At 43.5% G+C, this 576716-nt stretch overlaps 1 protein-coding gene across 1 annotated transcript; it reads left to right on the top strand.

Annotated features, from left to right (window-relative positions):
• The first annotated feature begins 93745 nt into the window (after nt 1-93745).
• Nucleotides 93746-394837, top strand: EXT1 (exostosin glycosyltransferase 1). Its single transcript, XM_069731809.1, has 11 exons — nt 93746-95326; nt 342034-342127; nt 345472-345579; nt 361278-361397; nt 367788-367920; nt 373503-373621; nt 374743-374838; nt 378995-379084; nt 388688-388848; nt 391662-391833; nt 394342-394837. The coding sequence occupies exons 1-11, from the start codon at nt 94380-94382 to the stop codon at nt 394525-394527; spliced, it is 2226 nt and encodes a 741-aa protein (XP_069587910.1). The 5' UTR covers nt 93746-94379; the 3' UTR covers nt 394528-394837.
• The last annotated feature ends 181879 nt before the right edge of the window (nt 394838-576716 follow it).

Raw genomic sequence — 576716 nt, 5'->3', positions numbered from 1 at the left:
CTTCGGGATAGGCAAAGGTGACAACAATCCACTGGCTCGAGAACAGCAAGGCTTAGCCCGAGCACAAACCTCACAAGACTGCACAAAAGAACGCACATCCCTCGACAAAGAAGGCCACCAAAAAGACCTGGCCACCAAGTCTCTAGTACCAAATATTCCAGGATGACCTGCCAACGCAGAAGAATGGACCTCGGAGATGACTCTACTGGTCCAACTATCCGGAACAAACAGTCTCTCAGGCGGACAACGATCAGGTTTACCCACCTGAAACTCCTGCAAAGCACGTCGCAAGTCTGGGAAGACGGCCGACAAAATCACCCCATCCCTAAGGATACCAGTGGGCTCAGAATTTCCAGGGGAGTCAGGCACAAAACTCCTAGAAAGAGCATCCGCCTTCACATTCTTTGAACCTGGCAGGTATGAAACCACAAAATTGAAACGAGAGAAAAACAGTGACCAACGAGCCTGTCTAGGATTCAGACGCCTGGCAGACTCAAGGTAAATCAGATTTTTGTGATCAGTCAAGACCACCACACGATGTCTAGCACCCTCCAGCCAATGACGCCACTCCTCAAATGCCCACTTCATGGCCAAAAGTTCCCGATTACCCACATCATAATTCCGCTCAGCGGGCGAAAATTTTCTAGAAAAGAACGCACATGGCTTCATCACCGAGCAATCGGAGCTTCTCTGTGACAAAACCGCCCCCGCTCCAATCTCGGAAGCATCAACCTCAACCTGGAAAGGAAGCGAAACATCAGGCTGACGCAACACAGGAGCAGAAGAAAACCGGCGTTTAAGTTCCTGAAAGGCCTCCACAGCCGCAGGAGACCAATCAGCAACATCAGCACCCTTCTTAGTCAAATCCGTCAAAGGCTTAACAACACTAGAAAAATTGGTTATAAAACGACGATAGAAATTAGCAAAGCCCAAGAACTTCTGCAGACTCTTAAGAGATGCAGGCTGCGTCCAGTCACAAATAGCCCGAACCTTGACGGGATCCATCTCAATAGTAGAAGGGGAAAAAATATACCCCAAGAAAGAAATCTTCTGGACTCCAAAGAGACACTTTTGAGCCCTTTACAAACAAGGAATTAGCCCGCAGGACCTGAAACACCTTCCTGACCTGCTGAACATGAGACTCCCAGTCATCAGAAAAAAACAAAATATCATCCAAATACACAATCATAAATTTATCCAGATATTCACGGAAAATATTGTGCATAAAGGACTGGAAGACTGAAGGAGCATTAGAAAGTCCGAAAGGCATTACCAAATACTCAAAATGGCCCTCAGGCGTATTAAATGCGGTTTTCCACTCATCACCTTGCTTTATTCGTATAAGATTATACGCACCCCGAAGATCAATCTTAGTGAACCATTTAGCCCCCTTAATGCGAGCAAACAAATCAGTCAACAAAGGCAAAGGATACTGATATTTTACGGTAATCTTATTCAAAAGACGATAATCTATACAAGGCCTCAAGGACCCATCTTTTTTGGCCACAAAAAAAAAACCTGCTCCCAAAGGGGACGAAGATGGACGGATATGTCCCTTTTCCAAGGACTCCTTAACATAATCCCGCATAGCAGTATGCTCTGGCACTGACAGATTGAACAAACGACCTTTAGGAAATTTACTACCAGGAATTAAATCTATAGCACAATCGCAATCCCTGTGAGGAGGAAGCGAACTGAGCTTAGGCTCCTCAAAAACATCCCAATAATCAGACAAAAATACAGGAACCTCAGAAGGAGTAGATGAAGCGATAGAAATCGGAGGTGCATCATCATGAACCCCCTGACATCCCCAGCTTAACACAGACATTGTTTTCCAGTCAAGGACTGGATTATGAGTTTGTAACCATGGCAGACCAAGTACTAGAACATCATGTAAATTATACAATACCAGGAAGCGAATCACCTCCTGATGAACGGGAGTCATACGCATGGTCACTTGTGTCCAGTACTGAGGTTTATTCATAGCTAAAGGTGTAGAGTCAATTCCCTTCAAAGGAATAGGGACTTCCAGAGGCTCAAGACTAAACCCACATCGCTTGGCAAATGACCAATCCATAAGACTCAGGGCAGCGCCTGAATCTACATAGGCATCGACGGAAATGGATGATAATGAGCAAATCAGAGTCACAGACAGAATGAACTTAGACTGTAACGTACTAATGGCAACAGACTTATCAACCTTTTTTGTGCGTTTAGAGCATGCTGATATAACATGAGCTGAATCACCACAATAAAAGCACAACCCATTTTTCCGCCTATAGTTTTGCCGTTCACTTCTAGACTGAACTCTATCACATTGCATTGTCTCAAGTGCCTGTTCAGAAGACACCGCCAAATGGTGCACAGGTTTGCGCTCCCGTAAACGCCGATCAATCTGAATAGCCATAGTCATAGACTCATTCAGACCCGTAGGCGCAGGGAACCCCACCATAACATCTTTAATGGCCTCAGAAAGGCCATCTCTGAACTTTGCAGCCAGGGCGCACTCATTCCACTGAGTAAGCACTGACCATTTCCGAAATTTTTTACAATATATTTCTGCTTCATCTTGCCCCTGAGAGAGAGCTAATAAAGCTTTTTCAGCCTGAATCTCCTGGTTAGGTTCCTCATAGAGCAAACCCAATGCCAGAAAAAACGCATCCACATTAAGCAATGCAGGATCCCCTGGTGCCAATGCAAATGCCCAATTTTGAGGGTCACCCCGCAGGAAAGATATAATAATCTTAACCTGCTGAGCAGGGTCTCCAGAAGAGCGAGATTTCAAAGAAAGGAACAGCTTGCAATTGTTCCTAAAATTCAGAAAACTAGATCTATCTCCAGAAAAGAACTCTGGAATAGGAATTCTAGGTTCAGATATAGGAGCATGTACAACAAAATCTTGTATATTTTGAACCTTAGCAGCAAGATTATTCAAGCTGGAAGCTAAACTCTGGACGTCCATGATAAACAGCTAAGGTCAGAGCCATTCAAGGATTAAGAGGAGGAAAAAAAAATCAGCCAGGCTGCAATTAAGGCTAGGCAGCAACCTCAGAGGAGGGAAAAAAAAAAAAAAAAAAAAAACTTCCTCAGACTACTTTTCCTCCTACTTGGGCAGCACGGTGGCGCAGTGGTTAGCACAGCAGCCTTGCAGCGCTGGAGTCCTGGGTTCGAATACCACCCAGGACAACATCTGCAAAGAGTTTGTATGTTCTCTCCGTGTTTGCGTGGGTTTCCTCCAGGTTCTCCGGTTTCCTCCCACATTCCAAAGACATACTGATAGGGATTCTAGATTGTGAGCCCCATCGGGGACAGCGATGATAATGTGTGCAAACTGTAAAGCGCTGCGGAATATGTTAGCGCTATATAAAAATAAAGATTAATTTAATTAATACTTCAGCCCAAACATTTTTGGGCCGGCTATACTGTCATGATTCCAATGGCAGGGAATCACAAAAGGACAAGCACCAACGAGCTCTAGGGTGATGGAACCTGAGCTGACCGCGACCCTAAACCTGAACACACAAATAACAATAGCCGGGGAACGTGCCTACGTTGATCCTAGACGTCTCGCACCAGCCGAAGATCTAACTTCCCCTATTAGAAGAAACACAGACCTCTCTTGCCTCCAGAGAAATACCCCACAGAAATAGCAGCCCCCCACATATAATGACGGTGAAATGAGAGGAAGGCACATACACAGTATGAAAACAGATTCAGCAAAATGAGGCCCGCTAAAACTAGATAGCAGAGGATACAAAAGTAAACTGCGCGGTCAGCAAAAAACCCTTCAAAAAACCATCCTGCAATTACTTGAACTCATGTTCCAACTCATGGAACATGAGGAGCAATTACAGCCCACTAGAGCAACCAGCAGCAAGAAACAATTATAAGCAAGCTGGACAAGACAAAAATAAAGCAAAACGTGGAACAAGAAAATAAAAAACTTAGCTTGTCCTGAAGATTACTGAAGCCAGAAGCTGAGGTAACAAAACACTCTGATAACCTTGATAGCCGGCGGGGAAATGACAAGAAAGCCCGGTTAAATAGGAAACTCCCAAATCCTAATAGAACAGGTGGACACCAGAGACAGCAGAACACAAATCACCCAGTACCATCAGTAACCACCAGAGGGAGCCCAAAAACAGAACTCACAACAGTGGGCCATTCTAGCAGCTTTATTTTATTTCTCTGAAACCAAATGAGGGTTTCCTTGACTGTGTGTTTGTGATCATTGTCTTGCTTCATCATTCTAGTAGATGGCAGCAGATTTGTATCAAGAGGGTCTCGGTACATTTGTCCATACATCTTTAACTCAATTATATGAAATTTTCCAGTGCTGTAAGTTGAAAAACAGACCCACACCATGATGTTCTCACCTCCAAACGTCACTGTTGGTAGGCTGGTTTTGGGTTGATATGCAGTGCCTTTTGGCCTCCAAACATGTTGTGTATTATGGCATTCAAAGAGTTCAAATTTGGCATCATCTGACCAGACTATATTCTTTCAGTATTTCACAGGCTTGTCTAAATGTTAATGAGCAAACTTTAAATGCGCCTGAACATGCTTTTTGTTCAGTAATGGAATTTTGTGTGATAAATGTGCGTACAGGCCATGGTGGTTGTGTGCATTACGTATTGTTTTCTTTGAAATAATTGTACCTGCTGATTCCAGGTCTTCCTGTAGTGATCAACAGGTGGTCCTTGGCTTTTAGACAACTCTTCTGTTAATTCTTTTTACTCCTCTGTCTGAAATCTGGCAGGGTGCACCTGGTCATGGACGATTTATGATGAAATGATGTTCTTTCCACTTCCGGATTATGGCCCCAACAGTACTTACTGGAACCTACAGTAATTTAGAAATTCTCCTGTAACCAATGGTATCAGTATGTTTTGCAACAATAAGGTTATGAAGGTCTTGAGACAGCTCACTGGCTTTACGAATCATGAGCCATTACTTGTGCGGCTCCTTGGTAATAGGCCACAAGTTGAACAAGCTGATATTATTTTTCAATAAGTGGCAGGATTGCCTTCTAATTATTAATACATTTCATCTGGTGTTGTGACTTTCCATGGCTTTTTGTACCTCTCTTTCTTTGTGTGTTTAATACTTTTTCCCTGTGTGACTTCTCATTATTACACATAACTTAATTTATGGGTATCCATAGTTTGATTTATTTGGTTGGGATGGGTTGTTACCCACATCTGGTGAGAATTTTTCACTAGCCCTAGTGAGTATCTATTACTCACTCTCCACCACAACAATACAGCATTCATCTGATAAAGGTCCATGCAGATTGAAACGTTATATCTACCAGCTGTCATCTACGGACTGATTCATTGTAAATAAATTCACTGAATCTGGCAATATATTCTTCTTTGCTGAGTTTTTCTTGCGCTATAAAATCGCAAAAAATGTTAAAGACAATAATAAAAACAAGTTTTGATGTTGTACAAAAATTCATAAATTGCGTGCATCATTTTTAAAAAATTGACTAAAAAAATGGCTTGACTTTAAACAAAGCACATTTGTGGCCTTAGTTTTGATGTTTACCATATTAGATAAATGTTATGATATTTTATTAGCTCAGACATGTACTCTACGTTTGTGCAAATATGTTATTTTTATAGATTTTGCTTACATTATGAGAAAAATGGGTAAAAAAAAATATTTTTTACTATATTTCTACATTTTTTATTAGTTCTCCTAGGGGCCTGAAATATGAGATCTGCAATACTGTAATATTATAGTGTAATGCAAACTGACCGATCTACACCCGGCTTCCTGGAGGCGCAAACATGGCAGACATGAGAACCTAGCATTGCAGCCAATCACCGAGCAGCTTTCATATTGTATTCTGCTGTTGAAATCTGGAAGCTGTTCTGTGATTGGTTGCTATGAACAACAAAGGCAGATGTTCTTTCAGAACATTTCCATAAATCTGCCCCATGTGTTTTACTGTATATCTGCTTTACAACTTAGATGCCACAGTAAATCCTGGCAGCGGCATTTAAGAGGTTGTAAATGCGGAAAGGTGTCCCTACAGACGAACAACGGGATACCGATGGCATGGTCACGGCAGACATTCGGCCTAGTGATGGTTCCAGTATCTGCCATGTACACCAATGAAGCCCAACATGTAGCTGGGGTCCATAGGAGATACATTGCTCAGCATAAATGAGTACACCCCCTTTGATAAGTAAGATTTTAATCAATATCTCACTGAATACAAGAACAATTTCCAACATTTTGACAAGACTGAGTTTCATAGAAGATTTTGTAACCCATATCATGACAGTAAGGTTAAAAATAAGTACACGCCAGATCAAAAACTGCCACATCTAGTATTTCTATGACTTCCATGATATCTTTTTCCATTCTTCAAGAACGATGTCTTTTAGAGCCTGGATGCTGCATGGAGAGTGATAACTAATTGTCTCTTTAGAAAGCCACATAGGTGTTCAGTTGGAATCAGATCAGGAGACACTTGGCCACTGAATCACTTTTACCCTAGTCAACTTCTCCCCTTTGTATCTGGTTTCAGTTGTGTTATTTTCATATTGCCCACACCTATTACTTGCCACAGGGGAGTTTGAACAAGTATCACATGTTTGAAAAAAGTTGTTTACCCACAGTTTTGTGGGTGCCAATTTCCCCTTTTTTTCTTTGTCTTTTTGTGTTGTTCTAGTACACGCAAATGAAATAAACATATGTATAACAAAATATGTGTAAGTGAAACAATTTTCTGGCAGAAATATTAAATTTTCTGGAACATTTTCGTCTATGACTGTATATATATATGTATATATATATATATATATATATATATATATATATATACTGTATATACAGTACAGACACCTTCTCATTTAAAGATTTTTCTGTATTTTCATGGCTATGAAAATTGTACATTCATACTGAAGGCATCAAAACTATGAATTAACACATGTGGAATTATATACTTAACAAATAAGTGTGAAACAACTGAAATTATGTCTTATATTCTAGTTTCTTCAAAGTAGCCACAATTTTCATAATTATGAAAATACAGAAAAATCTTTAAATGAGAAGGTGTGTCCAAACTTTTGGTCTGTACTGTATATATATACTGTATGTACAGCTCTGGCAAAAATGAAGAGACCACCATATCAAAACCCTGTCATGGGCAGCCCAATCTCCAGGCCTGGTCACCATAGAAAACCTCTGGAAAGTAATGAAGAGGATGATGGATAGTCACAAGCCATCAAAGAACTGCTTAAATTTTTGCGCCAGAAGCAGTGTGAAAGACTGGTGGAAAGCATGCCAAGACGCATGAAGGCTGTGATTAAAAATCATGGTTATTCCACAAAATATTGATTTCTGAACTCTTCCTGAGTTAAAACATTAGTATTGTTGTTCCTAAATAATTATGAACTTGTTTACTTTGCATTATTTGAGGTCTGAAAGCACTGTTTGTTTTTTTATTTTAACCATTTCTCCTTTTCTGAAAAAAAAAAAATACAAACTTTTGTTTGGAAATTCGGCAACATATTGTCAGAAGTTTATAGATTAAAAGAACAATATACATTTTACTAAAAAATATATCTACAAAGAGAAAAATAAGACAAACTGAACATTTTGCAGTGGTCTCTTAATTTTTTCCAGAGCAGTATATTTGCTTTGTTCCAAGCATGTAATGCTTGTTCAAACTCACTTGTGGAAAATAATGAAACTAAATAAAAAGAGAAGTTGACTCAGTCTTTCCATTGTGTGAACAGAAAGCAGAAAGAGGAGAAGAAAACTCTATGAAGATTTGAGAACCCAAATTGTTAAACAATATCAACAATTTCAAAGTTACAAGTCCATCTCGAGAGATCTTGCTGTTTCTTTGTCCACACTGTGCAACATAATCAAGAAGTTTACAACTCATAGCACTGTGGCTAATCTCCTTGGATGTGGACGACTGTTGTGAATTCTGCTCTTGGGCTCCCTCCGGTGGTTATGAGTGGTAGTGCTGCGGTAGTTGGATCGCAGCATTTATCAGGTGTATCTATTTTTTGCAATTTGGGCTGGGCTATATAGCCTTGCTTGATCCTTTAGTCAGTGCCAGTTGTCCATTGTTTTTGGAGGATTCACATCTCTTCTGGTCTCTCCTGTTTGCTGTGCTTTTCTTCAAAGATAAGTCCTGGCTTTGTTTTTGCTGTCCACCTGCTGTGGACCTTATAGTTCTGTGCATTTTCATGTTTTTGTCTTGTCCAGCTTAGTCTGTGAAGGATTTTTTGCAGCCTAGCTATTTCTCTGGAGATGCAGATATACCCTCCATGTCTTTAGTCAGATGTGGTGTTCTGCATTTTCTGTGGTGGATATTTTCTAGTGTTTTAATACTGACCGCATAGTACTCTGTTCTATTCTTTCTTTTTAGCTAGTATGGCCTCCTATTCTAAATCCTGATTTCATTTCTGCGTATGTTATTTCCCTCTCCTCTCACAGTCAATATTTGTGGGGGGCTGTCTTTCCTTTGGGGATTTTCTCTGAAGCAAGATAGGTTTCCTGTTTCTGTCTTTAGGGGTAGTTAATTCTTAGGCTGTGTTGAGGGGTCTAGGCAGTGTTAGGTACCCCCCACGGCTACTTCTAGTTGCGCTGTTAAGTTCAGGGTTTGCGGTCAGTACAGGTTCCACCTTCTCCAGAGTACGTCTCATGCTGCTCCAAGGCCACCAGATCATAACAGACGACAGAGGAAAATTGATGAAAGGTTGCAAAACAGGAGAGTCCGGATGATGGATAATCAGCCCCAATCAAGTTCCAAAGAAATTCAAGCTATCCTGCTTGAATCATGGGTAGATTCTAGCAGGACAACGACCCTAAACATACTTTAAGAAGCCCCCTGAAAATGGAAGGAAACAAAGTACTGGAGAGTTCTGAAGTAGCCCGTGGCTCTGAGCGAGTTCCAAGAAATGTGCGATAGGGCTCAAGGAAGCCCAGTACTTAGGATATGTGATAGGTCGTGGGGTTGTCAAACTCTAAATAAATAAAATTGAGGCCATACAGAACTGGCCCCAACCTGTTACCACCAAACAGTTGAGAGCATTTCTAAGCATCGTGGGGTATTAATATAGGTTTATACCTAATGTCTCTGGGAGAACAACACCCCTGACCGATATCCTAAAGGAAAGAAGTTGGTTATGGTCCAGTGGAACCCTCAGGCGGAGGAAGCATAGTAGTGTATGAAGTTAGCGTTGTGCGGACAGCCCATCTTCATTAGCCCCAACTTCAAGAAAGTCTTCGTCGCGCAGACGCCTCTAATATCGGCCTAGGAGCGGTCCTGTCGCAGGAGGTGAATGAAGAGGAACATCAGGTCACCTACCTAAGTAAGAAACTCACCCCAGCCGAGAAGAATTATAACGTAGTGGAAAAGGAGTGCCTGGCTACTAAGTGGGCCTTGGAGTCTCTATGCTATTATTTGCTCGGTCAACTGTTTCGATATGTGACAGATCATTCACCCTTTGTCTGGATGAGAAATGCCAGGGAGAGGAATGGTCCGGTCACCCGATGGTTCCTGTCTCTGCAAAATTTGAATTTCACCGTGTAACATCGTGCAGGGAAGTCCATGTGCATGTTCCGAGGTGTTACCATGGACAATGAATGGCACCGCCGTGTCTTTTGGGTGCGTCAGCCACCTTGAGTTCCCTGGCTCTGTGTTAGCTCCACACAGGCCTGGGTTGCACAGAGCCACCTGCTCTGCGGCTTGCAGACTCCAAACTGACACACCCAAGGCAAAACTGACAGATTTTAAATGGAATTGTGGCCATAGAGCCACTTCCAAAACCCGGAGTGGAGACAGGGATTGGCGCCACTACCAAACCTGCAAATACCTCTAAAAATAAAAGCCCTTACCAGGTTTCCTGAACATTTGACCGAGTCACTACTTGCACTCAATCCTTTCTTTCTTTTATTTTTCAAGTTCATATCACCCTCTTTTTTAAAAAAAATAAAATCAACGTAAAAAAAATTAACACATTTGGTATTGCAGTGTTCATAACTTTCCAAAGTAATAAAATGTCTGGAAATGTATCCCATACGGTAAATGCTGAAGTGAAAAAATAAATCAAAACAGCAAAATAGCTATTTTATGGTCACTTTGTCTCCCAAAAGAATAGGACTAAAAAGAGATCAGAAGTCATATGGATAAAAACAAATATAATAATAAAAACTACATCTGGTGCAGCAAAAAATAATCCCTGGCACAGTTCTATCGACTGAAAAATAAAAAAGTTATAACTCCTGGGAGGTGAGGAAGAAAAATAGAAAGGGGCTCTCTTGGGGTCCAATGACCCGCGTTAACCTAGAGGCAATCAGATATGATAAATTTACTGTAGTCATTTGTGGCGACTATACTTCAGTATACAGATAGTAGTCAAAATTGAAAAATTCCGCTCTGCTCCATCTGTATTCAGAACGTTTCTTGTCTTTGGAGCAGAAACAAAAGACCACATAATAATGTATATTCTAAAAGAAATTTATGGAGTACAATTGCTTCTGAAACAAGGCATCAATCCCATCTAGTTGAACCTCTAAGCATCATACGGCACTGGTGAGCCCCTTCTCCTCACTATGGGGGGCTTTTTAGTGTCTTCCACCTATGAATGTCATTGTTCACATTGCCGCAATTGGAGGCAATCTAATATTGATTACTTCCTCCTGCCGAGCGCTGGTAGCCCATACACAGCATAGTCCAATATGTTATTAGCCTGGGGGCTCTAAACACCACAATAAATGTGTTTACTGACTTTATTATATCTGAGGACGGAAATCTCTGTACATGAATGTCAGGGGGCTTTTATATGTTGGGACAATAATACTATAAATGGTGTATGTAACTTATTGTATAACGTCTTCTATATAGTACATTTCACTGAAGAGTTATATATTTAGCCTTTTGTTTCATGTACCTATCTACGGTATATCACAAAAGTGAGTACACCCCTCACATTTTTGTAAATATTTTATTATATTTTTTTCATGGGACAACGCTGAAGATCTGACACTTTGATATGATGTGAAGTAGTCAGTGTACAGCTTGCACAACCGTGTAAATGTGGTGTGCGCTCTAAATAACGCCACACATAGCCATTAATGTCTAAACCGCTGGATACAAAATTGAGTACACCTCTAAGTGAAAATGGCAAAATTGTGACCAAAGTGTTAAAGTGCTTTAAGCCTCTTGGGCATGGAATTCACTGGAGCGTCACAGGTGGCAACAGGAATCTTCTTCCACACCTTCCATTTGAGGATGTCCCACAGATGTTCAATAGGGTTCAGGTCTGGTGACATACTTGGGCAGTCCAGCACTTTTAACCTCAGTTTCTTTAGCTGTTGTCCTCTTGGAGGTGTGTTTGGGATCGTTATCATATTGGAATAGTGCTCTACGGATCAGTTTCTGAAGGGACGGCTCCATGCTCTGCTCCAGAATATCACAGTACATGTTGGCATTCATGGTTACCTCATTAAACTGTAGCTCCCCACAGCCGGCAGCACTCATGTGATGCAGCCCCAAACCATGACACTCCCACCACCATGCTTGACTGTAGGCAGGACACTTGTCTTTGTACTACACACCTGGTTGCCACCACACACGCTTGACACCATCTAAACCAAAAAAGTTAATCTTGGTCTCATCACACCACAGGACATGGTTCCAGTAATCCATGTCCTTAGTCTGCTTGTCTTCAGCAAACTGTGTGCTAACCAAATGACTTCAGCGTGCTTGAAAAATATGTTTGATTCCCCACAGCTGCATGTCTCACGGCTGCTCGACAGCCATAACACATGCAGGGATTGCCTGTTTATTATAACAGCCGCGAGACATGCAGCCACGGGGACTCGGACATATTTTTTAAGCACACCAAAGACACTCGGATAGCACCTGAGCATGCCCGGATAACGCCTTATCTGAGCACGTTTGCTCATAACTAGTCCTTTTGCTACCAGATTGGAATCTATGAAAAGAAGTCTTGTAGCCCAGGAACTGACGCAAAAACATAAAATTTGGCTATAGAGATTTGTTTGTTTGTTTTCCGCTGCCCTACCCAGTGCATTCTAGGTTATATATATTTGTTTTTTTGTAAAAGCTTTTCTATTCCCAGCCGGCTCTGAAGGTTTAATATTTTACCTGCAAAAAAAAAAAATGTTCTGCTTCGTTTATGTCATCCAAGCACCACATTAAAGCAAACTCTGTAGAAGGGTGTTAAATGATAGCAGCCTGGAGACCGTTGTATCACAGAATGGCGCTCCCATAGATATCTAGCTGATTGTATTTGCTAAAAGCACACAGATTCTTCCAAATTACCGCTTTGCAGATCTGATCTGTCTTGGCCTTTCGGTGCCCGCTATGTGGAAACCGCGCGGCTGGAGCAAGGTTTTCCAATGCCAGAAACTCTTAATCCAAATCTGATAAACTTCACAGAAAGTCTGACACATCAAACATCTCTGTGAAGCCTGGAACCTCCCGAAACACCAGTGTATCATCTTATATTAAGCCTTCATTCTGCTCACTATGTATTATTACGTCTATACTCGACCAAAAAGAAAAGAATCCTCTATATTACTGTATATGCACTGTATATATGGAGCGCCCCCAAGGGCCGTGGGGTACTCGGATCCGGGCCCTACTTTTGTACTCAGTGGGGATGTCACGGTGGCTGACCTGGTCCGTGGCCCTCGGAGGTCCGTTGATGAAATGGGGTAAAGGTCTTTAGAGGGATAGTGTTCTTGACGCCACCTGTGGTATTCGGTCAGGGTGACCGACGCTGCTAAGGGGTCCGCTGGGGTGATGTTATGGCAGCTAGATGGTATACCTTCCCACAGGTGAAGTATGTCCCCAAGGCTTCTCAGAGTGTAGTTGGTAGATGGTGAATGTTGTGAGGCGCAGGGAATAACGAGGACACAAGGTTGCAGTCTCATTACCTTTACTGAAGGCTTCAACATCCACAGTCCAGGGCACCAGACCACAGGGTAGGCAGAGTCCGGCCGGTCTGAAGGCACATCCAGAGTCCCCTTATCCAGGTGGAATTCAGTAGCCTTCCTACTAGCGCCTGGGTGTTGTAGTACCTCCCTGCTGAGCAACTCGGTAAGATCCTCACAACTGTTGTAGATGTTCTAGATGTTATTTCTTCCTCTCTGTCCCCCAGATGGTGTGGATAGGACAAACCCGTATGACTGATGGCCTGAGGCTTGTTTATAGGGACCCTAGAGACGCCCCGACCCCCACAATTTGCCACCGTGTCTTCTTAGGTATTAAGGTCGGGCAGCCAACTTGGAATTGACTGTCCTGCCGGTCTCTGAAGTAAAGCATAGAGTCTATTACTCCCTCGGTGTTCCGGCCACCGGCTATGCGCCTCAGAAGGAGGCAGCCTCTCTCAGGGCAGAACTCCTTCTGGTTTTCTTCTCCTTGTGCTATGACTTTGTTTCTCACTCTCTACAATACAATTCTCTTTGTATCCTTTCTTAGGATGCTGCCACACATGGGGCAGGTGCAGCTCCGTGTCTTTCTGTCTAGGCCTCTGACAGGATCCCACCCCTGTCTGGGGCCCTCTGTCTGCAGCTTTGTGGTGTTCCTCCTCTCCCGCTGTCTGCCTGACAGGAACTGACTGGGTCAAGCCCAGGCAGCGTCTGACTAACTTTCTATCCAACCCACCAGTTTTACCCTAATGTGAGGAGTGCCCTAGTAGATAGGAGCAAGGCTCCCCCTGGTGGACTGGAGTGTGAAGTGTAGTGTGTGGTTTGTGATACCTGGCAAAGTGAACTCCTTTTGTGCCATCAGACGTAATATCACTCCCCCTGATGGAAGAATAACATTACTGCAATGACCAGGACTCTGGGGCACTGCATATACATCCGCACGCGTAGATCTCTTTAAAGGGAAGGAGCCTTGTGCTCCGAAACGCGCGTCGGGGTGGACTCCTGGCTTCCCACTGTGACATATACCAGGTATTTATAATATATACTTAGGCGATTTGGCCATGATTGGTGCGGTGTTATTGTGTTATAATACATGGGGATATTGATCCTGTTATTCATATGGCCATGGGTCTTTCATATATTGTACTAAGGATATTGTTGCAGTGATGGGGCCTTGGGCAACTTGTACCGCCACATAGTGCTTTACCTCTCCCCTTTGTTGTCCATTTATCTGTTCTTTGTTTGATTACTGTTTTATTGAATATTTAATAAATTTGTACATTTTATGGGACTATTTGACTGCATTTTTGTGATGTTTTTTAGTATGTAAAATAGGGAGCAGATCACCACATAAAGCCCCGCCCACAGCCCCACCCACAATCCACCCACAGGCCACCCAGGAGCGTGTGAATCTCATTAGCTGAAAACTGCAAATAAATATTAAACAACAACCACAAGACGGATTTCATCAACCAAGGTATCATTTAAATCAGTATAATGGTGCCGACCTGACACTGTGTGTAGGTTACTGTGCACAATCCTGCTGACAGGTTCACTTTAAGGACATTTTAAATAGTTATTTGGATCTTCATAGATGATTTTGGTGGATAGCATTTGTAAAAACATACACTTTTGCAATTTACTGGTTGTCAAAATTTGCAGCAATTCTTGAGGAATTTACACTTTTCTTTTCCTTAGTTTACAGCTTGATGCCTGGGAAACCGACCATCGCTGCTGTAATAATTGTAAGCACTGTGCTGAAGCTGGCTGGGATTAGGAGGTAACGGCGTGCTCCAGCGATCCTAGACAACTACAAAATAGTGCTTACATGATCAATAGAAATGAGTTTGTAAGCAATGCACATGTTGTCCTGTCTAGCAGCGGTGGTCGGTTTCCAGGGCATTCATCTGTGAACAAAAGAAAAGTGTTAATATCTCAAGAACGGCTGAAAATTTTAGCGAACAGTATATTGCAAAATTGCTTACATTTACAAGTATTATCCAATAAAATCCATTTGTGAAGACTGGAATAACCCTTTAAGGGCAATCTTTACCCCATTCATCAATTTCTCCTTTTATTCCAGATGCCTTTGGTTGATAATGTATGTGTTTTGAATGGAGAAAGCCATCATATTACAACTCTTATGACTTTTCTTTCCAGGGAACAAATGGATTGGGCATGTTAAAATAATAATAATAATTATAATAATAATTTTTATTTATATAGCTCCAACATATTCCGCAGTGCTTTACAAATTATAGAGGGGACTTGTACAGACAATAGACATTACAGCATAACAGAAATACAGTTCAAAACAGATGCCAGGAGGAATGAGGGCCCTGCTCGCAAGCTTACAAACTATGAGGAAAAGGGGAGACACGAGAGGTGGATGGTAACAATTGCTTTAGTTATTCGGACCGGCCATAGTGTGAGGCTCGGGTGTTCATGTAAAGCTGCATGAACCAGTTAACTGCCTAAGTATGTAGCAGTACAGACACAGAGGGCTATTAACTGCATAAAGTGAATGAGAACATGATGCGAGGAAACTGATTGTTTTTTTTGTTGTTGTTTTTTGTTTTTTTTTTAAATAGGCCACACAGGGATCGTTAGGTTAATGCATTGAGGCGGTAGGCCAGTCTGAACAAATGAGTTTTTAGGGTACGCTTAAAACTGTGGGGATTGGGGATTAATCGTATTAACCTAGGTAGTGCATTCCAAAGAATCGGCGCAGCACGTGTAAAGTCTTGGAGACGGGAGTGGGAGGTTCTGATTATTGAGGATGCTAGCCTGAGGTCATTAGCGGAGCGGAGGGCACAGGTAGGGTGGTAGACTGAGACCAGAGAGGAGATGTAGGGTGGTGCTGAGCCATGGAGTGCTTTGTGGATGAGGGTAGTAGTTTTGTACTGGATTCTGGAGTGGATGGGTAGCCAGTGTAATGACTGGCACAAGGTAGAGGCATCGGTGTAACGGTTGGTGAGGAATACGATCCTGGCAGCAGCATTCAGGACAGATTGGAGCGGGGAAAGTTTGGTAAGAGGGAGGCCGATTAGTAGAGAGTTACAATAGTCCAGACGAGAATGAATGAGTGAAACAGTAAGAGTTTTTGCAGAGTCGAAAGTAAGAAAAGGGCGAATTCTAGAAATGTTTTTGAGATGCAGGTAAGAAGAGCGAGCCAGTGATCGGATGTGGGGGGTGAATGAAAGGTCAGAATCAAGGATGACCCCAAGGCAGCGGGCATGTTGCTTTGGAGTAATGGTGGAACCGCACACGGAGATAGCAATGTCAGGCAAAGGTAGGTTAGTAGAGGGAGAGAACATGAGGAGTTCAGTTTTTGACAGGTTTAGTTTCAGATAGAGGGAGGACATGATGTTAGAGACAGCGGTAAGACAATCACTGGTGTTTTCTAAAAATGTCGGCGTGACAACAGGAGAAGAGGTGTATAATTGGGTGTCATCAGCATAGAGATGGTACTGGAAACCAAATCTACTGATTGTTTGTCCAATAGGGGCAGTATACAAAGAGAAGAGGAGGAGGCCTAGAACTGATCCTTGAGGAACCCCAACAGTAAGGGGAAGGTGAGAGGAGGAGGAACCAGCAAAACGTACAGCACTATTTGAAGGCACCCATTTATGAAGATGGAAACAATCCTTTATGGTTAAAGTGAAGCCATTCAGCAACTTCTCCTATTATTCCAGATACCTTTTCGTAAGAGATGTCAGCTGGACTTTATTACAGGGATCTCTTGATGATCAATTTCCCTGCAGCACTCCCACAGGAGGAACAAGGCATTACACAGTACCCAGTGTGGTCAATGAACTGCCCTAGGTCCTCCAGAACTGGAAACACTCTTTGTAGCCATTGTTTGCTCATGTTTGGGTGGGTCATGAGGTTCCTTCTCTTTATTTCTATGTCATAATAGGGCATAGGAAGAGGGTTGTCTCTACAGGGTCCGCAGAAAATAGAATTGTAAGACTAGATTTCACCTGGACAGTTGACTTAGGCTATCCATACACATTGAATGGCTGTCGGCCAAACTGTCATTTGACTTACAGCTCGCTCCCACGATCTCCCCATAAATGTGCATGCTCACTTTGGCTAAGCATACATGTGTTTTGAATGGAGAAAACCATCAACAGACAGTTCCGATAGCTTCTTTCCAGTGAACCAATGTATTGGGCATGTTAAAATCTAACAGCCCGATCCTCCTTTTCAGCAACATTTGCCATCAGGAGAGAGCTGGGAAGCCTCCAGCTGTAGTTTAATGCATTTTTTTCATAATCGTAGATAGCTGGTATTTAGAGTTCCTCCAACCCTGAGTGGCTGCTGACTTTCCTATCCTACAATCAGAACTTTATCGTAAATGTCCTACATCCTGATAAGCTTTTCACGCTCTGATTTATATCTGTAAATGTTATTTATAGTTTATCTCAAGAAGCTAACCAACGATGCAAAGCTTCCTAAACTTCCGAAAAAAGACAGCGGTTTTGTTTGTATGTTCACAATAGCTGCTGGATCACAAGTTTGAGTTTTCTGATTTGCAAGAGGCCAAGAGAAGACATTCCGATTCTGAGCCCATCACTTTCTATTAGGGTAATTAGCCCTCAGAAGCAATTATTAGTTATTCTCAAGACAGGGGATAAATGTATCATTGGTGGGAGCCTGACTGCTAAGAATTCAAGCGATCATAAGAAGTATGGGTTCCATGTGCATAGAGCGATAGCGCTCATATATGACCACTACTACATTCACTTCTGTGGTCTATGGGAACAATCGTGAGCATATGGTGACCACTGCTTCAACTGTTCAAGCAATTACTTGCTCCATTCACAAAGGGGATACGGTACCCATCTTCCCATAATCAGTGGTTGTGTATGGATCACCATTGATTACACTTGATTTAAGTTTTCCCATCTAAGTAGAGCATTAAATAGGGATAGAGACCCTAATTACAAGCTTGTTATACACTTGTCCTGGGTATCCTGGTCCATGTTTCATTCCCATGGGTCCTCTGCCCTCTGCTGTGCTCCACGCTGTTTTGCAAGTTGCCCGAAGTTGATCAATGACATCATCTCCATAGACCGATGTAAGACCCACTGACCCACACCCCTGTGTCTTAGGAATAAGACTACTAGTTCCTTGTCAGGTGTGCTCCACCATCTGGGTTGTTTGTGCTTGCATTCATCTCCGCTGGGTTCCACTTCATGCCTTCTGCTGATCCTGAGATTCATGCTGAGGCTTTACAGCCCTCACTGGCCACGCACCTTCCTGCTTGCTGTATTGTTGCCGATGGTCCCGGCAGCAGATACGCTGTCTGGGTGTTATGTTTGACTTCGATCTCTCCTTCACCTCCCATATACAATCTCTTGCCCGCTCGTGCCGCTTACACCTAAAGAACATCTCTAGAATCCGCCCTTTTCTCACCATGGAAACAACAAAAACCCTCAGTGTCCCCCTGATCCACTCTCGCCTGGACTACTGCAATTCTCTATTAACCCCTTCATGACCATGGGATTTTTCATTTTTCCGTGTTCGTTTTTCACTCCCCTCCTTCCCAGAGCCATAACTTTTTTATTTTTCCGTCAATTTGGCCATGTGAGGGCTTATTTTTTGCGGGACGAGTTGTACTTTTGAACGACATCATTGGTTTTAGCATGTCGTGTACTAGAAAACGGGAAAAAAAATTCCAAGTGCGGTGAAATTGCAAAAAAAGTGCAGTCCCACACTTGTTTTTTGTTTGGCTTTTTTGCTAGGTTCACTAAATGCTAAAACTGACCTGACATTATGATTCTCCAGGTCAGTACGAGTTCGTAGACACCTAACATGACTAGGTTATTTTTTATCTAAGTGGTGAAAAAAAATTCCAAACTTTGCTAAAAAAAAAAAAATTGCGCCATTTTCCGATACTCGTAGCGTCTCCATTTTTCGTGATCTGGGGTCGGTTGAGAGCTTATTTTTTGTGTGCCGAGATGACGTTTTTAATGATAGCATTTCGGTGCAGATACATTCTTTTGATCGCCCGTTATTGCATTTTAATGCAATGTCGCAGCGACCAAAAAAACGTAATTCTGGTGTTTCGAATTTTTTCCCGCTACGCTGTTTAGCGATCAGGTTAATGCTTTTTTTTTAATTGATAGATCGGGCGATTCTGAGCACGGCGATACAAAATATGTGTAGATTTGATATTTTTTTTATTGATTTATTTTGATTGGAGCGAAAGGGGGGTGATTTAAACTTTTATATTTTTTTTTATATTTTTTTTAACATTTTTTTCAACTTTTTTTTTTTACTTTTGCCATGCTTCAATAGCCTCCATGGGAGGCTAGAAGCAGGCACAACGCGATCGCCTCTGCTACATAGCAGCGATCTGCTGATCGCTGCTATGTAGCAGAAATGGAGGTGTGCTGTGAGCGCCGACCACAGGGTGGTTACAATGAAGACGCATCGCCGCCCCCCGATCATGTGACGGGGGTCGGCGATGACGTCATTTCTGGCCGTCCGGCCGGAAGCGGTAGTTAAGTGCCGCTGTCTGCGTTTGACAGCGGCATTTAACTAGTTAATAGGTGCGGGCAGATCGCGATTCTGCCTGCGCCTATTACGGGCACATGTCAGCTGTTCAAAACAGCTGACATGTCCCGGCTTTGGTGCGGGCTCACCGCGGAGCCCTGCATCAAAGCAGGGGATCTGACCTTGGACGTACTATCCCGTCCAAGGTCAGATAGGGGTTAATTGGCCTCCCCCTCACTAAACTTTCTCCTCTCCAGTCCATCCTTAATGCAGCAGCCAGGGTCGTCCATCCACCTAATGGTTACTCGGACACATCCGCTCTTCGCCACTTGTTAGACTGGCTGCCCATTCATTATAGAATCCAATTCAAAGTACTTGTTCTCACCCACAAAGCTCTTCACAGTGCAGCACCCTCTTACATCTCCTCCCTCATTTCTGTCTATCGGCCTAACCTACCACTGCGCTCTGCAAATGATTTTCGACTAACCTCTTCACTAATCCGTACCTCCCACTCCCGACTCCAAGACTTCTCCCGTGCTGCGCCAATCCTCTGGAATGCTCTACCCCAAGATATTAGGACCATCCACAATTTGCATAGTTTTAGGCGCTCCCTCAAAACACATTTGTTCCGAGTGGCCTATCACATTCACTAATCAAAGTCATTTTATGTTTATGTGTGTGTGTAGCCCATTCACTACTTCCATCTATCCCCCACCCCCTGAAGATGACTGGACCATCATTGTAACTACATCATTGTAAATACACGCCTGTACTTTGTATCTCCCCCACCTCATAGATTGTAAGCTCTCACGAGCTGGGGCGTCTTATTTTGCTTTAATCATTATATTATTGTTAACTTTGTTACTTATGACTGTTGTGTTTGAAACTGTTAAACTTTAAAGCGCTGCGGAATATGTTGGCGCTATATAAATAAAGATTATTATTATTATTATTATTATTATGGTCCGTGTGCCCACCCGGACTTACAGCTTAGTGAGTCCAAGTCACCTTGTGAGCCTTAGACTTTTTCTGCAGTTTTGATAAAAGATTGTTTTGTCTGTTGCAGCTCTGCTAGTCTTCTCAGTGATGAGCTTCTGCAATATAGTCCTCCATATTCATTTGCTCTAGGTTTCCTTGCCCCCCACTATTGATTGGCTGCTTTCTGTGTAGGCAAAAAGCTGACAGTCAATCTTGCAGGCAGTATACCAACCACAGTGTTTCCAAGAATATGCACATTGCACATGAGCATAATTATCTTCATCCGTGCACCACTATATTATTCTAGCAGGTACAGTATCTCATAATGATTCTGGCACTGCTCTTTGCCTCTAAAAAATGATACATCCTGATATCAGAACTTCCCAATTACACAGCTACAATGATGTAAAGGAAAAAGTGCACTTATGAGTCAAACTATCTGATGAACTATTTGATGAATCTTCAAATCACTTTATTTCAAAATTACTTAAAAAATGTATCCAAATGGCATCTATTTAGTTTCTGTTGTCAAGTGTGATCCACACCTAAAAGCAGAGACACAGCTCAATTACAGGAAGTGGGGTAGGGACTTTGTCTCTACAGGAAGTGGGGTTGGGACTTTGTCTCTACAGGAAGTGGGGTTGGGACTTTGTCTCTACAGGAAGTGGGGTTGGGACTTTGTCTCTACAGGAAGTGGGGTTGGGACTTTGTCTCTACAGGAAGAGGGGTTGGGGCTTTGTCTCTACAGGAAGAGGGGTTGGGACTTTGTCTCTACAGGAAGTGGGGTTGGGACTTTGTCTCTCTACAGGAAGTGGGGTTGGGACTTTGTCTCTCTACAGGAAGAGGGGTTGGGACTTTGTCTCTCTACAGGAAGTGGGGTTGGGACTTTGTCTCTCTACAGGAACTGGAGTTGGGACTTTGTCGCTACAGGAAGTGGGGTTGGGACCTTGTCTCTCTACAGGAACTGGAGTTGGAACTTTGTCGCTACAGGAAGTGGGGTTGGGACTTTGTCTCTCTACAGGAACTGGAGTTAGGACTTTGTCTCTCTACAGGAAGTGGGGTTGGGACTTTGTCTCTCTACAGGAACTGGAGTTGGGACTTTGTCGCTACAGGAAGTGGGGCTTGGACTTTGTCTCTCTACAGGAAGTGGGGTTGGGACTTTGTCTCTCTACAGGAAGTGGGGTTGGGACTTTGTCTCTACAGGAAGTGGGGTTGGGACCTTGTCTCTACAGAAAGTGGGGTTGGGTCTTTGTCTCTTTACAGGAAGTGGGGTTTAGACTGTCTCTCTACATGAAGTGGAGTTTGTACTTTGTCTCTCCACAGGAAATGGGGTTGGGACTTTGTCTCTCTACAAGAAGTGGGGATGGGGCTTTGTCTCTCTACAGGAAATTGGGATGGGTCCTTGTCTCTCTACAGGAAGTGGGGTTGGGACTTTGTCTCTACAGGAAGTGGGGTTGGGACTTTGTCTCTGCAGGAAATGGGGTTGGGACTTTGTCTCTCTACAGAAAGTGGGAATGGGTCTTTGTCAATCTACAGGAAGTGGCAATGGGGCTTTGTCTCTCTACAGGAAATGGGGATGGGTCTTTGTCACTCTACAGGTAGTAGGGATTAATCTTTTTTGCTCTACAGGAAGTGGGGATGGGGCTTTGTCTCTCTACAGGAAATGTGGATGGGTCCTTGTCTCTCTACAGGAAGTGAGGATGGGGCTTTGTCACTCTACAGGAAGTGGGGATGGGGCATTGTCTTTATACAGGAAGTGGGGATGGGGCTTTGTCACTCTACAGGAAGTGGGCATGGGGCTTTGTCTCTATACAGGAAGTGGGGATGGGGCTTTTTCTCGCTACAGGAAGTGGGGATGGGGCTTTGTCTGTACAGTAAATGGGGATGAGTTTTGTCGCTCTACAGAAAGTGGGGATGGGGATTTGTCTCTCTACAAGAAGTGGGTATGGGTTTTTGTCTCTCTACAGGTAGTAGGGATTAATCTTTTTTGCTCTACAGGAAGTGGGGATGGGGCTTTGTCTCTCTACAGGAAATGTGGATGGGTCCTTGTCTCTCTACAGGAAGTGAGGATGGGGCTTTGTCACTCTACAGGAAGTGGGGATGGGGCATTGTCTTTATACAGGAAGTGGGGATGGGGCTTTGTCACTCTACAGGAAGTGGGGATGGGGCTTTGTCACTCTACAGGAAGTGGGGATGGGGCTTTGTCACTCTACAGGAAGTGGGCATGGGGCTTTGTCTCTCTACAGGAAGTGGGGATGGGGCTTTTTCTCGCTACAGGAAGTGGGGATGGGGCTTTGTCTGTACAGTAAATGGGGATGAGTTTTGTCGCGCTACAGATAGTGGGTATGGGTTTTTGTCTCTCTACAGATAGTGGGGATAAGGCTTTGAAGACCATGTTTTTCTACAGGTTTTGTTTGATAGGGCAGGAAATCTTAAAATACTTTAAAAAAAGGTTCCATCTAACAAGGCCTAGTAATAAATCTAACTCTGTATTTAACCTATCAAAAAATCTAACTAAAAATGAGAATGTAAAAGGAGAAAACTCAGCCAAAGTTGCAGGACGACATTGAAAAGTTGAATACATTTCCTCTATCTCGGGGCAGGGAACACATTTTAAACTGCGCTCTATTAAAGTGCATGCCATTCACAGAGGCCATCTACTTATCCTGACAGACAGTTTTGTCTAACCCGCTATCAAAAGTTATTATGTACTTAGGTTATCCTCCTATTATTTGCCAGTGCTTTGTTCTCAAACAGAAACACGCTGGCAAGATTTGCAACAAAATAAGACGGGGAGAATATTGGAACAACAAAGCTATTAGAATATAATTTAAGGCAGAAAGAGGACGGTGGACTGGAATTTGTAAGAAGGTGCTGCTCAGATTTCAATTATTATTATTTTTTTGTAGTTTTTTTTAGAGGGGAGAAAGAAAATTAAAATGAAAAGAACGAGTTTAGTGGTCTGGAAAAGAAATGTCATTGTGACGTCTGTGTGTTTGGAGTAATGACTTGTGCACAAATTCGATTTCGCTCACAAAAAATCTTCTTGGGATCTACAGTTTAAGGAATATGAAGTCAATTTAATTATTGCTGAAGTGACAGATTTCATTTTTAAGCTTTAGACTCCTAGTATCCTCTGCATGCACAGGAACGAGAGGTGTTTCTCAAAGCATTGACTTATTTATTATTCATCTAGCACTAATATATACTCACAATCTAAATCCCCTATCAGTATGTCTTTGGAGTGTAGGAGGAAACTGGAGGAAGCCCATGTAGACACGGGGAGAACATACAAACTCTTTGCAGATGTTGTCCTTATAGAGATTTGATCCCAGGACCCCAGAATAATATATATGTGGTGTATGCACCATAGAGGCAGTCAATACAGCTGCTATGGGACCCCTGAACAAACAGCCCCATTGTAGATGGGATATATACTAACCAGAGGCGTAGCCAAAGTTTTGGTTGGGGGGGGGAACTTCTAAACTTCTGAGTGGGCCCCTAATCAGTGGGCCCCTGATTACAACAATGGTCGTGCACCCTAATAATGGATGTTGGAGAATCTCAGCAGATCACCACGCTGTTACTGAAAATAATCTCTATACAAAGATCAACACTAATATTACCGCCATATAGTGACCATATACAGTGGGTACAGAAAGTATTCAGACCCCTTTACATTTTTCACTCTTTATTTCATTGTAGCTATTTTGTAAACTCAAAAGAGTTCATTTTTTCCCATCAATTTACACTCTGCACCCCATCTTGACTGAAAAATAGAAGAAATGTAGACATTTTGCAAATGTAATAAAAAAGAAAAACTGAAATATCACATGGTCATAAGTATTCAGACCCTTTGCTCAGACACTCATATTTAAGTCACATGCTGTCCATTTCCTTGTGATCCTCCTTGAGATTCTTCTACTCCTTCATTGGAGTCCAGCTGTGTTTAATTAAACTGATAGGACTTGATTTTGAAAGGCGCACACCTGTTTATATAAGACCTCACAGCTCACAGTGCATGTCAGACCAAATGAGAATCATGAGGTCAAAGGAACTGGCCAAGAAGCTCAGAGACAGAATTGTGGTGTGAGAAATAAGATTATCTGGTCTGATGAGATGAGGATAGACATTTTTGATGATAATTCTAAGCGGTAAGTGTGGAGAAAACCAGGCACTGCTCATCACATGCCCAATACAATCCCAACAGTGAAACATGGTGGTGGCAGCATCATGCTATGGGGTGTTTTTCAGCTGCAGGGACAGGACGACTCGTTGCAATTGAAGGAAACATGAATGCGGCCAAGTATAGAGATATCCTGGATGAAAACCTCTTCCAGAGTGCTCTGGACCTCAGACTTGGCCGAAGGTTCACCTTCCAACAAGAAAATGACCCTAAGCACACAGCTAAAATAACAAAGGAGTGGCTTCAGAACAACTCTGTGACCAATCTTGACTGGCCCAGCCAGAGCCCTGACCTAAACCCAATTGAGCATCTCTGGAGAGACCTGAAAATGGCTGTCCACCAACATTCACCATCCAACCTGACGGAACTGGAGAGGGTCTGCAAGGAAGAATGGCAGAGGATCCCCAAATCCAGGTGTGAAAAACTTGTTGTATATTCCAAAGAAGACGCATGGCTCTACTAGCTCAAAAGGTGCTTCTACTCGATTTTGAGCAAAGGGTCTGAATACTTATGACCATGTGATATTTGAGTTTTTCTTTTTTAACAAATTTGCAAAAATTACATTTCTGTTTTTTTTTTCAGTCAATATACTGTGCAGAGTGTACATTAATGAGAACAAAAATAACTTTTTTGAATTTACCAAATGGCTGCCATGAAACAAAGAGTGAAAAATTTAAAGAGGTATGAATACAGAATGCAGAACAGAAAATGTAAGAGATTATAGTACAGATACAGATAGTGACTTACAGCTGACATTTCTGATGGAGTCGTTCACATTTCTTGTCTTTTCCATCTGGCCCAGACCCACATGACAACTTTTCCAGCCAGGATTCATAGGCAGAGATTATAACAAAAACACATTTCGCTTCTCACATTTCCAGCACTGTCCCCACTTATCCCAACCTATCCCAACCTGAACAAAGTCCTTATCCTGCTAATACCCCAATACTGAGCTGCTGTCTTATGTGTCCCTAATACTGTATCTACTGTGTGGTTTTATGTGCCCTCTAGATGGTAAAGCAAACCTCTAGAATATAATAATGCTGGGTGCAAGTGCCCTAGAAAACAGTGCCCACATTTTGCCCCGTAGAAAGTAATAATGCCCTTTGTGCCCCTTTGATAGTCACAGTAACCTGAGTTCACCTATAAAGATGAGTGCCCACTTAACATTTAATAATGTTCATAGTCTCCCCCTGTACAGCTCCCCTATACACAGTATGATGCTCTCTTATACACAGTATAAGGCCCCCACACTATATAGTACCCCCACACAGTATACTGACCCCTTAGAAGCCCCAAACTGTTTGATGGCCCCAATACTATATGATGGCCCTTTCACTGTAATTTCCACACTGTATAATGGCCCAATAAATAGCATCCATATAGTATAATGCACTCCATAGTCCTGCATACAGTATAACGCACTCCCTATGGGTCTCCATACAGTATAATGCGCTCCCCATGGGCCTCCATACAGTATAATGCACTCCCCATAGGGCTTCATATAGTATAACGCACTCCACATAGGCTTCCATACAGTATAACGCACTCCCCATAGGCCTCCATACAGTATAACCCACTCCCCATAGACCTCTGTATAGTATATCACACTCCCCATAGTATAATTCACTCTCCATAGGTCTCCATACAGTATAATGCATTCCCCATAGGCCTCTATATAGTATAATGCACTTCCCATAGGCCTCCATACAGTATAGCACCTTCCATAGACCTCCATACAGTATAACCCACTCCCCTTAGGCCTCTATACAGCATAATGCACTCCCCATAGGCCTCCATACGGTATAACACCCCCCATAGGCCTCCATACAATATAACCCACTCCTTATAGGCCTCTATATAGTATAATGCACTCCCCATAGTATAATTCACTCTCCATAGGCCTCCATACAGTATAACGCACTCCCTATAGGCCTCCATATAGTATAACGTACTCCCCATAGGCCTACATACAGTATAACGCACTCCCCTTAGGCCTCCATATAGTATAATGCACTCTGCATAGGATAATTCATTCTCCATAGGTCTCCATACTGTGTAATGCACTCCCCATAGGGCTCCATACAGTATAATTTACTCCCCATAGGCCTCCATACCGTATAATGCACTACCCATAGACTTTCATATAGTATAATGCACTTCCCTTAGGTCTTCATATAGTATAATGCACTCCTCATAGTCCCCCATATAGTGTAATGCACTCGTCATAGACATCCATATAGTATAATGCATCTCACAGTCCTCCATATAGTATAATGTGTTGCGCATAGGCTTCCATATATATAGCGGGTTCAGGAGTTGAGTTTGTTTCATAACATGCGGCTCTAAGCTGTTATACAGCTGGCACCCGCATCTAGCTGTGATTAAAGCTAGCTCGCTTGCATAAAACTGGATCCAGTCCTGATGACAGTGAACTATATATAGATCACACAGGATTCATTCACAATTGGTTATGGTCACAGCTCACCTTCTCCCACTCTCTCAAGAATTACCTCTGCACATCTCATCAAGCATGTCTGCTACACTCTCCCATAGAAGTCAATTAACTTTTCCAACCTATAGGCTCCTATAGCCTATGTAACGGCATATATCCGGCAACTCAGATAAGACAGCCGCCCAATAATAATGTACTAAAAAAAAATAATAAAAAAGACTAAAATTAGAAAAGAAAACTAATCTGTATTAATATCTGGTTTAATGAGTAACAAAATATGTGATATATTTCCAATTAGTACAGAAATTAAGATCTAAAGACAGTAGATTGATAAAAGGTGGAGATTTCCTTTAAGGATGATATCACTCCAATAATACTCATGTCTACAGCCGGTTGTACATATCATGCTGGTTTTTTTAGCTCTCTGTGCAAATGAAGAGTATATCAGGAGTGCAAGAGATCACGGAGATAATAATATGCAAATAGCTTGGAACAAAAATCAATAAATATTTTTTCAACCATTTGAGCTTTCAATTTTGGTGGCAATAACATGAAATTAGTGACAGCTGAGACCTCGGCGAGAAAGTGGCTCCAGTAATGTTAATGAAATGCAGACAATAAACTGGAAGGAAATGGCACGGTAATAGCAATTATGATATGGTAATAATCACAACAAACTGTATAGAAAAGGGGGGAAAAAAACTAATTACCTTTCTATAAAAATCTACTTGAATCAGTGATTCCTGTCTCTGAGACCTGTCACTGCAGGGAGATAAAGAAGACTTGTCAAGCAGGGATTTTACAGGGTCTGAGACCCCTTTATTTAGCAGTTTAATGAACTGCGATCTATATTCTTTGTGGTTGTCTGGAGCATACAGTGGGGGAAAAAAATATTTAGTCAGCCACCAATTGTGCAAGTTCTCCCACTTAAAAAGATGAGAGAGGCCTGTAATTGACATTATAGGTAGATCACAACTATGAGAGTCACAATAAGAAAACAAATCCAGTAAATCACCTTGTCTGATTTGGCAAAATTTATTTAGCTAATTATGGTGGAAAATAAGTATTTGGTCACCTAAAAACATGCAAGATTTCTGTCTCTCACAGATCTCTAACTTCTTCTTTAAGAGGCTCCTCTGTCCTCCACTCATTACCTGTAGTACTGGCACCTGTTTGAACTTGTTATCAGTATAAAAAGACACCTGTGCACACCCTCAAATAGTCTGACTCCAAACTCCACTATGGTGAAGACCAAAGAGCTGTCAAAGGACACAAGAAGCAAAATTATAGCCCTGCATCAGGCTGGGAAGACTGAGTCTGCAATAGGCAAGCAGCTTGGTGTGAGCAACTGTGGGAGCAAAAATAAGAAAATGGAAGACATACAAGACCACTGATGATCACCCTCGATCTGGGGCTCCACACAAGATCTCACCCCGTGGGGTCAAAATGATCACAAGAACAGTCAGCAAAAATCCCATAACCACACGGGGGGACCTAGTGAATGACCTGCATAGAGCTGGGACCACCGTAACAAAGGCTACTATCAGTAACACACTATGCTGCCAGGGACTCAGATCCTGCAGTGCCAGACATGTCCCCCTGCTTAGCTTGTACATGTCTGGGCTCGTCTGAAGTTTGCTAGAAAGAATTTGGATTATCCAGAAGAGTATTGGGAGAATGACATATGGTCTGATGAAACCAAAGTAAAACTGTAGAAACAAAACACGTCGTGTTTGGAGGATACAGAATGTTGAGTTGCATCCAAAGAACACCATACCTACTGTGAAGCATGGGGGTGGCAATATCATGCTTTGGGGCTGTTTCTCTGCAAAGGGACAAAGACAACTGATCCGTGTACATGATAGAATGAATGGCGCCATCTATCGTGAGATTTTGAGTGCAAACCTCCTTCCATCAGCAAGGGCATTGAAGATGAAACATGGATGGGTCTTTCAGCATGATAATGATCCCAAGCACACCGCCAGGGCTACAAAGAGTGGCTTCGTAAGAAGCATATGAAGGTCCTGGAGTGGCCTAGCCAGTTTCCACATCTCAAATCCATAGAAAACCTTTGGAGGGAGTTGAAAGTCTGTGTTGACCAGCGACAGGCCCAAAACATCACTGCACTAGAAGAGATCTGCATGGCGGAATGGGCCAACATACCAACAACAGTGTGTGGCAACCTTGTGAAGACTTACAGAGAACGTTTGACCTCTGTCATTGCCAACAAAGGATATATAACAAAATGTTGAGATGAATTTTGTTAATGACCAAATACTTATTTTCCATGATAATTTGCAAAATAAATCTTGCCAAATCAGACAAGGTGATTTTCAGGATTTGTTTCCTCATTGTGACTCTCATAGTTGTGGTCTACCTATGATGTCAATTACAGGCCTCTCTCATCTTTTTAAGGGGTAGAACTTGCACAATTGGTGGCTGACCAAATACTTGTTTTCCCCACTGTAGATAAAGTAATGTTATGCACCCGGGACTAGAGAAAAATGTCATTGTTACATAGTGAATAAGAGTGATCTGAGAAAGGATAGTTAAGGAAACTGTTATGGTGCTGCTGCTGTGACGGGAAGAGTTGGTGCAAATCGATTTGTGAAATCCGGTCCATTGCCCACCTTTGCAATCTCTGGCCGCTGGACAGGAGCCATGAGAATTGACTCTCACCTGCTGGCATTTCTTATCATTCCACAGGCTTCGGTGTAGAGTGTGGACTGATATACTGTACACATGACGTCATTGCAGGCTGGCTAATCAGATGAAGAGCCACAGATCCTGACAAATAAGAGATGGTTCTCATGGATCCTGTCCAGCAGCCACACTGAACTGACCTCAATCATGGACAGATCGATTTGCACCAAATCTAGTGCTGGGTAGGGTTGAGCGAAACGGGTCGAAATTTTTCAAAAGTCGCTGACTTTTGGCAAGGTCGGGTTTCATGAAACCCGACCCGACCCCAGTGTGGGGTCGGCCATGAAGTCGGCGATCTTTTGAATCTAGAATCGGAATTCCGATACCGATTCCCGATATGTTTAAGATATCGGGAATTGGTATCTGAATTCAGATTTAAGTGTAAAATAAAGAATTAAAATAAAAAAATATCGCAATACTTACCCTCTGACGCGCCCTGGTACTAACCGGGAACCTTCCTTCCTTAGAATCAGCCTTCCAGGACCCTGCGGTGACGTCGCGGTGACGTCGCGGCTTGTGATTGGCCGTGCGGCCGCCCATGTGACCGCTCGCGCGGCCAATCACAAGCCGCGACGTCACCGCGACGTCACCGAAGGTCCTGGAAGGGCTGATTCTTAGGAAGGAAGGCTGCTGGAAAGAAGCAGGGCGCGTCCGAGGGTGAGTAACATAGTAACATAGTTAGTAAGGCCGAAAAAAGACATTTGTCCATCCAGTTCAGCCTATATTCCATCAAAATAAATCCCCAGATCTACGTCCTTCTACAGAACCTTGTATGATACAATATTGTATAATTGTATGATACAATATTGTTCTGCTCCAGGAAGACATCCAAGCCTCTCTTGAACCCCTCGACTGAGTACGCCATCACCACCTCCTCAGGCAAGCAATTCCAGATTCTCACTGCTCTAACAGTAAAGAATCCTCTTCTATGTTGGTGGAAAAACCTTCTCTCCTCCAGACGCAAAGAATGCCCCCTTGTGCCCGTCACCTTCCTTGGTATAAACAGATCCTCAGCGAGATATTTGTATTGTCCCCTTATATACTTATACATGGTTATTAGATTGCCCCTCAGTCGTCTTTTTTCTAGACTAAATAATCCTAATTTCGCTAATCTATCTGGGTATTGTAGTTCTCCCATCCCCTTTATTAATTTTGTTGCCCTCCTTTGTACTCTCTCTAGTTCCATTATATCCTTCCTGAGCACCGGTGCCCAAAACTGGACACAGTACTCCATGTGCGGTCTAACTAGGGATTTGTACAGAGGCAGTATAATGCTCTCATCATGTGTATCCAGACCTCTTTTAATGCACCCCATGATCCTGTTTGCCTTGGCAGCTGCTGCCTGGCACTGGCTGCTCCAGGTAAGTTTATCATTAAAACACAAAGATGGCACCTGTAGCGCTCACACTTAAACAAAACCTGCAGCAGATAGTATCGCGGAACCACCCACCCGCAAAAAATAGATAAATCTAAAAAAAGAAAAAGAATATCTGCGCTGGGAAAAACACACACATTAGAGGACCATAAAAACTATTAAGAAAATACGTAAATCTCACAAAAAAACTGAAACCGTGTTGAAGGTAGGAATAAAATAAAACCGGCACCGCAAGCAATTGGGAAAACCACTCAGTACCGCCAAATTTATAAAAAACAAATAATAAACACTGTTGTGTCACTACCTGACAAAGTTGTCCGAGGAGGGTAAGGATAGATGCGATATGGTTAGTTGGAATATCCCAGTATAGAATAAAACAAAAGTCACTGCCTGATGGCAAATATGTAGGAAGCGGTGGAGCGGCTTGTTCCGATGTCCTTAGATACTTGCGGTGCCCGGAGAGAATCAGGTGAGACGAGTATCGCAGATGGTCCGATATGAATCACGATGGCAGGCACTGCCCCGGCCGGTGGCAGCGCTCGCCTACGTACAGAGTGGCGCGTCCGCGCTGCTAGATAGAGCCGTTTATCATTAACTAGGATCCCCAAGTCCTTCTCCCTGTCAGATTTACCCAGTGGTTTCCCGTTCAGTGTGTAATGGTGATATTGATTCCTTCTTCCCATGTGTATAACCTTACATTTATCATTGTTAAACCTCATCTGCCACCTTTCAGCCCAAGTTTCCAACTTATCCAGATCCATCTGTAGCAGAATACTATCTTCTCTTGTATTAACTGCTTTACATAGTTTTGTATCATCTGCAAATATCGATATTTTACTGTGTAAACCTTCTACCAGATCATTAATGAATATGTTGAAGATTATATACCTAATTGAAGAGTATATACCTAATAGGAATATACTCACCCTCGGACGCGCCCTGCTTCTTTCCGGCAGCCTTCCTTCCTAAGAATCAGCCCTTCTAGGACCTTCGGTGACGTCGCGGTGACGTCGCGGCTTGTGATTGGCCGCGCGAGCGGTCACATGGGCGGCCGCGCGGCCAATCACAAGCCGCGACGTCACCGCGACGTCACCGCAAGGTCCTGGAAGGCTGATTCTAAGGAAGGAAGGTTCCCGGTTAGTACCAGGGCGCGTCAGAGGGTAAGTATTGCGATATTTTTTATTTTAATTCTTTATTTTACACTAAAATATGGATCGCAGGGCCTGAAGGAGAGTTTCCGCTCCTTCAGACCCTGGGAACCATGGAAACTCAATGCACTGCATTGGGTTTCGAGTTTCGGCCGACCCCGACCCCGACTTTTTTATAGGATCGGCCGATTTCACTCGACCCGACTTTTGAAAAAGTCGGGTTTCGTGAAACCCGACCCGATCCTATAAAAGTAAAGGTCGCTCAACCCTAGTGCTGGGTGTTGCCAGTGGCCAACTAACTCCTATGGTGTCATCAACTCGAGTCATTTAAATCTGGCATGATGCCACTTGAGTATTCAGGTTGTTGGCGTCCAGCCAATACATCTCTCCATCATCCCATTTTCCAGCTCTGCTTTATCAGTCTTCAAGGTTCCTGCTCTGCTACACCAGTCATCATTGTTCCAGTACTGTTACCTCATCCACCACTACGAACAGAACTCCAGAACTGCTACATCAGGGAGTCGACCACTGCAAATACATTTCTGCTATTTTGCTCATCAGGGTTCCAGCACTGCTACATTAGCCACTGCTGCATCAATGCTGCTGTATCAATGTCCACTGTATCAGCTCTGCAGCTCACGGCAGTCATCACTATTCCATCTCTCCTACATCAGTCATTGCTGTCCCAGCTTTGCTACATCTGTCATCAGTGTTCCAGCTCTGCTACAACATTTTGGCATCTCCTCTTCAGTCGGTTTCTTTATCGATGCCACTTCTTTCATACAAACTCAATTATCCTGCTGTAGCGGCACCAGCTGTTTGTTTGGGTTAAGAACTGCTCAACCGGAACTGGAGCTTTGAGAATCCACCTCACCGTGTGACACTTAAAGAGGTCTTCCCATGAACAAAGTTCATTATAAATTAATAGATCTTGCACTAAAAATAAAAGTTCCACAATTGGATGTTTAAAAAAAAAAAGTTCCTGTGCCGAGATAATCTCTTACTGTGTAATGGCCGTGTGTGACCGTACAGGAACGTGCTCTGTACATACCGCAGCGCCTGGGCAGAGGAGGACGCAAAGAGTATACAGACATTACAGCACGGGATCACAGCTGATTCTTTTTGTGAGTCATAACATTTCCTCGCCTGTTTTTAAACAATGTTTTATCTCAGCGTTACGTATACAAATTATATAGAAAGAATTACATTACGGTTTCACGGATACATTACGTTTTCATGTGGCTGACACAAAACTCTGTATAAACGTGGGAACCATATTCACGCTTCTCATTTTAATAGCTCCCTGGCAGTGCCCAGGTTATATACTGTACATATAAAATGTTTAAAATAATGTCCTCCTGAATGACAGGTTCCCCGCAATCATATAGGTAACTTGTCTATTATTTTTTTCATTTTTTTTCTTCCGCATCTTGTCTGTTATGTCAATCAATGAGACTGAAGCCTAATAATTGTATAATTAAAAGTTCTGCAACTTTCTAAGGCCGGCGTCACACACAGCGTAAAACAATACGGTCCGTATATTACGGCCGTAATACGCTGAAAAGTCCCCAAAATAGTGGTCCGTAGCTCCTCTGTAGGCAGGGTGTGTCAGCGTTTTTTGCGCATGGCATCCTCCGTATGTAATCCGTATGGCATCCGTACTGCGTGTTTTTCTCGCAGGCTTGCAAAACCAACATACCGCTATAGAAGGGATCCATGTGTCACCAAAAAAATATATATATATACTGTCTCTCTCTCTCTCTCTATATATATATGTCAGTAGACACATATATATATATATATATATTAATATTTCTTCCAGCGCGAGATAGCTTTAAAGCCGATAATTCAATTACCGGCTTTTGCTTTCTCCTTCCTAAACCCGACATGATATGAGACCTGGTTTACATACAGTAAACCATCTCATATCCCCCTTTTTTTTGCATATTCCACACTACTAATGTTAGTAGTGTGTATATGCAAAATTTGGCCGTTCTATCTACTAAATTAAAGGGTTAAATGGCGGAAAAAATTGGCGTGGGCTCCCGCGCAATTTTCTCCGCCAGAGTAGTAAAGCCAGTAACTGAGGGCAGATATTATTAGCCTGGAGAGGGTCCACGGTTATTGCCCCCCCCTGGCTAAAAACATCTGCCCCCAGCCACCCCAGAAAAGGCACATCTGGAAGATGCGCCTATTCTGGCACTTGGCCACTCTCTTCCCATTCCCGTGTAGCGGTGGGATATGGGGTAATGAAGGGTTAATGCCACCTTGCTATTGTAAGGTGACATTAAGCCAAATTAATAATGGAGAGGCGTCAATTATGACACCTATCCATTATTAATCCAATACTAGTAAAGGGTTAAAAAATACACAAACACATTATTAAAAATAATTTTAATGAAATAAAAACAAAGGTTGTTGTAATATTTTATTCAACGCCCAATCCAATCACTGAAGACCCTCGTTCTGTAACAAAAAAACATAATAAACCAACAATATCCTTACCTTCCACAGATCTGTAAGGTCCCACGATGTAAATCCATCTGAAGGGGTTAAAATATTTTGCAGCGAGGAGCTTTGCTAATGCAACGTTGTTCGTGGCTGCAAAACCCCGGGGAATGAAGGTAAAGTAGGTCAATGACCTATATTTACCTTAATTTGCGGTGAGGCGCCCTCTGCTGGTTCTTCCTAGATCGTGGGAACTTTCCTAGAAAGCTCCCAGGCTCGAGTTCATATGAGGACAACCAGCAGAGGGCGCCTCACCGCAAATGAAGGTAAATATAGGTCATTGACCTACTTTACCTTCATTCCCCGGGGTTTTGCAGCAAGGAGCAGCGCTGCATTAGCAGAGCTCCTTGCTGCAAAATATTTTAACCCCTTCAGATGGATTTACATCGTTGGACTTTACAGATCTGTGGAAGGTAAGGATATTGTTGGTTTATTATGTTTTTTTTGTTACAGAACGAGGGTCTTCAGTGATTGGATTGGGCGTTGAATAAAATATTACAACAACCTTTGTTTTTATTTCATTAAAATAATTTTTAATAATGTGTTTGTGTATTTTTTAACCCTTTACTAGTATTGGATTAATAATGGATAGGTGTCATAATTAACGCCTCTCCATTATTAATTTGGCTTAATGTCACCTTACAATAGCAAGGTGGCATTAACCCTTCATTTCCCCATATCCCACCGCTACACGGGAATGGTAAGAGAGTGGCCAAGTGCCAGAATAGGCGCATCTTCCAGATGTGCCTTTTCTGGGGTGGCTGGGGGCAGATGTTTTTAGCCAGGGGGGGGGCAATAACCGTGGACCCTCTCCAGGCTATTAATATCTGCCCTCAGTCACTGGCTTTACTACTCTGGCGGAGAAAATTGCGCGGGAGCCCACGCCAATTTTTTCCGCCATTTAACCCTTTAATTTAGTAGATAGAACGGCCAAATTTTGCATATACACACTACTAACATTAGTAGTGTGGAATATGCAAAAAAAAAGGTGATATGAGATGGTTTACTGTATGTAAACCATGTCCCATATCATGTCGGGTTTAGGAAGGAGATAGCAAAAGCCGGTAATTGAACTACCGGCTTTAAAGCTATCTCGCGCTGGAAGAAATATTAATATATATACAGTTAGGTCCATATATATTTGGACAGAGACAACATTTTTCTGATTTTGGTTATAGACATTGCCACAATGAATTAAAAAAACAACAATTCAGATGCAGTTGAAGGTCAGACTTTCAGCTTTCATTTGAGGGTATCCACATTAAAATTGGATGAAGGGTTTAGGAGTTTCAGCTTTTTAACATGTGCCACCCTGTTTTTAAAAGGACCAAAAGTAATAGGACAGATTAAATAATTGTAAATAAAATGTTCATTTTTAGTACTTCGTTGAAAACCCTTTGTTGGCAATGACTGCCTGAAGTCTTGAACTCATGGACATCACCAGACGCTGTGTTTCCTCCTTTTTGATGCTCTGCCGAGCCTTCACTGCGGTGGTTTTCAGTTGCTGTTTGTTTGTGGCCTTTCTGTCTGAAGTTTAGTCTTTAACAAGTGAAATGCATGCTCAATTGGGTTGAGATCAGGTGACTGACTTGGCCATTCAAGAATATTCCACTTCTTTGCTTTAATAAACTCCTGGGTTGCTTTGGCTTTATGTTTTGGGTCATTGTCCATCTGTTGTATGAAACGACGACCAATCAGTTTGGCTGCATTTGGCTGGATCTGAGCACACAGTATGTCTCTGAATACCTCAGAATTCATTCGGCTGCTCCTGTCCTGTGTCACATCATCAATAAACACTAGTGACCCAGTGCCACTGGCAGCCATGCATGCCCAAGCCATCACACTGCCTCCACCGTGTTTTACAGATGATGTGGTATGCTTTGGATCATGAGCTGTACCATGCCTTCGCCATACTTTTTTCTTTCCATCATTCTGTTAGACGTTGATCTTGGTTTCATCTGTCCAAAGAATGTTCTTCCAGAACTGTGCTGGCTTTTTTAGATGTTTTTTAGCAAAGTCCAGTCTAGCCTTTTTATTCTTGATGCTTATGAGTGGCTTGCACCGTGCAGTGAACCCTCTGTATTTACTTTCATGCAGTCTTCTCTTTATGGTAGATTTGGATATTGATACGCCGACCTCCTGGAGAGTGTTGTTCACTTGGTTGGCTGTTGTGAAGGTGTTTCTCTTCACCGTGGAGATTATTCTGCGATCATCCACCACTGTTGTCTTCTGTGGGCGCCCAGGTCTTTTTGCATTGATGAGTTCACCAGTGCTTTCTTTCTTTCTCAGGATGTACCAAACTGTAGATTTTGCCACTCCTAATATTGTAGCAATTTCTCAGATGGGTTTTTTCTGTTTTCGCAGCTTTAGGATGGCTTGTTTCACCTGCATGGAGAGCTCCTTTGACTGCATGTTTACTTCACAGCAAAACCTTCCAAATGCAAGCACCACACCTCAAATCAACTCCAGGCCTTTTATCTGCTTAATTGAGAATGACATAACGAAGGGATTGCTCACACCTGTCCATGAAATAGCCTTGGAATCAATTGTCCAATTACTTTTGGTCCCTTTAAAAACAGGGTGGCATGTGTTAAGGAGCTGAAACTCCTAAACCCTTCATCCAAGTTTAATGTGGATACCCTCAAATGAAAGCTGAAAGTCTGAACTTCAACTGCATCTGAATTGTTTTGTTTAACATTCATTGTGGTAATGTCTATAACCAAAATTAGAAAAATGTTGTCTCTGTCCAAATATATATGGACCTAACTGTACATATACAGTTAGGGCCAGAAATATTTGGACAGTGACACAAGTTTTGTTATTTTAGCTGTTTACAAAAACATGTTCAGAAATACAATTATATATATAATATGGGCTGAAAGTGCACACTCCCAGCTGCAATATGATAGTTTCCACATCCAAATCGGAGAAAGGGTTTAGGAATCATAGCTCTGTAATGCATAGCGTCCTCTTTTTCAAGGGACCAAAAGTAATTGGACAATGGACTCTAAGGGCTGCAATTAACTCTGAAGGCGTCTCCCTCGTTAACCTGTAATCAATGAAGTAGTTAAAAGGTCAGGGGTGGATTCCAGGTGTGTGGTTTTGCATTTGGAAGCTGTTGCTGTGAGCAGACCACATGCGGTCAAAGGAACTCTCAATTGAGGTGAAGCAGAACATCCTGAGGCTGAAAAAAAGAAAAAATCCATCAGAGAGATAGCAGACATGCTTGGAGTAGCAAAATCAACAGTTGGGTACATTCTGAGAAAAAAGGAATTGACTGGTGAGCTTGGGAACTCAAAAAGGCCTGGGCGTCCACGGATGACAACAGTGGTGGATGATCGCCGCATACTTAATTTGGTGAAGAAGAACCCGTTCACAACATCAACTGAAGTCCAGAACACTCTCAGTGAAGTAGGTGTATCTGTCTCTAAGTCAACAGTAAAGAGAAGACTCCATGACAGTAAATACAAAGGGTTCACATCTAGATGCAAACCATTCATCAATACCAAAAATAGACAGGCCAGAGTTAAATTTGCAGAAAAACACCTCAAGAAGCCAGCTCAGTTCTGGAAAAGTATTCTATGGACAGATGAGACAAAGATCAACCTGTACCAGAATGATGGGAAGAAAAAAGTTTGGAGAAGAAAGGGAACGGCACATGATCCAAGGCACACCACATCCTCTGTAAAACATGGTGGAGGCAACGTGATGGCATGGGCATGCATGGCTTTCAATGGCACTGGGTCACTTGTGTGTATTGATGACATAAGAGCAGACAAGAGTAGCCGGATGAATTCTGAAGTGTACCGGGATATACTTTCAGCCCAGATTCAGCCAAATGCTGCAAAGTTGATTGGACGGCGCTTCATAGTACAGATGGACAATGACCCCAAGCATACAGCCAAAGCTACCCAGGAGTTCATGAGTGCCAAAAAGTGGCACATTCTGCAATGGCCAAGTCAATCTCCAGATCTAAACCCAATTGAGCATGCATTTCACTTGCTCAAATCCAGACTTAAGACGGAAAGACCCACAAACAAGCAAGACCCGAAGGCTGCGGCTGTAAAGGCCTGGCAAAGCATTAAGAAGGAGGAAACCCAGCGTTTGGTGATGTCCATGGGTTCCAGACTTAAGGCAGTGATTGCCTCCAAAGGATTTGCAACAAAATATTGAAAATAAAAATATTTTGTTTGGGTTATGTTTATTTGTCCAATTACTTTTGACCTCCTAAAATGTGGAGTGTTTGTAAAGAAATGTGTACAATTCCTACATTTTCTATCAGATATTTTTGTTCAACCCTTCAAATTAAACGTTACAATCTGCACTTGAATTCTGTTGTAGAGGTTTCATTTCAAATATATATATATATATATATATATATATATATATATATACCTATTCTATGTGTACACATTTATTCTATCTATTCTATTGTAAGCTGTCAGTGTGATTTTACTGTACACCGCACTGAATTGCCGGCTTTTCTCTCTAACACCGCTGCGTATTTCTGGCAAGTCACACTGCTGGTCCGTGTGTAATCCGTATTTTTCAGGCTTCCATAGACTTTCATTGGCGTATTTCTTGCGCAGTACGGTGACAAACGCAGCATGCTGCGATTTTCTACGGCCGTAGAAAGCCGTATAATACGGATCAGTAAAATACGGCAGATAGGAGCAGGGGCATAGAGAATAATTGTGCCGTTTGTTTTGCGAGTTTTACGGACGTATTTTCTGCGCTCATACGTCCGTAAAACTCACAAGTGTGACGGCGGCCTCATATGCTTTGTTTTTCAATATCTCAACATTATCAAGAACTCTGCTTGCCGTCACTCAAGGAGAATCATTCTGTTTTCTCACGGGCAGCGATTCCCAAACATTTTTGCCATTACTGTGACCAAAAAAAGTAGCCCTATACCCTATCCATACTGTAAAAGTGACATCTGGTTGTTGCTGCCTTTTCGGGAAGCCATAACTAGGAACACATGGGTTTATACTGAACCCTGCTTGAGAAACACTGGTCTAGAGAATCCACTACGAGCGAAATCACTCTCTGCCCTGATTGTGTGCAAACTGTAAAGCGCTGCGGAATATGTTACCGCTATATAAAAATAAAGATTATTATTATATGTATCAGTCTGGTGTTCAGTCTGGATCTTCTAGACGAGACACAATTTTTTCCACTTGTCTGCTAGGAATAATATTAGATCTGGGTTTTTCATAGTATTTTTTTAGCCTTCGGAGATAAACATTTTTTGTATACACAGGCAACAAGTAGAGAGATCTTGAAAATGGAAAAATATTGAAACACAAGGTGTATATGAATATTGCAAATTATCAAAGTCATTAACTTTTATTTGCAATTAAACCACTTTAAAGATAGATCCAATTCTGAGTTCCTTCAACCATTAGGAACTGGCATACAGTGTACAATGTATACATACATACAGTGGGGCAAAAAAGTATTTAGTCAGTCAGCAATAGTGCAAGTTCCACCACTTAAAAAGATGAGAGGCGTCTGTAATTTACATCATAGGTAGACCTCAACTATGGGAGACAAACTGAGACAAAAAAAATCCAGAAAATCACATTGTCTGTTTTTTTAACATTTTTTTTTGCATATTATGGTGGAAAATAAGTATTTGGTCAGAAACAAACAATCAAGATTTCTGGCTCTCATAGACCTGTAACTTCTTCTTTAAGAGTCTCCTCTTTCCTCCACTCATTACCTGTAGTAATGGCACCTGTTTAAACTTCTTATCATCTGTGCACACCCTCAAACAGTCTGACTCCAAACTCCACTATGGTGAAGACCAAAGAGCTGTCAAAGGACACCAGAAACAAAATTGTAGCCCTGCACCAGGCTGGGAAGACTGAATCTGCAATAGCCAACCAGCTTGGAGTGAATAAATCAACAGTGGGAGCAATAATTAGAAAATGGAAGACATACAAGACCACTGATAATCTCCCTCGATCTGGGGCTCCACGCAAAATCCCACCCCGTGGGGTCAGAATGATCACAAGAACGGTGAGCAAAAATCCCAGAACCACGCGGGGGGACCTAGTGAATGAACTGCAGAGAGCTGGGACCAATGTAACAAGGCCTACCATAAGTAACACACTACGCCACCATGGACTCAGATCCTGCAGTGCCAGACGTGTCCCACTGCTTAAGCCAGTACATGTCCGGGCCCGTCTGAAGTTTGCTAGAGAGCATTTGGATGATCCAGAGGAGTTTTGGGAGAATGTCCTTTGGTCTGATGAAACCAAACTGGAACTGTTTGGTAGAAACACAACTTGTCGTGTTTGGAGGAAAAAGAATACTGAGTTGCATCCATCAAACACCATACCTACTGTAAAGCATGGTGGTGGAAACATCATGCTTTGGGGCTGTTTCTCTGCAAAGGGGCCAGGACGACTGATCCGGGTACATGAAAGAATGAATGGGGCCATGTATCGTGAGATTTTGAGTGCAAACCTCCTTCCATCAGCAAGGGCATTTAAGATGAACCGTGGCTGGGTCTTTCAACATGACAATGATCCAAAGCACACCGCCAGGGCAACGAAGGAGTGGCTTCGTAAGAAGCCTTTCAAGGTCCTGGAGTGGCCTAGCCAGTCTCCAGATCTCAACCCTATAGAAAACCTTTGGAGGGAGTTGAAAGTCCGTGTTGCCAAGCGAAAAGCCAAAAACATCACTGCTCTACAGGAGATCTGCATGGAGGAATGGGCCAACATACCAACAACAGTGTGTGGCAACCTTGTGAAGACTTACAGAAAACGTTTGACCTCTGTCATTGCCAACAAAGGATATATTACAAAGTATTGATATGAAATTTTGTTTCTGACCAAATACTTATTTTCCACCATAATATGCAAATAAAATGTTAAAAAAACAGACAATGTGATTTTCTGGATTTTTTTTTCTCAGTTTGTCTCCCATAGTTGAGGTCTACCTATGATGTAAATTACAGACACCTCTCATCTTTTTAAGTGGTGGAACTTGCACTATTGCTGACTGACTAAATACTTTTTTGCCCCACTGTACATACATACATATATATACAGTATATAGTGTGTGTATGTTTGTGTGTGTGCATAACTCTTTATTTTACAGCTTACGTTTAACATCACAGATACATATATCTGATATTTCGTTATATCTACAATGATAATTCCATGATTTATTAAACAATTTGATTGAATCGGTTCAGATTATGCCAGATTCGTTTGCATCGAAACATACTAATCAACTGTGATCCCGTGCTGTAACTTCTGTATAGTCTTTTGCGTCCTTCCCTGCCCAGGAGCGGTAATATGTGCAGACCATGAACTGGAGCAGCTCTGTATGGTCAGACACAGACATTACACAGTACACAGCAGGGGCACAAGGATAAGATTATCTCAGCACAGGAACATTTTTTGAAACACATTCAATTGTGGAAATTATTATTATTCCAAGATTTATTGATTAAAATATTGATTATAATTAACTTTGTTCATGGGAATTCCTCTGCCAGACCCATACCATGCCTGTGGCACACCCTCGTAATGTGCAGTGCATGTCAGGTCTCCTGATGCCTAATGAATGGGCATCCCAGTGTGTCATGATATGTACTTTTGCCCTGTCCTGTATTTGAATAATATGCCATTTGATGTATATAACTGTTCTCTGGTTTCTATTAGCTGTAATTTATGTATTTTCTTGGCTGGGAGTTCACCTGTAACAATGTCTCCTTCCCCCAATACTTGCAGCCCTAAAGGTACCGTCACACTAAGCGACGCTGCAGCGATACCGACAACGATCCGGATCGCTGCAGCGTCGCTGTTTGGTCGCTGGAGAGCTGTCACACAGACAGCTCTCCAGCGACCAACGATGCCGGTAACCAGGGTAAACATCGGGTAACTAAGCGCAGGGACGCGCTTAGTAACCCGATGTTTACCCTGGTTACCATCCTAAAAGTAAAAAAAAACAACCACTACATACTTACCTACCGCTGTCTGTCCTCCAGCGCTGTGCTCTGCTCTCCTCCTGTACTGGCTGTGTGAGCACAGCGGCCGGAAAGCAGAGCGGTGACGTCACCGCTCTGCTTTCCGGCTGCCCGACGCTCACAGCCAGTACAGGAGGAGAGCAGAGCACAGCGCTGGAGAACAGACGGCTGTAGGTACTTTACTTTTAGGATGGTAACCAGGGTAAACATCGGGTTACTAAGCGCGGCCCTGCGCTTAGTTACCCGATGTTTACCCTGGTTACCAGTGAAGACATCGCTGAATCGGTGCGGGGAGTCCAGCGACCAAATAAAGTTCTGGACTTTCTTCCCCGACCAGCGATATCACAGCAGGGGCCTGATCGCTGCTGCCTGTCACACTGGACGATATCGCTAGCGAGGACGCTGCAACGTCACGGATCGCTAGCGATATCGTCTAGTGTGACGGTACCTTAAGCTCTAATGTAATTAAGCTTTGTCAACATCACTAGTGGAGGAATAGCCATTCTTCCTCACAGCAGGTGGCTAGTCAAATGTACATATTACATAGACTGCCTGGAGCCCACCAGTCTAGAATCTTCTGGTGGACCCAACCATTGAATAGAAGGTGTAACCCCTACCCCTTCATGGGCGGATCCCAGGAGCTCAGACAATCCATTCTTATTTTGAGATCAGATGTGAGTTGATCCTTGAAGGAGAAGGAGTGGGGATTATTAGCTGAGGCAAGACCCCATGTCCATCTGTGACTGCGGAAGCGAACGGGGCGAGACTTGAGCTGAGGACATATCTCGTCGTTCGTGAGATTGTTTTGGGATCCCTTGGACTAATTGTGGACTATTGCTTTGATACCTGGCACAAGGATTATCGGGAGGTGCCCCGAACCTGTTCCACTGGACTAATTGTGGACTCTGTAGATCTACAGTGGGGCAAAAAAGTATTTAGTCAGTCAGCAATAGTGCAAGTTCCACCACTTAAAAAGATGAGAGGCGTCTGTAATTTACATCATAGGTAGACCTCAACTATAAGAGACAAACTGAGAAAAAAAAATCCAGAAAATCACATTGTCTGTTTTTTCAACATTTTATTTGCATATTATGGTGGAAAATAAGTATTTGGTCAGAAACAAAATTTCATCTCAATACTTTGTAATATATCCTTTGTTGGCAATGACAGAGGTCAAACGTTTTCTGTAAGTCTTCACAAGGTTGCCACACACTGTTGTTGGTATGTTGGCCCATTCCTCCATGCAGATCTCCTCTAGAGCAGTGATGTTTTTGGCTTTTTGCTTGGCAACACGGACTTTCAACTCCCTCCAAAGGTTTTCTATAGGGTTGAGATCTGGAGACTGGCTAGGCCACTCCAGGACCTTGAAATGCTTCTTGCGAAGCCACTCCTTCGTTGCCCTGGCGGTGTGCTTTGGATCATTGTCATGTTGAAAGACCCAGCCACGTTTCATCTTCAATGCCCTTGCTGATGGAAGGAGGTTTGCACTCAAAATCTCACGATACATGGCCCCATTCATTCTTTCATGTACCCGGATCAGTCGTCCTGGCCCCTTTGCAGAGAAACAGCCCCAAAGCATGATGTTTCCACCACCATGCTTTACAGTAGGTATGGTGTTTGATGGATGCAACTGAGTATTCTTTTTCCTCCAAACACGACAAGTTGTGTTTCTACCAAACAGTTCCAGTTTGGTTTCATCAGACCATAGGACATTCTCCCAAAACTCCTCTGGATCATCCAAATGTTCTCTAGCAAACTTCAGACTGGCCCGGACATGTACTGGCTTAAGCAGTGGGACACATCTGGCACTGCAGGATCTGAGTCCATGGTGGCGTAGTGTGTTACTTATGGTAGGCCTTCTTACATTGGTACCAGCTCTCTGCATTTCATTCACTAGTTCCCCCCGCGTGGTTCTGGGATTTTTGCGCACCGTTCTTGTGATCATTCTGACCCCACGGGGTGGGATTTTGCGTGGAGCCCCAGATCGAGGGAGATTATCAGTGGTCTTGTATGTCTTCCATTTTCTAATTATTGCTCCCACTGTTGATTTCTTCACTCCAAGCTGGTTGGCTATTGCAGATTCAGTCTTCCCAGCCTGGTGCAGGGCTACAATTTTGTTTCTGGTGTCCTTTGACAGCTCTTTGGTCTTCACCATAGTGGAGTTTGGAGTCAGACTGTTTGAGGGTGTGCACAGGTGTCTTTTTATACTGATAACAAGTTTAAACAGGTGCCATTACTACAGGTAATGAGTGGAGGAAAGAGGAGACTCTTAAAGAAGAAGTTACAGGTCTGTGAGAGCCATAAATCTTGATTGTTTGTTTCTGACCAAATACTTATTTTCCACCATAATATGCAAATAAAATGATAAAAAAACAGACAATGTGATTTTCTGGATTTTTTTTTCTCAGTTTGTCTCCCATAGTTGAGGTCTACCTATGATGTAAATTACAGACGCCTCTCATCTTTTTAAGTGGTGGAACTTGCACTATTGCTGACTGACTAAATACTTTTTTGCCCCACTGTACCTGCATGTGTTGTTCCAGCGTTCTTGATAATAAATCTGTGGAATCATCCCTTGGCCTGTTGTCCCTTCTTGCTCTGCCGTACACCCCGTCACACAGTGTCACACACAAAAAATACTTTTCAGAAGAGCCGGTTTCCAAATTGTGCTTGGCAGATTTGCCAGCTTTTTTAGGGGTTCGCAAGATCTCCCCCTGTTCAGGAAGGATCCCAGAAGTTTGAAGAGAGTTGGCAAGCTTGCTGTTAGGAATGTAAAAATGACTTGTAAATCTCTTGTCCATCAAAACAGCACTCCAGTGCATTCTTAGGGTGTCATAAGAAAATAATGTGAAGGCTTTTGTGTATGCTGTGTGTATACTTCTTTTAAATGTGTGATTTCTGGGTTTCCTGCCTTGTTCATATCATTTTCTTCTTTGAAATTATGTTTATATTGCAGACTATATGTTTTATGATGCCTCTGGCTTCGCAAAATGTTCTATTTTGAGTCCTTTCTAATGACAGCCATGATTAGAAATATAGAACTGCTGCCCCCTGACTCACACAGCAATGTCTCAGTTTATTTTATGTGATGCAGCTTCAGCTTGTCTCATCTGCCTCCTGCTTGTAATATGTTTATACCTGTCTGCTCTTACAAGCAGGAGGCGGGAGACAGGCTTAAGGTACAACTCATAGGATACACTAATGATTCTCTACACAGATAGAACACACAAATAGTTTATGTCAGGGTGTTTCTTAACTGTAGTTAATCACTGTATTGACTAACATACTATATCACTCCTTATATAAGGCAAAATTTATATATTTAGCAGAATGGGGTTCATACAGAAAAACAAAGTGTGTGGAACTTTGTGGTGAGGGCAAATGGCTAAGGCATGCCATGAGGGATTTGATAGATGATGCTGTAATGCTGTGATTTACAGTCATATACTGGTTGTCAGACTGGAGATCACATATCACAGCTGCCCGTGATGAAAAAAATACAAAAAGTATGGATGCAGCTGTGCTGTTGAGAAACCAATTACACAGCTAGAATATTGCTGCAAAGTCAGGATTATATGTCCCAATTTTTTAAGTACTGCCTTGTGGATAAATCCATCGAAAAAATGCATATCTGTAGACAGAGCCTCACTCTCCAGACATGAACCTCATTGAAAACCTCTGGAATGTAATCAAGAGGAAGATGGATAGTCACAAGCCATCAAACAAAGAAGAACTGATTAAATGTTTGTGCCAGAAGCAGCGTGAAAGACTGGTGGAAAGCATGCCAAGACGCATGAAAGCTGTGATTAAAAATCATGGTTATTCCACAAAATATTGATTTCTGAACTCTTCCTGAGTTAAAATATTAGTATTGTTGTTTCTAAATGATCAAGAATTTGTTTTCTTTGCATTAATTGAGGTCTGAGGTCACTGTTTTTTTTTTAACTTTTGACCATTTCTCCGTTTTAGAAAAAAAATACAAAATTTATTGTTTGGAAATTTGGAGACATGTCAGAAGTTTATAGACTAAAAGAACAATTTACATTTTACTCAAAAACATACCTATGAAAAAAAAATTGGACAAACTGAGCATTTTGCAGTGGTCTCTTAATTTTTGCCAGAGCTGTATATATATATATATATATATATATATATATTGGATACGGTAAGTATTCATACCCTTTTAATTAATTTACACTCTGCACCCCATATTGACTGAAAAAAACAGAAATGTAGACATTTGTTATATATTTTTTATAAATTTAAGATATCTTATAAAAAAAGAAAAACTGAAATATCACATGGTCATAAGTATTTAGACCCTTTGCTCAGTATTGAGTAGAAGCACCTTTTGAGCTAGTACCGCCATGAGTCTTCTTGGGAATGACGCAACAAGTTGTTCACACCTGGATTTGGGGATCCTCTTCCATTCTTCCTTGCAGACCCTCTCCAGTTCCGTCAGGTTGGATGGTGAACGTTGGTGGACAGCCATTTTCAGGTCTCTCCAGAGATGCTCAATTGGGTTTAGGTCAGGGCTCTGGCTGGGCCAGTCAAGATTGTTCATAGAGTTGTTCTGAAACCACTCCTTTATTATTTTAGCTGTGTGCTTAGGGTCATTGTCTTGTTTGAAGGTGAACCTTCGGCCAAGTCTGAGGTCCATATCTCTCTACTTGGCTGCATTCATGTTTTCTCAAATTGCAACCAGTCGTCCTGTCCCTGCAGCTGAAAAACACCCCCCATTGCATGATGCTGCCACCACCATGTTTCACTGTTGGGATTGTATTGGGCATGTGATGAGCAGTACCTGATTTTCTCCACACATACCGCTTAGAATTATCATCAAAAATGTCTATCCTCATCTCATCAGACCAGATAATCTTATTTCTCACACCACAATTCTGTCTCTGAGCTCCTTGGCGAGTTCCTTTGAGCTCATGATTCTCATTTGGTCTGACATGCACTGTGAGCTGTGAGGTCTTATATAGACAGGTTTGCGCCTTTCAAAATCAAGTCCTATCAGTTAATTAAACACAGCTGGACTCCAATGAAGGAGTAGAAGCATCTTAGAATTAGCACCAAAAAGTTCTATCTTCATCTCATCAGACCAGAGAATCTTATTTCTCATAGTCTGGGAGCCTTCATGTGTTTTTTTAGCAAACTTTATGCGGGTTTCCATATGTCTTGCACTGAGGAGAGGCTTCCGTCAGGTCACTCTGCCATAAAGCCTGAAGACACAAAAGAGAATAGTAAAACCAAAAACACTCAGTTTGAAAAAATGTTGCAGTAATCCGCAAGTGCTAGTAAAAGATGTAAAAAACAGGGTATTTGGTTGATACGTTTTTTGCAAAAAATGTATACTAAGCTGCTCTACCAATCTTCACGGTATACCCTTATCAGAGCAGTCCTAACTAATGTATGCAATCCCTATCTGATGTATTTAAAAACCTGATCATCTGTATATAACCTGTGTGAACAGGGTTCAGAGAGGAAAAATCCATGTGTGCATACAGGGTAGAACAGCTTTTGTGCAGATAGCCCAAGAGGAGTGGTGGAACTCCCCAGTCTTGTAGACACAAGAGAACAATTATGGAAACAGGAACACATGGGCTACTTGCACAGTGAACAAGTCTGTATGATCATGTTCACACACCACCAAGAAACCTGAAGACACAAAAGAGAATAGTAAAACCAAAAACACTCAGTTTGAAAAAATGTTGCAGTAATCCGCAAGTGCTAGTAAAAGATGTAAAAAACAGGGTATTTGGTTGATACGTTTTTTGCAAAAAATGTATACTAAGCTGCTCTACCAATCTTCACGGTATACCCTTATCAGAGCAGTCCTAACTAATGTATGCAATCCCTATCTGATGTATTTAAAAACCTGATCATCTGTATATAACCTGTGTGAACAGGGTTCAGAGAGGAAAAATCCATGTGTGCATACAGGGTAGAACAGCTTTTGTGCAGATAGCCCAAGAGGAGTGGTGGAACTCCCCAGTCTTGTAGACACAAGAGAACAATTATGGAAACAGGAACACATGGGCTACTTGAACAGTGAACAAGTCTGTATGATCATGTTCACACACCACCAAGAAACCTGAAGACACAAAAGAGAATAGTAAAACCAAAAACACTCAGTTTGAAAAAATGTTGCAGTAATCCGCAAGTGCTAGTAAAAGATGTAAAAAACAGGGTATTTGGTTGATACGTTTTTTGCAAAAAATGTATACTAAGCTGCTCTACCAATCTTCACGGTATACCCTTATCAGAGCAGTCCTAACTAATGTATGCAATCCCTATCTGATGTATTTAAAAACCTGATCATCTGTATTTAACCTGTGTGAACAGGGTTCAGAGAGGAAAAATCCATGTGTGCATACAGGGTAGAACAGCTTTTGTGCAGATAGCCCAAGAGGAGTGGTGGAACTCCCCAGTCTTGTAGACACAAGAGAACAATTATGGAAACAGGAACACATGGGCTACTTGCACAGTGAACAAGTCTGTATGATCATGTTCACACACCACCAAGAAACCTGAAGACACAAAAGAGAATAGTAAAACCAAAAACACTCAGTTTGAAAAAATGTTGCAGTAATCCGCAAGTGCTAGTAAAAGATGTAAAAAACAGGGTATTTGGTTGATACGTTTTTTGCAAAAAATGTATACTAAGCTGCTCTACCAATCTTCACGGTATACCCTTATCAGAGCAGTCCTAACTAATGTATGCAATCCCTATCTGATCCTGTTTCCACTCTGCCATAAAGACCTGACTGGTGGAGGGCTGCAGTGATAGTTGACTTTGTGGAACTTTCTCCCTTCTCCCTACTGCATCTCTGGAGCTCAGCCACAGTGATCTTGGGGTTCTTCATTACCTCTCTCACCAAGGCTCTTCTCCCATGATTGCTCAGATTGGCTGGATGGCCAGGTCTAGGAAAACTTCTGTTGGTCCCAAACTTCTTCCACTTAAGTGTTATGGAGGCCACTGTGCTCTTAGGAACCTTGAGTACTGCAGAAATTCTGTTGTTACCTTGGCCAGATCTGTGCCTTGCCACAAGTCTGTCTTTGAGCTTCTTGGCCAGTTCCTTTGACCTCATGATTCTCATTTGGTCTGACATGCACTGTGAGCTGTGAGGTCTTATATAAACAGGTGTGTGTCTTTCCAAATCAAGTCCTATCAGTTTAATTAAACACAGCGGGACTCCAATGAAGGAGTAGAACCATCTCAAAGAGGATCACAAGGAAATTGACAGCATGTGACTTAAGTATAAGTGTCTCACCAAAGGGTTTAAATACTTATGACTATATGATATTTCAGTTTTTCTTTTTTATTAAATTTGGAAGAAATTCCACATTTCTGTTTTTTTTCAGTCAAGATGGGGTGCAGAGTGTACATTAGTGTGAAAAAAATTAACTTTTTTGAATTTACTAAATGGCTGCAATGAAACAAAAAGTGAAAAATTTAAAGGGGTCTGAATACTTTCCGTACCCACTGTATTTACACTGCTCAAAAAAATAAAGGGAACACTAAAATCCCACATCATAGATATCACTGAATGAACTATTCCAGTTGTAAATCTTTATTCATTACATAGTGGAATGTGTTGTGAACAATAAAACCTAAAAATGATAAATGTAAATCACAACTAATATCCCATGGAGGTCTGGAGTTGGAATAATGCTCAAAATCAAAGTTGAAAATGAAGTTACAGGCTGATCCAACTTCAGTGAAAATGCCTCAAGACAAGGAAATGATGCTCAGTACTGTGTGAGGCCTCCACGTGCCTGTATGATCTCGCTACAATGCCTGGGCATGCTCCTGATGAGGCGGCGGATGGTCTCCTGAGAGATCTCCTCCCAGACCTGGACTAAAGCATTCACCAACTCCTGTACAGTCTGTGGTGCAACGTGACATTGGTGGATGGTGAGAGACATGATGTCCCAGATGTGTTCAATCAGATTCAGGTCTGGGGAACGGGCGGGCCAGTCCATAGCTTCAATGCCTTCATCTTGCAGGAACTGCTGACACACTCCAGCCACATGAGGTCTGGTATTGTCCTGCATTAGGAGGAACCCAGGGCCAACCGCACCAGCATAAGGTCTCACAAAATCTCATCTCAGTACCCAATGGCAGTCAGGCTACCTCTGGCGAGCACATGGAGGGCTGTGTGGCCCTCCAAAGAAATGCCACCCCACACCATTACTGACCCACTGCCAAACCGTTCATGCTGAAGGATGTTGCAGGCAGCAGATCGCTCTCTACGGCATCTCCAGACTCTGTCACATCTGTCACATGTGCTCAGTGTGAACCTGCTTTCATCTGTGAAGAGCACAGGGCACCAGTGGTGAATTTGCGAATCCTGGTGTTCTGTAGCGAATGCCAAGCATCCTGTACGGTGCTGGGCTGTGAGCACAACCCCCATCTGTGGACATTGGGCACTTAGACCATCCTCATGGAGTCGGTTTCTAACCATTTGTGCAGACACATGCACCTTTGTGGCCTGCTGGAGGTCAGTTTGCATGGCTCTGGCAGAGCTCCTCCTGTTCCTCCTTGCACAAAGGCTGAGGTAGCGGTCCTACTGCTGGGTTGTTGCCCTCCTACGACCCCCTCCATGTCTCCTGGTGTACTGGCCTGTCTCCTGGTAGCACCTCCAGCCTTTAAACACTACACTGACAGACACAGCAATCCTTTTTGCCACAGCTCACATTGATGTGCCATCCTGGATGAGCTGCACTACCTGAGCCACTTGTGTGGGTTGTAGAATCCGTCCCATGCTACCACAAGTGTGAAAGCACAACCAACATTCAAAAGTGACCAAAACATCAGCCAGAAAGCATTGGTACTGAGATGTGGTCTGTCGTCCCCACCTGCAAAACCACTCCTTTATTGAGTGTGTCTTGATAATCGCCAATAATTTGCATCTGTTGTCTATTCCATCTGCACAACAGCATGTGAAATTGATTGTCAAACAGTGTTGCTTCCTAAGTGGACAGTTTGATTTTGCAGAAGTTTGATTTACTTGGAGTTATGTTCTGTTGGTTAAGTGTTCCCTTTATTTTTTTGAACAGTGTATATATATATATAGTTCAGACCAAAAGTTTGGACACACCTTCTCATTTAAAGATTTCTCTGTATTTTCATGACTATGAAAATAGTACATTCACACTGAAGGCATCAAAACTATGAATTAACACATGTAGAATTATAAACTTAACAAAAAAGTGCGAAACGACTGAAGTTATGTCTTATATTATAGGTTCTTCAAAGTAGCCACCTTTTGCTTTGATGACTGCTTTGCACACTCTTGGCATTCTCTTGATGAGCTCCAAGAGGTAGTCACCGGGAATGGTCTTCCAACAATCTTGAAGAAGTTCCCAGAGATGCTTAGCACTTGTTGGCCCTTTTGCCTTCACTCTGTGGTCCAGCTCACCCCAAACCATCTCGATTGGGTTCAGGTCTGGTGACTGTGGAGGCCAGGTCATCTGGCGTAGCACCCCATCACTCTCCTTCTTTGTCAAATAGCCCTTACACAGCCTGGAGGTGTGTTTGGGGTCATTGTCCTGTTGAAAAATAAATGATGGTCCAACTAAACGCAAACCGGATGGAATAGCATGCCGCTGCAAGATGCTGTGGTAGCCATGCTGGTTCAGAATGCCTTCAATTTTGAATAAATCTCCAAAAGTGTCACCAGCAAAGCACCCCCACACCATCACACCTCCTCCTCCATGCTTCACGGTGGGAACCAGGCATGTAGAGAGTATCCGTTCACCTTTTCTGCATCGCACAAAGACACAGTGGTTGGAACCAAAGTTCTCAAATTTGGACTCATCAGACCAAAGCACAGATTTCCACTGGTCCAATGTCCATTCCTTGTGTTCTTTAGCCCAAACAAGTCTCTTCTGCTTGTTGCCTGTCCTTAGCAGTGGTTTCCTAGCAGCTATTTTACCATGAAGGCCTGCTCCTCTTAACAGTTGTTGTAGAGATGTGTCTGCTGCTAGAACTCTGTGTGGCATTGAACTGGTCTCTAATCTGAGCTGCTGTTAACCTGCAATTTCTGAGGCTGGTGACTAGTTTAAACTTATCCTCAGAAGCAGAGGTGAATGTTGTTCTTCCTTTCCTGGGGCGGTCCTCATGTGAGCCAGTTTCTTTGTAGCGCTTGATGGTTTTTGCCACTGCACTTGGGGACACTTTCAAAGTTTTCCCAATTTTTCGGACTGATTTACCTTCATTTCTTAAAGTAATGATGGCCACTCGTTTTTCTTTACTTAGCTGCTTTTTTCTTGCCATAATACAAATTCTAACAGTATATTCAGTAGGGCTATCAGCTGTGTATCCACCAGACTTCTACACTACACAACTGATAGTCCCAACCCCATTTACAAGGCAAGAAATCCCACTTATTAAACCTGACAGGGCACACCTGTGAAGTGAAAACCATTCCCGGTGACTACCTCTAGAAGCTCATCAAGAGAATGCCAAGAGTGTGCAAAGCAGTCATCAAAGCAAAAGGTGGCTACTTTGAAGAACCTAGAATATAAGACATAATTTCAGTTGTTTCACACTTTTTTGTTAAGTATATAATTCCACATGTGTTAATTCACAGTTTTGATGCCTTCAGTGTGAATGTACAATTTTCATAGCCATGAAAATACAGAAAAATCTTTAAATGAGGTGTGTCCAAACTTTTGGTCTGTACTGTATATATATATGTACTGCAGATTTATGAAAGGTCTGTACACAGATCTGCCTTTTTTTACTACAGTCTAAGCAATCAAAGGATGCTGACTAGGGTTGAGCGACTTTTAGTTTTTTAGGGTCGAGTCGGGTTTCACGAAACCCGACTTTCTCAAAAGTCGGGTCGAGTGAAATCGGCCGATCCTATTGAAAAGTCGGGGATCGGCCGAAACTCGAAACCCAATGAAAGTCTATGGGTTTTTTTTTTTTTTTATATTTCCCTCAGGGCGATATAGCAGAAAAGCCGGAAATTCAATCACCGGCTTTTCATTTCTCCTGCCAAAACCCGACATGATATGAGACATGGTTTACATACAGTAAACCATGTCATATCTCCATTTTTTTTGCATATTCCACACTACTAATGTTAGTAGTGTGTATATGCAAAATTTCGGCGCTCTAGCTCTTAAATTTAAGGGTTAAATCGCGGAAAAATTGGCGTGGGCTCCCGCATAATTTTCTCCGTCAGAGTAGTAAAGCCAGTGACTGAGGGCAGATATTAATAGCCTGGAGAGAGTCCATGGTTATTCGCCCCCCCTGGCTAAAAACATCTGCCCCCAGCCACCCCAGAAAAGGCACATCTGGAAGATGCGCCTATTCTGGCACTTGGCCACTCTCTTCCCATTCCCGTGTAGCGGTGGGATATGGGGTAATGAAGGGTTAATGTCACCTTGCTATTGTAAGGTGACATTAAGCCAGATTAATAATGGAGAGGCGTCAATTATGACACCTATCCATTATTAATCCAATAGTATGAAAGAGTTAAAAAAAACACAAACACATTATTAAAAATTATTTTAATGAAATAAACACACCGTTTGTTTTAATATTTTATTGTACGCTCAATCCACTGGCTGAAGACCTGCGTTCTGTAACAAATAAAAAATAATAAACCAACAATATACATACCTTCCGTAGATCTGTAACGTCCCACGTTGTAAATCCATCTGAAGGGGTTAAAATATTTTACAGCCAGGAGCTCTGCTAATGCAGCGCTGCTCGTGGCTGTAAACCCCAGCGAATGAAGGTAATGTAGGTCAATGACCTGTAGTTACTTTCATTTGCGGTGATGCGCCCCCTGCTGGATGTCCCTGGAGCGTGGGAAAAGTTCCCAGGCTCGAGGTCATATGAGGACATCCAGCAGGGGGCGCATCACCGCGAATGAAGGTAACTATAGGTCATTGACCTACATTACCTTCATTCGCTGGGGTTTACAGCCACGAGCGCAGCTGCATTAGCAGAGCTCCTGGCTGTTCTATTCTAGACAACTACTGTGAGAAATGTAATGAGACCCTGCTCTGATCTCTTTGCAGAGCAATTATACGTTGAGCACAGAAGATATAAGTATGATTACTAACACATCTCCTTAGAGCCAGTCAGGGGGAGGAACAGTTCATGAGAGCTGCCAGTGTTATGAGAGGAGGCGAGCCGATTGAAGGGTTTGCAATGTGACACAGCTAAACTCAGCTGCACTTTCTAATTATGCAGGAGGTTAGACCAAGAGATCAAGGCTGTATCATTATATATTCCACACTGAGAAGCTCAAGCTATGCTGAGGGTGTGTTCTTCCTTCCTTCAAGTGTTGCTGCCTGTTTATGATTGGTCAGCATCATACAGGGAGAAGAACTACACGCTGTCAGTGAAAACTATTTAACAATTCCTACTTAACCTTTAAAAAAAAAAAAAAGTTGATTCATTAGGTGCCAAATACTTGCTAATATCTCTGCAATGGAGAGACAAAATAAAAAAATTGTATAAATAAATGGCTCCATACGAAGCCGCCTACTATGGATTGTCAACTCCTTGTCCGGAATACTGATCTCCAAACTACATGTGCACTCATAGCATTCAGCATGACTCCTGAATCTGGAAGGGATCCCCCTTGGACATGATAAGGCTAAGTTCACACAAATGTATATATAAAATCGCCCATTTTTCATTCAGGCAACCCCTGCATGTGTTGCAGCTGTTGCACAGTTGCTCATCACTACCCACTATGATTTTTTTTCCACGCAGTTTTGGTCCCCATGAAACGTCTGTCATCTGATCTTCCCTACTGTGTAACATTGGTCCGAGCGCTGTCAGTTTTTTTCACAGCACTCAGAACGAAAATACAGGTGTGAACCTAGCCTTAGAGAAACATACCCTAGGACAGAGGTCAGCAACCTTCAGCAATCCAGCTGTTGTGAAACTACAGCTCTTAGCATTCTCTTACAACTATCAACATTGTCTGGGCATGTTGGGAGTTGTAGTTTCACAACACTTGGAGTTCTGTAGGTTGCTAATCACTGCCCTAGTATGACATTCCTTATAAGTAAGGATCTGTCCACAATTTGTTTTTGTAAACTCCTGGTGCACCATGGCCATGAGGTCAATTGGGAGGCAATAAGAGAAGGTACAGCCAACGATGTACAAGCAGGTCCATGCTATAATTTCCTAATAGTTTTTACGGCTCATTCAGACGTCCGATTTTCATGTACGAGTGCTATCAGAGTTTTTCATGGATGGCGCTCGTACTTGTGATAGTCTAACGGCCCATTCAAATATCTATTTTTTTTTCGCGGGCAGAGAGGTCTCCAGAAACTCGCGGAGACATGTCCGATTTGGATCCGAGGATAGGATCAAAATCGGAAATGCAAGTCAATGAGTGTGAAAAAAATCGGACTGGACCGAATAAAGTCCGAGCGCGGTGTGATTTTCACGGACTGTCAGAATAGAGAAGGTGGAAATTTTTTTTATTTTTTATTTCTCCACACACGAGAAAAACAGATGACACTCAGATCACGCTCTGATCAGAATAATCGGTCCGTTTTTCTTGTGTGTGGAGAAATTGGAGGCGTGAATGAGCTCTTACGATATTATCGGCCCATTATTATTATTTTCTTGGCAATGGTTTTCCTAAACAAGCCCCTCCGTGGTAATGTTTAGCCCAAAAGCATCGGTACTGTTATCTGGCTCACATCTATATCTTTCGGATTTCAGAAAGATGAGGGTTAAAATTCAGTCTATTTTATGTCCACATGAAATGGCGGCTGAATGACACCACTAAATGACTTTCCGTTCAGAGGGGGCTGATGCCTTAAGGTGAATCTTATGTTGCAGCCATAAAGGTTTGGAGCAGTCAGGCCTGAAGGGTGTCCGCTAAATCACCAAGAAGGTCCTGTTGAGTCTGAGTAGCCAAGAGGTTTATCACTCCTTTCAGATGGTGACGATAAATCCTTTACTTTGTGTTTACTGAGCTACCAAGTCATCAGCTTCCCGCTGTCATTGTATAACTTGTGTTTTATTATTACTGTCTCGCACACCATTTACCTGCAGCACCGGGAAAACGGGGGATATTGTATTTTGGGGATATCAACTTAAAACTCTACACTATATTTTCTTCCAGTACATGTGTAGGAAAGTCATTGTGATATATGGTAACTCTGCCCCCATGCTACCTGGTGATTCCCACCATATAATGTTCATTCATTGGTTGTGCCACTTGAGACGACTTGATTCCCCCTTCTTCCATTGCACTTCACAGTTCCTTTTTACATAGGTTACCCAAAAAATATGATCACATAGTACACTAATATTCAGAACCATAGCAATCTAGCAATCAGCAATAAGTGTGAAATTTCCCTACAGCACTCCCGCAGGAAAAATTGAGTATTACACGGAGACCATTAAAATGAGAAGCCTGCCTGTGTAATGCATGGGTGTGCCAGGCTCTCCAGACTGAGAGACCTTTTTCTTAGATGCTTTCTAGTTTCTACACTGTCTCTTTTCTCAGAACAGATTAAATGCATCTCCCAATGCTCTAATGAACTAGCACAACCGTATTTACCAGAGGTGAGTGAATCGATTAGCCGGACCCCGATTTAGCGACCACGTCAATATTTCTTGGCCACCAGACAGAAGTCCTCTTAACCGCTTCATACCAACTTCTGATTTGTAAGCCCAGTGAGATGTCAATGTGGAGGTGTGATGGATGCATAACATTGCATCAGGCCTACTAATCAGAAGATGAGCCAAAGATTTCCGGCAGGTAAGTGGCAGATAGCAGCGCTCCCATTTGGTAGCCATGGAGTACTGACGTCGCTACTATACTGTGTGCAGAATTATTAGGCAAGTTGTATTTTAGAGGATTATTTTTATTATTGATCAACAACTATGTTCTCAATCAACCCAAAAGACTCATAAATATCAAAGTTTAATATTTTTGGAAGTTGGAGTGTTTTTTTTTAGATTTGGCTATCTTAGGAGGATATCTGTTTGTGCAGGTAACTATTACTGTGCAGAATTATTAGGCAACTTAATAAAAACCAAATATATTCCCATCTCACTTGATTATTGTCACCAGGTAAACCAATGTAACTGCACAAAATTTAGAAATAAACATTTCTGACATCTAAAACAAACCCCCCCAAAATTAGTGACCAATATAGCCACCTTTCTTTATGATGACACTCAGCAGCCTTCCATCCATAGATTCTGTCAGTTGCTTGATCTGTTTACGATGAACATTGCGTGCAGCAGCCACCACAGCCTCCCAGACACTGTTCCGAGAGGTGGACTGTTTTCCCCCCCTGTAGATCTCACATTTTATGAGGGACCACAGGTTCTCTATGGGGTTCAGATCAGGTGAACAAGGGGGCCATGTCATTATTTTTTCTCCTTTGAGACCTTTACTGGCCAGCCACGCTGTGGAGTAGTTGGAGTAGTTGGAGGTATGTGATGGAGCATTGTCCTGCATGAAAATCATGTTTTTCTTGAATGATACCGACTTCTTCCTGTACCACTGCTTGAAGAAGTTGTCTTCCAGAAACTGGCAGTAGGTCTGGGAGTTGAGCTTCACTCCATCCTCAACCCACAAGTTTATCTTCGATGAAACCAGCCCACACCAGTACCCCACCTCCACCTTGCCGGCGTCTGAGTCGGAGTGGAGCTCTCTGCCCTTTACTGATCCAGCCTCTGGCCCATCCATCTGGCCCATCAAGAGTCACTCTCATTTCATCAGTCCATAAAACCTTTGAAAAGTCAGTCTTAAGATATTTCCTGGCCCAGTCTTGACATTCCATCTTATGTTTCTTGTTCAAAGGTGGTCGTTTTTCAGCCTTCCTTACCTTGGCCATGTCCCTAAGTATCGCACACCTTGTGCTTTTTGTTACTCCAGTAAAGTTGCAGCTCTGAAATATGGCAAAACTGGTGGCAAATGGTATCTTGACAGCTTCACGCTTGATTTTCATGGGCAGTTATTTTGCGCCTTTTTTGCCCAACACGCTTCTTGCGACAATGTTGGCTATTTGCCATGAAACACTTGATTGTTCGGTGATCACGCTTCAAAAGTTTGTCAATTTCTAGACTGCTGCATCCCTCTGCAAGACATCTCACAATTTTGGACTTTTCAGAGCCCATCACATCTCTCTTCTGACCCAATTTGCCAAAGGAAGGAAGTTGCCTAATAATTACGCACACCTTATATAGGGTGTTGATGTCATTAGACAACACCCCTCCTCATTACAGAGATGCACATCACCTCATTTACTTAATTGGTAGTTGGCTCTCAAGCCTGAACAGCTTGGAGTAGGACAACATGTATAAAAAGTATCATGTGATGAAAATACAACTTGCCTATTAACTCTGCACACATTATAGAGTAGGGTCCTTTAAATTGATTCGTTCATCTCTTCTATTTACCACTATGACCATGGATAAATACTGTAGTTGAACTTCGAAAAAGTTTAATAGCTTGCTGCATAAAAGGGTTTATTAATAATAATAATTTAATTTCTATAGCGCCAACATATTCTGCAACATTACATTTTAGAGGGGACTTGTTCAGACAATAGACATTACAGCATAACAATAAACAAATACCGTAGATCAACAGATACCAAAAGGAATGATGGCACTGCTCACAAGCTACAATCTATGAGGAAATAGGGGAGACACTAAAGGTGGATGAAAACAATTGCTTAATGTAGGAAATCGGGTGTTCATGTAAAGCTGCATGAACCAGTTATCAGCCAGAATATGTAGCATTACAGACACAGAGGGCTATTAACTGCATAAAGAGTGTGAGAACATGATACAAGGAACCTGGTTATGGTAAAAATTTTGAATGGGCAACACAAGGATAGTTAGATTAATGTGTTGAGGCGGTAGGCCAGTCTGAAGAAATGCGTTTTAGGGCACACTTAAAACTGTGGGGATTGGGGAGTAATCGAATTAACCTGGGTAGTGCATTCCAAAAAATTGGCGCAGCATGTGAGAAGCCTTGGAGACAGGAGTGGGAGGTTCTGATTATTGAGGATGTTAATCTTAGGTCATTAGCAGAACAGAGGGCGTGGGTAGGATGATAGATTGAGACGAGGGAGGAGATGTAGAGTGGTGCTGAGCCGTGGAGAGCTTTGTGGGTGAGGGTAAAAAGTTTATACTGAATTCTGGAGTGGATGGGTAACCAGTAGTGATGAGCGAATATACTCGTTACTCGAGATTTCCCGAGCACGCTCGGGGGTCCTCTGAGTATTTTTTAGTGTTCAGACATTTAGTTTTCATCACCGCAGCTGAATGATTTACATCTCTTAGCCAGCTTGATTATAAATGGGGATTCCCTAGCAACCAAGCAACCCCCACATGTACTTATGCTGGCTAACAGATGTAAATCATTCAGCTGCGGCGATGAAAACTAAATCTCCGAGCACTAAAAAATACTCGGAGGACACCCGAGCGTGCTAGGGAAATCTTGAGTAACGAGTATACTCGCTCATCACTAGTAACCAGTGTAATGACTGGCACAAGGTAGAGGCATCAGTGTAATGGTTGGTGAGGAATATGATCCTGGCTGCAGCATTCAGGACAGATTGGAGAGGGGAGAGTTTGGTAAGAGGGAGGCTGCTTAGTAGAGAGTTACAATAGTCCAGGCGAGAATGGATAAGAGAAACAGTAAGAGTTTTTGCAGAGTCTAATGTAAGAAAGGGTCAAATTTTAGAAATGTTTTTGAGGTGCAGATGGCAAGAGCGAGCCAGTGATCGGATGTGGGGGGTGAATGAAAGTTCTGCATTAGGTGTCCATCATACAAAGCTTATTGATGATGATCTGGCGGGGCAGACGCGACGCAGCGCTTTAAAAGAGAACAAAATGGTTCTGGTGGATACCATCATGAAAGAGATTAAACCCACCTCGAATAAAATAAATGGATGATATCTGCAGCGCCCCAGAGATCTGGTCATTGCAGTATGACACTCTGCCACTAAGGGGAGTGATGGTACGTCTGATGGCACTGAAGGAATTCTACTGACCAGGTATCACCAGCACACATTACACTTCACACTCCGGCCACTAGGGGGAGCCAAAGGCTTTATTTATTGGGCCACTCCTCACACTGGTAAGACTAGGGGTTGGATAGGAAGTTAGTCAGAAGCTGATTGGGTTGGATTCAGGCAACATCCCGTGGCAGGGGGTGTTGCAGGGAGAAGACAAAGGGGGGTCCCTGTCAGGCATGAGAACCTGGCAGGCACCTAGCGACCAGAATAGAACGTTACGGAACCGCGCCTGCATACCCCGTGGCGGTATCCTAAGAAAGAGACACAAAGCGAAGGATATTGTGGAACAGTGAGAAACGAGATCAAGCACAAAGGAGAGCCAGTAGGAGTCGTGCCGCGAGACCGATGCAACATCCTACTGAGGCGCGTAGCCGGTGGCCGGAACACCGAGGGAGTAACTGACTCTACGCTTTACTTCAAACTTCGCAGGACAGTTAATTATAGGTTGGCTGTCTCACCTAAACACCTACGAATACATAGGGGGCAACAGTGGAGAGGGGCGTCTCTAGGGTCCCGAAAGAACTCCAGGCCTTCCCGTCATACGGGTGCGTCCTAGCCATAACATACCTGGGGGACGTTGAACTAGAAACATCTGGAACACATTAGAAAGAACGAACGAATGAGAACAGAAGTTGTGAGGACTATTCCTAATGCTCAGCAGGGTAGCACTACAACACACAGGCGCTATTGGTAGGCAACGATTTCCACCTGCAAAGGGAATTCTGGAAGTGCCCATCGGACCGGCCGGTCTCAGATAGCCCTGTTAAACGTGCTCTGGATTGCGGATCCTGAAGTCTTCAGTAAAGAGGTAAAGAGACTGCAACCCTGTGTCCTTGTTATTGACTGCACCTCACACCATCACCATCCACCTTACTGGGAAGCCCTGGGGACACACTTCACCTGTGGGAAGGTATACCATCCAGCTGCCATTCCATCACCCCAGCGGACCCCATGGCAGCGTTGGTCACCCTGGCTGAACACCACAGGTGGCGTCACGAATCCCTAATAGACTCTATTCCCTTGATTGGACGCCCCTTAGCAGGGTCGCGGACCGGGTCTAGCCACCGTGACAGCCTCAGAACCGAACCAGAGAGGCCCGGTACAGAGAACGCGTGGCCCTGTGTCTGGGGGCGCTCCATATCCAAAGCTTGAAAAAATTGCTGTAGAAAAAGACATGGACCACACATACAAAAATCATACATTGACCTAAACCGCTAAGCAAAAATGTACAAAACTGAACATGACGTTCTTAGTTTAAAGGCGACTTCAGGGTTTTTTTTATTTTTATTTAGCTCTGGAGTGGTGCAACTAATCTAAGTTCCCTGACTCTAGTATTATACGTACTAGATGCAGTTGTCAGCTCTTCCCTTAGCCACTTTAGTCCCGCGCCGCCATCTTGCGGCCACATCTTCTGACATTAACGGCCACAAGCTCTCAATGCAAGTCTATGAGAGCCTCGTTCTGGCTCTCATACTCACATTGAGCGATCCGGCAGGTCACAAACTGCTGGAGATTGACAAAAGTGACCCCAGAACAGCTGAAGATGGTGGCTGGTAAGTACGGACAGCGGTAAAAACCCCCCCAAAAATAACGTTGGAGTGGTAATTTAACAATCTGATTAGACTGTATGACACCCACTACCATGTCATGGTTGTAAAGGGAATGGTGGAACCACTGTGCTGTGGTCCGAGGAGAGCCGGAAGGGGTATGACTAGCTGAGCACCTGACTCTTCACTACAGTCCATGATGTTGAGGTTAGACTTGGCTCCAGATGAACACCAGATGCTACTCCGGGACGGAACACGGATGCATGGCAGCTAATTACCAAAGGACTGGTAGCAGGAACGGATACAAACGATTCTGGATGGTATACAGATACACTGGCAGGTCTGGACAGGACTGGCTAATATACAGATGAGCATGGGAAGGTGCAATCTGGACCAGCTGATATACAGATGAGGACTGGCAGGTGCGGACTGGACAGGCTGAAACTGAGACAAGCAAGTACGGACAGACAGGTGCAGAACAGATAGACTGGTGGTTCCTTAAGACCTGACAACTAGAAAGCATGTTAAGGGTTAACTAACCACTTTTGCTCAGGAACCTCCAAGCTGGAGAAGGTGCCTTAAATACTAGGTGTCCCCCAGCTATTGGCTGGGGACCCCTTGTGATGGCACTCGCAGCCCCTTTAAGAAAAAGGAAATGCGCGCTCTAAGCACAGTGCTCGGGGATCGGGATCTGCGCACCATGTGCACACCCCGGGTGACAGCCGATATGGAGGAAGGAGCAAGTGCATGAAGAGGGCCATAGTGGTGAATAAGTCATCATCCCTGCTGGGGAAGAGGGGCAGCATGCAGGAACACCAGCGCTACAATGGTGAACCTCTCAGTGGGTCTGTAGTCTATAAGTTGTGGTGTTATGTGCCGACCACCATCAAAGTGACAGCACCCCAGTGCCCCACATCACCAATGCTGTCATGACTCTTGATCACATCACCTGAGTCAGTGTCCCACAGCGGCTATGCTAGACAGCAAATATGTGTCACAATACCTGACAAAGTGACCCACAGCACCCATGCTGCAAGGCAAAGCTGTCATGGCTCCGGGTCACACCATCGCAGAGACACGGTGGGGCAGCAGGCCCCTCACCTTGGACCTACGCTGTCACCTCGTAGGTCAACCTTTTAGGCTAGGGACCTACTGAGAAGTTCAACATCATTTGGCAGTGGGCTTTATGCTGTCTGATCAGATTAAGAATCTCATGTTCAGTTTTTTACATTTTTGCCTAGTGGAATTAAATGTATGATTTTTGGATGTGCGGGCCATGACTTTTTCCTACAGCTATGGTACAAACCTTTAAACGGTCTTTCTCTTTTATATACGTCATCTCAGTTTGGCCAAAGAACAGTTGGTTTTGGCCTCCATAATTACACTCTTTAACACCTACAGAAAATGATACCTAGTACATTTCTAGAGCACACTCCCTCTGATAGGAAACATTGTATGGGACACCGTGTGGTATTCTGGACTGTGTTGAAGACGTTAAAAAAATGGGTGTTTGAAAAATGTGCTGTAGTTTACATATGTGTAAGTTAGGAGCAGATAGTTTCTTTGGATTGAATTATTGTAAGCCATACTTCTCCCGTGCTGCACCTAAACTCTGGAATGAGTTCCTTCAGATCACCAGACTTCAAAATGAATTTGTAAGTGTGCCCAGAACACTTATCTTTTCAGTGATGTGTAAGTCACATTGCTTGATATGACCACAAGCTATTATATATTTACAAAACTTTTACTCATAAGTTGCCTTGTAATAAATAACAATTTTAAGGTTATTGTTAATTAGCTCAATCCCTCCGACCGACTTCTCTCGTAGATGAGAGATTGACCAATTACGGCAATTGTACAGCTAGAAAGTAAGAATCAGAGCAGTAGAAGAAACGTCATCCCACCAGCACGGGACACATGAGGTGGACTTTCCAAGAGGGACTCAAAAGAACAGCAGGGGCGACATGACAATTGGGGGACATCTCCTTTAACATGGCTGTGTTTTTTTTATTTTTATCACATTTTATGTCTCATTATGTATGGATACCTTACTGGAACTGGTGTAAAACAAGCTTTCTCACCACTCATTATACCGGGAGCCACTTATTTTGCAAGGGTTGAAGATACTTAGTAGACTGCTTATGATAAATAAGGTCCCACCAGGGGGTTGCCTTTATGACATCCGCATCCTTTTATAGATCATACTAATAAAAGTGATAACACTCTCAGCAGCTAACCTGCTTGTTGATGGCTTTCTTTAAACAGATTTATAAAATTGAAAGAAAAAATACTGTTGTGCTCAAAAGTTTACATAGCCCAGCAGAATTTTAGTTTTCTTGGCCTTTTTTCAGAGAATATGAATTATAACACAAAACCTTTTTCTCCACTCAAGGTTAGTGGTTGGGTGAAGCCATTTATTGTCAAACTACTGTGTTTTCTCTTTTTAAATAATGGCAACCCAAAATATCCAATGACCCTAATCAAAAGTTCACATACCCTGGCGATTTTGGCCTGATAACATACACAGAAGTTGACACAAATGGCTTTGAATGTCTACTAAAGGTAACATTCTCACCTGTGACCTGTTCTTTTGTAATCAATGTGTGTGTGTATAAAAGCTGAGTGAGTTTCTGGGATTCAGACAGATTCTTGCATCTTTCATCCAGCCACTGACGTTTCAGGATTGTGAGTCATGAGGAAACCAAAAGAATTGCCAATGGATCTATGGGAAAAAGTAGTTGAACTGTATAAAACAGGAAAGGGATACAAAAAGATATCCAAGAAAATGATAATGCCAGTCAGCAGCACTCAAACTGTGATTAACAAATGGAAAATCAGGGGCTCTGTAAAAACAAAACCACGGTCAGGTAGACCAACAAAAATGTCATCCACAACTACCAGGAAAATTGTTTGTGATGCAAAGAAAAACCCACAAATAACATCAGCTGAAATACTGTACTCTCTGAAAACTAGCGGTGTGGCTGTTTCAAGATGCACAATAAGGAGGCACTTGAAGAAAAATGGGCTGCATGGTCGAGTCGCCAGAAGAAAGCCATTACTGTGCAAATGCCACAAAGTATCTCACCTACAATAAGCAAAACAGCACAGAGACAAGTCTCAAAACTTCTGGAACAAGGTAAATGGAATGATGAGACCAAAATTTAACTTTTTGGTCACAACAATAAACGTTACATTTGGAGAGAGGCCAACAAGGCCTTTGATGAAAGGAACACCATTCCTACTATAAAGCACGGAGGTGGATTGCTGATGTTTTGGGGATGTGTGAGCTACAAAGACACAGGAAACTTGGTCAATATTGAAGGAAAGCTGAATGCAGCACGTTCTCAGCAAATACTGGAGGCAAATTTGCAATCATCAACCTGGAAGCTGCACATGGGATGTACTTGGACGTTCCATCATGACAATGATCCAAAACACAAGGTCAATTCAACCTGTCATTGTCAACGGCAGAACAAAGTGAAGGTTCTGGAGTGGCCATCTCAGTCTCCTGACCTCAATATCATTGAGCCACTCTGAGGAGATCTCAAGCGCGCAGTTCATTCTAGACAGCCCAGGAATTTACAGGAACTGGAGGCTTTTTGCCTATAAGAGTGGGCAGCTTTACCATCTGAGAAAATAAAGAACATCATCCACAACTACCACAAAAGACTTCAAGCTGTCATTGATGATAGAGGGGGCAATACATGGTATTAAGAAATGGGGTATGTGATCAGGGTCATTTGGATGGTTTGGGTTGTCATTATGATTTAAAAAGAGAAAACACAGTAGTTTGACAATAAATGGCTTCACCCAACCACTAACCATGAGTGGAGAAAAAGTTTTGGTGTCATTCATATTCTCTGAAAAAAGGCCAAGAAAGCAAAAATTCTGCCGGGGTATGTAAACTTTTGAGCACAACTGTAGGTTGGCACCCTATTGCAAAATAACGAGAATGGCATCCCCCTCTAGTAAACCCTATTCTGTCCCCTACCCTAGACATATTATGAATGACAGCTAGTACATCCATACTGATGATCCCTAACGGTTAAGGGGAAGGGGACAGATTAGGGTTTACTAGATGTTAACTGTTGGTGAGAGGGGGACACCATTCTCGCTATTTTGCAATTGGGTGCCAACTTCCATGACTAGAAAGGGCATTTTTAGGGATTTAATAGATTTCTTTTTCCCCTTTCCTACGTTCGATTACATTCTTATTTCTTATACCACATATTTTCTTTTTTTAATATATTCTCGTGATGGATTTGGTTCCAATATTTTTTCTGATTTTAATTCATATTTAATAACATTTATTTTTTCTTTTATGGTTTTTGAAAAAAAATGTGAAAAAGACAATAAAGTTAAAGAATATTTTCCTCAAAAGTCTGGATTCATCATTATACAGTTAATGGAAGGTGAAGCTTCACTACATGTTCTCATCATCCTTTTCTAAACTCATATTTTCCCAGGCTAGACATGATTTACTGCCATGATAAATCCTAATGGGTGCTCACACCTCCAGGAACTGCGGGTACCTTACTCTGAATGCTGGCGGGTTTGCCAGGACTTGCCCAGTAATTACTAACATTTGCAACATGGTGGTAATTACTAGTGTATACCAGTAATCCGTCATTACATTCATAGCTGGCACAGAGTCATATCATGTAAGGTTTGGTCTGTGAACATTCATTGCTCTTCTGCTATTAAAGGGGTTGTCCGGGACTTTTAATATTGATGGCTTAGCCTTAGGATAGGTCATTAATGTCTGATCAATTGGGTGTGACACCCGGCACCCCTACTAATCAGACATACCTGTGGAAGTGCACTGCACAGCCTGTCGACGGAATAGTGGGGCGAATACTGCTCATCCTCCATCTATTCAAGTCAATAAAAGGGCAAATGTGCAGTACCCGGCCGCGGTAAACTATTCTGTCGACGGAGCTGTGCATCTCCGCTGCTGCGCAGTTCCGGCCACAGCTGACACCGTAAACAATAAATTTGCGGGTGTGCCACATCTTGCACCTCCTGTCGATCAGACATTGATGACATATGTTAAGAATAGGCCATCAATGTTAAAGTCCCAGAGAACCCCCTTTAGAAATGGGATGAGACCTACAAAGAAAAGAATACACAGTACCTACAGTCAAATATGGTGGAGGTTCAAAGATGTTTTGGGGTTGGTTTGCTACCTCTGGCATTGGGTGCCTTGACTGTGCAAGAGTCATGAAATCTGAAGATTACCAAAGGATTTTGAGCCACTGTTTAATGCTCAGTGTCATAAAGTTGAGTTTGCCTCCTAGGTCATGGGACTTCCAACAGGGCAATGACCCCAAATATATTTCAAGAAGCCCCTAGAAATTTAAGGTAAAGTGCTGGAGAGTTCTGAATTGGCCAGCAATGGGTCAGGATCTAAATTCCATTGAACACCTGTGGAGAGATCTTAAAATTTCTGTCGGGAGAAGGCACCTTCACATGAGAGACCTGGAGCAGTTTGCAGAAGACGAGGGGTCCAAGATTCCAGTTGAGAAATGTAAGAAGCTTTTTGACGGTTATAGGAAGCGATTGATTGCAGTTCTTTATTCCAAAGGTGTGCAACCAAATATTAAGTTGAGGGTGCCAACAATTTGGTTTGGCCCATTTTGAGGATTTTGTGTGAAATGACATAAAATTTGCTTTTTTTCCTGTTTTTTTTGTGCTGTTTCCAATACACACAAAGGAAATAAATGTGTGTATAATAAAACATGGGGAATTGTAATAATTGTCTGGGCCAAATACTTGATTTTCTGGAACAATTTCAAGGGTGCCAACACTTTTGTCTAAGACTGTATGTCGTGAATGTGTGAAAGGTGCGGGTTTCATGTCTCGGGCTCCCACTTATGGGACTTCTCGGGCTCCCACTTTTCCGCACACCAGAGAGCAGGAGCGCATAAGGGAACGTGGTTCTCTGCATTGTAGTTTGAGAGTAATGGAAGCAGTGAAGACAATGCTCTGTGAGCTAAATAGCCCGGACTTCACATTGATACATTGTAGCAAACTTGAAACTGATGTCTTTAGCTCACAGAGCATTGTCTACATTGGATATAATTGTATCTGTGTTTGTGCCTATAGGAGGAAGATATATGGATTTCATTTTCCAATGCAAGGACAGCCCAATGATGTGCCAAATTTATTAACCCCTTAAGGCTCCATGACGTACTATTACATGATGGAGCGTGCCAGGGGCCTTGGAGGGGGCTCCGAAGCTGCGCAGGCTCCAAACAGTGGAGACGGCTTTAACAGCAGTGATTGCTGACAGCAGCATTCACGAGTTGTGATCCGGCTCAGGAATCTATCGTGGTGCCCATCAGCCCCTCCGTGACGCAATTCCTGGGCTGTCATAACATCGAGCGGCTGGCTGAAATCCCTCCGTGGCTGTCAGTAATTTTTCAACAGCACTGTAGCATTGCTGTATATAGTAGAAAAGATCAAATGATCGCAGGTTCAATACCCCTAAGGGCACAGGAAAAATAGGTAGAAAATAAGTGAAAAGTAAAAAAAAAAAAAAAAAAAAAGTTCTGAAAAATATATATAAAAAAACAGAATTGTAATCAATTTTCCCCAGTTAAAAATGAAGAAACATAAAAAAAGAAATAAAAAAATACATCTGATATCACCGCGCCAAGAAAAGTCCGATCTATCAAATCAAAATATGACATTAAGTAAACCGATCAGTAAACACTATAAAAAAAGGAAAAAAAAACAAAACAAGAAACAACAAAAAAAACAGAAATTTGTTTATTCTGGGCACTGCAACATCACAAAAAAATGCAATAGGAAGCAATCGAAAATGTCCTACCTACCGAAAATGGTATTGATAAGAACTCCGGCTCATCAAACAAAAAAGTGCGACTGAAGTGAAGGTACAGTACAAAAAGTTAAGGCTTTTGGAACTTTTTACTGTAATCACAGTGATCTGGAGAATCACATCTGGTCATTACTACTGCACAAAAAGCAGAGCTAAAAATGAAAATGCACAAAACTAAAACTGTCCGCATGTAAAGGGAATTTATCACTATATTTTTGCTACCCCATCTGAGAGCAGCATGATGTAGGGGCTGGTACCCTGATTCTAGCGATGTATCACTTACTGGGCTGCTTCCTGTAGTTTTGATAAAAGCACAGTTTTCTCTGCTGCAGATAAAACAGTTCTCTGAATGCTGAGCTCTGTATAACCCCGCCCACACCACTGATTGGCAGCTTTCTGTGTACACTGTGCATAAGCAGAAAGCAGCCAATCCGTGGTGTGGGCGGAGTTATATAGAGCTCAGCTTTCAGAGAACTAGAAGATAAGCAGCAGATAAAACAGTGGTAAAACGATAATGGTGAAAACTGACCAAATAAAGATGAAGAACGTTTTTTTTACGTTTCAGAAAAATCACTGAGGTCTGAATGAGACCTAATAATCAACTCTCGCAGAAATCTCGACAAACATAACAAAAAAGGACAAAAAAAAAAGTAACTGTTTCTGACACAGCCTGAATATATTCCTGAGCACATAGTGTGGACGCTGCTTTACATTCCTCACGTCCTTCCATTATGCACATTCAACAGTATTTGTCACTAATTTATTTCATTGTCTCTAAATATATTCTCTTAGAAGTAATTATGTAAATGGCGTCGATGTCACTTTTTCTCCTACTGTTCAGCCGTTTATCAGGAAATTTGAATTGGGACCAAACAAGACTAAGGGCTCGTTCAGAAGAGGGTAAGATGGGTCCGGATGTGAGGTGAGTAGCAGCCGGACAGCACACCGACCAATGCAAGTCAATGCCGCACTTCACACGAACATCTTTACACACAGACGAATGGGCCGCAAGTAAAAATCGCAGCTTGTACGAGACTGATCTGTTTTTTTTCTTCACGCATTATCCTAAATGGGTGCATTAAAAAGACCTAATTCCATACGGACACCATGTATGTCACGATTTTGTTGTTGGGTGTCCCAGTACCAGGGGCTTTTTCCCTGTCTCTAGCGCTAGGAGGGCCATAGCTCGCCCTGTTCCCTGGATTACTTCTGATGGTGAAGATGCCGGGGCCACGTACCTTGCCTCAGCTCCTGATTCCACCCTCAGTCGGTACCCTTCCCCCACCCTGGGAAAAGGGGAGTAGTAGTGTACCACAATACAACACCCAGACTAACAAGGTAATACGAACAAAGGTAACGAAAAATATCAATGAATGCACTGGGTAGTGGAGGATGAGGTTAAACCAAAGTAGAAGAAAGGGAATAATTACACACTTAAAAACAAGCAACAGTCTCAGGTAAAACCACCAAATGCTTTCGCCAATAACAACCTCCAACAACCTCCAGCCATGCCTCATAAGCTAGCTATGACAATGAGTGCTAGCCAGGGCCTAGATTTTATAGGAGATGGGAGTGGCTACCAGTACACAGCTGAGAGCCTTAGCGCTCCAGGAGCTCTCAACTGAGCAGATTAACCCCTGCACTGCAGAAATAAATTTACACCGTTTACTAAGAAGGTGAAGAACTTTTAACCAATGCAGGAGTAGGAGAAATCAGATGCTGCTGTCTTCTGTCTCCTCTCTGTAGCGGTAACCCCCTGACAATGTGTTTCGCATCCGATTTTTATGCATCCACTGCAATATTAAACATAGAAAACAGCAGTGCAGCTTCCAGAGGACACGTGGAATCGTGGGGACTAGGGCTAACTGGACACTCAGGAGCAGAAGGACAGATGGAGTGGGACCCAGCAAGGATGGATGAGAATTGAAACAAAGTAGCACAGATAATGGAGCATACTAAGTCTCAATCCCAAGACACGGGTTAGTATGTCAATGAGCCGTAAATAGGTCTAGGAGATAATGTCATAGAACCATGCCGGATAACCTGCAAAACTCAACGTGGAGGACAACAGAGGACAGCGTACCCAGGGGAAAGAAGCAGAGGCCAGGATACCTGGCCTGGCACAGGTGTGTAACACAGATGCCGCTGTCAATCACTAATAGGGGCATTTTGCTTTCCAGTGCACATGTAAGAAAAAAAAATGAAATCTCAGAATTGGAGTTAAGCAATCACTGAATCTCGGCAAAAAATTCAGTCAAAAATTGTATCAATAAAACGACAAATCGGCACGCAAAAAAAAAAACCAACAGACAATGGCAACACAAACACAATTTTTTAAAATGCATTTCTGCATTTTTTCTTTCCAATCTGTAGTGCTCAAACCTCCCATAGCAGTGAATGGAGAGGACTGTCCCTGAGGTCGGGCACCAGTAGGGAATAGGGGGGACAGAGGACCCTGCTCTGCAGATAAATGCAGGTCCACATCGGTTTCACATTTATAGCAGGTCCAGTCTCATAAATGTCCATTATGAGACCATCTCTTTGGTGGTCTTAGCACTGAACAAACGTATTCACTTAGGGCTTTGACCAATCGCGTTCGTCGTTATTTAGATCACTTTGGGGCCATAATCCTTTTCCGTTGATAAAAGATTCTGCTATTTCCGCAGCGAGAATCGTCTTTCCTGCAGTCGATTGTGTGTGTGAAGAACACAAGCAATGCACATGTGAACACGGGCTTAGGTACATGTGTCGGTCACAATGCCAGACTCATCGTACCACGGGTACCACCGACACATGACAGACCCCGCCGGACCCTCCGATGCACAAGTATGGCTTCTATCGTTATCATTTATTTTATTCTACAACCGAAAGATGAGAATTCTGCAACTGAAAAATACAATTATGATCTCACTGGCCAAGAACTAGGCGAGGCCACATATGAAGGCTGATACTGGATATCTGCGGTTGACCGCCCTTCCGACCAGTAACTGTAGGATTCTTATCACAAGTGCAGTACACCTACTGGTCACCAGGAGGCAGAACAGCCAAGATGTCAGTTCCCGGGAGGACTCAGTGACTGTAGCATGTGCAGGTCCTGGAGGTTGTGTGCAGTAATCACATCTGACCTGGTACCCTGCAAATATCAGAGGGTAGGGACACACATCTCTACAGAGCATCCACTACAAGTCCTAGCATACACCAAGATCCTGATGTTCTAGTCCTGGCATAAATCAAGATCTAATATATACCAATGACACTACATGTCCCAGCAGACAATACAAGTAGTCACACATAGTACTGACTAACATCTAATATACATCAATGACACTACAAGTCCCAGCGTAGCAAGCACTGCAATTCCCAGAACACAAGTCCATGTATATACCAAGATCTTAAAATACACTGATGACACTACAAGTCCCAGAATGCACTATAAGTCCTCGTACAGACCAGGACCCCTATATATAGTGACACTGCAAGTCCCAGCAAAGTTTAAAAAAATTCAACATCTCCTTCCATATCACAAGACCCAGCATTTCCTGTAATGGGGCAGCAGAGCACTACAAGTTTCAGCATTCTGTGAAGCTGAACTACCAGCTCCATTACGCAACAATATACTCCACTAGTACTACAAGGCTCAGCTTCCCCTGTACTGGAACTACCACTCCCAACATCAGCTACATTGTCCACGGCACCACGTCCCAGGTTGTGCGGTCACAGACGGCTGCAGATTGGGGGCTGCTACATGGCAGTAAATAGGGGGCCGCATTCAGAACCACAAAGTGCTGCGAGCGCGGTAGGAAAGTCACAAAAAATCCGCCCGGTTCCATCTTTTTGAGACTTGTGTCTCCATGTGACCCTCATCCCTTCCATTACGCGGCCATGTGGTGTGCAGCCTGCAGCGGTTTACGTGTCGCATTACTACATCGCATCCGATCATTTCCTATGATGTACCCTGCAGCGTGGGAGGCGCAAATGTTTCCAAACATGCTGGATTCTCCGATACTGGTCGCACACGACTCACCGTGCGCAGAAAGTCACGAGACTCGTCCGCAATTTGACATTTTTTTTTAAAGCAAAATCAAAGAAGGAAAAAAGTCGCTCAACAGTGTGCAGAAAGGATTGTGGTCGCAAGTTCCCATGCAGCGCCGGCCTCAGAATTAGGGGTGGCAAGAAGAGACGCAAGGATCAGAAAGGTGGATACTCCTGACCTTACTGGAAAGCTAAATGCTATTTTGTGCACGGGTGATAGGCGAGCCGCCGTGATCTGCACACGGAGCACTAGGACGGCCATGATCTGCGGCAGGTTTGGATTTTTTTTTTGTGGCTTGTCACTGTAACACTGCAGCTGCGACGATTCTGGTCACACGGTGGCAAAAAACATCAGTGCAGCCATCGGCGTCTTGTGACTATAATAGAAAACTAAGTGACAGGCTGGTGACACAATTCACACTCGACATTGAAGCCTATGGGGAAAAGCCGCATCCAACAAGGCGGAGGCTACACGACGATTGCTGCATAACGCAGCGTAGCACGAGAATACGGGGAGGGGCGTAATGGGAAACCTCTCCAATTACAGCAGATCCTTATTAGCGGTGGTCTTTTCATATGGGCTGAAGGGAGTTCTCGGGTCACTAGGCTCCAGGGCCCGAGTGCGATCACAACCCCTGCTACTATTGTAGCTACACCCCTGTATACGGGGTCATTTATGATGCGCAGGGCAACTCAGCTTCGTAGTTGCGACCCCATAGATGATTATTGGATACAACGTCACAAAGGAATCAAGTTTAAGACGCGGCATGACCCCATAATAATAATCTTTATATAGCGCCAACATATTCCGCAGCGCTTTACAATTCCGCAAGTTCATACACAACTGTCAAAAATAGCAACGTTAATGATAATACAATAAAGATAATGACGCCCCTGCCCGTAATAGCTTAGTCTACAATGAGGTGGGGGTGACACAAAGTACAGGGACTTATTTACAATGATGGTCCAGCCATCTTGAGGGAGTGGGAGGTAGATAAAGGCTGCGTGAGGTAGTCATCGGCCAGTATTTGTGGTGCTTTTGGGTGCAATAGAGTTTGATGGAGAATTCTGATCGGAGAAGTAGAGAATGGACTATATATAAAAGGACATTGTTTAGGGAATGTGATAGGCCGTCAGATGTGTTTTTAGGGAGCACCAAAAATTGCATAAGTTCTGATTAGTTCTAATTTCTTGGGGTAGAGCATTCCAGAGAATTGGTGCAGCTTGGGAGAAGTCTTGGAGCCTGGGTTTGGAGGTACGGATTAGTGTGGATGTTAGTTGAAAGTTGCTTGTGGAGCGTAACGAGCGGGTAGGCCGATAACAAGAAATGAGGGAAGAGATGTAGGAGGGTGCCGCATTGTGGAGAGCTCTGTGGGCAAGAACAAGTAGTGTAAATTGGATCCTATAATGAATGGGTAACCAGTGCAATGACTGGCAGAGCGGAGGAGTCCAAGTACCGATTAGCCAGATGGACAACCCTGGCTGCTGCATTAAAGATGGACTGGAGAGGGGAAAGTTGAGTGAGGGCAGGCCAATTAATAGAGCGATACAGTAGTACAGGCGGGAGTGGATCAGTAGTACAGCGGGGGTAAGGTCAGGGGATGACGTGTATAGTTGTGTATCATAAGCATAAAGATTATTATTTATTATTATAGCGCCATTTATTCCATGGCGCTTTACATGTGAGGAGGGGTATACATAATAAATACAGGAATAATACAAGTCACAACTGGTACAGGAGCAGAGAAGACCCTGCCCGCGAGGGCTCACAATCTACAAGGGATGGGTGAGGATACAATAGTTGAGGGTAGAGCTGGTCGTGGAGTGGTTTGGTCGATCAGTGATTACTGCAGGTTGTAGGCTTGCCAGAAGAGGTAGGTCTTCAGGTTCTTTTTGAAGGTTTCAATGGTAGGCGAGAGTCTGATATGTTGTGGTAGAGGGTTCCAGAGTAGGGATGATGCGCGAGAGAAATCTTGTATACGATTGTGGGAAGAGGAGATAAGAGGGGAGTAGAGAAGGAGATCTTGTGAGGATCTGAGGTTGCGTGCAGGAAAGTACCGGGAGACGAGGTCACAGATGTATGGAGGAGACAGGTTATGGATGGCTTTGTACGTCATGGTTAGGCTTTTGTACTGGAGACTCTGGATAAGGGGGAACCAGTGAAGGGATTGACAGAGAGGAGAGGCCGGGGAATAGCGGGGGGACAAGTGGATTAGTCGGGCAGCTGAGTTTAGAATAGATTGGAGGGGTGTGAGAGTGTTAGAGGGGAGGCCACAGAGCAGGAGGTTACAGTAGTCGAGGTGGGAGATGATGAGGGCATGGACTAGGGTTTTTGCAGATTCTTGGTTTAGGACTGTACGGTCCGTGAAATATTTTTGAGTTGAAGGCGGCAGGAAGTGGAAAGGGCTTGGATATGTGGTTTGAAGGAGAGATCAATGTCAAGGATTACCCCAAGACAGCGAGCTTGTGGGGGAGTCGCGTGAGATGGGAGAAAGACAATGAATTCTGTTTTGTCCATGTTAAGTTTTAGAAATCTAGCGGAGAAGAGGGATGAAATAGCGGATAGACATTGAGGGATTCTGGTTAGTAGGGAGGTGATATCTGGTCCAGAGATGTAGATCTGTGTGTCATCAGCATAGAGATGATACTGAGAACCGTGAGATTCTATGAGCTGTCCCAGGCCAAAAGTGTAAATGGAGAAGAGCAGCGGCCCTAGAACCGAACCTTGCGGGACTCCGACAGATAGGGGGCGAGGTGAGGAGGTGGTGTGTGAATGGGAGATGCTGAATGTTTCGTCAGTTAGGTATGACGAGATCCAGGATAGGGCCAAGTCTGTGATGCCAAGGGATGAGAGGATCTGTAGTAATGTTCCACTGTGTCAAAGGCAGAGGACAGGTCCAGGAGGAGGAGGATAGAGTAGTGTCGCTTGCTCTTGGCGGTTAATAGGTCATTGGTGACCTTAGTTAGGGCAGTTTCAGTGGAGTGGTGTGACCGGAAGCCTGATTGTAAGCGGTCGAAAAGGGAGCAGGAAGATAGATGGGAGGACAGTTCAAGATGGACGTGTTGTTCCAGTAGTTTTGAGGCATAGGGGAGAAGTGATATAGGGCGATAGCTAGATACAGAGGATGGGTCATGAGAGGGCTTTTTGAGGATAGGTGTGATTGAGGCATGTTTAAAGCTTGAGGGGAAAACACCAGTTGTTAGTGATAGGTTGAAGAGATGGGTTAGAGTTGGGATGAAGACTGTGGCGAGGTTTGGGATGAAGTGGGAAGGGATCAGGTCAAGTGCACAGGTGGTGAGATGCGATCTTGAGAGTAGAGTGGAGAATCGATCTTTTTTAATAGTGGAGAAGTTGGTTTTGGAGGTGGAGGGCTGTGTAGTTGGGAGGAAGGGCTCTGGGGTTGTCGACTAAAACTGTCCCTGATGTTCTCAATCTTCTGCTTGAAAAATGAGGCAAAGTCTTCAGCTGAGATGAGTGGGGAGGGAGGAGGTGTTGGGGGACAGAGGAGAGAGTTGAAGGTGTTGAATAAGTGTTTAGGGTTGTGAGACAGGGAGGATATGAGAGGTGAGAAGTAGGTTTGTTTAGCTGTAGCGAGTGTGGTCTTGAAAGTAGTGAGGAACTGTTTGAATGCGATAAAGTGCTCATTGGAGTGGGATCTTTTCCATCTCCGCTCAGCAGCCCTGGAAGCTCGCCTCAGTTCTTTGGTAAGGCTGGTGTGCCAGGGCTGTCTGTTGATTTTGCGAGCTTTGGTATGTGTGAGAGGGGTAGGAGATTCCAAAGTTGCAGCTATTGTGGTGTTATATAGAGCAGCATAGTCATCCTCATTGTGTAGGGAACTTTTGTCTGTGAGAGGGAGGAGGGATTCAGAGAGTGAATAAAGATCAAAGTGTTTATGATTTCAGCGAGGGTGTGAAAGTTTGTGGGGTGGGGATTGTAAACAAGGAGTGGAGAGGGAAGAAAATGTGATTAGATTGTGGTCAGAAAGAGGAAGAGGTGAGTTAGAGAGGTTAGATAGGGAGCAGAGGCGGGTGAAGATGAGGTCCAATGTGTGACCATCTTTGTGAGTGGCTGCAGAAGACCATTGAGTGAGGCTGAAAGAGGAAGTGAGAGATAGAAGTTTAGTGGCAGCTGAGAGGGAAGTGTCAATGGGGATGTTGAAGTCCCCATGATGATAGTGGGGATGTCCGCAGAAAGGAAATAAAGTAGTCAGGTGGTGAAGTGGTCAAAGAAGGTGGTGGCTGGCCCTGGGGGGCGGTAAATGACAGCCAGTTGGAGGTTGGTGGGGGCATAGATGCGCACAGAGGGCATCTCAAAGGAAGGGAGAGTAACAGAGGGTGGCAGTGGGATTGGGGTGAAGGAGCAGTTATCTGACTGGAGAAAACCAACTCCTCCGCCATGCTTGCTGCTGGGGCAGGGTGTGTGAGAAAGGTGGAAGCCACCATACGAAAGTGCAGCAGGAGAGGCTGTGTCAGAAGGGGTGAGCCAGGTTTTGGTGATGGCGAGGAAGGAAAGTTTGGTAGTAACAAAAAGATCGTGGATGTAGGAAAGCTTGATGCAGACAGAGCGGGCGTTCCAGAGGGCTCCTATTAGTGGGACTGGGGAAATGTGGGCTGGGCGAATGGGTAGAAGGTTAGAGAGGTTACGGAAATTTGTGATAGAGCGTGTATGGGGGGTAGAACTGACTGTCAGGATGTGGGAGCAGAAGAGGGCATGAGGGGGCTGTCTGTGCTTGGAGACAGAGGATTGTATGTTAAGGAACAGTTCTGAGGAGGAGGTGAGATGGATGGGGAGGATTGAAGAGGAGATGAACAGCTCTTTTCTAGGAGTAGGGATTAGGGGAGTTAGCAGAAAGTGAAGAATTATAGGGGTGAAAGTGGAAACAAAGAGAAACATTGTTTACAGTGACTGACTAGTTACCTTCAGTTCCCTTCTGGTTTAATTCTGGTTTTAATTCTAAATTCATCTTCACACTTCTAGGACACACTTATAGGAATCATACTGCAGACTGAAGTCATTGCAGACTTGTACTATGCAATATTTGTACAAGTAAGTGCATTCAGGTGTGAAGCAGAGAGGAGTGGTCTCTGCTCATCTTGGTCAGAGAATTAAGGGGGACCAGATGCATACAATCAAGCATTGAGAAACAAGGTCATAAATAACACTGGGGTAAGCTGGGGTTAGCTGAAAGGCATACCATGAGAATGCTAGGAGCAGAGGGAAGTCTGTGTGGAAAGTTGGGTGATGTACTATGTGCACTTCATAGACAGACAAGGCAGGAGAGCAGGCTGGAGAGCTGGGTGCATGAACATACCATGAGAATGCTAGGAGCAGAGGAAAGTCTGTGTGGAAAGTTGGGTGATGTACTATGTGCACTTCATAGACAGACAAGGCAGGAGAGCAGGCTGGAGAGCTGGTACTGAAAGCTAAATCTGCTGATGGTCTGACCAATTAGGGCCGTGTAGAGAGAGAAAGGGGTCAAGGACTGAGCCCTGAGGTACCCCGACAGTGAGAGGAAGAGTGCAACGAAGTGAAAACAGTGAACGATATACTGAATGAGCTGTCAGAAAGATAGGAAGAGAACCAGGAGAGAGCAGTGTCCTGTATGCCTATTTATTGGAGCATAAACAGTAGGAGATGGTGGTCAACAGTGTCGAAAGTTGCAGAGTGGTCAAGAAGAGTAAGCAGACAGTGGTCACCATTATGTTTTGCTGTAAAAAGGTCATTGGTCACTTTGATAAGTACGGTTTCTGTAGACTGTAGGGGGCCGAAGCCAAACTGTGATGAATCTAGGAGAGTGAGTGGAGAGGTAGCTGGCAAGGCGGGAGTAGACAAGGCGCTCCAAGAGTCCAGAGACGGCAGGGAGAACAGAGACCGGTCCGCAGACAGCCGTGCAGGATGGATCGAGAGAGGGCCCGCTTAACAAAGGAGCAATGACAGAGTTCCCAAAGGAGGAGGGGAAAACACCAGAGGAGCGAGAGGAACCGAAGAGCCAGGCAAGATGAGTAGTGACGACTGGAGAGAGAGACCAGAGGAGATGTGAGGGAACGCGGCCAGCAGTGCACGCAGTAGGATGAGAAGAGAGGAGCCTGGAGACTTCTGTGACGAGTCAAATGTGGAGAGTTAGCCAGGTGAGATGAGACATGATATAACCCCATAGACGATCATTAGAGGCGATGTCACCATGTGATCGATATTAAGATGCGACACAACCCCATAGACGATCATTAGATGTGATGTTGCCATGGGATCGATATTGGAATGCGACACGACCCCATAGACGATCATTAGATGCGATGTCGCCCTGTGATCGATATTAGGACACGACACGACCCCATAGATGATCATTAGATGTGATGTTGCCATGTGATCGATATTAAGATGCGACACAATCCCATAGACGATCATTAGATGTGATGTTGCCTTGTGATCGATATTAGGATGCGACACGACCCCATAGACGATCATTAGATGTGATGTTGCCTTGTGATCGATATTAGGATGCGACACGACCCCATAGACGATCATTAGATGCGATGTCGCCCTGTGATCGATATTAGGACACGACACGACCCCATAGACGATCATTAGATGTGATGTTGCCATGTGATCGATATTAGGATGCGACACGACCCCATAGACGATTATTAGATGAGATGTCGCCCTGTGATCGATATTAGGATGCGACACGACCCCATAGACGATTATTAGATGAGATGTCGCCCTGTGATCGATATTAGGATGCGACACGACCCCATAGACGATCATTAGATGCGATGTCGCCCTGTGATCGATATTAGGACGCGACACGACCCCATAGACAATCATTAGATGAGATGTCACCCTGTGATCGATATTAGGACATGACACGACCTCATAGACGATCATTAGATGCGATGTCGCCCTGTGAACGATATTAGGACACGACACGACCCCATAGACGATCATTAGATGTGATGTCGCCCTGTGATCGATATTAGGATGCGACACAACCCCATAGACGATCATTAGATGAGATGTCACCCTGTGATCGATATTAGGATGCGACACGACCTCATAGACAATCATTAGATGCGATGTCGCCCTGTGAACGATATTAGGACACGACACGACCCCATAGACGATCATTAGATGTGATGTCGCCCTGTGAACGATATTAGGACACGACACGACCCATAGACGATCATTAGATGTGATGTCGCCCTGTGATCGATATTAGGATGCGACACAACCCCATAGACGATCATTAGATGTGATGTTGCCATGTGATCGATATTAGGACGCGACACGACCCCATAGACGATCATTAGATGTGATGTCACCCTGTGATCGATATTAGGATGCGACACGACCCCATAGACGATCATTAGATGTGATGTCGCCCTGTGATCGATATTAGGATGCGACACAACCCCATAGACGATCATTAGATGTGATGTCGCCCTGTGATCGATATTAGGATGCGACACGACCCCATAGACGATCATTAGATGCGATGTCGCCCTGTGAACGATATTAGGACACGACACGACCCATAGACGATCATTATATGCGATATCGCAATGTGATCGATATTAGGACGCGACACGGACCCATAGACGATCATTAGATGCGATGTTGCCATGTGATCGATATTAGGACGCGACTCGACCCCATAGACGATCATTAGATGTGATGTCGCCCTGTGATCGATATTAGGATGCGACACGACCCCATAGACGATCATTAGATGCGATGTCGCCCTGTGAACGATATTAGGACACGACACGACCCATAGACGATCATTATATGCGATATCGCAATGTGATCGATATTAGGACGCGACTCGACCCCATAGACGATCATTAGATGCGATGTTGCCCTGTGATCGATATTAGGACACGACACGACCCCATAGACGATCATTAGATGTGATGTCACCCTGTGATCGATATTAGGATGCGACACGACCCCATAGACGATCATTAGATGCGATATCGCAATGTGATCGATATTAGGACGCGACACGGACCCATAGACGATCATTAGATGTGATGTTGCCATGTGATCGATATTAGGACGCGACTCGACCCCATAGACGATCATTAGATGTGATGTCGCCCTGTGATCGATATTAGGATGCGACACGACCCCATAGACAATCATTAGATGCGATGTCGCCCTGTGAACGATATTAGGACACGACACGACCCATAGACGATCATTATATGCGATATCGCAATGTGATCGATATTAGGACGCGACACGGACCCATAGACGATCATTAGATGTGATGTTGCCATGTGATCGATATTAGGACGCGACAGGGACCCATAGACGATTATTAGAAGCGATGTCACCATGTGATCGATATTAGGACACAACACGACCCCATAGACGATCATTAGATGTGATGTCACCATGTGATCGATATTAGGACATGACACGACCCCATAGACGATCATTAGATGTGATGTCACCATGTGATTGATATTAGGGCACGACACGACCCCATAGACGATTATTAGATGTGATGTCGCCATGTGATCGATATTAGGACACGACACGACCCCATAGACGATCATTAGATGCGATGTCGCCATGTGATCGATATTAGGACACGACACAACCCAATAGACGATCATTAGCTGCGATGTCACCATGTGATCGATATTAGGACGCGACACAACCCCAAAGACGATCATTAGATGTGATGTCACCATGTGATCGATATTAGGACACGACACGACCCCATAGACGATCATTAGATGTGATGTCACCATGTGATTGAAATTAGGACACAACCACATAGACGATCATTAGATGCGATGTCGCCCTGTGATCGATATTAGGACACGACACGACCCCATGGAGGATCATTAGATTTGATGTTGCCATGTGATCGATATTAGGACACGACCCAACAGACGATCATTAGATGCGATGTCGCCCTGTGATCGATATTAGGACGTGACACGGCCCCATAATCGATCATTAGATGTGATGTCGCCATGTGATCGATATTAGGACGCAACACGACCCCACAGACGATCATGAGATGTGATGTGACCATGTGATCGATATTATGACAAGACATGACCCCATAGACGATCATTAGATGCGATGTAGCCATGTGATCGATATTAGGACATGAAACGACCCCATAAACGATCATTAGATGTGATGTCACCATGTGATCGATATTAGGACACGACCCAACAGACGATCATTAGATGTGATGTCACCATGAGATCGATATGCTTGTACAGTAGAGTAGAGGGATCTGCAGTAAGAAAGACTCCCAGATATTTCAACTTATCGGTGAGCCATTTGAAGGGGGTAGACTTTTTACTAACTATGTTACTATCAATTATTAGGTTCTGTAGAAGGACGTAGATCTGGGGATTTATTATGATGGAATATAGGCTGAACTGGATGGACAAATGTCTTTTTTCGGCCTTACTAACTATGTTACTATGTTACTAACTATGATATTAGGATGCGACACAACCCCATAGACGATCATTAGATGTGATGTTGCCCTGTGATCGATATTTGGACGTGACACAACCCCATAGATAATCATTAGATGTGATGTCATCATGTCATCGATATTAGTATGCGACACGACCCCATAGACAATCATTAGATGCGATGTGTCCATGTAATCGATATTTGGACGCGACACAACCCAATAGACGATCATTAGCTGTGATGTCACCCTGTGATCGATATTAGGATGTGACACGAACCAATAGACGATCATTAGATGTGATGTTGCCCTCTGATCGATATTAGGACGTGACACGACCCCATAGACAATCACTAGATGAGATGTCGCCATGTGATCGATATTAGGATGCGACACGACCCCATAGACGATCATTAGATGTGATGTCGCCCTGTGATCGATATTAGGATGCGACACAACCCCATAGACGATCATTAGATGTGATGTAACCCCAAGCTGAAGCCTCACTACCACCCGAGTTGCCGCCTCACCACCACCAGAGCTGCCGCCTCACCACCATCCGAGCTGCTGCCTCACCACCACCAGAGCTGCCGCCTCACCACCACCAGAGCTGCCGCCTCACCACCATCCGAGCTGCCGCCTCACCACCACCAGAGCTGCCGCTTCACCACCACCTGAGCGCTGCCGCCTCACCACCGCCAGAGCTGCCGCCTCACCACCGCCCGAGCTGCCACCTCACCACCACCAGAGCTGCCGCCTCACCACCATCCGAGCTGCCGCTTCACCACCACCTGAGCGCTGCCGCCTCACCACCGCCAGAGCTGCCGCCTCACCACCGCCCGAGCTGCCGCATCCCCGACCTTCTGTCTCTTCCCCATTATCTCATAAAATGTAAGTCCACAAGGACAGGGTCCTCTCCCCTCTGTACCAGTCTGTCATTGTAAATTTGTTAACTGTAAACAATATCTATAACTCTGTACCAGTAGCGTAGCTACTGGGGGAGCAAAGAGTGCGGGCGCCCCGGGCCCGGTGCTCTGAGGGGGCCCACCCGGAGCTACGATACAGTTACATTCTGCAGCAGAGCAGGGAGAATCGATCTTCCTGCTCTGCCGCTATGGGGCCCCTGAGCAGGTGGGGGGGCGGCCGATGCCAGCAGTGGGCCCCCCGCCGTCATCGGAAGATCAGCTGTAACGGCATTAAGCCGATACAGCTGATCGCATTGATGGAAGGAGCGCTGCGTTCCTTCTCCCATCATCCCCCTGTCAGTGTCGGCGTCTGACATCGCAGACACGGACAACGGGCGCAATGACGTCACTGCAGGAGATCAGCGGGAGCAGCGCAGAAACCAGGAAGAAGAGAGGTGAGTATTTATTTTTTATGGGCGCTGCGGTCTTATTACAGGGTCTGCCCATGGGGATCTGCCGCCTTATTACAGGGTCTGCCTATGGGGATCTCCCGCCTTATTACAGGGTCTGCCTATGGGGTGCTGCCTTGTTACAGGGTCTGATGATGGGGGCTGCCTTATTACAGGGTCTGACTATGGGGGCTGCCTTATTACAGGGTCTGCCTATAGGGGTGCTGCCTTATTATAGGGTCTGACTATGGGGGTGCTGCCTTATTACAGGGTCTGACTATGGGGGGCTGCCTTATTACAGGGTCTGACTATGGGGGCTGCCTTATTACAGGGTCTGACTATAGGGGTGCTGCCTTATTACAGGGTCTGACTATGTGGGGGTGCTGCCTTATTTCAGTGTGTGCCTATGGGGGCTGCTGTGTTGTGAATTCTGTTATCGAACTCCCTCCTGTGGTCATGAATGGTACTTCGGCGAGTTCTGTCCATGGACTCCCTCTGGTGGCTGTGAGTGGAGCTGCTGGTTCTGAGGTTCCTTCCACAGGTGACCTAGGTTATTCTTAGGCTGGCTTCTCTATTTAACTCCACTCAGATCGTTACTCCATGCCAGCTGTCAATGTTCCTGTACTGTTTCAGTTCGCTCTTGGATCTTTCTGGCGACCTGTCTCTTCCTGCAAGAAGCTAAGTCCCCGATTGTTATTTTCTGTTCTTTGTTTCCTTGTCCAGCTTGCTTTCATGATTTTGTTTTGCTAGCTGGAAGCTCTGGGATGCAGAGTGGCACCTCCGCACCGTGAGTCGGTGTGGGGGTCTTTTTGCACACTCTGCGTGGTCTTTTGTAGTTTTTTGTGCTGACCGCAAAGATACCTTTCCTATCCTCTGTCTATTTAGTTAGTCTGGCCTCCCTTTGCTAAAGCCGGTTTCATTTCTGTGTTTGTGACTTTCATCTTAACTCACAGTTAATATTTGTGGGGGGCTGCCTTTTCCTTTGGGGAATATCTCTGAGGCAAGGTAGGCTTTATTTTCTATCTCTAGGGCTAGTTAGCTCTTAGGCTGTGAAGAGGCGTCTAGGGAGAGTTAGGTACGCTCCACGGCTATTTCTAGTGTGTGTGATAGGATTAGGGGTTGCGGTCAGCAGAGTTCCCACTTCCCAGAGCATGTCCTGTATCGGTTTAACCATCAGGTCATTTCGGGTGCTCCTAACCACCAGGTCATAACACTGCTGTATGCTATAGAGTCTGCCTATGGGGGCTTCCTTATGCTATAGAGTCTGCCTATGGGGGCTTCCTTATGCTATAGAGTCTGCCTATGGGGAGTGCATTATACTATATATATATATTGTGGACTATTTGGTGCATTATGCTACTGTATATGGAGGCTATCTAGGGGGCCATCATACAGTATAGAGATTACAGTGTGGGGGTCATTATACAGTGTTAGAGCCATCAAACAGTGTGGAGGTTACTAAGGGGTCAGTATACTGTACGGGTGGGGTGCATTATACTGCGTATAAGAGAGCATCATGCTGTGTATAGGGGAGCTGTACAGGGGGAGACTCGGGACTTTATTAAATGTAAAGTGGGCACTTTTTGTTTTAGGGGAACTCAGGTTACTGTGGCTATCAAAGGGGCACACAGGGCAATATGAATTTCTAAGGGGCAAAATATGTGCACTGTTTTCTAGGGCACTTGCACCTGGCATTACTATATTATAGAGGGGTGCTTTAGAATTTAGAGGGCATAGAGAACCACACAGCAGGTGCAGTAATAAAGACACATACGGCAGCAGCGGCTCAGTATTGGGGTATCAGGTGCAGTAATAGGGGCACATACGGCAGCAGCGGCTCAGTATTGGGGTATCAGGTGCAGTAATAGGGACACATACGGCAGCAGCGGCTCAGTATTGGGGTATCAGGTGCAGTAATAGGGACACATACGGCAGCAGCGGCTCAGTATTGGGATATCAGGTGCAGTAATAGGGACACATACGGCAGCAGCAGCTCAGTATTGGGGTATCAGGTGGAATAATAGGGACACATACAGCAGCAGCCGCTCAGTATTGGGGTATCATGGGCAGTAATAGGGTCACATACGACAGCAGCGGCTCAGTATTGGGGAATCATGGGCAGTAATAGGGACACATAAGGCAGCAGCGGCTCAGTATTGGGGTATCAGGTGGAGTAATAGGGACACATACAGCAGCAACCGCTCAGTATTGGGGTATCATGGGCAGTAATAGGGTCACATACGGCAGCAGCGTCTCAGTATTGGGGTATCAGGTGCAGTAATAGGGACACATACGGCAGCAGCGGCTCAGTATTGGGGTATCAGGTGGAGTAACAGGGACACATACGGCAGCAGCGGCTCAGTATTGGGGTTTCAGGGGCAGTAATAGGGACACATACAGCAGCAGCCGCTCAGTATTGGGGTATCATGGGCAGTAATAGGGTCACATACGGCAGCAGCGGCTCAGTATTGGGGTATCAGGGGCAGTAATAGGGACACATACGGCAGCAGTGGCTCAGTATTGGGGTATCAGGGGCAGTAATAGGGACACATACAGCAGCAGTGGTTCAGTATTGGGGTATCAGGGGCAGTAATAGGGACACGTTCGGCAGCAGCGGCTCAGTATTGGGGTATCAGGTGCAGTAATAGGGACACATACGGCAGCAGCGGCTCAGTATTGGGGTATCAGGTGCAGTAATAGAGACACATACGGCAGCAGCAGCTCAGTATTGAGGTATAAGGGGCAGTAATAGGGACACATACAGCAGCAGCGGCTCAGTATTGGGGTATCAGGTGCAGTAATAGGTTCACATACGGCAGCAGCGGCTCAGTATTGGGGTATCAGGTGCAGTAATAGGGACACATACGGCAGCAGCGGCTCAGTATTGGGGTATCAGGTGCAGTAATAGGGACACATACGGCAGCAGCGGCTCGGTATTGGGGTATCAGGTGCAGTAATAGGCACACATATGGCAGCAGCGGCTCAGTATTGGGGTATCAGGGGCAGTAATAGGGACACATACTGCAGCAGCGGCTCAGTATTGGGGTATCAGGTGCAGTAATAGGGACACATACGGCAGCAGCGGCTTAGTATTGGGGTACCAGGTGCAGTAATAGGGACACATATGGCAGCAGCGGCTCAGTATTGGGGTATCAGGTGCAGTAATAGGGACACATGCTGCAGCAGCGGCTCAGTATTGGGGTATCAGGTGCAGTAATAGGGATCATACGGCAGCAGAGGCTCAGTATTGGGGTATCAGGTGCATTAATATGGACACATACGGCAGCAGCGGCTCGGTATTGGGGTATCAGGTGCAGTAATAGGGACACATACAGCAGCAGCGGCTCGGTATTGGGGTATCAGGTGCAGTAATAGGGACACATATGGCAGCAGCCGCTCAGTATTGGGGTATCAGGTGCAGTAATAGGGACACATACGGCAGCAGCCGCTCAGTATTGGGGTATCAGGTGCAGTAATAGGGACACATACGGCAGCAGCCGCTCAGTATTGGGGTATCAGGTGCAGTAATAGGGACACATACGGCAGCAGCGGCTCAGTATTGGGGTACCAGGTGCAGTAATAGGGACACATACGGCAGCAGCGGCTCAGTATTGGGGTATCAGGTGCAGTAATAGGGACACATGCTGCAGCAGCGGCTCAGTATTGGGGTATCAGGTGCAGTAATAGGGATCATACGGCAGCAGAGGCTCAGTATTGGGGTATCAGGTGCAGTAATAGGGACACATACGGCAGCAGCGGCTCGGTATTGGGGTATCAGGTGCAGTAATAGGGACACATATGGCAGCAGCGGCTCAGTATTGGGGTATCAGGTGCAGTAATAGGGACACATATGGCAGCAGCCGCTCAGTATTGGGATATCAGGTGCAGTAATAGGGACACATACGGCAGCAGCGGCTCAGTATTGGGGTATCAGGTGCAGTAATAGGGACACATACGGCAGCAGCGACTCAGTATTGGGGTATCAGGTGCAGTAATAGGGACACAAACGGCAGCAGCGGCTCAGTATTGGGGTATCAGGTGCAGTAATAGGGACACATATGGCAGCAGCGGCTCAGTATTGGAGTATCAGGTACAGTAATAGGGACACATACGGCAGCAGCGGCTCAGTTTTGGGGTATCAGGGGCAGTAATAGGGACACATACGGCAGCAGTGGCTCAGTATTGGGGTATCAGGTGCAGTAATAGGGACACATACGGCAGCAGCGGCTTAGTATTGGGGTATCAGGGGCAGTAATAGGGACACATACGGCAGCAGTGGCTCAGTATTGGGGTATCAGGGGAAGTAATAGGGACACATACGGCAGAGGCTAAGTATTGGGGTATCAGGGGCAGTAATAGGGACACATGCTGCAGCAGCAGCTCAGTATTGGGATATCAGGTGCAGTAATAGGGTCACATACGGCAGCAGCGGCTCAGTATTGAGGTATCAGGGGCAGTAATAGGGACACATACGGCAGCAGCGGCTCAGTATTGAGGTATCAGGTGCAGTAATAGGGACACATACGGCAGCAGAGGCTCAGTATTGAGGTATCAGGGGCAGTAATAGGGACACATTCGGCAGCAGCGGCTCAGTATTGGGGTATCAGGGGCAGTAATAGGGACGCATACCGCAGCAGCGGCTCAGTATTGGGGTATCAGGTGCAGTAATAGGGACACATACGGCAGCTGTGGCTCAGTATTGGGGTATCGGGGAGTAATAGGGACACATACGGCAGCAGCAGCTCAGTATTGAGGTATCAGGGGCAGTAATAGGGACACATACGGCAGCAGTGGCTCAGTATTGGGGTATAAGGGGAAGTAATAGGGACACATACGGCAGAGGCTAAGTATTGGGGTATCAGTGGCAGTAATAGGGACACATGCTGCAGCAGCGGCTCAGTATTGGGATATCAGGTACAGTAATAGGGACACATACGGCAGCAGCGGCTCAGTATTGGGGTATCAGGTGCAGTAATAGGGACACATGGCAGCAGCGGCTCAGTATTGGGGTATCAGGGGCAGTAATAGGGACACATACGGCAGCAGCGGCTCAGTATTGGGGTATCAGGTGCAGTAATAGGGACACATACGGCAGCAGCGGCTCAGTATTGAGGTATCAGGGGCAGTAATAGGGACACATGGCAGCAGCGGCTCAGTATTGGGATATCAGGGGCAGTAATAGGGACACATACGGCAGCAGCGGCTCAGTATTGGGGTATCAGGTGCAGTAATAGGGACACATACGGCAGCAGCGGCTCAGTATTGGGGTATCAGGGGCAGTAATAGGGGCACATACGGCAGCAGCGGCTCAGTATTGGGGTATCAGGGGCAGTAATAGGGGCACACACGGCAGCAGCGGCTCAGTATTGGGGTATCAGGTGCAGTAATAGAGACACATACGGCAGCAGCGGCTCAGTATTGGGATATCAGGTGCAGTAATAGGGTCACATACGGCAGCAGCGGCTCGGTATTGAGGTATCAGGGGCAGTAATAGGGACACATACGGCAGCAGCGGCTCAGTATTGGGGTATCAGGTGCAGTAATAGGGTCACATACGGCAGCAGCGGCTCGGTATTGAGGTATCAGGGGCAGTAATAGGGACACATACGGCAGCAGCGGCTCAGTATTGGGGTATCATGGGCAGTAATAGGGACACATACGGCAGCAGCTGTTGCTCAGTATTGGGGTATCAGGTGCAGTAATAGTGACACATACGGCAGCAGTGGCTCAGTATTGGGGTATCGGGCAGTAATAGGGACACATACGGCAGCAGCGGCTCAGTATTGAGGTATCAGGGGCAGTAATAGGGACACATACGGCAGCAGTGGCTCAGTATTGGGGTATCAGGGGAAGTAATAGGGACACATACGGCAGAGCCTAAGTATTGGGGTATCAGTGGCAGTAATAGGGACACATGCTGCAGCAGCAGCTCAGTATTGGGATATCAGGTGCAGTAATAGGGTCACATACGGCAGCAGCGGCTCAGTATTGAGGTATCAGGGGCAGTAATAGGGACACATGGCAGCAGCGGCTCAGTATTGGGGTATCAGGGGCAGTAATAGGGACACATACGGCAGCAGCGGCTCAGTATTGAGGTATCAGGGGCAGTAATTTGGACACATACGGCAGCAGCGGCTCAGTATTGGGGTATCAGGTGCAGTAATAGGGACACATACGGCAGCAGCGGCTCAGTATTGAGGTATCAGGGGCAGTAATAGGGACACATGGCAGCAGCGGCTCAGTATTGGGATATCAGGGGCAGTAATAGGGACACATACGGCAGCAGCGGCTCAGCATTGGGGTATCAGGTGCAGTAATAGGGACACATACGGCAGCAGCGGCTCAGTATTGGGGTATCAGGGGCAGTAATAGGGGCACATACGGCAGCAGCGGCTCAGTATTGGGGTATCAGGGGCAGTAATAGGGGCACACACGGCAGCAGCGGCTCAGTATTGGGGTATCAGGTGCAGTAATAGAGACACATACGGCAGCAGAGGCTCAGTATTGGGGTATCATGGGCAGTAATAGGGTCACATACGGCAGCAGCGGCTCAGTATTGGGGTATCAGGTGCAGTAATAGGGTCACATACGGCAGCAGCGGCTCAGTATTGGGGTATCAGGTGGAGTAACAGGGACACATACGGCAGCAGCGGCTCAGTATTGGGGTTTCAGGGGCAGTAATAGGGACACATACAGCAGCAGCCGCTCAGTATTGGGGTATCATGGGCAGTAATAGGGTCACATACGGCAGCAGCGGCTCAGTATTGGGGTATCAGGGGCAGTAATAGGGACACATACGGCAGCAGTGGCTCAGTATTTGGGTATCAGGGGCAGTAATAGGGACACATACAGCAGCAGTGGCTCAGTATTGGGGTATCAGGGGCAGTAATAGGGACACGTTCGGCAGCAGCGGCTCAGTATTGGGGTATCAGGTGCAGTAATAGGGACACATACGGCAGCAGCAGCTCAGTATTGGGGTATCAGGTGCAGTAATAGGGACACATACGGCAGCAGTGGCTCAGTATTGGGGTATCAGGTGCAGTAATAGGGACACATACGGCAGCAGTGGCTCAGTATTGGGGTATCAGGTGCAGTAATAGGGACACATACGGCAGCAGCGGCTCAGTATTGGGGTATCAGGTGCAGTAATAGGGACACATATGGCAGCAGCGGCTCAGTATTGGGGTATAAGGGGCAGTAATAGGGACACATACAGCAGCAGCGGCTCAGTATTGGGGTATCAGGTGCAGTAATAGGTTCACATACGGCAGCAGCGGCTCAGTATTGGGGTATCAGGTGCAGTAATAGGGACACATACGGCAGCAGCGGCTCAGTATTGGGGTATCAGGTGCAGTAATAGGGACACATATGGCAGCAGCGGCTCAGTATTGGAGTATCAGGGGCAGTAATAGGGACACATACGGCAGCAGCGGCTCAGTATTGAGGTATAAGGTGCAATAATAGGGACACATACGGCAGCAGCGGCTCAGTATTGGGGTATCAGGGGCAGTAATAGGGTCACATACGGCAGCAGCGGCTCAGTATTGGGGTATCAGGTGCAGTAAGAGGGACACATACGGCAGTAGCGGCTCAGTATTGGGGTATCAGGTGCAGTAATAGGGACACATACGGCAGCAGCGGCTCAGTATTGGGGTATCAGGGGCAGTAATAGGGACACATACGGCAGCAGCGGCTCAGTATTGAGGTATGAGGTGAAATAATAGGGACACATACGGCAGCAGCGGCTCAGTATTGAGGTATCAGGTGAAATAATAGGGACACATATGGCAGCAGCGGCTCAGTATTGAGGTATCAGGTGAAATAATAGGGACACATACGGCAGCAGCGGCTCAGTATTGAGGTATCAGGTGAAATAATAGGGACACATATGGCAGCAGCGGCTCAGTATTGAGGTATCAGGTGAAATAATAGGGACACATACGGCAGCAGCGGCTCAGTATTGGGGTATCAGGTGCAGTAAGAGGGACACATACGGCAGTAGCGGCTCAGTATTGGGGTATCAGGTGCAGTAATAGGGACACATACGGCAGCAGCGGCTCAGTATTGGGGTATCAGGGGCAGTAATAGGGACACATACGGCAGCAGCGGCTCAGTATTGGGGTATCAGGTGCAGTAATAGGGACACATATGGCAGCAGCGGCTCAGTATTGGGGTATCAGGTGCAGTAATAGGGACACATACGGCAGCAGCGGCTCAGTATTGAGGTATCAGGTGAAATAATAGGGACACATACGGCAGCAGCGGCTCAGTATTGGGGTATCAGGGGCAGTAATAGGGACACATACGGCAGCAGCGGCTCAGTATTGGGGTATCAGGTGGAGTAATAGGGACACATACGGCAGCAGCCGCTCAGTATCGGGGTATCATGGGCAGTAATAGAGACACATATGGCAGCGGCTCAGTATTGTGGTATCAGGTGCAGTAATAGGGACAAATACGGCAGCAGTGGCTCAGTATTGGGGTATCAGGGGCAGTAATAGGGACACCATACGGCAGCAGCGGCTCAGTATTGGGGTATCAGGGGCAGTAATATGGACACATACGGCAGCAGCGGCTCGGTATTGGGGTATCAGGTGCAGTAATAGGGACACATACGGCAGCAGCGGCTCGGTATTGGGGTATCAGGTGCAGTAATAGGGACACATACGGCAGCAGCCGCTCAGTATTGGGGTATCAGGTGCAGTAATAGGGTCACATATGGCAGCAGCGGCTCAGTATTGGGGTATCAGGTGCAGTAATAGGGACACATACGGCAGCAGCCGCTCAGTATTGGGGTATCAGGTGCAGTAATAGGGACACATATGGCAGCAGCGGCTCAGTATTGGGGTATCAGGTGCAGTAATAGGGACACATGCTGCAGCAGCGGCTCAGTATTGGGATATCAGGTGCAGTAATAGGGACACATATGGCAGCAGCGGCTCAGTATTGGGGTATCAGGTGCAGTAATAGGGACACATGCTGCAGCAGCGGCTCAGTATTGGGATATCAGGTGCAGTAATAGGGATCATACGGCAGCAGAGACTCAGTATTGGGGTATCAGGTGCAGTAATAGGGACACATACGGCAGCAGCCGCTCAGTATTGGGGTATCGGGTGCAGTAATAGGGACACATACGGCAGCAGCGGCTCAGTATTGGGGTATCAGGTGCAGTAATAGGGACACATACGGCAGAGGCTAAGTATTGAGGTATCAGGTGCAGTAATAGGGTCATCTGCTGAGGTTCTCCTCCACTTTTAGGGGGCATCACCCAGTTGTAATTAGGGTTACCTGGTTAGGGGCCACTCAGAAGCTTCGCCCCCCTGGACCTAAGCCCTAGCTACTCCTCTGCTCTGTACCTAACCCCTTGTCATATACAGCACCATGGAATTAATGGTGCTATATAAATAATAATAATAATTAGGACGCGACCCCATAGACGCTCACTAGATGCACCACTGCAACCTTGCAGGATAATTGAACTACAGGTCACAGCAATGCCCGAATGCTGGAGCATCCCGGCAGCAGCAGCAGCAGCAGCAGCAGCAGCTCTCCCGGCTGGGACTTGTAGTCCCCCAGCTCTCCCCGTGCTGAGGGGCCGGCCCCTGGCTGGGTGCAGCGGAAGCCCCTCCCGGCGCGGATGTGACGCACGCCCAATGGGAGCGCAGGCTGCGTGGATAGATGAGGTCACGGCTGCCGTGCGGGGAATGGAATGTGTGAGACTAGTGGAGAGCGCTGAGCCCACAGCCCCGGCGTCTCCTGCCCGCCGCCGTCCAGCGCTCCTCCGCGGCGCCGCCGCCGTGCACCGAGCCCGCTAACAGCCGCCCTCCCCCGGAAGGCACGGCGGAGGATGCAGAGACATGCAGGGATTCGTCCGGTTACCGGGCTCCGGTGCACACCTGTGACACTCTGCTGAGGCGGGCGCGGGGCTTGTGCAGCCTTAACCCCTGGCGTGCTGGATGCGGAGCCCCGGTAAAGTTGGTGGAGTGCCCCCCGCAGCCATTGTCCATGAAGCATCCGGTGCGCCCCTGCAGCTGATCGGGACCCTGCGCTCGCCGCTGCCGGAGGAGGCTCCGAACAAAGCGTCCGCCCAGAGGGGAGAAGAAGCCACGATCTGATCGGCCGACCAGGATGACAGACCGGCGGGGAGAAAGTTAGACCAATCGCCCACATGCGCTGGATCAGCCCGCGGCTCGGGGAAAGGAATCCGCAGCAGGAGGGAGAAGAGACTTTGACATCTTTCCACGCAGGAAGATGGCGGAGTGGAGCTGAGAGGGTGGGCTGGGAAAGTTTGGGGGCTTTTGTGTTTATCTGCGACCACCAGCCTGAGCCAGATCGGACACATGCAGGCCAAGAAACGCTACTTCACCCTGGTCTCTGCCGGCACTGGTCTCGTCCTGCTCTTCTATCTTGGGGGGTTGCAGTTTAGGACATCCAGGACTAGGGAGGACCATGGGGACCAGGTGGTGGCCAGGGCTGCGGAGCATCCATGGCCGCGCTTCCCGGACCCCCTGCTCCCATTCATCCAGTGGGATCAGGCGGAGAGCGAGGACTTCAGTAGTCAGAGTTCCCCCAGACAGAAGCGGGACGCCAACTCCAGTGTGTACAAGGGCAAGAGGTGCCGCATGGAGTCCTGCTTCGACTTCTCCTTGTGCAAGAGGAACGGCTTCAAGGTCTACACTTACCCTCAGCAGAAAGGGGACAAGATCTCCGAAAGTTACCAAAATATCCTGTCGGCCATCGAGGGCTCCAGATACTACACGTCGGACCCCAGCCAGGCCTGCTTGTTCGTCCTGAGCCTGGACACCCTAGACCGGGACCAGCTGTCCCCCCAATATGTGCACAGCCTTAAATCGAAAGTCCAGAACTTACACCTGTGGAACAACGGTAGAAATCATTTAATTTTTAATTTATACTCCGGGACCTGGCCGGACTACACCGAGGACGTCGGCTTCGACATCGGCCAGGCCATGTTGGCCAAGGCCAGCATCAGCACGGACAACTTCAGGCCCAACTTTGACGTTTCCATCCCATTGTTTTCTAAGGATCATCCCAGGACAGGGGGGGAGAAGGGATTTCTGCGGTTTAACACTATCCCTCCTATTAGGAAGTACATGTTGGTGTTCAAAGGGAAAAGATACCTGACGGGGATCGGGTCCGACACCAGGAATGCCTTATATCATGTCCATAACGGGGAGGACGTGGTCCTCCTGACCACTTGTAAGCATGGAAAAGACTGGCAGAAGCACAAGGACTCCCGTTGTGATAAAGACAACGCAGAATATGAGAAGTAAGTGGTTTTGGTAGGAAACCATACGACCCATCCCCCTCTTACATCTTTTTTTTCCCAGTGGTCTGGTATGGTATCCAGCTTCTTCTGGCCTAACCAAAGCCCTACATCGATTTCCACGCCCGTATTGATTCTGTGATCTGACACCCCGGGGTGCTCGGCTTCTTTTTCTTGAAGTGTATATTGATATGGGCTCTCGAGGAGCTGCTCATCTCTTGGAGGAATGCCTGTTTCCAGGAGCTTGACCTTAGCGCCGTGCGGTATGGAGGGTCTTCCAGGCGATGATGGTTGGTGTGGGATCTCTACCATGATGCTGGTGGTTGGGTCTGGATGACGACCCCATGAGATCCTCTTGGTCTTGTATGCTGGTTCACCATGTCTTAGATGTCTTGGTTTCTTGCGTGACTCCTCAGCTCTTGCAAAGCTACAACTCCTATCATGCAGGGAGTTGTAGTTCTGCAACTACAGCAGAGCCACTCATCGGTTATCTGGTCTGCGATGAAGGACAGGGCTCGTTCCCACCTCAGTTTTGTTTGGATCGCACATGTACCCATCATAATCTATGGCACTGTTCACTTTCTCCTGTGTCTTTTTTTCCTGCTCACCTTTGTCCTCCATAAAACATCTGGTTTTTGATCCTAATCTCAAATCAAACGTTCAGGTCCATGAAAAAGTCGGACTTCACACCGATGGCATCCTTGTGCCGTCCGATTTTTCTCTGACTTGATGCCTCCATCTTTCTGCACATGAGAAATAAGTGCTGAAACCCTGATGGTAAAAAAAAACTGTTCCAAAACGATATTGAAAATGAATCCGTTTGATCTTGGGTCCAAGAACTGACGTCTGAATGAGGCCACAAGCAAGGGTTAACGGCGTGGGAATGGGAACCCTTTCCTTCATGATTGGTAGTATCTGTAGTAATTTCAGGTGTGAACCGTTTGCTCCTGCTTAATTTGATGTCAATTGCCTCTGTCACTTGCTAATTATCTCCTGGAGTTCAAGTAGACCTGTTTCTCCATTGATACAAGGTTGCATGTTTGTGTTACGTTGTTACATTTCTGAATAGTTTTGGTAAACGACCTATAATCCCGTCCCTTCCTCCCGGGACTTAATGTTGCTTATATCTGGGCTTTCCCATCATCGGGGAAAGGTGGTGGTGACGTGTGGATAGCGGCATTATTTATTGACATTTATCACGTTCCGTTACATTTTTGCCTTTTGTACAGTTTCTTTTATTGCTTTAGGAAACTCAAGTTCCATTCTCAGCTTTGCATGTTGATACCAATGATGTAAATGTGAATTTCCCAAAAACTCTCCGGGTTTTGCTTTTTTCTTTTTTTTTTTTTTTTTTGTTAGCGGATCTATATTCTAGTCTACGAGGATATCGACTTCATGGTTGGGCAATTTATGGCGCGTTGGGCCATCATCGTAAAAACCAGGCAAACCTCAAGGACCGTAATCTGCTTTAATTGATCAAACACATTAGTTGCTCTGATAATGTCGGCATTAAGGATAAATAAAATCTTCCCTCTGGAAGCCGCTGAGGATAATTGTAGCGTTTCCTGTAAGTCGGTGGGTGGGGGGGAAGATGGAGGCGACGTTTCCTAATTCTCCCAGCACACACCCACATATAGCATCGCTATGATCTTGATAAAAGTGGCTTCCACAGCAGGCAGCTCGGCCTTTGATGTCCCGTAGGTGGATAGCTCTGGTTACAAGGTAAATTGACCTTTGGATTTAGTATCTTATTGTTTGCTTTGCTGTGGAATCGCCTACGCAGCTTCTTGCCATGTTCCTAATGGCTGCCATTGGGGGGCTTATATGGAGCATCAATCAGCTGATTAGTCTATAGGTTCTCCCGCATTAGTCACTTCTGTTCTTTGGCACATTTTAATAATATTGTGCAGGCATCTGCTGACCTATTGTAATCGGCGATCCCACGTGGAAGCAAGTGAAACGTCTCCGTTTTTTAATTTTCCACCCATTTATTTTTGCTTTGCATGTGTGTCAGTCTTCACTGTCATTCTTGAATTCCATTCATAAACCAATGCAATGCTGGGAGAGTTGCAATTCATGGCGTCTTTCCGTTGACCAGGTTCGCCCCGCAGGATGGTTTTCTACTAGCGATGGTAAATGGTCTTTTTTTTTTTTTTTTCGATTCTGCGCGGTGCTGCCTGATGAGATTGGTGCCCCGTGGCTTACGACGTTATCACGGTAGCCCAGGTCGTAACTAAAACTACAGTTTCCATAGCATATTGTGCGGCGTCCCGAGGGTTCCCTCGCTCTGGATCTGACAGAGGATCAGGGAATTGGTGGTGTGATGCACAGATGTGGCATCAGCCAAGTGTACCCACTGGGGAGCGAGAGGGATGCTGAAAGATCAGTTCCTGTTACACGAAGCGGCTACCTTCTCGGAGGTGCACCGTCGCTTGCTTTGATGAGAGGTACAAGCCTGGGTGCATACACGGCACCACAAGCGCGGAGAGGCAGGGGTGGCCGCCGGGATCATCGCTCCTTAGTCTGAGGGTAGAGCAGATCTCCTCCGTCTCGGAATTTTCCTTTTTCGATAAACGCGTCCGATTAAATCATTGTATCTGTCCCCGTTCGCTTTAGTCCGTCTACGATTTTTGTACTGCGCCGTAGAATGTTGGCAGTAGATTAATAACAGGAATCATCAAAGGGTTAACATGAGTTTTTATGTGCGAGCAAATCCAGTTGCAGTATATTCACCTTATTGATCGATGCCACTGCGTTCCGCTGGTTCACAGCTGAATGAGATCATGTGGCGTCCATGTGATGGCATCAATCAATCAGCTCCGCGGCATGACGGCGAGGACGGCAACCTCTGCGGCGATCACGTGATGCCGACTTTACGTGGATCTCATGTCGCACAGTTGGTGACTGGCAGCGTCAGAGCGTCTCCGATATGAAAGTTGCAGTTGGCTTTGTTTGACCCTCCCTTTTTTTTGTCAGTATTCCGGCAAAAATTTTCAATGTCGTGTACGTTTTAGTCTGTTGTTGTTGTTATTTTAAGGCGGTGTGCACTACAGAGAGTTGTTGCCCAAACATGGCTATTTCTTTGGCCACCCCAATCCATGATCGCTGAGACAGACGTGAAAGGGGCGCTGTGGGTCGTAGGGGAGCGGGACGCTGTGGGTCGTAGGGGAGCGGGGCGCTGTGGGTCGTAGGGGAGCGGGGCGCTGTGGGTCGTAGGGGAGCGGGGCGCTGTGGGTCGTAGGGGAGCGGGGCGCTGTGGGTCGTAGGGGAGCGGGGCGCTGTGGGTCGTAGGGGAGCGGGGCGCTGTGGGTCGTAGGGGAGCGGGGCGCTGTGGGTCGTAGGGGAGCGGGGCGCTGTGGGTCGTAGGGGAGCGGGGCGCTGTGGGTCGTAGGGGAGCGGGGCGCTGTGGGTCGTAGGGGAGCGGGGCGCTGTGGGTCGTGGGGGAGCGGGACGCTGTCAGACAGCCAAGGTGGCAGAAGTAGTCATTGGGTATGTGGATATTCAAAATGCCCCACACTTATTTCTTTCAACATCATTGGTGCCCATAAACTTTAGGTGGTGGGTTGGCCTTGCCGTAATTTTTGGGTATAGCCAACATTTTTCTTTGTGGTCACCAAAAGTGCACCTGCTCCTCAGTGGCAGTTGGCCGAGTGCTGGATTATCCGATGGCTGTACCTTCTGGCCCATCATTCATACACATGAACACTTGACTTGGACATGTTGAAGTTTGGTACCCCTCATGTTATAGGCCGCATATACTCAATAGTAAGTAGCCAATTGGCTGGGCAATAATTCGGCCAACATCTATCTCTCGCAACTCCTCTATTCGAGCACTCGCTCTGCTGCTGCCAGTCCCCACTGTCAGGATTTATCTCTCAGAGCGCAAAAGGTTTGCCAGGTCGAGATCGGACATGCCAGATCCTTACCTTCCCCGACATCATGTGCTGGTGAAGCCGGGGCACCTCATGCACATGAGACTGTTAGCTAAGCCCACCGATATCAGTGGGGTCAGCCGACGTTGGTCTATTGTGTACGGAGCCATGGATTTCATATGAGCTCAACAGCCCCATCACTCTGCGCTCGGTGGGATCACGTGGCCCACATAGCCTCCATTACTGTGGGTGATGCTTCATTTGCACCAAAAAGCTGTTTTACATGGGTTGCACCATATTTATTTTCAGTAGACACTTTTTCTGACTTGCTGGAGGACTGAGATGCAACACTAGCAAAAAAAAAAAAAAAAAAAGGAACATTTCTGGTAGGATAACTTATAAGTGGTGTAAAGTTAGATGTGACTGTGTAAAATAAAAGAATGCATCAGATGTATCATTCAGCTGGAGCCACTGTAATAAATTAGAAGTTTTTAGACTGTATAATTTTTAGGCAATTTTAGCAAATCTGCATTTCAGTAATGGACACATGGGTCGTTGTGGTTCATATTCGAGTAGACTCGAAACGTTGTGCATGGAAATGCGTGGGGGCATCATGACCCGACGATTCTGATCACACTATATTGGATCATGGATGGCTCAATTTTAAGGAAAATCTGTAGTCCAGACGTATCGGATTTTCGGAAAACCATTGAAATCAGACCTATGTAAGAACTGGGGAAGATATTAGTACTACATCGGAGAAGGTGCATTCCAGCAGAAATTCTTGGGAGTTAATTGGATACCTGCCTCCTGGGGATTGTCCAGGCTTGATGTAAAACCTCACCTTTCACCGTTACCTGACGGGTGTTCGTGCCACGGAAAATATTTCCAAGAACTGTTCAGAAAAAAGCTACATTACCTTTTTCTATTTTAGTTTTTTTTTACAAGTTTTGGTAATTTTTTTTAAAAATGGTAAATATATTGTTTTTTTTTTTTCTCTCTATCTATCTATATTATATTATATTATATTATATTTTTTTTTTTTCGTTAAATCCTAGAAAAACATTACGCTCACTGACCCGCACAGCTGCAGCGTTACACAATACCTTTTATTACCATCTGCATTTTTCCCAAACTAGAAAGTGAGATGGTTTTTCATTTTTAGGATCGGTTTTGTAGTAGAATGCAGTTGTCGGGAACATGAACCCCAATGGCTAAAATGATCGCTGTATCCCCCAGCAGCTGAATGTGTCCAGACGTTTTTTTTTTTTTCTTTATTACCCTCCCTTTTCATAGGCCATGTGAATGGTGCAGAAAGGGGGACAGATTGTAGCTGTTTTTTTTTTTTTTTTTCTTAAGTTATGCTGATCTGCCTTTTATCAGTTTTATTTATTTTATAAGTTGATTATCATACTTCTATGTACTTTTTCTTCTCCGCGGTCACAACGACTTTTGAACTTTAAGAAAAAATGAATAAAAAAGTAAAATATAATAATTTAGAATAAAGTGTTTTTTTTTTGTTTTTATTATTTTTGTATTTACCGTATTTTTATTTTTAAGTTCAAAAGTCGTTGCAACCTCAGAAGAAAAATAAAAAAGTAAAAGGTATAATCAATTTATAAAATATATATAATATTATATTATTATTTTTTATTATTATTTTTTTTTTTAGTCCCATCCATAGGTCGCTGCGACCTCGGAGAAGTCACTTTGTTTCGTTCGTGCACCAAGCTCCTCAACAGATTGTAAGCTCGATTGGACGGGGGAAATCGTGCCTGAAATGTCTCCGTACTGCACTGCATAAAATTGCATGCGCGGTGTTAAAATAATAATGCAAAAAGTGTTGACGGGGCAGAAATCTATTAGAAATGTGATATGCTATTATATTGTGTCTGTGGCTGCTTCCAGCTCCGGCTCAGCAGGTGAACCCAACTGATTTACAATGGAGCAGTGACAAGATTGCAGTTTTGGATGAAACGTGCCGCAGAGATAGATGGGGCCTAATCTGCTTTCTGATATTCGGCTGTGGGTGGAAGCGCGCCGTTGTACAGAATCTTCCTTAACCTTCGAGGAGCCTCATCTCTTCGTAGTTACCACCAGTGGACATGCCTGTTATTGAATGACTTTCAATCAGCCTTTTAGAAAGTTTCTTATAACTTTTAAAGGGCAAAAAGTTTTCTTTTCCTGAACTTCAATCCTCGGGAGTTGGGAATCCAAGAAAAAAAATGACTGGTTTAGCTTAATTATCAGGATTGGCTCATTTTGTTAATGAGGAAAACAGGAGGAAAAAGCTGCTGCCAAACAGTTCTGGCAGCAACTTATGTTCCCTGAGAACAAAAGGATCAGGCATTTAAAGTCAACCTGCCCAATCGTTCTTTTCCCGTTTATCTGTCGGGATAATAGCCTTAGTCCCACATGTTTGGTGGATTTTTATCAAGTCTAAATTTAGGGGTCTGGCTTGGTTTCTCAAGCTTAGGCTGTCGATTACAGCATATTCGTCCAATACCCACTTCCATGACTACAGGACCGCTCGTTCGGCTGAGCGCTCCTGTGTTCTCCTTCAGAAAGACTCTGACTGTTACGTCAGTCCGCGGTTTATCTCAAGGAGAACATTGGGTCAACAGTACGAAATTGGCCAAGTCTTGTCAACATCTCCCGACCATACACTTTAGACTGGCGGCCGAAACCGTGAATATTGGTAGGTTCAGCCAACTTAAGTCTGTGTATGGCCAACTTTAATTTTAGAAGTTTTTTTTTTTTTTTGGAGGGGGTGAGTTCTTAAACATTCAAATTGGCGTGCACTGTTTTTGCCCAAGACACGGATGTATTATACAGTGGGTAATTGGACCATCACCTGTATTTGCTCATGTAGTTCTAGACTGTTATGATGTAAAATAACGGCAATTTGCAGTGAATTTGCTGTGTCACTGAGGGGTCAAAGTTCACTCTTGAGACCACCCACAGAGTCCAGGTTAAGACTGAGACCACATTTGAACAGGGATTAACTTAATTTTACTTTTTTTTTTTTTTCTTTTGCAAATCCTATTCTTTTCCAAATTCTACCAGCAAGTGTCTTAATTACGGTCAAATAACCTCCCCGCTCCCCGTTGTGCTCCTTAGTGTCTGAAACAAATGGGATCAGAAGTTAGAGAAGCCGCGCTGTAGCAATGGCCGGGAGCTTACGATGTGGCCTAATAAGTGATTGCGGAGGCTTATTGTAACTCATTAAAAGTGGAGTATGGAAAAATGTCTATCCTTTGACCGAATGGAAGGAATTTTACTAAAAACTTAGTGATACTTTTTTCTCCCCATATAATGTTTTATTTCTTTATTTTTGCAGCTGCTAAACCTAAAAAATATGAATCAACCGAATATGGTTGAACCTCTACTGAAAGTCAAGTCTTAATCTCCTGCAATTGAACTAATTACTCAACATTTCCAGATCAAACCCAAAATTCAGAGCAATGAGTTATTACAACTAACTTTTTGGCAACGATCACGTCTTCAGATATTCAATTCTGCACCTCCAAACTGTTTTTACTCCTGTTATGCTCTAAGGGTGACGCTAGTAGGGTGAAACGTTACTAAAACCATCAATCGCTGTATAAAGTCTCCTGGTTCTTCCCTGAGTCTGGGTTTTGCCTCACTTTCGGCTGCTTCTGGGGGCATACCCAGGGTTTCACCTTACTTTTTACTTCTTCCTAGGTTCGGGCAGGAAATGGCATTCTACAAGATTTTTTTATTGAATCTGTTAACCTTGTAAGGAGTATGGTTGTGCCAGTCTTATGGATACCTGGCATAGCTTTTAGAGAAAACTAGCTGACTTTACTGTAAAAATACAAGTAAAGCCATGGTTAATAAAATGTCTAAAGAAACACAACTTTTTTTTTTTAATAGAGGAAAATCTTCTGCTATGACCTCAGTCCCTTTGCGGATATGTTTGGTTCTAGTTCTATAAAGTTCCTAGACCGCTTGTGTGACTAGCTGGCTGCCCTGTAAAGTTGGCATTTGGCGGTGTAGCTCTGACTGGTAAATTACCTCATCCATACACCGTCTCTGTATATGGTTCATGGCGGGAATTTACAGAGCATTTCCTGTGCTATAAAGTAGGAATTATTTTCTGGTATAATTTATACTTGATAGGTTATTACGTTTTGGTCAGGAGACCCGCCACCAGAAACTGTGGCCGTACTCGGACCGTGAAAGTCAAATGTGAAACCAGCTGGGATAAAGCGATGGGGGAAGGGGAATCACTTCAGCCTCCGTTTATTTTTTTTTTCCCCCACAAAACCCATCAATGTGTACAACGGTTAGACCGTTAAATAGACTGGGAACATTGATGAAATGTCTGTTCTGCTCTGTGCACTTCTGAAAATATTTTAGGCTGATTACATGTCTGAATATGGATCAGGGAGAGGCAGACTCCAGCCATTGTCATGGCAACCCCCTGACTGAATATAGTGAAGTGCTGAGGAGAAGCCTCCGGCCTAAAATCCTATAAAGAGGTTGTGAGGTGAACGCCGTCCTCAAAAGGGTTTTACCAGGGGACCTCCGATACAGAGGGGCACTACAGAGCCCCCTGCTTAAGTTTGTAGGAGCTTTCCTTCTAGAGGACGTCGCGTTGTCTTCAGGAGGCGCCGTATGGTGGCACAACGAGGGTCCAGCAGGAGCAAAAATACAAAGTCCATTATTAATTAGTCACATCAACTACTTCTATATAGGAGTTCGAGAGTAATTGGTTTGCTCTAATATATATATTCTTATTTTTCTCATATTTGAGACCTATTCTTTTTTTTTTTTAATAATCTTTCATGGTTCTTTGATTAATCACTTCTAAAGCCGCGCTCCGGGCCCTGATATAAATCGTGTCTGGTTGGAGGCAATGGGGCTGAAGTTCTGTCTGCTAATGATGTGGCCCGAGGTGCCATGCAGTACATGACCTGTGCCCGCACGTGAAGCCCACACATTGGCATCTGTGCTGATTTGCTGCATTGCCGTGTGATACATATTGACTCGATGTCGTTTTTTTTTTTTTTTGTGAACAGCTCCTTTTTGTTGTGTCTGTGCCAAGATTTTGTGATAAAGATGTCTGAGCATTCCTATAGTCAGCACCCAGTATGGTGGGGAGGGGGTGCACACGTGGAAGGGACTGACAAATTCCTCTGGGCATTAGGATGTTTGCAGACGGCTATTGCTATACAGTGTCCTTGTGTCCATAGGGGCAGGCGGGGGATGGGGAGACCCATTGTGGACAAGACTACTGCGCTTTATTTCAGATTTTCCTTCTTTCTGTTGATTTTTAATATACATTTTCTGCACCAAAATCCACAAGTCATTTCTGATAATTGCATTTTTTTTAATGCAATTTCTTTAGTTCGTGTTTTTTTTTTTTTTTGTTGTTTTTTTTTTTTAGGCTTCCTTTAGAAGATTATTATGACTAGATGGTGGCCAGATTCTAACGCATCGGGTATTCTAGAATATGCATGTCCACGTAGTGTATTGCCCAGCCACGTAGTGTATTGCCACAGAGCCAAGTAGTGTATTGCCCAGCCCACGTAGTGTATTGCCACAGAGCCAAGTAGTGTATTGCCCAGCCCACGTAGTGTATTGCCCAGCCCACGTAGTGTATTGCCCAGCCCACGTAGTGTATTGCCACAGAGCCAAGTAATGTATTGCCCAGCCCACGTAGTGTATTGCCCAGCCCACGTAGTGTATTGCCCAGCCCACGTAGTGTATTGCCACAGAGCCAAGTAGTGTATTGCCCAGCCCACGTAGTGTATTGCCACAGAGCCAAGTAGTGTATTGCCATAGAGCCAAGTAGTGTATTGCCACAGTCCGATTAGTCCCTCACTGCAGTCAGCGCCTGCTCCATACTCCCCGCAGTCACCTCTCACGCAGGGTTAATGCCAGCGGTAACATTATTATTATTATAGCGCCATTTATTCCATAGAAACCCCCACACAAAAAGCACATAATTGAACAGTGTCATGTAGGTAGAAGTTTTCATGAAATCATATTGTTGTACTTGGACAGTTAAAACTCATTCAGACATCTGATATATATATATATATATATATATATATATATATATTTTTTTTTTTTGTGTTCGAGAAAATTGTACCGATTATTCAGATCAGACTCTGATCAGTGTGGTATATCATCCAAGTTTCTTATCCATGCAGACTTTTCTTTTTAAAGTCTCTCCCTCTTCTCCATCCTGAGTCCATCAAAATCGGGCTGCACTCTGATGTCATCCGAGTGCAGTCTAATTTTTTTTTTTTTTCGCAGATCCATAGACTTGAATTACCAAAATATGTCTCCGATATTTTCTGCAGACCACTCGGGCCGAGGAAAAAAAAATCTGTCATTTGAAAGTCTATCGGGTCAATCACAGGTGGCGGTGCAATCCGTGAAAATCACAGATGCACTCGTATGCAAAAATCGGGCATCTGAATTCTGTATTTTTTTTGCTCCCTGTATGGACCTCGTAGTGCCACCATGCCATAAAAAATGTGGAATAAAAACAAAAACCTCTTTTTAAATTCAGGAAACGAAAAACTCCTCCATAATCTAAGTTTGAACATCCCTAGATTGTGATTTGGGTAGTCCAGAGCTCGTTGTAGTAGCACTCCAGTGTATAATGGAGCAGCTGAAATAAGTTTTGACGCCCCAATGTTTTTGAAAAAATATCTAGATGACTCCAATTCCCAAACATCCAATATTTTGCTAATTAGGCTAATCTTAATGTATCGGTGCGTTCTGTTCTTACGAAGGCGACAAAACAAGAAAGCGGGATGTGAGGCTTTAATAAGGCTGAAGAAGTCATTATAATTTTATGTGCAAGGCTCCGTCACTCCAGATGGTGAACGCGGTTTTTCATCTTGTACTAATAAAATGCAACATTAATCAGCCTCCGCTGTATGAGCTGAGCCTCATCTTGTTGCCCCCGTGTAGCGAGAAAGCATTTGTGTATGGTCTCCCAAATGTGGAATAGAGGCGCTGGTCTCGGACGGCGGAGCGCTTCCTCGTGCTCCCAAGTGATGATTGTACGGCTCTTTATATGTGGCTCCTAATAAAACTTTCCAGCGTTTCGCTGCACGTTAACACTAAAATGTCTCAGAAGGCCCCCACTTACCTACAGATATCATTTTAATTTTCTGTCACCCTATTATTCAGGGGTTCCTATCACCACCTAGTAGTCCGCCACGGTGCAATATGCCTCTGGGTGAAGGTAGGCGGAGTTGTTGTGAATCGACTCGCACGACCTAGTCCATCGACTACACCTGTAATCTATGGCGGCTTAACGGGAGCCTTGACATCTGCCTCTGCTATTGATGAGCCAGCCTGGCTGACTCCGTGATGATGACATTGCACCAGGCCGGTTAATCAAAAGAGGAACCAGAGATTCCGGCAGGTAAAGCCGCCTAATCAAACCGACTTTTCTGATCAGCGTGTGGTCCAAGTGTTGTCTGATTTTCTCAAACGTCTCCATCATGTCAGTCCATAAAAATCCAACTTTAATCTGATTTTTTTCTTTTTCTTTCCCTGGATCCATGGAATTTGACCAAAATTGGACATATCAGAGTGGTTCGATAGTCCGAGTGGCCTACAGAAAATATCTGTGAAAATCACAGCTAGCACAAATATTGGAAGTCTGAATCAAGGCTGTGAAGTCGGTAAGCTAAATCTCCGACTCCACCAAAATGGGCTCTGTCTCCATGACTCCGACTCCACCAAATGGGCTCTGTCTCCATGACTCCGACTCCACCAAAATGGGCTCTGTCTCCATGACTCCGACTCCACCAAAATGGGCTCTGTCTCCATGACTCCGACTCCACCAAAATGGGCTCTGTCTCCATGACTCCGACTCCACCAAAATGGGCTCTGTCTCCATGACTCCGACTCCACCAAAATGGGCTCTGTCTCCATGACTCCGACTCCACCAAAATGGGCTCTGTCTCCATGACTCCGACTCCACCAAAATGGGCTCTGTCTCCATGACTCCGACTCCACCAAAATGGGCTCTGTCTCCATGACTCCGACTCCACCAAAATGGGCTCTGTCTCCATGACTCCGACTCCACCAAAATGGGCTCTGTCTCCATGACTCCGACTCCACAGCCCTGCTAGGGCTTTGGAGTTAGTTGGTAAGCCAAATCGCCGACTCCTTGATTTCCATGACACAGACTCCGGCTCCACCAAAATGGGCTCCGACTCCTCAGCCCTGGCTCTAAATGGGGCCTCAGAGGCGGTTCACAGGGCTCAGTACAGCGGCCATAGGCTACTGACCTGACAGATGGACCGGGTCCATCTGAATCTACTTGCACCAACGCTAGTCAGTGGACTACATCGGTCACCGTTGGGTCCTGTTCTGTTGTCGTAGGTTGTAAACAAATCGTAAGACATTTATGGTTTTATTTCTTTATTTCTTTTTTTCAGTTACATTGAGAGACCCTGGCCTTTTTTTTTTTTTTTTTTTTTTTTGTGTGTTAAAATCTCTGGCTATTTGCATGCAGTCATGTTCTCCACTACCTACGGTAACACCCACTGGGTGACCCCTCGTTGTATGGTAGTGGAGACACATAATTTAGTGTGCGTTTCCCTGTAGGTCATTGTTCATTTCATACTTTACTGTCCGGTCAGAACAAGGATCCAGTGTGTGTGTGATTTTGCGCTCCCCTGATGGCTGGCGTGTATCGGCTGCTCACAGAATACTGCGTGTGTTCTGAGCAAAATCAACAATGCAGGAATGTCAGTGCTGCCCGGCTACTATACAGCGAGCACGTCCCGGTGTTTAAGAAAAAAAAATGACAAAAATGGCTCCATTCCCCCCCCCCCCCCCCCCCAAGTCTAAAAGTTCATTGTTAACTTTTTTTTTCACCGTAGTGATAGAACATTCCGTCACTATCAACTCTTTCGACTCCTCTACGATTGCATTAAGAAAATTTAAGATGGCTGCTTAAAAAAAGGACGGCGCCACGGTTGCCCTTAGACCGTATGTGGTATTGCAGCCCAGCACCATTCACTTCAATGGAGCGGAGGCGAAACTCATGTTGGTAGCGGTAGTGATTAAACGCCTTTAAAATGTATGTGTGTTGACACTTCATAGCGTAGGTTAAAAAGTTGCATCTTTGGATTTCTAAGCTAAAATCCGAACCATTGCTGCATGTAAAATCCGAACTTATTTTCTGCACTTTTTTTTTTTTTTTTGTAGCGGAAATGCACCAAAAACTCAACAAAATAATGCCAGCCTTGACCATTAACCTGGATTTAGGGTCCACCTTAATGTGAAATAGGTAAAATTTGAACCAAAAGGTGATTTTTAACATCCTGTGGCCTTAAAGGGAACCTGTCGCGTCTGGATGGAGGGGTCATCTTTAATAGCACAAATGCTGCAGAGCAGACTTTTCTTCCCTCCCCAATGACTAGAATCGAGCGACTACAGGGAGGATACGGCTTTTTTTTTTCTTCCTGCAGCCGCTGCTCCAATTTTTTTTCAACATTTTTTTTTTCTTTGAAAATGTATGCATAAAAATACAATTGCGGTTTTAAATGCAGAATGAAAACTTTTTACAAAAAAAAAAAAAAAAAAAAAAACCTAGAAAAAAAATTCCTTTAAAAACTGCAACAACCCCAAACAAACTAATCAAAATAATCCCTGCAGAATTATTTGGATGTTTACAAAAAAAAAAAATTAAAAATCAGCTGCCGCACTGTGTGAACACGGCATAATTCAAATTTTTGCAAATTTTATAGGTTTTCAGTTCACACATTTCGCTCGTTATGAGCACGTTTTGCCCGTTTGCCCCCTTCTCCAGGTCTTTCGTGCTCACGTTGGATAAAATCAGTCGATATTTAATAGATCTTGACTTTGGACTCTGTAGGTAAATTAGGCCGTGGTTTTGTACGGTTAGGATGGCAGGCAGCCTGTGTCCGCTGATTGGCGTCTCTTGGAGAAAAGGTGGCGGTAGGATGCTGCTCTGCAGGAGTCCGCTCTGCTTCCCATGTCCTGCCTGCTTTCATCTATTCACGTCCTCTCCTCCCCCTTAGTAAGGAATGGGGGTACTTTGCTGTGATGCTTTTGTAGCCCGCAGATTCCTTTATGTATAAGGTGCTCGCATCACAAAGGCTAATTAACGGGGAACAGTACAGGATGCAGCTTTGATGGAATATTTACCAGGTCAGAGAGATGCAGAAAATCCCGCTGGAATTATTAAAAAGCTTTTTACGTTTCCTTCATCTGCTGCTTGTACCAGGCATAAAGCTCTCTGGCCTTCTCTTGATTTTACCCCTTGATGTTCGTATGTTCTCCTGCATCGAGGCCTCTCACCTGCGGAGCTTTGAGATAGAGAGAATATATATATATATATACTATTTTTTTTTATTTTTTTTGTGGTGAAAAATATTAAACTTTTTTTTTTCTCTTTCCTCTCACTATGGCGCTATGATTTCCTTAACTTTCTGCACTGTTGCTGGTGTAAATTTGCTTTAAAATCTTGTCTATGTCAACACAACGAAATCACAAATTACAAAGTTGATTTTATTGGATATCTAGGCCAAGTCGGAATTTTTAAGTGTTCGGCCACACCAAAGGTGCACTGAGCGCCTGCACTTGGGTTGTACCATCACTTTCTGCTGTCAGACTCCCTTTAAGTAAAGGCCGATTTCTTCCTATAAATGATCAGTTTACATGGGAGTCTTAGTATCAAGATGACTTTTCAAACCAAGCACTGGCACGCTGTGCTCTCTTGGTGTGACCAACAGGAGGAAGTAGATGGGTGAACAAAGCGCTTGTGCTTGGTTTGGACTGTCCTTTTGTGATGATGCATTCCCTGTAATGATGACATGGAGATCTGTTTCATATTGGAGTATCACAGTCACATGTAAATTAAAAAAAAAAAAAAAAAAAAAGCGCTGTTTTTCTGGAGGGTTTTGTTGGCCTTGACGGTGCCAACAGGCTGCGGTTTCTGCAATGATATTTTCAACTACCGTACATGTGGATTTGGTGTATTATGCCGACAATGCGTATCCACCACGTGTGATCATGACCTTAGGGGGGTGTCAGACCTTGGGTGGGTCGGCTGAGCGGAATCCTCAAGGATGTCTCTGTAATTTCTGCGATTTATGAGGTCAGATCTGATCGATCCCTTTTTGTCACCATTTAGTGGCGCTGCCCTAGTCCAGTGATGAGTGAGCGGGATGATTATTATTAGTGTCTTTTATCCTGTTTGTGATTGCATATTTATTTTCTTCATTCATTCATTCATTCATTCATTCAGTTAGTTTTGAAAAATTTCCGTTATCTGTGAAGTTCCGTCTTCCATTTGCAATCATGCTGCTCCCGCGGCACCAGGACCGGTTGTGATGGCTTCCAGGAAAACTATGATGAGAAATGGTTGGGTTGGATTGAAGGAGACGTTGCATTTATTATATTGCCAGTTTGCTGGAGCTCCTGCTTACATTAATCTCAGCGGAGATATGACGCTGTGCATACGATGGTTCTGACCGTGGTTAATTGTGAACTATCCTGGGAAGATTTTCTGTTATGTTGCTTTTTCTGATTACTTTACACTTTATATGATTATTTATGGGGTTGTCTGGTGCCAAGAGCTGGACCCGCAGTAATGGTATGATTGCTTCCGTGGCTATATTTTGAGTTACCATTTGAAGGAACAGAGACTCCCTCTTCCTTTTTTTTTTTTCTTTTCTTTTCTGGTGTTACTGCCGCTGTTCTCCTGAATCCGGCGTTGCCTTCCTCTTCTTCCTGCTCCTCTCTGTTCCTGAGATATGACCGCCTCTTCCCTGGAAGTAAATCCAGTGTCTTGAGCCAAGTGGGCGTGGTCTTCAGTTCTTCTGGGGCCGTCTCCTTGAGGACCTTGCCCATTTGGCTAACAAAACTCGATTTATATACAAGGAAGAGGAGGCCACAGCTACGGAACAGAGTCACAGGAATAAAAGGATAACCACGCCGAAATCGGGAGAACAGCAGCGCTTACCCCAGGCAACAAAATTTACATTTTTGTGGAAGGTCCTCATTAAGGGCCAACAGCAAAACCTTCTAGATCTGTAGTTTCACCACAAGGCTATTATACTGATTGTTAATGGGGTGGTATCTTTCCGTCTAACCTATGTTCACAAGTTTTTTTTGTCGTTAAAAAGACGCAGATTTTTCAAGAGAAAACCGCTTCAGGCAATGTGCACACCGTCTGGCCTGGACACTGGCGTAGCCACTTGGTTCTGCCAGGCGAAACCGCTGAGCGAAAACGCCTGTGGCCGCTTTCATGAGGCGCCTTCGATGGCGTCCTTGCGGATGCTTTTTATTTTTTTTCTTTACCATGAGATGAAGAATGGACATCAAACCCTCAAGTTGTTAAAAGAAGTGACATGAGACAGAACATGTGCACAGCAGGCGTTCCGACATTGATGTGTACTATACTTAATATTCCGGGTGCTTTTTCAGGTGGATTCCGTGCGGAATCCACCTGAAAGAGGAAGTGTGCACATACCCTCGGGAAGCTCCTTTTTTTTTTTTTTTTTCCCCTTTTTCCCTTATGAAGAACTTCTTGATTCGGCAGTGCCTAGTTTAGATTGGTTTCGTTCTGAGATACAAACTTTTTATTTTTCCCTTCAGTAAAATAAAAACCCTTAACTCCTCACATGAACACTACAATTAATTCACAGAAATTAATCTGAAGACTTTTCAGGTTTTTTCCTTGTGGTGTGTTTTTTTTTTTTTTAGGATGTTTTTGGAGACAATATACTCCAAATAATGCTCCTGTTGTGTTGCCTACAAAATTGTGTCGGTAATTAAGAAAACTGTGTGGCTGCTCGTTCTTCCCTTCCAACTCCCATATCCATCTTGACTTCTCTTGACTCATCATATCAACAAGCTATAAAGCGGAGGGGTTTGTGGTGCCTTACCCAAAATGTTTTTGCCCATCGCCATGCCTTCTTTATCAATGCCAATCATTTCTACATCCCCTTCATACCGCTTTCCCTGACTCCTAAATGTGTACTCGAGAAACCTAGAACTGCTCATTTCTGGGGTGTTTCGCCACTCATCAGGGAATGTAGTTGGTTTCGCTTTTTTTCCAGGATACCCCAGGAGTGCTGATATGTACGATGATATGGCCTTCATTGGAGATTGTATCTACATCTTTTTGTCTTTTGAATAAATGGAAAATAAAAAATTGTCATTTTTAAAATGGCTTTTTAAAAGCTTTAATCGTCCTGCTTTATTCTCCATTCATCATCGCTGATGGCGAGAACAAACGCCAGAAACCAAAACATGGAATTAAACTAAATTGCTTGAGATAAACACCCGAGAAGGGGGGGAAGGATGACGAACCGTTACCCACTGGGGATACACAGGTGCGGATGTACCCCCCCGCCTCCACCTTCCAGATTTCTCTTTGTAAAAAAAAAAAAAAAAAATTAGCAGTTTAATTTTAATTTTTCTTTTCTCGGCTCGTTCAACAAGCAGATCACAAAAGCTGCTAATTATTATTTTCAGACCCTACAATTATTCGCTCGATTCTGTGCTCGCCAACTACTTTCACAATCAGCGTGTTGGGTAACAGATCAGACGCGCGTCCAGGCTTCCATGTGGGATTAAGCTGACATCTACTTTTATAAAAAAAAAAAAAAATAAATAAAAAAATTTTGTTTTAAAAAAGTTATGGAATCCTACGTTAGCGTCTAAAACCGTACGTGATTATTGGAGTTTAGCGACTGCCGATGCTTTCTGCTCTTTATTTTGGTGACGCTCTTCTCCTTGTTAAACCGACCTCTTTCCGAGTCCACAAATTGTTTTTTTTTTTTTTTTTTTCCCTAATGTAGCAAGACAAACTGTTTATAATTAAAAGGTGATAAAAAAATAACCTAAAACATAACATGTAAAAAAAACAAAACAAAAAAAAAACAAAGTAAGACTAAAAGCCCTTTGTATAATTTTATTAAACGTTAATCAGATTTAACTATTCAATCCCTTACCGTTGCGATAGGTCTTTGCCGTCCTGAAGTGAAGATGTCGTATTCATCATGAATGTGACCACTGCAGACAATCAGTGGGCCGTCCTCACTAGATGACTGGTGATTACCATTGCAGTGGCGGCACTGCGTTAGTAGACCTGCTGCAATCTACACCTCCTGCTCTGTATAACCCCGCCCCCACCACTGATTGGCTGCTTTCTGCTTATGCAGAGTGTACACAGGAAGCAGCCAATCGGTGGTGGTGTGGGCGGGGTTATACAGAGCTCAGCATGCAGAGAATTGCTAAACTTGCAGCAGAGAAGACTGCCTAGTAAGTGACACATCGCTGGAATCGGGGTCTATGTCCCTACGTCATTCTGCTGACAGGGTAGCACACTTTGATTCCCTTTTAAGCCCACTGTTGGCTAAAATGAGCCGAATGCACAATATTTGCCCTGATATCTGTTACTTTCTATGTTTCCACCTTCATTCCGGTCACGTTTCTCTTTATTTTTTTTTTTATTTTTTATTCTGCACATTTAAATGCATATTAGTCATAAAGAAAGTCTTCAATACAGATTGTAATCGTCCCTTTAACCCCTTAATGACCGCCAATACGTCTTTTAACTGACCTGAGATATAAGAGAATAGCCTCCCCATACAGATGACAATCCAGCATCTGTTGGTTGTACACTATAGCTGACAACTTGCTGTACCAGCCACGGTCAGTATTTGCACCATCTAAATCTGTTTAACCCCTTAGATGCTGCTGTCAATAGTGACTACATCATTATAAATGGTTAACAGTGTGTGGGGGCTTCTTCTTTGTCACAATTGGTGCCCTCAGATCATGATTTTGTTGTCCTGATGTTTGCCATGGCAATTCATGACCAAATAGCGGCCTTAGAGTCTGACGGCTGTAGTAATCTGTTTAGAAGTTAGCAACATTTAGGTGGTAAAAATACACATTTTAATTTCTGTCATACCACTTTGCATTAATTCCTGTAAAGTACCTGAAGGGTTAATAAACTACCTGACAGCAGTTTTCAATATGTTTAGGGGTGCTGTTTTTAAAATGGTATCACGTTTGTGGGTTTCCCAATATATGGGACCCCTAAAGTCACTTCAAACATGGATAAGTCCCTAAAAAAATAAATTTTGTAAATTTCTTTGAAAAAATGAAAAATTGTTGCTACATTTTTAAACCTCCTAAAATGCTAACAAAATAAAATAACATTTTACAAATGGTGCTGATGTAAAGCTGACATGTGGGAAATGTTATTTATTAATGGTTTGCTGTTGTATGACTATCTGGATTAAAGGGATAATCATTCAAATTTAGAAAATTGCTAATTTTTTAAAATTTTTCTCAAATTTTTGATATTTTTTATAAATAAACACAAAAAATGTTGAACAAAATTTACCATTATCATAAAGTATAATGTGTCACGAAAAAACAATCTCAAAATCACTGGGATTTGTTGAAGCGTTGCAGAGTTATTACCACATAAAGTGACACTGGTCAGATTTCAAAAATTTGGCTCGGTCACTAAGGGGTTAAACCACATCAGACCTGCGTGGTTCCCCCCCACCTCTCCCTGTTGTCAGTTCTGGTCATGTCACTTGTGGTGTTACCGGTGACGGGGGCCGTTTGGTGACAGCAGGAGGGTGTGTTCCATTTCTATTCATTAACGGCATTACAAGCGGCTGATTTTAATATTTCGTCTCGCTGTTGTCTTCCGAGAGCTGTTTGTGTCAGGCTTAATTTTTGTTACCTGGACTTTCTTGTGCTATTAGTGTCATTGTGAAGTAGACGCGTGCTGTTCTGCGAGATTTCGGCTCTGTTTAGTCTTCCTTTATATCTTTTTTTTTTTTTTTTTTTTCTTTCTCTAGTTTTCATTCTTTTTAACCCCTTCCCGACCTGTGACACAGCGTATGCGTCATGAAAGTCGGTGCCAATCCGACCTGTGACGCATATGCTGTGTCACAGAAGGATTGCGTTCCTGCGGGCCGGGTGACCGGGGTTAATGAAAGTTCACCCGACCCGCAGGTGCAGGGGGACCTATACTTGACCCCAGGGGGGGTGGCTTTGCCCCCCCGGGTCTACGATCACCGCTGCTGACCTTTTTGTCACCCCCCTCTGATCTGATTGGAGCTAGCGTCCATGTGACGCTAGCCCTCCAATTAGATGTGGAGGGGCGGAGAAAAACAATGTCTGCCTCGCTCCTCAGCTTCATCCCATCCGTGGAAGCTGAGGAGCGAGGTGCCTGACTGCCCACCTGCCCCCCCAGACACCACGATCGCCGCCGCAGCCGCCGCACACCTCTTCAAAGTGTCGGCGCCGCTGCTGCCACCGCCTCCCCCACTGCCACTGCCAGTACCGCCGCTGCTGCAGAGGACAGGTACCTTCCCTCTCCTGTCCTCCACTCCCCCCAACCTCCGCTCACTCCCCCCTGCACCCCTGTTCACCCCCTGCTCCGGTGATCACCCCCCTGCCCCCCCTTTGTCACCTGCAGCTGCAGTGATTTTTTTCTGCTCTCCTACCGCCCCCTGCGCCTGTCTGCCCCTCCTCCCCTGGTGATCACTCTCTGCAGTGATCACCGCTAATCACCCCCTGCCCCCCCTGATCACCCCCCGCCCCACCTAATCACCCCCTGCCCCCCCTGTCCACCTGATCACCCTCCTGCCCCCCTTTATCACCTGCTGCTGCCTGCTCCGTTTTCTCCTCTCCTACCCCCCACGCCTGTCAGCCCCTCCTCCCCTAGTGATCACCCTCTTTAGTGATCACCCCCTGATCACCCCCAGCCCCCCCGCTCCCCCTAAGCCCCCCTGATCACCCCCTGCCCCCCACTGATCACCCCCTGCCCCCCCTTTGTCACCTGCAGCTGCTGTGCTTATTTCTGCTCTCCTACCGCCCTCTGCGCCTGTCTGCCCCTCCTCCCCTGGTGATCACTCTCTGCAGTGATCACCGCTAATCACCCCCCGCCCCCCCTGATCACCCCCCGCCCCACCTAATCACCCCCTGCCCCCCCCTGTCCACCTGATCACCCCCCTGCCCCCGTTTATCACCTGCTGCTGCCTGCTCCGTTTTCTCCTCTCCTACCCCCCACGCCTGTCAGCCCCTCCTCCCCTAGTGATCACCCTCTTTAGTGATCACCCCCTGATCACCCCCAGCCCCCCCGCTCCCCTTCCGCCCCCCTGATCACCCCCTGCCCCCCACTGATCACCCCCTGCCCCCCTTTTTCACCTGCAGCTGCTGTGCTTATTTCTGCTCTCTTACCGCCCCCTGCGCCTGTCAGCTCATCCTCCCCTTGTGATCACTCTCTTCAGTGATCACCGCTAATCACCCCCTGCCCCCCCTGATCACCTCCTGCGCCCCTGATCACCCCCTGCCCCCCACTGATCACCCCCTGCCCCCCTTTATCACCTGCAGCTGCTGTGCTTATTTCTGCTCTCCTACCGCCCCCTGCGCCTGTCAGCTCATCCTCCCCTTGTGATCACTCTCTTCAGTGATCACCGCTAATCACCCCCTGCCCCCCCCTGATCACCCCCTGCACCCCTGATCACCCCCTGCCCCCCACTGATCACCCCCTGCCCCCCTTTATCACCTGCAGCTGCTGCGCTAATTTCTCCTCTCTTACCGCCCCCTGCGCCTGTCAGCCCCTCCTCACCTAGTGATCACCCTCTTCAGTGATCACCACTAATCACCCCCTGCCCCGCTGATAACCCCCTGATCACCCCCTGCCCCCCCTGTCCACCTGATCACCCCCCTTTATCACTTGCTGCTGCCAGCTCCATCTCCATCTGACGCTGCATCTCCTCAGCCCCTTCCTGCCCCCCCGCGCTTGACAGCCCCCCCACGCCTGACAGCCGCCCGCGCTTGACAACCCCCCCGCGCCTGACAGCCCCCCGCACCTGACAGCCTCCTCCTGCAGAATAGTTTCACCAAACACTCGCACATACACACGCAACACTATAATAAAGTTTAAATTTTTTATTACACACACGCACACACACCCCACACACAATGTCCCGCTCATCCCAGTCACAAAGGCTGTACTCAGCTGAGGAGGCATATTCCTTTCTTGCCTCCGAAGCTGATAGTGAGGGAGAGGACCCCACTTTTCTGTATTTCTCCCACTCTTCCTCCTCTAGTGACACCGACTCGCCACCCCCAAGATGTCGCAGGTCGAGAAATCGTCCGGAGCCCAGGGGAGGAGAGTCGGAGCCAAGTGTAAGTAACCCCCAACCTAGTGCTAGTCACGCCCAACCTAGCACTAGTGCCCCCGTCTGGACCCCCGTCCCTGAAAATTTTGCTCAACGGATTCCTGATTTCATTCCCCAATCAGGAATCCAATTTGAGACTGCCAACCTCCGGGAAATAGACTTTTTCAAAGTCTTTTTCTCGGAGTCAATTGTCAGTCTCATGGTGGAGCAAACAAATTTGTACGCCCTGCAATTTTTTTCCCAAAACCCAGTTTCATCATTTTCTGCTTGGAGTCCCGTTGACTCTGCAGAAATGTTGAAATATTGGGGACTGGTCCTTCACATGGGGATTGTGAAGAAACCAGAAATTCGCCAATACTGGAGTACTGATATTTTCTATCAAACTCCATTATACGGCTTGGTTATGCATCGCAAACGTTTTGAGGCGATTCATAAATTTCTCCACTTTAGGGACAATACGGACATCCTTCCTCGCGATGACCCGAATTTTGATAGACTGTTCAAAATTCGGCCAGTTATCGAACACTTCAGCAACAAGTTTGCTGAAGTGTACATTCCCCAAAGGGAAATTTGTGTGGATGAATCCCTCATCCACTTCAAAGGGAGGCTTCAGTTCCGTCAGTACCTGCCCAGCAAAAGGGCGAGGTACGGGATAAAACTCTACAAGATCTGTGAGAGTACCTCAGGGTACACTCTCAGCTTTAGGGTTTATCAAGGAAAGGACCGCAGTATCCAGCCCCCAGAATGTCCACCTGCTCTGGGGGTGAGTGGGAAAATAGTGTGGGATTTGGTCCACCCACTGCTTGATAAAGGTTACCATCTGTACGTTGATAACTTTTATACAAGCATCCCACTCTTTCAATCCCTCTCTGCCAGAGCTACCGTCGCTTGCGGTACCGTGCGCAGAAACAAGAGGGGTCTCCCTTTGTCACTAATTGAGCAGGCTCTCCCAAAGGGTGAGAGCCGGGCCCAATGTAGTGGCAACATGCTTGTGGTCAAGTTCAAAGACAAAAGGGATGTCTTTTTCTTGACAACAATCCATGGTCCCGGCACCACGGCCACCACCGTTCGAGGTACCCCAGTACAGGTCCAAAAACCGGACTGTGCCCTGGGGTACAACAAACACATGGGGGGAGTTGATCTTTCTGATCAAGTCCTCCAGCCCTACAGTGCCATGCGGAAAACGAAGGTGTGGTATAAAAAACTGGCTGTGCACATCGTACAAATGACACTGTATAACGCATACGTGCTATCACGATGTGCAGGCCAGACCAACAACACCTTCCTTCAGTTCCAGGAGGCGGTGATAAAGGCCCTGATGTTTGGAGGCGAGGAAGGAGCGGGCCCCAGCACCTCTGGAACTCAAGTTTCCCGTATGGTACCAGGGCAACATTTTCCCAGAGAGGGGATAAGAAAAAGGTGCCGAGTGTGCTATAAAAGGGGGACAAGAAAAACAACTCGTTTCCAATGTGAAACGTGTCCTGACAAACCTGGACTGTGTTTGAATGAATGCTTCAAAATTCATCACACGTCCATTGACTAAACACATCCTGACATGAACTCACCCACACCAGGCTGACATACACAACACCACCCTGACGTACACTATACCACACCACACACCAACGTGACGTACACTACGCCACACACACCAACCTGACACATTACGGCAGGTTGGTGTGTGTGGTGTAGTGTATGTCAGGTTGATGTTTGGTGTAGTGTACGTCAGGTTGGAGTGTGTGGTGTATACACCACACACACACCAACCTGACGTACACTATACCACACCACACCAACGTGACGTACACTACGCCACACACACCAGCCTGACACACTACGTCAGGTTGGTGTGTGTGGTGTAGTGTACGTCAGGTTGGTGTGTTTGGTGTAGTATACACCACAAGCACCAACCTGACGTACACTATACCACACACCAACCTGACGTACACAGCGCCACACACACCAACCTGACACGCTACGTCAGGTTGGTGTGTGTGGTGTAGTGTATGTCAGGTTGATGTTTGGTGTAGTGTATGTCAGGTTGGAGTGTGTGGTGTATACACCACACACACACCAACCTGACGTACACTATACCACACCACACACCAACGTGACGTACACTACGCCACACACACCAGCCTGACACACTACGTCAGGTTGGTGTGTGTGGTGTAGTGTACGTCAGGTTGGTGTGTTTGGTGTAGTATACACCACAAGCACCAACCTGACGTACACTATACCACACACCAACCTGACGTACACAGCGCCACACACACCAACCTGACACGCTACGTCAGGTTGGTGTGTGTGGTGTAGTGTATGTCAGGTTGATGTTTGGTGTAGTGTATGTCAGGTTGGAGTGTGTGGTGTATACACCACACACACACCAACCTGACGTACACTATACCACACCACACACCAACGTGACGTACACTACGCCACACACACCAGCCTGACACACTACGTCAGGTTGGTGTGTGTGGTGTAGTGTACGTCAGGTTGGTGTGTTTGGTGTAGTATACACCACAAGCACCAACCTGACGTACACTATACCACACACCAACCTGACGTACACAGCGCCACACACACCAACCTGACACGCTACGTCAGGTTGGTGTGTGTGGTGTAGTGTATGTCAGGTTGATGTTTGGTGTAGTGTACGTCAGGTTGGAGTGTGTGGTGTATACACCACACACACACCAACCTGACGTACACTGCACCACACACACCAACCTGACGTAGTGTCAGGTTGGTGTGGTATAGTGTATGTCAGGTTGGTGTGTGTGTGTGTGGTGTATACTACACAACACACACCATCCTGATGTACACTAAACCACATACCAACCTGACATATACTACATACTTTCGTTACGCAACGTGTCCGCTAATGATTGGAGCTAATTTTCCATTCAAAAAGTCAAATGGCGCTCCTTCCCTTCCGAGCCTTGTCGTGCGCCCAAACAGTGGTTCACCCCCACATGTGAGGTATCGGTATACTCAGGAGAAATTGCCCAACAAATTTTAGGATCCATTTTATCTTGCTGCCCATGTAAAAATTAAAAAAATTGAAGCTAAAATAAATTTTTTGTGGAAAAAAAATACTTTTTCATAATTACGGATCAATTTGTGAAGCACCGGGGGGTTCAAAGTGCTTATTATGCATCTAGATAAGTTCCTTAGGGGGTCTAGTTTCCAAAATGGGGTCACTTGTGGGGGAGCTCCAATGTTTAGGCCCACAGGGGCTCTCTAAGCGTGGCATGGTGTCCGCTAACAATTGGAGCTAATTTTTCACTCAAAAAGTCAAATGGCGCTGCTTCCCTTCGGAGCCTTGCTGTGCGCCCAAACAGTGGTTCACCCCCACATGTGAGGTATCGGTATACTCAGGAGAAATTGCCCAACAAATTTTAGGATCCAGATTATCTTGCTGCCCATGTAAAAATTAAAAAAATTGAAGCTAAAATAATTTTTTTGTCGAAAAAAAAGTACTTTTTCATAATTACGGATCAATTTGTGAAGCACCGGGGGGTTCAAAGTCCTCACTATGCATCTAGATAAGTTCCTTAGGGGGTCTAGTTTCCAAAATGGGGTCACTTGTGGGGGAGCTCCAATGTTTAGGCCCACAGGGGCTCTCTAAGCGTGGCATGGTGTCCGCTAACAATTGGAGCTAATTTTTCACTCAAAAAGTCAAATGGCGCTGCTTCCCTTCGGAGCCTTGCTGTGCGCCCAAACAGTGGTTCACCCCCACATGTGAGGTATCGGTATACTCAGGAGAAATTGCCCAACAAATTTTAGGATCCAGATTATCTTGCTGCCCATGTAAAAATTAAAAAAATTGAAGCTAAAATAATTTTTTTGTCGAAAAAAAAGTACTTTTTCATAATTATGGATCAATTTGTGAAGCACCGGGGGGTTCAAAGTCCTCACTATGCATCTAGATAAGTTCCTTAGGGGGTCTAGTTTCCAAAATGGGGTCACTTGTGGGGGAGCTCCAATGTTTAGGCCCACAGGGGCTCTCTAAGCGTGGCATGGTGTCCGCTAACAATTGGAGCTAATTTTTCACTCAAAAAGTCAAATGGCGCTGCTTCCCTTCGGAGCCTTGCCGTGCGCCCAAACAGTGGTTCACCCCCACATGTGAGGTATCGGTATACTCAGGAGAAATTGCCCAACAAATTTTAGGATCCATTTTATCTTGCTGCCCATGTAAAAATTAAAAAAATTGAAGCTAAAATAAATTTTTTGTGGAAAAAAAAGTACTTTTTCATAATTACGGATCAATTTGTGAAGCACCGGGGGGTTCAAAGTCCGCACTATGCATCTAGATAAGTTCCTTAGGGGGTCTAGTTTCCAAAATGGGGTCACTTGTGGGGGAGCTCCAATGTTTAGGCCCACAGAGGCTCTCTAAGCGTGGCATGGTGTCCGCTGACAATTGGAACTAATTTTTCACTCAAAAAGTCAAATGGCGCTGCTTCCCTTCGGAGCCTTGCCGTGCGCCCAAACAGTGGTTCACCCCCACATGTGAGGTATCGGTATACTCAGGAGAAATTGCCCAACAAATTTTAGGATCCATTTTATCTTGCTGCCCATGCAAAAATTAAAAAAATTGAAGCTGAATTAAATTTATTGTGAAAAAAAAGTACTTTTTCATAATTACGGATCAATTTGTGAAGCACCAGGGGGTTCAAAGTGCTCTTTATGCATCTAGATAAGTTCCTTGGGGGGTCTAGTTTCCAAAATGGGGTCAATTATGGGGGAGCTCCAATGTTTAGGCCCACAGGGGCTCTCTAAGCGTGGCATGGTGTCCGCTGACAATTGGAACTAATTTTTCACTCAAAAGTCAAATGGCGCTGCTTCCCTTCGGAGCCTTGCCGTGCGCCCAAACAGTGGTTCACCCCCACATGTGAGGTATTGGTATACTCAGGAGAAATTGCCCAACAAATTTTAGGATCCATTTTATCTTGCTGCCCATGTAAAAATTAAAAAAATTGAAGCTGAAATAAATTTATTGTGAAAAAAAAGTACTTTTTCATAATTACGGATCAATTTGTGAAGCACCGGGGGGTTCAAAGTGCTCACTATGCATCTAGATAAGTTCCTTGGGGTGTCTAGTTTCCAAAATGGGGTCACTTGTGGGGGAGCTCCAATGTTTAGGCCCACAGGGGCTCTCTAAGCGTTGCATGGTGTCCGCTAACAATTGGAGCTAATTTTTCATTCAAAAGTCAAATGGCGCTCCTTCCCTTCTAAGCCTTGCCGTGTGCACAAACAGTGGTTTATCCCCACATGTGAGGTATCAGTGAACTCAGGAGAAATTGCCCAACAAATTTTAGGATCCATTTTATCCTGTTGCCCATGTAAAAATGAAAAAATTGAGGCTAAAAGAAATTTTTTGTGAAAAAAAAGTACTTTTTCATTTTTACGGATCAATTTGTGAAGCATCTGGGGGTTCAAAGTGCTCACTATGCATCTAGATAAGCTCCTTGGGGGGTCTAGTTTCCAAAATGGGGTCACTTGTGGGGGAGCTCTAATGTTTAGGCACACAGGGGCTCTCCAAACGTGACATGGTGTCCGCTAAAGATTGGAGCCAATTTTTCATTGAAAAAGTCAAATGGCGCTCCTTCCCTTCCGAGCCCTGTCGTGCACCCAGACAGTGGTTCCCCCCCACATATGAGGTATCGGCGTACTCAGGACAAATTGTACAATAATGTTTGGGGTCCAGTTTCTCTTTTTACCTTTGGGAAAATAAAAAAATTGTTGCTAAAACATAATTTTTGTGACTAAAAAGTTAAATGTTCATTTTTTCCTTCCATGTTGCTTCTGCTGCTGTGAAGTACCTGAAGGGTTAATAAACTTCTTGAATGTGGTTTTGAGCACCTTGAGGGGTGCAGTTTTTAGAATAGTGTCATTTTGGGGTATTTTCAGCCATACAGACCCCTCAAACTGACTTCAAATGTGAGGTGGTCCCTAAAAAAAATGGTTTTGTAAATTTCGTTGTAAAAATGAAAAATCGCTGGTCAAATTTTAACCCTTATAACTTCCTAGCAAAAAAAAATTTAGTTTCCAAAATTGTGCTGATGTAAAGTAAACATGTAGGAAATGTTATTTATTAACTATTTTGTGTCACATAACTCTCTGGTTTAACAGAATAAAAATTCAAAATTTGAAAATTGCGAAATTTTCAAAATTTTAGCCAAATTTCCATTTTTTTCACAAATAAACGTAAAAATTATTGACCTAAATTTACCACTAACATGAAGCCCAATATGTCACGAAAAAACAATCTCAGAACCGTTAGGATCCATTGAAGCGTTCCCGAGTTATTACCTCATAAAGGGACACTGGTCAGAATTGCAAAAAACGGCCAGGTCATTAAGGTCAAAATAGGCTGGGTCATGAAGGGGTTAATTAGGATTTATGTGCCATTATTTGAAGTCACTTCTTTTTATTTATAGGCTGAACTGTTTAGGGTAGGTTATTTTTTTTACAGCTACGATGTTAACAGAATCATTTGCAGCGTGACATAAACTGAGCCGTGTTAATGCAGCAAACTTTTATTTAGCTCCCTCTGCTGGTGAAAGTGTTTTTTTTTTTTTTTTAATATAATTAAATCTAAAGGGAATCTGTCACCAGGTTTTTGCTCCCTCACCTGAGAGCACCACTGATGGTCAGATTTTTATGTCCACTCTGCATAGTGGTGGGGAGATAAAATCGCTGTTTATCAGCAGGAGATCATCAATATCTACAGCAAGCAGTCCAGTAAGTGACACATTTCTGGAATTTGGGTCTTTGCCTCTACATTATACTGCTCTCCAATTAAGTGGCCAAAACTGCTGACTCTTTGTGTTTAGCTGTAATAGACGACCATTATTGGAATAGAACTTTGGAAATTATGGGAATACCGGAGGTCACCGCTAGAAATGACTAAGCTGTGACTTCATAAACATCTTCTTACCTACCTAAGCTCCCTCACAAAGTCTAGTTCCTCCTCTGCCCAACGGTCTTGCATATTCGAAAACATTCATGGCTCTGATGCCCCCTTCATTTTTGAAGAAAAGTCATCCAAACACATTAATTTTGGTGGTTCGGTAGACTGTACAATGTGCACGGAGGTCTCCTAATTTGGCATGGTAAATTTTACGCTCATTGCTTATGTTCTTCAAGGAGATAAGACCCCATTAGAGATGTGTATGGACACCTTAAGATCTATGCAGGCTTTGGGTGTACTTTTGGCTGAACATCTGAATCTGTTTATAGGATTTGGTGATGTATATACACTGATCATAACGTCCTGCTTTATATCGTGAAAGCCATTTCCCCCCCCCCTTGTGAAAATTGGGTTCTCCAGAAGAGAACTGGATATGCCCAAATTGTGTCATTCCTTAAAGTTGTCATCTGACCAGGAAAACCTTACCCAGGTTGTAACATTATCTCTTGATTATCACTTCAAGCGTTTACTCTCGGGAGGATCTCTCCACTTGAGCAAAGTGTAATACTTAATTTTCCTGTGGTTGGTGCTGTAGGAAATATTGAACACTTGTCAGGATGGATCAGATCGGGCTGTAGACTGGACCATTAATGGAAACCTGTCACCAGGAAGGTCCAGTTTAGCTTGGGCAATTCCATGGCTCTCATAACGGGTGGTGTGGGAAAGCGCCAGAGCCTTCTCACCGCCAGTGATACTCCGTCGACACAAGTACCATCACCACCGTCTCAACATTCTTGTCCTACTTCTCTTTCCATTGAGTACTTCACTGTAATCTCTCATGAACAGGTTTTTTTTTTTCTTTTTCCCTGTGAATTTGTTAGGACAGGTTTCAGATTCTGGTGAGATTCGTCTGGAATATTCATTTACGAGTCACGTGCTGCTTGTGGTTACGCCAGACCCATGCGTTCAAGACTCTGCAATGAATTCCTTAGCTAGATATTCATTAACTCTTTCATACAGGCAGACAAGAAAAACTTGACGTTATTCACAAAAAATCTCTAAAAAAGGGAAGCACAAAAAATGTATAGATGGTGCGTCATGGTTTCAATAGAAGTCCAGTCATGGTGAATTGCTAAACCTCAACTGTGGGTGCTTCTGCCATGACAGCCTTGGCTTCTCGGCTGCTCCTGCCATGACTGCCTTGGCTTCTTGGCTGCTCCGGCCATGACGGCCTTGGCTTCTTGGCTGCTCCTGCCATGATGGCCTTGGCTTCTTGGCTGCTCCTGCCATGACGGCTTTGGCTTCTTGGCTGCTCCTGCCTTGACGGCCTTGGCTTCTTGGCTGCTCCTGCCATGACGGCCTTGGCTTCTTGGCTGCTCCCGCCATGACGGCCTTGGCTTCTTGGCTGCTCCCGCCATGACGGCCTTGGCTTCTTGGCTGCTCCCGCCATGACGGCCTTGGCTTCTTGGCTGCTCCTGCCATGACGGCCTTGGCTTCTTGGCTGCTCCTGCCATGACGGCTTTGGCTTCTTGGCTGCTCCTGCCTTGACGGCCTTGGCTTCTTGGCTGCTCCTGCCATGACGGCCTTGGCTTCTTGGCTGCTCCTGCCATGACGGCCTTGGCTTCTTGGCTGCTCCCGCCATGACGACCTTGGCTTCTTGGCTGCTCCCGCCATGACGGCCTTGGCTTCTTGGCTGCTCTTGCCATGACGGCCTTGGCTTCTTGGCTGCTCTTGCCATGACGGCCTTGGCTTCTTGGCTGCTCTTGCCATGACGGCATTGGCTTCTTGGCTGCTCTTGCCATGACGGCCTTGGCTCCTAGACGTGTAATTACAGGTACCAAATCGAATCTAGATTGTGTCCGTGAATGATGCATTGACATCTCTTGGGTAAGCTCCATGTTCATGACTGCACATCTAAGCATCTGTGGACAGATGTGGGCTGATGAAGTATTCACACCCTTCCGTGGGATGAGGGATACGTGCTCCTTAAATCACACAAGATACAATCTTTTTTTTTCTTTCTTTTGGACATCTGTTCTTGTTCTCCGCCAGATGTTTGGTGCGAGTTGGATGTTAAATGAAATGTGTATCTCCCAGGAAAGAAATTATCAATTCTGTTTGCAGTGTGGTTTTTTTTTTTTTTTTTATCCTGATATCTTGGGGTTAAGAATTCCAATTTTATGATTTGTAAGATTCTGTTTTATAAATAGAATTAAAACGTAAAATAAAATTTGGGGTTTTAAAGGGAATCTGTCAATGGCATCATCCCTCCCAAGTCATCTGTATGGACATGTAGGTCGTTGGAAGCTGAATAAAATGTTAGCTTGATATCTGTGATCTGATATCTTCTTCCTGAGAGATCCATATATTTCTTAATATGTAAATGAGCTGTTAAGATCTATGGGCCTGACATAGATCTTCCCATTTGTTGTGGCCCCATCATTTCATGGATCGGTGTGGGTTCACATCATTCAGAGCTCCTTCGATCAGTAAGTGTTCGTGTATCCTAACTATATGAGGATCTGCTCATCTCAATTTTTAGGCAAAGCTACTGAACGAGATTTAAAAGGGGATGTCCACTAATATTAAAAGATTTTAGAATGGGCCCAGAGTTATTAAAAAATAAACTCTCTCCTACTGGCCAGACGTCGATCCTCCATCCCCAGCTATGCTCCTCGGCATGGGGCATCTGGAAATAACCATTTTTAAAAGGAAGTCAATCGGCACAAAGTGACTGTTCAAACCAAGCACAGGCGCTCTGTGCACTCTTGAAGTGTCAACAAAAAACTTTGGTGAACTTTTCCATCTATTTGTTTTTGATCTGTCTCTTTCCCCCTCTGCACTAATTTTCAGAAAAGAAGCGAGTGGGAAGGCGCACTGAACCGCCCGTCCACAGGTGCACCGAGCACCTGAGCTTGGTTTGAACAGTCATTTTGTGCTGATAGACTCCCTATTAATACTACTATTCCAGTGCATGGTAAATGTGTTGGATGACAAACTCACCTCTGCTGTATCTGTACAGAGACATGCACGCTCAGACATCTGCATTATGGGTCACATGTAGGTAATTTGTCGCCCAGGGAAGTGGGTTATCCTGAATATAATTAATTTTAAGTATTACTTTTAAATGTAATACGACAACATAATGAAGCGGAAATGTTCCCCTGCTATAAATTTTCGAGGAATTACCATGAAAAGTTATCCCGGTCTTGCAGATGAGCGAATTCTTGGTAGAACTGGTTGAAATATGAGAATCTGAAATAATTTATTGTAGGGGCTCTATTTTCCCTGAGTGGTTTGTCTGCTTTATCCAGGAATGTTTGGTCTAAAAATACTCTTTGTGTTTCTTTACAGTAATTAGAGAATAATTGGAGACTTATTCAGTTGTACATAAGGAGACATTTTTTTTTATAAATCTAAAAAAAAGTACTAAATGCATTACATTTCAAGCTTTAGATTATTTTTTATATACATGCCATGACCTGATGCCTTTTGAAAGGTTATGCTAATATCAATAATTTATCCATTAGGCCTTCGGTGTGCCTAGCGTTAATACCTTTGGTATCCAATTTGTGTCCTGTGTGGGTTCTTGGGGCCAGACCTCATAGACAGTCCAGTTGGTTTCTGAAGTTTACAGCAATGGTCTTCAAACATTATCTCTCAAGTTTTTGATGTAACTGCAACTCTCAGAATACACTGGAAGATGTAGCTCACTAGCTATCGGTTGTATGAAAAATGTGTCCGTCCTTTTTCGGGTATAGAAAGTCCCTTTTATATATGTGGGACCTCCACTCTGCTTCCTATTTATTAGCCTGAATAAAGAGCAGCCACAAAGTCTTCCTCTCTGGAGGACTCGATGAATTTATGAATTCCAAAAAACGGCCATCGATGTGATTGAGCGTTTATGTAATACCTAATTTCTCCTGTGGAGGCGCTGTAGGGAATTTAAGCACTTGCTTTCAGATTCTTGCACAGTTTACAGCTGATTGCTGAGGGTCTCCACTTCAGAGAACCCGTTAAACACAGTTTATTTGTTGTTTTTTTTTTTTTTTGTTTTTTTTTTCTTCCTGTTTTTGATAAAAACTTGTATCCTCATAAAAATAATTGTGCAGCATCTTTTCTTAGAACTGTGTTGTGCTGTTCTCCCTCCTAGAAATATGAATTGGCAACTGGTCATTTTTGTCAAAGGGGCGTTTTCTCGAACAATTCACAGCACTGATTGGACAGTGCCATAGTGTGCTGTGATACCTCCCTCAACTGGTAACACCCAGTTGTCATTTTCTGCTTTAAACTTTTGGTAGGAACAACACCCTGAAACTTTCTATGAAAATATGTTCCAGTATTAATTTTATTATGGGAGATAACAGTATTGTTTAAAAAAAAAAAAAAAAAAAAACGAAAAAAGACAACCCTTTTAACTTCTGGAATACACGGTTAACTTTTTAGTCAAAAATTTTAAACGAGGGAGGTGTAAAAAAAAAAAATAAAAAAAAATAAAAATTTAAATTGTATGCACAGTAAATATTGACAGCAGCAGAGTAGGAGTGAGTTGATCTTTTGGGAGGCAGTGACCTATGATATACACTCACAGGTGATTGGCTGTAATATGCAGGACCCTGTAAAGAAAGAATAAAGTCCTGCATGTGTGCACGTATTTGCTTTATGGCATGCTGCATCTCTGACGTGCCGTAAAGCAAAATTCTTAGAATTTTTGTACGTTAACGGGAATGTATCACGGGCATACTCTCTCATGGTACAGATTATACGTGTATATCTATAACCTGGCATGACTCGTGTTATCTGCTTTCCATCGTTGTTTGGTGTGATGAACTGGTAATAAAAAAGAAAAATAAAGTGAAGGAAAGAATTTCACTTTTTCCAGAGGGGCTTTGAGGACAGATTCTTTTAGTATGAGACATATTTGAATAGGATAGCTTTAGGCCTCCTCCAGTCTTTCTTTAAAAAAAAATAATGTAAATTTCAAGTGGTGTTTAAAGGTTTTTTTTTTTTTATAATCTTTTATAGAAGGAAAAATGAAAAATACTGTACATTTCACTAATCCTTCTACCTCTTAATCCAGCGCATGTGCCAAAACTGGTATATTTACCAAATCGGCACAATAATTACCTGTATAAATAAATAATACTAGGTTCTTCTTGAAGTGGGGCCTTAATAGGCAAATGTTTGGCTTTAGATCAGGGCTGTGGGGTCGGAGTCAGTGTCATGGAGATTGAGGAGTCAGAGGTTTGGCTTACCGACTCCACAGCCCCGCTTTAGATTAATTATTGCATTCATATGCTGTGATATAGATGTCACGGAGCCTGGGGTCATCCAACCTTATTTACGCTATGACTTTACGCTTAAAGGGAGTCTGCTGTCAGGTTTTTCCTATTTAATATCCGCGCAGGATGATGGGAGGGCAGAGAGCCTGATTTCGTGATGTCACTTATTAGATTAGATGCTGTAATTTTAATACTATGTGTTTTACCAGCAGGAGATTATCACTACAGGACTAGTCTCATGTGCCAGACAGTCCAGCCAATCTGTGTAACCACGCCCCCACCACTGATTGGCAGCTTTTGGTACACTGTCAGCACGCTACCAATCACTGGTTGGGGCGGGGTTATACACAGCTCAGCATTCTGACCATTGTTATATTTACAGCAGAGAAAACAGGGAGTATATCAAAACTGCACCTAGCCGTACAGTAAGTGACACATCCCTGGAATCGGGGTCTAAACTCCTACATCATTCTTCTCTCAGATTCCATAGCAAAACATGCCGACAGATTCCCTTTAAGCAGCACGCCTCCCCTGTGTCACGAAAGGCGTACGGACCTTGATTCATGGACCGGCGGCGGGTCTCCTGACCCAAACTTGACAGCCTCATATATGCCTAGTTAGAACCGTGGCCAGTCCATGAATTATGGTTCATTCTAAACCCGTGACGCGCGGATGTGTGAATACATGATTGTCATGGAACGCTATGGGCGTCCACACTGACGCTATCCATGGGGTTCCATCACTCAATGGAGACCCAAGAGGGTGTCCTTATAGCCAACGTAAGTTATTACAGGAAAAAAGTTGAGATCTCACGGGCAACATAAGTGACTGTATTCCGCAGCATTCTGTTCAAAGAATACTTTGGCCTCCAATGCGGTGCCTAAAAAAAAAAAAGTTTTAAATTAATCCATTGGATTAAAAAAAATTAACAAAAATTGATAAACCCTGATGCGTTGGGTGGGCTTCTGAAATCCTCACGTTTCGCAGCAGTGACCTCTTTGTTGTCGCTTCTGTACTCCTGAAGGTTGCTTCATGGAGCAGCCTCATAAATAATATACATGTGACAAACACCGCTTCCAGCGCCCCGCTCGGCCTTTTGTCCTGGTGATAACTGTAAGAAGTTTACCCAAGCCCTGCTGGAGCTTGTTTTACTTCTGCTTGGACTTTAGCCAGGTTCTATGCTTCCTCTCCATGGCCTCCCCGGCCTTCTCCTTCCTTCAGAAGCTTCACCCCCCCATGTGACAAGTCCTTGTGTTTGAACTACAATTGGGCACAATAGCTGTCCGCCGGCTCCACTTGGGCCTTGCCGAGAATTGAATTCTTAACCCTTCATGGTCCGGTCTTTGTGCACAGGTGGGGGGGCTGCGAGAATGTGGAGTTTCGGGAAGAATAAGGAGCTGAAAGAAGTCTCTGTAATGTAAATGAAGGTCTGAGAGCAGAGTAGTTTTCCTGGGAAATGCACAGTGACTGATATGTAATGGTGTTTGCTCGGGGTTGTGTGTCAACAAATGTGTTTGATAGGTCTGACTTTAGGCCCCGTCCGTTAGTTTAATATGGTTAGTGGTGGCTGAATTTGTTTTTCTTTAGCCGCCAGGGTGAGAATGAGGCCAAGTGCTAAGCACGGACTTCTACGAATGAAGAGGCTTTGGCAGAAATTTTATAAGTTATTTTTTTTTTTTTTAGGAGAACATCTAATAAATGTAAACTCCTACGCACTTACCAAAATTTACCATGCAAAATTCTGGACTCTTGGGCTTCATTTGTCATCTGGACGCGGGACTTTTTCTCCGAAAATGTTGACAAGGATGAAACATGGTAGAGGAGGTCCAAAGACGGGCGGTGTGGGATGATGACTGTACAGTGGCTACATATAACCTCCCCTATGGTCTCCCGAGATTGTCGTTCCTTCTACAGGAATCCTTATCCATGTTAGTTGTGGAATCGGTGGTAATAACGATTGCTATAGATGCAAAAAGGAAGGAGACTCGATCTCAAGCACCACGGAATGGATGTAACAATCCTTGTCCCTTTAGCGAGCCTTGCCACATGAGTTAAGATAAAAAGCCAATCCACAAACTCCATTTACAGACCCTTGTTTTGGGGTCTTTGCCCCTACTCAGTGCAAAGCAGGAGGGGAAAATATTCTCCTTATTGGAACGCTTAAATAATCTAATTGGCTGACAAATGAACATTTTTTTTTTTTTTTTTTAACCTTTTGACAGTGGGTGATCAATGAGTGGAACAGGTGGCCATGAGAGGTGGCGAGTTCTCCTTCAATGGAAGTCTTCACACAGAGGCTGGACAGACATCTGTCTGAGATGGTTTAGGGAATCCTGCATTGAGCAGGGGGTTGGACGCGTGATCCTGGAGGTACCTTCCAACTCTAAGATTCTATGATTTTATGGATCACCACTCATGCCTATGGGTTATGTCCGGTATCGTAGCCTTTGTCACATTAACTAGAATCGGGCAGAATTTTTCCATAAGAATGACGTGGTTTCTTAAAGCAAAACCTTCCTCACCAAAAATCGTTCAACTTGGCCGGTCAAAGATGTGTTGTCAGTGGAGGAAGGGGAGTAAAGAGATGCCGATCCTTCTCTCTCCCGACCATCGGTCGCGGTAAAGCGCCCTGAAGCCTGTGTACACCTTGGATTGTTGCGTTCAGTTCCGACTACATTTGTAGGTTCAGATTAATTTTCTCCAGCGTGAGACCTAAACCTTTTTTTTTTTTTTTTTTTTTTTTGTAGCCAATGTTCACATGCAAATTTCCTGATTGTGTTTTTTTTGTCTTAACTGTATTGTCCTTCCACTGACTAAAACATTTCCACCTCTCAGTAATTCAACTGAGAGGTTTCTCGACACTCAGTTTTGATGTTTTGACATGACAAATTTTTCGAAAGTTTTTGCCTATTAAAAAAAACATTCTTAGTCTCAAAAAACAAAAAAATACAAAGATCCTTGAATTCACCGACGTTGCAGTTTGTGGTCTTCTGACCGGTACGGCACTTTGTCTTACGACTTGCAGACTGCCCAGAGTCTTGTCTATACAGTAATACGCTGTGTCCTCGAACGCGCCGGGATTGTAAATCTCATGTCAGACAGCAGGTGGGATGTGAATCCGTCCATGTATGCCGAGATGAGGATACCGGTAGACCCTCGCTAATGCTTTAATGACAGATTATCTTGTATCTCTTGAACTGGATTCTACAACGGCTCGTTGAGTGACAAGATCTTTTACCAAGCTGGAAATGAGGTTATCGGTCTTACGAACATTTCATGTTTCCATTGAGGAACATCCTTCTCGTATGGACTGTAAACCGGCATCTGCCACGTCAGAAATTCTCATCAGGAAGAACCAATTGTTTTAGGCTTTTATATGACTCCTCCTACTTCCGATACATTTCGTTGACCACTCAATGCGCCAGAATATTCAACAACTCGATCCCCATCGGGTCCTGGTCATACTTGATTAATTGGAATGCTGCATCATTTTTGCGAAATTGTTTTTCTTTAAATCTACAAATATACAAACAATTCTATGTAAAAAAAAAAAAGTTATTTTTTTTGCTCTTTTATCAATTTATACCTACTCCCTCAAGATCAGAATTTAGTACATTGTGATTTTAGATGATAATTATGTTTTTAACTAAAATGTGTCCTCCATTATCGCACCTCCCCGGTGGACTCAAGCCCGGGGCAGAAATTTTCTCATAATCTTCAGCAGCAGACTTTAATGGTCAGAGAGAATCTGGACCATTTTAGATGTCAGCGTGAATAAAGCGCGGGGTAGGATTACAGTGTGTCACAGCTGTTACTATCATTAGATAACAATCCATATTAAATGACCCTGGAGATGAGGCCCTGGCACCATTATTCATTCTTTCATTATGCGCTCAGCCTGTGGATAGATGGCAGGCGGGCATGGAGCGGAGCGTGGACCAACCTGCAGATGTCGGCCCTCACTCGCCGGTTAGAGGATTGAGATTTAGTAAACCTTGATCCTTCGGTCCCATGTGTCCTCCCGGGTGCGTCAATCAGTGGGTAATTGAACCGGTCGACATAAAGTAAAAATATCATTATTGTGCTCCTATCGCAGCTACCAGCAAAAAGCAGAAAGTGATTATATTACTATAATGAAAAGCATCCATGTAGCTTTAGATTCAGAATTTGTATACAATGATAGATATTAATAATAATAATAATAATAAAAAAAAAAAAAATATATATATATATATATATATATATATATATATATATATATATATATATATATATATATATATATATATATATATATATATATATATATCCATATACATGCACATATATGGCCAAAGGTGTTTGTACCCTTTGAATTATTCCAGAAAATTAAATATTTTTTTTCCCCCAGAAAATTAGTACAATTACACGTTTATTTCCTTTGTGTGTATAGGAACAACACAAAAAAGAGGCAAATTGGACATAAAACCTTCAAAAATTGGTCGGACAAAGTTGTTTCCTTTCATTCACATGTGGACGGATAGTTCTTGCTGACACTGATGCTCCCTGAGTCTGCAGGACAGCTTGAATTTCTTTGGAACTTGTTTGGGGCTGCTTATCCACCATCCGGACTATCATGCATTGCAGCCTTTCATCAGGAGATGGACTTGTAACCTTGAGATTGTTGATATTTTTCAACAATTTTTGGCCCTCAGACAGTTCTCTTCTCCTCTTTCTGTCCTCCATGCTTAAGCCAACTTTCTCCCCTCTTCATCTGGTTTCAGGAGTGATTCTCATATTGCCCAATCCTGTTACTTGCCACAGGGAAGTTTGAACCAGCATCACATGCTTGGCACAAAGCTGCTTACCCACAATTTTGGAAAGATGTCAACAATTTTGTCCGGCCCATTTTTGGGGGGGTTGTGTAAAATTATATCCAATTTGTTTATTTTCCTTTTTTTTTTTTTGAGTTGTTCCAATACACACCAAGGAAATAAACATGTGTATAACAAAATATGTGTAATTTCAATAATTTTATGGGGAAAAATGCTTCATTTTCTGGAACAATTTCAAGAGTGCCAACACTCAGCCATGACTGTATATTTTTAATATATATAAAAAATCTGACTTTTTTTCCTCTAATGGACTTTTTTTCATCAGTTTTTTTTTTAATTTACGTGTAACCATAAAATAGCAACTACACTAATGTTTGTAATTTAGTTATTGTATTTAAGTGTTTTACAGTAACAGCAGAATAAACAATTTCTAAATACTTTTTTCCCCTTCCCCCTTGCTTGCACTTTTTGATCTGTGATGCATGTTTGTTTTTTTAATTACATCATGTCAATTTGAGTTGAATGGATGGAAAATACACTTTTTTTTTGCCAATACTGCATTTTTTATGCTGGGGAAAAAATACAGAAAAACACAGTATGACCATAAGCTTAGTGTGTTTTAACTTTTTAACTTTTTTTTTTGTGCAATTTTACATTTTGTGTGCTTTTTTTTCCCCCAGCAATATATTAGTATAATCTCATTGTGAAGGCATATGGTGGAATTTCTGCCTCCAGGATGTGCTATTTTTTACTAACTCACACCTTTTTTTTTTTTTGGGGGGGGGGCCCCTGGTAAAAAAAAGAAGAGTTTTGTGAAAAGGTGACTGGGTGCAGCCAGGATGATGACTCCCTCCCTGCAGGAAAGGCATGGTGCTGTGACTGGGGCTTCTCCTTAGTGATGTCTGCAGGTCAGATAACACGGAGACGATTGATCAGAAACGGCCAGAAGATTAAAAGCGCTGGGTCTGCTAATCACACGCCAATCCTCTGTACATCACGCGCGTCGCCGCCCCGTGTGACACAGGCTCTGTTTATAATTAGATTAATTCCAGATATTTTTTTTTTCCATGTTAAAGGGATACTATTTGGAGCACTGTTCACCCCTCCCGCTGAGATATCATCTTTCAGGAGGTTGTAGGATATTTTCCTTTAAAAAGAAAAAAAAAATTGTCTTCATCCTTCTTTCATACCAACTTCAAATGTAAGATCAGATAGACCCGCTGCTGGCGAATGCCCATTTTCGTTCCTCTGTAATCTGTGTGAGATAAGGGATGGTGGGGGGGATGGTTTATTTGAGGTCGCTCACACTATCTTCATTCTGCTTTTTACAAAAATGCATGGTTTTATTGTGGTTTTACTTTTCTCTTTTTGTGGCTTTTTTTTTTAAATATTGCTAAGGCACCTTTTGTGATCTGGTGCGGAGATCTTGGGGGAATCTTCCTTTTTGATATGGTGTTCAGTCTTGTGTTAACTATGTATTTTGTTGCTGTAGGTGCTCTGAATTTTAATGAGGGCTGGGGAGGATATTGGCTCTCGGTGAAGATCCCCAGCTATGTAGCTGTTCACTTTTTCTAGGAAAAAATAAATTACTAATTGCTGATACTAACCATCCATGCACTGTTTCTGGCTTTTTGCCCCTCATCAGTACAGAGCACACGTTCGGTCATCCTACCTTCTTTGCGTGTAGATGGAGATGAAATATATATTGGAAATATATATTGGTCATCAGGAGTATCTAGGTAGTCAGTAAGTCAATCGGTTAACCGTCATCTGCTTGATCACGATGACCGGTCATCCTCCGGCACACAATTCCCCATTAAATGATATTTTTGTAAGTCGGCCAACTGAGGAACCGGGCATTGAGCCCAATTGGGAGTTTGACAAACATCAATAGATGAAGTCATGCTTCCATTTGCACCTGATGCTTTGTTAGCCATATTATTTTTTGAAGGGCTTGTCCACACTTGTGTATAAATCGGGCGAGTGCAATGCGATAGATAAAAAAATCGGATTGCCCTGGGACCAATGTTATTCAATGAGGCAGGGCAGATCTGCGTATTTTCTCGGCATGAGAATAAAACCTCTTAGGGGGTCTCATAGTGCCTTCTTGGGGGCTGCGTAAAGACCCTCATGCTTTGCTTCCTCTAAAGGTTCCCATAGACATTGAGTTTTGCTTTGGCAGAACCGGCCATTTGATGTGTCTGAGCGCTTCCCGACCTGCCACAATCAATTGGGGTATAGAAGAAACGAGCCGTTGGAATTTCACTTCCCCGGTCCTTTTGTTTTCAGGGGAGAAAAGCCGCCGCCATAGGTATTTGGCAGCGACTTTCTCACCTCTTGGGCGAGCACTCATGTATGATAGTCGCGTGCGAGGGCTGTGGGTGGATGAATGTATAGCCGGCAGCTATCTCACGTCTATGTCCAGTTTTAGGGGTAAGTCTTACGCCTGTGATGCCGTTAGTTGTGAGACTAGTGGTCGGGCTTGGAAATGCCTACATGTGCCACACTCTTGCCTCCCAGCTGTGCCAATCAAGGTTTTTTTTTTTTTTTCGGTTTTATTGGCTGGAAAACTATTAGAGGTTTGTAAAGTAATGAGATTGATTTCTTTTCCGGTAGTGATACAAGGCTGCCGGCTGAGGAACAGCTGTTTCATATGTGAACAGGATGTTTGTTTTTATGACGGAGGATGAAAAGCATACCACTTTTTGTTCTGTGAATGTGATGATACATTTTTTAAGGTTTTTTTTTTCTTTTTTGAGACCAAAGCAAGAAGAAAAAAATGTATAAAATCAAACTATACATTTAAAATTGATTTTAAAAGAACCTGAATATGAATTCAGTTTGATTTCCAATATAACTGTCATGCCGCTGTTCTCCTGAATCCGGCGTTGTTTTTCTTTTGTTCCTGCTCCTCTCCGTTCCTGAGATATGGCCTTTTCTTCCCCTGTAAATAAATCTTGCCTTTTAAGTCGAGTGGGCATGGTGCCGAAGAACCCACCTACAGGACAGTTGAGGGCCACGCCCACTGGACTAACGAGTACATTTACATACAAGAAAGAGGCGGTCATATCTTGGGAACCGAGAGGAGTAGAAACAAAAGAAAAACTTCTTCTGAATCCAGAGAACAGCGGCATTAATACCTGGAAAAAATGCACAAATTTGAGGCAAGTGAGAGGTCTCCTTTAAATTGCCTTTTTTTTTTAGGCAACTGGCCAATCACATTGTAGCTTTAAGTTTTGTTCTATGTCGGTGCAATGTGAAAAAAAAGAGCTATGCTATACAATATTTTTGATACATGACGCACACTTTCCTTTTCTTTACATGTGACTTTCAAGGGTTTTTTATTGAATCCTGTGACTTCTTTAGAAACGGGAAAATCTCTTAAACTTTGTGTGAAGCTGTAAATAACTATTTTGTGGCAGGGAAGTCGATTGGTTTCCTGTGTGACTTTCGCTTCTTGAATGAACGTTGTGGTTTTAAGATTATTTGATGGTAATTCCGCCATTCGTGGTCTACCCCTTTAACTTGCGGAACAAATCAAATATAGTGTTTTATGTAAGGTGTCATGGAGGCGGCCCGACTGCGATTGCTTTGGAGTTGGTGCTCTCCTGGTGTATTATTTATTAGAGGATATATTAAATATATTAACCTTTAAAGGGGTACTTTAGTAGGTGAAAGGTATCGATTTTACGTGCTGGAATACTCCTTCAATGACTTCTTTGATTTTTATAAATATTTATGCATTGTTTTAAATAACTTTATAAAACTTTATAAAGTTATTCTAAGAGTCTCCATGGAAAAGTCTCCTGCCGTACTGTGTATACAGCTCCTACGCAGTCCTATGTGTCTCCTTAGTGATTGATTACAAACGAATCCTATTTAGACTCCTTTCAAAAATTACCGTAAGTCACTTTTTAATGTAGGTTTTGTGATCGGTCACTTTGGGGATGCACAGAAGCTGTAAACCTAAAACGGTACTTTTTTTTAATTTATTTATTTTCTTTTAATGAAGACTTTTTACAAAATTACTTTATTCATTGTAGATACATTAAAGCAATAAAAAAAAAAATGAGAACATTTTTCAGAAGACTACTTCAATCTATCCAGTCTGCCCCCCTTCCCCTTTTTCCTCCAAACTGTGTAATTCTACAATGAATCGTCAGTGTTTTTAAACAGCAGAGATAAAAAGCGAAGCGATGGCAAAGCTCTTAATGTTTAGCCCGAGGATCTGTGAATTCCTGTTTTCCTGGAATGCTTTTGTCTTTACCACCTATCGGTATAAATACATGGCCGGTGGGCATCTCTGCAGAGCGCGGCAAGACGAGCTACCTGGAGGGCACCATTGCCAGGCAGTGTTACCAGATTGTGCTTAATTAATAAATGATTGTCTGGATTTGTACAGTAAATATCGAGACTTTACTGCCCCCCCACCTCCAGACAGAACCTTCATTTCACGTCCTCGCTGAAGTTTTCTAATAAAAAGCATTCATACTGTCCTTTTACTCTGTCGCTCAAACCCCCCAAAAAATAATTACCGTACACTAGCTATGTACAAATGACATCTCCTTTTAGCCAATCCAATCACTTGCTTATCTGTACAGGCTGGATCATGATGGTTACAGGAACACTGAGCTTAAAAATTTAAAGGGCCAATCCAGCTGTTTTTTGTATATCAGTCTGGTAGATACATGATGTTTTTCTGTTAAGCTTTTGATGGCAAGTCTGGTAAGACTGGGACTAGCTTTGCCCAGGATGCATTTGGTAAGGACTCATTCAGACCTCAGATTTTCTCGTACGGGTTAAATCTGTGTTTTTCATGGACCTCGCTCTGTCCTCGCTCTGTCCTCGCTCTGTCCTCGCTCTGTCCTCGCTCTGTCCTCCCTCTGTCCTCCCTCTGTCCTCCCTCTGTCCTCCCTCTGTCCTCCCTCTGTCCTCCCTCTGTCCTCCCTCTGTCCTCCCTCTGGCCACCCTCTGGCCACCCTCTGGCCACCCTCTGGCCACCCTCTGGCCTAAGTGGTGTGGATACATGGCGTTGGAGCATTGACCGGCGCCTTGCTGCTACTGCTGGGGTGAATGTGTAACTAATGGGAAGCAGGGGCTATTGTGACTACTGGGGGTGGCGGGTCTGACTACTGGGGCTTGAGGGAGCGTGGGGAAGCTGTGACTACTAGGGGGAGGAAAAACCACAAGTGACCGGCGAGCCCAGGCTCACACATACCCAGTCGCACTGCGGTCCTGGCTCTACAACTCCTAGGCTTGGCGTTGTCTGTGCTGATTGTTCCTGGCGGTCTACCGTAAGAGGATACATCATGTCTGTAACCTGCCATTATCAGGATTTGTGACCAATAGTCCTTTTTTTTAGGAGGGTTTTTCCCCCATTCATCTGCAGCTGTTCTCTCGGAGTGAAGTCTTCCCCTCCCAGTTAATCTTCTTTCCGGTAAGTCAGATCGCTGTACGTGTCTTCACAGGTGACTGATTTATGTCTATAGCCGGTGGGTGGGGCAGTGATGGCTGTGGATGGCGAGAGGTTAATATTAGTGGTTTGATAGCGTGCGTCAGTGACAAGTTCCAGCAGCCTCCATTGCTCCCGTCATGGTTTACGTGCGGACTTCCTGTGCGTGCAGATCCATGCCATGAGCGTGCCCATTTCTGCTAATCCCCCTGTGCCAGCAGGTTTGAGCTAAGTGGCAGCTCATGCAGAATAACGAGGGCTGGCTCGCTAATGTTCTGCCTTGTCTTGAAAATTCGGAGAAGGACACTCGACAGGTTTGTTGCAGAACTTTTTTCTTTTTTTTTGCGGCCTGAATGGCGTAATTTTGGCAGAGAGCACACGGATTTTTGGAATGAATGGGACAGTCATAAAAATGTCTCTTCCTAACTTGTGCTAGCGATTCTCTCTTAAAGGAGTATTTCCATCTCCATAAGTGATGACCCATGCCATAACATTAAGGGGTATTCCGGCCGTGAAGTTTTTATCAATTTTCAAGGCTGACTGATGGGGATCCAAGTCTGCGGATCGTCATGATCAATGAATAGGTGAAAGTTGGCAAATTTCTGGGGGTCTTGCTTTCTGAGACCACACCGGTCTTAGATTGAATCGTCTCCGTCATTGTTTTTATCCCCTAACATGAAAGGAACAATGAATCTGGGCTATACCCCCTTTTTTTTTGGGGGGGGGAGGGTGGGATTTCGGTGGGGTTCAAGAAGTCCGTCTCCCAACTAACAATAAATTATCGCTTACTGATTGGCGGACCCCTTTAAGGTCATATTTGGAGCAAAATCATATTGTCATTTTTAAAATGGAGTCTCTATGTATACGGATTACTTCCGATTTTAGGAAAAGACCAATATGTAATATAAGCCAACTTAATAAATTCATTGTTGGACTGATCCTGAATTCTACTTCTGAGCTGGATTCACAATTCTGCTCATTGTTCCTCAGAGCTGCATTTATAATTCTACTGGTTTCAGTGTAAACAGACAATGGCTCCATTAATGCACGGTTATATTAAGACTGTATAGTCACCTGCTTTACCCTGTGGATCCTGTGCAGGTAGCTCCGGGGGTCTTCGGGTGACAGGAAGTTATATCTCGTTCTTGAGTTACCTGGGCCCTTTGAAACGTCTTTGTACGTGCCTCTGATGAGGCCCCCTTCCCAGAGTTTGGGCGCAGGGGACTAAATTCTGCTTTGGAAAATCCGCACTTTGCAGTCATTTCAGCTTTTACAGCAAATTGCAGAATTCAGCATGTCGGTGGAAAACTGCAGAGCATGGCTGAGATTTCCCCAAATCTCGCCCACCACGATGAGTCTGAGACACCGGATTTTCTGGCCTGCAAAGGCTTGAAATGCTGTTATTTCCCCTGAACTGAGGCGACAACTCCAACCTCAACGTCTCACACCCGGAGTCGATTTACAGGTTTGCAGCTCGCTTTGGTGCTCCGGGTCCTGGCACGGGTTGTCATGACCTGCTTCTGTAGGAAATGACTCACGGTGCACATATGGACTTAACAGTGAGTCATCCCTGACGGAGATTCCTGGGCAGGCCATGATGGGAGCAGCCAAAGACCTCGTGAAGCCCTCGACTGGCAGAGTTCATGTAAATCGGATGGAGTGGAGTTGTCCACCCGGTCTCACTTTAGGCTTAGGGGCTAAAGCAAAAAAAAAAAAAAAAGTCAATGCCCAAAGTCCGTCATGATTTCAGACGAGCTTGTGCGCAAATATATCATGGAACTCGAGATAAACTAGTGATCCATTCATGATCGTTGAGTCCTCTTCTCCCCATGATGCTTTTAAGTATGATCAGTGGATGATTTGGGACTATGAAAGGGCCAAAATCAAAGACCTTCCTCCGGATCTAGGAGAACAATCTTCACTTCTTGTAACCAGTTGGATAAAGTGTCTCGATTCGTACATCTCCTACTTTACCAAGGGTTGGACAGTAGAGTAGAAGATGGTGACCACTAATCTGGGTACTTGAAAACATTTTTTTTTTCTCTTTCCTTGATCTTACTACTTTCCAGATTTTATTTAGATGAGATGATGATTTTTCTCCATACCTGGAGTCTTAAGGCTGTGATGAGACTTTGGGAGGTAGGGAATGTCCCCTCTTGAGGTCGTAAGGAGCATCCATCCTGTGATGTCTCATGTTCCATTACATTACTATGTAACTCAAGCCGGTTGGGCTCCTTTTATGAGCTAGGCTAGGTGACGGCACACTGAAACACTCCAGACAGCTCTGTGGGAAACCTTCCTATTGTGGCAATTTAGAAGTAACATAGTAACATAGTTAGTAAGGCCGAAAAAAGACATTTGTCCATCCAGTTCAGCCTATATTCCATCATAATAAATCCCCAGATCTACGTCCTTCTACAGAACCTAATAATTGTGTGATACAATATTGTTCTGCTCCAGGAAGACATCCAGGCCTCTCTTGAACCCCTCGACTGAGTTCGCCATCACCACCTCCTCAGACAAGCAATTCCAGATTCTCACTGCCCTAACAGTAAAGAATCCTCTTCTATGTTGGTGGAAAAACCTTCTCTCCTCCAGACGCAAAGAATGCCCCCTTGTGCCCGTCACCTTCCTTGGTATAAACAGATCCTCAGCGAGATATTTGTATTGTCCCCTTATATACTTATACATGGTTATTAGATCGCCCCTCAGTCGTCTTTTTTCTAGACTAAATAATCCTAATTTCGCTAATCTATCTGGGTATTGTAGTTCTCCCATCCCCTTTATTAATTTTGTTGCCCTCCTTTGTACTCTCTCTAGTTGCATTATATCCTTCCTGAGCACCGGTGCCCAAAACTGGACACAGTACTCCATGTGCGGTCTAACTAGGGATTTGTACAGAGGCAGTATAATGCTCTCATCATGTGTATCCAGACCTCTTTTAATGCACCCCATGATCCTGTTTGCCTTGGCAGCTGCTGCCTGGCACTGGCTGCTCCAGGTAAGTTTATCATTAACTAGGATCCCCAAGTCCTTCTCCCTGTCAGATTTAACCAGTGGTTTCCCGTTCAGTGTGTAATGGTGATATTGATTCCCTCTTCCCATGTGTATAACCTTACATTTATCATTGTTAAACCTCATCTGCCACCTTTCAGCCCAAGTTTCCAACTTATCCAGATCCATCTGTAGCAGAATACTATCTTCTTTTGTATTAACTGCTTTACATAGTTTTGTATCATCTGCAAATATCGATATTTTACTGTGTAAACCTTCTACCAGATCATTAATGAATATGTTGAAGAGAACAGGTCCCAATACTGACCCCTGCGGTACCCCACTTGTCACAGCGACCCAGTTAGAGACTATACCATTTATAACCACCCTCTGCTTTCTATCACTAAGCCAGTTACTAACCCATTTACACACATTTTCCCCCAGACCAAGCATTCTCATTTTGTGTACCAACCTCTTGTGCGGCACGGTATCAAACGCTTTGGAAAAATCGAGATATACCACGTCCAATGACTCACCGTGGTCCAGTCTATAGCTTACCTCTTCATAAAAACTGATTAGATTGGTTTGACAGGAGCGATTTCTCATAAACCCATGCTGATATGGAGTTAAACAGTTATTCTCATTGAGATAATCCAGAATAACATCCCTCAGAAACCCTTCAAATATTTTACCAACAATAGAGGTTAGACTTACTGGCCTATAATTTCCAGGTTCACTTTTAGAGCCCTTTTTGAATATTGGCACCACATTTGCTATGCGCCAGTCCTGCGGAACAGACCCTGTCGCTATAGAGTCACTAAAAATAAGAAATAATGGTTTATCTATTACATTACTTAGTTCTCTTAGTACTCGTGGGTGTATGCCATCCGGACCCGGAGATTTATCTATTTTAATCTTATTTAGCCGGTTTCGCACCTCTTCTTGGGTTAGATTGGTGACCCTTAATATAGGGTTTTCATTGTTTCTTGGGATTTCACCTAGCATTTCATTTTCCACCGTGAATACCGTGGAGAAGAAGGTGTTTAATATGTTAGCTTTTTCCTTGTCATCTACAACCATTCTTTCCTCACTATTTTTTAAGGGGCCTACATTTTCAGTTTTTATTCTTTTACTATTGATATAGTTGAAGAACAGTTTGGGATTAGTTTTACTCTCCTTAGCAATGTGCTTCTCTGTTTCCTTTTTGGCAGCTTTAATTAGTTTTTTAGATAAAGTATTTTTCTCCCTATAGTTTTTTAGAGCTTCAATGGTGCCATCCTGCTTTAGTAGTGCAAATGCTTTCTTTTTACTGTTAATTGCCTGTCTTACTTCTTTGTTTAGCCACCTTGGGTTTTTCCTATTTCTAGTCCTTTTATTCCCACAAGGTATAAACCGCTTACACTGCCTATTTAGGATGTTCTTAAACATTTCCCATTTATTATCTGCATTCTCATTTCTGAGGATATTGTCCCAGTCTACCAGATTAAGGGCATCTCTAAGCTGTTCAAACTTTGCCTTCCTAAAGTTCAATGTTTTTGTGACTCCCTGACAAGTCCCCCTAGTGAAAGACAGGTGAAACTGCACAATATTGTGGTCGCTATTTCCTAAATGCCCAACCACCTGCAGATTTGTTATTCTGTCAGGTCTATTAGATAGTATTAGGTCTAAAAGTGCTGCTCCTCTGGTTGGATTCTGCACCAATTGTGAAAGATAATTTTTCTTGGTTATTAGCAGAAACCTGTTGCCTTTATGGGTTTCACAGGTTTCTGTTTCCCAGTTAATATCCGGGTAGTTAAAGTCCCCCATAACCAGGACCTCATTATGGGTTGCAGCTTCATCTATCTGCTTTAGAAGTAGACTTTCCATGCTTTCTGTTATATTTGGGGGTTTGTAACAGACCCCAATGAGAATTTTGTTACCATTTTTCCCTCCATGAATTTCAACCCATATGGACTCGACATCCTCATTCCCTTCGCTAATATCCTCCCTTAAAGTGGACTTTAGACAAGACTTTACATAGAGACAAACCCCTCCTCCTCTCCGATTTTTACGATCCTTTCTAAACAGACTGTAACCCTGTAAGTTAACTGCCCAGTCATAGCTTTCATCTAACCATGTCTCGGTTATTCCCACTATGTCAAAGTTACCTGTAGATATTTCCGCTTCTAGTTCTTCCATCTTGTTTGTCAGGCTTCTGGCGTTTGCGAGCATGCAGTTTAGAGGATTTTGTTTTGTTCCAATCTCCTCACTGTGGATTGTTTTAGAAATGTTCTTACCTCCCTTCTGAGTATGTTTTCCTGGGTCGTCTTTGTTCGAGTCTAATGTTTTTCTTCCCGTCCCCTCTTCTTCTAGTTTAACGCCCTCCTGATGAGTGTAGCGAGTCTTCTGGCGAATGTGTGTTTCCCAGGTTTGTTGAGGTGTAGTCCGTCTCTGGCGAGGAGTCCATCGTACAAGTAATTCACACCGTGGTCCAGGAATCCAAATCCTTGTTGTCTGCACCATCGTCTTAGCCAGTTGTTTGCATCAAGGATCCTGTTCCATCTCCTGGTGCCATGCCCGTCTACTGGAAGGATAGAAGAAAAAACTACCTGTGCATCCAGTTCCTTTACTTTCTTCCCCAACTCTTCAAAGTCCTTGCAGATTGTCGGTAGGTCCTTCCTTGCCGTGTCATTGGTGCCAACATGTATCAGAAGAAATGGGTGGACGTCCTTGGAGCTGAAGAGCTTTGGTATCCTATCGGTCACATCCTTGATCATCGCACCTGGAAGGCAGCATACTTCTCTTGCAGTTATGTCCGGTCTGCAGATGGCTGCTTCGGTGCCTCTCAGTAGTGAGTCTCCCACCACCACCACTCTTCGTTGCTTCTTGGCTGTACTTTTTGCTGTCACTTGTTGCTGTGTGCCCTTTTCTTTTTTGCTTGCTGGTATTGCTTCATTCTTAGGTGTGCCATCTTCATCCTCTACAAAGATTTGATATCGGTTCTTCAGTTGTGTGGTTGGTGATTTCTCCATGGTCTTCTTGCTTCTTTTGGTCACATGCTTCCACTCATCTGCTTTTGGAGGTTCTCTGACACTTTTTGCACCTTCTGTGACCAGTAGAGATGCTTCTGTTCTGTCTAGAAAGTCTTCATTCTCTTTGATGAGTTTCAAAGTTGCTATTCTTTCTTCCAGACCCCGCACCTTTTCTTCTAAAAGGGCCACTAGTCTACACTTCTGACAGGTGAAATTGGATTCTTCTTCTGGTCGATCTGTGAACATGTAGCACATGCTGCAGCTCACCATGTAGGTTGTCACATCTGCCATGTTGCTCCTAGATCCTGCTGACTTGCTGTGTGTTTTCCTTCTTGTGTAATCTACTCAGCCAAGCTCTCTTGCAATAATGTCCTACAGGCAAAAATTCGCGCGCCGTAAGGCGCGCGGTTTGGTGATGCTTTCGAAGCAGCTGGTCCCGGCTGTACCCAACGATCTTCTAGCTTAGGGAGACTTCGCTTCTCCCAGAAGGCACCTGGAATATGCAAATTAGCCTCCTGAAGCTTGAATCCCTGGTTTGGTGATGCTTTCGAAGCAGCTGGTCCCGGCTGTACCCAACGATCTTCTAGCTTAGGGAGACTTCGCTTCTCCCAGAAGGCACCTGGAATATGCAAATTAGCCTCCTGAAGCTTGAATCCCTGGTTTGGTGATGCTTTCGAAGCAGCTGGTCCCGGCTGTACCCAACGATCTTCTAGCTTAGGGAGACTTCGCTTCTCCCAGAAGGCACCTGGAATATGCAAATTAGCCTCCTGAAGCTTGAATCCCTGGTTTGGTGATGCTTTCGAAGCAGCTGGTCCCGGCTGTACCCAACGATCTTCTAGCTTAGGGAGACTTCGCTTCTCCCAGAAGGCACCTGGAATATGCAAATTAGCCTCCTGAAGCTTGAATCCCTGGTTTGGTGATGCTTTCGAAGCAGCTGGTCCCGGCTGTACCCAACGATCTTCTAGCTTAGGGAGACTTCGCTTCTCCCAGAAGGCACCTGGAATATGCAAATTAGCCTCCTGAAGCTTGAATCCCTGGTTTGGTGATGCTTTCGAAGCAGCTGGTCCCGGCTGTACCCAACGATCTTCTAGCTTAGGGAGACTTCGCTTCTCCCAGAAGGCACCTGGAATATGCAAATTAGCCTCCTGAAGCTTGAATCCCTGGTTTGGTGATGCTTTCGAAGCAGCTGGTCCCGGCTGTACCCAACGATCTTCTAGCTTAGGGAGACTTCGCTTCTCCCAGAAGGCACCTGGAATATGCAAATTAGCCTCCTGAAGCTTGAATCCCTGGTTTGGTGATGCTTTCGAAGCAGCTGGTCCCGGCTGTACCCAACGATCTTCTAGCTTAGGGAGACTTCGCTTCTCCCAGAAGGCACCTGGAATATGCAAATTAGCCTCCTGAAGCTTGAATCCCTGGTTTGGTGATGCTTTCGAAGCAGCTGGTCCCGGCTGTACCCAACGATCTTCTAGCTTAGGGAGACTTCGCTTCTCCCAGAAGGCACCTGGAATATGCAAATTAGCCTCCTGAAGCTTGAATCCCTGGTTTGGTGATGCTTTCGAAGCAGCTGGTCCCGGCTGTACCCAACGATCTTCTAGCTTAGGGAGACTTCGCTTCTCCCAGAAGGCACCTGGAATATGCAAATTAGCCTCCTGAAGCTTGAATCCCTGGTTTGGTGATGCTTTCGAAGCAGCTGGTCCCGGCTGTACCCAACGATCTTCTAGCTTAGGGAGACTTCGCTTCTCCCAGAAGGCACCTGGAATATGCAAATTAGCCTCCTGAAGCTTGAATCCCTGGTTTGGTGATGCTTTCGAAGCAGCTGGTCCCGGCTGTACCCAACGATCTTCTAGCTTAGGGAGACTTCGCTTCTCCCAGAAGGCACCTGGAATATGCAAATTAGCCTCCTGAAGCTTGAATCCCTGGTTTGGTGATGCTTTCGAAGCAGCTGGTCCCGGCTGTACCCAACGATCTTCTAGCTTAGGGAGACTTCGCTTCTCCCAGAAGGCACCTGGAATATGCAAATTAGCCTCCTGAAGCTTGAATCCCTGGTTTGGTGATGCTTTCGAAGCAGCTGGTCCCGGCTGTACCCAACGATCTTCTAGCTTAGGGAGACTTCGCTTCTCCCAGAAGGCACCTGGAATATGCAAATTAGCCTCCTGAAGCTTGAATCCCTGGTTTGGTGATGCTTTCGAAGCAGCTGGTCCCGGCTGTACCCAACGATCTTCTAGCTTAGGGAGACTTCGCTTCTCCCAGAAGGCACCTGGAATATGCAAATTAGCCTCCTGAAGCTTGAATCCCTGGTTTGGTGATGCTTTCGAAGCAGCTGGTCCCGGCTGTACCCAACGATCTTCTAGCTTAGGGAGACTTCGCTTCTCCCAGAAGGCACCTGGAATATGCAAATTAGCCTCCTGAAGCTTGAATCCCTGGTTTGGTGATGCTTTCGAAGCAGCTGGTCCCGGCTGTACCCAACGATCTTCTAGCTTAGGGAGACTTCGCTTCTCCCAGAAGGCACCTGGAATATGCAAATTAGCCTCCTGAAGCTTGAATCCCTGGTTTGGTGATGCTTTCGAAGCAGCTGGTCCCGGCTGTACCCAACGATCTTCTAGCTTAGGGAGACTTCGCTTCTCCCAGAAGGCACCTGGAATATGCAAATTAGCCTCCTGAAGCTTGAATCCCTGGTTTGGTGATGCTTTCGAAGCAGCTGGTCCCGGCTGTACCCAACGATCTTCTAGCTTAGGGAGACTTCGCTTCTCCCAGAAGGCACCTGGAATATGCAAATTAGCCTCCTGAAGCTTGAATCCCTGGTTTGGTGATGCTTTCGAAGCAGCTGGTCCCGGCTGTACCCAACGATCTTCTAGCTTAGGGAGACTTCGCTTCTCCCAGAAGGCACCTGGAATATGCAAATTAGCCTCCTGAAGCTTGAATCCCTGGTTTGGTGATGCTTTCGAAGCAGCTGGTCCCGGCTGTACCCAACGATCTTCTAGCTTAGGGAGACTTCGCTTCTCCCAGAAGGCACCTGGAATATGCAAATTAGCCTCCTGAAGCTTGAATCCCTGGTTTGGTGATGCTTTCGAAGCAGCTGGTCCCGGCTGTACCCAACGATCTTCTAGCTTAGGGAGACTTCGCTTCTCCCAGAAGGCACCTGGAATATGCAAATTAGCCTCCTGAAGCTTGAATCCCTGGTTTGGTGATGCTTTCGAAGCAGCTGGTCCCGGCTGTACCCAACGATCTTCTAGCTTAGGGAGACTTCGCTTCTCCCAGAAGGCACCTGGAATATGCAAATTAGCCTCCTGAAGCTTGAATCCCTGGTTTGGTGATGCTTTCGAAGCAGCTGGTCCCGGCTGTACCCAACGATCTTCTAGCTTAGGGAGACTTCGCTTCTCCCAGAAGGCACCTGGAATATGCAAATTAGCCTCCTGAAGCTTGAATCCCTGGTTTGGTGATGCTTTCGAAGCAGCTGGTCCCGGCTGTACCCAACGATCTTCTAGCTTAGGGAGACTTCGCTTCTCCCAGAAGGCACCTGGAATATGCAAATTAGCCTCCTGAAGCTTGAATCCCTGGTTTGGTGATGCTTTCGAAGCAGCTGGTCCCGGCTGTACCCAACGATCTTCTAGCTTAGGGAGACTTCGCTTCTCCCAGAAGGCACCTGGAATATGCAAATTAGCCTCCTGAAGCTTGAATCCCTGGTTTGGTGATGCTTTCGAAGCAGCTGGTCCCGGCTGTACCCAACGATCTTCTAGCTTAGGGAGACTTCGCTTCTCCCAGAAGGCACCTGGAATATGCAAATTAGCCTCCTGAAGCTTGAATCCCTGGTTTGGTGATGCTTTCGAAGCAGCTGGTCCCGGCTGTACCCAACGATCTTCTAGCTTAGGGAGACTTCGCTTCTCCCAGAAGGCACCTGGAATATGCAAATTAGCCTCCTGAAGCTTGAATCCCTGGTTTGGTGATGCTTTCGAAGCAGCTGGTCCCGGCTGTACCCAACGATCTTCTAGCTTAGGGAGACTTCGCTTCTCCCAGAAGGCACCTGGAATATGCAAATTAGCCTCCTGAAGCTTGAATCCCTGGTTTGGTGATGCTTTCGAAGCAGCTGGTCCCGGCTGTACCCAACGATCTTCTAGCTTAGGGAGACTTCGCTTCTCCCAGAAGGCACCTGGAATATGCAAATTAGCCTCCTGAAGCTTGAATCCCTGGTTTGGTGATGCTTTCGAAGCAGCTGGTCCCGGCTGTACCCAACGATCTTCTAGCTTAGGGAGACTTCGCTTCTCCCAGAAGGCACCTGGAATATGCAAATTAGCCTCCTGAAGCTTGAATCCCTGGTTTGGTGATGCTTTCGAAGCAGCTGGTCCCGGCTGTACCCAACGATCTTCTAGCTTAGGGAGACTTCGCTTCTCCCAGAAGGCACCTGGAATATGCAAATTAGCCTCCTGAAGCTTGAATCCCTGGTTTGGTGATGCTTTCGAAGCAGCTGGTCCCGGCTGTACCCAACGATCTTCTAGCTTAGGGAGACTTCGCTTCTCCCAGAAGGCACCTGGAATATGCAAATTAGCCTCCTGAAGCTTGAATCCCTGGTTTGGTGATGCTTTCGAAGCAGCTGGTCCCGGCTGTACCCAACGATCTTCTAGCTTAGGGAGACTTCGCTTCTCCCAGAAGGCACCTGGAATATGCAAATTAGCCTCCTGAAGCTTGAATCCCTGGTTTGGTGATGCTTTCGAAGCAGCTGGTCCCGGCTGTACCCAACGATCTTCTAGCTTAGGGAGACTTCGCTTCTCCCAGAAGGCACCTGGAATATGCAAATTAGCCTCCTGAAGCTTGAATCCCTGGTTTGGTGATGCTTTCGAAGCAGCTGGTCCCGGCTGTACCCAACGATCTTCTAGCTTAGGGAGACTTCGCTTCTCCCAGAAGGCACCTGGAATATGCAAATTAGCCTCCTGAAGCTTGAATCCCTGGTTCTTGTAAGTAGCCGACATTAAAAAGTGATAAAGAATACTTAGCTACTACAGCTACTTTTATGTCCTCCTCCTATCCAGACATCTTCTGTTTTCATTCCCTTACAGATTGCATGCACATGTGGTGACCATGGTCCTTACCCCCTATATGCTGTGCGGCTCTAGGTGTTAGCCTAGGTGTAGCAGTGCGATTGTGAGCCATGGTCTGCTATTGAGACTTTTGTGAGACTTTTCATTGTTTGACTCCTTCATTTTATCTGTAACTTGTGACGTGACTACCTGCTGATGTTGGCGTCTTTTGAAGGTAATGTGCCCTGCGTTTATTATGTGCGCCTGTATGGGCAGACCGCTGCGTTCCTCTATTCTATTATTCTCTACCTGATTTGTAAAGAAGTTTTGATGAGTCATCTACTTGCGGGAACATGTACAATATTTCTAATTACTTTCAGAATAATACGTCATATCTTATAAAGTGTAGTTATTAGAGCGGAGTAACACTAGGCACACCTCTATGTACAAAGGGTTGTGTAAGATGCCCAATGCCCTGGGTGTGACGACACCTTCCAGAAACAGATGAGCCTCCTACTTGGTCAATTTTGCTCTGTGGTTTAGAAGTGTCACCTAGTTTTTGAATATCTCTTGATTCAGTCATTATAGCTATTCCAAAGCATAAAAAAATGATCCCGGGCTAGTCCCGCGCACGTTTGCCGGGCTAGTCCCGCGCACGTTTGCCGGGCTAGTCCCGCGCACGTTTGCCGGGCTAGTCCCGCGCACGTTTGCCGGGCTAGTCCCGCGCACGTTTGCCGGGCTAGTCCCGCGCACGTTTGCCGGGCTAGTCCCGCGCACGTTTGCCGGGCTAGTCCCGCGCACGTTTGCCGGGCTAGTCCCGCGCACGTTTGCCGGGCTAGTCCCGCGCACGTTTGCCGGACCGCATTGGTGTATGGGCTCTCTTGCACAACTCTTCATGGATGGTGGCCTCTGTGCTCCTACAAGAAGCAATGAATCATGATCCAATCTATGGAAGGAAACATTTTGTTTGCAAAGAGGTACATATTGAGCCTTTCAAAAGGACCTGTACTTGCCATAAATATATATATATATATATATATATATATATATATATATATATATATATATATATATATTTTTTTTTACCTGGTGTTAATGCCGCTGTTTGCCTGAATCCGGCGTAATTTTTCTTATGTTCCTGCGCCTCTCCATTCCCAAGATATTATCCAATTTTTACCATATATAAATCTAGCGTTTATTAGCCAAGTGGGTGTAGTCCTCAACTCTTAAGTAGGCGTGGTTTTTGAGGTCCATACCCACTTGGCTATAAATACTAGATTTATATACTGAGAAGAAGAGGCCATATCTCAGGAACAGAGAGGCGCAGGAACAAAATAAAAACTTTGCCGGATTCAGGAGGACAGCGGCACTTACACCACGTAAAACATTTTTTGGCATGTCCTCTTAAAAAGAAATAGTCTAACCATGTGCCTTGACCTCATTCTGAAGTCCTGATCAGAAGGAGAGGCTTTTGATGCTGTTTTGTAGAAGGTGGAAGAGGTTGTGACAAGCCATTCAGTTGTCAGAGCAGGTATGGAGTGTAGCCAGTTTTTCGGCCCCATTAACATCTTGCTTAGAGCATGTTCACACTGTCTTTTCGGATTCTGGCTCTGCTCCGATAAAAAACCCTCTAAAAAGCGCTTGAGTCTTCGTATTAATTTCTATGTAAAAACGTCTTGCTGTATGTATATTCAGACTTTTAAGTGTCTTTAAATGCTTCAGACTTGGAAAAGAAAGTGCATGTCATGGCTTTTGAAGCAGTTCTCGGTCGAAAGCCCTACAAACCTAGGCATTGACCACAAGTATGAGCTTTGCAGACATTCCAACGAGATGTGTATTGTATTGAGCAAGGCCACTTACGTCTAGTCAGCACGTGACTACACGTTTCCAAATTGTATATTTGTGGTCACTCTCCTGCCCGCTCTTGGCATTGGAGAATCTTCACTGTGTGCACAAAAAATCTATAGTCCTAAATAGTGACTGCAGTTTTGAACACCAAGCCTGGAAAATCCCTTTAATATGCCCAAAAAGAGAAAAAAATGGCAAAAAAATGACCAAAGAAATGCTAAAAAATTGCATTCCAGGAAAATCGCCTCTTTTCACTTTTCAGCAGCTATACTGGTATAAAAATAACAACGTGTGCACACAGCATGAAGAAGAGGTTCCTGAAGCGGTTTCTACTAGAAAACTCAGTTTTTGACTACTAAAAAAACCTCTGTGAACATATACCCTAACATTCAGAAACTAAAAACTGGTCCTGTTCACACCACTGAGTGGTTTGGTTCAAAGTATGAGCCGTGCTTCTCCTCCCGGGCTTCTCCTCCCGGGCTTCTCCTCCCGGGCTTCTCCTCCCGGGCTTCTCCTCCCGGGCTTCTCCTCCCGGGCTTCTCCTCCCGGGCTTCTCGTCTCGGGCTTCTCCTCCCGGGCTTCTCCTTTTAATATTTACATTTTACCATAGATCTGAACAAAATTAGCTATATTGTCTGGTTTAATGATGGGATTTTGTGATGGGAACATCTCTGACCCCGCCTGCTACATTGGGGTGGGTCGTTTGGGTTTTCCACCTTGGTATCTCATCATTTTACTGAGTAGATTCTTTAATTTTGCCCGGATCTTCTTTCCCGTTTGAAATTATTAGTTTTTTTTCTATATCTGTTATGACAAAATGGAAAAAGGGCCGCGGATTCCCATTAAGACCTATCGTTTCTTGTATTGGCTTCAATTAAATGGCAGCGGAAGTCTGTGTGTTGACCCAACCACAAATTGCCTCCTCGGTTCTCCGCCTGGTAACCCTCCGTCACATACAATATTCGGACTAACGAGTTCACATACAATGTGCCTATCAGGCGCCTGCTGGAAAAATACCTATAATATCTAATGTTTGCAATTTCAGTGCTCTAAAAGTGATCAGTGACCTTCATAGGGATGTAATAAGAGACTACACATAATCAGTTGCAAAAAAAAACATTTACTTAACATAAAACTAATAACTATGAAATACAAACTTTTCAAAACTCCCGCCAAATAGTCCCCAGTTCGACTCTCTCAAAAAAATGTACAAAGAAAATTTTTGAACACAAACTTAATTTTAAGGTACCCTAAGTACTATTAAAAACATATTCAATCAGAAGTAGATGCTGAGGTTTCCCCAGAAAAGTCACACTTGCAGAGCAAATAGCAAGAATTACACACCATTTTTGCATGTGTCAGGCAAATTGCTTTATGACATTTGAGACATTCATAATTTGAAAGCCTTCTGGTTCCGCTTTCCGTTTGGCAGGTGGTGCATCGCCTTCTTTTGTGAGGTGGTGCAGATGGTGACTTTTCACCATCATCTTCTGGGCGGAACCTTTTGAGCTGAACTTGAAGGCGAGAGGGGATACCGATTGTTTTCACGCTTCTCCTGCGTAGCTCTCAAAGTACTAGTTCATGGGCCAATTTTTTCAGATACAATCGTCTACGGAGTGGTTCAAGCTTGTTTTCAAGATAAATTACTTGTGAATTCATACCACCCAAATTCAACATAGCAAAAAATATGACCATTGGCCAGCGTTTGATGTTTCTGCTGACGTTGAAAGTGGAGCACATCTGATCTGCTGTATCCACACCCCCTTTGGTGGCATTGTAAAATGTAATTATCTCCGGTTTTTTTTCTGCCCCAGTCCCAGGATCGATGGCAGCATCATCATGAAGTGTTGATAGAAGAAGTACGATTTTTTTGGCATGTGGTACATAGGAAACTAAAGCCTTTCCATTATGGAATGCAAACATACTGCTGTACTGTTGTCTCTCTTTCACACTTACAAACTGTGGCGGCAATTCCCTTTTGTTTTTTCTTACAGTTCCCACATATGACAGCTTCTGAATTTTCAGATAATCAATCAGATCACAACTTGTAAACCAATTGTCAGCTGTAATATTGCGACCCGATCCAAATAAGGATTCAGCCAGTCTTTTTACAACATCAATGGGTTTGTTGCTCACACAGTAAGGACCTTCTGGTTGTTTTCCTGCATAAACTTCCAGGTTGTAAGTGTAGGTCTTACTGGCATCAACAAGGGCATAAATTTTTATTCCATATTTGTTTGGCTTTGATGGAATATATTGACGAAAGGCACATCTACCACGAAAACCAGGGAGCATTTCGTCAATAGTGAGATTCTCTCCAGGGTAATAACTTTGTTTACAGTTTACAACAAATCTTTGAAATATATCACGAATTGGAGCAAGTCGGTCATGTGTTTTGCGTTCGGTTCGGGTAGTTCTGTCGTCAAACCGAAGGCAACGAATTAGAATCTTGAATCTGTTTATGGACATAACAAGGCTAAATTTTTCAACTCCATCCCCATCTTTACCCCAAAGTTCCTCCAAACTTTGTCTATTTGCCCTATAAGCTCCTGCAAGGTACAGTAATCCAAAAAAAGCACGCAGTTCTATTTCATCTGTGGGCTTGATGGTTCTGTTGCAGATGTACTTGTCCTTCATAATGTCTATATATTGGTTGGTATATGTGACAATAGAGTCCAGAATGTCATCTGTAAATATACTGTTCCAGCATTCAACTGCAGTTTTTGCATTACGTGCAGTTCCTATTACTGCAGGAAGGTGAGTAATAATGTTTAAAGGTTCCCTACGTTTTTTCTGGAATGGCTTCTTGTTCCATTTAGTATTTTTATCTTTTCCAATATAATATGATCCAACTTCTTCATCCTCACCACTGTCACCATCTTGCTCTGTTTCAGAATCCAGGACACATTCTTCCACCTCATCATGAGAATCAATCTCACTTTCCTCTCCTAAATCCTCATTCAGTGTGAGGTCTCTATCATCTAACAGCATGTTTGTTACTTCCTCAACATCAAGTTGTTTGGATAAATTGTACATTTTCCTCTCCATTTCAGCAGATAATCTGAAGCAAGAGAAGGAATATGTTAGGGAACTACTGTATATGCCTGAGCAGCACACTTTTTTTTATAAAATCTCCCTTATTTCTATGAAATATCCTCACAGTTTGTGCTATACATTCATAAAACAAGCTAAATAAACTATTGTGATGAATAAAAACATAAAATACCAACCTTACTGAATGTGACGTATTCACATACAATGAGCCTGAGAGATCTGTGCAGCTATATCCTCTCCCCTGAAGCTCTGAAATCCAACTGTGATATCAGGTTTCACAGACCTTCAAGAGACAGGAGACTACCTGGAGGGAGGGGGTTTCCTCACAATCTGGTGAGGAAGGAGAAATGAAAGTAAAAGAGAAGCGCCTGTCAGATCAGTTGTATGTGACGGAGGGTTAAAAATGTCCTTTAAGAAGTCCAGTAATTTTTACTTAATCTTGTTTTTTTTTCCCCCGTTTTCCTCCCAGTGGTGACTGGTCCACACTCATCAAGTCTTGGTGTAATCCCGGCTTGCTTGAGACTGGCAGGAAATAGCAGCAGGTCAGTTATGCAGGAGCCGGCCTGCAGAGACAATATATTTTCAGTAGCAATTTAGTGCATGATTGATCTCCCTGATACGGTTAGTGCACGCCTCGTAGTCGCTCAGGTCCACGAGCAAGAAGCATGTAATGTGGGGATTTGATAGAAACCATCAGCCACTGCAAACAATGAAACGTAATGGCTTTTAATGTTGAGTTATCACAGTGCCAAATATGTTTACATCTACCAAGGAAAACTGACTTCATTAACTTTTTAATGACACGTTTTAATCTGTCGAGCCGACAATGCCACAGAATTGGATTTACTGTAGCAAATCCTCCTTTCTTGGCTTATTCTTTGTGCTAATATTCACAATATTGTATGGTTTTTACACCGTGTCCTTGGATACAGAGGAATGAGAATGCTGCCGTGCATATGGCAATAAATGATTGTTTACATTCTTATCTAGCGGGCGCCAATTATTATCTCAAATGTTTCTTTTTAGTGCAGTTCACTTCTGTTTGACGCAATTGTAGTATTCATGTTGGTGGCTGTCCTAACGGCAGTATGGCACCTAATAAATCTGGAAAAACAGTGGGAAGTGCGGAAACTAAGGAGGCTCTGGGCAGGAGGAGCAGGTCCTTGATGAATTGTCAGCTCTGCCTCCTCTAGTTTGTGTCCATTACGCCAAAAGGAGATGTGGCATTGCTGAGGAGAGATGATAAATTCAGCACCCAAACGCCCACCAATGATACTTCCCTACATGGGTCTTTTTTTTCCCTCCTTCCTATATTTTGTGCATGTTTGAGTTTTCTCATTCTTCGCTTGCTCTCGATCTTTGAGTTGCTCTTGGCTGGCTCTTGTTCTCAGCTAGCTCGCTCTTGTTCTCGGCTCGCTCTCTCGCTCTTGTTCTCGGCTCGCTCTCTCGCTCTTGTTCTCGGCTCGCTCTCTCGCTCTTGTTCTCGGCTCGCTCTCTCGCTCTTGTTCTCGGCTTGCTCTCGCTCTTGTTCTCGGCTCGCTCTCGCTCTTGTTCTCGGCTCGCTCTTGTTCTCGGCTCGCTCTTGTTCTCGGCTCGCTCTTGTTCTCGGCTCGCGCTCTCGCTCTTGTTCTCGGCTCGCGCTCTCGCTCTTGTTCTCGGCTCGCGCTCTCGCTCTTGTTCTCGGCTCGCGCTCTCGCTCTTGTTCTCGGCTCGCGCTCTCGCTCTTGTTCTCGGCTCGCGCTCTCGCTCTTGTTCTCGGCTCGCGCTCTCGCTCTTGTTCTCGGCTCGCGCTCTCGCTCTTGGCTCGCTCACTCTTGTTCTCGGCTCGCTCGCGTTTGTTCTCGGCTCGCTCGCGTTTGTTCTCGGCTCGCTCGCTTTTGTTCTCGGCTCGCTCGCTTTTGTTCTCGGCTCTTGTTTTTCTTTACTTTTTTTAAAAATCTTTTTGACAAGCTTTCTGACTTTTTTTCTAACTCATTGCTTTTCTTTTTGATGGTTCTTTTCTTGTGATCTTTGCTCTCATTTTCTTTTTTTCTTTTCTTTCTCACTCTGTACTGTTCTCTTCCCTTTTTTATTTATTTTTTTTTTTATCTTCTTTGCTTTTCTACCTTTGACTTTACACTCTCTTTGCTCTTGTACCTCATTTTGTTTTTGTTGCTTGCTTGTTCCATTATTTGCTTTTTTTTTTTTTTTTTTGCTCACTCACTCTCCTCCACTGTCCTTTCTTTTGTCTCTATTTTTTTTAACTTGCTTGCTGTTTGTGCATGTTTATCTTTGCTTGCTTTTTTTTGGCTCTTTTTTTTTTCTTCACTTACCTGCTTCCAACTTGGTAAACGTAAATTGCCCCTTGAGCTTTGGTTATTTATGGCAGCAGGTAGCAGCAAGATGTGGCAGGTTCACAGGAAGAGGTTATCACCTTCCAATACACTAAGCTTTAAAAATAAAACTGCAGACAGTTGTATAGGTATGGATCCCAGTTGTCGAACTTCCACCTGTCAAATATTTCACAGCGCATCATTTGACCCGCTGTTAGTCCCTCTGTCCCGCTTGTCCATCAGATCTACCTTACACCCAGTTACACAATACAATAGTTGCCCAGTGTTTGGATTGATCTGTTCTTTATTTTACTATATTCCTGGCAGACGATGAGCTTTTACTAGGTCTTCGATGCACTTATTGTGGTGCAGAATGGAAAAACTTATAATATGTTCGCTCTCTTATTCATCGTGCTATAGAAAGTTTATAGTGATGTGTTTTTTTTTTTTTTTTTTTTTTTTCTTTTACCGCAACAGTCAGATAATCTGGATTCTGTACAAATTATCTTTTTGCAGACTTGCTCCAACAACCACTCTGCGTGCATGCTCTCAGCAGGAGGAGTGCTGGGGACGCTTCAGGAGAGCAGAGAAGCGCACGCTGCTTAATCCTGATAGTCTTTATAAATTAGGCACTAAATCCCAATATTCGAGAGGGGGCCCTGTAGTGTATGTACAGCTGTGGTCATTGTGGGGAGGCAACTCCCATGTGGCAAAACATGCCAACTTTCAGATATTACAACACGCAAGCCACTAAGCTGTAAGGATGGGAGCCTGACTCTGAGATTCATCTTGTAAATCGGTGCAATTGGTTACTTTCTTGAGTTGGTATGATCACTAAGCCCCAACGGAATGGCAAATAGGTCTCTGCAGGACCCTGATTTGGCATGAAACCCTCCAAAATGCCTAATGCTGTGCCTAACAAGTCCTTCAGACCCTATGTGTTCACACCTTTACACACATCATTTGTTGCCCTTTGTTGGAAGCATTTAAGACCCTCAATGTGTTAGGTTGACCACTGCTGAGAATCCATGAAGTCTTAAGATCCTACTATATCACTTCTAATGGTTTCTGTTGTACATGCTAACCGTCTCCTTGAAGTGGCTGTGGTGCACGTTGCATAGAAGACCTCTTCCCCCATCTGTTCTCCTCAGGAAGTTTGTATGGATTTGTTCTTATGTATACTTGTGGATTTCTCTGGGCAGCAGGTACAAATTTAGAAGATAAGGCCGCCTCGACGTTGGAGAGTTGTCAAGCTGTTGAGTATGTATTTTTGGATTTGCGTTTGTAGCACTGATGTTCGTTCTCACATCTTCTCGTGTGTATTCGTGTGCTGTCACTGCTGTCTTTCTTGGGTTGTTTTTATGGTTTTATTTTTTTTGTACTTGTCTGATTAAATGATAAAAAAGGGCTGCTACCTCCTTTAGGCAAAAGCTCCCTTCGCTGATGTCCTACCTTGTTTGCTTCATGTGCTCCTCGATAGTGGGGGCAGCATATGTCTGCTGGCTTTAGGGTGCCACCACGTCTGCAGACTCGAAAGCTCACCTTGGGTTTCCCGTAGATGAATGCGGCGTTGTTATAGACTGCATCCTAAGATTAATATTTTATTTCTCTCTCTAGTCCTTTCAATTAATGTTAATACGTGTAAGATGGTTTCGGGGGAGTCGAATAGATTCCAAGTTGCCATCACATGTCTTTCGGATGTTATGCTGATTTGTTTGCATTCTGATGTGACTGTCCGGTCTTGAATCCCGGCTCTAATATTCATGCTTTGTGAATTCTCCATTCTAGCAACATATGAGTTTGTGGCTTCACGTCACGGGGACCACGCCAACCAAATTTGCTAATTTCGAGGCCTCCCATCCCGGGAGTGAACTGACCAGCAGTTATTTTCTTGTCAGGGGTATAATTCTCATCCGCACTTGTCGGTTCTTACACATTTTTAATACAGAGACGCGTCTTTTGCTCGTTGGACTCGTTTTGTAGCTGCCCACAAAGTAAATTTCGATTTGGCGGAATGTTGTTCATAATTGAAATTGCTCTCTAGGAATATTGTAGGTTCTGTCAAGCGCGGTGCTCAATATTTGTGTTTTCCTCCCAGTCCATTGTGTAATCCACAGTACATGCTTAGACGCGACTGCGAGGTTCATAGTCTGCTTTTGCTTTCAATGTATTTTTTACTCACTTGTAGAGCGCCATTAATTTTCACAGCCTTTACAGACGACATGACAGTCCCCATTGGGGCTCAAAGTCTCCATTCTCTATCAGTCTGTCTTCGTGTGGGTTTTCTGGGTTCCTCTCACACTCCAAACACGGGGAAAACATACAAACTCCTTCTCGTCCTGGGTGGAATTTCAGCCTAGAACCTCAATGTTGTAAGACTCTTATTCTAACCACTGAACCACCATTTTGCCAAAACACGGTCTTAAATTTAGACCGCTTAGACCAGCGTTTCCCACACTCCAGTCCTCACGGACCCCACGGGTCATGTTTTCAGGATTTCCATAGTGTTGCACAGGTGAGACAATTCCTGATGCCTTGATGATACTTCCACTACTTGCACAATTCTAAGGAAATCCTGAAAACATGACCCGTGGGGTCCGTGAGGACTGGAGTTTGGGAAACACTGGCTTAGACCCAGACAAGATGCCCTAGGTTTGACAGGGGCTCATGACGCATTTGGATGATCGTTAGACAATTTGGGTGAACCTTATGCCACCTGTTTTTTATGCTTTAGACCAGGGGGTGGGGGGCGGCCTCAGGAATGAGGAAGCTCGTCTGCTCTGTGGTTTGTGGTCTGCTCGAGCCGTAGGATTGGTGAAGAGCTGCGAGCGACCAGAAGTGGTCGTGCACGACGCGGGAGTCCTCCACTATGTCCTCCTGCCTACCCTCACCCCGTCACCCGTCTCATGCCTATGACTTTTGAGGGCTAAAATAAATTAAACCGCAGTTACTTTTTGCTTCCAAGTACAAGGCACTTTACATCAGAAGTACTTGATATTTGCAAGGTACGGATCACTGCAGGTCTAAGTCCTGCGATGGCATCCGTCCAATTGTAGTAAATAGGATCTTGTGCCGCATTTTATTCTCTGTACTCTTTTTTGTCTTTTCTGAACTAAATTCTATACTGTCCATGTAGCTTTCTCCATACCCAAATAAGGGTTTCACCCCCTTTTTTTCTTACTTTATTAACAATAAATTTGCCCTCCTAAATCACTTTTTTTTTTTTTTTTTTAAAGGTTTTCCTTAGACCTATGGTGATCTTTGGCTTTGGGTGGGACGTCATTAACTTAGAACACACTTATTAGTTTACTAACAAAGTTTTCTTTCTCTGACTCGCCTGGCATGACTGTGAATTACGTTTTGGCTGCTATGTAATACTTAGTATCTCCAGTAGTGGCCGCTGCAGGGAAAATGTCTCATCTACCGCAGCACACGTGGCAAGATCAGCCGATTGCTATCGGTTTCATAAGTCGAAAGGATTAATCTTTTTAAAAAATGAACAGTCTCAAAGAAATTGGTGTTCAGTCATAAATTTAAAGGGAAGCTGTAAGACAATGATCTGATTTGTGTGCCAAGGTTTTTTTTTTTTAAATTTTTTTAATTTTACGTTTTTTCCCCCTTCATATCAGTCTTTATTAAAATAATTAATGAGCAATTTTCACATTGGCCACAGAGGTTATTTTTAGGAAGAGTTTTCAGTAGGCTCATTATCAGCAGAGGCAGGATTGCAAATGACAGGTAACATATCTGTACACAGCTGATGACACAGTATAAACCAATCACAATAGGTGATGTCACAGCTCACCTCCTCCTGTACAATGACTGATAACACCTCTATATACAGTAGATAACACAGGATCCACCATTCACAATAGGTGATATCACAGCTCACCTCCTCCTCCTGTACAATGACTGATAACACCTCTATATACAGTAGATAACACAGGATCCACCATTCACAATAGATGATGTCACAGCTCACCTCCTCCTCCTGTACAATGACTGATAACACCTCTATATACAGTAGATAACACAGGATCCAATATGCGATCCCATTTAACGGATCCTTTTTCCATAGACTTAAATATTTTAAAAAATGGATCCAACTGAAATACCCTAATAATTTTTTTTAATAACTGACAGCTGTGTCTGCACAACTTTTGTGCCAACGTCTAGTTACTGGATCCGTCCTAACGGATCATTTCTGGACATGTGAACGTGGCGTGGTACTCCATAGTACAGAACCTTCTTTACATGCCGCCATATAATGCTGTGTAGGAGACCATGCAGTCAGCATGAGACCTAATGGCAATAAAGAGTCTGAGTGTTTTTCTCTTTATGATGGTTACTTAGGCAGAGTTCTTCAATGCAGTGAAGCTGTGACAGAACCAGAAGGGGGGGTGTAGTTACTGTTTTCATTTCAGTTTATTGCAAAAGGCGACAATAGCGCTAATAAATAAAACAAAGGACCAGACGAACAAAAGAGCCGACTTCCCTGGATTACATTACTCATCCAGTATCCTCACCATTATCTGTGCTGGCTATCTGACAAGACCCAAGTGATCTAAGGTCACAGGAAACCCAAACATTCCGACAGTCCTCTCTGGGAAATAATCGGTGATGGGCGAGATGACTTTTAGCTTTACTTTGAAGCTTGCATTTTTAACAAAAATAGGTTGACCTTACTGTTTTAAGGTCTATTGTTCTTTAGCTTTTTGCCTTTATCCTCCTTGGAACTTTTATACTCTTATTTTTTTTATATATATGTTTTATATACATTTATATAGATTTTTTTCAAATTTTTATTTTGTGTTACATACATTTGTAGTTTTTTTTTTTTTTTTTAACATTGTGACTGATTGTATCAAGGGCACGAACCCATTTGTGACTTCCTGTCTTTAATTTATATTTCCTTTGTTTTGTTTTTTTTAACCCTTCAACACTCAACTGATGTATTACTATTTTTTTTTTTACCTCCATTTGCAATATTTATTTAAAAGTCACTTTTTAAAAAAAAAAAATTTTTCCCTGTGTGTAGTGTACTGTTTGGCACCCGTGTTCACCTTTACTGCGTGAGTGCCTATGGAAGTGCTGACACAAACAAGAGAGGGTAGAATTAATGGGCTCATGTCATCCGGGCTTCGTCAGTTTCCATGGCGACCGCTCCGCTATGGCCGCGGACACTGGGGTGGAAGAAAAGCAGATTAAGTCAATTTAAAGACGACCGTTAATGTCGCTATTACGTTATGTATTGCGAGGTCTCCACTTTGAGCCACAAATGTAGATTTTTTTTTTTTTTTAATACAGCTTGTCTTGTTTAGTTTGTAAAAAATACATGCGATCGGCTAAAAATCAATATTTACTAGCGGAGGGCTCTCGACTTCGTTCACTTTCTTTTCTTTTTTTCTGTTCTATTTGTTTTCTTTGTTATTTTTCAGTTTTTTTTTTTCTTTTTTCATTTTTTTTCTTAATTTTAATGGACTTTTTTGTTTTTTTATTTTTGCTTTTTTGTTTTATTTCAGTTTATATTTTTTTATTTATATACTGTAATTAGTTTATTTTGGCTCCAGAAATAGGAGGAAAACTGCACCAACAATGTTGTGCAGCGCTGAATCCACTTTAGGAGAAAGTCATTTACGTTATTAATCCAGATCTCATTCCATTCTCTTTGATTATAGGTTTTTTAAATTTTTTTTTTTTTTTTTTTACCAAACCACCTGCTGATAGAAGAGAGGACTCTCTTTTAATTTTGGCATGTTTTGACACGGAGCATCCTGCGTAGACATAAATCAATGCCATCTTTCTCATTTGCAGACCTGGCAGTAAGTAAGTGAGCCATGGTCCAAAAAAATTGGATCTTCCGTAGCACTTGGCAATGGGACGGCACTGACTTCTCATCTTCTCAATAAATATTTTTTATACTCGTTCTCAAAGTTATTTAAATTTGATTTCTGTGGCTGAGAAAGATCTATCTGCTACACAGTAGACTGCCTGCTCATACTGCACAGACTTGTTTCAGGTCTTTTTTTTTTCCCATCAGTCACCTCTCCTTCTTAACTTTAAAATAAAGAATCCCATGCCATATCAGCACTTACTGAATGCCCTCCCTACCCCCAGAGTGGGGAACAGTTTGTAAGGGGTCTTCTACATTATTGTGCCCACCTGAGAGTGCCTGAATGGTGCACAAATCAACCCACTGACTGAAGCCCCGGAAAGGGGAACTTTCTACCCTCCAGTTCTTGATTAAAATATTTCAATAACTTTTATTTCATATCATAAACATTGACATTCACAATAAATCCAAGCATGATGTAGTTTCCTACGCGTTTCAGGCTAAGGCTGTGTGCACACGTTGCAGATTTTTCACGTTTTTCGCTATAAAACGCATAAACGCATACATTATGCATCCCATCATTTACAATGCATCCCGCAATTTTTGTGCACAATATGCGTTTTTTTCCGCGAAAAAAAAACGCATTACGGTAAAAAAACGCAGCATGTTCATTAATTTTGCAGATTTTTTGCGTTTTTCCCACTATTTAATGCATTGGGAAGCTCCGGAAAAAAAACGCGAAAAAAAGCATGTGGATTTCTTGCAGAAAATGTCCGGTTTTGCTCAGGAAATTTCTGCAAGAAATCCTGAACGTGTGCACATAACCTTAAAGTCATTAATCCTTTTTTTTGGTGCCTGAAATGCGTAGAAAACTACACTTGGATTTATTGGGAGTGACAATTTTTACCAAATAAAATAAGTTTTAATCAAGAATCGGCCACAAAATCTTCTTTTTGTTATGGAGTCTTTGGCCACAAGGGGCATGAGTGGCATTTCTGTGCTGAGAATCATTGAAAGCCTCAACCAAGGTGAGCTGGACTACACCAGTTGGCTCTTTCTACCCTCACATTGTAATAATTTCTAAAAAAAACTTCTCATCATGTTTTGCTTTTGCCAATGGTCAAAAGCATGCTAGCTCTCAACTGTTAACCCATCTGTATGCACTTGGACGTAGAGGAGAGACGAAGCCCCATCCCCATTTTTTTTTATTGAGGGACAAAGCCCTGCCCACAACTAAATATGGACTAAACCCTGCCCACACCATATATGGACTAAACCCTGCCCACACCATATATGGACTAAACCCTGCCCACACCATATATGGACAAAACCCTGCCCACACCATATATGGACAAAGCCCTGCCCACACCCGCATATGGACTAAACCCTGCCCACACCATATATGGACAAAGCCCTGCCCACACCATATATGGACTAAACCCTGCCCACACCATATATGGACTAAACCCTGCCCACACCATATATGGACAAAGCCCTGCCCACACCCGCATATGGACTAAACCCTGCCCACACCATATATGGACAAAGCCCTGCCCACACCTCCGTAAGGACTAAGCCCCACCCCCACTTCCTGTAATCCGTCTGTGTCTCTACTGCCGGAGACGGATTACATATGACAAGATAATGGGAAATACACAGGTTCCGTTTCATCAAGACCAGCGTTGTTTATGCCAGTCTTGATGAGGGAGCGTGTAGGAGTCGTTGGCGCCAGGGCCTATAAATCGGGCTTGTCTTAAAAGTGGCGTGAGCGTGTGTAATGTGCGCCACAGCTTGTTATGAAGTAGCCACGCGCCCGTCGCCACACCCCGTCTCACTCCCATTCCGCCCCAACGTCTCCCATTTCGTTTGGCAGCAAAATGGTCTCAAAGTTTGTGACTCTTCAAAGTATATTGCGGCAGATTTCAGATGTAAACATTTTGATGAATCGGAGGCCATAATGGCTGGCATTTTTGGTACAATTTTCGGGGGAAGGCCAACAAGATGAAGTTGCTGTAAGTCCAGTGACCAGTAACCTGGACCATCGTTTTGCTCAGTGTTAAGTCCTCTTCTTCAGAAGAACATTGACCACTTATGGTCTACCTGTCAGATTTTTACATTTTTCTTCCTATTAACCAGAACATCTACTTAACCTCTTCATCTTCACCCCATACAGGCACAGTACAGATTTGCCACCTGCTGCGCTTCTTTATAGGACCGAGTTTTCCCATGCTAACTCTTAGTTAATTAGTTTGAGGGTCAAGCCGAGGTTGTGGTTGCATTAAGTCAGGACTGGCCGCACGAGTGAGCACTTCACATGACCACCGCCTGCCTCTACTGTGGTTGATGTATGTGCCGCTGGGTTGTCCTTTCTCGAAACATTTACTTTTTTTTTTTTTTTTAACTAGGGAAAGGAGAAATAACAAACTGTCTCCCACAGAGCAAAGGGAGGTAATATTTATGTAGTCGAGTGATTAAGTGCAGTGCTGGTTCTCAGATTTTCCCACAGTGGCGGAACATCTACTTTTGAGAGAGATGAAGTTCAAGTAGTGGAGGAGAATCTCATTGAAGTGTTTTTATTCTTCTGTTAATGGTTAATCAAATGGTGGCTGATGGGGCCTGAAATCGGAGGCCATCTTTTTGCAGTTCAGTTGTGAAACCCGGATCACCGGGTTTAGGTTGTTGTAAAGAATATGTAACAAAGGGGTGGTCCACGCCCCTAATCAATTCTTGAGTAATCACTGCAGCTTGGTGAATCCTTTTGTGTGTAATGAGCACACCATTGGGTTTCCGCTCCGCTTGCCGTTTTCGGCGGTCGTCACTTGATTGCAAACCTTTTAATCCTTGTGGTCACATGCTGACTAGTCTCTGAAATCCTAGTTAGCGTTAGCATGTTACCGCAAGCGTGCAAGTCACTACTGACAAGCGGAGTCAAATCGTAACAGTATGCACATTACACACTTTCAATAGATGTGTACCACTCTTTAACACTTGGGGCAGGGCTATGGATCTTAGCATGCTCGTTCTCATTCTGGCTCAATTTAGATCTTGGCTCCCTCTCAATCTTTTCTCGCTCCCCTATCGCTCTTAGCAAGGCTGTGGAGTCAGTAAGCCAAACCACCGACTCGAATCCTCAATTTCCCTGAATTACGATTCCATTTCCTCAGTACTGAGCATGAACGTAAAGTGCAGCACTTATTAATTTCTACTAAAATCTGAGATGCTTAGATCAGGAACAGAACAGACATTTATAGGACATTTCACAACTTTCCTAAATTAAGAAAAAAATTTACATCATGTCCTGCATTGTACTACTGAACCCAATTTATTATGTAATTTTGGAGTCAGTCCATTTTATACCGACTCCAACTATACCAAAACTGACAGACTTCACAGCACTGGGGACAACCCTACACAAGGTTGTAGCAATCGGGGGAAAAAAATCAGGAACCATGGCACCGAACTTCCTCCTTTGGTAAATTCATTGGTAAAGAAAAATCACAACGTTTTGACTGCGCAGGGCCTTTATCAAGCCATAAAAAAGGCATATCTTTTTTTTGTGGCTTGATAAAGGCCCTGCGCAGCCAAAACATGTTTTTTCTGTACCAATCAAGTTACCAAAAGGAGGATGTCTGGTGCCCTTGTTTCTGGATTTCTCTGCACATACTGTTGGAATTCCTACAGGTTTCACGAGGGTTGGACAAGCCGGTCCTCCCTGAAGGACCGATGGTCATGTCTTTTTCTGATCTGTTTCTCAAAAATTTCTAGGTTAGCTTGATCATACTACATCTTGAGCCCAGATAACTGTTATAAATGGCATCGGTATCTGGGAATAAAAAGACTAGAATGTTGTAAAGATGAGACCATCACGACTTCATGGAGAAGAAATCGAGCATTGATCGCTAGAAAATATATCTCAGTGATGGACCCTAATTTGGTTGCTTTTTTCCAAAATCATGTCGCATCTGACAAAGGTTGTCTTTGGTATTGCAGCTCAGCTACAAGGTGGCCTCGAATTTGTAATGCTCATTGAATGCTGAACAATTCGGAGATGACCTTGTGGGACAGTCAGGATGACCTTGTAGGACGGTCGGGGATGATCTTGTGGGACGGTCGGGGATGATCTTGTGGGACGGTTATTGTCCTAAAAGAGAATTAAAGAGCATTGTCTTTTTTGCCTCTGTAGAGAGAACTTCTTGTAGAGACACAACATTTTTTGCTTTCTCCAAAAAGCTGATTTATTTTTTTTAAAGTCTCATTAAATGATGTAAGATTCTGTTCCCACTGGTTTTCAATTAAGTTTTTCTTTAAATTTCCTTTTATTTCTAACAGACTGTAAAAAGTGGTTGGAAATATTATTTTTTGCAGTAAAAAAAAATATATTTTTATTGTAACAAGATGTGTGTAAAACAGTGATGGACAATTTATTGCAATGTTTGTATGATTTTGGTAGGGATAATTGTGTCTGCTTGGCTCCTGTGACGGAAATAGCTGGTGGCCCCTGGGGAGTTGCTTCCAGGCCTTGTGGTGTCTGAGAGACACAGCAGGCAATTAATGATTCTGTCTGTGTGTGCTCCACTTGTACCATAGATAACCGTTAGCACGTGAAATGAGATCCACTTGTAGCCGACTTGTCCCAGTTATGTGCAGGAAGCACCTGTCCCTCATTCTTGTGCTATGTATGTTCTGCTGGCAAAGCTCTGTGCTACTTAAATGTCAAAACAGAATGCCGGGCCAAGGCTACTACCGCTATCAGTGCACGTTACATCATGGCTGTCACACAGCTCGGGCTAACAATGGGCATTATTTAATGGGTTGTCCAGTTTGGATGTATAAAAATGGATTATCCAATTGGGAAGTTAACAAAGGACGGTCCTCATAATTTGTCCAAAGAATCATAGAATGCTCTATCCTTTTCCCTCTCGCTCTCTCCTTTTCCCTCTCGCTCTCTCCTTTTTTTTCCCTCTCGCTCTCTCCTTTTTTTTCCCTCTCGCTCTCTCCTTTTTTCCCTCTCGCTCTCTCCTTTTTCCCTCTCGCTCGCTCTCCTTTTTCACTCTCGCTCGCTCTCTCCTTTTTCCCTCTCGTTCGCTCTCCTTTTTTCACTCTCGCTCTTGCTCTCACCTTTATCACTCTCGCTCTTGCTCTCACCTTTATCACTCTCGCTCTTGCTCTCACCTTTATCACTCTCGCTCTTGCTCTCACCTTTATCACTCTCGCTCTTGCTCTCACCTTTATCACTCTCGCTCTTGCTCTCACCTTTATCACTCTCGCTCTTGCTCTCACCTTTATCACTCTCGCTCTTGCTCTCACCTTTATCACTCTCGCTCTTGCTCTCACCTTTATCACTCTCGCTCTTGCTCTCTCACATGTTGACTTAGCTTGTTCTCATTGGACATCCCTTTTTATCTACTCTCCAAGGGATATGTGATTATTCACCAACTGCTGGGACCCACACTGTTCAGAAGAAGTTGTTATATTTATCACAGATGAGGAAATTAGAGCAGTAAGTCGGACGCTCGAGCACCGCTCTATCCATTTTTGATGCTGATGCCGGAAAAAGCGGAGTCACATAGGAAATGAATGGAGCTTTGGTCTGGTCTGGCACGCGCACTGACACTCCATTAAGGCTATCGCTGCATTCTCGATCATGGCCACCACAAAATGTATGGAGCGGTTATCACAATCAACTGATGGGTGAAATGACCAGATTTAATCCCTTTAATTAACTGATCTGCGGGAGTGCTGACAGTCACCCATCACCCGTCTGATATTGGTGCGGTAACCTAAGGATTGGTCATCAATAGGAAAGTCCATAAAAATCCCCTTTAGAACAATATATGAGTTTCTCTGGCCTCTTAGAGAACTGGTAGATCATGTGACGTTATGTAAGATTAGTGACGTACAATGTTTTCCCCTGGTACGGTATTTAGCGCTTTTTGTTTTTCCCATTTCCTCCTTCTGATCTCTAACGAACAGAACTAGAAAACAAGAAACAAGTCGGTCCGAACGTTTAGTGTAATGAAGAGCAGAAGCCTGCCTAATTCAATAGAGCCGCAGCCTGATATCCGCAGTCCGGCTCAAGATTAAATTAGTCTGACTAGATCAAAGTATAGAGGACGTCACGGCCGGACTATGACTCTTAGGAAATTCCCCGACAGGATTTTTTTTAATTTTTGGCTTTTGGCTGCCCTTTATCTTTTCCTGGTAGGTGAGTCAGAAGGTGAATGGAGGACATAAGGGATTTTAGGATTCCCACCATCAACACCCATGGAAAGTTGACCAAAATCCAAACAACATTGGAAAGTATTCTGTGGACAACGTGTTGTGTTGGCTCAAGTCTTTATTATTCTGATTATCAGTTAATTACAGTTCATCCAAGGATAGAACAATTCACATCTGGAGCGGTGATTGACCGCCGGCCGGCCGGTGCATCTGTCCAGGCCTGTCTTGTATGGAGCGCCGGCCTGTTCTCTACCGTCTCTGGCATCCTTCATTAAAGGGTCATCTAGTGACCTTGTGAGGATCAGGTTATCTCATCTAGGACTATTTAAGAACACAGATCACATAGATCAACTGTGTAACATGATCCCCCTGTCTAAAGGGAGGTAATCCTTGTGCTGAGACTTCCAACCTGTTCTCTCTCACTCACAGTATGTCCATAGACCTGAGATGGTAGTCTGAGATTACAACAGATGGATTCTCAAAAAAGTGCCAAACGGGGCTGACAGCTATTCCCCATACGTATGTATGATCATCTCATCGGAGTGTGCATGTGTTTTCTCTGGGAATACGGGTATTTCTCCTAAGGACATGATCATCATTGTTTAACCCATCGTACTGATTTGGTCTCTGACTTGACATCTGCCAGTTAGGTAGTCAGAACACTCCTGTACACCTAAGATAGCTGCATGGGATCAGACAGTCCTAATGTGTCTGACTACGTTGTAGATATTGAGGATAGTAGTCCTCTCGCCTTGGTCTTAGTTTAGTCCGTTCCACATATTTGTTACTCTTCTGTTCATTCCCATGGTGGTACCCATAGACCTATGAAGACCTGATGATTCCCCAGTTGGCTAGTAAGTCTCATATAGGTTCTGTGACAAAATAAATCATAAGAAATGCAGTATTATAGTAGTTATAATCTTGTACATAGGGGCAGTATTATAGTAGTTACATTCTTGTACATAGGGGCAGTATTATAGTAGTTATATTCTTGTACATAGGGGCAGTATTATAGTAGTTATATTCTTGTACATAGGAGCAGTATTATAGTAGTTATATTATTGTATATAGGAGCAGTATTATAGTAGTTATATTCTTGTACATAGGGGCAGTATTATAGTAGTTATATTCTTCTACATAGGAGCAGTATTATAGTAGTTATATTCTTGTACATAGGGCAGTATTATAGTAGTTAAATTCTTGTACATAGGAGCAGTATTATAGTAGTTACATTCTTGTACATAGGGGCAGTATTATAGTAGTTATATTCTTGTACATAGGGGCAGTATTATAGTAGTTATATTCTTCTACATAGGAGCAGTATTATAGTAGTTATATTCTTGTACATAGGGGCAATATTATAGTAGTTATATTCTTGTACATAGGGGCAGTATTATAGTAGTTATATTCTTGTACATAGGGGCAGTATTATAGTAGTTATATTCTTGTACATAGGAGCAGTAGTATAGTAGTTATATTCTTGTAGATAGGAGCAGTATTATAGTAGTTACATTCTTGTACATAGGAGCAGTATTATAGTAGTTACATTCTTGTACATAGGAGCAGTATTATAGTAGTTACATTCTTGTACATAGGAGCAGTATTATAGTAGTTACATTCTTGTACATAGGAGCAGTATTATAGTAGTTATATTCTTGTACATAGGGGCAGTATTATAGTAGTTATATTCTTGTACATAGGGGCAGTATTATAGTAGTTATATTCTTGTACATAGGGGCAGTATTATAGTAGTTACATTCTTGTACATAGGGGCAGTATTATAGTAGTTATATTCTTGTACATAGGAGCAGTATTATAGTAGTTACATTCTTGTACATAGGGGCAGTATTATAGTAGTTATATTCTTGTACATAGGAGCAGTATTATAGTAGTTACATTCTTGTACATAGGGGCAGTATTATAGTAGTTATATTCTTGTACATAGGAGCAGTATTATAGTAGTTACATTCTTGTACATAGGGGCAGTATTATAGTAGTTAAATTCTTGTACATAGGAGCAGTATTATAGTAGTTACATTCTTGTACATAGGGGCAGTATTATAGTAGTTATATTGTACATAGGGGCAGTATTATAGTAGTTATATTGTTGTACATAGGAGCAGTATTATAGTAGTTATATTCTTGTACATAGGGGTAGTATTATAGTAGTTATATTCTTGTACATAGGGGCAGTATTATAGTAGTTATATTCTTCTACATAGGAGCAGTATTATAGTAGTTATATTCTTGTACATAGGAGCAGTATTATAGTAGTTATATTCTTGTACATAGGGCAGTATTATAGTAGTTAAATTCTTGTACATAGGAGCAGTATTATAGTAGTTACATTCTTGTACATAGGAGCAGTATTATAGTAGTTATATTCTTGTACATAGGGGCAGTATTATAGTAGTTATATTCTTGTACATAGGGGCAGTATTATAGTAGTTATATTCTTCTACATAGGAGCAGTATTATAGTAGTTATATTCTTCTACATAGGAGCAGTATTATAGTAGTTATATTCTTGTACATAGGGCAGTATTATAGTAGTTAAATTCTTGTACATAGGAGCAGTATTATAGTAGTTACATTCTTGTACATAGGAGCAGTATTATAGTAGTTATATTCTTGTACATAGGGGCAATATTATAGTAGTTATATTCTTGTACATAGGGGCAGTATTATAGTAGTTATATTCTTGTACATAGGGGCAGTATTATAGTAGTTATATTCTTGTACATAGGAGCAGTAGTATAGTAGTTATATTCTTGTAGATAGGAGCAGTATTATAGTAGTTACATTCTTGTACATAGGAGCAGTATTATAGTAGTTACATTCTTGTACATAGGAGCAGTATTATAGTAGTTACATTCTTGTACATAGGAGCAGTATTATAGTAGTTACATTCTTGTACATAGGAGCAGTATTATAGTAGTTATATTCTTGTACATAGGGGCAGTATTATAGTAGTTATATTCTTGTACATAGGGGCAGTATTATAGTAGTTATATTCTTGTACATAGGGGCAGTATTATAGTAGTTACATTCTTGTACATAGGGGCAGTATTATAGTAGTTATATTCTTGTACATAGGAGCAGTATTATAGTAGTTACATTCTTGTACATAGGAGCAGTATTATCTATAATATAACGCTGGGAGCGTCACTCTGTCCGAAGCCTCTATAGACTGCGCAAGCGCAATCGCCGACGCAGTCTGGGCCTCACAGAGCGACGCTCCCGGGAGATCGCGGTATGCGTAAGCACTGAACGCATACCGCGATCTCCACCGGAGAGTCAGGGACCGCCAGGAGGGAGGTTAAGTATACTCACCTTTCCCGGTTCCAGCGCTGCTTGCGGCTCCGTCTCCCGGCTCCTCTGCTCCCGGCTCCGGAGGGCGCGGACTGCGCAGGCGCCGATTCCTGCTGCCGGAATCGGCGCCTGCGCAGTCCGCGCTTTCCGGTGCCATTTTCTTGAAGACACACTCCGGCTCCACTGCAGGTGTGTCTTCAAGAAAATGGCGCCGGAAAGCGCGGACTGCGCAGGCGCCGATTCCTGCTGCCGGAATCGGCGCCTGCGCAGTCCCCCCTTTCCGGCGCCATTTTCTTGAAGACATACCTGCAGTGGAGCCGGACGATAGGTGAGTATGGTATTTTTTTTTTTTTTTTTTTATATGGCAGCAGCATTCGGGGGCATACACACTGGAGCGGGGGGCATATAATACAATGGTGGCGCAGGATGGGAGCAGCACATGACAGAACCGGCGCAGGATGGCAGCAGCACATGACAGAACGGGCGCAGGATGGCAGCAGCACATGTCAGAACCAGGTGCAGGATGGCCGCAGCACATGACAGAACGGGTGCAGGATGGGAGCAGCACGTGACAGAACGGGCGCAGGATGGCAGCAGCACGTGACAGAACGGGCGCAGGATGGCAGCAGCACGTGACAGAACGGGCGCAGGATGGCAGCAGCACATGACAGAACGGGCGCAGGATGGCAGCAGCACATGACAGAACGGGCGCAGGATGGCAGCAGCACATGACAGAACGGGCGCAGGATGGCAGCAGCACATGTCAGAACCAGGTGCAGGATGGCCGCAGCACATGACAGAACGGGCGCAGGATGGGAGCAGCACGTGACAGAACGGGCGCAGGATGGCAGCAGCACGTGACAGAACGGGCGCAGGATGGCAGCAGCACGTGACAGAACGGGCGCAGGATGGCAGCAGCACGTGACAGAACGGGCGCAGGATGGCAGCAGCACATGACAGAACGGGCGCAGGATGGCAGCAGCACATGACAGAACGGGCGCAGGATGGCAGCAGCACATGACAGAACGGGCGCAGGATGGCAGCAGCACATGACAGAACGGGCGCAGGATGGCAGCAGCACATGACAGAACGGGCGCAGGATGGCAGCAGCACATGACAGAACGGGCGCAGGATGGCAGCAGCACATGACAGAACGGGCGCAGGATGGCAGCAGCACATGACAGAACGGGCGCAGGATGGCAGCAGCACATGACAGAACGGGCGCAGGATGGCAGCAGCACATGACAGAACGGGCGCAGGATGGCAGCAGCACATGACAGAACGGGCGCAGGATGGCAGCAGCACATGACAGAACGGGCGCAGGATGGCTGCAGCACATGACAGAACGGGCGCAGGATGGCAGCAGCAAATGACAGAACGGGGACGCAGGATGGGAGCAGCAAATGACAGGATGGGAGCAGCAAATGACAGAACGGAGGCGCAGGATGGGAGCAGCACATACCAGGATGGAGACCATATACCAATATAAATGCTCGCCACCCGGGCGTAGAACGGGTTCAATAGCTAGTACTGTATATCAGAAGCTACGTGGGACACATGCTGTATATCAGAGGCTACGTGGGGCACATACTGTATATCAGAAGCTACGTGGGACACATGCTGTATATCAGAGGCTACGTGGGGCACATACTGTATATCAGAGGCTACGTGGGGCACTTACTGTATATCAGAAGCTACGTGGGACACATGCTGTATATCAGAGGCTACGTGGGGCACATACTGTATATCAGAAGCTACGTGGGACACATGCTGTATATCAAAAGCTACGTGGGACACATGCTGTATATCAGAGGCTACGTGGGGCACATGCTGTATATCAGAGGCTACGTGGGGAACATACTGTATATCAGAAGCTACGTGGGGCACATACTGTATATCAGAAGCTACGTGGGGCACATACTGGTAAGCATAATACCCAAGCCCATAATCCCAAAAAGCGATTAGGCAAACACTTCATATATAACTAGAACATAACTGACCCATAGCAATAAAAGCTATGGTCAATAGAAGTGCTACAATTTTAAAATCATTATAAATCTTTATTGAAGGTATAAAAATACACAGTACATACAACCACAAACTGACATAGAATAAGGTGCCTACAACAAACTACATATACATGGGGCACATGCTGTATATCAGAGGCTACGTGGGACACATGCTGTATATCAGAGGCTACGTGGGACACATGCTGTATATCAGAGGCTACGTGGGACACATGCTGTATATTAGAGGCTACGTGGGGCACATACTGTATATCAGAGGCTACGTGGGGCACATGCTGTATATCAGAGGCTACGTGAGGCATACTGTATATCAGAAGCTACGTGGGACACATGCTGTATATTAGAGGCTACGTGGGACACATGCTGTATATCAGAGGCTACGTGGGGCACATACTGTATATCAGAAGCCATGTGGGACACATGCTGTATATCAGAGGCTACTTGGGACACATGCTGTATATCAGAGGCTACGTGGCACACATGCTGTACATGGGAGGCTACGTACGGCTCTTACTGTATATCGAAGGCTGTGTGGGGCATCTGTTTTTATATACCAGGTTTTGTGGAGCACATGCTGTATATAAAAGGCTTTGTGGGGCACATGCTGTATATAAGAGGCTATGTGGGGACTCATGCTATATATAAGGTGGCTATGTGAGGCACATTTTGTATATAGCCTGGCTATGTGGGGCACATGCTAAATATCACAGGCTACATGGGGCACATACTATATATCAGAAGCTACGTGGGACACATGCTGTATATCAGAGGCTACGTGGGGCACATACTGTATATCAGAGGCTACGTGGGGCACATACTGTATATCAGAGGCTACGTGGGGCACATACTGTATATCAGAATCTACGTGGGACACATGCTGTATATCAGAGGCTACGTGGGACACATGCTGTATATCAGAGGCTTCGTGGGGCAAATGCTGTATATTAAAGGTTATGTGAGGTGCATACTGTATATCTGTATATAGGGGTCTGTGTGTGGGCTCTTACGGTATATTAGGGGGCCGTGTATAGGCTCATTATTATTATTATTATTATTATTATTATTCATTTTTATAGCTCCATTTATTACATGTGAAAAAAGGGGCATACCTAGACAAGTGCAATAAACATTAGCAATACAAGGCACTAACGGGTACAGAAGGAGAGAGGACCCTGCCCACGAGGGCTCACAGTCTACAGGGTATATAGGGGGCTGTGTGCATGCTTGTAGTAGTTATATTCTTGTACATAGGAGCAGTATTATAGTAGTTATATTCTTGTACATAGGAGCAGTATTATAGTAGTTACATTCTTGTACATAGGAGCAGTATTATAGTAGTTATATTCTTGTACATAGGAGCAGTATTATAGTAGTTATATTCTTGTACATAGGAGCAGTATTATAGTAGTTATATTCTTGTATTTAGGGGGCAGTATTATAGTAGTTATATTCTTGTACATAGGGGGCAGTATTATAGTAGTTATATTCTTGTATTTAGGGGGCAGTATTATAGTAGTTATATTCTTGTATTTAGGGGGCAGTATTATAGTAGTTATATTCTTGTACATAGGAGCAGTATTATAGTAGTTATATTCTTGTATTTAGGGGGCAGTATTATAGTAGTTATATTCTTGTACATAGGAGCAGTATTATAGTAGTTATATTCTTGTACATAGGAGCAGTATTATAGTAGTTATATTCTTGTACATAGGAGCAGTATTATAGTAGTTATATTCTTGTACATAGGAGCAGTATTATAGTAGTTATATTCTTGTACATAGGGGGCAGTATTATAGTAGTTATAATCTTGTACATAGGGGGCAGTATTATAGTAGTTATATTCTTGTACAGAGGAGCAGTATTATAGTAGTTATATTCTTGTACATAGGGGGCAGTATTATAGTAGTTATATTCTTGTACATAGGAGCAGTATTATAGTAGTTATATTCTTGTACATAGAGGGTAGTATTATAGTAGTTATATTCTTGTACACATGGAGCAATACTATTTGTGTACATATGGACATCTATATAGTACCTATATCCTAGTCCATAGTGGATACTATACACGTCTATAGCTTTATAGCCGTTACTTTCTTTAAAAATGAGGCTTTGTTCTATATTACGGTATTTTAATTCCGTGACCAGCTCAAATCCCTCCCCACTCCTTTTTGCAGGAGAGGAATAAGGACAAAATTCCTGAATCACGATGGGAATTATTGAATTAATTTCTCTTGTAGGAGTCACACTGCAACCATCTATTGACCAAGTTTAGTTGCTCAGTAATCTTATTTTATGTTGATTTTACGTGTTTGGCATTGAGTGAACAGGGTTGATGAGTGGAATTTCTGTCATTTCCATGACTTGTATGTTTGTTTTTGGTTAACGTTTAGAATATGGTAACGTGAAGATGTAATTTTATTTTTCATGGTTCTCTGAGCACTTGAATGCTGAGAAAGTCTTTACGAGTGGATGTCAGAGCCTGGCCGGGTCCACTCCGCTCTGCAGTCTCGTGCTCTCGCTAATTGAGTTGGAAGGCGCGTTCCCGGGAGGCGGCTGCTGTTGGTTTTGCATAGCGATACTGAAGGCTGCCTTCCCTTTGGCTGTGAAGTTATTTATCCCCGTTTGGTGCAGACTGTAAATGTTGGTAATCCGTGTCACATGTAATAATTTTAATATTTGCTGCGCTCACTGCTGGTTTAAGTGGTGTACTATTTTTTTTTTTTTTTTATTATTTATGATATTTTTGTTTATGTTCTCCGGCACTGATCTTTTGGTGCCAGCAGTAGTGGTTATAGATCTAGACTGTAAATTTTAAATGATTTATTAGATTGTATTAAACGATCCAGCGACTATTGATCAGATGAACCTGCACGGATTGCATTATAATGAAGGCTGGCACAAGACCTGCGCTCGCAGAAAATGCACCAGGAGATTTAAGAGATGTTTCTGAAGTTAAATGCTTTGTTGCAAAACCAGCTCTCGAAAGGGCAAGCAAATGGCGAGGTACGGTAGTAGTAATACATATTTACTGTGGAAGCTTTTGGATTCAGTAAGCGGTGCCATTTGTAATTTCTTGATGCACGGGTTGGTTGCAATTTTTCATTAAATGTTGGAGTTTGTGGGCCTGGGAGTTTGTGGGCCTGGGAGTTTGTGGGCCTGGGAGTTTGCGGGCCTGGGAGTTTGCGGGCCTGGGAGTTTGCGGGCCTGGGAGTTTGCGGGCCTGGGAGTTTGCGGGCCTGGGAGTTTGCGGGCCTGGGAGTTTGCGGGCCTGGGAGTTTGCGGGCCTGGGAGTTTGCGGGCCTGGGAGTTTGCGGGCCTGGGAGTTTGCGGGCCTGGGAGTTTGCGGGCCTGGGAGTTTGCGGGCCTGGGAGTTTGCGGGCCTGGGACTTTCTTATAAGTGGAGAGGGGAAAAAAAAAAGACAATGAAACTTTTTTCCAATCCCCGCAATTTTTAATTTTTCACTTTTACAAATGGTCTCTGCACCCTGGTTGACCATTTTCGTGTATGAGAAGGTTGATGCTGCCCCTGGCACAGACGTAGAGGATTACGGGGCTATCACACATAGTAACATACATAGTTAGTAAGGCCGAAAAAAGACATTTGTCCATCCAGTTCAGCCTATATTCCATCATAATAAATACCCAGATCTACGTCCTTCTACAGAACCTAATAATTGTATATAGTAACATACATAGTTAGTAAGGCCGAAAAAAGACACCTATCCTTGTGCGTGTTCTTAGTATCCGTACATGGCTGACTCTTCGTTGGGCTGCTGATGGACACAAGGTTATTTTACGGTTCGTCAGTCGAGATCCAGCAGTACTTATCGCACGGAGTATGAATGTCTGCTCTTTGGATTTTTCTTGGTTAGGAATCCTATTCTATTTCCTTTTTTTTCCTGTCGCTTCACCCAGTCATTTTATAATTTTTTTTCTTTTTTTTTTTAAGCGATTTCTGGCTACAAGGACTTATTCCAATAATTACCATTTCCATCCCCTTTTCTAGCCGTTGTTCTCTGCATAGTGAATCCATTATTGGCGCTGAGAATAGAACGTGATCTGCTCCTGATAAGTGCCGTGGGACCGGTGGGGCGATCACATCTGCTCGCAGCTTGTAAATGGGATATCGGCCTTCCGAGCGCCGTTTACACCACTATAAATAGGTATTCCTCATCTTACATGACCGCTCTGAAGCCTGCAATATTATAAATGCAGCCATAGAGTAGAGCATAGCCTGTGACGTGGGATCAATGTGATGGGCCTACAATTGTGGAAAACCCCTTTAGTATTTCACATTGTACTTGGTGAAACCATTTCCGTGATTACTAGCTACACTTGGACTCGCTGTGGTTCCAACCCTGCAAAATGTGAACATACCCGTAGATGAGAAAGCATAGACCCATTTGTACAGCCTGGAGAATCCACCACTTCCATAAGTAAGGCTAATGGATGATTCAGGGTGACTTATCACGGATTAGTTTGACATTACCCATCATTATTGATGCCATAAATATGAAGCTTTTTTTCCACCTGGTGTAAGTGGCGCTCTTCTCCTGAATCCGATGTTGTTTTTCTTTTTCTCCTACCCCTCTCCCGTCCGGAGATATGGCCTCTTCTTCCCTGTGTATGAATCTAGTTTTGTTTACCAAATGGGCGTGGTGCCCAAGGTTACGCCCACAGAGAAGCGTTAAGGACCGGGCCCACTTGGCAAAAAGAAAAGGTTTATGTGCAACGAAGAAGAGGGCGATATCTCAGGAATGGAGAGGCGCAGGAACGAAAGAAAAACGGCGCCGGATTCAGGAGACCAGCGGCGTTCACACCAGGCAAATAAAAAATAGAAAAACAGTTATTAAAGAGCACCTGTCACTTGTCGTCAATAAGTTCTTTCCCTGAGGTTGTGTTTATACACATAAACCAGCCCGAATAATATGATCTGCAGCATAGAAAACATAAACAAGGTGAGTAATCCCCCATGATGGAACGGGAAGTTTAATTTCGTACTCCCTCTGACTCCAGCAGACAAGGTACCAAAGCTGAAGTCATGATCTCAGCTGTGTCGTCATTCTGTAAGTCATTGTGTATCTGACTTCTCCTTGTAGCCTCAGTAAAACATCAACCATCTTGGTGCGGTCTACGGCTTTTGATAACGTGCAGGTGACGGTATGGCAGACGTCTGCTCTCGCGGTTCGTCTTGTTGAGCGTGAATATATTCTGTCTGCCAGAACGAGGTCTTGATTGGAAACTGTGAAACGTGAGCGTAGCGCTCTCTGTCCCCGTGCTGTTAATAATTGATCTCCTGGGCCTCCGGAGGTTGTCACACCCAAGTGACAGCTGATTTTCGATACTGCTCCTTTGTTTTCCTGATGAGGCGACATAATATCTGGGTTTTTTCTTCTTGGCTGTGAATTGTGAAGACGACAGGGTTTTATTAATTGGCCAGTTGTAATTAGCGGTTTACTAGTCAAAATCCGAGGTTTACATATTGAATAGTTATGAATAAGGCAGCTTAGTGTGTGGGAATAAGTGGCACAAACCACCCCCCCAAAAAAAAGAATGAAAAAAAAAAAAAAGCATTACAATGCAAAATAAATATACAGTATATAATGTGTGTGCAACAAATGAGAATACAAACTTTAGTAAATTTGAGTAACATTAGGATTGGAGTTGCGAAAAACAAACAGTAGTTCCATAAGAAAGATGTAAAAGAGATAGATGGTAAAGTAGCAGAGCGTAGCGGCTTACCCATCACACACCCGACGCGCGTTTGCAAATGCTTTGTCAGGGGCGTATATGTATTTACATAATGAGAGGAGGGGCACAATCTTTAGAGATCACAGAGAAGAATTCAGAAAAGTTGTTTTGTACATGAGAATACATGAGCGATGGTACCTAACGGTTATTTCAGGGAAGGCAGCCTATAAAGTAGCCTCTCTTTGGGGGATGCATATCCGGCACATGAGCGCTGCCAGCTGGGATAGGGTCATGGTTAGAATCACATAACATATGTGGATTTCCAGCTTCATAGTCTGTTCTGGATATTTTTCCCACTGATTAGAACGTTCTTTCGATCCTTCATTTTGCTTTATTATTGTTACTTCTGTTTTGCTTTTTGTGTTTTTGGATCAATATGTTTTGCTTTATTTTACTGTCCTTATAAATGGCGTCGCGCTCACTTGACAGGCGTGCGCTGGAGTTCCCTGATACTGTAAGACGCCGTGTACCGCATCACCGAGATATCTGAGATGTGAGGCAAGGAGGGTGGGAAAAAAAAAAGAGACTTGGCACCATTGTGTGGCACGAGATGAAAGTGAAAATCACAAACTAGAAAACCTAATATGTTATACGCGTCTTAATTAGTCTGAGCCTGCGGCGATGCAAACTGGCATTTATGTGTTTTTTGGGAGAAAGCATTATAGCACTTGAAAGCAAGATGTATGGATCTATTTCCTGAACTCGGCCTAGCGAGCAGATGGAGCTGGAACGGATCCATTCGAACATTTGGTCGGTGTGAACCAAGCCAAAGATTTTTCCTCGTAATTAGAACGGTCTTCACACCATCAATCGGTCCCGATGGGCGAAACGTCTGATGTGAAAGCTGTTCTGTGCGTCTTTTGATGATTCAATCTCTTTTTAAAGCAAATATTCTTCCTACCCTCCTCTCTCTTCCACTAATTTAATGGCACGGACAGATATGGTGCCGGAGTAGTATGAGGCCATCACCTCTGATTTTTTTTGATTTTTTTTCACTTGGGGGAAAAATCCACTATATATTAACGTTTCGGCAAAATAAAATAAAATATGACCAGCTCTGTGCCGCGGTGAGATCGGTAAATACCGCTGCCGATTTCCTGGTGCTGAATATTCACAGTATTTACACCACGTGGGATCTTAACAAAAAGGATCTAAATCTGCGGCGTAAATGTGTTGTGGATTTAGTCTCTGAATTGCTGTAGAATCGCAAGCAAGATTTTCACAGAAAATTGTCTAGAGGATCTTATTAGTCTGCTTAATGTAGGTCCTGAGGGAGAAATGTTTCGCCCCTTCTGACCATGCGCTAGGCAGCTTGCTCCATCCTTTTTAAGATAAGACATCAAGTAAGAAAATTGCCCATAGTAATCCAAAAACATTTACAATTTGCACTTTTTTTTTTACGGTACTTCTTATTTTTAGGATGTAGGGACGCGTCCTCTGGTGCTCCTGTGGTCCAATGAGATTTGGATGAATAGTGGTAATTCTTGGGGTTCCTTACAAACAACACCGTGGGCACAGATAAACCCGCCCTGGCCTCATCGTACAAATAGTTTTTTTTTTTTTTACATCTTCTTTCCATGCTGATTGCATATGTCATTGTGAATTTCTCCATTAACTTCCCGCCGCATAGAAAATTAAATCATATTTCCATGGCCTCCGGAGGGGCAGAACGGCCACCGCAGTGAATGTTTACGAAGCTGCTCTATAACTGGCTGTGATCAGTACGAGCACATAATAAATGCGACGGTTTCCCATCACCTGGGCATATGTTCCTCTTGTCATTTCACTTGTGACTAAAAGGCTGGAAATTCCTTCTTATTGCTGTTTATTAAATCTGCAGACTCCTTGGCTTATGCCGTGGGATAAATCTTATGTCCATGTACATGCAAAAAGAATAATTGGAATAGTGGAAGATAAGTAAAATATGACGAGAAATCAAGTATAGCAGTTATATTCTTGTACATGTGGGGAGTATTACAGTAGTTATATTCTTGTACATAGGAGCAGTATTATAGTAGTTATATTCTTGTACATAGGGGCAGTATTATAGTAGTTATATTCTTGTACATAGGAGCAGTATTATAGTAGTTATATTCTTGTACATGTGGGGAGTATTATAGTAGTTATATTCTTGTACATAGGAGCAGTATTATAGTAGTTATATTCTTGTACATGTGAGGAGTATTATAGTAGTCATATTCTTGTACATAGGAGCAGTAATATAGTAATTATATTCTTGTACATATGAGCAGTATTATAGTAGTTATATTCTTGTACATAGGAGCAGTATTATAGTAATTATATTCTTGTACATATGAGCAGTATTATAGTAGTTATATTCTTGTACATAGGAGCAGTATTATAGTAGTTATATTCTTGTACATGTGGGCAGTATTATAGTAGTTATATTCTTGTACATAGGAGCAGTATTATAGTAGTTATATTCTTGTACATAGGGGCAGTATTATAGTAGTTATATTCTTGTACATAGGAGCAGTATTATAGTAGTTATATTCTTGTACATAGGGGCAGTATTATAGTAGTTATTCTTGTACATAGGGGCAGTATTATAGTAGTTATATTCTTGTACATAGCGGCAGTATTATAGTAGTTATTCTTGTACATAGGGGCAGTATTATAGTAGTTATATTCTTGTACATAGGGGCAGTATTATAGTAGTTATATTCTTGTACATAGGGGCAGTATTATAGTTGTTATATTCTTGTACATAGGGGCAGTATTATAGCAGTTATATTCTTGTACATAGGGGCAGTATTATAGTAGTTATATTCTTGTACATAGGGGCAGTATTATAGTAGTTATATTCTTGTACATAGGGGCAGTATTATAGTAGTTATATTCTTGTACATAGGGGCAGTATTATAGTAGTTATATTCTTGTACATGTGGGCAGTATTATAGTAGTTATATTCTTGTACATAGGGGCAGTATTATAGTAGTTATATTCTTGTACATAGGGGCAGTATTATAGTAGTTATATTCTTGTACATAGGGGCAGTATTATAGTAGTTATATTCTTGTACATAGGGGCAGTATTATAGTAGTTATATTCTTGTACATAGGGGCAGTATTATAGTAGTTATATTCTTGTACATGTGGGCAGTATTATAGTAGTTATATTCTTGTACATGTGGGCAGTATTATAGTAGTTATATTCTTGTACATAGGGGCAGTATTATAGTAGTTATATTCTTGTACATAGGACAGTATTATAGTAGTTATATTCTTGTACATAGGAGCAGTATTATAGTAGTTATGTTCTTGTAGATAGGAGCAGTATTATAGTAGTTATATTCTTGTACATAGGACAGTATTATAGTAGTTATATTCTTGTAGATAGGAGCAGTATTATAGTAGTTATATTCTTGTACATAGGAGCAGTATTATAGTAGTTATGTTCTTGTAGATAGGAGCAGTATTATAGTAGTTATATTCTTGTACATAGGGGCAGTATTATAGTAGTTATATTCTTGTACATAGGGGGCAGTATTATAGTAGTTATATTCTTGTACATAGGGGCAGTATTATAGTAGTTATATTCTTGTACATAGGGGGCAGTATTATAGTAGTTATATTCTTGTAGATAGGAGCAGTATTATAGTAGTTATATTCTTGTAGATAGGGGCAGTATTATAGTAGTTATATTCTTGTACATAGGGGCAGTATTATAGTAGTTATATTCTTGTACATATGGGGCAGTATTATAGTAGTTTCATACATGTGAATTTTTTTTTCCTTAGCCAGGCAAAACATGTTTAGAAATGCTTAGTATGTGGCTGCCATATACATAAAGGTCAGTCAGTGTTTTTGAATAATGCTTGGAAGTTTTGTCCCCAGAGAGCAGCAGGTGGTAGAGTATTTGGGCTATTTGAGCGGTTCCTCTATTGTTCATATTATGACCTGTACTTAATACTGACATTTTTTTATCTTGTTCTTTCTTCTTTTTTTTTTTTTGTCTGGTCCGACACTGAATCATCCCTGTAAACAAATTCCTTTGACTTGATGCAGGACAGGATGGTAAATCATGTAATGACTGTATACGGTATTAATGCACTCTGCTTGATATGTGGACCCCGATGTGTATAATTGAAAGATCCTTGCTTTGTGGCAGTGAAGCGTATTCCATTTCTTTGCATTCCCCTGCCAGGAAGGAGTTATTGAGCCAGAACAGACTATGAATATTGTGTAGAAAATCCTAAATTTATTGTTGCTTCATAAATGTAATCCATCGCGTTTCACAGGAGCTTTGTCTGGAGCACATTAGACCGCTAATAGCCGGGATTGATGCTAGATATGTTTCTATCAGACGTTGGTATACACAATTATGTATATAATAATGGAGACGTCTATAAGAATGGTCGTGAAGGCCTAAGTATAAAATGCCCGCCGTTGGCCGTTACATCTTTGATAATGTTTTATTGACTATCGAAAGGCTTGACCACACGGCCATTCTTCTAGTTCAAATGCAATCCATGGACCACGTTCGTGGTCGTATCTGAAATTCGATGGTCGTGTGAACCCACCTAAAGAGTGTGCATGCATTGTGAGGCTTTTTAGGGCAGAATCTCTGCAATTCCCCCTCGAACACTGTGCGGAAAAATTACAGATATATATATGTCTTCTTTTTTAAAGTTTCCGATACGCCTTAGATGATCGTCTGCCAAACATTCGACTGGCTTCGATACAAATTCTGAGTTGATGGAGGTCCTTCTGCTTAGAACTTTGCCGATTGCCCGAATTCCCATCTCGCCATGTTCAAGATCTCGGCTGGGGAAAGTGTGAATATTGCTAAATATGACAGTGCTAAATCGGGGGTAACCTTAGGATAGGCCATCAAAATCTGATTGAGGGGGTGCGACACCCTGCAGCCCCGCCGTTCAGCGGTGACCGAAAGTGTTCAGTTGTGTGGCTCTGTCAACACCGGATACTACACATCTGCCCCTTATTCCAATCAGTCCGGGAATATCAGTCCGTATACTGACAATGAAACCAGTCTGAACCTGGCCTTATGCAGTGACCGAAATCTCCCTTTCACCATATATCTGCCTAACTACCAAGGTTGGACATTTTGGAACCTGGTGACACAGGTGTTCTAATCGCTCTCTAAATTTAAATCTTAAAGGGAACCTGTCACCCCGAAAATCACGGGTGAGGTAAGCCCACCGGCATCAGGGGCTTATCTGCAGCATTCTGTAATGCTGTAGATAAGCCCCCGATGTTACCTGAAAGAGGAGAAAAAGACGTTATATTATACTCACCCAGGGGCGGTCCCGCTGCTGGTCAGGTCAGATGGGCGACTCTGGTCCGCTGCGGCGCCTCCCATCTTCTTTCCATGACGTCCTCTTCTGATCTTCAGCCACGGCTCCGGCGCAGGCGTACTTTGCTCTGCCCTGTTGAGGGCAGAGGATAGTACTGCATTGCGCAGGCGCCGGAAAGGTCAGAGGCCCGGCGCCTGCGCACTGCAGTACTTTGCCCTCAACAGGGCAGAGCAAAGTACGCCTGCGCCGGAGCCGTGGCTGAAGATCAGAAGAGGACGTCTTGTAATGAAGATGGGAGGTGCCGCAGCGGACTGGAGACACCCATCCGACCTGACCAGCAGCGGGACCGCCCCTGGGTGAGTATAATCTAATGTCTTTTTCTCCTCTTTCAGGTAACATCGGGGGCTTATCTACAGCATTACAGAATGCTGCAGATAAGCCCCTGATGCCGGTGGGCTTACCTCACCCGCGAATTTCGGGGTGACAGGTTCCCTTTAATGCTTTTTTTTTTTTTTTTTACTATTTTTCTCTTTTTTTTTTATCACTCAAAAAGTTATACTTCCCTCAGTCTTGGCAATACTGCCACATCTGCGTGTTGCATTTCAAACACCCTGACCCTGAATAAGTCTAGTGCACCATAGATCCGGGCGAAGGCCAAGTATTGCTACAGAGAGTGACACTATATATATATATATATATATATATATATATATATATATATATATATATATATATATATATATATATATATATATATAATAATAATATATATATCGGTATATATTATTTTTAATGCTTTTTAGTAGTTTTCACCTTTTCCGAATGGAGTAAATTTTAGTTACGGTACTTTTTTTTGTGTGGCTGTTTTGGTTCCTGAATAATATATTAGTTGACATTGCGGTTCTACAAATAATAATCAAAAGTGTTTTATGTTTCCTGTATAGAAATGGAAGATTTTGCCCAAGGCAGTTTCCATATAAGAATAAAAAATGACTGGTGGGTGGCCTTCATGCTGTCACTGATTTACTGTCGGAGCGCTTGGGTTTGTGACAAGTTGAGATTTTTTTTTTTTAATGGACTCCTACAGAGTTGTATGTTCCGTGGGCTTGAAAGGAAACTTTTGTTTACGGTGAGATTAGTAGATTTTTGTGTGAATCATTTCATACACAAGCGCCTCTCTGCTACGTCACATTATGTACCGGCACAATAGCTCGCAATCAAAGCTTGTCAATCGCCATGTTGACCTCCGATGGAGAAGATAAAAAGTTGTCCGACATGGAGCTGCTCGGGTGTCATGATCGGAATATGATGTGCAACCATAAGAGACCATGAATGGTGATTACACCACATCAGTTATCGGCCCACCCCTGAGGCAGAGAGCTCAGCGCTGGCAAGCTTGTGTGCTGTACAGCTTGCGAGCGCTGCTCTGAAGCTGGCTCGGTCCGTCGAGCCTCAGTGCCTCTCCGCTCTTCTTGATGCTGCAGAAACAAGGATGCCTTTTCAAGCATCATCGCTGGGGAGCACACAGTTTGGTTCAGGAACCAAGGCATCATCCTAAACGGTCGTTCATCAGGAGCGCACTGCTCCCTCGGTAAGCAGGAAGTCAGGAGGCAGAGCAGCAGTGTGCTCCTGAAGGATTAGAACGTCATCCTAAAGGGTCGTTCATCAGGAGCGCACTGCTCCCTCAGTAAGCAGGAAGTCAGGAGGCAGAGGAGCGGTGTGCTCCTGAAGGATTAGAACGTCATCCTAAACGGTCATTCATCAGGAGCGCACTGCTCCCCCGGTAAGCAGGAAGTCAGGATGCAGAGGAGCGGTGTGCTCCTGAAGGATTAGAATGTCATCCTAAACGGTCATTTATCAGGAGCACACTGCTCCCCTGGTAAGCAGGAAGTCAGGAGGCAGAGGAGCGGTGTGCTCCTGAAGGATTAGAACGTCATCCTAAACGGTCGTTCATCAGGAGCGCACTGCTCCCCCGCTAAGCAGGAAGTCAGGCAGAGGAGCGGTGTGCTCCTGAAGGATTAGAACGTCATCCTAAACGGTCGTTCATCAGGAGCGCACTGCTCCCCTGGTAAGCAGGAAGTCAGGAGGCAGAGGAGCGGTGTGCTCCTGAAGGATTAGAACGTCATCCTAAATGGTCGTTCATCAGGAGCGCACTGCTCCCCCGCTAAGCAGGAAGTCAGGCAGAGGAGCGGTGTGCTCCTGAAGGATTACAAGCAGACCACTCCTTTAAAAAGAAAAGCACAACTACGTGATGTGAAAAGAATATATTTTTTTTTTTTTTATTAATGTAATTTATTTTATGGATTTCCTTTTTTTCACAAGAATTCAGATCTTGACTTTTTTTTTCTTTCTAAATTTACCACTGTTCTTTTTGTTATATATTTTTTTGACATTTAAATGGTAAAATGGAATTTTGAAAAGGGTAAAATCACCACGTAATCCCTATAATACCCTAAAGCCTCGTGTATATATACCAGGGACCTGTCTGTACCAGGATCTGGCTTTTTCTCCATTGTTTATGTGTATCTGTAAACTGTGACCAGTCGCCACGCAAGGCGATTCCACGGCTCTTCCAGAATGCAGATCCAGGACCTGTCTAAACACCGGAGAGCGATGGTGTCCTCCATCACCGGTGGTCCGCACCGGTGTCCTCCTCCGGCCCGGTGGGACTGATTTAATGCTGCGGCCGCCCATTAATTGTCCCTAAGCTTACGCGTCTTGCCCATTGCTTTACTAGATTGAACGGCCGGCTCTAGCACAAAGGCTGACCCTGCTATCAGAATGAAAGAAATGACACTTTGATGGAAAAGGATATTACTGTAAAAGAGCAACGCGGCAAGACTATTAGCTGGAAACATGTCGCTCAGGATGATAGAAGGACACCAGTATTAAAGCCGAGTCCCAATTATCCTCTGAGAAGTGCCTGGCATGCTTGGGGATTTTTCACTCATGTCTCTTGGTTAGAGACAAAGGAACTAAATCTGACTTTGTTCTAGAGTTCTGGGATAAATCTCCAGGCAGTGGTGTATTTTTTTTTTTTTTTTTATATAATCTGTAAATAGAAATTAATTTTAATCAGTAGAATATGCATGTTTAGGAAGACCTAATACTACTGCTGAATTTTTTTTTTTTTTTTTTTTAAATTAAAGCATATAAATGAAATGGCTATTTTCCTTGCAGTACCGCGTTTCACCTCAGCTGGTCACTTTGCAAATGCCATAGAAACCAATGAAATGGCGCCCCCATGTCAAAGTTCAATGAGTTTGTGCAATAAAAGAAAAGCAAGAGAGAAACTAATTAAAGCGCTGGATCACTTGCTGGGTGTTTTTGGTTGTAGTTTTGATCAAATCTCTGCTGCAGCTCTGCTTGGTCTCTCAATGATGAGTGGTTTTATCCCCTGTAACAGTTTTATTGACTGCTTACACTGTTCATAGGCAGGAAGCAGCCAATCAGTTGTGGGGGTGAGGATTGGCGAGGCTCATGAATATAGCAGACTACATTGCAGGAGCTTCTCATTGAGAAGACTAGCAGAGCAGCAGCAGATAAATTGGTGTTTTATAAAAGTCACAGCATGTAGCCCCGTAAGCTGAGCTGAATAATAACAATAAAATATATAAATATATATATATATATAAATATATATATATATATATATAAATATATATATATATATATATATGTATGTGTGTGTGTATGTATATGTATGTATATGTATATGTATGTATATGTGTATATATGTATATATATGTATATATGTATATATATGTATATATATGTATATATATATGTATATATATATGTATATATATATGTATATATATATATATATATATATATATATATATATATATATATATATATATATATATATATATATATATATATATATATATATATATATATATATATGTATATATATATTTTTGCTTAAATTGACTTTACATTGTGACTTGACCTGTGTGTGGACGTGGAAAAACTAATACATTTTGCCAAAGGTTCATTGCGGTTTTATTGTTTTAAAGTGAAGTATAATTAGAAAATGATCTGTTGATTACATTCGGTTTTTGTTGCATGTATTATTTTTTAATTTTTTTGTGTACTTTTGTTTTTGTTTTTCTTCATATCACAATCTTTATTTTTTTAAAAATTAAATACGGTATATAGAAATACTGCAATTTTCACACTGGTCACTTGGGATGTTTAGACTTTACCTTCCTGTCCTCTCAGAAAGAATTTTCAGCAGGCTCCTTATCAGAGGCAGGGATACAATGAAAAGTAAGACCTCTATACAGAGCTGATAAAACCGGATTCGCCAATCACAATAGGCGGTGTCACACCTGACCCTGCTCCACCTTCCTATACAATTGCTCATTAGACATTTCTATAAGAAACTTAAGGTGGGAATCCGACCATTATGTACATGTATTGTTTCCTGAAACGACAGTAAGCATTAGTCTTAAAATAAAAACCCTAGTGGCCAATGTAAAGAGTGTAAGATTTTTATTTTTAATACAGATTGTACCATGTAAAACATAACTTTCATCACCAAAGCCAAAATTGTCATTTCCCTATGATGGCTTTCCTTTTAAGACAATAAAATTTGTGAAATTGCGATGGTGAAAATAGCGCCGGTATTCCGAAAATTGATGGAAGTTTGACCTGTAAATAGTACTGGAAAACTAATTAAAAAAGGGAGATGATTGCCATTAGTCTTCGGGTAATGAGTTTCCAGTTGTTGCTCACAGAGGAGCACGGGCGCTTATTGCAGATCATCTCTCTTGTGTTTACATCACACATGGCAGCGGGAATGTTATCAGGGTGATGTACGGGCCAGTTCTCCACCATGTTATCAGGGTGATGCACGGGCCAGTTCTCCGCCATGTTATCAGGGTGATGCACGGGCCAGTTCTCCGCCATGTTATCAGGGTGATGCACAGGTCAGTTCTCCGCCATGTTATCAGGGTGATGCACAGGCCAGTTCTCCGCCATGTTATCAGGGTGATGCACAGGCCAGTTCTCCGCCATGTTATCAGGGTGATGCACAGGCCAGTTCTCCGCCATGTTATCAGGGTGATGCACAGGCCAGTTCTCCACCATGTTATCAGGGTGATGCACAGGCCAGTTCTCCGCCATGTTATCAGGGTGATGTATGGGCCAGTTCTCCGCCATGTTATCAGGGTGATGCACAGGCCAGTTCTCCACCATGTTATCAGGGTGATGCACAGGCCAGTTCTCCACCATGTTATCAGGGTGATGCATGGGCCAGTTCTCCGCCATGTTATCAGGGTGACGCACAGGCCAGTTCTCCGCCATGTTTATCCTCAGGGGAGTGTTTAAATAAGGTGGAAATTTGTACCTGCGAATTCTTGGAAATCTCCCACTCACGCATGGCCTGACGTGTCGGGAGGTGAAGGCCGTATACTCCAGAAATGTTGATGGTTCTTTTTCTAATAAGTACCGTAACTATTTATATTTTCAGATATTTTGGACAATCTAATTTTTTGGATTAGAGTTGCGTCTTGGCGAATATTCGCTTTTAAAGGAACATGACTCCCATTTTCAAAGGGGTAATCCAGCTAAGACGTCTTTTTACCGACCATGTATTTCGTGGACAGCCTGGACCGCCAAAGCAAGCATCTTATTTTTTTTTTTTTGCAAGCGACTCTATACTCTAACCTAAAAAATGGTTCCCTCTGTTGTCCATATGACCTAAAAGAGCAAATACAATGGTGTTGTCTTCTTCAGACTATCCCTTTCTAAAGGGTCTGTCCTACGACAAGCGTTGTCGATCTTCATTGAGTAAAACATTAGCGTTGGAACTAAGGACGCCGTCAGACGTCCGTATAAATGGGTGCGAGATCTGAATGCAGTGCTCGGACTGCCCGGCGGGCCATCGCCACTTCATATGTTTCTATGCAGCTATCACACACGGGTCGGCAGACCCATCGGCCAGTAAACGCATTCTGTCCCGTTCCAATCTCTGTCCAATTTATTCGGCTGTCTAACTGCGTACTTAAGGGAGTTGTAAAAGAGATAACCCCTTTATGCTTTGAGTATGTTATCCTTGACTATTTCTCAGTGCAAAAGGTACAGTTTGAATCTGATCATTGTAGCTATGTACATGGGTTGTTTCCTGAAACAGGAATGTGGCCAATATAAAAATTGCAAGATTTTTTTTTTTTTTTAAATATTGTGCTTTGTCCTAAAAAAAATTACATGTAACACAAAACCCTGATTTAAACAGTATCCTTGATAGCCTATCCTTAAAATAGTTCTTCAATATTAGATTGAAGGGGCTACAGCTGTCCCAGTAATTGTCTATCAGGCACAGCTCCACCCTTGTAGTTGTGGCTGTGACTGGTATTACAGCACAATCACATTCTAACCTGTCGTGATCTGGTACACCAGGTACAACCACTAATAAATGTACCGAGCTTCCCTCAATCAGCAGATTGGTACCTATTGTAGGCTACTTTATTTATTTTTGTTTTGCCCATGTTGCCTAGCTTGAATATTGGACGGACATTCACATTTCCGCCTTGGATGTAAGTTTGTTACTGAAAATTACAGGTTATAATAAATATAATGGGAGTTCATAAACTTTTGGGAAGTTTAGAGGAAAAGGCAAATAAGCAAGAATTTGACATATAAATGACTACATTCGGCTGGTGGTTTTGAACTGGGGAGTGGTGGTGAAACTGGTTTCAAGGAAGGTGGGAAAGCATGCCCGGTGGCTATGCTAATGGAGAAGGAATGTGTAGTCATACGCATCATCGGCGGTAGCAAATGTCGGAGATGACATCACTTCAGCGAGCTGTGAATTTACTGACAGCTTGAGAACAAAGTGACTGTATCAGGACCTCAGCAACGCTGCACAGAAACTTCAGAGCTGAAAGCGGAGAGCGCGTTCCTATAGATACCATATGTTCTTGTAAAAGCGCAGATATTCTAGAAACAAACAGGACGGCACATTTACTATTTATAAATTGTCTAATAGGTTAGTGTTATTGCTGACACTTAATGATTGAGGGTCGACCGCTGATCATATAGCTTATCCTAATGATTTGCCATTATTTTATGACATAAGATTATTTCTTAATGTCCATCAATTCTTTTTTTATTTTTTTTTTCATTAGAAGGGTTTCCTGATTTATTGTAATATTTTGTGATTTGACAAGATGACCCTGTGATCGACTGTGATCAATGAAGAAGCCTGGCAGCAAGTGTTCAGTTTTCCTGCAGTGCCTCCGCAGGTAAAGTGGAGAATTACACCAATCTGTGTAGTTACACATGGACTTGCCAGGTCCTCCCTAGAGAGACACCCCGGTCTCTTTCCAGCCACTCTCTGCCATGGCTAATTGATGGATGTGTTAATCAGCGCAGTAGACATTGAATGAAGTGTCTTGGTGTACTCGTTATGGTCTCACCATTCAAACTCCTATTTTATGCCATTATGCACGCAGGTGGAAAGGTAAACTTCGGACACCCCCCTATTCTAGTGATCTTGGTGATCTCAGCCATCATGTTAATATCAATTTGATCAAAGTACAGGGACCATTGTTGGGCATCCCCTTTAAGTGCCAGTTACGACTAGTTTAGATTTTATGGTTTAGTTGGATGTTTTTTTTTTTATTTTTGGTGTCTACTGGTCTTGGAGAAATTGTAGTAAGTTTGTTATATTCTGTGATGGCGTAAAGGGATGTATCACCGAGCACCACCGAATATATTGTCTCCGAATTAAGATGTCCTTCTGACTCGACACGAGGAAGTTCTGGAAGCCGCTCTTCACTTCTTAGTCATACTTTCCACAGTTGCCTCCAAGTTTTTCGAGCCTTGTCTCCCCTCGGCGTTCTAACCACCATGTGTCTCCGTTTAACTTGTGAAAGTGTTGAAATCTGTAGGGACGCGGCGCTGGCTGTGTTCTCCATCAGCCAACGTGGATGTGCCGGGTTCACTGCGCCCTCGGATAAGAGACGGAGAATAGCTGTGAGTCATAATGAGCACATGTGGTCACTGCAGGAAGACATCTAACCTCAGTATTTTGGTCTGTTTGTTTGTTTGGAGACTTCTTCTTAACTGGTTACATCATCATAAATTTCTGTTCATTGTTCACATATGTTAAAAAAACCAACAAACAATTCTTGTTTGTATATAGTTGTATTGCCGAGATATAACCGATTTAGGTTCAAATTTATATTACACCTTCAATGATTCAGTGGCCCAGAGTTTGGCCCAGAGTTTGGCCCAGAGTTTGGCCCCATAGACTTACAGTACATTGCCGATACTTGGATCAAAATTGGGCATGTCTGATTCCAAGAGAGAAATTAGACATGTGCGCAGCCCCATAGAATATCATGGGTCCGAACGCAGTCTGTGAAACCAACAGATAGAACTCATTCAAGAGAATCTGTTGTGTGCCGAGCTCTTAAACCGGTGTCGCGCGTCTTTTACAGCCAGCGTATGGGCAACAATGTCATGGGTCGTGATGTCATGGGTCTTATGACCCGAACTCAATAGTCTCGTATACGCCCATGACCTTGACATAAGTCCGTACACAGATCATTCAAGTCGGACGTGTTAAACCGGCCTTAACAATTAAAGGGATATTCCTTCCTTCCATCCTGTTTGGTTGCAATGGACAAATGCTCCGTTACCCTTGGTGCTTTTGCAATATTTTTTGTTAATTTTTGAATTTTGGTGTCGGACTGGCCAGTGGGTCTGTGTGACCCACAAGACTATTTACTGTACCATTTTCACTTATAATTGAAGTGAGCGTTGGACGTCCCTCCCCCATTCATGTCGTATCTCCTTTAATTAACCTCCCTGAAATATCCTCTTAAAGACGAGACTGAATTTTAGTGAGTGGTGGTGGTGGGATGTGTTATAATGTGCAAGGCCATTGCACGCCAAAGGGGTTAATTAGAAAACTGGAGGCTTATATCTGCTTTTGTCTCCTTTCTGTGTTGCGCTTGTGTTAAGCTTTTTGCATTTACTTATTTATTTATTTTATTTTTTTTATGCTTTTGTGCTTTAATATACCGTACCTTTTGGAAATGCATAAATGGTTCCTTGTTACATCCGAGTGGTTGGACCCCCATTGATCAGTAAGTTATCCACTGTCCTGTTACATAATATTTAGGGGATAACCCCATGTTGTAAAATAGCTTTTCGCTTAAATCGGGTACATGTATTTTTTTTTTTAAATTTTTGGCATATTTTACATTTTCTTCATATTGTGATAATTATAAAAAAAGGTAATTTTTAGGAACTTTTACTTCCCGTCCTTCCATTTCAGCCAAGTTGTTTTTTTTTTTTTTCAGCAGCCTCGTTATCCGCAGAGGCAGGATTACAATAACCACAGCTGTCATAATACAAGATCCCTCTATCACAATAGGGTGATGTTATAGCTCCCCCTTCCTTTAGAATGATCTTTGCACATGCTCATTAAATGCCTCAATGCAAAAGATGAGGGCCAGAGTATTTTTACTTCCTGTTTTGGGAAACAACATATGTAACATGAGCAAACGGATTGTGTTTCCTGAAACGGAAAGCAGGTCTTCAAAAAACTAACCCCTCCACTTAAAGAATCTTTTGTGAATGCTGCTTTCTTGGATCATTCGGCTGCTCATGTGAGACTTGCCAGTCCATTTTTCTGGCCACATTGGCCAATGTGTTTTTGTTTGTGTCTGAAATCTTAAATCATGATTGGACTACGTTGGTGTTTGTCACATCGTTGACCGGAGAAGGGGAAAGAGGAAAGCCTTTCCAGGAAGACATTTCGTGGTGTAGACCTGTATTAGTAGCAGGCGACATACTATATTCTACTTATTTTCAAAGTGACCTAGCTAAAAGGGAATATGGGAAGCATACCGCCCCTTTAATTCTGACTACGGCTCGTGAATTATTGACACTTTTATGTTCATACTCTTGCGTTCCCTTCTGCCTTAATTTCCCTGAATCACTGATATAGTCAGGAGAGGAGTCTGATTGCTCGTCTAACTTTCTTAGCCTCGTAAATCACCGGCCCGTGTTTGCAGCGTGGGGGTATCCAGTAATATACAGTGCGCTGAGGAGAGGGGGCATAAATCACGTGGAGAGGTGTCTGTGACACCAGTAAGTAAATGTACCGCCACAATCCCCTGTGTCTTCATAAATGAGCGCTGGTCTGTGCGGCATCCCATTTACAAGGTGATTGGGATCTTGTGCCCATTCGCCTGTCTGATGGAAGCTCATTGGGCTGACTACTCCTCCCCACCCCTCAAGAGCGGACATATCGGACACAAAAGGATTGAGCATGTCAATTTTCCACATGCCCAAATCTGCTTTTAATCAACATTTCCCGATGTGTAGAGTCCCTTTTCCTGACCAAATCGACAGGTTCAGCCTTGGCTCACTGTCTTATATGCTAATGGAGTATTTTTACTGAGTTTTTGAATTGGAAACGGAGACGAAACTCTGACGATTTTGAGGAGTTTTGCAGTTTGGACAAAGATTTGGGGAGTTTCCTTTTCGGTTTCTGCTCCAAAAACTCCTCGAAAAAGGCTGGGTTCACACACAAGAAACTGAACCAAAAACCACCTTAAAAAGCACTTTGAAAATGTATCCTGTTCATTTCAACGCAAAATCTACTTTTGGGTATCTGCACACCCAAAAATTCTGCGGCAAATCCTAATGTGTTAGCAGGAAAAATGCAGTCATAAAATATGAATTTTTTTTTTTATTTTGTTATTTTTACATGTGTTTTTTGTTGCCTATTTTTTTTTTCCCTAACTCATTAAGTGAAATCTGCAGCAAGAATTTACATGTGCATGAGACGTCAGGAATCGTAACATGTACATTTTTTTGACTACCTTGAGAATGGGAAAATTACATTTTTTTATTTTTATTTTTGCTGTTGACACCAATTTACACCATTTCTACAAATTCATAATTTCCTTTTAAAGACAATGAAAGAAAAAAAAAAATCCTGCGCCATATTCTTGTAAATCCTGGGACGTTGGTAGAATTATCGTCCTTCTGCGGTCGCTCGCCTTAACCTCCTTCTTGTCAAACATCCTTCCATACTGTGATACTTCCAGGGCTCCCCGCTACACGGAGATGAAGGCAATCCAGCATGTTCTGATTATCTTGTCATAAGACAAAGGGCCTGCAAAGTAGACACAAGTGAAGAATGGGTCGTTGGGAGCAGAAAAGGGGGAAAAAAAGGCCTGGGGAGAGGATGCAACATTAACGTGTGATGCACATGAAGCAGCGCGGCTTTGTTAGGGAGATTTATAGGTCTCTGCAGAGTATTCGGAGCAGGATGAGATGTGGTCCAACGTTCTGCATCGCTGTCTTCATAGACCTCTCCGCTGTAATAATTCTCCAACACCTTATGTAATTTTTTATTTTACATTAATTAAATAACAATAGTCATTAAGCGTCTTAATATCTAAACTAGTGGATTGAGACATCTCGTTTTTTTGTCTTCGAGGAAACGTCTAGTTTTTTTGTCTTCGAGGAGGCGTCTTGTTTTTTTTGTCTTCGAGGAGACGTCGCGTTTTTGTCTTGGATGGAGATGTCTCGTTTTTTTGTTTTGGATGGAGACATCTCGTTTTGTCTTGGATGGAGACGTCTCGTTTTTTTGTCTTGGATGGAGACGTCTCGTTTTTTTGTCTTGGATGGAGACGTCGCTCGTTTTTTTTGTCTTGGATGGAGACGTCTCGTTTTTTTTGTCTTGGATGGAGAAGTCTTCTTTTTGTCTTGGGTGGAGACTTCTCGATTTTGGGTTGGATGGAGACATCTAGTTTTGTCTTGGATGGAGACCGATTCCGCTCATCACTATGTATTTATACAGAGCTTGTGTGTATTAACGATGACATGCACTCTCGGAGGGTGGGTGAGTGGTGTATGGATGGGAAGCGTCATCCTGCCGGAGAATATTCTGATAGCTCGAGTATATAAAGACTTAAGAGAAGCGCTAACAAAGCGGAGTAGAGCGACAACAGATCCGATGTCGCTTCCCAACAGCCTCCGTGACCTTGTTGCGAGTCAGTCACATCCTTTATTTTTGTTTTTGTGTGTGTTTTTCTACGCGGCACGTCTGTCTGTGTTGACGTTATGAGTGTACCAGTCTGTCTCGTACATGATGGGCGTATTGCGCACAGTTGGGGCATTCAAGGTTATAAAAAAAAAAAAAAAAAATCCTCGGTTCAACATCTTGTTTATGGAGTAAAAGAACCTAAAGCTGAAAATAGAAAAAGACTAAGCAGCGACTAAAAGAACAAAAAAGTGACTGCAAACAAAAAAAGTAAAAAATAGGAAGAGAACAAAAAGGTTGTGGTGCTTTGCCCACAGACCTTCTTCATAGGGACCCTTGTGGGTTGTCTTATGTTGCCACCCAATTATTCTAGATTGACGTGCAAATGTTTTTTTTAAATCCGCCAATTTATGTTTATTTTGTCTCAGATCACATAGTAATTGCTATCTGCAGTTTTGTTTTAGACAGTCGATCTTTAATGATAAACCTTAGCAGCAGTGTAAGTATGGGGCCATTGTTAGTACATCGTCACCTACTGGAGGTTGCTATCCTATAAGTCAATGTTTACCCTCCAACAGTCTTCTCCAGAAAAAGAAAACCCCAAACAAGCTCCATTTGCCCACAGCTGTTTGGGTTTTTTTTGCTCCTTATCAGTGCAAGGTACTGGTTAGCTTGGGGAGACTCAATTTGAGGCAGACCTGAGCAAAATGATTTGCAGGAACCAGGCCCAGGGTCCATGTCGGTAGTCCGTGACCGCCGAACTAAAGCCTGCCTCCTCTGATTGAGAGGTCCATGGTGACATGATAGCTGTGACACATTGCACACATGATATTGTGCCCAGCCTACTAATCAGAAGAAGTGCGGAGATGCCAATAAGCAGGAGCCGGTGCACAGGGCTCTGCTCCGGCAGTCACGGTCTACCGGCATTACCCCTGGATCAGGGTCCTATGAATATTTTTGCCTAACTTTAGACTCGGGTTTAGGAAGGGCTGTTTAGCCTCGTGGATGCAAAGGCAAGCTAGTGCATGGAGACATCCAATGCATTTAATGTTATTTTCGACCCGTCAGTAAGACATTAACAAGCGCCGATCGACTATACACAAGTCAATCAGCGCTCGTTTACTGGCTTGTTAAAACAGGCCAATGAATACTGATGGGGACAGGACGGTCATTGATAGGATTGTTCTGTCCTCATACAATGTCATGTTATGGGCAGCACACGGAACTCAGCAATTATCTTTTCAGTTGGCATAAAGGATCTGATCACCTGAAGAATGAGCGTTTCTCTCGTTCATTGGGGTTTCGCCGACACGCTTACTCTGGCGGTAACTCAAGAACGAACCTTCCTGCAAGCGCTTGTTCGTGGATTATCTACGGGAGTAAATGCACTGTTATAGGCCACAACTTTTTGTGAACTTTTTTTATTTTGGTTATTTGTGTAGTATTCGCTGTACAAGACCTGAAACCAAGCTAAGCCACCGATCTGTCATTATTGTTTTTGAATACTTATATTTGTTTTTTCTCATGGTCACTGAGTTTTTAATATTTAACATGGTGTTACAAATATGCTAATTTTATTATTCGGGTTTTAGACTGCAGAAATAGTACCTGTTATCTGTACGGGTTCTCGGGATTCGGACGCGGTTCTGGACGCATCCCCCCCACAGATCACAGGGTTTTGTAGAATATTGTCAGTTTCCTTTTTTCCTTGTAAATCCTGTCCAATGGAAAAAATAAACATGTGGAAATGCTGACAAAAGCTTAGAAAACCACCCAAAAGCCTGCTTTGTGCAGTGGATCAGGATTTGCGACCATCTGGTAACAATTGGTGCCAGTACGAGAATGTGCCAGGGATGGGTCTGGCTGTCAAGCACAGGGCCTTTTTTTTGGTTCCTTTGTATATATCTGTAATTGTTTTTTTTTCTTCTGTTGCTTATTTTTCAGTTAATTAAAATCCTTTGTTTTTTAATATATGTACAGTGTTAGATTTAGCTGGCTGGTTGGATGTTTACATTTAATGGACAGTATTCCTTTAACTGACTAAATTTAACGCTCAGCGCTCCATTGAGTCCTAAAGTTCCAGAAGGAATAACAGCTTGGAATCCCGAAAACCTATATATAGTATATATTTGTTAGCTCGCGGTTTGTTGTTCCGAGCTGCAACCAATCAGGTTTTGGCTATTGTGAAGTTATGAAATTCCTATATGGATATTGATGGGTTCATAGCTCTTTATCACCATCATCATCATCATCATCATCATCATTTCTGCTTACATGTATAATGCTTGTATATGTGCTCTTTTTTTAAAATTTGTTCAAAACAAAATATAATCCAATAAATGTAAAAATAAGTTTACATTAAGGGAGGCTGAACAGTAATGTGACAGGAGCTGTGCAGTCATCATCATTACCTTTGATATGAGCTTCTGTGGAAAACTTCAGTAGTACAGTCCATGCAATTGCAGCCTACAGGAACTTTTATCGACTGAAATGACCTCACCCCTTATAAAGAACAGAAACCTATGCAATTTTGAAGGGGTCACCATATGATGCTATGAACTAACTGGAGAGAAGTACACCGAAAAGTAAAAATGGAACATTGGAGTTCTACTTTAACTAGAATCTTGTCCAACTGACGTGGAATTTTTTTAAAAATTTTTTTGCACGGACAGTGGACACTATTTTAAACACTTTTAAATTACAATGTAGGCCTGCGTGGTGTCTTCAAGAACAACATACTCGCTTCTGGCTTGCAACGACGCGATACGACTCACCCAGAAATGCAAACATGATCGAAGTTTGTAAACTTTTTATTTATTGCTATTAATTTAATTTTTAATCTGCCATCAGCAAAATAATATAAAATGTATGAATGAAATCCCGTCTCCACTATGCGTGGTAACACGCACGCGGCGGCCCTGCGACTCCGGACATGCGGAGCGTCTTTTAAGATCGCAGCATGTCCGTATACCTTGCGGCGATGCTGCGTCGCCGCAAGGTATAACACAGGGCCCTATGTGTGCAGTGCGATGATCCCGGATGTGTGCTATGAACATATCCGGCATCATCACGTCACAGAAGGGTGCGGAGCTTAGCGCAGAGCGGGTTTGCCGCTCCAACTAAACCTCCGGCCATCCTGAAGGTGGACACATACCCTTAGTGGTTTTTGCTGAGTTTTTGGAGAGGAAACGGAGCAGAAAATATGTGCACATATCCTCAGTGGTCTGTTCACATGTGGTGTTTTTGTGTGTATGTATGGAATGTGTATGTGTATATGTATAGATGTATGTATGTGTGTGTATATGTATATGTGTATATACACAATGTATATATATATATGTATATACATACACACAAATATATATGTATATAATACACGAGCAGACATTGAGTAATATATATATTATTCACTGTGTGCGTGTGTATATATACTGTGTATACAAATCTTTTTGCAAGGGGGTACTGTACCTTTTTGCAACTGTTATTTATATATATTATAGCATTTTTTAAAAATATTTTATGACTTCCAATACTGTAAAATCACAAGTGGGAGCGGTGGTCTCCCTACCAATCTCCATGAGTGATGGGTGGAGATGACGTGGGGGCCCTGAATCCAGTCGTCAGTGCCATCTCGGAGGCCAGATCACGGGCTCTGCGGAGGACCATGGAAGTGTTTGCATAGGAGATGTAGGGATTGGTAAGGGGATTATTACTCTTTTTCTAATTTTACACCTGTTTTTAAAAAACGTCCTGAGGTTCGGCCACTTCTAAGGCACCGTCGATCGTGTATGCAGCTTCTTGCAGAATGCTTTGCCAGACGTCGCTGTGTGATGGTACAGAAAACTCTTTTTTTTACACACCCAGATGAGTGACTCCTGAATGATGTAAAATCCTTATTGTTATAGAAGTGTGTGCAGGACTAGAGGAAAAGCAAAGATCCGGCTAAGAGTGTGACCCTTGTCTATCAATATTTATGGCGGTGCACCGTTCCTTATGTAGCCCGAGGGCAGTGTTATGGCAGCTTCTGTTCTTCTGCTTCTTCCTACCGTCTCCTCTTACTCGCTCTAATAGCCTTGTAAATTGAGGCCCTACAGCCAATTTCTGAATCTCAATACAGCAAACATTATAGACCTTTTTGTGTATTTGTTTTATTATTTAACCTTGGCAGGAGAATAAGGTTGCACAATTGGCAGAGACTCCAATGACTCGAAAAGTAACTTTCTAAAAAACTTTTGGTCTTAAGAAAAGTCACAGTGACCTTATGGCAACACTTCTCTCTACCCCTGTAATTGTCTTCTTGATGTGAACCTAGGGTCTATTAGGTAATCCATGGTCAGTCGTCCAAGTTGAGGTGTTGGAAACGGGGAATATCAAGCAAGGTTAAGGAAGGATTTAGGAGACCTTGATATTGGGCAGATTGTGTTGACTTGGTCAGAGCATCTCCAATATGAGATGGTCTTGTTGAGTGTTCCCGGTAATGAGAACCGTCCAAAATTGGTTAGAAGAGGGACAACCAGACGACCAACGATGAGTTGATGGGTGCCCAAGCTTGGACGGAGTAAAAGCTAAATACAAACTAGAGCTACTATGCCACAAATGGGTCAAAACATTATAGCTCTACACCTTTCGTGATCTCCCGGTAATGAGAACCGTCCAAAACTGGTTAGAAGTGGCACAACCAGACAACCAACGATGAGTTGATGGGTGCCCAAGCTTGGACGGAGTAAAAGCTTATTGCAAACTAGAGCTACTATGCCACAAATGGGTCAAAACGTTATAGCTCTACACCTTTCGTGATCTCCCGGTAATGAGAACCATCCAAAACTGGTTAGAAGAGGGACAACCAGACGACCGACGATGAGTTGATGGGTGCTGAAGGTTGGACAGAGTAAACGCTAACCACAAACTAGAGCTACTATGCCACAAATGGCTGAAAACGTTATAGCTCTACACCTTTCGTGATCTTGTGGAGTTTGTCTCGACCGCTTAGGCTTCTTTCACATTTCCGTCGGTACGAGGCCGTCGCAATGCGTCGTACCGACGGACGTTGTGAAGTTACTGCACGACGTGGGCAGCGGATGCAGTTTTTCAATGCATCCGCTGCCCATTCTGAAGTCCAGGAAGGAGGGGGCGGAAAATGGCGGACGCGACACACAAAAAAAAGTTACATTGAACTTTTTTTTGTGACGACGATCCGCGGAAAATGGCAGACACGACGCACAAAAAAAACGTTACATTGAACTTTTTTTTGTGACAACGGTCCCATAAAACACGACGGACGTGACGTGTGGCCATCAGTCGCTAATACAAGTCTATGGGCAAAAAACGCATCCTGAAAGCACATTTCCAGGATCCGTTTTTTGCCCAAAACGACGGATTGCAAAAGACGGAAGTGTGAAAGAGGCCTTAGAGCTATTCCATAACCAGGATCAATTTGTGAGGAACTGGTGAAGCCTCTAAGGCGTGAGTAATGTGATTTGGCTTCTGCTGAATTAATATGCTGTATGCATAGCCGGAAGGTTGACACTTAGTGAATTGATAGGCTGAATGTTAGGAATTGGATTATATTCATCTTTTATTAGAGTCCCCTTTTGTTCGGGGAAAGTGTGAGTTTTATGGGATATAAAGCATTTATTTCACGGTATCGGTCAGCAAGATTAACATTCCTGGATCACATATATGGGTACATCTAGATCTTTAAGGGTATGTGCACATGTCAGGATTTCTTGCAGAAATTTTCCTGACAAAAACCAGACATTTCTGCCAGAAATCCGCATGCGTTTTTTTTTTTTTGCGTTTTTTGGTGCGTTTTCCCCCAAATGCATAGAATAGCGAGAAAAACGCAGAAAATCCGCGAAATTAATGAACATGCTGCTTTTTTTTTTTTTTCTTCGCGGAAAAAACGCATCATGTGCACAAAACATGCCGAATGCTTTCTAAATGATAGGATGCATAATGTATGCGTTTTTATAGCGATTTTATAGCGAAAAAACCTGAACGTGTGCATATAGCCTAAAAGGTAAATCCATTGACCCCTTAAAAACCTCTTATCTGTTGCTTCTTTCCTGAGAACGCAAGGTTTTAATTCGTATGCAAATGAGGTATTAAGATCTCTGGTCCTGATAGAGTACATCCCGAGCCCCTGCTTTCCTATAGGCTATTGTCCCTCCCTGCACCAGTTTGATAGCTCACTCCTTAATTTTCTTGCCCGTTGTCATATGGAAGGCGAGTGATCAGTCAAACTAAAGAGGCCAGTACTGTGCAGAGAAACAAGCTCGGGAAGTGCTCTGTCACACCTAAAGCACTTAACGTCTCATTTGCATGTGGTTTTAAAATGCTGATTTTTCAGGAATGCAGCAACAGATAGATGACATAAAGGTGCCGATGGATTTAGCTTGACCTGTATGGTCATGTATGCGGTTTTGAGATAACCGTTATACTCCATTTAAACGGCAGCCATATTAGTTACCAGCAAGCTGTTAGCAGTTGCTTTATTTTCTGTACATTTTCCCGCTGTATCTCGGAGTACGCTGACGTATACAGAAAACATGAAGCGTTTCCATTATTGGATGAGCGGAGTCATAACCCCTTTTTGTATTGTCCGGTCTCAGTACATAGACATGTTAATACCTGCTGATCTCTGAGGGAAAAGCTGCCAGATCCTCTGGATATTTTCTAAAAGCTTCAGAGCTCTCATGTGGGATTATTTCTAGTGAATTTAATATCTCTGGCATGGAGTAAATTGGTTTTAGGAATATAAAAAAGGTCGCCAATCCCAAGGTAAACTATCTGTGCCCGAATTAATGTCTATATCTAATGAAAATATACTCCGCGTTCGGTGCTAGGCTGTTTTTAATGTATGATTTTATGTATTGAACTAAAGCGGTATGTTATGGGGAATCCAGGCTGCTTGGTTTGTAGAACTACAGGTACCACATTAACCACTAACATTTTGTTGAGTTTGGTTCTGGAGACCCACGAATCATCCATACACGATCCGTGAGACACGGATGTATGAAGCCGGCCTTAAAAAGGTATTCCCATCTCCAAGATCCTATCCCAATATGCAGTAGGTGTAATAATATTAGCAAATACTTCCAATTAGAAATGTAGTACAGTTCTTCTGATTCGCTATGTCTCTTTCCTCATGTGCAGACACTGCAGAACCTTAGGTATCCATGGTTATAACCACTGATATAGTGACAGTAAGCTAGTTACTAGTAATTGTAACCATGGATACCTAAGGTCCTGCAATGCCTGCACATGAGCAAAGAGGCATAGCGAATCAGTAGAACTATACTACATTTCTATTTGGAGGTATTTGCTAATATTATTATTATTGCACCTATTACATATTGTGATAGGATCTTGGAGATGGGAGTAGACCACCGAGATGGCTTTTGGAGACTTACAGGCTGTGCAGTTCTTCTTGGCAAATATCCAAATGGCCTCTTTCCAGAGAAGGGGAGCAGGGTCTCTAGTGCCACCTGTAGGTCAATATCGACCCTTTTAAAAAGTATTTGACGCACGCATTATGATATAAAGCCAAACTCAGATCTCCATTCATAAACAGCTGTTTTTTGGGGGTTGCCCATAATCGGTGCTAAGTAGGAGACTGATTACTTCAGCGAGAGGCATTGGACAAGGGGACAAGTTTCTCCTTTAAAGCTTTGATCTAAAGCAGGAGCGCATGATCCATCCATTTTTGGCGTCCCTGATCGGGCCGGTGGTGGTACAATGTTGCTGCTCCAAACTGTCAATTTGCAAGATACCGTATGTCCCCGCAAACCGAAAAGCCAGGAGGCAGAGGAGTGTTGCGCTCTCGAAGATCAGCGAGAACCACCCTTTATGTTGATGTAGGGAGACTTATTCATTCCTTGCTCCTTGGGAAATGGGTATGGAAATTCTGGATGGACTTTTTTTTTTTTTTACCAAGTCACGTGGCAAAGTTCTTTTTAAAGGTTTGACTGTTACCGGGGATTCTTAGGATCGACCGCCAGTGAAGAAAGTGATGTACATTTTGGGATTGCAGCTCGTTACCGCTTCAATCAGCCGATCAGTGCGAGTTCTCAACGGTCTGAAAGGGCATGTTCTCCAGCACCAAAAGAATTAATTAGCCTTTAGTCATATAGAGTAACAAATAGGCAGAATGTACGCCTTAAAAAAATCCATAAAACTTACACATTTCGAGTAGAGAAGCTCTTAATCATTGCTGGAGTTTCTCTACCCGATACGCCTAAGCTTCATGGTTTCTTTTGATATGTGCACATTTTTGGGGAGGAAAAGCTCTTTAAGAATAGGCTCTGATGTGCCACAATCGGGCTTGACGCTTCATGTCTATGGCTTTAAACTGTAAACCCATCAGTCAGTGAAATGTGTCCTCCCAAGGCCCCTCTGTGCATGAGGACGGGATGTTACCTCTCTAGGAAAGGTCATCGTGACACCAGGTATTTGTGGTAGTAAAAAGCAAGAATTCCACTTATTTTGTATGGGGGGTTGGTGATATCTGTGCAGCTTATTACTGGTCATGTCTGTCTTGTAGCTCTTGGCGTGTTTGGACAAGACGTGTAGGGAGGATGTGGCGTTCGTTTTATTTTCGCCTCCTTTTTCCTCTTGAAACCAGTTCTGTAATACTGTAAGGTGGAATTTTCAGCTTGGCGTGAAAGTGAAATTCTGTTCCACCTAATTGTCTTCTCCTTTTATCTTCATTTCCCTGTATTTACTGTAGCTTGAATAATTTCTACAGGCCGGAAACTATATTTCATATTTTTTCTTACATTCCTTTAGTCTTATGATTCAAGATTGTTTTAGCTTCGGTATTATGGACCTCCTGTGGTTTTAGTAGATTTGGATCAGGGTAAAACCCTACGATGATCCATGTCCTGCTTGTTAGAACTTTGGGAGGCTCACACGGTAGTGGCCAAATTACGACCTCCTCTTAGTGGCCGGCCTTTCTTTTTGGCTGTGTCAAAGCGGCAAATGGAGACCGTTAAGGTTCTTTCAGACATCAGTGATATTTTTCTCGTAAGCAAAGAACGATCCGAGTTTCATCAGTGTGGTTTTTTTTATTAGTGTTTCATCGGAGTCAATGTTTACCATCAGAGTTTCATCCCTTTTTCTCGGATGAAAAATAAAATCTATTGGAGGTTTCTTGAGCTTCTCTTAGCAGACAGTTGGTGAAAAACAGACACTACACAGACTTCACGGATCCCTAGACTTGCATTGGAAAATTGGATCCACCACTCGGATCAATATCGGATGAGTCTTCGTGCTTCTCTGTGTTCTACTCAGTGAAAAACACGGCACTTGTACGTGAAAAATTTACTACTGAATGAGCCCTAAGAAATATAGAAAATATCCTCGATGTTAAATTTAAAATGTGTCAAAACTTTTAACATCTTCTACTCTGAGATCACTTAAAATATCAGGCCCTGAGGCCGTTACGGAGATATTTCGGTCAGGTTTGCTCATGTCATGAAGACCTTGTGTGACTTTACTCTTCGTGCCGGTTAGGATTTAAACATTGATGTAAATGGTGACTTCTTATTTTGATGTCACTACTATCCCAGAGGATCATTTAGACCCCACAAACACATTAGATAAGTTGGCTGAACCTCCTGACTATCTAGTGTGTATTGAGGCTTCTTGACCGTCTCTTTGACGGGTGATGTCGGGAGAGAGAAGGATCCGGCTCTTGGATTGTCAGTAGCTTATCCTTGTGTCTGGCCAGGAGATAAAACTCCGGCCGCGGCTTTCTCCTAGAGAATATAGGAAAGATTCAGCTGAGTTTCGTGTGTACGTCTGAGTTGGGAAAGATCACCCCCTACTCCATGTATGAGTTTTCCAATAAGTAGATCACCAAAAAAATATATGAAGGCAAACTTGACCCATTGGGCCAGCATTTTCATTCTTCATGTAGCCTGGTATGTCTGGTCAATTTTTCAGTGACCTTTGCTGATATTTGAGGTAGTATGCAAACTACTGGATTATCTAATTTTCTATAAACCCATTTTGAAATGCCCTATTTAGTACCGTAACATATTAACCATCGTCCAGAGCCTAGAGAGAACCCAGGAGCCGATTGCCGTGGCTATTGTGTAATTCTCCATTTCCCCGGTGGTGGTACTGCAGGGAAATGGAGCATTCAGGACACTCTGCAATCGGCCGACCATTGGATGATCCTTCTAAAAGTAAACAACCTCTTACATTTATAATCTTCATTCTTCAACAGCAGGAAAATTGTTTTTTGTTTTTTTTTACCTTCCTCTTTGTGATAAATTTTCTAGGTTTTGATGTAACTTCCTTGGCGTGTAATAGAAAGTGATAGAAATACATTCGCGCTCGCTGCTGAACCTTTATGGAGATTACTTAGTGTTTAACTTTTTAATGGTAAATTGCTTCAGAAAGTAATTAAAAAAATAAATAAATTCCCCAGCTGCTGCGAGGTTTTAGCTTTTAATTAGTTTTAGATGTATGTTGATCGGCTTTGATAAACTGGTAAAGAAACGTTTCACGGTTGAATCTCACGTTCAACCTTTTCCTCCCCTCATCTGAATAACACAAAAGAGGCAGAGCGCCGTCCTGGGCGATACCATGCTAACTCAATCTTATTTGCCTCTGTCTAGCAGGAATTCATGCAGGATCCCTCCAGAGCATTGACCTGTGGCTCACAAGCTGCTCCAAAACTACTATTCCCAACATACCTTGGCAACTGGAAAGTTACAGGTCCGAGACCATAGCATGATAAAGGAAGGGGAAATGGTTGCACAGATACCTTTTTGGCCTCCCCCCCCCCCCCCCCCCCCATACAGCCCAATTTTCTACAAGTTGTGGCCAACGACGAAGAACCTGGTCTAGGTAATTTCTACATAGGCTGAAATAAGTTGAATGAACCCATAGAGGAATAGATACCCCATTTGGATGTCCGTTTTATAAGTTGGTTTCAAGCCGCAGCTTGTGCTTTGGTGGGCATCACCCAGTCACATCTTCTACGCTTATCCTTCTAGAGACTACAGGGGAAATGAATAGCTGGCTTTATCCTCTCCTTACAAGGCCATTCCTAAGTAAGCTAAAAAGGCCTGGAAGAGCCATAGTGATGGATACCTCACTGAAATATAATTTATAAGTTGGTATCAAGCTGCAGCTCAGGCTCTGGTGGTCTTCACCCAATCACATCTTCTACGCTTATCCTTCTAGAGACTACAGGGGAAATGTACAGCTGGCTTTATCCTCTCCTTACTAGGACATTCCTAAATGGGCTGGATGAGCCATAGAGCGATGGATACCTTATTCAAATATTATTTAGAAGTTGGTGTCAAGCTGCAGCTCAGGCTCTGGTGGACTTCACCCAGTCATGTCTTCTGCACTTATCCCAGTCTAGAGACTTGGCAGTATGCTTCCCTTATAAAAAGTATTTTACCCAGGTTCTTGGTGTTGGCAGTCTCCATAAAAACCTACTTGTGATGAAGCTACTCCCCTTTCATTTGCATTATTATATCCGTGCCATGTGGAAACGCCGGTATGTCCTCCAGCGCCGGTATGTCCTCCAGCGCCGGTATGTCCTCCAGCGCGAGTCCGTATTGATGTCAGGCAGCATTGTGTCGTTGAGGTCACCACACTATGGGTGCCCCGATTTTACCTACACTAACGTGTTCCTTAATACTATGAAATTGGTATTTTTTGGGTAACAGAGTTTCATAACATCCCTCAATTAATAAGACCCACCCGAGAGAGCACAAGAATGGCCTTTCTTTTTTTAAAGTTGAGTGATACCAAACTTTGAGCCCTATTTATTATTGCTTTTGCGCCTGTTTTTTGTCAATTTTTTTCCCACTATATTCTTCTTTCCATTTGTGCCTCTTTAGTCTTATTTGTTTTTTTCACCAGTGTGGGCGGTGCTTATGGTTTCCAGATGTTTTTGCCTAGTTTATTACTTGCAGAGAAGATTTAAAGACCAAAATGAAGACCATTTTTTTTTACAAATTCCTCAAGACAATAAAGAAAAGAGACTTGCAACCAAAAAAGCACAAATGATAAATGCAGTCTGCTTTGTGTTAGTTCCTTTGTAGGTGTGTAGACCTCAAAATACCCTTTTTACATGTTCCACTCTTGTGTTTTTTTTTGCCCTGAGATCCACAAGACTCCTTGTCTCGTGTGTATGACTGAATTCTAGGTGGTATATGGCGGTGGAGGGTCTCGTCAGGGGAGGTGATGTGAGGGCACAGGGTTGTATTACCAGAAATGTTGTCTTCTGCAGATGAAGAAATCCCACTTGGTTTTTGTCTTGCTTACTGGAATGACGTCCATTTATTCCTCAGAGTTCCTGTTGAGGTTGTGGTATTTTTAGGTATGAAAATATTCAGAAGCAACAAACCATTTTCAGACTTCGTCTCATCGTGTTTTTGCTCTGAATTGACCTTGACGTTCACTTGTAAACCTTTCGTCGTATCCTGTAGCTTCCTTCTGGCTGACATCTTAGCCGGGTCTAGAAGCCGATATGGACCCTCTCTAGGGTTGGTTCTATTTCATGTCACCTTTGACTTCACCCCATCTTTCTCCCAGTAATCAGATTAGGGCTTCGTAGTTACTGTGGGACCACAGTACTTTCTAGAAGTAAAAATTCCTCTCTTATCCCATACTTGTAGTCTTTTTCCACTCTAAAAGTCGGAGTTGTCAGAGCAGGTTCCTCCCCATCTTCTGAGTAATCACCGCAGAACTCTCCCACAGTTACATAGCAGTTCATTGTTGCCATCTAGTAGTAAAGATTGGGTTCTGCCCTCCACCACCCCACTTGTCAGACCAGGGCTCCTTTCTCCAGCTTGTCCAGCTGTCACAGCAAAGATTAACCTCTGCTTTGACAGTACTTTATTGTTGACCCCATACAGTAATGAAGATTGGGTTCTAAACTTGTAATTTCCCTGTTGTGAAAGCAGGCCATCTCTTGTACACTTCCCCGGTAGTCACAGCAGAGCTCTCCTCCTGCGCTTCCCCAGTAGTCACAGCAGAGCTCTCCTCCTGCGCTTCCCCAGTAGTCACAGCAGAGCTCTCCTCCTGAGCTTTCCCAGTAGTCACAGCAGAGCTCTCCTGCGCTTTCCCAGTAGTCACAGCAGAGCTCTCCTGCGCTTTCCCAGTAGTCACAGCAGAGCTCTCCTCCTGAGCTTTCCCAGCAGTCACAGCAGAGCTCTCCTGTGCTTTCCTAGTAGTCACAGCAGAGCTCTCCTGTGCTTTCCTAGTAGTCACAGCAGAGCTCTCCTGTGCTTTCCTAGTAGTCACAGCAGAGCTCTCCTGTGCTTTCCTAGTAGTCACAGCAGAGCTCTCCTCCTGAGCTTCCCCAGTAGTCACAGCAGAGCTCTCCTCCTGAGCTTCCCCAGTAGTCACAGCAGAGCTCTCCTCCTGAGCTTCCCCAGTAGTCACAGCAGAGCTCTCCTCCTGAGCTTCCCCAGTAGTCACAGCAGAGCTCTCCTCCTGAGCTTCCCCAGTAGTCACAGCAGAGCTCTCCTGCGCTTTCCCAGTAGTCACAGCAGAGCTCTCCTGCGCTTTCCCAGTAGTCACAGCAGAGCTCTCCTCCTGAGCTTTCCCAGCAGTCACAGCAGAGCTCTCCTGTGCTTTCCTAGTAGTCACCACAGAGCTCTCCTGTGCTTTCCTAGTAGTCACAGCAGAGCTCTCCTCCTGAGCTTCCCCAGTAGTCACAGCAGAGCTCTTCTGCGCTTCCCCAGCAGTCACAGCAGAGCTTTCCTTTTTTTTTTTTTTTTTTGGAAGCCATCTCTCCATAAGACAGGTGACCTTACATTTTGTGTAGGGGTTGGATATACTTCCGCAGATGTGAAGACTTTTATATACCATTTAATGATCATGCCTTGCTGCAGACGCCCACAAGATGAGAAGGATAGGCGGATTTGGGTTTGTCTGTCTAGTCCTGCTACACAGCAAGCAGAGATATTGAAAATGGTTTGATCTAAAGACTGTGTGTGACTTATTATTATAGGGAGATTAACCTGTAAAGCGGGACATGCCCTTTAATTGAATATAATGCGGACTCCACCGTGGACTCCCTGCTTGAAACGCACTTTTCTGGCAAGGTAACGAAGAGAAATGTCTTTAAATCGTGCTTGCACCCCAGGCTCCTAATAAAAATAAAAGTATTCGATGGAGAAGTCTTTAAAACAATAACAAATAACCGCTGTGCTTTTTACCGGCATTATTAATTTATGCCGTTTTCATTGCAGTTCTTAATTGAGCAATTAGTAGTCATGAGCAGTCGCAAAAATCCGCGTTACAAGCTTTTGCTTTGAAGATAAGAGGTCCATTAAGTCCTTTCCTATTCCTATCAGCAGAACATGCGTCGGGGGAGGGGTGGGAGGAATCTGCACAGGTGTGCACAGGTATTCCCAGAGCCGGGGAGACAAATACGATTACCTGTGCTGGAGGAAATTTCATCCACCTGGGATTCAAGGATTAAGTCTTGGATTGCAACCATTTGCTCAAATTTCATTTCCTAAACCTTATCTGCAAGAATGTCTTTTTGTTCCGAGGCCGGGATGGAGGGAAGAGAAGCCGCTGTCTGTGCCACAAAGACCCCGATTGTGTGTTTACAGATGGAGCCAAGTGGCGGTATTACAAGTGTGGGCATGGAGATGGAAGGCGAGGAGGAGAATCTGATGGCCTCAAGGAGGTCACGATTTTTTTTCGATTTGCAGGATAATGGCGCGGTGCCATAAAAAAATGATCGAGCCTACGTATGTGCACACTGAGCCTTCCTGCGGAGTTCTGGAGTGAACACTCTGCAGAAAGTCCCAAGATTTTGTACAGGATTTGGGAAGTTTCCGCTCTTTCAGCTCCAAAAACTCTGCAAAAAGATTTTGGGTCCGTGCAGAGTGTGCAGCTTAGTTGGAACTCAGTTCAGGACTAGTAAGATTGCAGATTCATACTTCACCGATAAAGCTGCAGATTTTTCGCCACCTAATTGCGCATGCAATATCGAAAGCATCTTCCAGTGCCAGGACAAAGGATAAATCTCTGAAAAGCTTCCAAACTTTGCGGGAAAATAATCTGCAGCGTAAATTGTCCTGCTGTGCAAACAAAAGTTGCAACAAATCCATTAAGTTTCCATAACCAAATTTGCAGATTTTGCAACGATCAATGTTGGAGTATCCGTCCCATTTGGACGCATCCGAAGGGTCCATCCAGAGGTCTATTTTTCACATATGTGATCTTTTTTTTGTTTTTTTTGTTTTTTTAACAGATTTAAGAAGAAAAGATAAATGTCTAGATGAGGCAACAGGAAAGGTTCACACTGTTTTTTTGAGAAGTATTTTAAAGCAGATTTTCTCCAAAATCATCCTTCTGAAGAAAAAAAAAAAAAAAAAAACTTGGACTATTATGGAAAATCATTTTATTTATTTTTTTTCCAACGTTTTGAAAACCTCATGTGGAGGGAAAAAAATTACTTTTCTTTTAGAGAACGTTCTCCAAACTTGACAATGCTTAAAAATTCTTCTTGGGGGAGAGAAAAAAAATCGTCTCTTAAAACAAAAACTTATCGGAATCTTTTGCCTCCAAACAAAACTTCCATGTGAACGAAGCATAACAGGATTTCTAATGTAGATTTTGATGCTTATCTGCAAAGAAATTTTCTGGGTTTTTATTATTGATTTTTTTTTTAGGATGATTGGTTTCTGAATCCATGTAAAAAAAAAAAAAATTCACTAGAAGTAATTTTTTTTTTTTTTACTTTGCTCATGCTTTGTCAACACGTTTCCATCAGTAGTAGCTAAGTCACTTAATTAGTAAAACAAAACAGGTTGAGTATTAGAATTTAGAAACAACAACAAAAAAACAACACATTTATAGAGCCTAAGTTTTTTGGGACACTGAGTTTTTCGAGGAGTTTTTGGAGTTTTTCCTGAGCGGCAACTTTCCAAACCACTAAACTACTCAAATTTTGATTTTGTTTTTTGAAAACTCAGCAAAAAGTGTGCACCTAACTAAAATCCGGGTTCACACCATGTTTTTGTTAAACTTTTCTAGTATGTCCTGTCATCTCTGGACTTTATCCAGATGAGAAAATGGCATTTGTGTACTCGCCTTCCAAGTAAGACCAGTGTTGGTTGGGGTGGTTGGATGGGTTGTGACATCCCATTTAGCACGGTTTTGGCCTTTATTGTGAAGTGTCACCACAGATATATTCTTCGTTGGAGCCCATGGCATACCTTGGAGAGTTTTGTGTTGTCTTAAATCCATTGTAGCCCTCAGAGTAGTGTGAACAGGGGATAGAGTTACATCTCTACTTGGAAGAGGAGGACTACTCAAACATTTTATGACATTAAGGGCGAATCCTCCCAAGTTCGGTCCTTCACATTTTACCATTAATACGAAAATAGAAATTTTATTTATTGGAAGATTTAATTTCCCGTCGAATACAGACCCCCTCCCTGTATCACACACAACATAAAAGGCAAAACCGCATTATAGTTGTTATCAGTGTGACATTCACGCAGCATAAAGCAGCGAGTGACTGAAGTGTAAATAGATTATAGCGCTGCATTATCGGATTACACACGCGGTATTAGAACAGTCCCGGGGTGAAGGTAATAAAATTATTTAGATTCATTGATAGTGTAGACGATGCTGGAGTCTAAATGTCTTCAGAGGTGATCGGTTACAAGTGTTGGGTTCGGTGATGTCCGCATAATGGTATGGTCCTCACACTCGCATGGTTCCTGGACTTTCGGTCAACTTGTTTTCATTTGATAGATAACGTTCTACATAGAAAATTGCCAATTTTTCCAAATTATATGGTCTTACCTCAGAAGAATCACTTCGAAGTACCGCCCAGGAGGTGTCTCCCTTCTGTCTATCCGACTGTAGCATAAACACTGAGGACTATAGGGGAAAGTAAGGGTGGGGCTTTGTCTCTCTACAGGAAGTGGGGGTGGGGCTTTGTACAGGAAATGGGGTGGGGCTTTGTCTCTCTACAGGAAGTGGGGGTGGTGCTTTTTCTCTACAGGAAGTGGGGTAGTGCTTTGTCGCTCTACAGGAAGTGGGGGTGAGGCTTTTGTCTCTACTGGAAATGGGGTGGTGCGTTGTCAATCTACAAGAAGTGGGGTGGTGCTTTTTCTCTACAGGAAGTGGGGTAGTGCTTTGTCGCTCTACAGGAAGTGGAGGTGGGGCTTTGTCTCTGCAGGAAATGAGGTGGGGCTTTGTCTCTACAGGAAGTGGGGGTGGTGCTTTTTCTCTACAGGAAGTGGGGTAGTGCTTTGTCGCTCTACAGGAAGTGGGGGTGAGGCTTTTGTCTCTACTGGAAATGGGGTGGTGCGTTGTCAATCTACAAGAAGTGGGGTGGTGCTTTTTCTCTACAGGAAGTGGGGTAGTGCTTTGTCGCTCTACAGGAAGTGGAGGTGGGGCTTTGTCTCTGCAGGAAATGAGGTGGGGCTTTGTCTCTGCAGGAAGTGGGGGTGGGACTTTGTCTCTACAGGAAGTGGGGTTGGGGATTTGTCGCTACAGGAAATGGGGTAGTGCTTTACTGCTCTACAGGAAGAAGGGTTGGGGCTTTGTCTCCACAGGAAGTAAGGGTAGGGCTTTGTCTTTACAGAAAGTACTGTGGAGCTTTGTCTCTACAGGAAATGCGGTGGTGCTTTTGTTTCTACAGGAAGTAGTGATGGAGCATTGTCTCGGCAGGAAGTAGGTTTGAGGCTAATTCTCTCTACAGGAAATAGAGGTAGGATTTGGTATCTACAGGAAGTGGAGAGTTGTTTTTCTACAGGAAGTAGAGGTAGGGCTATGTCTTCATAGAAAGTGCGGGTCGGTTGTGGTCTTTACAGGAACTGTAAGGCTGGTTTTTGTCTTTATACAAAAACTAGGGATGGGGCCTTGTTTCTCTACTGGAAGTAGGGATGTGTTTTGGTCTCTACAGGAAGTAGTGGCTGGTTTTTGTCCTCTATAGGGAGTAGGGGCAGATTTTTGTCTACAGGAGGTAGGACAGGGGCCTTATCAACAGAAAGTAGGGACAGAGCTTTGTCTCTGTACAGGAAGAAGGTGCAGGGCTTTATCTCTGCAAAAAATAAGGGCATTTACTTGTCCTCTGTCTTTACACTTTTCTCTGTAACCTTCATACTGGAATGACAAAAGCAGGTTTCTAGTTAAAGACAATGGCAAGCACAATGCATGCTAGGAAGGGAGGTAAAGAAAGTTCTAGCATCTATAATGCTGGCAGAATTCTGAGAAAGAGACAGCACCCATTTAAAAAAAGTAGGTATGAAATTACAGCGCTGGACAATTGGGACCGTTCTATACATAGTTGACTGATATGTGAACCAAAAGTAGTTTTAACTTTTGCGGTTGGTGTTGTGATGGCCGCAAGACCATTCTTTTCTATAGGTTTTATGTAAAAGAACTTTAAAGGCCATTTTTTTGCGAATTTCATACAGCCACATTTTCGTGCCCATATTTTGCACCCATATTATATTATCTGTGAAACTAGCCAGATAAACTATTTAATAGAGCATGATTTGTTGTCATTTATCTTTACCTGTGCAATGCTAAGTTGCTCTTGGCAGAAGAACAAATAGAATATATTACGCCGGTGTATGAACGCGGCTCGTAGCCTGAAACCAGCAGAAACTATTACATTGAGATATTTTATAGCGGATGATGGCTTTCTTTGATTAGGAATTAATTGGCTTGTGTCGGATTGACTGTAAATAATGCACCTACTTCCGAGAAACATATGGCAATAAATGAAGAAGTTGTTGATTTTAAAGCCTTTTGTCTTCACATTTTCTTTGCTATGTTTCCATGCCTTGGTCTTGTGCTGTCTGATGATAAATGGATGTTTCTGCCCTCTGTAGTCCATACGATCTTATGTAACCCAATGGTCTTATATGGTGGTTGGTTGCCAATGGCTGTGGATGACGACCTGTTGTGGTGGTCATCCTCTTGAAGTCATTGTAGATGCTTTGTGAATGTTACTTAGAACATATACATTGACTCCTTGTGAACAATAATTAGATGTGGCCATTAGTGTCTCTTTTGGGTCACAATACGAGAATATGGGACCTGAAAATGTATAACTTTACATGTAAAGCCTTCTGCGTTGGCTGAGATGTGTGCAATGAGCCTCTTGTTGGCCACATGGCAACACACAGAGTAGGGACTGCACGCTTACTTCCATATGGTGGCACCATATGGTCTGTCAGGGAACAAAAACCAAATTTGAGAGATGCGTGTATAATATGCCCTCCTAAACTTCTGTATGATGGACCCTGAGGGTCACATGTTGGACTAAAGTTGTTGAAAATAGACTATTTCAACGATAATAAATGTGAGTGTAATTAAACCACCATTGCCAGTCTCTGCAACCATGGACTGATCCATCTGGGTAAAGGCCTGATGAAGCCATCGGGGCGGCTGCTGTTCATTATCGGACAAAAGATCCCTCAAATTATTACAGATGTTTGGTCAAAGAAACGAACGATTGCGACAACCAACGTATACTAAAATGTGGGTTGCCAAATTGGCGAAACTCTCAATCGTCAGGCGATTGTTGGAACAGACTTCCAACGTCGTTTTCATGTGTGTGACCAGTAGGATCTGAGAAGCTACAGGAAGGTTTGGTGTCCCCTCGATTGCACAACTTCCACCTCATACTTGGATTTTTGATGGAAGTTGTGTGAGCTCTGCCTAACTAATTTTCATCAACTTTTGAGTGGGCTACCATAGCCAATCTCTGATCTCACGAGAAGTTGCTGGACACATTGGTGCACACATTGCTCTTCTATTGAGTGACACCAACGATTTCTTGTCCTAAGTGCAGGAAGACTCGTCTGGCTCAAATTCAGCTGGTTAGATTATCCAAAGCATTCTCTAACTAATCTTCCTCCTTCCATGCATGACTTGGTTGGTCTCCTTGAACATAGTTTTGACCTTTTGACTGTGGTCATATGGAGCAAGTCCTCTTTCCTGTGATCATGTGATCATTACACACTGAATGGGAAACCACTGGGTAAATCTGACAGGGAGAAGGACTTGGGGATCCTAGTTAATGATAAACTTACCTGGAGCAGCCAGTGCCAGGCAGCAGCTGCCAAGGCAAACCGGATCATGGGGTGCATTAAAAGAGGTCTGGATACACATGATGAGAGCATTATACTGCCTCTGTACAAATCCCTAGTTAGACCGCACATGGAGTACTGTGTCCAGTTTTGGGCACCGGTGCTCAGGAAGGATATAATGGAACTAGAGAGAGTACAAAGGAGGGCAACAAAATTAATAAAGGGGATGGGAGAACTACAATACCCAGATAGATTAGCGAAATTAGGATTATTTAGTCTAGAAAAAAGACGACTGAGGGGCGATCTAATAACCATGTATAAGTATATAAGGGGACAATACAAATATCTCGCTGAGGATCTGTTTATACCAAGGAAGGTGACGGGCACAAGGGGGCATTCTTTGCGTCTGGAGGAGAGAAGGTTTTTCCACCAACATAGAAGAGGATTCTTTACTGTTAGGGCAGTGAGAATCTGGAATTGCTTGCCTGAGGAGGTGGTGATGGCGAACTCAGTCGAGGGGTTCAAGAGAGGCCTGGATGTCTTCCTGGAGCAGAACAATAATGTATCATACAATTATTAGGTTCTGTAGAAGGACGTAGATCTGGGGATTTATTATGATGGAATATAGGCTGAACTGGATGGACAAATGTCTTTTTTCGGCCTTACTAACTATGTTACTATGTTACTATGGTGCATAATAGTTTTTGAGTTTTATCATTTGACCCAACTTATGGTCATGCCATGATGAGAGAAATACTCTACAGCTGAGGAAATTTTATGGATTGGTTCTCTGCTTTTGGGGTCAGGTATTGTTTTCCCAGGGAATAATATTTCTGCTGTAAAAGTCTCATATATGTTTAGATTGGAGTTGGCGGCTTCTTGTTTTCTAAATATGCGGCTTGCATGTAGGCGATGATAAATGTAGTGTTTCTCATCTTATATTCCTGTGTATAAATTATATGTAAACTTATTTTTCCATTTTCCCAGTCGGGCGCTGTCTGTCAAGTCTGTTGTGGTATTTCATGAACCGTACAATTATACATTGAGGTACTGGTTATATACACTGCTAGACGGGGACGGTTGAGCACTTGGTAAATGCTGTGTTAACTCTCTGTGCAGATTTAATATGTTCCTATGTGATTGTTTTGCTAGCTGCGATGTACAACATTAAATGATGAAAAATCCATAAGGTTAGCGAAATCCATAGGGATCCCGTGTACCTGTACAGCCAAAATCCATGTGAAAATTTTTCAAAGGCCTCTCATTGTTTTCAGTGATAATCCAGTGCGTGGATTTTTTTTTTAATACATCTGTGATATGAATTCCATGTTGCCTAATCTCCGGGCAAATCTTAGACCAAGAAACCCAGGTACCAGATTTCTCCAACTTTCTAATTCAGGGCTTGACCCTCAGATTATTTCAGCGGATATACTCTTTATCGTCTCAGCGGTCGGATTCCAAGTGATCGGTTAAGCTATTCTCCATCTAATGGAGATGGGATCACGTCAAAGCTTACAACAGACCCTTGAAGTAAGTGGCCACCTGTTATCAGATGTCCATCGAGATTGACTAGAGAAGCAGTGCACATGGGCGACCAACGATTCATTCAAGCCAGGGTCGTGGGATCTGTTTCTGGTCACCCGTGATGGTCTTGGAGGTTGGACCGCCACCAGTCTAGCAGATATCACTAACATTCAATTTGTAGGACCTGATCCATCATCGACGTTGGTAATCTGTGGCCACTGGAGCCATGAGAACTGCCTCTTACTCAAAGGCTTACTCGTCTCTTCATCTTGGCCTGAAGCAACGATGACGTCATGCCACACTGACTAATCTAAAGAGCCGCGGATGCCGGGTGCTACATGGAGGGTCTTAGGACTTCCATCAAGTGACCACAGATTTCCTGACTCTAGTTGTCGTCTATCCAGTGAATGTTGACAAATGGTGCTTTGTATGACCAACACCCAAGACATAGGGTCTCTATATGCCCTTCATACAGCCTCCACATCTGTGTAACGAGCATTTTGAAGACTTGGACCACCTCTTGTGTCTTTCCGGAGAATCTCTTCTAGTCCAGACTAAAGTTATTATAGAAAGTGGTTGTGAGTGGAATGATGGTTTTGTTGAGTCAAAAGTCGGAGCATTGACTCTGAGATAAGAGATCTTTGCCGTCAATGTTTTTGTGGTTAATTTATTGTGTTGGGAAAGTGGATTTGCGTTTGACCTGGTTTATTGTAACAGAGCGTATGTGTTTTATTTTTCCTTTTTACAAGAAGAGTTATGTATTATTGAGTCTTTTTAAGACATGGAAATATTCTGTCTGTTTACAATGATCAATGCGAATAGTCATTTACAGGAAGTCTTTGTAGTCATTGTGCAGATCTCGAAAAGCACAGATGATATGTATGGCATAAAAAAATATATATTTTCCATTTTTTTTCTATGGAACATTTTTCAGTTAGGGATTAGATGAGAAGCTTCTGATTTAGCATCTAAATCTTTATTTTCCTTATTAAATTTGGTAAAGCATTTAAAAATGATTTGGACACGTAAAGCGCATTTATCCCTGCAGCTAAAGTACAGTTTCGCAGTGCCAGTCATGTCTGTTTCCAAAATGCTCTCGCCAGACACTTTAGTTGCCAGTTACTTAAAGATGCATGTCTGAACAAGGTTTTCTTTTTAAGCTTTCTGCCTCCTTTTCTGAAATCATTTTATATAATTCGAGAAATAACTAGGATTTTTTTTTTTTCCACTAGATTGACTTTTATATTTTGGATTCGTAAAAAATATTTGTCCATTGGTTCATGAACAGAACTTAAAGGGAATGTATCATCGGGTTTTTTGCACCCCATCTGAGAACAGAATAATGTACGGAGAGTGATCCTGATTCCATCAAAGTATCACTTGCTGGGCTGCTTACTGTCATTTTGATAAAATCATTGTTTTCTCTGCTGCATTTCTTTGAATACGGAGCTCTGTTTAACCCTGCCCATTCTGCTTATGCACAGTGTACACAGAAAAATGGCCAATCAGTGGCGGGGGTGTGGCTGGACTACCTGGCAGCAGGTTTATTAGTCCTTCAGTGATTAACCTCCTGCTGATAAAACAGTGATTTTATCAAAACTACAGCAAGTAGCCCAGGAAGTGATGCATCACTGAAATCAGGGTCTTTTTCTCCACATTATGCTGCTCTCAGATTAGGTTGCAAAAACCTTGAGACAGATTTTTTTTTAATGACTGAATCTCGGCTTCATTTTTTTTTCATATTTTTTTTACAAAATATAGAATCCATTTGTGAGTTTTCCTTAACTTCTTCCGTACCTAGAAGTCCCACTGAAGCCTATAATTTCAGGTCGTAAGAAACTTTGATTATAGCCATCCGATAGCGGTGCCTCTGTAATCTGCGGAAACCAAGAAGAGTTGTAATTAACCATTTCAGAATGTGATAGTTTATATCCAATTACTTTAATGTGAAAAGATTAAAATGATCCCGTCCATTTAATCCTTTTGCGGTTTAAGACTGCACAAATCTCATTTAAATATAAGCTCTCTTCTATATTTACCCAGAGATGAGAACGCACTAACATATGCTTGTAAAATCTGAAAAAGCTGGATGGATCCTAAATATAACTTTCTGCAGTAAGTTGCGGGGGCAAGCCCGTATGTGATGGTGGGACGAAAAGATGGAAACTGATATAAAAGTTCTACAGTGACTTTTTCGGTTATGGGGCTAGTCACTGTGTATTTGGGGGGCTATGATCACAGGGTGAGAACTGAGTGAAGAAGCTCTTCCTCTCCTCTCCCAGCAGGAAGTCCCAGCATTAGGTTCTGTAGAAGGACGTAGATCTGGGGATTTATTATGATGGAATATAGGCTGAACTGGATGGACAAATGTCTTTTTTTCGGCCTTACTAACTATGTTACTATGTATTATAGAAAATGCCAATCGGAAACATCCTTGCTTTGGTTTTGTAAGGGAAGTTTAGAAAATCTAATTCCAATATTTAATTATTTTGCCATGTTGAAAATGTTATCTGATCTGTCGGCAGGAGGAGATGATATACATTTTTGTTTCTATTGTTTTATTTATATGTTTGTAGGTGTAAGAGTCCAGCGGGCGGGCCTGTTCAGTGACTATAGTCCTCCCTGTAGAACTGTGCACTCGGAGGTAGCTGTCAATCACTGACTAGGACCGCCCACTGGACTCCTGTATTCAAAAACCAGGGTTTTCTATGAATAAAATAAGTTATACTAAAACTTTTTCAACAAACCTAGATCTCATTTTTCTATACACCGTACTAGGCTGTCGACAGACCAGACTGTACAATTCGACAAGTTCCCTTTTGAAGGCAGGTAGTCAGAATATTTCTTTCAGTTTTGTAAACCGGCTTCAGTACAGAAATATTTTTGGGTTGTCCATCTTTAACGTATTTAAAGGGGACCGGACAGTTGATTATAAATATGTATTATGTATTGTTTTTTACGGTTTTTATGAATCCGTAGTTTTTTTTTTTTTGTTCCTGCTCCTCTCCATTCCTAAGATGAGGCCTTTTCTTTGTATGCAAAGTTAGGTTTGTTTGTTTTTTTTCCAACTGGGTGTGTTTCTCAACTCTTCTCTGTGGACGTGTTTGTTAGTTATTCGCCTAGTTGGCTGAAAAGTCTTAGTCCTCCTTTTCCTTTTTTTTTTTTTTTTATTACGGTACTTTGTTTTGTCCTGTAGTATTCACCCTTAATATTTTTGTGCCAAATTCTCCTATTTTTATTTAAAACATTTTTTGGGGTGACTCTTTAACGCAGAACATTTCACGATAAAATGTCAGATGTTTAAGAAGTTACGGTAAATAAAATTAATTTTATGGGGGAGACGGGACGGCTGTGTAGATTTCTGCAAAAATCTTGCACAATCTCTTTTTAAAAAGTCGCAATTGATGAATCGGCCAAAAACATCTGGAAACCTCAAAACTCGCCCGCAAATTTACATTTAAAAAGGTTCACATTAAAAAGAACAAGGTGCAAATGGAAAAACGCCTGTGAAACAAAAAAAGGTGCAAATGTAATAATGAGTCTGACCCTAGATTTATATTTCAAGAATAGAGAGGCGCAAGAAGAAAAGCAACACCGGATACGGGAGAACAGTCTAGTAAAAAAATAATGACCTACCGTATTTATGGCAAGGGACAGGTCCTCTTTGAAGGGGTTGTACCAAAGTTATAGGTTTGGGGATAACTTGCTGATCTCTGGGGGTTCTACCTTTGGGACCACCACCAGGAAGTAGCCTGTACTATAGCCGGATGTACCGGAGGTGGTGGTGTGCTCAACCAGTGCTCCATTCTCAGAATCGGTAGTATATAGCCAGTATGTCCATGCACGTAGTGTGCTCGAAGGAAATCGTGGCATGTACAAACTGGCCTGTTTTACAGACCAGAATAATGAATGTATTCAACAAGTTCGCGATATGGATGAGCACAGAGTCATTCACATCCACAATTTGTGGTTGCGTCTGGCCCAATTTTCAATATGGCCGTTTCATCCCGGCCCAATAAGAACAACTCCGGGAAAGCCAGACCCTGGAGTTTATTTTATATCCACCAACTTTGTTCTCATAAGCCACAATCATGGGTTTTGCCTCCTGATATTCAGAAAATTGCGGTAAATACTGAAAATGGACACCAACTTATAATTACTCATCATCATCATTTCAGACTTTTATAGGCCTCTTCAATCGCACCGGTGTGGACTGTCCAACTCTCACAGAGTTAACACTGCTGGTCTCCAATGCTCCGATCTTCACCTCAGAGTTATGAGGTAACGGGAGGGAGTTGATCTTCACCTCAGAGTTATGAGGTAACGGGAGGGAGTTGATCTTCACCTCAGAGTTATGAGGTAACGGGAGGGAGTTGATCTTCACCTCAGAGTTATGAGGTAACGGGAGGGAGTTGTACGAGTTTCCAGGTACGCCGCAGTCTCTGAAGGCGGTTTGCATACTGATTTTTCTCCGAATATGTATAATACGATGCGATCTCGCTGTTCTTCTCCTCGTGTAGACTGCGGGAATTGTAGGTGTACAAGTCAAGGTTACATAAGGCGTATTACTCCTAGATAAAGCCATGCTTCCTCTGAGGGACGCTTCATCTGGAAGAACCTTGTATTCCATCGGTACAAGGAATGGTCTCTGTAAATTGGCAGACGCTTAGTATTCACTTTCTTTTTGGCCTTCAAGACCTAAATTCATTATCTGTCCATCTGTGTATCCGCAGATGTCAACTTTAGGTTCCTCACAGCTTTCTAAAGGGTGTGTCGTGAAAAGGAGAATGGACCTGATTGTTCGTTTCCCCCCTACACAGTCTTCTATCAGATTAGTGAGGAAGAGGACATTACTGGCCAAATACTGAACTCTATGAACTATTTATATAGCAATAAATTGTTTAAGATTCCCGATGAGGGACCAAATTGGAGTTAAAAGCAATAACTTGGGTGCAAAAACCCTGGAGTCCTGAGAGGAGGGATGTTCCAGCCATCAACATTTATCACCCAACTCCCAGGATAAATGACAGGTCATGTCCTTAGGCCTAATAAGTGCTCATTCACACATCTGATATTCTTACGTATGAGAAGAACTGACCAATTATTTTTGAGTGTGGTGCTCGTGTAATCAGTTTTTCCTCATGTGGAGAAAAAAAATGTTCTCCACCTTCTCCTATGTAATCAGAGTGCACTCAGATGACATCCGAATGCTGTCTGATTTTTTTATTTATTTATTTATTTTTACACCGACCCATAGAATTGCGTTGCTGACTTTAAGCCCACCGTCGGATCAAAATAGTACATGTCTCAGCGATTTTCCGCAGATTACTTGGTTGGTAAAAAATCAGACGTATGAATGACCCCGTAGATTATCACGGTACGAGAGCTATCCATTGAAATCATGGATGGCAATCATACGTGAAAATTGGACATCTGAATGAGGCCTGAAGCTGTATGGCTTGCTCTCCGCAGCTGCCTTGTATAACCCCTTCCTCACTTATTGATCAGTGAGGGTCTGACCGCTAGAACCTGCAATGATCAGCATCACTGCTACACTTTTATCCCCGATATTTTGGAGCACGGTGCGCGTACGTAACCGTCGCTATGTAAATTCCCTATAGGGCTGCCCAGCGCGGCAGTCCGCTTTATCTAGCAGGCTCCTAGAGAATGAATGGTGTGATGGCCGGGCGTCTACCTCACCATTTTGCAACTGGTACATAGGTTACCTGATCTGCTGATTACTGCAGATCCCAGCACCGATCAGTGAATTATCACCTATTCTGGGGACTGATGATATCTTGTGTTTACAGCATAAACCGCTTTACAAGATCGGTAGGTGTCAACCGAGCGCTCGTCGGTGCTGACCTCTCCGTACACGTGGACAACTGAGCGTGCATGAGTTTTGTAAGGGAAGACAGCTGCCAGATCACTCCAGCGGTGGCTTATTTCCCTTGAGAACACAGGAAAAAGAAAGCATTTGCACTACTAAAGGAGGATGGCACCATTGAAGCTCTAAAAAACTATAGGGAGAAAAATACTCTATCTAAAAAAACTACCGTATATACTCGAGTATAAGCCGACCCGAGTATAAGCCGACCCCCCTAATTTTGCCACAAAAAACTGGGAAAACTTATTGACTCGAGTATAAGCCTAGGGTAGAAAATGCAGCATTTACCGGTGAATTTCAAAAATTAAAAATAGATGCTCCATACCGTTCATTATTGCCCCATAGATGCTCCATATACAACTGTGCTATATAGAATGCTCTGCACCGTTGATTATGGCCCCATAGGTGCTCCTTATAATGCTGTGCCCCTTATATGCTCTGCACCTTTATGGCCCCATAGGTGCTCCTTATAATGCTGTGCCCCTTATATGCTCTGCACCTTTATGGCCCCATAGGTGCTCCTTATAATGCTGTGCCCCTTATATGCTCTGCACCTTTATGGCCCCATAGGTGCTCCTTAGAATGCTGCTGGTGCTGCCATAAAAAAAAAAAAATCACATACTCACCTCTCTTCTCAGGACGCCGGCGCTTTCAATAATTACCTGCTCCTCTGCGGCTCCGTCTCCAGCACTGACGCTCAGCAGAGGGCGCGCACTGACTACGTCACAGCGCCCTCTAACCTGAGCGTCATTGCTAGAGGACGCTGCAGACGGAGCCGGAGCGAGGAGCAGGTAATTATAGCGCTGCGCTCCCCTTACCTGCTGCGTCGCGGTCCCTGCAGTCCCTGGCTTCTCCGGCGCTGCAGCTTCTTCCTGTAATTGAGCGGTCACATGGCACCGATCATTTACAGCAATGAATATGCGGCTCCTCCCCTATGGGGGTGGAGCTGCCTATTCATTTCTGTAATGAGCGGTGCCATGTGACCGCTCAGTGCAGGAAGAATCTGCAGCGCCGGAGAAGCCAGGGACTGCAGGGACCGCGCCGCAGCAGGTAAGTATGATTACACAGCCCCCGCTCCCCCTCCCCTGCTGACACCCGGGTATATGACTCGAGTATAAGCCGAGATGGGGACTTTTCAGCCCAAAAAAATGGGCTGAAAATCTCGGCTTATACTCGAGTATATACGGTAATTAAAGCTGCCAAAAAGGAAACAGAGAAGCACATTGCTAAGGAGAGTAAAACTAATCCCAAACTGTTCTTCAACTATATCAATAGTAAAAGAATAAAAACTGAAAATGTAGGCCCCTTAAAAAATAGTGAGGAAAGAATGGTTGTAGATGACGAGGAAAAAGCTAACATATTAAACACCTTCTTCTCCACGGTATTCACGGTGGAAAATGAAATGCTAGGTGAAATCCCAAGAAACAATGAAAACCCTATATTAAGGGTCACCAATCTAACCCAAGAAGAGGTGCGAAATCGGCTAAATAAGATCAAAATAGATAAATCTCCGGGTCCGGATGGCATACACCCACGAGTACTAAGAGAACTAAGTAATGTAATAGATAAACCATTATTTCTTATTTTTAGGGACTCTATAGCGACAGGGTCTGTTCCGCAGGACTGGCGCATAGCAAATGTGGTGCCAATATTCAAAAAGGGCTCTAAAAGTGAACCTGGAAATTATAGGCCAGTAAGTGTAACCTCTATTGTTGGTAAAATATTTGAAGGGTTTCTGAGGGATGTTATTCTGGATTATCTCAATGAGAATAACTGTTTAACTCCATATCAGCATGGGTTTATGAGAAATCGCTCCTGTCAAACCAATCTAATCAGTTTTTATGAAGAGGTAAGCTATAGGCTGGACCACGGTGAGTCATTGGACGTGGTATATCTCGATTTTTCCAAAGCGTTTGATACCGTGCCGCACAAGAGGTTGGTACACAAAATGAGAATGCTTGGTCTGGGGGAAAATGTGTGTAAATGGGTTAGTAACTGGCTTAGTGATAGAAAGCAGAGGGTGGTTATAAATGGTATAGTCTCTAACTGGGTCGCTGTGACCAGTGGGGTACCGCAGGGGTCAGTATTGGGACCTGTTCTCTTCAACATATTCATTAATGATCTGGTAGAAGGTTTACACAGTAAAATATCGATATTTGCAGATGATACAAAACTATGTAAAGCAGTTAATACAAGAGAAGATAGTATTCTGCTACAGATGGATCTGGATAAGTTGGAAACTTGGGCTGAAAGGTGGCAGATGAGGTTTAACAATGATAAATGTAAGGTTATACACATGGGAAGAAGGAATCAATATCACCATTACACACTGAACGGGAAACCACTGGGTAAATCTGACAGGGAGAAGGACTTGGGGATCCTAGTTAATGATAAACTTACCTGGAGCAGCCAGTGCCAGGCAGCAGCTGCCAAGGCAAACAGGATCATGGGGTGCATTAAAAGAGGTCTGGATACACATGATGAGAGCATTATACTGCCTCTGTACAAATCCCTAGTTAGACCGCACATTGAGTACTGTGTCCAGTTTTGGGCACCGGTGCTCAGGAAGGATATAATGGAACTAGAGAGAGTACAAAGGAGGGCAACAAAATTAATAAAGGGGATGGGAGAACTACAATACCCAGATAGATTAGCGAAATTAGGATTATTTAGTCTAGAAAAAAGACGACTGAGGGGCGATCTAATAACCATGTATAAGTATATAAGGGGACAATACAAATATCTCGCTGGGGATCTGTTTATACCAAGAAAGGTGACGGGCACAAGAGGGCATTCTTTGCGTCTGGAGGAGAGAAGGTTTTTCCACCAACATAGAAGAGGATTCTTTACTGTTAGGGCAGTGAGAATCTGGAATTGCTTGCCTGAGGAGGTGGTGATGGCGAACTCAGTCGAGGGGTTCAAGAGAGGCCTGGATGTCTTCCTGGAGCAGAACAATATTGTATCATACAATTATTAGGTTCTGTAGAAGGACGTAGATCTGGGGATTTATTATGATGGAATATAGGCTGAACTGGATGGACAAATGTCTTTTTTCGGCCTTACTAACTATGTTACTATGTATGATTGGGCATCTTGCAACACATTATGCCTGATCATTTTCGAATGTCTAATGTCAGCTCGTCCTGCCGGAATTCTGCGGGTTTGGGTGACGTTTTTATAGCGTATGCTCACTAATATTTTTGCCGAACCCAAGAAAAAAACAAGCAAAAATGAGCATATACCCTACTGGAGCTTTTATCTGTGAAATGGCCACAGTCCTCTTACATTTGCACGTATACCAACTCAGGCCCTGTTCACACGTGTAGTATTTGGTGAGTTTTTCACCTCATTATTTGTAAGCCAAAGCCAGGAGTGGGTAGAAATACACAGAAATGAGGACGTGTTTCTATTCTACTTTTCCTCTGATTATTTGTAAGCCAAAACCAGGAGTGGAACAATCAGAGGAAAAGTAGAATAGAAACACGTCCTCATTTCTGTGTATTTCTACCCACTCCTGGCTTTGGCTTACAAATAATGAGGTGAAAAACTCACCAAATACTACACGTGTAAACGTGGCCTTAGGGTATGTGTCCACGTTTAGGATGCATCAGGATTTGACGCAGGTAAAATCTGCACCAAATCTGCACCTGAGGTCACTGGCAGGTCACCTGCATTTTTGATGCGTTTTTTTTTCATGCGGATTTGTGGGTTTTTGTAAGCTAAATAAAGATATACAAAAAAAATTTGTGATGTCATTTCTTGTCCAACCTCTTCATTTACATACTCCATTGAAGAATAATGTTTACACACAGCTAGATAGATAAATATCTATCGTATCCATCATATCCATCTATCGTATTTATCTATGGTATCTATCTATCGATCTATTGATATATCTATCTATAAATACATCTATCTATAGATATATCGATAGATATATTGATAGATGGATACGATGGGTAGATGGATACGATGGATGGATAGATGGATACGATGGATGGGTAGATGGATACGATGGATGGGTAGATGGATACGATGGATGGGTAGATGGATGCGATGGATGGGTAGATGGATGCGATGGATGGGTAGATGGATACGATGGATGGGTAGATGGATACGATGGATGGGTAGATGGATACGATGGATGGGTAGATGGATGGATGGATTAGATGGATGGATAGATGGATACGATGGATGGATAGATAGATGGATATGATGGATGGATTAGATGGATGGATACGATGGATGGATGGATACGATGGATGGATAGATGGATACGATGGATGGGTAGATGGATACGATGGATGGGTAGATGGATACGATGGATGGGTAGATGGATATGATGGATGGGTAGATGGATACGATGGATGGGTAGATGGATACGATGGATGGGTAGATGGATGCGATGGATGGGTAGATGGATGGGTAGATGGATACGATGGATGGGTAGATGGATACGATGGATGGGTAGATGGATACGATGGATGGGTAGATGGATACGATGGATGGATGGATTAGATGGATGGATAGATGGATACGATGGATGGATAGATAGATGGATATGATGGATGGATTAGATGGATGGATACGATGGATGGATGGATACGATGGATGGATAGATGGATACGATGGATGGGTAGATGGATACGATGGATGGGTAGATGGATACGATGGATGGGTAGATGGATATGATGGATGGGTAGATGGATACGATGGATAGATGGATACGATGGATGGATAGATAGATGGATACGATGGATGGATTAGATGGATGGATAGATAGATGGATACGATGGATAGATGGATCACACATGCGAGAAACTGACGAGTCTTGCATCTTAATATCCGGCACTGCCGCTGGCACTCGGGACCTGAGTGTGCGGCTGCATGTATTTCTATGCAGCTGAACGCTCCGGTCCTGAGTGCCCGCGGCAGAGTCCGGTATTTACCTTTGCCTTAAAAGCAATATGTTTAATTTAAAAAAAAAAAAAAAAAATGGCATGGCCCTCGCCAGAGAGGGAAAGCCAACGAGACTTGGGGACTGATATTTGTAGCCTGGGAAGAGGTTAATACCCATGGAGCTTCCCAGGCTATGTATATCAGCCTGCAGCTGTCTACGGAGCCTTTACTGGCCATAAAAATACCGGGACTCCCCCGGCTACAAATACCAGTCCGCAGCCGCCCCAGAAATGGCGGCCGGGGAGCGGTCTGCAGAGCCCTTCTAATAGATGAGAAGAAGAGTGATATCAATCTGGTTACCCTTCATTTTCTGCTGGTTTTTTTATTTTTTTATTTTTATTTTTTTACCTGCGGCAACAGGTTCCCCAATCTGTAGTGTAAAACGTATGCGCCTCCCTTCATTACCAGTGATAAAACTGAGGAGTATCTGGACATACACAGTTGCTGCCTGCATATGCTCCGTTCTACTGCATTCTGGCAAAGCGAGAGTCATTCATAAGATCCGTCTCCATAAAATCACTGACTTCATGCTGATTATTAGGAGGCACATTGAGCTGGATGTCCATTGTTTTTGTTTATAAAAGCTGCCAAAATTGAAGCCATGATGGAAAAAGGTAAATCCGCAGATTGTTCTATACTCAAGTAATTCTGCTCCATGTAGACAAGAATCTATAATACTGTCCCAATGTTCAAGAATATAACTACTATAATACTGCCCCCTATGTACAAGAATATTACAACTATAATACTGCTCCTATGCACAAGAATAAAACTACTATAATACTGCTCCCATGTACAAGAATAAAACTACTATAATATTGCCACTATGTACAAGAATAAAACTACTATAATACTGTCCCAATGTGCAAGACTATAACTACTATAATACTGCCCCTATGTACAAGAATATAACTACTATAATACTGCCCCTATGTACAAGAATATAACTACTATAATACTGCCTCCATGTACAAGAATATAACTTCTATAATACTGCCCCTATGTACAAGAATATAACTACTATAATACTGCCCCTATGTACAAGAATATAACTACTATAATACTGCCCCTATGTACAAGAATATAACTACTATAATACTGCCCCCTATGTACAAGAATATAACTACTATAATACTGCCCCTATGCACAAGAATAAAACTACTATAATACTGCCCCCTATGTACAAGAATATAACTACTATAATACTGCCCCTATGCACAAGAATAAAACTACTATAATACTGCTCCCATGTACAAGAATAAAACTACTATAATATTGCCACTATGTACAAGAATAAAACTACTATAATACTGTCCCAATGTGCAAGACTATAACTACTATAATACTGCCCCTATGTACAAGAATATAACTACTATAATACTGCTTCTATGTACAAGAATAAAAGTACTATAATATTGCCACTATGTACAAGAATAAAAGTACTATAATAGTGCCCCTATGTACAAGAATATAACTACTATAATACTGCCTCCATGTACAAGAATATAACTTCTATAATGCTGCCCCTATGTACAAGAATATAACTACTATAATACTGCCCCTATGTACAAGAATATAACTTCTATAATACTGCTCCTATGTACAAGAATATAACTACTATAATACTGCTCCTATGTACAAGAATATAACTACTATAATACTGCCCCCTATATACAAGAATATAACTACTATAATACTACTGCTATGTACAAGAATATAACTACTATAATACTGCCCCTATGTACAAGAATATAACTACTATAATGCTGCCCCTATGTACAAGAATATAACTTCTATAATACTGCCCCTATGTACAAGAATATAACTACTATAATACTGCCCCTATGTACAAGAATATAACTACTATAATACTGCCCCTATGTACAAGAATATAACTACTATAATACTGCCCCTATGTACAAGAATATAACTACTATAATACTGCCCCTATGTACAAGAATATAACTACTATAATACTGCCCCTATGTACAAGAATATAACTACTATAATACTGCCCCTATGTACAAGAATATAACTACTATAATACTGCCCCTATGTACAAGAATATAACTACTATAATACTGCCCCTATGTACAAGAATATAACTTCTATAATACTGCCTCCATGTACAAGAATTTAACTACTATAATACTGCTCCTATGTACAAGTATATAACTACTATAATACTGCCCCTATGTACAAGAATATAACTTCTATAATACTGCCTCCATGTACAAGAATATAACTACTATAATACTGCTCCTATGTACAAGTATATAACTACTATAATACTGCCCCTATGTACAAGAATATAACTACTATAATACTGCCCCTGTGTACAAGAATATAACTTCTATAATACTGCTATATTACGGTAGTTCTGTACACCTCATGGGATTTGCAGGTTGGGGTCTTCGGGGCGTTCGTCTGTGCGGTGGGTGTAGGTGGCTGATCAGCCCCATTGCTGAGGTGACGATCGGCTGAGCGCTGTGAGTGAAGTGTGAGGTTTATGGATGCCATTAGATTTAATGAAACCATAAGACAGAATGTTGGAGAAGGGACTTGGTCCATTATTGGGTTATTATTGTAATTTGTAAGGGGCCGGGATTAGATCAGACCTTTCCGTTATGGAGATTGGGCTGATCTCTTCCGGACCTGCACAGTTATTGCTTCTCTTTCAGATAATTTGATTAGCGCAAATTGTTTCTCGGTAAACAAGGATGTTGGTGGGTGTAACAGGACGTGGTTACCTGGATACTTCCCCCTTTATATTGTAGCCTCCCAGCGGGCGACACCGGCTGCTGCGCCGCGTCCAGGACCTTTTTTTTTTAAGGTCAAAATAAATGTTTAGAAATTCTGCTGAGCACCAAGGAAGAAGGTGGGCATCCTACTCCACGGGTCTAATTGTTGTTTGCTAATGGGCGAGCAGTGTGACCAGAGGCTGCTTTGTGCATTGACGGTTTTGGCTTCCAGCCAGGGTTCGATTGGCGAGCCAACCGGGGGGCGGCGAGCAGGCGGTACAGGGGAAGGGGGCTCCTGGGGAACAAATTCAGCCAGATTTAATAAACGGGAAACCCGGGGAAGCTCCAGCGGAGCTGAATCTGTGCCAGCCGTCCCCTATACGTCATTTATCTTGCTTCGGCTGACATTTTAATAGCTTGATTAGTTTAAGCAGAATACAGTTATTGTATCTGCGCCCCCCGTTACGCCCCGAGACGCTGGAATTTGCATCCTCCATTGTGGCTCTGTCTTGACTTGTTGTTAACTCATTGGCGTTGGATTAACTGGCATTTGTGCTACTTTTCTCCTAACTAAGGGGCAATACAACAACCAGAATTTTTTTTTTTCCCTTTCCCCGGTTTCTTTGTTTTTCAAAAACATTGTTCTTTACTCACCCTACATTGGTCCGTCGCTGAATTTCCACAGACTTTGCAACGCTAACGTCAGTCACTAAGCTACTTGTGTCATCACTGATCGGCTGCAGCGCTGTCAATGTGACAAAAGCGCTGCAGACACCGGGAGCATCGGCGGAGACTCAGTACTGGACCCGGGGAGGGTGAGTAACATAGTAACATAGTTAGTAAGGCCGAAAAAAGACATTTGTCCATCCAGTTCAGCCTATATTCCATCCTAATAAATCCCCAGATCTACGTCCTTCTACAGAACCTAATAATTGTATGATACAATATTGTTCAATGAGTAAAGCTCATTGTAGGAAAAAAGTAAACAACAATCTGTGCATTGGGGACAGGAAACCCCACTATGTGCACACAACATTATTTAGACACGGGAAGCAGCAGCAGAGACTCAGTGCTGGACCAGGGGAGGGTGAGTAATGCACATTGTTGTCATTTAGACACCAACTTTTTCCAGGTGAAGCTGCTTTCTTGATAGTGACTGAGCTTTCAGAAAATCATATGCATTTATCTTGACTGCAAAATGCAGAAAAAAATGCCATTTTTTTTTTATCCTTAGTTTTCTGTAGAAATCAGAAAGATTCTAGCAGTTGGGTCGAGTTCAGACTGAATTACAGACCACTGCTGCTCTATGAATTGTCAGTGGGACCCCCAGAGCAGAGCGCAGCACTCCTACCTGAATGAACGGGGCGTCAGTGCGCATGTCCAGCTCCGCGCCATCCACACCGGGTCGGGCTCTGCACATCCCCTGCTTCTCAACACCAGTTGCGGTCCCAGCGATCGGGAAGTCGTCCCTCATCCCTCAGAGAAGTGAAAACTTCCACACTTGAGAATACCCCTTCTAAGAACAGGCCCATTTGAGAAAAAGAAAATTAAAAAGTTGTATTTTTTTTTTTCATTCCTTTTTATACTATTTTATTTCACTCTTATAATTATTATATTATGTATTTGCTTAGGTCGTAAAATGTCTGGATTTAATCGTATATTCTAAAATGTACAAAAATAAACCTCAATTATTTTACTTCATTTTTGAACATGTTGGAAACTATTTCCAAGCTTCCTTAGATATTATTTAAAAATGAAGGAAAATTGTGTTTTCTGTGAAATCAGCCCCGTTGCCCTTATAAACCCATTCCGCCATGTACGTCACTGACGAGTCTGCCCTTTATTGTATGTGGGTCACATTTTAAAAAGGGACCTAGAAATAGAGGAAAAATATAATATATAGTTTGTTTTTTTTTCCCTGTCAAAATCCATAGAGCCGGATAAATTGGTCGTCGGTGTGTGTCTGATGACTTCATAAGAATTTAGTAGATATTTGGCTACATACTGGTGGGAAACTTTTTCTAATTGGGAGCGTGGAGAATAGGAGACTCGTCTTTTTGTGGTTAACGGACCTAAAATAGATCAATGTTGAGGTGAGAAGAGCGCTAGACTTAACAAGATGGCTGACAGCTCCTTCCCCGGCGTTCTAGGACGAAGCCAAGCGAGATCGAACACCAGAAAGACTCCTCGTTAGGTTTTCTGGATATGCAAGGGGTTAAATTTGTCCAGTTGTGCCTCCTGTCAGCCCTGTTTCTGTAGACAGTGCCCCTTTCATAATCCTGGTAGCATGTAGAGTTTAGTCTCCTCCTGACCTCTGACTCCCACCAGATATCTCCCATCTTGTTCTCCAGAACCTGCTAATCACTGGTGCGTTGATGTATATCTCATGTGCGCATATTTCCCGGCCAGTGTGAGGATGGAGGCCTAATCCTCATATTAATCAGTGTGACTGACGAGAGAGCTGCCAGACCACAGACAATCCGTCACCCGAGCTATGGAAGAAATGTCTTTGGACATCCATGAAGTATTTTAATGATTTGATCCCTACATTATGCCTGAGTGATGGTCGTGAGAATATTTTTCATTTGAAAAAAAAAAAAATTCCAAAATTCTCACTTTTTTTTTTAATCTACAAGTCAAAAAAGAAATTAAAATTGTGAAGAAAAAAATATATAGCAGATAATGTAAATACATTGATATAATAGGATGTAAAAAGACCTGGGTCCATCAAGTTCAACCTTTCTCCACCAATTATACATTTTTTTTTTTTGTCCCTTAGGCTATGTGCACACGTTCAGGTTTTTTTGCGTTTTTTTCGCGGTAAAAACGCTATAAAAACTCATTAAAAATGCATACATTATGCATTCTATCATTTAGAATGCATTCTGCATGTTATGTGCACATGGATGCGTTTTTTTTCCGCGAAAAAAACGCATTGCGGTAAAAAAATGAGCATGTTCATTATTTTTGCGGATTTTCTGTGTTTTTCCCGCAATTCTATGCATTTGGGAAAAAACGCACAAAAACGCATCAAAATCGCGGTACAAACGCATGCGGATTTCTGGCAGAAATGTCCGGTTTTTGTCAGGAAAATTTCTGCAAGAAATCCTGACGTGTGCACATACCCTTAAATATCTATATCCAATAATGTTGTGTATTGAGGAAATCATCCAGCCCTTGTATAAAAGCTGCTGTAGTGTCGGCCATTACTACCTCTTGTGGTCGGCATTCCACTGTCTAAGGTTACTGTGACACGATTAGTGTTTGGTCAGTATTTTACCTCAGTATTTGTTGTTTGGTCAGTATTTTACCTCAGTATTTGTTGTTTGGTCAGTATTTTACCTCAGTATTTGTTGTTTGGTCAGTATTTTACCTCAGTATTTGTTGTTTGGTCAGTATTTTACCTCAGTATTTGTTGTTTGGTCAGTATTTTACCTCAGTATTTGTTGTTTGGTCAGTATTTTACCTCAGTATTTGTTGTTTGGTCAGTATTTTACCTCAGTATTTGTAAGCCAAAACCAAGAGTGGGTGAAAAATGCAGAAATGGTGACATGTTTCTATTATACTTTTCCTCTGATTGTTCCACTCCTGGTTTTGGCTACAGATACTGAGGTAAAATACTGACCAAATACTGACACTGTGAACGTGGCCTTACTGCTCTAACTGTGAAGAACCCTTTCCTATTCAGCTGCCGGAATCTCATTTCTTCCACCTTTTAATGAGTGCCACCCTGGTTCTTAGTATGGTCCTAGGAAGGAACAAGTCATGCTCCGACCTTTGTATTGAACACACATGGAGATCTCCTCTGAGACTTTTTTTTTCTGAGCTAAACAAGCCCAACTTTTCCAACCTCTCCTCATACGAGAGGCCTCCATCCCTTGTAATCATCACCTTTGAACTGACTCTAACCTCTGAGTATCCCTTTTAAATTATGGAGCCCAAAACTGGATCCCATATTCTAGATGTGGCCTCACAAGTGATTTATAAAGGGGTAACAATACGTTGGGATCACAGGATTTTCTCTCTTTCTATACTCTCTAAAAAACCTTTTTTGCTTTTGCAGCTGCTGCCTGACATTGAGTACTGCTGCTCAGCGTACTTGTAACCAGAATACCCAAGTCCTTCCCCTATTTTGTTTATACACAATTTAACAAGAAAAAGTCACGGATGGTTCTCCGTTTTTACTATTTTAGATAGGGTTGTGTTTTTTTCTGGAGCTAGGAAAAAAAACAACCTCTCCCATCAAAAATTTATGGTGTTTTTTGAACTTCTCATTGTTTTTTTTTTTGCAGAGTTTCTGCTCCAAAAATACACCAAGAAAAAAATTATTTTTGTCACACTATTCTTCACTTAAGATTCCTAAATGCTAAAATTTAACTTTTTATTCCCCCTGGGAGTCACCAGCTTTCAGTCATAAAGGTGTATATATATTCTATATCATGCACAGCTATGTAACAATGCTGTGCACAGGTTCCATCTTTTTTTAACCATATATATATACACGTTTGCAGTGGTTTTGCCTTTCTTTTTCAGGATTTATTTGTGTTTTACAATGTGGTCGTCACCTTAAAAAAAAAAAAAATTCTAAAAGTCTTTGTTCGTGGTATCAGGACACTTTGTTTCTGGAGAGCAGTGATTCCGGCATAAGATTTCCATTTTCCATGCTATTTGGAAGAGATTTATTTTTGCTGATGGCACAGTCCTCAGACATATGTCACTGGCACACAACATGTTCATTCACAAACCCTAATGATCTGGGAACACAGTGTTACTATGGGGGAGACAAAGAGCTTTGTGTAACGGATTGTGCCCAGTTTATTTATATTTAGTAAATTTTACAAACCTTTTTGTTAACTTTAGCTCTTACTTTTTAACGTTGTGAATTATCTTTACCCTTTTTAATATAGTCTGATTGTAAGTAATTCCAATTTGCCTTTCTGAAACGAAAAGCATAATTATGTGAAAAATGTAATTTTCACTAAAGTGTTTATTTGTACATATATATATTTTTTTTTTACTTAAAGGGCTTGCCCATAACTGGTTAATTCCCTGTTTAAATGCTAGAGGGCCCCACATTTAAAATTTGGCAAGATTTATTTATTTACTCATTGACAATGCAACGGAAGTGGGAAGATTCATAGGTCTGGTGAAGACCTTCAAGGCTTGGGCCTTCTTGAGTTAAACCCATGGCTGAACCCAAGACGTGGCACAAGTTTTGGGCGCTTCATGAATCGCGAGAAGCAAATCATTAAGGCTGATGGCTATGTTGGATGATGGAAGCCGTGTCTGGTTTCCTCCTATGGACACCCTTCCTTCTTTCATTTCTGGTTATGTAGAACCCTCGTTTTTTGTTTTTTTTCCCTTGGTGTCTCTTTGCGCTTAGTTGTATTTCCTTTGTTCCAAGTAAATCTATTGAGTTTAGAAGGAATCATACAACATCATAAAATCCATAGAGGTACCCCCCCCACCACCACCACCGCCACCCCTGCGGCTGAGTTATGTTTTGAGGCTGGAGTGATAAAAACGAGCGAGGGTGATATACGGTCCCCCGGCCGGCTAGAATATATGGTGTATGATTTTAGTACTTGGATTTAAATTTTTACAGTGAAGACAATTTCTTGGAAGCCGTGATTCAAGGTCAGCTCAGGTGATTCTCGAACAGGAGAAATGGTTGTAAGGACGGCTTCCGCGTGTGATATACGGCATCTCCACGATGCAGCCCAGTCCCAGGGTTAAAACATCTTATGAAAAAGCGATTGTACTTAAGAAGCCCATCGTTCTGTATGGTTATGCACATCCACCTACATTTCTGGAGGATTTCATGGGACGTGAAGCCACTCGTAAAATTGCAGAGTCTTGGGGACAATAAATTTGCCTACAGAATAGGGAAAACCAAACCACCAAAGTAGGACTGAGTGTTTTTGGCAGTGAGTAGGGTTTCACTTAAGACAAGGAGACCTCATACAATCATGTCCTTGGGGGGCTCGAAAGTGAGGTGGCTTCTGACGTCAACCATAGACAAAAGTATCCTGGGTCCAATTGTGACACCCAAGAGACCGGGGTACCCAGCACCGGACCAATGGGGTCTGTCTCTTGAGGGGAATGTCACAGGTGGCTTGACCCGGTGCTGTGGCCTCAGGCAATGCACAGTGTAAGGGGTATCGTGAGGGGACAGGCACTTACTTGATCAGCAGCAGGTTCTCCCAGCGGTGATGATCCCAATCCTGGATAGATGGCTATTGTCCAAATGAAAGACTGAGGCACTGAAACGTTTAACCAGTTTACTTTAACATAAAAGGATTTACAACCAGTCCTGTCACCGGCGTCTGTATGGGAACTCTGAGTTACTTTGACCCTGCCGGGGTCTTCGCCTCTTATTGTGCGCAATTTCTGTGTGGCCCTGCTGCTGTATGTGAACTGGCTGCCGGCCCAATCTGTCCCCTCCGGGTCCTGGTTCGACGGGCAACCCGAGTCCTTTTATCGGCTTACCCCCTCCGGGAGTACCGCTGAACTCTGTGTCTGTTGCTGCGTCCGACCCTAGTGAAGCTGATATCACCTCACGTTTTTCCGGTTGCTGTATTATATATATAATGAAAACAGCCACGGATCCGGTATCCGTCTTTGCGCCTGTTCTGGGTAGTAATTAATGCTACCCGGTTCTCACAATGTCCCTTTTCTCTGTCCCTTTTCTCCTCAGGCCGGTGATTTGGGCCTGGAAACCGTCATAGGGCTGTTAGAAATTCAGCTGTATGACCTCTCACTATCAGCTCCTTAGCCCAACTGCCATTTCTTCTCTCAGACCAGAATGGATTAAGGGGAGTCTCTGGAGCTCCCCCTTCTGGCCGGAGGTGGTAGTGCAGTTTTGCTATCTTAATATTTGTACTTACTGTCAGTAACTATTTTTGTGGCAAATACCCCTAGGGGTGCCACATTCCCCCTTAGTTAAGAACAGTACTCCGGGACTGTGGGACAATAACATTTTGAAATAACAATTAATATGTACAGAGTCTTAAAAATGAAAAGTTACAAAAACCACTCAAGGAAACAAAAATAGAGTTCTGTAAAAAAGTCACTTCAAATAGCGTCCATTAATACAGTTCTATCCTTGAAGGTATTAGGAAAGGCACTGTACTTAGTGTCCAGGAATTTAGTTCCATTTTTCCAACGGAGTTATCAATATAAAGTCTAAAGAAAGTTCAAAAAGAGCAAAAAGCAAAGTTCAAAAAGCAATCTTTCCGGAGCTTTGATTTAGTGCCTCCGGGCTGATAAAAAGTTCAAGAATATGCAATAAGTTCATACAGACAAGTCTCTGTAGGCACTGGGCTTAAACGTTGCAGACTGATAACAATGACTATACTACATTTTCTGTTTAACTATATAGGGCATAACATATATACAATTCACATTATGAGCTTTATAGTTGGTAATCTGCATACCTGGCCGGTAATTGACCCTGGGTACTACGCTGTGATCTACGTAATAGCGGTGTCTCTTCATGTGGTGTACTACTGTCTACTGCGGATGTAGTATCTGCCCGCTCTGCTAAAGATAATTCCACGACTATGGAGTTGGCAAGTCCACCGTGAATGGGATTACTCTGACCAGGAATCTGTTCTTCCTGGCCTGGAACCTCCTGTAGTAAGGGGTCAGCCTCTTCCTGTCTTGGGACTTCTGGTATTGGGTTCGGTGTTGGGTAAAAGGCCACCATGGGAACCACTACTGCACCATGGTATGTTAGTAGAGTTTTGGGAAAGTCTCCTATACAGGTGTGATACACTTCCTCTTCTTTTTCCTTTACTGGTTGAACCTGTATGGGTTGAATAACTTCTGGTTCTGGCTGGACAACGTCTGGCTCTTTCAATGCTTCCGGACACAATTTAAGATTGTCTCTTGACACTAGTACAGATGTTAAGCCTCCGTTTTTGCTAATGAGACACATTTTAGGATTATCCATTCTTGTTGGTAAAACTGTGTAGGGTACGGCTTCCCACTGATTGTCTAGTTTATTGGTTCGACGATTTCTCTTGAGCACTTGGTCACCCGGTCTTAATGGGGTTGCTAGAGCATTCTGGTTGAAAGTTCGCTCTTGTCTTTCTCTAGTTTGCTGAAGGCTTCTTTCCACACTCTCTTGCACTTGGCGATACTGCTTTTGCCGTATGATATCCCAATTGGAGTCTTGAACTTCTGCGTCTGGTTTCAGAATTCCCATTTCTAGATCGATTGGTAATTGGCCGGGTCTTGCACGCATAAGGTAAGCTGGGGTGCAGTTGGTGGAGCTTACCGGGACATGATTATATAGATCTACCAAGTCAGGCAATTTCTCTGGCCATTGATTCCTTTCTGTCTCAGGTAAAGTCTTTAGTAGGTCTATTATAATATGGTTCATCTTCTCGCATAAGCCGTTTGTTTGTGGATGATAGGCCGTCGTCCGGATCTTTTTGCAACCATACATATTACAGAATTCTCTGAAGATCTCTGATTCAAAGGCTGTACCTTGGTCGGTGAGAACCTGTTCCGGATATCCATGGGGTCTACAAAAGTACGTTTGGAACGCTTTGGCTGCTGTTTTTGCTGTCAGATCTTTTACGGGTACTACTACCAAGAAGCGTGAATAATGGTCCACGATGGTCAAGGCATAGACATAGCCGGACCGGCTTGGTGTCAACTTCACGTGGTCCATGGCTACAAGTTCAAGTGGTTGTTTGGTGATTATGGGCTGCAGTGGTGCTCTTTGGTTCTTTTGATCGTTTCTTCTGAGGTTGCACGGGCCACAATTTCTGCACCACTGTTCGATTGATTTTCTCATCCCGACCCAATAAAATCTTTCTCTTAGAAGTACTTCTAACTTTTTCCAACCGAAGTGACCAGCACCATTATGGTAAGCTTCGAGGACCATCTTGACATCTTGTTTAGGCACGATAATCTGCCAAACCAATTCATGTGTTTTCGGATTGGTGTACCTTCTACAGAGCTTCCCTTGATACAGGAACATTTTGCCTCTCTCTTTCCAGAGTTGATGCGTCTCTTCTGGGGCATCCTCATCGGGATATGCACTTTGCTCAGTCAGCAGTTCCTTCACCAACTTCACAGCCGGATTGCTGTCTTGGGTGTCAGCCCATCTATGGTGTGCTAACGGATTAAAATTCACCTCTTGTTGTTTCTGATAGGTACTTGACTGATGATGTTTTGCCTTGGGATGATGGAAGGCTGGTAGTTCAATTTCTTCAAGCTCCCCCGTTTCTTCTTCTACATCTCTCAAGTGTGGCATCCGGGATAGGGCATCGGCATTTCCATTCTTGCGACCTGCTCGATACTTGATCTTGAAGTTGTAATTAGATAACCGGGCTATCCATCGCTGTTCTAACGCACCTAATTTGGCTGTGTCCAGGTGGGTCAACGGATTGTTGTCAGTATAGACAATAAATTCTGCAGCAGCCAGATAGTGTTTGAAACGTTCAGTCACAGCCCAAACTACTGCCAGTAGTTCCAATTTGAAGGAGCTATAATTTTCTGGATTTCTTTCAGTAGGCCGGAGCTATCTACTTGCAAAGGCGATGACTTTCTCCCGACCTTCTTGCTTTTGTGACAGCACCGCTCCTAGTCCCACATTACTGGCATCGGTGTAGAGGATGAAAGGTTGATGGTAATCTGGGTATGCCAGAACCTCTTCTTCGGTTAGTGCCTTCTTTAGTTGTTCAAAGGAGTCTTCCCTTTCATCGTTCCACTGAAAAGGAGGGTTTCGGTTTGAAGGTTTCTTCGTCTGCCCTACCAAGGCGTCTTGCAAGGGTGCTGCCAATTTGGTAAATCCTTTTATAAATCTGCGATAGTAACCACCCAATCCCAGGAATTGCCTCACTTCTTTTGCGTTGGTAGGTCTTGGCCAATCCCTTATGGCGCTTATTTTCTCGGGATCCGGTGCTACTCCCTCCGAACTCACGATGTGTCCCAGGTACTGTACCTTTGGCTTGAGAAGGTGACATTTGGATGGCTTGATTTTCATGCCATACCTGGATAAGGCTTCGAACACTTCTGCCAGGTCTATTAAGTGTTGTTCGTAAGTCTTTGAGTAGACGATCACATCATCTAGGTACAGGAGGACGGTCTCGAAGTTCTTGTGTCCGAGGCAGCATTCCATCAGCCGCTGGAAGGTACCGGATGCGTTGCAGAGTCCGAATGGCATGCGATTAAATTCACTTAGACCCATTGGTGTGGTGAATGCTGTCTTTTCCTTATCTCTCTCAGCCACAGGGACTTGCCAATACCCGCTTGTTAAGTCTAAGGTGGAAAAATAATTAGCAGATTTCAAAGCAGTCAAGGACTCTTCTATCCTAGGCAAGGGGTAGGCGTCTTTATGGGTGATGTTATTAATCCGCCGGTAGTCTACGCACATTCTCATGGTTCCGTCCTTTTTTTTGACAAGCACTAGAGGGGCCGCCCAGGGGCTACAGCTGTCTCTTATTACCCCGGCCTGTTTCATTTCCCTCAGCATATCTTTTGCACATTGATAGTGAGCGGGCGGTATGGGTCTATATCTTTCTTTTATTGGGGGATGGTCACCTGTGGGGATTGTGTGTTCTACCCCTTCTATCCGTCCGAAGTCCAATGGGTGTTTACTGAAGACTTGTTCATATTCCGTCACTAGCCTATACACCCCTTGTTTTTGATGGGTAGGTGTTGAATTTATGCCCACGTGTAGCTGTTGGCACCAATCCTCCATTTCTCCATCTGAGCCATTGCCTTCCACCTGACAGGTTGGTTTTAAGGGCTCAATGGTTGTGATGGCATTGTTGTCAACAGTATATAGCTTTGCCATTGTAGCATACCTTGGCAAAGTGACCTCTTCCTCTCCACAGTTCAAAAGTCGTACCGGCACTCGTCCCCGGTGTACCTCGACTATCCCTCGTGCTGTGAGTATAGTGGGCCTGCTGTCGGTGTACACTGGTTCTATTAAGGCTTGATAATCTCGTCCCTTAGTACCAATGGCTGCTCTACACCATACCAGCATTTCAGTTTTTGGTGGGATTACAATAGACGTTGGATCACTTACCCTCACACTGCCGATTTCTCCACCTGCAACTTCTACCTGTTGCCTTAACATCAATACTTTTATTTCCCTTTGGAGAACTCTCTGCTGGCTGGATTGGGCAGTTTCAGCAATTTGCTGTAAGACAGAAATGACTTCGGAAAAGCAGTTCTCTAACACATTCATTCCTATCAATACAGTTGGTTCACAGTTCCGCCGGTCAACATCAACAACAATTATACCCTGTTTCTTCAATTCTACTTTACCAATCTTTATGGTCATCTCCCTGAATCCTAGTTTCGGTACCAACTTACCATTACTGGCCCATATATCTAGTTCAACATCAGAGGGCCCTTTATCAATATCTGCATCAGCCCAGTACCTCTTATAAAGGATATACGGTATAGATGAAATCTGGGAACCTGTGTCCAGCAAAGCGTTGAGAGGAATTCCGTCCAGCACGATAGGGATAATGGGTCGTCCTCCGATGTACCTGTCGTGCCAGGGTGTTGGGCCTTGAAAGTTCATTCCTGGGAAGCGGCCCGCATTCCCAGGGGATTCCCGTTTAAATCACAATCTCGTGCAAAGTGGCCTGGCTGCTGGCAACGGCGGCAAATGGGCTGTCCATCCGGTTGGTAGCGGTCGCGGGGTCGTCCTCTCCATGTCGGGTATTTCCGGGGTCTCATCCATGGAACATCCTCTCTACGGTTTGCCAACTCCATCTTGGGTCCTCTCATCTCCTGCATGGTTTTAGCCATTGAAGCAACAACATCAGTTAAAGAGTCAAGCTTTTGTTGAAAAGCCTCATTAGTACTGGGCCCCAGGGGCTTAGCAATGGCCCCGGACATAGCTGATGTCACTGGTACTCCATGTTGTTGAGGAGCCTCTGCCATGAGTTGCGCAGGCTCCTGATCCCGAGGTGCCTCTGCCAGCTGGAGACGTATAACGCTCTCCTTTAATTGAGCAAATGTCAATTCAGGGTTCTTAAAAACAAGCATGCTCACATGCCCCCGGTGAGAAGGGGTGTAGAGTCCCTCAATAAATTGATCTCTTAGCAGTTTATCCGCTCCGGTATTAAAAATGGGTTCAGCCAGTGTAAGTGATTTAAGGGCTTCCTGCAGGTTTAAGGCAAAGTCTCTCACGCCCTCATTAACTTTTTGTTTGCAATTAAAGAATCGTACTTTAGCTTTGCTGCTGGCAGTGGTTTCAAATGTAGCTTTTAATCCAGCAAATATGCGTTCAACAGTGCCTTTTAGATCAGCTGCCCATGCTGTGACTTCTCGCTTAGCATGGCCACTTAACTGCATCATCAGGAGACTAACACGCTGAACTTCACCCACGGGGAACATGTCAAAATGAGCCAGCATCTTTTCTCTGAAATCGTCAAGGGTATTAGGCTCACCTTCATACATTGGAAGCCATGGGCGACCCAGGGTATATGGCATCAGCACCGGTATGATGGGCGCCACTCCTTGCACCGCTGCGCTACCGGACTCTCTATCGACACTCTGTCTTTCAGCTGCATTAGCGTCGCCGGATGCTGCGGCGTCTCTGTGCTGCGACATACTGTGCCCCCTTAGTTAATCCGGACCCTTCCGGTCCTCCGCTTCCGTCGGGATAGTGTAGATTCGTTCCGCTGTGCAGCAGGATCGATTTTCCCCTTGCTCTGATGTCAGAGCGCTCAGCTTGGTGCCGCCCACAATGACACGCCCCCTGCTGCTCCTGACGGCCGCGCGCTCTGTAATGGCGGATTCTGAAGTTTTTCAGTTAGACTGGGGCTCAGGTGATGGCGTAGCTCAATTAAGTCTCGTGCCTAACGGTTATGAGGTGATTACCTCAGGGGATGGCGGCCATCTTTACTCCATTATAACCAATGGGGAAAAGTCACTTTCAATAGTTTTCAATGGGGAATGGATTTTTCTTTAATAAAGTCAATTTTCAAGATTTTTCATCCAAATTTTCACAGTTTTGGGCTCCAATCACGGCACACAATACCCGGTATATGGGCTGGCTCTATCCTGTTCGTGACGCCAATTGTGACGCCCAAGAGACCGGGGTACCCAGCACCGGACCAATGGGGTCTGTCTCTTGAGGGGGATGTCACGGGTGGCTTGACCCGGTGCTGTGGCCTCAGGCAATGCACAGTGTAAGGGGTATCGTGAGGGGACAGGCACTTACTTGATCAGCAGCAGGTTCTCCCAGCGGTGATGATCCCAATCCTGGATAGATGGCTATTGTCCAAATGAAAGACTGAGGCACTGAAACGTTTAACCAGTTTACTTTAACATAAAAGGATTTACAACCAGTCCTGTCACCGGCGTCTGTATGGGAACTCTGAGTTACTTTGACCCTGCCGGGGTCTTCGCCTCTTATTGTGCGCAATTTCTGTGTGGCCCTGCTGCTGTATGTGAACTGGCTGCCGGCCCAATCTGTCCCCTCCGGGTCCTGGTTCGACGGGCAACCCGAGTCCTTTTATCGGCTTACCCCCTCCGGGAGTACCGCTGAACTCTGTGTCTGTTGCTGCGTCCGACCCTAGTGAAGCTGATATCACCTCACGTTTTTCCGGTTGCTGTATTATATATAATGAAAACAGCCACGGATCCGGTATCCGTCTTTGCGCCTGTTCTGGGTAGTAATTAATGCTACCCGGTTCTCACAATGTCCCTTTTCTCTGTCCCTTTTCTCCTCAGGCCGGTGATTTGGGCCTGGAAACCGTCATAGGGCTGTTAGAAATTCAGCTGTATGACCTCTCACTATCAGCTCCTTGGCCCAACTGCCATTTCTTCTCTCAGACCAGAATGGATTAAGTGGAGTCTCTGGAGCTCCCCCTTCTGGCCGGAGGTGGTAGTGCAGTTTTGCTATCTTAATATTTGTACTTACTGTCAGTAACTATTTTTGTGGCAAATACCCCTAGGGGTGCCACACAAGTAATCAGAAGATGTCTTGGAGCTTATTGACTAAACTTATTTGGTAAGTTCACACTGCAGCTTCTTCCCATGGTCAAAAAACATCCAATTTTCAAACAGATGTTGTCTTAGAAATCACTCCTACTCTTGTAAATATGAAGCATCTTTTTTTAAGCTGTTTTTTGATTATTTTATTTTTTTTAAACCCTTTTTCAGCATTTTATGGGGACTTTTTTTACAGAATGTTTTTTTTTCTAATCTATTGGGTAATGAAGAAAATGCTAGTCTTTTTTCTTTGTAGCAATCAATAAACAAGACAGGGATACCACCAAAATAATGAGTTCTCCCCACTAACTAATCAATATCCGGTAAGCAAAATGTGAGTCTGTGTTTTTTTTGTTTTTTTGTGTAATATTTTTATGGTAAAATAATTAAAAAATTATGTTTTAATACGCGCTTTTTTTGTGGCAAAAACGCCAACAAAAGGCCTTCAAATTTTCTACTATTTTAAAGTATTGAGCTTCTTGATAGCGGAAAACGCCAGAAAAAAAATGTATAAGTCACTTGGTTTTTACAAGCTTGGAGCCTTTTGAAAGCCTGAACAGAGGAACAGCAAATCCTTTCTCTTACAAATTAATAGGACCAGTCTTCGATCGATTTATTGGTGCTTTTCCGCTATTTTTTTTTTTTAACGGAATAATTCAGGTTTTTTTTTTTAACCTTCTCTTTAATCTAGGCATGCTAACCTCACTGATTTTCTTGCTGTACCTTTTCTGGAAATCTTGGTCTTTCCTACATTCCCGTAAGCCCAGTTGAACTTTTGGTACCAATCATGCACTTTCCCTACGAATGGATGAACCCTCATACCTCTAGTCTCTCCCCATTGACCGCCTACAAAGTAGGACTGTTGTGTCCTGCCCTTCATTTCTGGATCCTGTTTTTCATTTAGACTACAAGTGAAGTAGAATGAATCCCAGGCTTCCCTGGGGCTGGACATATGAACATTTAATGTTTACATTGCATTTCCAGGCCTGTGCCTTCATTCTGGTAGACATTGGACTCTGTGTTCTTGTGGCGAGACGTGAGTCATCAGGTAGGTGTTCAACCATGAGTGACCATTGACTCTCACAAGCGTGTGAAAGTAAAGAACAAACTGCAACTTTTCGTTGGGCGATGGAACTTCTAAAGATCTAAAGGTTCCTTTGGCCTTGCAGTCACCTTGACGGAGAAGTTGACCCTTAGTAGGCTCAACTCGCATCCGTTCTCCCTCACTGCTGCTATATATATATGTCTGGACTCTTTTTCTGGTTATTTTTTTTTTATAGACTGGTGACCACGAGAAGAATTTAAAGTAGTGAATGCTCTTTGTGTGACGATATAAATAACGTAATGTTGGAAGCATTCATGTCATACCGTTCCGTTATTCATTCCTAGGGAACGCATCTTGGACGCCGTGTGTGGTCAAAGACTTGTCTTATATTTAGCGACAAGCCCTAAAAGCATCTAGCAAAGTGGACAACTCTTAAGATGGACACCTTTTTCTCTGAGAAGGTGTCCCTAAAGTATAAACTGGAGTTCTCCTTGTGGACCATCCCACTAATGAAGCTATTTTGAGAAAATCCTCTATTGGCATATATAGGCTGTAGGAAGTGGTCCTGAGCTCCATTGGCCACAACCTTCTCGATTAGATGGAAAGTGCTTTCCCCTCAGGAAAGATTCCTTCTGAATATGTACACAGAAACATATACGGTATATGTATCTAATAATCATTTTTAATTCTAGACATGGAAGAGGACATAATGGAGAACATATAGGTTAGTGAATTAAATTGGTTGTAAGGCTGGTGTCACGTGTCTTATAATCAGTCTGAACATGGGCCACAATGTACTGACAGACCTTTGATCTCCTGACCTGAACTCTACAGATACATATGTTCCCTCGCTGGTCCAGATTCAGATCATGAATGTTGGACTTGTGAAACCTAAGTGATAGTATTTTGAGATAAACTAAAAGTCTGTTTCACACCATGTTTTGGAGTGTATTTGATGTCTCTCTGTACTGTTAAAAAAAAAAAAAAAAAAAGTTTTTTTATAAGGCACTGTCTGTGTGAATAATCGTATGTCAAATTGATATTTGTTTGATGTAAGTTTTATTTTTTCCATGTTTGTTTCCAGAATGCAAGTTATACAATTTTGTGACGCTCCCCTCTACATTTTGTGATGCTCCTCCCTATGTGCCGTGACTGTCTTCCCTATATGACGTGACGCTCTCCCCATATGTCGTGACTCTCCCCTCCCCTATGTCGTGAACCTCAAACAGGCTCTCCATGCTTATGTAGTGGCGCTATAGTTATTCGGATAAGGAATTATCCAAAGCTATTCTCTCATCCCTATAGGTCGTGACTCTCCCCCCTATAGGTCGTGACTCTCCCCCCCTATAGGTCGTGACTCTCCCCCCCCTATAGGTCGTGACTCTCCCCCCTATAGGTCGTGACTCTCCCCCCCTATAGGTCGTGACTCTCCCCCCCTATAGGTCGTGACTCTCCCCCCCTATAGGTCGTGACTCTCCCCCCCTATAGGTCGTGACTCTCCCCCCCTATAGGTCGTGACTCTCCCCCCCTATAGGTCGTGACTCTCCCCCCCTATAGGTCGTGACTCTCCCCCCCTATAGGTCGTGACTCTCCCCCCCTATAGGTCGTGACTCTCCCCCCTATAGGTCGTGACTCTCCCCCCCCCGCTATAGGTCGTGACTCTCCCCCCCCCTATAGGTCGTGACTCTCCCCCCCCCCCTATAGGTCGTGACTCTCCCCCTACCCCCTACCCTATAGGTCGTGACTACCCCCCTACCCCCTACCCTATAGGTCGTGACTACCCCCCTTACCCCCTACCCTATAGGTCGTGACTACCCCCCTTACCCCCTACCCTATAGGTCGTGACTACCCCCCCTACCCTATAGGTCGTGACGTTCGCTAACCAACCCCTATGCCGGTCGTGACGTTCGCTAACCAACCCCCTCTATGCCGGTCGTGACGTTCGCTAACCAACCCCCTCTATGCCGGTCGTGACGTTCGCTAACCAACCCCCTCTATGCCGGTCGTGACGTTCGCTAACCAACCCCCTCTATGCCGGTCGTGACGTTCGCTAACCAACCCCCTCTATGCCGGTCGTGACGTTCGCTAACCAACCCCCTCTATGCCGGTCGTGACGTTCGCTAACCAACCCCCTCTATGCCGGTCGTGACGTTCGCTAACCAACCCCCTCTATGCCGGTCGTGACGTTCGCTAACCAACCCCCTCTATGCCGGTCGTGACGTTCGCTAACCAACCCCCTCTATGCCGGTCGTGACGTTCGCTAACCAACCCCCTCTATGCCGGTCGTGACGTTCGCTAACCAACCCCCTCTATGCCGGTCGTGACGTTCGCTAACCAACCCCCTCTATGCCGGTCGTGACGTTCGCTAACCAACCCCCTCTATGCCGGTCGTGACGTTCGCTAACCAACCCCCTCTATGCCGGTCGTGACGTTCGCTAACCAACCCCCTCTATGCCGGTCGTGACGTTCGCTAACCAACCCCCTCTATGCCGGTCGTGACGTTCGCTAACCAACCCCCTCTATGCCGGTCGTGACGTTCGCTAACCAACCCCCTCTATGCCGGTCGTGACGTTCGCTAACCAACCCCCTCTATGCCGGTCGTGACGTTCGCTAACCAACCCCCTCTATGCCGGTCGTGACGTTCGCTAACCAACCCCCTCTATGCCGGTCGTGACGTTCGCTAACCAACCCCCTCTATGCCGGTCGTGACGTTCGCTAACCAACCCCCTCTATGCCGGTCGTGACGTTCGCTAACCAACCCCCTCTATGCCGGTCGTGACGTTCGCTAACCAACCCCCTCTATGCCGGTCGTGACGTTCGCTAACCAACCCCCTCTATGCCGGTCGTGACGTTCGCTAACCAACCCCCTCTATGCCGGTCGTGACGTTCGCTAACCAACCCCCTCTATGCCGGTCGTGACGTTCGCTAACCAACCCCCTCTATGCCGGTCGTGACGTTCGCTAACCAACCCCCTCTATGCCGGTCGTGACGTTCGCTAACCAACCCCCTCTATGCCGGTCGTGACGTTCGCTAACCAACCCCCTCTATGCCGGTCGTGACGTTCGCTAACCAACCCCCTCTATGCCGGTCGTGACGTTCGCTAACCAACCCCCTCTATGCCGGTCGTGACGTTCGCTAACCAACCCCCTCTATGCCGGTCGTGACGTTCGCTAACCAACCCCCTCTATGCCGGTCGTGACGTTCGCTAACCAACCCCCTCTATGCCGGTCGTGACGTTCGCTAACCAACCCCCTCTATGCCGGTCGTGACGTTCGCTAACCAACCCCCTCTATGCCGGTCGTGACGTTCGCTAACCAACCCCCTCTATGCCGGTCGTGACGTTCGCTAACCAACCCCCTCTATGCCGGTCGTGACGTTCGCTAACCAACCCCCTCTATGCCGGTCGTGACGTTCGCTAACCAACCCCCTCTATGCCGGTCGTGACGTTCGCTCACCCCTCTCCCCCGTTGAGGTTGTGACGCTCACTCTTATATGCCTTAAACAATCATTATTTTCTTCCAAAAGCCATATCTGAGTGGGGGATGAACTGCAGTACCGCAAACCACCTGTGGACATGTGTGGTAGTATAGCTAATATATGGGGGGGAGCGATCATATCCTACAGCATATATGATCGCAGTGGTGGGAGGTGACACTTGCGGCGGTCTGTAAACATTAGATGGCTTTTGCACTGTTTCTCCAGCAATGTGAATTGCTCAGTGATTGCCGACGCTCGGATAGATGACTTCAGTAAACTTGTTTGGACCTGAAATAATTATTTTTTTTCCTTCCGATGTGCATTTAATCGAACAAGGCCAGTGGGAGGTCAGACTTCACACTCCGCAGTAATTACCACCCAGTGAGCCCAGGGCTGGAAAGTCCATTTTCTGCAGCCGGCGAACGCCTGTCTTCCTTTTAGCCGCTCTTAGCGGTATCAGAGGAGAAAGTCGCACATTGTTAACACCTCACATGCGACAGGTCGCCCCTTATAAATATTAATCTGCTGATAGATACAGTTTAGGAAAATCTCCAAATTTAAAGTCACAGTATCATTTTTTTTTTTGTCACTTATTTTTTTTTCAAATTTTTTTTAATTGTTTTTATTGATGCTTCAAATTAAATTAAAACCATATTTAAAAAATAAAAACTAAAGCGAATATCCGGTGTTTACTGCCTTCCTTAGGCCCTATACAATGTAGGCCAAAAAATAGGTGCAAAAATTGTCACTTTACTTTGCCATTGGGTTTTGAAAAATTGGAGCTGGACTTTGATTTGTTTTGTTAAGAAGGCCTTAACTATCCCTCATTGTTTATATATCGCCGCCATATTCTGCAGCGTTGCACAGTGATTGGCATCGATCACCGCCGATTTCTCCCGAGGGGCTCACAATCTGATTTTGCGATCTTTATAGTATGTTCTCACTTAGCAATTTTCAGCGTTTTTGTTTTTTTTGACTGCATGAAAAAATCCAAGTACAGTTTTGATGCTTTTTTTTTTTTTTTTTTTTTTTTTGTACAAAACCATTTTGATCTCAATAGGGAAAAACTGCAACAAAAAACTATTGAAATGCTTAAGAAAAAAATAAAAAATGCACAATGTGAGCGAGACTTGAAAAATCTCATGATTTGACTGTTACTGGGAAGCTTTATTTTCCCTTACTCAAAAATTTTCTAAAAAAAAAACCACAAAACATACCAATATCTATACTTATGAATAACTCCTTACATTCACCTTTTAGCGGCTACCGAATTAATGCCGCTATATAAGTGAGTAAAATAGAGTGGTTTACGCCAGATTTTGAGTGTAAAACTGCATGAAATGTCGCAAAATTTAGCGCCACTCATACTTGCGCAAAAGTTTAGCAACTTTTCGCATTTTTATGCCCAACTTCTTGGAAAGTGAGCAAAACTTACCCGGGAAGGGGCATGGCTGACAAATTGAATTTACACCCCCCAAAAAAGTGGCGCCAATTGACATGTACTCCAGTCCCTGAGTGGTGTAGATCTCTTGCAGTGGTAGCTGAAAACTCATCAATTTAATTAACAGTTGCTCGCGTGATTTTGATGCAAACTAACCCAGTGCATTTTTCATCAAGATGGACAATGAAGAATCGTGGCTAAAGTCTTCTGCAATTTGTCACCTCCTCTATCTTATCTGACCTCCAATAGACAAACACTAGATCTTAGGTTTCTCCAGGATTAGAAAGTTGTTGTTTTTTTTTAGCGCCACCTTTGCTATTGGGTTGATGGCGGTACTGCAGTTTATTCCCATTCATATGATTTTGATGTTCTGTAACAGCATTTTGTTCATTTGGAGATTTTTGGAAAGAAGATGCCTTGCATTGTGTGATTACATTGTGGTTTTTATAGTTTGTGATCTCCTGACGAGATGAGGTCGGCTCGGAAATCGTGAATTTCTCCACATTTTCTAATCCGCTGTGAGCATTTCTAATGTGGATCCTGGTGAGGATCTCGGGAGAGCGGAGCGCATTGCTGACCCTCTTAGAACCCATTTAATTCCATTTTAATTAGTGCGGCAAAAAAACAAGTGGAATGTCCCCCCCGCAGGATAGAACCCTACCCATCAATTCCGAGGAATGTTCCAGGAGTTGTGCTCCAGCTCGGAAGCGGAGAATGCTAATTGTGCTTAATTATGCTTTTGTAATCGGAACAATACCACTATTTTTAGAAAGCCAAGCTTCCTCACTGTATGGATTTGACTGCTTTTTGCTCAGGTCTACAAATGGCGTGGTATAGAATTCGCGAAATATAAATAAGATTGAATTATCCGCTTTATTTTTATTTTTTTTCCCAATTGTTTGACTCTCTTTAGATTCCGTGACTGAATACATTAAAGGGGTTGCCTAGAACTAGAAGACATGGTCTACTATTTCTCCAGTAATGGCGTCACAGCTGTCCATGAGGCTGATTTTTGGTATTACATTTCAGTTCCCTACACCTGAAGGAGCACCATATATAGTGTCGCTTATTTTTGGAATAACTGTAGGACCCTTTTTGGACTATCCTTTCTAATGTGAAAGTTTTGATCCCGAAAGCCACCCTCTCCCCATACACTTTGGGTAGCTGCCGGCCAAATGATGGTTTGGCTGATTGCTCACCTGATAGCGATCTCATCCGACTCCTTCATACTCCTTCGATTGGACTCATGTTGTTGTTTTTGAGAAAGCTGCGGCTAGACTCCTCTGATGAGTATTTTTCAAAGAGCTAAAGGATCAATAGTCCGAAATCAGACGTGCCGGATCCGTATCTCCCCAACATCATATGTCAGGGGCTCCATACAATTAAACTATCTGGGGGGAACCTGTCGATATTCGCGTGTTTGACTTGCGTTGGGTTAAGGTTTACTTGGCCTTGAACTTTGTAGCTTCTTGCGTTGTATGTTGGTATTGGAACTACAAGGAGAAATGTTTTTGTTGCCCAAATCTATGTTCCTCAAGCAACTTTTCAAGTCGGTGTTTCAGGATTTCCTTGGTACTGCACATGTGATTAAACTATAATCAATGTTTTCGAAATTACCACTTAATGGTAGGATACTCCTTCATTGTGGCTACCTGAAGTCTGTTCTAGATGCGCCACTGTGTGACCTCCATACTTTGGTTGGAGGCCATTAGTAATGGCTGCCTAAGAAGAAAAAAAATTGATTTCTAGGACAACCTGGAGAGGAGGTTGTCCCATCACCATGGCTAACTAATCATGGAGAGTATAGCCACACCTAAGAAAATGACTATACTTATTATTATTATGCTTTTTCTTTAAAGATCGTTATTTCCTCATTTTCCAAGATTTTCTTCAGCGGATCCTTGTCATGACACATGGATCTTTTGGTTTGGTGTCAACTTGGTTTTACAACGTTTGCTACCTTATGGTCTCAAAATACCAGTTCTTAATCCCTAAATTCTGCCACAGAAAAAAAAATGTGTTGCCAATGTCTAATTCAGAGGGTTCTTAAGTGGTTTAGGAATGTTTTAAGTTGATAGGACTTGTGGGGTGTCATAGATCATGGGTAGGAATTTCTTTGAAGCCACAAGAGATTTCGCATAAGGGGCTTTGTGGTTAAAGTACTCTGAATGACTTCCTTCTAGCTTTCCTATTGAATCATTTTTCCTATTTTTGTGTAGTGTCAATTCTCCTTTAGCCATTGCATCTTGGGAACTAAGGTTTCTTAGAATCTGGCTACTGGTTTGTCAGAATCTACCATAGATGTCATCTTGTACTGTAGGGATTTCACATGAGGAGCACCATGGTGTAAGAGCTCAAAATTACTTTCTGTTAAATGGTGCTCTTCCCAACAAAGGTTTGTGTACAGTCACCCGTTACTGTAGGGAATTCATGTGAGGAGCTTCATGGTGGGCTTTCACGTTTAAGTATTTCTTCTATTGTTGTGTAGTGTCGATTCTTTGATATCAATTGCATGTAGGTTGGGTTTTCCCAATTAGGATTTCATAGAATTTTTAAAGCCGTATGTCATAAGCCACCACCGATATCAGTCTTTGCTTGTAAGGATTTCATGTGTGGAACTCCGTGGTCGAAGAGCTGTGAATGATTTCCATCTAAGCGGTGGGCTTCCCAACTAGACTTTCACTAAAGCCACCACAGGTGTTACCAGATACTGTAGAACAATGTTCCCCAACTCTGGTCCTCAAGAGCCACCAACAGGTCATGTTTTGAGGAATTCCTTAGTATTACACAGGTCATTGAATGCTTGCCTGCCCAGGTGATGCAATTATCACCTGTGCAATACTAAGGAAATCCTGAAAACATGACCTGTTGGTGGCTCTTGAGGACCGAACTTGGGGAACACTGCTGTAGAGAATACTCGCGAGGACCTCCATGGTCAAAGAGATGTTAATGACTTGCATCTTGGTTATTGCTCTTGTATGATGCCCTATAACATTGCATATCAATAAAAAAAAAATAAGATCTGAACTACCTCTTCTGCCCTTGTCATTGGCATATGTAAATTCTCTCTTGTCTGGTCACTTGTCACTTCCTCTTTGTCTGGCCAGTTTACCACATGAAAGATTTAATTCCAAATTAGATCTTTGTCATGTTTTATAATTCCATCAATCAAGACGCGTTTTCAGCTTGGAGTCGGAGACGTCTGTTTTCCTGCTGACGTCAGGCTCGGTCTGTCTGGATGGGGAGAAGTATTTATGGTATGTCTAGTGTCAGAGTTAATTTTTAGAGGACGTGGACGAGTCCCACATCAGCACGACAGTGTGACAAACAAAGGGGAATTACTGCGCTGGACTAGGAGAAATTATTTCTGTCGCTGATGACCACACTTGTTTTTTATATCTTGTACAGTAGACCAGCCATGATTTAGCTTTTGCTTCTTCCTTTTACCCCCATTTTTTGAGCTAGGTTGTAGTTTTATGTACAGGTCCTTCTCAAAAAATTAGCATATAGTGTTAAATTTCATTATTTACCATAATGTAATGATTACAATTAAACTTTCATATATTATAGATTCATTATCCACCAACTGATATTTGTCAGGTCTTTTATTGTTTTAATACTGATGATTTTGGCATACAACTCCTGATAACCCAAAAAACCTGTCTCAATAAATTAGCATATTTCACCCATCCAATCAAATAAAAGTGTTTTTTAATAACAAACAAAAAAAACCATCAAATAATAATGTTCAGTTATGCACTCAATACTTGGTCGGGAATCCTTTGGCAGAAATGACTGCTTCAATGCGGCGTGGCATGGAGGCAATCAGCCTGTGACACTGCTGAGAGGTTATGGAGGCCCAGGATGCTTCAATAGCGGCCTTAAGCTCATCCAGAGTGTTGGGTCTTGCGTCTCTCAACTTTCTCTTCACAATATCCCACAGATTCTCTATGGGGTTCAGGTCAGGAGAGTTGGCAGGCCAATTGAGCACAGTAATACCATGGTCAGTAAACCATTTACCAGTGGTTTTGGCACTGTGAGCAGGTGCCAGGTCGTGCTGAAAAATGAAATCTTCATCTCCATAAAGCATTTCAGCCGATGGAAGCATGAAGTGCTCCAAAATCTCCTGATAGCTAGCTGCATTGACCCTGCCCTTGATGAAACACAGTGGACCAACACCAGCAGCTGACATGGCACCCCACACCATCACTGACTGTGGGTACTTGACACTGGACTTCAGGCATTTTGGCATTTCCTTCTCCCCAGTCTTTCTCCAGACTCTGGCACCTTGATTTTCCGAATGACATGCAAAATTTGCTTTCATCAGAAAAAAGTACTTGGGACCACTTAGCAACAGTCCAGTGCTGCTTCTCTGTAGCCCAGGTCAGGCGCCTCTGCCACTGTTTATGGTTCAAAAGTGGCTTTACCTGGGGAATGCGGCACCTGTAGCCCATTTCCTGCACACGCCTGTGCACGGTGGCTCTGGATGTTTCCACACCAGACTCAGTCCACTGCTTCCTCAGGTTCCCCAAGGTCTGGAATCGGTCCTTCTCCACAATCTTCCTCAGGGTCCGGTCTCCTCTTCTCGTTGTACAGCGTTTTCGGCCACATTGTTTCCTTCCAACAGACTTACCATTGAGGTGCCTTGATACAGCACTCTGGGAACAGCCTATTTGTTGAGAAATTTCTTTCTGGGTCTTACCCTCTTGCTTGAGGGTGTCAATGGTGGCCTTCTTGACATCTGTCAGGTCGCTAGTCTTACCCATGATGGGGGTTTTGAGTAATGAACCAGGCAGGGAGTTTATAAAAGCCTCAGGTATCTTTTGCATGTGTTTAGAGCTAATTAGTTGATTCAGAAGAGTAGGGTAATAGGTCGTTTAGAGAACCTTTTCTTGATATGCTAATTTATTGAGACAGGTTTTTTGGGTTATCAGGAGTTGTATGCCAAAATCATCAGTATTAAAACAATAAAAGACCTGACAAATTTCAGTTGGTGGATAATGAATCTATAATATATGAAAGTTTAATTGTAATCATTACATTATGGTAAATAATGAAATTTAACACTATATGCTAATTTTTTGAGAAGGACCTGTAGATATGCCGTATTTTTTTTTTTACATTTTTATTGGACTCAAGTGAAAAAAGCGGGTTAATTCTGGTCATTTAGTTGAAATATCGCTAAGCGTGAAGGCAATTTTGGAATAGCTATGGGATCAAGTATTTAAGTGGATTTTTCAGCGATATTTTTAATTTAAACTGATTACCTTGTCCAATTGCGGCTGTTTCACTGATTCTGAAACCATTTTTCTTTTTCTTCTGTGCCCTTCCATTCCAAAGTTATGCCACTTGGTTATAGCGATGCAAATTTTCCCTTCAACCACCGGGGCGTGTGACCGCGGAACAACTCTGTGGGCGTTTTCTTTTTTCTACCCTGATGATGGCCAATCAAATCACAGCCACGCCCATAGAGGAGTTCTGTGGTTACACGCCCACAAGGTTCAAGGGAAAGTTTACATCTTTATTACCAGGGGGCATAACTTTGGAACGGAGGGGCACAGAAGAAAAAGAAAAACTGTTCCAGAATCAGTGAAACGGCAGCAACTGGGGGAAGGATGCAGCCAGTATCACCTGAAAGGCCCTTTTTAAAAGGTTGTCTTTTAACGGGCAACCCCTATTTCTTTAAGTCAGGCTGGTGATCAGATGATTGGTGCAGATCACGAGTTCCCAAGCAGAAATAAACATCTGTGATCGTTAGGGAAAGTTTATGGTCATACCATGTTCTGTTTGTCGTTTTTGATTTTATTTTTATTTATTTATTTGTTTTAAACATCCATACAGTTCCACAAATATGGGCTTTTTTTATTTAGGGAAAAATTTTATGGTCTTTACTAAAGAGGTGTTGCAAACAATACGTGCCCCCAGAAAATCCTGTGAGCCTCACCCATTGGAAAAGACAATAAAAATTAGCACTAAATTAAAATAAAATAAAAAACAAACTATTAATGGAGCAGTATGGTGGATTTACAAAAAAAAAATAATCTGCGTACTCGGAAACATCGGAAATAAAACAAGCAAAATCTGGCCACCTCTGACCTGGTGACAGCCTCTTTAAGAATATTTTTGACAGACTTTCCAAGTTTTATGATGTTTCTTACATAAATCCGGCTGGCGTTTTTCTTTCTTAAGACATGTTTGCGAAAGTATTAACGACCCAGAGAATTTGTATGTGCGTGCATGTCTCGGAGCCAGGCGTCAGACCTCTGGAGACCGCTACCTCAATTTACGATGACCTGTAAATGCCCCTCGTCTCTTTAAAATACCTTTTTAAAAGGCGAGAAGAGGAAACATTTGCGATGATGGAATTATCGGTCCTTTGAATGCCGAGGTGTCACGGAAAATAAAGCTTTTCCATTAAAGGAACTCGGTAAATCACCCGTCGGGATGACGGCCTCGTTAGCATGGGCAAAGGTAAGATAATTAATGTGGAAGTAGTTTGGGATTTGTCAGGGATCGGTATAGTTCTTAGCCACTCAAAATTGGCCACGGGTTCGGGTCTTCGTCGCAGGTCCTGTTGATTTGTCACCAGAAAAAAAATTTGGATTTTTTTTTTTTTTTTGTCTTGATACTTCTGTAATGAAACGGATAAGGCTAAGTTCCCATGATGAGTATTTGGTGCATTTTTATTTCCTGTTTCATGGGCAAAAAGTTCCTGTTCCAGCAAAGTGTATGGGATTTATATACATTTTATGCCTACTGAGGTTGTTTTTGCTTTTTTTTTTAATGCTACGAACATTAACCTTTAGCGCGATTTTAAAATCGGCAACATATCGATATATCTCTTGTGTTAAATATACGATTTATTTGCGGATTTATCCCTATACAATTAAATGTGATGTGAAAAATCCACAAAGTGTGTTTTGGGTTTTTTTTTCCAGGCATTTTTGCAGTGGAAAATCCGTAAAAGCAGGTGAAATCAGCCTAAGGGTATGTTCACACGTATCTGTGAGTGCTGCGGATTTTTCCTGCGGATGTATCGTGGTTTCTATTGCGGATTCCGCTGCGGGTTTACACCTGCAGTTTTCTATTGGAGCAGGTGTAGACCCGCAGCGGAATCCGCACAAAGAATTGACATGCTGCGGAATGTAAACCGCTGCGTTTCCGTGCGTTTTTTTCCACAGCATGTGCACTGTGGATTTTGTTTCCCATAGTTTTACATTATACTGTAAACGCATGGGAAACCGCTGCGGACCCGCAGCAAAATCCGCAGCATGTGCACATACCCTTAAACTTAAGTATTTTTTTAAATTAATGTTAAATAATGGGAAGTTTCCAAAGCAAAGCGGTTTTATTAAAAACCTAACATTTAAAAAGGTAACAAAAACCGCAGCTGAAAAAAGTGATAAATACTCATGTATGTTAAAAAAAAAAAAAAAGCTCTAAAATAGTGATCTAAGTATGCTAGGTAATTCAGAAATGCAGGATTAAGGCTGTGTGCACACGTTGCTGATTTTTCGCGTTTTTTTCACGTTTTTTTCGCTATAAAACCGCAAAAAAAAGCATACATTATGCATCCCTTCATTTAGAATGAATTCCGCAATTTTTGTGCACATGATGCGTTTTTTTACGCGAAAAACGCATTGCGGTAAAAAACGCAGCATGCTCATTAATTTTGCTGATTTTTTTGCAGATTTCCGACTATATAATGCATTGGGAAATGTGAGAAAAAATCCGCAAAAGCGCAAAAAACGCATGCACCTTTCTTGCAGAAATTTCCTGAGAAAAACCTGAAATTTTCTGCAAGAAATCCTAAACGTGTTCACATAGCCTAAAAACACACCAGATACTCATCATGGAAACTTTGACATTTTTTTGTTGTTATTTTAGGTTTGTAATCTGGGATCCAAGTAGTAAGGTTTCTCCTTTTGGAGAGTGACATGCCCGGTCTGGTACACCAGTATGAGGAGACTTATAGGCCATGCATGCTCCTCTGGAAAATGAAATAATGAAAAATCCTTCTTCAGGGGTGAAGAGGCATTGAACTCTAGCGCACATGGAGTACTGTGTCCAGTTTTGGGCACCGGTGCTCAGGAAGGATATAATGGAACTAGAGAGAGTACAAAGGAGGGCAACAAAATTAATAAAGGGGATGGGAGAACTACAATACCCAGATAGATTAGCGAAATTAGGATTATTTAGTCTAGAAAAAAGACGACTGAGGGGCGATCTAATAACCATGTATAAGTATATAAGGGGACAATACAAATATCTCGCTGAGGATCTGTTTATACCAAGGAAGGTGACGGGCACAAGGGGGCATTCTTTGCGTCTGGAGGAGAGAAGGTTTTTCCACCAACATAGAAGAGGATTCTTTACTGTTAGGGCAGTGAGAATCTGGAATTGCTTGCCTGAGGAGGTGGTGATGGCGAACTCAGTCGAGGGGTTCAAGAGAGGCCTGGATGTCTTCCTGGAGCAGAACAATATTGTATCATACAATTATTAGGTTCTGTAGAAGGACGTAGATCTGGGTATTTATTATGATGGAATATAGGCTGAACTGGATGGACAAATGTCTTTTTTCGGCCTTACTATGTTACTATGTTACTATAAAAATCTATTGGAAGCAGCAATCCTACATGTTATTATCGACCCTTTAACAAGCCTGTCACATGACTTGGGATAAAAGCCAAACCAGAATCTGTTTGCAGACAACGGTGTTTCGGGCTGTTGCCCCTCATCAGTGCAAAGTATGAGATCTGATTTGAGTAGGTGAGAAGCCATGCTTGGGATCTAAGTGATGAGGTTTCTCCTTGTGGAGAGTGGCAAGCCAGGTTTCTCTCGACACCTGTAATTTTGTTATTTTTTACTTTTATGGTAGTTCACACATGGAAAACTTTACAACAGAAAATCTGTTCCGTATACCCGTATATATTCAGATGAATAGGACAGTCACTGACAGTTGTTAGGCGTAAAGGATGCCACTATTTGCACGCCATGCCCCATTGATACACACCACAGTGTCACTTTTGCTCACACTGTGCCTCCCGAATATTACTATGCCTCTCTGGGCTACCTTAGACCATGTACCCCTGTGTAAATAAAAACAAAAACCAACTCTACCCCTTAGTATAAAAGTGACCCCACCATGACACAAGATGCTCGCTCAGCTCCCATCTTACAGCTGCTGCGTTGGCCTGTCATTATGCCGCCTCTGCGGCACTTTAGCAGCATCTCCGATGTGGCACCCGGGAGCATCTCCGAATTTCCTGAGACTCCCCAGTGGTCAGACATTTGACGAATACGGCCATTTTTCCAAAATGTCCCAGGAGTTGTTTTTCAACACAACGCATTTTCTCATGCTGCTGTCCGCATTCTACGTGGCCTACATATGCCATCATGGCCTGCATTTTCTCCGGTCTTGTCTCCCATCAAGCACATTGAGGACGTCTTTTGTCGGCAGCTGCAAAGGAAGCTGCCAGCAGCGGATCTTGATGATTTCCTCCAGTGCATTCTGCGCGGCAGAACCTTTCTCAGACGACCATTAATAACCTCATTGTAAGTGCACGCGGCGCTCATATTCAATACTGAATAAATCAGAAGTTTTGAAAACGACAATTCCGTATTTTCATAGTTTGCAGACCAGTAACCTGTGGTTTCCATCATTCCAAGACTTTTCCTTCTTGGAGTGGAGGAGTGTAGAAGCGATGAGACGCTTGTAGTGATTGCTGCCGTTACAGACCCGACGACCTTTTTAGGACTCATTATTGCTTTCCGTGGAAGCTTGGAAGTGTTACGGGTCCAGGCTTTGTTAGCGGTGAGACATATTGCTCAGCAGCCGTTGCCGAAGAGCGGTATCAATAATTGTTTCATTAGTTCAGGTTCTAAAGATTAAAAACTGTACAACTGTATCGGATAATCAAGGGCAGCGGTGTTGCTGGGAAAATTAGTAGCGCGATCATTGACTGATCAATATGCAGATTGATTTGGAGCGAAAGCCGCAGATATGCATTTGTGGAAGGAGGGAAAAAAAAACAATAGTGCCCCGATGATAACGCAGGCAGAGCGAGCAGCAATTCTAAATTATTTAAAGGGGTTGTCCAGGTTTGGTATTAAAGTCTGCAGTCTCCCGGTGTGTGACAGCAAATTGCAGAATCGTTAGCGTGGTCACGTTACCGCCTGTGTTCCATTTGCATACTTGCACTCACAGGCCGACTAGACTTGTTCGACTCTCTCCATAGAGAAGTCTAGTCTGCATGTGACCAGCTCATTCTGCAAGCTTCCTCCCAGGTAATAACTTTTACATGGCAGCCAAAGCCGCACTGCCAGCTTCTCCCGAAGCACTAATGTATAAGAAATGTCTCACTCCTGGCACGGGCGTACAGTGATTGGCGTGAGAAAACCTCGGATTTACAATAAAGGGCATATATATGGTGAACAAGTCCTGAGGGTGGTAAATGTTGGGATAATGTTTTTTCTTTTTTTACTGCTGCTATTCCTTTACGGGAAAAAAAAAGAAAAAGAAAAATGGGGGAAAAAAAACAAAAAAAGGCAGCGATCCAGGTTTCCGCGGAAAGCAAACTGTGGCTTAGCATAAATCCCTGCACTCCGTAGATGAAACCTGCAATTTATGCAGCCACTGCTGAGAAGCAAACACGGCGGCGTCTCCGCGGGGGTCGGAGTGTGTCATTTGCATTGGCCCTCGCGTGCGCCGGGTGTTGTGGCACACACCTGTAGGCGCGCTCACCTCCCGCCCGGGCAGCCATGTGTTCTCCTGGCACCGCCACCGGCCTGTTAATGAGGCGTGGAGCCTGAGTGATGTGCGGAGACGTCCCCGTGACACATGAACTTGTTTCATTAGCCCCGTCTCATGACTCTTCCCAGGAAAGGCTGTTTAATACCTCTGCGGTCGTAAAGCACATGGCGTACTGCGGAGTCTTCATCCCGTTCGTCTCCCTCAATAAGGGGCGCTGCGCACAACATGTTGTAGGCAAAATGATGAGAAAAGCCAGCGTGGGCCTGTGGGATCCAGATGTACCGCCATTGTAGCTGACAAAATACTGCTGCGCTCATTCACAAGAACGTCCGGCGTCTATACTTTACTGTTCATGTTGTAGCCAGAACTCCTGACCTTTCCCCACCATGGGTCCGAACTAACAATATAATATATAACTATGAGGACGCTCAAGTCAGAAGATCCACGGTTGGACTGGGATTTACTGACGTAAAATGAGGCAGAAAGTACCTGCGTTTTTACTGTTGTGTGAACGTGCCTGTAAAAGGGTTAATAAAATGATCACTGGGGGTCCCAACGCTAGGAGGATGAGGCTTTGCATAGAGTGATGGTCGCACATGTATATCTTTACGACGTTCGTTGTCTGTTGGACTGCCAGAAAAAAAGTGATTGCTGTACTTGGCTCTCCCCAGCAGTCCCATGGACAATGAATGGAGCAGAGAAGCGCATGGTCGGACTCAACGCATTTCAGCCAGAGCCCCTTTTTCGAGATCGGTTATAGTATCACTCCCAAGTGATCGGGAAATGATCCCCCGTATATTATGGATAAGGGGGTAACTTCTAATCTTGGTTTATCCCTTTTATATACCGCGAGATACAGCTCTCATCCTCCGTATTGTTTCTCGAGAATGTGTAGTCCTTCTGATGAGTAATCTGACTTCCTAATTCTGAACAGCAGCACTTATAAAGGCGAACAGGAAAGGCAAGTCATGTTAACATGAAAAAAGGGAAACTGTGGCTTCATTAATCTCTGCCCCTGATTTGTTCTGGTAATGCAGATTGTCTTCTCTTTTTTATGTGTGATAAAACGGATTTCTGATAAAATCTATGACTAAATACCCGCTGCCAATGATTTTCAGCCTTAATCACTGTAGAGTCACTTTTAAAGAGAATTTTTCAGCAGATTTTTGCCACCTAATCTAAGAGCAGCATAATATAGAGGCTGAGTCCCCGATTCCAGTGATGTATCACTTACTGGGCTGCGTTCTGTAGTTTTGATAAAATCGCTGTTTTAGCAGATGGAGATTATCACTAGAGGACTAGTGGTCTTGGGCCCTCCACAACTTGTTGCCTATGCAGAGTGTACACAAAAAGCAGCCAATCAGTGTTGTGGGCGGGGTTATACCGAGCTCAGCATTCCTAGATCTGCAGCAGAGAAAACTGATTTTTCTTTCTCAAAACTACAGCAAGCAGCTCAGTAAGTGACACATCGTTGGAAGCAGGGTCTCTGTCTCTACAAGTTTAAATAAAAGTAATAATAAAAAGCATGAATCGAATTTTGGGAAATTTGCTCCTTATCTCTACTATTATTAGAGATGCAAAATCATTTATTAGAATAATCGTCCTAAAATTCTCTGGTTCCTCTCGTTAGCGGTTTCGCGGACTCTCGTGATGCTTGTTTTCAGAAATTCTGTAGAGTTTGCATCGTCCTTCATGTAGAGATACTAGTGTGGTGGGCCGTATTGTGTGCTCTCCTCCGCACCGTGACAGTGTGAACAGGGCCTGTGTAGATGAAGACGTCCTCAGTGATCGGACTCGAGTGGGATCTGGCAGAGGGTGCGCTACATTTTGGAAGCAGGCACAGCTTTTTTTTTCTTCTTTTTTTTCCCCTGATTCCGAGCGTGCCAAGTTGAACACCGCGCCATTTTATCACTGTATTTATGACGGAGCAGACGCCTATAGTGTGTCACTCTCAGGAAGGAGACCGGTGCATCGGATTCTGATGATCTTTTTTTCCTTTTTTTTTTTTTTTTTTTTTTTTAATGCAAATTGAAGGTAGCAGAATAATTGCACGGGCAGAATATTACGGTATCTCTCGATCTGTACTTTGTGAGTCCTTTCTAATAAGCCGCTGCTCTGTTCGTCCGACATGCTTTGCACTGCAGCTCTGCTTGATCCTATCTTCATTGCACACAATATTAGGAAAAAGGAGGCCCTTTATTATTTGTATATGTGGCAACCACAGCTTTTATATTTGATTAACTCCTGCCCTGCTTTTCTTATTAAAGGGGTATTCCCATCTCCAAGATCCTATCCCTATATGTAGTAGGTGTAATAATAATTATTATTAGCAAATACCTCCAGTTAGAAATTTGGTATAGTTCTTCTGATTCGCTGTGTAGCTTACCCCATGTGCAGGGCATTGCAATAGCTTAGGTAACCACTAACAAACTCACTATACGAGTGATTGTAGCCATGGATACCTAAGCTACTGCAATGCCCCGCACATGGGGTAAGCGATATGGCGAATCAGAAGAACTACACTACATTTGTAATTGGAGGGATTTGCCAATATTATTATTATTACACCTACTACATATTTGGATAGGATCTTGGAGAAGGGAATACCCCTTTAGGGTCCTCTGTTATTCCTCCTGGCAAGTTTTCGGGTATTTATCATTTCCTAAGCAGTTACACCGCCTGTATCATGGCAGAAGAATGAACAGTTGTTTTTTATGCTCAGGTTAATCATATCCGTGTTACATTTCCAGGCGCTCCCACCCTCGCACAATGCGTCCTTGATTACAAGCGGATTGTTTTACAAGCTAATCACAGTAAGATGGTGGCGCGTGGATGACTGCTCTGTCATTGTACGAGGTCGACTGGTAAAAACTGCCCAGCGAAAAATAAATTATATATTTTCCCGACACTGTGGTCAAAATTATTGGGACACCCGCACTTTACACCTATAGGAAATGTTCTGTCCTCCCATTGTACAGCCATAGCACTGATCCCAGAGGTGTTGGATGGGGTTGCTGTCTGGGGTCTGTGCGGCCGTTATGGACCTTGTGCACTGGGCACAGTCATGTTGGCATAATAAGACCTTTCTGTTCTGTCCCCACATGAGGCGAATGAAGGTGTCGCAGACTAATAAGAGTTGTGAGAGAAAGAGTCGTACCTTCGTATTTCCTCGATATGAGGCAGACAGGACCAATGCTGCTCAGCGTCCAGAGAGATGATGCACTCCAGGGATTGTGTAATCCAGACTTGTTTATTTTGTAGATCTGGACATACAGCGTATAACTGGTAATACAGAACTTCTCCAGAAATGCAGGGTAGACAGGGTACAGTAAGATGTAGCACCAAATGTGTCTGCAAGTGTGAGCAACATGAGTGGTCGAAAGACTGATGCCTTCCTAAGCCCAGTTCAAAAGCACGTCCTCTCACAAAAGAAAGTAAACTGGAAATGGCTGCCAGAGGAAGAGAAGATTTGACCCCTGAACCGGATGTAAGACATGCCCACAAGAAATACATGAAAAACAAGCTGCCATACAGAAAAAGGCCATTGGGTGGCAGCAGAGTAAAATATAACAACATACATGGAAACTGAGGAATATACATGGAACAGCACACTCCCCGTCTGAAATTCCGAAAGGGATTTCACTATATCAATGTCCTTAAAAAGTCCAACAACCTAGAAAATGAAACCAAACATGCATGTAATGCAATAATAACTTTAAACAAGACATTAAGTCAGTTCCTGAGATAATCCAATGGAAAACCCATCTTCGGATCAGAGAAGCCGCACTAGGCCAAACTATCTCTGACCCACTGTAATCCAATGGGTAAAGTACTAGTGCAGTGTTCTGTTCATAGTTTATCCTACCGGAATGTCCTCGATTGGTAGTACCAGTACAAGCTCGTGGATTGGCCTCTGAAATGTCTTAGGTTCACCTTTCCTAAGGACTTTCAGCTCCACCTTCCGGACATTACCGTCTTCACTAGGGAAAGTCTTTTTAATGATTCCCATAGGCCAGTCAATCCTTTGAGCTTGTTGTTCCTTCATTAACACAATATCTCCTTCCTTCAAGTTCGGTTTACTCTGTCGCCATTTTCTTCTTCCTTGCAGAACCACAAGATACTCCTTTCTCCATCGGTTCCAGAAGTAATTGGCGAGGTACTGTACGCGTTTCCACTGCTTCTGGTAGGAGTTTGCGTGAGTAAACTCTCCACTGACTGTTAGCGGGTTCCCGATCTTTTGGGTAAGAAGAGTAGCCGGCGTAAGAATAGTTGGCGTTTCAGGATCCATTGACACTGGGACAAGGGGTCTTGAGTTGATTATGGCAGAAACTTCAGCCAGAAGAGTAACCAAGGTCTCATGCGTAAGTCTTGAAGAGTTTATGTCCATAAGCATAGAGTTCAAGATGTTGCGTGAGATCCCGATCATCCTTTCCCAGGAACCTCCCATGTGAGAACTATGCGGAGGATTGAAGATCCAGGTGCAACCTCTTTCTGCCAGTTGATCCTGAATTGACTTGATGTCAATATCCAGCTCTCGACATGCACCGATGAAGTTGCTTCCGCGGTCGGACCTTAACTGTTTCACTGGTCCTCTGATCGCTAGAAACCGCCGAAGGGCGTTAATCAGGCTGGATGTGTCCATAGATTCTATCACTTCTATGTGAACGGCACGGACACTCATGCAAGTGAATAGTACGGCCCAACGTTTGCTGTTGGCATGACCTCCACGAGTCCTGCGTGCAGATACCATCCATGGCCCAAAGACATCTAGGCCAACGTAGGTAAAAGGCGGTTCGGTGCTCAGTCTGTCGAAGGGTAGGTCAGCCATTTGTTGATGTACCTGTTTTCCTCTAGTTTTGCGACATTGCACACAGCGATGTACTGATCCCGCTACACGTCTTTTCATGCCTATGATCCAAAGTCCCGCAGACCGTATCTTGCCCTCTGTGATCTGCCTGCCTTGTGTTCAGTTTTTTCATGAAAGTGCCGAATCAGTAGATCGGTGATGTGATGTCTACTGGGAATGATGCAAGGATGTTGCTCTGAAAACTCTAGCTTGGCTCGACTTAATCGACCTCCGACTCTCAGCAAACCGAAGCTGTCCATTAGTGGATTCAAATGGGCAATGGGGCTTTTCGGAGGGATCTGCTGTTTGTGGTGTAAGCATTCCCATTCGGTACTGAATACACTCTGCTGGACATAAAGTATTATAAGAGACTCACAGTGAGAAATGTCCTCAGCAGAGAGTGGTTTTTGACAGACGTGCCAACCATGACAGTCTTTGTCTCCATGTGAATTGTGATAAGATCTCGCAATGTGGACTAACCTTGCAATAGTCCTGACGAGTTTCATCCAATTGGAGAAGCGTTCGAAGCGCTGACAACCGAGGGTGGAGGTTGGTTTTGCATTCGTGGCCAGAGCACTGACCTCGGAGCGGACTTCTGGATCATCGTCCGGATCCTGGATGCTGAAGAATTCCTGAACACATTCACTTCCCTTCTGTTCCAGCAGAAACTTTGGACCTGAAAGCCAAGAAGAGTTAGCAAAGGAATTTATAGACATAGGTCTAGTGGCATGGTCGGCTGGATTAAGTTCAGATGGGATATAGTGCCACTGTTCAGGTTTGGAAGACCTTCTTATTCTCTCAATGCGGTTACTGACGTACACGTAGAAGCGCCTTGTTTGGTTGTAGATGTAACCTAAGACAACTTTACTGTCACTGTAATATTGTACGTCATCTATGTGAGTGTCCAGCTCATGCTGAATAAAGTCTGCGAGTTCTACTGCAAGCACAGCCCCACAGAGTTCCAGCCTGGGAATAGTGTGGTCAGGCTTGGGAGCCAACTTAGCTTTGCCGAAAACGAACCCAACATGATCTTGATTGTCAGATCCCGTTACCTTCAGGTAGACAACAGCTGCAATGGCCTCCGTGGATGCATCCGAGAACACATGGAGTTCCGTCCTGGTGCTAGCAGCAAGTGAGATTCCAGCGTAGCATCTCGGTATATGGATTTTATCCAAGGCACACAAAGACTGCTTCCAGGTTTCCCATTTTGGTTCCTTATCAGGAGGTAGAGGGGTATCCCAGTCCTTGACAGTTTCGGACAGCTGTCTCAGAAGGGATTTACCTTGTATGGTAATTGGTGCTACGAATCCCAGTGGGTCATACAGGCTATTTACCACTGACAGGACACCACGTTTAGTGAATGGTTTGTCTGCACAGTTGATTTGGAATCCGAAGGTGTCGGCTGACAGGTTCCACCTCAGGCCTAAGCTTCTCTGCACAGGCGGACGGTCTGGTCCCAGGTCTATGTCCTTGAATCCAGGTGCGTGGTTGCTTGACTCAAAGGCTCTCATGACAGCTGGGCTGTTTGAGGCAATTTTGTGCAGTCTAAGCTTAGCTCGGTACAGCATATGTTGGGTCCTTTTGAGTAGGTCGATTGCAGCTTCTTCTGTAGGTAGAGATTTTAGTCCATCATCTACGTAGAAGTCTTTCTCTACAAAGTCTCTGGCGTCTGTTCCATACTCGGACTCTCCTTCTTGTGCGGTTCTCCGCAGGCCATATGTTGCCACAGCGGGTGAAGGGCTGTTCCCGAATACGTGCACCCGCATGCGATACTCCACCATCTCTTTGCTGGGGTCATTGTCCTTGTACCACAGGAACCTGAGGAAATTCCTGTGGTCCTCTCGGACTATGAAACAGTGGAACATCTGTTCAATGTCGGCGGTGATGGCAATGGGCTCTTTCCTGAACCTCATCAACACTCCTACTAGGTTGTTTGTCAGATTAGGACCTGTGAGGAGGACATCATTGAGAGATACGCCTTGATGTTTGGCGCTTGAATCAAAGACAACTCTAATTTGTTTAGGTTTCTTCGGGTGATATACTCCAAATGAGGGTAGGTACCAGCACTCCTCGTTTTCCTTTAAGGGAGACTCTGGCTCCGCATGGTTGTTATGGAATATTTTGCCCATAAAGGTGACAATGTATTCTTTCATCTCCGGTTTATTGCTTAGCGTGCGCTGGAGAGAGTTAAATCTGGACAAGGCTTGTTCACGATTGTTCGGGAGCCTTACCCTGGTAGCTCGGAAGGGTAAGTGGAAAACCCAGTGATTAGTTTCGTCCTTAAGGAACTCATTGTCCATTATCCTGACAAATTCCTTGTCTTCCATAGATGGGGCTACTTTGTTGTCATCCTTAGTGGTATGAAACACCAATTTTCACAAGTCGTCTGCATAGGGAGAAGGGATAACATCAGGCAGCTGTACAGAATCTGGAAGCTTTTCCTTCACCTCATAGTGATGAGGACATGGCTTGCAGAAGGTAGTGCGCCCGTCTCGGCGTACGTACGTCTTAAAGGAATGGACTCCTGTTTGGTCCAAGCATACATTTCCTATGACTACCCACCCCAAGTCAAGTCTCTGGGCGTAGTCAGGACCATTACACTGTTGGCGGACCTTATGTATCCTCAAATTGTCTCTGCCGAGCAGAAGTAGGATTTCAGCATCTGTGTCCAAAGATGGGATAACGCTGGCTAGGTGCCTTAAGTGTGGTTGGTGGAAAGCAGCTTCCGGGGTAGGGATCTCATCCCTTTGGTCTGGTATTTGATCGCATTCAATTAGCGTAGGTAGGGGTATTTCTACGTCTTCATTGACAGGAGAAGCGATGAAACCTTGTGCTCTTCTGCCACTAGTCTCTATGCGCCCCGAGCAAGTATTCAGAGTGTAGGGCGTTGCTGGTCCCTTGATTCTAAAGGCTTCAAAGAACTTAGGTCCAGCTAGGGATCGATTGCTCTGATCGTCAATGATGGCATACATTTTTACAGCCTTCTCTGGTTGCCCTTCTGGATAGACTCTGATTAGGCATATCCTGGCACAGCATTTAGCACTTTGATTCTCCCCACATACCTCTGAGCATGAGCAGGACACAGCTGTGGTGGACTTGGCGTGATTCTGTGGCTCCCCGCCATGGTTTGTAGCGGGACCAGAGGTAACTGCGACTGCTGGATCGCTGGTGACTGAGCCTGGGTGCAAGGCTGATGGGTGTCTGTCGCTATGACACTCTTCACACTTAATGGCAGATTTACAGTCCTTGGCCATGTGTTCTGATGAAGCGCAGCATTTGAAACATATCCCAAGTTCGCTGAGGATTTTCTTGCGCTCCTGCATGGTTTTGGACCTGAAGCCTCTACATTTGTTCAGTGAGTGTGGTCTTTTATGAATGGGACACTCACGATTGAAAGACTTATCCCTCGAAGGAATAGTGTACTGCTTGTCGGCAGGTACTGCAGGCGATGGCAGGTTAGTCTTTCTGACGCTTACACTGTTCCTTGAGTCCTTGCGTCTATGTGCGACGCTTTCATACCTTGATGAAGGTGTTGCTGGAGCTGCAGTGTTAGACTCCAGGAAGTCGAGGCTAGGGTCGTTCCTCATTTGGGCTTGTTCGTCAATGAACTTGCAGAACTGAATGAACGGAGGAAAGGTGACGTCATGTGACCTTTTATACCTGGAGACGCACACTGCCCACTTCTCTTGCAGACTGTGTGGCAGCTTTGAGATGATCGGGTTCACCCCGTGGGCAGTGTCCAGGTAGCACAGTCCAGACAGACGAGGGTCTCTTTTAGCAAGTTCCAGCTCCATAAGCAGGTCACTTAAATCCAGAAGCTTGTGGGCTTCCTTAAGGTTGATCCTTGGAACGTTCTGCAGTCTCTTGAATAGGGACTTTTCTATGGCTTCAGCGCTGCCGTAGGTTCTTTCGAGTCTCTGCCAGGCAGCAGCGAGACCTGCTTCAGCTTGCCCCACATAGACGGTCCTAAGACTCTTGATACGGTTTGTGGATTCAGGACCCAACCATTTTACCATGAGGTCGAGCTCCTGCTCCGCGGATAGGTTGAGATCAGCAATGGCGGCCTTGAAGGTTGCTTTCCAGGCTCTGTAGTTCTCTGCACAGTCGTCGAATTTTGAGAGGCTAGTGCTGATTAGCTCCCTGCTCACCATGAACCTGGCAAACTCGGACATGTCTGATCCTTCACTCCTTGTTACCATATTAGCTTGTGGTGCCCCTCGGGCGTATAAGCCATGTGGCGTGGAAGGGTGAATTGTTCCCGGGTAGAATGATGTCGCTGCAGGGTTGAGCTGTGGTTTAACCTCTAGAGATTCCGATGACTGCTGCTTGAACTGTGGAGGCGGGCTGGAGTGTGCCTTGTGGTCGTCTTGCGATGATGATTGTTCCTGAGGGGGTACATCACGGCGTTGGTCTTGGGTCTCTGTAGGGGCTGTGGGCGATACTGGCACCATAGGTTGGGCTGACTTGGACGTTTCCGCAATGTTGGGTTGAACGTCACTGGAGAAGGTGTGCGCTGCAGGTATCTGTTTCTGCACGTAGTCTCTGGTACGAACAGCTGGGTCGTCTTCTTCCTGTGGTGGCAGGCATATTGGGTCGAGGTTTTGCTTCAATGCTTGCTCGAGTATTTTTACTTCTGCTAATGCAATTTCTTCCTCCATTTCTGTTTGAAGAATCTTTGCTCGAGCCTCTGCTTCTGCTTTCTTTGCTTCTGCTTTAGCCTCTGCTTCTGCTTTCTTTTCGGTGTATGAACGTCTTAGTTTGGACCGCTCTGCATTTAAACGGGCCTCTAGGATTCTGTCGCTGAGGGCTCATTCTTGAGCAGGATGATTTGTATGACCGAGCAGAGTGTTTAGACATGGCTGACCTGTGCGATCTAGTTTCTTGCAGATGGGTGATACGAAGCTCCGCTTTATCTTTGGCGTCTTGCACGGCGGCGTCCCTTTCTCTTTCTGTGGAATCTGCCTTGCTTAACTCTGATAGGGCTTCGTCGATTTTAGATTCTTTTAGGAAGGCAGCATACTTCGCGGACAGTCTCTTGTATCTGCCGTGGACCACGTCTAGCTGTCTTATAGTGTCCTGTAAACCCGCTGCATCATTTTTATGGCGTTGGACGCTTGACATAAGGGAGGCGACTCGTTCCCATAGGTCGTCCAAGTTGTCATTGAACTCATCCCTTGTGGAACAGTAATTCTCGAGGACCTTTAATGTTGGCTTGATGGAACGTACTGGTCGTGCATCTGTGTCTGCTGTGGAAGCGGGCTCTGCTTCCTGGTCTTCATAATGGACAGTATCAGGTTGTATTTGCTCTGTTTCAGCATTGGGGAACTGTGGAAGGTCCTTTTCGGCCATTTTGATTTAAGGTGCGCTGTCCCTTTAAGAAACTGAACCTTTGAATTGGGGGCTGGAAATTGCGGTGCAGCTTAGTTGCGACCCCCTGATAAGATTCCCAAGGTGTTGTTGGAGAATTGTGGGGTTCTGCGGTCCGACGATCTGCAGCAGTGTGGTATAATACACAGAGAGTCTTTATGTACAATGCAGTCTGAGGTGATGCTGCAGGAGATTTCTTAGCAGAGCAGGGCTGCAGTATGTGAGCGGGCAGAGAGCGGGCACGTGAATAGTGATATAAGGGTGATTCTGGCCGGGCTTCAAGGCAGTGTTTCGACTGTTCTGTCCCCACATGAGGTGAATGAAGGTGTCGCAGACTAATAAGAGTTGTGAGAGAGATAATCGTACCTCCGTATTTCCTCGATATGAGGCAGACAGGACCAATGCTGCTCAGCATCCAGAGAGATGATGCACTCCAGGGATTGTGTAATCCAGACTTGTTTATTTTGTAGATCTGGACATACAGCGTATAACTGGTAATACAGAACTTCTCCAGAAATGCAGGGTAGACAGGGTACAGTAAGATGTAGCACCAAGTGTGTCTGCAAGTGTGAGCAGCATGAGAGAGTGGTCGAAAGACTGATGCCTTCCTAAGCCCAGTTCAAAAGCACGTCCTCTCACAACAGAAAGTAAACTGGAAATGGCTGCCAGAGGAAGAGAAGATTTGACCCCTGAACCGGATGTAAGACATGCCCACAAGAAATACATGAAAAACAAGCTGCCATACAGAAAAAGGCCATTGGGTGGCAGCAGAGTAAAATATAACAACATACATGGAAACTGAGGAATATACATGGAACAGCACACTTTCCGAAATGGTTCCTACAAAGCTGGAAGCTACAATTGTCCATAATGTCTTTCCTGAATCATTAAGATTTCCCTTCACTAGAACTAAGGGGCTGAGGCCGACCCCTGATGAGTCCCATAGCGTCAGCCCTCCACCCCCAATCTATACAGCGGGCACAATGGTGTACGGTCGGCAACGTTCTCCTGGCATTCACCAAACCCAGATGCCAGATGGAGAAGTGTGGTCCATCACTGCACAGAACTCATCTCCTCTGGAGTCCAATGGTGGCGGCTTTACACCACTTAATCTGACGCTCAGCATTGTGCCTGGTGGTGTACTGCTGCATGCAGCCGCTCTGCCATGAAGCTCCCGGCAGGGGCGCAGTGTTACCAGAGGAGACATGGACTCCTCAGTTATGGGGTCAGCAGAGCCTCGGTGACTTCTACCCTGTGCTCCTCAGCACTCTCCCCCTCTCAGTAACATTGCGGGGTCTCCACTTTGTGGCTGAGTTACTGCGGTTCCTTCCACTCCTCAGTAACATCACTCACAGGTGATGGGGAAGATTAAGGAAGAAGAAATGTCATGACCGGACTTCTTGCATCGGTAGCATGAAGATCTCCCAATACTTTTCCATATAGTGTGTTCCTCTGTGTAACGATTTGAGGTGTGCACAAAATTTTGTTTCCGGACGCATCCGCATACAACACATGTTCCTGTGTATCCAATGTTAAAGATATGTACGCAGGGCAACACAGGATGCATACAGAAGTAAGCGGGGCTTCAGGGAGGAAGAAGCTGTCATCATTGGATAGCTGTCGATTTCTCAACCAACAGCTATCTCTCCCAACTCCACCATACACGGGAACACTCAGTTGATGGCTCTCTCTCCCAACTCCACCATACACTGGAACACTCAGTTGATGGCTATCTGTCCCAACTCCACCATACACTGGAACACTCAGTTGATGGCTCTCTCTCCCAACTCCACCATACACTGGAACACTCAGTTGATGGCTATCTGTCCCAACTCCACCATACACTGGAACGCTCAGTTGATGGCTCTCTCTCCCAACTCCACCATACACTGGAACACTCAGTTGATGGCTATCTGTCCCAACTCCACCATACACTGGAACACTCAGTTGATGGCTATATCTCCCAACTCCACCATACACAGGAATTCTCGGTCAATGGCTATCTCTCCCAACTCCACCATATACGGGAACACTCAGTTGATGGCTATCTGTCCCAACTCCACCATACACTGGAACACTCAGTTGATGGCTATATCTCCCAACTCCACCATACACTGGAACACTCAGTTGATGGCTATATCTCCCAACTCCACCATACACAGGAATTCTCGGTCAATGGCTATCTCTCCCAACTCCACCATATACGGGAACACTCAGTTGATGGCTATCTCTCCCAACTCCACCATACACAGGAATACTCGGTCAATGGCTATCTCTCCCAACTCCACCATATACAGGAACACTCAGTTGATGGCTATCTCTCCCAACTCCACCATACACTGGAACGCTCAGTTGATGGCTATATCTCCCAACTCCACCATACACAGGAATACTCGGTCAATGGCTATCTCTCCCAACTCCACCATATACAGGAACACTCAGTTGATGGCTATCTCTCCCAACTCCACCATATACAGGAACACTCAGTTGATGGCTATCTCTCCCAACTCCACCATACACTGGAACGCTCAGTTGATGGCTATATCTCCCAACTCCACCATACACAGGAATACTCGGTCAATGGCTATCTCTCCCAACTCCACCATATACAGGAACACTCAGTTGATGGCTATCTCTCCCAACTCCACCATATACAGGAACACTCAGTTGATGGCTATCTCTCCCAACTCCACCATACACTGGGACACTCAGTTGATGGCTATCTCCCCACATCACCATACACAGGAACGCTTGGTCGATGGCTATCTCTCCCAACTCCACCATACACTGGAAAGCTCGGTCGATGGCTATCTCTCCCAACTCCACCATACACAGGAATGCTCGGTCGATGGCTATCTCTCCCAACTCCACCATACACGGGAACACTCTGTCGATGGCTATCTCTCCCAACTCCACCATACACTGGAACGCTCGGTCGATGGCTATCTCTCCCAACTCCACCATACACTGGAGCACACAGCTGATTGCTCCTGTGTTCTTTGAGGTCAGTTCTCTCCTGGAGACTTAAAGGATTGGAAGTTGAAATTCAACAGGCCTGATCTTTTTCTCCCCAACATCATATGTGAAGCAGATAGTCTGGAGGCCCGCGTACACATTAGGTGGTTGGCTCATCCTGTCATAATTCGTCTGCTTCGGCCAACTTTTACCTAATGTGTATGGGGGCCTTACTCATTCTGTTTAGCGGCAGCCATGATAGTTATTCCATGTGTTTCCCAGATGTCTATATAATCATTTTTTTATTTTGTTTAATTCACAAGAGGATTACTTGAGGAATTGTTGTACAGTATTTTTTTTTCTGTTTTTCATCACAATGTTCAGTGCTCGTTGCGGTAGTTTATAATACCGTACCATTCATCTAAGTGTATTCTGCAGAGGTGGTGGCCGTACATCTTGTCACATGCTGCAAGCATTAATATCTGGCTCAACAAACTAGAAAATTTGGAGATTTCCCTGTTGAATTTTAAGTTTCCTAAACTGCCTGTGTTGCAGCGCCAGTCTCTTATAAACCAGCATTTTAATCTGTAGGATTGCATACGGTTATATGCTGCAAAACTTAATGGGTTATCCCCATCTCCAAGACTCTATCCCAAGTAGTAGGTCTAATAATAGTAATACAGTTGTGGCCAAAAGTATTGACACCCCTGCAATTCTGTCAGATAATGCTCAGTTTCGTCCTGAAAATGATTGCAATCACAAATTCTTTGGTGGTATTATCTTCATTTAATTTGTCTTAAATTAAAAAACACAAAAGAGAATGAAGCAAAAAGCAAAACATTGATCATTTCACACAAAACTCCAAAAATGGGCCAGACAAAAGTATTGGCACCCTCAGCCTAATACTTGGTTGCACAACCTTTAGCCAAAATAACTGCGACCAACCGCTTCCGGTAACCATCAATGAGTTTCTTACAATGCTCTGCTGGAATTTTAGACCATTGTTCTTTGGCAAACTGCTCCAGGTCCCTGATATTTGAAGGGTGCCTTCTCCAAACTGCCATTTTTAGATCTCTCCACAGGTGTTCTATGGGATTCAGGTCTGGACTCATTGCTGGCCACCTTAGAAGTTTCCAGTGCTTTCTCTCAAACCATTTTCTAGTGCTTTTTGAAGTGTGTTTTGGGTCATTGTCCTGCTGGAAAACCCATGACCTCTGAGGGAGACCCAGCTTTCTCACACTGGGCCCTACATTATGCTGCAAAATTTGTTGGTAGTCTTCAGACTTCATAATGCCATGCACACGGTCAAGCAGTCCAGTGCCAGAGGCAGCAAAGCAACCCCAAAACATCAGGGAACCTCCGCCATGTTTGACTGTAGGGACCGTGTTCTTTTCTTTGAATGCCTCTTTTTTTTCTCCTGTAAACTCTATGTTGATGCCTTTGCCCAAAAAGCTCTACTTTTGTCTCATCTGACCAGAGAACATTCTTCCAAAACGTTTTAGGCTTTTTCAGGTAAGTTTTGGCAAACTCCAGCCTGGCTTTTTTATGTCTCGGGGTAAGAAGTGGGGTCTTCCTGGGTCTCCTGCCATACAGTCCCTTTTCTTTCAGATGCCGACGGATAGTACGGGTTGACACTGTTGTACCCTCGGACTGCAGGGCAGCTTGAACTTGTTTGGATGTTAGTTGAGGTTCTTTATCCAACATCCGCACAATCTTGCGTTGAAATCTCTTGTCAATTTTTCTTTTCCGTCCACATCTAGGGAGGTTAGCCACAGTGCCATGGGCTTTAAACTTCTTGATGACACTGCGCACGGTAGACACAGGAACATTCAGGTCTTTGGAGATGGACTTGTAGCCTTGAGATTGCTCATGCTTCCTCACAATTTGGTTTCTCAAGTCCTCAGACAGTTCTTTGGTCTTCTTTCTTTTCTCCATGCTCAATGTGGTACACACAAGAGCACAGGACAGAGGTTGAGTCAACTTTAATCCATGTCAACTGGCTGCAAGTGTGATTTAGTTATTGCCAACACCTGTTAGGTGCCACAGGTAAGTTACAGGTGCTGTTAATTACACAAATTAGAGAAGCATCACATGATTTTTCGAACAGTGCCAATACTTTTGTCCACCCCCTTTTTATGTTTGGTGTGGAATTATATCCAATTTGGCTTTAGGACAATTCTTTTTGTGTTTTTTCATTTAAGACAAATTAAATTAAGATAATACCAAATAATTTGTGTTTGCAATCATTTTCAGGAAGAAAATGAGTATTATTTGACAGAATTGCAGGGGTGTCAATACTTTTGGCCACAACTGTGTTAGCAAATACCTCCAATTAGAAATGTAGTATAGTTCTTCTGATTTGCTATATCACTTACCCCATGTGCAGGACATTGCAGTAGCTTAGCTATCCAGAATTACAACCACTCATATATTGACAGGTACTTGCTAGTGGTCGTAACCATGGATACCTCAGCTACAGCAATGCCCTGCACATGAGGCAAGCTACATAGCTCATCAGAATAACTATACTACATTTGTAATTGATTTATTTTATAAAATCATTTATTATTATTATTATTATTATTATTACACCTACTACATATTGGGATAGGATATTGGTGACAATAATACTCCTTTAAAAAGAAATAAACTATTTCAATACGGTACACAATTTTTTTTTTTAATTTAATTTTTTTTTTTTTAATGGTCAGAGCTTTGTTTTTTCTTGATGCAGATGTCTGAATGTGTCCATGCACAGGATCTAAAATGCTTGTCCGCTTTTTTTATGGATTTGTGTGTATGCATGTGTACGTACGTACATGTGTGTATGTTTGTGCCTGCATGTATATATACACCTGTAATAGCTGAAAATATACATATATAATGTGTCTGTAAATTATATATACAGTTAACACGTACGTAAATAGTGTTTGTGTGTGTATATATATATATATATATATATATATATATATATATATATATATATATATATATATATATATATATATATATATATATATAATCTCATCAATGCACACACAATTAGTTGGCAATAGATAATGTTTTTGCTGCCTGCAGTTGCCCCTAGGGGGAGCTCACTGCTTGTTGTGCAATTAGTGCATACAGCCTATATCTTGATTCCAATAAGAGGCTCCACCTAGTGGCTGTTTCGGGTATTCACTTTGATATCTTTTCGATCAGTCTGTCTTGTGGAGATTTGGGGCTCTGTATCAGAAAAATAAAATCTGGACTACTATGAAGATTTATTAAAATGTCAGTCGGCAGACTCAATACAGACTTCTGAACCTATTTGGACTGAATGTTTTACATGATTATCAAAATAGAAAAAATAACACACTTTTTTATTTAATTCATTGAGAATGTATTCATAAACGTAACGTGGAAATGCAATGTTTGTTCAGTAATTGGATGTTACACGAGGTTCTTTAATCATGGCCCTGTTATTACAGCGTGAAGAAGATTATTACAGGAGCTGCGCTCCCCTTATACTGCGGAGCTATTTATGGTGTTCATCGCTTGTTTTTAGCAATATAAGAAAAATGACACACTACGTAGGATTACTTGTATGAAACCACATATTACCAATGTTCCAATAGATGACACACTCAACACTGCTATATTTGAGACCAAGATCTGCTGCGGACTTGCTGTGCAGCGGTTCTGCATCAAAAAGTGGAAGTGATGACCTCAGTGTGAGTTCACTTCTGCTCGTTGCCGGCCTGATGTGCTGGCCTCTTCCTGCTTGTCCACACTGGTCCACTGGTACTGTCAGTAGTGACTGCGGGAACAGATGCCGGCCTGATGTGCTGGCCTCTTCCTGCTTGTCCACACTGCTCCTCCGGCACTGTCTGTAATGACTGCGGGAGCAGGTGCCGGCCTGATGTGCTGGCCTCTTCCTGCTTGTCTACACTGCTCCTCCGGCACTGTCAGTAGTGACTGCGGGAACAGGTGCCGGCCTGATGTGCTGGCCTCTTACTGCTTGTCCACACTGCTCCTCCGGCACTGTCTGTAGTGACTGCGGGAACAGGTGCCGGCCTGATGTGCTGGCCTCTTCCTGCTTGTCCACACTGCTCCTCCGGCACTGTCTGTAGTGACTACGGGAGCAGGTGCCGGCCTGATGTGCTGGCCTCTTCCTGCTTGTCTACACTGCTCCTCCGGCACTGTCAGTAGTGACTGCGGGAACAGGTGCCGGCCTGATGTGCTGGCCTCTTCCTGCTTGTCCACACTGGTCCACTGGTGCTGTCAGTAGTGACTGCGGGAACAGGTGCTGGCCTGATGTGCTGGCCTCTTCCTGCTTGTCCACACTGCTCCTCCGGCACTGTCTGTAGTGACTGCGGGAACAGGTGCCGGCCTGATGTGCTGGCCTCTTCCTGCTTGTCCACACTGGTCCACTGGTGCTGTCAGTAGTGACTGCGGGAACAGGTGCCGGCCTGATGTGCTGGCCTCTTACTGCTTGTCCACACTGCTCCTCCGGCACTGTCTGTAGTGACTGCGGGAACAGGTGCCGGCCTGATGTGCTGGCCTCTTCCTGCTTGTCCACACTGCTCCTCCGGCACTGTCTGTAGTGACTGTGGGAACAGGTGCCGGCCTGATGTGCTGGCCTCTTCCTGCTTGTCCACACTACTCCTCCGGCACTGTCAGTAGTGACTGCGGGAACAGGTGCCGGCCTGATGTGCTGGCCTCTTCCTGCTTGTCCACACTCCTCCACCGGCACTGTCTGTAGTGACTGCGGGAACAGGTGCCGGCCTGATGTGCTGGCCTCTTCCTGCTTGTCTACACTGCTCCTCCGGCACTGTCTGTAGTGACTACGGGACCAGGTGCCGGCCTGATGTGCTGGCCTCTTCTTCCTTTTCTACACTGCTCCTCCGGCACTGTCTGTAGTGACTACGGGACCAGGTGCCGGCCTGATGTGCTGGCCTCTTCTTCCTTTTCTACACTGCTCCTCCGGCACTGTCTGTAGTGACTGCGGGAACAGGTGCCGGCCTGATGTGCTGGCCTCTTCTTCCTTTTCTACACTGCTCCTCCGGCACTGTCTGTAGTGACTACGGGACCAGGTGCCGGCCTGATGTGCTGGCCTCTTCTTCCTTTTCTACACTGCTCCTCCGGCACTGTCTGTAGTGACTACGGGACCAGGTGCCGGCCTGATGTGCTGGCCTCTTCTTCCTTTTCTACACTGCTCCTCCGGCACTGTCTGTAGTGACTACGGGACCAGGTGCCGGCCTGATGTGCTGGCCTCTTCTTCCTTTTCTACACTGCTCCTCCGGCACTGTCTGTAGTGACTGCGGGAACAGGTGCCGGCCTGATGTGCTGGCCTCTTCCTGCTTGTCTACACTGCTCCTCCGGCACTGTCTGTAGTGACTACGGGACCAGGTGCCGGCCTGATGTGCTGGCCTCTTCTTGCTTTTCTACACTGCTCCTCCGGCACGGTCAGTCGTGACTGCGGGAACAGAGTGCCACTTACTGGAGGATAAAATGAAAGGAAATCAATAACAATTAGTAGAGTCAACACTTGAGCCCTTGTTTCGTGCACCTCGGATGACGGCATGAGATGTGTAGGAGTGCATCGCCCTCCGGCTACGGATATCGGGTGCCTCTCTGACACTACACCTTTCTCCGCTCTCCCCATACGAGTCTGTGAGCATCCGGAGCTCCATGAATACATTGTAGTAACTTTTATTGCTCTTGGCTCTGGAAAGTGAATGAGACTTGTGTTATGGGTCTGGCCTGGATTTCTAGGATATAAATCCCTTCTAGTAATCAGTGTCTGCTTTATATGTTTTGATTCACCTGGAAAACCGAAAACAAGTTTTGTCCCATATTTTGATGCTCATTTTTAAGGGGCCTAAGACTTCTGTTGCTCTTTTTAGGAGATGCAACAGATTGTGGTCCCAGCTCCTTCCAACGCTGCCCATTCCAGGAACCCAGAAGACTGTGGAGGTCTTTACTATGTATTTGGACCCCCGCTAATTTCTAGTTTGCATCCCTCTTGATGAACAGTAGGACTAGAGTAAAAAATAACATTCTTCTAGGAAGTTCAGTTTCCTTGCAGGAACCACCAAGCTAATGTAGGGAGACCTCTAGTCCAGGCAAAGAATCATTGGACCACTTATGTAAATAAGTAGATGAAAAATTACTCCTGAAATAACCTATATCCTGAAAAAATAAAACACAGAAGTTGGGAGTTTGTTTGTTTTTTTTCAACACCAATGCTTAATTTTTCTATTTTATAAAACATATGGACCTAGAGATTTCATGGAGAGCAAATGCACTATATTAGTTCACTCAGGGATCAGTTTACAGCTGCCTATTGAGAGGCGGAGGAATAAGATATCAGGAAAGGTAGAGAGACACATACTGTCTAGTAAGTGTTTCTCACCTCAGTCCTGGTTTCACAGTTACACTGCTCAGTACTTCTATATAATAACCTTCGTGCTGCTGCATCTGAACATGGGCAACATTAAAACAGGAGCAGGAACTCCTAATGCCAGTGTGTTATGCATACAATACAACATATCAGCTAGCCTCCATCTACCAGCTCAGGGCAACTGAAATTTTAGTGGGAGAGCATACAGATGATAAACTTGTGAAAAATGCTTTTTAGTAAATGTTTCTCGCATCAGCTCTGGATTAAAAGCTAGACTGCTCAGTACCGCTATATAATGCCCCCCATGCCCTTGCACTAGAACATGGGCTACATACAGACGGGAGCAGGAACTCCTCATGTATGTTTGCTGTGTATAGGAAACATCATAGCTGCCATTCTCCCCCCACCAGCTCAGGGACAACTGACATTTTAGGAGGAGAGCATAAAGAAGAATAACTTGTAAATGCAGGAAACAAAATCATACATTGGCCAGATATGGTGTTATGCCTCATGATCACCCATAACTCATTCTGAAAAGTCAGCGGAAGTAAGGAGCACCGTTTATACTGTGCATTGATGTATTAAAGGGATTTGTGTTTCCAGTCTAATAAAACTTGTTTGCTTTCTTCCAAAACAGTGCCACAACTTTTCTCGGGTCTCGTGTGGTATTGCAGCTCAAGCCCATTCATTTTCCATGGAGTGGCCCAACCGCTGCTGAAATATCACGCCTAACAGCGAAGAATGTGTCCTAACCAGGGCTGTGGAGTCAGTCGGAGGCCATTTTGGTGGAGTCTGCGTCATGGAAATTGAGGAGTCGGAGGTTTGGCTCACTGACTCCACAGCCCCGTTTCTAACCCATTACAACCCCTTTTAAGTAACTTTGGGAACTTATTTTTCCCCAATAACCGTACTTTGAGAGCTGAGTAGCCAGGTCCTGGTCTGAACACCATGGTCTTGAGCAGGGGTGTCAAACTGCATTCCTCAAGGGCTGCAAACAGGTCATGTTTTCAGGATTTCTTTGTACTGCACAGGTGATAATTTAATCACCTACACACATAATGACCTGGTGATTAAATTATCACCTGTGCAGTACAAGGAAATCCTGAAAACATGACCTGTTTGCAGCCCTTGAGGAATGCAGTTTGACACCCCTGGTCTTGAGCATAACCACCAAATAACTCGCTGGTTTCGTTGGTACCGGATAACTTTGGAACATATTTTGAAATTTGGACTGTATTTTTCATGACCTGCCGGGAGATCTGGACGATGATACTTCTTTTTTTTTTTTGTCTTTTTCCAGCTGGTAACCTCTTCCGATTGCTGGCCTGGCTCGGGCGCTTGAGTTGTCGAAATGCAAAATCTTTTCTTTTTCTTTTTTTTTTTCATGGCTAAAAGCAATGTGCTCTTGTAATAATAATGCCACGTTCACTTAGCTTTCCTCCCGGGACCTTGCAAACTGGGCCTTGTGCAGGGCTGATCTCTCGCTGCCATATGGCTCTATCTGTTTATCTAACCCTGCGGTTTACAAACTGAGGATTTGACTGTTAATGGAGGCTCGTCGCTTCTATCTAAATTTACCACTCTCCCTCTCGGAAGGATTTAACCTTAGCAGCAGTGAAGTCATTTGGCAGATTAGGATCCTGAAGGAGAAAACAGTTTTCCGGATGGTCATGATGTTTGGATTGCAGCGCGGCTCATTAGTTCCTACAAGGGATGCGTTTCGCTGCGTAAAATTATACCGCCGGGTGTTAAAAACAGCGGGTAAGGGGTTTTTTTCTTTCAGCAGATCATGTGTTAATCATCCTGTCGTCACCCCGAAAAACATGCAAACATTCAGTCATATATCGATGAATATGATTAGAGCTCAATGCAGAGTTAATTTTTTTTTTTTTAGAAAAATATTACAGGGGCTGTCCATTTTTTTAAATTTTTTTCTTGAATGCATTTATTTGGGTTTAAAAATAATTTTTGCAATCGGGTGTCATTGAAAATTTTGCGCCGGACTCAAGACTCCAACTCGGCTCCCATTTATTTAAATGAAAACTGTGCTGTAGTACCCAAGAGCGGCCACTACACGGTGTATAGAGCAGTGCGGTTCTGATTCAATAGTGTGCTCAATTGGCGGCTCAACCCCCACCCCCCCCGAACACATTAGATTAAGGCCAAATCCGCCAATATTAACCTATTCAGGGAACAGTCTGTGTATAGGGGTCCCGGTCAATTAATTTATGGCGGAGTTAAGGAGCCAAGCCCATTGGTTTGTTTAGGCACCGTTCAATACTACATTTCACCTGTAGGAGTGCAATAGGAAAACTGAGCACTTATCACCAGGTTTCTCACTGGTGATCCAAGGACACTTTGTGATCAGCAAATTGTGTCGAGACCCTTCTAACAAGCAGGGATAGTCGCAAAACTGAGAACCCCTATAGGGGCCATCATATAAGAACAATTAGATTTTTACCGAACCCTACAATTTTTTTTTTACTTTTGCCGTACCTGTGATCACATGAGGATCTTTCCTGGTCCCGGTCCCAGTGATTGTGTTGTAAATCGATGGGACGTGACGCTATAAGGCTTCTTGTTTTGAGCAGCGGAGGTCGCGTGAGTTTATGATTTTCCACTTGACCTTGGCATATGTTGGTGCTATGTATAATTTGGTCCATCCGTGTAAATGCCAAGTTTACACCGTAGGTTTTGTGCGCGCTGTAATTTGCCGGGGCACGGGGAATAGCAGAATTTAAATACTTTCAATCAAGGGAGATGATTATAATCAAGTCCACTTTGTCTGCTCCTCCGAGTGTTTTCTCCTCAAGGGCATTTAAAACAAAGGAGTGCAAGCGTTTTCGTTTTGTAAGCAGCGTTTTTATTATCTTATTAGTCAATTATGGCTTTTGAGATGGCGGAATAAGTGACAGTGCCGCAGATTACTGCAATTTGCTGGGCCTCCCCCGCCTTCCTCCTGTTCATTCTCCATCCCCGGCCGTGAACCTTGTTGTGTTCGGCGGCTGCATGGTTATACATGTCCTTACGTTCCAAGTTGTAATCAGAGTATTTAGGAATCACCCCCCCACCCCCCACTGCCTTGGCTGGGCACTCCTCTCCGTCTGTGCCGGATCCTGTCGCCACAGATGTGCTGCCGCCTGACGGTGCAATTCTACCAGCCTGCTCCATGGCCCGAACGGCATCATTAACAAAGAGCGGCGGTGGACCTTAATATTGGGTAGTTGCTTAAATAGCAGTTCCCCATGAGCAGGATCTGACCTGTTTGCAGTCTGATTGTACAGAAGAATTGGAAAAATATGGCTGCTTTCTTCTTCAAAAAAAAAAAGAAAACCTGCTCCAAAATTGTCTGCCCAATTCACTTTAATTGAACGATGCTGCAATGCCAAACCCATCCTAAAGACGTAGGTGGCGCTGTTTTAGTTCAGCCATATATATTTGTTTTTTAATCTGAGCAGCCTCTTTAAAGCCCTTGCATGTTCCCCTTTTAATTTTGGACACGTCAGCTGGTGTGAGTGGATAAAGGAGGCCTTAAAGTTGCGTCTCTAGTGGTAAATGTTATTTATTGAACAGGCCCTTTAAAAAGATCATCTGCGGCAGGATAAATAAGATTGTGTTTTTGCTGGGACCCCCCAACGATAGTAGGGCCCCAGAGTCGCTGGTGTGATCTAATGCAACCACCACTCCTATGGACGGTGAATGGAGCGGAGCAGCAGTCACACCTTATCACCACACCATGTGCATGGGGGACAAGGACTCCCGTTTTATAGTGATCAGTGGCCGGTGAAGCCCTCCATGCCCCAGGGATCATACATTTAAGATTATGGTTGATGTTGTTTCAGGAATTCTCCAGTGCTGTTATTTATGGGATTGTTACGTGAGCGATTCTCTCCATTACTTCTGGCTTCTCCCTCCTGCATCTCGGCTCTTTGTTTAGTATTCTGATCATATTTAATTGTACCAGATCAGCAGTAGGCAAAAAATGCAAGAATGATTTTCGCCGATTCTCCGCAGACTCCGGACTTGCTGACTGGCAGCTTGATCTCCTTCAGCCGAGTTTCAATGATTTCCGAATGATCCTGTTTTCTCCTACCCAACTGATGGCCTGCAGAACGGCACGTGAGGGCAGGACTTACATATATTAATCTGGCTGCCGGGGGGGGGATCGTTAATCTATTGGCTCAGATCGATGCAACTTCTGCCAGCAAGTGCCAGAGAAAAAAGGCTTCTCTGAAGAACAGTGCGATTCTTGTGCCGCAAAGTTTGACTGGCATTTGTACGAACGCCATCGTCTACAGTGTAACTTCTGGTCCTTTTTGAGACCCTCTTCTATAATTTTTTGTCTTTTTTATGGGTCACCTTTTACGGGTTTCTTCCCCTACAACACTACTTATTTGTGAGATCCCGTTATACACGTTCTGTCTGGGATTCCGTAATCACTATGTGAAATCCCATCTTCACCTTGGGTATCCTTATCCTTCTTGGTGGTAGATCCCCTTATTCTTGTGGACGCCCTCATCCTAATCAGTCACCTCTTTCCTGCATCCCATTGGACACTTTTGCTTTTTGTTTTTTTAAATCGTTATCCTTCTTTCCAGTCACTTTATTCTTCTCGTTCCTTTGATCCCCATATCTTTCTCCTCTCTTTTTGTTCCTTTTTTCTTCTCTGCTCTTTAATCCCCTTAATCTCTTCTCTTCTTTGATCTTACCGTTCTCCCTATATTCGATCCTCTTATCCTTTTTCTACCTCTTTTCAATCCCTTTAGCAGCCTTCCCTCTTTTCAACTTTTCCTTCTCACTCCTCATCCCCTTATCACTTTCTCCTATTTATGATTCCATTACTTTTCTCCCCTTATTTTCACCCCCCTTTTTTTCTTTGATTTCCGCAATCTTTTCCCCTCGATTTCTCTCCAATATTCTTCCTCTTTTCAATCCCCTTGTTCTTCTCCCTCTTTTCGATTCCCCTTCAACCCTTTTTGATTCCCTCACCAGTGACATTTTTGATCTCCGTACCCTTCTCTCTACTTTTGATCATCTTATCCTCCTTTCCATCTCTTCGATCCCCTTATCCTTTATCCCATTTTTGATCTTTGCCCATTTCTCTTTCTGGTCCCTTTTCCCTTTCCCCTCTTGTCTGGTCCCTTTGCCCTTTCCCCTCTTGTCTGGTCCCTTTGCCCTTTCCCCTCTTGTCGATCCTTTCGGCTGTCTCCTCTTTGTGTGATTCCCTTCTTTTTTTTTCCTTCTTTTGCTCGTCAATTCCTCTTGTCCTCCTTTCATCTTTTCAATCCTCTTGTCTTTTTCTTCCTTTTCTGATTCCCTTCTCCCCTTTTGCCATCCCTAATCAATCTCCCCTTCCTATAATCCTTTTATTCCTCCACTTTGAGGATTCCCATCATGTCCATGTCTTGGCCCAATTTCGTCCCTTTCCTAGTAATAGTCCATCAATCCCTTATTTTCCGCACTGTGTGTAACATACTAGCTTGTATTATTCACATAACCTGATAATTCTTTCTTATTGTGAGTAGAATATAGGATTCTTTTAGTGACCTTCATAAACCCTGCAATATGCACAGTTTTTTTTAATGTTTCCGCAGCTTAATGTGCCTCGAAATGGTTCTTTACTACATACCGTACATTTTAAATCCCCTGGAAAAGGCTTTTTTTGTGTGATTCTGCTTTGTGTCCATTTATTGGTGCCTAATCTCTTTAGTTCAGGCATTGTGAGCTCAGGCCATTTTGTAAAGCGCAGTTCTCCGGTAGCATTATATTCTGTTTTTTTACCGCAAATGTTTGTCACCAGTGTTGTGATAATCTTATTTCAAATGGTCGGTTCGCATCCTTGTTCCCAGGTATTGAAGTTTCTGTGAAGTCTTTGTAAACTTAATGAGCTATGGATTGTCCTTCTTGACGACTTATTATCTCATTATGGATTTGGCCTTCACAATCCTTTTTAAATGCAGGAGGCTGAAATGTTAGTGATGCAGAGGTGGACGCGTTTCACCTAGACACAATATAGGAGTAGCCATTCCGCTAGTCACATCAGCCCATGACTATACTAACAAAATTTGCCGTAATCTACCCTTCATTAATAAGCAAATAGACGTGCCGTGGAATTTGCGATCTTTGTGCTGAAGTTCTGAACGTGGTTGAGATGAGCAAAAAGATGTGAACATTTTGACCCTGGTCCTGCATCCTATTCAGTCCCCCATGGAGGCCGAACCAGGGCAATCCTCTGCCTGGCACTGTGGGTGCTTCTGTCGCTTAGTAGGCCCCTACAACCTCTTGTGAAGCCTAGTCGCTCCACGGCTTCATGATGTCCCAGTAATGGGCAGAGGCGTCCAAGATGCCGAACAGAGGCTTGCTGGCACAGAAGTGAATACTGCCCTGGTACGGCTGCCATGGAATTATTCACAACAGGTTGCCGAAATCTTTTTGCCGGTGGCAAAGGAAGCAGTCGCACACTGGCCCTGATGACGAAAGCCCACCGTACTCATTAGATGGCTGTCGGATGAATATTTGTTCTTTGGCCACTTTGACTAGCTCTCCTATACACAGGAGCACTCACTTGGTCAAGCGTTCCTGTGTTCTCTGAGAGAGCCGTCACCAAACCTGTCTGGTGGTGACTTCTCTCCGGGAGAACAACGAAGTCGGTAGTTCGAAATCTGACTTGCCGGATCGGCATCTACCGCGACAGTCAGTTGTTCAGGGCCCCCATACGCATTATTGTCTGAACCCTTCGGGATAGCACCAAGAGCAGATTCTTTAACATTGATTTCAACAATTGTAATACTTCATTTCTCCTGTAGAGGCGCTGCAGGGAAATTGAACAGTTGCCGCTGATTTCAGATCTAGGGATCACAGCATCTCGTCAGTGTGTGTTAATCAATGTATTTTTTTCTGTAAATTCCCCAGTTTCTTTTTTTTAATAACGAGCCCGCGATGTTGAGGACATAATATAGCGGTGTGAAATGGGCCTAATTCTGCATTAATCACATCATTTTTGAAACTTTCTTTTTTTGCCTCTTCAAATTCCTCTTGAAATAAATCTGTAAAATAGAAGCCGTATAATTTTTTAGTTTTCTAAACCGTAAAATATAATCTCCAGCCGTGTCGTTAATCCACCTCTTTAGTGTTTTATTCCCCTAAAGATAGAATTAATATACCTCTCAATTTCTCAGGTATTTTTCTTCCCTGTTGATTAACTTGTTTACTTCCAGTAAGATTCATTGCCGGCACGACAACGGCAAAATAATTTTGGTTGTAATAAAGCGAGGAAGGATTGTCAAGGATCTAAGGAACAGAAGTTTGGAGCATATGGCGGTTTCTCCACATATCGCCCCTTCCTGAAGTCTATATATCAGCGCGTACGTGCCGGCTTTATTCTGTGTGACATTGCTAGAATTTTAGAAACTTCTTCAAAATAGATTTTATGGCAATCTTTAAGACTCGCTCTCCAGTTCAGTCTCAAATCTGTCATCTATTTTTTTTTAATGAAAAAATGGAATACGGCATAATTATAATACCGTAATTCTACATATAGGACCGTATCTACTGTGTCTCCATCATGTGAACAAAGTCTTGGTACAAAAGCTCCAGTTCATCATGTGCATTTTTTTTCATTTTATTTAAGCCTTCTTTTCGGCAATGTTTTTTTTTTTTTTTTTTTTTTTTTTTTCAGGAGTAGGGGGTTATATAACTTTAGTTTGTTTTTGTTTTTTATCCTTTTTTTTTTTTTTTTTTTTTTTTCATTTCCCTGGTGGATTTTGCTGTAAATTCATCAAAATATGGGCAACGGTTTTCTGAATTGGCTCAGGTTCAAAGATGCTTGATTGAACTTTTTTTTTGTTTTTTTTTTTTTTTTTGTCTTTTTTGCGACTTTATAGAGTAAAAAGATCCTTTCAACAAACTTTAAAATGTAAAAAAAAAATAATAGACGGATTTGATACTGTATTGGGGGTGCTGCGGTAATTTTAAAAAGTCACAAATTATGAATGAGGCAGGAAATTTGGATCGTCAAAACTACGTCCATAATGTCACAAAAAGAAAAATAATTGTGCAATTAAGTCACTGTTTTGTCATACGAGTACTATCCACGTGTTTCATGGATAGAATTCATACTTATGTTAGTCTACACGGCGTCCAATTTTTACCAATTTTCATTTCAGGGCGAGTGGCCCACACAAAATCATGTAGATTTGTCCAATATTGATCTAAGAAGCCAATGCAAGTCTTTAAATTTGTGAAAAGTGAAACATTTGGGCAGCACTGAATGGGATGTTTGATAGAATGTGGAGAAACATCCATCGGATTTTTTTTTTTTTTTCCATCTGAGAAAAACTGCTGGAACTCTGATGATACTCTGATCAAAAACACTGATGAAAATCACTCGCGTCATAATGAGGTCAGAAACTCCATATGATGTTACATAAGTAGACTGATTGAGAACATTCCACATTCTGGCAGCTTTATACAGAATATGCAGATTTCTCTTCATTTTCCATGTATGAATATGTATTTCTTAGAATTCCTATATAATTGAGCAGCATTCTTATCCCGCTGTTTGTGGGTTTGGGCACAATCTGAGGAGATGGATAAACGTGCCGTACTTTTCCTCCGAGGCAGGGCGAATAGGCGTCGCTGTGTTGGCGTTCTGCACTCCATTCCTTTACCACTGGGGCAGCATTCCGTGATCCTCGGAGAGTGGGATTGTTCCCTTAATGAATGACCTGCATCCGCGCTGCGCACATTACTTAACGCTGACGGCCTTTTACACAGCGTATTTCTTTGAAAATACATCATAATTCAATATGAAAACAAATTCCACTCATTCTTGCAACATCATCACCTGCGTCCCCCTTTAATCTCTGTGCGTGGTGGTCTTTTCCACAATGGCTGAAGGATTTTTCCTAATTTCGCCATGCCCCATCAAGAACATCAATAATAATAGGTACAATATATTACAAAAACCTTTCTCTAACCCTGTCTTGTCTAATTAGCCCATTTTAGGTAAAAGGTGAAGTTCCGCTCGAAATTTTCTTTACCGACCGGTGTGCCTTGGTCCATTTAGTTGCGTTGCTAAGTAACAGGGGAACAAGGCGCTACCGCTATAAATTGCTCAGAGCAAGCGCTTCAGATATATATTTTTAATTGTTTCTCGACACCTCAGGATACAGTTGATAGCCCAGCTTGTCATGCGATCGATCTCACTTGATGCCACAATTCAGCCATTTTAATAGGATGGCCAGCTGCTGACTTCTGAGGCCTCAGGAGGGCTTGTGCTGGGATGTGTGATCTACGTGTGACCGTAAATGCTGCTCCAGCTTTACATAGTTAGGAATTAACAAACAAAGGCAATAAATATATTCATTGGCTTTTTCTTATTTTTAATGTTCACATTGTATCTCGTGAAAAATTGCAGATAGTAGGTAATGTGTGTGTGTGTGTGTGTGTGTTTCTGTATATACAAGTGCTTTTCACAAAATTAGAATATCAGTTACCGTAATTTATTTCAGGTCTTGAATACAAAAAGTGAATCTCATATATTAAATAGATCACTCTGTGTGTAATAATTAGCAAAAAAACACCTGCAAAGGCTTTCTAAGTGTTTAAAAAGGTGCCTTAGTCTGTTTCAGTAGCTCCACAATCATGGGGAAGACTGCTGACTCTGATATTCTAATTTTGTGAGAAGCACGTGTGTGTGTGTGTGTGTGTGTGTGTGTGTGTGTGTGTGTGTGTGGTGACCTCCTTTTGTCTTTAAAAAATAAAAAATAAAAATCATCAGTTCTTCTAGGTACTTGTCACTTACTCTCAGTTCCTGAAATAACTTGGTAGGCGGTTTGCTCCAAACATCTTGGAGGACAAAGCACAGATCTTCTTCTTTTGTCACTTTTGCAAATCCTTCTATCTCTACATGTAATTTCACACAGACTGGGTGTTAATATTAGGGCTCTGTAGGGCCATTTCTTAACTTCCTGTACTCCTTGTTCTCCTCTACTCTTTAGATAGTTCTTAATGACATTGGCTGTATTTTTGGGGTCATTGTCCAGCTCCAGAATAAATTTGGAGCCAATCAGACACCTCCCTGATGGTATAATGGTATAACATGATGAAGTATCTGCTAGTATTTCTCAAGTTCTCCATCTCCCATTTGCTGAAATGCAGCTCGAAACTAGCAGGACCCTCCCGCATGCTTTACTGCTCCTGCAGACTCGCATTATTGTACCGCTCTCCAGCACTTATGTAAACCATCTGCCTTCAGTTACAGCCAAATATTTCTCATTTTAGATTTATCAGCCTGGAGCTTCTGCTGACATTTTTCTGCACCCCTGGTCTTATGTTTTTGAGCATAGTTGAGTCACTTGCCCTTGTTTTCTTGTCGAGAGTATGTCCTTTTGGCGACAATTCTTCCATGATTTCTAGCTAGACTTCTTCCTACAGTAGATTGGTGTATCTGATTACTGAAAGCTCTGAGCTGATGGCACTGCTAGACATTTTTGGATGTAAATGGTAGTCTGCATGATGTTTCTTCTTCTTCACTAGGTTTCCTTGGCTGACCAATACGTCTAAAGTCTGCCACGTTGCCCATTTCTTGGTGCTTCTAGCTTGAGCAGCACATCTTGAAACTCCAGTCTGCTGTGAAATATGTGCCAGGGAGACACCTTGCTGATGCAGTATAACTACCTGGTTGTTTCTGTGCTCAGTCTTGTCATGGTCTGACCTGTCTTTCACAACCTCACCATTGTAGCACAGTTTGGCTGTTCCTCACCCAGTTCTAAGCCTCCTACTCAGCTGTTTTTGTTTCAGTTAATGTTAATGACTGTGTTTCAACATATACATGAAAATGATGATAATTATCACTTGATTGGTAGAATTGGTTACTCGTACAACGGACTGTAAACCTACAAAATCCTTGTGTAATTTGTTACATACATACCGTACTTATAACAGCATCTATATACATATCCATATATTACACATATGTATGTATATACTCGTTTCTATATGTACATATGTGTGTATAGTTCTTGTGAAATCGCGGTGAGTTTTCGGCTATACTGGGTAATTACATGAAGAACTTTAGATTATTATTCCATTCCAGGCGATGGCTGCAAATTAAAAAATATATATATATCTTTTCTATGATTTCACAGTGGGGTTTCACTGTAAGTTCATTATTTTTTTTTTTTTTTTTAAAGAAAAGTCAAAAAAGTAGTTCTACAATACATTACCCTTGTTCGGTGATTTTCAAGCAAGAGTTCTTTTGTTGCCTTCCAGAGAGCAATTATGTGATCACCGCTAATATACATTTCTCTCCTTGCGGAAAGTTGTGTTGTGCGGTTGCTCTTGCTTCTCGGTGCCACAGAGTTCACCGAAGACATATACATTTAGAAATTGGAATTGATGGCTGCGTTTTGCTTCCCCCTTCAGTAACAATGTTAGTGTTGATTGTATCTGCTTTGCCTGCTCCTGGGCTTCCATCTTCATTACCGCAAACCACCGTGATCCTGCGCACTGGGAGACGAATCCAAATGCCCATGTTCCAAAATTAGTTTTGCAAACGAGGTCCATCTACCTGCAGTTTAGGAGAAAGGAGCCGGTGGAGGAATTGTGTTTTTAAAGGGATCAAACTATTCCTAATGCCGCTATCCTCATCCGTGAAGATAAAGCCGAGATCTTGACACTTGGGATCTTTTTGTTATCATAGATTCTCGTGAATCCAGAAAATTGTTGTGTACGGTAATTATCTGGAAAAATCACTAAATATGCATCTTGTGCATTCACTTTTCAAATGGGTATTATGTCCTTTAGCCCTGGGCACAGACGTGGCATGTGTCGGAGCATGCTATGATTGCCGAGGAGCAAGATCTACTTGTAAAATGAAAGACACAGGAGTCTATTATGGGCCCATGGCCTTCTACAGGCGCCATATTTGACCTTGTTCCAATTGATGCAGCAAGTTGTAGATTGTGTGAGGAACTTGTTCATGATTTTTTTTTTTTTTATTCAAAATTTCCGGTAGGAATAAGAGGAGCGGTGCAATGCAGAGTGGTGGTGATTATAAATAAAAAATGCAAATAAATGATTTCAAGTGCAGTACAAATATATATCAATGGTTGTAGTGGAAGGCCTCAGTCACACAAAAAAAAAATGTCATCAGTGCAATTGATCCAACGTGGACTGGTCAGTCGCTCTCCCGACCCCAGTGTGACCGCTGCATAGAAATTCATGTAGCTGTCACGCTCAGGCCAGAAGAGCCGCGACCAGTCCGTGCATTGTTTTGATCTTGGTCCGATTTATACAGCCGTCTGACTGTGTCCTTAGAATACACAACGGTGCACATGCTCGACCGCTGTTAATTACCAACTAGATGGTTAGCCCGATTGTAACGCATCGGGTATTCTAGAACATGTATGCGTAGTGTATAGCACAGCCCACGTAGTATATTGCACAGCCCACGTAGTATATTGCGCAGCCCACGTAGTATATTGCGCAGCCCACGTAGTATATTGCGCAGCCCACGTAGTATATTGCGCAGCCCACGTAGTATATTGCGCAGCCCACGTAATATATTGCGCAGCCCGCGTAGTATATTGCGCAGCCCACGTTGTATATTGCGCAGCCCACGTTGTATATTGCGCAGCCCACGTTGTATATTGCACAGCCCACGTTGTATATTGCACAGCCCACGCAGTCTATAGCAATGTGGGCACCATATCCCTGTTAAAAAAAAAAAAAATTAAAATAAAAAATAGTGATATACTCACCATCCGTTGGCCCCCGGATCGAAGCGGTTACCAACGCTCGTCGTACGCTCCGGTCTGAAGAGTGCATTGCGGTCTCGCGAGATGATGACGTACCGGTCTCGCGAGACCGCTACGTCATCATCTCATGAGATCGCAGCATGGACCGGTTACCGGAGCGTCGCGAGCGGGAAAGGCCTGTTGTGCATCCGAGGGGCCGACGGACGGTGAATATATAACGTGTTTTTTTTTTTTTATTATTATTTTTAACATTAGATCTTTTTACTATTCATGCTGCATAGGCAGCATGAATAGTAAAAAGTTGGTCACACAGGGTTAATAGCAGCGTTAACCGAGTGCGTTACACCGCGGTCAACGCTGCCATTAACCCTGTGTGAGCGCTGACCGGAGGGGAGTATGCGGGCGCCGGGCACTGACTGCGGGGAGGAAGGCGCGGCCATTTTCTTCGCTGATTGGTCGTAGCTGTTTTGCCGCGACCAATCAGCGACTTGGATTTCCATGACAGACAGACAGAGACAGGAGGACAGAAAGACTGAAGTGACCCTTAGACATATATATAGTAGATGGAGCCGCAAGTTCAGCGCTCAACTTTTTTCCGGCAGCCCCATAGAAAATGAACACAGTGGCACTCTGGCATCCAGCCTGCTGCACCATTTTGTAACTATGATAAAACTTAAAGCATTTCCCTAATCTACCAATCGGTGGTGGTCCCAGCGTTTGGACTATCCTTTTGATAGGTGATCACTTGATTTCTCCGGACAATACCTTTAAAATATGATGGGGCTCTTCACTTCCATGTTGTGTTCACTTCCATGTTGTGCTCACTTCCATGTTGTGTTCACTTCCATGTTGTCTTCACTTCCATGTTGCCTTCACTTCCATGTTGCCTTCACTTCCATGTTGTCTTCACTTCCATGTTGTCTTCACTTCCATGTTGTCTTCACTTCCATGTTGTCTTCACTTCCATGCTGCCTTCACTTCCATGTTGTCTTCACTTCCATGTTGTCTTCACTTCCATGTTGTCTTCACTTCCATGTTGTCTTCATTTCCATGTTGTTTTCACTTCCATGCTGCCTTCATTTCCATGCTGTCTTCACTTCCATGCTGCCTTCACTTCCATGCTGCCTTCACTTCCATGTTGTCTTCACTTCCATGTTGTCTTCACTTCCATGCTGCCTTCACTTCCATGTTGTCTTCACTTCCATGTTGTCTTCACTTCCATGTTGTCTTCACTTCCATGTTGCCTTCACTTCCATGCTGCCTTCACTTCCATGTTGTCTTCACTTCCATGTTGTCTTCACTTCCATGTTGTCTTCACTTCCATGCTGCCTTCACTTCCATGCTGCCTTCACTTCCATGCTGCCTTCACTGCCATGCTGCCTTCACTGCCATGTTGTCTTCACTTCCATGCTGTCTTCACTTCCATGTTGTCTTCACTTCCATGTTGTCTTCACTTCCATGTTGTCTTCACTTCCATGTTGTCTTCACTTCCATGTTGTCTTCACTTCCATGCTGCCTTCACTTCCATGCTGCCTTCACTTCCATGCTGCCTTCACTTCCATGTTGTCTTCACTTCCATGCTGTCTTCACTTCCATGCTGTCTTCACTTCCATGCTGTCTTCACTTCCATGCTGCCTTCACTTCCATGCTGCCTTCACTTCCATGTTGTCTTCACTTCCATGTTGTCTTCACTTCCATGCTGCCTTCACTTCCATGCTGCCTTCACTTCCATGTTGTCTTCACTTCCATGCTGCCTTCACTTCCATGTTGTCTTCACTTCCATGTTGTCTTCACTTCCATGTTGTCTTCACTTCCATGCTGCCTTCACTTCCATGTTGTCTTCACTTCCATGCTGCCTTCACTTCCATGTTGTCTTCACTTCCATGCTGCCTTCACTTCCATGTTGTCTTCACTTCCATGCTGCCTTCACTTCCATGTTGTCTTCACTTCCATGTTGTCTTCACTTCCATGTTGTCTTCACTTCCATGCTGCCTTCACTTCCATGCTGCCTTCACTTCCATGCTGCCTTCACTGCCATGCTGCCTTCACTGCCATGTTGTCTTCACTTCCATGCTGTCTTCACTTCCATGTTGTCTTCACTTCCATGTTGTCTTCACTTCCATGTTGTCTTCACTTCCATGTTGTCTTCACTTCCATGTTGTCTTCACTTCCATGCTGCCTTCACTTCCATGCTGCCTTCACTTCCATGCTGCCTTCACTTCCATGTTGTCTTCACTTCCATGCTGTCTTCACTTCCATGCTGTCTTCACTTCCATGCTGTCTTCACTTCCATGCTGCCTTCACTTCCATGCTGCCTTCACTTCCATGTTGTCTTCACTTCCATGTTGTCTTCACTTCCATGTTGTCTTCACTTCCATGCTGCCTTCACTGCCATGTTGTCTTCACTTCCATGCTGTCTTCACTTCCATGTTGTCTTCACTTCCATGTTGTCTTCACTTCCATGCTGCCTTCACTTCCATGCTGCCTTCACTTCCATGTTGTCTTCACTTCCATGCTGCCTTCACTTCCATGTTGTCTTCACTTCCATGCTGCCTTCACTGCCATGTTGTCTTCACTTCCATGCTGTCTTCACTTCCATGTTGTCTTCACTTCCATGTTGTCTTCACTTCCATGTTGTCTTCACTTCCATGCTGCCTTCACTTCCATGTTGTCTTCACTTCCATGCTGCCTTCACTTCCATGTTGTCTTCACTTCCATGCTGCCTTCACTTCCATGCTGCCTTCACTTCCATGTTGTCTTCACTTCCATGCTGCCTTCACTTCCATGTTGTCTTCACTTCCATGTTGTCTTCACTTCCATGTTGTCTTCACTTCCATGCTGCCTTCACTTCCATGTTGTCTTCACTTCCATGCTGCCTTCACTTCCATGTTGTCTTCACTTCCATGTTGTCTTCACTTCCATGCTGCCTTCACTTCCATGCTGCCTTCACTTCCATGCTGCCTTCACTTCCATCTTGTCGGTCTGGTTTGTGTCATTCCTGGAAGTGAACGCATTTGCTGTAATAAAGTGCACCTATACGGATCAGACTGGGGAATATACAGTGACCAGAAACTTGGCTCTTAAAATTCCATGAAAGTTTTGTAGAAATCTGTCATTTCCTTCCCTGTCATCAGCTCTCGCTAACATCTATATAAATGTTTTGAAAGTTGCAGAAGTTCCCCGGAAAGTCTGATTTCACCCTTTTCCTGACCACTGGAGGGGGGGAGGGGGATTTGTTTGATGTTTCTGTAAGTAAAACCATTAACGACCTCATATTCCTATGAAGTCATTTATCTGATGATTTTCTCCATGGTAATGTGAACATTTCCACTACTGACATTGCTGAATAAAGCCGCCTCTATGATGTCCTGCTGTACGGAACCACAATATGGCTTTGTAGAGAATATCTATTTAATATGGCAGTGCACGTTGCCATACAGTTATCAAAACTGTCTCAGTTGCCTATAGCAACCAATCATCGCTCAGCTTTCATTTCATAAACAGTCCTGGTAAAATGAAAGCTCCTCTGTGATTGGTTGCTATGGGCAACGAGGCCTTGTTTTTCCTTTAGATAAATGAGGCCTAGTGTTTACAGCCAGTTGATAGTGGTGCAACCAGCTTGTAAATGAGGAGGACCGGTCTGCTTTACTGGAAGGTATTCCGAATCATGTCTTCCCTCAAATATTGTTCCTCGTAAGTTTATGAAAAAAACAAGTGTGTGTTACTAGATAAAATCTCCAGGAATGGTGAGTGTCAATTGAAGCTTCATATATTCTACTACATAAGTGGATGTACAGTCGTCTATTGCCGTCCTTTGATTCTTTATAGAGTGTTCATGCTCATATATAAAATATTTGTAGAAAATCTTCAGAGCCCTATATATTTTTCTTGGCCAGAAGAATAATGGGACTCGTTACCTGTAATCATTTATAATTTTGCACACTTGCCTGCAGTTTTCTTACAAACAGAAATAAGAATATTTATTTTTCCTGTTTGTCTCTCTCCCTCCCCTCTCATTCTCTAAAAGAGGATAGTTTTAGGCCATGTTCACACAGTGCGTTTTTTACCGCGGAACCGCGGCGGTTTTGCCGCTGCGGTTCCGTAGCTGTTTTCCATGCAGGGTACAGTACACTGTACCCTATGGAAAACAGGACACACTGTGCACATGGTCCGGAAATTGTAAAAAAAAAGACGCGCTGAATAGCTCCCGGAAAAAAGAAGGAGCATGTCAATTCTTTTTCCGGAGCCGCAGCGGTTCTGCACCCATAGACCTCCATTGTGAGGTCCAAACCGCAGTAAAACCCGCAGATCAAAAATATATCTGCGGGTTTTACTGCGGTTTGATGTGCAGAACCGCTGCAGCAGGAAGTGCGGGGAGCGGGCGGAAGTGCGTGGGCGGAGTGTGGCTGCCCCCCCCGTGTTCCGATCCCGCCCCCCCGTGCTCCGATGCCCCCCCCCAGTGCTCCGATGCCCCCCCCCCCAGCCATTTTAACCCTAAAAAAAATTCCTAGAAAACACAGACTCTGGCTAGAAAACTGCATCAAAAAAACGCATCAAAAAACGCATCAAAAAACGCATCAAAAACGGACCAAAAAAGGACCAAAAAAAGGACCTGCGTTTTCTGCCAAGAGCTGCAGTTTTTTAAAAAACAGTCAGGAAAAAAAAAGGATGGAAATCCTGAACGTGTGAACATACCCTTAAAGTCTATGGCAAATACTTGTTGTTCTGGTGACTATGGTTCTCCATGTGCCCAAAGGTGATTTTATTATCTGCTGTTGTCAATTAATTTACATTTTTTGAGATATATATATATATACACACACTTGTAATTGTATGTCTACATTATTCCGTAGTGTCATTCTAAAGCTTGTGGCCCCAATGCAGAACGCTTGTGGCCCTCAACTAACACGGGTCTATAATAGTAATAGCCTTTTCATATGGGGCAAAGTGACTTTTGGGCCCCCCTAATCTCCAGAGCCCGGGTGCGATTGCAGCATTGGCACCTATTATAGTAACGCTCCTGACATTATGTACAGTACACACATATATTGTTTGTACATATGTGTATGTATATATGTGTGTGTATATATACTCGCGTATAAGCCGAGATTTTCAACCCATTTTTTTTCACACTGAAAGTGCCCCTCTCGGCTTATACTCAAGTCATTATCCCAGGGGGTCGACAGGGGAGTGGCGGCTGTCACATCATACTCTTCCTTCCTGGCGTGGTCTCTGCAAGTCCCTGCTTCTCTGATGGACTCTGGCGTGGGCAGCTCTTCACTGGTACCGCTCAGTAAAGTAATGAATATGCACGCGATTCCACTCCCATAGGCGTGGAAGCGCATATTCATTACTTTAATGAGCAGTACCATGTGACCGATGAACACAAAAACAAGCTGAAGGCGCCAGAGACCATCGGAGAAGCAGGGACTTTCAGTGAGTACGACGGGGGAGGGTGAGCCATGCGATATTCACCTGTCCCTGTTCCTCCGCCAGGCTCTGTCTTCCACGATCTCTGGCTGTGACGTTCAGGTCAGAAGGCGCGATGACGTGCTTAGGCTACGTTCACATTTGCGTTGTGCGGGGCTGCGTCGGCGACGCACCGCACAACGCAAACAAAAACGCACGCTAAAACGCTGCGTTTTGCGACGCATGCGTCCTTTTTTGACGAAAAATGGACACAAAAAAATGCAACTTGCTGCGTCCTCTGCGCCCTACGCTTGCGGCCAAAAAAACGCATGCGTCGCAAAACGCAGCACAACGCATGTCCATGCGCCCCCCATGTTAAATATAGGGGCGCATGACGCATGCGTCGCCGCGGGTGCACCCGACGCAACCGCGCAAAACGCTAATGTGAACGTAGCCTTAGCGCGAGCCCTGAACAGTCACAGCCAGAGGACGCGGAAGACACAGCAGTGCGCGGCGGTGGAACGGGGACATGTCAATATCGCAAGTGCCAGGGCCTGAGCCAGCGGCGACACCGGCACCTGGCCCCTAGCGATGAGAGCTGAGTGTCATTTTTTAATTTATTTTTTTAAACGCAGCAGCGTTATATGGGGCTAATTTTTTTAGTACTTCTCGATACTGAATGTGTTAATCTGTCCCCAATTCCTGCCATTCACGCTTGTATCACATATTTAATGTTTTAGCTGTGGTATTAACAGCGTCCTTTGCTAAAAAAAAAAAAATATATATACATTTAGAATGTCTGGGACTCAGGGACAGGTGTTAAAATCCCTTCGTTTGTCAGGGATTTGTCAAGGAAAAGCTGGATTTGATGCCGTTCCTGTCCCGTAGGCAGGAGGTGGCAGCAGATCTGCTCCTGGTTCTTCTTCACTCTTCATCACCTTCGTCTTCTATTCTATATCGTTAGGTGCCGAAACCTAATCCAGAGCATTATATCGCTGACTGGCTGCCTGCCTGTGGAGGATTATAATGATAATTCTCCGTGTGCCGCCGACCTCGTCACAATCTCCGACAGTCAAGAACTTATTCAATGTTTTAACAGTGTCTGCGCGAAATACAGAACAGGACGGATCTCTTCTGTCTGATTGCTGTGCGGCTCTGGTAAATTTCCTTGTGGAAATTAGGAATATACTTAGTTTGCTCCTTGGGCACTGGGCGTAACGTATACAAAGCGTAACTTAACCTCTGTATAAATTCAAAGTCCTTCTTCTCCTAGTCCTGGTTACACAGGTGCCGGTTTACCAGAAAGGGAATGTGACCGCAGTGCGACTACAAGGCTCATCCACAAGCAAGGTGCAAACATAGCCAGCTAGTTCAGACATTTTGCGACTTTCTTGTTGTGCTTGTGGCACCTTGATGGTGGAAAGACGACCCCCTCCAGCTGCATTATGCTGCGGCATATGGAGATCTTTGGTCTTGACCTGTGCTGGGGGCCTAAGTCTGCTTGTAGCTCCAGCCAGTTGGCTGAATGACCACCCAGTAGATGTTTGAGCGCCACATAATCAGACGCACATTCATCTAAAGGGTATTGTGGCACACATGCCCATCTGGTCAGTGCGGCAGTACACGCCGATGGTCAATCAGGCCAGCAGCTGACCTAGGCGTGCATGTGATCGGGGGCACATGAGTGACTGTGGGCTGTGCATTATTCTAATATAGAGGGCTATGGGCTGTGCATTATTCTAATATAGACGGCTATGGGCTGTGCATTATATATTATACTATATGGAGGAATATGAGGGTGCATTATACTACATGGATGACTATGGGCTGTACATTATACTAATATGGGGGACTATGGGCCGTGCATTGTATGGAAGTTCATTATACTATATGGAGGAATATGGGGGTGCATTATACTACATGGATGACTATGGCCTGTACATTATACTAATATGGGGGACTATGGGCCGTGCATTGTATGGAAGTTCATTATACTATATGGAGGAATATGGGGGGTGCATTATACTAATGGATGACTATGGGCTGTGCATTATTCTAATATAGAGGGCTATGGGCTGTGCATTATTCTAATATAGACGGCTATGGGCTGTGCATTATATATTATACTATATGGAGGAATATGGGGGTGCATTATACTACATGGATGACTATGGGCTGTACATTATACTAATATGGGGGACTATGGGCTGTGCATTGTATGGAAGTTCATTATACTATATGGAGGAATATGGGGGTGCATTATACTACATGGATGACTATGGGCTGTACATTATACTAATATGGGGGACTATGGGCCGTGCATTGTATGGAAGTTCATTATACTATATGGAGGAATATGGGGGGTGCATTATACTAATGGATGACTATGGGCTGTACGTTATTCTAATATGGAGGACTATGGGCCGTGCATTGTATGGAGGTGCATTATACTATATGGAGGAATATGGGGGGTGCATTATACTTCATGGATGCCTATGGCCTGTACATTATACTAATATGGGGGACTATGCTATGGGCCGTGCATTGTATGGAGGTGCATTATACTATATGGAGGAATATGGGGAGTGCATCATACTATATGGAGGACTATGGGGTGCTTTATACTATATGGAGGATTATGTATGGGAGGTGCATTATACTGTATGGAGTACTATAGGCAATGCATTATATTTCTGCTATGGGGCCCCATGACTTCTATGAACACCACTTTTGAGTATAACGGTTTATTTTTTTTCTATACATTATTTAAAGAAATGGCAAAAGAACGTGGGACATATACCATGATGGGGGATATGCATATCAGGATGGCACCCAGGATGTATATAGCAGTATGGAGGGGGGTATATATATATATATATAGATAGATAGATAGATAGATAGATTATCTATCTATACATATATATATATATATATATATATATATATATATATATATATATATATATATATATATATATATATATATATATATATATATACATATACATATACATATATATATACATATATACATATATATATATATATATATATATACATATATATATATATATACATATATGTATACAATATGCATGTCCCCGTAGTATATGGACAATTATGATTCCAGAATTCGCGGCAGACTGTGCCCGTCGCTGATTGGTCGAGGCAACCTTTATGACATCATCGTCGCCATGGCAACCATTATGACATCATCGTCGCTGTGCCCGTCGCTGATTGGTCGAGGCCTGGCGGCCTCGACCAATCAGAGACGCGGGATGTCTACGTCCTTTATGACATCATCGTCTCTGTGCCCGTCGCTGATTGGTCGAGGCCTGGCGGCCTCGACCAATCAGAGGCGCGGGATTTCTACGTCGATGCTGTGCCCGTCGCTGATTGGTCGAGGCCTGGCGGCCTCGACCAATCAGAGACGCGGGATTTCCATGACAGACACAGACAGACAGACGGACGGAAAACCCCTTAGACAATTATATATATATATAGATAGATATATATATACATATACATACATGCACACATGCATGCATACACACATGCATACACACACACATGCATATATAGATATATATATATATATATATATACACCAGAATGAGGGACATTTATGCCATGATGGGGCCAATCTAAGTCTTGCATCGGGGCCATTAGACATAGTTACACAACTGGCCCATAGATTACATAGCAGAAACCTCTGAGAAGGCCCTGTGCCTTGTTTTGTTTTTCTACCACTATAAATACTGCTGATTTCATGAATCTGGCAACTTTTCTTTTTTATTACTATACATCTCCGTGGTTGCGATAGGGCGCCCTGTAACCAATATCTGTATGTAAATCTAGTCATTTTTTGTTGTTTTTTTAAGCCAACTGGGCATGGTCTTTAAGAAGAATCACATAGTTGTTGAGGACCATGCCCAATTTGATAAAGGAGGCCAATAAAAGAAAAACAAGGCCATATTCAGGAGAACAGCAGCATTTACACCAGGTAAAAATAAATCCAACTGATTCTTTTATATATACAGACTTAAAGGGAATCTGTCACCATGTTTTTCCTACCCCATCAGAGAGCAGCAGATGTAGGGGGCAGAGACCCTGATTCCTGCAGTGTGTCATGTACTGGGCTGCTTGCTTCTGTTTTGATAAAATCAGTGTTTTCTGCTGCAGTTCTCTAAATGCTGAGCTCTGTATAACCCCGCCCACACCACTGATTGGCTGCCAAACTGTTGGGGGCGTGGTTATACAGAGAGCTTGACTACCTGTTAGCAGGGTTACTAGTCCTCTAGTGATAACCCCCTGCTGATAAATCAGTGATTTTATCAAAACTACTCCAAGTAGCCCAGAAAGTGACACATCGCTGGAATCGGGGTCTCTGTCTCTACATTATGCTGCTCTCAGATTAGGTGGCAAAATCCTGGTGACTAAGTCCCTTTAAGAATAATAAAACATAACTTTCCTCTAACCGTTACCTCTTTAGCTAGACTTCAGTTATTTCCTGATTTGTTTTACGTGGGAGGGAAAAAACGTATTTTTTTTCCCTTTAAAAAAATTTTCTGTGTGTGCAAATTATGCATCACATGCTCAAATGAGTCCATTTTTCCCAGATTTTGTGCTGCCCTTGAGCCTTTAGGTGTAATGTCTCTGGCGAGTAATTGGCTAATTAGTAGTAATGGAGTGGCTTCATAGCGCATTGTTTGGAGCGGCCGTGGTGGAGTGGTCGGCGTTGCTTACTTCTCTCCCTCACGCGGTGAGCGGCGCGCACGGCTCTGTGTTCTCCGGTAGCTTTTCTCCAGCTGCGGTGGTTTACAGATGTACGGCGCATTCATCGAGCGCTGTTCCGTGTTTATAATTCAAGCATTTTAAGAGCAACCTAGCAATTTGCCTTGCATGCGAAATTACACGGCAGGTTTTTTTTCCTCCGGTACAGTCTGGCGGTTGACCCAGTTGGATATGTTTCCTAACCTCGTATCTCGCCCGTACCAAGCACATAATCCGCACATACTAGCTGCTTCCCACTATATTTTGTAGCTGCAGTAAAGAAACACTAGACCTTGTAACACATTCTTTTATTGTGTAATGGATGTTTTACCTTCGCTGTTTGCGCAGGCGGTATATAAAAAAAAAAAAAAAAAAATGCTAAATGGCTGTGGACCATAAATAGCAAATATTTCGGGGATTTCTACACGTTGTCGTCAATTGCTGCTTCTACAGAAAATTGCGTGAAATATGTGATGCATACGAGTGACTACCCAGTGTGCCGCCATATGGCGCTTCCATACGGCAATGCTCTGCAATATGACCGCCTTTTTTCTCCCAGATATCGCCTGGAATTCGCGTGGAATATCGGTAGATGGTGGATTTGCAACCTATAATGACGCTGCCTTATTGGATTACATCTGTACTGATCCTTCCTTGCCTTTCCTCTATTAATATCACTTCCCCCAAGAACAAAAAAAATTCCCCAAAAAACTAAAATTTGCGTTACTCTGTCAGACAATGTTTATGCTATACGTATCTCTCAAATTTGTATCCTAGAAAAACGTAAGATGTTCACAAGTCGCGACTTAAGGCTATATGTGCACACGTCAGGATTCTTTGCAGAAATTTCCTCAACAAAACCGGCATTTTTTGCCCGTTTTTTTGTGCAGATTTATCGCGTTTTTCCGGAGCTTCCCAATGCATTAAATAGCGGGAAATCCGTGAAAAATCCGCAAAATTAATGAACATGCTGCGTTTTTTTTACCACAATGGGGTTTTTTTTTGCAGGGAAAAAACGCAACATGTGCCCAAAATTGCTGATTGCATTCTATTACTAGGAAGCTTAATGGATGCGTTTTTTTTCTGCGTTTTTATAGCAAAAAAAACGCGAAAAATTCAGAACGTGTGCACATAGCCTTAAGCATAACCATGGCTTTGTATTTCATAAATCAATAATACACTTAATAATAAGCGACTTTGTAATGTATCTCATCAGAGAAATCTCCTTCTTTCCCCTCCTGGACTGATCATTCATTCTCAATTAATGGAGAAAAATCTGTACAATATGTAGTCAGTATTCTGAGGCAGATTTTTCCCATTACTGAGGCAGAAAATGACATTTGGTGCTTATAAAACTCTATGGAGAGGGGAGGAGCCAGTTCCATAGAACCTTATGAGCACCAACGGTCGTCTCCTAGTTCAGTCATGGAAACAATCGTGTTCACTGAAGACAGATTTTATCTGTGAACTGAGAACGAAAGAGGAGAAAGAAGCAGAAACTTTGTAATATGTAGAAATCTTAGTTTTCATTTATGAAAAATCAATAGAAAAAAGACGACAGTTGCCCATTTAGTTGACTATAATGGTTGCCACCAACCCTCCTTGTTTGATTGGGGGCACAAATGTGCCTGTTTTTAAAGTTTTTCTGCCGAATTTGGAAGTTGCCTTCTCGCCATAACTTTCCATTAGCCGAGGGTCTGACCGCTGGGACCTCCAGCCAAACCCAAGAAAGGGACTCCGAATGGCCCCATCTGTACGGAGCGAAGGCCGAGCATGGCCACCTCTACAGGATCCATTATTTGTGGGACTGCCCGTGGATGGGTTCAGTAGTCTGACCTCTTATTCTGTGGATAGTTCTTCAGTTTGGCTCAAACCCTTTACCTCCTTGAGAACTTGGTAGCACTTTATGGCATACGTGTCCAAGGCACCAAATGATCAGAAATCAATACTATGCTTTGCTGCTTGCCCACTGAGCCACAGGACCAGCAAACCACTGCTCAATTTCTATGGGTCACTAACGGACGTAAAACAAAAAAAAAATCCACATCGGTGAATCTAGCATTTGATTACGGTATTTCTTTATTGTTTTAATATTTAAATTACTGGAATTTGCCGCGTTTCGGACCAGTTGTGGATTAGTGGACTCGGTTTTTGGGGTGATGGTACCGTATACGGGCCACCAGACGGGCCCGCTCCCTTATTAACATGATACGTTTCCGCTGTGCCGCAGCCGGTAAATCAATAGTATTTATCTCAGGTTTACTCAAAATATATAAAAACAAATTAAAATGATGAATGTGCAGACACATTTTATCATTAGCGGTGACGGTAGCGGGGTGAGCGTCGCGCAAACACCATTTTTATCCCCTGTTTGGGTAGCATTCGCCGTTAATGAAGTCCTCTCCCCGTACATTGCATATGGTTCACTGTCAGATAATTTAACACGAGGAAATGTGCCTTGAATAAATTAGGATATATTTGCAAATTAATTGGTTAATTAAGATTTTAGACGTCTCCTGGGAGCAGGGCAGTTACAGATGTTTTTTTTTGCTACGGGTTGTGAATGGGGGAGAAGTGGGGCTGGACGAGGGCACGGAGCTTCTTGGGTCAGGACCCCATGAAGTGCTGGACTGTAGTGTCGTAGTCCATTGACAATATTAAATGGGATTTTTCAATTTTGTAAAACTCTCTTGTTTCAGTGCCCAAAAAAACTCGTACACTTTACTCACCCTCCCCAGGTCCAGCATCCGCCTTCTCTTATCTGTAATGCTACCATTATGTCGACAGCATTTTAGCCAGTCAGGTATCTTGGTGGCTCTGCCCGAACCCAGAAAAACTTCTTTAAGCTATGTTCACACGTTTTTTTGCAGCAGTTTTTTTATGCAAATTGAAAGTTCTGCAAATTTCATAATAATCTCATCCACACACTGGTTTAGATTTCTTTTCCTGACCGAATTGGAAAACTGCAGCATTTTTTCAAATACGGTAACTTGCATTTTGTAATCCGATTTTTTACTGCCAAGAGAATAAGTTTTACCTGCTGACGAAAAAACAAGTGCAACGTGTTAAGACAGCCTAAAGGGGACACGGTCATCAGGATTTTGCATCATAAACCAAACACCTCTATGTTAGGTCACTGTTCAGATTAATTCTAGGTCTTCCTTTTAATAATCTTTGCCTTTATTCCAAAGTTATCCCCTATCTAATATGTATGCAGGGGAGATGCAAGTGCAGGGAGATTTCCCTCTTGTTTGAATGTGAATGACATGCTTCCTCCTGACTGTTCACTCTTGTCTGAGCGACCTCCCTTCTCCTGACTGTTCACTCTTGTCTGAGCGACCTGCCTCCTCCTGACTGTTCACTCTTATCTGAGTGACCTGCCTCCTCCTGACTGTTCACTCTTGTCTGAGCGACCTGCCTCTTCCTGACTGATGGTTCACTCTTGTGTGAGCGACCTGCCTCCTCCTGACTGACGGTTCACTCTTGTGTGAGCATCCTGCCTCCTGACTGACTGTTCACTCTTGTCTGAGCGACCTGCCTCCTGACTGACTGTTCACTCTTGTCTGAGCGACCTGCCTCCTGACTGACTGTTCACTCTTGTCTGAGTGACCTGCCTCCTCCTGACTGTTCACTCTTGTCTGAGCGACCTGCCTCCTCCTGACTGTTCACTCTTGTCTGAGCGACCTGCCTCCTGACTGACTGTTCACTCTTGTCTGAGCGACCTGCCTCCTCCTGACTGTTCACTCTTGTCTGAGCGACCTGCCTCTTCCTGACTGTTCACTCTTGTCTGAGCGACCTGCCTCCTCCTGACTGTTCACTCTTGTCTGAGCGACCGGTCTCCTCCTGAATGTTTACTCTTGTCTGAGCGACCTGCCTCCTGACTGACTGTTTACTCTTGTCTGAGCGACCTGCCTCCTCCTGACCGACTTTACTCTTGTCTGAGCGACCTGCCTCCTCCTGACTGTTCACTCTTGTCTGAGCGACCTGCCTCCTCCTGACTGTTCACTCTTGTCTGAGCGACCTGCCTCCTCCTGACTGTTCACTCTTGTCTGAGCGACCTGCCTCCTCCTGACTGTTCACTCTTGTCTGAGCGACCGGTCTCCTCCTGAATGTTTACTCTTGTCTGAGCGACCTGCCTCCTGACTGACTGTTTACTCTTGTCTGAGCGACCTGCCTCCTCCTGACTGTTCACTCTTGTCTGAGCGACCTGCCTCCTCCTGACTGTTCACTCTTGTCTGAGCGACCTGCCTCCTCCTGACTTACAGTTCACTCTTGGGTGAGCGACCTGCCTCCTCCTGACTTACGGTTCACTCTTGTGTGAGCGACCTGCCTCCTCCTCACTGATTGTTCACTCTTGTCTGAGCGACTTGCTTCATCCTGACTTTCGGTTCACTCTTGTGTGAGCGACCTGCCTCCTCCTGACTGACCTGCCTCCTCCTGACTTACGGTTCACTCTTGTGTGAGCGACCTGCCTCCTCCTCACTGATTGTTCACTCTTGTCTGAGCGACTTGCTTCATCCTGACTTTCGGTTCACTCTTGTCTGAGCGACCTGCCTCCTCCTGACTGACGGTTCACTCTTGTCTGAGCGACCTGCCTCCTCCTGACTGACCTGCCTCCTCCTGACTGACGGTTCACTCTTGTCTGAGTGACCTGCCTCCTCCTGACTGACGGTTCACTCTTGTCTGAGCGACCTGCCTCCTCCTGACTGACCTGCCTCCTCCTGACTGTTCACTCTTGTCTGAGCGACCTGCCTCCTCCTGACTGTTCACTCTTGTCTGAGCGACCTGCCTCCTCCTGACTGTTCACTCTTGTCTGAGTGACCTGCCTCCTCCTGACTGACTGTTCACTCTTGTCTGGGCGACCCGACTCCTGCGCCCAAAGTCTTGCACTGTCATTCTCAGTGGCGCATTTTTTATCCTGATATAATAATCTAGAATATATATCCCCTAAAGAGAGTAAATATGTAATATACTGAAATATGAGCGTATTTCCTTAAAATAAAAAATATGTACCGTAATAGGTTTATTTTTATTATGAATTTATGCCAAAAATTGAACTTCTCAAATTTATCCTAGATTTCTGATAAATTTGTATGCGGAGGTAGGTAATATCTATGTGAAAAAGAAAGGAAAATCTTTTTCCAGGTTTGTTTTTTTTGTTGTTTTTTCCCTACAACTCTTTGTACCTAATTGCTTGAAAACTGACTGAAATAATGTTTTGTTTTGTTTTTTTCTGTTTTCAGATTTTTTTTTTTTGTCCAGGATTGACAACACTTTTCCTGTTCCCTTCTTGCTATCTCAGCAAACATAAAATGTAAATTGGCTTCCTCGGCTGTAAAAATGGCGCTCCCCGGTGACATGCGTGGCGTATTATATACAATAATCCTAATTGTAAAACCTAGGGGGGAAGGATCTAGCAAGCTTTCCTCTGTTCCTGACAAACCGCCGTGCCTCACGTTTTAATGAAACTTCTTTATATACCAGGATTTCTTATTTTTATTTTTTTTTTCACTTCCTACCATATTACACAGTTAAAGAAAATGGTATTGTGTATTCCCTTGTTAGCTGAGAAATGTGTTTCTGCCATTACAGGGTCAGAGGCGGAGGGGTTTCTGTCACTTAATTTGTGTGCAGTGGCCATACTGCAAACCGAAAAACACTGCTGACAGAACGGATCTGTCACACTGATATATGGAAAATGAAGTATGAGGAGGTAGTTATGGAGGACGTGTTATTAAGGAAAATCCCAGTGACAAAAGCTTTAAGGAAAGCACATATTTGTGGAACCTTAAAGGGGAACTCCATTTTCATATTTGACATGGATTGCCTCTTCTAGACTATTTCCTGGGATTGAAAATTGAGGGCAGATTATATAGAAATCATTTCGAGGAGGACCTGCTACCAGGTCGAAAGTGGCTAGTTTTTTCTCATATTTCATTCCTTCTGATCTCCTGAGAATCCTGTTTTTTTTTTTTTGTTTGTTTGTTTGTTTTTTAAACCGCCTTACGGTTCCAGACATATGGGCTTTTTAATTTGGTGATACTTTTATGGTCTTTGAGGGTGTGGCTCACATGGTAATTATGCAGAGCAGCTTAAATACACGCCCCCGAGGATCCAGTGAGCCACGCCCCCGAGGATCCAGTGAGCCACGCCTACCAACAATAAAAAGGTTTACATTTCCACAAGAAGCTTATAAAGAGAAAAAACATATTTTTCTTAAAGTCTGATTGCAGTTTGTCACCTGAAAAATGTGATGCAGGAATGGATGCAGCATTAGATGCCGTCCATTAAAGTAAATGGGAACCATAAATTGATGAAAGCAATCAAATATGTGTGATTCATCAGCACTAAATAGTCTAAGTTGGGGAATTGAGAACAATATAGGCGTAAATTAAATTTATAGAATTAAATACCTAAAAATTGCCTTGTGCATATGTATTCACCCCTTTTGCGATGAAGCCCATAAAGATTTCTGGTACAAGCAATTCCCTTCATAAGTCACGTGCTTAGACTGCACACGGGGGGACGTCCTGTCACTGTCACATGTCTGTCACTATATGCACTTTACCCTTTATGAAAAGTCACAGAGGTGGCAACACCATTAGCAAGAGGCACCACTAACCAAACTCCATGAAGGCCACGGAGATCTTCAAACATATCAGGGACAACGTTGTTGAGAAGTACAAGTCAGGGTTGGGTTATTAACCCCTTAGTGACAGAGCCAATTTGGTACTTAATGACCAGGCCAATTTTTGCAATTCTGACCACTGTCACTTTATGAGGTTATAACTCTGGAACGCTTCAACGGATCCCGCTGATTCTGAGATTGTTTTTTCATGACATATTGTACTTCATGTTAGTGGTAACATTTCTTCGATATTACTTGCGATTATTTATGAAAAAAACGGAAATATGGCGAAAATTTTTAAAATTTTGCAATTTTCAAACTTTGTATTTTTATGCCCTTAAATCAGAGAGATATGTCACGACAAATAGTTAATAAATAACATTTCCCACATGTCTACTTTACATCAGCACAATTTTGGAAACAAAATTTTTTTTTGTTAGGGAGTTATAAGGGTTAAAAGTTGACCAGCAATTTCTCATTTTTACAACACCATTTTTTTTTTAGGGACCACATCACATTTGAAGTCATTTTGAGGGGTCTATATGATAGAAAATACCCAAGTGTGACACCATTCTAAAAACTACACCCCTCAAGGTTCTCAAAACCACATTCAAGAAGTTTATTAACCCTTTACGTGCTTCACAGGAACTGAAACAATGTGGAAGGAAAAAATGAACACTTAACTTTTTTTTGCAAACATCTTAATTCAGAACCATTTTTTTTATTTTCACAAGTGTAAAAACAGAAATGTAACCATAAATTTTGTTATGCAATTTCTCCTGAATACGCCAATACCCCATATGTGTGGGTAAACCACTGTTAGGGCGCACCGCAGAACTTGGAAGTGAAGGAGCGCCGTTTGACTTTTTCAATGCAGAATTGGTTGGAATTGAGATCGGACGCCATGTCACGTTTAGAGAGCCCCTGATGTGCCTAAACAGTGGAAACTCCCCACAAGTGACACCATTTTGGAAACTAGACCCCTTAAGGAACTTATCTAGATGTGTGGTGAGCACTTTGAACCCCCAAGTGCTTCACAGAAGTTTATAACGTAGAGCCGTGAAAATAAAAAAATCGCTTTTGTTTACACAAAAATGATCTTTTCACCCACAAATTCTTATTTTCACAAGGGTAACAGGAGAAATTAGACCACAAAAGTTGTTGTGCGATTTCTCCTGAATACGTCGATACCCCATATGTGAGGGTAAACCACTGTTTGGGCGCACCGCAGAGCTTGGAAGAGAAAGAGTGCCGTTTTACTTTTTCAATGTAGAATTGGCTGGAATTGAGATTGGACGCCATGTCGCGTTTGGAGAGCCCCTGATGTGCCTAACCAGTAGAAACCCTCCACAAGTGACCCCATTTTGGAAACTAGACCCCCCAAGGAACTTATCTAGATGTGTGGTGAGAACTTTGAATGCCCAAGTGCTTCACAGAAGTTTAGAATGCAGAGTCGTGAAAATAAAAAATATTTTTTTTTTTTCACAAAAAAGATTTTGTAGCCCCCAAGTTTTTATTTTCACAAGGGTAACAAGAGAAATTGGACCCCAGAAGTTGTTGTCCAATTTATCCCGAGTACGCTGATGCCCCATATGTGGGGGTAACCCACTGTTTGGGCGCACGGCAGAGCTCAGAAGGGAGGGAGCACCATTTGACTTTTTGAGCGCAAAATTGGCTGTCGTGTTTGGAGACCCCCTGATGTACCTAAACAGTGGAAACCCCCCAATTCTAGCTCCAACCCTAACCACAACACACCCCTAACCCTAATCCCAACCTGATCCATAATCCTAATCACTAACCCTAACCATAATCACAACCCTTACCCCAAAACAACCCTAATCAAAACCCTAAATCCAACACACCCCTAATCCTAATCTCAACCCTAACCTCAAACCTAACCCTAATCCCAATACACCCCTAATCACAACCCTAACCTTAACCCTAATCCCAAACCTAACCCTAATCCCAAGCGTAACCCTAATGCCAACCCTAACCCGAATACCAACCCTAATCCAAACCCTAACCCTAATCCCAGCTCTAACCCTAACTTTAGCCCCAACCCTAGCCCTAACTTTAGCCCCAACCCTAACCCTAGCCCTAAGGCTACTTTCACACTTGCGTCGTTTGGCATTCCGTCGCAATCCGTCGTTTTGGACAAGAAACGGATCCTGCAAATGTTTTTTGCCCATAGACTTGTATTGCCGACGGATCGTGATGGATGGCCACACGTCGCGTCCGTCGTGCACTGGATCAGTTGTGTTTTGGCGGAACGTCGGCACAAAAAAAGTTCAATGAAACGTTTTTTTGTACGTCGCATCCGCCATTTCTGACCGCGCATGCATGGCCGTAACTCCGCCCCCTCCTCCCCAGGACATAGATTGGGCAGCGGATGCGTTGAAAAACTACAGCTGCTGCCCACGTTGTGCACAATTTTCACAACGTGCGTCGGTATGTCGGGCCGACGCATTGCGACGGCCCCGTACCGACGTAAGTGTGAAAGAAGCCTAACCCTAAATTTAGCCCCAACCCTAACCCTAAATTTAGCCCCAACCCTAACCCTAAATTTAGCCCCAACCCTAGCCCTAACCCTACCCCTAACCTAACCCTACCACTAACCCTACCCCTAACCTAACCCTACCCCTAACCTAACCCTAGCCCTACCCCTAGCCCTAACCCTACCCCTAACCTAACCATAGCCCTAACCCTAGCCCTAACCCTAGCCCTAACCCTAACCCTACCCCTAACCCTAATTTTAGCCCCAACTGCTGTTCTCCTGCCGGCCGGCAGATGGAGACAGATGGCGGGCGCACTGGGCATGCGTCCGCCATGTTCTTCTGCCGGCGGCCAGGAGGAGCAGCAAGAGGATCCAGGGACCTAGGTGAGTATGCTAGGGTCCCCGAATCCCCCTATTTCTCTGTCCTCTGATGTGCGATCACATCAGAGGACAGAGAATTACACTTTCCTTTTTTTTTTTTTTTTGCGGTCGCCGGTAAACAGTTAATTACCGGCGATCGCAAAACAGGGGTCGGTAATACCGACCCCGATCATGCTCTTTGGGGTCTCGGCTACCCCCGGCAGCCGAGACCCCAAAGATTCTCCCGGTGCCGGCCGGCGGGCACACTGCGCATGCGCCCGCCATTTTGAAGATGGCGGCGCCCACCGGGAGACACGAGGAGCATCGGGGGAGCTAGGTGAGTATTGGGGGGGCACCTGGGACCCCTTTTCTCTGTCCTCCGATGTGCGATCACATCGGAGGACAGAGAAATTAAAAAGAGATCGCTTTTCTTTTTTTTTTTTTGCGATCGCCGGTAAACGGTTAATTACCGGCGATCGCAAATGCGGGGTGGGTTAAAAACCCCCCGAATCATGTTCTCTGGGGTCTCGGCTACCCTCGGCAGCCGAGACCCCGGAGAAAATCGGCCTCTGGGGGGCGCTATGGACTTTTTCCACAGCGCCGTTAATTAACGGCGCTGTGGTTTAAGTACCCTTAGCGGCCGCCGTTAAAAGGCGTATCGGCGGTCGCTAAGGGGTTAAAAAATAAATAAATAAAAAATCCCAATCTCTGATGATCCCCCAGAGCACCATCAAATCCATTATCATCAAATGGAAAGAACATGGTACCACAACAAACCTGCCAAGAGAAGGCCACCCACCAAAACTCTCAGCCTGGGCAAGGAGGGCATTAATCAGAGAGGCAGCACAGAGACCAAAGGTTACCCTGAAGGAGCTGCCAAGTTCCCAAGCAGAAACTGGAGTATCTGTCCATGTCCATTCAACCACAATAAGTCATACACTCCATGAAAGATTAAGAAAAAAAAAGTCTGTACTTACACACAAGAATGGTAAGGCTCATTTTGAGTTTGCCAAAAGACACATGGGACACTTCCCAAATGTTTCTACAAAGGTTCTGTAGGGATGAGACCAAAAATAAATTTATTGACCACCAAGGTAAACGCTATGTCTGGCGCCAGACCAATACAGACAATCACCCCCCCAAGAACACCATCCTCACAGTGAAACATGGAGGTGGCAGCATCATGCTGTGGGGATGTTTTTTTGGAATCATTGACAGGGAAAGGGCATGTGCACACATTGCGGATTTGACGCTGCGGATCTGCAGCAGTTTTCCATGCGTTTTACAGTAGCAGGTAAAGCTATGGAAAACCAAATCCGCTGTGCACATGCTGCAGAAAATTCCACGCAGATTTGCTGTGGTTTATTTTCTGCAGCATGTCAATTCTTTGTGCGGATTCCGCATAGTTTTACACCTATTCCTTAATAGGAATCCGCAGGTGTAAAAACGCTGGTGAAATCCGCACATAAACCGCAGTAAATCCGCAGGTAAAACGCAGTGCGTTTTACCTGTGGATTTTTCTAAATCTGCGTGGAAAAAACCGCACACAAATCCTCAGAGTGTGAACATACCCTAAATATTCCAAGTCGAGGGGAAGATGGATGGTGCGAAATACAGGGATGTTCTTGAGCAAAACCTGTTTACCAGTAATTTGAGACTGGGACGGAGATTCACCTTCCAGCAAGACAATGACCCAAAGCATACTGGTAAAGCAACACTCGAGTGGTAAATGTTTTGGAGAGGCCTAGTCAATGCCCAGATGTTAGTGCAAATGATAATCGGTGGTCAGACTTCAAGTTCGATGGTTTCCTCCGGTGAACAGCAATCTTCAAGGTGCTGGAGCAGTTTTGCCTTGAGGAATGGCCAATAATCGCAGTGGAAAGCTCATAGAGACTTCAACCATTATAATTGCCACAAAAGGAGGCTCTACAAAGTACTGACTTTAGGGAGGTGAATAGTTATGCACACTGGAGTTTTCAGTTATTTTGTCCTATTTGTTGTTTGCTTCATGTAGAAAACATGCCTGCAACTGTGAACATTTCACTTTCTTTTAATTGTGAACTGATCCAAACACTGGAAAAAAAAAAAAAAAAATATCTTCAGATTCCAGATTGTGAGGAAAACACGAAAACTGCTGAGGGGATGAATACTTTTGCAAGCCACACAAATAAATATATATATATATCCTTTTTTTCTTACCTTGTGTGTTTGGTTCAAGATCGATGTTTTTGAGGAGCACGGGCAAAAGCCTCCGATGAGAACATGCATTTATTTAGGATATTTTACCTGAAAATTTCCTTTGAGATGTACATCTCATTTTAATTACATCCTGGGGTGTAATCCAGAATAGCACAGACCAATGTAACCATAATCAACGGCCACAAACTCATGAAAATGTAGGTTTCAGCTGACAAGGGGAAGGCAATGAGGGCAGATTTACAGGCCTTGACTTTGGAGCGCAGGAATCCTAAATCATTCTGATCACCTATGGTTCCCGGCACTTTAGGATCGCAAGAAACTATTGATACTAAAAATATCGGCACATCCGTATACTCGGTGTCATCATTTTCATAGAAATAGTAATAATAAAAAAAACATTAAAACTGAGGCTTATAAGTGATGTCCTGACTTGCGCACCCCACTATTTACCATGAATCACACCGGTTTTTGTAGACTGAAAAATCCAGCCTCGTTTTTCTATAGTGTCTTTGTTATTTTTTTTATTGGTTTCTTAGGCGTCTTTCCTTTCTTTGGAAGAGTGAGCTTCTTCTATGAACTGCTTTAAGGTTTCTGAACCCCGACGTTGTTAAGACGTGCACAGCAGTGTTTTTTTGACATTGCTGTTTTATGTTCATTTTGTCCCGGTGTTTTTTCAGGGGGGTTCCAGGAGCAATCCGCCTGAAAGATGTGTGCACATAATTTTACTTTATTTTATTTCTGGAGGATTTTTTTTTCTTTTCACTCCACGTCTGTGTGCACACTACGTCTTTTTCAGGCTTTTAAACCCCTTTTGTTTCCCATTTGCCAAGTGTGGAATCCGCCTCAAAGAATTGACAGGTCCCTTTTTTTCCTTAGTTGGGGAAGAAAAAGAGGAAAAAAAATGCTGTAGATAATCATGGATTTCATAGAGGATTTGTAGAGTTTTAGAATGGATCCACTTCAGAATCCGTAGTCGAAAAACTATGTGTGAACATGCCCTTATAGATTTTCTAATGCTGCCTTATCTAGGGTGTAAACATTTGTTTTTTTTATTTTGTGAATTATTTTTTTACTAATATTTTGTACCTTTTGGAAATGTTTTTATTTTCTTTTTATTGGATCGTTTTACTCCTTTGTGGGGTAAAGCCACTGTATTGAGGGTTTTCTTTAATATTTTGTTTTTTACCACTTTTAGTATTTTTCTAAGGTTGAATCTGTTCACTTACTGGAGCAAATGATTTTTCCATTAGTGATAGAAAGCCGTCCATTGACATTATTGATTAGTGTTAGACGGTTGGAGCATGTTAATTGGCCCCATCCTGGCTCCTCGGGCCGGCGGAGCTCCAGTGCAAGATGTGGCCGCAATGCCATGGCGGTATCTGGATATGCTCCACTTATACCCATTGTACGCTTCCATAGTTGGAGCCTTGTTATAGCCTTAAAGGGGTTGTTCATTTTTTATAAACTTAGTTTTTTGGGGGGGTTTTGTCATGAAGTAGTTATCTTATAACGCCATTCGCGAATTTAACCCCTTTAAAATCTCCAGCTGGTAAGACTTGCTGGCACATGTGGTCCGTCGGCAGCTGTAGAGTTAATGGATGACTAAGTCTGTGTGAAGGAAACCTGACTCTGAAATTCTGAGAAGGTCTGAACCATCTGTACTGTGGGAGCGGGGAGATGAGGGGAACATCTGTTTGGAAATATATCTGGAATATTTTGGCTCTCCTGAGTTAGTGCCTCAGCTGGGGAAAGCCTGCGGTGCAGAGCTGGGGTGGCGGAGAATTGTGCACCACATTCCAGAGCACCAGGCGAAACGGATTACTTACTGACAAGCAGAAGGCTGGTCCTACAATATAAACATAAGGACATCGCTTTCATCCGGCATCTGATAATCTGTCAAATATCAAATCTACACTTTTGTTTTTCTTTTTATCTGCGCATCAGGCTGTGTTCACATGATGCATTTTCTATGCAGAGTTGTGTTTTTGATATTTTTTTTTCAAAATGCAGTAAAATGGCATCTCATATAATCTGCATTTTTAGACAATCGCAAAAAAAAAAATGCAGTCTATTGCTGTTTACAAAGCCAGATGACTGATCAGAGATGACCAGTTAGGAAATAGTGTAAGGCTGCTTTTACACTATTACAAATTTTTTTTTTTTTTTGTACTTAGTTAGTGGGCTGTGGGAAATGACATAGAATTCCCTTTTGGGATATTTTATATGTTTTGGATCAGCGATGGAGCGCCCCCTGTATGGTAGTGCTAAATTCTCTGGAGGATCCAGCAGCACGTCGGTTCATTGCGTGGCGTGATGCTTCCTCCCACCTGTGGGGGCGCTGCAGGGTAATTGAACCCTCGCTGTCCAGTTCCTCACAGATTGCTGATCATTTGTGATCATTTGATCGCCAATTTCGTTTTTAATGAAGGGTCAATGTTGAGAAATCCACCACAGATCACACCGGGGAGATGTTAATGATGTGCATTCTCGTCCGTCGGTGACGGTCCTGTTATAGTGACCCGCATAGCGAGGATCCAGCTATAAATGAGACGCACTGTCAGAGTAGATAATCGTGTTCTCGTCTGTCGGTGATGGTCCTGTTATAGTGACCCGCATAGCGAGGATCCAGCTATAAATGAGACGGACTGTCAGAGTAGATGATCGCGTTCTCGTCCGTCGGTGATGGTTCTGTTACTGACTCGCATAGCGAGGATCCAGCTATAAATGAGACGGACTGTCAGAGTAGATGATCGTGTTCTCGTCCGTCGGTGACGGTCCTGTTATAGTGTCCCGCATAGCGAGGATCCAGCTATAAATGAGACGCACTGTCAGAGTAGATGATCGCGTTCTCGTTCATCGGTGATGGTCCGGTTATAGTGTCCCGCATAGCGAGGATCCAGCTATAAATGAGACGCACTGTCAGAGTAGATGATCGCGTTCTTGTCAGTCGGTGACGGTCCTGTTATAGTGACCCGCATAGCGAGGATCCAGCTATATATGAGATGGATGAGAACGCGATCATCTACTCTGACAGTCCATCTCATATATAGCTGGATCCTCGCTATGCGGGTCACTATAACAGGACCGTCACCGACTGACGAGAACGCGATCATCTACTCTGACAGTGCGTCTCATTTATAGCTGGATCCTCGCTATGCGGGACACTATAACCGGACCATCACCGACGGACGAGAACGCGATCATCTACTCTGACAGTCTGTCGGTGACGGTCCTGTTAGTGACCTGCATAGCGAGGATCCAGCTATAAATAAGACGCACTGTCAGAGTAGACGATCGTGTTGTCGTCCATCGGTGACGGTCCTGTTATAGTGTCCCGCATAGCGAGGATCCAGCTATAAATGAGACGCACTGTCAGAGTAGACAATCGCGTTCTTGTCCATCGGTGATGGTCCTGTTATAGTGACCTGCATAGCGAGGATCCAGCTATAAATGAGACGCACTGTCAGAGTAGACGATCGCGTTCTCGTCCGTTGGTGACGGTCCTGTTACAGTGACCCGCATAGCGAGGATCCAGCTATAAATGAGACGCACTGTCAGAGTAGATGATCGCGTTCTTGTCCATCGGTGATGGTCCTGTTATAGTGTCCCGCATAGCGAGGATCCAGCTATAAATGAGACGCACTGTCAGAGTAGACGATCGCGTTCTTGTCCATCGGTGATGGTCCTGTTATAGTGACCTGCATAGCGAGGATCCAGCTATAAATGAGACGCACTGTCAGAGTAGACGATCGCGTTCTCGTCCGTCGGTGACGGTCCTGTTATAGTGACCTGCATAGCGAGGATCCAGCTATAAATGAGACGCACTGTCAGAGTAGACGATCGCGTTCTCGTCAGTCGGTGACGGTCCTGTTATAGTGACCTGCATAGCGAGGATCCAGCTATAAATGAGACGGACTGTCAGAGTAGATGATCGCGTTCTCGTCCGTTGGTGACGGTCCTGTTACAGTGGCCCGCATAGCGAGGATCCAGCTATAAATGAGACGCACTGTCAGAGTAGATGATCGCGTTCTCGTTCATCGGTGATGGTCCGGTTATAGTGTCCCGCATAGCGAGGATCCAGCTATAAATGAGATGGACTGTCAGAGTAGATGATCGCGTTCTCGTCCGTCGGTGACGGTCCTGTTATAGTGACTGGCATAGCGAGGATCCAGCTATAAATGAGACGCACTGTCAGAGTAGACGATCGCGTTCTCGTTCTGTGCAGAAAACAGACTGTTGGTAATTTTCTTTACTTTTTTGTAATCCGTGTCCCAGGAGAGTGATTCTTGGAGGAAGACACAGCAGATAATGGCGGACTCTGGGAATACCCATACACCACGCAGGCTATTTTTGTGTGATGAGCTGTCACAGTGTTTTACCTTCCTTGCCAGTGTGCGGACGCTGTTGCTAGGCCGAGCCTGTCACTCATTGTGCCCTGAAGGCCTATTTCACGCCCTCTTTTCCAGCCAACATGAAATTGCATTAGAAAACTCTGTGAATCCCAACTCCCAGCACAGAAATAATGCATCAGTCAAACAGCGCAAGGTTTTAACCTCCATATTCAGGATGCCGAATTTGTTTTCATAGCTCAGAACCGGCGTCCGCATAGATCGACGGCAGCAAAAAGCAAATATTCCCGTTAATATCCCTCCAGTCTGTATTAACCTGAGGAAACTTTCGTAGGCGCAGGCCTTTTAGTGCCGTCCTATCATTTTGTTGATTCTATCGACTCGACTTTTCTGAAATGGTCGCTCGGGGTTAATATGCAATCGCACCGCGATTGTAAGTGAGGGCCATCCAGACGCCGACCTTAAATCCCAGATGTATGTGCTATATGAATGCTTGTCTTAAAGGGGCTCACCACTGTTGTGGGTTTCGACTTTGTGGCTATCAATTTGGCCAAAGACATCCCGTCTAGTTACATCTCTACATAGGTTCCGTATATCTTCTCATCCAATTTTGAATTGCTCCACTAAAATGAAGAAGGGAAAAAAAGCATAGCTGCAAATTATATCGATTTGGCTATAGCTCTTAAAGTGAATCTGAAAGTACGATCAACCCACCTAAGCCATCATTATGGTCATGTAGGTCATAGAAAATTGAATAAAATGATACCTTGATATCGGCCATCCGATGTTTCATTCCAGAGAAATCAATGGTTTTCTTAATATGTAAATGACCTTTTAAGATCTATGGGCCGGGCATAGATCTCTCTGACAATCTGCCTCCAGAGCTTATTGTAAATAAAAGAAGCGTTACCAGGGTGAGACATGTAATGACTGACAGTCTGCTCTCCTGATCTACTTGTCTCACACTGGTAACATCCCCTTTCATTTATAATAAGCTCTGGAGGCAGATTCTCATCGAGATCTATGTCTGTTCCATGGAGCTTAATAGCTAATTTACATATTAAGTAAAACGAGGATTTCTCAGGAATAAAAACATCTTATCGTAGATAACAAGATATCATTTTATTCAGCTTCCCATGCCTTACATGCTGATATAGATGGCTTAGGAGGTTTGATCCTACTGACAGACTCCCTCTAAACAAATCAGTTTCCATAGTTGCAGACTACAAATAAACCCTATGTAGTCAGACTCTGCTGTCATAATCTTTTTTTTTTTTTTTTTCTTTTTTCTCAACTGTCTTTCTGATATGCTTTTGGTAGGTTGATGAGAAATAGGAGAGACCATGAAGCGTGAGTGTAGGGTCTGACTACAGCGGGGTTTGTTGTAGTCTGCAACCGTGGAAACACACAGGTCTTATAAAGAGCTGTGTACAAAAAAGATATTCTTAATTCCAGTCATTTTTTAATTTTTCACTTTAAATGCAGTAGAGAAGTAATAAGTATAAAAAGGATTGGTTGCTGACTTTGATGGAATCGTACCCCATTCCCGATACTCGAATGTTCTTGTACTTCAGCTTTACAAGTCCGACGGGAAAAATTTCTTCCAATTTTTTTTTCTTTTTGCATCATATTTTTCATGCATGTAATTGTATCTTGTACAGTTTGATTTTTGAGTAACTGATGAGCTTCTGAACCTCCATTAGAATATGTTCAGCGGGATCAATTATCGATGCTTTTAGAGCACGCAATCAACCCGTTTCAGAAATGGCTCTGCGGTCAGGGAAACCCCACTGGGTAGCAGAGCTGTACAGGCGAAAAAAAAAAATAGCATGAGCCTAGCCGTAGCCTAGCATGGAGTGGCAGTGCGATTGATATGAATGACGAGAAGTGAATGATTCCTCCTATAATCATGCTCTAGGGGTGAGCTGGTGGAAGCTGTGCATGCTCTTAATGAGACCGGGCTATGTTTTCAGCATGCTAAGTTACCGCGTTCTTGTCAGTCCTCTAGTGGTGATTTGTGGAACTGTGAGAGGCCATGCAATTTGTATTTCTTACCATTTTTTGAAAATCTTAATTTTTTTTAATTATTTTTTTTTTTTTAACAGTCCGTTTACTTTATGGTAATCAAGCAAATATGAAATATATCTCATCAGAGAAATCTGCTTCTTTCACTTCCTGTAATGATCTTTAACTAAATTCACGAGTAATATCTGTATTTAATGAAGACGGATTTTCACGTTACTGATAGAAGGTCCTCTTAAAATTGTCCTCTCCTATGGAGAAGGGAGGAGCGACAGGCAGAGGCCGACATTCCGCTTCAAGTTCTATTGAAATGACAGTTACCGTATGTTTTAAAAATAATATTTTTAAAATATAACTGTCGTTTTCTGTGAACTTGCAGCGGAATGTCTGCCTCTGGCTCCTCCCCCTTCCATAGAATTTTACGCACACCAATTGAATTATGAGTTACACAGACATTCCGCTGCAAGTTCACCGAAAATGAAAGTTACACTTTAAATTGTTCAACTTCGACTGAAATGAGTTACATTTTCCAGTGTGAGTGTCGTTTTCTGTGAACTTGCAGCAGAATGTCTGTCTGCGTCTAACTCCTCTCCCTTCCATAAAGTTTTATAAGCACCAACTGAATTATGAATTAAAATGATGGTTCCTCTTTAAAGATGTAGATGTTATCTGCTTCTCACCATCTATTTATGTTGTCGGCTATAATTTTTATATCTCTTTAAATATCTGTCACATATTTTGCCGTTTTGAGGTCATATACTACGTTCAAGATGAAGATAAAGTATAGGTCAGTGCGTGGAGTAGTCATAAAAAAAAAAATAAAGGGTCCCTATAGCTTGGCCCTTAGATGGACGCTATATTAATGGCCGCCTGGAATAATATATATTACTCCCCAGGCGTCTGTCTGACATAAAACAGAATGCTTGTGCTTCTACTGTGTCTGTCAAGGAATGGGATTTGTCAAGGAGATCTGGTTTGAGGATGACAAATCTGACCCTTTGCTTAATAAATGATTGAAATCTCTGCTGCTCTGCCTGGGTAAAGCTTGATAAATAATGGATTGGTCTGCAGGGAGACCTAGCGCGTGTAAATGTACAGTGCAGAGCGGTGACGAGACCGCTGCTTCTTTGCTTAATGAGAATATACGTGTTTTTGACGTTTATCAATCAGCGGATGCCATAAGTGTCTTATAGCTCAACACTGATCTCCCCATAATGGGGGATTAAAGGGCGTAACTAAAGTTGTGTCGCCACTTACTAATATACTTCGGGGGGTGGTAAGAGGCCGAGGTCCCGGAAGAGCAGGTATAAATAGGGTTGTCCTTCGTTTACCGGCTCTGCTGAAGGGTTCTACACCACTTTCTTGTGGCCACCATAAGGATTATACCATTATAGTGTAATACTGCTTAGACGTTGTATAGCACTGTTTTTCGATCACTTTGTGTATGGCGGTGCTATTTGAGAACAGTTTGGTATTATTATTTTAGACTTTTCTTAGCACTTCCTGGCAAGCTATCATATTTTTCCGTGCTCGATGGCGACGGCACTGTCAGCATAGTTACACAATTGTGTGGCAAGGGTATTAAAGCACTGTCCTGATATAAGGAAACCATACGGTAGAGTTTATGAACACTGTATGATGGTATACTGTGAGAAGGTTCTATCCCATAACAGAAGAGGAGGTAGTTGTAGACGGGCACCATCTAAGGATATGTGCGCGTGACGTCTTCTTTCCAGGGTAAGACATTTCTATATTTTTATTTTTCATACTTTATGTACAATTGTGAGCATCTTCCAAGTGGAAGATGCCACAAGAATGTACTGTTGACTTTAAGTCACGTCTTTAAAAGAAGCTCGGAAAGACCGAAGAAGGAAGCCTCCAGGAGACACCTCAATAATGATCTGGTGGAACGGAGACTCTACCATGGGCATCACTCGGGCATAGTTATGTCCTCCGATGCTAGACTTGGCTTACGACCTTATTAAATTAAGACACTAAATACCCTGAATCATACCGGATTCTGGGGCTATCAGTGTCATGACCTCTTGGCTACATCACTCCTCCATTTCTGAGACGTCTTCTCTACTGTGAACTATGAAGTAGATATATTCCGTCTAGCTGAAGGCTTCTAAATGGCCTTGTGATGTATTTTTGGAGATAATTCTAATCCCTCTTAATATTCTAAGCCTGAATACATTTTCATCACATTGCCAAGTGATTTTTTTTTTCTTAAGTTTTCAGAACTTCAATTTGCATTTTAAGCATGGAGACTGAACGATTATTGAAGAACCAGCTCTTTTTATTTTTACACTTGCATAGAAGACACGAGTCCTTTCGTCGATGACCTCTCTCTTAATGTAGACGACGTATCCGTGCCGAAACGCCAGTTGTGTGAAGCAGGAAGGGGACGGAAACTTCCACTCGCTTCCTTTAAGCAACCTTTAAGTCTTTCGGCTTTATTTCAAGGTCGGCAAATACCATTATGGAGAAGCATTAAAATTTCTGCAGAAAGGAGGCAGTATGTTTGATTTATGGAATAATTATCTAGCTTTAGCTTCGTCTTTGCTGGAAAATTACATCCATTTTTTTATGGGACCGTAAGGTATTATCTCCAGGAAAATGATAATTAAACACCTGTGAAATCAATTAGCCCTCTGAGAAGGGAGAAAAATTGTATTTCCAGTGATATTTTGTCACTTGCAAAACTTTTTTTGTGGTGTTGGAATAACACGGTAAGAAGAATGGCTTCCTGCGCATCTCTGATAAAGTTGACCGTAGTGACTGATGTTTGTTGGCGCTTGAGAAATCATTTTACTTTGTGGCATGGATTATTAAACATCTGTTTCATTAAAATGCATGAAATGCTTTGTATCAACGAGGTTTTTCATGACTGGCGTTCATGATGTGATTTTCTTTCTATGAAGAAGTTAGAGATCAAACATGTCTGACTACACTGCGTGTTGGGGAGGAACGTTCATCACTGAGTGTCTGGCCCCCATTTACTTATGACCTGTGCCAAAATTATGATGGTCTGGGCCTAGACTCATAAAGGGAACGTTGTTTAGCCATTGGCCCTCAAGAAAAGTTGTCTGGGAATTGGTCCTCAAGGACGCTCGACTGGATGATTGTCTTCAAGGGCGCTCTACTGGAGGACTGGTCCTCAAGGGCGCTCTACTGGAGGACTGGTCCTCAAGGGCGCTCTACTGGAGGACTGGTCCTCAAGGGCGCTCTACTGGAGGACTGGTCCTCAAGGGCGCTCTACTGGAGGACTGGTCCTCAAGGGCGCTCTACTGGAGGACTGGTCCTCAAGGGCGCTCTACTGGAGGACTGGTCCTCAAGGGCGCTCTACTGGAGGACTGGTCCTCAAGGGCGCTCTACTGGAGGACTGGTCCTCAAGGGCGCTCTACTGGAGGACTGGTCCTCAAGGGCGCTCTACTGGAGGACTGGTCCTCAAGGGCGCTCTACTGGAGGACTGGTCCTCAAGGGCGCTCTACTGGAGGACTGGTCCTCAAGGGCGCTCTACTGGAGGACTGGTCCTCAAGGGCGCTCTACTGGAGGACTGGTCCTCAAGGGCGCTCTACTGGAGGACTGGTCCTCAAGGGCGCTCTACTGGAGGACTGGTCCTCAAGGGCGCTCTACTGGAGGACTGGTCCTCAAGGGCGCTCTACTGGAGGACTGGTCCTCAAGGGCGCTTTACTGGAGGACTGGTCCTCAAGGGCGCTCTACTGGAGGACTGGTCCTCAAGGGCGCTCTACTGGAGGACTGGTCCTCAAGGGCGCTCTACTGGAGGACTGGTCCTCAAGGGCGCTCTACTGGAGGACTGGTCCTCAAGGGCGCTCTACTGGAGGACTGGTCCTCAAGGGCGCTCTACTGGAGGACTGGTCCTCAAAGACGCTTACCTTGGTTTTTGGTACTTTAGGTCACTCGCCTGGTTCATTGGTCACTTGGTTATTTGTACATGAGGATTCTCGCCTTGGTTATTGGTCCTCAATAAAGCTTACCTGAGTTATTGGTCCTCGGGGATTGCGCACCCAGGTCATTGGTCCTTTAGCACATCTGCCCTGCTCTCCTAGTTAATTGGTCCTCAAGGAGCATTATTTTAACATAGTAACATAGTTAGTAAGGCCGAAAAAAGACATTTGTCCATCCAGTTCAGCCTATATTCCATCATAATAAATCCCCAGATCTACGTCCTTCTACAGAACCTAATAATTGTATGATACAATATTGTTCTGCTCCAGGAAGACATCCAGGCCTCTCTTGAACCCCTCGACTGAGTTCGCCATCACCACCTCCTCAGGCAAGCAATTCCAGATTCTTACCGCCCTAACAGTAAAGAATCCTCTTCTATGTTGGTGGAAAAACCTTCTCTCCTCCAGACGCAAAGAATGCCCTCTTGTGCCCGTCACCTTCCTTGGTATAAACAGATCCCCAGCGAGATATTTGTATTGTCCCCTTGTATACTTATACATGGTTATTAGATCGCCCCTCAGTCGTCTTTTTTCTAGACTAAATAATCCTAATTTCGCTAATCTATCTGGGTATTGTAGTTCTCCCATCCCCTTTATTAATTTTGTTGCCCTCCTTTGTACTCTCTCTAGTTCCATTATATCCTTCCTGAGCATCGGTGCCCAAAACTGGACACAGTACTCCATGTGCGGTCTAACTAGGGATTTGTACAGAGGCAGTATAATGCTCTCATCATGTGTATCCAGACCTCTCTTAATGCACCCCATGATCCTGTTTGCCTTGGCAGCTGCTGCCTGGCACTGGCTGCTCCAGGTAAGTTTATCATTAACTAGGATCCCCAAGTCCTTCTCCCTGTCAGATTTACCCAGTGGTTTCCCGTTCAGTGTGTAATGGTGATATTGATTCCTTCTTCCCATGTGTATAACCTTACATTTATCATTGTTAAACCTCATCTGCCACCTTTCAGCCCAAGTTTCCAACTTATCCAGATCCATCTGTAGCAGAATACTATCTTCTCTTGTATTAACTGCTTTACATAGTTTTGTATCATCTGCAAATATCGATATTTTACTGTGTAAACCTTCTACCAGATCATTAATGAATTTTGATACCTTAGAGACTCTTAAAAGAATTCTTTAGAGGTTTGGGAATGTTATGAGATAACTCTTTTATATGCTTTAACTTGATAAAGGGAATTAGGTACTGTACATAATTTTAGTTGGTCCCAAATCCTTAATCATCGGGACTACTGCCTGCTGTGCTCTATAGGCAGCCCAGTATTATTCATGTACAAGACTTGCAAATGTCCATCAGTATGGGAGCAGCTCAGTACTTAAAGTACCGTCACACACTGCCATTTCGATATTCGTGACGTTCCAGCGATATCGTTACGATATCGCTGTGTCTGACACGCAGCACCGATCAGGGATCCTGCTGAGAATCGTACGTCGTAGCAGATCGTTTAGAACTTTCTTTCGTCGCTGGATCTCCCGCTGGCATCGCTAGATCGCTGTGTGTGACACCGATCTAGCGATGCGATCTAGCGATGCGATCTAGCGATGCGTTCGCTTGTAACCAGGGTAAACATCGGGTTACTAAGCGCAGGGCCGCGCTTAGTAACCCGATGTTTACCCTGGTTACAAGCGTAAAACTAAAAAAAAACAAACAGCACATACTTACATTCTGGTGTCCGTCAGGTCCCTTGCCGTCTGCTTCCCGCACTGTGACTGCCGGCCGTAAAGTGAAAGCAGAGCACAGCAGTGACGTCACCGCTGTGCTGTACTTTCACTTTCACTTTACGGCCGGCAGTCAGAGTGCGGGAAGCAGACGGCAAGGGACCTGACGGACACCAGAATGTAAGTATGTGCTGTTTGGTTTTTTTTACGCTGGTAACCAGGGTAAACATCGGGTTACTAAGCGCGGTCCTGCGCTTAGTAACCCGATGTTTACCCTGGTTACCGGGGACCTCGGCATCGTTGGTCGCTGGAGAGCTGTCTGTGTGACAGCTCCCCAGCGACCACACTACGATTTACCTACGATCACGGCCAGGTCATATCACTGGTCGTGATCGTTGGTAAATCGTATAGTGTGACGGTACCCTTACTGCGTAACACAACAGATGTGCTATTTGGGGCTCTATGCTATCCCGGGGGCGGTGACCACTTGCCAACCTGGCATCAGAGATCTATTCAGGGCCTTATACTTATGAATCACTTTTTAGTCATATAGCAATTTAGACATATAGCAAAGTCTATTTGTTTCCAGGGTATTTCACTAAATATGGAAATATTTTCTGAGTCCAATATGGGCTATCTATACCATGTAATGTATACACCACCTATTCTAGTATTGGGATTGGCTGAAAAACTTTGACAGACTCTTTAATTTTTGCATCTGAAATGATTAAATGTATCAAGGTGCAGAACCAAACTTATTGAGGATATGATCAAGCACAATCCAAATGTAATGCCTTCCACGAGTGTCTTGCATCAGACGAGACCCGCGGGGAGCTAAATGTGTCCACAGCTATGGCCGCTGTTCCAATCAGAGCTCTCAGTTCCCCCCCCGTTCCTAGACTGTTCTGATTGCTGTTCATTAAGGATAGCAAGGTCGTTTTTCGAGGCATATGAATCATGTCTATTTTAATACAAAACTTTTCTTTCAAGCAAGGATAACTGGAAAACAACACGGAACAGATCATTTTAATTTGGTTATGTTCACATATTCTAGATTTAGTGCAGATGATCAAAAAGTTGTTTTTTTTTTAAATAATTTATCAGGTAGATTCTGCTACAAAATCCTCTTCAAATATTTCGTAAATATATTACTTATTCGTTTAAAGGGAATCTATCAGCAGGTTTTGGCAATGTTTTCTAAGAACCGCATCATATCGAGGCTGAGACCCTGATTCCACTGATGTGTCACTTACTAAGCTGTGTATTGTTTCGATAATCTTCTGCCGGCAAAAAATTGTTATTACTAGTGGACTAGTTGTCTCGGGCCATTTAGTCCTTCTGCTCTATATAACCCCGCCCTCACCTCTGATTAGCAGCTTTCTGCTTCTGTACACAAAAAGCTGCCAATCAGTGATGTGGGCGGGGTTATGCAGAGCTCAGAAGTCCAATCAGTGATGTGGGCGGGGTTATGCAGAGCTCAGAATTCCAATCCGTGATGTGGGTGGGGTTATGCAGAGCTCAGCATTCTGAGCTCTGCTAGAGAAAACTGTGATTTTTATCAAAACTCTGCACCAAGCAGACCAGTAAGTGACACAGGTCTCATCCCCTATGTATTGGTGCACTGAGTGCTGTTTTTTTCCAGGTGGTTTTGAAAAAAAACAAAACAAAACTTAAGTTTCCAACCCCTCCGGATGATTAAGATAGTGTCCAAAAATTAATAAGGAGTCAACACAAAGTATAATCTAATTATTGGTCACATCTAACGAGTTCTTCATGCTTCTTCGCCCCAATTGTAGACAAGTTTCAGAAGTAGCCCGGTTCTAGAAGTTCATCTTCGACTTGGGTTTCAATATTTGAAACTTGATCCATCGCACTGTACATCTTTGGCAAAATTGGAGAGTTGGAAGCCCATGTCTTTCCAATCCTTCAGAACCCGTGGAAGATAAGGTGTTTGAAGAGAGTAGACCTGGCATTAGAGGATCCGTTCAGCCTCTCGTAGACTGGTGACCTCTTGTACTCAAGTCTCAATGTTCATTTCTGTTCTTTATCCAGACTTTGGATTTCTTTCTTAAACTTTGATACGGCAAGGCAATGACTCATGACTAAGGCTGGGGAAAATGAAGGATGATAAATTGTGGATTAAGTTTAGTATAGTGCAAGCATTGGCGCATTGGTTGGTTTCCCATCTCTTAGGAGGACGGCGCTAGTAGGACGCGTGCGGTGGCTGATTACACACTGCAGGGTCTCTGCAGACAGCCACTGTTATGGAGGATAACGTCAAAAGCTGAGGCTCGAGCAGCCGCCTAATCCTTACATTGATGGACAAGGTCGACACATCAATGCAGAAATTACAGGAGAACCATTTTCAGCTGGAAAAGCAGACAGGCAATGTTTAGCTACCAGGAGAAAGGTTAAAGCTTTCATGCACATATCCCAAAACACAAGGCTTTTTTTAATGTTTTTTTTGCTGGTTGTAAATCATTTCATGCAAATTTCTTGCAAATATCGCAAATTGTCTTTTATTTCTATTTTTTTTTTTTTATATATACTTTTGAGCGTTTTTTTGTCAGATCATTTCTACATTAAACATATGGTGTTTTTAATCTGATGTAGATGTCTTAAATCCCTTTACTGGTTTATTAGTATTTATAGGGGTTTGTTTTTTTGTTTTTTGTTTTGTTTTTTTATGCTTTGGAAAAACTACCTGTAAAAGAAGACAGTCATGTTTTTTACATGATGAAATGCCTCTGAAATAGAGTAGGAAATAAAATGAAGATTGGGTTGGAGGATTTTCAGGACAGACTGGGGCTTTCAGCTATTTTAGCCTTGTTGATTTTAAGAATTCCTAGAATGAAATGTAAAAACATGATTTTCAGACTAGTGATCCGTGTTTTTTTTTTTTTTTTTTTTTTATTTATTTTCATGTTTAGATTAAGACTATGTTCACATGTTCAGTATTTGGTCAGTATTTTACATCAGTATTTGTAAGCCACAACCAGGAGTGGGTGATAAATCCAGAAGTGGTGCAGATGTTTCTATTATACTTTTCTCTGATTGTTCCACTCCTGGTTTTGGCTTACAAATACTGATGTAAAATACTGATCAAATACTGACCGTGTGAACATGGCCGAAGTATTGCTCTAGGGGCTCATTCACACTTCAGTTTTCCACATACGAGTTCTTTCATGGATAGCTCTCGCACCTACTATAGTCTATGGAGTTGTTCACGTCTGTGATTTATTTTTTTGCTGACCATATGGTAGGGACACGTCATATATTGATCCGAGTGTCGAATGAAGCTCGGTCTTTAGGTCGGTGAAATAGGACAGCACTTGGATGCCATTCAAGTGGTGTTCGTTTTCCCAGACTAATTGGACAAACTTTTTTTTTTTTGTTCTTTTCAGAGGAAAACTGACCACACTCTGATGAAAAACACTGGCAAAACTCTGATGAAAAACCTCTGATGAAGCTCCGATCTTAAACACTGGCGAAACACTTAGGCCGATTTTATACCTCTGACATTCATGGTCCAAGTTGGTTTGCTGACCTGAACTCAAACTCTACAACATCATGGGGATAAATTAAACATTTGAGTTCGGGTCAATATTTCGATTGTGATTGTTGGGTGGGTAAAACCAGCCTTTCTTTTGAGGAGCTTCACATTTGGTGGGTCCCATAAATCACCGCTTTCTGAACAAATCATGGACACCTATGGTGCTTCATCCCCATCATAAAGTTGAGTTCTGTTATGGGAATAGTATTTATTAGTAATAGCAGCATACTAGGAACTTATATCGGTATTTGTCTAACCACCTTGGCACTTATAATCAAAACTCCGACTCCTATATTTCCCTGACTTCTGACTCCACGACTACATACAGTGCAGCACAGATTCAGCTCATCTAAGACTTCACAGCGGCGGTCACTACTGAGCATGTGCATAAAGTGCAGCACAGATTCATCTCATCTATGACTCCACAGCACTGGTCACTACTGAGCATGTGCATAAAGTGCAGCACAGATTCAGCTCATCTATGACTCCACAGCGCCGGTCACTACTGAGCATGTACATAAAGTGCAGCACAGATTCATCTCCTCTACGACGTCACTACTGAGCATGTGCATAAAGTGCAGCACAGATTCATCTCCTCTACGACGTCACTACTGAGCATGTGCATAAAGTGCAGCACAGATTCATCTCCTCTATGACGTCACTACTGAGCATGTGCATAAAGAGCAGCACAAATTCATCTCAGCTAAAAGCCGAGATCCTGAGATCAGGAACAGAACAGACATTTATAGGACATTTCATAACTTTCTCAAATTCTTATGAAAACAATTACAGCACATCCTGCACTAAGCTACTGTACCCAATATATTAGTATATATTGTAGGAGTCGGTCCATTTTATACCGACACAGACTCCTCGACTTCGACTCCACCAAAATGAACTCCGACTCCACAACTCTTGACTTTACAGCCCTTCTTGTAACCAGCATTTTTTTACCATCAAAATCTATTTGATTTCTCATCCAGATGTCCCAAAATTGGACCAAGTTTAGGTTGCCCAGTGTCTGAAGTTGGCCAACATTTTTATCAGCGAATCATCTTGGATCTAGGCAGATTATATTTCTCCTTTTTGTATCATACAATTATGCCAAATAAGTCAGATGTCTGTGTAAAGAGCGGCATTGGGAAGTAGCAAGCAGGTAGTGGTGGTCATCTTGGCGTCAAGAACCGCCACCCAACCGATGCGATCAGTTGTGATCTTTTTTTACTGTACATTTAGGGGACCAATGAAAAAATTGTATCAGAAAACCCTACATATGAGAGATTCATAATATTCTTTTCAGAGATGCCCGCATTTTTGTGGAGGATTCAAAGCGTTTTTGCTCCTTGAAATACTCCCTCTTCATATCTTCTTGTACTTTTCTGAATGTGTTTTTGACCACCAGCATTTTTTTTTTCCTACAGTTTGCCTCATTTTTTTGGACATCTTTTCTCCTCAAACTTTCCGTACTCTCAACACCTAAAAAGCCGCTAGTCATTTTTGAGACTAAAACGCTGACAATATGCTTCCGGGCTACTTTTGACCTCTCCAATTTATGATATTTTAAAGCATAAAATATTTACGGAGTAGAAAAAGCTTGAAAAATGAACATTTGACTTCTTTTAAACTCTTGGCATTGTTATTTTTGGAAAAATGAAATGGTTATGACGCCACAAATCCTGAACATATGAACAGCATGTTTTTTACCACCTTAAAGGGGAACCTGTCACCAGGTTTGGCCAACATGAGATACGGCCACCGCCTATCAGGGCTGATATACATAGGTCCGGACCGAGGGGTGTCGCTGGTCTTGGTCCCATCTTCTTACGATCGCTGCCCTCCTTCTTACTTTGTGTGGATGTCGCGTCCCTACGTCATCCACACAGTGTCCCCGCGTGGCGCTCCTGCGCATGCGTAGTTGTCTGCCCTGATGATGGCAGAGTAAAATACTGCAGTGCGCATGGGTCGGAGCCTCTTTGACCTTTCCCGATGCCGGCACACTGCAATACTTTGCTCTTCCCTCAACAGGGCAGAGGACTACGTCTAGCAAGGATCGCGATGCTGAGGACACTGTGGATGATGTAGGGTCGCGAAGAAAGAAGAGAGGCAATCAAAAGTAGATGAGGCGCCGGACCAAGACCAGTGACACCCCTTGGACCAGGTGAGTATAATAAAAAATCTTTTTTGTCTTGCAGATCGGGTTGGGAGCAGATATACAGCATTATTGAATACTGTATATGAGGCCTGAAAGGTGGTGGCCATATCTCATAACGACCAAACCTGGTGACACCTTCTCTTTAAATAGAAATAAAGATGTTCAGTCTCATAAGCGTTTTGCCAGTGCTTCTTCAGGAGTTTTTTTCCCAATCCTCCTGAAAAAAAAATGGTGTACATATCCCCTTATTGGTCAATCTTAAAATGGATGCGGCCAGTAGTAAGCGCATCATTCAGCTTTGGTAAGCTCTATCTTTCACAAAGTGCCAATGACTCTTAACCTTTTTTTTTTTTTTTAATTTGTTAAAGCGACCCCGAATAGTTCCGATTACAAATAATTCTCGTTCGTTTCACATTCCCAAAGTCTCTACTTTCCTAAAAATCTAAAATTTTTCCCTCCAAACTTCGGATTGTAGTTTTGAAGAGATTGATCCCAGATTCTGCCGACGCGGCACATATAGTTTCTGTGAGCCATGCGTGTCGGCATTATCGGTTTCTGACAATTAGCGCTCCTCGCCACGGTTAATTGTACCTCTCAGCCGTCACGCATCTCATTAGCTGTCTGCCGATTGCAGACGAGCGCGGCTTTGGCAGTAAATTGAAGCGTCGGATACTTATTAGCATGGGAGATGTATTCAGCTTTCGTGAACATTCAGATACGTCCTCGTGACAAGTCCAATAAGATCGGACATCTGCTAGGACTTGTGCTCATCATTCGAGACCCGGACTTTCGAAACTCACGCGCAGGTTAAGAAACACCGAAATGCGTGGTGTTTACATTTTTCTTTTACTCCCGTAGCGTTTTTTTTTTTTTTTTAAAGATTTATTTTCCCTCTTGCTGCAAATTAACTGTGCACGCCTGTTTAAGCAAATGATCTTTTTGCAAATTGCGTCTTTCCCCAGTCCTGGGCTGAAGATCGTCTGACACCTATATATGTAAAAATAGGCTGCGTCTTCTGTAAAAATGAATCTGGCTAACAAAACAGAAATGTGATGCCTGCAGGCTGCGAATAAATTAGTCTATTACAATTCCGAGATTTTACCAGTGTCGTCTTATTGTCAGCAAGTACCTGTCTCAGTTTTGCGGGAGGTTCAGGAGAGGAACGCGGCAGGTCGGCTTCCTCACCGGCGGAATGACAGCATTAGTGGCATTTCAGATATCTAAGTTTTTTGAGACTTTATGGCAATTTCTTGTGAAACATTCAGTAATATTTCCAGATTTCCGAGAGGACTATAACCTATAAGACTATACTGTATAGTTATATAACAGTACTCGCTTACATCCTTTCTCATGGAGCCATTACCATGGGCTTCAAAAGCCAGGGAGAAAAATTAAAGGGTTTTATTTTTTGTCTTAGTAAAAGGATATTTTCGGATAGTGCTTGTAAAAACAAACACTTTAGCAATTTACTCCTAATTAAAATTTGCAACCGTTCTTGAGATATTAATACTTTTAGTTTTGTTTACATCCCGTCACCTAGGAGACCGACCACTACTTCTATCTGGTTTGTAAGCACTGCACTGAAGCTGGCCTGGATTAGGAGGTAACGTTTGATCTCCTGCAGTCCTGACAAGCTTTAAAACTAAATAGAAAAGAGATTTGTAAGCTCTCTTAATATTTTGCTATCTTGCAGCGGGGGACGGTCTCCAAGGCAACCAGGTTTGAATAAACAAAACTGTTAATATCTCAAGAACGGCTGAAAATTTTAAGAAGCAGTAAATTGCAAAATTGCTTGCATTTGTTGGCACTATGCGAAAAACCTATTTAGAAAAAATGGGTAAAACCCCCTTTAAATCAAAATGGGGATGGGGCTCTGACAGCCAGCACTCCTCATCTTTGGATACAAGTTTCATTATGATGGGAAGCCATGGAGACACACACATCTATAGTGTAATATATTGTAATGAGATATCTTGGATTTATTCTTTAGAAAATTGTCTTTAACCCCTTCGCGACACGCGCCGTACTAGTACTGCGCCGCCGGCACTGCATTAGTGCCAGCAGCAGTACTAGTACGGCGCACCGATCACCGCGGTCTCGCGCTGAGCGCCGCGGTGATCGGGTGCGGGTGTCAGCTGTATATGACAGCTGACACCCCGCAGCAATGCCCACGGTCGGCGCTATCACCGATCGCGGGCATTTAACCCCTCTGATGCCGCTGTCAGTAGTGACAGCGGCATAGAGGGGGATCGCGCAGGGACGGGGGCTCCCTGCGCTCTCCCACCGGAGCAACGCAATGAGATCGCGTTGCTCCGGTGACCCGGAAGGAGTCCCCGGATCCAAGATGGCCGCCGGACTCCTTCCGGGTCATGAAGTGACCTGGCTAGCCGGCGCCTGCTGAGAGCAGGCGCTGGAAAGCCAGGTAAGCTGCCTGTCAGATCGTTGATCTGACAGTGTGCTATGCACAGTGTCAGATCAACGATCTGATCTAATACAGAGATGTCCCACCCTGGGACAATGTTAGAAAGTAAAAAAAAAAAAAAAATAGAATGTGTAAAAAAAAAAAAAATCCCCAAATAAAAAAAAAAACCATTTCCCAATAAATCCATTTATTTATGTAAAAAAAAAAAAACAATAAATGTACACATATTTGGTATCGCCGCGTCCGTAACGACCCGCTCTATAAAACTATCCCACTAGTTAACCCCTTCAGTGAACACCGCAAAAAAAAAAAAAACAATGCTTTATTATCATACAGGCGAACAAAAAGTGGAATAACACGCGATCAAAACGACGGATATAAATAACCATGGTACCGCTGAAAACGTCATCTTGTCCCGCAAAAAAAAAGCCGCCATACAGCATCATCAGCAGAAAAATAAAAAAGTTATAGCTCTCAGAATAATGCGATGCAAAAACAATTATTTTTTTATATAAAATAGTTTTTATTGTGTAAAAGCGCCAAAACATAAAAAAAATTACATAAATGAGGTATCGCTGTAATCGTACTGACCCGAAGAATAAAACTGCTTTATCCATTTTACCACACGTGGAACGGTATAAACGCCTCCCCCAAAAGAAATTCATGAATAGCTGGTTTTTGTTCATTCCGCCTCCCAAAAATCGGAATAAAAAGCGATCAAAAAATGTCATCTGCCCGAAAATGTTACCAATAAAAACGTCAACTCGTCCCGCAAAAAACAAGACCTCATATGACTCTGTGGGCCAAAATATGGATAAATTATAGCTCTCAAAATGTGGTGATGCAAAAACTATTTTTTGCAATAAAAAGCGTCTTTTAGTGTGTGACAGCTGCCAATCATAAAAATCCGCCAAAAAAACGCTATAAAAGTAAATCAAACCCCCCTTCATCACCCCCTTAGTTAGGGAAAAATAATAAAATGTAAAAAAATGTATTTATTTCCATTTTCCCATTAGTGCTAGGGTTAGGGCTAGGGTTAGGGTTGGGGTTAGGGTTTCAGTTATAATTGGGGGTTTCCACTGTTTAGGCACATCAGGGGCTCTCCAAACGCGACATGGCGTCCGATCTCAATTCCAGCCAATTCTGCTTTGAAAAAGTAAAACAGGGCTCCTTCCCTTCCGAGCTCTGCCGTGCACCCAAACAGTGGTTCCCCCCAACATATGGGGTATCAGCGTTCTCAGGACAAGTTGGACAACAACTTTTGGGGTCCAATTTGTCCTGTTACCCTTGGGAAAATAAAAACATAGGGGATAAAATATCATTTTCGTGGAAAAAAAAATATTTTTTATTTTCACGGCTCTGCGATATAAACTGTAGTGAAACACTTGTTGGTTCAAAGCTCTCACAACACATCTAGATAAGTTCCTTTGGGGGTCTAGTTTCCAATATGGGGTCACTTGTGGGGGGTTTCTACTGTTTAGGTACATCAGGGGCTCTGCAAATGCAACATGACACTTGCAGTCCATTCCATCTAAGTCTGCATTTCAAACGGTGCTCCTTCCCTTCCGAGCTCTGCCATGCACTCAAACGGTGGTTCCCCCCCACATGTGGGGTATCAGCGTACTCAGGACAAATTGGACAATAACATTTGTGGTCCAATTTCTCCTGTTACCCTTGGGGAAAATAAATTGCGGGCTAAAACATCATTTTGTGGAAAGAAAAAATGATTTTTTAATTTTCACAATGCTACATTCTAAACTTTAGTGAAACAATTGGGGGTTAAAAGTGCTCACCACACATCTAGATAAGTTCCTTAGGGGGTCTTCTTTCCAAAATGGGGTCACTTGTGGGGGGTTTCCACTGTTAAGGCACGTCAGGGGCTCTCCAAATGCGACATGGCGTCCGATCTCAATTCCAGCCAATTTTGCATTGAAAAGTCAAATGGCACTCCTTCCCTTCCGAGCTCTGCCATGCGCTCAAACAGTGGTTTATCCCCATATATGAAGTATTGACGTACTCAGGACAAATTGCACAACAACTTTTGGGGTCCAATTTATCCTTTTACCCTTGGGAAAATAAAAAATTTGGGGCAAAAAGATCATTTTTTGTGAAAATTAATAAAAAAAATTTTTTTACGGCTCTACATTATAAACTTCTGTGAAGCACTTGGAGGTTCAAAGTGCTCACCACACATCTAGATTAGTTCCTTAGGGGGTCTACTTTCCAAAATGGTGTCACTTGTGGGGGTTTCCACTGTTTAGGCACATCAGGGGCTCTCCAATCGTGACATGGGCTCCGATCTCAATTCCAGCAAATCTTGCATTGAAAAGTCAAATAGCGCTCCTTCCCTTCCAAGCTCTGCCATGTGCCCAAACAGTGGTTTACCCCCACATATGGGGTATCGGCGTACTCAGGACAAATTGTACAACGACTTTTGTTGTCCAATTTCTCTTGTTACCCTTGGTAAAATGAAACAAATTGGACCTGAAGTAAAAATTTTGTGAAAAAAAAGTTAAATGTTCAATTTTTTTAAACATTCAAAAAATTCCTGTGAAGCACCTGAAGGGTTAATAAACTTTTTGAATGTGGTTTTGAGCACCTTGAGGGGTGCAGTTTTTAGAATGGTGTCACTTTTGGGCATTTTCTGTCATATAGACCCCTCAAAGTCACTTCAAGTGTGAGGTGGTCCGTAAAAAAATGGTTTTGCAAATTTTGTTGCAAAAATGAGAAATCGCTGGTCAACTTTTAACCCTTATAACGTCCTAACAAAAAAAAATTGTTTCCAAAATTGTGCTGATGTAAAGCAGACATGTGGGAAATGTTGTTTATTAACTATATTATGTGATATAACTCTCTAATTTAAGGGCATAAAAACTAAGAGTTTGAAAATTGCTAAATTTTCATAATTTCCGACAAATTTTTGTTTTTTTCACAAATAAATGCAAGTCATATCGAAGAAGTTTTACCACTATCATGAAGTACAATATGTCACGAGAAAACAGTGTCAGAATCACCAGGATCCGTTGAAGCGTTTCAGAGTTATAACCTCATAAAGTGACAATGGTCAGAATTGTAAAAATTGGCCCTGTCACTTAGGTGAAAACAGGCTTTGGGGTGAAGGGGTTAAAGATCAAAAAATTTGATTCAATTCCTAAAAATTAAGAGTTTCCCACCTTGGCCGCAGAGGATCACTACACTAGAGCGGTTTTTGATGCTTTGATTACAGTGGATTTTTTTCCCCGTAATTATTTACATTTTCATCTTGACTTGTTTTATGTTTTTCTTGAAATTTCTTAATGAAGAGTTTTAACTCATTGCTTTTCTTTCTTTTTAGGTATGATTATCGTGAAATGCTGCACAATGCCACTTTCTGTCTCGTCCCCCGTGGCCGCAGGCTTGGATCCTTCAGATTTCTAGAGGCTCTTCAAGTAAGTTCTTCCTAGACCAGAAAATATTACTGTAAACGCCTCTTAACTTTTTAGGTTTCCCCCATCGGGATTATCCCGTCTGCCACAGTTAATGAAAGGTCCCTTACATTAATTAAAGCGGTTGTTCATTTTTTGGTGGGACAATATTTATTTTCTTTTCACTTACATGTATGTATTTTGGGGCTAAAAAACAAAAAAACACATTTTTGCAATTGGGTTTCATTAAACGTTTTGCACCGTTTCGCTTTTACAGTTTTTGTTTCCCTGAACAGTACATTTTTGGGTGGGCTGTGGTCATAAATCAGCTAAGAGGCTCCCAGAAAGAGACAGACCGATAAAAGATCTTTCCTTCCACAAGACTTTCAGAATGAGCTCACTGATAAACTCTTAGTTGATTCATTCAACAGTCGGTAATAAACAGGCTGTAGAAGGCAAAATTTGTGATGAAACCTAATTGCAAGATATTATTGTTACCCCAAATATTTACATTAAAAAAAAAAAAAAATGTGCGGAATCAGGTTATGCAAAAATGTCTATCTATTATTTACCTACCGGTATCTATTATTCATCTATATATACTGGGTATGTGTGTGTGTGTTTGTGTGTGTGTATATATATATATATATATATATATATATATATATATATATATATATATATATATATATATATATATATATATATATATATCTCATTCATACATACATACATACATACATACATACATACATACATACATACATACATACATACATGATGGTGGCCCGATGCAAATGCATCGGGTATTCTAGAGTATGCATGTCCACATAGTATATTGCCCAGCCCACGTAGTATATTGCACAGCCACGTAGTATATTGCCCAGCCACGTAGTATATGGGCCAGCTACGTAGTATACAGCACAGCGACGTAGGATATTGCGCAGCCACATAGTATATTGCACAGCTTTGTAGTATATTGCACAGCCACGTAGTATATTGCCCAGCCTGTAGTATACAGCACAGAGCCACGGAGGATATTGGCCAGGGACGTACTATATTACCGACCGACGTAAGTCACAGGTTAACAAAATAAAAAATAAACATACTCACCTAACAATCCGAGGGCCCCTTGTAGTGTAACATACTCACCAGTCTTGTCGCTGCTCCTCTGCGTCCCTTCTGTCCTCTTCCTGGGCTCCTGTGCAGATGGGCGCGCGGCTTCCCGGGGCTTCAGGAAAATGGCCGCGCATGCGCAGATGGAGATCGCGGCGGCCATTTTTCTGAAGCTGAGTCCCAGGGCCGGTGTGAGCAGGACCTATGATGTCGCGGTCACATGACCGTGACGTCACGACAGGTCCTTGCCGCACACCAGCCCTGGGACGGGACCTCACCGCAAGCTGCCGCTTGCAATGTAGCGGTCCGGGGAGTGTGGCGAGGAGCGAGAAAGGCGGCGGAGGGCGAGTATAGCAGGTTTTTTGTTTTTTTTTAAATTATTTTTAACATGCATATTTTTACTACTGATGCTGCATAGCCAGCATCAATAGTAAATAGTTGGGGACACACAGGGTTAATAGCAGCGGTAACTGAGTCCGTTACACCGCGGGCCATTACCGCTGCCATTAACCCTGTGTGAGCAGGATTACGGAGCGGGCGCTGGGCAGTGAGTGCAGGGGAGTAGGGGAGGGACTAATCGGACTGTGGCCGTCGCTGATTGGTTGCGGCAGCCATGACAGGCAGCTGCCGAGACCAATCAGCGAATGAATAACCGTGACAGAAGGACAGACAGACGGAAGTGCCCCATAGACAATTATGTATGCGTGTGTGTACACACGCATACATAATTGTCTATGGGGCACTTCCGTCTGTCTGTCCTTCTGTCACGGTTATTCATTCGCTGATTGGTCTCGGCAGCTGCCTGTCATGGCTGCCGCGACCAATCAGCGACGGCTCCGTAATCCTGCTCACACAGGGTTAATGGCAGCGGTAACGGCCCGCGGTGTAACGGACTCAGTTACCGCTGCTATTAACCCTGTGTGTCCCCAACTATTTACTATTGATGCTGGCTATGCAGCTTCAGTAATAAAAATATGCATGTTAAAAATAATTTAAAAAAAACAAAAAACCTGCTATACTCGCCCTCCGCCGCCTCTCTCGCTCCTCGCCACACTCCCCGCAGTCAGTGCCCGCTCCATACTCCCCTGCAGTCAGTGCCCGGCGCCCGCATACTCCCCTCCAGTCACCGCTCACACAGGGTTAATGCCGGTGGTAACGGACCGCGTTATGCCGCGGGTAACTCACTCTGTTGCCGCTGCTATTTACCCTGTGTGACCAAGTTTTTACTATTTATGCTGCCTATGCAGCATCAATAGTAAAAAGATCTAATGTTAAAAAAAAAACAAAAAAAAAAAACCTGCTATTCTCACCTTCCGAAGTATGACGATGCGCTCGCGCCTGCCGCCAGCTTCTGGTCCCAGAGATGCATTGCGAAATTACCCAGAAGACTTAGCGGTCTCGCGAGACCGCTAAGTGATCTGGGTAATTTCGCAATGCATCCTGGGAACGCAAGATGGCAGCAACCACGCACATCGCCAGAGGTTCGCTGGATCCCGCCGGGTGAGTATATAACGATTTTTTATTTTAATTATTTGTTTTAACAGGGATATAGTGCCCACACTGCTAAATACTATGTGGGCTGTGTGAGATACCGCGTGGCTGCTATATACTATGTGGCCAGTGTTAGATACTATGTGGGCTGTGTTCTATACTGCGTGGGCTGTGTTATATACTACATGGCTGCTATATACTACGTGGGCAGTGTTATATACTACGTGGCTGTGTTCTATACTGCGTGCTATATACTACGTGGCCACTGTTAGATACTATGTGGGCTGTGCTATATATTACGTGGGCTGTGCTATATATTACGTGGCTGCTATATACTGTGTGGGCTGTGTTGCTTACTGCGTGGCGTATATTAACGCATCGGGTATTATAGAATATGTATGTATATAGCAGCAACATGGTATATACCACAGGCCACATAGTACTCCTATATACTACGTGGCCTGTGCTATATACTATGTGACTGCTATATGCATACATATTCTAGAATACCCAATGCGTTAGAATCGGGCCACCATCTAGTATGTATATACATGTGTGTGTATGTATATATATGTGTATATATATATATGTGTGTGTGTGTGTGTGTGTGTGTGTGTGTGTGTGTGTGTGTATACACACACACACACACGTACGTGTTAAGCTTCATGGAATAAATGGCGCTATAATAATAAATAATTGTATATATCCCGTATATCTCCCTGTGGCGGATAACGTTGTGGTCTCCATGGCTCTCTCCGCAGGCTGCCTGTGTCCCGGTGATGCTCAGTAACGGGTGGGAGTTACCGTTCTCTGAAGTGATTGATTGGAACCAAGCTGCAGTTATCGGGGACGAGAGATTGTTATTACAGGTGAATATTGGTGATGGCGGTCACTAGTCCCAACAGGGTTAACCCATAATAAAATATATATATATATATACATATATATATATATAGTGTGTGTGTGTGTATATATATATATATATATATATATATATATATATATATATATATATATATGTGTATGTATATATGTATATATATATATATATATATATACTATATTGGAAAATGTAAGAAATGTGCTTAGTCGTGTTTTCAGTGACTTTTCCCATGTGCTTACAGGAGATGTCCATTTTTGAACAAGAATGTATCTGCGATGCATCATATTCTCTATGTTTTGTGCACATTTTTTAAGTTCTTTGTTTTTTTTTAAAGCGGTATTCCCATCTCCAAGATCCTGTCGCAATATGTAGTAGGTGTATTAGCAAATCCCTCCAATTAGAAATGTAGTATAGTTCTTCTGATAAGTTATGTCACTTCCCCCATGTGCAGAGCATTACAGTAGTTAGGTATCCATGGTTACGACCACTCATAGTGACAGTTAGTGGTCCCAGCTATGGAGAGCTAACCTATTGCAATGCCCTGCACATGGGGAAAGCGACGTAGCAAATCAGAAGAACTATCCTACTTTGCTAATTGTGGAGGTATTTGCTAATATTATTAGTATACCTACTACATATTGGGATAGGATCTTAAAGTTGAGAATACCTCTGTAACTTTTTTTTTTAAATAATTTTTAAATCAGTCGCTTATCCTGAATCTGGCGGGGTGTTTTTCCCATTTTTTCCACCTCTTCCCTGTATTAGCTAAGTGTATGTGGTCCCCACTTGTCCTTTGTGGGTGTCTTCCCCATTTCCACATTTACTTGGCTAATAGTTAGGTTCTTCTCTTCCCTGTATGTAAATCTATCCCCAGAACGGAGAGGCACAGGAGCAAAGGAAAAATAACGCCAGATTTAGGTGAACAGCGGCATTTACACCAAGCTAAAAAAAAAATAACAAAAAGCTTGCATATTTATGTCAAGTGACAGGTCCTCTTTAAATCTAAATCGCAAATTTTTATTAATTTCGTAATTTCTTGACACGAGACAAAATAACATCCTGACTCCCCGCAGTCTATATTGGCAAAATAGAGACACCACTAGAAGGATTAGCGACCACTAGAGGGAGCAGCGAGCTCATATACTCCCTCTGGTGGCGAGTTCAGGAAGTTACCATGCTGTCTTTTACATCTACTGGTGCTTCTCACAAAATTAGAATATCAGCAAAGAGTTAATTTATTTCAGTTCTTCAATACAAAAAGTGAACCTCATATATTATATAGTCATTACAAACAGTGATCTATTTCACGTGTTTGTTTCTATTAATGTTGATGATTATGGCTTACAGCCAATGAAAACCCAAAAGTCATTATCTCAGTAAATTAGAATAATTAAGAAAAACACCTGGAAAGGCTTCCTAAGTGTTTACAAAGGTCCCGGAGTCTGGAGGAAGAGTGGAGAGGCCACAATCCGAGCTGCTGGAGGTCTAGTGTGAAGTCTCCACAATCCGTGATGGTTTGGGAGCCATGTCATCTGCTGGTGTAGGTCCACTGTGTTTTATCAAGACCAAAGTCAGCGCAGCCGTCTACCAGGACATTTTAGAGCACTTCATGCTTCCCTCAAGCTTTTTGGAGATGGAAATGTCATTCTCCAGCAGGACTTGGCCCCTGTCCACACCGAGAAAAGCACCAATACCTGGTTTATCCCCTCAGTGATGGAGCCACATTTTTTAGTCTGACCAGTGTCACTTTCTGTGGTAATATCCCTGGAACCCTTCAACAAATCCCAGTGATTTTGAGATTGTTTTTGTCTTTGCACATTATAATTTCTAATAACGGTAAATTTAGGTCGATTATGTTTTGTGTTTATTTATTAAAAAAAAAAATCCTACATTTTACAAAAATATTTTAAAAAAAAAAATTGCAATTTTCAAACTTTGGATTAAAGGGATAATCATTCTGATAGTCACCCCACACAAAAACATTAATAAATCACATTTCCCACATCTCCGCTTTTCATCAGCACCATTTTGTAAAATGTTCTTTTATTTTGTTAGCATTGTAGGAGGTTTAAAAATGTAGCCGGTAATTTATCATTTTTTTTTATCAAAGAAATTTACAAAATTTGTGGGGGTTTTTAGGGACCTATCTAAATTTGAAGAGCCTTTGGTGGTCCTATATATCGGGAAAACCCCCAAAAGTGATACCCGTCAGGTCATTTTCAGGAATAGATGGAAAGTGACATGACAGGAATGAAATAAACACGTGAAATAGATCACTCTGTGTGTCATGACTCTATAGAATGAGTTTCACAATAGCAGGATTTTACCTCAGGATTTGTACCGTAAGTGAAAACCAGGAGTGGGTGATAAATACAGAAGTGGTGACGTGTTTCCATTATACTTTGTCTCTGATTGTTCCACTCCTGGTTTTGGCTACAAATACTGAGGTAAAATACTGACCGTGTGAACGTGGACCAGCTCAGTTTCCCAGCAACGTTAGGGAAACACCTGGCTAATGGAAATCGTGTGCTTGTCGTTATTACATGGAACGTATTAACCCCTTCCCGACCTTTGACGCATACGCTGCGTCATGAAAGTCGGTGCCATTCCGACCCATGACGCAGCGTATGCGTCATGGCAGAATCGCGTTCCTGCAGGCCGGGTGAAAGGGTTAACTGTAATTTCACCCGGCGTGCAGGGACAGGAGGAGTTGTACTTTAGCCCAGGGGGGGTGGCTTCACCCCCTCGTGGCTACAATCGCTCTGATTGGCTGTTGAAAGTGAAACTGCCAATCAGAGCGATTTGTAATACAGGTCCTTCTCAAAAAATTAGCATATAGTGTTAAATTTCATTATTTACCATAATGTAATGATTACAATTAAACTTTCATATATTATAGATTCATTATCCACCAACTGAAATTTGTCAGGTCTTTTATTGTTTTAATACTGATGATTTTGGCATACAACTCCTGATAACCCAAAAAACCTGTCTCAATAAATTAGCATATTTCACCCATCCAATCAAATAAAAGTGTTTTTTAATAACAAACAAAAAAACCAACAAATAATAATGTTCAGTTATGCACTCAATACTTGGTCGGGAATCCTTTGGCAGAAATGACTGCTTCAATGCGGCGTGGCATGGAGGCAATCAGCCTGTGACACTGCTGAGATGTTATGGAGGCCCAGGATGCTTCAATAGCGGCCTTAAGCTCATCCAGAGTGTTGGGTCTTGCGTCTCTCAACTTTCTCTTCACAATATCCCACAGATTCTCTATGGGGTTCAGGTCAGGAGAGTTGGCAGGCCAATTGAGCACAGTAATACCATGGTCAGTAAACCATTTACCAGTGGTTTTGGCACTGTGAGCAGGTGCCAGGTCGTGCTGAAAAATGAAATCTTCATCTCCATAAAGCATTTCAGCCGATGGAAGCATGAAGTGCTCCAAAATCTCCTGATAGCTAGCTGCATTGACCCTGCCCTTGATGAAACACAGTGGACCAACACCAGCAGCTGACATGGCACCCCACACCATCACTGACTGTGGGTACTTGACACTGGACTTCAGGCATTTTGGCATTTCCTTCTCCCCAGTCTTCCTCCAGACTCTGGCACCTTGATTTCCGAATGACATGCAAAATTTGCTTTCATCAGAAAAAAGTACTTGGGACCACTTAGCAACAGTCCAGTGCTGCTTCTCTGTAGCTCAAAAGTGGCTTTACCTGGGGAATGCGGCACCTGTAGCCCATTTCCTGCACACGCCTGTGCACGGTGGCTCTGGATGTTTCCACACCAGACTCAGTCCACTGCTTCCTCAGGTTCCCCAAGGTCTGGAATCGGTCCTTCTCCACAATCTTCCTCAGGGTCCGGTCTCCTCTTCTCGTTGTACAGCGTTTTCTGCCACATTGTTTCCTTCCAACAGACTTACCATTGAGGTGCCTTGATACAGCACTCTGGGAACAGCCTATTTGTTGAGAAATTTCTTTCTGGGTCTTACCCTCTTGTTTGAGGGTGTCAATGATGGCCTTCTTGACATCTGTCAGGTCGCTAGTCTTACCCACGATGGGGGTTTTGAGTAATGAACCAGGCAGGGAGTTTATAAAAGCCTCAGGTATCTTTTGCATGTGTTTTAGAGTTAGTTGATTCAGAAGATTAGGGTAATAGATCGTTTAGAGAACCTTTTCTTGATATGCTAATTTATTGAGACAGGTTTTTTGAGTTGTATGCCAAAATCATCAGTATTAAAACAATAAAAGACCTGACAAATTTCAGTTGGTGGATAATGAATCTATAATATATGAAAGTTTAATTGTAATCATTACATTATGGTAAATAATGAAATTTAACACTATATGCTAATTTTTTGAGAAGGACCTGTATTTCACCTAAAAAACTGGTGAAATATTACAATCCAGCCATGGCCGATTCTGCAATATCATCGGCCATGGCTGGAAACACTGATGTGCCCCCACCCCACCCCACCGATCGCCCCCCCAGCCCTCCGATCTGTGGTCCGCTCCCCTCCGTCCTGTGCTCCGCTCCCCCGTCCTCCTGTCCGCACCCCCCGTGCTCCAATGACACCCCCCTGCACTCCGATCCACCCCCCCCCCCGCACACCGATCCACCCGACCGCACACCGATCCACCCGCCCGCACACCGATCCACCCCCCATGCTCCGATCCCTCCTCCCTGTGCTCCGACGCCCCCCACCCCCCCGTGCTCCGACGCCGCCCCCCCCCCCCCCCGTGCCCTGATCTCCCTTCCCCCCCCTTATACTTACCGAGCCTCCCGGGGTCCGTCCGTCTTCTTTCCTGGGCGCCGCCATCTTCCAAAATGGCGGGCGCATGCGCAGTGCGCCCGCCGAATCTGCCGGCCGGCAGATTCGTTCCAGAGTGAATTTTGATCACTGTGATAAAACCTCACAGTGATCAAAATAAAAAAAAACAGTAAATGACCCCCCCCCCCTTTGTCACCCCCATAGATAGGGACAATAATAAAATAATTTTTTTTTTTTCCCCCACTAAGGTTGGAGTTAGAACTAGGGGTAGGGGTAGGGTTAGGGTTAGGAATGTGCACACGTATTCTGTTCCTCTGCGGATTTTTCCGCAGCGGATTTCATAAATCCGCAGTGCTAAACCACTGTGGATTTATCGCGGATTTACCGCGGTTTTTCTGCGCATTTCACTGCGGTTTTACAACTGCGATTTTCTATTGGAGCAGTTGTAAAACCGCTGCGGAATTCTCAGAAAGAAGTGACCTGCTGCGGAATGTAAACCGCTGCGTTTCCGTGCAGTTTTTCCGCAGCGTGTGTACAGCGATTTTTGTTTCCCATAGGTTTACATTGAACTGTAAACTCATGGGAAACTGCTGCGGATCCGCAGCGTTTTCCGCAGCGTGTGCACATACCTTTAGAATTAGGCTATGTGCACACGGTGCGGATTTGGCTGCAGATCCGCAGCGGATTGGCCGCTGAGGATTCGCAGCAGTGTTCCATCAGGTTTACAGTACCATGGAAAACCAAATCCGCTGTGCCCATGGTGCGGAAAATACCGCGCGGAAACGCTGCGTTGTATTTTCCGCAGCATGTCAATTCTTTGTGCGGATTTCGCAGCGTTTTACACCTGTTCCTCAATAGGAATCCGCAGGTGAAATCCGCACAAAAAACACTGGAAATCCACGGTAAATCCACAGGTAAAACGCAGTGCCTTTTACCCGCAGATTTTTCAAAAATGATGCTGAAAAATCTCACACGAATCCGCAACGTGGGCACATAGCCTTAGGGTTAGGGTTGGGTTGGAATTAGGGTTGTGGTTAGGGTTAGGGGTGTGTTGGGGTTAGGGTTGTGATTAGGGTTACGGCTACAGTTGGGATAAGGTTTAGGGGTGTGTTGGAGTTAGAATTGAGGGGTTTCCACTGTTTAGGCACATCAGGGGGTCTCCAAACGCAACATGGCGCCACCATTGATTCCAGCCAATCTTGTATTCAAAAAGTCAAATGGTGCTCCCTCACTTCGAACCCCGACGTGTGCCCAAACAGTGGTTTACCCCCACATATGGGGTACCAGCATACTCAGGACAAACTGCGCAACAATTACCGGGGTCCAATTTCTCCTGTTACCCTTGAGAAAATAAAAAATTGCTTGCTAAAACATCATTTTTGAGGAAAGAAAAATGATTTTTTATTTTCACGGCTCTGCGTTGTAAACGTCTGTGAAGCATTTGGGGGTTCAAAGTGCTCACCACATATCTAGATAAGTTCCTTGGGGGGTCTAGTTTACAAAATGGGGTCACTTGTGGGGGGTTTCTACTGTTTAGGCACACCAGGGGCTCTGCAAACGCAACGTGACGCCCGCAGAGCATTCCATCAAAGTCTGCATTTCAAAACGTCACTACTTCACTTCCGAGCCCCGGCATGTGCCCAAACAGTAGTTTACCCCCACACATGGGGTATCAGCGTACTCGGGAGAAACTGGACAACAACTTTTGGCGTCCAATTTCTCCTGTAACCCTTGGGAAAATAAAAAATTCTGGGCTAAAAAATTATTTTTGAGGAAAGAAAACGTATTTATTATTTTCACGGCTCTGCGTTATAAACTTCTGTGAAGCACTTGGGGGTTGAAAGTGCTCACCACATATCTAGATAAGTTCCTTTCGGGGTCTAGTTTCCAAAATAGGGTCACTTGTGGGGGGTTTCTACTGTTTAGCCACATCAGGGGCTCTGCAAACGTTACGTGACGCCCGCAGAGCATTCCATCAAAGTCTGCATTTCAAAACGTCACTACTTCACTTCCGAGCCCCGGCATGTGCCCAAACAGTAGTTTACCCCCACATATGGGGTATCACCATACTCAGGAGAACCTGGACAACAACTTTTGGGGTCAAATTTCTCCTGTTACCCTTGGGAAAATAAAAAATTGCGGGCTAAAAAATCATTTTTGAGAAAAGAATTTTTTTTTTTTTCATGGCTCTGCGTCATAAACTTCTGTGAAGCACTTGAGGGTTCAAAGTGCTCACCACACATCTACATTAGTTCCTTTGGGGGTCTAGTTTCCAAAATGGGGTCATTTGTGGGGGATCTCCAATGTTTAGGCACACAGTGGCTCTCCAAACGCGACATGGTGTCCGCTAATGATTGGAACTAATTTTCCATTAAAAAGCCAAATGGCGTGCCTTCCCTTCTGAGCCCTGCCGTGCGCCCAAACAGTGGTTTACCCCCGCATATGGGGTATCTGCGTACTCAGAACAAATTGGACAACAAAATTTGTGGTCCAATTTCTCCTATTACCGTTGGCAAAATAGGAAATTCCAGGCTAAAAAATCATTTTTGAGGAAAGAAAAATTATTTTTTCTTTTCATGGCTCTGCGTTATAAACTTCTGTGAAGCACCTGGGGGTTTAAAGTGCTCAGTTTGTATCTAGATAAGTTCCTTGGGGGGTCTAGTTTCCAAAATGGGGTCACTTGTGGGGGAGCTCCAATGCATAGGCACACAGGGGCTCTCCAAATGCGACATGGTGTCCGCTAACAATTGGAGCTAATTTTCCATTTAAAAAGTCAAAAGGCGCGCCTTCCCTTCCGAGCCCTGCCGAGTGCCCAAACAGTGGTTTACCCCCACACATGAGGTATCGGCGTACTCGAGAGAAATTGCCCAACAAATTTTAGGATCTATTTAATCCTATTGCCCATGTGAAAATGAAAAAATTGAGGCGAAAAGAAATTTTTTGTGAAAAAAAAAAAAAAGTACTTTTTCATTTTTACGGATGAATTTGTGAAGCACCTGAGGGTTCAAAGTGCTCACTAGGCATCTACATAAGTTCCTTGGGGGGTCCAGTTTCCAAAATGGGGTCACTTGTGGGGGAGCTCCAATGTTTAGGCACACAGGAGCTATCCAAACGCGACATGGTGTCCGCTAATGATGGAGATAATTTTTCATTCAAAAAGTCAAGTGGCGCTCCTTCCCTTCCAAGCCCTGCCGTGCGCACAAACAGTGGTTTACCCCCACATATGAGGTATCAGCGTACTCGGGACAAATTGGACAACAACTTTCGTGGTTCAGTTTCTCCTTTTACCATTGGGAAAATAAAAAAATTGTTGCTCAAAGATCATTTTTGTGACTAAAAGGTTAAATGTTCATTTTTTTCCTTCCATGTTGCTTCTGCTGCTGTGAAGCACCTGAAGGGTTAATAAACTTCTTGAATGTGGTTTTGTGCACCTTGAGGGGTGCAGTTTTTAGAATGGTGTCACTTTTGGGTATTTTCAGCCATATAGACCCCTCAAACTGACTTCAAATGTGAGGTGGTCCCTAAAAAAAATGGTTTTGTAAATTTCGTTGTAAAAATGAGAAATTGCTGGTCAAATTTTAACCCTTATTACTTCCAAGCAAAAAAAAATTTTGTTTCCAAAATTGTGCTGATGTAAAGTAAACATGTGGGAAATGTTATTTATTAACTATTTTATGTCACATAACTCTCTGGTTTAACAGAATAAAAATTCAAAATGTGAAAATTGCAAAATTTTCAAAATTTTCGCCAAATTTCCGTTTTTATCACAAATAAACACAGAATTTATTGACCTAAATTTACCACTAACATGAAGCCCAATATGTCACGAGAAAACAATCTCAGAATCGCTAGGATCCGTGGAAGCGTTCCCGAGTTATTACCTCATAAAGGGACAGTGGTCAGAATTGCAAAAAATGGCAAGGTCTTTAAGGTCAAAATAGGCTGGGTCATGAAGGGGTTAATAGCTGATGGGAAGGGGGGAAGGTACGGTATTTTAAGTTAATCCAAAAAAAAAAAAAATACACAAATATATATGAAAAATGTACAAACAAAAATAAGATTAAAAATATCAGAATAAAAAAAATAACAATGAGCATAAAAATATCTAAAAAAAATAAAATAAAATAAAAATTAGAATAGAAATATACAAAAATGAAAACGAGATTGAAATATAAGAAAATCAAACGGAGATTAAAAATATGTAAAAATTATTCAAACTATATAAAATAAAATTGAGATAAAAAATATATGAAAAAAGTAAAAAAAACTAATAGTTTTAATCTTTTTTTTATATATATTTTTTCTTATTTCGATTTTTGTATTTATATATGATTAGATATATTAATATTTTATATTCATATTTTATAAATACATAAAAATGAAATGATAGGTCCCAGTCATGGTGTTTAAAGTGGCGGTGTTCTCTCCGGTCTCCGAGTCCCCTTTCTTCTCCTCTACCTGGCGGCTGCAGAGTTTTGACCTTTAGTGCTAATCCCTCTCCGGCTTTTGCTTCCTCTGGAACATGACAGACCTGGGAATAGGAACATATTGCAGCCAGTGCATTAACACCGTCCCTTTAATGAGAGAAGTAGATGTGTTAATTCCTTGGCTGCCTCTACGTTTCTTTTTTCCCCGGCGGTGTTAGCAACTGCATTAATGGTTTTCTGGCTTTTTATTGATGGAATTCCTTCATTGCTAGCATTGGGGAAAGAGAGAATTAGTAGAATCTGACTTCCATTTATTTGGAGGAGGCTGGGCTCACATACAAATATTTATGGTGACTGCTATTGCAGGATGGCTCTATCAAAATTAGGAAGATATGGCTGTTTTTTTATTCTAAAAACAGCACCAGTTTCACATCAGTGAAGCTGAACTGCAATACCAGACCTAACCACTGGACTGGAGTGGCGCTATACATATTTATTTTTAAAGGAAAGCAGAAATGGCTTTCTAAACCTACGCTTCTCCTTTTAAATGGTGTATGTCAACAAAAATATTAGTAATCTTGCAATTCCAACACTGACCACTAGACTTTAATTTCCTGTTGTTTCAGGAACAGATTTCAACAGTCTCTTTATCAGCAGAGACAGGATTATAATGAGGGGTAACAATAATGCAGGATCTATCAGTAGCCCTCCTCCTTCTCCTCCCCCTGCCTTCACAATGACGTTTTGCACACGCTCATTAGATGCTTCAATACAAAACATTGTGAGTCAGTCTATTGCTGCTAATGTACATGTGCTTTTCACAAGACGTAGGGCTCTAGACTAGCTCTAGTGGCCATTGCAAAAATTGCAAGATTTCTTTTTTTTTTTTGCAAATGAAGATATTGACATTAAAAATGTTAAAAAATTAATAAAGCTGATTTAAACATTAAAGAGAATCTGAGAGCAGCATACTATAGAGCAGGAGCACCTGATTCCAGGGATGTGTCACTTGCTGGGCTGAGTATTTATAGTTTCACTAGATGGTGCCCCCAACTCTAACGCATCGGGTAGTCAAGAATATGCATGTCTACGTAGTATATTGCCCAGCCACGTAGTATATTGCCCAGCCACGTAGTATATTGCCCAGCCACGTAGTATATTGCCCAGTCACGTAGTATATTGCCCAGCCACGTAGTATATTGCCCAGCCACGTAGTATATTGCCCAGCCACGTAGTATATTGCCCAGCCACGTAGTATACTGCCCAGCCACGTAGTATATTGCCCAGTCACGTAGTATATTGCACAGCCGCGTAGTATATTGCCCAGTCACGTAGTATATTGCCCAGCCACGTAGTATATTGCCCAGCACAGAGCCACGTAGTATAGAGACTTAAAAAAAATAAACATATACTCACCTTCCGAAGGCCCGTTGGAAGTCCTGCTATACTCACCGTCCGCCGCCTTTCTCGCTCCTCTCCACGCTGCCCGGACCGCTCCATTGCAAGCGGCAGCTTCCGCTCCCGTCCCAGCGCTGGTGTGAGCAGGACCTATGATGACGTCGCGGTCACATGACCGTGACGTCACAGCAGGTCCTTGTCGCACACCAGCGCTGGGACGGGAGCGGAAGCTGCCGCTTGCAATGGAGCGGTTCGGGCAGCGTGGAGAGGAGCGGGAAAGGTGGCAGAGGGCGAGTATAGCAGGTTTATTTTATTTTTTTTTTTTTTTAACATGATCTATTTTTACTATTGATGCCGCATAGGCAGCATCAATAGTAAATAGTTGGGGGCACACAGGGTTAATAGCAGCGGTAACGGCGTGCGTTACACCGCGGGCCGTTACCGCTGCCATTAACCCTATGTGAGCGGTGAGTAGAGGGGATTACGGAGCGGGCGCCGGGCAGTGATTGCAGGGGAGTAGGGGAGGGACTAATTGGACTATGGCCGTCGCTGATTGGTCGTGGCAGCCATGACAGGCAGCTGCCGAGACCAATCAGCGAACGAATAACCGTGACAGAAGGAGAGACAGACAGACAGAAGTGACCCTTAGGCAATTATATATATAGATTACAATCAGTGTTTTATTTGCAGGAGATTATCACTAGAGGACTAGGTGTCACATGCAGGATAGTCAGGCAAATATGTAACCCCGCCCCCACCACTGCATGGTACCAATCAGAGATGTGGGCGGGGCTATGCACAGCTCAGCATTCAGATCACTGCTACAATTACAACAAAGAAGACCGGGATCCTATGAGAACTGCAGCACGCAGCCCAGTAAGTGACACATCGCTGGAATCAGGGACTCCGCCCCTACATCATGCTGACTTCATATTGCATAGAAAAAAAAAACCTTCTGACAGATTCCCCTGAAAGGAATGCTCTACCAGATGTGAGCACATTAATCTGCACTCTTCCCCCTACTGTTAATTATTTAATCCTGTAGTTCACCCATTTAGTATTTATAGCGCCGTCTGGCATAATTGAGGCAGGTTTCGGGGGTGTACTCATTTCTGACCCCTGCATTCCTGAATTTTGCCGTTTCATTTCTCTCAAGCTGCTCCCATACTGAGCGACTACTGTAACCTAATTAACAGTGTTTTTTAGGAGTTGGCAGCCGGCCCAAATATTCACCCTGGGAAATGATTTTTTTTTTCTCTCCCCTGTAGTTACACATTTTCATTTCCCATTTTGGAGAGAATCGGACGTTTTGCACTTTCCTTGTGCGGTATACTAATCCCTTCTCCCTACTTCAGTTTATTATCTTTTTATTTTATGCCTAATGTTCTTATACGATTATTGCTTCGTCTAATTACTTTTTGGGGCAATTATCAAATCCTAATTATTTCTGTGAATATTTTTTTTTTTTAAATGATTTTTTTCCCCCTGTCTCCCTCCTTAGTAAAGTTTTATGTTTTCAAACATCTTTCCAAATTTACCATAAGATATTTGTGTAATATATGCCCGACCCACCCAATTATGGATTCTGCTTCATTAATCATCTCGAATAACCGCTTCAACATGATACTTTATACTCCATTCACATCTAGAGCTGCATTCAAAACTAGTCCTGTTGGTATTGGGTGTCATTGATCTGGCGGAAGCTTCCAACAGGGCCCCGAAATATCAGGTGTCTGATAGAATTGTCCTTACGATATGGGCAGTTAGGAGCCATTGTGCCCCCCACCATCCTTCCTCCTGGCTCCAGGCCCATCCGCAAACATTCCAACCTCTATAGTTACGCCCCTGCTTAACTCTTCCCATTCTCACTGCATCTCGGGAGATATGCTATATACATCTTGTTACAAATTCTTCCGCTGTTGGCTCCGCCCATGAGGATCCTTGCCACACCAATTTCGCCTTTGTGCCCCGACCATCCTTCCTCCTGGCTCCAGGCCCATTCCCCAACATTCCAACCTCTATAGTTACGCCCCTGCTTAACTCTTCCCATTCTCACTGCATTTCGGGAGATATGCTATATACATCTTGTTACAAATTCTTCAGTTGTTGGCTCCACCCATGAGGATCCTTGCCACACCAATTTCATCACCTCCTCTACAAAATACTACCGTTTCTCTTGGAATATTCCTAATTGCGGCTGACATGCTAAGAGGGACTCCACACAGGACTGAAATGTTGTGTATTTTACCTAAATTCTCCACGCATTACAGCAGCAATGACATTTGACAAATCTTGTCCGCTCGCTCCAGACTTTAGACGGGGGAGGAGAAAGATCTGCAGGTCCCACATTAAAGGGGTGCAGTAGACCTTTTATATTTTTTTACTACTTCTATGGCTTGTTCATAAAGCCGGCGTTTTCGCGCATAGATCCTCACTCTAATTTTTCACTGTTTAGGACCGAGATTTGCATAGAGCAGTAGAACAATAATTTTATTTTACAGTCTTTTTGGCAGAGCTTATAGAACAGTCTATGCCCGGGGTGGGTTTTGGTTGCTAAGTATTAAATTGGGTTTAAGTAGCCTTTAAATGTATGCCACATTAGGACGGCTGCCCGGTATTTAGCTAATGAGCAGCTGTTTCACGCGTTCTGTGTAATATTTGTAGTGCGTGTTGTAGAATTTCATTCCTTCATAGGATTATGATGGACGGCTCGCTGGTTTACTTAGTCACTCTTTTCACTACCTTTTTTTTTGTTTCATAATTTTTAGATCTAGGAGATTTGTGTATTTGTGTAGTTTCACCCCCCAAACTTTTTATATGTTCATGTAGCTCTTTGAGACAAGTCCAGCAATACCTTTACATGGCCAGTCCGTTCCTCTGTTACTGAGAAACAGGAAATAATTCATATGCAAATGTGGCTGAAGAGCTATGGTAGATCTTAAGGAGGCGGAAGAGCTATGGTAGATCTGAAGGAGGCGGAAGAGCTATGGTAGATCTGAAGAGCTATGGTAGATCTGAAGAGCTATGGTAGATCTGAAGGAGGTGGAAGAGCTATGGTAGATCTGTAGGAGGCTGAAGAGCTATGGTAGATCTGAAGGAGGTTGAAGAGCTATGGTAGATCTGAAGAGTTATGGTAGATCTGAAGGAGGCTGAAGAGCTATGGTAGATCTGAAGGAGGCTGAAGAGCTATGGTAGATCTGAAGCCAGTGTCACTCCAGCTCTACTCCTGCCCAGTGCCACCGCCTCCTGCTTGACTGACTTCTCCTTTGTCTGAAGTCACACAACATAGAGACTGTCAGTCAAACAGGAGGAGGCGGCACTGGCAGGGCACAGAGCTGGAGTGACATAGGCTTCAGATCTACCATCGTCCTTCAGCCTCATTTGCGTACCTTTCTCCGTAACAGAGGAACAGACTGGCTACATAAAGGTATTGCTGGACTTGTCTGTGAAAGAGCTACATGCACATCTACATAATTTTGGGGTTGAAAATCCTCCTGACTGGTTCACTTTACAGAGGACGCACTTGTCACTTGCCTTATGTTATGTTCAGGAGAACTTGCCTGTGTCGGCCTCCTCCCTCCATAGAACCTTATGAGCACTAACTTGTCATCTGTCATTGATGGGAAAGTCTACATTCATTAAAGACAGATTATTTTGCCTGTGAATTAAGAATATTGAAACGGAATGATCAGTCCAGAATGAGAAAGTAGTGAATGTTTCTAATATGATATATTACAAATTTTGTTTTTTTCATGTGCAATATTAATTTATGTGAAAAAAAAAAAAAAAAACTGATACTATTTAAATATGTGATATTTATAGCTGGTGTAAATGCCGCTGATCGCCTGAATCCGGCCTTGTTCTTATTTGTTCCTGCACTTCTCCATTCCTGAGATAAGGCCCCTCTTCCCTGTATGGAAGTGTAGTCTCTTTATCAAGTAGGTGGGCTTCTCAAGGAGACATACACACAGAAGGGTCTACCACCACGTCTATTTGGCCCCCAAAAAAGACTATATTTATATACGGAGAAAAGGGGACGATATCTCAGTAATGGAGAGGTGCAGAAACAAAAGAAAATTCATGCCCGATTCAAGAGAATAGCGGCACTCGGTGCACCCTCGGCGTGGCTCAACATTGAAGTGCACTTCCCACCTTGTTTTTCATCTATCTCTGCCATCTGTGTCCATAAACCCCGAACTGTCAATTGGGAAAAAAAAAGTGTGGGGGCGTATATGGAGAGAAAACAAGTAGATAAGAAGGTGCACTTTACTGTTTGGCCACGACAAGGGTGCACCGAGCGCCTGTACTTGGCTTGAACAGTAATTCTGTGCTGATAGACTCACTTTAATGGGAATCATTTAGTTACATTAAACCCCCACCCTACTCCTAACCCCAACATATGGGCACATGCAGGCGTTTGAAAGCTAAATATATCGACACCTTTTATACCTTTTATCTGTTGCTGCACTCCAAAGACAGTAGAAATGTAATCAATGTGCAAATTAGGCACTCCCTTTATATACCATCATTGGGCAATTCTATGGATCATCTCTCTTGGATAGGAACAGGCCGATCGGTGTTTGACAACTGCTAATCAGAGACAGCCGGTCTCAGCCGGTGACGGCAAACAAAATCCTATATTCCGAGAGGAGCACAAAAAAGTGTGTTTTTCTTTAGGGGGTGAGTCTGGGCCACACCACGTGTTCTCTAACCGCTCCAAATTAAAGCTCATGTACAATATCTATCTGGCCAGTGTATAATGTGTGTATCCGCCGTGACCCGTGTAACCTTTTTTCATCCATCCGTGGAGGAGCGCACTTTTCATTTTTCATTGTGGCAAGGTAAATGATTCAACTATTGGGCACCGAGCGCTTCCATGTTGGAGGTGACCCCTGCTGACAGATTGCTTTGGTTCAATAAAGTTTTCTATTCAGGGGCAATTTCCTTGTAACGCACACTTTTATTTTATTTTTCATGTATTTTTTTTTTACCTGCTCTTAGCATAACCTATATAGTGTCCGGAGGCAGCGGAGCGAGCCGGCGTCATATTCCCGCATCAGGTTACCGTGTTTTGTCTTCCAGATTCCTTCTACAATCAGGTCTATCCATCAGGATAGGATCCTCGCACTTAGACAGCAGACGCAGTTTTTGTGGGAAGCTTATTTTTCCTCCGTGGAGAAGATTGTATTGACTACATTAGAGGTGAGTGATCCCGGTCACTGACTCTTCTTTATTACTTACATCTTTAATGTTATCGATTTTGGTTTTCAGCCTGAAATTACGTCCACAAGCTATAAACAAGAAAAAAAATAAAATAAAAATGCTTTTTTCTTTTTAATATAATTTTTGTTTATTGTGTTTGTAGACGTAATTTTCAAACAAAAGATAACACTTGAAATGTGTAATTCTGTGTGTTGAAAAGTTTTGTGAAATCTAAAGTGAAAATAAATAAGTTTAGTAAAGTTGTAAGAAATGCGTAGGATTCTCCTGGCGCTCGGCTGTGAGTGCGGAGCTCCTGTGTGTGCGAGACGTCCATCTCCGCTGTGAAAGGAAAACTGATTTACTAGTAGAATGTGTAAAAGTGGCTGATACTTTATGGCCTATAAAGAAAACTTTCAGGATTGTGTGACCTGTGGGATGTCTGGCCCTGGCCGTGCCGGTATAAAGCTGTTCCTAACATTTCTCCGAATACAAATGTGTCCCATAGATGCGGCTGTGTGTGGACGCAGCACTGCTCTGCTGTTCTCTGCGCTGTCACTCTGCTGTTCTCGGCGCTGCCCTGCTGTTCTCGGCGCTGCCCTGCTGTTCTCGGCGCTGCCCTGCTGTTCTCGGCGCTGCCCTGCTGTTCTCGGCGCTGCCCTGCTGTTCTCGGCACTGCTCTGCTGTTCTCGGCGCTTTCACTCTGGTGTTCTCGGCGCTGTCACTCTGCTGTTCTCGGTGCTGCTCTGCTGTTCTCGGTGCTGCTCTGCTGTTCTCGGTGCTGCTCTGCTGTTCTCGGTGCTGCTCTGCTGTTCTCGGTGCTGCTGCTCTGCTGTTCTCGGCGCTGCTCTGCTGTTCTCGGCGCTGCTCTGCTGTTCTCGGCGCTGCTCTGCTGTTCTCGGCGCTGCTCTGCTGTTCTCGGCGCTGCTCTGCTGTTCTCGGCGCTGCTCTGCTGTTCTCGGCGCTGCTCTGCTGTTCTTGCCGCTGCCGCTCTGCTGTTCTCGGCGCCGCTCTGCTGTTCTCGGCGCCGCTCTGCTGTTCTCGGCGCCGCTCTGCTGTTCTCGGCGCTGCTCTGCTGTTCTCGGCGCTGCTCTGCTGTTCTCGGCGCTGCTCTGCTGTTCTCGGCGCTGCTCTGCTGTTCTCGGCGCTGCTCTGCTGTTCTCGGCGCTGCTCTGCTGTTCTCGGCGCTGCTCTGCTGTTCTCGGCGCTGCTCTGCTGTTCTCGGCGCTGTTCTCGCCGCTGCCGCTCTGCTGTTCTCAGTGCTGCTCTGCTGTTCTCGCCGCTGCCGCTCTGCTGTTCTCGGCGCTGTCGCTCTGCTGTTCTCGGCGCTGTCGCTCTGCTGTTCTCGGCGCTGTCGCTCTGCTGTTCTCGGCGCTGTCGCTCTGCTGTTCTCGCCGCTGCCGCTCTGCTGTTCTCGCCGCTGCCGCTCTGCTGTTCTCGGCGCTGCCGCTCTGCTGTTCTCGGCGCTGCCGCTCTGCTGTTCTCGGCGCTGTCGCTCTGCTGTTCTCGGCGCTGCCGCTCTGCTGTTCTCGGCGCTGCCGCTCTGCTGTTCTCGGCTTTTATGCTTTTTGTGGCGCTCCCCCTCTTTATATAGGGCAGAGTTTTAAAGGGGTCGTCCTCTACTAGGAGAAACCCTATAAAAAAAAATCTATACTCGCCTCACATGCCGGCGCCATTCCAGTGGTGTTGGCACTCGCTGTCCCGGAGCTCTGATGCGGTGTTGTGACACGTGGTGTCTGGCGCACAGTCAGCGCTGGCTTCACTCTCCGCCCTCATAAGCCTTGACCATGAAGAGGAAGTTGAGGAAGTGAGCTGCAGCCTGCCTGGAAAACATAAAAAAATTTGCATTTTGTGGGTTGAAACCCCCAGCCCCCGTCCCCCCCCCCCCCCCCCCCCCAAAAAAAAAAAAAAAAAAATCATTAAAGGGAATTTGTTGACAGGTTTGTGCTATCATCTGACAGCAGCATAATGTACGGGCTGAGACCCTGATTCCTGTGATTTGTCACTTACTGGGCTGCATGCTGTCATTTTGATACAATCCCTATTTTTTCTGCTGCAGATTTAGCAGAGCTCTGAATGCTGAGCTCTGTATAACCCTGCCCACAATACTGGCAGCTTCCTGTCTATGCACAGAGTATACAATGCTGCCAATCAGTGCTGAGGGTTGGATTACACAGACCAGTTTACTAGGAGGCACGAGACACCTCATCCTGTAGTGATCATCTCTTGCTGATAAAGCGCTAATTTTATTGAAACGGCAACGCACTGCCCAGTAAGTGACAGATCACTGGAATTAGGGTCTCTGACACTACATCATGCAGCTATCAAATTATCTGCAAAAAAATTCCGTTTAAGAATTGTATTGAAGTATTATGAATTAAAAGCTAAGCAAAATGTATCCCAAAAAAGTGTATATGTGGCGGACCCCCTCTAAGTCCACATTTAGGGTATGTGCACACGATGCAGATTTAGTGCAGAACTGCAACAGATTTTTCTGCAGCAGAAACGCTGCAGAACTGCACTGTGATCACAGTACAATGTAAATCAATGTGAAAAAAAAAAGCTGTGCACATGGTGCAGAAAAATCTGCGCAGAAACGCTGCAGATTTCAAAGAAGTGCACGTCACTTCTTTTGTGCAGTTCTGCAGCGTTTCTGCACCCCTCCATAATAGAAATCTGCAGGTGCGTTTTTGATGCGTTTTTTATGCACCAAAAACGCATCAAAAACGCATAAAAAACGCACCTGCAGATTCTGCCAGGAGATGCAGATTTAGTGCAGAACTGCAGCAGATTTTTCTGCACCAAGTCTGCATCGTGTGCACACAGCCTTATACTGGCTTGAAGACCCCCTTACATAACTTAGCCTATACAAGCGGGATCTGCCAGCAGTCCGATGTGTGTAGGGACCTCCTGACTCTCTCCTGACAGATAATGTTGGGGGAGATAGCGATCGGTCAGTTTGAACATTAGTTAGCAGTAGATGAGCGGCGGCCAGGGGGTGTGATGTCAGAGTTCTCACTCTCTCCTTTGAAAGCGCATGGACATTTGACCAATGTCGGGAGTCAGGATAGCTGGTGGACGAGTACTCCGCTCTCGGTCCTATGTGTATGGCCGGCTTTAGATCTGGAATGGTGAGATGAAAAATCTAAAATTTTGTATAATTTTCCGAAGGGGCTAAACGTGACTTGAAGGGGCTCAAGGTGACTTGCAGGGTCTCAGCGTGCCTTGCAGGGTCTCGGCGTGCCTTGCAGGGTCTCGGCGTGTCTTGCAGGGTCTCGGCGTGCCTTGCAGGGTCTCGGCGTGTCTTGCAGGGGCTCGGCGTGCCTTGCAGGGGCTCGGCGTGCCTTGCAGGGGCTCGGCGTGCCTTGCAGGGGCTCGGCGTGCCTGGCAGGGGCTCGGCGTGCCTGGCAGGGGCTCGGCGTGCCTTGCAGGGGCTCAGCGTGCCTTGCAGGGGCTCAGCGTGCCTTGCAGGGGCTCAGCGTGCCTTGCAGTGGCTCAGCGTGCCTTGCAGTGGCTCAGCGTGCCTTGCAGTGGCTCAGCGTGCCTTGCAGGGGCTCAGCAGTGACTTTCAGGGGCTCAGCGTGACTTGAAGGGGCTTTCCAACCAGTCCGTGAAGCATAGCGCATCGTGACCCCACAGTGCTATAGATAAGGTGTCCATACTTCTGCCTTATGTAGAGGTGACTACACTGATTTCTCTCGCTAATGCTGAAGACCACGCTAATACATCATTCACACGCCATTACTGGAAGATAAACGGAGAGGTCACCCAGCGAGCGGCGCACAAAGGTCACAGCATGGGCACGAGCTGTTCTGCGTGACACATATCTCCGCTTCCCATATTTCCCCTTCCCCCGCTCGCTTCGCTCATAGACTCGCACCATTTACCTTTTCACCCGGCCAATCAATGAAAATTGAATTTTTCAGTTTGAGCCCTTGGCCTCCAGATGTGTTCGTCGGTGAGCGAGAGCGATCGGAGAGCCGAGGACAGCTGACCGCAGATGGCGCGCCATGTTAATTTTGCCACCGTGTCGCGAACTCTGCACCCAGATACCAGGCACACTAATTATTTGTACAAATTGGTTTTCAGCGCAGTATTTCTGCTTGGCCCTGCTTGTAACCAAGACCCGAGCCGCGCAGGTTAGAATGTTACCGCAGTAATTACTGCATTGGGGGATTCTGCGAGAGTGAAATAACAGGAACCTCCGACATCGCGCTGTTATTATTTTACGCCATAAATCTGCAGATGAAAACCTGGGTATTAATGTGGCTTATTGTAATGTGTACTGCGTGTTCGGGCCGCTCCGTGCGGCGCTCTATCAAGTTAATGACGTATTAATGTACTGTAAATGATTTAGGACAGCGCCGTCTGCGGGGGGAAAGCGTGACTTTTTGCATACGGTATAGATATTTCAAGAGTTCCCTTAAATACATGGCGCTCGGTCTCGGCGCTCCACCGCATTGATCTCGGAGATGGATAAACCAATTCGATCCCGCTATTGACTGAATGCAGTCTGCACATATAGAAGTATTACTCTCATTCCTAAGAACCTTGCAGATGTCTAATATTGAGGTATCTACTAGTCTGGGCCACTTTGTGCTGCTTCTTTTTTTTACTTTATCATTATTTTTTTGTTTTTTATTTTTGCCTGATCTTTTTCATGTTTTTTTGCCTTTGTCAAAAGTTATAGCCGGGTGTGGCCTGCCTCTCCTGAGCTGGAAATTGCATTTAATGGCTTCCCAAGACTGGTGTCCACAGGCCGGGACTCGGTCCTTTTGTCTGCCCTTATTCACACACTGAGGTCAACTTTAACACATGGTAAAGTTATAGCCGTGAAGCGCCATCTGAGTGTGGACCGTGATCTGCGCACCGTCCATCGGCCTCCTCACCCCTACTCAACATAGCTCCATACAAAGCTGTTCACCTTGGGTGAGGAGATCCACAGCTGATCCAGGCAACACTTTCTGTACTCTCTGATTGGGCCTCATACTTAAATCATAGCTATCCTCTCACATATCAACTATAGCAAAACATGTTCTGGCTGCCCTCGCCCCCCAAAACTCATTAAAGTGTAACTGTCGTTTACACTTTTATTTTCTAAATCAACAGTACCCACAAAAATAAGAAGCTTTGTAATATATCTTATCAGAGAAATCTGCTTCCTTCTCCTCCTGGACTGGTCATTCCCTCAAATTCAGGGGTAAAAAACTTGTAAAATCAGTATTTAGTGACGATAGATTTTGCCTTCTACTGAGATCGGAAATGACAGTTAAAGATTTGAAAATTCTATGAAGATGACAGTTGGTGCTTTTAAAATTCTATGGGGAGGGAGGAGCCAGAGGCGGAGACCGACATTCTACTGCAAGTTCTCCTGAAATGACAGGTCTAAATGGTAACAATAAAAATGTCCACTTACTGCGCAAAAACCAAGCCCTCACACCAGTCCATTGACCGAAAAAATGAAACGGTTACCGGAGTCGAACAATGGCGATATAAGTGAAAAAAAAATTTTCATCACTTAATTAAAAAAGAAAATTAATGCACATCTAAGATCACCGTGACCATAAACTGACCTGAGGAATCATCTCTTCAGGCTCGTTTTACCACGTTTTACAGTACGTCGGACTGGAAATTGGATGTTGTCCTTCAAAAGTACAATTCATCCAGCTAAAAACAAATCCTCAGACGGCTATATCGACAAGATAATTTTTTTGCTTCTTTGAAGAGTAGGAAAAAACAAATGCAAAAAAATATGGAAAATGGCTGTCATGAAGGAGTCAAAACTGCTTTTGGTGCACATACGAGTCTAGTATATTCAAAAGCTGTCCTTATTGTCATGAATTGTAACTTGCCACCCACTTCCAATTTTTTTCTCAAGTGAAAGCTCGTTTCCATTGTCATTCTGTCAATACCATAGGTGTATGAACTTCCCTATCCTCACGTCCCAGCATGCATTGCTTCTCCAATTATCCAGTGGTCTGCTGTTCTGAACTTGAAAGCCTGCCTCTGTTAGGTCTTTATACAATATACCAGGCAAGAGCCCCTGGACAAACTTTCTGTAATCCATCTTAATGTCTCTGCTGCTGGAGAAGGATTGCGCTTGACAACAGGCAGTGGGCATCAAGGTTAATTTCATGTTTTGAAGGGAAGGTCATGATGCCTGATCCATACGTTCCATAGTAAGAATGGAGAGTTCTCTCGGTTTGTTTGACAGATTGCATAGGTAAAACTAAATATCCGTGGCCGCTCTGAAGAAGATGATTCCTTTGATTGCTATCCTTAGCGGACTGCTGATTGAAGAGGCTGCTCGAGTAGAAATGGGTAGAACCAAGTGCTCCTTTTAGTTCTTATTTTACCACTTTTTCTAATCTGTCCATTTTTCTTCTCTTTCAGATAATTCAGGACAGAATTTTCAAGCACATATCACGTAACAGTTTAATATGGAACAAGCATCCTGGAGGACTCTTCGTGCTGCCCCAGTACTCCTCATATCTGGGCGATTTTCCCTACTACTACTCTAATCTAGGTAAGTGCTTCCTCCTTCATGACCCGATGATGGACGGTTGTCTCTGAAAGTATATATTGAGCTACCTAGACATCAGTCCAGCACAAGGACTGTTTGTGCAGATTATATAGAGGATAGGGGTAACGATTTAGACTGCCAAAAAAAAATGTATGTAATATAAAGTATAAAAACAAAAATGTGTATATATAAAAAAAAAAATATAAAAAAGCACAAAAATATTAATAGCTATATAAAACCACCAAAGCCAACAAAATAAAAAGCCAACAAAATGATAGTGATATATGCCACTTAATAGCATAAAGTTACTCAAGAAAAGGGATATAAAACGGCCTTAGAGCTTCTTCCCTCATGATATGTACCAATAACACATACTAATGTAGCCTAAAATACCAAATCATATTCTCGTGTGGACAAACAAGCGCTCAAAGGGATGATATTATGTGTAAATAAGTACCTAAAAAATGTAATTCCTTCCAGGCTTTGTAATCCATTGCCACAACGTGTGTTTCGCCCTGCTCCTTCAGGGGCTATATATATGTATAATAATAAATAAATATAAATTTGTTAGAAAAAGTTATGTAATACAGGGACAATGGCTTAAAGTTAACTATACGTAAAAGTAATGGCATAAAAATATTGTGTAGACCAGTAATGTTCTCCTTTAGTTTGATTTATGACGGTAGACTGGGATCTTTTAAGGGTAAAAAAGGTTTGTTAGATGAGTCAACAAAATTGACGTTGATTGATTTAAAAAAAAATCCAAAAAAAAATCCCTTGAAAGGTCTACAAAAAATATAAAATGCAAAATAGATTAGAAGCGGATGGTATTGTTCAAGCTCTACAGTTCTGTTTTAAGTTCTTTACAATTGTAAATATTTGCTTTAAAACAAAACAAAAAAAAACATCTAGTAGCATTAATAAGCATGCCACGTAGAATATCAAAATATATTTAGACATTTATTTTAATTAATTTTGCCATTATGTTTTTGACAGAGTTCTCAAAAATTACAACTGTAGGCTTTATTATGCCAACTTCTAAGTCAAGAGCCGTGAATACGGTAGTTTCCCAGAGTAGATTTTTATTCATTCTGTGACTTGGAAAATTAAAAAAAGAAATTTGACGCTTTCTTTAGAATAGTGTAAAAAATTCTCGTGTCACCCTATGGTGCCTGAAATATGTTACCATAACTAATGCGAATAAACAATTACCACATCCTACTTGCCAGTATGTGCTGAAATAGTATCACTATACAGTGCTCAAACAATACCACCAAAAAGAGCTTAACTAATGTCGCTATACATTGACAAAAAATACTAACACAGACTGCTCAAATAATACTATCTTAGAATGCCCAGGCAATATCTTTGACGTGCTCAAATGCCACCCCAGAGTGCCCAAACAATACCGCCCTAAATTTCTCAAATAATACCACCTTAGAATGCCAATACAATATCCTTATAAAGTGCTCAAATACTACCTTAAAATGCCCAATCAATACTACCATCAATAGCGCAACAAATAACACTATGCATTGGCTGAAAGTACTACCATTATGTGCTTACATAATACCACCATAGAGTGCCCAGTGTTATTATGAAGTGGTCAAATACCACCCTAGAGCGACCAAACGATGCTACCATTGTCACCAGATAATGTTATATAATGTGCTTAACTACTACCCTACAGTGCCCAAGTAATACTACCATAATGAGTTCAACTAATATTACTATACCAGAGCCAAAAATATTACCATTATGTGCCCAATTATTACGAACCCGGAGAGCCCAAACAAGATTATTATGGAGTGCTCAAATGCAACGATATGATGCCCAAACAAAACTTTCGAATAAAATACCACCACACATTTCCCAAACAATACTACCATAAAGTGCTCAACTAATACCACTGTACATTGCCCAAACAATACTGCTATAAAGTGCTCAACTAAAACTACTGTACATTGCCCAAATAATACTGCTATAAAGTGCTCAACTAATACCACCGTACATTTCCCAAATACTGCCATAAAGTGCTCAACTAATACCACTGCACATTGCCCAAATACTGCAATAAAATGCTCAACTAATACCACTGTACATTGCCCAAATATTACTGCTATAAAGTGCTCAACTAATACCACCGTACATTTCCCAAATACTGCCATAAAGTGCTCAACTAATACCACTGCACATTGCCCAAATACTGCAATAAAATGCTCAACTAATACCACTGTACATTGCCCAAATATTACTGCTATAAAGTGCTCAACTAATACCACCGTACATTTCCCAAATACTGCCATAAAGTGCTCAACTAATACCACTGCACATTGCCCAAATACTGCAATAAAATGCTCAACTAATACCACTGTACATTGCCCAAATATTACTGCTATAAAGTGCTCAACTAATAGCACTGTACATTGCCCAAACAATACTGCCATAGTGTTCAACAAAAACTACTGTACATTGCCCAAATAATACTGCTATAAAGTGCTCAACTAATACCACTGTACATTGCCCAAATACTGCAGTAAAATGCTCAACTAATTGCACTGTACATTGCCCAAATAATACTGCTATAAAGTGCTCAACTAATACCACTGTACATTGCCCAAACAATACTGCTATAAAGTGGTCAACTAATACCACTGTACATTGCCCAAATAATACTGCTATAAAGTGGTCAACTAATACCACTGTACATTGCCCAAATAATACTGCTATAAAGTGCTCAACTAATACCACTGTACATTGCCCAAACAAAACTGCTGTAAAGTGCTCAACTAATACCACTGCACATTGCCCAAATAATACTGCAGTAAAATGCTCAACTAATTGCACTGTACATTGCCCAAATAATACTGCTATAAAGTGCTCAACTAATACCACTGTACATTGCCCAAACAATACTGCTATAAAGTGCTCAACTAATTGCACTGTACATTGCCCAATTAATACTGCTATAAAGTGCTCAACTAAAACTACTGTACATTGCCCAAACAATACTGCCATAAAGTGCTCAACTAATACCACTGCACATTGCCCAAATACTGCAATAAAATGCTCAACTAATACCACTGTACATTGCCCAAATATTACTGCTATAAAGTGCTCAACTAATAGCACTGTACATTGCCCAAACAATACTGCAGTAAAATGCTCAACTAATTGCACTGTACATTGCCCAAATAATACTGCTATAAAGTGCTCAACTAATACCACTGTACATTGCCCAAACAATACTGCTATAAAGTGGTCAACTAATACCACTGTACATTGCCCAAATAATACTGCTATAAAGTGGTCAACTAATACCACTGTACATTGCCCAAATAATACTGCTATAAAGTGCTCAACTAATACCACTGTACATTGCCCAAACAATACTGCTATAAAGTGCTCAACTAATACCACTGCACATTGCCCAAACAATACTGCTATAAAGTGCTCAACTAATACCACTGTACATTGCCCAAACAATACTGCAGTAAAATGCTCAACTAATTGCACTGTACATTGCCCAATTAATACTGCTATAAAGTGCTCAACTAAAACTACTGTACATTGCCCAAACAATACTGCCATAAAGTGCTCAACTAATACCACTGCACATTGCCCAAACAATACTGCTATAAAGTGCTCAACTAATACCACCGTACATTGCCCAAATAATACTGCAGTAAAATGCTCAACTAATTGCACTGTACATTGCCCAATTAATACTGCTATAAAGTGCTCAACTAAAACTACTGTACATTGCCCAAACAATACTGCCATAAAGTGCTCAACTAATACCACTGCACATTGCCCAAATACTGCAATAAAATGCTCAACTAATACCACCGTACATTGCCCAAATAATACTGCTATAAAGTGCTCAACTAATATCACTGAACATTGCCCAAATACTGCCATAAAGTGCTCAACTAATACCACTGCACATTGCCCAAATACTGCCATAAAGTGCTCAACTAATACCACTGTACATTGCCCAAACAAAACTGCTGTAAAGTGCTCAACTAATACCACTGCACATTGCCCAAATAATACTGCAGTAAAATGCTCAACTAATTGCACTGTACATTGCCCAAATAATACTGCTATAAAGTGCTCAACTAATACCACTGTACATTGCCCAAACAATACTGCTATAAAGTGGTCAACTAATACCACTGTACATTGCCCAAATAATACTGCTATAAAGTGGTCAACTAATACCACTGTACATTGCCCAAATAATACTGCTATAAAGTGCTCAACTAATACCACTGTACATTGCCCAAACAATACTGCTATAAAGTGCTCAACTAATACCACTGTACATTGCCCAAACAATACTGCTATAAAGTGCTCAACTAATACCACTGTACATTGCCCAAACAATACTGCAGTAAAATGCTCAACTAATTGCACTGTACATTGCCCAATTAATACTGCTATAAAGTGCTCAACTAAAACTACTGTACATTGCCCAAACAATACTGCCATAAAGTGCTCAACTAATACCACCGTACATTGCCCAAATAATACTGCTATAAAGTGCTCAACTAATATCACTGTACATTGCCCAAATAATACTGCTATAAAGTGCTCAACTAATACCACTGTACATTGCCCAAATAATACTGCTATAAAGTGCTCAACTAATACCACTGTACGTTGCCCAAACAATACTGCTATAAAGTGCTCAACTAATACCACTGTACATTGCCCAAATAATACTGCTATAAAGTGCTCAACTAATACCACTGTACATTGCCCAAACAATACTGCAGTAAAATGCTGAACTAATTGCACTGTACATTGCCCAAACAATACTGCTGTAAAGTGCTCAACTAATACCACCGTACATTGCCCAAATAATACTGCCATAAAGTGCTCAACTAATACCACTGTACATTGCCCAAATAATACTGCAGTAAAATGCTCAACTAATTGCACTGTACATTGCCCAAACAATACTGCTATAAAGTGCTCAACTAATACCACCGTACATTGCCCAAATAATACTGCCATAAAGTGCTCAACTAATACCACTGTACATTGCCCAAACAAAACTGCCATAAAGTGCTCAACTAATACCACTGTACATTGCCCAAATAATACTGCCTAAAAGTGCTCAACTAATACCACTGTACATTGCCCAAATAATACTGCCATAGTGCTCAACTAATACCACTGTACATTGCCCAAATAATACTGCCTAAAAGTGCTCAACTAATACCACTGTACATTGCCCAAATAATACTGCTATAAAGTGCTCACATATCACTAAACAGTGCTTAAATAGTTCAGCCATTAAGTGATCAAGTGATGCCAATATGCTGTGCCCAACTAATACTGCCATAAAGGCTAACATTTTATCATGTAGAGCTCAAATAATACCGCTATACTGTGCCCAAAGCATATAGTTCCCAATAAATGACAAAAATAAAGTTTCCCAATTGTATTACACAATGTAGTGTCGGTGTGATAGTGTGCCGCTGAACTGAGTCAGTTGTAACTCACATGTACGACCGTGCAGCCACCGTGTGATTAGGACCTTCCTGATGTGTTTTTTTTTTTCTTTTATGTTTCAGGTGTAAAATCGCCAACAAAGTTTACCGCAGTCATCCACGCGGTGACGCCGCTGGTCTCCCAGTCCCAGCCAATCCTGAAGCTGCTCGTCGCTGTAGCAAAGTCTCAGTACTGTCATCAGGTACTGCGGCTAAATACTTAGCACTATTTTTTAAAGCGATCTTTACAGAGACCGGGCCTGAGATTTTCTAAAGCTTTTCCTAATTCCTCTGCACAGACAACTTAAAATACAATTCTGGCTCTCTGCACCACCACTAGAGGGCGCTCAATGCATACAGCGCAGTGCAAATAATGTAAGCTGTAAGATCTTTGTCTCCCTCTATTGGCGGCTGCTGTTACGACACAACGTTATCTGACTTTTTAGGCCTATGCAGCGCTTTAGAGCCTTTTTGCTCTGTCTAAAAAGTAGATGTTCACATTGAGGTTCATATAGTTGCCGTTTTCTCTGATTGCAAAGCATTCATCAACTATGTCCACCAGTAGTTGGAAGTAATTGTTGGGAAAATGGTTGTAAAAATATAAAACCGTTCATTTTTTCTAAATGGATGACTTTTATTTTGAAGGGTGAAAATAAAACTGCATTTTCTTCTGTTCTATACTGCTAGTTTACAAGAGCTTTTTAAGAAGACCTTTCACTGGATGTATTTTTTTTTTAATTAAGCTGAGCTCCTCTTCTAATTGCCGCTTCTCCACTGATTCTGGAACAGTTTTTCTTTTTCTTCTGTGCCCCTCCGTTCCAAAGTTATGCCCCCAGATAATAATGGTGCGCATTTTCCCTTTTTAGTAAATGGGCGTGTACTACAGAACTTCTCTGTGGGCGTGGCCATGCTTTGATTGGCCAGTATCAGAGGATTAAAAAAGTAAACACCCTTCTCTGTCGCATACGCCTTAAATTTGCATCTATTTTTCCACGGGCCATAACTTTGGAATGGAGGGGCGTAGAAAAAAAAGAAAAACTGTTCCAGAATCAGTGGAGGAGCACCAATGCGGGGAAGTAAACAGTTTAAATAAACAAAATTCAGTGAACAGTCCCCTTTAATATGCATTATCCCTACTTTAATGTGTCTATACTTTTTTCTTTAGATTTGTGCTGGCGTTTTCAGTTTTGTTTTCTGCCTCTTGTGAGCTTATTCTGTTTCTCTTCTTTGACATTTTTCCAGAGATACTTTAATTTAGGAAATATTCCATAGAGAGACGCTGACTGCTGGAATATTTATGTATCTGTTTATTATATTTTTCCAGATCATAGTCTTGTGGAATTGTGACAAGCCGCTCCCTGCCAAACACCGCTGGCCTGCCACTGCTGTGCCTGTCATAGTTATTGAAGGGGAGAGCAAGGTGAGGCCATTCTGCCGCGCAGCCCCTTTTATCCGTGGAACGCCAGCGTTATTAAATATGAGAAGACCCAGATTTATGAAGCTGTCGTATCGCTACTATGAACCAGTTAAAGGGTTTCTGCTTACTGGGATTATAGCAATACAAGGCCAAAAATGAGGATATTTTACCCAGAAATTCCACCATGCTCACATCCCAAGTGGGAGAGCCCCCGGGGGAATTTTTAATACCACTAGTGTGAATGGACACTCCTAGCAATAGCAAAAAGGAAGAACCAATGGAGTTATAGTCCAAAAACAATTTTTATTCTCAGCAATGTTTGGCCACCATGGCCAGAAATATACACTAAACATACAAAAGACATGATTTTATTAAATATATCATATGACTAAAAAGAAAGGTGAATGGTAGCATACGATGGAATTAAACGCCACGTAGGTGATCCTGGTACCCATACAATACTAATAAAGTGCATAGTGCCATATAATAGTTGGTAACAAGGTCAAAAATATATAAAGAAGGTATCCCCATATGTTTTTGCTTCACAGCTCTAATTACATCTAGGTAGCCTTGCGCATCGACTACATGACCACTGTGTCCGGTCAGTCACCACCAGCCAAAAAGAAGTCACAACGGGAAAATACCATAAAGATAATTCTTTAAACCTTACCCAAAGCAGGTAACCAGGATGACCCACGTGGTGGCCCCAACGCGCGTTTCGCGTCGGCTTCGTCATATGATATATTTAATAAAATCATGTCTTTTGTATGTTTAGTGTATATTTCTGGCCATGGTGGCCAAACATTGCTGAGAATAAAAATTGTTTTTGGACTATAACTCCATTGGTTCTTCCTTTTTGTTACTGGGATTATGCTGGTGGTGTTGCATTTAAAGAAGTATTCGATAAGCTACCCCAAAGATCGGGTGATTCTTTACTGCAGGAGTAGATGTTTTGGATGAATCTAGTCCCGGAATTGGAAACTCTTGTGATGCTTGTGTCAGTCTATACCATCACTTTATGACTGGTGGAGGAGGACCCCACCATTCTTGAGTTAAAAGGTGACCACTCAGTGTTATCATAAATGTTTATCCCTCCACAGCAGCAGCGCCCCACCTGGCCGGGCTGAGAACTGCAGTCATTCACTGGAATGAATGTGTGTTGCTGTTCCTATACAGAACAGGTAGCTGGGGGGCGCTGCTCTATAGGGGAAGGCTGAAGAAGGGCTACGGTGTCGTTCCATTATTGCCGACCATTCTTTTTTTCTTTTTTTTTGCTTCCAGAGGTCAAACTGGCACCAGTCATAAAGAGATGCGAATATTCCTTTTAATTAGTATAATTGGACTTTATATAGGGGACCTCCTTTATGGCACGCCTCATTGCATCAGGGTCTCCATGTATTGGATCCACCCCTCAAGCTGAGGTAGAGTTATCGAAACCGGGCAGCACCTTTGCCTTTGGATTACAACCTGTGGCCTGTCCAAAACTATTGCTGAGGGTTGGGCACAGTAGGCAGCAACCTATGACGCAAATATGTGGGGGTGCAATTTATAAAAAAAAAACAGGGATGAAACGAGATGAAGGGTTGTGATAGGCATCTGACCCTAGGTGCATGGTTGACTGGTGACCCCTCCATGATAAGTTATGTGCTGTGCATATGAATGGTACAGATTGGTGGTGACTGCGGGAGGGATGTGAGGACAAATTAATGGAGTTGTCCAGGCACAACACGTAGATAACCTGTCCTTAGAAGAAGTCCTCAATATCAGATCTGTGGAGGTCCGACACATGGGGCCCCCCAGCTCGGCTTATACCTGGTGTCCTAACCCATCAAAAGTTCACAATTGACTGAGCTGAATCGTCACAGCGCCATACACTGTGTAGTGGCCGTTCTTGGTTATTGCCGCTCAGCTCCCATTCATGTAAACGGTACTAGGTATTAGCTGAGCGATGCGGACCCCCATGATCTGCTATTGATGGCCTGTCTTGTGGATGGGTCAACATCGTTGTATCGTACCGGACCACTCCTTCAAACCTTAAACTTATGCAGATTATTGTTTTAAGCAGGGGGCACATTGTGAAGCCTGTGTACCCCTGGAATTTTGTTATCACATTTTTTTGTAAGTCTGCAATGAAGGACAGAACATTATCCTTGTTAAATTGTCGGCTGATGGTTTCCGCGTGCGCCGGTGGCCCGGTAGCTGCACCAGGAGGGTTACTGCTGAGCACACTTGGATATTCCCCTTTGAGCTATACAAGCACCATGATCCTTTTTAGAATTCCTAAACACGGCGCTTGTTCTTCACCTTGTGTACGCTCTGACCTTGATGCTGTTTTTTCTTCCTACAAACAAGTCTCCTGTGTGCACCCAGGCATGGGAGTGGGGCTGTGCATCCTGCTTTCTGTCAAAGCCTCGGTTTCGCGCCTGGCATCACAAACACATACACACGCAGCAGGCTTCATGGTGATGGTCGGAGTGATCAGCCCTCCCGTTAATATTCAGATTTTAGGACTTTGTTGCGCTCAAAAGATTCACAAAACAAGAACAACAAAAAGTTCTAATCCACGACGTTTTCCTCTTCGTGAAAACAATCCTCACCTTTAGGGCCCCTTTCCACTTGTGTGAGAAAAAAACGGTCCGATTTACGGACCGAAAAAACGGATGTAACGTGTGCGATTGTCATGCGAGTGTAATGCGATTTTTTTAATCGCATCATCCGTTTTTACATCCGTATGCAATCCGTTTTTTTTCTCTGCAACTATTTTTACACAGTCATTTACAGGACTATTTACAGTGTTCTGTGCCACAGAATGGTAAGGTATCCGTAAAAAACGGATGGAATACGGATGGTCCGTATTCCATGCGTTTTTTCTCTCGCACCCATTGACTTGCATTGGCGAGTCTCGTCTGAGAATCTCAGCAATACGCAGCATGCTGCGATTTTTTTTCTCAGCCGACACAGATTTTTCTCAGTCCGATTTCGGCTGGGAAAAAAATCGCAAATAGAATGTCACCTATTGAAAAACATTGGTCCGAGTGCAATCCGATTTTTTATCGGATTGCACTCGTCCGTTTTTCTCACAAGTGGAAAGGGGCCCTTACTCTGTAGTAACAAGCGGGCAATCCCTGCATGTGTGGCGGCTGTCGAAAAGCAGCAGGGACTCGTACATTTTTTTTTTCAAGATTACGACACTAATGGTGTCATGAAAAACTATAATTTTGGTTTGCAAAAAAACAAGCCGCCGTCCATAAAAAAAAGTTATGGATCTTTAGAGGCAAGGCGGAAAAAATAAAAGGGAAAAAAATGAAAAATAGCCGTGTCGCCAAGGGGTTCAATAAGTAAAGTTGTGTCGTAATGAGGTTGGCCTGTTCTCCCCTTTAGAGTAGTTGGTTAGTTTTTGTTCGGCCGATAACACCGGCCCTTTGGTGCCGTCAGGGTTGTTCTACCGTGATCCCCGTGGGCACAGATGGTGGTTCGGCAAGCAGGGCTGTGGAGTCGGTAAGCCAAACCTCCGACGACTCAATTTCCATGACACCGACCCTGACTCCACCAAAATGGGCTCCGACTCCGAGCCCTGACGGCAAGTAGCCCAAAAGGACTTCATATATAAGAGGCTTTTCCTTCCCGTTACATATTAAGTACAAAGCGTAAAAGAATGGTCCATGGATAAAATCTTTCGCGGGATTGAGATTTTGCATACAATTTGGATTCAGCAGAGACATTTGTCTGCGGCGTCCCCAGCCCAGACACGTCTGGAAATCCATTTTGGTAGAGCGCATCACTCCTGATTACAGGGCTCAGGCGGAGTGATGGACTGTCTGTCGCCCTGTCAGATAGCGGGGTCATTTGTGAGGCGTTAATAAATACATCCTGGAACTTTTTTGCGCGCGGCTCTCAGAGGTTTCACGGAAAGGTTCAGCAGCCGGTGGCCCCCCGGAAGATTTAATCCCTTTAATAGTTGCTGTTGGCTGAGAAGAGACTGTCAGGTCCAGTGCTGATGTAAGAAGGAGCAAGGAAAGCACCGAAGTAGTAGAAATGTCCTCCTTTACACATTAACTGTTTAGGAACCACGATCATTTGCAGCTTGTTTAATTGTTTGCTTAAAAATTATCCACAATTGCTATTTCTTTACCGTTCTCTTCCTCTTTGTCCCCCGTAGGTCATGAGCAGTCGTTTTCTTCCTTACGATAACATAGTGACGGACGCCGTACTCAGCCTTGACGAGGACACGGTGCTTTCCACGACGGAGGTGAATACCATTGTGTACTGACAACCATAATTTCCCATTCTGCGGCACTACGGCCTCTTCCATTGTCTCTCAGGATCCTCGGGGGCGGTGCTTGAGGTTGCTTTGCATGGTTACCCTGTGAGCCACGCCCCCTATGTAAATTTAATAAATAATTAGCATACTAAAAAAAATCTTTTAAACTTCATTGTAGAGTAAAAGTAAAAGAAAAATATAGTAATAAGATTAAAAAAAAAACACTGGACACTTTCTAAATTTATTTATTTCAATTTGGGGTTAAAAAAAAAAAAAACATTTTTGCTCTTGGGTTTTATTAAAGAATCTGCACCATTTAGTTTTTACAGACTTTATTTCCCTATACATTGAACTTTTTGATGTTACCTGTGTTCACAATTCAGTGAAGAGGAGCTCAGGTTTATGACCAGATCCGCTCACTGATGGATTCTCAGTTAACTCTTTCTAGCAAAAGAACAGTGCGACACAGGGGAAAGAGTAAGCAAGCGGTGCAAACATATTTAATGGTGAAAATAATTTACTTCCATTTAAGTAACCAAGTTATTTTAAGGTGATTTCATGAAGACAATTCCTTTAAGAAAAAAAAAATGCATTTTTAGAAGTCAAATTTTTTTTTTTTTGTTTTTAAAGGTGACTTCATGAAATCAGGCCTTTACGGAAATTTTTTTTTTTTTTTAAATCAAGGATAATTTTTTTTAAATTTTTTTTAAAGGTGATTTCAGGACACAGTTAAGAAAGAACGGCACATTTTTAGACATTAATGGTCTTAATTTTTTTTAAATAGCAGGTTGTGTTTTTTAAGTTCTGTTTTTTAGCTGCTTATTAGATCCGGCGTATGATAATGAGATTTTTGTGAAACTTCTGATCTCTTGTCGGCCCACGATGAAGCACGCTTGGTTTTCGCAGGAACCATTCTCCCACATAATTAAGAGTCACATTGACAGAACAGAGCTGATCTTCTGGTAGTTTATTTTCCGAGCGACCAATATAACGCGGTGAAGGACACCACGGCGAGAGGAAAAAAACACTTTCAAAATGATTTGTCAAAAATGAGAACATTGTATGAATGTCATTTACAAGAACTTTTTTTTTTTTTTTTCTCCTTCACATGCTGTAGACCGTAGAACTTTTTTATTTGATGAATTGGATTCTTGATTTTTGCAGTAAATTTATTTAATAAATCAATAGCGAACATATATTACAAAGTTGCTTATTTTCATGTGATCGGAGAAATCTCCTTTCTCCTCCGGGACTGAACATTCTGAATTCACAGGTAAAATGTGTATTCCGTGAGGACAGGTTTTCCCTTTTAATGAGGAGATGGCAGTTGGTGCTTTGGAAATTCTATGGAGGGAGGAGGAGCCAGCTCTAGACATAAACATTCTGCTGCAAGTGACCGTTCCAGTTCTCCATAGAACTTTATGAGCACCAACTGTCATCTATCTCAGTGATGAAAGATCAGTCCAGGAGGAGAAAGATACCGATTTCTCTGATATATTGCAAAGTTCCTTGTGTACTCTTGATGTATGAAAATAAAATGAAAACCACATTTACGCTTTCAAACAGATGTCACATAGAATTTGTTTTTATCGAGGGGGGGGGGGGGGGGTTTACAGCAAAAATTGTCATGGTTGTCTGAATGGGTACGAAGTTGGGCAATGGCTATCTAAAAGAATTGTCCAGGTTTGGCACAAAAGAGTGCAGTCACTGTCAGAATTCTCCGTTGCCAGGAGCGGTCATGTGACTGCAAGTATACAATTGGCATTCCCCTGGCCACATTCCAACTAGTCGTGCAAGTCTAGTCAGAATGTGGCTGGTAGTATGCAAATCGCATACTTGCAGCCACATGACCGCATGCGTCTGAAATCCGAGAAACCTGACAGTGCACTGTAAGGATTCACAAGTGTCTGCAGACTTCTGTGCCGAACATGGAAACCCCTTTGTGACGTCAGATGGGATGTATATCGCCGCGTTCAGAATCACCCGATCAATAAAAAGAAAAGGATTAATCTGATCGCTAAACGGCGTAGCGAGAGAAAAAAATCAAAACGCCAGAATTACGTTTTTTTTTTTTGGGTCGCCACGACATTGCATTAAAATGCAATAACGAGCGATCAAACGATCAAATCTGCACAAAAATGGTATCAATAAAAACGTCAGCTCGGCACGCAAAAAATAAGCCCCCACCCAACCCCAGATCATGAAAAATGGAGACGCTGCGGGTAACGGAAAATGGCGCCTTTTTTTTTTTTTTTTTTTTTTTTTAGCAAAGCTTGGAATTTTTAATAACCTAGACATGTTTGGTGTCTATGAACTCGTAAAGACCTGGAGAATCATAATGGCAGGTCAGTTTTATCATTTAGTGAACCTAGCAAAAAAGCCAAACAAAAAACAAGTGTGGGATTGCACTCTTTTTGCAATTTCACCGCACTTGGAATTTTTTTCCCCCGTTTTCGAGTACACGACATGCTAAAACCAATGATGTCGTTGAAAAGTACAACTCGTCCCGCAAAAAATAAGTCTTCACATGGCCAAATTGATAAAAAAATAAAAAAGTTATGGCTCTGGGAAGGAGGGGAGCGAAAAACGAAAACTCAAAACCGAAAAAAGCTCTGGTCTTATTTTGCTGCTCCACAGGGGAGTGGCTGGGAGGATTCTCGGGGGCCTTTCTTTAGGCTACTCTGTCATTACCATGTGATCACTGCCCCTTTATAAATGCCACAGAAATGAGCACTAAACTAAACGTCCATATCTCTGAAACTATATGGCGGTTTTAAAATAAAAAAAAATTGGAATCCTCAGGGGAATAGCATTTTTAAAATAAAAACCAAAATTGCCAATTTTGGACTTTTTATCCTCTTTACATGCAGCTTAAAATTGAGATTTTTTTATTTATTTTTTAACATTAAGGCCTCACCAGGGGTTTTCAGGTTTTAAAACTGGAAAATTGTAGATTTAAATAAAAAAAAAAAAATGGGTATAATATGTGCCGGTGTTTGCTCGTAATTCTATTGGTCAAGATGTGACTAAAGGGTGGTCTGTTCATTTCACAATATTTGAGGTCCAATAGTGCCCCCTATACTTCTGACTTGGTTCTTTGACATGCTAGAAGATGAGTTTTAAAGGACCCCCTAGTGCTAATTAAAAAAAAAAATTGGCCCTTCTAAATTAATTTAAAACTTTTTTATTTAAATTTTTTTAACAAAAATTCTTATTGCAAAAATGCAACTTTTGGAATAACCAGAGCGTATCGGAGCCACGTGTAGTTTTGTATCCCAATATTTCACATTTTTTTCTTTTTGTCTTTTCCTTGTTTTTATATATTTTTTTTTCTCTTTAGCTCTTTTTTAGTTTAGCATTTTGTAAGAACTCTTCGCACCTTTCACTACTGTCAGGGCAATGTATTTTATTTTTCGCGTGCGTTAATTGGCCCCTTCATTTGCATATCGCACGTTTTTTTTTCATAATGTCACCACACAGAGAGAGAGGGAAGAAAGGCGCCATATTATCTGCTCATCGCGTCATTCCCAGAATCGCTGTCTGTCGAGGCATTTATTTCACTAATTAATGTTTTGTGAACGGTATCTCCCATCTCGGGTGCAAGATTGGATTATCCATAACCAACACAAAATCAAACATTTCCCATGGAACTTAAGATGTTTGCATATGCCGGAGAATGTGAGCGGATAATTACAGCGGGAGAAGAAAAGAGCGCGGAGACGGAGTCCTGTAGGCCAAACGCGATTCCATTCTGTTAATTACGGAGATGGCAAAGCTGGGAAGGGTTCAGAATACTGAGCAGGGAGGAAGCGACTCCTTTTATTTCATTGCTCTGGTTTTAATGAATTATCCCATTAGGCAGTAAGGAAATATAACAAGGTGAGGCGGGCTAATGAAATTACCTCTGCCACCGACTACTTTATTAGAAGTCACCCTAAATTGCTTTTTCTACTTTTCCTAAATTACTTTTTTTATTTTTGTACTTTTTTTTATTTTTTTTAAGGGATTCTAATGGAATAGAAAAACATGGCTGACACTGCCAAAAGTGGCGCCACATCTGTATACAGGTTATGTGGCGTATTTAAAAAAAAAAAAATAGCAATTTTTACACTTTAAACTTGACTTAATATTAGACTCATTTTTCGTGTGTTATCTGCTGTGTATAGATGTATTGCAGTAACATGGTTAGCAAGGCCGAAAAAGCCATTTGTCCATCCAGTGCAGCCTACATTCCGTCAGAATAAATCCCAGATCTACGTCCTTCTAATGAACCTAATAACTGTAAGATACAATATTGTTCTGCTCCAGGAAGGCATCCAGGCCTCTCTTGAACCCCTCGACTGAGGTCTCCATCACCACCTCCTCAGGCAAGCAATTCCAGATTCTCACTGCCCTAACAGTAAAGAATCCTCTTCTACTGTATGTTGGTGGAAAAACCTTCTCTCCTCCAGATGCAGAGAATGCCCCCTTATGACCGTCACCTTCCTTGGTATAAACAGAATCTCGGAGAGATATTTGTATTGTCCCCTTATACACTTATACATGGTTATTAGATCGCCCCTCAGTCGTCTTTTTTCTAGACTAAATAATTCTAATTTTGCTAATCTCTCTGGGTATTGTAGTTCTCCCATCCCCTTTATTAATTTCGTTGCCCTCCTTTGTACTCGCACTAGTTCCATTATATCCTTCCTGAGCACCGGTGCCCAAAACTGTACACAGTACTCCGTGTGTGGTCTAACCAGAGATTTTGTACAGAGGCAGTATAATGCTCTCATCATGTGCATCCAGACCTCTTTTTTAATCCACCCCATGATCCTGTTTGCCTTGGCAGCTGCTGCCTGGCACTGGTTGATCCAGGTAAGTTTATCATTAACTAGAATCCCCAAGTCCTTCTCCCTGTCAGATTTGCCCAGTGGTTTCCTGTTCAGTGTGTAATGGTGATATTGATTCCTTCTTCCCAAGTGTATATCATTTATCATTGTTAAACCTCATCTGCCAAAGTTTCCAACTTATCCAGATCCATCTGTAGCAGAATACTATCTTCTCTTGTATTGACTGCTTTACATAGTTTTGTATCATCTGCAGATATCGACATTTGCGTGTAAGCCTTCAACATATTTATTAACGATCTGGTGGAAGAGAACAGGTCCCAATACTGACCCCTGCGGTACCCCACTGGTCACAGCGACCCAGTTAGAGACTATACCATTTATAACCACCCTCTGCTTTCTATCACTAAGCCAGTTACTAACCCATTTACACACATTTTCCCCCAGACCAAGCATTCTCATTTTGTGTACCAACCTCTTGTGTAGCACAGTATCAAACGCTTTGAAAAAAATCGAGATATACCACATCCAATGACTCACCGTGGTCCAGCCTATAGCTTACCTCTTCATAAAAACTGATTAGATTGGTTTGACATGAGCGATTTCTCATAAACCCATGCTGATATGGAGTTAAACAGTTATTCTCATTGAGATAATCCAGAATAACATCCCTCAGAAACCCTTCACATATTTTACCAACAATAGAGGTTAGACTTCCTGGCCTATAATTTCCAGGATCACCTTTAGAGCCCTTCTTGAATATTGGCACCACATTTGACACGCAGTTCAGACTTGTCTTCTCTGAGGTTGAGGCTTTATACTCGGATATGCAGTGCGCTCCCCATGGTGGACGCTTGGCAGCCGCTGCGGTGCCGGAGGTATTGCATTTTCGTCAGTAATTGTTGTTTTGACCAGACGAGCGAGATCATCTCTGTGACAAGTGTTTCTCCGGCTCATGTTCTCCCTACCTCTACATTAGCTGTTGTGACATTAATGGAATGCTAATCCAAAATGGACGCGCTGGGCCCATCAGAGCTCAGCGTCCCATGTTTAAATGTCTGTCTGGCGTTGTCATATTTTGTGCCACGCTTGTGCTTTTTACACTTGGCTTCTTTCCTTTGTCATACATTTGCATAGCTCTGAAGAGCTGTGTCCTCAGGGAGAACGTACCTTAAAGTAGACGCGTCACCGGCAAAATCCTAAGATGTCCCCCAAAATTAATCTATAGGTCCAAATGGGGAGGAGGTGTAAGACATATTGTGCCTCAGTCCTGATTTATATAACTTATTATATAACTTATATTTCATCTCCCAAGACCCCCCACTGATCCTAAGAATAAAAGGCACAATTCTTTTTTCTCTCCTCGGGGGCAGTCCAGGCCACCGGGCTGCAGTTCCATGCCCATGAGCACCGCCCTGCAAGGAAAAAGTAACTTTCTAATATGATTTCTGTTTCTTACAGCTGAGAACTTATTCAGTCTTGACAATCCTCTTTGAGTCTATGCTGACATATTTTGCCTGCACTGATACACTGTAGCAAACTGTCAGTGCATGAGAGATTTGTTATTCTCAGGGTTGTCGAGACTGGACCACCGGATTGCCCTGATCCCTCGGCTTTGAGACGTTGTGTCCCCCTTAGGATAGTCTACCGGTTTGCACATGAAGCTTCTCTGCGTACTTGCAATAGATGAGTCCTGTCTACTTCTCTGTTGTCCGTACACACTTGGCGCAGCCCTAACACAAGGTTGTAGCAGTACAGAGAAATCCAAGAACCAGAGCAGTAGACGTCCTACTTTTGGTAACTTTATTAGTACAGAAGTCACAACGTTTCAGCCACGCAGGGCCTTTATCAAACCATAGAAACAGAAAGAGATGCATTCTTGATAAAGGCCCTACACTGCCAAAACGTTGTGATTTTTCTGTACTAAAAGTTACCAAATGGAAGACGTGTTTCTGTGACATTGCTTGTTGTGATTGGTGTGATCAGATGTGTATAGAGGTCAGTGTTTCGGCCACACAGGGCCTTTATCAAACCATATTAAAAAAAGAGATGCATCCTTGATAAAGGCCCTGCACTGCCAAAACGTTGTGATTTTTCTGTACTAAAAGTTACCAAATGGAAGACTTGTGGCCGTGACACCGCATTTGTGATTTGTGTGTTATCAGTTGTGTATAGAGGTCAATGTTTCGGCCGCACAGGGCCTTTATCAAGCAATAGAAAAAGAGAGCGATTCATTCCATGGCTTTTGATAAAGGCCCTGCACGTCCGAAACATTGTGATTTTTTTTTTTTTTGTAGTAATAGTGTTACCAAAATGAGGATGTCTAGCTGTGACATCGCCTGTTGTGATTGGTGTGTTATCAGCTGTGTATAGAGATGTTACTGGTGATAGCATTCCTGCCTCTGCTGATAACGAGCCTGCTAAACACTCTTCCAGAAGTATGTATATATAAAAAAAGCTCCAGTGGATGACGTGAAAATGGCAAGTTCACTACTTTTCAATTTTAGCTAAAAATCGTGTTTTGAGAAAGGAAAAAAAAAAAACCTAGCCTCCTTTTAATGTGTGCAAGTAGCAAGGATGGAATTAACCTCAATTAGACAGAAGAGCTCTGAGAAAATGAAGCTGCTCCAGCAAGACGTTACTCCATAGTGTTTCGCGTTACTATCACCACCCGCACAATCCTCCTCTTCTCGCACGCCGAGCGCGCGTCGCTGCTTCCCTCCAGCCTGAAGGGCACATAAGCAGATGTCGGGGAGCCTGCTCCTGCGATGCCCTCCATCCGCAGGGAGGACGAGGAAAAGGGCACGGAGAAAACCAGACCAGTCCTCCAAACTACCGAATCATTAACAACTTTACAGAACGGCAGTCACTGGGATCCCGGAGGCCGAAGGGGCTTAACCCTTTCATGACCAGTCAATATTTTACTTTTTTTTTTTTTAATCTCTTGTTTTTTCTCCTCTTCATCTAAGAGCCACAATTTATATCTCCCATCAACATTGTATGATTTTTTTTTTTTTTTTTTATTTTGTGGGTCCAGTTGTACCTTTAACTTACACAAGTCATTATACAATATAGTGAAAATTAAGGGGAAAAGTGCGGTGAAATTGGGATACCAAACTTGTATAGTGTTTGTTTATTTTAGCAATGGAAACATTTTGCAGTAAAAATCTAAATATTTTTTTTCTCGTCATTTTGCCTTTCTTTTTGCTTGTTAAGCTGTATTCTTTATTGGTACCGGTTTCTCGTGCATATGATTTTTTTTTTTCACTTTTATTGCATTTTGGGGGGTTAAATATTATATGGGTTATATTCTGCGTTTTGTTAGATTGGACTTTTGTGCATCATTACTGAATTTTAGTTTTCCAAATTTTCTTTATTTTTAAATCGTTCTGAATTTTTTTTTTATTTTTTTTAAACTCTGCAGCATGTCTGCTCATTCAGCATTTTTCCAGCGTTTTTTTTCACCTATAGAAAGCAATAAAAATGTGAAAATAAAAAACGCAACGGTGCTTTATTTTTATGAATAAAATTAATTTTATTAAACGTGTATTGGAGACCAAACCTACCTGTAATCCGTCCTTGAAATGCTGAAAAATGGGCATTTTAAATGCAGCGGTTTTACTGCAAAGAGTGTAGGTTTTGACTGCAGAAAAAAAAAACCGCAGCAAAAACTGCATGTGAACATAGCTCAATCCTTTAGGGGACTTATTCTTGTGATTGTTTGGTGCCAAGTTTAGCAATACTTTAGTGGCCGGACTTCAGCAGATGGCGGCAAGGCCCCCGACTGCTCCGGAAATCAATCCGGAAATCAATGTTCGCACCTCGGGGGGTAAGAGAGGGGTGTGTTTTGATGGGTACCAGCTCCATACACCGGCATCGGACATAGCATCCTATATTGGTGAGGGGCTAAGACTCGTCTTCTGTACGGACCTTGACTGGTCTCCAACAATTTCGGGCACCGTAACGCTGCATGAATGCGGACTCTCCCGGCTCATTATGCCGCTAAATCTACTGTATCATAAGAGTTACTATCATGCCTGATTGATAAATCACTCAATGGGTTGAAGGGGCTTTTCACTTTTGGAGTTTTTCACTATCTGAGTCCTTCTCCGGACTCCATGGCTCATCGCGAGTTGCCCCAAGAAGGGCTCCAATACCCACGTTCCATAATGGGGGGGAAACTACATAACAAATTCAGCTCTGCTACATAAGTTTGTGAATGTGGAATGTAGATGTAGGAAAAAGCTACATACCACTTAAAATACCAATGTAAAGAAATAACCTTGGCAAAGGTCAAAGCGGGAAAAATTTAACGCCACGGTGTGCTCAACTTTGGCTGATGGATATGTTAAAATGTGCATAATTTTAGGTGAGAATATCAAGCAGTTTGGTTAAAAGCAGCAGCATAGTTCTTTTTATAGGGTTTTTCTTTCTTTTACATGTAGCTTATAATTGAGCCATTTGCTTAGTTAGAACGATGATGCCCGGTTTAAAGACATTTGAGTAGATAATGATCATCCTGTGCCTCTATTATCTCCGTGACAGGTTTGCTTTCAAGTAGTCCCACAAATGGCGGCTTTTGTCTCCAATGCATTGAGCTCCGTTATACAGACAATAACGCTTTATAGCCTTTTTTTCCCTTTATTAAGGTTTTTGTACTCCTGTGTGTGTGCGCCCAAGGTGGATACTAGGAGTTGTAGTTCGATGCCATGGTATGTCCTCAGTCGTATCTTAATAACAATCGATTATATTTTCTTTACAGGTGGATTTTGCCTTCACGGTTTGGCAGAGTTTTCCAGAAAGGATTGTGGGTTACCCGGCACGTAGTCACTTTTGGGACAGCACAAAGGAGCGATGGGGTTACACATCCAAGTGGACTAATGACTACTCCATGGTACTAACCGGAGCTGCTATCTACCACAAGTAAGGATCTTTGCATCATGTACATAATATATGATGCGTTTCGTGCAGTTTCCATAATGTGAACAGTTGCCATACTCCCATATGTATGTAGTAAGCTTGGTTCTGTTCCTGTATCTATGAAGTAAGTTTGGTTGTGTTCCTGTATCTGTGTAAAAATCTAATATAGGGTTAAAATACGTGGATTTTTCTAATTATTTTCAACTTTGGCATTTTTCATCATAACTATTCATAAAATTAAGTTGTTAAAGTACAGCTGATATAGAAAAATACTAAAATTATTGCTGGCTGCAAACGGAGTTACGTGTAGAAATAGTATGTGGTAAGCTTCACCTATTGGTGAAACGTGTCCTACAGTATTGGTTGGCGCATGCACTAATGTTGAAACTGTTTTAGTCCAGAGTATTTTACTGGATTCTTATGGGCCAGGAAGCGATAAATATATCTACACCTCCTACTAGTACCTAGCCTTGTCATCTGCTCATTCCCTAAGGCATTAGCTTCGGCTCTGGTCTTCTTTTCTCAATTGCCTCCATTGCTGTCTAGGAGTAGACAAATGCTATGATGTCAGTATGTGGTAACGTGCGTTGCCTCACGTGGAGTAATCGATGTCGTAACGTGCATTGCCTCACGTGGAGTAACCGATGTCGTAACGTGCGTTGCCTCACGTGGAGTAACCGATGTTGTAACGTGCGTTGCCTCACATGGAGTAACCGATGTCGTCACGTACGTTGCCTCACGTGGAGTAACCGATGTCGTCACGTACGTTGCCTCACGTGGAGTAACCGATGTCGTAACGTGCGTTTCCTCATGTGGAGTAACCGATGTCGTAACGTGCGTTGCCTCACGTGGAGTAACCGATGTCGTAACGTGCGTTGCCTCACGTGGAGTAACCGATATCGTCACGTACGTTGCCTCACGTGGAGTAACCGATGTTGTAACGTGCGTTGCCTCACGTGGAGTAACCGATGTCGTAACGTGCGTTGCCTCACGTGGAGTAACCGATGTCGTCACGTACGTTGCCTCACGTGGAGTAACCGATGTCGTAACGTGCGTTGCCTCACGTAGAGTAACTGATGTCGTCACGTACGTTGCCTCACGTGGAGTAACTGATGTCGTCACGTACGTTGCCTCATGTGGAGTAACTGATGTTGTAACGTGCGTTGCCTCACGTGGAGTAACCGATGTCGTCACGTACGTTGCCTCACGTAGAGTAACCGATGTCGCCACGAACGTTGCCTCACGTGGAGTAACCGATGTTGTAACGTGCGTTGCCTCACGTGGAGTAACCGATGTTGTAACGTGCGTTGCCTCACGTGGAGTAACTGATGTCGTCACGTACGTTGCCTCACGTGGAGTAACTGATGTCGTCACGCACATTGCCTCACGTGGAGTAACCGATGTTGTAACTTACGTTGCCTCACGTGGAGTAACCGATGTAACGTGCGTTGCCTCACGTGGAGTAACCGATGTTGTAACGTACGTTGCCTCACGTAGAGTAACCGATGTCGCCACGAACGTTGCCTCACGTGGAGTAACCGATGTTGTAACGTGCGTTGCCTCACGTGGAGTAACCGATGTCGTAACGTGCGTTGCCTCACGTGGAGAAACTGATGTCGTCACGTACGTTGCCTCACGTGGAGTAACTGATGTCGTCACGCACATTGCCTCACGTGGAGTAACCGATGTTGTAACGTACGTTGCCTCACGTGGAGTAACCGATGTAACGTGCGTTGCCTCACGTGGAGTAACTGATGTCGTAACGTGCGTTGCCTCACATGGAGTAACCCATGTCATCACATACGTTGCCTCACGTGGAGTAACCGATGTCGTAACGTGCGTTGCCTCACGTGGAGTAACCGATGTCGTAATGTGCAACAAGGCCTTATCCGCTCTGAAGTAGATGGTGAAGAGAGGGCCAGAGCAGTAGCTTGCGCCTTAGAGAGCAAGCGGAGGTCTGTCGCGGAGCAGAAGGGATAGATGAGTGGCGAAGCTAGTACTTTATTATTTTTTAAGCCCTTCCCGACCCATCCAACTGAAGACTTCGGAGTATAATGATTGGCTTTAACAGCAGTCAGGGAACATTTGATGCAAATCATATTTCCCGGACAAATGCGAATGAATCTCCTAAATTCAAATTTTGGCAAAGTAGAAATTATCACGATTTGTGGGTTGCTCTCACGGAACGGATGAGATCCAGAGAGTATAAATGTGGTTCTTTACTCACCAGCGCGTTTCGGTGCTGGAACAGGTACCTCGCGAAAGGTAAAAAAAAAGTAATCTTTTTACTTTGAGAAAGGTACCGAAACGCGTTGATGAATAAAGTGAGTGAGTCCATTCATCGTGATAATCTTCACTGTGCCAAGCTGTTATCTGGGCAATGCTGTCAATTTGGGACCTTTTGACAGGTCCTCTTTAAAGGTGTTTTTCACCTCAGCGAAGTTTTTTGACGCAGTAAATTTTCTCCGTTGTCCCTAATCTGTCCTCTCCCAGTACGGTCTTGAACTCAAGACCTGAATAATCTAAGACCGACTGGTTGCTAGGAAAGTTCTGCCTGACAACCACACACAAGACCTCAACTTTCAGAGACGTATCCATAGCATCCTGACTCGTGTGACTCAGCTATGTAACTTAAAGCTTTATTCGCCTGGCACCGACAGCAGAGAGTGATATTTTGCATTATTAATCAGATTTTCCTAAAAATGTTAACGAAGAATGGAAACCCTCTGTGTGTGGTAATACGGGTCCCATTACTATTGGCTGGATTAAATTTGATAATTTTTGGAAGATTTGAAACAAATATGTTATTTTTTCAGATACTATCACTACCTGTACACAAATTACCTGCCTGCCAGTCTGAAAAACATGGTGGACCAATTAGCCAATTGTGAAGATATCTTAATAAACTTTCTGGTGTCTGCAGTAACGAAGTTGCCGCCTATCAAAGTTACACAGAAAAAACAGTATAAGGAGACAATGATGGGACAGGTATGTCAGTGGATTATTTTTAGACGTTCTTAAGACTTTAGATACTTCCTCCCCTAACTATTGCGTTTTCTCTTATCTCCATAAGACTTTAGATACTTTATCCCCTCACCACTGCTGATCACTAGACACCCTAGTAGAGAGGGCGTTCAGAGCAGAAGTTCTGATCAATTTGATTCAGTTTTGTCAAGGGAATCTGCTAGATAAAAGACTTAGGGCCCTCATACAAATTAGACTATTGTTGGCCGAATCCTCCAATATTGATTGGGGCTGTTGTCTGTCTAATTTGTATGGGGGCCTCCATTTTCTCCCTTGACAAGTGATGCTGGAGGAGAGAAGGATTCTGCCTATTAGATTTCCAAAAGCTGATCCTTTTGTTCGCCCAAGAGATAAACCGCTTTCAGAAGAGTCTGGCAAAGGCTCCCTCACAGAGAACACTGGAGCACTAGGCCAAACTTAGTATTTCTGTGCATGGAAAATCTAGAGAGATATAGATCAAACAATCCATCAGCTACCTATTGTGTATGGAATACTTTGCATCAGCAAAATGGTCCAAAATTTTTAATGAAAAATATTTAGAAAGTAGATTAAGTATACATTTAGGAAGGAAATTAACAATAAAAAAAATGTTCCATTGTATACTACTATAATACTGCCCCTATGTACAAGAATATAACTACTATAATACTGCTCCTATGTACAAGAATATAACTACTATAATACTGCTCATATGTACAAGAATATAACTACTATAATACTGCTCCCTATGTACAAGAATATAACTACTATAATACTGCCCCTATATACAAGAATATAACTACTATAATACTGCCCCTATGTACAAGAATATAACTACTATAATACTGCTCCTATGTACAAGAATATAACTACTATAATACTGCCCCTATGTACAAGAATATAACTACTATAATACTGCTCATATGTACAAGAATATAACTACTATAATACTTCCCCTATGTACAAGAATATAACTACTATAATACTGCTCCTATGTACAAGAATATAACTACTATAATACTGCCCCTATGTACAAGAATATAACTACTATAATACTGCTCCCTATGTACAAGAATATAACTACTATAATACTGCTCCTATGTACAAGAATATAACTACTATAATACTGCTCCTATGTACAAGAATATAACTACTATAATACTGCTCCTATGTACAAGAATATAACTACTATAATACTGCCCCTATGTACAAGAATATAACTACTATAATACTGCTCATATGTACAAGAATATAACTACTATAATACTTCCCCTATGTACAAGAATATAACTACTATAATACTGCTCCTATGTACAAGAATATAACTACTATAATACTGCCCCTATGTACAAGAATATAACTACTATAATACTGCTCCCTATGTACAAGAATATAACTACTATAATACTGCTCCTATGTACAAGAATATAACTACTATAATACTGCTCCTATGTACAAGAATATAACTACTATAATACTGCTCCTATGTACAAGAATATAACTACTATAATACTGCTCCCTATGTACAAGAATATAACTACTATAATACTGCCTCCTATGTACAAGAATATAACTACTATAGTACTGTACCTATGTACAAGAATATAACTACTATAATACTGCTCCTATGTACAAGAATATAACTACTATAATACTGCCTCCTATGTACAAGAATATAACTACTATAATACTGCTCCTATGTACAAGAATATAACTACTATAATACTGCTCCCTATGTACAAGAATATAACTACTATAATACTGCCTCCTATGTACAAGAATATAACTACTATAGTACTGTACCTATGTACAAGAATATAACTACTATAATACTGCTCCTATGTACAAGAATATAACTACTATAATACTGCCTCCTATGTACAAGAATATAACTACTATAATACTGCTCCTATGTACAAGAATATAACTACTATAATACTGCTCCTATGTACAAGAATATAACTACTATAATACTGCCCCATGTACAAGAATATAACTACTATAATACTGCCCCATGTACAAGAATATAACTACTATAATACTGCCCCCTGCCCCCTATGTACAAGAATATAACTACTATAATACTGCCCCCATGTACAAGAATGTAACTACTATAATACTGCTTCTATGTTCAAGAATATAACTACTATAATACTGCCCCTATGTACAAGAATATAACTACTATAATACTGCCCCCTATGTACAAGAATATAACTACTATAATACTGCCCCCATGTACAAGAATATAACTACTATAATACTGCCTCTACGTACAAGAATATAACTATTATAAAACTAATTTATTGTCCACTATGATGACTGACTCTAAATAACAGCAGAATTTTGAAAGCCGCTGTGCTTGTAATTGGAATACAACTAATAAATATTGCTTTTAGTGCACAGTATTTGCATTACTATCATTAGCATGATATTATAATTTTTTCATCATATTTGAGTACCAGGAAGCCTAAAATTTCCCTTTCATCTCTCTAGACCTCCAGAGCTTCTCGCTGGGCAGACCCCGACCATTTTGCTCAGAGACAGACTTGTATGAATACGTTTGCCAGCTGGTTTGGCTATATGCCGCTCATTCACTCACAGATGAGACTGGACCCTGTGCTCTTTAAGGATCAGGTGTCAATTCTACGAAAGAAATATCGAGACATTGAACGACTTTGAGACATAACTGCCGTCGGATTGAGCCTTCTGCCCAATGCGTCTCCATCTACACACGGACAAAACTGCTTATGAACGGTTGATTATGCCGCTTCCACACACGGAATACGCAAAGCGTTTGGAGCCAGGACTTTGGGTGTCTGGACTCCATTGCACTGGACTGCTTACAACTACCACCGAGCTTTGTCGTCTCAGAACTAGGCTGTGTACAGTTTAATTATGGAACATTAAATAATTATTTTTGAAATGATTGCTATGCAGGTTTAAACTTTTTTAATGAACAAAAACTATTAAAATCAGAGATCTTTCTTTATCCTGTGTTTTCTTTGTCTGAATATTTTATATATTACGTCTGTGACTTGGTAGCCACCTGAAATATATGATTGATTGCACACTTACCTACACACACGTACATGCAGCTACATACACACATGTAGTGACACGCACTCAGCTACATGCACACACGCAGCTACATACACACACACGTGTTGACACGCACTCAGCTACATGCACACGCAGCTACATACACACATGTAGTGACACACACTCGGCTACATGCACACACGCAGCTACATACACACAAGTAGTGACAAACACTAAGCTGCATGCACACGCAGCTACATACACACATGTAGTGACACGCACTCAACTACATACACACATGTAGTGACACGCACTCAGCTACATGCACACACGCAGCTACATACGCACACGCAGCTACATAAACACAGTGTTATAATCCGTTTTCAAGGAGGAGTGAAGCATTACAACAAAAAAACCATAAAGGAAAAAGGATATAGAAACTTTCACTTATTTTTTACTGTGTGATCAGTGGGGGTCCTGAGACTCCACCAATCATTCAGAAGTCTTAATATATTTGAGCTGTGCAGGAGGCACAGAATGACGTATGGGCTGTTAGATTTTTTATTGAAGCTGTACACCTCTTATATGAATTTTGGGCTCTAGCGGTCTCCATGCTTGGACCCCTTTGGACCTGCAGGGTGTTTCAGCACCTACCACGTTTTTTTTTTCTTTTTAAAGTTATAGAGGAGTTACAACTTTACAGAGGTTTCCTATCTTAAAAATGATGGCATGTAGCTAGGATGTGCCATTACCTCTTGATGCACGAGGGTCCGACCTCTTGGACGTCTAAAGATCTTGAGGATGAGGCCACCATTCTGTTTTACCAATGCCTCCTCTTCTAAAGCTGTCCATATACAACTGCAATCTCCTCCTTCACTTTCCATGGGGAGAGTGGAGTAAACGGCTGTCAGGCTTCCCTGGCAGCGGCTTTTTTTCCAGTAGGAATAAAAGGATCAGGAGTTTAAATTCAAGCTGCCTTGTTGTTATCTCCCCGACGTCAGTCGAGAGAGGCGCCATACACGTAAGATGGTTTCTTGTCCTCGCCTAAATGAGCAAGTTTGGCTGATCTAAATTAATGTTTATAGGGTTTTTAACTCCCTGCTATAAGAAAATAATACGAGAATACCCCTTTAATTTGGCACTTTAGGCTGTGTTCACATGTGGAATGCTGTAGTTCAGATTTTACTCTGCAAATCCACAGCAATTTATAGTACACTATTTATGGAGGGTATTAAATTCACATTAACACATAGCAGAAATAACTAAGCATGCTGTAGATTATCAAATTCACAGGATGCTCTTGTTTCTGGAAAGTGTTTACTGTGGAACTCGGCGTGAAATCAGTGGTAAATCCGCCTTACAAAACAATGAAGAATCCATTTGTAACAAAGCCAGTTTTTGAATTATTCTGAAAAAGACTGTTCACATTCTCTGACAAGCTAATATCACAAGGGAAATCTGGCAGCAGGGTTTTTTTCTATCTAATCAGAAAGCAACATGATGTAGGGGCAGAAACTCTGATGCCAGCAATGTCACTTACTGGACTGTGTTTTGCTCTTTCAATAAATAAAATCAGTGTTTTATCAGCAGAAGATTATCACTGCAAAACAGTCACTTGCCTTCTGGTCCTACCGCTCTGTATAACCCTGCCCTCACCAATGATTAGCAGCTTTCTGTCAATACATGGTGTAATCAGAAAGCTGCCAATCAGTGGTGTGGGCGGAGCTACACAGGGCTCAGCATTCAGAGCTCTACTAGATCTACAGCAGAGTAAAAGGAATTTTATCAAAGCTGCACCAAGCAGACCAGTAAGTGACACATCACCGGCATCAGAGGCTTAGCCACTAACTGATCCCACTCTCAGATTACATAACAGAAACCTGCTGACAGATTCCCTTCTAAAGGTGCATAATTAAGACAAATTATATAAGCAAGTTTTATCTGTTGTTGCTTTATTTATATACAACAGGTAAACCCTTGTTCAGTAAGTTGTTTTATTTAATTTTATCACGGACTGGAGGATTATGCTACAATAGAAAAATAACTCTAAAATTATACTATGGGTAGATTGTGTTTTTCTATTCGCCACGACAGCACCCACTAGAGAGAGGGGATCCGCCCCTAGGAACAGGAAACCTACAGAGAGATAAAAGGGGCGGCCCCCCCTCGCTCCTCAGTTGGTTTCCTGTTCCTAGAAGGGAACCCACAGAGAAAACTCTATGGCTAAGAAGAGGAAGGCCTGCCTGGGCTACCGCCTGTATCGACTCTGCTGAGCGACAGGGGTCCCAGAGCAGGTAGACAGTGTCGGGGGAATGTTCCTGCGGGCTCCCCCCTCATCTGGTGCGGCTGACAGGGAAGCCTGAAGGTACCAACGGTCTCCCTGCTGGGACACCGTTGGGTAAGTGCTAATGAAAGGCACGGCGCAGTGTGGATACCTGGGGTAATGCCCTCCTGAGTGGAGCTGAGCAGCGGTGTGGTATCCCTGGGGAATCTTCCCTCCGTTCCCTCCAGAGGTAAGAGGCGACATGGTGTGGGAAGCAGCGCTTAGGGCGCTTCCGGTTTGCAGAGACGCGGGCGCATGCGCAGTAGCGTCGGCATCCCATGGAAGGAAGCTTGAACTTCCGGGGTCGCGGTGTCAGAGTACCATTTCCGGGGGAACCGCCATATTGGATTCCCCCATGCGATCCCAGCGTCTGGATGCCGGTCTTGTGAGTAAAAAAAAAAAAAAAAAAAACAGGATGGGGATGTATGCAGGAGTGGCTACACTATAAAAGTCAGGATGAGAAGTGCAGTCAGTGTGCATTATGTCATCCCAAGAGGAGGTCCGTGTGCACTCCATGGAAGAGCCACTAGTACCTAGTAGCGAAACCAGGAAAAACAGCAGTGGACACTTTAAGTTAAGTGACTCCACTGATAAATCGGGAAGAAAATCATCCCGTTCCACATCCCAAACTAAGGCAACCCCGCAGCCGGTAAAATTAATACGCTGGGTGAGTGTACGCATACTTCACTGAAGTATATATTGATTCCTTTGCTTGTATTATTTTAGGCAAAAAGGACGGGAAAGAGTAAGCACAAACAATGTGCTATATGTACCGAACCCCTGCCTGACTCCTATACTAAGAGTCTATGTCAGGCATGTATAGATAACACCTTACAGCAGGAGGAATCGGTGAAAATGAACGAGATACGGCTCATAATTAGGGAAGAACTTCAGTCGTTAGGAGTGGGGAGGTCGACTCTGAGGTCTCTCAACTGTCTGATTCTTCAGGGGAAGAAGACTTTGTTTGCTTTCCAACTGAAGGCATAAACAACTTGGTTAAATCGGTGAGAAATACGATGGGGGTATCGGAGTCAAAAGAACCCCAAACACCACAGGAAATCATGTTTGCTGGTCTTTCCCAACGGAAAGGCCACGTGTTTCCAATAAACCAGGCCATAAAGGACCTCGTTAAGAAGGAATGGGGTAAAGGTCAAAAAGGTTTTGTACCAATACCCTGTAAAAGGCGCTACCCATTTGATGACGAAGATTTAAGTACATGGACCAAAATACCAAAGGTCGATGCTGCAGTTGCATCTACATCTCGCCGGTTCTCCTTGCCCGTGGAAGATGCAGGTTCCTTAACAGATCCCATGGACCGAAAATCAGATGCGCTCCTTAAAAAATCGTGGGAGGCCTGTGTCACGGCATTCAAACCGGCAATTGCAGCCACATGTACTGGCAGATCAATGTTAGTCTGGCTGGATCAGCTGGAGCAAAATATTAAAAATGGTGTATCCAGGGAGAAGTTACGAGCGTCTATCCCTTTGATCAAGGGTGCGGCTGCCTTTATATCGGATGCCTCTATTGACTCCCTACGTCTGGCGGCCAGAACAGCTAATATCTCCAACACGGCTAGGCGGGCTTTATGGCTAAAAAACTGGAAAGGAGATGCCCAATCTAGATCAAAATTATGTGCCATACCCTGTCAGGGTGAGTACCTGTTTGGAACAGTCCTTGACGATATACTCAAGAAGGCAGGTGAAAGGAAAAAAGGATTCCCTAATCCCTTTGTTCCATCTTACAGAAGGGCCTTCAGGAAGCCACCATTCGGAAAGAAGGGAGGCTTCAGAGACAGATGGAACAATAAGGATTTTAAACAAAAAGGAAACCTGTTTAATAAACGTCCATTCAAGCCAGCCGACAAATTCCAGTAATTATATTCCTCCAGTGGGTGGAAGATTAAAACAGTTTAGGCAACAATGGGAAGAGATAACAATAAATACTTGGGCCATTAAATTAATATCTTCAGGCCTCACATTAGACTTTATTAGAACTCCACCGGACTCCTTCCTCCTTACCACCTTAAGATCCAGGCCTCAGCAAGAGGCGCTTGAAACAGAGGTTAAAACCCTCCTACGCAAACAAGTCCTAGTGGAAGTCCCATCTTCCCAGATGGGGAGGGGATTTTATTCTCCCTTGTTTCTGATTAATAAGCCGGATGGCTCTTTCAGAACCATAATTAATTTAAGAAAGCTGAACTCCTTTATAAGGCCTAAAACATTCAAAATGGAATCCATTCGTTCAGCCATAAAGAATTTATTTCCAAACTGTTACATGGTAGTATTGGATCTTAAGGATGCTTACTATCATATTCCTATACATCATTTATTCCAGCAGTTCCTTCGGGTAGCAGTCTGTATAGAGGGACAAATTCGTCATCTACAATATAAGGCGATGCCCTTCGGATTATCCATGGCCCCAAGGGTTTTCACAAAATTGCTATTGGAAGTTATGTCTTTCCTAAGAGTAAAAGATACTTTAGTCATTCCATATCTAGATGACCTATTGATTGTGGGTAAAGACCCCCTACAGTGTGAGCAGAGGTTACGGGAAGTAGTGGTTTCCTTACAATCCCTGGGGTGGCTGGTTAATTGGGAAAAATCTAGACTTCAGCCGGTTAAGTGTCAGAAATTCCTAGGGCTCCTTCTAGATTCAGCTGACCAGATTTGTAAGCTGCCTGAGGATAAGAAAATCTCCATAGTTGATAAGGTATCTTTAGCAATAGAAAATCGTAGTATGTCACTCAGACAGAGCATGTCATTACTAGGTTCTCTGACATCGTGTATCCCTGCGGTCCAGTGGGCACAGGCTCATACTAGGCCTCTACAAAAATTTATATTAGAGGAGGACATTAAGAATAGAGGCTGTCTGGATAGAACAGTTTATCTAACAACGGAAGTATTACACTCCCTTAGGTGGTGGTTAAATCAGAAAAACCTTTCAAAAGGGGTTCTCTGGATAATTTCCCCCTCTAGTATAGTGACCACAGATGCTGGTCCTAAAGGCTGGGGGGCACATTTTAAGGATCAGTGGGTTCAGGATCTTTGGTCTAGTTCGGAACTAGATAGTTCTTCAAATGTCAAAGAGTTGAGGGCAATATATTATTCCCTACTTCACTTTCTTCCTCAGCTCAGCGGCTCTCACACAAGAGTGTTCTCCGACAACACCACGGCAGTAGCTTACTTAAACCATCAAGGAGGTACGCGGTCGGACAGACTCAGGCAGCTGGCATCAGACATCATGGAATTAGCCGAAGGTCATCTGCTATCACTATCAGCAGTTCACATCAGGGGCACAGACAACTTTCATGCCGATTTTCTGAGCCGTCACACCCTTCATCAAGGGGAATGGATGCTAAACAGAAAAATTTTCAAAATGATAACAGCGCAATGGGGTATTCCTCAAATAGACTTGTTTGCCACAAGAGCCAACCGACAGGTCAGGATGTTTGCCTCTCTAAACAGAGAGGACAAGCCGGACATACTCGATGCCCTCCAAGTGCCCTGGACTTTCGACCTGGCATATGCTTTTCCTCCATTGAATCTACTACCTTTGGTAATAAGAAAAATAAGAGAAGAAGGAGCAAGAATTCTATTAATAGCCCCATTCTGGCCCAAAAGGCCATGGTTCTCATGGCTGAGGGCGATGTCAGTGTCGGACCCGTGGATTCTGCCTCAATCCAAGGACCTGCTCTCTCAGGGTCCGTTCCTTCATCCTCAGGCAAAGGGCATGAATTTAACTGCATGGAGTTTGAAAGGCAGTTACTAAATCTCAGGGGGTTTTCTAGTGGGTTAATAGATACTCTGATGAAAAGTAGAAAACCCTCAACTACCAGGATTTATGTCAGAATTTGGAGGAAATTCCTTCAATTCCATACTACACAACTTTCCGCTGATATTCCTATATTTCCAATATTGGAATTTCTACAAAAAGGTCTGGAATTAGGACTCTCTGTAAGCACTCTGAAAGTGCAGGTGTCAGCCTTAGGAGCTCTTTTTAATTTTGATGTAGCAGGTAATAAATGGATATCTCGGTTTATATCTGCCTGTGAGAGATCGAGACCAATTAGCATACCTCGGGTCCCTCAGTGGGATCTATCAATAGTCCTAAATGCATTGACTCAATCACCTTTTGAGCCTCTCCATGCAGCCTCACTAAAAAATATTTCTTTAAAAACGGTATTATTAGTGGCATTAGTTTCTGCCAGAAGAGTAAGTGATCTTCATGCTTTATCTATAGATCCTCCCTTTTTTGTGGTAACATCAGATAGGATACTTTTAAAAACAGATCCTTGTTATCTCCCTAAGGTGGCTTCTACCTTTCATAGATCCCAGGAGATCCAGTTACCTACCTTTTATGAGAACCACTCAACTCCAGAAGAAGAAAGACTTCACACCCTAGACGTAAAAAGGACTGTCTTAGCCTATTTAGAGAGAACTAGGGACTGGAGGAAGAGTAGGGCTCTCTTTGTGTCTTTTCAGGGTAAAACCAAGGGTGCCGGAGTCACAAAGAACACATTATCTCGCTGGATCAGAGAGGCAATAATCTTGGCGTATAAGGCTGGAGGGAAAGATCCTCCAATGCATGTGGGAGCGCACTCTACAAGAGCCTTGTCGACTTCCTGGGCAGAAAGGGCAAATGTGCCAATAGACCTTATATGTAAGGCTGCAACTTGGTCTTCACCGAATACCTTCTATAAGCATTATAGATTAGATCTATCCTCTGCTTCTGATCTGACTTTTGGTGTATCGGTCCTTGACTCAGTAAACCCACCCAGTCTATAGTCTCTGCAATTCTCTCTAGTGGGTGCTGTCGTGGCGAATAGAAAATACCGGATTACGTACCGGTAATGCTCTTTTATAGAGCCCACGACAGCACCCGTTCACATCCCTCCCTTTTCTGTATATAGTTGCACATGGTGCTTGTTTGGTGAGGTGTAAATATTAGAAAATATAGTATGAGGTTGTAAATATGTATATATATGGATATACCCGAACCTGTTAACTAAAACCTGGCGGCGGTTCCTCCTATTCTCTGTAAAACAACTGAGGAGCGAGGGGGGGCCGCCCCTTTTATCTCTCTGTAGGTTTCCTGTTCCTAGGGGCGGATCCCCTCTCTCTAGTGGGTGCTGTCGTGGGCTCTATAAAAGAGCACTACCGGTACGTAATCCGGTATTTTGTTTGTAATACTTCCCCCTATGTACAAGAATATAACTACTATAATACTGCTCCTATGTATAATAATATAACTACTGTAATACTGCCTCAATGAACAATAATATGACTACTATCATACTGCTCCTATATACAAAAATATAACTACTGTGATAGTCATGTGCAAGAATAGAACTACTAGAATAGTGCTCCTATATACAAGAATATAACTACTATAATAGTGCTCCTATGTACAAGAATATAAATACTATAATACTGTTGCTATGTACCAGAATATAACTACTATAATACTGCTCCTATGTACAATAATATAACTACTATAATACTGCCCCCTATGTACCAGAATATAAATACTATCATACTGCTCCTATGTACAAGAATATAACTACCATAATACTGCACCTATGTACAAGAATATAACTACCATAATACTGCACCTATGTACAAGAATATAACTACTATAATACTGCCCCTATGTACAAGAATATAACTACTATCATACTGCCCCATGTACCAAAATAGAACTACTATAATACTGCCCCTTTGTACCAGGATATAACTACTACTAGATGGTGGCCCGATTCTAACGCATCGGGTATTCTAGAATATGCATGTCCACGTAGTATATTGCCCAGCCACGTAGTATATTGCCCAGCCACGTAGTATATTGCCCAGCCACGTAGTATATCGCACAGAGCCACGTAGTATATCGCACAGAGCCACGTAGTATATCGCCCAGTGACGTAGTATATTGCACAGCAAAGTAGTATACAGCACAGAGCCACGTAGTATATTGCCCAGCCAGGTTTGTCACAGGTGAAAAAATAAACCTATACTCACCTTTCCGAAGGCCCCTTGTAGTCCACGGCAGCTTCCAGTTCCAGCATTGGTATGGGCGCAGGACCTGTGATGACGTCGCGGTCACATGACCGTGATGTCATGGCAGGTCCTTCTGCCATACCATCTTTGCCACCGGAAAGTGCAGCGTAAGATGGCAGCCTGCGGGAGTGGCTCAGTGGACTACGGAGGGCGAGTATAGCAGGTTTATTTTTTTATTATTAACATTACATTTTTTACTATTGATATTTTACTATTTACAAGAATATAACTACTATAATACTGCTCCTATGTACAAGAATATAACTACTATAATACTGCTCCTATGTACAAGAATATAACTACTATAATACTGCTCCTATGTACAAGAATATAACTACTATAATACTGCTCCTATGTACAAGAAAATAACTACTGTAATACTGGCCCTATGTACAAGAATTTAACTACTATAATACTGTTCCTATGTACAAGAATATAACTACTATAATACTGCTCCTATGTACAAGAATATAACTACTATAATACTGCTCCTATGTACAAGAATATAACTACTATAATACTGCTCATATGTACAAGAATATAACTACTATAATACTGCTCCTATGTACAAGAAAATAACTACTGTAATACTGGCCCTATGTACAAGAATTTAACTACTATAATACTGCTCCTATGTACAACAATATAACTACTATAATACTGCCCCTATGTACAAGAATTTAACTACTATAATACTGCTCCTATGTACAAGAATATAACTACTATAATACTGCTCCTATGTACAAGAAAATAACTACTGTAATACTGGCCCTATGTACAAGAATTTAACTACTATAATACTGCTCCTATGTACAACAATATAACTACTATAATACTGCTCCTATGTACAAGAATATAACTACTATAATTCTGCTCCTATGTACAAGAATATAACTACTATAATACTGCCCCTATGTACAAGAATATAACTACTATAATACTGCCCCTATGTACAAGAATATAACTACTATAATACTGGCCCTATGTACAAGAATATAACTACTATAATACTGGCCCTATGTACAAGAATATAACTACTATAATACTGCTCCTATGTACAAGAATATAACTACTATAATACTGCTCCTATGTACAAGAATATAACTACTATAATACTGCCCCTATGTACAAGAATATAACTACTATAATACTGCCCCTATGTACAAGAATATAACTACTATAATACTGGCCCTATGTACAAGAATATAACTACTATAATACTGGCCCTATGTACAAAAATATAACTACTATAATACTGCTCCTATGTACAAGAATATAACTACTATAATACTGCCCCTATGTACAAGAATATAACTACTATAATACTGCCCCTATGTACAAGAATATAACTACTATAATACTGGCCCTATGTACAAGAATATAACTACTATAATACTGGCCCTATGTACAAGAATATAACTACTATAATACTGGCCCTATGTACAAAAATATAACTACTATAATACTGCTCCTATGTACAAGAATATAACTACTATAATTCTGCTCCTATGTACAACAATATAACTACTATAATACTGCTCTTATGTACAAGAATATAACTTCTATAATACTGCCCCTATGTACAAGAATATAACTACTATAATACTGCTCTTATGTACAAGAATATAACTACTATAATACTGCCCCTATGTACAAGAATATAACTACTATAATACTGCTCTTATGTACAAGAATATAACTACTATAATTCTGCTCTTATGTACAAGAATATAACTACTATAATACTGCTCTTATGTACAAGAATATAACTACTATAATACTGCTCTTATGTACAAGAATATAACTACTATAATACTGCCCCTATGTACAAGAATATAACTACTATAATACTGCTCTTATGTACAAGAATATAACTACTATAATACTGCTCTTATGTACAAGAATATAACTACTATAATACTGCCCCTATGTACAAGAATATAACTACTATAATACTGCCCCCTATGTACAAGAATATAACTACTATAATACAAACCAACTTATAAATTTTCATTTTTTAAAGCTGATATTTTTTCCCAAAAAAATGGTCTTTGGCGATGTTTTGCAGATTAGTCCCCGAGGGGGCAGCTACTATACCAGATACACCCTATAGTTGTCTATTTTTAGAGAAAAAAAAGTTGACCCTTTAGATTCTAATTTCACAAGTCCCTATAATGAAATAATTTCTGGGTTTTTTTTCAGTCATGAAATCACAGACCTATTAGTCACATTTCTCGGCCCCAACTTGATATAATAATGTGACAATAGCTGCGGTACTTCCTCCGTATCGCGCGCCCGTTCTGCCTCATCTGCCTAGTGTAAGTCTTAGAAGCAGGTGGTATTCTTATTATAATAAGCCATAGATATGTAAATGAATGTTTTATCCGTCCACTATCTGCAGTGACCTTTCCTTCCCGCCTTTATTCTTGTAGCTATACGGTTCCGCCGCCCTCTTTTTTTTTCTGTAATGGCCCGATATGTGATCATTGTCATTCGCGGCGTACTTTCCATGTTTTCGGAAGGTTCGTGACACATCATAATTCAGAGAGAAAAGTAGGCTGTGGGTTTATCGTGGGCCCGGCTATTTTTATTCTGTGGTTCTCCCTGTAAAATGAGGGGATTTGTCTGGAGATAAGTGTCTGTTTTCACAAGGGCAGGCGCTCCGCGGTATACGATTGCAATTAATTTTCTATGGTTAAGTGCTGCTTTCCCCAAGTCTTTCTCACAGGCAATTAAAGGGATTCACCAGAACTAACAAGTAGAGGATGTGAAGCGCTCATACGTTACAGGATCTGACAAATTCTAGAGGGTTTAAGGATTCTCGCATTAGGTAGCGTTCACACAAGCAATGCACTGTGGCCCAAGCAGATGCAGTTTTATTGCTTTCATAAAACTCAAGAGTAATTAAAAAACAAAAAAAAGCCTCTTAGGAGTACAAAGTTATCACTGCAAATATATAGTTCATTAGTAGGTACTTATATGACACTGCGGCTTCACCCGAACAGATTAGTCCTTTCTCCTGGAGCAAACTTCATACACAGAAGAGCCACGATCCTACCTGGTATCGGTATCCCCTTCAGCTTCCAACACCAAACAGAAGTGTTCAACTCTGGACGCTGAACAGGCTGTAGCTTCCACACAGTTCTCTGCAGCTCCAACACACAGACTACTCAGCTTTCCTAGCTAGCCCACGCAGTCTCCATTCAGAGAGCGACTCTGGCATGTCTGTTTCCCAGCTGCAGCTTACATTTAGGCTGGTCACTCACCAGCAGCACACTCGATTGTGATTCTTTTAGCAGGCTAACATCCACCATGAGAACACAGACCCTGCATCTAGTAAAAAAAGCTAGGCAGGTGCTTCTAATTAAATCCTGCAGAGTTAGGACGTAAGCCTGTCCAACCTGTCTCTGCTACAAGGGGTATAATAAGGACCCATAGGAGTCTATGGATGCTGTTTACAGATCCATCATTTGGCGTCATACATTGATCTTCAAAAAAATAAAAAAGGAACTGCAGCCAAACCAAAAACCCTCTGTAGATGGCACTGTTGGGGTTTTTGGCACGTATTAGTGCATGACAGGGTACTGATATGTCTATGGTTTGGATATTTTGAGCTATTTTATTTTTTTTCTCCTGGATTATCGCTTTGAAAATAAGTTTCCATTTATGGATGACTAAGAGATACTGAGTAGTTGTAATCATTATTTCATCAGCGGGCATCTGCTCTGACGGAATATTGATAAGCTCTAGCCAATCCGCGACCACGGATTGGCTGCAGTGGTCTCACGTTTCTGAAAAATCAGTTCTGGCATACTCGATATTAGTGATGAGCGAATATACTCGTTACTTGAGATTTCCAGAGCATGCTCGGGGGGTCCTCCAAGTATTTTTTTAGTGCTCGGAGTTTGTTTTTAGCACCACAGCTGAATGATTTACATCTACTAGCCAGCATAAGTACAGGTGGGGATTCCCTAGCAACCAGGCAACCCCCACATGTACTTATGCTGGCTAATAGATGTAAATCATTCAGCTGCGGCAAGGAAAACTAAATCTCCAAGCACTAAAAAATATTCGGAGGACCCCCGAGCGTGCTCGTGAAATCTCGAGTAACGAGTATATTCGCTCATCACTAATACAGAGTATGCCAGAACTTCTGATTTTCCAGAAACAATGTGAGACCACTGCAGCCAATTCGTGGTCGCGGATTGGCTAGAGCTTATCAATATTCCGTCAGAGCAGATGTCCGCTCTGATGAAATAATGATTACAAGTAGTCAGCAGCCATTGATTGGCTGCAGTGGTCATGTGATACAATACATCACCCGCTGTGAGTAGCAGCACCAACATTGCGGTATGTGAGTATAGAGTTTTAATTTTATATAGGGTCCTGAAATGATTAGGCAGGATTTGTCCAGTAGTGGACAACCCCTTTAAAGGGGACCTGTCACATGGTTTTCCCCATATAAAGTACGGTCATCACCAAGGACTCTTTTACAGCATTCTAGAAAGCTGTACAGTATGTCTGTTCCCCAATCCTCTATGCAAAGCAAAAAATAGCTATTCACAGATGTGGCGGTCCAGGCTGATGGGTTTCTCTGGTCTTGACCCGGCTCTTCTCTTCCCTGCTTCATGTGGTTTACTCGCCCTACGTCATCCACATAGTGTTCTCCTATGTGCTCCTGCCGCATGTGCGGGGAAAGGCCAAGGAGCACCGATGACCCTTAGGTAAAGTCATAGGACGTGCCATCCACATTGAAGCAGGGAAGGAGTATGGACAGGAAGATGGCTCAGTGGTTAGCAACGGTTGCTTTGCAGTGTTGGGGTCCTGTGTTCCAATCCCACCAAGGACAACATCTGCAAGGAGTTTGTATGTTCTCCGTGTTTGCGTGGGTTTCCTCTGAGTTCTCCTGTTTCCTCCCACACTCAGAAGACATACCGATAGGGAATTTAGATTGTGAACCCCATTGGGGATAGTGATGATAGAGTATTTAATGCGCTGCGGAATATGATGGCGCTATATAACAATGCATAATATTAAAATAGTTCAACATCTAGGAAGAGAGGAGGCTCCCAATGGACTGATCTGCGCCTTCTGTGGGTATAATAAAAGGTCCTTCTCTGCTTTGCATAGAGAATTGTGGACTTACGTACAGCTTACTAGAATGCTATAAAGCAGAGGCCCCCAACTCCAGTCCTCAAGGCCCACCAACAGGTCATGTTTTCAGGATTTCCTTTGCATTGCACAGGTGATGCAATTATTACCTGGGCAAGACTAAGGAAATCCTGAAAACATGACATGTTGGTGGGCCTTGAGGACTGGAGTTGGGGACCCCTGCTATAAAGAAAAGGGGCTTATAGGTGCGGCCCCAACATTATATTGGGAAAATGTGGTGACAAGTACCCATTATGTGTGAAAAAAATCAGCCAACCCTACTTGAGGCCCAGTTAGTGCCAAATAGTCATTGAAAATGAAGGGAGCTGAACTGTGGGACAGGTGATTCGAAGGGAGCTGAGCAGTGGGACAAATGCACCAAAGGAGCTGAGCGGTGGGACAGGTGCACCAAAGGAGCTGAGCGGTGGGACAGGTGCACCAAAGGAGCTGAGCGGTGGGACAGATGCACCAAAGGGAGCTGAGCAGTGGGACAAATGCACCAAAGGAGCTGAGCGGTGGGACAGATGCACCAAAGGAGCTGAGCGGTGGGACAGATGCACCAAAGGGAGCTGAGCAGTGGGACAGATGCACCAAAGGGAGCGGAGCAGTGGGACAGGTGCGCCAAAGGGAGCTGAGTGGTGGGACAGGTGCGCCAAAGGAGCTGAGCGGTGGGATAGGTGCATCAAAGGAGCTGAGCGGTGGGACAGATGCACCAAAGGAGCTGAGCGGTGGGACAGGTGCACCAAAGGGAGCGGAGCAGTGGGACAGGTGCGCCAAAGGGAGCTGAGTGGTGGGACAGGTGCGCCAAAGGAGCTGAGCGGTGGGATAGGTGCATCAAAGGAGCTGAGCGGTGGGACAGGTGCACCAAAGGGAGCGGAGCAGTGGGACAGGTGCGCCAAAGGGAGCTGAGTGGTGGGACAGGTGCGCCAAAGGAGCTGAGCGGTGGGATAGGTGCATCAAAGGAGCTGAGCGGTGGGACAGGTGCACCAAAGGGAGCTGAGCGGTGGAACAGGTGCACCAAAGGAGCTGAGCGGTGGGACAGGTGCGCCAAAGGGAGCTGAGTGGTAGAACAGGTGAGTCGGAGGGAGCTGTGGGGTGGGACAGGTGTGCTAGAGGGAGCTGCGGGGTGGGACAGGTGTGCTAGAGGGAGCTGCGGGGTGGGACAGGTGTGCTAGAGGGAGCTGAGGGGTGGGACAGGTGTGCTAGAGGGAGCTGAGGGGTGGGACAGGTGTGCTAGAGGGAGCTGAGGGGTGGGACAGGTGTGCTAGAGGGAGCTGAGGGGTAGACAGGAGAGTCGGAGGGAGCTGTGTGATGAGACAGGTGCGCCAGAGGGAGCTAAGCGGTGGGACAGGTGCGCCAGCAGAAGCTGAGTGATGTGACAGGTGCGCCAGAGGGAGCTGAACGGTGGGACAGGTGTGCCAGAGAGAGCTGAGTATTGAGACAGGTGTGCTAGAGGGAACAGAGTGGGACAGGTGAGGCGGAGGGAGCTGAGCTGTGGGACAGGTGTGCCAGAGGGAGGAATTTATATTTTTTAATCCCTTCCCCAGCGCTGTAGGATAAGATGTGTGACCCACATACTCTGGCTGAGTCCCGCATTGCGGGTTGGGTATTTTCGGATGTTGTGCGGTGGTACTCCGGCCTATGTTCAGGAACCCTGTACTCTGCAGCCCTCAGAGGTTTTTTCCGTCTGTGTTTCGAGGTTAATGTAATTTTCAATCTCTGGCCCTATCTATAACTTTTGTTCTGTAACTTCTGTAGAATTTATCTCGTCAACTCTCCAATCATTTCTATGAGAGCCGGGCCCTCAGCTCGCCTCTCGCTATTCTTCCTAAATTAGTATTGTTCTCTGAGATTTATATTGTCAGAAGGACATAAAAATGGCAGATGCTTCCAAGTGTAAAGAATGCAGCGAGCTGATATTCTGAGAGATGCTGTTTTGTGCCCCCCACTGGGATAAATGGAGGGCGCACACAACCATTTCTGGAAGTGTTTCTCTGCACAATCTGCAAACAACGGCATCTGTGAATTTCTCATTTACAGCCAGTAGTAAAACATCAGACATTATTACAGTGCAGCATTTGTGCCTCATGTTACACTCCGCTACGACTTGTCGATGGATTTTTAGAGTTGCTTGACAGCAGCGTTTTGAAATGTGGCTGAATGACTTGTAGATGTAGCAGAGCTGAGGTTATGCTTTCCAGCTGCAAAAATTCCTTATTCCATCGCTCTTACATAAAACACAAATATTACATATGTAGACATATATAGGCTATATGGTGGTGTACTATAGCGCCTCGTACCTCCGGTTATTCCCAGCTCTTCTTTTGAGCTGGCGTGACACTCGTGACATTGCACCAGGTCGGCTACTCAAAACAAAAGCCACAGATGCCGTTAAGTCGGTTCTCAGGTTTCTCGTCCAGTGACCATGGATTACTGATGTGGCCGATGACCTACTGTGTCCTGTGAATTAGAACATGACATTTATTCCTTCCTAAATCTTCCCTCATCACCTGCAAGTGATATTATTCGAAAGTGGAAGAAACCGCAGCAACTCAGCCATGAAGCAGAGTCCACGCAATGCTACAGTGCAGAGTCATTGAGTGCTGAGGAGCAGAGGGCAGAAAAGTCACCACCGCTCTGCTGACTCCATAAATGCAGAGTCCTGGCCTTCTGGTGTATTAACAACAGCACAAACGCTGCGCCCCCCGCCGGGAGCTTCATGACCGAGCAGCTGCATGCAGCCTTAAGGTACCGTCACACTAAGCGACGCTGCAGCGATACCGACAACGATCCGGATCGCTGCAGCGTCGCTGTTTGGTCGCTGGAGAGCTGTCACACAGACCGCTCTCCAGCGACCAACGATGCCGGTAACCAGGGTAAACATCGGGTAACTAAGCGCAGGGCCGCGCTTAGTAACCCGATGTTTACCCTGGTTACCATCGTTAAAGTAAAAAAAAACAAACGCTACATACTTACCTAACCGCTGTCTGTCCCCGGCGCTCTGCTTCTCTGGTCTGGGTGTGAGCGCCGGGCAGCCGGAAAGCAGAGTGGTGACGTCACCGCTCTGCTTTCCGGCCGCTGTGCTCACAGCCAGACCAGAGAAGCAGAGCGCCGGGGACAGACAGCGGTTAGGTAAGTATGTAGCGTTTGTTTTTTTTACTTTAACGATGGTAACCAGGGTAAACATCGGGTTACTAAGCGCGGCCCTGCGCTTAGTTACCCGATGTTTACCCTGGTTACCAGCGAAGACATCGCTGAATCGGTGTCACACACACCGATTCAGCGATGTCTGCGGGGAGTCCAGCGACAAAACAAAGTTCTGGACTTTCTTCCCCGACCAGCGACAGCACAGCAGGGGCCTGATCGCTGCTGCCTGTCACACTGGACGATATCGCTAGCCAGGACACTGCAACGTCACGGATCGCTAGCGATATCGTCTAGTTTGACTGTACCTTTACTTCACCAAGCACAAGCAAGATTTGGGGTGTATCAGTGTCAGCCCAAATTATCCATCAACATTTGAATGAAATTAAACACCATGGACCAGGAGGTCCAGGAGAAACCCCACTGATGACACAGATACTTAAAAATTTAGACTGCAGTTTGCCAAAATGTACGCGAGTAAGCCAAAATTCTTCTAGGAAAGCGTATTGTGGAAAGATGAGACCAAGATAGAGCTGTTTGATAAAGCATATCATTCTACTGTTTACCGAAAACAGAATGAGGCCTACAAAGAAAAGAACATAGTACCTACAGTCAAATATGGTGGAGGTTCACGGATGTGTTTGGGGTTGTTTTGCTGCCTCGAGCATTGGGTGCTTGACTGTGTGCAAGGCATCAAGAAATCTGAAGATTATCAGAAGATTTGGTTTGCAGTGTAGTGCCCAATGTCAGAAAGCTGGGTTTGGATCACGGGTCTTCCAGCAGGACAATGACCCCAATCATACTTCAAGAAACCCCCAGAAATGGATGGAAACAAAGCTCTGGAGAGTTCTGAAGTGGCAGCAATGAATCCAGATCCAAATCCCATTAAACACCTGTGCAGAGATCTTAATATTGCTGTTGGGAGAAGTTGCCTTCAAATATGAGAGACCTGGAGCAGTTTGTTAAAGAAGAGTGGTCAAAGATTCCAGTTGAGAGGTGTAAGAAGCTTGTTCATGGTTATAGGAAAAAACTGATTGCAGTTACCGGTATTTATTCTAAAGCGTGTGCAACCAAATATTAAGTTGGGGTGCAAACAATTTTGGCCTGTCAATTTTGTTTTGTTTTTTTTGTGCAAAATTATGTCCAATTTGCCTTTTTTTTCTCTGCTTTTTTTTTATGTTGGTCCAATACACGCAAATTAAATAAACGTGTATAACAAAACAAGGGGAATTGTAATAATTTTCACCCATGACTAAATAAATTAATATATCAGGTAGGCACCCTGGTTTTCACAAAGGTTTGATTATCACAAGACAAGTCAGTGCCTCTCTGCCATCGAGCCAACAACCTATGAGAGTGTCCTCACCGCAGCCGTTCAGATGTGCTAATTTTGCGACCCTGCAGGCTTGGTTCTTACCTCCGATCGCCTGCAAGAACAGAGGCTGAAATTTAATGTAAATGCTATATTGCCTGTTTGTATTACACCTAACATCATTTCAAGGAGCCAGCAGCCATTTAATAGGGTATGCAGGGCCCTGAGGCTACGTATATTGCACGCTGCCTGCATGGAAAAAATGGATGACATCGGCTAAATTGAATTTTCCTCTGTAGCTGCAAATAAGGTAAAAATGTTGAGCTTATGCCATTGTGGTCCGGAATCATACCCCATGTAAATTTGTATAACCAAACACTCTACTTTCTGTATAACTGGGGCAGACCTGCGCCGAATGTAACATAGTAACATAGTAACATAGTTAGTAAGGCCGAAAAAAGACATTTGTCCATCCAGTTCAGCCTATATTCCATCATAATAAATACCCAGATCTACGTCCTTCTACAGAACCTAATAATTGTATGATACAATATTGTTCTGCTCCAGGAAGACATCCAGGCCTCTCTTGAACCCCTCGACTGAGTTCGCCATCACCACCTCCTCAGGCAAGCAATTCCAGATTCTCACTGCCCTAACAGTAAAGAATCCTCTTCTATGTTGGTGGAAAAACCTTCTCTCCTCCAGACGCAAAGAATGCCCCCTTGTGCCCGTCACCTTCCTTGGTATAAACAGATCCTCAGCGAGATATTTGTATTGTCCCCTTATATACTTATACATGGTTATTAGATCGCCCCTCAGTCGTCTTTTTTCTAGACTAAATAATCCTAATTTCGCTAATCTATCTGGGTATTGTAGTTCTCCCATCCCCTTTATTAATTTTGTTGCCCTCCTTTGTACTCTCTCTAGTTCCATTATATCCTTCCTGAGCACCGGTGCCCAAAACTGGACACAGTACTCCATGTGCGGTCTAACTAGGGATTTGTACAGAGGCAGTATAATGCTCTCATCATGTGTATCCAGACCTCTTTTAATGCACCCCATGATCCTGTTTGCCTTGGCAGCTGCTGCCTGGCACTGGCTGCTCCAGGTAAGTTTATCATTAACTAGGATCCCCAAGTCCTTCTCCCTGTCAGATTTACCCAGTGGTTTCCCGTTCAGAGTGTAATGGTGATATTGATTCCCTCTTCCCATGTGTATAACCTTACATTTATCATTGTTAAACCTCATCTGCCACCTTTCAGCCCAAGTTTCCAACTTATCCAGATCTATCTGTAGCAGAATACTATCTTCTCTTGTATTAACTGCTTTACATAGTTTTGTATCATCTGCAAATATCGATATTTTACTGTGTAAACCTTCTACCAGATCATTAATGAATATGTTGAAGAGAACAGGTCCCAATACTGACCCCTGCGGTACCCCACTGGTCACAGTGACCCAGTTAGAGACTATACCATTTATAACCACCCTCTGCTTTCTATCACTAAGCCAGTTACTAACCCATTTACACACATTTTCCCCCAGACCAAGCATTCTCATTTTGTGTACCAACCTCTTGTGCGGCACGGTATCAAACGCTTTGGAAAAATCGAGATATACCACGTCCAATGACTCACCGTGGTCCAGTCTATAGCTTACCTCTTCATAAAAACTGATTAGATTGGTTTGACAGGAGCGATTTCTCATAAACCCATGCTGATATGGAGTTAAACAGTTATTCTCATTGAGATAATCCAGAATAACATCCCTCAGAAACCCTTCAAATATTTTACCAACAATAGAGGTTAGACTTACTGGCCTATAATTTCCAGGTTCACTTTTAGAGCCCTTTTTGAATATTGGCACCACATTTGCTATGCGCCAATCCTGCGGAACAGACCCTGTCTCTATAGAGTCCCTAAAAATAAGAAATAATGGTTTATCTATTACATTACTTAGTTCTCTTAGTACTCGTGGGTGTATGCCATCCGGACCCGGAGATTTATCTATTTTAATCTTATTTAGCCGGTTTCGCACCTCTTCTTGGGTTAGATTGGTGACCCTTAATATAGGGTTTTCATTGTTTCTTGGGATTTCACCTAGCATTTCATTTTCCACCGTGAATACCGTGGAGAAGAAGGTGTTTAATATGTTAGCTTTTTCCTCGTCATCTACAACCATTCTTTCCTCACTATTTTTTAAGGGGCCTACATTTTCAGTTTTTATTCTTTTACTATTGATATAGTTGAAGAACAGTTTGGGATTAGTTTTACTCTCCTTAGCAATGTGCTTCTCTGTTTCCTTTTTGGCAGCTTTAATTAGTTTTTTAGATAAAGTATTTTTCTCCCTATAGTTTTTTAGAGCTTCAATGGTGCCATCCTGCTTTAATAGTGCAAATGCTTTCTTTTTACTGTTAATTGCCTGTCTTACTTCTTTGTTTAGCCACATTGGGTTTTTCCTATTTCTAGTCCTTTTATTCCCACAAGGTATAAACCGCTTACACTGCCTATTTAGGATGTTCTTAAACATTTCCCATTTATTATCTGTATTCTCATTTCTGAGGATATTGTCCCAGTCTACCAGATTAAGGGCATCTCTAAGCTGTTCAAACTTTGCCTTCCTAAAGTTCAATGTTTTTGTGACTCCCTGACAAGTCCCCCTAGTGAAAGACAGGTGAAACTGCACAATATTGTGGTCGCTATTTCCTAAATGCCCAACCACCTGCAGATTTGTTATTCTGTCAGGTCTATTAGATAGTATTAGGTCTAAAAGTGCTGCTCCTCTGGTTGGATTCTGCACCAATTGTGAAAGATAATTTTTCTTGGTTATTAGCAGAAACCTGTTGCCTTTATGGGTTTCACAGGTTTCTGTTTCCCAGTTAATATCCGGGTAGTTAAAGTCCCCCATAACCAGGACCTCATTATGGGTTGCAGCTTCATCTATCTGCTTTAGAAGTAGGCTTTCCATGCTTTCTGTTATATTTGGGGGTTTGTAACAGACCCCAATGAGAATTTTGTTACCATTTTTCCCTCCATGAATTTCAACCCATATGGACTCGACATCCTCATTCCCTTCGCTAATATCCTCCCTTAAAGTGGACTTTAGACAAGACTTTACATAGAGACAAACCCCTCCTCCTCTCCGATTTTTACGATCCTTTCTAAACAGACTGTAACCCTGTAAGTTAACTGCCCAGTCATAGCTTTCATCTAACCATGTCTCGGTTATTCCCACTATGTCAAAGTTACCTGTAGATATTTCTGCTTCTAGTTCTTCCATCTTGTTTGTCAGGCTTCTGGCGTTTGCGAGCATGCAGTTTAGAGGATTTTGTTTTGTTCCAATCTCCTCACTGTGGATTGTTTTAGAAATGTTCTTACCTCCCTTCTGAGTATGTTTTCCTGGGTCGTCTTTGTTCGAGTCTAATGTTTTTCTTCCCGTCCCCTCTTCTTCTAGTTTAACGCCCTCCTGATGAGTGTAGCGAGTCTTCTGGCGAATGTGTGTTTCCCAGGTTTGTTGAGGTGTAGTCCGTCTCTGGCGAGGAGTCCATCATACCAGTAATTCACACCGTGGTCCAGGAATCCAAATCCTTGTTGTCTGCACCATCGTCTTAGCCAGTTGTTTGCATCAAGGATCCTGTTCCATCTCCTGGTGCCATGCCCGTCTACTGGAAGGATAGAAGAAAAAACTACCTGTGCATCCAGTTCCTTTACTTTCTTCCCCAACTCTTCAAAGTCCTTGCAGATTGTCGGTAGGTCCTTCCTTGCCGTGTCATTGGTGCCAACATGTATCAGAAGAAATGGGTGGACGTCCTTGGAGCTGAAGAGCTTTGGTATCCTATCGGTCACATCCTTGATCATCGCACCTGGAAGGCAGCATACTTCTCTTGCAGTTATGTCCGGTCTGCAGATGGCTGCTTCTGTGCCTCTCAGTAGTGAGTCTCCCACCACCACCACTCTTCGTTGCTTCTTGGCTGTACTTTTTGCTGTCACTTGTTGCTGTGTGCCCTTTACTTTTTTGCTTGCTGGTATTGCTTCATTCTTAGGTGTGCCATCTTCATCCTCTACAAAGATTTGATATCGGTTCTTCAGTTGTGTGGTTGGTGATTTCTCCATGGTCTTCTTGCTTCTTTTGGTCACATGCTTCCACTCATCTGCTTTTGGAGGTTCTCTGACACTTTTTGCACCTTCTGTGACCAGTAGAGATGCTTCTGTTCTGTCTAGAATGTAACAGAATGTAACCTGGTCTGCCATACTAACAAGTGAAAGTTTATCAAAACAGCGATAAAATGTGTTATTTATGTACGTTGGTGCCAGATCTTCTCTGTAAGTCCATGTGGGACTGACTGAAGAGGAGCATGTGACTGTCTGATGGAGAGCAGAAGGACTTTTTCCTGCTAAGAGACAAGTAGTGCTAGAGAAGATAAGCAGAGACTAGTAGAAGAGATAGGGATAGTTGTGGGAGCAAGTTGAAACAACGTCTGACGGCGGTGCTTGCCAACAAGGGTTTTGCCACCAAGTATTAAGTCTTGTTTGCCAGAGGCATCAAATACTTATTTCTCACTGCATTGTTGACTTTGGACCGACCACCAAGAGACTGTGATACAGTAGATAAGGTGATCCACATTATAGCGTTCAGAGAATGAGAGCGAGTACACTGAAAGTAACGACTCACATCACCAAGAAGACCGATGGTGAATATAGGGGATTAGATCTCCCGGATAAAGTACCGCAAAACCAACTGGTTGTAGGCCAAAGGGATGCCTACCTGTGACAGGCCCTGAAAGAAAGTTTACACTACAATCATGACTTGACCTTCCTCAAAGTTGGTGCAGAAGCTAGGGAGTGAGAGCAAGAGTCTCCGACTTCAGCAGGTATGGTACGAAGTCATGACGTAGTCGCCTCAAGGCTGCTCCACATTAAGCCAGACTGGGCCCGTGAGATACTGCAGGAAATCAGAGGGGAATTATGAAGCATAAGAAAAGCCCCTCCACCTAACCTGGAACCAAATCCTGTATCCTGGTGTGAGGAGCGAGAGAAGCAACAAAGTGTAAATGTTTCCCTCCTGGGGAACAACGGTACAGATTTAGACACCCACCAGATGAGTGCAAAATTGAGTGCTGGACTTGTGGAGGAGTGGGGCACATGTCAAGGAGATAACCCACTCTGGGGCAGCTATTAAACTAAAGTGCCCTGCTGTAGGTGATTATACCACAAGACTATGTCCCTCTGTATGAAGGATTGAAGGCTCAGAAGACATTATTGCTGGGAGCCCCACTATGTGGGCTATATTGGATGGATGAAAGGTTTGTTGTCTGATGAACACAAGGTCCAAAGTGACCACAATCCCAGAAGCATCTTTCTGTCAGCACTTCCTAAATGTCCACTGATCTGGAGAGGGCCCAATTGTCCGACTGACGGCTGACAACCAGTTGCCTATCCCAATGGCGAGGATGGTTAGGATGGAGATGTGTGTCTGTAGAAAGAATTTTAGAAAGAAGGGGATCATACTGGTGAAAGGGCCCATTGGAAGTGTTCCCATGGAGAAATTGGGAATGAATGTCCTGAAGGAAGTTGGACAGTTCCTGACTTACAGTGGCACAGCACGAAAGGAATTCCCTACCCATGATGGGCTTTGGAGAAGAGAAAGGTCATGAACATTCGCCCAGTCCTCCAAAGGTTATGCCTACTGGATGGAGTGCCACACCTGGAGGAGTTGGTCCGTAATGAGGAATGCCTGCATCTGTAGGAGGAAGTTGAAAGAGAAGGTTCACCAGTGGCAGACTAACTGCAAAGAATGAGCGGAAGTCTGGAAGAAATGGTTCTCATTGTGAGCCAATGAGAACCTCACCCAATGCAAAGCGGAGCCGTAATACATGATGCCGAGTGGTGAGGGAGACAGTCATTTGTATGAAAGGAGATGTCTGCAATACCATGGTGCCTGAAGGTACACAAAATTCCTTCAGGCAAAAAGATCTAAACCACATTTCAGAGGGTTTCAGCTTTCAAAAGAATAATTTACACAACCAATGGATGAATTTAACGTCAGGTTATAAGCTTTTATTTACATAACATGGATAAGCGACATCACTTCTGTCAGGGAGTGTATGTGTTCCTCAGAGGTAGGGCATGGAAGACTCGTCCCTCACATCTTTTCTTTTCATCTAAATGCAGATACATATAGAAAATGATGCCGGACTGGAATAGACCTATAAACATGAAGCATACACCATCATCTTCGATTTCCTATCCATTTGGTCTGGGCTTTGTCTGGTATGGAGGAACCTGGTGCTCCAGGGTGCTATTCAGATTGCTTTACACAGAAATGTTTCTGAGGTCCATGAATTCCCCTTATCTGTATGTTAATCACCTATTATACTGATTATTATGTTCTGTAATTATAGATACCTTGGTCAATTATAGTGACAAAAGTCTCTTGTTAGTATCAACATCATGTCAGTTATTGAGCTGTTTTGCACCGTTTTTTCACTCCATTTTTCCTTCTTTTACATTCTCCTCCTATGTTTATATGTAACCATGTATGTTCATTACATTAGTCATCTTGAATTGATCCTCAGTTACATCAATTATTATACTATAGAGCAGTATTCATAATACTGCTGGCTTTTAAGTACCAGCGTTGACTTAGTTTCTACATAAAGTTTGCTCTGATTATTTTCATTGTGGTCTATTCAGTATTTACCCAAGGCAGTACAAAGATCTAATGCAGGAAAAAATAACTGCCTCTTGGATTACAGCAGCTCCGAAAAACTATAGGAGGAGCGTCTATGGATTGTTGTCAATGATGGCCTGCAGATATATGATTACAGATCTCGAGTATTATATACCATAGTTTGTGGCTCGGGGATCAGTACAGGATGAGTAATGTAATGTATGGACACAGTGACTGCACCAGCAGAATAGTGAGTGCAGCTCTGGAGTATAATACAGGATGTAACTCAGGATCAGTAATGTAATGTATTTACACAGTGACTGCACCAGCAGAATAGTGAGTGCAGCTCTGGAGTATAATACAGGATGTAACTTAGGATCCGTAATGCAATGTATGTACACACTGACTGCACCAGCTGAATAGTGAGTGCAGCTCTGGAGTATAATAAAGGATGTAAATCAGGACCAGTAATGTAATGTATGTAAACATTGACTGCACCAGCAGAATAGTGAGTGCTGCTCTGTGGTATAATACAGGATGTAACTCAGGATCAGTACAGGATCAGTAATGTAATGTATGTACACAGTGACTGCACTAGCAGAATAGTGAGTGCAGCTCTGGAGCATGATACAGGATGTAACTCAGGATCAGTAATGTAATGTATGTACACAGTGACTGCACCAGCAGAATAGTGAGTGCAGCTCTGGAGCATGATAAAGGATGTAACTCAGGATCAGTAATGTAATGTATGTACACAGTGACTGCACCAGCAGAATAGTGAGTGCAGCTCTGGAGCATGATACAGGATGTAACTCAGGATCAGTACAGGATCAGTAATTTAATGTATGTACACAGTGCCTCCACCAGAAGAATAGTGAGTGCCGCTCTGGAATATAATATAGGATGTAACACAGAATCAGTAATGTAATGTATGTACACAGTGACTGCACCAGCAGAATAGTGAGTGCAGCTCTGGAGTATAATACAGGATGTAACTCAGCATCAGTAATGCAATGTATGTACACACTGACTGCACCAGCTGAATAGTGAGTGCAGCTCTGGAGTATAATACAGGATGTAAATCAGGACCAGTAATGTAATGTATGTACACATTGACTGCACCAGCAGAATAGTGAGTGCAGCTCTGGGGTATAATACAGGATGTAACTCAGGATCAGTAATTTAATGTATGTATACAGTGACTGCACCAGCAGAATAGTGAGTGCAGCTCTGGGGTATAATACAGGATGTTACTCAGGATCAGTACAGGATCAGTAATGTAATGTATGTACACAGTGACTGCACCAGCAGAATAGTGAGTGCAGCTCTGGAGTATAATACAGGATGTAACTCAGGATCAGTAATGTAATGTTTGTACACAGTGACTGCACCAGCAGAATAGTGAGTGCAGCTCTGGGGTATAATACAGGATGTAACTCAGGATCAGTAATGTAATGTATGTACACAGTGACTGCACCAGCAGAATAGTGAGTGTAGCTCTGGAGTATAATACAGGATGTAACTCAGGATCAGTAATGTAATGTATGTACACAGTGACTGCACCAGCAGAATAGTGAGTGCAGCTCTGGAGTATAATACAGGATGTAAATCAGGACCAGTAATGTAATGTATGTACACAGTGACTGCACCAGCAGAATAGTGAGTGCAGCTCTGGAGTATAATACAGGATGTAACTCAGGATCAGTAATGCAATGTATGTACACAGTGACTGCACCAGCTGAATAGTGAGTGCAGCTCTGGAGTATAATACAGGATGTAAATCAGGACCAGTAATGTAATGTATGTACACAGTGACTGCACCAGCAGAATAGTGAGTGCAGCTCTGGAGTATAATACAGGATGTAAATCAGGACCAGTAATGTAATGTATGTACACAGTGACTGCACCAGCAGAATAGTGAGTGCAGCTCTGGAGTATAATACAGGATGTAACTCAGGATCAGTAATGCAATGTATGTACACAGTGACTGCACCAGCTGAATAGTGAGTGCAGCTCTGGAGTATAATACAGGATGTAAATCAGGACCAGTAATGTAATGTATGTACACAGTGACTGCACCAGCAGAATAGTGAGTGCAGCTCTGGGGTATAATACAAGATGTAACTCAGGATCAGTAATGTAATGTATGTACACAGTGACTGCACCAGCAGAATAGTGAGTGCCGCTCTGGAATATAATATAGGATGTAACACAGAATCAGTAATGTAATGTATGTACACAGTGACTGCACCAGCAGAATAGTGAGTGCAGCTCTGGAGTATAATACAGGATGTAACTCAGCATCAGTAATGCAATGTATGTACACAGTGACTGCACCAGCTGAATAGTGAGTGCAGCTCTGGAGTATAATACAGGATGTAACTCAGGATCAGTAATGTAATGTATGTACACAGTGACTGCACCAGCAGAATAGTGAGTGCAGCTCTGGGGTATAATACATGATGTGACTGAGGATAAGTAATATAATGTATGTGCACCAGCAGAATAGTGTAATATTGGATTTATTACAGTATTGTCAAAGGAAAAATAATGTAATGCATCCATAATTTGTTCATTCTTATTTATGCATTAATATTACATTTTTCTACAAATATATTGATAACTGCAAAATGGAACATTTATTTTCACTCTATAATAACTTCCATATATTTGTCTCAGTCGCATAAACCAAAAGTCTTATTTAAGTGGAAGTCATCAAATGTATGTCATAATTATTTACAGAGGTAGAATAGAGGTGAAGGAGCAAAGACAGGAGTTGTGGTAATACTTCAGTCCTGCGTCTTCAGGACCATGGACAGGGAGAGGAATATTGGGAAATATAGGTGTAAAAACCTTAGTGACATTCTGGTCAGGAGCCATTACGTCCCTGCTCCTATGAACATCTTTGGTACAGGTGGCCCCCGCCCTGGATCCACCCCGTGTGGACACTGTCTTGCCTGCGCCAATGTCCTGCGCTGCTCGAACTTTACCTCGAGCGATGGCTCCAGAGAATTTCAAATAAGACAACGTATAACCTGCGGTACCACTAACGTGATATATTATGCCACCTGTCCATGTCCAAAGGTATACGTTGGTCTTACTACTCGCAAACTTAGAGTTCGCGTATGGGACCATGTGTGGGACATTGGCGCCGCCAAGACAGTTCCCACTATAAATGACCTTAAGACGATCCCCCGTCATTTCAGGTCACATCACAATTGTGATGCTAGACTGCTTTCGGTCAGGGGGATTGATGCACTTCACCTAGGCATTAGAGGCGGTGATAATAAAAACGTTTGGCACAGATCGAAACCAAATGGATTGTTTTATTAGACACTTTGACCCCTAGAGGTCTTAATGAATTTTTGAATTTCGCCTCCTAATTATAATATGATCTATCCAGACCAATCATCTGGTTCATTGTTCTCCTGTTTTTCTACTTGTTGTATCCCACCATGCTTGTCCGGATTTACTATTTTGTTTTTAATTGTTTTTATTTGTCCTTCTTTATTATCAGTAAAACCTTTTAAGGGCCCTACTTTGATTCCCTCTACCCTGTATGGACTCACGTGATCAGCATTCCTGCCATCAATAAATATGAACATTTAACATTGGAAAAGAACATGCTGTCCACAGCGCGAACAGACCCCCATGTATTTATATAGCAATTTGTGGGACTTTACTATTTGTATATTACTGCATGCACACTTAATTTGTATGTTATTGATGATCGGCTGCAATAATTATTAGGCACGGCTTTTGTCATTCCGTTCGCAGCTACTATATCTCTGGCAGCTTGTATACCTATGTGGCAGTGCGCATCGCGCTGTGTATGGTCGCCTCCGGCATGTGGGCGGGCGTCTTTTGTCCTGGTGTGTTTGCTCCAGGACATTTTCCCGGTGCATGCGCACTTGGACTGATGCCCTGTCTTCATGCTAGGACCTGGCCGTCGCAGTGCGCTTGCGCCACTACTATTGGCCGGATACACACATGTGACTAGGGTCAGGGGGGGTTATTAGAAGGTCCTGGTTGATCCCATTCCTCATCCCCTTGAGAAAGCGGCGTGGCAGTGCCACGAAACGCGCGTCGGGGGTCTCTCTCCGGCTGTACCTCTCCCTCTCCATCCCTCCTGTGGTAAGCCCATCTCTAACCACCGCTATTATGCCTTTACTACCCATACTATTTATGACTTTACTCTTATGTTGGGTACACATGATTAGGGCACTTAGTGCACTTGTTTTGCATGGGCTTACCCATTACACACCATGTGTAGGGACTTTTCTCTGCTGTTTACCTTTTGGGTTACTATTCATCATTAGTGAGGGGTTTTGGGGAGGTAGTTTCCCTTCGGTTATTCCTTGGAACAGAAATATTATGACATATTACCGATAATCACTTTTAATGTTTGTATCAATAAATATATTGTTTATATATAATTCTACTATATGCTCCTTGTTCTTTTTGTTCTATATTTACCTGTAGATATGCGGGTAATCTGCAGGTTAGTAGTGTCACAATGTCGGCAGTTTCTGGGAGGAAATAATTTCATTTTCTCCTAGAAGCTGCACTTTCATTAAGGCGCAAGACAGCAGTGTAACACTATTTACTAGAAGAAGAAATCGCCTTTTTCGAGGTGACAGGTTTCCTTTTAAAAGTGTTTTTTCCAGGCTTCTGGGATATTGATGACTTCTCCTTAGGTTAGGACATCAGTCTCAGATTGGTGCGTGTCTGACACCAGAACCCCAACTATCAGTCATTATCAGTGCAAGACTTGGACCGAAGGCCCCCCAATCTTGGCATATATAACCCCGATCATGTAATATATGCCCCTTAACCTGCCTGGGCCCCATGCTGGTACATACAGTGGGTACAGAAAGTATTCAGACCCCTTTACATTTTTCACTCTTTATTTCATTGCAGCAATTTGATAAATTCAAAAAAGTTCATTTTTTCTCATTAATGTAAACTCTGCACCCCATCTTGACTGAAAAAAACCCAAATGTAGTAATTTTTGCCAATTTATTAAAAAAAGAAAAACTGAAATATCACATGGTCATAAGTGTTCAGACCCTTTGCTCAGTATTGATAGAGCACACTTTTGAGCTAGTACAGCCATGAGTGTTCATGGGAATGATACAAGTTTGTCACCTGGATTTGGGGATCCTCTGCCATTCTTCCTTGCAGATCCTCTCCAGTTTCGTCAGGTTGGATGGTGAACGTTGGTGGACAGCCAACGGGTCTGTGTGCCACAGTACACTTCAACTGGATATGTGTCTGAGGACGTACATCCAGTTGAAGTTTCTACCGGCGTCGATTGATGGCTCACCCTCATAGGCCCTGTTGCGGTCACGACCTCTTCGACAGCGGTCGTTGCGCCCCTGCTTATACAGGATAAGAAATGGTCTGAGAATATACAACAATGGTGACTTTAAGGAATCAAATATTTCTCAAGAATATTCCATCGATTTAACCGCTGGGTCAGTGTTATTTAGTTGAGTGCGGGATGAATCTGCAGTGGTTTCATCGAGACGTGATGAAGGAGGATTAAGGATTTGCAGGTGTCTTACTGTGTCACAAGGTCAAATAGGGAAATTGAAATTGGGCGCAGTCACATATGATCCAGAGACAAAGGACTTATCAAATGCATGTGTCGGCAATAAGAGCTCGGTGTGTAATGCCGGGAGATATCAAGCAATGAATTATAATACGGCTCGTATGAGTCTGCATCATGTATTATGATTGATAAATTAAATGGCCGGTGTGTAGAAGGTGGTTACTAATCTTGCACACGCTTTGGGTTGGTACCATGTTGTCTCATGGTGTCCAGAAGTTGGTTGAATTTTTTTTTTCATTTATGATTTAAGGGTTATTCACAAAAAAAAAACAAGTTATTCCCTATCGGTTAGAGGATAACTTGGTGACCACTTGGGATCCCAGAGGTCTGGTCCAGAGATTGGGGCTCTGGAGCGCTTTTCTAAATGGGATAGCGGTGCACATCCTCTATCTCTGCTGTATTCATTGTCTACGGGACTGACAGAAAATGCTGAACTCTGCACTTAGCAGCCCCATACACTATGAATGGAGAGGAGGCTGAGAATGCGCACCTCCAATCCAATCTGGACAGGACTGGAGAACCCGGTTCTTAGTGTTCCACAGCTCTGATCTTGGTATAGTGAGTAACTTTTTTTTTTTTGGGAGGGAATAACCCTTTAAAAGGAACCTGTCGGCAAGTTTTTGCTAGTATAATGTAGGGGCTGAGACCCTGATTCCAGCAATGTGTCTCTTGCTCGTCTGCATGCTGTCATTTTAATATAATCACTGTTTTCGCTGCTGCAGAATTAGCAGAGCTCAGAATGCTCAGCTGTGTGTAACCCCGCCCACGCCACTGATTGGCTGCTTTCTGTGTAAACTGTACATTGACAGAAGTTTACCAATCAGTGTTGGCGTCAAGGTTGGACTAGGAAGAACGGGGCAGCTAGTCCTGTAGTGATAATCTCCTGCTGATAAAGCACTGATTTTATTGAAAGAGCAGCATGCAGCCCAATAAGTGACACATCACTGAATTCTGGATCTCTGCCCCTACATCGTGCTGCTCCCAGATTACATAGCAAAACCCCACAGATTCCCTTTAAGTAGTTTTCAAATATAAACTACAGTATCCTTGATGTGCATATCAGCGTTACATTGACATTAAAATATGTCTCACTATGGCTAAATTATATACATAGCAAAATTGAACATTAACAAAAGGGATCTACCACCTAAGACAACAAACCGACTTAGAAGGGAATACCACAAAATCAAAGGGATCGTAATAGCCTACAAATACACCAAAATATCAACCTACAAGCTATATTCAAAAATTAGTCCTGAAACGGTATCATTGTAAACATAATGCTTTACTTTTATTAAAAAACCACAAAAGATAAAAAATGGGGAAAAGAATGCACCAAATATGGATATATCCCCAAAAATAAAGCAAATAAAAAAAATCAATGGCTGAAATGCAAGTGACACATGAATATCGTACAGCGAGAAAAACATTTCTTATATGTTATAATGGGAAGATTTTCTGGATTTTATTTTTTGATATTCTATCTCTTAATGTTAAAATTGACCTACTCTTAAAATTATAGACTGTTCATGTATTTGTCAGTAGGCAAACTTACAAAATCATGAAGGGACCAAATACTTATTTCCCCCACTGTATATCTACTATATAAAGCTGAATGTGTGTGTGTGTGTGTGTGTGTGTGTGTGTGTGTATGTGTATGTATGTCCGGGATTGGCATCTGCACCGTCGTAGCTACAGCAACAAAATTTTGCACAGTCACACGTCTGGACCCCGAGAGCGTCATAGGCTATATTGTGAGGTGAAATTTTAACCCCGCGCTTTCCAATTCACCAAACAATTTTTCCCCTATCTACATAATGGGGAAAAAGTGAAAGGAAAAGTGTTGGAGGCAAATTGACAGCTGCCAGATGTGAACAAGGGGGACGTAAAGAGTGAGAGCGATGGCGCCAATGAGTATATACCGATCAGTTGCTAAGGTGGGGCCCCGACATGAGATACTCACCACACATGGGGATATGAACACACACACAAAATGCGCCACACACTACCACGTGCTTGAACACATATACCACCCTCAGCACACATTTCACCACACATACACCAACCTCGCCACATAAAAGTCGAAACACAAAAGTCGCCGCTCAAAACTCACCACGCGCAAAACTCGCCACATGCAAAAACTAGGCTCACGCAAAACTCGCCACAAGTGCAAAACTCACCTCATGGAAAACTCGCCACACGCAAAACTTGCACATGCGGAAAAATTGCCACATGCACAAAATTTGCAACACATGCAAAACTTGCACATACTCAAAAGGCACCAGACATAAAACTCACCACGCGCAAAACTCGCCATGCGCAAAACTTGCTGCACACAACTTGCTACACTAACCTGCCACATGCAACTCGACACACAAAAAGTTGCTACACGCATGTTGCCACACAAAACTCATCTCACAAAAGTCGCTACATGCATGTCGCCACACACAACTCAACACACACAACTTGACAAACGAAACTCGCCCTAAAACACACACAAGTCTGGTATTAGCCTTCAAAAATAAAAATCTGATTAATAAGCAGACAAACTACAAGAGCAACAAATGTACCATATAGGAAATACGGCAGCTGTCAGTCACATGACCTGTCTATTATGTGTATGTGTGAGCTAATATATACTGCCAGGGGGAGGGCTTCCTGTTGGCTGGGGATTTATCAGGCTGCCAATTTATCTTACAAATACTGAGGTAAAAATACTGAGCAAATAACGTGTTAACGAGGTCTAATACAGGAGATCACACAGGTATATACTATATACAGGGGAGATGACACACAGATATATACTATATACAGGAGAGATGACACACAGGTATATACTATATAAAGGAGGAGATGACATACAGGTACATACTATATACAGGAGGAGATGACATACAGGTATATACTATATACAGGAGGAGATGACACACAGGTATATACTATACACAGGAGCAGATGACCTACAGGTATATACTATATACAGGAGGAGATGACATACAGGTATATGCTATATATAGAAGATGACATACAGGTATATACTATATACAGGAGGAGATGACACACAGATATATACTATATACAGGGGAGATGACACACAGGTATATACTATATACAGGAGGAGATGACATACAGGTATATACTATATATAGAAGGAGATGACATACAGGTATATACTATATATAGGAGGAGATGACATACAGGTATATACTATATATAGGAGGAGATGACATACAGGTATATACTATATACAGGGGAGATGACACACAGCAGGTATATACTATATACAGGGGAGATGACATACAGGTATATACTATATACAGGAGATGACATACAGGTGTATACTATATATAAGGGAGATGACAAACATGTATATAGTGAGGTGAAAAAGAGAGGTGTGAGGTGAAAATGAAAATGTGTGAGTGCAAAATGAGAGGAGTGAGGGAAAATAGTGGAGTGATCAGAAAATGACAGATGTGAGGTCGAAATGACAAGTGTTAGGCGGGAATGAGAGCAGTGAGGGAGAAAATGAGAGGTGTGAGGGAGAAAATGAGAGATGTGAGGGGGAAAATTAAAGATGTGATTGGGAAAATGAGAGGCGTAATGGGAAAATAAGAGAAGTGACGTGCTATAACTAACCACAGATATTTACTATGCCCAGGCAACGCCGGGCTCTTCAGCTAGTATTTTATATCCATCCATTCTCCCATTGATGCAGTGAAGTAGTCCTGTGCCCTTAGCAGAGAAACACTACCAAAACATAATGTTTCCACCTCCATGCTTGACAGTTGGGATGATGTTCTTTGGGTCATACGCAGAATTTCTCTTGCTCCCAACATGGCGAGTTGAGTTAATGCCAAAGAGCTCAATTTTTGTCTCATCTGACCACAGCACCTTCTACCAATCACTCACAGAATCATCGACATGTTCATTGGCAAACTTCAGACGGGCTTGCACATGTGCCTTCTTGAGCAGGGGACCTTGTGGGCACTGCAGTATTTTAAACCTTTACGGCGTAATTTATTACCAGTGTTTTTTTTGGTGACTGTGGTCCCATCTGCCTTTATATCATTAATAAGTTTCCCCCGTGTAGTTTTAGGCTGATCTCTCACCTTCTTCATGATCAAGGATACCCCATGAGGAGAGATTTTGCATGGATCCCCAAATCGATGTCGATTGACAGTCATTTTGTATGTCTTCCATTTCCTTACTATTGCACCAACAGTTGTCTCCTTCTTACCCAGCGTCTCACTTATGGTTTTGTAGCCCATTCCAGCCTAGGGCAGGTCTATGATCTTGTCCCTAACATCCTTATAGAGCTCTTTGTTCTTGCCCATGTTATAGAGGTTAGAGTGAGACTGATGAAATGAGTTTGTAGACAGGAGTCTTTTATAAAGATGACTATGTAGACAGCTGTCTTTAATGCCGGTAATGAGTTGGTTAGGAGCCTCTAACTGGTCTGCAGGAGCCAGAACTCTTAATGGTTGGTAGTAGATCAAATACTTATCTCTCACTGCAAAATGCAAATAAATTTATATAATTTATAATTAATAATTTGCATAATCATGTAACAAAATACTAAGAGATTTTTTTTTTGCAAATCTATACAGTAAATCAGTCAATATTGCACATGCCCAAAATTACTAGCGAAATGAATAAGTATGTGTAGGTGACCTTTACTTGTCTATCTTGGTGGGGATATCTGCATATGGATTTATGTAGATGGTATTGGATTCATTTGGGAGCTGTATACATCTGTATACAGTGAGCTCCCCCTAGTGGTGGTGCAGGTAGACATAAGACATTGTCAAGGTAAACGGGGGATACAGTTAGCGCTGGCCCCCTTGGACACCATTGGCTTTGACAAGTAATGCATATAAAAAAATGGGTCCTTTAGGCACTAAAGTCATGAAGAGCACCACAGCCTCCACGAGAGGGTGTACATACTTTTACTCAAACTTCCACATAACAAATTACCAAGTCATTATAGCCAAGTGATAAATGAACATGAATAAACCTTCCAGCCTTGTTTGAGACTGGACATACTGAACCGGGCAATTTTCCAAGACATATTTCTTCAACATTTTCTTTTGCTAGCAATATGAATAATTATTCTGAGAATTTCTTGACGTGACCTATAAGGGCTTCGCCCAGACTTTTGGGCACCTGCATTGATGGATTGTTTGTGCGCAGCTGGCGCGCAGACACAACTCCGCTAAAGCATCTTTCGGAAATAATGTAGACATTGAATAATAAAATGCTTCTTCTGTTTACATGATGATATTTGCTATGCTTTGGTTGTCTTAGATAATATGCTGCTCGAAGACTATTTCTACGCGTTGGCATCAGAGACCAGACATGATGCCAAATGTGAAATCTCTCCAAATAAATTCTACTTTACAATGATGGCGGATTTATTAAAAAGAAATGATTCTAGTTTTTCTTTGCCGTTTCTGAATGTTGGTAGAATTGGCAACACAGTCATTGCAATCCTCAACTCCGACAGACTGAGAATTGCCAACATTTCCTAAGGCTGTTGAGTAATAATACGATATGGAGGCTCTGTTAAATATTAATTAAAGGGACTCTGTCACCTGAATTTGGCGGGACTGGTTTTGGGTCATATGGGCGGAGTTTTCGGGTGTTTGATTCACCCTTTCCTTACCTGCTGGCTGCATGCTGGCTGCAATATTGGATTGAAGTTCATTCTATGTCCTCCGTAGTACATGCCTGCGCAAAGCAATCTTGCCTTGTGCAGGCATGTACTACGGAGGACAGAGAATGAACTTCAATCCAATATTGCAGCCAGCTTGCAGCCAGCGAGTAAGGAAAGGGTGAATCAAACACCCGAAAACTCCGCCCATATGACCCAAAACCAGTCCCGCCAAATTCAGGTGACAGGTTCCCTTTAATTATAGATTTAATGAACTGATAAAAAAATAGTCAAAATAATAGTAAAAAGTTTGTTCGTTAAGGTGCTTGGAAAAGATAAATAAATGAAAAATAAAAATAAAAAAATGGTATAATTGCTTTTTAAATTTCGTCTTCAATTATAAAGTGAATGAGACTGAAATAACTAATATTTATAATAACTAGAATTGAAATTTGTGTGTCTGAAAAAACAATGATTTAAACAGCGTCATACACAAACAAATTAATGAAAAAGTTCTGGCTAATGGAATAAAATAATGCAAATATAACTTGCAATCCTTAAAGAGGTGCGGCAAAATTTGAACAAAGGTTGTTAATCCAACAAAATACACATTATTTGCCCCTCTTTGCCTGTAGAAATCATTGCAGCCCCAGATGCAATTCTTCACTGTTCCCCACCGGTCTTTGTTTCTAAGGTTGTTTATGACACTTGGATGAAGAGCATATCCTATGGAGGAATAGAAGAAACTGAAGTTCTGAACCAGCGTCATACTGGTGCTAAAATACAGTTCTGACATTTGAAAGCACACAGACCAAAATACCACCACCATACAGTGACCATATACTGGTAATATCAGTTCTACACCAGTGCTCTACACACTAGATATGTATGTACTGTTCAGGTACTCAACAGTGATGTTTTCGATGATAGTAGTCATTCATTTTCTCTTTTCCTTTGCTTTCTGCCCAGACCATTATGACCTCTTCTTCCATGCATAACTTGTCCCTGCAAAATGTAATGTAACAACCCAGGAATTCGGCTGTCACAGTAGTATTGCCTTACTCACAGGGTGGGTGATGCCATGCCTGGAAGCGACAAGGATCCCTTTAACAGGTAACACGTACACACAACACTGTTCTGACTCCAGGCCTGAAGGGGGAGCTCTAGACCCGGTTTGAGGGTAGCTTCCCTATGTATTCTGGCTGGAGGAAGACTTAGAGGAGTCTGTGAGGAGAGCTGGAGCTGAGCAGACATGCGGCTCTGCAGCTTCTGACAGGAAAGTCAGGTAGCTTGTAGGAGACATTGAGGGGAGAAGGAGCACAGGAGAAGAGAGAAACTGGAGTGGAGCTGGGAGTGGGCTCCCTCCAGGATCAAGCGCAAGAAACCGGAGACCAGAATTCCAAGGTTGTGGGGGTAACTGTATGCCCCACAGCAGAAACTCGTGGGCAGGAGATTCCAAGTCTCCTGACCACCATTACACCTGAAGGCACAGCAGCAGATTAGAGCGCGGAGTCACCACAAGAAGGGACACCTGTAAAAAGGCTCGAGTTGCCTGCCATGCAGGTAGTGTCCACATAAAAGGACAGAAAGAGAAAGAGAGGACCTTGTATGAAGCCTCAGGCAGCAGCAAGGGACTGAGAACACAGTAAGGAAGGCTTCCAACCCCACCTGGCTAGGGGGATTCCGAATCGCTTCCAGGCTGCCCGGATTCCAAAGATCACCTGTAACCTGTACCTGAACTGCACCAGTAAAAGGTAAAGAGACTGCAACCTTGTCTCCTCCAATTCTTTCCTGCACTTCACCATCTATAATCCTTTCTAACTACATCGGGAGCCCTGGGGACTAAGCTCTACCTGTGGGGAGCTGTACCATCTAAGCTGCAATACCTTCATCCCCAGTGGACCCCTTTAAGCAGCGTTGGCCACCCCTGGCCAAGAACTACAGGTGGCGTCACGAACACTACTACATTAGACTTTATTCCCATTTCCATTAATCCCCTTTTATTGGACGCCCAGGGCCACAGACGAGGTCACTGCCACTGTGACACATCCATTTAAGAACAGGCCCGGTTCCGAGTACCCCACGGTCCTAGCGGACACTCCAGTAACACAGAGACATCTTTGGCTTCCTTCTTTTCCAGCACCATTTTCATATTCCCCACCTCTACACAAGCCATATAGTGCTATAGCCAGTGCCCTAGACAGTGATAATGCCACCGCTGCACAATAATAGCACCCTTTTACTGTGCCCCACACAATTACAGTGCCCCTCCGTGCCCCTACACATTAATAGCTTTCCTCTGTACATCCTCTTAATAATAATACTCCCATATGCCTCCTTATAATAATAATAATAATGATCCCCTTGACCCCTTATAATAATGACCTCACACCTCTGAGCCTACTATGGTGATGCCACCATGACAAATGAGAGATCTTTGAGCCTAGTATGATGTGATATCACCGTGACAGATGGGAGGAATTTAAGACTATTTGAATTATGTCACAATGACACGTGGGAGGACTCTGGGCCTAGTAGAATGATGTCACCATGACCGGTGGGAGGACTCTGGGCCTAGTAGAATGATGTCACCATGGCTGTTGGGAGGACTTTTGCAATTGGTAGGGTGTGATATCACTCTGACAGATGAGAGGACTTTGAGGCTAGTGGAATGATGTCACCATGACAGGTGGAAGGACTCTGAGTTAAGTATAAAGATGTCACATTGACAAGTGGGAGGGTTTGGAGTCTAGTAGAATCATGACACTATGTCAGGTGACTGAACTTTGAGCCTAGTAGAATGATGTCTCTGACAGGTGGGAGGACTCTCAGCCTAGTAGAATGACATCACCATGACAGGTGGGAGGACTTTGAACTTAGCTTAATGATGCCACCATGACAGATAAGAAGACTGAGTTTAGTACAATGATGTCGCCAACCCATGGGAGGACTCTGTGCCTAGTAAAACAATGTCACCATGATAAGTGGGAGGACTCCGACTCTGAGTCTAGTAGAATGATGTCACCACGACAAGTTGGAGGGCCCTGAGTCTAGTAGAATGACATCACCCTGACAAGTGGGAGGACTCCGACGCTGAGTCTAGTAGAATAATGTCACCACCACAAGTGGGAGGACCCTGAATCTAGAAGAATGATGCCACCATGACAGAATTCCAAGCCGAGGAAGAGGTCTTCAGCGTTTAAATACCTTGCATAACATTTCACATATTTTTGCATCTTGAGCCAGACAAAGCAAAATTATTTTATTACCAGACTGCAAAGTTGTATCTAGCCCTGATGAGACAAATATATAAAAAAATTCAATTCACAATGCAGTAAATTATTCTGAGTCACTTTTTCCAGACAAGTGCAACTGTCCCCTCAGCTTTGATATTTATTTTTTAATAACATTTTATGAGATAATATTCTCCTGCCATTTTACAAGCCCTTCTCCTTTGCCTGAAATTTCCTATTGATCTGTTCTGTTCCAGATGTCAGTGTGGCATATATCTCGCCTTGTACAGCTGACAGGATGTCTATACTGCCAAAAAAAATCCCCATTTCCCATAGATGAGCTTGGAATTTAGGTCAGAGAATTGCTGTTCTTGGAAGCTTCCACAGAGCAGAGCGAGGCCTTCACACAATATATCATGCATATATTTCCTTCTCATGTTCTGGCACATTGTAGGCTGAAGCTCCGTCATCGATATACAGGAGGGTTGAATTATTAGAGGAATGTCAATGACAGTCCCCCGTTGTCATCCACTACATGTGCCGTACTTAGCTATGCAATAAAATATTGATAAACTGCAATAGTTTCTACAATACACATGAATGACACCACTGCCTACAACCCTAGGGCCGTCTTCAACCATGGAATAAATTGGTAAGGTCTGATGTTATTTCCATGATGGAAATATAGTTTTTTTCCCCCACTTTTGTGGACATCAGTTTTACCTCCAGCCAAAAGGAATTACTAGAGTATTTTGAATTAAATGGAACCTGTCAGCCAAGTCATGGTGCCCAACCATGGACAGCCTGAATCAGAGCCTGACTGCAGCCAGGTATGTTCTTCTCTGAAATGCCCCAACATCTCAGAAAACATATAGTTTGTACATATGGATGGGGACCATAGAGACGAGACTAGTCCGGCGCTGCCCCCCAGCCGCCTTCCCTAGCACTGCGCCAGGTGATTGACAGGCATCTCACTAAGTACACACATGGAAGAGACCTGGAGTGGCACAGGGAAAAGCAGGCTGGGAACAGCACTGGACTAATCTCATTTTTCTCTGTGTTCTTTGGTCGAATCTTCAAACTATATTTTTCTGAAACGCAGGTGCTGTTCAGAGAAAATATACCTGGATACAATCTTGCAACCAGGCCCTGATTAATTTGAGATTTGGATGTTTCGCCCCCAGCAGTTCGCTCCCGGGTACATTTACATAATATTGTACAGTTTCACTTGTCTTTCACTAGGGGGACTTGTCAGGGAGTCACAAAAACACTGAACTTTAGGAAGGCAAAGTTTGACCAGCTTAGAGATGCCCTTAATCTGGTAGACTGGGACAATATCCTCAGAAATAAGAATACAGATAATAAATGGGAAATGTTTAAGAACATCCTAAATAGGCAGTGTAAGCGGTTTATACCTTGTGGGAATAAAAGGACTAGAAATAGGAAAAACCCAATGTGGCTAAACAAAGAAGTAAGACAGGCAATTAACAGTAAAAAGAAAGCATTTGCACTACTAAAGCAGGATGGCACCATTGAAGCTCTAAAAAACTATAGGGAGAAAAATACTTTATCTAAAAAACTAATTAAAGCTGCCAAAAAGGAAACAGAGAAGCACATTGCTAAGGAGAGTAAAACTAATCCCAAACTGTTCTTCAACTATATCAATAGTAAAAGAATAAAAACTGAAAATGTAGGCCCCTTAAAAAAATAGTGAGGAAAGAATGGTTGTAGATGACGAGGAAAAAGCTAACATATTAAACACCTTCTTCTCCACGGTATTCACGGTGGAAAATGAAATGCTAGGTGAAATCCCAAGAAACAATGAAAACCCTATATTAAGGGTCACCAATCTAACCCAAGAAGAGGTGCGAAACCGGCTAAATAAGATTAAAATAGATAAATCTCCGGGTCCGGATGGCATACACCCACGAGTACTAAGAGAACTAAGTAATGTAATAGATAAACCATTATTTCTTATTTTTAGGGACTCTATAGCGACAGGGTCTGTTCCGCAGGACTGGCGCATAGCAAATGTGGTGCCAATATTCAAAAAGGGCTCTAAAAGTGAACCTGGAAATTATAAGCCAGTAAGTCTAACCTCTATTTTTGGTAAAATATTTGAAGGGTTTCTGAGGGATGTTATTCTGGATTATCTCAATGAGAATAACTGTTTAACTCCATATCAGCATGGGTTTATGAGAAATCGCTCCTGTCAAACCAATCTAATCAGTTTTTATGAAGAGGTAAGCTATAGGCTGGACCACGGTGAGTCATTGGACGTGGTATATCTCGATTTTTCCAAAGCGTTTGATACCGTGCCGCAAAAGAGGTTGGTACACAAAATGAGAATGCTTGGTCTGGGGGAAAATGTGTGTTAATGGGTTAGTAACTGGCTTAGTGATAGAAAGCAGAGGGTGGTTATAAATGGTATAGTCTCTAACTGGGTCGCTGTGACCAGTGGGGTACCGCAGGGGTCAGTATTGGGACCTGTTCTCTTCAACATATTCATTAATGATCTGGTAGAAGGTTTACACAGTAAAATATCGATATTTGCAGATGATACAAAACTATGTAAAGCAGTTAATACAAGAGAAGATAGTATTCTGCTACAGATGGATCTGGATAAGTTGGAAACTTGGGCTGAAAGGTGGCAGATGAGGTTTAACAATGATAAATGTAAGGTTATACACATGGGAAGAAGGAATCAATATCACCATTACACACTGAATGGGAAACCACTGGGTAAATCTGACAGGGAGAAGGACTTGGGGATCCTAGTTAATGATAAACTTACCTGGAGCAGCCAGTGCCAGGCAGCAGCTGCCAAGGCAAACAGGATCATGGGGTGCATTAAAAGAGGTCTGGATACACATGATGAGAGCATTATACTGCCTCTGTACAAATCCCTAGTTAGACCGCACATGGAGTACTGTGTCCAGTTTTGGGCACCGGTGCTCAGGAAGGATATAATGGAACTAGAGAGAGTACAAAGGAGGGCAACAAAATTAATAAAGGGGATGGGAGAACTACAATACCCAGATAGATTAGCGAAATTAGGATTATTTAGTCTAGAAAAAAGACGACTGAGGGGCGATCTAATAACCATGTATAAGTATATAAGGGGACAATACAAATATCTCGCTGAGGATCTGTTTATACCAAGGAAGGTGACGGGCACAAGGGGGCATTCTTTGCGTCTGGAGGAGAGAAGGTTTTTCCACCAACATAGAAGAGGATTCTTTACTGTTAGGGCAGTGAGAATCTGGAATTGCTTGCCTGAGGAGGTGGTGATGGCGAACTCAGTCGAGGGGTTCAAGAGAGGCCTGGATGTCTTCCTGGAGTAGAACAATATTGTATCATACAATTATTGGTCACCCGACATGGCACTGTGGCACCTTACCCATACTTTATACTGAACATCTGTGGTCAGGATTTTTTGTGTCCTGTTATTACCCGGTCCTAGTCCATTTATTTGTTGTGTATTATTTATGTGTAATAAACTTGTGTTTGTATTACTCTTTGGACTTTTTACTCCATTTTTCTTTTATATGTTTGCTATGATGTCTTGGAGTGTCCGTGGGGTGTATCTTTGAGACACCCACATGGGTTTTTGTCTCTGTGGCACCCCCCTACTTATGTGGTCCCAGATGGTATATGTTTATCTGCTCCACCAGCTGAACCTGACTAAGTCAGCCACAAAACTTGATAGAAGAGACAGCTGGTAGACAGGTCCGGATGAAACAAGGTAACCAGGAGATTGAAAAAGATGACTTTATTGGCAACACATTTTGGAGTTGTTCTAAGTTGTTCTATTTGTTTTTGTTTAGAACCCCAAGGTGCAAAGTGGCTACAAAGAGCACATCTAACGGTGATGGAGGACTCATCAAATCCATCCATGTACTACATCGAAAGTTCCAAATTCATCAGTTCATCTGTGGTAGTGCTGCAGGAAAACTGAATGTTTGATGACAAGGTCTTCTACAAGCTGATCACTGGGTGTCTCAAAAGAAGGACATCATTGGAAATTTTTTGGAACAATTTTTTTTAATAGAAAGTGGACAACCCCACTGACATGATTTGATGTATGTACAATAATTGTGGCCAGGTTTTCTCTTCTAAGCTAATTTGTTTGTGCTCCAGACTTCTGCTTTATTAGATGTCCTCTATTACATTTCTCAGAAGGTAACCCCCCTTCATCTGAAGGCTTTTCTTGGCCATCAGTCACTGCTGGAAACCCTACACCTCCCATCCTCGATGTGCGAAGACGCGACTGAATATTTGGCAGTAGAGTGTGAAATATGCTTGAGAATCACTGTCCAAATGTTTATTGTCCTTCCATATATATCAGACAGAAAGGAACCCAGCAATCAGCTCTTAGAAGTGGAGGACGTTTTAGCCATTCTTCATTTTTCTAACAGTGTCATCAGAGGACAAGTAGTGCATTACATGGTGATTATTGAGAACATGTAACCAGTCAGGCTACTTTTTGCACCTCCTCTCATTTCCATCTTATGTGGTTGAAGTTCTAGTTAGGCGAGCACTTTCTCTAAGCTAAAAATGTTCTAAAAGGTGATTGGAACTATTGTTTATAGTTGTGGAGGTCACATGTGCTCATTAATGCTCCATTTACGCATGGGTTATTGGACCTCCCCTTCTTTCTTTGGATCGGTGGGGATCATAGCATCCCTTTTAAGTTGAGTATCTTTAATGTATGTTGCATGTACGCCACTTAGTATATGAAGGCGATACAAAGAAAACATGAGCTCTTTTTGGAATCCTGGGGAAATCTTACTCAAGGCAACCATTAATTATAATTCTTCACAGTAGAGGGGAGGTAATGGTTTGCAGGAACACAGCTATGACATAGTTCTGAGCTGATCACAGGGATTTTATTCAAGCTTCTTTTCATCACACAGAATCACTTCTCTTCACTCAATGCTCCATCAACATACAGTTACGTCCATATATATTTGGACAGAGAAAATATTTTTCTAATTTTGGTTATAGACATTACCACAATGAATTTTAAACAAGACAATTCAGATGCAGTGGATGTTCAGACTTTCAGCTTTTATTTGAGGGTATCCACATTAAAATTGGATGAAGGGTTTAGGAGTTTCAGCTCCTTAACATGTGCCACCCAGGTGGCGTCACGAATGTTTACCACCTTACAAATCCCTTTAAAGACTATCCCTTTCACTTGGGTGCCCAGGGTCACAGACCGGTTCGCTGCCACCGTGACCACCCCCTTAAGAATCATTTTTATTACATTATTTTGCTTTCTTATAAAAACTCCTAGGCTCTTAACGTGATTCATGTGAATGGCGGCCACAGTCAGAGCACCTTCTGCTTTATATATATCTGTAATCCCCGGATCAGCTCTGGCTGGAGAATGTGACTGCCCTGCGGGCACAGAATGCCATATTGCACCAGTGACATTGCCTCTAGGAAGATGCATCCCTATGAATAGATGGCTCCGTGCAAAGAACATTCTTGTGTCATAATAACCCTTTATGTACCAGCTGGGCACAGAGCTCCAGGAATATTGCACGATATGTAATCAGTACATTGGGTTATCATTACGAATCTCTATAGTTATACATTCGATCAGGCTCTTGACCTGTATGTGCATACAACACGTTCTCTTATAGATTCCAGATGTGAAATTATGGTAGATTTAACCAAGGCAGACATAGATAGTAGAAGGTCACTGTGCAAGAAAAGTGTGTGAGCCCCTTGATACCCAACAGCTAAATAATAAAGAGTGAGTAGCAGGATGGCACTAGAGGTCCGACCCCCAAACAGCAAGTGATGATCTATCCAGGTAAAGTTAAAATTTTGTCTGCCGGAATTAGCCACTAGAGGGAGCTCAGGGCATACAGATTTATACAATGGCAGTTCAATGCAATGACTCCACCTAGTGGTGGCAGCAGGAAACAAGAGTTGTATTTGTTACTCCTAGATCTGAGGCTGGGCGCTCCGTTCTGCTTCAGCTCCCAATGTTCTACTATACTTCAGGTTGCCATAGCAGCCTGGTGCGCTTGTGTGATGTCTCTTGATCCCGCTCAGGCGGCAAGATGTTGTTAGCTGACTGGGTAATCCATTTTTTTTGGACCTTGTGACAAAACAAGCTCTGCTATATCACTGTGTAACGTTGCATTTGATTCTTTGACAAATCTAGGTCTACTACATTCCTGTGTAACCATACCTTATCGCTATGCCAACGAAAGTGGAGGTCTTTGCCTGTTACTGATCCAGCCACAGGCTCATCCATCAGGTCCATCAAGAGTCATTCTCATCTTCAGCCCATAAAACCTTTGAAAAAAACTGTGTTCAGATATTTCTTGGTCCAGTCTTGACATGAAATGAATAGGACGAGTCTTTTAAGCATTTTTTTGAGGGATTTTTCAGTTTTTTTCTTTTTTTTTTTAAGCAGACTTTCTTAAAGTATTTATGCACAATTTTTTATTTCAGGCTGGTGAACCTGCCGAGCTTTCCAAAAAGAAATCAGTTAGGCCACCTTCACATGTTCAGTATTTGGTCAGTATTTTACACCAGTCTTTGTACTTTAGGAAATGCTGGCTTTTTTGGTGATTTCCTGTGTACTTCCTTTCCGTCTCCATTTTTTCAAGCCTTCCCATTGCCTTGTATTGCAATTTACAAAGTGTCTTCAGAGTAGAAGACACCTGAAGAATGGTCAGGTCACTTTAGCCAGTTGCCATCTTGAAAGTTGACACTAAAAAGCCTGAACATGTGCATAGCAGGTCCCTTTTTTGTTTTTGTCTTTTTACATAGGAATGCACGTGTTCATTATTTTTATTGTTTTAATTAGCGCTTTTTAAAGTGGATTTTGGAGCGGACCCTCCTGAAAAAACATTGACCTTCGATTTATCAAAGCTTTTATGCCAGGAAACTTGCATAAAAAGATTTGAAAAGTCAAAATATTTTGTGTAATGCGAGGCTGTGCAATAATGTTGTGACTTTTGAGGTTTTCACACCATTTTTGCCCAGATAAGTACATGGCATAGGGAACTTAGGTGACACTATTTTGAAGAAAAAAATCATCCCTCCGCGACAAGGTGTACCCAATCACGAGGGTCCTAAACTTTTGCAGTGTGTCATACAAAATGGGTCGTGTACGACCATCGACAGAAACTTCAACACTTTTGGAAACATTGGCGACTCTATTGCAGTTGCAGGAAGTCGCAGGTCACAATGCAAGTTTTTAGCTAGTCTTAGCTAAAAACGGAGCAGAGCAGCCACTTTTATAAGCTTCATGTTCCACATCCCTCATTAGAGGAAGAGAAAAACAAGATACATCATGGAAAATGATTAAAAAAAAACTGCAGCAACAGCGCACTATTCCTTTATAGTGGTTGATTGACCTTCAAAAATGGAAAGGGCAGGTAATAATTCACTTTTTGTTTTACTGGGCTACCGTAAAAAGCACAAGTAGCAATATCAATGGAGTTCATTTATCAAGTATGTGCTAAAATAAAATGTGGAGCAAATGTCTCCCACAATGTAGATGAAATAATATTTTTTATAATGGCCACATGTGGCCTCTTTTCACAGCTCACATCATGACAAAGACTACGACTTCTATCTTTTTCTATTTCTTAAAATAGCGTGGTTTGCCAGTCGTAATATGTTTTTACACCTGTTTGAAGACTGGCATCGTATCACCGTCATGATAACATTTTGGCTACCAAAAGTGACCACGAAGGGCAACTTAGGAGTTTACTGGATAATGATGGAATATTAAACAAGCTTTCCAGTAATTAAAAAAAAAAAGAAAAATTAGCTAATGGTAATTACCTGTGAAATCCTCTGCAGTTCTAGTCACCAAGACCATGGTCCCACAGGTCTTGGTCTTGTACTGATGTCAAGTTGTAATGCACCTTTAACTATAAAGCACCAATCTAATTTTTTTAAATTTTATGATAAGCCCCTTTAATTTGAAACATTCTATTCTATAGTTATTAAATAGTTTTTTTTTCAGTTAGATGACGTTTTAACCCCTTCCCGACCTTTGACGCATACGCTGCGTCATGAAAGTCGGTGCCATTCCGACCCATGACGCAGCATATGCGTCATGGAAAGATCGCGTCCCTGCAGAGCAGGTGAAAGGGTTAACTCCCATTTCACCCGATCTGCAGGGACAGGGGGAGTGGTAGTACAGCCCAGGGGGGGTGGCTTCACCCCCCCGTGGCTACGATCGCTCTGATTGGCTGTTGAAAGTGAAACTGCCAATCAGAGCGATTTGTAATATTTCACCTAAAAAAATGGTGAAATATTACAATCCAGCCATGGCCGATGCTGCAATATCATCGGCCATGGCTGGAAACACTTATGTGCACCCACCCCACCGATCGCCCCCCCAGCCCCCCGATCTGTGGTCCGCTCCCCTCCGTCCTGTGCTCCGCTCCCCCGTCCTCCTGTCCGCTCCCCCGTGCTTCAATCACACCCCCGTGATCCAATAAAACCACCCCGCACTCCGATCCCCCCCCCGCACAGCGATCCTCCCCGTGCTCTGATCCACCCGCCTGCACAGCGATCCCCCACTCCGTGCTCCAACCCACCCCCCCGTGTTCCGATCCACCCCCCCGTGCTCCGATCCACCCCCCCGGTGCCCTGATCTCCCCCCCCCCTTATACTTACCTGGCCTCCCGGGGTCCGTCCGTCTTCTTTCCTGGGCGCCGCCATCTTCCAAAATGGCGGGCGCATGTGCAGTGCGCCCGCCGAATCTGCCGGCCGGCAGATTCGTTCCAGAGTGAATTTTGATCACTGAGATATAACCTATCTCAGTGATTCAAATAAAAAAAAAAGTAAATGACCCCCCCCCTTTGTCACCCCCATAGGTAGGGACAATAAAAAAAATATTTTTTTTTTTCCACTAAGGTTGGGGTAAGAACTAGGGTTAGGGTTAGGGGTAGGGTAAGAACTAGGGTTAGGGGTAGGGTTAGGGGTAGGGGTAGGGTTAGGGGTAGGGGTAGGGTTAGGGGTAGGGTTAGGGTTAGGGGTAGGGGTAGGGGTAGGGTTAGGGGTCGGGATGTGCACACGTATTCTGGTCCTATGTGGATTTCTCCGCAGAGGATTTGATAAATCCGCAGTGCTAAACCAGTGTGGATTTTCTGTGCATTTCACTGCGGTTTTACAACTGCGATTTTCTATTGGAGCAGTTGTAAAACCGCTGCGGAATCCGCAGAAAGAAGTGACATGCTGCGGAATGTAAACCGCTGCGTTTCCGTGCAGTTTTTCCGCAGCATGTGTACAGCGATTTTTGTTTCCCATAGGTTTACATTGAACTGTAAGCTCATGGGAAACTGCTGCGGATCCGCAGCGTTTTCCGCAGCGTGTGCACTTACCTTTAGAATTAGGCTATGTGCACACGGTGCGGATTTGGCTGCGGATCCGCAGCGGATTGGCCGCTGCGGATTCGCAGCAGTGTTCCATCAGGTTTACAGTACCATGTAAACATATGGAAAGCCAAATCCGCTGTGCCCATGGTGCGGAAAATACCGCGCGGGAACGCTGCGTTGTATTTTCCGCAGCATGTCAATTCTTTGTGCAGATTCCGCAGCGTTTTACACCTGTTCCTCAATAGGAATCCGCAGGTGAAATCCGCACAAAAAACACTGGCAATCCGCGGTAAATCCGCAGGTAAAACGCAGTGCCTTTTACCCGCGGATTTTTCAAAAATGGTGCTGAAAAATCTCATACGAATCCGCAACGTTGGCACATAGCCTTAGGTCTAGGGTTGGGTTGGAATTAGGGTTGTGGTTAGGGTTAGGGGTGTGTTGGGGTTACGGGTGTGTTGGGGTTAGGGTTGTGATTAGGGTTACGGCTACAGTTGGGATAAGGTTTAGGGGTGTGTTGGAGTTAGAATTGAGGGGTTTCCACTGTTTAGGCACATCAGGGGGTCTCCAAACGCAACATGGCGCCACCATTGATTCCAGCCAATCTTGTATTCAAAAAGTCAAATGGTGCTCCCTCACTTCCGAGCCCCGACGTGTGCCCAAACAGTGGTTTACCCCCACATATGGGGTACCAGCATACTCAGGACAAACTGCGCAACAATTACTGGGGTCCAATTTCTCCTGTTACCCTTGAGAAAATAAAAAATTGCTTGCTAAAACATCATTTTTGAGGAAAGAAAAATGATTTTTTTATTTTCACGGCTCTGCGTTGTAAACGTCTGTGAAGCACTTGGGGGCTCAAAGTGCTCACCACATATCTAGATAAGTTCGTTGGGGGGTTTAGTTTCCAAAATGGGGTCACTTGTGGGGGGTTTCTACTGTTTAGGCACACCAGGGGCTCTGCAAACGCAACGTGACGTCCGCAGACCATTCCATCAAAGTCTGCATTTCAAAAGTCACTACTTCCCTTCTGAGCCCCGACGTGTGCCCAAACAGTGGTTTACCCCCACACATGGGGTATCAGCGTACTCAGGAGAAACTGGACAACAACTTTTGGGGTCCAATTTCTCCTGTAACCCTTGGGAAAATAAAAAATTCTGGGCTAAAAAATTATTTTTGAGGAAAGAAAACGCATTTATTATTTTCACGGCTCTGCGTTATAAACTTCTGTAAAGCACTTAGGGGTTGAAAGTGCTCACCACATATCTAGATAAGTTCCTTTGGGGGTCTAGTTTCCAAAATGGGGTCACTTGTGGGGGGTTTCTACTGTTTAGGCACACCAGGGGCTCTGCAAACGCAACGTGACGCCCGCAGACCATTCCATCAAAGTCTGCATTTCAAAAGTCACTACTTCCCTTCTGAGCCCCCACGTGTGCCCAAACAGTGGTTTACCCCCACACATGGGGTATCAGCTTACTCAGGAGAAACTGTACAACAACTTTTGTTGTCCAATTTCTCCTGTAACCCTTGGGAAAATAAAAAATTCTGGGCTAAAAAATTATTTTTGAGGAAAGAAAACGTATTTATTATTTTCACTGCTCTGTGTTATGAACTTCTGTGAAGCACTTGGGGGTGCAAAGTGCTCACCTCACATCTAGATAAGTTCCTTTCGGGGTCTAGTTTCCAAAATGGGGTCACTTGTGGGGGGTTTCTACTGTTTAGCCACATCAGTGGCTCTGCAAACGCAACATGACGCCCGCAGAGCATTCCATCAAAGTCTGCATTTCAAAACGTCACTACTTCACTTCCGAGCCCCAGCATGTGCCTAAACAGTGGTTTACCCCACATATTGGGTATCAGCGTACTCAGGAGAAACTGGACAACAACTTTTGGGGTCAAATTTCTCCTGTTACCTTTGGGAAAATAAAAAATTGCGGGCTAAAAAATCATTTTTGAGAAAAGAATTTTTTATTTTTATTTTCATGGCTCTGCGTTATAAACTTCTGTGAAGCACTTGAGGGTTAAAAGTGCTCACCACACATCTAGATTAGTTCCTTTGGGGGTCTAGTTTCCAAAATGGGGTCATTTGTGGGGGATCTCCAATGTTTAGGCACACAGGGGCTCTCCAAACGCGACATGGTGTCCGCTAATGATTGGAGCTAATTTTCCATTTAAAAAGCCAAATGGCGTGCCTTCCCTTCTGAGCCCTGCCGTGCGCCCAAACAGTGGTTTACCCCCACATATTGGGTATCTGCGTACTCAGGACAAACTGGACAACATTTGTGGTCCAATTTCTCCTATTACCACTGGCAAAATAGGAAATTCCAGGCTAAAAAATCATTTTTGAGAAAAGAAAAATTATTTTTTATTTTCATGGCCCTGCATTATAAACTTCTGTGAAGCACCTGAGGGTTTAAAGTGCTCAGTATGCATCTAGATAAGTTCCTTGGGGGGTCTAGTTTCCAAAATGGGGTCACTTGTGGGGGAGCTCCATTGCATAGGCACACAGGGGCTCTCCAAATGCGACATGGTGTCCGCAAACAATTGGAGCTAATTTTCCATTTAAAAAGTCAAAAGGCGCGCCTTCCCTTCCGAGGCCTGCCGTGTGCCCAAACAGTGGTTTACCCCCACATATGAGGTATCGGCGTACTCGGGAGAAATTGCCAAACAAATTTTAGTATCCATTTTATCCTATTGCCCATGTGAAAATGAAAAAATTGAGGCGAAAAGAAATTTTTTGTGAAAAAAAAGTACTTTTTCATTTTTACGGATCAATTTGTGAAGCACCTGAGGGTTTAAAGTGCTCACTAGGCATCTAGATAAGTTCCTTGGGGCGTCCAGTTTCCAAAATGGGGTCACTTGTGGGGGAGCTCCAATGTTTAAGCACACAGGGTCTCTCCAAACGTGACATGGTGTCCGCTAACGATGGAGATAATTTTTCATTCAAAAAGTCAAATGGCGCTCCTTCCCTTCCAAGCCCTGCCGTGCGCCCAAACAGTGGTTTACCCCCACATATGAGGTATCAGCGTACTCAGGACAAATTGGAGAACAACTTTCGTTTTTCAGTTTCTCCTTTTACCATTGGGAAAATACAAAAATTGTTGCTGAAAAATCATTTTTGTGACTAAAAAGTTAAATGTTCATTTTTTCCTTCCATGTTGCTTCTGCTGCTGTGAAGCACCTGAAGGGTTAATAAACTTCTGGAATGTGGTTTTGTGCACCTTGAGGGGTGCAGTTTTTAGAATGGTGTCATTTTTGGGTATTTTCAGCCATATAGACCCCTCAAACTGACTTCAAATGTGAGGTGGTCCCTAAAAAAAATGGTTTTGTAAATTTCGTTGTAAAAATGAGAAATCGCTGGTCAAATTTTAACCCTTATAACTTCCTAGCAAAAAAAAATTTTGTTTCCAAAATTGTGCTGATGTAAAGTAGACGTGTGGGAAATGTTATTTATTAACTATTTTGTGTCACATAACTCTCTGGTTTAACAGAATAAAAATTAAAAATGTGAAAATTGCGAAATTTTCAAAATTATCGTCAAATTTCCGTTTTTATCACAAATAAACACAGAATTTATTGACCTAAATTTACCACTAATCTCACAATCTCAGAACCGCTAGGATCCATTGAAGCGTTCCTGAGTTATTACCTCATAAATGGACACTGGTCAGAATTGCAAAAAACGGCAAGGTCTTTAAGGTCAAAATAGGCTGGGTCATGAAGGGGTTAATACTAGAGGTCAGACCATCCCTATTGGGTACACCTTGTCGAGGAGGGATTAATATTATACTGGTCACAGAAAAATGCGGCAGCACTCACCGATCCTGGAGTTAGGAAGTCCTTTATTCAAGCATGTGAGAAAACATCTTCACGGCTCGGGGGTGTGCAAAAGTAACAGGAGTGTGCAGGGAACGACTACGGCCATTTCGCGCTGTGGATAGCGCTTCTATGGACCCATAATAACTTCTAAGTGTATTGTGATGTTCCCATCACGGCATCTTTCAGCTGGTCTGTGAGAGACCTTTTGGTTAATTTTTTGAAACCTTTGCACATTGTGCAATGATCACATTTCTACTCCCTATCTCTACCTCTTGTAGACACCAGACCCAACAATGCAGACGAGCTGAAGGCTGCTATCAAAGCAACCTGGGCTTCCATAACCCCTCAGCAGTGCCACAGGCTGATCGCTTCCATGCCACGCCGCATTGATGCAGTAATTGATGCAAAAGGAGCCCCGACCAAGTATTGAGTGCATTTACTGAACATACATTTCAGTAAGACAACATTTCTGATTATAAAATCATTTTTCAAGTTGGTGTTATAAAGTATTCTAATTTACTGAGATAATGACTTTTGGGTTTTCATTTGCTGTAAGCCATAATCATCAATATTTAAAGAAATAAACACTTGAAATAGATCACTCTGTTTGTAATGACTCTATAATATATGAGTTTTACTTTTTGTATTGAAAAATATTTAGAATTGAGAGTCCTCAGTGGTTGATACCTTTTAATGGCTAACTGAAAAGATGGTAACAAATTGCAAGCTTTCGAGACTACACAGGTCTCTTCATCAAGCAACGACTAAAAGAAATTCTGAAGAATCACATATTTATGCACAACATAGCACAGAAAAAAAGGAAAAATCATGGATAAGACAGGTGACATGAAGCAGAATTACCATGAGTGATAAACAGTTATGACCATAAATATTGGGCCAGCTCTTAGATAAGGAATGTTTTATTGTTCTCTGATTAGGGACTGATGCAAATTCTGTGGTGAAACTTATAAAATTCATCCTCACCCACAATTACTTTGCGTTTGACAAGATCATCTATCTACAGGAGACTGGCAAAGCAATGGGAAGTAAAATGGCTCCACAGTATGCAAATCTTTTCATGGCCAAGCTTGAAAGTGACTTTTCGTCCTCATGCCCCATCAGGCCTCTGGCCTTCTACCGCTACATTTATGACATTTTAGTCATCTGGACGGAGTCTGAGCCACAGCTAAAGACGTTCCATGAACAGTTTAATCAATTTTACCCTACCATCAACTTAATACTCAACTACTCCTGCACTGAAATTAACTTTTTGGACACCATCATTAAGCTGCAGAACAATGAAATAGAGACATCCCTGAATCAGAAGCCAATCGACCGTCCAACATACCTTAAATGGGACAGTTTCCATCCAAAACACATAAAAAAACTCTATTGTCTACAGCCAAGCCATCTGATACAATCATATATGTTCCAACCCCATGGATAGAGATGAACACCTTGGTCGCCTCAGAAAGACCTTTTTGAATCAGGGCTACCATCCAAGAACAATTCAAAACCAAATTACTAGAGCAACTAGAATATCAAGGAATCACCTGCTACATTACAAAGCTAAAGAAGAAAATAACCGGGTACCTCTAATAGTCACCTACAATCCAAATCTGGAGGTGCTAAGGGGAGCTGCACGGAAATTACAACCTTTACTCCAAAAAGATGCCCGATTACAATCCTCCAGACCCCCCACTACTGTGTTTTAGGCAGCCCCCAAATCTAAGAAGCATCATTGTCAAGAGCTCCCTGTCCTCTCCAACAGCTGCAGGAACCTTTCCTTGCAATCAGAAAAAATGTAAAACCTGTCCATTTATAATGGCCACAGACAAGATAAAGATCCCCAACTCACATCAGGACTACAAGATCCCAGGTACTTTCAGCTGCGTCACTTCTAATGTGGTGTACCTAATTATTTGTACTAAATGTGCAACTGGGGGTCTGTATGTGGGGGAGACAGGGCAGAAACTGAGAACAAGGATGAACTCTCATCGCCATACAATAAGAGAAAAAAGATAAAAATATATCTCAAGACACGGTGCACATAGCCATTGTACATGGGAGGAGAGAATATATATATATATACATATACATATATATATATATATATATATATATATATATCTATAGCCACCAATGTGCACCAATGGAAGGTGTATCGGACAAATCGGGAAAACATAGAAAAAACGAAGAAAAAAAACGAAACAAAGTCCAAAATGCAGTATAAATTACAATATTTATTAAAATATATATAATATAGTGTAACGGTCGGAAAAAATACCATAAAAAGCACAACACCAGGGACATGTAAATGGCAGTCCTAAAAATAAGTTAAATATATAACCACCGTGTAAGAACAACATATATGTGCATTCCTGTGTCAATAAGCCATAAAATATATAGTAAGCAGATTTACCAAATGAATATTATAAAGTGCATGTGCAAATTTAATTAATTGGTGGCAAAAAGGACACCGAATAGAGATGCTGATAATAAATATTGGTGCAATCTATTGGCGCTAAATCCGGCCGGTATATAGTATAATAGTCATAGTGACCAGTGAGCTATAAAGCACCCAGCGGGCAAGCAAAAAAAAAAAAAAATTGCCCAAAAAAACAAAATAAAAATCGGATTAGAGGTCAAAAAGAAGCCACCTGGTATTACCTGCTGAATGGGATGAACGTCCCTGGGATGTGCCGAACCCCGATGCGCGTTTCGGCGTCTGCCTTCGTCGGGGTTCGGCACATCCCAGGGACGTTCATCCCATTCAGCAGGTAATACCAGGTGGCTTCTTTTTGACCTCTACTCCGATTTTTATTTTGTTTTTTTTGGGCAATTATTTATTTATTTTTTGTTTGCTTGCCCGCTGGGTGCTTTATCGCTCACTGGTCACTATGACTATTATACTATATACCGGCCAGATTTAGCGCCAATAGATTGCACCAATATTTATTATCAGCATCTCTATTTGGTCTCCTTTTTGCCACCAATTAATTAAATTTGCACATGCACTTTATAATATTCATTTGGTAAATCTGCTTGCTATATATTTTATGGCTTATTGACACAGGTATGCACACACAGTGGGGCAAAAAAGTATTTAGTCAGTCAGCAATAGTGCAAGTTCCACCACTTAAAAAGATGAGAGGCGTCTGTAATTTACATCATAGGTAGACCTCAACTATGGGAGACAAACTGAGAAAAAAAAATCCAGAAAATCACATTGTCTGTTTTTTTAACATTTTATTTGCATATTATGGTGGAAAATAAGTATTTGGTCAGAAACAAAATTTCATCTCAATACTTTGTAATATATCCTTTGTTGGCAATGACAGAGGTCAAACGTTTTCTGTAAGTCTTCACAAGGTTGCCACACACTGTTGTTGGTATGTTGGCCCATTCCTCCATGCAGATCTCCTCTAGAGCAGTGATGTTTTTGGCTTTTCGCTTGGCAACACAGACTTTCAACTCCCTCCAAAGGTTTTCTATAGGGTTGAGATCTGGAGACTGGCTAGGCCACTCCAGGACCTTGAAATGCTTCTTACGAAGCCACTCCTTCGTTGCCCTGGCGGTGTGCTTTGGATCATTGTCATGTTGAAAGACCCAGCCACGTTTCATCTTCAATGCCCTTGCTGATGGAAGGAGGTTTGCTGTTATGACCTGATAGTTAAACCTCATACAGGACGAGCTCTGGGATGTGGGAGCTCTGCTGACCGCAAGCCCTAATCCTATCACACACACTAGAAATAGCCATGGAGCGCTCCTGACAAGACCTAGGCGCCTCGTCACAGCCTAAGAACTATCTAGCCCTAGAGATAGAAAATAAAGCCTACCTTGCCTCAGAGAAATTCCCCAAAGGTAAAGGAAGCCCCCCACATATATTGACTGTGAGTAAAGATGAAAGTCACAAACGCAGAAATGAAACAGGTTTCAGCAAAGGGAGGCCAGACTTACTAAATAGACAGAGGATAGGAAAGGTAACTTTGCGATCAGCACAAAAACCTACAAAAGACCACGCAGAGTGTGCAAAAAAGACCTCCGCACCGACTCACGGTGCGGAGGGGCCACTCTGCATCCCAGAGCTTCCAGCTAGCAAGACAATATCATGAAAACCAGCTGGACAAGAAAACAATGAACAAATAATGACTATCAGGAACTTAGCTTCTGCAGGAGAAGGCAGGTCACCAGAGAGATCCAGGAGCGAACTGAACCAATGCAAAAACATTGACAGCTGGCATGGAGTAACGATCTAAGAGGAGTTAAATAGAGCAGTCAACCAAAAGATAAACCACGTCACCTGTGTAAGGAACCTCAGAAGCAGCAGCTTCACTCACAGCCACCAGAGGGAGCCCATAGACAGAACTCGCCGAAGTACCATTCACGACCACAGGAGGGAGTTCGACAACAGAATTCACAACAGTACCCCCCCCTTGAGGAGGGGTCACCGAACCCTCACCAGAGCCCCCAGGCCGATCAGGATGAGCCAAATGAAAGGCACGAACAAGATCGGCAGCATGAACATCAGAGGCAAAAACCCAGGAATTATCTTCCTGACCATAACCCTTCCACTTGACCAGGTACTGGAGTTTCCGTCTCGAAACACGAGAATCCAAAATCTTCTCCACCACATACTCCAACTCCCCCTCGACCAACAGCGGGGCAGGAGGATCAACGGAGGGAACCATAGGCGCCACGTATCTCCGCAACAACGACCTATGGAACACATTATGGATGGCAAAAGAAGCTGGAAGATCCAAACGAAATGACACAGGATTAAGAACTTCAGAAATCTTATATGGTCCAATGAAACGAGGCTTAAACTTAGGAGAGGAAACCTTCATAGGAACGTGACGAGATGACAACCAAACCAAATCCCCAACACGATGTCGGGGACCAACACAGCGCCGGCGGTTAGCGAAACGTTGAGCCTTCTCCTGGGACAATGTCAAATTGTCCACCACATGAGTCCAAATCTGCTGCAACCTGTCCACCACCGCATCCACACCAGGACAGTCCGAAGGCTCAACCTGCCCTGAAGAGAAACGAGGATGGAAACCAGAATTACAGAAAAAAGGAGAAACTAAAGTAGCCAAGCTGGCCCGATTATTAAGGGCGAACTTAGCCAAAGGCAAGAAAGACACCCAATCATCCTGATCAGCAGAAACAAAGCATCTCAGATATGTTTCCAAAGTCTGATTAGTTCGTTCGGTTTGGCCATTAGTCTGAGGATGGAAAGCCGAAGAAAAAGACAAATCAATGCCCATCTTAGCGCAAAAGGACCGCTAAAACCTCGAAACAAACTGGGAACCTCTGTCCGAGACGATGTTCTCTGGAATGCCATGCAAACGAACCACATGCTGGAAAAACAATGGCACCAAATCAGAGGAGGAAGGCAGTTTAGATAAGGGTACCAAATGGACCATCTTAGAGAAGCGATCACAAACCACCCAAATGACCAACATCCTTTGAGAGACAGGGAGATCTGAAATAAAATCCATGGAAATATACGTCCAGGGCCTCTTCGGGATCGGCAAGGGCAAAAGCAACCCACTGGCACGAGAACAGCAGGGCTTAGCCCGAGCACAAATCCCACAGGACTGCACAAAAGAATGCACATCCCGTGACAAAGAAGGCCACCAAAAGGATCTAGCCACCAAATCTCTGGTACCAAAGATTCCAGGATGACCAGCCAATACTGAACAATGAATCTCCGAGATAACTCTACTAGTCCATCTATCAGGGACAAACAGTTTCTCCGTAGGACAACGGTCAGGTCTATCAGCCTGAAACTTTTGCAGCACACGCCGCAAATCAGGGGAAATGGCAGACAAAATTACCCTTCTTTAAGAATACCCGCCGGCTCCGGAACACCCGGAGAGTCAGGCACAAAACTCCTTGACAGGGCGTCAGCCTTCACATTCTTAGATCCCGGAAGGTATGAAACCACAAAATCAAAACGGGAGAAAAAGAGCGACCATCGAGCCTGTCTAGGATTCAACCGTTTGGCAGACTCGAGATAAGTTAAATTCTTGTGATCCGTCAAGACCACCACGCGATGTTTAGCTCCTTCAAGCCAATGTCGCCACTCCTCGAATGCCCACTTCATGGCCAACAACTCCCGATTGCCCAAATCATAATTGCGCTCAGCAGGCGAGAATTTTCTAGAAAAGAAGGCACAGGGTTTCATCAGCGAGCCATCAGAACTTCTTTGCGACAAAACAGCCCCTGCTCCAATTTCAGAATCATCAACCTCCACCTGAAAAGGGAGCGAAACATCTGGCTGGCACAACACAGGGGCAGAAGCAAAACGACGCTTCAACTCCTGAAAAGCCTCTACAGCCGCAGAGGACCAACTGACCACATCAGCACCTTTCTTGGTCAAATCAGTCAACGGCTTAGCAACACTGGAAAAGTTAGCGATGAAGCGACGATAAAAATTAGCAAAGCCCAGGAACTTCTGCAAGCTCTTCACAGATGTCGGCTGAGTCCAATTGTAAATGGCCTGAACTTTAACAGGGTCCATCTCGATAGTAGAAGGGGAAAAAATGGAACCCAAAAATGAAACCTTCTGAACTCCAAAGAGACACTTTGACCCCTTCACAAACAAGGAATTCGCACGAAGGACCTGGAACACCATTCTGACCTGCTTCACATGAGATTCCCAATCATCCGAAAAGACCAAAATGTCATCCAAATATACAATCATGAATCTATCCAGGTACTCTCGGAAGATGTCATGCATAAAGGACTGAAGCACAGATGGAGCATTAGAAAGCCCGAATGGCATAACCAGGTACTCAAAATGGCCCTCGGGCGTATTAAATGCCGTTTTCCATTCATCACCCTGTTTAATTCGCACAAGATTATACGCACCACGAAGATCTATCTTGGTGAACCAACTAGCCCCCTTAATCCGAGCAAATAAATCAGACAGCAGCGGCAAAGGATACTGAAATTTGACTGTGATCTTATTAAGAAGGCGGTAATCAATACAAGGTCTCAAAGAACCATCCTTCTTGGCCACAAAAAAGAACCCTGCTCCCAATGGTGACGACGACGGACGAATATGACCCTTCTCCAAGGATTCCTTTATATAACTCCGCATAGCGGCGTGCTCTGGCACAGATAAATTAAACAGACGGCCCTTAGGAAACTTACTACCAGGAATCAAATCAATAGCACAGTCGCAATCCCTATGGGGAGGTAGGGCACCAGATTTGGGCTCTTCAAATACATCCCGGTAATCTGATAAAAACTCAGGGACTTCAGAAGGAGTGGAAGGTGAAATTGAGAGCAATGGAACATCACCATGTACCCCCTGACAACCCCAGCTGGACACAGACATAGATTTCCAATCCAACACTGGATTATGGACCTGTAGCCATGGCAACCCCACATTCATTCCACTGAGTAAGCACAGACCACTTTCTAAACTTCTGACAGTACACCTCCGCTTCATCCTGACCCTGACACAAAGCCAGCAAGATTTTCTCTGCCTGATCCACTGAATTTGGTTCATCATAAAGCAATCCAAGCGCCAGAAAAAACGCATCAACATCACGCAATGCCGGATCTCCTGGCGCAAGGGAAAATGCCCAGCCTTGAGGGTCACCACGCAACAAAGAAATAATGATTTTTACCTGTTGAACGGGGTCACCAGAGGAGCGGGGTTTCAAAGCTAGAAACAGTTTACAATTATTTTTGAAATTCAAGAACCTAGATCTATCCCCAGAAAATAAGTCAGGAATAGGAATTTTAGGCTCTAACATAGGATTCTGAACCACAAAATCTTGAATGTTTTGTACCCTTGCAGAGAGATGATCCATACAAGAGGACAGACCTTGAATGTCCATATCTACACCTGTGTCCTGAACCACCCAAAGGTCTAGGGGAAAAGAAAGACAAAACACAGTGCAAAGAAAAAAATGGTCTCAGAAGTTCTCTTATCCCTCTATTGAGATGCATTAATACTTTGGGCCAGCTGTACTGTTATGACCTGATAGTTAAACCTCATACAGGACGAGCTCTGGGATGTGGGAGCTCTGCTGACCGCAAGCCCTAATCCTATCACACACACTAGAAATAGCCGTGGAGCGCTCCTGACCAGACCTAGGCGCCTCGTCACAGCCTAAGAACTATCTAGCCCTAGAGATAGAAAATAAAGCCTACCTTGCCTCAGAGAAATTCCCCAAAGGTAAAGGAAGCCCCCCACATATGTTGACTGTGAGTAAAGATGAAAGTCACAAATGCAGAAATGAAACAGGTTTCAGCAAAGGGAGGCCAGACTTACTAAATAGACAGAGGATAGGAAAGGTAACTTTGCGATCAGCACAAAAACCTACAAAAGACCACGCAGAGTGTGCAAAAAAGACCTCCGCACCGACTCACGGTGCGGAGGGGCCACTCTGCATCCCAGAGCTTCCAGCTAGCAAGACAATATCATGAAAACCAGCTGGACAAGAAAACAATGAACAAATAATGACCATCAGGAACTTAGCTTCTGCAGGAGAAGGCAGGTCACCAGAGAGATCCAGGAGCGAACTGAACCAATGCAAAAACATTGACAGCTGGCATAGAGTAACGATCTAAGAGGAGTTAAATAGAGCAGTCAACCAAAGGATAAACCACGTCACCTGTGTAAGGAACCTCAGAAGCAGCAGCTTCACTCACAGCCACCAGAGGGAGCCCATAGACAGAACTCGCCGAAGTACCATTCATGACCACAGGAGGGAGTTCGACAACAGAATTCACAACAGTTTGCACTCAAAATCTCACGATACATGGCCCCATTCATTCTTTCATGTAGCGGGATCAGTCGTCCTGGCCCCTTTGCAGAGAAACAGCCCCAAAGCATGATGTTTCCACCACCATTCTTTACAGTAGGTATGGTGTTTGATGGATGTAACTCAGTATTCTTTTTCCTCCAAACACGACAAGTTGTGTTTCTACCAAACAGTTCCAGTTTTGTTTCATCAGACCATTGGACATTCTCCCAAAACTCCTCTGGATCATCCAAATGCTCTCTAGCAAACTTCAGACGGGCCCGGACATGTACTGGCTTAAGCAGTGGGACACGTCTGGCACTACAGGATCTGAGTCCATGGTGGTGTAGTGTGTTACTTATGGGAGGCCTTGTTACATTGGTCCCAGCTCTCTGCAGTTCATTCACTAGGTCCCCCCGCGTGGTTTTGGGATTTTTGCTCACCGTTCTTGTGATCATTCTGACCCCACGGGGTGGAATTTTGCGTGGAGCCCCAGATCGAGGGAGATTATCATTGGTCTTGTATGTCTTCCATTTTCTAATTATTGCTCCCACTGTTGATTTCTTCACTCCAAGCTGGTTGGCTATTGCAGATTCAGTCTTCCCAGCCTGGTGCAGGGCTACAATTTTGTTTCTGGTGTCTTTTGACAGCTCTTTGGTCTTCACCATAGTGGAGTTTGGAGTCAGACTGTTTGAGGGTGTGCACAGGTGTTTTTTTATACTGATAACAAGTTTAAATAGGTGCCATTACTACAGGTAATGAGTGGAGGAAAGATGAGACTCTTAAAGAAGAAGTTACAGGTCTGTGAGAGCCAGAAATCTTGATTGTTTGTTTCTGACCAAATACTTATTTTCCACCATAATATGCAAAAAAAATTATAAAAAAAACAGACAATGTGATTTTCTGGATTTTTTTTTCTCAGTTTGTCTCCCATAGTTGAGGTCTACCTGTAATGTAAATTACAGACGCCTCTCATCTTTTTAAGTGGTGGAACTTGCACTATTGCTGACTGACTAAATACTTTTTTGCCACACTGTATATGTTGTTCTTACACTGTGGTTATATATTTAACTTATTTTTAGTGCTGCCATTTACATGTCCCTGGTGTTGTGCTTTTTATGGTATTTTTTCCCACCGTTACACTATATTATATATATTTTAATAAATATTGTAATTTATACTGCATTTTGGACTTTGTTTCGTTTTTTTTCTTCGTTTTTTAAATAAGAGAAAAAAAAATGGATCTACCTATGGCAATACATTTTTTTCTCCCAAATAATAACATTATGGACATGAAATTACTTGTGTTAAAAGGTAGCTTCAAACCTCAGAGAGACAGAAGAGTATGGGAATATAAACTGATGACCACCTTTGACAGTCTCACTGCAGGAATGAATGTGTCGCACGGATTTATGTCTCTTTACATCAACTAAGGAACTAGCCCCTCAGACTATGAAGGGTCATCACAACAGAGACCCTAATCAGAGGACAATAAAACATTCCTTATCTAAGAGCTGGCCCAATATTTATGGACATAACTGTTTATCACCCATGGTAATTCTGCTTCATGTCACCTGTCTTATCCATGGTTTTTCCTTTTTTTTCTTTTCTGTTCTATGTTGTGCATAAATATGTGATTCTTCAGAATTTCTTTTAGTCTTTGCCTGATGAACAGACCTGTGTAGTCTCGAAAGCTTGCAATTTGTTACCATCTTTTCAGTTAGCCATTAAAAGGTATCAACCACTGAGGACTCTCAATTCTAAATTTTTTTCTATCTACTGGCTAACACCGTACCAAGAAATATATCTTTCCTGTATCATTTTTGTATTGAAGAACTGAAATAAATTAACTTTTTGATGATATTCTAATTTTGTGAGAAGCACCTGTATTTCTTGATTGTGCTGTTTACGTGCTCAGCTCCTCTTCTGGGAGTAACTTTTCTATACACGCATTGGTGCATAATGTGTGAAATGTATTTTGCTGGCTTTACTAATTGTTCAGCAGGCATAACTAATACAGCTGTAGGTTAAAAATCACAGGTGTGAAGCAGAATGCAGCACGAATGACATGTTTTCTGTGATAATAGTCACTAAGTAATACACACATTTCCTGGTTTGTGGTGATCATTTAATGTACTTTGCAACCATAATTGCTTCGTGTGACTGGTCCTGGGTTTTCAGCAATTATTGCTCGTTCAACCAATGAATTTTGGATTTATAAACCTGCCCAAAGATGTAAGATCTTTCAATTATTATTTAGTAGATTGTCCTTCTCTCCCATCCACCGGTTATTTCTAAAGACATAGTTGTTAAAGGGAACCTGTCATCATGAAAATGCAATCCAATCTGCAGGCGTCATATTATAGGCTCTATAATACAGAGCATGGAGAGCTGAATAGATTAATACATGGGCCCCAATTCATCAATTGTGTTTTTTTTTAAGTCACTTTCCTTTTTTTGTCCTGCAGAATTAGGGGCCATTTTTGGCACCGAATTCATCAAAATTATGCATGCGATTTATAAATTTGGCCCAAATTTCAAAAATTGACTGGTTTATAAAGAGGTGATCATTAGTGATGAGCGAACACTGGTGGTTGTTGCTCGTACTGAGCAATTCCTAATAATCGCATGCTCGATTTGAGTAACGAGTATACTGGGAGTCAATGAAAATCCAAACATTTTTCTGGCAGACCCTACAAGGAGGTCGGGGGGGGCAGTAACAAGGTTGAAATGGATGGAAAAAGTGCTGAATGGAAGGAGAAAAGCATCGGGAAGACCACTGGAAGCATCTCTGGCTCCCAGATAGCTGCTGAGAACATGGTGTCACACTTTTACTCCATTTTAAGGATGGACAATAAAACAAGAAAGTGGTGTTTACAGGAAAAAATGTTAAGAAACATTCTGACATGTATATAAGGTAAAATTTAAAAAGGATTTGAAAAAAATAATGTAAGTAAGCCAAAATAGACAATTTTATAAAATACATTTGAAATTTCAGTGTAATTTATAAAGGAAGCAAGTACTGGCAAAAATTAGATGTAAAAGGGACTCAGATACACCAGGTATTAGACATAACAGAGGCCCTCATACACATTATGTTCAAATTGTCATGTATTGGTACTCCTAGAATCATAACAGCTATGCAAAGCCTGTCAAAAAATTACAAGCAAGGTCATCCATACACCCTTCAAGGTAATAACTGTAGTGCCTCATTCAAATATTAAGAAAGTGTAGTTGCGGTACTTCTACACTCATAAAGGCTCTGCATGCAGTGCAAAGATGTAATAAAATTAAAAGGAGGGTCATCCATAGACCATTGACGGCAACAACTAGAGTGCCTCGTTCAAATATTGAAGATTAAAAACACTTAATTTGCAGCTGTCATCTAGCTGTGTGGAAAAGTCGGGGCTTTATTCATTTTTATCTGAGTGATCCTGGTTTGCGCCTTTACAGCCATAAGATAAATATTGCATCTGCGGACATTTGTGGAATTTAGATGGCGGCACAGTGCAGCTTATATTAATGTTGTGGTAATTACAATAAACTTCTCAAAATGTGGTTTAAATATATGACAGACCTTCACAGGTGGCACTGAAATGGTAAAATGGATTTGAGTGTGTAATTCTTGATTAGGACTGTCAAATTAGCCACAGGTTCGACAGACCTAAGACAATGTTGAATTTCTTTGAGTCTAAGGGGGAACATTTCTCCTTCTGGAGAGTGCCAAGATGGCATAAGGTGACTTATAGGCCATACAATGCTCCTCTGGGAAATTATATATGTGAAATTCCTCTTCAGAAAACTCTAGTGCCACCTATTGGAGGTCGCTATCCTAAAAGTCAATATCCACCCTTTAAAAAACGAAACTAGACCCTCCATTAGTAGAAACGTGTTTCGGGGTGTTTACCCCTCATCAGTGCAAAGGTGGCAGTAGAATTCTAGTCTTCTTCCTCGAAATACACGTTTGGGTTGACTGTTTATCCTAAGTTATGTGGCAAGGCACATTTAATTTGTAGCTTTTTTTTATCAGTTTTTCAAAAAATCCTTTAAGAAATTATTAAAATGACTGTTTTTTTTCAGAAAAAGACGCTTATGAAACAATAAAAAAAAAAAACACCCTGGTATCTTCAGGGCATGTTTTTAAGCCTTCCCATTGATTTCGATTGTAAAGTATGGAGCGGATTCGTTGTGGAAAACGTTTGAAGAAGGATATTCACTTGTTTTAACCTCTTGGCATTTTTGGAAACCTGAAGCAGTTAAAAAAATGCTCAAAAGCCTGAATATACAGTAGAGAGCAAAAATTTGGACACACCTTCTCATTTAAAGATTTTTCTGTATTTTCATGACTATGAAAATTGTGCATTCACACTGAAGGCATCAAAACTATGAACTAACACATGTGGAATTATATACTTAACAAAAAAGTGTGAAACAACTGAAATTATGTCTTATATTCTAGGTTCTTCAAAGTAGCCACCTTTTGCTTTGATGACTGCTTTGCATACTCTTAGCATTCTCTTGATGAGCTTCAAGTGGTAGTCACCGGGAATGGTTTTCACTTCACTGGTGTGCCCTGTCTTGCTTAAAAAGTGGGATTTCTTGCCTTATAAATGGGGTTGGGACCATCAGTTGTGTTGTGCAGACGTCTGGTGGATACACAGTTGATAGTCCTACTGAATAGACTGTTAGAATTTGTATTATGGCAAGAAAAAAGCAGCTAAATAAAGAACGAGTGGCCATTATTACTTTAAGAAATGAAGGTCAGTCAGTCCGAAAAATTGGGAAAACTTTGAAAGTGTCACCAAGTGCAGTTGCAAAAACCATCAAGTGCTACAAAAAACCTGGCTCACATGAGGACCGCCCCAGGAACGGAAGACCAAGAGTCACCTCTGCTTCTGAGGATAAGTTTATCCGAGTCACCAGCCTCAGAAATCGCAGGTTAACAGCAGCTCAGATTAGAGACCAGGTCATTGTCACACAGAGTTCTAGCAGCAGACACATCTCTACAACAACTGTTAAGAGAAGACTTTGTGCAGCAGGCCTTCAAGGTAAAATAGCTGCTAGGAAACCACTGCTAAGGACAGGCAACAAGCAGAAGAGACTTGTTTGGGCTAAAGAACACAGGGAATGGACATTAGACCAGTGGAAATCTGTGCTTTGGTCTGATTAGTCCAAATTTGAGATCTTTGGTTCCAACCACCGTGTCTTTGTGCGACGCAGAAAAGGTGAACGGATGGACTCTATATGCCTGGCTCCCACCGTGAAGCACGGAGGAGGAGGTGTGATGGTGTGGGGGTGCTTTGCTGGTGACACTGTTGGGGATTTATTCCAAATTGAAGGCATACTGAACCAGCATGGCTACCACAGCATCTTGCAGCGGCATGCTATTCCATCCGGTTTGCGTTTAGTTGGACCATCATTTATTTTTTAACAGGACAATGACCCCAAACACACCTCCGGGCTGTGTAAGGGCTATTAGACCAAGAAGGAGAGTGATGGGGTGCTACGCCAGATGACCTGGCCTCCACAGTCACCAGACCTGAACCCAATCGAGATGGTTTGGGGTGAGCTGGACCGCAGAGTGAAGGCAAAAGGGCCAACAAGTGCTAAGCATCTCTGGGACCTCCTTCAAGATTGTTGGAAGACCATTCCCAGTGCCTACCTCTTGAGGCAAAAGGGCCAACAAGTGCTAAGCATCTCTGGGACCTCCTTCAAGATTGTTGGAAGACCATTCCCAGTGCCTACCATCAAGAGAATGCAAAGAGTGTGCAAAGCAGTCATCAAAGTAAAAGGTGGCTACTTTGAAGAACCTAGAATATAAGACATATTTTCAGTTGTTTCACACTTTTTTGCTAAGTAGATAATTCCACATGTGTTAATTCATGGTTTTGATGCCTTCAGTGTGAATTTACAATTTTCATAGTCATGAAAATACATAAAAATCTTTAAATAAGGAAGTGTGTCCAAACTTTTGCTCTGTACTGTATGTACAGCTAATTTTTTTTTAATGCTTTTCATTTTCTGATACAGGAAAGAAATATATCTTTGGTACCGTGTTAGCCAGTAGATAGAATAATATTTAGAATTGAGAGTTCTCAGTGGTTGATACCTTTTAATGGCTAACTGAAAAGATGGTAACAAATTGCAAGCTTTCGAGACTACATACGTCTCTTCATCAGACAAAGACTAAAACAAATTCTGAAGAATCACATATTTATGCACAACATAGTATAGAAAAAAAACAAACATAAAAAACATGGATAAGACAGGTGACATGAAGCAGAATTACCATGGGTGATAAACAGTTACGTCCATAAATATTGGGCCAATTCTTAGATAAGGATTGTTTTATTGTCCTGTGATTAGGGACTCTGTTGTGATGACCCTTCATGGTCTGAGGGGCAAGTTCCTTAGTTGATGTAAAAAGACATAAATCTGTGTGACACATTCATTCTTGCATTTAGAGTGTCAAAGGTCGTCATCAATTTATATTCCCAGACTCTTCTGTCTTTCTGGGATTTGAAGTTCCCCTTTAGCACAAGTAATTTGTCACACAGATTTATGTCTTTTTACATCAACTAAGGAACTTGCCCCTCAGACCATGAAGGGTCATCACAACAGAGACCCTAATCACAGGACAATAAAACAATCCTTATCTAAGAATTGGCCCAATATTTATGGACGTAACTGTTTATCACCCATGGTAATTCTGCTTTATGTTATTTGGCTTATCCATGTTTTTTTTTTTCTATACTATGTTGTCCATAAATATGTGATTCTTCAGAATTTGTTTTAGTCTTTGCCTGATGAAGAGACTTATGTAGTCTCGAAAGCTTGCAATTTGTTACCATCTTTTCAGTTAGCCATTAAAAGGTATCAACCACTGAGGACTCTCAATTCTAAATATTTTTCATTTTCTGAGCGCTTTTTCAGGTGTTATCCGGAGCCGACCTGCTCAAAAAAAAGAAAAGCCTAAAAAAAATACAATGTGAACACGTCCTAAAAGTTCAATCCCTCAAATTCATAATTATATCAGACCGGTAACTAAACCGTAATCGCCCTCACTCCTTTACATGACCATGTGCCCAATAATAACCCCGCGCTCACACTAGACGAGGCTGACCCCTTCTGGGTATTCTCTACAGTGCTTTACCTCCTCGGGGTTACCGTAGTTCAGGCATTTTGTTTTTTTCCGATTATTTACGTCCACCATAAGTAATAAAACTTACACAATGTTATGCATGCAATGAAACGGTGTTGACTTACTTCCCCAGATGGCTGCATTAAACATTGCACCTTCACACCGGCTTCGGCTTTTTATTGGCTGATGAATCAGTTCCTTTTTTGTACTCTAATACGACAAGAACTTATTTTTCGCTCCGCAGAAATCCTGCACCCAGAATGTTCTATGGATGCAAAAGCGCCAACATATTCATCATCCCGGCGCGCCCTCGTCTCCTCCAGAGCGCACTTTAAGATGGCCCTTACTCTTTATTTTCAGAAACACATAAAATACATCCGGCCATTTAACTCCAGCCATGTTCCATTAATATGTTTAGCTGGAAACCCATCTATCAGCAAATCGCAGCCGGAGGAACATTGTTTAGGATTATACGGTGATATTTTGTTGCACTGAATTCAGACTCTGCTAATAAATACAAATGTCTTTTTAGTGCTTTTTATTAGCTATAGCATTGTCGAAGGGATGAGCTAAGAATCTGAGCATCATACCTCATGTAAAGGGAGTATTAAAGGGATTTTTAGCTGTTATAATATTAGTGGCACAGAGGCTGGATATTTAAGTTAGGCATAAATAGTCATACTTAAAGGGGTTGTCCAGGCTTGGGGTTCACTCTATGTGACTGCAGATGTGAATTCTCGCAGTGAGCATGGTGCACGCTGTCAGGATTCTCTGGTCCTGTAAGTGGTCGGAAGTGTGTATGCAGTTTGCATACATGTGGTCAAGTGCCGACTAGACGTCTGGACTTGCTCAATACTAGTCTATTGAGCAAGGCCAGACATGTTGTCACAAGTGTGTCACGTCCTTCTGGCAGATCTGGGGTTAGGCGACCTTTACATATTGTGAATCGCAGGTCTTCCATTTAGCCTGTGTGGTTTGTTCCTCATATTAAATGGACTTTGTTTCCTTTTGCGCTGAAGAGGTTAACGACTCTTTGTATGCTGTTAGAGACAGCTCCACCTCACAGCTGATCCTGACCTGCTCATGTCCTCTCTCTGTAAATCCTGGTCAGACCTTCTCATCCCTACCTGTGAACGTTTACTTTTGTGGCTTGCTGGAGTTGTTGTGTTGACTTTGGAGTTCATAGTTGCTGCTGGAGATTCTTGTCTGCTGTTTTGAGGTGTATGCTTTCTCCATTATCCTATTCCCATTTGTTTTGTACCTTCCTATCCAGTGGCATACCGCCAAGGGCATCAGGCCACGCAACTGCAGAGGGGGCCAGCATCCGGCCCCGTCTCTACTGCTCATCGGGCCCCAGCGGCAGTAACTGAACCTGCGTCCGATACGCAGGTTCAATTAAACTCTATTGCCCTGCAGGCCCGCACGGCAATAGTTAAAAGCCACCAGCCAATCAGGGGCTGGCAGCTGATGTCAGCGCACACATCACTGGCGTATGACATCATTGTCATTCGCCGACGAGTGTACGCTTGAACTGCATGGAGGGATCATCGCTGCAGGCGCACGGCCAGGTAAGGAGAAAGGTTTTTTTAAATTATTTTTATTGAAGTCGGTATGGGAGCAGGATGGGAGACATGGGGGCAGGATGGGAGACACGGAGACAAGGATGGGAGACACGGTGGCAGGATGGGAGACAGGTGGCTGGATGGGAGACACAGGGGGCAGGATGGGAGACACAGGGGGCAGGATGGGAGCAGGATGGAGACAGGGGCAGGATCATGGAGCAGGATGGAGACAGATGGGGCAGGATCATGTGACAGATGGGACAGGATCATGGGACAGATGGGGCAGGATCAAGTGACAGATGGGGCAGGATCACAGAGTAGGATGGAGACAGATAGGGCAGGATGGAGACAGGTGGGGCAGGATGGAGACAGATGGGGCAGGATCACGGGGCAGGATGGAGACAGATTGGGCAGGATCACGTGACAGATGGGGCAGGATCACGGGACAGATGGGGCAGAATCAAGTGACAGATGGGGCAGGATCTCCTGTGTATAACGACGCTTATGGTGATAATAGTATTATGTTTTTTTTTTATTAATAATCAATATTGTAGTATTCAGTCACTATGTGTTGGTAATATGTTGTCCGGCCATAGTGTGGTGGTATTTGTTCCTTGTATGTGGTATTATTGGTCATCATGTGGTGGTAATATGTGATCTGGACATGGTGGGGTGGTATTTGTCCCTTGTGTGTGATATTATTCGGTCACTGTAGTGGTAGTATGTGGTCTGGACATCAGCTCGTCTCCAGTTATTCATGATCTTGTTCCTTTTCTGATCCGCTCATCTCCGGTTATTCCTGATCCTGTTCCATTTCTGATCCGCTCATCTCTGGTTATTCCTGATTCTGTTCCTTTTCTGATCCACTCGTCTCTGGTTATTCCTGATCCTGTTCCTTTCCTGATCCACTCGTCTCCGGTTATACCTGATCCTGTTCCTTTTCTGATCCGCTCGTCTCCGGTTATTCGTGATCCTGTTCCATTTCTGATCCTCTCATCTCCGGTTACTCCTGATCCTGTTCCTTTTCTGATCCACTCATCTCCGGTTATTCCTGATTCTGTTCCTTTTCTGATCCACTCGTCTCTGGTTATTCCTGATCCTGTTCCTTTCCTGATCCACTCGTCTCCGGTTATTCCTGATCCTGTTCCTTTTCTGATCCGCTCGTCTCCGGTTATTCGTGATCCTGTTCCATTTCTGATCCTCTCATCTCCGGTTATTCCTGATCCTGTTCCTTTTCTGATCTGCTCATCTCTGGTTAATTCCTGATCCTGTTCCTTTTCTGATCCGCTTGTCTCCGGTTATTCCTGATACTGTTCCTTTGCTCATATGCTTATCTCTGGTTATTCCTGTTCTTGTTCCTTTTCTGATCTGTTCATCTCCGGTTATTCCTGATCCTGTTCATTTTCCGATCCGCTCGTCTCCGGCTATTCCTGATCCGGTTCCTTTTCTGATCCGCTCGTCTCCGGTTACTGCTGATCCTGTTCCTTTCCTGATCCACTCGTCTCCGGTTATTCCTGATCCTGTTCCTTTTCTGATCCGCTCGTCTCTGGTTATTCCTGATCCTGTTCCTTTCCTGATCCACTCGTCTCCGGTTATTCCTGATACTTGTTGTGAATTCTGTGGCAGAGCTCCCTCCTGTGGTCACAAGTGGTACTTCGGCTGGTTCTCTCTGTGAGCTCCCGTTGGTGGAGGAAAGTGGTACTGCGGCTTCTGAGTTTCCTTCCTCAGGTGATGTGGTGAAGTCGTTAGGTGCTTCTCTATTTAACTCCACCTAGTGCTTTGATCCTGGCTTCCAGTCAATGTTCTAGTATTGGACCTGTTTCCTCCTGGATCGTTCCTGTGGCCTGCTGCTCTGCATAGCTAAGTTCCTCTTTGCTATTTGTTTGCTGTTTTTTTCTGTCCAGCTTGTCAATTTGTTTTTTTCTGCTTGCTGGAAGCTCTGGGACGCAGAGGGTGTACCTCCGTGCCGTTAGTTCGGTACGGAGGGTCTTTTTGCCCCCTTTGCGTGGTTTTTGTAGGGTTTTGTGTTGACCGCAAAGTTACCTTTCCTATCCTCGCTCTGTTCAGAAAGTTGGGCCTCACTTTGCTAAATCTATTTCATCTCTAGGTTTGTCTTTTCATCTTCATCTCACAGTCATTATATGTGGGGGCTGCCTTTTCCTTTGGGGTATTTCTCTGAGGCAAGGTAGGCTTATTTTCTATCTTCAGGCTAGCTAGTTTCTCAGGCCGTGCCGAGTTGCATAGGCAGCGTTAGGCGCAATCCACGGCTGCCTTTAGTGTGGTTGGAGAGGATTAGGGATTGCGGTCAACAGAGTTCCCACGTCTCAGAGCTCGTTCTTGTTTTTTGGGTTATTGCCAGGTCACTGTATGTGCGCTGACCTCTATGTCCATTGTGGTACTGAATTACCTTTCATAACAGTACTGGAAGCCAAAGTACTAATGATTCTCAATAGAGGGAAAAAAGAAGTTCTGAGACCATTTTTTTTTCTTTGCACTGTGTTTTGCCTTTTTTTTCCCCTAGACATTTGGGTGGTTCAGGACACAGGTGTAGCAATGGACATTAAAGGTCTGTCTTCATGTGTGGATCAGCTCACGGCAAGAGTGCAAAGTATTCAAGACTTTGTGGTTCAGAATTCTATGTTAGAACCGAGAATCCCTATTCCTGATTTGTTTTTTGGAGATAGAACTAAATTTCTGAGTTTCAAAAATAATTGTAAACTATTTCTGGCTTTGAAACCTCGCTCCTCTGGTGACCCAGTTCAACAAGTTAGGATCGTTATTTCTTTTTTGCGTGGCGATCCTCAGGACTGGGCATTTTCCCTTGCGCCAGGGGATCCTGCATTAAGTAATATCAATGCATTTTTCCTGGCGCTCGGATTGCTGTACGATGAGCCTAATTCTGTGGATCAGGCAGAGAAGAATTTGCTGGCTCTGTGTCAGGGTCAGGATGAAATAGAGGTATATTGTCAGAAATTTAGAAAGTGGTCCGTACTCACTCAGTGGAATGAAGGTGCGCTCGCAGCTATTTTCGGAAAAGGTCTCTCTGAAGCCCTTAAAGATGTCATGGTGGGATTTCCTATGCCTGCTGGTCTGAATGAGTCTATGTCTTTGGCCATTCAGATCGGTCGACGCTTGCGCGAGCGTAAATCTGTGCACCATTTGGCGGTATTACCTGAGCTTAAACCTGAGCCTATGCAGTGCGATAGGACTTTGACCAGAGTTGAACGGCAAGAACACAGACGTCTGAATGGGCTGTGTTTCTACTGTGGTGATTCCACTCATGCTATCTCTGATTGTCCTAAGCGCACTAAGCGGTTCGCTAGGTCTGCCACCATTGGTACGGTACAGTCAAAATTTCTTCTGTCCGTTACCTTGATCTGCTCTTTGTCATAATATTCTGTCATGGCATTTGTGGACTCAGGCGCTGCTCTCAATTTGATGGACTTGGAGTATGCTAGGCGTTGTGGGTTTTTCTTGGAGTCCTTGCAGTGTCCTATTCCATTGAGAGGAATTGATGCTACGCCTTTGGCCAAGAATAAGCCTCAGTACTGGACCCAGCTGACCATGTGCATGGCTCCTGCACATCAGGAGGTTATTCGCTTTCTGGTGTTGCATAATCTGCATGATGTGGTCGTGTTGGGGTTGCCATGGCTACAAGTCCATAATCCAGTTTTAGATTGGAAATCCATGTCTGTGTCCAGCAAGGGGTTGTCAGGGGGTACATGGTGATGTCCCATTTCTGACTATTTCGTCATCCACCCCTTCTGAGGTTCCTGAGTTCTTGTCTGATTACCGGGATTTATTTGATGAGCCCAAGTCCGATACCCTACCTCCGCATAGGGATTGTGATTGTGCTATCGATTTGATTCCTGGTAGTAAATTCCCAAAAGGTCGACTGTTTAATTTATCTGTGCCTGAGCATGCCGCTATGCGGAGTTCTGTGAAGGAGTCTTTGGAGAAGGGGCATATTCGCCCGTCATCGTCGCCATTGGGAGCAGGGTTCTTTTTTGTAGCCAAGAAGGATGGTTCACTGAGACCTTGTATAGATTACCGCCTTCTAAATAAGATCACGGTTAAATTTCAGTACCCCTTGCCATTGTTATCTGATTTGTTTGCTCAGATTAAGGGGGCTAGTTGGTTCAGCAAGATAGATCTTTGTGGTGCGTATAATCTTGTGCGTATTAAGCGAGGCGATGAGTGGAAAACTGCATTTAATACGCCCGAGGGCCATTTTCAGTATCTAGTAATGCCATTCGGACTTGCCAATGCTCCATCAGTGTTTCAGTCCTTTATGCATGACATCTTCCGAGAGTACCTGGATAAATTCCTGATTGTGTACTTAGATGACATTTTGATCTTCTCGGATGATTGGGAGTCTCATGTGAAGCAGGTCAGAACGGTGTTTCAGGTCCTGCGTGCTAATTCTTTGTTTGTGAAGGGATCAAAGTGTCTCTTTGGTGTTCAGAAGGTTTCATTTTTGGGGTTCATCTTTTCCCCTTCTACTATCGAGATGGATCCTGTTAAGGTCCAAGCCATCCATAATTGGACTCAGCCTACATCTCTGAAAAGTCTGCAAAAGTTCCTGGGCTTTGCTAATTTTTATCGTCGCTTCATCTGCAATTTTTCTAGTATTGCTAAACCATTGACCGATTTGACCAAGAAAGGTGCTGATTTGGTCAATTGGTCTTCTGCTGCGGTGGAAGCTTTTCAAGAGTTGAAGCGTCGTTTTTCTTCTGGGCAGGTTGAGTCTTCGGACTGTCCTGGTGTGGATACTGTGGTGGACAGGTTGCAGCAGATTTGGACTCATGTGGTGGACAATTTGACTTTGTCCCAGGAGAAGGCTCAACGTTTCGCTAATCGCAGATGCTGTGTGGGTCCCCGACTTCGGGTTGGGGACTTGGTTTGGTTATCTTCTCGTCATATTCCTATGAAGGTTTCCTCTCCTAAGTTTAAACCTCGTTTTATTGGTCCGTATAGGATTTCTGAGGTTCTTAATCCTGTGTCTTTTCGTCTGACCCTTCCAGATTCATTTTCCATACATAACGTATTCCATAGGTCATTGTTGCGGAGATACGTGGCACCTATGGTTCCATCTGTTGATCCTCCTGCCCCGGTTTTGGTGGAGGGGGAGTTGGAGTATATTGTGGAGAAGATTTTGGATTCTCGTGTTTCAAGGCGGAAACTCCAGTATCTGGTTAAGTGGAAGGGTTATGCTCAGGAAGATAATTCCTGGGTCTTTGCCTCTGATGTCCATGCTCCAGATCTTGTTCGTGCCTTTCGTATGGCTCATCCTGGTCGTCCTGGGAGCTCTGGTGAGGGTTCGGTGACCCCTCCTCAAGGGGGGGGTACTGTTGTGAATTCTGTGGCAGAGCTCCCTCCTGTGGTCACAAGTGGTACTTCGGCTGGTTCTCTCTGTGAGCTTCCGTTGGTGGAGGAAAGTGGTACTGCGGCTTCTGAGTTTCCTTCCTCAGGTGATGTGGTGAAGTCGTTAGGTGCTTCTCTATTTAACTCCACCTAGTGCTTTGATCCTGGCTTCCAGTCAATGTTCTAGTATTGGACCTGTTTCCTCCTGGATCGTTCCTGTGGCCTGCTGCTCTGCATAGCTAAGTTCCTCTTTGCTATTTGTTTGCTGTTTTTTTCTGTCCAGCTTGTCAATTTGTTTTTTTCTGCTTGCTGGAAGCTCTGGGACGCAGAGGGTGCACCTCCGTGCCGTTAGTTCGGTACGGAGGGTCTTTTTGCCCCCTTTGCGTGGTTTTTGTAGGGTTTTGTGTTGACCGCAAAGTTACCTTTCCTATCCTCGCTCTGTTCAGAAAGTTGGGCCTCACTTTGCTAAATCTATTTCATCTCTACGTTTGTCTTTTCATCTTAACTCACAGTCATTATATGTGGGGGCTGCCTTTTCCTTTGGGGTATTTCTCTGAGGCAAGGTAGGCTTATTTTCTATCTTCAGGCTAGCTAGTTTCTCAGGCCGTGCTGAGTTGCATAGGCAGCGTTAGGCGCAATCCACGGCTGCCTTTAGTGTGGTTGGAGAGGATTAGGGATTGCGGTCAACAGAGTTCCCACGTCTCAGAGCTCGTTCTTGTTTTTTGGGTTATTGCCAGGTCACTGTATGTGCGCTGACCTCTATGTCCATTGTGGTACTGAATTACCTTTCATAACAGATACTGTTCCTTTCCTGATCCACTCATCTCCGGTTATTCCTGATTCTGTTCCTTTTCTGATCCGCTCATCTCTGGTTATTCCTGATCCTGTTCCTTTCCTGATCCTCTCGTCTCCGGTTATTCCTGATCTTGTTCCTTTTCTGATCCGCTCATCTCCAGTTATTCCTGATCCTGTTCCTTTTCTGATCCGCTCATCTCCAGTTAGTCCTGATCCTGTTCCTTTTCTGATCCGCTCATCTCCGGTTATTCCTGATCTTGTTCCTTTTCTGATCCGCTCATCTCCGGTTATTCCTGATCTTGTTCCTTTTCTGATCCGCTCATCTCCGGTTATTCCTTATCCTGTTCCTTTTCTGATCCGCACATCTCTGGTTATTCCTGATCCTGTTCCTATTCCCTTTTGCCCTTGTTGTTTTAGAACCTGAAAGTACACAATCACAGTTCTTTTTCATATCGCTATAACTTGTACTCAGCCTTGTTTCACCTTTAAAGTAAATGGTAACTAATTGGATTTGTTGCGGGGGAACAAAAATCAATTCTGTGACTGTCTTTGTTAATTATAAGGTAAGTGTTGTGACCAGGGAAAATTAGACAACGCGTATTGATTGAGGCTTATTGCTTTAGTTACAGGTCACAGAAGCTCCGGTCTCAATAACAAACTAGCGAAAGCAAAAAATAAGCAAAAAAACAGGAATATTTTTGATTTGCAAGGTACAGTCAGGGCGGGGAAAAAAAAGTAATAACGGCATAAAACAAATGATTGCATCTGCTGAAACAGTGAACTAACTTTATTACAACTTAAGTGAACAATATTATATTTCCACAGCAAACCGTCGACAGAGAAAGTCATTCTAATGCAGCTACTGATGGATGCAACACTCTCATCTAATGTGACTCCTTTTTAATATATTTTACAGTGCTGTGAAAAAGCGATGTTTACTTGCACGTATTGCCGCATTTATTTTATATCAAGTTTTATTACTGCTTAATGGCATATACTTTGCAGAAAGCAATGCAAAAAAAGGGAAAAAAATACATCTGCCAGTCCCTCTTTCAAATTGTATTATACTGTGGTGGAGTCATGCTGCATTGCTGATCATTATATATTCTTGGAATCCAGATTAATCTACGTTTCCCATAATGCATTGCTAGACTGATGGCTGTTCTCCTGGATCAGATGAAATTCATATTCTGCCCGCACGTCTCATCTCAGATTTTGCATTTAGCGACCATATTTCTATTAATCAGGTGGAAAAAAAGGGAGATGTTGATTTGGGTCAAAAGTAGGGACTTTGCCTTTAACAGAGAGAAGGTATGCTTTAACGTTTCTCTGTAGATGGACATGATCAATTAAGGTGGTCATACATATATTAGGCGAATATTAGCCAAAATCCGCTTATTTTGGTGGGACTCAGGTGACCCGTTTTGTTCCTGACTAGTGATGAGCGAGTGTGGTCGAATAAGGTGTTATCCAAGCATGCTCGTGTCCCAATCGAGTATTTAGAAAAAAAAAAGTGCTCGAGTCACTGCGGCTCCATATAACATGCAGAGATTACCTGTTTGTTATCTGAGCACGCTCGATCATCAATATCGTTGATTGAAGATGTTGGGAAAAAAAGATTGGGCATGTTGGATTTCATCATGTCCAATCCTTTGTTTTCAAACTCACACATTTACAAAAAATGTCTAAACCTGAACACAGGGTCCTTAGTTATAATTCTGATCAGACTGGATGAAGCCCACTGCCACGTCACGGCGAACCTCTTAGCGGGCCCCTAACTTTAAAGGTGCGTCACCATGGGGTGACCAGGGGCAAACTGATATCACATCAGCAGGGAAAGTGACCTGATGCCCCATAGCACCCGTGCTATAAGTCACACCACCCCATAGCCATCGCATTACCGCAGCAATGGCCACCGCACTGCAACAACACCAAATGAAGAGCGCTAAAACAAACCTAAAAGGAATGGTCAATGAAATGGTTTCATTGCACTTGTAGCTCTTTTCCAGTTTTTCAGTACATTGTATGGTGAAATGATTGGTGTCGTTCAAAACAACAACTTGTCCCGCAAGAAAAAAAAAAAAATCATATGGCTATGTGGATGGAGAAATGGGAGACGGGAAGGAAAAAAATAGGAGCAAAAAATAATATCTAACAGGTCATGAGTCAATAACTAATAGGGACTCCGGCTCTGGTGCTCCCAGCACCCTGTGTACAGTATTACATGCTAGGCTATTGAATTGAATGGCTGCCCTGTAATACAACATTGTTCCTGGAGTGAGTAGACTACCCATGGCCATTACCTAATTTTTAGGATGCCTCCAATTTGAAAGAAAACCTCTGACCTTCAGTGTAATGGCTGCAGCCCCCCATAGCCGCCAGAGTTTTACTGCACAGAACTCTATGAGGACTGAAGTTTAGTTGACACGCCTGGGTCCTAATAAAGTCTGTAACAGGGACCCCCATTTGCCAAGGGCCCTTCATAAAATTAGTAACATGTGAAGCCCACGTCCAGAGTGTTGGTAGGAAAAAATGTCGGGTCAAATAGGCACAATTTTGATGCGTTTTTTTTCATCTTCATTGATTTGAATGGGAGAAAAATGCTGCAAAAAACGCTGAAATCATTGACACGTTGTAGATTTGAAAAACTTTTTGATGGTTCAAATCTGCTAGAAAAAAAATAAGCAGCATGTTCAGGAGATTTCAGAAAACTCAAGCACTTTGCTGGTACTGTAAACGCTGCATTTTATTTTTCCAAAGCAAAAACACACAGAAAAAAACATGGGAAAAAACGCAGCGAGTGAACAAAACTTGTCACAAAATTATTATATTTACCTAAAATCATGTGCCCAGCACCCTTCCCCCCAAAAAAAAAGTACTGTAAAGTGTTGGCCATTAAGGGTCTTGCATCTATCTAACTTGCCTCTTGTCAAGTGTAATCATCTCCAGGTACAGAGACGCCGAGACATTACAAGAATTAGGGGCCAGTATTTGTCTGTGTATTCCGGCTTTCCTGTTTAATTGCTTATTGGTACAACAGAGATGAAAGCCAGGCAAGCCATTGGATACTGATAGATACAATGCATGTTGGTAATGAGGAAAATTTTCCAGAAAAAAAGTTCCAGCGCCTACAGTGCTGGCAGAATACTGATGAAAAGAACATCCCACTCAAAAATAGTGGATGGCAATTTACAGAGCTCGAGAATCAAAACAGTGCCTGGAGAAATTAGGCATATCATTGAATTAAAAGCATTTTAACTTGTTCTAGGAGATCAGGGCGGTGAGTTTTTGTATATTTATGTGCCTTGCGAAAGTATTCGGCCCCCTGGAACTTTTCCACCTTTTCCCACATGTCATGCTTCAAACATAAAGATACTAAATGTAAATGTTTGGTGAAGAATCAACAACAAGTGGAACACAATTGTGAAGTTGAACGAAATTTATTGGTTATTTTAAATTTTTGTGGAAAATCAAAAACTGAAAAGTGGGGCGTGCAATATTATTCGGCCCCTTTACTTTCAGTGCAGCAAACTCGCTGCAGAAGATCATTGTGGATCTCTGAATGATCCAATGTTGTCCTAAATGCCTAATGATGATAAATATAATCCACCTGTGTGTAATCCAGTCTCCGTATAAATGCACCAGCTCTGTGATAGTCTCAGGGTTCTGTTTGAAGCACAGAGAGCATCATGAAGACCAAGGAACACAACAGGCAGGTCTGTGATACTGTTGTGGAGAAGTTTAAAGCCGGATTTGGATACAAAATGATTTCCAAAACTTTAAACATCCCAAGGAGCACTGTGCAAGCGATCACATTGAAATGGAAGGAGTATCATACCACTGCAAATCTACCAAGACCCGGCCGTCCGTCTAAACTTTCATCTCAAACAAGAAGACTGATCAGAGATGCAGCCAAGAGGCCCATGATCACTCTGAATGAACTGCAGAGATCTACAGCTGAGGTGGGACAGTCTGTCCATAGGACAACAATCAGTTGTACACTGCACAAATCTGGCCTTTATGGAAGAGTGGCAAGAAGAAAGCCATTTCTCAAAGATATCCATAAAAAGTGTTGTTTAAAGTTTGAAACAAGCCACCTGGGAGACACACCAAACATGTGGAAGAAGGTGCTCTGGTCAGATGAAACCAAAATCGAACTTTTTGCCAACAATGCCAAACGATATGTTTGGCGTAAAGACAACACAGCTCATCACCCTGAACACACCATCCCCACTGTCAAACATGGTGGTGGTAGCATCATGGTTTGGGCCTGCATTTCTTCAGCAGGGACAGGAAGATGGTTAAAATTGATGGGAAGATGGATGGAGCCAAATACAGGACCATTCTTGATGAAAACCTGTTATAGTCTGCAAAAGACCTGAGACTGGGACGGAGATTTGTCTTCCAACAAGACAATGATCTCAAACATAATGCAAAATCTACAATGGAATGGTTCACAAATAAATGTATCCAGGTGTTAGAATGGCCAAGTCAAAGTCCAGACCTCAATCCAATCGAGAATCTGTGGAAAGAGCTGAAAACTGCTGTTCACAAACGATCTCCATCAAACTTCACTGAGCTCGAGCTGTTGGCCAAGGAAGAATGGGCAAGAATTTCAGTCTCTCGATGTACAAAACTGATAGAGACTTACCCCAAGCGACTTGCAGCTGAAAGCGCAACAAAGTATTAAGTTACAGGGGCCGAATAATATTGCACTCCCCACTTTTCTGTTTTTGATTTTCCACAAAAATTTAAAATAACCAATACATTTCATTCAACTTCACAATTGTGTTCCACTTGTTGTTGATTCTTCACCAAAAATTTATATTTGGTATCTTTATGTTTGAAGCATGATATGTGGGAAAAGGTTGAAAAGTTCCAGGGGGCCAAATACTTTCGCAAGGCACTGTACATATTTATAGGTACAAAACACTCCTGGAAAGAACATCAAGACGAATGTAAACATTTTAGTGATGCCTATGTCTTCCTATAGAATATACTTTGGCAAATTGTCCATCCTATGGTGTGAAGAAGATTTTTTGCTGCTACTTAAGAGCTCCTTGTACTGGCCCCTTCTACACTTCTCGTAGCCCTAGGACTTCCAAGTCTGAACGCCAAGTACTTCTTGAAATTATCCCAAATATTAAGCAAATGCTGGAATATTCTCTTTCCTCCTCTTCCCTGTATCTGTTGTCTCAGCGATTCTCCCTCCCAGTCTCGGACATTATCAGTATTCAGCATTAGTAGCATCTTATTCTGTTTCTTAATCCCCACTAATCTCCAGTCTCCACCAGTCTGGCAACAACTTGACATTTTTCCGCAGCTCTTTTATTAAGAATAGCTTTATATTTCTTGTTTTTTAACCACTATTATACATCTCTAATTTGAGACATCGGCAGAGTTTCATTCCCATGAAAAAAATATAATCAAAGTGGCCTCTAAACTCCCTGCTTTCTCCAGGATCTTCTTATTGTTGTGGGATATCTGTAATTGGAGCATGGGTTCCATCTGGAGACAAGCCTGAGGAAGATATCGCTGTGATGTGTTGTCTCCATTGAGCGCTCTGATGTGTAGTCTCCACTGATTGCTCTATTGTGTAGTCTCCACTGAGCGCTCTGATGTGTATTCTCCACTGAGTGCTCTGACATGTAGTCTCCACTGAGCGCTCTGGCATATAGTCTCCACTGAGTGCTCTGACATGTTGTAACCAAAAAGGCCGTACTGGGCCCCTGGCCCTTGGGGGAGGCCGCCATGACAGGGTGACGTGCGACAATAGGGAGCTCATAGGAGTGCTGGGGGGTATAAGGTTAACAGAGAGCTGATGGGAGGGACGGAGTTTTTTGAATTTGAAGGGAGAAGGAGGGGTCGGGGGGCAGGGTAGAGGGGACTTTATAAAAGGGGGTGGCCATGTTAGTGGGGCAACCATTTGGGTACTTACCGGCCAAAGACAGACGCTTCGTAGTACCGACAAAGATGGACGTTGAGGCCTTGCTGCAACAGCTTCGGGACGCAGCGGGCCCCAAGGGACAGACTGGCTGCAGGCCTCAGTGAATAGCCTGCTTCAGGGGTCGGTAGCCGGAGCCTCCATCGCTCCTCAAGCAGGACGCCGGCCGCAGAGGTCCCGGCCTCCGGCGCGCCTAAGTCCTGACGTTAACCCCCGGGTCCGGCGCCGCATTCGGAGCCCCTCCAGGGACCCTCCAGCCAGAGTCGGCGGGTGCACTCCCCCTGCTCCCTGCCCGCAGGCTGGGAGGAATCCATCTCAACGGCGGGACCTACGACAGGGGCCGGGGTCCTCCCCCCGCAGCACAGAGGCGACGGGATCCGGGACCAGGAGCGGCAGGCGCCAGCGTTCCAGCTGGCCCTGCTCAGCGCAGATGAGCACGAGGAGCCAGGGGGCGGGCCCCTATGCGTCGGCGGCCCAGTGGCCGGCAGCCCGCCGGCCTGTCGTCCAGCGTGCCGGATGGAACGGCGCATGACAGGCTCTCGGGGCACGGTGCGGTGGGGGCGGCTCCGGTGAGCAGCGGGCAGCGATCGGCTGCCTCGGTCGGCAGCGCTGCAGCGTTGCCGCACCGCCAGGGTCTCCGGCAAGATGGCGCCGCAGCAGGGAGCACGGCGCCACGTGACCAGGGACTACAGCAAGATGGCGCCGCATCATGGAGCCCTGCACCTGCGCTCCAGGACCAGGGACCTCCCCAAGATGGCGGCGCACTATGGACCACGGCGGCAGCTCCGAGGGGCCCTGCAATGGTTGCCAGTTTGCCTGCTTCTGGCGGTGGGCAGCTGGTGAGGCTGGTTGACCCGGGAGCTGCGGAGCCAACAGCGGACGGATCCAGCATGGGACCAGCACACCTTCGTCAGGATGCAGGATCTTTGGCTGCTGGGTTCACAGCGCCCAGGCAGCCAGGTGAGAGCCAGCAATTTTCTATATTTAACCCCTGCTTAGCTCCTAATGAGGTTAGGGAACGGGAGGCATTTATGGGGGGCGCTAGCGAGGGGATGGGTTTAATACTACATGGCCTTAGAGATTTAGCTAGAATATGGGGGGGGTCACCGGCAGCGGCGTGGTTAGGGAGCGCGGAAAGGTCAGCGGGTATAGGGATGTTAACAAGCTCCGAGGTAGTTTCGCAGTGTGGGGGCCAGGGTACAGCGGTCTCTGCTGCGTCAGGGGGGGGGAGCGGCAGTGAAACAGAAAGGGGGACTGGGTCAGCCGACTTGGGAGGTGCGACCCATAATGCAGGGGCTAGCAAAGAAAAGGAAAACGAGGAGGCGGTGCGTTTGGATGATTCAGCTAGGAGTGAAGTATACGTATGTTTTGAGGGACCGCTGGGGTCCCATTTGAAGGAGGAAGTAAAAGAAAAGATCTGGAAGGGGGATTATGTGATATTTTTTCTTTATTACCGTTAGAGATATTCAATCTTGATAGGTTAAGAAGAGACGATTCCAAAAAAGATGATGAAGAGAGGAGGAGGTACCATCTGATCCCTCGTTCATTTTCTAATTGGTTGCAGGCATTCGCTATATTGGCGAGCGTGATAGGCGAAAAGGCACCGGAAAATTGTTCAGGGCTCTTTTGCTATATGGACGCAATTGGGGAGGCTTACCGGGTGTATGGTGGGCAAGGCTGGCTGAGATACGACGAGCAGTTCAGGCAGCGCAAGGCGGTCCGACCGGGCATACGTTGGGATCATAAGGACATAGCATTATGGATGAGAGTTATGGCACCGGCTAGAGCAAATCAGGGAAGTCAGCCATTTCAAGGGGGCGCCGGGAGTTCAGGGCAGTCAGGACACTCGGTCGCAATGCAGAAGGGACTGTGTTTCTCCTTTAATGAGGGGACCTGTAGGTTTGGGAGCAGGTGTAAATTCAAGCACGAATGCTCAGGTTGCGGGGGCGCACATGGGGCGGCTAGATGTTTTAGAGGGGGAAAAACAAGAGGGGGAGACGTTGCTGAAAAAGGGGGAGACGCCGGTGCGGCTGGACGCGATGGAGGTGTATCTAAATAGATACCCAGATGTAGCAGCAGCGTCACTTTTGAGGGAAGGTTTTTGAGTTATGGTTTCAAAATTCCGTTTATTGAGCACGATGTTCGTTTGTCAAAAAAGAACCTAAAATCGGCATTGCAGTTTCCTAGCGTGGTTTCCGAAAAATTTAAAAAAGAGGTTGATCTGGGTAGGATGGCGGGACCTTTTGCAACGACTCCAATCAGTAATTTGAGGGTGTCACCGCTCGGAGTGGTTCCGAAGAAGGAGCCTAACAAATTTAGGCTTATTCATCATTTATCATTTCCCAAAGGTCTGTCAGTGAACGACGGTATCGATCCTCAACTGTGTGCGGTTTCTTACATGTCGTTCGATGTAGCAATGAATCTGGTACGGCTGTGCGGTAGGGGGGCTTTGATGGCAAAGACGGATATCGAGGCGGCGTTTCGCCTGTTACCAGTGCACCCTAAGAGTATGCACTTGTTAGGTTGTTTTTGGGACGGAGGTTTTTTCATTGATCGTTGTCTTCCCATGGGTTGCTCGCTATTGTGTGCCTATTTTGAGGCATTTAGTACATTCTTGGAATGGGTCGTTAAGGATGTTTCTGGTTTGAATTCTTGTTTACATTACCTCGACGATTTTATGTTTGTAGGCCCGCCACACTCTGTGGTTTGCTCGATTCTACTGCACACGATGGAGAGGGTAGCAAAAGGTTTCGGAGTTCCGTTAGCGGCTGATAAGACTGTCGGGCCAGCGACGACACTGAGTTTTCTAGGCATAGAAATTGATACTGTGGCGATGGAATGTAGATTGCCTGATGACAAGCTAGTTGCTTTTCGGGAGGAAGTTAGAAAAGCAAGTACGCGGCGTAAGATAATGCTACACGATTTACAATCTTTGTTGGGCAAGCTGAACTTTGCTTGCAGGATTATGCCGATGGGCCGCGCATTCTGTCGGCGTTTGTCTTTGGCGACGGCGGGAGTGAAGTCTCCCCTACATTTCATCAGATTGACAAAGGATTTGAAGCAGGATTTGAAGGTGTGGGCTCTTTTCTTGGAGGAATATAATGGCAAATCCATTTGGATTCAGACAGTTGAGAATGCGGTCGACTTAGGATTTGTCGTTAACGTGATTGAAAAGTGTGGTTTTAGCTTGCAGTATCACGGTCAGAGGTTAGAGGCGGAGTGGCCACTCAAGTGGCGCGAACAAGGTTTGTTGCAAAACCGGATTTTGCTTCAGTTATTTCCTCGAGTGGTGGCGTTGTCAGTTTGGGGCGAGATGGTGATGAATAAAAAAATCTGTTTTTCTTGCGATCACGTGGGTGTTGTGGAGGTCATCAATACGTTATCTGCGGCATCTCCAGAAGTCGTCAGGATACTGCAGCATCTGGTTTTCCTGGGCCTAAAGTTTAACTTGTGGATTGTAGCGGATTGTAGGGCAACTGTGCCTACTAAGGCTGATGATGTCCTTTTCCATTCATAGTGGCATCAGTCTCAGGGGCCGAGACCTTGCATGGATTAAGCGGGCCAGGATTGTCCAGTGGAACTGTGGAACCTGCCCTTCGGGCCGTAAGGGAGTTGTTCGCTAGATCGTTATCAGACAGGTCTTGGATGCAGTATGATCAGGCTTGGAGTACATGGGAGAATTGGAAGGTATCCTACGGGTCTGGGATGGACGATGAGAATAGGCTGTTGTTGCTAGTAGGGCATGTTTGGGAATCGGGTTGGTCGGTGTCCAAAGTGAGTAAGTTCTTAGCTGGTTTAGCGTTTGGTTTCAAGGTTAGAGGTTTGTGGGACGAGACAAAATCATTTTTGGTGACGCAAGTAGTAAAGGGCTGGAAAAAAGGGCAGAAGTCGTTTAATGGCAGACGACCGGTCTCCTTCGAAGTGCTGTTAACAATTGGAAGGCAATTACGGGTTGTTTGCTTCTTGGACTGGGAGGTGATTTTATTTCAAGCGGCCTTCTTGTTGGCGTTTTTTGGGGCGTTTTGCCTGGGGGAGTTGGTTAGCCCTTCCAGATGCAAGAGAGGGGGTTTACGGAGGGAAGACGTGGATGTTACGTCAGACAGGGTGGTCGTGTTCATTCGGTCGTCAAAAACGGATGTTACCGGGAAAGGTTGTAAATTAGTGTTATTCGAAGTTCCGAATTGTCCATTGTGCCCGGTAACCTGCGTGGATAAGTTAATGAGAAGAGGGGGTGTATTATCCGACCCACTGTTAGTTCATCTGGATTGTTCTTTCTTGTCGCATTTTCAATTTGTTTCAATATTTCGGAAATGTTTGGAGGCGGGGGGAATTTCACCGGCAAAGTACAGTGGGCATTCATTTCGTATAGGGACTGCAACGGAAGCAGCCAGGAGAGGATTGGGGGATGAGGTGGTGAAAAGAATTGGGCGGTGGGAATCAGAGAGATTCTGGTCTTATGTTCGCCCGGGTTTGGTTTAACTTCATGGTTTAAGTATTCGGGGTTTTTTTTCTTGAACTGATCGGTGTCATTGTTTATTCTCTTACAGAACACGACAAAAGGTTGGTTTGGATTATGGGACACTCGTTCGTGTTCTGGGTGGCGCAGAGGGCAGCGGTTCGTCCGGATAGCCGGCAGTTGGGTTTTTCACGTGACGTGGCAACACTGAGGTGGATTGGAAAAAGGGGGATGACTTGGAGTCAATTTTTGCCCGAGTTTCATCGTTTCGTGCGCTGGGATCAGGTCCCACAAATTTTGGTTATCCACTTGGGGGGTAATGACTTGGGGAAGAGGCCGTGTAGAGAACTTATAAAAGACATTAAGTTCGACATGTTAAGGTTGTGAGCGATGTTTCCCAAGGTTTTGGTGGTTTGGTCGGACATCGTCCCGCGGAAGGTTTGGCGGGGTGCTAGGTCACTGGAAGGGGTGAACAAAGCAAGGATCAAGGTGAACAAAGCTGTTTCGCGTTTCATGGCAAGGAACAGAGCGATAGTGGTGCGGCACATAAATTTGGAGTCTGGTACGGGAGGTTACTGGAGGTTGGATGGGGTGCACTTGAATGCGGTTGGTACCGATATGTGGTGTTTGGCGATCCAAGAAGGCATCAAAACAGCTTTGAAAGTGTGGAGGGGCATAAATGTTTAAGGGGTTAGAACATTTATGTTTGTAGCAGGGGGTGGTGGTCCTCGAAGTTGGTGGAAGTGGAAAATGGCGGATTGATGGGGGGAGATCTCAATAGGTCCTGGACTCCCCGGGGTGATTTAAAATGGTCAAAGGGGTATAGATAATCCCATGGAAGGGATTATTAGGGGAACCACAAACAGGTGTGCGGTTTTGGCCTGGCGGTGGAGTTTGCCTCCGAGCTGGTGCATATCGGCTGGGGGTAAGGCGGATATAAGGCCAAAATAGGTGGGACGTTTGGCTGGAAAATGTTCGATATATGTTTCGGGCTTCGAGGATCATCCACTTCCGGGGTTTATTGTTCCAATATTGTTGTATGTTTAAATGTTAATAAACGGCTGCTGTGGCCAATTAATCCAACCTGATTTGTCGTGTGTTTTAATAGGGTTATTCTCTTGTCACATGAGAAGGGGGAGGTGGCCGTTATCTCGGGGGTGATATGAGGTAAGATGAGGGGGCTTACAATAGAGCTCACAGGAGTCACGGATACCCATTGTCAAGAAAGGCCGTACTGGGCCTCTGGCCCTTGGGGGAGGCCGCCATGACAGGGTGACGTGCGACAATAGGGAGCTCATAGGAGTGCTGGGGGGTATAGGGTTAACAGAGAGCTGATGGGAGGGACGGAGTTTTTTGAATTTGAAGGGAGGAGGGGTCGGGGGCAGGGTAGAGCGGACTTTATAAAAGGGGTCCCTTTGTTGTTTAAGGTTTAAAGTTTTAAAATCAATTGTTATTAGTTATGGGTTCAGAACTAGGGTTTCTAACATTACGAAGGTATTTATGTACGTTTAAGTATGGAAGAACATCTGTCGCGGCAGCGTGACAGGGGGTGGTGATCCTCGAAGTTGGTGGAAGTGGAAAATGGCGGATTGATGGGGGGAGATCTCAATAGGTCCTGAACTCCCCGAGGTGTTTTAAAATGGTCAAAGGGGTATAGATAATCCCATGGAAGGGATTATTAGGGGAACCACAAACAGGTGTGCGGTTTTGGCCTGGCGGTGGAGTTTGCCTCCGAGCTGGTGCATATCGGCTGGGGGTAAGGCGGATATAAGGCCAAAATAGGTGGGACGTTTGGCTGGAAAATGTTCGATATATGTTTCGGGCTTCGAGGATCATCCACTTCCGGGGTTTATTGTTCCAATATTGTTGTATGTTTAAATGTTAATAAACGGCTGCTGTGGCCAATTAATCCAACCTGATTTGTCGTGTGTTTTAATAGGGTTATTCTCTTGCCATAGGAGAAGGGGGAGGTGGCCGTTATCTCAGGGGTGATATGAGGTAAGATGAGGGGGCTTATAATAGAGCTCACAGGAGTCATGGATACCCGTTGTCAAGAAAGGCCGTACTGGGCCTCTGGCCCTTGGGGGAGGCCGCCATGACAGGGTGACGTGCGACAATAGGGAGCTCATAGGAGTGCTGGGGGGTATAAGGTTAACAGAGAGCTGATGGGAGGGACGGAGTTTTTTGAATTTGAAGGGAGGAGGGGTCGGGGGCAGGGTAGAGCGGACTTTATAAAAGGGGGTGGCCATGTTAGTGCGGCAACCATTTGGGTACTCACCGTCCAGAGACAGAAGCTCCCACCCACCCTCCCTTTGTTGTTTAAGGTTTAAAGTTTTAAAATCAATTGTTATTAGTTATGGGTTCAGAACTAGGGTTTCTAACATTACGAAGGTATTTATGTACGTTTAAGTATGGAAGAACATCTGTCGCGGCAGCGTGACAGGGGGTGGTGGTCCTCGAAGTTGGTGGAAGTGGAAAATGGCGGATTGATGGGGGGAGATCTCAATAGGTCCTGGACTCCCCGGGGTGATTTAAAATGGTCAAAGGGGTATAGATAATCCCATGGATGGGATTATTAGGGGAACCACAAACAGGTGTGCGGTTTTGGCCTGGCGGTGGAGTTTGCCTCCGAGCTGGTGCATATCGGCTGGGGGTAAGGCGGATATAAGGCCAAAATAGGTGGGACGTTTGGCTGGAAAATGTTCGATATATGTTTCGGGCTTCGAGGATCATCCACTTCCGGGGTTTATTGTTCCAATATTGTTGTATGTTTAAATGTTAATAAACGGCTGCTGTGGCCAATTAATCCAACCTGATTTGTCGTGTGTTTTAATAGGGTTATTCTCTTGCCACAGGAGAAGGGGGAGGTGGCCGTTATCTCGGGGGTGATATGAGGTAAGATGAGGGGGCTTACAATAGAGCTCACAGGAGTCACGGATACCCGTTGTCAAGTGCGTTCTCTGATGTGTAGTCTACGCTGAGCGCTCTGATGTGTCCTGCATTCTCTCATCACACTATGGGCTCATTCAGACGAGTGTATAAAACAAATATGTGCTGTCTGAATAACAAAAACACAGATGACAGTGGGTGACAATTTGGAAGAAAGTTACCCAAGTTTTCTGAAAGGTTTTGCTCCTCTCTTGCTGTTGTTCTCATGTCTTTCACTCATAATGTGAGGCCAGAATGCTTGACGCATCATCAGGATGAGGTCACCTGTTCCATTTTCACTTGCCACAATCACAGTAGAAGCATCACTCTTTTGCCATAATTTGGGAAAATCGAAGGAAAATGCAATGAAACCCCAACATAACCATCACACCTTTATTAATTGCATCATACCTCATGAACTAGATCTGCTAATATGAGTGTGGAATGCCCCACCAGGGCCATGGGGTTCTCGGCACCGGGTCTGATACTTAAAAGGGGATGTCACAGTGGCTGTGACCCGGTCTGTGGCCCTGTGCGCCCAATTAAAGGGGAAAGGTCATTTAAGGGGTACGGTGAATAAAGTCTATCGTTCTTGACGCCACTTGTGGTGTTTGGTCAGTTGGGACCAATGCCGCTTAAAGGGGTCCTCTGGGGTGATGGTAGGGCGGCAAGATGGTGACGTTTCCCACAGGTGAAGCGGGGTCCCCAGGGCTTCCCAAGTGTATGGCACTGATGATGTGGTGGATGATGTAGTAAAGAACAAGGACACAGGCTTGCAGTCTTTACCTGGTTTACTGTTGAAAGCAGTCCTCAGTCCAGGGTACCAAGTGCAGGGTAGCTGTGGTCCAACCGGCTTGGAGGCAATAGGAGATTCCTCTCCCAGGTGAGGTCCGTAAGCCTTTCTTACTGGCGCTAAGAAGCTTAGTTGCAAAGTCCCTTCTCTCCTGTCCTAAGACACATGTCTGAATGATAGGCTGTGCGAGCCTGTTTATAGGGTCTCTATCATGACCCGGGCTCTCAAGTTACTGCTTCACCTCAGAGTTGGTGCAAGCAATTGACAAACAGTCCTATGCCCTCCAGTTCTGTTGCGCGCCCTGGAAAACAACACGACCTCCTAGGGTGTACTTCCCCTGTTCCCCTCCTGAGCCTCTTCCTCCTCTGTGCTTCTTCCCTCTAAGCTCCTCCACTATTCAACTCCTTCAAATTCTCACTGTTTCCAGGAGTCGCAGCTCCCACATGGCTGGTCAGCCCCTACATCTGCTCCAGACGTCCTTCTCCTCTCCTCTCCTCTCTCAGACTGGCTACAACTAGCTGTCTCCTCCTCCAGACCAGGATACATAAATTCTAAGGAAGCTCCCCTGAATCCGGGTTCTGAGCTACCTCTCCTGGCCTAGATTCAGTTGTGTTGACTTGAGTGCCTTACCTGATAGACAGAATCTCCCTTGCCTCTAAGCATGACATCACCCTCCCCAAAGGGAAGGCAACATCACTGCAACAACCGGTTACCTGGGGTGTTGCAAGTGTGAGAGTATCTCAATGGAAAAACTCTATCAGCTCAAAGGTGTATTTAACCCCTTTACCCCCGAGGGTGGTTTGCATGTTAATGACTGGGCCAATTTTTACAATTCTGACCACTGTCCCTTTATAAGGTAAATACTCTGGAACACTACACTGAATGCCGGTGATTCTCACACCTTTTTCATTACATATTGTACTTCATGATAGTGGAAAAAGTTCTTTGACATGACTTGTGTTTATTTGTGAAAAAAAAGGAAATTTGGTGAACATTTTGAAAATTTTGCAATTTTCCAACTTTGAATTTTCATTCCCTTAAATCACAGAAAAATGTCACACAAAGTACTTAATAAATAGCATTTCCCACATGTCTACTTTACATCAGCACAAATTTGGAACCAACATTTTTTTTTGTTAGGAAGTTAAAAGGGTTAAAAGTTGAACAGCGATTTTTCATTTTACAATACCATTTTTTTTAGGGACCACATCACATTTGAACTCACATTGAGGGGCCTATATGATAGAAGATACCCAAAAGTGACACCATTCTAAAAATTGCCCCCCTCAAGGTGCTCAAAACCACATTCAAGAAGTTTAGTAACCCTTGAGGTGCTTCACAGGAATTGTTGGAATGTGGAAATAAAAATGAACATTTTTTTCTCCCCAAAATTACTTCAGATCCAATTTTTTTTTATTTTGATAAGGGTAACAGGAAAAAATGGACCCCAAATTTTGTTGTGCAATTTGTCCTGAGAATGCTGATACCGCATATGAGGGAGAAAACCACTGTTTGGGTGCATGGCAGAGCTCAGAAGGGAAGGAGCGCCATTTGACTTTTTGAATGCAAAATTTGCTGCAACAATTGGCGGACGCCATGCATTTGGAGAGCCTCTGATGTGCCTAAACAGTGAAAATCTCCCACAAATGACACCATTTTGGAAACTAGAACTTTAGGGAACTGATCTAGATATGTGGGGAGCACATTGCACCCTCGGGTGCTTCACAAAAGTTTATAACGTTGAGACATAAAAATAAAAATATAAAAAATTCCCCCAAATATGTTTTTAGGACAAAATAAGGCATTTTCATAAGAGTAACAGGAGAAATTGATACATTCAATTTGTTGTGCAACTTCTCCTGAGTACGCTGATACCCCATATGAGGGAGAAAACTACTATTTGGGTGCATGGCAGAGCTTGGAAGGGAAGGAGTGCCATTTGACTTTTTTAACGTAAAATTTCCTGGAATCATTAGTGACGTCATGTCCCATTTGGAGAGCCCCTAATGTGCTTAAACAGTGGAAACTCCCCACAAGTGACCCCATTTTGGAAAATAGAGCCCTCAAGGAATGTATTTAGATGCATGGTAAGCCCCTTGAATCCCCAAGTGCTTCACAGAAGTTTATAACATTGAGCCGTGAAAATAATAAAATCACATCTTCCTCACAAAAATGTTGTTTTAGCCCCAAGTTTTTAATTTTTCTAAGGGCTAATTGGAAATTTTTTTGCAACAAACTGAGGTCCATTTTTTCTTGAGTGCGCCAATACCCTACATGTAATCTGGAAGTATTTTTCAGGCACAGGGCAAAGCTCAGAATGGAAGGAGCACCAGATTTTACTGTTATGGTTTGCAGGTGCCATGAGCCTCTGGGCTGCCATGAGCCTCTTGGAGAGCCCCTAAGGTACCAGAACAGCAGAACCCACCATAAGTGACCCCATTTTATAAACTATACCTCTCAATGAATTCATCCAGGGGTGCACTGATCATATTCAAACCATGGGTGTGTCACAGAATTTTATACCATTGGTCATTGAAGAAAAAATAACTACATTTTTACCACCAAAATTTAGTTTTAGACCCAGATTTTACATTTTCACGAAAGAAGTGGGTAAAAATGGCACCAAAATTTGTCCCACAATTTCTACTGAACGTGGCAATACCCCATATGTTGCTGTACAGTACTACTTAGCCATGCGGAGAGACTCGGGAGGAACGGAGCGCTATTTGCCTCCTGGAGCATAGATTTTACTAGATGAGTTTGCATAAACAGAGATATACAGAGATATACAGAGATATACAGAGCCCCTAATTGCTAGAAGATTCCCCCTCAAGTGACCCCATTTTGGCAATTATACCCCATTGGGAATATGAGTTGCTATCACTGGGGGTGTGTCCTTTTTCTCTCTGTATGAGTTGCTATCACTGGGAGTGTGTCCTTCTTCTCCCTGTATGAGTTGCTATCACTGGGGGTGTGTTCTTCTTCTTCCTGTATGAGTTGCTATCATTGAGATGTGTCCTTCTCCCTGTATGAGTTGCTATCACTGAGATGTGTCCTTCTTCTCCCTGTATGAGTTGCTATCACTGGGGGTGTGTCCTTCTTCTCCCTGTATAAGTTGCTATCACTGGGGGGGTGTCCTTCTTCTCCCTGTATGAGTTGCTATCACTGGAGGTGTGTCCTTCTTCTCCCTGTATGAGTTGCTATCACTGGGGGTGTGTTCTTCTTCTCCCTGTATGAGTTGCTATCACTGGGGGTGTGTCCTTCTTCTCCCTGTATGAGTTGCTATCACTGGGGGTGTGTACTTCTTCTCCCTGTATGAGTTGCTCTCTGATAACAATCACTTGTACTTAAGTTAGCAAATTTGGTGCCAATACTTTGATTACTAATATTTCCACCATGGAGAGTCAAAGAAAGAAACTAAAACATTTTATTCTGCTCTGCAACCAGTATTATATATTGTATCCAATTAAACATGAAATATTTGGGGAAAGGTCCTCTTTAAGGAATGAATATTTGAAAATAGGGTGATTTTTTTCCTATTCTTTTCACCTAAAACTGCACATGCAAAAATTGCTACATTTCCAGGCCAACCTGAAAACTCAAATCATACATCAAAATTAATGTAAGTGAGAGGGCAGCCAATGATTACATCTTCCGTTTTGTGAGGTCACCCTGTTGAAAATGAAAGAGTGAAAATGAGGAAATGTGTTTTTGACTTTTATTCACACATTACGTCTTATGACTCTAAAAAAGAATAAAAGTAAAAGTTTTAGTGGCCATGAAAAAAAAACAAAACACGAAATCATTTATAGATTTCTTGGATTTTGCAGTGCTGGTAATTACCTATTCTACAAATGAGCATGGCTGGATTGGGTTGACCAGGAGAGGAGGTCCCCGATGACATACCATCCAAATACATTCTTTGAACAAATGATGGTTTATCCTAAAGAAAACCCCCTTAATGAGCAAAAATCGTTAGCCGTTATCCATTTTCCGCTGTATGTATTGCATGTTAAAAAAGACTAGGCAACATTATTCTTCAAGTGTGAGCATTTACCAAACAGGATAGATAATTTTATATTCTGATAGATTGGACTCTGAAGAAAGCAGCAATACTGAATATGTTTTATTTTTGCTAATTCTTTATTTTTAAAAAGGGAAAGGGAATGATTAGTATTAGAATTTTTTTTTTGTATTTTTAAACATATTTCTTTATTCTTTACCTTGATTCTTGGTTCTTGAGTCCGTTCAATACACCCCACCCAATGCATCATCATTGACATGATTTAGCAGATGTCGTGAAAACATGTACAAAGTCAATTTGAAACTGTTTTGTCTTCTAAAACATGGCTGCATTCTTCCAGGAAAAAATGCCACCGTGGGTTGTGCCTGGTATTTCATCTCTATTGAAGTGAATGGATCTTACCTACCGATATAATGCTGTTTACGGTAGAATGCAACCCACACAATCCCTTTAAGATGGGTATATGCAGCGCCCCAGAGTCCTGGCCGTTGCAGACAGGGGTTCTCTGTCTTGGTGTTGCTTCTCTAATATTCCAGATGGATGATGTTTAAAAGCCTCTTGGTGATGCTCTAACTATACTGTATGCAGCGCCCCAGAGATCTGGTCGTTGCTGTAACGTCGCTCTGCCACTAAGGGGAGTGATGTTACGTCTGATTGCACTAAAGGAGTTCACCTGACCAGGTATCACAAGCACACATTACACTTCACACTCAGGCCACTAGGGGGAGCAAAAGGCACTATGTATTAGGCCACTCCTCACACTGGTAAAACTAGGGGTCGGATAGGAAGTTAGAACAGAACGCAGCCTGGGAGAGCTCCAGGGAGGACCTGTCAGGGGTAGGTTCCTGACAGGGGCCTAGCAGAAAGAGTAGAAAGTGACGGAACCGCGCCTGCACTACCTTGCGGTGGTATCCTAAGGAAGGACATGAAGAGAAGGATATTGTGGAAAAGTGAGAAATGAGATCAAAGCACAAAGGAGAGCCAGTAGGAGTTGTGCCCCGAGAACGGCAACATCCTACTGAGGCGCGTAGCCGGTGACCGGAACACCGAGGAAGTAACTGACTTCAAGCACTACTTCAAATACCGCAGGACAGTTGATTATAGGTTGGCTGTCTACCATACATCACCTAAGAAGACATAGGGGGCAAACGTGGAGAGGGGTGTCTCTAGGGTCCCAGAATAGCTCCGAGCCATCTCGTCAAACGAGTGCCTCCTGTCCAGATAAACTTGGGGGATGGAGAGAGAGAGAGAGAGAAAGAACGAACACGAGAGTTGTGAGGACTATCGCGAATGCTCAGCAGGGAAGAACTACAACACACAGGCGCTAGTGGTAGGCACTGATTTCCACCTGCAAAGGGAACTTTGGATGTGCCTTCGGACCGGCCGGTCTCAGATAGCCCTGTTAAGCGTGCTCTGGATTGAGGATCCTGAAGTCTTCAGTAAAAGGTAAAGAGACTGCAACCCTGTGTCCTCATTATTGACTGCACCTCACACCATCGCCACCTACACTACTGGGAAGCCCTGGGTATATACTTCACCTGTGGGAAGGTAAACCATCTAGCTGCCATAACACCACCCCAGTGGACCCCAAGCAGCGTCGGTCACCCTGACCGAATACCACAGGTGGCGTCACGAAACCTTAGCCGACTTTCATCACCCCTTTTATTGGACGCCCCTTAGCAGGGTCACGGACCGGGTCCAGCCACTGTGACAATCCTAGAACTGAGACAGAGAGGACCGGTACCGAGTAACCCGCGGCCCTGCATCTGGGGGCGCTCCATATATACCCTGCTACTGAAGTGGTTTACTGTTAATTGCCTTCATTAGTTCTTTCCTGAAATCTATTCATCTATTTTAATCTATTCCATTTTTCTTCCAAGGTCAGAGCCAAAAGCTACATATATTGGTTATAAATATTTTTGACACCACTTAATCCTAACGTCTGTGAATCGTCCGTCATTACCCTGTGTTATACTGATTATTACTGTGAATAATATCTTAAAGTCTCTGCCCTGAAGAGAAAATGACTCTGGAGTTTAATCTATCACCCTGTTTTATATAACGTCTATACTTGACATAATCTTTAAGACGTTTAGATAAGTTATTTGGAATGCGGGTTCACATACTTGTAGAGATACAGTTCACAAGGATGAGTAAAGGAGTCAGCGGCTTCTTTGTCATCTTGGTCCCCTGCTGTCACGTCCTATGGAAAGCGCACTTGTCGAGGTGAATCTGTCATTGGCTTCTGCGCTCTGCATAGGCAGTGACCGAGATGAAAAAGCTTAGTATAATGAATTGACCTATGTTATCTTGGTTGCTGCTTATACAGAGCGCAGCAGGAGATGACAAGCTCATGTAGACTGCTGTGCTCTACATAGGCTGAGAAGCTTTCAGGGTTAGAGCTAGGAATAGGGCTGCTTATAATGGGAGAGTAAGAGCTAGGGTTAGGGCTGCTTATAAGGTGAGGGTTAGAGCTAGGGTTAGGGTTACTTTTAAGGTGAGTGATAAAACTAGGGTTAGGGTTACTTTTAAGGTGAGTGTTAGAGCTAGGGTTAGGGCTACTTTTAAGGTGAGGGATAGAGATAGGGTTAGGGCTACTTTTAAGGTGAGTGTTAGAGATAGGATTAGGGCTACTTTTAAGGTGAGGGATAGAGATAGGGTTAGGGCTACTTTTAACGTGAGGGATAGAGATAGGATTAGGGCTACTTTTAAGGTGAGTTTTAGAGCTAGGGTTAGGGCTACTTTTAAGGTGAGGGATAGAGATAGGGTTAGGGCTACTTTTAAGGTGAGTGTTAGAGATAGGATTAGGGCTACTTTTAAGGTGAGGGATAGAGATAGGGTTAGGGCTACTTTTAAGGTGAGGGATAGAGATATGGTTAGGGCTACTTTTAAGGTGAGTGTTAGAGCTAGGGTTAGGGATACTTTTAAGGTGAGGGATAGAGATAGGGTTAGGGCTACTTTTAAGGTCAGGGATAGAGATAGGGTTAGGGCTACTTTTAAGGTGAGGGATAGAGATAGGGTTAGGGCTACTTTTAAGGTGAGTGTTAGAGCTAGGGTTAGGGCTACTTTTAAGGTAAGGGATAGAGATAGGGTTAGGGCTATTTTTAAGGTGATGGCTAGTGCTAGGGTTAGGGCTACTTTTAAGGTGAGTGATAAAACTAGGGTTAGGGCTACTTTTAACCCCTTCGCGCCATGCGCCGTACTAGTACTGCGCTGCCGGCACTGCATTTGTGCCAGCAGCAGTACTAGTACGGCGCACCGATCACCGCGGTCTCGCACTGAGCGCCGCGGTGATCGGGTGCGGGTGTCAGCTGTATATGACAGCTGACACCCCGCAGCAATGCCCACGATCGGCGCTATCGCCGATCGCGGGCATTTAACCCCTCTGATGCCGCTGTCCCTGCGCTCTCCCACCGGAGCAACGCAATGAGATCGCGTTGCTCCGGTGACCCGGAAGGAGTCCCCGGATCCAAGATGGCCGCCGGTCTCCTTCCGGGTCATGAAATGACCTGGCTAGCCGGCGCCTGCTGTGAGAAGGCGCTGGAAAGCCAGCTATACTGCCTGTCAGATCGTTGATCTGACACTGTGCTATGCACAGCGTCAGATCAACGATCTGATCTAAAACAGAGATGTCCCACCCTGGGACAAAGTTAGAAAGTTAAAAAAAAAAAAAATAGAATGTGTAAAAAAAAAAAAAAAAAATCCCCAAATAAAAAAAAAAAAAACATTTCCCAATAAATCCATTTATTTATGTAAAAAAAAAAAAACAATAAAAGTACACATATTTGGTATCGCCGCGTCCGTAACGACCCGCTCTATAAAACTATCCCACTAGTTAACCCCTTCAGTGAACACCGCAAAAAATAAAAATAAAAAACAAGGCAAAAAACATTGCTTTATTATCATACAGGCGAACAAAAAGTGGAATAATACGCGATCAAAACGACGGATATAAATAACCATGGTACCGCTGAAAACGTCATCTTGTCCCGCAAAAAAAAAGCCACCACACAGCATCATCAGCAGAAAAATAAAAAGTTATAGCTCTCAGAATAAAGCGATGCAAAAACAATTATTTTTTTATATAAAATAGTTTTTATTGTGTAAAAGCGCCAAAACATAAAAAAAATTACATACATGAGGTATCGCTGTAATCGTACTGACCTGAAGAATAAAACTGCTTTATCCATTTTACCACACGTGGAACGGTATAAACGCCCCCCCCCTAAAAGAAATTCAGGAATTGCTGGTTTTTGTTCATTCCGCCTCCAAAAAATCGGAATAAAAAGCGATCAAAAAACGTCATCTGCCCGAAAATGTTACCAATAAAAGCGTCAACTCGTCCCGCAAAGAACAAGACCTCATATGACTCTGTGGGCCAAAATATGGATAAATTATAGCTCTCAAAATGTGGTGATGCAAAAACTATTATTTGCAATAAAAAGCGTCTTTTAGTGTGTGACGGCTGCCAATCATAAAAATCCGCCAAAAAAACGCTATAAAAGTAAATCAAACCCCCCTTCATCACCTCCTTAGTTAGGGAAAAATAATAAAATGTAAAAAAATGTATTTATTTCCATTTTCCCATTAGGGCTAGGGTTAGGGCTAGGGTTAGGGCTAGGGCTAGGGTTAGGGCTAGGGTTAGGGCTAGGGATAGGGTTGGGGTTAGGGTTTCAGTTATAATTGGGGAGTTTCCACTGTTCAGGCACATCAGGGGCTCTCCAAACGCGACATGGCGTCCGATCTCAATTCCAGTCAATTCTGCTTTGAAAAAGTAAAACAGTGCTCCTTCCCTTCCGAGTTCTCCTGTGTGCCCAAACAGTGGTTCCCCCCAACATATGGGGTATCAGCGTTCTCAGGACAAGTTGGACAACAACTTTTGGGGTACAATTTGTCCTGTTACCCTTGGGAAAATAAAAACATAGGGGATAAAATGTCATTTTCGTGGAAAAAAAAATATTTTTTATTTTCACGTCTCTGCGTTATAAACTGTAGTGAAACACTTGTTGGTTCAAAGCTCTCACAACACATCTAGATAAGTTCCTTGGGGGGTCTAGTTTCCAATATGGGGTCACTTGTGGGGGGTTTCTACTGTTTAGGTACATCAGGGGCTCTGCAAATGCAACATGACGCCTGCAGACCAATCCATCTAAGTCTGCATTTCAAATGGCGCTCCTTCCCTTCCGAGCTCTGCCGTGCACCCAAACAGTGGTTCCCCCCAACATATGGGGTATCTGCGTTCTCAGGACAAGTTGGACAACAACTTTTGAGGTCTAATTTGTCCTGTTACCCTTGGGAAAATAAAAACGTGGGGGCTAAAATATCATTTTCGTGGAAAAAAAATATTTTTTATTTTCACGTCTCTGCGTTATAAACTGTAGTGAAACACTTGTTGGTTCAAAGCTCTCACAACACATCTAGATAAGTTCCTTGGGGGGTCTAGTTTCCAATATGGGGTCACTTGTGGTGGGTTTCTACTGTTTAGGTACATCAGGGGCTCTGCAAATGCAACATGACACCTGCAGTCCATTCCATCTAAGTCTGCATTTCAAATGGTGCTCCTTTCCTTCCGAGCTCTGCCATGCACTCAAACGGTGGTTCCCCCCTACATGTGGGGTATCAGCGTACTCAGGACAAATTGGACAATAACATTTGTGGTCCAATTTCTCCTGTTACCCTTGGGAAAAAAAAAATTGCGGGCTAAAACATCATTTTGTGGAAAGAAAAAATGATTTTTTAATTTTCACAATGCTACATTCTAAACTTTAGTGAAACAAATGGGGGTTAAAAGTGCTCACCACACATCTAGATAAGTTCCTTAGGGGGTCTTCTTTCCAAAATGGGGTCACTTGTGGGGGGTTTCCACTGTTAAGGCACGTCAGGGGTTCTCCAAATGCGAAATATCGTCCGATCTCAATTCCAGCCAATTTTGCATTGAAAAGTCAAATGGCACTCCTTCCCTTCCGAGCTCTGCCATGCGCTCAAACAGTGGTTTATCCCCATATATGAAGTATGGACATACTCAGGACAAATTGCACAACAACTTTTGGGGTCCAATTTATCCTGTTACCCTTGGGAAAATAAAAAATTTGGGGCAAAAAGATCATTTTTTGTGAAAATTAATATACATTTTTTTTTACGGCTCTACATTATAAACTTCTGTGAAGCACTTGGAGGTTAAAAGTGCTCACCACACATCTAGATTAGTTCCTTAGGGGGTCTACTTTCCAAAATGGTGTCACTTGTGGGGGTTTCCACTGTTTAGGCACATCAGGGGCTCTCCAATCGTGACATGGGCTCCGATCTCAATTCCAGCAAATCTTGCATTGAAAAGTCAAATGGCGCTCCTTCCCTTCCGAGCTCTGCCATGTGCCCAAACAGTGGTTTATCCCCATATATGAAGTATCGACGTACTCAGGACAAATTGCACAACAACTTTTGGGGTCCAATTCATCCTGTTACCCTTGGGAAAATAAAAAATTTGGGGCAAAAAGATCATTTTTTGTGAAAATTAATATAAAATTTTTTTTACGGCTCTACATTATAAACTTCTGTGAAGCACTTGGAGGTTCAAAGTGCTCACCACACATCTAGATTAGTTCCTTAGGGGGTCTACTTTCCAAAATGGTGTCACTTGTGGGGGTTTCCACTGTTTAGGCACATCAGGGGCTCTCCAATCGTGACATGGGCTCCGATCTCAATTCCAGCAAATCTTGCATTGAAAAGTCAAAAGGCGCTCCTTCCCTTCCGAGCTCTGCCATGTGCCCAAACAGTGGTTTACCCCCACATATGGGGTATCGGCGTACTCAGGACAAATTGTACAACGACTTTTGTTGTCCAATTTCTCTTGTTACCCTTGGTAAAATGAAACAAATTGGACCTGAAGTAAAAATTTTGTGAAAAAAAAGTTAAATGTTCAATTTTTTTAAACATTCAAAAAATTCCTGTGAAGCACCTGAAGGGTTAATAAACTTTTTGAATGTGGTTTTGAGTACCTTGAGGGGTGCAGTTTTTAGAATGGTGTCACTTTTGGGCATTTTCTGTCATATAGACCCCTCAAAGTCACTTCAAGTGTGAGGTGGTCCGTAAAAAAATGGTTTTGCAAATTTTGTTGCAAAAATGAGAAATCGCTGGTCAACTTTTAACCCTTATAACGTCCTAACAAAAAAAAATTATGTTTCCAAAATTGTGCTGATGTAAAGCAGACATGTGGGAAATGTTGTTTATTAACTATATTATGTGATATAACTCTCTAATTTAAGGGCATAAAAACTAAGAGTTTGAAAATTGCTAAATTTTCCTAATTTCCGACAAATTTTTGTTTTTTTCACAAATAAATGCAAGTCATATCGAAGAAGTTTTACCACTATCATGAAGTACAATATGTCACGAGAAAACAATGTCAGAATCACCAGGATCCGTTGAAGCGTTTCAGAGTTATGACCTCATAAAGTGACAGTGGTCAGAATTGTAAAAATTGGCCCTGTCACTTAGGTGAAAACAGGCTTTGGGGTGAAGGGGTTAAGGTGAGCGTTAGAGCAAGGGTTAGGATAGAGATAGGGTTAGGGCTACTTTTAAGGTGAGTGATCAAACTAGGGATAGGGCTATTTTTAAGGTGATGGCTAGCGCTAGGGTTAGGGCTACTGTTAAGGTGAGTGATCAAACTAGGGTTAGGGCTACTTTAAACGTGAGCGTTAGAGCAAGGGTTAGGGCTACAATCTATACAGTAATTGCAAATCTCAAAAAATTCTGTGTCAGATTTCAACAAAAACAGAAAAGTGCAAACTTTAAATACTCAGTTGTTTATAAAAATACAGTGCATAGAACCATAGAATTTTAGAGTTGAAAGGGACCTCCAGGGTCATCGCGTCCAACCCCTTGCTCAACGCAGAATTCACTAAATCATCCCAGACAGATGTGTGTCCAGCCTCTGTTTGAAGACTTCCATTGAAGAACTCACCACCTCTCGTGGCAGCCTGTTCCACTCATTGAACACCCGCATGTGAACAATTTGTTCAATACTGGACTCATGGAAGGGAAGTGTTAATAGTTCACGGGTAGGTGGTGCTAAATACTTGACTTTACCCTGGGTTCCAGGAATGGAGTCTACTCTGCTGTAAAAGGGTATAGGGACTAGTGAGGTCCATAGGGCATGGGGAATAATAAAAGTATATGCATGTTTTAAATTAACCAAAATAAAATATATGCTCAGTAGAGTCAGACATGCTTGCTGGATGATGGCCTATCGGTGTTAACTACATTTGTCCATCTGTCAGTCATCATACTGAACAAAAGGAAACCTTTAATTTGGCCATCAAAAGAATTTGCTCCATCCTTGCTTTCAGTGATGGGAAATGATCCGTCACTTTAAAAATCACAGCCACAGTGCTCCCATAATGACAGCAACAGTGCAATATTTTGCCCAAATCTGAGCGCTAACTTTTTAAAGGGATGAACGTGGTGATTAATCTGTGGGCAGTATGTTATAGAGCCGGATGAGCTGAGCATATTGAGATATATACCATATAGTTTGGGTAAAGAGTCAGTATATGGCCGGTTTCACACATTCGCAGTCCGAGTACAGACTACAATGTCCAAACTGGTCAGGCGTGTCCTGTCCCAAACTCAGCAACTTCATAGGGATATATGAGGCTGCTTTAGTTCATTTCAGGGTAAGTAAATGAGGGGTGGTCCTATTGAGGGAGCCACATCCTTTCCTGATTAGTAGTGCATACCTTCAATCATTGATAAGGACCGACCCTTGGACTCCCAAGCTTGCAAAGAGTCGGGAGTTCAAGGAATGAAAATACAAGTTATACTGAATCTTTTCCCAGATACCTTCACATTATTCTGCTCCGCTCCTTCTACATACAACGCGTATATTGCTCAGCATTTCCAAGCACGCAGGTTCCCTTTAAATGCCACCTGGAGAAACCTGCATAATAAACTAGAATATCAAACAGTTTTTTTGAAACTTCTACATGATTTATTACTGTTATTATTAACAATCTAATATGAAAGAATTTTTTTTTACATTTTGACTATTTTTAGACTTAAAAAACTAAATGTCATACTTATGAATAAATGAAAACATAAAATAAGCAATAAATATAATGTAAAATGAAAGATATAAAAAGATACAAAAATACTAATATTATTAGTAAACAATAAGCTTGTATAGTACAATTTGCTGCCAATGTCTAAATAAAAAATAAACTACAAGCAGCTGGGATGGCACCGGATACCGGATATGCTTATTGTTTTTTTTGTGATTGGTGCAGGTCCTAGAGATATAGGTGACACATTTTCTTGCATTTCTGTGCGGTCTGCGCATCAGCCCCAAATTAATATGGGCCAGATAGATAATCTTGAATATTCCATGTCTCATATCTATAGAAAGTTAAAATCAAGATAGAAAATAAGGCTGTCACAACTCTGTTGTCGGAATACCTGAAGCCAGTGACTCCTTCCCTGTTCCTAACACTAGGTGCACCCTACCCATCCCTGCTCCACTGATTACTTCTGATGGTGAAGACGCCAGGGCCACATACCTTGCAGGACTCCTGAAACAGCCCTATACCTGTCCTCCTCCCCATCCAGGGAAGTGGAGAGTAGTTGTGTATGTATAAACATGAACAAGACTAACAAGGGAGGACGTACAGGGATAAGTGAAGATACAGTAGCAATCATACAAATATGCACTAACATACAACAGGGGGCACACCAGGGAGAAAAGGAATAAAAACAAATAGGAGAAGATAAGGATTTGCACTTAACCGAAACAGTATGCAGCAGTCACAGAACAATACTTCAAATGCCTCTACCAGCAACTAAACTCCTCCTCTCCCCACCAGGCAGTACAAGACTAACACTGGCAACAGATTGTCAGAGGCGAGCAAATAAAGGAGAGGGGAGTAACCAACACTGAACAGCTGGGATCATCCAAGCTGTGAAGCTTAAGAGACTACAAGCTGAACAGTTTAACCCATGCATTGCTAATAGAGACCTGCACTGTTTAATATGAAGGCAACATGCTTCTGATCAGTGCAGGAGTACATGAAATCAGATGCTACAGTCTTCTGGCCCCTCTCTGTCAAGGTAAACCCATGACAGTGACATTAATATCTCCCACCTAGTAAAGTCTCCAGGGGGGGCAGAAATCCTTAACATTGGCATCTTATAATTTATTTGACCTGAGCCGCATCTCTTTTACTGGCCCCCATCTGAGGTCATTAGTGGAGTGACTCTTACTTGGTAAAAGCAGATTCTGACTTAGAACCAGCTAACTGTAAGGGTACTGTTACACTAAACGACTTACCAACGATCACGACCAGCGATACGACCTGGCCGTGATCGTTGGTAAGTCGTTGTGTGGTCGCTGAGGAGATGTCACACAGACAGCTCCCCAGCGACCAACGATCAGGGGAACGACTTCGGCATCATTGAAACTGTCTTCAACGATGCCGAAGTCCCCGGGTAACCAGGGTAAACATTGGGTTACTAAGCGCAGGGCCGCGCTTAGTAACCCGATATTTACCCTGGTTACCACTGTAAAAGTTAAAAAAAAACAACAGTACATACTCACATTCCGATGTCTGTCACGTCCCCCGGCGTCCACAGGGTTAAAACTGCTTTCGGCAGGAGCGCTGCTAATGCACGCGCTGCTGCCGAGAGCTTTCCCTGCACTGTGTCAGCGCCAGCCGTAAAGCAGCGGTGACGTCACCGCTGTGCTTTGCTTTACGGCCGGCCAGCGCTGACACAGTGCAGGGAAGCTCTCGGCCGGAGCGCGTGCATTAGCAGCGCTCCTGCCGAAAGCAGTTTTTACCCTGTGGACGCTGGGGGACGTCACAGACATTGGAATGTGAGTATGTACTGTTTGTTTTTTAACTTTTACAATGGTAACCAGGGTAAATATCGGGTTACTAAGCGCGGCCCTGCGCTTAGTAACCCGATACTTACCCTGGTTACCAGTGAACACATCACTGGATCGGCGTCACACACGCCGATTCAGCGATGACAGCGGGTGATCAGCGACCAAAAAAAGGTCCTGATCATACCCAGCGACCAACGATCTCCCAGCATGGGCCTGATCGTTGCTCGCTGTCATGCTTAACGATTTCATTAATGATATGGTTGCTACGTCACAAAAAGCAACGATATCGTTAACGAAATCGTTATGTGTGAAGGTACCTTAAGGCTGCACCATTTCCTAATCTTCGTGCTCCACCTCAGCAAGATATGCGCCATTTCAATCAACAGGTTTAGTACTTTTCTTTTGTTTATCCCTTTTATTACTATCTAACTGTATATACTCTATTGTCTTGTTCCCTTTGTAACATCCTTTGTATATTGTTAGAAGCACTGCCTAATTGTTGTTAAGTATATATAATGTAATATCTTTGTTCCTCTTGCTCTATAAACCGCACCCCTGAAGCCTCGTGAAGCTCCACGTCACCAGTAATTGGTGTCCAATCTGCCTATATAACCTATTGGTAATGGCAACCAATTTTTCCTTGGTTATTGCGGAGCTTGTAAGGAAGTATGTATATATACCCATGTTTTGGGTTCAGATGTGCATATACTTTATGTTCACTTTGAAGTGCCCAATAACATGCTAAGTAGGGAAAGCAGCTGTTGCCTCTTCCACCAATCATCAGTCAATCGCCACGGCTGTTCGACAGCCACAGCACATGCATGTACAGCCTGTTTGTTAGGTAATCCCTGCATGTCAAACGTATTTTTAGAGCACGCCGAAAACACTCGGTTAGCACATGAGTATGCTCAGATAATGCCTTATCCCAGCACGTTCGCTCATCACTAATTATAATATGGAGCAGATTTCTCCGATAAGATATATTACAAAGTTTCTTATTTTCACCTGTATTTTTCATTTATGTAATAAAAATAATAAATATGGTTATTCTTTAGATTGCAGCCAAATAAAACCAGTGAAAAACTTGAAGTGATTTTGTAAAAGGAATTATGACTTGACGATGGAGACACATTGGTAGTTTTTGGTGAAGTTTTCTAAATGTGTGATCATATTAAATGTACAAATTTTCATTATCCGTTTTTATGAAAACCTTCAAAGTAAATAAATTACACTTGAGGACACATTTGCTTTTAATTACACCAATGAGCTCTGGGTTTATGATGATCCATTAACATACTTAACATTATTCTTTTTCAATTAAATCTAAATGATTCCTGTGTGTAATGGTGACATTAGTTTGGAAGGTCCAGACACAAGCCATTAGGTCATTTATCAAAAGTGTCTAAGACCAATTTTGCTCTTAGCCACTTATGATAAATGAAGTTTCATTGTGTCTCCTGTAAATCAAGCACTGATGTAAAAGATGCAAAAATTGATTTGTCATAAATATATGCTGTATACTGAAGGGTTTTTCCCCATCTCATAAAGAGGAACTGTTACTACTTTAGTAACATAGTAACATAGTAACATAGTAACATAGTTAGTAAGGCCGAAAAAAGACATTTGTCCATCCAGTTCAGCCTATATTCCATCATAATAAATACCCAGATCTACGTCCTTCTACAGAACCTAATAATTGTATGATACAATATTGTTCTGCTCCAGGAAGACATCCAGGCCTCTCTTGAACCCCTCGACTGAGTTCGCCATCACCACCTCCTCAGGCAAGCAATTCCAGATTCTCACTGCCCTAACAGTAAAGAATCCTCTTCTATGTTGGTGGAAAAACCTTCTCTCCTCCAGACGCAAAGAATGCCCCCTTGTGCCCGTCACCTTCCTTGGTATAAACAGATCCTCAGCGAGATATTTGTATTGTCCCCTTATATACTTATACATGGTTATTAGATCGCCCCTCAGTCGTCTTTTTTCTAGACTAAATAATCCTAATTTCGCTAATCTATCTGGGTATTGTAGTTCTCCCATCCCCTTTATTAATTTTGTTGCCCTCCTTTGTACTCTCTCTAGTTCCATTATATCCTTCCTGAGCACCGGTCCCCAAAACTGGACACAGTACTCCATGTGCGGTCTAACTAGGGATTTGTACAGAGGCAGTATAATGCTCTCATCATGTGTATCCAGACCTCTTTTAATGCACCCCATGATCCTGTTTGCCTTGGCAGCTGCTGCCTGGCACTGGCTGCTCCAGGTAAGTTTATCATTAACTAGGATCCCCAAGTCCTTCTCCCTGTCAGATTTACCCAGTGGTTTCCCGTTCAGTGTGTAATGGTGATATTGATTCCCTCTTCCCATGTGTATAACCTTACATTTATCATTGTTAAACCTCATCTGCCACCTTTCAGCCCAAGTTTCCAACTTATCCAGATCCATCTGTAGCAGAATACTATCTTCTCTTGTATTAACTGCTTTACATAGTTTTGTATCATCTGCAAATATCGATATTTTACTGTGTAAACCTTCTACCAGATCATTAATGAATATGTTGAAGAGAACAGGTCCCAATACTGACCCCTGCGGTACCCCACTGGTCACAGCGACCCAGTTAGAGACTATACCATTTATAACCACCCTCTGCTTTCTATCACTAAGCCAGTTACTAACCCATTTACACACATTTTCCCCCAGACCAAGCATTCTCATTTTGTGTACCAACCTCTTGTGCGGCACGGTATCAAACGCTTTGGAAAAATCGAGATATACCACGTCCAATGACTCACCGTGGTCCAGTCTATAGCTTACCTCTTCATAAAAACTGATTAGATTGGTTTGACAGGAGCGATTTCTCATAAACCCATGCTGATATGGAGTTAAACAGTTATTCTCATTGAGATAATCCAGAATAACATCCCTCAGAAACCCTTCAAATATTTTACCAACAATAGAGGTTAGACTTACTGGCCTATAATTTCCAGGTTCACTTTTAGAGCCCTTTTTGAATATTGGCACCACATTTGCTATGCGCCAGTCCTGCGGAACAGACCCTGTCGCTATAGAGTCACTAAAAATAAGAAATAATGGTTTATCTATTACATTACTTAGTTCTCTTAGTACTCGTGGGTGTATGCCATCCGGACCCGGAGATTTATCTATTTTAATCTTATTTAGCCGGTTTCGCACCTCTTCTTGGGTTAGATTGGTGACCCTTAATATAGGGTTTTCATTGTTTATTGGGATTTCACCTAGCATTTCATTTTCCACCGTGAATACCGTGGAGAAGAAGGTGTTTAATATGTTAGCTTTTTCCTCGTCATCTACAACCATTCTTTCCTCACTATTTTTTAAGGGGCCTACATTTTCAGTTTTTATTCTTTTACTATTGATATAGTTGAAGAACAGTTTGGGATTAGTTTTACTCTCCTTAGCAATGTGCTTCTCTGTTTCCTTTTTGGCAGCTTTAATTAGTTTTTTAGATAAAGTATTTTTCTCCCTATAGTTTTTTAGAGCTTCAATGGTGCCATCCTGCTTTAGTAGTGCAAATGCTTTCTTTTTACTGTTAATTGCCTGTCTTACTTCTTTGTTTAGCCACATTGGGTTTTTCCTATTTCTAGTCCTTTTATTCCCACAAGGTATAAACCGCTTACACTGCCTATTTAGGATGTTCTTAAACATCGTGATGGTTTGACCTCCGGAGCCCCAGCTGCCATCTGACGCTGAGAATGAGAATGTGCGAATCTTTAGACATTTGAATTTGCTGATTTCGCTGAATTTTCCCAAATACTTTGAATTGCAGCTAACACAATTTCATGAATCTCTATACTGGAAAATTTGCAATTGTTTGGAAAATATACACGGGGAAGAGGAGAGACAGGACCACACTGACATAAGAGATTACACTGAACAGGAGAGAGAGAGGACACCATTGCCCATAAGAGCTTACAGTCTACAGGAGAGAAAGGACCCTGCTGACCATAAGAGCTTACACTCTACAGGAGAGAGAGGACCCCACTGACCATAAGAGCTTACACTCTACAGGAGAGAGAGAGGACACCATTGCCCATAAGAGCTTACACTCTACAGGAGAGAGAGAGGACACCATTGCCCATAAGAGCTTACACTCTACAGGAGAGAGAGGACACCATTGCACATAAGAGCTTAAACTCTACAGGAGAGAGAGGACCCCGCTGACCATAAGAGCTTACACTCTACAGGAGAGAGAGGACCCCACTGACCATAAGAGCTTACACTCTACAGGAGAGAGAGGACCCCGCTGATCATAAGAGCTTACACTCTACAGGAGAGAGAGGACCCCACTGACCATAAGTGCCTACACTCTACAGGAGAGAGAGAGAGGACCCCACTGACCATAAGAGCTTACACTCTACAGGAGAGAGAGGACCCCGCTGACCATAAGAGCTTACACTCTACAGGAGAGAGAGAGGACCCCACTGACCATAAGAGCTTACACTCTACAGGAGAGAGAGGATCCCGCTGACCATAAGAGCTTACACTCTACAGGAGAGAGAGAGGACCCCACTGACCATAAGAGCTTACACTCTACAGGAGAGAGAGAGGACCCCACTGACCATAAGAGCTTACACTCTACAGGAGAGAGAGAGGACCCCACTGACCATAAGAGCTTACACTCTACAGGAGAGAGAGAGAGGACACCATTGACCATAAGAGCTTACACTCTACAGAATATAGAGAGGACCCTGCTGACCATAAGAGCTTACACTCTACAGGGGAGAGAGAGGACCCTGCTGACCATAAGAGCTTACACTCTACAGGGGAGAGAGAGGACCCCGCTGACCATAAGAGCTTACACTTTACAGGAGAGAGAGAGGACCCCACTGACCATAAGAGCTTACACTCTACAGGAGAGAGAGGACCCCACTGACCATAAGAGCTTACACTCTACAGGAGAGAGAGGACCCCACTGACCATAAGAGCTTACAGTCTACAGCAGTGTTCCCCAACTCTGGTCCTTAAGAGCCAACAACAGGTCATGTTATCAGGATTTCCTTAGTATTGCACAGGTGATAATTGCATCAACTGGACAGGCAAGCATTCAATCACCTGTGCAATACAGAGGAAATCCTGAAAACATGACCTGTTAGTGGCTCTTAAGGACCGGAGTTGGGGAACACTGCTCTACAGAATTGAGAGAGGACCGCACTGACCATAAGAGCTTACAATCTACAGGAGAGATAGAGAAAGAGAGAGAGGAGTTTGCTGACCATTAGAACTTACACTCTACAGGAGACCCAACTGACAATAAGGGCTTACACTCTACAGGAGGGAGAGAGAGATGACTCCTCTCACAATAGGATCTTACACTCTATAGGAGAGAGAAACACTTATCCGGTGTCCGGAGGAGAAATATGACAAAATGTGTTTGAAATGGTGTGAAACCATAAATATCAGAAAGTTCAACTTGAACTCAATTTTCCGAGATCGATTCACTTATCTCTAGTCATAACTGATCCTTGCAATATGCCATCACTTTAGATGGGAAACCCCTTTAAAGAAACAGTCACTCTTTTATAATTATGATTAAAGAGATACGTTCCTATCTGAGTTATCAGCCCTGTAACATCCCCCACCAGTGAAGTCAACCCTGGCCCCCCATCAATACTGCTGTATGAAGGTGGAAGTGTCGTCCACATTCCTTGAAGACACGTGTATTGCTACAATGTATTTGGATGTGCAATGTGTTTAGTGATGTGCGTTATTTGTGTTGTTGTGTTCTGCCCAGCCACAGGTAGTGACTAGGTAGTTAACGTGTGAGACTAGCCGAAAGTGGAAGGGGGTTAAAGTGAAGAGACAGAGAGAGTTTCTTCTCAGGAGGGAAGATAGGGCCTAGTCAGCAATGGAAGAAAACCTATGGTCTTATTAGTCAACAGAGTCACATGTGTCCCTCAAGTGAGAGGAGACCGAGTCAACAGATAGCATGATCCAGAATAGAGACCAAGAAAAGAGATAGATTCTTTGGAAACGGGATCTGGGGCAGGAAGCCTAGTGGGATGGTTCTAAGTTCACAAGTCAAAAAGCTAATGGAACAAGATCAGAACAGGGAATGTGAGATGAAGAGAGTGCCCCGAGCGGTAGTCCCTAGACGTCGGTAAGCTTAGAAGCTAAGTGACAGCCATTGTGGCATAAGTAACTCCACTAAGAGAAAAAGGATGTGGAACTGCAGGCTGAGGTACAGGACTCTCATTTTTTGGACTGTACTACAGTTATTTGGGACAAGGGAAGCTCCTGAAGTACTGTGCTGAATTGTGGTGAAGGCAGAGGAACTAACTGAGGAAGCCTCAAGTGAGTCTAGGAAGGAAGGAAAGAATGTTTATGAAGATGTTCTATGCTTTAAGAGAAACATCCATGAAGTTATACACCCGCTATCCGCTGTACATACTTTTCATTTTATTGTTCAGTAAAAGTCAGTTTATTTTGAGTGGTGGCCTCCATCTTTGAACTTTACAACATCTACCCCTGGCCAGCCAAAGTCAACAGCATCATGTGGTCAGCAAGGACGTAGTGTCCCCACAGTTAAAGCCAAGCCAGGACCTCCATTTTCATATAGCATTCTGAGTATTGAAGTATGAGTACCTCGCCCACGGCTACCGTACCTCGCCCACGGCTACCGCACCGCTACACTGTCAACCATGAGACCCCAAACATCTAGAGTGTATGTAGTGTGTGTATACTGTATATATCAGTGCTGGGAGGATAAAAAAAAAGAAGGTGAGTATTTATTTGTTTTTAATTTTAATATTTGGCTCTTTTCTGATTAAAAAAAAAAAGTAGTGGCTACCATCTAGTCTACTCTAGACCATCCGAAGTATGACAGGGGTGCTAACTTTTCTAACCACATTATTCTAAACTGCGGCTATTTTTCTGTTTCCATTGTGGGCACTGGGCACTAATTCACTTAGAAACCCCTGTCCTCGATAAAAAGCTTGCTGCTGCAGAGAACACCTCTCACTGCTTAACCAAACATGAACTCAAGGGCATGTGCTCAGAAAGTCATTTCTTTAAATCTGAGCTTATTTTTGTTTAAAATGTCGATGTTTAATTCATGAAGTCCATTGTGTCAGCTCTCCACGTGGAACATTAGTTACCTTATCCGTGATTTTTTTCATTTGCAGTAAATGGGAAAAGAGTGTCAGTTGCTACGACCATAAGAAGGCCGATCAATAGCGCTGGTATTGATTTCTTACATAGAGATTATGTAACCATGTCGGAGAAATGTTAAGGAATTTTTTTAAACTGACATTCCACTTAACAAACCAAAGCCATTTGTGGCTCATTATAGGTTTTTAGTTTCATTACACGGGTCCACAGAAACATTAATGAACCTCAAAAGCTTGTATTACAGACAATAGACAGGAAAAAAAGAGAAGATCATCAGCAAAAATCTGAATAAAGGTCTGGACACGTGTATTATTTGTCAATTATAATAATGATGTTATACTCAGTAATATGACCATTACCTGTTGTATTCTGTATTTTCCACATGTATGTAATTAAAGCTTAAATGGGTTTTCCACTTCCAGAAAAGTGAATCCTAAACACTCTAAAATACCTAAAATATCAAAAAGAGCAGGTACTCATAAAACTCACCTGGCCAGCGCTGGCTCTCGGGTCCAGGTGTTTTGGCTGCAGCAGTCAGGGCTGCCACCAGGAATTTCAGATCCCCATACTGGTAACATTTTTGGGCCTTCTTGAGACTCTGCTCAGCTCCGCCTCCACCCCTCGATCCTTCCACAGTCTCACCGCCCACACTGCAAAAACTTCACTTCTCCACCACGTCTTCACCAATCACACATTAACAGTTCCCATCTAACACCAGATCACATACAAAGCCATCAGCTTTTGTTTTGGCCAAAACATTTTTTAAGCCGCTACCACGACAAGGAGACTCTTTGGAAGGGCCCTACTCTACTCTAACCTATTAAACATTTCTTAAAATATCCAATACTCTTTTTAGGTATATTTTTCTTTAAGGGAATGAGCCACATAATTTTTTTTTAAATGAACAATTATGCCACATACAAGGGACAGATACCGCCACACCATGACCAGACCACATATTACCATTACATAGTGACTGAATAATACCACATACAAAGGAACAAATACCACCACACCATGACCAGACCACATATTACCACCACATAGTTACTGAATAATAACACATACAAGGAAAAAATACAGCCACACCATGACCAGATCACGTTACAACCACATAGTGACAGAATAATACCACTTACAAGGGACAAATACCATCACACCATGGTCGGGCCACATATTACTGCCACATAGTGACAGAATAATATAACATCCAGTGAACAAACACCGCCACACCATGACCAGATCACATATTATCATCACATAGTAAACGAATAATACCACATACAGGGCATAATACTACCACACCATGGCCAGATCACATATCACCATCATATAGTGACTGAATAATACCACATGCAAGGAACAAATACCGCCACACCATGAACAGATCACATATTACCACCACATAGTGATGGAATCATACCATGTATATGGGAGAAATACTGCCACACAAAGATCAGACCACATATTACCACCACATAGTGACTGAATACTACCATACTGATCATTAGTAAAAAAAAATGTATAGTATACAGTGTATAGTGTCAGTGTACAGGTAAGACAGAGATCGCCAGTGACATTATGACGGCTGGACAGACATCTGTCTGAGATGGTTTAGTGAATCCTGCAATGCATTGAACACAATGAACACAATGACCCTTGAGGTCCCCTACAACTCTAACATTCTATGATTCTACCATTATACACAGGAACTCTGTATATAGTGTTAGTGTACAGGTAGCATAGAAATCACTAGTGATATTATACACAGGAGCTCTGTATATAGTGTATAGTGTGAGTGTAGAGATAACACACTGACTCACTGATGAGGTCTCTAGTTGAAGTCCTTCATCTTTGCTTTTCTTCTCCATCCAGCACAGACCACCATCACTTCTTTTTTAGCCACTACTCGTCTTTGCAGAAAATAACACAGTTACCTAGAGCACATTCCCCAATTTTTCCCCAACTTATACACTACACCAGATGAAGAAACAAAGTGACAGTTTTGCCAAACACATTAGCAGGACTTTGCCTCCAACTGAAAACAGTATCCTCAACAGTAAAATCTATCACTGCAGTAATAATATCCCTTAATCAGACCCTACAGTAATAATGTCCCACATCCTGCTCACATATGTATTCCATTCTGGACCCCATATGTCTCATTCCTGGGCTCTTGTGTTTCATTCCTGACCCCATATGTTTTCCCATTACTGATTCCATGTGGCTCCATTCTGCCCCATGTTGTCTCCATTTTGCTACATGTATCTTCATACATTAGTGCAGCTTAGTGCAGCATTAGTGCAGCTTTTCAAAAAAAGTAAAAAACAAAATAAAGTGTCTCGGTACCTGGCCGCGGCCCAGCGGTGTCCTCTCCTTCATCCATTTGAGGCAAGAACTCCCAGCGCATGGCAGTGACATCATACCCCGTTGATGTGCGCGGTGATATCAGCTGCAGGCCTGTGATTGGCCAGTGGATGTTAACTATTATTGTGCAGAAAGCTACCGCCTTCCCGCATGGCAATTGATTTCAACTGAACGTGCGTTGTTACAGCCCATGCAAGATCCTCCGCATGATGAGCAAGTTTATCTGTCAGTGCAGAGTTGACAGTTTCTGCAGCATGAAGATGCTGCTTCATCTCCATGCTGTAAAAGCGATCAGCCTGCAAAAAATGATAGTCCCATTGGGACAAATTAAAAAAGTTAGAGAAAAGTAAAACTTTTTAAAAATAATTGTAAAAATATATATAAAAAATAATAATAAAAAAATCAAAAGATATTGTATCTCTAAAGAAATATTTGAATGAAAAAAACAACAAAAAACCCACTAAAAGTACACATATTTGGTATCATTGTGTCCGCAACGACCCGACCTATAAAACTGTCTCACTAGTTAACCCCTTTAGTGAACACCGAAAAAAGCCAAAAAACAATGCTTTATCATCATACCGTCGAACAAAAACTGTAATAAAACGCGATCAAAAAGACGGATATAAATACACATGGTACCACTGAAAACATCATTTTGTCACGCAAAAAGCAAGCCATCAAACAGCTCCATCAGCAGCAAAATAAAAAAGTTATACCTTTCACAATAAAGCGATGCAAAATAATTATTTTTTCTATAAAATAGTTTTTATTGTATAAAAGCGCCAAAACCTAAAAAAAAACTAAATAAATGAGGTATCGCTGTAATCGTACTGACCCAAAGAATAAAACTGCCTTATCAATTTTACCACACAGGGAACGGCATAACCCCCCCCCCCCCAAAAAAAAAAAAGAAATTCCTGAGTTGCTGGTTTTTGTTCATTCTGCCTCACAATAATTGGAATAGAAAGCGATCAAAAAATGTCATGTGCCCGAAAATGCTACCAATAAAAACGCCAATTTATCCTGCCAAACATATTGATGGAATTATAGAAGCACTTGTGAGCACTGTTGACCAAAATCCAAAAGTGGAAACAACATGATTTTACCATAAACCTGCCACGACCAGGTGCTCTACGTAAGATTTTAGATAGAGGAATGAAAAGAATTATCAAAAGTGTTGTCCAAGAGCCAATGACCACCTGTGGTGAGATACAGAAGGACCTGGAATCAGAAGGTACAATTGTTTCAAAGAAAACTATAAGTATTGTACTCAACCTCCATGGCCTGTATGCATGCTCACCATGCAAGACTCCATTGCTGAGCAAAAAGCATGTTCAGGTGTCTTTTAACCCCTTAACCCCGGAAACTTTTTTCGTTTTTGCGTTTTCTTTTTTTCACTCCCCTGCTTCCTAGAGCCATAACTTTTTTATTTTTCCATCAATATGGCCATGTGAGGGCTTGTTTTTTGCAGAACGAGTTGTACTTTTGAACGACACCTTTGACTTTACCATGTCATGTACTAGGAAACGGGAAAACAATTCCAAGTGCGGTGAAAGAACAAAAAAAAGTGCAATCCCACACTTGTTTTTGTTTGGCTTTTTCACTAGGTTCACTAGATGCTAAAACTGTCACCTGCCATTATGATTCTCCAGGTCATTACGAGTTCATTGACACCAACCATGTCTAGGTAACTTTTTATCTAAGTGATGAAAAAAAATGTCAGACTTTGTAAAAAAAAAAAAAAAAAAAATTCCGATACCTGTAGCATCTCCATTTTTTGTGATCTTGGGTTGAGTGAGGGCTTGTTTTTATGCGTGCTGAGCTGATGTTTTTAATTATACCATTTTGGTGCAGATACGATCTTTTGATTGCTCGTATTTAAAAAAAACATAATTCAGGCAGTTTTACTTTTTTTCTCGCTACGCCATTTAGCAATCAGGTTAATCCTTTTTTTTGTATTAATAGATCAGGCGATTCTGAATGCGGCGATACCAAATATGTGTATGTTTGATTTTTTTATTATTTTATTTTGAATGAGGCGAAAGGAAGACGATTTGAACTTTTAAATATTTTTTATTTTTTTATATTTTTAAAAACTTTTTTTTACTTTTGGCTTACTTCAATAGTCTCCATAGGAGTCTTGAAGCTGCCATAGCCCGATCGGTTCTGCTACATACAGGCGATGATTAGTGATGAGCGAATATACTCGTTACTCGAGATTTCCTGAGCATGCTCTGGTGTCCTCTGAGTATTTTTTAGGCCTCTTTCAGACGTCCAGATAATTCCGGTACCGGAGAAATCGGTACCGGAATTATCTGTGTCCGTGTGTCCGTGTGATCACGTGGCACATCAGTGTGGCACACTGTTATGACCTGGTGGTCAGGACAACAATGGACCTGGTGGTTAAGAGCACACGGAATGACCTGATGGTTACTAATAATACAGGACGAGCTCTGAGACGTGGGAACTCTGCTGAACGCAATGCCTAATCCTATCACACACACTAGAAATAGCCGTGGATTGCTCCTAACGCTCCCTATGCAACTCGACACAGCCTAAGGAACTAGCTAGCCCTAAAGATAGAAAAATAAAGCCTACCTTGCCTCAGAGAAATTCCCCAAAGGAAAAGGCAGCCCCCCCACATACAATGACTGTGAGTAAAGATGAAAATTACAAACACAGAGATTAAATAGATTTAGAAAAGTGAGGCCCGACTTACTGAACAGACAGAGGATAGGAAAGGTAACTTTGCAGTCAGCACAAAAAACTACAAAAAGACCACGCAGAGGGCGCAAAAAGACCCTCCGCACCGACTCACGGTGCGGAGGCGCTCCCTCTGCGTCCCAGAGCTTCCAGCAAGCAAGGCAAAAAACAAAATAGCAAGCTGGACAGAAAAATAACAAACAAGCAGGAACTTAGCTTCTGCTGGGAAGACAGGTCACAAGAACGATCCAGGAGAGAACTAGACCAATACTGGAACATTGACAGGTGGCATGGAGCAATGATCTAAGTTGAGTTAAATAGAGCAGCCAGCTAACGAATTAACCTCGTCACCTGTGGAAGGAAACTCAGAAGCCGCAGCCCCATTCACAACCACCAGTGGAAGCCCATGGACAGAACCAGCTGAAGTGCCATTCACGACCACAGGAGGGAGCTTGACAACAGAATTCACAACAGCACACGTGCGGCATCCATGTGCCACCCGTGTGCCGCCTGAGGACCACACGGACCGTGCAGGAGAGACAGCACTACACTAAGCGCCGTCCCCCCTGTGTGGTGCTAAAGCCGGCATTCATCTCTTCTCCCCCCGCAGGAGAGAAGAGATGAAAGATAAAGTTTTTGTTATTTTTTGTTAAAAATAAAGTTTGCTGTGAGCTCCCGCCTCCCATCCCCCGTGCGCCGCCCGGCCCCTTGCTTAGAAATACTCACCCAGCTCCCGCGATGTCTCCTCTCTCCTCTCAGCGCCGGCAGCAGGTCCTGTGTGAGCGGTCACGTGGGACCGCTCATTACAGTGAGGAATATGCACATATTCCTCACTGTAATGAGCGGTCCCACGTGACCGTTTACACAGCAGAAGCTGCCAGCGCTGAGAGGAGAGAGGAGACATCGCGGGAGCTGGGTGAGTATTTCTATGCAAGGGGCCGGGCGGCGCATGGGGGATGGGAGGCGGGAGCTCAACAGCAAACTTTATTTTTAACAAAAAATAACAAAAACTTGATCTTTCATCTCTTCTTTCCTGCGGGGGAGAAGAGATGAATGCCGGCTTCAGCACCACACAGGGGGGACAGCACTTAGTGTAGCGCTGTCTCTCCTGCGGGCGGTACGTGCACACGGAGGAGAGTGCACACTGTTCTCCATGTGCACGACGTATTGTGGTACGTGCTGCCGGCGAAAAACAGACACACGGTCCATGAAAACACGGAGACATGTGCATAGACCCATTCATTTGAATGGGTCTACGTGTGTCAGTGTCTCCGGTATGTGAGAAAACTGTCACTACACGTACCGGAGCCACTGACGTGTGAAAGAGGCCTTGGTGCTCGGAGATTTAGTTTTCATCACCGCAGCTGAATGATTTACAGCTATTAGCCAGGCTAAGTACATGTGGGGGTTGCCTGGTTGCTAGGGAATCCCCATATGTAATCAAGCTGGCTAGTAGCTGTAAATCATTCAGCTGCGGCGAAAAAAAACGAAATCTCTGAACACTAAAAAATACTCTAGGAACGAGTATATTCGCTCATCACTAGCGATGATCAGATCACCTCTATATAGCAGAATTACTCACTTGCTATGAGCGCCGACCTATGGGTGGCACTCACAGTAAGGCCGGCCTCACACTCAGCATATAAAAATATGGTCCGTAATTTACGGCCGTAATACGCAGAAAAGTCCCCAAAATAGTGGTCCGTATCTCATCTGTAGGCAGGGTGTGTCAGCGTATTTTGCGCATGGCATCCTCCGTATGTAATCCGTCTGGCATCCGTACTGCGCGATTTTCTCACAGGCTTGCAAAACCGACATACGGACATACAATGGATCCATGTTCTCAAAAAATCGTAAAAACATAAATACTGTCTATACATATATATATATATATATATATATATATATATGTCAGTGAGACACATTTTATATATATATATATATACATATATATATATATATATATTAATATATCATGCAGTGCTAGATAGCTTAAAAGCCGGTAATTGAATTGCCGGCTTTTGCTATCTCCTTCTCAAACCGGACATGATATGAGCCATGGTTTACACACAGTAAACCATCTTATATCCCTTTTTTTTGCATATTCCACACTACTAATGTTAGTAGTGTGTATGTGCAAAATTTGGGCTCTGTAGCTATTAAATTTAAGGGTTAAACTGCGGAAAAATTTGGCGTGGGCTCCTGCGCAATTTTCTCCGCCAGAGTGGTAAAGCCAGTGACTGAGGGCAGATATTAATAACCTGGAGAGGGTCCAGGGTTATTGCCCCCCCTGGCTAAAAACATCTGCCCCCAGCCACCCCAGAAAAGGCACATCTGGAAGATGCGCCTAATCTGGCACTCGGCCACTCTCTTCCCATTCCCGTGTAGCGGTGGGATATGGGGTAATGAAGGGTTAATGTCACCTTGCTATTGTAAGGTGACATTAAGCCAGATTAATAATGGAGAGGCGTCAATTATGACACCTATCCATTATTAATCCAATAGTATGAAATGGTTAAAAAACACACACATTATTGCAAAGTATTTTAATGAAATAAATACACAGGTATACCCCTATACTATGTGTAGGCATTTATTTTAGCTATTCTATTCTAAGCTGTCAGTGTGATTTTACTGTACACCGCACTGAATTACCGGCTTTTCGCTAGAACACCGCTGCGTATTTCTGGCAAGTCACACTGTTGGTCCGTGTGTAATCTGTATTTTTCTGGCCCCCATAGACTTTCATTGGCATATTTTTTGCGCAATACGGTGACAAACGCAGCATGCTGTGATTTTCTACAGCCGTAGAAGACCTTATAATATGGATCAGTAAAATACGGCTTATAGGAGCTGGGGCATAGAGAAGCATTGTACCGTATGCAATCCGTATTTTCAGCCCCTCTCTTACGTCCGTAAAACACGCTAGTGTGAGGCCGGCCTAAGACTGCACTGACAACTATAGAGGTCTCCAGGAGACCTCCGGTTGTCATGCCAACACACCGGTGACCCATGATCACGTGACTCCGGTCACTGGTGGGCATTTAATGGGTTAATAGCGGCGGGTGGATCACGATTTCACCCGCAGATATTCCAGGCACATGTCAGCTGTTCGAAACAGCTGATATGTGCCGAGATAGATGTGGGCTCACCGCCAGAGCCCACATCAAAAGGAGGGAGTCCGACATCAGCGCAAATGTACGCCCGATGTCAGAAAGGGGTTAAAGTTTGCTCAATAACATTTTGACAAGCCTGTGAAATACTGAGAAATATAGTCTGGTCAGATGAGAGCAAAATTGAACTTTTTGGATATAATACACATCATGTTTGGAGGTCAAAAGGCACTGCATATCACCCCAAAGACACCATAGCAACAGTGAAGATTAGAGGTGGGAATATCATGGTGTGGGGCTGTTTTTCAGCATATGGCACTGGCAAATTTCATATAATTGAAGGAAGGATGAATAGACAAAGGTGCCCAGACATTCTTGATAACAATCTGCTATCAGGATGATGAAGATGAAGGGTGGACATTTCAGCTAAACAAACTCTCAGTTGGTTTTAGAGAAAGAAAATAAATCTAGAATGGCCGAGCCAATCACTGGACCTGAATCCAATAGAAATTTTTATGGAAGAAACTAAAGCTCAGAGTTCATAGAAGGAACCCGCAGGACCTTCAGGATGTGAAGAGTGTTTGTGTGGAAGAATGGGCCAAAATCACACCTGAGCAATGCCTGCGACTAGTTTCTCCATACAGGGGGCGTCTTGAAGCTGTCATCACCAACAAAGGTTTTTTTTGCAAAGTACTAAATATTTCAGTAAGTGTGTTCAATACTTTTTCCCTGTGTCATTTCTCATTATTACACATAACTTAATTTATGGACATCTATATTTTGATTTCTTTGCTTCTGTGGATTGGATGGGTTGTTACTGAAAACTGGTGAGAATTTCACACCAGTAGCACCTTTAGAATTATATTTAATTAGAAAATTGAATATGTGTTCAATACTTATTTCACCTGCTGTATTTATGCAATTACCAAAACATTTGTTTAAGGTAATCCAAATGCAAGGATTTCATTTTCATATATTGTCTCATATAGAGTATATAGCAAATATCTCAGTTTCAATATTCATGAAACTGTTATGATATTTGCTCACTAACTGGCAATGTATGACAACAATGAGCAAAAATCAAATCAAACATTACTAAAACATCTTAATGCCAAACGTGGAAATGTGTGACTAGGACGTCTATAATAAATGAATGCATTATCTTTAGTTAAGTACAATGCCAGACGGTAAAATGATTTATCCATTTATTTTGTAACAGCAGACAAGCCAAGCCTTCCGCAGCCAGCGATTGTCACTCAGCCCCTGACAAGAAGAGAAAACAGAGGCAAGAGATATTTTCTAGGGAAAAGTGGAGGTGACATGGCAAATAAGAAAAGCTGCCTCAGATACATGAGAGAGAATACTAATGACTCCTCCTATGTCCTGGCTACTCTTCCATTCTGCCGGTGAATGAGAAGCTCAGCCGCTACACATCTATGTTACTCAGTCAGCAGGGCAAGTGTAGGAGAGATGAAATATCTCACATTGACGATTCTCTAACATGTCTGCTTGTGGATCTCCAAGTTCAGAGCTCAGTGGGTGTTCTCTGCGAAGCTGATTACTCTCTTCAACCAACTAGAATATGGCTTTGCTGGGAGGGCAATGCTTGTCTTAAAAGCCCATTCATGCTAAGTTAGAGTCTACAAAAGATGTATATGTCAGGAGTATTGTCTGACACATGTCACTGGTTAGGCATTGGGTGGCAAACGTTCACCATAGGCTCCAAATATCTCCATAATCAACTGTATTGGAGTATGCAACAGCTGCAGGCTTATGCTGTAATAATGTGTTAAAGGGAATCTGTCACATTGGATAACACTATTAACCCACAGATATGGGGGTAATCTGTAGGTTAAGGGCTCCTTCATAGATCTATGTTTAAACACATATGTGAAAAAATGGTACTGGTGACTTCACTGTGTTATGAGTGCGTCATCCGTGTGTCTGTTTTTACCATGGTAAACAGCATCACGCTCTCTCCCACACCTGAAATCCACTGCCTCGGGGTAACTTTCGACTCTGCCCTGTGCTTCAAATCACACGTCCAAACTCTTGCCACCTCCTGTCACCTCCAACTCAAAAATATTGCCAGAATCCGTCCCTTCCTCAGCCCACAATCTACCAAAACTCTTGTGCGTGCCCTCATCATCTCCCGCCTCGATTACTGCAACACCCTCCTCTGTGGCCTCCACGCTAATTCTCTTGCACTGCTCCAGTCTGTCCTCAACTCTGCTGCCCGGCTAATCCTCCTCTCTCCCCTGCTTCTCCCCTCTGCAAATCCCTCCACTGGCTCCCAATTCCCCAACGAATCCAGTTCAAACTACTAACACTGATCTACAAAGCCATCCACAACCTGTCCTCTCCCTATATCTCTGAACTAATCTCCCAATATCTTCCCTGACATAATCATCAATCCACCCAAGACCTCCTACTCTCCTCCACACTTATTCGTTCCTCACACAACCGCCTGCAAGATTTCTGTCAAATATCCCCCATCTTCTGGAATTCCATGCCTCAACACGGCTGATTATCCACCACCCTCGGATCCTTCAGACGGAACCTGAAAACCCATCTCTTCAGGAAAGCCTACAGCCTGCAATAACAATTCTGCTGCCTCACCACCACCCGAGCTGCCGCATCACCACCACCAGAGTTGCCGCCTCACCACCACCAGAGCTGCCGCCTCACCAGCAGAGCTGCCGCCTCACCACCACCACACCTGCCGCCTCACCAGCAGGGCTGCCGCCTCACCACCACCAGAGCTGCCACCTCACTACCACCAGAGCTGCCGCACCCATGACCTTCTGTCTCTTCCCTATTATCCCGTAGAATGTAAGTCCGCAAGGACAGGGTCCTCTCCCCTCTGTACCAGTCTGTCACTGTAAATTTGTTTACTGTAAACAATATCTATAACCCTGTATGTAACCCCTTTCTCATGTACAGCACCATGGAATTAATGGTGCTATATAAATAAATAAATAATAATAATAAAATACCATCAGTGTGTCATCGGTATGGATAAAGAAAGAAAAATTACAAAGCTTCTCCTTCTACTCCTCCTTCTCCTTCTACTTTGCAATGTTAAATATACACGGCACATGGACGGCACATGAATGCCATCTGTGGGCTTTATGTGTTTTTTGTGGACCCATAGATTTGTATTGGCTCTTGTCATCTATGCTGCTGAAAATAAAGGACATGTCTCCATTACGATGCATGTAAAAACACTGACACGTGCATAGCAGCATAGTTTATAGTGGGTAAGTATCCATTAAAAAAAAACAGATGATACGAGTAATGGAAACAGAGATGTGTGAAGAGGCCTAATAGCATTAGAGAGGTGCCCCTGCCACCACATTGAAATTTCAGTGCCCGGTAGAGAATGATGTTTGTTCCTCCCAGCAGCCGTTGACTTTCAATCATAGAGGCATACCAGCAGGGCTCCAGTCACCGCTCACAGCTCTATGAGTTGCAGCACTATTTGTGCATTAGTGCCGAGCTAGTGGTCAATCAAAGTGCCGGATCGTGCTTATAGCCACTGCTCGCAGTGCTGTCATGGTGGTGATGGGAGCCACGCCACACACCTCTATAACTAAAAGCTGGCACCTCGCAGGAGGAATTAAGTTTTCTCCCCGGCGCCGCACTCTCAGTAAGGCGGCCGGGCACCTTTCTAATGTTATCAACCTGCAGATTAACCCTTTATAGTATTATCCATTGTGACAGAATCCCTTTAAGCTGACTTCTGAGGGCACTGTTCTAATTTTCACAGTCTGTTAAACCCTTCCCAACATGCCCAATTTAATTTTTTTCCTCCTAGTCTTCTAAGAGCCATAAATTTTTATTTTTCTGTCCACATAGACATATGAGGACTTGTTTTACGAAGAACAAGCTGTAATTATGAAGGACACCATTCATTTTTAACACAAGAGTGTACAGGAAAACGGGAAAAAAAATCCAAGAACAGTGAAATTGCGAAACGATCACAATGCTGACATGGTTTTTTTGGAAAAAAAAATTTTATGACGTACATTGTATGGTGAAATGTCCCGGCAGCATGATTCTCCTTGTCAGTACGATAATGGCGATACCAAACTAGTGGTAAAAACCCTGAAATTTGGAAAAAAGTTTTTTTTATTGTGTCGCCATTTTCTGTGATTCGTAACGTTTCCATTTTTCAGTAGATGGAGCTGTAAGTTGGCTTATTTTTTGCCGAAGAGACATTTTTATTTATAGCATTTTGGATCTACAACATTTTGATATCTTTAAACAACATTTTTTGTGGTATTGCGGCAACCATGAAAACCACAGTTTAGGTGTCTTGATTTTGTCTCTGTTCGCACCATTTAAAGATCTGGTTAATTATTTTTATATTTTGATACTTTTATGTTCTTGGTGATACCCCATGCCTGTATGTGTATTTTTGCATTATCTTTATTTTTAAAAGGGAAAAGGATGGGCATTTGGATTTTAAAATTAATTTTTTTTTTACTATATTTATTACTTGAACCTGTGCTCAACCGATTGCTATACAGAACTATACAACAGTATTGCTGCATATAGTAAAAATCATGGTATATTTTGAAGTCCGCCTCAGGCAGAGTTCAGAGGAGTTCCGTGATGACAGGTTGTCATAGCAACCCATGGGTGCCCTGTGATCGTGTTGTAAGTCATGTACCTGGGTAGGTTCCTCTGGATTCAGCGAAGTCACGGGCGATAAAACCCGACTCCTACGCATTTCACTCTCCATAGGTATTTTACTTAAGGTAGTTTTGTGAATGACTTGGTCACAAAATAGCAGCCTACAATCCAAGGCGCAGGTGTCCTTTTGCAAGCAGGATATCCTTTACACCATTCAGTGTCAGTGTACTTTGCCAACAGCGACTATATGAATAGGACCCTATGAGGGTCAAAACGTTATGTTCTTGTCGTCTCACCATTTTCTCTATCCCTCCACCATTTCCTTATACACGAATTGTGTTATCGCTGCATCTACATCTGTATAATAAAGTCTTCACAAGCATCTATCAAGAGTGTGCGGTGATTGAACATTACTCTATTACAGGGATTGCCATCCCACTTCACCAGCACCTTGGATCTCAGCAAGAGTGCTCGCCACACTACCCAGCCCACCGGATGAAGGACAAGGAATGCTAATGTAGTCCTGATTGCAGTATGGTCCATGTGTACAGGCTGGGGGTGACACTCTGTTACAATCCCTTCCCCCCTCAAGTTGTGTACAGACTTGTGACATCAACAAGTCACTTGTCAAGTACACATAGACATGGCTAAGAATAAACTCATGGCTCATGTCTGGACAACCCCATCAGCAGTTTGGTGTTGACTATTTCTTCTTTATTGTATGGGGAAGTTGTAGGGTTGAGGGCCGGGCTCCATTTTACATCTTCTTTGACATAAACTCTGCTTACTGCACCCACAAGTTGACATTGTAGCTCTCCCACATAATTTCCTTGGACAATATCCACAGGCAGGCTCTCAACACCCCAACCACGCACTGCTTGACCCCAAAGCCAAAGTCTAGTTCTACACTTGCTTTTGGGATATTCCTCCATTGGCCTCCAGCTAATTCAATGGTAATCTCATGTCCATGCTGTATTGCCTCTGGCTGAATCACTCTGGGATCAGCTATGGTGAGAAATGCCCCAGAGTCACAAAAACCAAGAACTCTCAGACCATCCAGCACGACCTTCTGTAAGTGCTTTCTCTGAGGATTAGAGGAACTCATGGCTGTGGCCCACGCCTAATAAACCCTCAGTGGTTGAACATGGGTGTCTGAGCTATTAGGAAAGTCAATTTGGAGGGGTGGCACCTTTTCCTCCATTGTATTTGGCTATAATAATTGATAGACCGATTTGGTGCAGGGTCATTCCTCAATTGACCCTGAGGGCAGGTGTCTTGCAGATGCCCAGGCTGCCCACATTGGTAACATCTGTGCTGTGCTGCACTACTTCCTTTTGCACTCTGGGGATGGAGGTAAGGGAACCTGGAGGCTGATACCCATGTGAAGGTGCATGATGTGGTTGTTGGGGTTGAGATCGATTTCTCCACTGGATAGCTGGGCATGTAGCCCACAGATGCCCAGGATGCCCACAACCATAACTCCTGTGCTCCACTACTTTCTCTCCTTGTCACATTTCAGAGGAGGAGGCAGGACTAGTTGGAAGGTGATTCACATGGGTATCACCATGAGGTAGTTGTCTAGTGGGACAGCAAACTTTGGGGATTGAAGGGCAAGGGACCACTTATGGTGGGGTGCTGGTAGTTTTTGCTCCATCCACGTTTTTCTGCTGAGGCTTGATGGTGAGAGCTTTATCAGCTAAAGTGGCAGCTTATTCTACAGGTCACTGGTTTTCTCTCACACCCCATACCCTGATCTCAGAGGGGCATTTAGCAAAGAACTGTTCTTTTAGGATGACCTGCATGATGGTCTCCCGAGTTAAGGCCCCCTCTCTCTCCAGTGAGCGATGACACACCTGTTTGATCCTACGAGCATACATTTTAAAGGAGCCTTCCTTGTTACAGGCAAAGGAGCAGAACTGAGTCCTGTAAGTGTCTGGGGTAACCACATAATGTTCGAGGATGGTTTCTTTAATATGCTCATACTCACTGTTCCACCGAGGGTTCATAGCTCGATATGCTCCTGCAGTTCCACCCTCTAAGAGCCCCACCAGATGTCTGACCCACTACATTAATGGGATTTCCATTAACTGACATTGATGTTCAAAACCTTGGAAAAATCCCTCAATGTCTCCTGAAGCCTCATTAAATGGCTTAACGTCCTTGCGGGACACTCTTGAGGCTTCGCTCATGGTGAGTGTTATGATTAATGTCTGCCTAGCTGCTTCCACAGTGAGTTGCCTTTCACAGGCTCTCCGAATGGCCTCCCGTTTGTCTTCTATGGTAGCTTCATCCCTAAGCAATGCCATCTCCTCCTCAGATCACACAACCCACTGACTCTTCCGGGTATTTACCTCCAGATCCCGTCTTTCCTCCACTTCCTCTGGGAATCCCTCTCCAGTGCCATCTTGAAGGTTAGCTTCTTCCAAAACCTCAATAAGTCGATCTTTGGATAGTCCTTTGTAACTGACCCCTAATTCACGGACCTTTGTATGTAGATTCCCCTCAGTCTAATTCTTGTATCCTGAGGTTCTGTCTCCATTTGTTGCTGGGCCGCTGTTCTCCATTCCTTCTGCTCTTATCCCCTGCTGCCAACCAGTTTGTGATGGGGTGTGTGACAGAGCAGGCAGGGACAAAAGGCCGAAGAACAATCCAACAACTTTTATTGAGACAGGGACAGTATAATACCAAATGTAGATTCCTTAGAGTCTGCAACGTGGCCACACAAAAGGGACAAATCTGGGGGTGCCACCCAGAAATCCGACTCCAAGGAATATGCAACAACAGTCTCTAGATAGGGTCCTCAAATCCAGCAGGGTGGTAAGGCATCACAATCCCACGTAGCAAATGATCTCCAATTTCCATACATCGCACAGGACCTGGCCGCAGCTGCAGATCCTCACCCTTCCCAAGACACAACATCCACTAACTCAACATGTGGCTTATTGTCCTATCTCTCTTGGGATCATCCCCCTTGTTGGGTAGAAATACTAACACCCACCCATAGCTCAAAGGATGAAGAAGTACCCAGAAGCCCTGTCTCAGCCTGTCTGCAGGCTTGTATATTCCTGGATGCTCCCTGCAGAAACGAGCAAATACAAACATGCCCCCATCAGATGCAGGACAAACAATGCTAATGTAGTCCTGATTACAGTATGGTCCATGTGTACAGGCTGGGGGTGACACTCTGTTCCACCAGACAACCCCTTTAACTAGGCACATCTCCACACATCTTGTAGTGACTGTGGCTAGTACTGCACTCTGCCTCCAATATAGCTGGTCAAAAAACTCTCTTTGGCAATCAACTGATTGACGAGCGTAGAGAAAAGGGTAGCTAATGGCTGGTTAATGCAGAGAATCAGATTTTCCCTTCCAAACCATTTTTCTGGTCAAATTTGCATTTTCAAGAAAGGTTTTTTTTTTTTTGCCTGTAGGGATAAATCATATTGTCAGTCAAGAAATGTTGCAAATATTTTTACAAAGCAGAAGAAAGGTTAATTACATGATAGCATTTAACAGACCGGAGTCCCTGTGAGAGCAGCAGGATTTTAACCAGCTTCATTTGCATGGTTTAGCAGCTTACGTGATCTCCATTCATGCAGTTAATTGCGGAGCCGTACAAGCTTTATCACTAATAAATGGCAGTTAAATGACTCAGGAATCAAAGTCATCTGTATCCACCGCTGCTGATATAACACGAGTACTGAGCTGCCATGACACCCCGTACATCTCACTTTGCATGCAGGCTGCGGTTGTCATCATTCACGCCTGTAACACACGTGCTCAATCTATAATTACTGTGTCAATGGTTTACATTTAATTGTTCTCACAAGTAATTTCAGCTTAATTACTTTTGGAGGATTCGGGGGCGTAAAGCTTACTTAATAAAATGGAATGGAGTCAGGAGTGCGCCACAACCTGCAGCCGCCAATCAGAACGCTGCCGTGATTAATAGGTTTATCCAGGGAATTAGTAAAGCTTTTCGGCATTTTATACCTATTTGCGCAGCCATAATACTGCCCGTATTAGAGCATATTCGCACACAGTTGATTGGTTTCCAGAAATATCTGCAAATTAAAAAAAATGTTCCAGATATGCAATTGTTTTTTTTAATTCTTTTGCATTGGGTGAATAGATTTTTGCATACATCGATCTGATGACTCTGTAGGATAAAATAAATATATATATATATCTTTTTTTTTACAGGAATTTAGAGGAAATCTATGTAACGTGACGCAGGGCGGGAGCTGTGGCTGAGGTACCCGTCTTCCATTCACACATTAAATGGAAATGTGGGTCCTGGTTGTGTGTTTGTCTTCTTGCCATCTGGGCGATACGTCTCCGCAGACTGTATGGTGCCACTGTGTCGGGCAGGCCAGGACCAGATGTTAGAGAAGGAATTGAGGGAGACCAAAGTCCAACAGTAAACTTCATTTTACTGAACATGACCTTGATCAGAACGATGCACATCAGATTATAGGCTCGTTTCTTCACAAAGGTTTCTTTTGCATTAAGCAGTCATGGGCACTTCTCGGTTACATGTAATGACTCTTCATTTCTCTTGCACTTCCCAATCTTGCATGTCATGACAAATCAGCAAATAATGGGAGACTTCATCTTTCCCTGAGAAGGTTGCACGGATCAAGGTGATATGCTATGGCCTCTCTGAGCTACTCTCACTTCCCAACTGACTAATGAGGACCATACTGCTTGAGGTGCGTTGGTACGTCGGTACAACTCCTCACTAGAACCTCGAAAGTCCCCTGCTCCCCACAGGAGAGTTTAAGTTCCAACAAGGTGACCATTGCTTCCTTTCAATACAAACAATTGAGCTTCCTTTCATCGTAGGCAACAGTCACTAACATCCTTCTGATACAATTCCTTCTTTGCTATCAATACCCTTTAAGTGGGTCTTCTTCTTCTGCTGGGTTAAGTTCTGTACCGCTTAGGTGGCCTTCCTAGGCTGGGTTCCAATCTATCAAATGTCTTGTTATGATTCCTTGGTCCATAGGACGTATTACCTGATGTCTTGTTGTCTTCCCTCTTCACACACAACACACAATAACATGTCAGTCTGCCATGTGTCAGACCTTAGGTCTGTCTCTACTGAACACTGGGCTCTCACTAACTCACTATCAGGAAGTTGTCTTCTGTTTTCCCACATAACCCGTCCCATTCTGGGCTAATCCCAGATATTAACTATATCTGGACCCAACTAAGTGAAAGCATATTACTAAACAGACAAAATCACATTTAAAACAATGCGATTTATTATACCACAACAACACTTATCTTCAAAGGAGATCGTTTGGTTGGCAGTACCTCAACTTCCTTACATCTACATTAACCTTTTAAAGTGGATTCATCACTAGATTTCAAAATGTACACTGTATATATTATTACATATATTCATTGGGCCTGATGTTGCTAGTGTACTTACTTAGAAAATTCATGACTGTATATATATATATATACATGACTGTATATATTATTTTTGGGGGAACTAACTGCCACTAATATTTTGGGGCATCTATATTTATGACACCATTTTTTCTGAGGGACATTGTGCAGCACAGCAGATGAAGTACAGTAATATCGACAAATAGTGCAGCAACTGCACATAATAGAGGCTGGAAAACAGAAAAGCCCTTCAGGAGCATCCTGCCTTCTCACCCTACAAGAGCATCTTGCCTTCTCACCCTACAGGAGCATCCTGCATTCCTACCCTTCAAGAGCATCCTGCATTCCCACCCTTCAGGAGCATCCTGCCTTCTCACCCTTAAGGAGCATCCTGTCTTCTTGCCCTTCAGGAACATCCTACCTTCTAGCTCTTCAGGAGCATCCTGCCTTCCTGACTTTCAGGAGCATGCTGCCTTCTTACCCTTCAGGAACATCCTACCTTCTAGCTCTTCAGGAGCATCCTGCCTTCTCGCTGTTCAGGAGCATACTGCCTTCTCACCCTTCAGGAGCATCCTACCTTCTCACCCTTGAGGAGCATCATGTCTTCTTGCCCTTGAGAAGCATCCTGCTTTACTGCTCTTCAGGAGCATCCTGCCTTCTTGACTTTCAGGAGCATGCTGCCTTCTTACCCTTCAGGAACATCCTACCTTCTAGCTCTTCAGGAGCATCCTGCCTTCCTGACTTTCAGGAGCATGCTGCCTTCTTACCCTTCAGGAACATCCTATCTTCTAGCTCTTCAGGAGCATCCTGCCTTCTCGCTGTTCAGGAGCATACTGCCTTCTCGACCTTCAGGAGCATCCTACCTTCTCGCCCTTCAGGAGCATCCTAACTTCACGCCCTTCAGGAGCATCCTACATTCTTGCCCTTCAGGAGCATCCTGCCTTCTTGCTCTTGAGAAGCATCCTTTAATTAAAAAAAAAATAAAGTGGTGACTGACCATTGTCCAACAAAAGGAATAGTTGAATAGTTGCGTCTCTTTTTGCATTCTGCTTATTCTAAGCCATAGGGATTAAGGATGGGGATTCGGTATTATGGTCTCTTCAATCTAGTGATTGCTTATACTTGCTGTGAAAAGTCAATTCTGGATAATCTTTCCTGAAGACTCTGCGTTGTGCTGTTCATTTATTATTCCCCCTGACAATGTGTAAATAAATTATGGGACGAAACCTTAATATTGTCCGATCAGTGCTGACAAACTGTTTAGGAAAATACCTCTTTCTTAGACAGAATGATAACATCCACTTGTCATTTTATGCATACATTTTTAGAAAGAGTAACATAAGAAAAAATAATTTGTTTCTCCAGTATAATTTCACATCTACTTATTTTAAAGGGTCACCGTGGTGTAAGCAGGTTGCTCTGATTGAACAGTGCAGACAATGAGAGACAGTGGGACTTTACAAACACTATTTACCTTATTTAATTAACACAAAAAAGAAAATCTATGTATAAGTATACAGCTCTGGCAAATAAGAGACCACTGCAAAATTTTCAGTTTCTCTGATTTTTCTCTTTATAGATATATTTTTCAGTAAAATGTAAATTGTTCTTTCAGTCTATAAACGTCTGACAACATATCGACAAATTTCCAAGCAATAGATTTTGTATTTTTTTCTGAAAAGGAGAAATGGTCAAAATAAAAAAAAAACAGTGCTCTCAGACCTCAAATAATGAAAAGAAAACAAGTTCATAATCATTTAGAAACAACAATACTAATGTTTTATGTCAGGAAGAGTTCAGAAATCAATATTCTGTCGAATAACCACGATTTTTAATCATGGCTTTCATGCGTCTTGGCATGCTTTCCACCAGTCTTTCACACTGCTTCTGGCGCAAAAATGTAAGCAGTTCTTCTTTGTTTGATGGCTTGTGACTATCCATCATCCTCTTGATTATATTCCGGAGGTTTTCAATGGGGTTCAGGTCTGGAGATTGGGCTGCCAATGACAGGGATTTCATGTGGTGGTCTCTTAATGTTTGCTAGAGCTGTTTATACAATTAAGCACTATATTGCCGGTAACAGGGTTAATACAGAATATTATGACACAGCAGTGCATCTAAATACAATATCTATACAATGTTCTAATAGGTACACAGTACTTGTTGTATAGCAGTTAAATGAATGTTAATGCCTTTATGTCTCAACTTCATGGTTGTCACTCCCAGTACTAGGCCTGTCCCCATTGTAGGCTCTATAAACACCTCTGATCCTTACACTAACCCTAGAGGGGTCACCAGTACTTCCCGCTAGGCTGCACGTCCTACATATGCCAGTGAGCTCATCACACTGGCCGTCTCCATTTCCTGAAGCACCTTGTACCATACATCTACGCTGGAAGTAATGGCCCACAGGAATGGCCCTCTGCACAAGCTGGATGGTCTCTGGTGCCTGGTTTGGATCTGGTCTGCTGGCACTGTTTAAGGATCTTCTACTGACGCTGCTTATGAATCTTCTATCGGCACTGCTTTGGGATCTTCTACTGGAACTGGGAATTTTCTCACATTTCAGGCCCTCTCTGGCATCTGATCGCTCTCGGACCGTTTTGTTGTGATGGTAGCTGTAAGCCCATCTAACAGCCGCAACATGACCTGTCCTGGTACAGGTTCTGGTGCCAACTGTCTCTTCTTGGCCTCTCGTGCCATTACAAAAAAGCTGAGGAGAAAGAATAGTGCAGAAATTGAGTCTTATCTGGTGGATAAATATACATATATTTTAATATATAGAAGGGCATACATGTACAGATGGGATTGTAAATCAACAGAAGCAAACGAGACAGTAACCATAATAATAATAATTCATATGGCTGTATCTCAGCTAAATCTCTCCTCTCTACAAGCTGTCACCTTGATCTCTTCTCTTCTTGTACTGTCACTTCTATCTCCTCTTTTGCTCCCACTGTGCTGCTGTCACCTCCATCTCCACTCTCACTGCACTGCTGCCATCTTGATCTCCTCTCTGGCTTTCAATGTGCTGCTGTCACCTTCATCTCTACTCTAAGGGTATGTTAACACTTGGGTATACGATGTCCGAGTCCTATCTGATGTTTTATTGGATACCACTCGGCCCAATATTATACCATGGGGAAGTGCAGGTCTGCGATTTTTTTCTCATGTCGATTCGGCATGAGAAAACAATCACAACATGCTGCGAGTGACTCTGATATTCATATCATGTACACCCATACAAGTCTATGGGTATGTGTGACACAATGGACTACACTCGGATGTATGCTCACAAACATAATGGAGAAGATGGAGAAATTCCGTTTGCCATCTTCTCCACACCTGTGCTGTGATTCTCTCATGCAAGAGAATTGTATCACATTGAGATGACACTTCGACCAAACTCTCAGAGTTGGAGCTGAGATGCATTAGCATAATCATCATTATTCTCTTTCAAAAGAGAACTTGCGCCTTATGAGCACACTCTAAAGGTACCTTCACACATAACGATTTAGTTACCGATATCGTTGCAACGTCACGCTTTTTGTAGCAACGATCCTGCTAACGATCTCGTTATGTGTGACAGCGACCAACGATCAGGCCCCTGCTGGGAGATCGTTGGTCGTGGGGAATGATCAGGACCTTTTTTTGGTCGCTGATCACCCCGCTGTCATCGTTGGATCGGCTGTGCTCTGCTTTACGGCCGACGCTGACAGTCAGTGCGGGAAGCTGACGGCGGGGGATGTGACAGACATCGGAATGTGAGTATGTAGTGTTATTTTTTTTTTACTTTTACAATGGTAACCAGGGTAAGTATTGGGTTACTAAGCGCGGCCCTGCACTTAGTAACCCGATGTTTACCCTGGTTACCCGGGGACTTCGGCATAGTTGAAGACAGTTTCAACGATGCCGAAGTCTTTCCCCGGATCATTGGTCGCTGGAGAGCTGTCTGTGTGACAGCTCCCCAGCGACCACACAACGACTTACCAACGATCACGGCCAGGTCCTATCGCTGGTCGTGATCGTTGGTAAATCGTTTAGTGTAACGGTACCTTAAGAAGCACCTGACCTACAAGCTTATGCACTTATTTTGTACTTTGATGAAATGACTTTCATATTTTATTTGGCGCTAACAGTGCTATAAGAATCAGAGGAGAAAGACATGGACAGGCAGAAAATTCTGCAGAGGGTGCTAGAATTTGAGAAAAGGGCTCTGCAGTTTTCTGCTTTACTTTGTAAAAATAGACTTTTTTTAAACAAAAGCATGACTTTAATTATATTCTACTTGATGGACAGATTCAAAGCATACTTGACTGACAATATTTCTTGGGACATTTACGTACCACACCCCAACTCTGGACATGCTCCTTCCAAGAACACTCTGACCCTCTTGGGAATGTCTTTCTGGGCCACCTTGGAATGCCCAGATTTGGTCCAGTAGTCCTGGGGTGTCCAAGGAAAATTGATATTTATGATCAACAGGCAACCTGTGTCTACAAACCCCTAAGGAATAAAATCCAGTACTGTTAGTGGCCCTATAATATTTTATACAAATGACTAAACATGGCTGCATGGTTATAAGACAGGGTAGAGAAGATGTTGCACAATCCATTACACAGTACATGTTAACTATCCGACTCAGTAGCCGGAATCTCACCTTTTTATGTGTTTTTTCCGCCATGTAGGTAAACCTCTTCTTTGATTGACAGGTGACACTGAATTAGTAAGGAGAGATCCTAGAGAGAATACTGATTTTAAACTTTTTACAATGAAACTCCAGCTACTGATCAATACCCGGACCTGATCCGTGACCTTTCTCACATGTAGTCAGTTGAAGCTAACCTTGATCTAACCTTGTTTCCCCTCAATGCTCTCATTTCTTCCTTTTCTTTTTAACCCTTTCTGCTGAAAACAATGAAACCATACATTCTTAAAGTCTACAAGAACATATCTATCTTTCTGGTAAAAAAAAAAGCTGCATTTTTTTCCCTTTGTGTTCAATGTCGGAAGCAAAAATAACTTCCTTTTGTGTAGTTAAAAAATTCTCAAGTAAAAGTTATTTGTTATTTTTGCTGAAGCTGTAGACTTCATTGTTTTTTTAATGCATTTTTATTGATTCAGAATAAAAAAATAGGTCTACCTTTTCACCTTTTCTCCCTTTTATATTAACTAAAACAAATGTTTTTTTTAAGTTTTTTTATTGTTAATTTTCACCAGACTGTGTCTATTTTACTTCTTAATTTATTTTTAATGTTTTTGCTCAGAATGAATGAACGAATCTTCGAAAATTATAGATTGCGGATTTGCTTGAATTTGTGCCAAAAATTTGTTTCGCAATGCAGTTTAACCCCTTCATGACCCAGCCTATTTTGACCTTAAAGACCTTGCCGTTTTTTGCAATTCTGACTAGTGTCCCTTTATGAGGTAATAACTCAGGAACGCTTCAACGGATCCTAGCGGTTCTGAGATTGTTTTTTCGTGACATATTGGGCTTCATGTTAGTGGTAAATTTAGGTCAATAAATTCTGCGTTTATTTGTGATAAAAACGGAAATTTGGCGAAAATTTTGAAAATTTTGCAATTTTCACATTTTGAATTTTTATTCTGTTAAACCAGAGAGTTATGTGACACAAAATAGTTAATAAATAACATTTCCCACATGTATACTTTACATCAGCACAATTTTGGAAACAAAATTTTTTTTTGCTAGGAAGTTATAAGGGTTAAAATTTGACCAGCGATTTCTCATTTTTACAACGAAATTTACAAAACCATTTTTTTTAGGGACCACCTCACATTTGAAGTCAGTTTGAGGGGTCTATATGGCTGAAAATACCCAAAAGTGACACCATTCTAAAAACTGCACCCCTCAAGGTACTCAAAACCACATTCAAGAAGTTTATTAACCCTTCAGGTGCTTCACAGCAGCAGAAGCAACATGGAAGGAAAAAATGAACATTTAACTTTTTAGTCACAAAAATTATCTTTTAGCAACAATTTTTTTATTTTCCCAATGCTAAAAGGAGAAACTGAACCACGAAAGTTGTTGTCCAATTTGTCCTGAGTACGCTGATACCTCATATGTGGGGGTAAACCACTGTTTGGGCGCACGGCAGGGCTTGGAAGCGAAGGAGCGCCATTTGACTTTTTGAATGAAAAATTGGCTCCACTCTTTAGCGGACACCATGTCACGTTTGGAGAGCCCCCGTGTGCCTAAAAATTGGAGCTCCCCCACAAGTGACCCCATTTTGGAAACTAGACGCCCCAAGGAATGTATCTAGATGCATAGTGAGCACTTTGAACCCCCAGGTGCTTCCCAAATTGATCCGTAAAAATGAAAAAGTACTTTTTTTTCACAAAAAAATTCTTTTAGCCTCAATTTTTTCATTTTCACATGGGCAACAGGATAAAATGGATCCTAAAATTTGTTGGGCAATTTCTCCTGAGTACACCAATACCTCACATGTGGGGGTAAACCACTGTTTGGGCACATGGTAAGGCTCGGAAGGGAAGGAGCGCCATTTGACTTTTTGAATGAAAAATTATCTCCATCGTTAGCGGACACCATGTCGCGTTTGGAGAGCCCCTGTGTGCCTAAACATTGGCGCTCCCCCACAAGTGACCCCATTTTGGAAAGTAGACCCCCCAAGGAACTTATCTAGATGCAAAGTGAGCACTTTAAACCCTCAGGTGCTTCACAAATTGATCTGTAAAAATGAAAAAGTACTTTTTTTTCACAAAAAAATTCTTTTCGCCTCAATTTTTTCATTTTCACATGGGCAATAGGATAAAATGGATCATAAAATTTGTTGGGCAATTTCTCCCGAGTACGCCGATACCTCATATGTGGGTGTAAACCACTGTTTGGGCACTCGGCAGGGCTCGGAAGGGAAGGCGCGCCATTTGACTTTTTGAATGGAAAATTAGCTCCAATTGTTAGCGGACACCATGTCGCGTTTGGAGAGCCCCTGTGTGCCTAAACATTGGAGCTCCCCCACAAGTGACCCCATTTTGGAAACTAGACCCCCCAAGGAACTTATCTAGATGCATATTGAGCACTTTAAACCCCCAGGTGCTTCACAGAAGTTTATAACGCAGAGCCATGAAAATAAAAAATAATTTTTCTTTCCTCAAAAATGATTTTTTAGCCTGGAATTTCCTATTTTGCCAAGGGTAATAGGAGAAATTGGACCCCAAATGTTCTTGTCCAGTTTGTCCTGAGTACGCTGATACCCCATATGTGGGGGTAAACCACTGTTTGGGCGCACGGCAGGGCTCGGAAGGGAAGGCACGCCATTTGGCTTTTTAAATGGAAAATTAGCTCCAATCATTAGCGGACACCATGTCACGTTTGGAGAGCCCCTGTGTGCCTAAACATTGGAGATCCCCCAGAAATGACCCCATTTTGGAAACTAGACCCCCAAAGGAACTAATCTAGATGTGTGGTGAGGACTTTGAACCCCCAAGTGCTTCACAGAAGTTTATAACGCAGAGCCATGAAAATAAAAAAAATTTTTTTTTTCTCAAAAATGATATTTTAGCCTGCAATTTTTTATTTTCCCAAGGGTAACAGGAGAAATTTGACCCCAAAAGTTGTTGTCCAGTTTCTCCTGAGTACGCTGATACCCCACATGTGGGGGTAAACCACTGTTTGGGCACATGCCGGGGTTTCGGAAGTGAAGTAGTGACATTTTGAAATGCAGACTTTGATGGAATGCTCTGTGGGCGTCACGTTGCGTTTGCAGAGCCCCTGATGTGGCTTAACAGTAGAAACCCCCCACAAGTGACCCCATTTTGGAAACTAGACCCCGAAAGGAACTTATCTAGATGTGCGGTGAGCACTTTGAACCCCCAAGTGCTTCATAGAAGTTTATAATGCAGAGCCGTGAAAATAATAAATACGTTTTCTTTCCTCAAAAATAATTATTTAGCCCAGAATTTTTTATTTTCCCAAGGGTTACAGGAGAAATTGGACCCCAAAAGTTGTTGACCAGTTTCTCCTGAGTACGCTGATACCCCATGTGTGGAGGTAAACCACTGTTTGGGCACACGACGGGGCTCAGAAGGGAAGTAGTGACTTTTGAAATGCAGACTTTGATGGAATGGTCTGCGGGCGTCACGTTGCGTTTGCAGAGCCCCTGGTGTGCCTAAACAGTAGAAACCCCCCACAAGTGACCCCATTTTAGAAACTAGACCCCCCAAGGAACTTATCTAGATATGTGGTGAGCACTTTGAACCCCCAAGTGCTTCACAGACGTTTACAACGCAGAGCCGTGAAAATAAAAAATCATTTTTCTTTCCTCAAAAATGATGTTTTAGCAAGCAATTTTTTATTTTCACAAGGGTAACAGGAGAAATTGGACCCCAGTAATTGTTGCGCAGTTTATCCTGAGTATGCTGGTACCCCATATGTGGGGGTAAACCACTGTTTGGGCACACGTCGAGGCTCGGAATTGAGGGAGCACCATTTGACTTTTTGAATACGAGATTGGATGGAATCAATGGTGGCGCCATGTTGCGTTTGGAGACCCCTGATGTGCCTAAACAGTGGTAACCCCTCAATTCTACCTCCAACACTAACCCCAACACACCCCTAACCCTAATCCCAACTGTAGTCATAACCCTAATCACAACCTAACCGCAACACACCCCTAACCACAACCCTAACCCCATCACACCCCTAACCCTAACCACAACCCTAATTCCAACCCTAACCCTAAGGCTATGTGCCCATGTTGCGGATTCGTGTGAGATTTTTCAGCATCATTTTTGAAAAATCCGCGGGTAAAAGGCACTGCGTTTTACCTGCGGATTTTCCGCGGATTTCCAGTGTTTTTTGTGCGGATTTCACCTGCGGATTCCTATTGAGGAACAGGTGTAAAACGCTGCGGAATCCGCACAAAGAATTGACATGCTACGGAAAATACAACGCAGCGTTTCCGCGCAGTATTTTCCGCACCATGGGCACAGCGGATTTGGTTTTCCATAGGTTTACATGGTACTGTAAACCTGATGGACCACTGCTGCGGATCCGCAGCGGCCTATCCGCTGCGGATCCGCAGCCAAATCCGCACCGTGTGCACATAGCCTAATTCTAAAGGTATGTGCACATGCTGCAGAAAAACTGCACGGAAACGCAGCAGTTTACATTCCGCAGCATGTCACTTCTTTGTGCGGATTCCGCAGCGGTTTTACAACTGCTCCAATAGAAAATCGCAGTTGTAAAACCGCAGTGAAATGCGCAGAAAAAAACGCGGTAAATCCACCATAAATCTGCAGCGGTTTAGCACTGCGGATTTATCAAATCTGCAGTGGAAAAATCCGCAGAGTAACAGAATACGTGTGCACATACCGAAACCCTAACCCTAGCCCTAACCCTAGCCCTACCCCTAACCCTACCCCTAACCCTACCCCTAACCCTAGCCCTAACCCTAGCCCTAACCCTAACCCTACCCCTAACCCTAACCCTACCCCTAACCCTAACCCTAGCCCTAACCCTAACCCTAACCCTACCCCTAACCCTACCCCTAGCCCTAACCCTAGCCCTAACCCTAGCCCTAACCCTACCCCTAACCCTATTCTAACATTAGTGGAAAAAAAAAATTCTTTATTTTTTTTATTGTCCCTAGCTATGGGGGTGACAAAGGGGGGGGGTCATTTATTATTTTTTTTATTTTGATCACTGAGATATAATCTATCTCAGTGATCAAAATGCACTTTGGAGCGAATCTGCCAGCCGGCAGATTCGGCGGGCGCACTGCGCATGCGCCCGCTATTTTGGAAGATGGCAGCGCCCAGGGAGAAGACGGACGGACCCCGGCAGGATCGGTAAGTATGATGGGGTGGGGAGGAGCACGGGGGGGGATCGGAGCATGGGGGGGGTGGATCGGAGCACGGCAGGGGTGGAACGGAGCACGGGGGGTGGAACGGAGCACGGGGGGGCTGGAACGGAGCACGGGGGGGTGGAACGGAGCACGGGGGGGTGGATAGGAGTGCAGGGGGGGTGATTGGAGCACGGGGGGTGATTGGAGCACGGGGGGAGCGGACAAGAGCACGGGGGGGAGCGGAGCACAGGATGGAGGGGAGCCGGAGCAGTGTACCGGACAGATCGGGGGGCTGGGGGGGAGATCGGTGGGGTGGGGTGGGGGCACATTAGTGTTTCCAGCCATGGCCGATGATATTGCAGCATCGGCCATGGCTGGATTGTAATATTTCACCAGTTATAATAGGTGAAATATTACAAATCGCTCTGATTGGCAGTTTCACTTTCAACAGCCAATCAGAGCGATCGTAGCCACGGGGGGGTGAAGCCACCCCCCCTGGGCTGTACTACCACTCCCCCTGTCCCTGCAGATCGGGTGAAATGGGAGTTAACCCTTTCACCCGATCTGCAGGGACGCGATCTTTCCATGACACCACATAGGCGTCATGGGTCGGATTGGCACCAACTTTCATGACGCCTACGTGGCGTCATGGGTCGGGAAGGGGTTAAGCGAACTTATCACATGCAGATTCCGGAGCAAAATAAATGGAAGGTAAAAAAAAAAAATAATAATAATAATACTCACCCGGCCTTCACATTTTCCACGCAGCTCACCACCCACTCAGGTCCTTTCTTCAGTTACAGAAGGTCTTTGGTCTTCTTCTTAGGTCCTGTCTGGTTTTTGACATCTTCAAGGTTGACTAGACCTCAAGAAATATGTAATGACGTGGTGTTGAGGCATAGTCATAGCTGGAAACGCCGAAGACTGGACAGAACATGTGAAGAAGACCGAAGACGTGCGGTGACTAAAGGCCGGACTGTGAGTAACAGATGCGAAGCTGTGTAGAGAAAGTGAGAGCCTGGGAGAAGTGAGTACAAGTTTTATTTTTTTAAAACCCCTTTATTGGTTTTTTTAACCAAGAAAAATGGCAGCCTGCCTCCTTTTTTGCTAGATTAGGTTATAGCAAAAAAAGTTAGCTTTTTGTAAATTCCAATTTTTTGATCTGAGGCAAATTGAATTCGCCTGTTTTTGCCCTAAATAATATAGTTTCATAGTTTTTAAGGTTGAAAGTAGACTTAAGTCCATTAAATTCAAACTGTACCCTAAGGTTACTTTCACACTAACATCGGATTCAGCCCGTCGCATTGCGTCAGGCCGAGATTCCGACGCTAGCGTTTGTTGTGCCGCACAACGGGTGCAGCGGATGCATTTCTCCGGCGCATCCGCTGCCCCATTGTGAGGTGCGGGGAGGTGGGGGCGGAGTTCCGGCCGCGCATGCGCGGTCGGAAAAAGCGGTCCGTCGGCTGCAAAAAACGTTACATTTAACGTTTTTTGCTCCCGGCGGTCCGCCACAACACGGCGCAACCGTTGCAAGACGGTTGCGACGTGTGTCAATACGTCGCAGTGCGTCGGTAATGTAACTCTATGGGGCAAAAACGCATCCTGCAAACAACTTTGCAGGATGCGTTTTTTCCTCTAAACGACGCATTGCGACGTATTAAAAAAAGCGCCAGTGTGAAAGTACCCTAACATGTTGATCCAAAAGAAGGCAAAAAGCCCCATGGAACAGACACTAATAGCTCCATATTAAATGACAAATTATTTTTCGACTCCACATACGACAATCAGACTAGCTCCCTGGATCATATTCACTGCTAGAATTTTTTTTTTTTCATTTTATCCAAAAATACTCATGTAAGTTATTTCCAGAATTCTTGTTCATTTTCATTATCAAAAAAAAAAGTTTTCACTATTAAAAAAAATTATTTTGTGCTTTTATGCATATTTTTTCACGAAACTATTAGATTTTGTTTGTTTTTTGCTACCTTCTTCGCTTACCATTTCACAGTAACACACTGTTTTTTTTTCTTACCTTCTGTATTCAACACGATAAAAAAAAATTGCATTTTTTGCTTTCCAAAATTTTCACGCAAAAAGCATTTTCCTAATTTTCTTGACTTCCCTCTGATATCATCTAAACTGTACACAATAAAATATAGACGGCTATTTGCTCTCGGCTGTGAAGATAAAAATTGGACGTTGTTTTTTTTAATTTTTTTTTTAATTTTTGCTTTAAAAAATTCTCACGTAAAAGTTATTTGCTTAATTTTCCTTCCTTCTCACCAGACCATGTCTATATTACACAGTAAATAACAGGCTGCCCTTTTTGTCTGTGGCGACATTTCTCGCTAATGCGTAATTAACATTCTCATTACTCATTAAGCGAGCTTTTGTTGTTAACAGATTCCTTTGGAATAATATACATTTGTAGCGGGATAATCAGAATAAAATGTACAGTATGTTACAAGGGGGAGTGTCTCTAATTTGCTGGCTAATTGCATAGTGAGACAGTGCCAGCGTGACCCTGGCAGTTTGTCTTGCTTTTTGATTACGGAGCCCGGGTGCGCAATAAATTTGTCTATGGGAACAGTTTTATTTTCCAGCGTATGTATTATACAAGAGAAATTCCATTTAACATCGGACTTGCATAATCATAACCCACAGGGGAAGTCTGCCAATGCCAGGTTACGGGGTCTTTAGGTTAAAAACAATACTTCTGCATTATTAATATTGGCATCCGTGGTTGGAAATTTCATATTTAGGGTCTCGGACCTGTCATTCATCAAGAAGTAGACGAGCATCATCGCTGTCTCTAGGTCGGAGGGGGTTATTATTTATCTAATTGCCTTCGAATCATCAGAACAGATAGAAAAACAGGACGGGGGTCCAGCTTTCGTATCTCCGCAGGGTCGCCCTACTGATTGGCATCCTGGGGTTCACCGAGTCAGGCCTTTTTATGTGATCTTTGTACATTATTTGCTATGGTTGTAAGTAAAGTGTATAGTTCCATGAGTAGTGGCGTCTGTAGCACAAGGGTGAGCTGACTTTTCTAGTATCTGAGCTGCTTTTTATTTCTACCAGACACTAATGATTTTTTTTTGGGGGGGTGAAGCCTTGGGGTACAACCTAGCTGGTAAAGGGTGATTTAAAAGTCAGGCAATGCATCATGGGAAAAAGGTAAGCAAATTAGACCTCTACCAAGAGGGTGAAAGCTGGCTCTCTAGTGCCACCTATTGGAAGTAGCCACCTTATAAGACACTGTCCGACCTGTTAAAAGGAATCTGTCACCCCAAAATTAAATTGAAACTATTCCATTTCTTAGTTCATATATGGGACTTAGCTCCTATAAAAACCACAGTGTGAAATCATATTTTGATGTGAATTTTGCTCATTGCGTTTTATTTAAACAACCTTTTTATTAGATATGTAAATGAGAAGGCTTCTGTGCACACACAATATGAGTTTCTACATGTGCGCTCTCGTCCTTCTCCTGTCTGCAGGGGCCCGAGGATGTAGACAGGATCACAGAATAGTGGGCGACCGATGCTGACAGGAGAGGGAGATGAGATCACGCTGTCACGCCTGCAGGTGGCGCAGCTGGTTTGTGGACCCACTGCGCCACAGCGGCGGGCTTACCTAGGAGGGGATGTAGCTAAACGGCTGCTGGATGGGGAGCTCCTGATGATGGAGTCAGGCTTGAGCTTTAGGTACTGACCTCTCGGGGGTCTGTGCGGGCCTGCTGGGGTTCTTTGTGTCTGTGTGCAGGCATCGTCCGATGGGACCACAAGTCCCATTGGGCGATGCCTGCTACAATGACAGTGATTGACACATTAGCCAATGATGGGACAGTAGTAGTCCCATCATCCGGCTAATGTGTTGAATGTAAAAAAACAAACAAACACAAACATACATACTACACACATGCAACATACTACATACATACTACATACTACATACATACAACATACTACATACATACAACATACATACTGCATACATACTACACACATACAACATACATACTACATACATACAACATACTACAAACATGCATACATACAACATACATACAACATACTACATACATACTACATACATACTACATACATTACTACATACATACTGTACATACTACATACATACAGCATACATACAACATACATATTACATGCTACATACATACTACATAATACATACAATACATTCATACATTACATACAATACACACATATAGACATACAGTACATATAACATAGAGTACATACTCACCATCACTTGTCACTTTGTTCCCCGAAGCCAGTGTTATCTGTAAAAAAATATTAAAACAACAAACAAACAATATACTCCCTGATACTCAGAAATCCACGAGTGTCCCACGACGATTTCCCATGGAGAACAGCAGCATCAGCTGATGCGACTGCTCTCTAGGGCCTCCAGGAATACAATGACGGGAGGAAGGTATCCTTCCGCACTGTATTCCTCCAAAAAAATAGTCCTTATTCTCACTTTTGGCATTGCTGTGTGAGAAAGTTCCCATGCAGCTTTTGCCATAAAGTGAGACCAGTGAACTAGAGTAACCTCTCAGTGATGCACTGCAGGAGCCATTGTCTCCTGTTAGTGTGTCACTGAAGGTCCTATAGAGCAGTGACATCACCCGATGTCACTGTTCTATAGGGGAGATCGTCGTGGGACACTCGTTATTACTTGGACTACGGCGGACAGGTAGTATACGGTTTATTATTTTACTTTTTTTGCAGGTGCTGAAGTATGGTAAGAATGGTTAAATTAAGAATAATAAAATACTTTTTTCTGGCTGTGTCGTTATTTATTTTTAACTCTTTCACTACTGTAGGATTAATAATGGATAAGCATCTTATTGACGCCTCTCCATTATTAACCCGGCTTAATGTCACCTTACAATAGCAAGGTGACATTAACCCCTTATTACCCCATATCCCACTGCTACACGGGAATGGGAAGAGAGGGGCTAAGTGCCAGAATTGGTGCATCTTACAGATGGGCCATTTCTGGGGCGGCTGCGGACTGGTATTTGTAGCCGGTGGGGATGGCAATATCCATGGCCCCTCTCTAGGCTATGAATATCAGCCCACAGCTGTCTGCGTAGCCTTTCTGGCTATAAAATATAGGGGTACCCCACGTCATTTTTTGGGGGGGTCCCCCTATTTTAATAGCCAGTAAAGGCTACGCAGACAGCTACAAGCTGATATTCATAGCCTGGGAGGGGCCATGGGTATTACCCCCTTCCTTAGGCTACAAATATTGGCCCCTAGCCATCGGCTTTCCCCCTCTGGCGCAGAAAATAGCGCGGGAGCCCACGTCGTTTTTTCTCCATTTTCTTTTATGTTCATTTATCAACATCGGCCTATCTATGGATATATCTATAGATACATAGATGTTTCTATCCATATATCTATTTGGCTAATTTCACACATCAGGTTTTTGCACACGTTGCGGATTCTCTGCGGATCCGCAGCGTTTTTTGCGGTGCAGAAACACTGCAGATCCACAATTGATTTACAGTACAATGTAAATCAATGAGAAAAAAAATGCTGTGCACACTTTGTGGAAAATCCGCTGCGGAAACGCTGCAGTTTAAAAGAAGAAGCATGTCACTTCTTTTTTGTGAATCTGCAGCGTTTTTGTACCCATTTTATTATAGAAAACCGCAGGGGTAAAAAGCGCAGCAAATCCGCAAGAAAACCGCAGCAAAAACGCACAAAAAACGCTGCGGAACCGCACAAAAAACACGACAAATCCGCACCAGAAATTCCAAAGCCTAATCCGCAACGTGTGCACATAGCCTCAAAACTGCACCAAACACTGCATCAAAAACCGCATCAAAAACAGCATAAAAAAGCAGCAAAACTTGCATCAAAAACTGCACCAAAAACTGCATCAAAACCTGCATCAAAACTGCATCGAAACTGCACCAAAACTGCATCAAAGCTGCACCAAAAACTGCACCAAATACGACCTCAAAAACCGCATCAAAACCTGCATCAAAACTGCATAAGGCTATGTGCACACGTTGCAGATTTGACTGTGGAATTTTCTGTGCAGATTCTGCATTTCTTGGCAGAAAACGCAGGTCAGAATCTGCGCCTTAAAAACTGCACCAAAAACTGCATCAAAACTGCACCAAAAACTGCATAAAAAACTGCATCAAAACCTGCACCAAAAACTGCATCATAACTGCACCAAAAACTGCATCAGGGTATGTGCACACGTTGCAGATTCTCTGCGGATCCGCAGCTTTTTTTGAGGTGCAGAAGCACTGCAGATACGCAATTGATTTATAGTACAATGTAAATCAATGAGAAAAAAAAATATTGTGCACATTTTGCGGAAAATTCGCTGCGGAAACGCTGCGGTTTAACAGAAGTATCTGAATCTGCAGTGTTTTTGTACCAATTCCATTATAGAAAACCGCAGGGGTAAAAACCGCAGCAAATCCGCAAGAAAACCGCAGCAAAAGTGCACAAAAAATGCTGCGGAACAGCACAAAAAAACGCGACAAATCCACAGGTGCGTTTTCTGCCAGGAGAGGCAGAATCCGCACCAGAAATTCCTAAGCATATGCATCATCAATAGTAAAACAAGTGCAGGATTAAACCAGCAGTGGAACCCGCAACACAAACGGCGATAAATCTGCAGGGATAACCGCAGCGGGTCCTGCAGATTTATCAAATCCGCTGTGGGAAAACCCGCGGGAGAACCCGCAGCCCCCTTCCTACATGTGCACATAGCTTTAGTTTTTATGCAGTTTTTGGTGCAGTTTTGATGCAGTTTTGATGCAGTTTTGCACCAAAACTGCATCAAAAACACATCAAAATGGCACCAAAACCTGCATCAAAACCTGCATAAAAAACTGATGCGGTTTTGATGCAGTTTTTGTTGCAGTTTTGGTGCAGTTTTGATGCAGTTTTTGGTGCAGTTTTTGATGCAGGTTTTGATGTGGTTTTTGATGCAGTTTTTGATGTAGTTTTTGGTGCGATTTTCGATGCAGTTTTGGTGCAGTTTTGATGCAGTTTTTGGTGCAGTTTTAATGCAGTTTTTGATGCAGGTTTTTATGCAGTTTTTGATGCGGTTTTTAATGCAGTTTTGATGCAGTTTTTGGTGCAGTTTTGGTGCAGTTTTGATGCAGTTTTTCTTGCAGGTTTTGATTCGTTTTTGGTGCGGTTTTTGATGTGGTTTTTAGGGTATGTGCACATGTTGCGGATTCTCTGCGGATCTGCAGCGTTTTTTGGAGGTGCAGAAACGCTGCAGATCTGCAATTGATTTACAGTACAATGTAAATCAATGAGAAAAAAATGCTGTGCACACTTTGCGGAAAATACGCTGCGGAAACACTGCGGTTTAAAAGAAGTAGCATGTCACTTCTTTTTTGTGAATCTGCAGAGTTTTTGTACCCACTCCATTATAGAAAACCACAGGGGTAAAAAACGCACAAAAACCGCTGCGGAACCACACAAAATATGTGACAAATCTGCACGTGCGTTTTCTGTCAGGAGAGGCAGAATTCGCAAAAGAAATTCCTAAGCCTAATCCGCAACGTGTAGACATAGCCTTATGCGTTTTTTGATGCAGTTTTAGGTGCGATTTTTGGTGCAGTTTTGATGTAATTTTTGATGCAGTTTTGATGTAGTTTTTGATGCAGTTTTTGGTGCAGTTTTTGATGCAGTTTTTGGTGCAGTTTTTAGTGCAGTCTTGATGCAGTTTTTGTGCAGTTTTGATGCAGTTTTTGGTTCGGTTTTTGCGTGGTTTTTATGCAGTTTTCTGAAATAAATAAATAAACGGAAAATGTGCATGATTTGAATGGAAACATGCATGAAAAACGGATTCAGAGGCCGGATTCATCATTTCACATCTCAGTTTCATATGTTTTTCGCCAGATTCAGCACTGTGCGTTTTTTTGCCGGACAGAACAACCGTTCCTCTGTATGTGTTTTCTATCCGTCTGAAACAGCTTTTTTGACGGATCCGGCAAAAAACGGATGAAACGTGTGGCCATCAGGCGCAATTTGGCGTTAATACAACTCTATGAGAAAAAACGGATCCAGCAGAAAAAAAAGGATCTTTTTTTTCAAAACTCGCCGGATTGTGCCTGACGGCAAAAACCTGATGTGTGAAATTAGCCAGAAAGATATATGGATAGAAACATCTATGTATCTGTAGATATATCTATAGATAGATATATCCATAGATAGGCCGATGTTGATAAATGAACATAAAGAAAAAAATGGGGAAAAAGCAACATGGGCTCCCGCGCAATTTTCTGCTTCACTATTCTAATTACAGCCACACCTGTGTCTGTAGTACGCCCTCATGGCCTCACTACGCTTCCATGCACATTCTGGAGAACACATACAGCGCCCCATATATGCAGTATGTAGTATGTATGTATGTATGTGTTTTTTTTTTTTACATTCAACACATTAGCCGAATGATGGGACTACTACTGTCCCATCATTGGCTAATGTGTCAATCACTATCATTGCAGTACTTATAGTCCCGTACAGACCCCCAGTAGGCCAGCACAGACCCCTGAGAGGCCCGTACAACCCCCCGGCAGGCCCGAACAGAACCCCGAGAGGCCCATACAGGGCCCGGCAGGCCCGCACAGACCCACGAGAGACCCGTACAGACCCCCGGTAGGCCCGCACAGACCCCCAAGAGGCCCGTACAGGCCCCAGCAGACCCCCGAGAGGCCCGTACAGACCCCCGGTAGGCCCGCACAGACCCCGACCGCACACACACACGCACAGTCTCCGCCCACACTCTTCCCCCCTCCTGAACTGGATGTGCAAGGAAAGAAAGGTTTTATTTTCATTCCGATATTTGTGTCCCATTGACTTGCATTGGTTTCCGGTATCGAAATCGGCGATACCCGATATTTTTGCGGTATCGATCTGATCCGATATTTCCCGATATCAGAAGGTATCGCTCAACACTACTCAAAAGTAAAATCGGAACATATGGTAGCAATCTTTACTAGCACGCCTTCCATCTCTGCCACTTGCTCTAAACCCTGTCAAAGATGGGGTGTTAAAACACTCAATATATAGGTTTCCCTTATTTTTCAGTAGCCAATCACATTTGGAAGACTCCCATTTGTAGGCATAGAAAACGGATCCGTCACAATAATGGATGAAACGGATGGTAAAAACGGACAAAACGGATGCAACGGATATAGTTTTTCGACGGAACCGTCTAGCGGATTTCACCTGTTCTCCATTGTTTCCAAACCGGCTGCTCAGCCTCCATCTGTGTGAGTTCAGGACTTTAGGAAATCTGCCTACCAGGTGAGCTGACTTTTTTCACTTTTTTTCAGTAGAAAAAGTTTGACAAGTCATGCTCTGAATATAAGGCCGGCGTCATTATACTAGCGAGTTTTACGGACGTATGAGCGCATAAAATACGCCCGTAAAACTCGCCTAACAAACGTCCCAATTATTCTCTATGCCCCAGCTCCTATCTGCCGTATTTTACTGATCAGTATTATACGGCTTTCTACGGCCGTAGAAAATCGCAGCATGCTGCGTTTGCCACCGTATTGCGCAAAAAAACGCCAATGAAAGTCTATGGAAGCCCCAAAAATACGGATTACACACGGACCAGCAGTGTGACTTGCGAGAAATACGCAGCGGTGTTAGAGAGAAAAGCCGGCAATTCAGCGCTGGTGTACAGTAAAATCACACTGACAGGCTCTGCTTTCCGGCCGCTGTGCTTACACAGGGCAGAGAAGCAGAGCGCCGAGGGACAGACAGCGGAAGGTAAGTATGTAGTGTTTTTTTTTTTTTACTTTTACGCTGGTAACCAGGGTAAAGATCGGGTTACTAAGCGCGGCCCTGCGCTTAGTAACCCAATGTTTACCCTGGTTACCAGCGAGACATCGCTGAATCGGCGTCACACACGCCGATTCAGCGATGTCAGCGGGAAGTCCAGCGACGAAATAAAGTGCTGGACTTTCTGCAGCGACCAACGACATCACAGCAGGATTCTGATCGCTGCTGTGTGTCAAACTGAACGATATCGTTAGCCAGGACGCTGCAATGTCACGGATCACTAGCGATATCGTTCAGTGTGACGGTACCACTGCTGCCCCATCATTCTCCCCCATAAAGACATTACCCTTCACTGGATTTACAGGAGCCTGATGACACATTGATGGCATTCCTGAATTCCACCATATGGTCACCAGTTCCGAAAGTGGTGGTCTGACCTTAGGATGTAATTGTATATTGGCATTGCAATCTTCTTTACAATACTTAGTGACCAACCAATAGATGGTGATTTTTTTTAGGTCTAAAAAGTTTAGTCATTGTGCTGCATGATAAGTACAAATAAGTCTAGGGTCTCCTTTATTTTGGAATTGGGTTGGGTTGGGTTGACTCGAGTCAATAAATATACAAATGGACATACAGTGGGTGCGGAAAGATCCCTTAACATTTTTCACTCTTTGTCTCATTGCAGCCATTTGGTAAATTCAAAAAACGTTCATTTTTCTTCTCATTAATGTACACTCTGCACCCCATCATGACTGAAAAAAATAGAAATGTAGTAATTTTTGCAAATTTATTAAAAGAGAAAAACTGAAATATCACATGGTCATAAGTATTCAGATCCTCTGCTCAGGAAAGAAATATATCTTGGTACCGTGTTAGCCAATAGATAGAAAAATATTTAGAATTGAGAGTCCGCAGTGGTTGATACCTTTTAATGGCTAACTGAAAAGATGGTAACAAATTGCAAGCTTTCGAGACTACACAGGTCTCTTCATCAGGCAAAGACTAAAACAAATTCTGAAGAATCACATATTTATGCATAGAACAAAAAAGGGAAAAACCATGGATAAGACAGGTGACATGAAGCAGAATTACCATGAGTGAAAAACAGTTATGTCCATAAATATTGGGCCAGTTCTTAGATAAGGATTGTTTTATTGGGGTCTGGTTCTGTTGTGATGACCCCTCATAGTCTGAGGGGCAAGTTCCTTAGTTGATGTAAAAAGACATAAATCCGTGCGACACATTCATTCCTGCATTTAGAATGTCAAAGGTCGTCATCAGTTTATATTCCCAGACTCTTCTGTCTCTCTGAGATTTGAAGCTGCCTTTTAACACAAGTAATTTCATGTCCATAATGTTATGATTTGGGAGACAGAAATGTATTGCCACAGGTAGATCCATTCTTTTTTCTCTTATTGTGTGGCGGTGAGAATTCATTCTTGTTCTAAGCTTTTGCCCTGCCTCCCCCACATACAGACCCCCAATTGGACATTTAGTACAAATAATTAGGTACACCACATTAGAAGTGACGCAGCTGAAAGTACCTGGTATCTTGTAGTCCTGATGTAGTCCAATACTCAAGGTTCCCAAGAGCACAGGAACCTTCATAATCCTTAAATGGAAGAAGTTTTTTTTGACCACCAGAAGTCTTCCTAGACCTGGCCGTCCAGCCAAACGGAGCAATCGTGGGAGAAGAGCCTTGGTGAGAGAGGTAAAGAAGAACCCTAAGATCACTGTGGCTGAGCTCCAGAGATGCAGTAGGGAGATAGGAGAAAGTTCCACAAAGTCAGCTATCACTGCAGCCCTCCACCAGTCGGACCTTTATGGCAGAGTGGCCCGACAAAAGCCTCTCCTCAGTGCAAGACATATGAAAGCCCGCATAGAGTTTGCTAAAAAACACATGAAGGATTCCCAGACTATGAGAAATAAGATTCTCTGGTCTAATGAGACGAAGATAGACCTTTTTGGTGATAATTCTAAGTGGTATGTATGGAGAAAACCAGGCACTGCTCATCACTTGCCCAATATAATCCCAACAGTGAAACATGGTGGTGGCAGCATCATGCTATGGGGGTGTTTTTCAGCTGCAGGGACAGGATGACTGGTTGCAATTGCAGGAATCATGAATGTGGCCAAGTACAGAGATATCCTCGATGAAAACCTCTTCCAGAGTGCTCTGGACCGTAGACTTGGCCGAAGGTTCACCTTCCAACAAGACAATGACCCTCAGCACACAGTAAAATAACAAAGGAGCGGCTTCAGAACAACTCTGTGACCATTCTTGACTGGCCCAGCCAGAGCCCTGACCTAAACCCAATTGAGCATCTCTGGAGAGGCCTGAAAATGGCTGTCCACCAACGTTCACCATCCAACCTGATGGAACTGGAGAGGATCTGCAAGGAAGAAGAGGTTCCCCAAATCCAGTTGTGAAAAACTTGTTGCATCATTCCCAAGAAGACTCATGGCTGTACTAGCTCAAAAGGTGCGTCTACTCAATACTGAGCAAAGGGGCTGAATACTTAACCCCTTCATGACCCAGCCTATTTTGACCTTAATGACCGGGCCGTTTCTTGCAATTCTGACCAGTGTCCCTTTATGAGGTAATAACTCAGGAACGCTTCAACGAATCCTAGCGGTTCTGAGACTGTTTTTTTGTGACATATTGGGCTTCATGTTAGTGGTAAATTTAGGTCGATAATTTTTGAGTTTATTTGTGAAAAAAATGGAAATTTGGCTAAAATTTTGAAAATTTTGCAATTTGAATTTGAATTTTTATTCTGTTAATCGAGAGAGATATGTGACAAAAAATAGTTAATAAATAACATTTCCCACATGTCTACTTTACATCAGCACAATTTTGGAAACAAAATTTTTTTTTGCTAGGAATTTATAAGGGTTAAAAGTTGACCAGCGATTTCTCATTTTTACAGCAAAATTTACAAAACCAATTTTTTTAGGGACCACCTCACATTTGAAGTCAGCTTGAGGGGTCTATATGGCTGAAAATACCCAAAAGTGACACCATTCTAAAAACTGCACCCCTCAAGGTGCTCAAAACCACATTCAAGAAGTTTATTAACCCTTCATGTGCTTCACAGCAGCAGAAGCAATATGGAAGGAAAAAATGAACATTTAACTTTTTAGTCACAAAAATTATCTTTTAGCAACAATTTTTTTTATTTTCCCAAGGGTAAAAAGATAAACTGGACCCCAAAAGTTATTGTACAATTTGTCCTGAGTACACCGATACCTCATATGTGGTCACAAATCACTGTTTGTGCACACGGCAAGGCTCGGAAGGGATGGAGCGCCATTTACCTTTTGAATGAAAAATTAGCTCCAATCGTTAGCGGACACCATGTCGCGTTTGGAGAGCCCCTGTATGCCTAAACATTGGAGTTCCCCCACAAGTGACCCCATTTTGGAAACTAGACCCCCCAAGGAACTTATCTAGATGCATAGTGAGCACTTTGAACCCCCAGGTGCTTCACAAATTGAACCGTAAAAATGAAAGAGTACTTTTTTTTCACCAAAAATTTCTTTTAGCCTTAATTTGTTCATTTTCACATGGGCAACAGGATAAGATGGATCCTAAAATTTATTGGGCAATTTCTCCTGAGTACACTGATACCTCACATGTGGGGATAAACCACTGTTTGGGCACACGGCAGGGCTCGGAAGGGAAGGAGCGCCATTTGACTTTTTGAATGAAAAATTAGCTCCAATCGTTAGCGGACACCATGTCGCGTTTGGAGAGACCCTGTGTGCCTAAACATTGGAGCTTCCCCACATGTGACCCCATTTTGGAAACTAGACCCCCCAAGGAACTTATCTAGATGCATAGTGAGCACTTTGAACCCCCAGGTGCTTCACAAATTAATCCGTAAAAATGAAAGAGTACTTTTTTTTCACAAAAAATTTCTTTTAGCCTCAATTTGTTCATTTTCACATGGGCAACAGGATAAGATGGATCCTAAAATTTATTGGGCAATTTCTCCTGAGTACACTGATACCTCACATGTGGGGATAAACCACTGTTTGGGCACACGGCAGGGCTCGGAAGGGAAGGAGCGCCATTTGACTTTTTGAATGAAAAATTAGCTCCAATAGTTAGCGGACACCATGTCGCGTTTGGAGAGCCCTTTTATTTCCACAAGGGTAACAGGAGAAATTGGACCCCAATAGTTGTTGCCTAGTTTGCACTGAGTATGCTGGTACCCCATATGTGGGCACACGTCGGGGCTCGGAAGGGAAGTAGTTACGCTTTGAAATGCAGACTTTGATGGAATGGTCTGCGGGCGTCATGTTGCATTTGCAGAGCCCCTGATGTGCCTAAACAGTAGAAACCCCCCACAAATGACCCCATTTTGGAAACTAGACCCCCAAAGGAACTTATCTAGATATGTGGTGAGCACTTTGAACCCCCAAGTGCTTCACAGAAGCTTACAACGCAGAGCCGTGAAAATAAAAAATAATTTTTCTTTCCTCAAAAATGAAGTTTTAGCAAGCAGTTTTTTATTTTCACAAGGGTAGCAGGAGAAATTGGACCCCAATAGTTGTTGCCCAGTTTGTCCCGAGTATGCTGGTAACCCATATGTGGGGGTAATCCACTGTTTTGGCGCATGTCGGGGCTCGGAAGGGAGGGAGCACCATTTGACTTTTTGAACGCAAGATTGGCTGGAATCAATGGTGGCGCCATGTTGCGTTTGGAGACCCCTGATGTGCCTAAACAGTGAAAACCCCTCAATTCTAACTCCAACACTAACCCCAACACAGCCCTAACCCTAATCTCAACTCTAGCCATAACCCTAATCACAACCCTAACCCCAACACACCCCTAACCCTAATCCCAACCCTAACCATAATCCTAACCCTAATCCAAACCCTAACCCCAACACACCCCTAACCATAACCCTAACCACAAGCCTAATCTTAACCCTATTTCCAACCCTAGCCCTAATTCCAACCCTATCTCTAATTCCAACCCTAACCCTAAGGCTATGTGCCCACGTTGCGGATTCGTGTGAGATTTTTCCACACCATTTTTGAAAAATCCGCAGGTAAAAGGCACTGCGTTTTACCTGCGGATTTACCGTGGATTTCCAGTGTTTTTTGTGCGGATTTCACTTGCGGATTCCTATTGAGGAACAGGTGTAAAACGCTGCGGAATCCGCGCAAAGAATTGACATGCTGCGGAAAATACAACACAGCGTTCCCGCGCTGTATTTTCCGCACCATGGGCACAGCGGATTTGGTTTTCCATAGGTTTACATGGAACTGTAAAGCTGATGCAAAACTGCTACGAATCCGCAGCAGACAATCAGCTGCGGATCCGCAGCCAAATCTGCACTGTGTACACATAGCCTAATTCTAGGGGTATGTGCACACGATGCGGAAAACGCTGCGGATCCACAGCGTTTCCGCCGCTGCGGGTCTGCAGTAGTTTCCCATGAGTTTACAAAAAACTCAGCGCACATGCTGCAGAAAAAACTGCGTGGAAACGCAGCGGTTTACATTCCGCACATTTCACTTCTTTCTGCGGATTCCGCAGTGGTTTTACAGCTACTCCAATAGAAAACCGCAGTGAAATCTGCAGAAAAAACGTGGTAAATCCGCGATAAATCCGCAGCGGTTTTGCACTGCGGATTTATAAAAACCGCTGCGGAAAAATCCGCAGAGGACCAGAATACGTGTGCACATTCCCTAACCCTAACCCTAGTTCTAACTGTAGTGGAAAAAAAATATATATTTTCTTTATTTTATTATTGTTCCTACCTATGGGGGTGATAAAGGGGGGGGGTTTTATCACAGTGATCAAAATGTACATGGAACGAATCTGCCGGCCGGCAGATTCGGCGGGCGCACTGCGCATGCGCCCGCCATTTTGGAAGATGGCAGCGCCCATGAAGAAGACGGACGGACACCGGGAGCCTCCGTAAGTATGAGGGGGGAGATCGGGGCACGGGGGGGCGTCGGAGCACGGGGGTGGCATAGGAGCACGGGGGGAGCGGACAGGAGGACGGGGGAGCGGACAGGAGGATGGAGGGGCGGACCACAGATCGGAGGGCTGGGGGGGAGATCGGTGGCGGTGGGGGGGGGGGGGGGCACATCAGTGTTTCCAGCCATGGCCGATGATATTGCAGCATCGGCCATGGCTGGATTGTAATATTTCACCAGTTTTTTTAGGTGAAATATTACAAATCGCTCTGATTGGAAGTTTCACTTTCAACAGCCAATCAGAGCGATCGTAGCCACGAGGGGTTGAAGCCACCCCCCTGGGCTGAAGTAGCACTCCCCCTGTCCCTGCAGATCGGGTGAAATTGGAGTTAACCCTTTCACCCGATCTGCAGGGATGCGATCTTTCCATGACGCCACATAGGCGTCACAGGTCAGATTGGAACCGACTTTCATGACGCCTACGTGGCATCAAAGGTCGGGAAGGGGTTAATGGTCATGTGATATTTCAGATTTTCTTTCTTAAAAAATTTGCAAAAATTTCTCCATTTCTGTTTTTTTTACAGTCAAGATGGGGTGCAACTTTTTGATTTTACCAAATGGCTGCAATGAAACAAAGAGTGAAAAATGTAAAGGGGTCTGAATACTTTCTGTACCCACTCGTATATAATATTTATGTCCTACATAAACATTGTCACGGACTCACTTATCAGAACAATCCTGCAGTCATTAGAATTCAACATATTATGCTTTTACGCATCACTGAACTCTCCGTAGAGTTTTTGGTTTTCAAGGTTAATTTTGCTGCTACCATCTGGAAACCATGGTTCCTACAGTCACATGGACGTGTGATAAACTATGTGCCTCTCTTATTACTAGTAAAAGCAATGTGACATGAAGACTACACAAAGTCATCACACATAGTTATCAATTTACATTTTTTGTAGCTTGTCCTTTCTTTTAACAATAATGTGGGAATAAAAAATCTATTAATTAAAATGAATGTCTAAATTAGCTATATAGTGTATGTAAAATCCAGTATCGTTGTAATAGATTATTACTAGCACAGGTAATTTTCAGTTTTGAAAATGGATTTCTGTTTGCTATAAGGGAGCTGTGGTCAGGATAATTACTGTTATGGGTTGTGTGTCTTTACTTAGTACTTTGAGTGCAAAAGGATGTACTGTATTTCACAATTGTTTTTGAGTTTACTGCTGGCTAATCTTTTTTCTTCTCCATATTTTCATTTATAGATTTTGTGAATTTTAGGACTTATAATAAAACTTAAAGTATTATCATATGTTAGTGTTATATATATATCATTAAAATCTATGTTTACATGTTCTATTATTTTGCGAAGTTGGCCAAGTTATTGGTTGAGTTAGACCTATTAAGTCTTTATTTACACCTTCGTTTTGAGTTGCATGGTATACATGTGGAAGACGAATCTGCACCAAACAAGTGCTGCACGCTGTGTTTTTGCTTTGTTCAAAATATAGACACAAAATGAGAAGTAGACAGACCCCATTTTAGTGGATGGGTCTCTTCTTCTTCTACAGTTTGCATCTGTTGTGCAACAAATCTGTTTTCCACTTGAATTCTATTCCTAAAACGGAGCACGGACTTTTTAATGTTATACATCTGTCCTGGATATCCCGAACTCCGCTCCCTTCTCCTGGATTTGTTGCCCTCAGTTGTGCTCCATGTCAGGTTTTGCAGGTTATCCGGCATGGATCTATGACATCATCTCCCTACAACTTTATAAGGCCCATACACCTGTGTCTTGGGATTGAGACTCTAGCGTTCCTTGTTTGGTGTGCTCCACTGTCTTTACTGCCCTGTTTCAACTTGCATCCTGCTGGGTTCCACTCCATCTGAGTTCCAGTCAGTCCTAGTTCCAACGCTTCCATGTGTCCTCTGGAAGCTACACCAATGCCGGGTGTCCATGTGCCCACCCGGACCAGTGGCTTAATGGATCCACCTCACAAGGTGAGCCTAAACATATACTAGTAGGTGGACTTTAAGCTTGTTATGCTACATGTACTTAAAAGAAAGTGTTCTTTACATGTTGCTTATGGGTGTATGATTTCTTAACAGCAAACCATGTGGTTAGGCATGGTAATGCAAGTAAAAAATAAAAGCATGGCTTATTTGGTATACGTTATCATCATTTCCAGATGTCCATTAATGGTTTATTCCGCAAAAATATGAAGTTGTTCTCTATGCATGGGATAAGGGATAACTGATCTCTGAGGACCTGACTTTTAGGACCTCCTTGGAAGCTGAGAAGGAGGCTTTGGAACCTGAGAATCAGGCTCTGCAGAACGCCATCTTGAATGGAGCAGATGTGTGCATGCCCAACCTCACTCCATTCATTATACAGGTCCTTCTCAAAAAATTAGCATATAGTGTTAAATTTCATTATTTACCATAATCTAATGATTACAATTAAACTTTCATATATTATAGATTCATTATCCACCAACTGAAATTTGTCAGGTCTTTTATTGTTTTAATACTGATGATTTTGGCATACAACTCCTGATAACCCAAAAAACCTGTCTCAATAAATTAGCATATTTCACCCATCCAATCAAATAAAAGTGTTTTTTAATAACAAACAAAAAAACCATCAAATAATAATGTTCAGTTATGCACTCAATACTTGGTCGGGAATCCTTTGGCAGAAATGACTGCTTCAATGCGGCGTGGCATGGAGGCAATCAGCCTGTGACACTGCTGAGATGTTATGGAGGCCCAGGATGCTTCAATAGCGGCCTTAAGCTCATCCAGAGTGTTGGGTCTTGCGTCTCTCAACTTTCTCTTCACAATATCCCACAGATTCTCTATGGGGTTCAGGTCAGGAGAGTTGGCAGGCCAATTGAGCACAGTAATACCATGGTCAGTAAACCATTTACCAGTGGTTTTTGCACTGTGAGCAGGTGCCAGGTCGTGCTGAAAAATGAAATCTTCATCTCCATAAAGCATTTCAGCCGATGGAAGCATGAAGTGCTCCAAAATCTCCTGATAGCTAGCTGCATTGACTCTGCCCTTGATGAAACACAGTGGACCAACACCAGCAGCTGACATGGCACCCCACACCATCACTGACTGTCGGTACTTGACACTGGACTTCAGGCATTTTGGCATTTCCTTCTCCCCAGTCTTCCTCCAGACTCTGGCACCTTGATTTCCGAATGACATGCAAAATTTGCTTTCATCAGAAAAAAGTACTTGGGACCACTTAGCAACAGTCCAGTGCTGCTTCTCTGTAGCCCAGGTCAGGCGCCTCTGCCGCTGTTTATGGTTCAAAAGTGGCTTTACCTGGGGAATGCGGCACCTGTAGCCCATTTCCTGCACACGCCTGTGCACGGTGGCTCTGGATGTTTTCACACCAGACTCAGTCCACTGCTTCCTCAGGTTCCCCAAGGTCTGGAATCGGTCCTTCTCCACAATCTTCCTCAGGGTCCGGTCTCCTGTTCTCGTTGTACAGCGTTTTCTGCCACATTGTTTCCTTCCAACAGACTTACCATTGAGGTGCCTTGATACAGCACTCTGGGAACAGCCTATTTGTTGAGAAATTTCTTTCTGGGTCTTACCCTCTTGCTTGAGGGTGTCAATGATGGCCTTCTTGACATCTGTCAGGTCGCTAGTCTTACCCATGATGGGGGTTTTGAGTAATGAACCAGGCAGGGAGTTTATAAAAGCCTCAGGTATCTTTTGCATGTGTTTAGAGTTAATTAGTTGATTCAGAAGATTAGGGTAATAGGTCGTTTAGAGAACCTTTTCTTGATATGCTAATTTATTGAGACAGGTTTTTTGAGTTGTATGCCAAAATCATCAGTATTAAAACAATAAAAGACCTGACAAATTTCAGTTGGTGGATAATGAATCTATAATATATGAAAGTTTAATTGTAATCATTACATTATGGTAAATAATGAAATTTAACACTATATGCTAATTTTTTGAGAAGGACCTGTATGTGGGATGGCCATAGAAAACTGCAAACAGGGTATCACTATATCCAGGAGATGCAGCAAGGGTACAGTGATAATAAAATATAACTTTGAATCTACGTGTTAAAAATACTTAAAAAAAATGGACAAGACTTATGCATGTAACACTTATACATGTTGAGTAGTGCCACAATATCTCACAATTTGTTTAATTAATTACACTGGTCAACGCGATTTTTCTGGCAAAAGGTTTTAAAACATATTTTAAGTCAATTTTGGCTGCTGATTACGAATATGAACTCCGTTTTTGGCTATAACATCAGGATTTCGAGATATTTTCAATTTTTGATGAACATTACTCCTAATATTTTATGATAAAAACACATGATTTTCGGTACTACATTATGTATATTTTTAATCAAGGAATAACAAAGATTACAAAGTCTATGTGCAGCAAATCAAATATACTTACAGAATTAAACTACACAATATAAAAACACATATATATGGCGCACAGATGAATGACAAATGGCCGTTATTTGAACTCTCTTTTCTTGGCTGATCTGTGATGTGCAGCTTCTGGGTTGTCTCTCATCAAGCTCCAGCAATAGTCAGCCATCATATGTGAGTCCCACCGGCCTTGATACCGTTCTTCCATTGTTTTAATGTCCTGATGAAAACGCTCCCCTTGTTCCTTGCTCACATCCCCAAGGTTCTCTGGAAAAAAGTCCAAATGGCTGTGTAAATAGTGAATCTTGATGCTCATTCTACATCCAAGATTTTGCAGACTCATTAGTATCTCTTCCACAATCTCTTCATAGTTGTCTGCTTTCTTATTCCCTAGAAAATTCTGCACCATATTACAAAATGCAGTCCAAGCTCTTTCTTCTGTCTCATTCATTGATGTGATAAAATTTGGATCTCTCATAAGTGTTCTTATTTGAGGGCCTTCAAATATTCCAGCCTTTTTCTTCTCTTCACTAAGACCAGGAAAAGTTGAACACATATAGTTAAAGCATTCTGCACTGTGATTGAGAGCTTTGACGAACTGCTTCATCAATCCAAGTTTAATGTGTAAGAAAAAAATTCAAAGGCCACAGATTTGCCAGTGTGGTATTTCTGTTACAGCCTTCATATATCTCTGTGCTCTAAGTTTGGGCATTGGAGGCCAGTGTACTTACTTTTTGGCTGTGTGATATTCTAATTCTATACAGCGCTATTTAGCATAAATTAACTTAAAAAAAAAATTGAATACAGTCTGTTAGGTCAGGCTGAGGCCTGTCTGGTGTTTGGGTTTGAGAAATCATAGATTTGCAGGCATACTGATCACATATTATTTCGCTAGTAATAAACACAGTTGTGTTGAGCATTTGAAATAGTGCAGTAGTCTATTTAAAATGGTTAAGGCAAGGGGGAAGGGACGGGGAAGTGGACGTGATGCTTATAGTGCATGCAGAGGACGAGGCCGTGGGCAAGGTGAAAGTGGGCAACAACAAAGACCCACATCTTCTCGCTCGACCTTCCTGTCCAAGTTTCAGGGGGACCGCAGCACACCACTATTGAAGCCAGAGCAGTGTGAAACGGTTGTTGGTTGGATAGCGGATAATGCTTCCAGTCACTTAGCCACTACCACCACCTTGTCTTCCACACAGTCAAGTCTGAGTAGCCGTGAGGATATTCCTCACCCTGATCCTCCTTCCTCCCACAATGCCGAGTGCCCTGAGACAACTGATCCCACACTTGGACAGTCTGAAGAGCTGTTCAGTTTTCCATTTCAAGATTCAGAAATCTCTGCTGGTCAACTTGAAGTGAGAAAAGATGAGATCGCATCTAGAGCTGCCCAAAGCTTTGACCAGCCCCGGTCACACGAAGGCGATGGTGGGAAAGTGTCACAAGAGGTGGACGATGATGAGACACAATTGCCAGAAAGTCAGGAGGAGGAGCAGGGTGTGGATGTGGAAGACGAAGTGGTGGATGACATAGTGACTGACCCAACCTGGCAGGAGGACATGCATAGCGAGGACAGCAGCACAAATGGGGAAGGAGGCGTATCCCCCCAACAGGCAGGAGGAAGCAGTGTGGTGGCCACAGACAGAAGGCGTGCATCCATTCTCCGTAACACCAACATGAGTGAAGTTGCCATTCCACCTGTGAGATCTTCCTGAGTCTGGCTATTTTTTAAAGACTCTGCCAATAACCCCAAACAGGCCATTTGCAGCACCTGATATGCCTGCATCAGTAGGGGTAGCAAAACAACCAGCCTCACCACCACCAGCCTGATCAGGCACATGGAAGCAAAGCACCCGACTTTGTGGGCCGAACACCAGGCTCCAGGACCACTGCCTGCTGGTCACACCACTGCTTCTTCCACTGTTTTGCATAGAAGCCAATCCCCAGTACACCGTGCATGTGAAGATGCCTCTAGCCCTGCACCTGTTGTGGCCCACAGTCAAGCAGCACCATCAGCAAGTGCGTCCACATCCTTGTCCCAGCACAGCGTTCAGTTGTCTATAACCCAGTCTTTGGAACACAAGCAGAAATACCCAGCCAATGCCCCACAGGCCACAGTCCTCAATTCTAATATTTCTCTTCTGCTTGCACTAGAAATGCTGCCCTTTAGGCTTGTTGAGACAGAAGCTTTCTGCTACATGATGGCGATGGCCGTCCCAAGGTACTCGGTCCCCAGTCGCCACTATTTCTCCCGGTGTGCCGTACGGCATTACACCAGCATGTGTCCCACAATATTAGCCATGCTCTCAACAATGCTGTTATCGGGAAAGTCCACCTAACCACGGACATGTGGACAAGTGCTTGTGGGCAGAGACAGTACATCTCAATGACAGCTCACTGTGTTAACATAGTGGAAGCCGGGACCCAGTCGGACCTTGGGATGGAACACATCCTCCCCACACCGAGGATTGCTGGCCCTATATCAATCAGGGTTGCCCCCACAGTCTACAGCTCCTGCATCTCCTCCTCCTCCTCTTCATCCTCCATATCTGAAATCAACACATCAGTCAGAAGCTGGAATCACTGAAGCACTGCCTTAGCCAAGCGGCAACAGGCTGTGCTGAAGCTAATTTGCATAGGTGACAAAACGCACAATGCAGAAAAGTTGTGGACAGCTCGGAAAGAGCAGTCAGATGTTTGGATGACACCGCTGAACCTACAGCCAGGCATGGTCGTGTGTGACAATGGCCGTAACCTGGTGGCGGCTCTGAGGCAAGGTGAGTTCACACACGTACCTTGTTTGTCCCATGTGCTTAACCTCGTGGTTCAACGTTTTCTGAAAAGCTACCCAGAGCTGCCGGATCTGCTAGTGAAAGTACGCTCTCTGTCTGCCCATTTAAGAAAGTCAGCTACAGCTTCAGCTGCCCTTGCCGTGCTTCAGCAGTGGTTTCAGCTTCCAGCTCACCGACTGTTGTGTCATGTCCCCACGCGCTGGAACTCTATGCTGCATATGTTGGAAAGGATTTGTGAGCAGAAGAGGGCCGTTGTTGACTACCAACATCAACAAGGCCGTCAAATTTCAGGTCAGACTCCACACATAAATCCTCAGGAGTGGACATGGATGTCAGACCTATGTAACATCTTCCAAAACTTTGAGGACTGCACCAAGATGGTGAGCGGCGATGACGCCAAAATTAGCATCACCATCCCGCTCCTCAGCATTCTGAAAAACCCTCTGCTCACAATCAAAGAGGATGCATTGCAGGCAGAGCATGATGATATGGAGCAAGGAAACATACAGGGGGATTACACTCAGCCCAGCCTCATGTCTTCTCAACATGGATTGGTAGGCAATGAGGAGGAGGAAGAACAGGAGCTACTTTCATGTGCTATAGATGGTACTACAAACACATCTGTATTAGCTTCTGTTCGGCGGGGATGGCCTGAGGACAGGGAGGAGGAGGAGGAGGATGAGGAGGACAGCATGGTCAGTTGTCCTGTTGGTGAGGACACGGAAATCTTGCCTGTTAGCAGTCTGGCACGCATGGCTGACTTTATGTTGCACTGCATTTCACGTGACCCTCGGATTATCAAAATTTTGGGTGACACTCATTACAGGTTGGTGACACTTCTAGACCCATGCTACAAGGAGAACTTTCAATCTCTTCTGCCTGAGGCAGAGAGGTGTACGAAAATGTTGCAGTACCACAGGGCCCTTGTAGCGGAATTAGTTAGAAAATTCCCATGTGAGAACACTGGCAGCAGACGTCTGAGTTTGTTGTACAACCAAGTACTCCAAGCAAGAGAGACAGAAGTACAATCCAGCTCAGGCAGGGGAACAATGGCCAAGTTCTGGAACAGTTTCTCAGACCCTCCCATCGTGGCGACACAGAGGCAAGGGGTGCTGTCACAAGAAGTGCAATGTTTGGGAAGATGGTGAGGGAGTACCTTGCAGATCGTACAAACATCCTCCGTGATTCCTCTGTGCCTTTTAATTGTTGGGTATCCAAGCTGGACATGTGGCATGAACTGGCTCTCTACCCCTTGGAGGTCCTGGCCTGCCCTGCTGCTAGCGTTCGGTCAGAGAGGGTTTTTAGTGCCGCTGGTGGAATTATAACAGATAAGCACATCTGCCTGTCAACTGAAAATGCTGACAGGCTGACTCTTATCAAAATGAACAAGGCCTGGATTGGGAAAGACTTCTGTACACCACCAAGTGAAAACAGCGAAACATAACCTCAAATACATTCTCTCTTTTGGGTAGGTGTATTCTCATGCACCTCTTCACAACCACACATACGGTTCCAGATTTGGTTGGTTTGTTTTTATCCTCCTCCTTATCCTCATCCTCCTCATCCAGAACCACTATATCACCAGGGTGAACGTGCCCTGTACGGTGCATTTTGGCCAAGGGGGCTGTGATGGCACTCTTTTATTTTTTTAAAAAAGGACAACACATTGGGAATTGGGCATGGCATTACATTGGGCCGACTTCTTAACTCGGTCTCCTGCAATCTAAAATGTACCTGCCACTAGATCTCCAGGGTGAACGTGCTCTGTACGGAGCATTTTGGCCAAGGGGGCTGTGATGGCACTCTTTTATTTTTTTTAAAAAAGGACCACACATTGGGGAATTGGGCATGGCATTACATTGGGCCTACTTCTTAACTCTGTCTCCTGCAATCTGTCCTGTACCTGCCAGTAGATCACCAGGGTGAACGTGCTCTGTACGGTGCATGTTGGCCAAGGGGCCTGAAATGGCACTCTTTTATTTTTTTAAAAAAAGGATTTTACATTGGGGAATTGGGCATGACATTACATTGGGCCTACTTCTTAACTCTGTCTACTGCAATCTGTCCTGTGCCTGCCAGTAGATCACCAGGGTGAACGTGCTCTGTACGGTGCATGTTGGCCAATGGGCCTGTGATGGCACTCTTTTATTTTAAAAAAAATGGACTCCACATTGGGGAATTGGGCATGACATTCCATTGGGCCGACTTCTTAACTCGGTCTCCTGCAATCTAAAATGTACCTGCCACTAGATCACTATGGTGAACGTGCTCAGTACTGTTATAGGCCGTTGAAGTTTGGGCTAGGGGCATGCGATGGCACTAGTGTATTTTTAAAAAAGGTACCCCCATTGGGGAATTGTTTGGCAGATCATGCACTGCATTAAAAGTCTCAGAGACCCACACCACTACATTGGCCCTAATTCTTAACTCTGTCTCCTGCAATGTCTCTTAATTATCTCCGACGACATGACCAGGGTGCACGTGCTCTGTACTGTTATAGGCCGGTGATTTTTGGGCACGGGGCAGTGAAGGCACTACTTCATTTTGTAAAAACAGGACCCCACATTGGGAAATTAGGCATTACATTACATTGGGACTACTTCTTAACTCGGTCTCCTGCAATGTGTCCTGTACCTGCCACTAGATCACCAGGGTAAACGTGCTCTGTACGGTGCATTTTTGGCTAGGGGGCTGTGATGGCACTATTTTATGCAGTCCAAAAAGGACCCCACATTGGGGAATTGGGCATGGCATTCCATTGGGCCTACTTCTTAACTCTGTCTCCTGCAAAGTCTCTTGTTTAACTGCAACTAGATCACCAGGGTGAACGTGCTTTGTACTGTTATAGGCCGGTGAAGTTTGGTCAAGGGTGGCTGTGATGGCACTAGTCTATTTTTACAAAAAGGTACCCCACATTAATGAAACAACATCCTCGTTGGCAAACACTTCATAACATTTGTGTAACTTAAAGAGCTCACTTGAAAAGCTCCTGTTTGTGTTGCCTGGTTGCTAACATTGGACACAATACACTTACCGTATATACTCGAGTATAAGCCGAGATTTTCAGCCCAAATTTTTGGGCTGAAAGTGCCCCTCTCGGCTTATACTCGAGTCACGGTAGCGGTGGGGTCGGCAGGTGAGGGGGAGAGGTCGCTGAGGTATACTTACCTAGTCCCAGCGATCCTCGCGCTGTCCCTGCCGTCCCACGGGCTTCTGTGCTGCAGCTTCTTCCCCTCTTCAGCGGTCACGTGGGACCGCTCATTACAGAAATGAATAGGCGGCTCCACCTCCCATAGGGGTTGAGCCGCGTATTCATTTCTCTAATCAGCGGTGCCGGTGACCGCTGACAGGAAGAGGCTGCAGCACAGAAGACGGGGAGGAAGGCGGGGAGCGTCAGGATCGCTGGGACTAGGTAAGTATATCATACTTACCTGTCCCCGTTCCAGCCGCCGGGCGCCGCTCCATCTCCCCGGCGCCTCCATCTTCCCGGCGTCTGCGCTCTGACTGTTCAGGCAGAGGGCGCGATGACGCGTATAGTGTGCGCGGCGCCCTCTGCCTGATCAGTCAGAGCAGAGACGCCGGGAAGATGGAGGCGCCGGGACCGGACGCTGGGAGCTGCAATCAAGAGAGGTGAGTATGTGTTTTTTTTTTTTTATTGCAGCAGCAGCAGCAGCAGCGGCCATGGCACAGATTTATGTGCAGCATCTATGGGGCAGTATGAACGGCACACAGCACTATATGGGGCATCTGTGCAGCATCTATGGGGCAATATGAACGGCACACAGCACTATATGGGGCATCTGTGCAGCATCTATGGGGCAGTATGAACGGCACACAGCACTATATGGGGCATCTGTGCAGCATCTATGGGGCAGTATGAACGGCACACAGCACTATATGGGGCATCTGTGCAGCATCTATGGGGCAGTATGAACGGCACACAGCACTATATGGGGCATCTGTGCAGCATCTATGGGGCAATATGAACGGTGCAGAGCACTATATGGGGCATCTGTGCAGCATCTATGGGGCAATATGAACGGTGCAGAGCACTGTATGGGGCATCTGTGCAGCATCTATGGGGCAATATGAACGGTGCAGAGCACTGTGGGGCATCTGTGCAGCATCTATGGGGCAATATGAACGGTGCATAGCACTATATGGGGCATCTGTGCAGCATCTATGGGGCAATATGAATGGTGCAGAGCACTGTGGGGCATCTGTGCAGCATCTATGGGGCAATATGAACGGTGCAGAGCACTATATGGCACAGCTATGGGGAAATAATGATCTATTTTTATTTTTGAAATTCACCGGTAAATGCTGCATTTCCACCCTAGGCTTATACTCGAGTCAATAAGTTTTCCCAGTTTTTTGTGGCAAAATTAGGGGGGTCGGCTTATACTCGGGTCGGCTTATACTCGAGTATATACGGTAATATAAATTTGATAAAGTAATGCTGTTACTTTGCCTTAGCAGTTCATTAAAAATATAGCTTTGTTATGTCCCATGAATGAGACATTTTACAGACTGTCCTGTACATTTTACATGCTGTATTGCAGTCTCTCATATTGTTTATTGTTGCTATGTGTTCCTGTGTTTTGCATAGCTGAAATCCTCCCTTTCCATGAGGTTTGTCCATTCTGTCTCCCTCGACTGGGTGTCATGTAATAAATAATCTTTATTTTTATATAGCGCTAACATATTCCGCAGCGCTTTACATTTTGCACACATTATCATCACTGTCCCCGATGGGGCTCACAATCTAAATTCCCTATCAGTATGTCTTTGGAATGTGGGAGGAAACCGGAGTGCCCGGAGGAAACCCACGCAAGCACGGAGAGAACATACAAACTCTTTGCAGATGTTGTCCTTGGTGGGGTTTGAACCCAGGACTCCAGCGCTGCAAGGCTGCTGTGCTAACCACTGCGCCACCGTGCTGCCCCTTCCTTCTTCTTCTCCCTGTGTCTCAGTCTCCATCTTGGCTTCATTAGAGGCACATGTGCTTTCAGCTTGTCTCAAGAAAGTATTTTTTCCTGCTGTTGCTTGTATCCATTCAACAAGAATTAAAGAAATCAAAGTCTCTTCTGGATTCTTCATAACATGTGTGCCTGCAGCTGAGTTAAGCTATCTGAGAACGTTGCCAATTGTAAGTAAGGTGAAGAGATGAGATTCAGCATCTCACAAAACCATATTTGCAGCCACAGGCCCCGAGGACAGAATAAGCTTTGTCCACTATATTAGTTTCTCTCCTTGCGAGCCTTAACTTTGTCTGCCTCAAATGTACAAATAATGTACAAATGGCGAATATACAAATGGCGATTTGTAAACAAGATTGAAATACTGTATACCGAATGCATTCAGACAATCACATAGCTGCATTTCTTGTAAAACATTTAGAGATGTGACAGACAATGCTCATAGTGACACAATCTTGATAAATGTTTGTTTAATTCACTTCACAAACAGTCCTAAGCCTCTATATGTTTGCTGTTTGTCATTGTAAAACATTAAGGTTTACTGAAACTATGCCGGTGGTGGTTTGATCTACATCCTTGTGGCTTTTATTTTCTAGGGATTTATGGACCCTCGTCTGATGACTCCATGATATCTCAGTTTCATCCAACCTTGAAAAGTGGCCAATTGAAGGTGTGTGTGAAACTAGAGTTGCTACATAGTGTTAGTCACTATATAAGACCAGAGAAACATGACTGAGACAGATGCCAAAACTGGGGTACCTGTACATGTAAAGTGTGCTGATACCTGCATAATTGGGGACGCCCATGCAGTGTAGGTAATCTCACAGGGGTTCTCTGTCTTGGTGTTGCTTCTCTGATATTCCAGATGGATGATGTTTAAAAGCCTCTTGGTGATGCTCTAACTATACTGTATGCAGCGCCCCAGAGATCTGGTCGTTGCTGTAACGTCGCTCTGCCACTAAGGGGAGTGATGGTACGTCTGATGGCACTAAAGGAGTTCTTCTGACCAGGTATCACCAGCACACATTACACTTCACACTCCGGCCACTAGGGGGAGAAAAAGGCTTTATTTATTGGGCCACTCCTCACACTGGAAAAACTAGGGGTTGGATAGAACGTTAGTCAGAAGCTGACTGGGTTGGATTCAGGCAACATCCCTTGGCAGGGGGTGTTGCAGGGAGAAGATTCAGGGGGGGCCCTGTCAGGCATGGGAACCTGGCAGGTACCTAGCGACCAGAATAGAACGTTACGGAACCGCGCCTGCACACCCCGCGGCGGTATCCTAAGAAAGAGACAAGAAGTGAAGAATATTGTGGACAGTGAGAAACGAGATCAAGCACAAAGGAGAGCCAGTAGGGGTCGTGCCCGGAGAACGGCAACATCCTACTGAGGCGCGTAGCCGGTGGCCGGAACACCGAGGAAGTAACTGACTCTATGCCCTACTTCAAACTCCGCAGGACAGTTAATTATAGGTTGGCTGTCTACCTTACATCACCTAAGCAGACATAGGGGGCAATGCGTGGAGAGGGGCGTCTCTAGGGTCCCGGAAGAACTCCGAGCCTACCCGTCAAATGGGTGCGTCCTAGCCATAACATACCTGGGGGACAGAGAACTAGAAAGAACTGGAACGAATTAGAAAGAAACAAGAATAGAAGTTGTGAGGACTATCCCAAATGCTCAGCAGGGAAGCACTACAACACACAGGCGCTAGTGGTAGGCACTGATTTCCACCTGCAAAGAGAACTCTGGATGTGCCTTCGGACCGGCCGGTCTCAGACAGCCCTGTTAACTGTGCTCTGGATTGAGGATCCTGAAGTCTTCAGCAAAGAGGTAAAGACACTGCAACCCTGTGTCCTCGTTATTGTCTGCACCTCACACCATCACCATCCATCTTACTGGGAAGCCCTGGGGACATACTTCACCTGTGGGAAGGTTTACCATCTAGCTGCCATCACATCACCCCAGTGGACCCCAAGCAGCGTCGGTCACCCTGACCGAATACCACAGGTGGCGTCACAAAACCTTGACAGACTCGCATCACCTTTCATTGGACGCCCCTTAGCAGGGTCATGGACCGGGTCCAGCCACCGTGACTTCCCCAGAACCGAGCCAGCAGAGGACCGGTACCGAGTAACCCACGGCCCTGCGTCTGGTGTCGCTCCAACTTGGCGTCACGAACAGGATCGTACTTAAGCCTTAAGAATCAGGTCATGTGTGCCTTGGAACTGTGATTGAATTGTGCTTGAACCGTGATTTATTGCAAGGACTGTGTATTGCTGATTGTCGCATGATTCCTGCCAAAACCGCCTCCATTGCTGTGCCACGAGGAGCGCAGGAGAAGAAGGAGGGCGTGCCATGGGAGGAGATCGTGAAAGCGGCGCGAAAAGTAGCGACCGCCCCCTCAGACTACGGCTGCAAGATAACGAGCTCAGGAATGCAGGAGCTCAAACCCCAGAAATTGGCGGAGCCTCATGTGTGTGCCACCGTAGATCAAGGAGCGGAGATGACGACCAGCAGGTGCCTGAGCGGCAACGAAGTGATCCAGGATTACAGCAACCCAGCGGAGCCGAACCAGGGCTTGCCACCACAGGGGGATCCGGACTTCCTGGAGTTGCTGGAGGAGGCATCGAACCACCCGACTCCAGACGTGGGGTCGGCGACGGCACAGAAATGGAAGTCAGAGCTGTGCTGGAAGATCGCACAGGGGGAGCCGTGGTCAGAGCCGCAGCGGACTCTAGTGTCCTCATCAGCGGAGCAGACCGACATCGGTGGAATCACATCAGACGCAGGTACCAAAAGCGACCCTGCCCCACCGACCGGTCCAGCTCCAGTGATCGCTCTCCATCCCATTGATGACTGGTCTCCCGCTACTGAGATTGTGGTGGCAGCCCTTTACGCCATGAAGGGGATACTGCCCCCGCTGCTGACACCTCTGGGTAAACCGATAGACGTGAGCCCCGGGGGAAGTGGTCTTCGAGTGGGATGCTCCCCGATTCCAACCGGACGGGTCTCGACAGGAGGGATCTTACGTCATCAGGCTCACCTGGGAGCAGTATAGGTGAAGCTTGATTTCACAATGGAAAGACCGGGAACGAACGGAACAGACTGTCCGACCAGAGGAGCGGGTACCCCTCGTCAATTGCTGCCCTGAGAGTTTGGTGAAACAGGGGATAGTGTGTTGTGAATTCTGCTCTTGGGTTCCCTCCAGTGGTTGTAGGTGGGAATGCAGTTGTCTCTGAGTCGCAGACCTGGCCAGGTGTATCGGATGATTACACTTCTGACTGGGATATTTAAGTGTGCAGGATCCTTTAGCCCTTGCCAGTAGTCAATGTTCCTTGTGAAGTGTTGGATCACTTTCTGGCCTCTCCTGCTCCCTGCCAAATTCAGCAAAGATAAGTGTTTGGCTTTTGTTTCTGTAGCACACTGCTGTGTGCTTGTTTCAGTTTTATTCCTGCTCTGATCGTAGTATTCACTGGAGTTGCAGATTTACGCTCCTACATCTTTTAGTAAGATGTAGGAAGTTTTTGTATATTCTGCTGTGGATGTTTTGAAGGGTTTTAATACTGACCGCACAGAACTCTGTCATATCCTGTCCTATCTAGCTAGAGTGGCCTCATGTGCTAATCCTGTTTTTCTGCCTGTATATGTCTTTTCCTCTCCGACTCACCGCCAATATTTGTGGGGGGCTGTCTATCCTTTGGGGATTTTCTCTGAGGCAAGATAGTATTCCTATTTCCATCTTTAGGGGTATTAAGTCCTCCGGCTGTGACGAGGTGTCTAGGTGTGTTAGATACACTCCACGGCTACTTCTAGTTGCGGTGTTAAGTTCAGGGTTGCGGTCAGTATAGTGGCCACTTTCTCCAGTGGAAGTTCTCATGCAGCTCCAAGGTCACCGGATCATAACAGTACTACTGGCCAACAATGAGTTAAATGCATCTCAGAAGAAGGGAAGGAAGTTCTTGAGCCATTTTTTTTCTCCAGTCTGTTTTGTCTTCTCCTCCCTCTTTATCTCTGGGTGGCTGAGGAGCCTGGTGCAAGCATGAATGTTCAGGAATTAGCTTCTCGTGTAGGCCAGCTTGTTGCTAGGGTGCAAGGTATTTCTGATTACATTGTTCAAACTCCTGCTTTAGAACCGAAGATTCCTACTCCTGATTTGTTTTCTGGTGACAGGTCTAAATTTTTGAGTTTTAAAAACAACTGTAAACTGTTTTTTTGACCTGAGACCTCGATCCTCTGGTGATTCCATTCAGCAGGGAAAAATCGTAATCTCCCTGCTGCGTGGCGACCCGCAGGATTGGGCGTTTTCCCTGGAATCTGGGAATCCGGCTTTGCTTAATATTGACTCCTTTTTTCAGGCTTTAGGACTATTATATGATGAGCCTAATTCTGTTGATCAAGCTGAGAAAACCTTGTTGGTCCTGTCTCAGGGTCAAGAGGCGGCAGAATTGTATTGTCAGAAATTCAGAAAATGGTCTGTGTTGACTAAATGGAATAATGATGCTTTGGCGGCAATTTTCAGAAGGGGGCTTTCTGAATCCGTTGAAGATGTTATGGTGGGGTTTCCCACGCCTTCCGGTCTGAGTGATTCTATGTCTCTGGCCATTCAGATTGACCGACGCCTGCGGGAGCGCAGAACTGTGCGCGCTGTGGCGTTATCCTCAGAGCAATTTTCTGAGTCTATGCAATGTGATAGAATTCTGTCTAGAATGGAACGACAAGGTTTCAGACGTCAAAATAAGTTGTGTTATTATTGTGGCGACCTTTCTCATGTCATTTCTGTCTTCCCTAAGCGGACAAAGAGGATCGCCAGTTCAATTACCATCAGTACTGTACAACCTAAATTTCTGTTATCTGTGTCCTTGATCTACTCATTGTCATCATTTTCTGTCATGGCGTTTGTGGATTCAGGCGCCGCCTTGAATTTAATGGATTTTGAGTTTGCCAAGCGTTGTGGTTTTCCCTTGCAGCCTTTGCAGAACACTATTCCTTTAAGGGGCATTGATGCTACACCCTTGGCTAAAAATAAGCCCCAGTTTTGGAGACAGGTAACCATGCGCATGGCGCCAACCCATCAGGAAGATTGTCGATTTCTGGTGTTGCATAACTTGCATGATGCTATCGTGCTGGGTTTTCCATGGTTGCAGGTACATAATCCTGTGTTGGACTGGAACTCCATGTCTGTGACTAGTTGGGGCTGTCAGGGGGTTCATAATGATGTTCCTTTGATGTCAATCTCCTCTTCTTCACCTTCTGAAATTCCAGAGTTTTTGTCTGATTTTCAGGATGTATTCGATGAGCCCAAGTCCAGTTTCCTTCCACCGCACAGGGAGTGCGATTGTGCTATTGACTTGATTCCAGGCTGTAAGTTTCCTAAGGGTCGACTTTTTAATCTATCTGTGCCTGAACATACCGCCATGCGGAGCTATATTAAGGAGTCTTTGGAGAAAGGGCATATTCGGCCATCTTCCTCACCGTTGGGAGCGGGGTTCTTTTTTGTTGCTAAAAAAGATGGTTCCTTGAGACCCTGTATTGATTATCGCCTCTTGAATAAGATCACAGTCAAGTTTCAATACCCTTTACCTTTGCTTTCCGATTTGTTTGCTAGGATTAAGGGAGCTAGTTGGTTTACGAAGATTGACCTTCGGGGGGCATATAATCTTGTTCGTATTAAGCAGGGCGATGAATGGAAAACTGCGTTTAATACGCCCGAAGGCCATTTTGAATACCTTGTGATGCCATTCGGACTCTCTAATGCTCCATCTGTTTTTCAGTCCTTCATGCATGATATCTTCCGGACTTATCTTGATAAATTTTTGATTGTATATTTGGACGATATTTTGATTTTTTCTGATGATTGGGAGTCTCATGTGCAACAGGTCAGGATGGTATTTCAGATCCTTCGTGACAATGCCCTGTTTGTGAAAGGGTCTAAGTGTCTCTTTGGGGTGCAGAAAGTCTCTTTTTTGGGCTTCATTTTTTCTCCTTCGTCCATAGAGATGGATCCGGTTCAGGTTCAGGCCATTCATGATTGGATTCAGCCCACATCCGTGAAGAGCCTTCAGAAATTTTTGGGTTTTGCAAATTTTTATCGCCGTTTCATTGCTAATTTTTCCAGCGTGGTTAAACCCTTGACCGATTTGACGAAGAAAGGCGCTGATGTGGCGAATTGGTCTTCTGCGGCTGTCTCTGCCTTTCAGGAGCTTAAACGTCGATTTACTTCTGCTCCAGTGTTGCACCAACCGGATGTTTCTCTTCCGTTTCAGGTTGAGGTTGACGCTTCTGAGATTGGGGCAGGGGCCGTTTTGTCTCAGAGGGATCCTGTTGGTTCCTTAATGAAACCGTGTGCCTTCTTTTCCCGTAAGTTTTCGCCTGCTGAACGCAATTATGATGTCGGCAATCGGGAGTTGTTGGCTATGAAGTGGGCATTTGAGGTGTGGCGACATTAGCTTGAGGGAGCTAAGCACTGTATTGTGGTCTTGACCGATCATAAGAATTTGATTTACCTCGAGTCTGCTAAACGGCTGAATCCTAGACAGGCTCGATGGTCCTTGTTTTTTTCCCGTTTTGATTTCGTGGTCTTGTATCTTCCGGGGTCTAAGAATATTAAGGCTGATGCCCTCTCTAGGAGTTTTCTAATTCCCCTGAGGTCTTAGAGCCGGTCGGTATTCTGAAAGAGGGGTTGGTCCTTTCTGCCATTTCCCCTGATTTACGACGGGTTCTTCAGGAATTTCAGGATGACAAACCTGACCGCTGTCCTGTGGGGAAATTGTTTGTTCCTGACAGATGGACTAGTAGAGTGATTTCTGAGGTTCACTGTTCCGTGTTGGCCGGTCATCCTGGCATTTTTGGTACCAGAGATTTGGTTGGTAGGTCCTTTTGGTGGCCTTCATTGTCACGTGATGTGCGTTCTTTTGTGCAGTCTTGTGGGACTTGTGCGCAGGCCAAGCCTTGTTGTTCCCGTGCTAGTGGGTTGCTTTTGCCATTGAGAGGCCCTGGACGCATATTTTGATGGATTTTATTTCTGATCTTCCGGTCTCCCAGAAGATGTCTGTTATCTGGGTTGTTTGTGACCGGTTCTCTAAGATGGTTCATTTGGTGCCCTTACCTAAATTGCCTTCCTCTTCAGATTTGGTTCCGTTGTTCTTTCAGCATGTGGTTCGTTTGCATGGTATTCCGGAGAATATTGTGTCCGACAGAGGTTCCCAGTTTGTTTCTAGGTTTTGGCGGGCCTTTTGTGCTAGGCTGGGCATTGATTTGTCTTTTTCTTCTGCATTTCATCCTCAGACAAATGGCCAGACCGAGCGTACTAATCAGACCTTGGAGACTTATTTGAGATGCTTTGTGTCTGCTGATCAGGATGATTGGGTGGCCTTCTTGCCATTGGCCGAGTTTGCCCTTAATAAACGGGCTAGTTCTGCTACCTTGGTTTCGCCTTTCTTTTGTAATTTTGGTTTTCATCCTCGTTTTTCTTCTGGGCAGGTTGAGCCTTCTGACTGTCCTGTTGTGGATTCTGTGGTGGACAGGTTACAGCAGATTTGGGTTCATGGGGTGGACAAGTTGGTGTTGTCTCAAGAGGAGGCTCAACGTTTTGCTAATCGTCGTCGGTGTGTTGGTTCCCGGCTTCAGGTTGGGGATCTGGTCTGGTTGTCTTCCCTTCATGTTCCTATGAAGGTTTCTTCTCCTAAGTTTAAGCCTCGGTTTATTGGTCCTTATAAGATTTCTGAGATTATTAATCTGGTGTCTTTTCGACTGGCGCTTCCAGCCTCTTTTGCTATCCATAATGTCTTCCATAGATCTTTGTTGCGGAAATATGTGGAGCCCGTTGTTCCCTCTGTTGATCCTCCGGCCCCTGTGTTGGTTGATGGGGAGTTGGAATATGTTGTTGAGAAGATTTTGGATTCCCGTTTTTCGAGGCGGAAGCTCCAGTACCTGGTCAAATGGAAGGGTAATGGCCAGGAGGATAATTCTTGGGTTTTTGCCTCTGATGTCCATGCTGTTGATATGGTCCGTGCCTTTCATCTGGAATGCAGTTGTCTCTGAGTCGCAGACCTGGCCAGGTGTATTGGATGATTAATTCTGACTGGGATATTTAAGTGTGCAGGATCCTTTAGCCCTTGCCAGTAGTCAATGTTCCTTGTGAAGTGTTGGATCACTTTCTGGCCTCTCCTGCTCGCTGCCAAATTCGGCAAAGATAAGTGTTTGGTTTTTGTTTCTGTAGCACACTGCTGTGTGCTTGTTTCAGTTTTATTCCTGCTCTGATCGTAGTATTCACTGGAGTTGCAGATTTACGCTCCTACATCTTTTAGTAAGATGTAGGAAGTTTTTGTATATTCTGCTGTGGATGTTTTGAAGGGTTTTAATACTGACCGCACAGAACTCTGTCCTATCCTGTCCTATCTAGCTAGAGTGGCCTCCTGTGCTAATCCTGTTTTTCTGCCTGTGTATGTCTTTTCCTCTCCAACTCACCGCCAATATTTGTGGGGGGCTGTCTATCCTTTGGGGATTTTCTCTGAGACAAGATAGTATTCCTATTTCAATCTTTAGGGGTATTTAGTCCTCCGGCTGTGATGAGGTGTCTAGGTGTGTTAGGTACACTCCACGGCTACTTCTAGTTGCTGTGTTAAGTTCAGGGTTGCGGTCAGTATAGTGGCCACTTTCTCCAGTGAAAGTTCTCATGCAGCTCCAAGGTCACCGGACCATAACAATAATGCTGGCCTTCCACCTGGGAAGGGGTTGTGGCTTTATACTAGAGCCAGGGCTGCTGACTGAAGTCTTTGTGACTAGTTGTAACGTAGCACCCCAGTCCCGCAGTGTACCCCCTCTCCGAAACTTGTACAGAGGGGATCATGTGACCTACACCTGCCACTGGAGTGAGCGAGGGTGGTATGCCAAGAGAGTCAAATGCTGCGCGCTTGTGGTCGCGCCATCTACGATCACGACCGAAACTGGTGGCGGTACTCCACTGACCCCTGACCCCATAGGACCCAGCACTACTACCCCGGCGTGTGGTGTCCTGCTTGCAGAGTCTGCCACCGACACTACCGTTCGTGCCCAGACCACTGCTGGTTTGATGAAGACGGTGCTGGACATCAACACCGAGCCAGACCTTCCCCGGTCAGGAAGTGGTCACTACTAGGGTTGAGCGAAACGGGTCGAACATTTTCAAAAGTCGCCGACTTTTGGCTAAGTCGGGGTTTCATGAAACCCGATCCGACCCCTGTGCGGGGTCGGCCATGCGGTACGCGACTTTCGCGCCAAAGTCGCGTTTCAATGACGCGAAAAGCGCCATTTCTCAGCCAATGAAGGTAAACGCAGAGTGTGGGCAGCGTGATGACATAGGTCCTGGTCCCCACCATCTTAGAGAAGGGCATTGCAGTGATTGGCTTGCTGTCTGCGACGTCACAGGGGCTATAAAGAGGCGTTCCCGCCGACCGCCATCTTACTGCTGCTGATCTGAGCTTAGGGAGAGGTTGCTGCCGCTTTGTCAGAAGCAGGGATAGCGTTAGGCAGGGTCCATTAACCACAAAACCGCTTGTGCTGCAGCGATTTGCACTGTCCAACACCACCCTCGGTGTGCAGGGACAGTGGAAGTTTTTTTTTTTTTTTTTTTCCCCTCAGCGCTGTAGCTCATTGGGCTGCCCTAGAAGGCTCCCTGATAGCTGCATTGCTGTGTGTACGCCGCTGTGCAAACCAACTGCTTTTTTCAAAGCACAAATCCTCTTGTTCCTTCCTTTCTGCACAGCTATCTTTTTTGTTTGTCCACACTTTTTATTTCATTTGTGCATCAGTCCACTCCTTATTGCTGCCTGCCATACCTGGCTGAGATTACTGCAGGCAGGGAGATAGTAGCTGCCTGCCATACCTGGCTGAGATTACTGCAGGCAGGGAGATAGTAATTGTAGGACATTCCCTGTTTTTTTTTTTTTTTTTTTTTTGGTGGGAGATTAAGATTGGCAATTTGGCATTTCTGCTAGAGTGCCATCCCTGTGTGTGCCATCTCTCTCACATAGTGGGCCATAGAAAGCCTTTTCATTTTTCTGTATTTTTTTTTGTGGGGTGTATAAATTCTCCCTGATAAAAATACAGTGGGAGATTAATATTGGCCTTTGGGCTTGTGTGCCAGTCCTGAGTGTGCCATCTCTCTCACAAATAGTGGGCCATAGAAAGCCTATTTTATTTTTTTTTGGGTTTTATAAATTCTCCCTGAAAAAAAGGGAGATTAATATTGGCCTCTGGGCTTGTGTGCCAGTTGTGAGCGTGCCATCTGTGCCAGTCCTGAGCGTGCCATCTCTCTCACAAATAGTGGGCCATAGAAAGCCTATTTAATTTTTTTTTTTGTTTTATAAATTTTCCCTGAAAAAAGGGAGATTAATATTGGCCTCTGGGCTTGTGTGCCAGTTGTGAGCGTGCCATCTGTGCCAGTCCTGAGCGTGCCATCTCTCTCACAAATAGTGGGCCATAGAAAGCCTATTTAATTTTTTTTTTTGTTTTATAAATTTTCCCTGAAAAAAGGGAGATTAATATTGGCCTCTGGGCTTGTGTGCCAGTTGTGAGCGTGCCATCTGTGCCAGTCCTGAGCGTGCCATCTCTCTCACAAATAGTGGGCCATAGAAAGCCTATTTAATTTTTTTTTTGGTTTTATAAATTTTCCCTGAAAAAAGGGAGATTAACATTGGCCTCTGGGCTTGTGTGCCAGTTGTGAGCGTGCCATCTGTGCCAGTCCTGAGCGTGCCATCTCTCTCACAAATAGTGGGCCATAGAAAGCCTATTTAAATATTTTTTTGGTTTTATAAATTCTCCCAGAAAAAAAGGGAGATTAATATTGGCCTCTGGGCTTCTGTGCCAGTCCTGAGCGTGCCATCTGTGCCAGTCCTGAGCGTCCCATCTCTCTCACAAATAGTGGGCCATAGAAAGCCTATTTTTTTTTTTTTTTGGGTTTTAGAAATTCTCCCTGGAAAAAAAAAGGGAGATTAATATTGCCCTTTGGGCTTGTGTGCCAGTACTAAGCGTTCCATCTCTCTCTCTCTCTCAGTCAGTGGGCCATAGAACGCCTATTTTTGGTTTTATTTGTTTTCTAAATTCTCCCTGAAAAAATCATTTTATTTTATTTGGTTTCTAAATTCTTCCTGATAAAATCATATTTTTTTTATTATTTTTTTTTCTAAAGTCTCCCTGAAAAAAAAAAAAAAAAAAAAAAAAACAGTGGGAGATTAATATTGGCCTTTCTGCTTGTGTGCCAGTCTTGACTCCTGGGTGCGTCATCTCTCAGTCAGTGGGCCATAGAACGCCTATTTTTGGTTTTATTTGTTTTATAAATTCTCCCTGAAAAAATCATTTTATTTTATTTGGTTTCTAAATTCTTCCTGATAAAATCATATTTTTTTTATTATTTTTTTTTCTAAAGTCTCCCTGAAAAAAAAAAAAAAAAACAACCAAAAAAAACAGTGGGAGATTAATATTGGCCTTTCTGCTTGTGTGCCAGTCTTGACTCCTGGGTGTGCCATCTCTCTCTCTCTCTCTCTCTCTCTCTCTCCAATTGTGGTCCATAGAAAGCCTATATTTTTTTTCCTTGATTTGGGTTCCAAAATCTACCAGAGAAAATAACTACATCAATCATTGGTAGAAAAATATTGGCCTCTGGGCTTGTGTGCCACTCCTGACTCCTGTGTGCGTCATCTCTCAGTCAGTGGGCCATAGAACGCCTATTTTTGTTTTTATTTTTTTTATAAATTCTCCCTGAAAAAATCATTTTATTTTATTTGGTTTCTAAATTCTTCCTGATAAAATCATATTTTTTTTATTATTTTTTTTTCTAAAGTCTCCCTGAAAAAAAAAAAAAAAAAACAAACAAAAAAAACAGTGGGAGATTAATATTGGCCTTTCTGCTTGTGTGCCAGTCTTGACTCCTGGGTGTGCCCTCTCTCTCTCTCTCTCTCTCTCTCTCCAATTGTGGTCCATAGAAAGCCTATATTTTTTTTCCTTGATTTGGGTTCCAAAATCTACCAGAGAAAATAACTACATCAATCATTGGTAGAAAAATATTGGCCTCTGGGCTTGTGTGCCACTCCTGACTCCTGTGTGCGTCATCTCTCAGTCAGTGGGCCATAGAACGCCTATTTTTGTTTTTATTTGTTTTATAAATTCTCCCTGAAAAAATAATTTTATTTTATTTGGTTTCTAAATTCTTCCTGATAAAATCATATTTTTTTTATTATTTTTTTTTCTAAAGTCTCCCTGAAAAAAAAAAAAAAAAAAAAAAAAAAAAAAAACCCCCCCAAAAAATGGGAGATTAATATTGGCCTTTCTGCTTGTGTGCCAGTCTTGACTCCTGGGTGTGCCATCTCTCTCTCTCTCTCTCTCTCTCTCTCTCTCTCCAATTGTGGTCCATAGAAAGCCTATATTTTTTTTCCTTGATTTGGGTTCCAAAATCTACCAGAGAAAATAACTCCATCAATCATTGGTAGAAAAATATTGGCCTCTGGGCTTGTGTGCCACTCCTGATTCCTGTGTGCGTCATCTCTCACTCAGTGGCCCATAGAAAGCATATAGTTTGTTACATTTGTTTTCTAAATTCTCCCTGCAAAAATCTATTTTTTTTTTTTGGGGGGGTTTCTAAAGTGTTCCTGAAAAAAATAAAAATAAAAAAAAAATAATAGTGTGACATTAATATTAACATTTGTGCTTCAGTGACAGTCCTGCGTGTGGGGCATCTCTCTAATTTGCAGCCACCAAAAAAAGAGTGTGTAACATTGGGCCTGATTTTCGCTGTGGTCTCACCAACCTGTAAAGGGGTAGCTAAATCATACTGAAGTTATAGCTCACCGTGTAAGTTGTGTGACTGCAACAAATAACGTTAGTTTGGTTACGTTTTTAAAACAATGAGGAAGTCTAGTGGAAGAGGTCGTGGCCGGGGGCGTTCATTGTCAGCTGGTAATGAGGGTAGTGGTAGTGGTGGAGCATCAGGTGGTCGTGGGGAAAAAAATATTGCACCTAAGTCTGGAGCTGTGGAGCCAGGTTCGTCGTCCGGCTACACAAGGCCTCGAACGCTCCCTTTTCTGGGATTAGGAAAACCGCTTTTAAAGCCGGAGCAGCAAGAGCAAGTTTTGGCTTATCTTGCTGACTCAGCCTCTAGCTCTTTTGCCTCCTCTCGTGAAACTGGTAAAAGTAAAAGCAGCGCGTCGTTAGTGGATGTTCACGGTCAGGGACAAGTCACTTCCTTGTCCTCTTCAGCAAAAACAACAACAGAGAAGAATGCAGCAGGCGACACAACGGGTTACTCCATGGAGCTCTTTACACATACCGTCCCTGGCTTAGAAAGTGAAGCAGTTAACAGTCCATGCCCATTACAAATTGAATCTGACATGGAGTGCACTGACGCACAGCCACAGCCAGACTACTATGCTGGTCCTTTGACTCAGACCACAACATTGCCCTCGCAGGGTGCTGATCAAGAATCAGACCCTGATGAGACTATGTTGCCCCATCACGAACGCTATACCACCGAACGACACGGTGACACAGACGAAGTTGCGCAGGAGGTACAAGAAGAGTTATTAGATGACCCAGTTCTTGACCCCGATTGGCAGCCATTGGGGGAACAGGGTGCAGGCGGCAGCAGTTCTGAAGCAGAGGAGGAGGAGGGGCCGCAGCAGGCATCAACATCGCCACAGGTTCCATCTGCCGGGCCCGTATCTTGCCCAAAACGCGTGGCAA

This window comes from Ranitomeya imitator, chromosome 6 (assembly GCF_032444005.1).
Source record: "Ranitomeya imitator isolate aRanImi1 chromosome 6, aRanImi1.pri, whole genome shotgun sequence".
Taxonomy (NCBI): Eukaryota; Metazoa; Chordata; class Amphibia; order Anura; family Dendrobatidae; genus Ranitomeya; species Ranitomeya imitator.
Note: the sequence above shows the minus strand (reverse complement) of the source record. Positions and strands in the feature narration are given on the sequence as shown.

Bases quoted from the DNA above. Each gene is read 5' to 3' on its own strand.
- EXT1 (XM_069731809.1), top strand. From the start codon at position 94,380: ATGCAGGCCAAGAAACGCTACTTCACCCTGGTCTCTGCCGGCACTGGT. The intron at 361,398-367,787 runs GTGAGTGATCCC...CTTCTCTTTCAG, and splicing joins TTGTATTGACTACATTAGAG to ATAATTCAGGACAGAATTTT. The intron at 373,622-374,742 runs GTACTGCGGCTA...ATATTTTTCCAG, and splicing joins AGTCTCAGTACTGTCATCAG to ATCATAGTCTTGTGGAATTG.